Below are 576,716 nucleotides of genomic sequence, written 5' to 3' on the forward strand. Positions count from 1 at the left end.
CACCCCCAGAGAATCTCACATGCAGCGCACAGCTTGTGTCCTACCCAAGGGGCCCAGCTGAGGGGTCCCGGCAGCTCCCAAGGTCCTGGGGGGGGGCAGGGCTGGGCGCCCCCGAGGGAGGAAGGGCATCTTCTCATTTGCACAAAGGCCGGTCTGTGGCCTGACCTCCCTGCCCGACCCGCACAGCAGTCCCCCCACCTGCAGGCTGTCTGGACTGCTCGACCTCAGGGCCCTGAGGACCCCCCAGCCCTCCCCACTGGAAGTCTGTGTCCTGTGTGGGGCGCTCACCCCCAGGACCTGGCTTAAGGTGCACCTCAGCTCTTCCCTCCCCAAGCCCCTCTGTCACGTATCACCTGGACCTCACTGTCATGGGTCACCTGTTTAGCCCCCACATGCTTGTTTGGTGCCTGCTTGGACCAGGCTGTGGGCTCCGTGCTGGAGGTGCAGAGCAGACAAGGTCCAGTTCACAGTCAGTGGGCATCGGCCACCTGCAGGCCAACGGTGAAACACAGCGAGCTGGGCCGTGGTAGAAGCATCCATGGGAGCTGTGGGAACGCAGAGGGGGCACCTGTACCCCGAGTAGGGGAGCAGCCGTGGAGAACTTCTTGGAGGAGACGCACGCCCGTAACTCCAACCGCTGTGACTCACTGCTGAGCTCTGTCCCCTGTCCCCATAAAGGGAGGCCTTGGCGTGAGCTGGAGAGTGGGCTTGAATCTTCAGCCTTGGGAAATGGTGTCCAATTCAGCCTCAGTGTCCTTGTTTGTGAAACGAGGATGTCAACCTTGTCCTTGTGAGAGAACAGTTGAGGCGATGTGGTGAGGTGGTCACTGGAGCCACGCAGGCTGCCTTCAAATCCTGGCCTCATCACCATGAGCTCTTCTGTTCAACCTTGGGGAAGCCAGCTCAGCCCTGACTCCGTGTCCTCATCTGAAACCCAGGAGCCTGAGCAGGAAGACCCAGGGTTGTTGGAAGGATTTAAAGCATTTCGGCTGGGCAAGGGTTTAGAGCAGTGCTGACACGTGGTGAGCCCTATGTGTACAGGATACACGTACATGTTTAGCAGCCCCTGGTACATAGTCAGGAGCTCAACCAATGTGCCAGCAAGGACACGCCCTCAAACAAGCCTCTTCATCCTGCCAGACCTTTATCTGTATCTTTCACTGTGTCTGAAGGGAGAGATGCCAGGCTGGGTGCAGATGTGTTTGCTGTGCTTCCTTCTTGGAGACTCACCATGGGCCTTGGTTTGTGGAGGATGGGGCGGTGACAGGGAGGTTCCCTCGGTCACTAGGTGGATGGCCACAGGTGCTGGCCCTGCGCCCGTCTCCTCCCAGCTGGCACTGTCACTGGGAAGATGGCAGTGGCTCTCACAGTGATCTGATTGCTTTCCTAAACTCTCCCTTCTCCAAACACGGGCTCACCTTGGCTTTCAGCAGATTTCCATGATTACTGCCATCTCCTCATTCGTTTCCTTCTCCTCAAAATAAATGTGTAAACATCAACCATTCTGGCCATTCTTCAAGCAATTAGAGCTGCCCTACGACCCAGCAATTCCACTCCTAGGTATATGAGAAATGCAAACATATGTCCTCATCTGTAACATGGGAGTCATAACAGGAAGGACTTGTATGGAAACTCGCACAGGACTGTTTACAGCAGCATTATTCATAACAGCCAAAGGGTGGAAACAACCCGGATGTCCATCAAAGGACCAGTGGATAAGTGATATACGGTGTATCCATACAACGGAATATTATTTGGCCATAAAAAGGAGTAAAGTACTAATACAAGCTAGGGCATGGATGAGCTTTGGAAACATTATGCTACGTGAAAGAAGCCAGATGAAAAAGTCACAGATTGTATGATTCCATTTATTTGAAATGTTCAGAATAAGGAAATCTATACAAACAGAAAGTAGGTTAGTGGTTATGTTGTTGAACCCAAGTGTGTGTGCCTGAGGCACAGTGAGGCCAAACAAATGGAAACATCAGAGTTTGGAGTGGAGAAAGGTTATTGCAAGGGCCAAGCAAGGAGAGCGTGGTGGCTCATGCTCAGAGGGCCCACACGCCCTGATGGTTTTCAGGGAAGAGTTTTTATAGGCAAGACTTGGGGGAGGGCTGCAGGATGTGAGACCTTCCTCTGATTGGTTGCTGGTGAGGTAGGTAACAGGACAGTGTTCCAGGAATCTCAATCATCAGCCTTCTGGTTCCAGCCAGAAGGGACCCACAGGCTTGTGCTCAGCCTGAAGTTACCAGCCTCCACCTGGGTGGGGCCCTTAGTTCCTGCAGAATAACTCAGAGATCTGTGTCAAATTGTTATGTACATCATCGCCGGGCCCCCCACCCCCACCCCCCCACCCCAAGGGGGAACCAGGACCAGGCCTCATCCTGCACTATTGTTTCTTTCTGTATTCTCTCACTCCCTTAATTAGTAACTGTTTGAATTTGCACTTTGGAACTCAGGGAACGTCTAGGAGGCTGAAACATTTTCCCTCCAAACAAGAAATGGGGGACACAGAAAGGCTTTTGTGCATAGGAGGGCCCCCCAGGGTCCTACTTGGTTTCAATCCCCCCTTTTCTTTGATCCTTCTCAATCTTGAGGGGAACAGGTGTTGCACAAGAAAAGGAATAACATTTTGGATAGAGAGGTGAATCATAAACTCGGCAGAGGAACTTGGTTTTCAGGGGACTCAGTTTCGGTTGCCCAGGCCTGGGGTGGGGGTCTGGGGTTGGGGGATTGGAGGGTGATAGCTTAAAGATATGGAGGCTGTTCTTGATGTGATGAAAATGTTCTAAAATTGACAGTGGGGATGGTTGCACCTCTCTGTGAAAATAGCCTAAAACCCATTTGATTGTACGCTTTGAATGAATGAATGGTATGGTATGTCAATTACATCCCAATAAAGCTGTTAAATTAAGTTACTGGATAAATGCAACACTGTTCTTTCCGCCCAGGGGACTTATGGTACTGATGGAGCTCCCACACCACAGGGGGACAGGGTGGCATGCAGAGGCCCATTATGGAGTCCCCCTGGTGTCCTCTGGGCACCTCTCCAGGCCCACGGCCTCCCCTGCAGACCAAAGTGCCACCTTGCCCTCTTCTGTGGCTGCGTGCACCCCCACAGCTGCTGGGACCTTCCTGTTTCCCTTTCGCATCACCACAGCCCGGGAAACCCCTGCTGGTTCACTGCTTGGTGCCCAAACCCACATCACCCCTTTGCAGCCAGCCTCACCCAGAACTTGTCACTCCCTGTCAGGGTTCCTGGGTGTTTTGCTCCTGGGGAGTGAGATTGTTTACTTGTCTTTTTCCCCAGCGGAGCAGAATTTCCATGAGACTGTCCCACACCCATTCCTGGAAGAAACTAGGTGCTAAATAAATGCTGTTGAGTTGATCTGAACAACAAGGGACTTAAACTGAACCAATGAATCAAAGCTGCCACCTGAAATGTTCAATCCTGAGCTCAGATTTTTTTTTTAACTGACTCATTACTTAAATCCATTTTTTTAAACTCAAAAAGTACCCAATGAACCAGTTAGAGCTGGAACCACATCTATGGATTTTCTGAATATATTCTAGTTGAACCGGAATACAATAAGAACATAATGTTTTCCAAGCTGAAAATTTCCCAACGTGAAGAAAGGTCTACCTGTCCTTTGTTGAGAGGGGACTCCTCGCCCCCTCTGCAAGTCAGGTTCCCTCCTAGCTTAAGGTTCTTTAAGTTTCTGTTAGGGGAAACACTGACTGAGACCACTCACCCTGGCCAGGCAATATAGTAACCACTTGCATGAGTTATCTTAAACAGGAGGTCCTGGTAAGGAACACGGAAGTAACAAGCTACCACCAACGGGAAGAATTCCGGAAAGGTCAAAAAGAAAGAGGAGATGCCCGTCCATATGTCCTTCCCACCTCCCACAGTCCTTCTCGCTGGAATCCATCTTGGCTGAGCAATGCACGTGCTGCCAGGAAGGACCCTGAGTCAGACGATTGGCCAGAGACAACCGGAAACTAACCCCATTACCATAAAACCCGAGACTGTGAGCCACGTGGCAGAGGAGTCCTCCTGGGTTCCCTTACCTGCTTGCTCCCCCCACCCCCACCCCCCAGGGGCCCCTTCCCAGTAAAGTCTCTTGCTTTTGTCAGCACGTGTGTCTCCTCGGACAATTCATTTCCAAGTGTTAGACAAGAGCCCACTCTCAGGCCCTGGACGGGGTCCCTCTTCCGGCAACATTTCCCTGAAGCTTGGTGACAGATAGGGGACAGAAAGGGAGAGGGTAAGGCCTCTGTCAAGGTCACACAGGCAGGAGTGGAGGCCGGATCTTCCCCGTAGCTATTTATCTCTTGGCTAGGAAAAACATCTGCCCAACAAATTCCCTTAAGATGTCACTGTAAAAAGGCTTACGGTGTGAGTTCTCCCCGGGGTATTTGCAGACAGTCCTTGGGAAATAGCTGTTTGTAAAAAGAGCTTACTATTTACAGCTTACTATTTACTGTTCTTGTTTGTTTGTTTTGTTTTGTTTTTTAATTGCACCCTCTAAATTCTAAACTCTCGGCAAAAATGCACCTGCCATTGTTTTGTATTCTTTGCAAGGAGCTTCAGATGTAGGACCTGGCCCAGGAGGTTCAGATTCAGTAGATCTAATGGGTCAGGAGGGGAGTTCTGCATTTTTACAAGTCTCCCTGTGATTCTGTGCTCACAGTAGTTTGAGAACAATTGCTGTGCAGCACAGAGCACTTAGTAGGCAATCAGGATTTGCTTATGAAAGGAAGAAAAAATAAGAAGGGAGGGGCTGATAGCTCACTCAAATATTTCACCAGATAATCTTTTTCTGCTGGGCACACAATAGGTGCTTAATAACTGTGGCATGTGAAATGAATGAATGCCTGTGGTAGTCCAGGCCGATGAGGCAGTGAGCAACTTCTCTGTGCAGCCTGAGGAGTCCCTTAAGGATGCCTGTGCTTTCCAGAAACTAGCCGCTAGCCTCTTGTGGCTATTTAAATTTAAATGAAAGATGAACTTTCGCAGTTGCACCAGCTACATTTGGTGAGCTCAAGAGCTCTAGGGGCCCCAGGGCCCCAGTGCTGATGGGTCACTGATGCGGGCTTGAGGGGCAGCACCGCCATTCCTATTCTTGCTTCCAGGGGTGCTTCAGGGAGCTTTGGCACCAGAGATTTGGGCAGTAAAATATCTACTCCCAGCTCAGCTGGAGGAGAAACCTGATGCTCAGTGAGTGTTTATCCCTTCAAAAGTTAGAGTTATGTTCATTGTAAAAAGCTGTGTTCAGTTTTTAATAGAAATCTTTCTTAAATCTGTCACATCCTCCCCTGAGCAGAATGGAACGCTTTCTTTTCTTGGTGACTGTGGTGCCCTATGTGAATCTTGTTACTTCCTTGGGCCATGACTTCAGAGCAACTATGAAGGCAAGCCCCTCATCCTATTCCAAACAATCCAGACAGCTGAGTTTGGATCACTTCTTTCTTCTAACAATACTTTTCCCTCCTTTCACCTTTTACTCACCCACAGGTTTGGACACTAGCTCACACAGGCAGTTACAATTACACGTAAATGTTCAAAGGTTTCGACTAAGGTCTCACCAACCAGTAAAGAGCTTGTGTTTGGGAGCATGGGTTTTTGACATCTGTTCAGCTACTCAGAAGTCTCGATTTAAGTCTTGTTCCTGTGGACTACTTTAGATACTTGGATTTGACTATCTGATGATACCGCTCATCATAAATACAGATACTGAAGAGATGAAGCAGCTCCTCCTCCCATAGCTTATCTTAAACTTCCCACGACTACCCCCTGAAAGTGGGGACCAGGCCCAAGACTGTCCTCAGCACCTTCTACTCATCCTTTTCTTCCTTTCTCCCTTCCCCAAACCACGGGCTTTGAGAATCTCCTTCTGTACAATGAGCCACCAATCCTGACTTTGACTTCCATCGGCGAGAGCTTTGGGGAAGAGTCGGCTCTACAAGAAAGGGGAACAGTTGACCCAAACTCCCTTGGGGGTTGGGCGAGGACCCTCCCATTCTCCTGTCCCCAAGGAGCTTGGTCAGAGGCACATTCTCAGAATCGGCCTTCTCCAGACTATCTGTATTTTCAAATAAGAACTTGGAGAGAACCGTGTTTCTCAATGGAGTCACTCTCAGAGGGTGGTGGGATGTCATGTCAGGGGATATATTTGTAAGCTGAGTCCATGGCCTTCCAGCAGCCCCGCCAGACCCTCAGAGGTGGCAGCTCTAAAAGAGTGCGACCTGGCTCTCCAGGCTCAGGCCGCTCCAGATAGAACCCAGGCCCAGGGTCCTCCAGCCCTCTACTTTGTCCTTCCCTTGGAAGACAAGAACCCGTCATTGTTTCTTCCTGGATGCTGGGGGCGGGGGCAAGTGAGTTCACCCCCGCAGCCCCCTCTGGAGCCTATCAGGCACCCACTTTGAGGGAGGGTCTAGGAAATGCAGGAAGTGGAAAGAGGTCACATTCTTGCAATCTGACTTGCAGTCAGGACTTTTCACACCCCAATATGACTGTCTAAACCCTTTGACCTGTAACCCATAAAAAGTTGGGGATTTTTGTCCCCAGGCCCCAGGGTGGGGTTTAACTGTGCTCTCCTGCCATCCATCCGTTCTTTGGACCATCCACCCACCCATCAGGCAGATCTTACCCTTCCTGGAAAAGCCCCCCACAGCATCAAATTCTGTACTTCTGTTTATAAAAATCTGTTCCATTTTGACGGGTGAGGCTTGGTTCAGCTCTTAATTGTGGCCCTGAGTATTTTTTTTATCTCGGTTTCCCATCTCTTTTTGCCCTTGACTTGCCCAGTCATTACCCAGAGGGGCCTGCAGAGCTGCCGTCGTCCCTTCAGCCTGTGAAGCCCACAGCCCTGGCCTGAGCCCCAGGGCACTGAGCTCCCCCCACCGCCACAAAAGGGACGAAAATTTGTTCAAGGATACACAAGGTGGAAGTGTGAGAACTGAGGGAAGGCCCTCACCCCAATATTATTTTACACACACAAGACCGTCCAACCGCTTCGGGCTCTGATTGAAAATAAATTGGTCTTTCTGCAATTCTTTTTTTTCTTCCTTCAACCAAAATATGCTCTCTTCTGTTTTCCCCCTCCACACCGGAAACTCTACTTATGATGTTTAAATGGTCCTAACTGGGGAGAGGAAGTTGATTGGCTGGGGAGAGAATTCCACACTCGTCCACATCCCACTGGGCCGAGAGTCAACAGAAGGGCCCTCGGGGCTCCAGGCGGCGGGAGACCGGACAAGCCACGAAGTATTTATTTTCTGTGGCTTTGCTCAGGCCTCTGCAGACAGAGTTTTTATTGAATCTGGCCCCAAAACTGCTGGGATTAGGCCTTCCTTGGCTACGCAGAGAGAAGTAAGTGTTCTCAGAAAAAAAGCTGCCCTCTCCTGCCCTCTCCTTCTTTCCCTTTCCACTCTCCCCACGTGGTTTCTTTGCTTAAAAGTTTTCCAAAATTTGCTCACACTGAGGAAGAGAGTCATGTTTTTCTGAAAGCCCAGCACGGCTCCTCTGGACCGGTGGCTGGCGTCAGGCTCGGGAGCTCCCTGCTGCCCCCCCAGCCCAGCGCCAGGAGGAGGGCCTGCTTCACACTCACCGTGTCCGCAGGAAGGCCGGGCCTCACTGTGGCCTGCTCGGCTTTGAGCCCCTGCAAGGCAGGCAGCCGGGTCATTCCCAGGCTTTGCCCTACAACCCAGAGCTCAGAACAGGCCCCAGGTCTCCGGGGAGCCTTCGTCATAGCGAACGCAGCCTCCCTTGAGGTGACATCTAAGGGAGGATGCTGAGGGCCTTGTGCAGGTGGCAGGCCTTCCCAAGGTCCTGGGCCCTTGCCTGGCAAGGCCAAGATCAGAATCAGGTAGAGCTGAGCTCCCCGGCAGGGGCTCTGGGTGTTCCTGTTAGACCCTAGAATGTAGGCTACTGAGTCCCTTGGGTGCTCATGATCTGACACCCACCCCCACCCCCAAAACAGCCTCTCTGGCCTGGCCCAGATCTCAGTGTCCTGAGGAAGCCTCTCATGGCCCCTCAGGGCCACTCAGGGGCTGTGGGAGGGGTTGGAGTCCATCTAGGAACCTCTGCTGCCCGCAGGGTGATGCCAGGCCCTGATAGAGGCACAGGTGCTAGGGCAGGTGGCACCCTAGCCCCTGGCTGTGTTTCCCGCCCATTCGCTCTTCTTTCACAAACCTGTCTGCATGTGATGTGCTCACTCTTAAGGCATCATCTAGCAACCAGGTAGGTTAACTTCTGTGACTCATTTATTCATTTATTTATTCACTCAACAAACAACTGCACACAAAAGAGCTCTGAGCAGGTAGTGCTTTGGGCCCCTAGAGGGGAGTGGCCTGGCTGCTGTTCCCTTGGGGCGCTTGCACACTGGAAGCAGGAGGCACTCCAGGCAGGCCTCCGTCTCGGGGAAGCCGCAGGGAGCCTCCCGACCCAGGTTAGCTCTCTGCCAGCAGCAAGAGACAGGACAGCATCCCTGGAGAAAGCACGGAGGCTGGATGAACACTGCATCTGTAGAGCAGAGAGACTTTCCTGGCGTGCTGGGTGGACCAGCGAACGTGAGACCTCTTGAGGCACAGGCTGTGGCGTTAAGCCCAAGATTTGTTACGTGGACAAAACCCAGCCCTGCTGCATCTGGCAGTTTGTTCATCTGGTTCCCTGTTCCAAACTCGAAGGACTATCCGTGTTGTGGGAGGAGAAGCCGGGTATCGCTGGGGTGTATTGTGAGCTATTAATAATGAGTGCACCCCTGCTCCAGGGTAGGAGAGACAGCTCGGGGCCAGCCAGCCCGGTCCCTGGAGCCCCTTCCTCCTGCCCTGCCAAATTCCTCCGAGCCCAGTGGATAAGATTAGCGGTTTCTACTTCCCAAAGGCCCAGGCCTGGGATTCTTATCCAGCTCCAGCCTCTGTTAACTTGGGTGGAGGTGGAGCCAGCCTGCGAGGGCTGGGAGCTCAGAGGCCCCAGAGAGGGGCCGCCCAGGCAGGGGAGAAGCCCCCATTCAGAGGTGGCTTGAGTCCCACATCCTTGGTACTGCTCTGCGGAGACGCCATCCCCCCTCTCTGCTTCCAGACCCTTATTACTCTCTATAGTCACGATCCTAAAGACAATGCTAAAAGTGGATACCTGGGTGCCTGCCCAGTGATGGGCAGGAAGGAGAAAGGGGCAGAGGAGCTGGGCCTGCAGACAGCCCGAGAGGTCCCTCCTGTCCTGGACCCTGGGTCCTGTCCCTCTCCCTCTGCCCCCATGTCCCAACAGCTGCTCTTGCTCTGGGGTGGTGGGGCGTGGCCTCAAGACCAGCCCGTAGCTGGTGCCCCCAGGAACCCCTCATCCACCCTCTGCCCGCTTCGCTGCTCACCTGGTCTGTGCGAGCGCCTCCCCTGGCCCCACTTCTGTGAGCTCACAAAGGGCTGTGCAGCAGAGCACCCTGCCTGGAGGCTTTAGGCTGATTTATGTGTGTTCAGAGAGGGGTCTCCACCGCCCATGCACACACATACATGCCCCTCCCCTCAGTGAGCTTCTAGGAGTGAGGCAGGGCTCAGTATTCCTTGACTGTGAAATGATTCATGTAGTGGTTTTAAATTCCCTGGGAACACGCGTCAGGAGCCTGGATTCTAGAACCGACTTGGCTGCCTTGTGCTGTGTGACCTTGGGAAAGTCACCTAACCTCTCTGTAGAGTTCTCATTTCCTATTCCAGGAGATTAGATTAGTCTGTCTCTGCAGAACCTGTTAAGAATGAGGCCAGGAGGAGGTCACAGGTGACATCAGGTTCAAGTCGTTCCCAGATTCCTCTGGGGAGGGGAGGAATCCTAGGGCCTCCCTGCCTGAGGCAGGATGAGATCCTGGTTCTGCCTGCAATTCCCAGATTCCAACAGGTGTGTCTCTCCTGACCTCCCAGAAGCTCTCCTCCAGGAAGGAGGGTGGCCAGGTCGACTTAGACCCTTCCCCTCTTTCTCTCGAGCCCCGACCTGCCAAGCCTGCTGGCTTCCCAGCCTCCCCTCTGTGCTCTGATTTAATCCAAGGACAGATGTAGGCTGAAGAGGCTTCAGATGATCGTCTACCTTCCTGATATTGGAGAGGGACGCTGGGGTTGATTTGTGGGCCAGCCATGGCGGTGACCTCGCCCTCACAAAAGCCCATCCAGGGAGGTTTTCTAGAAGCACTGGGATTGCCTGGAGGCCTCCCAAGTGGCAAGGGAGGGAGGGGTCTGAGTGGATTTTGCTGGGTCAGCCCTTGGGGCCGGGGGTGGGACTAGACACCTGGGCTTCTGAGGGTTAGAGGGAGAAGGAAAGGCTGACCTTTGCAGTACAGCCAGCTCGGCCCCTCCAAGTCCTGCCTGCCTCTTCTTAGGGTTCTGTTATTTCAGTTACTAAAATGTATATGAGAGCTTCTGCTTTCCCCAGCCGGTGGTTTTCAACCCTGGAGGGGTTGAATCACCTGGAGAGCTTTGACAAACACTGGTGCCCAGACTCACGGCACAGACTCTGATTTCATCAGTTGAGAACATCTGCCTTTAGAGCCTTACCTGTCTCACACATCCCCTCCCCCAGTACCCGAAGATTCTTCCTTCCCGCAGCTCCTGCCAAGAGGCCACCTTGCTCACCTGGGATGACTGTTGACATACCTGGTCTCTCCTGTAGGTGAGGGGCAGCCACCTTACCGGGCCACCTCAGCCAAGTAAGTGAAGTGGCATTTTCTGCTCAGGTGGGAGTAAAGGCTCATCAGACATCTGCCCCTCAGCTTCAAGTTCAAGTCAGACATGTCGTGGGCGTCATGGGTCTGTGCTCCCTCTGCTCCCCTATCCAGCACTGACTGGACAGTACCACCGCCCTCTGCTATCCGGACAGCCACCTGCCTGGCAGGAAGAAGTGTGAGCGGTGATGGGTGGCGGCTGCTGGGCAGGGCCAGGTCTGCACCCAGGCTGGCCTAGGATGTCCACTTTTCTCCTGGATGGGCTCCTAGCTTCACCATGACATCATCCATTGGCCACTTCTCAGGACCTCCCATTAAGGACCTCTCAGTCACCATCCCCTCCTCTGGCTCCTGCCTTGGCTTCTAGAATGCTCCCTCCCACAATTCTCTCTCTCTCTTTTTACATTTTGGCCATACTGCGCAGCATGTGGGCTCTTAGTTCCCGGACCAGGGATCACACTCACGCCCCCTGCAGTGAAAGCGCAGAGTCTTAACCACTGGGCCACCAGGGAAGTCCCCACGATTCTTCTCTTGATGGGCTCCTTAGTCTCCCCTGCCACGTGCCCCAAAGGCAGGGTTCCCTGGGCCTGTCCTCGGCCCTGTCCTGGCTCCAACTCTCCCAGGAGTGGCATAGCTTCAAATGCTGTAGGAGCCCAGACTCCATCTCCAGCCTGGACCTCCCTTCTGAGTCCAGACCCCACACCCAGCAGCTTACTAGACCTCTCCCCTTGTGTCCCACAGACACATCCAACCCTTCCAACCCAAGCTGCCCCTCTAGTTTCCCTGTCTCAGAAAGCCTGGCTTTATCCAGCAAATTGCCTCCTCCTTCTCTGGGACTCCTACCTGCCCCAACCCCCCAACCAAGCCCCTACTTTACTTTTCCCAGTAGGGCTCCATCCATCTACTTCTCTCCACCACCCTCCACCAGCCTGGTCCAGGCCATCATCATTTCTCACCCAGACGCTGCAATAGTCTCTTAATTGCATTTCCTGCTTCCCTTCTTGTCCCCCTTCAAATCTTTCTCCATATGGCAATCGTTGGGAAATCTGAAGCACAGGAGCCTGGATCTGCACTTCTCTGCCTACACCTCCCCAGGGCTCCCCACGGCCCTTATGACAAAGTCATCTTTAAGGACGCTGACATGTCTTTCATCCCAGCCCCTGTCTACCTTCATCTCCTCCTCCCAACTCCCTTCCCTGTACCCCTCCATCCACATTCCAGTCATTCCATCTCCTTAGAATTCGCCAATATGCTGTGATTGACACTTCTGAAACATCACATTTGCTCTGGAATGCCCTGCCCCACTTTATCTGGTGAACCCCCCTATTCAGTCCTCAAAACCTCACTTGAGTGCCGCTTCCCCTGGAAAGCCTTCCAGGACCTCCCATCTGTGTGCAAGACTGACTTGGACTGTGATGGAGCATCTGCTCTGACTTTCAAGGTGGCAACTCTTCCTGTCACCATGGCCCACGGGGAATTTGGAGCCCTGAGAGGGAACCACAGAGTGTTCAGATGAGGGAGGAGAGATCATCACACAGCCCTTGTGGTGGGCAGCCTGCACTGAGTGGGGCTTAACTGTGGGGGCTTGTCAGACTTTTGTGGGACACAGCTGGCAGAGCTGGCAGTGAGCTTTGCCCACGTGTTTCAGGGGAGAAGTCGGTAAGGGGTCTTCTCAAGTAAAAAGCAGAGGCCCACCCACCAAGGAGCTTTCTGAGGTGATGCATATGTTCTGTATCTTGCTGGGGTTTGGGTTACGTGATGTATTCATTTGTGTAAACTCAGTGAGTGTACTCTTATGATTTGTGTGTTTTGCTGTATATATATATATACACATATGTATTTTTTTATATCAAAAGAAAACACACTTTAAACAAATACTGAAATCTAGTGAACGATATGCACGCTGAAGTATTTAGGGGGCGTGACCAATGCCTGCAATTTACTTTGCAATGTGTCCTGAAGATCACAAAGGGATGGAGAGAGGGGTGACGGAGCCAGAACAGTAATGCATTAGCGGTAGAGTGCAGGTGGGTAAACAGGTATTCCCTGTAAAATTCTTGCCAATTTGCAGCGTGTTTGACATTTAGAAAACAATTTCTCATAAAATGTTGGTGCAAGAAAGCAGAGGTCCAGGGCCGGAGATGGCACAGGGCAAGAGGGGCCACTCTGCCTGCTTCTAGAAGAGGCAGCCCAGGCTCCCGGGTGGGAATCATCCCAGCTCCTCCCCGAGGGCCCTGAAGAATGTGGGGGCTTATAGTTTGCATTTACACTAGTGGCCTAAAGTGGATATGCTTTATCCCAAAGTGATGAGCCCTGCCACTTTCAACAGATCCCTCGGTGGTCCCCACAAACTCCCATGTAAAGTACTGGGAGTAGGGGGGGGACTTCCTAGGTGGCACAGTGGTTAAGAATCCGCCTGCCAACGCAGGGGACACAGGTTCGATCCCTGCTCTGGGAAGATCCCACATGCCGTGGAGCAACTAAGCCCGTGTACCACAACTACTGAGCTCGTGTGCCGCAGCTACTAAAGCCCACGCCAGCCTGTGCTCCACAACAAGAAAACCACCCCAATGAGGAGCCCGTGCACCACAATGAAGAGGAGCCCCCGCTTGCTGCACCTAGAGAAAGCCCATGTGCAGCAACCAAGACCCAACACAGCAACTAAATAAATAAGTAAATAAATAAAAATAAAGTGCTGGGGGACTCAACCTGACAATGCAATCAAGTCCAGGAAAGGGATGCACACATGCCACCCGGCACCCAGCAGAGGCTCTTTTAATGCGGCTTGTTTCTCCTCCAGGGGTGACGGTTGGTTGCCCAGCAGGATTCTCCACGTCCTTGAGTCCCCCACTGTATGGGGGCAAGGGCAGCAGCTGATTTTTCTTTGCATCCACAGCACTTGGCTCAGTGCTGGCCTATGGTGGGGCCCGGGACTGTTTGCTGGGTGAGGAAATGCTCTCAGTTGTTTCACGTCACCCACCAAATGTGTCCGGCCTGGGTGCTCTGACGGTGTGTGAAGACAAAGGTGACGCCAGCCCCCAACAGCTGCCAGCAGAGATACCCTGAAATTGCTTCCCAGTGGGGGGCAGGGGTGGGTGTTAGAGCTCAGAGCACCTCTGTCCTACGTCAGGAAGGAGCGACCCAGTCTGGCACTGAGTGATCCAGGGCCTGCCCTCGCCTCTCTGGCGTGATTCCCGCAACTCCCCACAACCTGCATCCGGCCCTGCCACGTGGCTCCAGTGCTGCCTTCTACCTCCACCGGGCCCTGCCCAGCCTCCTCGCCTTCGCTCACCCCGCGTGCCCTGCCTGGGACGCCTTCTCATCTCTCCCTCCTATCTGAACTGGCACCAGCCTCCTCAGCCCTCTGCCTCCCCAGGCCAGGGCAATGATTGTTTCCCTTAACTTGGCAATCACCCACTGGCCTTTCTGTTGGCCTAGCACTAATCAAACGCTGTTATTAATTAGTTATGGAGCACGACCAGTGACTTCTTTCCAGGTGCCCAGCTGACGTCCCAAGGTCCACCTGTCATCTACACCCTGATCCCTTCCCTAGGGCTTAGCACTGTGCCCGAGACGGGCAGAAGACACGCCAGAGAGTGAATCATCAGGGCCAGGGTTTCAGTCCCAGGCCCAGAACAGAAGCCATTTTTATGAATGAAGCACCTGAAGTTGAAGCGCGCCAACGTGAAGACGGAAGCAATGGCGCCCAGACAGAGAGGTGTGGACGGTAGGAGTCGGGGCTCCCGGTTCTCCTTCCTCCAGAGCCTCACCGCCGTCTCCTCCTCGACCTCCGTGGGGTCTCACAGGAGCCTGCTCCCCCATCTCTTCCCGAGCTGCCTTCTGTAAAGTGATCTTTCTATATTTACTTAAACTTCTATTTAAAGAGGAATTCCTCATAATTACTCAGCCGCAGAGAGCTGACACTGTTTGGCTCTGTTTATTTAGTTTCTCCTAGTGATTGGCAAAACGTCCTCAGTGGCTTTAAAGAGCAGATATAGACGAATGACCCACTGGTCATAAAATAAAGTGTGATGTTCTTTTCTGTCCTCATGGGAGCTGGCATGTGGAGGGGACATGCCTCACCATCTCATCCCATGAAAATGCTAAACCCAGTCATTTCTGAGGTTGGATTAATGAAGCAGTTTTATAATTTTTGAAAGGCTCCGGTATCATCTGGACATGAATATGTATGTGTACACAGTGAGTGCTCAGCACACACGCTATAAACACTTCTCATGTACACACACAGACATTCACACCCACACACAACCTCACAAATGGCAAAGGGCAGACATGCCAACAAAGGGATGAAGCAGGGATTAATACATCTATTTTTTCTTTAAAAAAAATTTAATTGATATTTGGCTTTTATCCCAGTCGTGGAACTAAAATAGTAAGTTATTTGTGTAGAAATGTTTCCCAAGGCTCTTCCCTCTCCTCTCCCTCACCCCTTCCTCTACCCCTCTGGCCCCCCCCACGAAATGACCTTCCTGCTACAACAACCCAGAGGGAAGGGTGTGCTGAGTATCATTCGGGAAACTCTGGCCAGGAGCGGGGCTCAGAGATGGTTGGCAATTGGGGGGATCTTGGGGGGAATGATACTGTGCCGTGTCCTCTCCAGTGAATCTCAAAGAGTTCAAAAGCGTGCAGGCAGCGGGGAAAATTGTCCTACCTCCCCAAAGTGACCCAACCAACCTAACCCACCACAGCTCCCCCCGCCCTCCGCGGCTTGCCTTGAGCTCTCTTGGCACCATCCCACCGCACACCCTCCAAGACCTGCCTTCTTGGGGCACATCCTATCCCCGGCCCAACACCTTCCCTCCAGCGGCCTTGAGCTGAACCCTTGGGGCTGGGGCAGCCTTCAGAGGTCTCCTCTGCCCACCTTTCCCTCAGTGCTTTGCAGGGAGCTTTGTGGCGCTGCCTTTCTCTCTGCAGTGAGGCTGCCCCTTTGAGGAGGACGGGGCCTGTGCCTTGAGCCCCTGCAGTGTCCCCACATCACCCGACACATAGAGTAGAGACCGGCGTGGAGTCGGTGGGGACAGCACGTGCTTGTGGCCTTACACGGCACAGCTCAGGAGCCCTAGAGATGTCTGCCGTTGACCACGGGCCCTTCCTGGAAGCTTCCTTTCTGCTGGGCCCAGACCTGGGCCTCCCTGTCTGGGTCCACCACGGCTTCACCTCAAAAGCAGGTGAGCCGACCTGAAAGACAGAGCGTGGGGCAGATGCCATGCCTGCCCGGTGTGGACTGCGGATCAGCTGAGGAGGAAATGATACATCCCCCATCGGCTCCTTTATTCCAAAAATTGTGGACAGGGAGTCCTGAGCCCCAGGCTAGTCTATAGTTTGTGATGATCCAGCCTTCACTCGCTGCTCTTTCGGTGGCCTTGCTTCCCAGAAAATCAAGAGGACCATTTCTTTCTTTCTTTTTTTTTAACCTGGTCCTGCCGCGCAGCTTGGGGGATCTCAGTTCCCCAATCAGAGATTGAACCCGGGCCACGGGAGTGAAAGCCCGGAATCCTAACTACTAGGCCACCAAGGAGCTCCCAAGAGGATCATTTCTATAAAAGAGTTTAGACAAATAAAGACAGCATGAGAAGCCAGGACCTCCCCCATTCCTAAAGCTTGCTGTCCCCAGGTGCAGCTGACAGGGCTCCGCGCGTGTGCCCCGCAGCCCCTAGGACACCCTGCAAGCCCACTGACCACCCCCACCCACCTTGGGCCTTGCGCCTCCATGGTGCTCACAGCCCCTTCATCACCCCTTTCCCTAAAGGTCGGCTAAAACGCAAATGTTAATAGAGAGGTTCCTCAAACCCTTTCCAGGGGTTAAACTCTAGCTTGAATTAATATAATACCAATAAACGTTGACTGAGCGCCCACTACCTTCCAGGAGCTCTGCTTACATGTCAGCGAGCAAAGCAAGTGGAGCACTGCTTTCATGGGGTTTACAGTCTAGCAGAGGGGTTCTCAAATTTTAGGTGCATCAGAATCAACTGGAGGACTTGTTAAAACACAAAACGTTGGGTGCCAGCCTCTGAGTTCCAGGTTCAGTAGGTGTCTGGGGTGGAACCTGGGAATATGCTTATCTAGAAAGTTCCCAGGTGCTGGTGCTGCTGGTCCAAGGCCCACACCCTGAAAACCACTGCTCTAGCAGATCCCTGAAGGAACAGGACCCAGGGCTGTGATTTTTTTTTCCCTTCATTTGTTCATTTTTTTTCCCACTTGTTTATTTTTCCTTTATTTATTTATTTTTTTTAAATTTTGGTAGCACCACTTGGCTTGCAGGGTCTCATTTCCAGGACCAGGGATTGAACCCAGACCACGGCAGTGGTAGAATCCTAACTACTAGGCCACCAGGGAACCCCCCAGGGCAGTGATTTTTAAGGCGAAAAGACTGGTGGTCCAGAAAAACGAAAGGGTGGCTGAGAAGCCAGCAGCACAGGGCCCGCAGGCTCTGGGCCTGTCACGGCCTTGAGATTTCATCAGAAAAGCCACTGGGCTGGATGAGCTCTAAACGCCTTTCTAGGTCTCGTTTTCTGGAGGATGGGTGAATCGGCAAGAAACGGGGAAGTGGGCTTGTGAGCAAGGGTGGGGAGGTGGGGCAGAAGATTCTGGAAACCACTGGGGTTGGGCCAGTGTTGGAGGAGACTCTAGGCCTTCCTCGGCCTCCCCAGCTTGTCTTGGCTTCGGCAGCTTCCTTCTGGGCACCCCCGCCCCCGGCCCCCAGATACTGCCGTGGCCCGGCCGGGGCCAGTGAGACCTAGGAGCTGCTGCTGCCCACGACACCTACAGTTTTAGAATCTGGAGAGCAGATGCCTCTCCTTGCTAAGCAACTCATGAAACAAACAGTTTGTTTCAGGGCTTTCTTTTTTGAAGCTGACTTTGTTGTTGGGGTGGCGAGATGTGTGTACAGAGAAGCTTCTCAAAGTGATGACATCACAAGAATAATAAAAAATGCCACTTTGCACTCGCTTTCACCTCTGAGACATATTCTTCAAAATAATCACAGGTCCATTCCCCTTATGACCAGCTCCAGGGGCTGAGGTTAGAAGCAGGGGAAGGGTGCCTGCTGACAGACAGTGGCTCTGCTGACAGCTCTCTGAGGGGCTGGGAACCAGCCACCTTACCTCCCAGGGCCTTGGTTTCCTCATCTTAAAAATGGGCCAAGGCCTTTCTCACCTTCTGAGATAGCCCACACTGTCTGTGGAGTGTGTTTCTCTCTAAATAAATCCACTTCTTACCTCTAAAAAAAAAAAGGACCGAGCTAGGTGGCTTTTATTGTCCCTGCCTGTTCCCAATTGTACACATAGAACTGATTTAGACTGGGCATTTGACCAAAACTTTGTTCAACGGAGTTTTCACTGCAGTGGTGTTTGTTGTAAATGAATTCTACCTGGATACACATAAGTAAATTTTTTTCTTTTGTTATGGTAAGAGGTCAGAGGTTGCTCCAGGTTTTCGCGGACCCTGAAGCTTCCATAATTTGTGAAGGCATCTCCCTAAGAAAAATAATACAGGTTTACTAAACAAAATTAGGCAGTGGACCCAGCTGCGATGAGCCCTGAGCCTCAAGCTTCTTAGCTCCACGGGATCCCCTCTCCGTGTGGTTAAAGGCCCACTGTTGTCCTGGACGAAAATCAGGGTCCAGTGTAGCAGAGACCCTTGAGACTGTCGTCATGCACTTGAGTCGGCACTTTGCAAACCTGAGTGTCTCCCGTGCCCATCCAGTCCTGGCCTATGTTTTGGCCTTGACACTGCGGTTGCCAGGCAACCGTCTATCCTATAGGAATTCACACTCGCTGTTCCAGGCAGACGCACATTTAATTTCAGACCCGAAGTGCTCAGTGAGGCGGGGTGTCACCGGCCTGTGCCCTCACAGAAATAACCCGAAGCACTCAGTCAAAAGTAGCTGGGGGAACTGATACCCACATTTGATCTTATTCCCCTAAAATAGCTTGGTCCTGTTTATGGGGCCGCTGTGAGAGAGGGGACGCAGGAGCCTGGCTGTGCTCACAGCTTCCTTCCTCCCACCGGGTGCTTGCCTCTCTGCGGCCATCGCCAGAGACACTCACGGTGACTCAGGGCCCTGAACATGATGTAACACCTCTGGCTCCCGGGTGGGGTGATGGGGAACGTGTGACAGTCTTGGAATTCCAGGCGGGACCCTTGGTGCCCGCCTACCAGTTCTTGACCAGGTCAGGTGTGGCTGAGAGCTGGGCTCTCGAGCCTCCTGGTGGGGGCTGGGGAGAGCTCCCACTGAGGATGGGCTCAGGTCTTGGCCCCAAAGTACCGCACATCAATCAGTCCATTCTCTATAGCAGTGGTTCTCAACCTTGGCCCCGCACTGGAATCACCCGGGGAGATTTAAAAAATACGGATCTGATGTAACAATGAGATTCTAACGTACAGCCAAGGTTGAGAGCCAGGGCTCCTGTCACCTCCCTAACCAGCTGTGGGCTTTTTCCCTTTTGGCAAAGTGTGTCTGGAACCCTGGACACCCCCAGGGCTCTGACATTCCAGGTCCCCCTCCTGTCTGTCCATCCCAGAGCCCACATTCCTCAGGCTTCCAGACCCTCAGCCAGGCATCAGGTCTCAGCTGCCGGTCTACTGTGCCCTGCCCAGGGCCAGACTCCCCTGGGTTGGTGCACGTGGTCCTCGAGGGTGCTGGGGAAGAGTTGGGACCCCTCAAAAGGTGCTGGACTGGGACTGGGGTCAGAGAAGGTGGGGCCTTTGTGGGGCAGTGGGTAATGAGGATGGAGGTGAGAATTTGCTGCTGGGCTTTGAGAATGTAATCAAGGCAGTGTGCATATTGGTAAAGTAGCATGCCAGGCTCTCAAACAAGCAAGCATAGGCTGTCTGCTAAAATCAGATTTTAGAATTTGTTCATTGGTCAGTTTATTTTTTATCGTGGTAAAAAAGACGGGACATAAAAGTCACCCTCGTAGCCATTTTTAAGCGTACAGTACAATACTATCAACTAAATTCCCACTGCTGTGTCTCAGATCTCCAGAGCTTTATCATCTTGCATGACTGAAGCTCTACACCTCTGTGACCATGACCCCTGCTCATCAGCCCCTGCAACCACCACTCTACTTTCTGTTTCCATGATTTTGACTACTCGGAATATTTCATGTAAGTGGAATCCGACAGTATTTGTCCTTTTGTGACTAGCTTGTTCTACTCAGCATAGTATCATCAAGATTTATCCATGTTGTAGTGTGTGACAAAATTTCCTTCTTTTTAAAAGCTAAATAATACTCCCTCTTATGTGTATACCACACTTTATTCATTCACCTGTTGATGGACATTTGGGCTGCTTTCACCTCTTGGCTATTGTGAATCATGCTGCAGTGAACATGGGTGTGCAACTATCTCAAGGCCTTATTTTCAAGTCTCTTGGGTATAGACCCAGAAGTGGCATTGCCGGGTCAGATGATACTCTATTCTTGGTTTTTTAGAAACCACTATACTGTTTTCCACAGTGGCTGCACCATTTTACATTCCAATGAGCAGTACTACAATGGTTCCCATTTCCCCATATCCCCACCCACTTATTTTCTTTTTTCCTTTCTTCCTTCCTCCCTTCCTTCCCTCTTTTCTCCCTCTCTCCCTCCCTTCCTCCCTCCCCCACCTCCCTTCCTCCTTTTCTTTCTTTCTTTCTTTCTTTCTTTCTCTTTCTTTCTTTCTTTCTTTCTTTCTTTCTTTCTTTCTTTCTTTCTTTCTTTCTTTCATTCTTTCTTTCTTCTTTCTCTTTCTTTCTTCCTTTTGCTTTTACTGTGGCCATCCTAATTGGTGTGAGGTGATATCTCATTGTGGTTTTGATTTACATTTCTCTAATGATTGAGCATCTTATATGCTTGTTGGCCATTCATATATCGTCTTTGGAGAAATCTCTATTCAGGTCCTTTTCCCATTTTAGTTTTCAGTTGTTGAGTTATTAGAGTTTTTTATATATTCTGGATATTAACCCTTTATCTGGTATGCGATTTGCAATTCTTCTCTCCCATTTTGTAGGCGGCCTTCTCACGCTGTTGATTGCTTTCTTTCATGTGCAGATCCTTGGTCAGTTTTTAAATACAGGATGGAACTGGCCAAACAATTAAAGAGTACAAAAGAATCAATTAATTGCATTTCCTATAATAAAATTTAGACCTCAAAAATTCTAGCAACAAGCGTAGTAAATTTTTTAGAAAAGATGTTGGTTGTTGGAGCCCTACTCCAAGACTGCCCCCTGTACCTTACAGAGTCACACAGACTCCCTGCCATCCAGAGGAGCAAGTCCCTGGGTGAGGGTCCATCCTCCAGAGAAGAAAGATCTAGATCTTGGGGCCTGGGAGAAGGAAAGTGTTGGGGGCTTCTTGGTTGCATGTTGCCCCCTGCAACCCCACTGGCAGCAACATGGGGCCCAGAGCCCTGGGGGAGCCTGGCCTGTCACTCAAAGTTGAGGGGAGTGATGGTTAATTTTGTGTGTCAACTTGACTGGGCTGAAGGATGTCTGATAGACAGTAAACATTGTTTCTGGCTGTGTCTGTGAGGGTGTCTCCAGAAAGGATTACCATTTGAATAGGTGGACTGAGTAAAGAAAATCACCATCACCAATGAAGGTGGGCATCATCCAATCCAGTGAGGGCTGGAATAGAACAAAAAGGCAGAGGAAGGGCGAATTTGCTTTCTTTTTTTAATTAATTAATTAATTAATTTTATTTATTTATTGTCTGTGTTAGTTCTTTATTGCTGCGCACAGGCTTTCTCTAGTTGCAGAGTGGGGGCAACTCACCACATTGTGGTGAGCAAGCTCCTCATTGCTGTGGCTTCTCTTGTTGTGGAGCATGGGCTCTAGGTGTGTGGGCTTCAGTAGTTGCGGCACATGGGCTCAGTAGTGCAGGCTCAATAGTTTTGGCACACAGGCTTTGTTGCTCCACGGCATGTGGGATCTTCCTGCAGCAAGGATTGAACCTGTGTCCCCTGAATTGGCAGGCAGATTCTTAACCACTGTGCCACCTAGGAAGCCTGAATTTGCTTTTTGCTTGAGTGGGGACATCCATCTTCTGCCCTCTGACATCAGCGCTCCTGGTTCTCAGGCCTTCAGACTCAGGGCCCTGATTCTTGGGCCTTTGGACTTACACTATAAGCCCTGGACACTAGGCCAGTCCTGGGCAGGGAGGGCCTAGTGATCCTCTCCAGCCTCTGTCCTTCTCCCCCTCTTCCTCTTTCTCCCTGGGCTGCTTCCACATCTTCTCTCCGCCCGCTTCAGTCAGATGCTCAGAACCCCATCCTTGGGCTCTGCTCTCTGTTGGCTACAGGAAGGAAGTCCCAGTGGCCTCCGCCAATCTCAGCTGTCTGCTTACACCTCCCCCTTCATCCTCCAGCCCAGCCATCTCCCCTGAACTCCAGACTCATACATCCAACAGCTTCTTTGACCTCTCTACGCGGACATCCAATGATCTTATCAAACTCAACAGAACAGGATAAACCTCAGCGCCTGTGCTCCCCCGAGACGGCTCCCTGAGAGGGTTCCGCAGCGTGGTCAATGGCAACCCCATCCTTCTGTGACTCACTAGCCCCTTGCAGTCACCCCGAGTTCGCCTCTCTCAGCTCTCATGTCCAATATGACAGGAAATCCCATGGACGCTGCCTTCAAAGTATAGTCAGAATCCAACCACTCCTCATCCCCTCCGTTACAGTGGTAATCTCATCTGAAAATGTCCATTACACACTGGCGTCCCTGTGTCCGCCTTGTCCCCTGCAGTCTAATCTCAACACAGCAGACAGAGTAGCCTTTTCAAGTGCAAGCCATATCATGCCTCGGCTCAAAACCCCAAGCCCTCCAACGGCTCCCCACTTCACCAGAGTAAAACCCAAAGACCTGACGGTCATCTGTTACAGTGATTCTCAAAGCAGGGTGCCCAGACCTGCTGCATCCACGCTTGCTAGAAATGCTCAGACCTGCCCCCAACCTACTGAATCCAAGCCTCTGGGGGTGGGGGAACAGCAATCTGTTTTACACCCCCCCACGCCCACCCCAGGGCATTCAGATGCACACTCAAGTTCAGGAACTACTGGTCTAATAATGACCTACTTCATCTGGCATCCTGCCTCTCTCCCCCAACAGTTGCTCCATTCCAGCCACACAGTGGTCTCCTTGTTGACCCCCAAACTTCAACTCTATTTTTCATTATAGTGTTGATTACCTTCTAATGTTTTGTATAATTTACTTATTTATGATGTTTCTTGCTTAGAGGCTAACTTCTCCCACTAGAATGTCCACTCTGCCTGGGCAGAGATTGCCTCTTTGTTCACAGAGGCATCATGCGTACAAATACGGGTGCCTGGCTCAGGATGTGTTTGTTGAATGAATACATGAATGAGAGAGAAGTCCACATAACCCCAAAGAGCAAAAACTACCATTAATTGAGCACATATTTTGTTCTGATCTTTTCCCAAACATCAGCTCTAATTCTCTCAAAATCTGTGCAAGGTGTGAAGCACAACCTTCATTTTATGGATTGAGAGCTTGACTCAGAGAGGTTAAGCAGTTTGCCGAAAATTGCCCAGCTAGACGGGCTGGTGTTTGGTGTCTTTCTGACTTTGAAGCCTCTGCTCTTCCAGGCAACTATTCCCAAACACCCTCTACCCGTGCCCCTCAAAGGCTGCTGCAGTCCCCCAGCAGGAAGTGACACAGTCTCACGGTGCTGCAGCACGGGTAAGCCCACCGTGTCCGGGAAACATACAGTAAAAGATAACAGAGGACCTCGTCCACTGGGACCCGTCCATCTGTGGATCAGAGCACAAAGAAGGGAATGCCTGGCTCCTCCGAGTCTCCTGGTGGCGAGGAGGGGGCTGGGGAGCGGATGGGCTGGTGTGGTGGTCGGGCCGCCATCCAACTTTTCCTAGATTCTCATGCAGCCCTTTAGAGAATGTACCCCTTCACCCAGTCTCTAAGCAACCGCCTTCTGCAGCAGGCAGGAAACGATCCATTAATGATACGTTAGGAAACCCTTACTGAAAATAATTACACCCTCCTCTGAGCGACGTGTCAAAACACGCTGGAGGATCATCAGTGCAGGCAGAGCCCAGAGGCCAGCCCCTTCCGTCCAGCCCCCTTCCTCCCACTCGCTCTTCTCAACCGGGCGTGTCTTCTGTTCGCAGACCCTCTTTCTCTTCTTCTTGAGATTGGCAAAGTGGGGGGCATCCACAAAACCCACGCCCCATCTCTTTCATAAACCACACTATTTAGCTGTCACACGGCTCGGAGGATGGACGTCAGGCTTACCGCACGTTTGGAATCAGGGCCGCCCTGGGAACTCGGGATGGATGTCCTTGTAGCTGCCGGCCCCCATTGCGCCTCCTGCGGTGGGGTCTGTGGAATCATCAGGGCCTTAGGGCTCTGGCAGACCCAGGCTTTAATCCCTGTGTGACCTTGAGCCATGCATTTGACCTCTCTGTACCTCAGTTTCCTCATGGGTAAACGGACATAACAGTTTTGTAGGGTTGTGATAATTAAATGACATTTAACCGATGGGCCTTATTCTGTGTGCCAGAATGTGGCACATCATAAGGGCTTCATACAGATGCTTGACACTCTTTAGGACAAATGTGACTTAATAGTGAAAGATAAAAATATACAAAGCACCAGACTTCCCTGGTGGCACAGTGGTTACGAATCCACCTGCCAATGCAGGGGACACAGGTTCAATCCCTGGTCTGGGAAGATCCCACATGCCTCAGAGCAACTAAGCCCGTGCACCACAACTACTGAGCCCGTGTGCCACAACTACCGAAGCCTGTGCGCCCTAGAGCTCGAGAGCCACAAGTACTTGGCTCGTGTGCCATAACTACTGAAGCCCACGTGCCTAGAGCCCGTGCTCTGCAACAAGAGAAGCCACCGCACTGAGAAGCCTGTGCACCACAATGAAGAGTAGCCCCCTTTTGCCACAACTAAAGAGAAAGCCCGCGTGCAGCAACAAAGACCCAACGCAGCCAAAAAAAAAAAAAAAAAAATACAAAGCACCACTTAGTAAGCAGTGAAGACCTTTGGAAGAGGAGAGAGATTGGAGTGGGCTGGGATAATTAGGAAGAGCTAGGCTGGAAGGATGCAGAGGGTTTGCAAAGTCAGAGGCACAGGCAGGGAGACAGCATGTGTAGTTCTGACTAGAAGGAGAGATAAACACTTAGCAACATGCAAGTGTATCCCCTTCACTTACTTGGCTTCTCCCTCATCAGAATTCAGGCTCCCTGTGGACTGGAGTCTGTCTGTCTGGTTCCCAGTCCTCCCACTGCCTGCCCAGAGCAGTAGATAGTTGTTGAATGAAGAAAGGAAAGAAATGAGGTGCGCCCGGCAAGACCCGTCACGCAGGATCCCGAAGCCCAGAGCTGACTCTGGAGGCGGTGGGAAATGGGGTGCATTTTGGTTACAGCGGCGATGTATATAAAAATGCTTCTCTGTATGTTCCTTCTAGGGGAAAAGTCTGGAAGAATGCACTCTAAATGATTAAGAGGGGCAATCTCTGGAGAGTGGGAGGGAGAGTGAGGGTTTTTCAACCCTTATATGTTTCGCCATTGTTTGGATTTTAAAGTAAAAGTCTTTTTAGTAATTTTTTAAAAAAGTCAACACATCTGAAGAAATTTGGGAACCACTGGAGCAGGGGACAGAGGAGATGCCTTGGTCCTTGTGGAGTGGCTGGTGGGGAAGTCAGCTTTGATGGTCCTGGGGGAAGAGTCAGGCGCCCCCCCTCCTGCGGTAAAGCTGCGGCTGCGGGGCCTGGTGGCCGAGAAGGGCTGCATGAGGAGCTGCTGCTTCCCTGCAGGGCAGGGCGTGAGTTGGATGGTCCAGCATCCAGAGGCTCCTGAGAAAGGCTGACGGCCATGAGGAGAGCAGAGGACGATGGCTCTCCCTCTCCCTGCTCTGCCTGGTCACCCATAGCTGGGAACCACCCCCAGGGAGGGAGAAACACTCATTGTTGACTTTGGGGTCCTGCCTGGGACTGCAGAGGAACCTGTAACCTTACCTACACAAGCATCTTCTTCCCTTGTAAATAAGGCATGGTTCCAGCCTTGCAAAGCCATGAGAAAACAGCGGGCACAGGGCACAAGCAGAGGCAGGCAGGGCCAAGGGGGGAGGCACTGGGGCACCTTCCAGGTGTGTGGGGTTCACGTGGCAGAAAGGGTGAAACCATTCTGGGAAGGGTAGCACAGAGGCCGAGGCCAAGTCCTGTCCATGCGGCGGGTCTTGGCAAGAGGCTTAGGCAGGGTGGGAAAGGCAGGATGCAGGGAGCCTGGCTGGAGACCTGGGACCCCCTCAGGGGCTTCATCCAGACAGCTCTGGGGCAGAAAGGTGCCACCTGGACTTCCTATGTGGCGCAGTGGTTAAGAATCCACCTGCCAATGCAGGGGACATGGGTTCAATCCCGGCTCCAGGAAGATCCCACATGCCTTGGAGCAACTAAGCCCGTTTGCCACAACTACTAAGCCTGCACTCTAGAGCCCGTGAGCCACAACTATTGAGCCCGTGTGCCACAATGAAGATCCAATACAGCCAATAAATAAATAAATAAATAAGAAAAAAAAGATGTCACCTGGAGGAGGCCTGCAGAGGAGGGCAAGCAGCCTGTTTCCCCAGTGAGGACCACACCCCGGGGGCTTATGGGAGTGTTGAGGGAGGCAGCTATGCCACTGTCCTGCAGAAGGGGCCAGAAGGGGCTCAAAGGGTCAGAAAGACTCAGGTGCTGCCCCATTCCTGCCAGTGACCTGCCACCTGACCCTGAATTCTCACCCTTTGCCACCAACAAAATCACCTGCAGCTGACTGCTCCTGCCACCTCTCTCAAGATATCTTTTTATTTAAATTTTTTCTTTATTAGTTTTAGAATATCAAGTTATGTGTGTTTGCTGAAAAATCGTAAACAAACACAAAAGTATTGAAATAAGAGATGAATGTCTACCCCATCCCCAGTCACTTCCTTCTTTCAATCCCACTCCTGGAGCTAACACTTCTTTCCTTCTGTCTCTCTCTCATGTACTCACAGTGTTTTTATTATGTATTATTGTTCAGCTTTGATTTCTTTTGTTTCCCCAAATTTGGGCTGACCTTTTATATATTTCTCTATAATGTGCTTTTTCACTCAACAGCACAATATCATGGAAATTCCTTGGAACGAATGTAATGCTTGAGGTGCAGAGTGTGAGGGTCTATACTTTCCCAGAACAACCTGTTTTTGACGGACATTCAGGATGTGTCTAATTTTTTGCTAATTCAGACAAAGCTGCATGAACATCTTTCCAAAACCATCCTTGTGAGCTTGCATCTGTGCTTTTGTGCAATATTTTCCCACACGTGGAATTGCTGGGTTGAAAGTGAGGTGTATTTAAGCATTGGATCACTGCTGCTACATTAACTCCCCCAAAGGTGGCCCGATTCACTTTCAAACTGACAGCCCCTGCTAACGCGTCTCACATCCCTCCCAGCACTGCATAGTATTAATGGTTAAACTTTTTTCCAAGCTGATAGAAGAAAAATGGACCATTTTATTTTCACTTGGGAATTTCTTCTCCCCATCTTTTGCCTGTTGGGCTATCCTTTGCTTATATATAGATTGGGGATACAAATCCTTGATGTTTTACATAGATTTTCTCCTGGTGTGTCATTTGTCCTTGAACTTTTGTTTATGAGGTCTTTTTTTCCCCTCTTTCTGTTTTTAAATAGCCAAAGGATTCCTTTCTGCTTTCTGGGTGTCCATGCATCTCCAAAATACTACCCTTCAGGGTAAAAATGATGGGGACTGAGACCTCGTTGGCACGAGAGCCCAGCTAGGAGGCATTACCCTGGGAGAGGTATTTCGTCTGGCAGAAGCCTGGGGCCGAGGCCTTGGGCGGCTCCTGGAACAGCCCCTCCTGCCCTCAGGAGCCTCCCCCAGGGCTGCAGACTCGCTCCTGACCCGCCACTGCACTGGCCCAGGAGGGAAGGCGAGCAGGGGACAGGCTTTGCTTTGCTCCCCACTCCGACCCCAGACGCCGTGCTGCTGGGAGAGGGGAGGGGAGGGAAGCATTGGCTCCAAAGCCCAGATTGGGGAGATAGGCTAATGGACTCTTCCAGAAAGAGTGGGGCTCGGACTCCTGTGGCCAGGCCGACGGACCACAGCACCAGTCCAGCAGAGATGCCAGCCTTGTGTCTGGGGCTTCTGGAGGGCACCTCCAGAAAAGGGTCAGCGGAGGTGACCTCTGGAGCACACCCCTCTGCCCCCTCCACCCTCCCGCCACCCAGGCCACCCTGCTCATTAGTAATGACCACAGCTGCCCTTTAGTTGTTAAACACTGGGGGTTTCCCTGCTATAAAAGTACACTGCATACAAAAATCACAACCACCCCAGAAGGGAACCACGTGGAACGTGTCAGCCACTTGGGGCCCCCCCCGGCCCCGTCCCCAGGCCTGGAGTCGGTCCAGAGCTGATCAGAGTTTCTCTTCCTTCTTGAGTCTCCTTCCCCCGCAGTTCCAAAAAAGCATCTATGTGATCTTGATTTTCATCCGTTTCGGCAGCATGTTACACACAATACTTCCTAATGATCGAAAAGTCTCACGCTCATCTGAGGTTGAGCTCCTTTCCCCAGGTCTTACTGTTGTGGGCTTTTTCTCCCCCTCTTTTTAAAAACCTTTCTTATCATGAAACAGGCATAGATAAAAGTGTATTTAACACAAATGTACAGCTGCATAAAGGATTACAAAGGGAAGGTCTGCAACCACCACGCGGATGCTGGGACCGCCCCACCCCAGAGGCCACCCCCGCATCCCGGGCCTCTCCCGGCCACAACCTTCTGCTGCGGCCTCCCCCCTGCCCCCCCCCCCCCCCCCCCCGTCCTGATTTCACCTCTTCACTTCCTTGCTTTCCTTTGTATTTGTCCCACCGTGCTCTGGCTTTGCCTGTTTGTGTCTCTCTTTATTTCCTGGGTCAGCCTTGCTGGGCAAGGTCAATGACCTTGTTTTTTCAAGGAGGGTCTACTGGGCCAGCTCCAGAGCCCCTGCCTGCCTCCCCCTCCCCGCCTCCCCAGGCTCTGCCCATGCCCACCATTCGCCTGCAGAGAAGGCCGCCCTGGCCTCCAGGCTCGCCCTCCACAGGTGGGAGTTCCTTCTCCGCCCCTCACCACTGCACAGCCTCAGGCAGGTTACTAAATGCTTAAGCTTCAGTGTCTTCTCTATAAAGCGAGTTACTGGGAGCACTGGACGTGTTCGTGCCCGGAAAGCGTTTGGCCCAGTTTCTGCTATTTATTGATGGTAAACAGAACACAAGTGTTGGCTTTTATTCTCCAACATTTCCACCTCCCTGCCTTGGCTACTCCTATTCCCAAGGCTTGGTATTGCTTTTCCCTTCTCTTCGCATGGGAATCTCTTCCTTCTCCATCACCGCCCGATCCAAATGCCTCAGCTTTTAGGACACCCTCCGGCCAGTGACCTGCTCCTCCGGCATTTCTTTCTCTCCCTGCATTCCTACATTCTCAAAGACTAATAAAAATCTCTGTCACTTATTGGGCAACAACTTCGTGCAAGCTCTTTCTACACGTTATCTGTCATTCTTGCATCAACGAGGAAAAGTCGATTATAGCTCTGTTTTATGGATGAACAAATTGAGGCTCAGAGAGGTTAAGGGATTTCGCCCACGGTCACAGTTGCTAGGTGACGGCGCCTCATTCAGCGCGCCACCGCCAGCTCTTGCAGTGCCTTTGGGCATGTTAGCAAAGGCAGCTTTTCCTTGGGGGACACACAACCCCCAGAGGGGTAAAAGTCATGGAGATGGGGTGCAGGGGGGGTACGGGCCCCACCGACCCCCTGGTATACTTTGATAAGACACACACGGGAGGCATCCATTGGAATGGCAGGTGCCCTATGCCCCAGAGCTGGTCCAGCCGTGCCTGGGGAAAAGGGGAGGCCCCTGTGGAATGCCTGCTCAGAGGCCCGCCCCAGAATCTACCCTGGAGGGCCCAGCCCCTTCTATGAACCTTTTGTGTCTTCTGAGCCTTAGCACAGGCAAGACCCTGGGGGTCTTATTGCTCAGTTCATGGTAGTTGTGGCCATTTTAAAGGCAGCTGCCTTTACCCTCTTGACCTCGAGGGACTGTGTAAAGAAGCGGCCAAGGGCTCCGGAGCCAGACAGTCTGGATTCAAGTCTCAGCTCAGTCATTGTCTGCCTGTGCTACCTTGAGCAAGTTACTTCTCCATGCTTCAGTTTTCCTATCTGTAAAACTGTGAGTAAAGGTCATACTTACCACCTCTACAGAACTGTGATTAAAGATGCTACTTGCCTCACAGGGTTGTTATAAGAATTAAAGGAGTTTACACATGCTCAGCTCTGTGGGGGGTGTGTGTGTGGAGTGCTGACCCTTAAACCCTTGACCAAGGATGCTGAGGGCTCTGGGAGGCCCCAGTGGGTCCTAGCTATTCCATAGGATGTTGTATCACTGGGCAACATCCACGAGTATACATCCCCCTGGGTCCCAAGCCTTCCCTAGGCATGGACCTACCTCAAGGCAGGTGCACCTATGTGACCCAGGAGCATAGAGAGGGGAAAGAAGGAATGTGCAGGAAACTAATCCTGGTGTGTGCTAGACCATATGCGAGGTGCTTTGCAAACATTGATTTCCTTTGTTTTTCACCACCCTGTGAGATAGGTGGTATCAACCCCCATCTTGTGAAAAAGAGGCTCAGAGAGGTTCAGGAACAAGCCCAAGGTCACACCGGACTGGGATTTATTTTAGGCCATCCAGAGTATGGTCTTTCCTTCTACAACTCACTTACTGTCCTAAGGTGGGCAGCCTTCTTGTGCGGTCCTGAGGGAATGACTAAGATGATACCCCTTATTATAAAAAATGCCTGATTTACAGAAGTAGACATTTCAGAGCCTTAAGAGTTGGGGATTGCACTGACTCTAGATCGTTTTGGAGAGTATTGTCATCTTAACAATATGAAGCCTTCCAATCCATCAACGTGGGATGTCTTTCTGTTTTTTTTCAATCCTTTAAAATGTCTTTCAGTGTTTTGTATTGATAGTTTTCAGAGTATAAGACCTACATTTCTTCTGCTAAATTTATTCCTAAGTATTTTATTTCTTTGGTTGCTACCGTAAATGGATTTTTTCCCCTTAATTTCATTTTGGGTTGCTCATGAAATACAGTTGGCTTTTGCATATTGATGTTGTATCCTGCCAACTTGCTGAACTTGTTTACTAGTTATAATAACAGTCAGCTAACTGCCCTTGGATGCCCGGCCTGCTCTGGGGTGACTTTGACCAGAGGAGAGAAGAGGGGCTGGCAGGGGACGATCTGGGGGTGGGCACTGGGGGGCTATGGGTCCCCCGTCACCAGCTGAGAACGTGCTGATGGGCCCTGCCTCTCCCAGATAGGAAGAAGCGGGGAACAAGAGAAGGTGCCCCACTTGCTGACCTTGCACCCAGGGCCATGCGACACACACAGACATGCACGCCAGCTCTGCCCCCAAAGGAGACCTGGACTCCAGGCCCATTCCTGGTCCAGGGGTATCTCAGCCGACTCACTCCCCCTGCCCCCCTCTACCTTTCCTCTCCAGTTACAGGGCCCACTGCTTCCTACCTTCTTACTCTCCCTCCCTGTCTCCTAGTTCTCCCTCAGGACTCCCCTCCAGCAGGACCCCCTCCTCTCCTTTAGGGCCACCCCTGGCCCTTTAGCAACAGTGGACAGCATTGTCAGAGCTGGCCTTGGCACACAGCATGTGCTCAATAAATGCTCCTCCCCCTGGATGTGTAGACAGAGGCACGTGTGTGTTTAGGAGGTGGAGGAAGAGTGAGAGGGGCTGGGGGCCCGGAGGCCTGATAGCTGGCCGGGGGGTGGGGGTGGCTGGGGAGGGCCTCTCCAGAGCTGGGACCCCTTCTCCCACTTCCCCGGCCCCCAGGAGAGGCCCCGTTCTTCAAGGGCGACTCACGTGCCCTGCCCGTGCAGCCCTGTCCTGCCTGGGCTCCCGGGCCCTGATGCAGATGACGAGACGGAGGGGGTGTTTGTGACGCGTCGTCCTGGAGGAGCCTCCGGTGGCTTCCCAGCCATGACCTCGGTGCTCACAGCAACAGCCTCGGGGGTGCCCGGCAGGTACCAACGCCCAGGAGGAAAACTGAGGCCTGGGAGGGAGAGGGTTCACCTGAAGAGGCCTCCCTGAGGGCCAGAGGGTTTCAGGAAACAGAAGCCTCCTTCCTCCCCTTTCATCAAACCCATGGGAATAAAGGCCATTTGAACAAAAAGGCCTGCTTAGGGCCTGGGCGCTCCGGGGGGGAATCTGGGTGTGAGCCCACCCTGGCCTCCACCCTCCCCTGCCCACTTTCCCCTCCCCAGCATCAGGCACCTGCCGGCAGCCAGCCTCCCTGGAGGGCTCCCAGGGTGGAGCTGCAGCTGCGTGGCAGGCGATATTGGGGAAACTGAGGCAGAGGCTTTTCCCCCTCACCCTTGGGCAGCCTGAGGGGTGGGGTGAACCAGCAAGAGAGGGGATGGGGGCGGGTGGCTGTGCACAGGGCTTGTGGGAGCAGCTGAACAGAACCCCTAAGGGGCCTGGGCCCGGGGCTTTGAAGGCAGGGTGGCCTTTCCCACCCCTAGACTCCCGGCGCCCTCTCAGCAGGCCTCCAGCGGGGAAGAGGCCGCTGCCGGTGCTGCTGCTCCTCCTCCCTCTGCCAACGGCCCTGTTCAGGCTGAGGGTGACAGGCAGAGATGCTCGCCCTTTATTTCTAGGGTCACCACCGCCTGGGCCTTGGAAAAATGGTTTTGTCGACGGAGGCTCCACTGCCCTCTCCGTGCGACATCACATTGAACCTCCACAGTAGCCTTCTTCTTCTTCTTCTTCTTCTTTTAATTTATGTCTTGGCTGCGTTGGGTCTTTGTTGCTGCGTGCAGGCTTTTTCTAGTTGTGGGGAGCGGGGGCTACTCTTCGTTGCAGTGCGCGGGCTTCTCAGTGTGGTGGCTTCTCTTGTTGTGGAGCATGGGCTCTAAGCATGCAGGCTTCAGTAGTTGTGGCACCTGGGCTCAGTAGTTGTGGCTCACGGTCTCTACAGCACAGGCTCAGCAGTTGTGGTGCACGGGCTTCGTTAAGCTGTGGCATGTGGGGTCTTCCCGGACCAGGGATGGAACCCGTGTCCCCTGCCTTGGCAGGCAGATTCTTAACCCCTGCACCACCAGGGAAGTCCAACAGAGTAGGCTTCTGAGGTGGGCACTTTCATTAAACCCATATCGCAGATGAGAGAGTGAGACCTCCTTACCCAAGGTCACAAAGGTCACAGACGTGGTAGATGACAAAGCAGGAACTGCCCCCTCGCCACCGTGTTCGCTGTGTTCCCAGGCCCCACCCGCACCCTCCCCACGTCCCCAGGCCCAGCTGAGGGGGAGCTGACGGGGCGGTGGGCTGGGGGTGAATGTTTGGTCTGGGGTCTCCTGCAGGGGGAGCTGACATGCCTGCTGTGGCCTCACCGTCCGATCTATCTCCTCCTGGCTCCTCAGGTCACAGGGGTGGGGCACGGCTCAGGCCAGGTGTGTGTAGGGGGCGGCGAGCGGGAGGGAAACCCTGTCTGCTCAGGATCTGGTGCTCAGGCTGTGGAAGCCGGCCCTGGGTTGGGGTCCTTGGGAAGCGGCCCCTGGCCCCCGGCATCAGGCACACACTTGAGGAGGCCCAGCCAGGCCTAGACGGGGGCAGGGGTCCGGGGGGCAGCAGGGGAAGTGTGCTGGGAGTCCTTGCAGATACTGGGGGCGTCTGCCACCCAGCTGTGGCCAACAGGGACAGGCTGGGTGAGCCTGGACGGGCCGGCCCACTCAGGGCCGCAGCCCACGGCTGTGAAGTGCAGCAAGCCAGGGTCCCTCCTCACCTGCCCTCCAGAGACGCCCCCTGGCTCCAGGACGTGAACCCCTGTCTCGGCTGCAGGTGTGCACGTGTGTGTGAGCGTGTGTGAGCGGGCGTCAGCATGTGTGATGGGTCTGAGTGTGAACGTGTGAGAGGGGGGTGTGTGTGTGTGAGAGAGAGTGTGTAGGGAGTATGCCTGTGAGCTCTGAGTGAGGACAGCTGCCCCAAATAGTCCCCAAACCAACCAGCCCCTGTGGCCCCGCCAGCCTCCTCACTTCCTGTACCTGCTGAGGGTAAAAGAGCTCAACCCCAGGCTGCACCAGAGGGTGACCAGCAGGACCCCCGTGGGGGAACGGCCGACAGGAGGAGGGGCAGAGCCCAGCGATTTCACGGCCCAGGGAGCCCACTGGGCAGCTCTGGCTCTAAATCCTCACCCCAGCCCCTCCCCAGCCCCCTGAGCAGCTTGGGGGAGGGAGCAGCCCTGCACAGGCCTAGGGCTGGGGGCGGGAGGTCCTTGGGGTGGAGGACACAAAGCCCCCTTCTGCCCACCCCTCTCCCCTACCCCATGGCCATAGATCATCCCAGCTCCAAATCCAGGGTTCTGGGGTGACGTGATGTGGTTTGGTGTGACGTCTGATGACCCCCCAGGACCCCAGGATGACACCTCACCCTCCCATGCTCTGGGCCTGGGCAGCTCTGCTCTCCAAACCCCCTAAGTTTCTGAGGGCTCAGGTGGTCTGGGTCATCCTTCCTGCCTCTGGGCAGGTGGGGCCAGAAGCCCCATCCCTGGTCTCTCTCCACGACTGATGTGTGTTTCCAACAGTTCACACACGTCCTGGGTGTGTCACCCCCACCGCAGACTCACAGCTCGGAAAGCAGCCTCTTCACCTTTGCTCGCCACACAAGCAACCCGCTGCTCCTCTTCCTGGCCCAGTCGCCTGGGGCTGAATCCCAGCACTTCTGAGAGAAGGGGCACGCGGCAGGCGAGGGGAGCACCGCTCTGGGGAGGCGCCGCTGGGTCAAGCCCCTCGGGTGCCCTGTGATCCAGGGCCTAGGACTACCTCTTGGAGCCTCAGATTCCCCTCTGTGAGCTGCGGCCCGTCTGTTTCAGGCAGGTGGGAGAACGGATGACGTGATATGAGGTGACGTGAGGTGCACAGGGTCCTGGAACTGGGTGTCCTGCCCTGCCGTCCTCCCTCCATTTTCCGTTTACACCCCTGTGGCCCTCAGTGCATGGCTCTAACTGCCTGCACAAGGACCCCTTCAACCCTTCCACGCTGCCTCCAAAACAGCCCTTGGGTAGGGCAACCCTGAACTTTGCCAAGCCACGCCCAGCTCAGAAACCTGGAGGGCTGATGTCACCTACCCCGCGCCCAGCACCGCCTCCACCCCTACCCTAGCGTTTCCCTGCAACATCCCACTCCCTCGGTGGGGGTGGCGGGGACAGCCCTAGTCTTTCCACACCCCCTGTTATGGTGCGCGCAGTGCCTCTTGCCTGAAGGGCCCTTGCTATTCCCTCCCCGTCTTCTCCTGGGCGTCCCCAGGCCTCTGGCTTCTCCCTCAGGTGGAGGGCATGGAGAGGTGGAGGGGGTCTGAGGCCCAGAAGGAGGTGCAGCACCAACAGGGCGCCTCCCACCTGTTTGAGTCTCCAGGTCGAGCAAGCTGGCAGGTGAGCCAGCGAGCTCTCAGAAACATGAGCTCAGCTGCCCTGCCCCAGGGAGGGGTGGGACCCTGCTGGACACGACCCATGACCTCATCTCTCCTGGCTGCAGGCAGCAGCCCTGCCCACCTCTGAAGAATTCCATGACTCAGGTAAGAGGGGCGGAGCCCTGCCAAAGTCTCAGAGCCAAGGTCAGCCACCCGCCACCCAGCTACCTCTGCGGAGCCTATAGAGGTACATGGTCAGGACCGGAGGGCACTGCCTTCCCTGCTTAGCCAAGGGACCAGCCTCACCAAGGGGCAAAGAGGGGAAGCCAAGCAGGGCCTAGAGGGGAGTCTTGGTGATCTGGGGGGCCGGGGAGTTGGAAGCTGCAAGCTCCTATCTGGCTTAGCCAGCAGGGTGGGGAAACCCTAGGGAGCAGCTCTTACAAGCAGGGCTAGGGGGCTGAGGGCCAGGCCTGGGCCTCGTGGGCTTCCCTTAGCACATGGGAGGTTACACTCAAGGCAGCCAAGTACAGTTGCATGGGTTGTGCACTGCTTAACTCGAGGAGGTGCCCCACACACAGACTTCGATGTGATGGCTGGTGGATGTGTGATGGGATGGCTCCATTCTCTCTCTCTCTCTCTCTCTCTCTCACACACACACACACACACACACACACACACACACACACACACACTTCGTTGAATGATTTCATATCAACGTCCTGGTGTGCACACATTTCTTCAGCCCTGCTTAAAGACGGCAGTGGCAAAATAATGGTGATCGTGGCCTGGGGCTCCAGTGACTGGGGGAATGGGTTTAAAATGGAAGAGATGAATTGCCTTTCTTCTGAAAACCCTTTTCTAAGTTTGCTCCATGTTCCCCAAAGTCAGAATTGCCATCGCAACCCTAACTGGGGCCCACAAGCCCAGGCCTGGGGCCTCCACCCTCCTTCCAGCCTGGGCCCCGGCTGAATGCAGCTGCTGTCTGCCCTTAGGACCTCCCTCTTGCTTTTGTGTTGGCCAGGTCCTTCCTCATGGTGACCCCTATGCAGACTTTAAGGCCTAGCTGAAATGTGACCTTGTCCTCGAGGCTCTCCTGAGCGCTGAAAGCCCTCGTACTACCCTGTGATCTCGGCACTCTTCAGTCCAGGTGGGCATGTGACCAGTCGAAGTGAAGTCAAAGTGATGATGCTATGTGATTTCAGGTCCGAAAAGGGGCTGCACTTCTGCTTTGTTTGCTGGATGCTCGCGGTGGTGGCCTGACTGCCGTGCCCAAGCCCAGCTACCTGAGGCTGCCGTGCTGTGAGGAAGCCCAGGCCACACAGGGCGGCCGCGTGTGGATATTCTAGCTGCCAGCTCCCGCTGAGGTCCCAGCCAACAGCCAGCACTGACCACCAATGAGAGTGAAGACCCCTGCAGGTCACTTTGACCCCCAGCTGTTGGGTGGCCCCCAGCTGTGGAGTCTTTCCTGCTGAGCTTCAGATATTATGGACCAGAAACAAGCCATCTGCTCTGTGCTCTGTCCAAACTGCTGACCCATAGAATCTGTGACCTTAATAAAATGGTTCTCCCAAGCTGCTAAATTTGGGGGTTATTTGTTACGCAGCAGTAGATAAATGAAACAGCTGCCATCTGCTTCCTGCTCCCACCCTTGCACCGAAACCCCTGTCACCAAGGTCCCCCAGGATCTCTGGGTGGTGAAAGTTAAGGGGCTTATTTCTGTACAGCCTTTCTTCACCTCTTGGCCACCATTCCGGCCTTCTAGAAAATACCCTGACCCTTGGCTTTTGATGCCTCCCTCCCTCCTGGTCTCCGCCTTCTCCTTCATTGCTGGGCCTCAGTTCCCCTCACGGGGTTCCCCCTGAACCACACCCTGAATGTGGGTGCTCTCCAGGAACACACCTCAATTTTCTGCTTATCTCCTGGCACACAGGGCTCCAAATGCATGTCTCCAGGGCAGACTATGTCCCCGAACACCCACCACCTCTCCCCTGTGGTCTGGACCGGAGGCCCCCCCCCAGCTCAGTCCTGTCCATCTGGCCATTAACCAGGCACTGTTTGAGCACCGTGGTTTACAGTTACGGAGCTGGCCTCTGGGGGAGCAGCGGGAAATGGGGCACATCGGGCTGAGGGCAGAGGTGCTGGGAAGGACACGCAGACTTGCCTGGCAAGTGGGCTGTGGTGATGCTCCCCAGCTACCAACTCATGGCTTTGGGAGAATCCGAATGTAACTGCATCTTCCCTTTGAGGCCCACCAGCCCACTCAAGGGCGCTGGCCAGGTGGATATTTTTACTCCCTGTGTGCAAGTCAATTCACCCTCAAAGTGTAAAAAAAAGAGCCTGCTGTTCCCAGTGAGTCTCTCTCCCCTCGCCCTCATCAGCTCTGATTCTGCCTGAGCGTGTGGGCAGCAGGGTGAGGCAGTGGGCAGCAGAGGCTGGAAGTGCCCCGAGCATATGCCTGGGGTTTGGTGCTGTCCTTACCGAGCACCCCAGTGGACGGGCAGACAGTCCAAGGTCAACAATCAGTGAGTCAGCTACACACAGGATGTGGGAAGGGATGGAAGAAGCAAGGCTGATGAGGAACTGGAGTTGCAGGGGGAGGTTTGAGCTGGGGGCCTCCTTAGGCAGGTGGGTGTGGATTCCTTTGAGGCTGGGGCCAGGCCCTCTGAGGACGGGGGAGAAGGACAGACCCTTGGGGGAACCTGGTGTGGGGACTGACCTTGGCAGCTGGGAGAAGCAGGAGGGAGGCCTGTGTGGCTGAGGGCGGTTCCAGGGAGAGAGGGGTCCAGCGTCCCAGGCCAGAGCTGAGCATGGCGGGGCCCTGCCCTGGGGGTGGTGGTGTGGGTGTGGGTGTGTCTGGTGGGGGACAGGGAACTGTCTGCTATGCCCAACAGAAGAGGGAAGCAAGGAAACAGAGTTGAAATCGAAGGGATCGCTGGTGGGATCACACTGGGAGCAAACGCATGGATGGCATCCGGGGTTATGGGCAGATATCCCCCCCCCCCGCCCAGTTTCTATGCTTAGAATGTGGCTGTATTTGGAGATAGGATCTTTAAAGAGGTGATTAAGGTAAAATGAGGTCATTAGAGTGGGCCCTCATCCAATACGACTGGTGTTCTTATGGGAAGAGGTTAAGACACAGACACACAGAGGGAAGGCTGTGTGAGGACACAGCGAGAAGGCCGCCGTCCCCAAGCCCACCCCCAAGCCCAGGAGGGAAGCCTTAGTAGAGCTCAGGCCTGCTGACAGCATGATCTTGCTCTTCCAGCCTCCAGAGCTGGGAGAAACAAATGTCTGTGGTTTAAGCCCCCCAACCTGTGGTACTTATTAAGCAGCCCGAGCAGACTAGGACATCTGGGTTCCAAGCTGAGACAGGAGAAGGGGCGCATGAGTGCTGGCGGGCGGGGCACAGCAGTGGTTTCAGATCAGGCTGTGCTTCCCACTCCCACCCCGCATGGGAGGCCTTCAGGGCTGCCCACACCCCGCTCTGCTGGCCCTGAGGCGCCGCCCTTCTCTCCCCAGTTCCCGAAGGCTCAGCCTCTTTGAAACACACAGTGAACGTGCAAGTGAACCTGGATGTCCTTTAGAAACCACCCCGCCCCCAACCATCTCCCGAGATGGTGTGGCTGCAGTAGCCTCCAAAGGTGCCCAGGCACGTGTGTGTGAGACACACACACATGCGCCCACGTGCTTGCACGCATGCCAATATGTCATCCATTAAAATTCCAGCTTTACTAACTTGTTTTAAAATTGCCCAGAGGACATGGAAAATAGCCCTGCTTTGAAGATGTGTGCGTTTTTGGAATGGCCATCTCAGCCCACATCTGGTTTCCTGGTCTCTGGACTGAGCGGGGAGGCTGGGTCTGGGCCTGCCACTCTCCGGCGGGGGTGGGCTGATCTAGGAGTGTTCTCACCGCCCGGACACCCCCTGCTCTGTCAGTACACACCCTGGGTGGGGGCTTGCATTGGCCCGGGGCTGGCAGGGTGTAGGGGGTACTGAGGCCCAGGCCTGGGAGGGCCGGGGGCGGGGAGGTCCTTGGGGGCAGGGGGCCAGTGCAGCCAGGGGCTGGGTGAAATGTCCCTGTACAGGACTCTCCTTCCAAGGGTGTCCCTGCCCCCACACTCAGGAGCCCCGCTGGCTGGCCGGCCTTGACAGACAAATGCTTTCCCAGCAGAAAGCAGCCCTTCAGCCTTCTCCAGCCCCAGTCACCTGGCATCCCTCACCCCACAGCCCCCTGCCAGCAACCCCCTCCCCAACCTGCTGCCCCTCCTTAAAGTCAGTTCTCCCCACCATCCAGCAGGCAGAAGAGGGGCAGGGAATGGACATGGAAGCAGAATCAGGAACAAGGGTTCTGCTCATTCCCTGTACCTCAGTCTCCTCTCTGTATAATGGGGACAATCTCAGGAGGTCGGCTCTGAAGAGGGACTGGGAGCTATGGTGGCCCAGAGGGGAGGTTGGCCCACCGAGACTCGGAGGAAGCTGCCACCTGGCAGGGGCACTGCCCCTCGGAACGCCGCCTGGGGTGGCAGGGCTGTGGTTGACCTACGGGAGCCCAGGAAGGGAGGACGCAGGTTGGGCTAGTCCAGGGTGGCTTCCTGGAGGAGGCTGGATTCAAACTGGGCCAACGGGGTGAGGCCCCCTCAGAGGCGGCCAGGACATGTGCTCTGGTCCGGCCATGTTCAGGGCCCCCTCTGCTCCCTCCACCCCCACCTACGGCCCCCCTAAGGCCTGCTGTGCCAGGCTCCGGGCAGAGCTTTCTGGGGCGCCTTCCTCCCCACCCTATCTCTTCAATACAAACTCGGGGAAATTCCTTCTGTGAGGCTGTCATCCAGGTGAATTCGGCTCAGAACCAACACTGCTGGCAGCCTGCCCGTGGCAGCTGCCACTACTAAGCCCGCTGCCCCTCGCTGAGCCCCACTGTCCAGGCCTCTCATGTCTCATGTTCCTGCAGCCCCAGCCTCGGCAGGCTGCCTATCCCCATTACAGACTGGGCAACCAGGCTGCTCAGATGCCCACCAGGTAGCCAGGCCAGCTGCCCTGAAGCCAGCTTCTCTCTGGTGGAGCCAGGGGGGACCACACTGATCTCTGCCCCAGAAACAGTGGCCCTGGGGTGGGGCTGTGTGTGCAGGAGTCAGCTTCGCCTTTTGGAACCTGTGGGCCCCAGCCCCCTGCCCTGCCCGTTGGTCCCAGGTGCATTTAGTCACTTCTTCTGCCCCAGATGGTCACTGAGGGCCTTACAGATGCCAGCAGGGCGATTGGGTGCTCCTACAGTGCTTCCCTGAAGAGCTTCACGGTAATGGGCCCTGAGAGGGACTCCTTGGGTGTGGGGGATGGGTGTCGTCCAACCCCTGGGCTGGGCTGCCTGGCAAAGACAGCTCTGAGCCTGGCCGTACAGGGGGACAGGGAGACCAGGAGAGGAAGGGGGATCCGGGGAGAGAGTGGGTGGAGGCAGTGGAATTGAAGCTGGAACATCTCCCTGCCCAGCCCTGGCCCCTAGGGGGTTAATAAAGTAAAGCCAGGGCTTCTTTGGGGACATCAGCCCCTAAATCCCCCCATGGCTTGGGATGGGGGCAGCACTGAGCTCTGCATGATGAGGTTGGGAGCCTTTGAGGCTCTGGGGTTCAAGCTGGGAGCCTGGAGACCGCTTCCAGGCTGGGGGCTCCTCTATGTTAATTCCCAGAAGGTTCTTGAGTTCCCCAGCCTGGCCGGGTGGGCCCCTCAGAAGCCAGGCTGGGCTGGGCTGGAGGGGCTGTGCTACGGTAAGGACAGATGTTTCCAGTTTGAGGGCTCAGTTGTCATAAATTGTTTGTTCCCCACCAAACCCTGTTTCCTATTAAGCCAACTCTGGGGGATGGAGGAGATGCCATTCATCTGCGTCGGCTGTGCGTGGGAGCCCTGGTGAGGAAGTGGCTGCGTCCATCCACCCTGCACACCTCCTGGCCTTCCACAGGCCTTTGTCCCGGGAACTGTGCCTCGGCTCTGGGGCAGACTCATCCAACTGTAGGATCTGAGAGCTAGGACTCAGGAGACCTCCGGGTAGGGGGTCTCTGCCTTTCCCCTCTGCCCCTGATCATAGCCTTACACCTTGGGTACCAGTCCACCCCCGCCTCCCACTTCCTCCTTCATAAAAAAGCCTGATATACATTCTGATATTCTCTCTCCTTCACACAGCTGCTCCATCCAGGCTCCAGGTCCTGATTAGTTTGCCATGATGGTGGAAGCCTCTCTTGCCAATGACGCTTTAGGAATGGGTGTGGGAAGCAGGCCTGGGCATGGAAACATGAGGGGGCCTCTGGTAGAGGAGCCCCACTGCCAAGCTGTGCCCTAGATGGATCATGCCTTGATGTGACACCCGGAACTGCTGTAGCCCTCTTGTGACTATGAGCTAAGACAGTCAGAGGGTGTCAAAGCTACAGATGGGCAGAGTATGGGGCCTTAAGACGGTGTTGGGTGCTGCACGAGCCCTCTCTGGGACTTCCTATTATGTGAAATAGTACTAGCTGTTATTTAGTGAGTGCTCATCATGTTCTAGAAACTGTGCCAAATGCTGGCATATTCAACAAATATCTCTTGAGGTCAGGTAGTGTTATGGGTGTGGGATACAGACACACAGAAATCAGACATAAATCCCTGACTCAGAGAATTTTCATGCTCTGTGCTTTACGTATTATCTCACTTAAGACTCAAACAGCAGCGTGAGGCAAAGTGACAGATGCCACAGCGTGGCTCATGCCGCACGCGCCCCACCCCTGTGGACTGGGCTTTTCTGACAGAGGCTAGAGAGCAAAAGCCTTCACTTTCTAGGCTCTCCTGCAGCTGGGGTTCTGCATGCACCCAGCTTTCCCCAAGCGCTCCAGCTGAGACCTGGAAGGTAAGAGTGAGCATCGGGCGTGGCAGGTGCATGGCCATTTGGGCAAGGTGGTGGCGCTTGGTTCCTCTGAGGCAGCTGTGGGCAGAGTTTAGTGACTGGTCTCTAAGCTGTGTGGATGGGTGCTGGGTGCTGGGTGGGGCCTCAGCTAAGCTGCCTCTCAGTCCTAGGGAGCAACCGGCAATTTCTCCTGGCCGTGTAAGCATCTAAGCTTCGTTCCCTGGCCCGCCCCGGAATTTGGTAGCTACTTGATACCCAGAAATAAATCCTCTTCTGCTTACATCAGCTTGTGTGGACTACGTGATTGCTGCAAATAACATCACCTAAAATGTGCTGTTGAGCTTGAATTCGCCCATGTGGTAGATGGTAAGAATCCACCCATTGTGGGTGAAAAATCAGTGTCCTTTGTTAGGCAGTGGGAAACTATTAGGCCAAGCTGCTTCCTCCCGCGCTTAGGAAGGAAGGCCACAGCCAGACACTGGGCTGCGTGCAGGGACAGGATGACTTTGGGTTTATCTTTGGGGAGGGTGTGTGGTACTCTTCGTGGGGAAGAAAGACTGTACTTGGATGTTGGATAAGGGAAGGGAGAGACCAGCAGGTGGAATCCTCCTTTACTCCCTTTGCAGCCGCAATAACAACATTGAGCCTTTCAGCCCATGAATCTAATACTCCTCCACTTAGGGCTTTAATTTCACTCATTTTTTTAAGATTGATCTCTAGGAACTTAATAGATTTTTAAAATGCTATTGTAAATGGTACGCTTAAAATTTTTCATTTTCTAATTGTTGCTGACATATAGAAATACAAGTGATTTTCGTATATGGCCTGGCATCCAGAAACCTTGCTCATTCTGCTAGTTTATTGGTAGATTCTTTTAGATTATCTACAATAATCATGTCATCTGCACATGATGACAGTTTTTCTTTCCATCTAATCCAGTCTTTTTTCTTTTTTAAAAAACATTACCGCACTGGGCTAAGACCTCAGGTACACACAGTGAAATTGAAAGAATTTTACAGTGGACACCTGTATAGCCACCATCTAGATTCTACCATTCTAGATTTTACCAAGCTTACCATACTAGTTTTATCACGTCTTTCCATCCTTCTGTTCATCCGTCAATCCATTCTTTTTTCCTTTTTTGTGATGCATTTCAAAGTAGCTACAGGCATCAGCATACTTTCCCCTAGTACTTCCGCATGTATATCATTATCCAGTACCATTTTGAATAGAGGTGTTAATGGACATTATTTTCTTGCTCCCAATCTTAGGAGGAAAGTTTTTCTTTTTCCTTTTTTTAATTAGTTTATTTATTGGCTGTGTTGGGTCTTCTTTGCTGCGCGTGGGCCTTCTCTAGTTGTGGCGAGCAGGGGCTACTCTTTGCTGCCGTGCGTGGGCTCCTCATTGCGGTGGCTTCTCTTCTTGCGGAGCACAGGCTCTAGGTGTGTGGGCTTCAGTAGTTGCGGCACACAGGCTCAATAGTTGTGGCTCTCAGTCTCTAGAGCACAGGCTCAGTCGTTGTGGCCCATGGGCTTAGTTGCTCCAAGGCATGTGGGATCTTCCTGGAGCAGGGCTCAAACCCGTGTACCCTGCATTGGCAGGCGGACTCTTAATCATTGCGCCACCAGGGAGGCCCCTTAGGGAGGAAAGATTTTGATATTTTAAGTATGATGTGTTTGCTGTAGGTTTTTTGTAGTTATCTTTATCAAATGGACATCTATTTTTCTAGTTTGCTAACATATCACTCAATCATTTTTTGAATTTTATCAAACATTTTTGTCCACACTATTATCATTCACTTTTCTTTATTCTGTTAATGTGAACGACTCATTGATTTTTGAATAAGTCCAATTTAATCTTTTATATATTGCTAGTTTCTATTTGCTAATGTTTTGTTTAGACCTTTTGCATCTAAAATAATGAGAAAGTCTGGCCTGCAATTTTAGTTTCTTACACTATTTCCGTCAGATTTTTGATATCTAAGTTTATGCTGGTCTCATAAAATCAATTTGGAGGTCTTCTATTTTCTGGATGAGTTTGTATAAGATTGGCATTATTTATCTCTTAGATGTTTGGTTGAATTCACTAGTGAAGCCATCTGGGCCTGTAGATTTCTTTGTAAGGAGATTTTAAATTATGTATTCAATTTAGGCAATAGGTATAGGGTGATTTCAGTTTTCAAGATCTTCTGATGTCAGTTTCAGAAAGCTATTTTTTATTTTTTTATTTTTATTTTTTAAAATTTATTTATTTTTGGGTCTTCATTGCTGCTCATAGACTCTACTTGTGGCGAGCGGGGACTACTCTTCATTGTGGTACACAGGCTTCTCATTGTGGTGGCTTCTCCTGCTGCAGAGCACAGGTCCTGGAGCACATGGGCTTCAGTAGTTGTGGCAGGCTCAGTAGTTGTGGCTCTTGGGCTCTAGAGCTCAGGCTCAGTAATTGTGGCACATGGGCTTAGTTGCTCCGAGGCATGTGGGACCTTCCCGGACCAGGGCATCAAATCCATGTCCCCTCCATTGGCAGGTGGATTCTTAACTACTGCGCCACCATGGAAGTCCCCGTTTGCTTTTTTTTTTTAATATCTAGGTGGTTACTTAGATAATTGATTTTCAGCTTCTTTTATTCTAACATATGCAGTTAGATTTAAATTTATAAGCATAGTTTTAGTTGCTACTCAGTTTTCTTCTCCTTAAGTTTCAGTATGTATTTTCATTATTCAGTTTGAAATATTTCAAATTACCTTTATGATTTCTTCTTTGACAGATGAGTTATTTAGAAATCTATTTAACTTCTAAATATATGAGGATTATTACATTATGTTTTTGTAATTGATTTCCAGCTTAATTGCATTGTGGTCAGAGAACATATTTCATTGGAATTAACACTCAAAGTTTGTTGAGACTTGTTTTATAGCTCAGCATACAAATTTTGGCATATGTGCCATTTGTGTTTCAAAAGGAAGCTGTCGAATGTAGTGTTCTACATGTATCCCTTTGGCCAAGTTTCCTAATTGCATTGTTCAAATTTTCTGTAACTTGATTTTTGTATGCTTGTTTTTACTATTACTGAAATAGATGTGTTAAAATCTCACTATGATTGCATATTTGCCAAAATTTCCTAATTCTATCAACTTTTAATTTTGAGATTGTATCATTAAGTGCATAAAACTTAGAATTACTACCTCTTTCTGGTAATTGAATTGACTGTTTTTATTTCTAATAATGTTTTTGCCTTAAAGTTTGCTATATTAATATATCTATACCAGTTTCCTCTGGTTGCTGTTTGCTGGGTAAAATATTTCTCAGTCCTTTTCTTTCAAAATTTCAAAATTCATATGTTTTAAAAGTGTCTCTTGTAAACAGCATATACTTTTTTTTTTTTGGCTGTGTTGGGTCTTCATTGCTGCGGGCTTTCCCTAGTTGTGGCGAGCGGGGGCTACTCTTCGTTGTGGTGCGTGGGCTTCTTGGTGTGGTGGCTTCTCTTGTTGTGGGCTCTAGGTGCGGGGACTCAGTAGTTGTGGCTCACAGGCTCTAGAGAGCACAGGCTCAGTAGTTGTGGCACATGGGCTTGAACCCATGTCCCCTGCACTGGCAGGCAGATTTTCAACCACTGCGCCACCAGGGAAGTCCTTAAGTGGGATTTTAAAAAACTCTCTTCTAGGATGATGCAAGGGGCTTAGAACACTTAAACCCTATTTAAGCTCTCCCCACCTATATACCTTTAATACATCTTGATATATAAACTTCACAGGACACAATTATTGTTTTATGCAGTGAGTATTTATGTTGACCTGTACATTTCTCATTTTCATTGCTCTTCAATCTTTCCTGAAGCTCTGCCCTCACATTTGGGATCATTTTCCTTCTGCCTTTAGAATACTTTTAATATTCCTTTAGGGTATGTGTGCTGAATTATTCCAGCTGTTTGTCTAAAAATGTCTTATTTCTTCCTTATTCTTGCAGGATATTTACCCCAATTAGAAATTTCTAGGTTGGCAGTCGTTTTCTTTCAGCACTTTGAAGGCACTGTATTTCACTGTTTCTGCTGATAAATTAGTTCTCACTTTGTTGTTCCTTTGATGGTAATCCCCGTCCTACCCACGCCTCGCCCCCCTCAGTAGCTTTAAATCTTTTTTTCTTTGGTTTTCAACAGTTTTACTGATACGTTTAGGTGTGGACTGCATCTTGTTTATCCCATTTGAGATTTGTTTGGGCTTCTTGAATTTATGGTTTGATATCTTTCATGAGTTTTGGAAAAGTTCTCAGCCGATATTTAACTCCCACTATTTTCCACCTTTGCGATCTGAACTGCACTTGGGTCAGACGTCCTCACTGTGTCCTTCACGTCTCAACCCTATTTGCCGTCTTTTTGACTCTGCTTTTGCTCTGATTTTTCACCTGACTCGTTCTCTTCTCAGTTGTGACCAACCCATCCACTGAGTTATTCTTAACTTTTGTTGTATTTTTCAGTTCTAGAATTTCCATGTGGTCCCTTTTTATTGTTTCTAATTCTCTGAAGTTCTTGGACACACTTTTTTTTTTTTTTTTTTGTTAACACAGAAAGCACAGGTGTTTCAAATTCTGTTAGACATTGGGCGAGACTGTGGGTTTTAATTCATGTAATTTATGTTATTTGGTCTTCTCATATACCTGGATATCTCTGATAGTAAGAGAAATAACCTGAGGCCTTGCATTATGCTCCTGTCTTTAGTCAGTTGGGGCTGTTATAACAAAATACCACAGATGGGGCAGCTTAAACAAGAGACTTCGATTTTTCAGTTCTGAAACGGCTGAAAAGGCTGGCAAGTCCAAGGTCGAGGTGCTGGATGATTACATTCCTGGTGAGGGCTTTCTTCCTGGCTTACAGGCACTGGTCTCTTTGCTGTGTCTCCACATGATGGAGAGAGAGATCTCTCTCATGTCTCTTCTTATAAGGGCACCGATCTCATCATGACCTCATCTAAACCTAAGTACGTCCCAAAGGCCCTACCTCCTAATACCATCGCACTGGGGGTTAGGGCTCACTATGTGAAATCTGGAGGACACGTTCAGTCCGTGACAGTTCATGTTCTCCACAGAGAAAGTACATTTGCCTAGCACTGGGGGCACTAGTAATCTGGTTTCACCTCAATGCATATTCAGGCACTGAGGTGAGTCAGAAGCTGGGTCACAGTGTCCATGAAGGTTAGTCTACTGATAGTAATGGAGCACTAGGTAATCCAAACCAAGCCTCCAGCGAAAGGCAACTTGGAAATCTGGCCAAAATATTCTAAAATTTTGTTGATGTCATCCCAGAGCCAACAGAATGGTGAAATACTACCTGGTTAGTTGTATGGAGGTGCTCTCCTTCTGGAGGGGGGCTTCTGCTCCTTCCGGGGGCTGTGTCTGAGTATCTGGCACTTTTGATAGCCTTGTGGTCAGGAGGGTAGCGGTTGCCATACATGACCTGACCAAGGGGGTGTGGAGTTCTTGATGAATCTTCCTTGCTTTGGGTGGGAGACCCCAAATGGATATACTCTAATGAGATTAAATTTTATGCTTTCAATTCTTAAAAAATAAAAATGCATTATTTGCTGTGGCTTGTGCTATAATCCACCCCTCAGCTGTGTCACATTCATAGGAAGCGTGGCTCTTTGTCAGAGACTAGAAGCCCTGACCTGCTTGACTCCTGGAGGTGATGCAGGACACTGGAATAGCCTTGAATTTGGTGTCAGAAAGCCCAGGGATCAGTCCCTAATGTCAACTGGCAGCTACTGAAACTGCAGGCATAGTGCTTAAGAGGAAATTATGAGACCAAAGGGTTGACCTTGCAAACTCAAGCCTATAAAGTATCAGCAAGCACCACAACTCTCATTTATGGCTCTGGAAAGTAGAGACTCAGTTACGCACGTAGCTACAAAGCCTAATGCAAACCCCAGACTCAGCAGAACCTAAAGGACAGTATGCTGCCTACAGAACGACATATTAAGAAATTTAGGGCCTAAAAGCATCCCCTCACTAAATGTTTCTCTTGAGGGTACCCTGAACAAGCTGGAGGAAGCTGCTGAGTGTTCCGATTGATGCTGGTCCTATGTTCTTTCCTCTCTCTGTCTTCTTCTCCAGGTCCTGCCATTTCCTTCTGAAGGAGAGGACTGTATGTGCGATGTACTTTCTGTGCTTCAGGGACCTTCTTTTCTTTCCTTTCTCTGTCTTTGTCCTTGAGCTGCTCCAGAGCCCCGCCTCCATCTGCACTGCTGAATGGTGGCCGTCCTGTGATGCCAACCTTGCAAGGCTGTTGTTCACAGATCCCATGACACCAGCCTCAATGGGTGATGTGGGAACCAGAGTTATAATTCTGAAGCTTTTTTTCACAGTGCCTTGAACTCTTGATAGCAAAGGTGTTATTGAAAGGGACACATTCTTTTAAAAATAAATATTATGACAGAACCCTTTGCTGATGAGATGACACATTGCAATAACAGCTCTGTATCTTGGGCAAAATCAGATGTTAATTTATGTTCAAACACATGATGGTCCTGTGTTGCCTCACTCTACACATTTTTACTTAGTGGAAAACCAAACCCTTTCTGAGCAAATTAATGCAAGCATAATTCAAGTTTATCATTTAAATTTATTGTCATGTAATAAATCTTTCACAAAAATAAAGAAGAGACTCCTGGAGGATTTGCAGAGTGGAGGCAGTGATGCAGTGGTGTCTGGGAGTGTGTACTCACGTGCTGCCTCCGCGGCTGTAGCCCCAGCTGAGCTTTTGGGCCAGCGAACACTTCTACTGTGTGGTTAATTAAAAGGCGGGGAGGGAGGGAGAGGACACTGCTGGAGAATGGGGTTTTGGGGGCACCTGGTGATCCAGGTAGCCTGGGGAAGAGGCCGCGGGACTCTCTCAATCAAGGTTTCCTCAGTGGTTTGCGCTCTATGACCGAGTTCTGGGCGACAGTATCTCCTCCTGTCACAAGAACTGACAGTCCTGCAGCCCAGTGCCTGTCCCACGGCACGGCCCAGCCCTCAACCCAGGGGTCCTGCTAGGGGCTCAGCTGCTCCATGTGACCCCTTAAAGATTCTATGTTTTGGTTTAAAGGAAAGGAAGCAAATCAAAGTGCTTCGGAAACAAAGCTATATATCCTGTTCCCATATGGGAAATAAAAATAATTGCTACCTGAATGATAATCCAGTCCTCTCCCCTTTCTGACTGGAGGATGCCTCCTCCTTACCTTCAAACTGCCTCTCCCCACTAGCCACACTAAGCAGAAGCCGCGCACATGCCTCGTCCGCTGGTCTGAGGCCCTGTCCACGTGCCTCTAGAGAAACAGCAGTCTCCAGCCCCTCGTGGAGACATGTCAGAGGCCAAGGAGGCAGTGGGCAGCCCGCACGTGCCTCCTGGGTCCACCCACAGCGACGGCCCTGCCTCCATCAGGCACCTGAGGCAGCTTCCGTCTCAGCCCCTGTCCTGACGGTAACGAAACGCCTGGCCGACCTCAGTGCTGCGGGGAGGATGGAGCAGCCCGGGCCTTTCATGGGTGGAAACCACACGGACGCGCACTGACACGCTCTTAGCCTTTTCCAGAGCTCGGGGTGAGAGAAGGTGGTTCCTCCCAGACCCTCAGAAGATAGTGTCCCCAGCCCAGGGACACAGGGACAGGAGAGAAGCTGCTTCCGACACAGAGGAAGCCCCAGCAGGCTGAAGCGGGGGCTCGGCCTCATCTGGGATTATGCGCTTCCTACGCAGAAAAGCAAACACTTTTTACGTCTTTGAGAATGAAACGAGGCCGCGACGGGGTGGCCGCGGACCCCGAGTGTGACTTGAAAGGCCCGTCCCCTCTGTCCTCGGTGCCCGCCGCTCTTCTCGGGGCGACCCCAGCGGCCGTTTCCCTCAGGGAAGCTCAGGGAGCCAACTGCGGATCACGCAGGCCCCAAAGAGTTTAAACAAAGTCAGAAACGGAGAGGAAAACATGTTTTTCCTCTCATGTGGAATACTGTCTTAAGCAAACTTGTCTCCTTTTTCTCCTATGAGTCTGACTGAAGAAAAAAATTGCTTTCAAAATGAAGCTTTTCTTTTCCCAATGATTAATACCGAGTAGTTTGACTTACTTTGTGCTAGACTCCAATTTAAGTCGGCTACAGCTCAGAGGCCAAGTCCACAGAAAAGCTCATCTGGGCTTCACGAGAAGGAGCCACTTCTTTCTTTGAGGGAAAGATGCCTAAGATCTAAAGGCTGACATCCAGCGGCCCAGGCTCATATCATGGGTCCTCTGAAGGACGACCGCGCACGCACACGGCTCCATTTCCTTATCAGTTCCTGTCTTGTCATCTTTTCAGATTGATATTTCTCAATGTTGAAACATGCACACATGACCAAAACAAAAATCCTGAACGTGAAAGAAAGAAAGAAAGAAAGAAAGAAAGAAAGAAAGAAAGAAAGAAAGGAAGGAAGGAAGGAAGGAAAGGAAAAGAAAGAAAAGAAAAGAAAAAAGAAAAGAAAAAAAAGAAAAAGAAGTATGTAGTGGTGAAGTGTTACATGCCCAAGGCATCAGGTTCCTGGAAAAGCTCTAGATTTGTGGTTTAGAAATAAAATGGCCTGTGAAATAACAGGTTTTTACATTTATTATTGGTGTGTACCCCCTCCCCTTTTGTGCACTATAATCTAAACTGAGTTATCTATTGCCAACTGGCACCAATTCTCCAAACCCAAGTGTGCAAGGGAAACACGCCTGTGTGATCCTCTTTAATAGAAGACACAGCAGGGAATCTGTCTACCTCTGTTCCCCAGGAAGAAAATAACTAGAAGGGCTGCTTGGCTGGAGGGGGTCAGGGTGGGAGACAGCGTCCCGCCCTCAGTCGGAATCCATCGTGAACAGCTGGATGTCCTGTGGGTTCCAGTACAGGCCTACTGCTGAGTTGTACACGAGGGACCAGACATAGGGGATAAAAAACTCCTCGGGCTGCTCCTCTTCCACATATTTGAATTTCAGTTCTGGAAATTTCTGCAACAAAAACAAGATGACGTGATCAGTCCCACAGTCCTACGCGAAAGCAGCAGCTTAGGCGCAGCGTGTGCGGCGCGCAGGGGCCCACCTCCCCTGACTGCTTGGGGGGCCGGAGAGCCCCAGGGCCACAGGTCAGCTTCCAGATGACTCCACCTGTAGGAAAGGCACAACCCCACCGGCCCTGGTCAGGGACACGGGCAGGGGACAAGGTGGGGGAAGAACCATCAGGCAGGGAAAGGGGCCCTGCCCGGGTGCAGGCAGGGTCCAAGCAAAGACTATCTACTGCATGGCCGGGATACTGAGGGGCGGATCTTCCTGAGAGGCTTCCCTCTGAGGGTTGAGTCACTTTAGAGGGGAGGACTTTCACTCACAGCGCCTCAGCCTTGACGGTGGGGACTGGCACGCCCACGGTGGGCCTCGGTCAGGGCCGGGGGCGCCAGTGGCTCTGCACAGCGCAGCTTCCTCCTCCTCAGGGCAGGGAAGGGGGCGGCGGTGGGGATGCTCCGGCTTTGTGGAGGGAGCGGCCGAGGTGACTCCTGGCTCTGCAAACGCTTCCAGGTGACTGGGCTACCAGTGAGGACACATGCCGTTTCGAGGTCCTATAAGGAGCACTCTCACTGCGGCATTTCACCCGGAGTTGGGCTTTTGATTTTCTAATTTTACTCCTGACCTAGTTATTCCAGCCAAGGCAGAGGAAGTGATTCCCCCTTCGGCGGCCCGAGGAGCCGCTGGAGTCTACGAAAAGCCCCCAGGCCGCTTCCCAGGCCAAGATGACTCCAACAAGAGTGGCTGCAGTCTGGTGACGCGCGTCCCAGGTGGGGTGGGGAGAAGGGGGCAACCGTGTCCCAGGAGGAGGGGTACGGTGGAAGGTCGACGGAGAGGGGAAACACACACACACAGGACGCGTGGCCCACCAGAGCAGAGACTTCTATATCCACTGTGTTTGCTGCCGCGTCCCCTTAGAGAGTGGCCAGACACTTAATAAATGACTCGGTGAACGAATCCATGAAGCAATCAACCACATAAGGACCAACCAAGTCCCAGGCACAACGGTAAATACTTCACGTATATGACTGTATTCAATCCCTCTCACGTGAGTCACTCATTCGTTACTATGCTGGTTGGGCATCTGCTCCACTGCACCAGGCAGCGTGCACGCCAGGGCCGGGGATACACGGTCCCCGTCCTCACGGGAGGCGCCTGCTCGTGCAGCAGAGGGACAAACAGACACAGCAGCAGCGGCAGCAAGGAAACAATGATAGCAGAGTCGTAAGAAGCGGAGGACAGAGGCTCCAGAGGCCAGGAGCAGGCGGAGGGCGCAGCCAGGCGGAGAGGGAAGCGTGTTCCTTCTGAGGGAGCAGCACGGAGAGAAGGCAGGAGGTGCTTTCGGCTGGAGGGAAGAGGAGGGGCGGAGGGAGAGCACGCCCTGGTGAGCAGGCCCTAGAGGGGAGGATGCAGCCATGCCAACAATCCTGCCTCCGTGGAAAGGCCCTAGCAGCCTCTGAGGGGTCTCGGAAGGGGGCCTGATGAGAGTGACTCTGTGCAGGGACCCCTCTGATCACAGAGTGGAGACGAGGAGGGCACCCGGCAGGGACAGGGCCTGGTCCAGGTGAAGGGCAAATGGGCCTGCACAAAAACGACACTGCTTGGGTAGAGTTAAAAGATTTTAAACAGAAAGGGGGGTGGAGGGTTAGGGGAGCTACACACACACAGAGTTTGAGATTTTTAAGACAACAGTTGCAATGATTAAGACTAAACATCTAAGTGGGGGATCCTCAGAGTTCCAGAAGGATGACCGAGGGGTGGGCTACACAGGAAATGCTCTGTGACAAGGTGAGTTTTGAGCTAAATCTTAAAAGAAGTGTATAGGAATTCGTGCAAAGGAGAGTCCTCTGGTCATGGATGTTACTTCAACATACCACAGATGGCACAGTCCCCATCTGTTACGGCTTTAATGAAAACCAACTCTATTCCATGGCTCCCAGGGCATCAGTAAGTACAGGATATACACAAATGGGTTTCATACACAATGTCCCAACTCCAGCATTACCTACCCCATATCCTCCCTCATACTCTTTTTACCCCCTACTTTGCAAAACTACTCAGGTTTAATGCAAACCCAAGTCTTTTCAGACACCAGTGTTTCAAATCAGTGCTTTATTACATATCACCAGTGTAGGCCAACAGCCTTGGGGTGCGCTGAGGGCCTTGTTGGTGACAGTGCAGAGGACAACTTCTCCCACTGGGCCCGTGGGGTCAGGCTGGCGGACAAAGTGTGATCAGCTCAGGGATAGGACACTACTTCCAGCACTTACTGATGCAACTGGAGTTCGGTTAGGTCTCCCAGCTTTCCATTCCCTTGTCCCCCACTCACGAAGTCCCCTTCAATCCCTCCCGCTCTGGGCCCACACTCTCTGGCTGCACCACAGCTGCTCAGCAGCTGGGTGGTCACTGGGGGCCTGGAACATCCTCGAGGAGCCTCCTCACAGGTTCTGTGCTGCTTCCGGCCCGGCATGGGATTCTCAGGTGTGGAGACAAGCCTCTCGGAGGTGGCAACAGGTCTTTGTCATGGAATCAGGTGTCCTATAGATAACAACACAGTGATCTTGTCCATGAAAAATCTGCGTCTGCAGCCACAGGGTGCAGGAAGCAGCTGCCACCAAGTGAGCCCTCCCTGAGCAGCAGGTCAGCCTGGAAGCTTCCCACGTGCCTCGTGGTCAGTCACCACGGTGTCCTGCCGAGGCCCATGCGGCCAACCCCACGGACAGGTGAAGCGGGGCCCGGAGCGGCTCAGTGGCTGGTTCTGGGTCACACAGCCCGGGGGGTGGAGTCAGGATTGAAGCCTGGGTCTGATTGGGTGGGAAAGTCGGTTTGAAAAGAGATACCACAGGAGTAGCCACCCTAGTGCTTTGTCCTAAAATCCAATTCTCCGCGGCTCCACGGGGCCCTTCAGGGTTAGTTCTGTGCCCTTTCACTGTATGGACAGAACCCAGCGCACACACTACTGGTCCTGAAAGAAATGACAAACGCTGCAGTGATGTCAAGAATCAAGAAAGTGTGGGGGACTGTGTGTGAGGGAGAAAAGAATTCTACCCCCCGATAACTAGGATGCAAGTCCTGATAATTAGGATGGCCTCAACCTTAGAGAACCTCTCACACTGTCTTGGAGAGAAGTGAGGTGGCCGGGGGCGCAAGGGTGGTGATTTGAAAAGGCCGGAGCCCCCCGACACTGCCTCTTTCAGCTGGAATAATAACATCCTACATTTCTAAGCAGTAATGTAACCAACAGGATGCACTTCTTGTTAGTGATAAAAATGGCTAAAAGATGTGGAGCCTTTGCTCCACGGAGTGACATATTTAGCGGTTTTCCTGCGAAGGCAGGCCACAGGAAAGGGTGTGAGACAACTCACCCGAGACCGCTTTCTATACCTCCAGGGAGGGTGGAATTGGAAGGAAAATGAGCAAGCTGCTTTCATAAGAATTCCCTCCAACTGAATTAAAGACACATAGGCAAGAGCCGCTCAGTGGGGTGGCACCACGTTCACGTGCTGGCACTCATACCTGTCCTCATGGTTTTGGGGAAATTCTGATGACTCTCCGGTTAGGAAGAGTAATGAGTCAATGTCTGCCTTTAGATCACACACAGGTGGATCTAGGAAAACGCCACCAGGAGAAGCACCTGGCACCCCCGTGGCTACCCTTCCCATCACCTGGTAAAAAAGGAGCTGAAAATGCCTTGTTTTTATTTTGGCCGGAGTTTATGTCAAAACAATAATCCATCTCCCTCTGGAGCGAGCGTAGTAAACAAAATCTCAATGTTGGGTAAGACCCAGAGTGGCAGGAATACCCAGATATAACGTATAAGAGTACGTAAAACGTAGTGCAAACGTTACCTGACAACAGCAGACATGTATTTCATCGTGAAGTTTTTCAAGTTGATCAATGATTATTTCTACAGAAGTTCTCCATAAAAGCTTAACTAATTCTGAGATAACGGCTAACGTTTACAGCTACCATAACTGATTATCTATTAGATGGCAGGCATGTTCAAGCACTTGACATATAGTTACTCATTTAATCTCTGAAGTAACTAGGAAAAGCACCTGAAGAGCAGGCACATGATTTGCATTCTAGCCCCACCTTTCCCCATTCATTCATTCACTCATTCAGCAAATACTTTCTGAGGGCCTACTGCGTAGCAAGCACAGTGCTAAAAACAGCTGTGAATTAGATGTGCACAATCTCGGCATTTAAGAGCTAAAAGTTCAGTCCTTATTAGTCAGGTGATTTGGGGCAAATCTTGTACTCTCACTCAGACTCAGGCTCTTAAAAGATAGAATGTATTCTACTCTCCGATTCTGAATTTAACCATTCTGTCTACTTCACAGAAATGAGAAGAGCCATGTCAAAATACCTAACACAGAGGACACACTCAATAAATGTTGGCTGTTATTACTGATATTAAAGTGATATGCAAAGGTAAGGTATGCTCTTATTTTAGAACTTCCAGCAATCAAATCTAATGACTAGAAATACCGTTCCTGGCCTGGTCCTAAGAGCATTTCTCTTATTCTACCCAACTGGACACTTCTGACTTGGCAACCCTGTTTCCTGATTCTGTTATTAATAACAGAAACATAAAGAACCTGGGCCTCCCCACAGGAAAAGCCAGGAACAAGTGCTGACAAATGGCTTAAAAGCAATAGATTCTACTTCATTAACATTTCATTTTCTTTTCTTTTTTTTTGCCGCATAGTGAGGCATACAGGATCTTAGTTCTGCAACCAGTGATCAACAAGGGATTGAACTCGCCTCCCCTGCATTGGGAGCTCGGAGTCTTAACCATTGGACCACTAGAGAAATCCCTTCATGAACATTTTTAAAAATTAATTAATTAATTTATTTTATTGGCTGTGCTGGGTCTAATTTTTGCTGTGCACGGGCTTTTTTTTTTAGTTGTGGTGAGTGCGGGCTCCTCATTGCCGTGGCTTCTCTTGTTGCGGAGCACGGGCTCTAGGCACGCGGCTTCAGTAGTTGCAGCACATGGGCTCAATAGTTGTGGTTCACGGGCTCTAAAGCGCAGGCTCAACAGTTGTGGTGCATGGGCGTAGTTGCTCCGCGGCATGCAGGATCATCCTGGAGCAGGGATCGAACCTGTGTCCCCTGCACTGGCAGGCGGATTCGCAACCACTGCGCCACCAGGGAAGCTCCCTTCATGAACATTTTTAAAGAACAGAGTTCTGTCACTGAGAGAAGGTAGGTTCTGAAGAACTGCCTTCTGCCCCATAGTTCTCACTTGCTGAACAGTGAGTTAAATGAACAAACACATGCGTTCACGGCTGCACGTAATCCTGTGACAGAGCTATTTCACTGGACTGGAGGTGGGGCTGGCTCTGAGGGGAGTGCACGGCTGTGGAGATGAGACCAGGAGGTCACCTCTAAGCCGTATTTGACATCAGGTTCACCGTCTCCCAGAATGATTATGTGGCACGTTCAACAACCCCCAGCAGGGGTGTGGCATCTAACCCAGAGGGGACGTGGCTGGAGTGGCTGAGGGGACCAGGAGCGAGGACGTCGGGCCTTCTGCTAGCTCACAGAGCCCACCCAGCAGGGGCGCTCGGGGAAGTGACACACCAAGAGCGCCCACGTTCCAGTGCTTCCCACTTCACCCATGACCACCCGGTAACAAAAGCGGCAACTCATCAGCGTATCTCCTTCACAGCAGTGGGGGCTTAGCGTGTGTATGTGTTTGTTTACTTGGGCACCATCTGTTTCCCCACTAGAATACAGGCCCCAAGAGGGCAGGGACCTTGCAAGCATCTGGCAGACTACTGACACTCAGGAAATGTTTGCTGAAGGGTGAGTTAAGTGAATGAGTGCGTGACTTCAAATCTGCACATAATCCTGTGACACAGGTGTTATTAACTCTATTGAATGGATAAGAAAATCAAGGCCAAAAGGCATAAATAACACACCAAAGAGGACAGAGCTAGGAAGCGGTGGAGCCGGAGGCCAAGCAAAACTACACCTTTCCACCATGGCTTCCCCAGAGTCACCAGGTACCCAGCGGTGCGCTCTTTAAAATGTCTACAGCCTACGTGGACGCAAGGTTTCCATGTCTTTGCGGTAATGATAATGAGCCTCAAACATTTCTTCCATATCCCCAGCCACTAAGTCATCCCCCAGCCACTGAGTCACTAACTGGGAAGGGATGGAACTGATCTCCAGGTGGCCCCAGGTTGGGGGTCAGGAGGGCTTAGCTCTGACTTGGTGCAGCTACTGGCAGGCCAAACAGTCACAGCACTTCTCCAGGACTCAGTTCTCTCACCTTGTGTAAAATGAAGGACCTTCAGCTCCTTCCGATGCTACTGGGTGTGGTTTTATGAGATGACCCCAGGGAGGTCTGACCCTGGTGCCCCCTGCATGCCTCCCAGGCTCTGCTGGGCCTCCCTGCACAAAGGGCTGTGTGAATTGGGTTCAGCAGGACCCTCAAGTCAAGCGCTTGCTGGTCTGCACTTAGCCAGGCTTCACCTGGGGGCAGTCTCAGTGGAGAGGGTCAACATCTGAGGGCTCCTGACCTGTCCTGTGAGCGCACAACAGTTGGTTTTAATGGTTAAGACTCCCAATTGCTTAAAGTCAAGACAAACATGAGGCTGTGTTGAGCTGCTGTGGCCCGAGAGCTCGTGGCGAAGTGGGCTGATGCCCCAGACGTGGACTTGTCTGTGCTGGAGAGTGAAGGCCGGGTCCTGCCATGGAGTGTGCACCACTGGACACGGGGGAGCCCAAAGAGCAAGCACAGGCAGAGCAGCACGGACACACTTCTATTACCAGCAAAACCCGAACACTGCAGACAGCACACACGCACGTCCCTCAGGCTCCAGTCCCAGCTCCTCTCTCCTCAAGCGAACAAGTGAGATATTATTTCTTGGGCTACTTGCTTGGAACTCTTCACCAGCATTTAAAAGGTTCAGAAAGGGGGATAAAGCATAAATAGTAAGAAAAACCAAGCATGTTCTCCAGGACTGGCTACAACAAAGCGAACATAACAAAGCACAAGGTAAAGAGATTCCTCTTTCCTGCAATGGGTTGTTTTTAGGACAGTGTACTGGGAACATTTTGAAAGGATGAATAATAGGTATAAATCATAAAGGAGTTTGGAAAACACTATTCAGTCAACCCGAGTGAATGGGAGTGCAGCCTGTGTGTAACTAGCTGCGTCCAAGCCGCATCGAATTTGAGCCCTGCTTCGCCTGGGTCTCCCTGCCCATGTAGCCAGAGAGAGAGAGCCCCACGTGGGTTGAGATTGAAATAGACATTCTTAAAAAGGTGCTCCTCCGGAACTCCCCAGTGGTCCTGTGGTTAGGACTCAGTGCTTTCACTGCCATGGCCGAGGTTCTATCCCTGGTCGGGGAACTAAGATCCCACAAGCAGCATGGCAAAAAAGAAAAAAAAAGTGCTCCTCTAATACTCTTAGATGTCTGAGAGTAAAAGAAAGACAAAAGTTTTTTGTTTTGTTTTGTTTTTGTTTTTGTTTTTCATCTCGCTATTGGAGTATAATTATTTTACACGGTTGTGCCAGTTGACAAAAGGTTTTATTTAGCACTAATGACACTGGGGACACATTTTGTCAGGATTCAGTCCAAGAAACGTCATAGTCTGAATGTCAGCTCAACAACTTAGAAAAAGTTACTCTTCTCTTTATGTTCTTTTCAAGCCTGTGGAGAACACTAATGCCATCCTGTGATGTCTTGGGGAAGCCCAGCCCTTCCTCACTTGAGAGCATCTTCACTCCTGACCCGGCCAGCAAGGCCCAGGCCACCAGGGCCTTTCCGGCTCTGATGACATCCTCCCCTCTCTACCTCATCTCCTCTCTTGCTTTCTCAGGCCCCTGTGGGCTCCAGCGTGACTACTGGGTGGACATGCTTGAGGACCCACTAAAGCTCTGGGAAAGAGGAAGAGGGGGTTCTGAGGGTACAGGGGCTTTGATTTGACAGTTACGGCAAGAATTCATATCTGGAAGGGGCGAGCAGAGGGTGGGGTGCTGGTCACTGCAGGCCCAGGTTTTCACCCCTCTCTTTCCGAGACAGTTGTCTTGTGACTCAGCTCAACAAGAAGGGAAAACCCTTCTCTCAGGCTTGGAGCTTGGTCTCAATCCAAAGCTACTTACAACAATCTTGTTGTTTTGACTTTTGGAGCCAGAGGTAATGCTAGACTCTCGAGTTTGGCCGGAATGTTTTTATCAGCTCCAGTGAATCAACCCACTGCAGTGGGACATCCGGACGCCCAGCCCAGAGACAAAGCAAAGGTCTGATTTGGTGGTTGAGACGCGGGTATAATAAGCAGACCAAAAGCTTTAAAGACTGTCTCTGCTGTCAGCCATGTGATCTGGTGAAAACCCACAGGAAGTTCAGCAAACAGATGTAGGGCTCAACTGCAATAATTTTATTACCACAGAAGTTCAATGGAGTTTTCCCCTTCCACCATTATATAGATAGCATCAGAAACTCTAGCAAGCTCCTGGCATAGCTCCAGAAAGTTTAGTGCAATTTAAAATCAAATGGCTAGGTAGCACATTACAAAAAATTCTTTCAAGCACTGTGTCAAGCCTCTCCATAGACAAGTGATAGGTGATGGTCAGTAGCAAGGCAGCCTGCCACTGCTGGGAGATGGAGAGGCGCAGGATGGACGAGCTGAGCTACTGCAGGCGGCGTACACGGGGGCTGTGGCGGGCAGGTTCTGGTGGAAAGTACACTGGTTTCAAGATCCTTTCGTAAGATATCCAGGTAGGCATTTACATGCAATTATTTTAACCAGGGGTGAATTTGAGATGATGTTTCCCTACCATTCCTTCTCTTGTCTACTCTCACTGTGTAATGCTGGGTCCTTCAGTGATGGGTCCTTAAACTAAACATAGATTAGTGCCAACTACATATGAAGCACTGTGCTTGAGGCTGTAGAGCAAAGAAAGGGGAATAACTGCTGCTCCTTGAACAGGGTTATAATTTAGCAGGAGGAATAAAACCAGTGGGAGCCTGACACAAGATGGAAAGTGCCCTGGAAGGGTGCTCTCCCAGGCAGACTGGCTAACACTTGGGTTGGAAGCCTGTGGCGGGCTTGAACAGCAAACTCTAGGTGAAGCATCTACATGATCAGTTCAGCTAAGATTATGGTCAGAACAAGCCTGATCTGCAGGCTCTCTATGTGTGATGGGATGAGTTGCAAATGGAGCAAATATTACTACTTAGCTGACAAAAAGGAGATGAGCACTGGCCTACCAGTAACAGCAACACTGAATGTGAAACAGTCCTATTTCAGGCAAATTAGTTTCAAAATTAATGGAAAACTAAATTCAAAATATAGAAAGTTATAAAGAGCCATTAAAAGTTACCAATTTAGAAATACAAAGCTAAAGTCAAGAAGCCCACCATGAGGTGGCTCAGAAGACAGTCACTATACCTTGCATATCTAAGAGCATGATGGCTGGCTGGGCAGTGGGGACCTCAGGGGCTCCCTGGGAAGGAAGTTACCACCAAGAAGAGAGCTACAAGGTGAGTGGACACCTGTCCTGAAAACTCGGGCAAGGCGACCGCCTCTGAGTATTACAAATGTCACTAATGGCTTCTGTGATTGGCAGCAAAAAGACTGAGGAAAAACAGAGGATACAATATAAAGATGAATCCACACTTGTGATGAGCTCTCCACCATCATGCCATCAGTCAGCATCTGAAGCCTACTGGAGTTTGAAGTCTGAGCAAATGTCCCTGTTAGACCCTTCTCGTACAGGTCCAGGTTAAGGGGGGTCATGAAAAAGAGGATGTCTTCAGTTTGAAATTTCTCTATCTCTTCTGGGGGCTGGTGGGGCAACCCAAAGAAGGAAGGAAGGACAGGCTCTCCTGCTGCAGGGGAAGTTTGAGAAAGGCTTTGACAGATGGGTTCTGACCTGTAGGGGTGGGACGGGGGCAGGGGAGGGAGCTGGCACTGCACCTGGAAGAGACCCTTGTGAGCAAACAGCGAGGCCGAGGGCTCACCTGCGGGCCTGGCAGGTTGTGTGGGGCCGGCGCACAGGCTGGAAGGCCAGCGGCTGGGGACACGGCTGGAAAGACAGAGTGGAGACAGGGAGGGGGGCCATGAGGGCCAAGATAACACGTCTGTTCATTCAGTGAGCTCTGAGTTGAGAGAATAGGTAGGTTGGGGATAGATATTTCTAATTTAAAAGTCATTAGCTCTGAGACGGCAACTGAAGTTGCCAAGTGTGTAAATTCCTCAAGAAGACTGAGCTACAGGACTGAGTCAAAGCCCTTGTTTCAAAGGCAAATCATTTCCAATTCAGAAGGCTGCGAAGAGGAGAACATTTTGATGCCACGGTGGGAGATGAAGGACAAAAGTAGTGAATTTACTGGCAGAACTTCTTGTGCTGAGAGGGAGCCCAGAGGAGGAGCCACAGATAATTGGAATTGCTCGTCCTTCCTGCAGTGGGCTCATTATTTTGGACAGGACTCAGATACCGGGCCAAGAGAGTGAGATCCCAGGAAAATAAATACATTACTATGAAATAAAAATGTAAGTAGAATATAAGCTCCATGAGGGCAGGCATTTTTGCCCCCCACGGATGCATCCACCAGCGCTTAGAATACTGCCAGGGGCTTAAGAGATATTTGCTGAGTGACTGAATAAAGGAATAAATGAACAAAGAGGTAAAAATTGCTGTTTGTAGAAAAACTCAGAGTTATGGGGGGAAAAATGAGTTGGGAAAATTGAGTCCTGCACACTGGGTGAGTTAGTGGAATAACTGCCCGAATTTATTTGGGACAAAAGGAGCCAAATTAAGCCCATGTCACTTTGCAAAGCAAATGAACTCACTTATCAGGATTTGGGGGGCAATACTTCAAACTTAATAGACTAATTTATTTCTCAAATTGCCTGTTCTCCCTGCTTACCACTCTCCTACCACTGTCATATTCTTGCTAACCTAGGAAAATTGGATCTTGGATAATGGATGGCATTGATATAGATGGTGACGGTCATATTTTACATTTCATTATATCTAATTATGGAAAATAAAGTGAGCTCATCAACATGCACTAGTCATGAACTGAGGCATAATATGTAAATGGAGACAAGTTCCATTTTTAATGAGTGCTTTACTTTTCACTCTTGTCCAGACTGCAATATGGTTATTTATTTATTTATTTATTATTTTTTTGGAGGGTATACCAAGTTCAATCATCTGTTTTTATACACATATCCCCGTATTCCCTCCCTCCCTCAACTCCCCCCCACCCTGCAATATGGTTTTTTAAAAAAGGGGGAGGATATGGCCTCAAAAATGTAACAGTTAAGTCCTAACTACTATGTCTCTGATAGTATTTGTTTACACTAATTTTTTTTCAGATTAGTATGTGAATTAAGTGGGAGTCAGAGATACAGATTTGGAGGAAGATTCTGAATCATGTTTAGACAAATTCTGGGAAAGCAAGGATCTTGGCCATGTCTGAAATGTCCATGCTGGGAGTTACACGTGGGCGACATGTGGCGGGTGTGGGGACAGGGGCCCATGAGAGGCTCTGCTGGCACGCCCAGGCCCTGACTGACGTGCCTCTGAGTGAAGGAGAGTTTGTGTGATTATATCAGGCGAGAATACAGCCTTTGCCACGGTATGTCAAAGAGAGATCTGGAAAGAGAATTCCAACTAAGACAAGCGCAGAGATAGGAAGTTGTCTTTGACTTCTTAAGAGTTATCTCCTTTGAACAGTCTTAGGATTTAAGTTATAAGCAAATGTGACCGTTTTTCAAGTCTTCAAGGGGGCACCACCCATTCTTAGAAAAGTCATGCCTTAATTATTGCTTAGCAAGAAGTTAAAACTAGGCTTTGATAATCAACATCCCTATGCATCCATTATATAGGAGAATTTTTTTCCCTCTGCTGGAAAGAGCAATCTATCCCCAGGGTTATATGAAAAGCCTGTGGTTACTAAAACAGTGATGTTTTCTTCCATCTACTCAGAGAAAATCCCACTTAAATCCCATGGTTCTAAAGGCCGGCATTTTACAACCTAAAGTTCAGTCTCAGCGCTTCCTATGGCTGTATTCCCCAGTGATGCAAGCATGATTCGTGAGTGGACAAGCCAGACCTGTGACTTCCTGTGAGACGCAACTGGCTGCGCGGTTACTCCAACATGTGTGATCAATGACGTAAAAGCACAAAATGAGGTCTGTTTCCTTCTCCCCAGTCATGAGGACTAACAAAGGGAATTAGGAAATCTAGAGGAGAAGGAACAGACGCAGAATGCTCCAGATGAGTCCAGATAACCCTCCCTGCTGTGAGGAAGTGAGTCCACCTTAGATTCCACTCAGGGATGGTTATGTACGTGAGGTAGAGCCGTCTAGAAGATGGGCTCCCCCAGCTTCAACCAGACAGGTCTAGGTCAGCTAGAAAAGTCCACATTACTTTCCTAAGAGATCCTGGAACCACAGAATGTCAGCCATAGAAGAGACTCCCAATTTTAAAAAGAAGGCACAAAAGTGTACGAACAAAACCACAGAAATCCTTAACAGTCATAAGGTTCACCAAGTTAACGGGAATTCATATTAAATGACTAGTGTATATGTTGATTTCTTCAAGAAATTGTTCTAATATAGGGAATATATTCCTTACCTCGGCCTAAAAATCCCTCAGACTCAGGCTTGTTCTCTTTGGGAAAGCAGTTGACACGTTCCAAAAATTGAAAAAAAACAAAAAACAAAAAAACAACTATTGATAAATAGTTGTGTTTCTGTCCCCTTGAAGCCAGTAAATATATTATTAAATGATTCAAAAGCTTGCTGTGGTGTCGTGCACCACATTGTAAGATATTGTACTGTGTTCTATTTGTAAAATAGTTATCAATTGTGAAACACTCATTTGGCTGAAAACCCTAAGACACGAGATAAGCAATGAATGCATTAGAAAGAACTAATCAAAGCAGTCAGTCTAATTTTTCTCAAGAGAAAACATGAATAGGAAGAAGCAAAGACAGAGCAAAGTGGGTGGTGGTGTATGTCACTGAAGGGAGGGGGTGGAATGAGAGAAACACTAGCACAGCAGAGTTATGTGATTTGAGAACTAGGACCAAGAAATAAAAATGAAGGGGAACCTGCCCTACTATACATTAAAGCTAAAATGATTGAATGGTATAATATCTCTCCCTCTAATTTGGACCATCACAGATGTATATAATTTAGAATTTATACCTGCTATGTTATAATCACAGAACAACTCACTAAAAGATCTGTACAAAATATCTCATCTAAGGAATACAGGATACATTTTATTTTATTGTTTAAAAAAAAGTGGTTGAGATTTAAACTTCCAAAAGTTTTGATTTTGAAAGTTTAAGATTTAGAAATTTCAAAATATGCACGAGTATATGAAAGGACCAGAGGCTCCCCACAATCACCAGACTTCTTCCTCTCTTCACACTCCATCTTAATCAAGTAACCAATTTGTTACGTGGGAAACACTGTGGGGTCTGGCAAGTATAAAGCAAAGTTCAGACTCTCAATAAGCTGAAAATCTAGTAAGGAGACAAAATGTAAATGCACAAACTAAACGTTTGAATATCATTCTCATTTGTTAAATACCGAAAAGAGTGATACAGAGAGTGAACTACTGGAAGGTTTCCAGCAGGAAGAGATCTATACACCTGTCATGTCTGGGACAGTCTTCACGGAGGCAGGGGGACCTAGGCTGTAAGGGCAGGTAGAGAAGGGGTGAGGAGCACACTTCAGGCAGGGACAAGCAAGGCAGGAATGAAGAGTAGGTTCCGAGGCTGGGGGTGGAGCAGAGAAGATGGGGTAGACAGTAGGGGCTGAGGTTCTAAAGGTGGACTCGGCTAACAGTTTGAATCGTACTGTATTTTTCCTGGACTCTTCAGGCATCAGGGAGAGGGCTGTTAAGAAGGTAAAAGAGGTAGTGAAGTTTATTCAAATGACTGGGGGTAGAGGGACTTCCCTGGTGGTCCAGTGGTTAAGACTCTGGGCTCCCAATGCACAGATTCCATCCCTGGTTGGGGAACTAGATCCCACATGCCACAACTAAAAATCTTGCATGTTGCAACGGAGATCCTGCGTGCTACAACTAAGACCTGGTGCAGCGTAAATAAATAAATATTTAAAAAAATGACTGGGGGTAGAGGTGGTGCTGATAATGGTGATATGTATGTGTGTGTGAGACATTTCCCCCAACAAACTACATCCATCCCCTCTTCCCAACCCAGAAATGAGATCCACAGACAGCAGTATCAGTATCACCTGGGCAGGCACTTGTTAGAAATGCAAATCCTTGGGTCCCACATATTCTGTGATTCAGGAAGGCACAAGGGAAAGAATGACCTGAGAGAAAAAGAATTTCAGTTCTGGAGGAGCCATATGTGGGAGTGAGGAAGGGTGGAGACCGCAGAATGGCAACGGGGTCCCAGCACAGTGGCGTTGGCAGGACTTAGACATCACCTAGACAGCTCCCTCAACCGGCATATGGGGAACCTGTGGCCTTCAATAACAATCACTTATTTCAGGCAGCAAGGCTAAAACGTGGACGAGACCTAACAAAGAGTAAGTATTCTGGGCCACTGGCTAGGCTGGCCCTAAGACACAGAGAGAAGCCGGGAACCATCTACATAAAAATAAAGTGAAGGTAATCAGTCAAAAAAAAAAAAAAAAAAAAAGGAAAGGATGGCAAAAAATGGTGCTTCAAGACCATCTAGTAGGTGCGAATTTTCCTAGGAGCTCCCTAGTTCCACTAGTCCGCAATCATTTCACAATCACTAATTACTCTTAGGTAACTGCTGTCTGTCCTCAATTATGACAATGTTAATGGGAGACAGATTCAGAATACGAACGGTCAAGAGCCCTTTCTAATCCACAGTAGTAATATTTCCTTGGCTTGAAATTCCAAATGGATCATGTAGGATCCTACTCGTGGCCCATCTTCTTAATCACTCAGTGTCATGTGCACAGCTTCCCCAAAGCACAGAGTGGCTAAACAGGCAAACTGTTCATCTGCTTTGGGTCAATAATTTCAATTTCATCACTTGGACAAAGGTCTCCCTGCAGTGAGAATGTGAAGGCAAAGATTATGACGGGCTGGAGAATGGAGAAAGCTGGATGAAGAAATGTTCCCCGCTGGGGTCCAAGAAATACCCTGGGAGGGGTTACACAGAATGAATGAACCAGTGACCAGTGGCAAAAGCCCCCACGCCCCCCGCCCCCACCCATGCCAGCCAGCGACCACGCTGCTGCTGGCCCTGCCGTAGGGGTGGAGATGGACTCCCAGCCTAGCCAGCAAATGAGAAGGCTGAAGAAGGCTTCAGAGTTTCCCAAGTCATTCCAGTCACATTCCCGTTTCTTCAGCGATCACTCTCTGTTCCCACGTCCCTGAAACAGAGGCAGGACCTTTAAGACAATTCAGAGAGGTGTGACAGCTCAGGGTCCTTCTTAATTCTAGCACTGTGATGAAATAGAGCAACGAAACAGCCCACTAAAGACAGGGTATTTTTATTGTCAATATTATGGTAGAAAAGAAGAATACTTTAAATTCTGTTTTCCAAGACTGACACAGAGAGAAGATAATAAACAAGGGGACAGGTGATGTGATCACAACTCAACTATGATCTGAATCTCAGGTCACATGCCACTGAGGAAGATACTCATGGAAAGCTCACGAACGGGAAGACATTAATACTTGGAAGCAAAACACAGATTAAATCTTCCATTTACAAAAGCCTATTCTTTGACATTCATGAATCCTGCTTTTACCCTTTCCTATATCAAAAAACACAGGTTTTAAGTTTCATGTCTTAGTGTGTTAGAAGTTTAAAAAGTTGGCTGCCCCATATCTAAAACAGAGTATTGTGCAGGCTTCAGGGCAGGCTGGGAATGTAACTGCATTGGTATCAATTCACGTGATTTCAATTTTTTTCCCATAATTTTCTTATTAAGGCAAATTCTTAAAACTTTATGAATAAGCAATAACACTGCAGGCACATTAAAAAAAAAGTATGCTCAGAGGTGGCAAAGCAGTGGTACTAACAAACAGGACCAGGAGGCCCAGAAAAGAGTGACTCTACATGCTTTGAAGAAGGCTGCTCCCAGAGCCCCAGGCCTCCTGCTGACACGGCTCACATCCTGGGTCAAAGCATCACATCGACCCTTTGTACAGTCTTGAAATGGGGTATTTCACAAACCAGAAACATAAAATACGAGGGTGAGTCAAAAATCATCCACACTCTGGCTGTAGAATTTATTATTATTATTATTTTTAAAATTTATTTATTTATTTAATTTTACTGGCTGTGTTCGGTCTTTTTTGTTGTGTGCGGGCTTTCTTTTTAGTTGTGGTGAGTGGGGGCTACTCTTCGTTGTGGTGCGCGGGCTCCTCGTTGCCGTGGCTTCTCTTGTTGCAGAGCATGGGCTCTAGGTGCGTGGGCTTCAGTAGTTGCAGCACACAGGCTCAATAGTTGTGGCTCATGGGCTCTAAAGCGCAGGCTCAACAGTTGTAGCCCACGGGCTTAGTTGCTCCGCGGCATGTGGGATCTTCCTGGAGCAGGGATTGAACCCGGGTCCCCTGCACTGCCAGGCGGATTCTCAACCACTGAGCCACCTAGGAAGCCCTGTAGAATTTATTTTAATTAACTTTTAGAAAAGACAACTATATCGTTTTTCAACATAATCTTCTTGCTTTTCAATACACTCTGTCCATCTGCCAACAAGTTTTCGTAGTCCCTCACTGAAAAATGTTTTAGGCTGAGCTGCGAGCCACGAATGCACTGCTGTCTTCCCTTCTTCATCAGAAGTGAACCTGGCTCCTTCTTGATGGCTAACACGTGTGCGACCTTCCTTGAACTTCTCTATCGATTCATATACACTTCTTCATGACAAAACAGTTTCTCCATACTGAGCAGAGTCTTTGATAAATAACGGTACCAGGTACAGCCTCAGACCACGAAAAACGAATCACTGCACATTGCTCTCCTTTCATCCCAATCGCAAGTGGGGCATCCGTTTTTGCTCACATTGCAGTTACAAATGAACTGATATAACACTTTCACACCTGCACAGCAGTGACTTGGGAGACAGTAGCCTTGAATGGAAAGCGCTGATAAGATAGTGCAGCCAACAGAAGTTTTAATATAACTGGAGTGCGGATAATTTTTGACTCACCCTTACAAAGGACTGTCCTTTGTACGTGGAGGCAGTAGTCCCAGCCCCTCAGCCTCATTAATGCAGATCCTTCCAGATGTGCGTTTTTCTCTGATCCAGCCATGCACTTTCACCTGGTTCCTCTCAGGAACACGGGAGTCGGATTCGAAAGGGACCGGCTTCTCTACTGGCTTGTGGCCCCAGGGCAGGCCGGGGGACCAGGTGGTGATGAATGACCCTCACGAAACATTCTAACCCATGGCTTTATCGGCCACCCCCAGGCCCTTCCTCCACACTTTCAAGAGCCTAGAACTTCATCCTTTGCCTGGGCCCTCACACTTCTATCCGCCACTAAATGACACTTGTTCTTTTTTTTTTAACCTTATAAGGATGCAGCCTCTTCTGGAATTCCTCTGATTTCAAAGGCTCACTCTCAATTTCTTGAGAATGAGGGCAGTTCCTGAAAGGCAGGTATAGCAACCGAGCACAAAAGAAAAATCATAAATCATTGATTAGTCAGAAGAACTTTGCTAAAGACGCTGCAGCCATATTTTAAGCCCCATTAGGTACAAAGCAATCTGAATAAAAGGTTCAAATGTGTTTTGAGCTGGGTGGAAATTCTAAAATTGAGGAAAAAGAGGTAAATGATCGGCAAGTTTTAAATTGCAGGAACGCTACGCAGAGGGCCACAGACCTGGCGAATGGCGGTCAGAAAGGGCAAGGCAAGGAAGCTGCGGGCTGTGCTCGGTCCTGTTTTCTTGGCAGCAGTGGCTCTGCGTGTGGTGGGCACTGGCAGAGGTGGGACAAAGGCAAGTATCAACGGAGGGTGCCAAAGCCCCTGCGCCCCCTGTCATCCACAGTCTGAAAGCTGAGGCTGGGCCAGGCAGGACATTTGGACTCCTGTCCCTTCTGATTCCCCAGCTTAGACAGACTGGAGGTTGTCAAAGGCAGGCAGCTGGTACTTAATGCTTCTATGGCAACGGTCATACTTACCAATTATTTGAAACTGAAATAAACACTAAGATAAGGAAGCGTAAACTTTTAAGACCAATATCGGGCTTCCTAGGTGGCGCAGTGGTTAAGAATCCGCCTGCCAATGCAGAGGTCACGGGTTCGATCCCAGCTCCAGGAAGATCCCACATGCCGCGGAGCAACTAAGCCCGTGTGCCAAGAAAAAAAAAAAAAAAAAAAAGACCAATATGTATCTCTCCCATCTAGGCTCTGAATGGTATAATGGAGGGAAAATTCAGGACGTCTGAATTTCAGACTTGGCTCTGACACTAATAAACTTGGACAAATAACGTCACCCCTCTGACACTTAGTTACCTCATCTGTAAACCATTATTGCTGATGAGGCCTGCTCTGCTGGTGGTGGGGAGCTGATGCTGAAGGCTGGCTGTGATGTTTAAGTGACTCACTTGGGGCTGGGGGCCCAACGAGAGCCAGGCAGGGCTGCGAGGCCCATCCTTGCCTTGTCCACAGAAGCAATGCCACAGAAGGGCCCTAAAAGAGCCCATCTCCTGCCCTGTGACAAAAGTCACAGCCAAAGGAAAACTGGGAATAGAAGGACCCCTCCTGTCTCCGTTTTGGTAAGCCAGCCATCTGTTTATCTGCCTGTTTATTTTATTTTTCAAAGCAATGCCCCAGAAGGCAAGTAAACCTATAGGTGAAGCATCTGAAGATCTATGGTCATTTCCAAAACATGACAGTGGTTTAAGAGGAAGGAGTCTTATAACACAGGCTCTAATTGTTCCAAATTTACATATTTCAGTAAAAAAAACATGCATTGCTTATCTCTTAATTTACTTTTAGGGACTAACCACGGATAACGCAGTTTGTTATACACTGCAAGCATGAACGTTAACTAAAATTGGAATTTATCTTGAAAATATTCAGAAACATTTTAAAGGATGTTTCTACGGGAAATTCTAAATTTAAATAATCAACATATATTTTAGAATTTGGATATAGGGAACACTTAATAAAACACTCTTTTATACTTGGGGTTTATTTAGAGAAAAGAATGTAGAACATGTGTTTCTTTTTTTAAAAAAATCAAAATTTGGGATAAATGAGAAAACAAGGTGAAACTATAAATTTCCCCTAAAGAGAACTATTGTATATGCAACATGAAAGGGATGACATCTGAGTTCCGGGGCTTTTAAAATACTGCTTTACTTAAGGAAGACAGAATGTTGTGCTTACTGCAAGAGTAGTTTACACTGTTGATACATCTTCCACGGTTTCTCCATCCTAGTGAACATACAAAACACTTTCTGATGAAGAAGGATGTTAAGATAAAACTTCTGATTAATCCCTCTTGTAAGGTGACCTGTTCACCCAGGCATCCTTCCTTCCTTTGTATTAATATTTACATTTTAATTATGACCACCGATGATTTAACAAATACGGTATTTTAACACAATGGTGGATACAAAAATAATGGTCTCCTTTGCCATCTGGCTGATGGGTCTGCATCACTTGTTGTGACTGTACCAAGAGCCCAACCAAATGGCTGACTCTTGGCTGTTTTCCTGGCTCTTCTGGTGGGCAGGGCTGCAGCAACGCAGTGTGAGGCACAGGGGGCGGCCACACACTGTTGCTGTGAGGGCACTGAGCTGGGAGCCCAAGCTGAAGGCTTAGTACCACCCAAGGTCCAAAATCTCCCCCAACATTTTTTAAAAAATAAAATTTAATTAATTAATTAATTAATGTATTTATTTATTTACTGGCTGTGCTGGGTCTTTGTTGCTGCACGCAGGCTATCTCCAGTTGGGTTCAGTAGTTGTGGCTCGCGGGCTCTAGAGTGCAGGTTCAGTATTTGTGACGCGTGTGTGGGATCTTCCTAGACCAGGGCTTCAACCCCTGTCCCCTGCATTGGCAGGCAGATTCTTAACCACTGTGCCACCAGGGAAGTCCTCAACATTTTATTAGGAATGCCCACATACACAAAAGTGGAGAGAACAGTGTGCCCATCAACCATGGGCATCATGGTCAACTCATGGTCATTCTTACTTCAGCCACCTCCAACTTCCCTCCTTTGGATTATTTTGGTATCAATCCTATAATTTTACCCTGAAATATTAACCTTTATATCATCAAACAGGTAAGAACTTTTTGCTCTACTTTTAAGACAACTCAAAATTAAGTTACAGGGACTTGCCTGGTGGTCCAGTGCTAAAGAATCTGTCCTGCAATGCAGGGGACGTGGGTTCAATCCCTGGTTGGGGAACTAAGATGCCGTGGGGCAGCTAAGCCCACGTGCCACAACTAGAGAAGAGAAAACCAGCAAGCCACAACTAGAGAGAAGCCCACACGCCACAATGAACGATTCCGCGTGCTGCAACCAAGACCTGACGCGGGCCCTCCCCACCCCGCCCCTGGCCCCCCGCCAAAAGTTACAGAGTGATCCTTTGTACTATAAAAGTATTTGACAAAAAATATGTCATATGGTCTCTGGCCTTAAGTAATCTTAACAATTACTTGGAGAATTAAGATGAACGCAAATGAAAAAAAGAGTCACCAAAAAGCAAGCCTTCAATACAACCTATTGTTAGAAGAAGCAACGTCCTAATTGCCAGTCCTGATTTAGATGGATTCTAGGATGTGCACGAACAATCCAAGTGACCTCCTAGCTTCATCTGCTTCCTCTCCTTTACACAAACCATCAGCCTCTGCCAAACGCCAGGCAACTCCCCCCTCTGTGCTGCTCCATTTCTGAGACTGCTCTTTATAGCTAAGATGGCCTTCCCACCACACGATCATTTCCTACAGAGTTGGCTCAAGTGCCTCCCCTCCTCCTCAAAGTCCTTCAAGGGCCCCCCTCCAGCGCTCGGTGCATGCTTGCCCACGGCACAGGCATCCGTCTATACATTTCCCGCAAGGTGCCTGGACTGGATACGGGTTTGTATATGGTTTTCACTCACTACCGGATGTAAATGTTTTGAAGGCAGGCTCTGCTGAGTGAGGAACGTACCCAGCCCTATCAGGAGCTGTGGTGGCTTAGGAGACACAGGCTCTGAGGATGAGAGCAGTCCGGGGAGGCTGATGCAACAGTGGATCTGAGTCATCCTGAAGCAGAGGGGAGAGGAGGGAAAGCACTGCAGGCAGAAGGAATTCTTCTTCTTATTCACAACTACCCTTATTCAGAAGCCTGGCCAAACAAGAAATAGGTTTGAACCCTCCCATATATTGACCTCTCTGAGGAGCTCCTGGGCACACGTGAGGGCTGCATGAACAATGATGAATTCTGATCATGGGGGACTTCTCTGGCAGTTCAGTGGTTAGGACTTCTTGCTTCCAGGGCAGGGGGTGCAGGTTCGATTCCTGGTCAGGGAATTAAGATCCCATACGCCTTGGGATTAAAAAAAAAAAAAAGGAAAAAGAAAAAAAAAATCTGATCAAGGTTCTCTGTGGCTTAAAGAAAATCCTTGATGGCTTCCCAATGAAATCTACTGCCATAGGAGACACCAAAAAGAAGAGACTTTGTATCAAGGTGTTTATAACCTACACCTGGAGATGAAAAACCTATAAAAATAACTATAAGACAAGGTAGAAGTGATAAGTATCATGTGAACTACACAAATAAGCATCATTTCTGGGAGTCCAGGGAAGGGAGAAATTACTTTAAACGGGGGCATCAAGAAAGGCTTCAAGGAGGAGGTGGCAAATGAGTGGTCTGTAAACATTGGGTAAAAGCTGGGTATGTGAAGGTAGGAAGAAGGGCATTCAGGGCAGAGGGGGTGACAGAAGAAAAGAAATGGAGGCAGAAAAGCACAAGGGTGCCCAAGGACCAGCCAGTGTTCAGGTTGTTTGGGAAATGGAGAGTAAGACGGGGAGTGACGTGAAACAAAGCTTAAAGGCAGGTTTATGGATCCTACTGAGCCTGACTCTAGACTTCATACAAAAGGAGCCACTACATGTATGTGAGCAGAGCAGAGACCAGGACCTGAATGCTGCTGTGGAGGATTACTTGGAAAGCTATGTGATCCATCCGATTGAGGGGGGCGGTGAAGCAGGCCCAGGAGAGAAGGAGCTGGGCGACAAGAGCAGGGGTCCAGTCAATGGGATGAGTGCCCAAGATAACGGTGGGAACAGAGGAAGGGATGAACAGAGGAGAGGGGGTGATGCCACCCGGGTGAGGGGGGGAGGGAGGCTTGGCTGCTCCTCATGCTGCCCCTTCCCGGAAAGGGAGGTGAAGGCTCGGAAGCGACAGATCCAGAAATAAATCCAAGAGTCTCCTCTGTTGATGATCATATGTTGAGTCCAGTGACCTTTGTTACTTTTGTTTTTCACTAGAAACAAAGGAGCAGACAAATAAAATCCGGTTCTATCCTCCGTCTGGCTCCATCCTAATGAGTCTTTATCTTTGTGATATGGTTTCTTCCAGCCTGTTTGCCTCTGGGCAAGGGTCTCCACGCAGCTGACTCTACAAAGCCTTTAGATTTAGGTCAGCAGCAGCTGCCGCTACCAGCCCCCACCCCAGCATCCTCACAGATTAAAGCACGCTGTCTGGAAGGGTTTATCAACATTCAGATTCTCCAGCCTCTATCTTCGAAAGTTAGAAAAGGGAAACAGAGCCTGGAGGGAAGTCCCAGTACCTATTTCTGAAGGGAGATGTTTTCCTTAACGTTGTCCATGTCAACCGTTGATCATCAGCCTGTGAATATTGAGAGCAATAATGATGGCTTAGGAACAAGGAGAGACTGGCCATCAATGACTAACTTTCTGATTCCAGTCCAGGAAATGCACCCATATCTATATAGCTCATGTTCAGGACTGCTGACAAATGTCCTGATCAGTCCCCAGGCCTTGACTCTAACATCGCCAAGGCCTGCAGATGCACAGTGACTGATGAGACAGTCCTCCTGCCGGAAGCCTGAGTCAGGAAACTATCTCCCACATGTCTGGGGAAAAACAGCAAGCCCTGAAGGTTCCAGGGACGAGAGTTAAACTGGATTGGACGCAAGGTGCTTCACAGGACCCTGTTTCCCACGCTTGGAACACACGTGGATGGTCACGTTGCTTGCCATGTGTTCTCCTCCAACTGCCCTTGATATATTTGGAAAGAAAACAGGAGTCCTTAGGGCACACTAAGGTTACGGGTTCCAGCGTAGAAAAACTGATTCCAGTGAGGGGTTCATCCTCTATAAAAAGTTTAGGAAAACTTGCTCCCTTTCAGAAATGTGCATGCAAATTTCATTCTCAGGATTCTGCCGCATTGCATTTCCTTTTTACTTCTGGAAATCAGGGATGGGAATGGAGTGAGTGATAGGAAGGAGATTAGAATAAACTTGGAAAGCCACTAAGGTAACCTGACTTCATCTAAGGGTAAAAGGCAACAACATTCCCAAGCAGGAGCTCCCTGCACCTGGAATATCCTTCATCATGAGTTTTTACTCCTCTCTCATGTCCTCTTGCCCTAGTGTGACAAGCTAGACCCCTACTAATTGACACTTTCATGAAAGCACACTTATTTTTAGGACAAAGAAACGAGAGAACAAGCACATATTCAGTAAGTTAAGAAAAAACACAACATACTTCCAAGGAACCCTCCCACTAAGATCATTATATACTCTGCACGGTTTCTCACCTTACACAGGCCTGTACACAGAGAAGTCAAGTTAGAAGGGTGATAGAAACACAGTAAGATTCTGAATTATCCTCAAGAGATAAAAAGCAACACGTTCCTATTCTATGCCTAAAGAACTTCCCTCTGAACTATAAGAAGTTTTAGGGTGTAAGCCGTATTGAAGGTGTAGTTTGTAAGTAAATGAATATATAGACAGAACTAAAGAAATACATAAATGAAAGATACTGTATCCCAGAGCTGAGAAGCTGAGTGTAGTTTAGGACAGTCCCTGACCCAGAAGAGCTTCCTGTCTAGGGGACAGCCGTGACACAGCAATGATTCTACGTGGGAAGGGCTCTAATGGCTGGGCTAACGAAGTGGTGGGGAAAGGCTTTCCTGAGGAGGTGATAATTGCTAAATCCTGAGAGAAAAGGGTGAGTTTTGACAGGGAGGAAGCACTTTAGACACTGGGCAAAAATATGAATAGGGTCAGGTATGCAAAACCAACAACAGTAACTTTATCTTCAGAAGGGAGATAGTAAAACTGACCACTCCCCAAAGGACTAGGTTTTTAAAAAATTTTGTTTTATACTTCTTATAAACTGACAGTGTATAATTTATGAGCTTTTTATAGAATCTTATCATAAAAGTGTATACATTATAAAAATTTTTATCAGAACTGCAATGCCTAGAAAAGCAGACTTTTTAAAAAATTTTTATTTATTTATTTATTATTTTTTTGGGGGTACACCAAGTTCAATCATCTGTTTTTATACACATATCCCTGTATTCCCTAAAAATATGGAACGCTTCACAAATTTGCGTGTCATCCTTGCGCAGGGTCCATGCTAATCTTCTCTGTATCGTTCCAATTTTAGTATATGTGCTGCCGAAGCGAGCACTAGAAAAGCAGACTTTTAAGGCAGATTCCAGCTTGGAAATATAAATTTTCTGATTTCAAAATACAAATTCCCTGTTTTAACAAACCTAGTCACTGGTCAATAACAATTAACTTCTAAGATTTCAATTATTTTAAACCACTCTTTTAAACTATTCTCCCGAAAGCCATTTATCACTTATAAAAGAAAATGTCTTTGAAAATAAACATGCAAAAATTTATATCAAAAACCTAATTCTGAAAATAGATTAGTTTTTGTGAAGTCCTCCATAACAAGCTCTATGATTTCACATTCCCTAAAGAAATTAACAGTAAGAAATTTTACATTCACTCTGAATTTTCAGCTATGATCTATTTGATTAAGTCCTACTTGAAAGTTAAAAATAATTAAAAAACTATAGTAGACTGATTGATGCAAAGGGATTTTTAGGCTTTGCACTAATATATAGAGAGGCTAACATGTATTTGAGATCTCCAGCAAGAGTGTATTAATTTCTATTAATAAATCTTCTGGGACACCATGTTCTAAATATTTTCAGACTGCTAAATCTGCAATTAAAATAAATTTAGTTTTAATTTTTCCCATGCTCAAAACTGTACTTTCTCTACTTAAAAAAAAACAAAAAAACAAAAACCTTTCATTATGGAAAATTCACACATACACAAAACTAGAGAGAGCAGTATAATGAACCCAATGTACCTATTGGCTAGCTTCAAAATTATCAACAGTTTGCCCAAATTCTTTTCCACCATATTTAAAAAATATAACCACAGGGACTTCCCTGGTGGCGCAGTGGTTAAGAATCCGCCTGCCAATGCAGGGGACACAGGTTCGAGCCTTGGTCTGGGAAGAGCCCACATGCCGTGGAACAACTAAGTCTGTGCACCACAACTATTGAGCCTGCGCTCTACGCCCATGAGCCACAACTACTGAGCCCACACGCTGCAACTACTGAAGCCCGCGCGCACCTAGAGCCCGTGCGCCACAACAAGAGAAGCCACTGCGATGAGTAGCCCCCACTCACCACAAGTACAGAAAGCCCACGCACAGCAACAAAGACCCAAGGCAGCCAATAATTAAATAAGTAATTAAAACAAACAAATATAACCACAGTAATATATTAGAGTTGAAATAATTAAAAATAATTACTATTATATAATACCTATCTTTGTGTAGAGTTCCCCAAATATCAAAAAGGCCTTTTTGCAGTTGGCTTATTTGAATCAGGACCCAAACATCATCTACACACTAAGTTTTTTGCTTTTTGATTCCTTCAAGTATTTATTAACCACCTGATAAGCATTAGGCAATGTGTTACGTGCTAATCCCAATTTTATTCACCAGTTTTATTTTCTCTTTACTTTCAAATGCTGTTTTGCAATTCAACTCTTGGTTGCTTATTATCTATCTAGTATTAATCTGTAGTTATAACCAAGTATTGACTCTTAAAAACACAGAGACCCAATTCCTATGGGTTGCTAAGGTATAAAAAATTATTTTCTCAACTTTTAACTTACTTGTTGGATTTAAATTAGTTACATTCTTATTTCTGAAAGTACTGAACTGTTCAAAGTATTCTTAAAGTTACTTGTTTAATTCACTGCTAGATCAGAGAGAATAACTCAAAAATACAAACTGTCTGAAAGTGCACACAGGCCAATCACAAGCTTTGGCTTGGGGTTCTATGCACAGCACATCAGTAAAATACCCACAGAAGACTTGGGCCTTTGTTTTAGAGAAAGCAGGGATAGAATCAATTTTCCTATTCTCATTTGCTTTAAAATCATTAACTCCATTAACTCCCAAGTCCACACATTCATCATCATAACCTCCTCTAACTCATACTGCCAAGGCTATCTTCCTCTTGCTCTCCCTTCCTTTTTTTTTTTTTTTTGTGGTAAACAACATAAAATTTACCATGTTAACCAATTTTTTAAAAATATAAATTTATTTATTTATTTTATTTATTGGCTGTGTTGGGTCTTTGTTGCTGCACACGGGCTTTCTCTAGTTGCTGCGAGTGGGGGCTACTCTTCATTGTGGTGCGCGGGCTCCTCATTGCCATGGCTTCTCTTGCTGTGGAGCACGGACTCTAGCCGTGCAGACTTCAATAGTTGCGGCACACAGGCTCAACAGGTGTCACTCACGGGCTCTAGAGCACAGGCTCAACCGCTGTGGCGCACAGGCTTAGTTGCTCTGTGGTATGTGGAATCTTCCCAGAGCAGGGCTTGAACCCGTGTCCCCTCCATTGGCAGGCAGATTCTTAACCACTGCGCCACCTAGGAAGTCCCCTTCCTTGCTCTTTCTTATACTTTTACCACCTATACCTGCATTCCTTATCACTATCGTTGAGTTCTGCCTTTCCTTGAACTTCATATTAATGAAATTATACAGTAGATGCCTTTTTGTATCTGGAGTCTCTCATTCAGCATTATACTTGTGAGGTTCATACACAGTGGGCTTGCTGTGCTTCACACATTAATACTGCCATCCAGTATTCTATTGTTTAAATACACAATTTTTAAATTAATTCTACCGCTGATGGACACTGGGTTGCGTCCAGGGTTTGACTATTATGAACGATGTTATGGCCACTCTCATGTGTGTCTCCTGGCACGTGAGGGCACGCATTCACGTTAAGTGTAACTTAGGAGTGAAACAGAGTGTACATTTGTTCAGTTTTAGTACACAGGCCAAATTTCTACTGAAGGTCTTCAATAACCACATCACCCTTGTCTATTGCTTTTCTTATTCCTGCTCCTGCTCCTCTATCAAACACTCAGTGGAAACTCAACGGCCACCACACTTGCATCTTGGCCAATATGGCCTCCTGGGATGGACTCATACCTTCCCATCACACTGCAATGAAGACACACATGGTGACTGCATACGTGCAGAGCCACAGGCTGAGTGCTGGGGAAATAAAAGGCAGATGATAGGTCCCGGATGTTAGGTGTTACAATCGAGTTGGAAAAAGGGCAGAGAGATAAAAGGGCAAATCTTAACAGAGGGCATGCACTAAACAGCAAATACTGGGTGCAGGCAATGAGTGCTACAGAAGTAGAGGAAGGGGTAGGGTGACGTGTGAAAATCCTGGGGAGGAGGTCTGATCTTGGCTGGGCCTTGAGGGAAACACAGGACTGAAGTGAGCAAAGGCCATGGTTGGGAAGGATGAGTGCTTTCCTGAAACAATGACCCATACCACATTCAGGTGCACAGGGGCAGAATCTGTCTCTTAAATGGCCAGTTAAAGACTAAACTTGCAGCTAAATAACACGTATAACATAGTAAAAAAAATTAAAGTCTGCCAGTTAAAAACATTACATTTAGTCACAAACGTGAATTCAAATACAACTGAAAAATGCAGTTCTAAAAATACTTATGGTACTAGAACACAGAGCCTAGCCTGAGAATGCAGTCCCTTAAGGCTTAGATAGATCTGTGATGTTACTGTCACAGGCCATGCAGTACTCCAAAAGTGGTCCTCTAGTAAAGATATTCTGTTGGTCATAAAGAAGACAGGTCAGGGAAAGAGTACTTGAATTAACACAAACACACCATCAACAGGAAGCACAAACACATGGTGTCATCTTTCTATACAAAGAATAGCAAAGAGCCAATTACTAGTACTGTAATAGCTGGACTTTCAAAAATTTTGAGGCTGCTTTGATGGATGACTTAGCCTGATGTTAGGAATTCCAGCACCCCTTGAATGCAGAGAAGTGTCACGTAGTACAAGTGCATCAGGAAACCTGGCTGTGGGCCTGCATCTGCCCCTGCAGTCTTGTGACCTTGGGCCATGAGTCAATTCTCCTCATTTTCTCTATTCATAAAATAAGGGAGTTGAAACAGCGTTTCTAAATTATCTCTCATCTCTCCATTCTAAGGACTAATGCTGAGAGACAGCATAGTTTTTGGTCCACTTCCTTAAGAATGAAAAAAACTCACGCCAGGCTCCTCTGTATCTTTCTCACAAACCCTAAGGCTTACAACAGAGAAAGGGCACAGTCTGATGCTGTTCCTGAGAAATGAAGGAACTCCAGAGAATATTGTTTTTTAAATCATTTGAGCACAGTTTTTATTAGCGTGGGCTGCTGGAAGTGAGAAGTATAAGACAAATCAAAACAACCAGAGAAATGAACCCTGGCACTTGGCTGCTTTTGTTACAACTTAAATATCACGTGCAGCTCTCATAGGCCGAGGATAAGAGTGGAAATTTAAAACAAGGAAGTACCTTCTACTATTTCTTCTCTGGGAGTGATTGCATTCCAAACCGTCTTTTTTATTCGACTGGAAAGTGGTACACTTGTGAGACAGAGTCAGGGCCAACTCTAACAGTAAACGTGAATACAGCTGCATGGGTTGATAGGTCTTTTCATAAATACCTCCACTACAGCGTCTTTTTTTTTTTTTTTCCCCAGCCATGCCGTGCAGCATGCAGGACCTGAGTTCCCCAACCAGGTATCAAGCTGCACCCCCTGCTCAGAGTCTTAACCGCTGGACCACCAGAGAAGTCCCTAAAGTGTCTTTTAAAGGTATTGGAATCAGGGAAAAATCTGTAATACCAAGTTTTTAGTGTTTTTATATGGAGAATAAATAGCACGTATGCAGAGGAAACATGGGCAAAACAAAAGTAGTAGTACAATAAGTTGGTCATGGAAAGAACAGAGCTTCGGAGTTAGATAATCTGGCTCAGCTTCACTTTACAACATGGAACTTTCTAGACAGAGTGATGTGTGAGTTAAATGAGATAACTTAGTCCTGGCAGAGCTACTGATGTGATCATGAAAAATGGTGTCTAACCTGTAACTTATTACAAATCAAGTCACTTACGTACTTAAAAGAATTTTAAAGTTACTATTTAAGAGGATCTGGCTGTGATTCCTTCCAATCTAAAATATCAGACCAACTAGCCAGTTAAATAAAATCACTCAGGAACATATCTGTTTTGAGAGTTCAGATTAGCGATTTGAGCCTTCTTTGGGCTTAGTCAGTGATACGTTCTGAAAGATGAGGACTTACGTTTCTCAAAGACAGAGATGATCTCAACTTGATATCCTGTAACTGCTCTACCTTTTCCTCAGGGTCATGACCTCTATGGACTTGCAACTTCTCCTGATGAATAGTATGTAAAAGTTCACATAAGGTAATGAAAAGTAAGATTCACATGTGTTATTTTTCTGTTCCTTCTCTTGCTATACCAGGACAAGTAGCCCTTGATTTTCACTACTGTTAACATGCTAACTCATGGAAGTTCTTTTAAGTTGTGGCTTCTAATCCATTATAGACTCGAGAACCAGATGGCCAAGCTTGTTAAGATCGTGTGTTAGGCTGTGAGCAAAGGGCTCGTAACTCTCTCCTAGTAACAAAGTGCACGGAATTTGATTGTTTAGAACTTATAGCTTTAGTTCTTGGTTTTGTTCTAGAAAAGCGAGGTTGATAAATAAATAGGAAAATGACATTGGCTAACAATTACTGAGAGCTTTCTTTGTGCTAGGAACTTTGCATTCATTGTCTCTTTTAAATTTGCCCAGCCACCTCAGGAGGTAAGCAAGGCTATGAGACAGACTACCCTTGAGGTGAGAAACTGATGCACAGTGAGGGTTAAAGTAACTTGCCCAAGACCACGTCACTGTGGAGACATGATTCACTCTTAAGCCCTATAGTATTCTGCCTCTCCATTTATATGCTTCAGGGCACTGGGGTGGGATCCGGATTCTGTCCATAGCCATTTCTCACTTCCAGTCAAGGAAATCAAGGTATCCTTCAGGATTTGAGCTGTCTCTTTTCTTTGCCATTAGCAACCCCCAATTAAAGATTCGTCATTTGAAAAGGAAGAGTCGAACAGCTGTTTCTCAGACTGCTACTTTAGAAACTGTGCCTACCTATACAGGAAGACTCTTTCAGGGACAATCTCTAGCAGAGTGCTATGCAGGCCACAGTTGCTCAATCACTGCTAGTTGAACAAATAAATGAAAGGAGAGAAAAATCCCAATTGCAAATAGTAGCTTTGTAAGAAGAGGAATGTTAGCCACTGGATGTTGGAGATATTTATTCAAGGACTCGGAGGTCTAAGGATTTGTGGGAACAACATAAATTAATATAGTGATCAAGAGCCCACACTGTTCCTTGTAGCCTACTGTATCCTGATCCGAAAAACTCTCAATATTGGCTCACCATTGACAACGAAAAGATCTATGAGAGAATAAGGAGAATGTGTATAAAGGACCACAATACTCCCTGATCTTTCATTTTCAGATCCTGCAGCTTAGGGCGGAGATACAGATGGTGTGAGAGGAAGGCAAATCTTTTATAGCACCTGCCTGCTATTATTTCTCATCTCTGTATCAACAGGAAGAAGGCTGAATGCACAAATTTGATAAGACTGATATTTATTTAATGGCAGAGGTTGTCAGGAACAAGAAAAAGAACTACACAAACTATTTGAATATTTTCCCTGTGAAATTCCTCTAATGCACATTTTTAAAGAAACACTGTGCTTTCAATGCCCCAAATATGGTCTTTTGCTATAAACGTATTGAAACTGAATCAAGAAAAATAAGATCCCTCTTGACTACAAGTAACCACCCACTTCAGTCTGTGTAACACTCTGGGATACAATGGAAACTATAGACACAATGCTCTATGTGCAATTCAAATTTACAAAAGCTTATCTCTGAGTGATGAATAGAGAGAGTGATTCATTCATTTACTCTTTGGGGTTCAGATTATGAGCAAAGTCATCAACCTGCCCAGGCTAAGGGTTGGCTCTGTGACTTTAAGTATATTTTCAGCAAAACAGGAGCCATGCCAGTCAAGGGAACTAGTGTTCCCTGACAGTAAGTCTTTACTAACTTGGAGGCCTAAAATAATCAGGGCTAAAAGTTGAAAGAAAAGTATCTCCAAAGAGAGGGGGGAAGAGTCTAAGGAATTCACTCCTAAATATTATCAAGTGCATACATTAAATATCAGATATTTAATGTCAGAGAAAAGACAATAATGGTAAGACTACAAAGGTTCTCATGTATAGCATCTTGTCATAGGGACTACTGAAAATTAAATAAGGCTGTTTCTAGCTGCTACTGCTATCAATTAGCCAGCAGCCACTTCCACAGCCGTAATAACAGCCACATGCCCGTTGTGTACTACCTCTGGGCCTAATTCCAAACACAGGAGGTCGAGGCTGTAGGCTGCACTGAACAGACCAGCCTACAGCTGAATGCCCTGCTAGTCAGATTTTGTTTTACAAAATGAAATGATTCAGTACGTCAGAATATTTTAGATAATTTAGCCTAGTTCCGCTCCTTAAACATATGAACTAGATTATGTACTTTGTAATAATTTAACCTTCACTTACCCAAACGTTCTCTATGCCATACAACTATATGCTCCTTTTTATTTTTTGTTCCTTCTAGTTTCACAAAACTTAAACAACGATCTCTAGTCTAAGTTACAAGGTTATGATGCCAATAAGGTGGTTCGTGTCATGCTTAAAGGCTTTCATTTTTTTTTAATGGAAAAAATCAGTTCTATGAAACTGACACTTCAGTTTGAAAGATGAAGGTATCAACATTGAAAAAGAAAATCCCATCCCAAAGGGTCATCTTTTGTACCTATGGAAGCAGCCCCCAGACCCACTCCACAGCCTGCTCCCAACTCCAGCCCCTTCCTAGTGGAGTTCCTCAAACCCTAGTATTGCCGGGGGTTCCCAAAGATCAAGACACGAAATGCTGGACAACAATAAAGAGTTAAGGCTCCTCATGAACTTTGGAAGAAACCATATTTCGTCAGTGAGGTTTGGCAATGTGAGAAACCTTGTAACCAAATTCATTTCCTGATAAATGAATGGTCCAGAGGGGAAGGTTGGCCAGTAAGTTTCAGAAGGGTTGGGAGCTCAGACTTTACTGCAAGACTCCCTGAAGGAGCCAGCCTGTCTGTTGCTTATCACTGCTGAGCCAGCCAGCCCCGTGCAAACAGGGCGGCTGCCAGACTCCATTCACAGCTCACTGAAGCGCGAGTAAGAGGGCTTCACAAACATGTGGTATCCCTTTAAAAAATGTCACTGCCATTAGAGATCCTCTCCATTACACTGGGCTTTAACCTGCACCGCTGCAAATGTATGCTTACTGAAGTTATTTTAGAACAGCAGGTTCAATGGTCTTCATCGTTTAAATTGATTCCCCCTTGACCAACCAAACCCAAAATACCCTCAGCATCAGTTTAGATTTAGAGCTGGAAAAATGTAATGTCTAAACCCAACAAATACTCAGATAAATAAGAGTGAAATGCATAAAGTCAGTCTGAGGGGAGTTACATAAAAAGTGCCTCAAAGTACTGAAACAAGTTTACCAGAAATGTAAATAGCATAATTAATCACAAGATCATGTACATTTTAAGCTTGAAATGAAATATCCATATGTTTAAGTAAACGAAAAGGTAATTCTCATAAACATAACATAGATTCTGTATTTATGCTTAAAATGTAAAAAAAAAATCTTATAGAACATATTTCACATTAATTCAGAATTGGTCAAAGCATATACTTAAAAATATGCTTGCTGACTTCAAGTAAATTTTCATCAAAGGTTAACATGACAGATTTAAAATCTCTAATTTGGGCTTGTTTAGAAAACACACACAATTACCCTACATAAAATAGTCAAATGAACACTTGAAGGCGGGAGAAGGGAAAAAGTTTTAAATAATGGCTTCAGGCCCTTAATTATAAAAAATAAAGAAAACAAAATCTGAAACTAGTGAGCTTGCAAGAGGCTTGCAGGCTTGGACTGGCGGTAAGGAACCTGGACCTGATTAGCCTCACCCTCGCAAACGCACGTCACAGCAGCAATGAGGAAATGCTCGAGGTTTACAGAGACAGACGGAGAACGTTAATTTCATCCACCAAGAATAACGGCATAAAACAAGGACAGAGAGAAAGCCAACAAGCCCTTTAGCCTCCTTAAGCATTCAATCCATTTTTTTCTTTTCTTCATGGTTTTAGGACCACAAGATGCATTCTTTCTTGGACTTCAATGTTAGATTCTTGGTGACATTGAGTTGGGCTGTCTCCAGGCCCCGACTAGGGAGAGAAGTCTGTGCCTTCACTTGTAGGGAGTCAGTAAAGTTTGCTTTATTTGGGTCAAATCATTTGATAACAGAAAAGAAAGACTGAAGGGAAAGGGAGTTTCCTAGGTTATTTTAAAATCATCTGAGTTGTGACTCTAATCAGTCAAGTGACAGTTGATAAATATAGGGCAAAAAATAAATTTCTGAATATTATGTTTATGAACCACTTCAAATTTTAACTACCTACATATATAATAACTGTGCATGGTACTTCCAAATTCAGAAAATAAGCACAACTGAAAGGTTTAATTTAAAAATAGAGCTCATTACCTGTGGTAGGAGAATTTGTCTGGTTCATAACATGAAAATTGAGTTATTTAAAGGATAATTGTCAGTGCTTTGTGGACAGAGCTACAAATGACTACTGCGTTTAATGGTCAAAAGCACATCTGAAGCCTTTAATTAATCTCAAGAACTGTTTCTTATAAATATTCTGAAAAGCACAGGAGTTTCTTATACAGTAAGTTCCAAGGGAACTAAAACATTTTTCTGTTTTCTTCTGAGCATGGCTGCTTCCAGACAGTCTCAAGTTCAGAAGCTGTATGGGGTGGGAGTCAGGGAGAGGAGAGCGGAAGGAGAGTGATAACGTCGAAGCTGCTGTGAAAAGGCCTGACGTGACTAGACTCACGAGTCCTGATAAGAAGGGCCGTCGACGAGCCTGGGGGAGGCAGGCAGGGAAGGGTTCCCTCCAGATGAGCATCAGCTCAGAGTCCAGGAGGTCAGGGACCATCCTTCAATGCTGCCTCCTTGCTGGAGGCGGGTGGACAGCATGACCTTTCCAGGCGGACCATGGATGAGGACCCGGGATCTTAGGGTATGAAGGAATCTGAGGTCCTTATTCTGAGGAAGAGCCAGGGAAATTCCCTTTCTGTATGCTTTCCCTTCCTTCCAGGTTCTTTTCTGTCAACATGAATCACAACACTTTCCCGTCTGAGAGCTGCGTGTGTGGCTCCTGAGGAGGGAGGTCCTGCTGGGTCCACTCCTCAGCGCCCATGACTCCTCACACCTCTCTTCAGACTTCCCTCCGAGGATCAGAGTCACCAGAATTGTTTAATTAAAGCGAGAAAAACAGAACCGACACACAGCTGAGGAAATGCAGGTACTGAGAGATTCAGTGAAGAATGAACAGGGAGGCAGTGACAGGACCAAGAGGACGACACACAGTTCTGGACCCTTAGTCGGGAAGCTGGCGACGGGCATGAAGAGCTAACCTACACATGCGAAATTTCATCCACATTTTGATGATGGGGGTAGTGGGAAATGCTAGAAAATGTCCCAATTTTTCCAACACTGAGAAGTCAAAACATTTATTGCTGTGAGTCTTGGAAACAAGGAATAGCAGTTTAAGTTTTGAGGTAGAGAAGCAGAGGGATCAAAAGAATGTCTGCCCTGTTTTCTAGAAAACAAAAAAAGTTTTATGAAGTGCTCTTTCCAGTGGAAGACATAATGATTATTTTGTGCTGGGAAACACTTTGGCTAGTTTACAGTAAGGATCTGATATAACACGGGAAGAGTTTAAACCCTATACACTTAAAAGCTTGCTAACACATATTTTCCTGTAGAGGCTGTGGTAATGTTTATCCTCCACTGAGATAGAGCAACGTCAGAAATGTGTTAGCAGGACACCCTGTTACTGTAGCAGCAGAACAACGTTAAAGGGAATTTTGAGAAAGCAAAGCAAGCGAACAACCAAATCCACCAACCCACCCTTAATCTTACTACTCAAAGTAAGTAAATATTTTCATTTGGGGGAATAATCTTTCTGTCTGTGGAAGTGTGCCTACATTTGGACGGGGGAATACACACACACAGTAAGTGTGTATGTATAAATATAAATATGAACAGAGCTGCAACCATACGAAAAGCATTATGATGTTTTGGAGTCTGGGAGACACATTAAGAAAAACTGCCATGCCTTCCTGCTTCTAGATGACACTATAAATTATTTCCTACTTTTCGTTTACCCTCCATGCGACAGAGATTATGCCAGAAGTAAACCACTGAAATATGTTTTGCTAACACATACTATTGTAACTGTTCAAGTAATTCACAACTCCAATGTAATAGCAAGTGCTGTGCTGTCTAGATTTTGAGACTATAGGCCACGTAAAATGATTTTTCTGGAGTCAGTTTACTTTTTTTTTTTTTTTTTTGGATTCAGGATTTCATTTTGTCCTTGGGGGTCTTTTTTTTTTTGTTTTGGCTGTGTTGGGTCTTTGCTGCTGTGTGTGGGCTTTCTCTAGTTGTGGCAAGCGGGGGCTACTCTTCGTTGCTGTGGGTGGGCTTCTGAGTGCAGTGGCTTCTCTTGTTGCAGAGCATGGGCTTGAGGTGCGCAGGCTTCAGCAGTTGCAGCACATGGGCTCAGCAGTTGTGGCTCATGGGCTCTAGAGTGCAGGCTCAGTAGTTGTGGCGCATGGGCTTCCTGTGGTGCAGGAAGATCCATGGCATGTGGGATCTTCCTGGACCAGGGTTTGAACCCGTGTCCCCTGCACTGGCAGGAGGATTCTCAACCACTGTGTCACAAGGGAAGCTCCTGGTTTACTTTCTATATGAAGAGTTATAAAAAAATGTACTAACAATATAAAGTGCAGAATGTTCATATCCTGAAGACACCTGGGAAGAAGTGAGTTGTCCATTCTGCTTTCAAAAAACCTTCGGAGGTACTGCATGAATTTGGTATCAGTTACTCCTAGAATTCTCCCCGGGAGTGTCACAGACAGGTTATGGATGCCACACTCACACCACTGCTGCCAGTCCTGAGAATTCTTTCACAGATAATATGCTTAGATGGAAAAAAAATTTTTTTTTGTTCCACCTAAAGAAGCTTGGTTTTTGAAGGTGGGCATTATGTACCTTTTGTTGTTACAAGGACTGGTTCTGGGCTTTGTGAGAAGGGACATGGAGAAAGAATGCTCTTGAGTCCTCTGAACTTCAAATCTAAACTCTTTAAATGATCTAACCATAAGTTAGCTCTTTGCTCAAGTGGTGAAAACATATGGTAGCCTGCACAATGGGAGCTTCAAAAAAGTACTTTTTTCCTTTTTCCTTTTGGCAATGTTCTTCTGGTCTCCAACTATATTTTTGAATTGAACTCTGACATGTATTAGGTGAAAATGACCATACTGATCATTTCCTTCTTTTCTGCCTGAGATTAACACCATACAATTAAAAGTCACTAATTTTAGTGTTCGATTTGATGAATTTTGCTGTTTGTATATAATCATGTAATAACCATCACCACCATCAAGGTATAGATGAGAAGCCCCTCCTGCCCCTTTGCACTTGATTCCCTGCTCTATCCGCCTTGGCTCAAGGCAGCCACTGATCTGTTTTAGGTTATAATTTTGCGTTTTTTAGCACTGTATTGATTTTTTTGTTTTTTTGGCACACAGGCTTAGTTGCTCCGTGGCATGTGGGATCTTCCTGGAGCAGGGATCGAACCTGTGTCCCCTGCATTGGCAGGCAGATTCTTAACCACTGCACCACCTAGGAAGCCCATGTATTGATTTTTAATTATCTAATTTACTTTGATGATTTTAACGCTTTAAAAAAATTATTGAGAAATTACCTCAACATAATAAAAGCCATATATGAGAAACCAAAAGCCAACATCATTCTAAATGGGGAAAAACTGAAAAAATTCCCTCTAAGATCAGGAACAAGACAAGGGTGCCCACTCTCACCATTATTATTCAACATAGTTTTGGAAGTGTTAGCCACAGCAATCAGAGAAGAAAATGAAATAAAAGGAATCCAAATTGGAAAAGAAGAAGTAAAATTGTCCCTCTTTGCAGATGACATGATATCATACATAGAAAACTCTAAAGATTCTACCAGAAAACTGCTAGCACTAATTGATGAATTTAGTAAAGTAGCAGGATACAAAATTAATGTGCAGAAATCTCTTGCATTCCTATACATTAACAATGAAAGAGCAGAAAGAGAAATTAAGGAAACTCTCTCATTTACCATTGCAACAAAAAGAATAAAATACCTAGGAATAAACCTGCCGAAGGAGGCAAAAGACCTGTATGCAGAAAACTATAAGACACTGATGAAAGAGATCAAGGCGATACAAACAGATGGAGAGACATACCATGTTCTTGGGCTGGCAGAATCAACCTTGTGAAAATGACTATACTACCTAAAACAATTTACCAATTCAATGCAATCCCTATCAAATTACCAATGGCATTTTTCACAGAACTAGAACAAGCAACCTTACGATTTGTACAGAAATGCAAAAGACCCCGAATAGCCAAAGCAATCTTGAGAAGGAAAGATGGAGTTGGTGGAATTAGGCTTCCGGACTTCAAACTATACTACAAGGCCACAGTGATCAAGACAGTATGGTACTGGCACAAAAACAGAAAGGAAGATCAACGGAACAGAATAGAGAACCCAGAGGTAAGCCCAAGTACATATGGGCACCTTATCTTTGACAAAGGAGACAAGAATATACAATGGAAAAAAAGACAGACTCTTCCATAAGTGGTACTGGGGAAACTGGACAGCAACACGTAAAAGAATGAAATTAGAACACTCCCTAACACCATACACGAAAATAAACTTAAAATGGATTAAAGACCTAAATGTAGGGCCAGACACTATAAAACTCCCAGAGGAAAACATAGGCAGAACACTGTATGACATACATCAAAGCAAGATCCTTTTTGACTTGCCTCCTAGAATAATGGAAATAAAATCAAAAATAAACAAATGGGACCTCATGAAACTTAAAAGCTTTTGCACAGCGAAAGAAACCATAAACAAGACAAGAAGACAACCCTCAGAATGGGAGAAAATACTTGCCAATGAAGCAACAGACAAAGGATTAATCTCCAATATACAAGCAGCTCATGCAGCTTAGTACCAAAAGAGCAAATAACCCAATTCACAAGTGGGCAGAAGACCTAAAATAGACATTTCTCCAAAGAAGACATACAGGTGGCCAACAAACACATGAAAAGATGCTCAACATCACTAATCATTAGAGAAATGCAAGTCAAAGCCACAATGAGGTATCACCTCACACCGGTCAGAATGGCCATCATCAAAAACTCTAGAAACAATAAATGTTGGAGAGGGTGTGGAGAAAAGGGAACTCTCCTGCACTGTTGGTGGGAATGTAAGTTGGTACAGCCACTATGGAAAACAATTTGGAGGTTCCTTAAAAAACTAAAAATGGAACTACCATATGACCCAGTAATCCCACTACTGGGCATATACCCAGAGAAAACCATAATCCAAAAAGAAACATGTACTGTAATGTTTACTGCAGCACTATTTACAATAGCCAGGACATGGAAGCAACCTAAATGCCCATCAACAGATGAATGGATAAAGAAGATGTGGCATATATATACAATGGAATATTACTCAGATATAAAAAGGAATGAAATGGAGCTATATGTCATGAGGTGGATAGACCTAGAGTCTGTCATACAGAGTGAAGTAAGCCAGAAAGAGAAAAACAAATACTGTATGCTAACTCATATATATGGAATCTAAAAAAAAAAAAAAAAAGTGGTAGTGATGAACCCAGTGACAGGGCAAGAATAAGGATGCAGACGCAGAGAATGGACTGGAGGACATGGAGTTGCGGGGGGCAGGGGGTGAAGGGGAAGCTGGGACAAAGTGAGAGAGTAGCATAGACATAGATACACTACCAACTGTAAAACAGATAGCTAGTGGGAAACTGCTGTATAACAAAGGGAGATCAACGCGATGATGGGTGATGCCTTAGAAGGCCAGGACAGGGAGGGTGGGAGGGAGTCACGGGAAGGAGGGGATATGGGGATATATGTATAAATACACCTGATTCACTTTGGTGTACCTCAAAAGCTTGTACAAAAGTATAAAGCAATTATATTCCAAAAAAGAGCTAAAAAAAAAGAAAAGAGAAAAGAAAAATTATTGAGACTTGTTCTCTCGCTCAGAATATGGTCTATTTTGGTAGATGTGCCATGTGCCTTCAAAAAGATGAATTCTGCCATCATTGGGTGGGATGTTCTATGAATATCAACCAAGTCAAAGTGATCTCCTATGTCTTTGCTGATTCTTTTTTGTCTAGTTGTTCTACCAATGGCTGAGAGGAGGCTGTTAAAATCTTTAAAATAATTGTGGGATTGTCTATTTCTCGCTTTAATTCTGCCAATTTCTTGCTTAATGATTCTGAAGCTGTTACTGTGCATGTATTATACATTTACAATTATTATGTCTTCTTTGTTGAACTGGCTTTTTGATCATTTTGAAATACCCCCTTCATCTTAGGTTTTGTTTTGAAATTTGTAATGGCTGATGTTAACATAGCCATTTTAACCTACTTATGCTTACTGTTTGCATGGTACTTCCTTTTCCTTCCATCATTTGCTTCCAACCCATCTATGCTTTTATACCTGAAGCACATCCTTTGTAGACAGTATATAGTTGGGTCTTACTTTATCCATTCTGACAATCCCTGCCTTTTAATGAGCATTTAGTGTATTAACATTTAATGTAATTATTGACATGTTTAGCTTGGTCTATCATCTTATTTTTTGTTTCTGTTTGAATCCTCTGGCTTGTTCCTTTGTTCCACCTTTCTTACCTGGGGAGGGGGGAGGGGTAATTATTTGAATATTTTTTAGATTTCTATTTTAATTTTTCTGTTGGTTTTTTAGCTGTTGATTTCCATATTTTAAAAATAGTGGCTACCCTAGGATTATAATGTATACTCAACTTTTCACAGTCGAATTACAGATAATAATTTACTACTTCATGAAAAATAGAGAACATCATACAGGACCACAACACACAGGATCATATTCATCCTCTCCTATCCAGCATAACTATCGTGTGTGTGTGTGTGTGTGTGTGTGTCTATGATACATCTACATACATTATAAATTCTACAAGTCAATGTGATAACTTTGGTTTTAAGAATTTATATAGTTTATTTAAGATAACTAATAAGGACCTACTGTATAGCACAGGGAACTCTACTCAATACTCTGTAATGATCTATAGGGGAGAAGAATCTAAAAAAGAGTGGATATATGTATATGTATAACTGATTCACTTTGCTGTACAGCAGAAACTAATACAATATCATAAATCAACTATACTCCAATAAAAATAAAAAAAAAGAATTTATATAGTTTTTTCAAAAATTAAGAGAAAAAAAGCTAAGCACAAAAAGGGGGGGGTGGAAAGAAGAGAAATAGAGACAGAAAAGATATTAATATTTTGCATTTATCTAGATTTTTGGCATTTCTGGTAAATATTCTTTCTTTCTGAAAATCTGCATTTCCATCTGATATCATTTCCATTCAGCCCAAAGGACTTTTTACAATGCATTTTTTAAAATGCAAGTGTGCTGGCAACAAGTTCTCTTACTTTCTTTTACCTGATAATGTCTTATTTTGCTTTCATTCTTGAATGATCTTTTCAACGGATACAGAATTCTGGGTTGACTATTGTTTTTCTTTTGCACTTTAAAGACTTTGTTCCATTCTCTTCAACACTCTACGGTTTCTAACATGAAGTGATGTTAATTGGATTGTTGTTCCCCTGTATGTACTGTGCCATTTTTCTCTTGGGCTTTATCACTTGCTTTCAACAGTTTTGACGATAATGTGTCTTGACGTGGGATTATTTGTGTTTATTCTGCTTGGTATTAGCATCTTGTATCTGCAAACTACTGATTTTTTATTGTCATTACTTCTCAGCTGAGCCCTCTCATGTGTCTGCTGAGATTTTCATGCACTGAAAACGTTTCATGCATGAAAACATGGAGCAGGGTTATAGTAACTGCTTTTAAATCCTTGTCTGTTAGTTCCAACATCCGGTTCGTTTTGAGGTTGAACACAACTGATTTTCTTTTATGTAGAGAACGTGTTCCATTTTCTTGGTTCCTTGGATGTTGGGAAATTTTGGATTGCTGAATGATATTATTGTGGGAATTCTTGTCTGGGCTTGAACTGCAAACTCTGTATTTTCAGTAGCAGCATCAATCTCTGTTCAGATCTTTTGTCTTTAGCTAGGCTGCTTAAAGTTTGGTCTACAGATGTGCGGTTCAAGGTTTGATCAGAAGTGTGGGTAGACAGAGTTTAGGGATCCTCTTCTCTGATTCCTTCTCTTCTGGGGTTCCTCTACTATTTTCAGAGTTCATGGAATCTCAGCTTTTTTGTTTCATTTTGCGCTTCAGCCCAGGAAGGCTTACAACTTTCCCCATGCGTCCCGTCTCTGCCGTACGTGCCATGGGCTGTAATTAGCCTCAGGCTAAAAGACCTCAGAGATGGGAAATTTGCTATTTTCCATCCTCCAAGTGAAAGTACATTCTCCACCAGACTTTCCTAGTATCTGTTCATTCTTCTGCACCTTCAGGGTGGCAAGTCTGGTCTCAGTTCAGAATTCTGATCTTTGGCTGAGCTGCTCTGAGTCTGCTTCCCACATATGGTTCAGGGATCAGTCAGAGGTGTGGACAGACACAGTCTGGGGACTCCTCTTCTGGTTCTTCCCCCTTTTGGTATTCCTCTACTCTCTTCAGCACTCATGCTTTCCCAGCCTCATTTCTGGGGTTCCCCAGGTCAGAAAAACAGAGTTTTCCCATGTGAGTCCCTCGCCACCACACAGTAAACTAACTGCATGGACTGTACTTTGCCCCAGGCTAAAGCCTTGGACATAGCCTTAGTTGTGTGACTTCCTATCTCCCTCTTCTAAATGAGCATGAACTCCCTGCCAGAGTCTGTTTGCTTCTATTCACTCTCCAGTACCTGTAGGTAGTTGTGTTTTGTATTATTTGTCTGGGCCTTACAGTGGTTTTCTGAAGTGGGTGTCATCTGGTAGTGTATACTTAAATGGAAGTATCCTTAAGCTGATTTTCAACCATGCTGAATGAATTAATAAATTCATTCAATAATATTTAATAAATAGCTATTCTATGCAAAGCAGTGTAGTATGTTAAATGCTATAAATATAGAAAATACAGCAAGAAACAAAATCAAATGAGATTAAAATACATACATACATATGTATAAGATAGGATGAGAATTTTTTAGTAGCTTAAAATTGGAAATAATCTAAATGTTTAACATTAGTAAAATGCATAAATCGTGGACTATTTACATAATGTAATACTAATACATCAGTGGAAAGGAACAAACTTTGTGTGACAACATAAACATCTCTCATAAACAACGTTGAGTGAAAGAAGAAAGGTGTAAAAGAAAATAAACTGCATGATTCCATTTACAAAAAGTTTGAAAACAGGAAATCATATTGTTTGGCACTATACACACAGATGGTAAAGTTATAAAGAAAAAGACCATCATCTTCAAAGGCGAGACAGTGTGTACTTACGGGGGACAGGGTATATATATTGGGACTCTGGGCTGTTGGCAACGTTCCATTTCTTGTTCTGAAGGGTGATTACATGGGTATTCACGGATATTCACTTTCACACAATTTAAAAAATTTAAAAAAAAGGGGGGGGGATTTATCAGTAGATGGAACCTTGACTATATTCTAGGTATGATGTAAGACTATGAACAAGTTCTTATTCTTGTGACTCAACATACTTCTGAAAATGGGTATAAAATATATTCCTTTCAATCTCATTGAGCAAAAATATAATTTGATACTAAACACAGGTCTGGTTTAACTTACCTAGTGCCAGAGAAAAGCTGACTTTAAGTGCTTTTAAAAAACTGTTTCCTATTTAAATGTAACAGAGTCAGTTCTATTTGAAAGATCATGTGAGAAACCTTTTTGATGAGCCAAGATCCTTCCTGGACACAACTAACTAGTCTGTAACTTATCATTTTTTAATGCTGGGTTTTTTGTATGTTAGATTTTCTTCAGGAGGGGGGCATATGGGTAGTGATCTTTACAATCTAATAAACTCAAACTGTCTCAAACTCACTGTTAAGTATCAATCTTATTCAGTCTTCATAGAACTATGTTAGGGTTTTAGGGCCTCGAATCCTCTAAAATCAGCAAACTGTACAAAAAACTCTTAACTGTATGGCCAGATGCTTACCAGCTACCTCAGTGTGATTAGTTATATGCCCCTTCCAACTAGAAATGAAAGCCATCATAACGAAAGCAGTTTTGTTCCCTCAAGTGACCAATTTTGCTATGTGTAATGAATTATAATAGTGTTTAATAAGATAATGGACTTTGGTTTCTTTAAAAAGCCTTATATTGCCTTAAAAGTTTTCAGAAATTTTTGGGATATATGCTCAATTAAGAACATCCTTTCAAGAATCATAAGAACCAAATATCAACACAATTATTTAGCTTTCTTATTCTTTTACTTAAAAATACAAAAAACAAACCCATGTAGAAAAGCTGACTTGAGAATACTAATAAAATAAGCAGAATCCACAGAACAAATTATTATGTATAATTTGTCAGTCACTCTTTTTATCAGAAATGATTCAGTCTTTACTTATCATCCATTAAAGATAAACAGCTCTGTAACTATCTGGGAGCCATTATTTCTTGGCATAAATTAGATTACAAAATACTTTGTAAGGATTGCAATAAATGACTTGAACAGTAACTGCAGAGGCAATGAAACAATCTCATTAACTTTCATATGGTCAACCTAATAGAAGAGTCACGATTAGGACAGATGAAGAATGGTAACTGGTTCTATTTTTTAACCAACATAGTAGATTAGGTTTAGGTTTTCTAAAAAACAAAATTTTTAGGAGACTTTAATTTGTGAATCACAAATTTATGATTATACCAAAGAAAATAATTCTATCAAAAGTAATAGTAGAGGGACTTCCCTGGAGGCCCAGTGGTTAAGATTCCATGCTTCCACTGCAGGGGGTATGGGTTCAATCCCTGGTCAGGGAACTAAGATCCATGCCACATGGCATGGCCAAACAAAAAACAAAACAAAACAAAACAAGTAATAGCAGAGATGTAAAGATAAAATAACACAGATTCCTTTTCAAAGGAAGGGTATCAACATTTTTCACGGCTGCCCTTGCATTGTGAACTTGTGTCTCTCGGTCACTGGAAACCATGGTTTGGAGAACTGGGCAAAAATTTTTTTGCTATAGAAAAATCAGATATTTATCATTTTTCAACTAAGAGCTTCAGTCTTCATGACTATATTCAAAATGTAACAATAATAAAGACCAAATTTTTTATACTCTTTGAGATCACAAAGTAAAAACTAAGCTTAATCTAATTCTCATCCACTGAAAGGAAGAAAAAATATCCTATAAACTGCTTACAAATCTACCATATGTTTAATTAAACAAAAATAATGTAAGACATTATAACAAATACCAGAGTTAGTTTATCAAGAATGGCTGTGCTAAAAGTAAATATGACATGAAGCCACTTGCATGTGTAGTGCAATTTCATTATTATGTATGAGAATAGCCTAACAGTGTTCTAATACTCCATGAAGCAGCAGTGGGTACAACTGTTCAAACGCTCCAAAAATTACAACAATGTACACAGATACTGTCAAAACCAAGAACTTAGTTATATTATGAATGCTTTAGGTTAAACAAGTTGATCTAATAGGCAAATGGGTTTGTGAGTTAGGAGGAGACAAAAATTTAAGATTTCAAAGAAGGAAGGGCTTCTTTATGGCTCAAAGATAAGATGGACTGAAACAGTCTTGGACAAGCCATTGTCTGATATCTAAATTCTTTTTAGCCTGTTTCCTCACTCACAAAATGTAAATTATCTTTGCAGTTCATATGGTGGTTGGGAAGACTAAATGAGAACACCTGTAAAAAAAAATACCCAGCAGGGGGCCTGGTGCAGAGCAAGTGCTCAATAAATGTAACTAGATGATAAACAGCAAAGAAAAAGGAGTTGAGTCAAAAGAGGGAGACTTAAGTCGGACGAAAGAGCAGATGCAACATTTTAAAAGACCACAGCCTTTAATTTTTTGCTACTATTTGTTTAATTTACAAAATAATTGTGATATTCTCATATTTGGATTACATGTAAAAAGTCTATGTAAAAGAACTCTTCTATTTTAAGGTTCATGAAGTGGAAGTTCTCTGTCTTTTGTAGGAAAGGAAGACAAAACAGTTCCAGTCCTATCAAGGCTACTGTTAACCCTAGCCATCATTTCCTTGGTTTCTATAAGGGCAGGGAACTGGAGAAAACTGGGCCATACAATAGTGGTTCTCCAATCGGGAAGATCATCGGGATCACTCAGAGAACTGTTCAAAAAGCTAGGTTCCCCAGTTCATCCCCAGACTGCTGAGTCAGAATCTGGGGTGGGATCCAGAAACCTGCACTGGAGAACAATGCTCCAGGTGACTGTGTTCTTTCTTTTGGAATCCTCACCTTGATGGAAGGAGAATCAGTGCAAGCAGATTCGTTCTTACGCAAGACCAATACAGAAGGAATTCTAATATCAACATTTTAAAATTTCTACCATCCTTGTCTTAAAAAAATTGCTCTGAGGGAGTCAACTGAGGGACTGTCCTCAGTGAAGCTTTCCCATTTGCTTCCCTCTCAATGTATAAAACTGTGACTTGGAAAGCGAGACCGGCATCCTGCACGCGTGGGGGGTGGGGTGTGTGTGAGTGCACGTGCATATTTGAGATCATGTATTTCATATGATATTCTTCATATGGGATTGAATGGTCCTAAAAATAAGCTGCCAACACTATTCCAGCAGTTTCTGCAACCATTTATGATTGTGTTTACTGTTCCATGAGAGGCAGAACTAACACATGAGTAAGACTCGATCTCTGTCTTTAGTGGACAAGAAACTCAAGGAGGGTTAGAACGGGAGCACTCTGCTTGTCAAACTTCTGCAGCGATCATTTGGGGTTTGAAGGAAATGGCAGGAATGTGCTAGTCTCCCCTTTTAAGGAGAGAAGCCCAGCACAGAGCTGTCTCTTTCATGCTTAGTGCTTCCTAGTCGCCACCTCAAAGTAATTAAGATACTATTTCAGAGGGAGGAAGGGAGGGAAGGAGGGACAGAAAGAGAGAGAGGCAGAGACGGAGAAACAGAGACACTTCCCTGATGGTCCAGTGGTAAAGAATGTGCCTTGCAATGCTGGGGATGCAGGTTCGATCCCTGGTCAGAGAACTAAGATCCCACAGCCGTCGGCAACAAAGCCAGCGCGCTTCAACTACTGACTACTGAGTTCACACACTCTGCAGCCGGTGTGCCACAACTAGAGAAGAGAAAACCCACATGCCGCAACTAGAGAGAAGCCCGCGTGCTGCAACAAAAGATCCCGTGTGCCTGAAAGATCCTGTGTGCCGCAACTAAGACCTGATGCAGCTAAAAATAAAGAGAGAGAGAGAAAACGGTAAAGGAAAAACAGTCCAAAATGATTTTTAAAATACAGGGGAAAAGAAGGGCTTCCTATAAGCTTGATAATTCCCGCATGTTCTTCACCCTCCAAGAAAGACTCAGAAACAGAATAACGTCACCTGAGAAACTTTACTCTAATAACATAAGCCAGAATGTTTTACTCTGTTTGAACTATAATGAAATCATGGCTGTGAGAGTCAAGAAGAGAACCCCTGAGAAACTATTAAAAATTTAGTGGGGCCAATATACGGAGTAATTAACTTACTGATGAGGAGTACTAAAGTGGAGGTCTTCAGACCAGGGTTTTGCAGCTATAAGAATGCATGAGTGCAGAACGATTATTATAGGCTTAAAAAATGTAACTATTTCAGCAAAGTGATCAGGGCCTCCACTCTTAGCTTCTCTATAATATTTTGGCAAGAAAGTTGACCTTGCAGAGTCTATGGAGAGCTGTTCTCCAAAAAACAATGTTTACTTGAAGCAGCATCTGGGACCACACCACTCAGTGGTCAACAGCCCCCCTCCCCTCTGCCTCTCTCTCTTCCATTCAGCAAATATTAACGTACTCACTATGTTCCAGATATGATCTCAGATACATCCGTGCACAAAAGGTGCAGATCCCTGCTTTCCAGGAGCTTATGTTATCCGAAAGAATAATAATAATTATACCGTATACCAGGTGATAAATGCTGTGGAAAAGGAAAACCTAGAGTAGGAGTGGGAGATTGGAAGTGCTGAAACTTAAACAAGGAGGTCAGGGCAGGCCTCACTGAGAGAGCTGCTTCATTTGCTCACTAAGGAGGTGCAGGAGTGAGGTGTGCAGGGATCTGGGGGAAAGCAATGGAGGCCAGAAGGAGAAGCCTGAGCAGAGGCCCTAAGGGTGGAGAGAGGTGGTGTGTCCGGAGGATTATCTACTGCTGCGCTTCTTAAACTTGAGCCGACATCGGAAGTCACTTGGAGGGCTACTGCTGGGCCCCAGCCCCAGAAGAGGAGGCTGGCTAGTCGTACTCCCTTGGGTAGAAACACATGAGGAGAGTGGATGTGTAAGGACACTGTGGACACGAGTGTTGGTTACTGTACCCAAGAGGAGGTGGGCACACTATGGTGGCACTCAGTATTCTGCCCTGGAGACAGAGAACTGACAGGGAAACGAAAGACACTTGGGGTGGGAACAGGGAGAGTCTTCTAATAGGAGATGGGAGAAGATTTTAAGCAAGTCAAAATTAAGACGCTATGAAAAAAACTCTTGAAATTTCAGTCAACTTTCTATATTTCTCTTTATGCAACTAACAACAACCATGAAAGTATTCTAAAAGGTGGAAATAAAATGAGGGCTTTAAAAGCTTTAAAAATCATTTAGCGTGAAATCACCTAGCCACTCTTAATTCCTATGCTTTATCAAGTATCTTAAATGAATGAAATGAAAAGTTCAGTTAGTGCCAGTAACTTCTATTATTCTATAGTTTCCTACTTACACTAAAAGAGAAGTTATCTTCGGGTTCACGACCTGATTTTCAAACACAAGATACAGCAAAATTCTTAATCCTCAAATGACATGGATAATTCACTAAACCGAAGAAAAGAGGGGACCAGGAAACTTTACATAATTAAGCACGGGGTGGTGTGGTGGTGGCTGAGAACCTGTACAGATCTGGATGAATTCTGACCCATCCTCGTGACATTTCAAATGCGCACAGTAGGCAAAATGGGAGCCAGGGGCAGGCCCCGCGGTGGACGCAAACAGTGAGAACTTTGAGCAGCGTCTTCTGACTGAGCTGCTGGAGGACACACTAACTTTATTTATTTCCTTCCAAACTCTAAAGGAGAAATAAGTATCTTAGGGTTTCAGAGCCTGTTCTTTATGTCTCTGTTTATGCAGGAGGGGCCCCCCAAAACTAATTACCTGGTATTGCCTTTCCCAGACTTCACGCAATACCAGTAAGAAGAGGATGTTTAGAATGATATTAATACTATTTACTCTGAACAGCCAAGTTGTTTAACTATATAGACAGATTTATCCAAAGAGTATATATTCCCACACAGGATATTACACAAATATTTTACAAGGCTATGTCAAATAACATTTGATTGAAAAATATTTTATTTGGTTGAAAGTCAATTACTATGCCATGGGCTTCCAGATCTTAATGTTTACTTGCCCAAAACTGGAAGAATAAGTCTTCTACAAATTTGGCTTCAGTTCTGCAACGCAAGGGAAACTTCAAAAACTTCTGGCTCATCTTCTTCAGTTGACATTAGCTGGCGAATGTCTCATGAGTAAGAGGCACTGTGCTTCTCTTAACAACCCAAAAGGTGGTTTTAAAATTTTTAAATGTTTAATTTATATTTTAAGAAAGAGCAAATCAGTAAGTACACACACTATTCCACACTTCCATAAAGAGCTTACTAAACCAGCATTTCCAATTTGAAACAACCTCTTTTACATCAATCTCATGCACAAAGCTATTATTACATACCCGACAATTATTTTATCAGTATATATTAGTGAACCACCCAAAAGACTATAATGTGCTGTCATGTGGTATAGTACAAATATTATTCAACACACAGCTTGAATTTTCAATCAGCTTTAGATACAGCAGAATTCTGTGAACTAAACTCTAGAGGTTTTAAGTGATTCATTTTATTATAAACAATCCAAAAAGATGATTAAAATAATTGAGATAAGGCTTGATTATAAAGATAAACAGTCTTTTTTTCCTAGAAACATCTGTGGTAATAATGTGCTATCATTTAAACCAACTGAGGATGACTCACCATCTGTGAGTAAATGTAATTTTGGTTTCTTTTCTAGTACTAGGGATGGATTTTTTTTTCTTCTTCTTCTTTTTTTTTTTTAAACTGAATCATCCATCCTCCATCATCTGTCCCTCTTGCAACCACAGAGTGAGATGGTAAGCTGCAGCCAGGAATACAGTTTCTTGCTATGTTCCAGAACAAAATTAACCGGCCCACTTAAGGAATTTACCCATGACATGGCTTCCATGAGATCTTGCTCTAAATTAAGAGTTAACTGGCCTGGGACCTCCCACAGATCAATTAATTTCTGCATTTATTTAGCTATAGTCCTGAAAAACCGAGACATATTTTTCATCTATATTTTACTGTCTCAAATATAAAGGGTATTTTCTTTCCGAACATAGTATAATAAATGAAGAACACAGTGACATTCAAACATATAGCCTGTACACTGTAATTCATTTTGCTTTAAGGTAAGTATTAGAGTGAACTACAAAATTGACTTTCAGTATCTGCTATGGCCCATGGAGGGGCTCTGGGGCCAGGAGTGTTCACTAAAGGATTAGAAAATAAAATTTGGGACTGAAATAAGTAGGAAAATAATGGACTAAAGACAAAACTAGTGAGAGACAATCCAAAAGAGAGGAGCTACGGTTTATCATAGGGGAGGGACAGACACAACAGAAGAGCTACCTGGGTATAAGAGCGGAGTGAGGAAGCATTAACTGGCCGCAGGAGAGAAAGGAGGTGGGAAAGGACCGGTGAATGGAAGGGTACAGAACGTTCTAAGAAGAAGGTGGCCTAGGGCCCCGGTCTTGTTTCCTAAATACCACTAAAAAAAAAAAAAAGACCAAGGCTCATTGAAGAAATGGTTGATTCCAGGGCTGGGGAGGATACAGGAGGCAACCTGGAGAAGCTCCCACTGGCCAAAGCTGGAACCATTTGAGCAGCAAAATAAATAAATGATAGTACTGAATTCTAATCTACAGGATAAAATACAAAATTATTATCAGGTAAACACTACAGTAATAACTGTGTAGGGAAGCTCCACTGATGAACGATGCAATCAAGGCAAAAGTCTGAGGAGAAACAGGGTATCAGTAGTCTCACTCCCAAGACAGTAATCCATAACAAAGGGGGAAGCAGTGACTTTTCACTAGTGAACTCTGGTAGCCACCACAGTAACCCAGTGAGCAAGCATAACAGTAACAGCAGTGAGAGGCTGATACCCGGTCCCTCCTCATACGATGAACTGAGAGGGACGCAGCGTCACTTCCGCAGCATTTTTGCCAAATACGCATAACTTCAATACAATCATGAGGAAACACTGGAAAAACTCAAGTTGAGAGGCATTCTACAAAATAACTGACCAGCACTCATCCGCAGTGTCAAGGTCATGAGTGATAAGGAAAACCTGAGGAACAATCTCAGGTTGGAGGAGACTAAGGAGATATAAGAACTAAATACAATGTGGGTCCTGGAAAGGATTCTGAAACAGAAATAAGAATACTGGGAGAAAAAAAAAATGGGTGTAATTCAAATAAGGTCTGTAATTTAGTTCACAGTATTGTACTTATGTTAATTTTCTGGTTTGTGTAATTGTACTGTAGTTATATGTAGTTATATGTGTCGTTAACATCAGGAGATCCTGGATGAAGGGTTTACATGAACTGTCTCTACTATTTTTGCAACTTTTCTGCAAGTCTAAAATTATTTTAAAATAAAATATAAAAAAAAATCAAGGTGGCACTGATTCAAGTATCTTCTCTTCTGGACACCCTATCTAAAACTGCTCCCTCCCAATATTGTCTACCCTCCTCTATTTTTATTTTATTTTATTTTATTTTTTAATTTATTTATTTTATTGGCTGTGTTGGGTCTTTTTTGCTGTGTGCGGGCTTTCTTTTTAGTTGCAGTGAGTGGGGGCTACTCTTCGTTGTGGTGTGCGGGCTCCTCATTGCTGTGGCTTCTCTCTCTCTTTTTTTTTTTTTATTTATTATTTTTTTGGGGGTACACCAAGTTCAATCATCTGTTTTTATACACATATCCCCGTATTCCCTCCCTTCCTTGACTCCCCCCCCCCCTCGAGTCCCCCCCCACCCTCCCTGCCCCAGTCCTCTAAGGCATCTTCCATCCTCGTGTTGGACTCCCTTTGTTATACAACAACTTCCCACTGACTATTTTACAGTTGGTAGTATATATATGTTTGTGCTACTCTCTCGCTTTGTCTCAGCTGTGGCTTCTCTTGCTGCAGAGCTCGGGCTCTAGGTGCGTAGGCTTCCGTAATTGCAGCACATGGGCTCAATAGTTGTGGCTCATGGGCTCTAAAACACAGGCTCAATAGTTGTGGCACATGGGCTTAGTTGCTCCATGACATGTGGGATCTTCCTGGAGCAGGGATTGAAACTGTGTCCCCTGCATTGGCAGGTGGATTCTCAACCACTGCGCCACCAAGGAAGCCCTATTTTTCTTATTTACTGCTATCTAAAATAGTAAATATTATAAAATAAACTACAAGGATATATTGTACAACACAACAAATATAGCCAACATTTTATAATAATCATAAATGGAGTATAAACTTTAAAAATTGCAAATCACTACATGGTACACCTGTAAATTATATAATATTGCACATCAATTATACTTCAATTAAAAAAAGAAAATAACAAAAAATAAAATACCAGCGTACAAAAAAATTGCAAATATTTTACTTATTTCTCTTATTGTTTATCCCGCCCAACACACACACAAAAAAACAAGCTCTGTGAGGCAGGGATTTCTGTCTATTTTGTCCACTGCTGTATTCAGAGTTTAGAACAGTGCCTGACACATATAGGGAGAGACAGTTAAATGAATTAAAATTGCAAAGAGGATGGCAGAATAAAAATTAGAAAAGCAGGTCTGGAGACAGAAAATTTTACTCCAGAACTCCTGAATTCTAACAAGTCCCCATTTCCTCTTTAGAATATATAAAATGAGCTTTTCATTTATCTATTTATTACATTTACTGAGCAACTACTACGTACCAGACATTGAACCAGGCATCAAGGGAATGCAGATGACTAAGACAGGACCCTTATTCTCAAGGAAGTTACAGGTGAGTGGGAGAGAGAAAACATTTAAGTAACTACATACCAGAGAGAAGAGGAGAGGAATCCCCCAAAATGTAAATATAAAATGCAATGGATATTCAGAGGATGGAGGCACAGGTAGGTTGAGGAGTAAAAGGAAAGGCTTCATAAAAGTTGTTAAATTTATCAAGGGCTTCGATGAATGCCTAGAATGCGAGTAAGCAAAAAACAAAGGTGGGAGAATGGTATATTGGGAAAAGAAAATTGTGTTAGCAACTCCAAAAGTGCAGGAAAGAAGAAGGCACAGAGATATTTCCGCTTGGCTGGAACACAGGGTTGGGGTGGGTAATGGGAAGTAGGAAGACAAAGGCCTGGAACGGCAGGTTGGGGTTAGACTGTGAATGGTCTCGAATTCCAGCCTAAGGACTCCAGACCTTATCAGGGAGCAACAGGGCTTGACCTCTATATAGAAGGATGTTACTAGAGCACTGCTCTTCAAAAATTCTTCACGGAATTTTAGAAGACAGAATTCTAGACTCATAAGAATTGCAAGAAATCTTTGGGATCATCCTGTGTAACATTTTATTAACAGGAACTCTTTCAGTCTTTTTCCCTTATGTTACAGATTTGAGTTCCTTTGTCATTTGGTGCTCTTTTCACATTTACCATACAGACTTCATTGTGAATACAACACTTCACTACTTCATGAAGTCCCATGTGGATTGCTAAACAACTTTGCCCTCAGAAAACATTTCCTTAGGGGGGAACTAGTACCTGTCTTTGTTCAGTTACTACCCATTGCTCTATGGCATAAAACGAAAAGCTTAATTCCTCTTTCACAGTATAATCCTTGAAGTAGTTGAACATAGTTTTCATATTTTCCTCTTTTCCAGGTTACAGATCCTCTACTCCTCACCTTATGTGACTTACAGGCTCTTTGCTATAACTTCAACTGCTTGTGCACACAGCTTGGTTTGCCAGTGTGATTCTCTGATGGAACGTAACGATCCTAGTGCGCCCTTACCAGCACGGAAGGGGACAGGGTACCGGACGGTGGTGAACAAAACAGACTCTGGAGAAAGACTGCCTTGGCTTGAAGAACAGCTTTGCATCTGGGCAGTAATTTCACCTTTCTAAAGCTGTAGCTGGCTTGTGTAGAAAATCACGATAATAGCATCAACTCATAGTGCTATAAAGTGCTTAGAAAAGTGTCTTGTAGTATTATTGTAGTATGATTAGTATTATTGTGGGGCTTGAGTTCTCAAATGTTACAGGTTATATCTGCCAGCATCGTGAGAAACTGTGCATTTGATCCTTAAGATGAAAAAGGCTGGCAGCTCTCGTACCATTCATGTAGTTATCTTGGACTTCAATTTTATTTAGAGGATATACTCGTTTCCAGTTGGAGACTATTCTCCCTAAAGGAGATAAACTAGCATTTGAAAATGAATTGGGAGATTGGGATTGCCATATATATATTACTAATAAGAAAAACAGTATCAAATCGTACACTTCAAATATATGCAATTTATTGTATGTTGATTGTATCTCAATAAAAGTTCTTGGGAAAAAAAAGAAAAAGAAAATGGGAGAATGCATCAATCAATCAATCAGTCAATCAATCAGTCATGTAATCTTGTCCACTGTTCCTATGCTGAAGGCCCACAATTTCTTATTTTCTTTGCTTTCTCCTTTCAGAGGATCAAAGTCCCCTTCCAATTCGAGTCTTCGGACAACATCTGCATAAGTTCATGCTGCTCTGTTACATCTGGCCTCTACACATACCATTCCTCCTGTCTTTTAAACATATTCTTTAAAAAATCCACACTTGTCACGGAACTTCTCATTCTGCTTCTTTAGTTTCTTTTGATCATATGCCACGCTGTTGGCAACTCAAGCACCTTTCCTCCCCTTTCATGCTTCTGAAAGCCTGGAAACTACTTGTCCTAGCATCTCTCCAGAAGGGCTTTGGGTTAGATTGTGGTGATGAGAGGAACTTGTATTTCAGAAGGTGGAAGAGAAACAGAGGCCACTGGTGCTCTGGAAACAGTGGTGGGCAGGCTGTGGGCTTTAGCAAACATTTTGCCAGTGGTTTCTAGCAATCTTCCTGCAGACCCCCACAGGGATGCTGTAGGCAAGCCAGACCATCGGGGATGACATTCTTGCCACTTCTGATATCCTGAAAGCCAGCACTGGTTTTTGCTGAAGTTGGCTTCTCTATGACTTTCAAATTTCCTATATTAAATTGTTTTCTGTTTATAATCAGGGGTTTTATTTCTCTGACAGGTTTGGTAGGGAAAACAGAAACTACTCTCTATAACTCAAGCATAAAGGATTTTGTAAGGAAAACAGAGGCTCATGCAACTGCTGGAAAGGCAAGATCAGGGAAGCTGTAGCAGAAGACTGTCTACAGCACTGGACTAGGAGGTTCTCGAAAGCTCACTGCAAGCTGCTGCAGACCTTAGTATCTCCGGGGGGACTGACCCTTGCCGCCTACAGCACACCAAGCCAGGCAGGAGCTGCCTCTGGAGAATAATGCCTCCTTCTCTTCTGCCTTCCAAATCGCATGCAAGTGAGCCTCTCCTTGGCCAACTCCAATCCGGAACTACACAGACAGGAGGATTCTGGGAAATGTACTCTGGTTGCTTCTCTGCGATGCAGAGGAGACTGGAGAAGGAGGCAATTGTGATGCAGAGTTGAAAACAGAGACTTCAGTGCAAACGAAGTTCTGTATTGGTTTGTACAGGATAATCAGTGATTGGATAGCTCATATTTTTTATTTGTTTTCCATCATTCTTGAACTATATTTTTTCTTGTTATGAGCCACATACACCTTTTAGCAATCCATGTTCTTCTGGTATACAAATCTGACTATGTCCTCTGCTATTAAGAAGTGAAAGGTGAGCTCTTTGTTATAAAAAATCCCCAGATTAATAATATTTCCTTACTGTTTCTTGCATCTTCTGAGAGTAAAAACTGTTTATCAAAAATTTATGCAGTTTCCTTCTTTGTGGAGAATGATAATTTTAGTACATACACAGACAATATTATACTCTTAGGAATGGAAAGGTTCTTAAAAGTTACATAGTTGGATTTCCCAACCGATATTTGAGTCCTTATAATTGGAATGGCAAATAATTGAGCATGTGCTCCTGACTTTCTGCTCCTGTTGCCAATGGCAGGCATTGTTAATGGATCTCAGCACGCTTCCTGCTGCACCTGAACTCAGCCTTAGAATCCCTCTCCATCACTGTGCGGGCCAGCTAGTACCAAAAGATAAGAGCTTCATCCCAGATGGAACCTATTTGCATACCTGTTAAGTGGCCATCGTCCTATTACTCTAACATCTCCAGTGAGAGTGAACGCACCACTTCCCAGAAGTTGCCTATTGCATCTGTAAAGACTGACGACCCTTGAACAACAAAGATTTGAGCTGTGTGGATCCGCGTATGCATAGATTTTTTTCCAACAGTAAAGACTACAGTACTACACGATCCGTGGTTTGAATCTGTGGGTTCAGAGGAACTGTGGATACAGAGGGCTGACTATAAATTATATCAGAGTTTTCGACTGTGTGGAGGGTCTGCACTCTTAACCCCTGCAATGTTCAAGGGTCAACTGTAGTTTCATTTCTTAGAAAGTTCTTCCTTATACGGGACTGAAATGCAAGTTCCTGTATGTAGCTTCTACCCATTGCTCCTATTCCTGAGACCACACATATTAATAAGTCCAAATCTGGGACTTCCCTGGTGGTGCAGTGGTTAAGAATCTACCAGCCAATGCAGGGGACCCGGGTTCGATCCCTGCTACAGGAAGATCCCACATGCCGCGGAGCAACTATGCCCGTGCATCACAACTACTGAGCCTGCGCTTTAGAGCTTGTGAGCCACAACTGTTGAGCTCGTGTGCCGCAAGTACTGAAGCCCACGCTCCACAACAAGAGAAGCCACGGTAATGAGGAGCCTGTGCACCACAACAAAGAGTAGCCCCCTCTCGCCGCAACTAGAGAAAGCCCGCATGCAGCAAGGAAGACCCAACACAGCCAATAAATCAAAAAAGAAAAAAAAGTCCAAATCTGCTTTCATAAACAATTCTTCCAGTACTTGAAGACAAGTCTCTTCTGCTTGGATCCTGTAAATTCTCCTAATCACTACCTGTGTTCTTTCACAATTTTGGTGATTCTCTGAAAGTTTTCCAAACTGTCTTAAGGTGTGGCCTCCAAAGTTTGCTCTGAATTGTCTAGCACAGACAGCCTCTATACACTAGTAGTAGACTGACTCACGTATACTGCTGAGTTGCACAACATTTAGCAAAGCAGAGCCAGGCATCAAATCATGAAAGACTCAGCTAGCCAACCTCTGAAAGTTGTCCTTGAGACCACCTAGTCCAAGTCCAAATCCGCTTCCATAAACAATTCTTCCAATACTTGCACACCAGTTCTCTAACCAGTCCATCAGAATCTACGTTCAGCCACCATTTCCTGGAGCTTTTGTAATCAATGCAGACCACAGCTATCTCCTAAAAGGCCTAAATGCACTCTTCTGCCCACCAGACAACTTCCTGGACAAATTCTGTCAGCACTTCCACCTTTCCACCATGGTCCAAGTCAAGCAATAATCTAACTGATCTCTCTGCTTTCATTGTTGCCCTATAGTCTACCCGTACCACATCAGCCAGAGTGATCCTATTAAAACTGAAACCCTATCATGCCTCTCCTCTTCTCAAAATCTTGCACTGGTTCCCCACTTCACTGCACCTCCCCACCCCCCATCATCTTTGTTGACCTCCTGTTCCTCTCCCCTTGTTTGTACAACTCTAGCTGCTTCGTTCTTTTCATTATTTCTTTAACATGCTTGGCATGCTCCTGGCTTTGGACCTTTTCAGTAGCTGTTCTCATTGCTTAGGGCTCTACTCTGAACCAGCACGCCTAATTCTCTCACCTTTTTTTGCTAAAGGCTGCCCGGACCATTCTCCGTAATTCTCCCACCTTCTCCCACCACATCCTCACTGATTCTCCCCAACCTCCTTAATCTGCTCTATCTTTTCTTTATCTTCCAGAGCATTTATCACATCCCAGTACCCTAGATCAATCTGTTACCTACTATATTATGCTGATTGTTCATTGCCTGTTTCCTCCTGCTAGATTACAAATCCTGAAAGGGCAGGGATCTTTGCTCACCATGTGCCCAAGCACTTACAGCAATAGCTGTCGTGGAGCAGATGCCTGATAAAGCCTTATTCAGTGTTGACAGAAACTTGCGGCAAGCTTAAACCTAAAGTCGTATGTCCTCATCATTGGTCACTGCCATCTTCTCCTGTTCTTTCGTCCCCATTCTTCTTTGTGTTTTCTCTCCTCTGGTCCAACCTCCTGTTACTTCCCTGCCTCCCATATCCCACACTGCCTTTTCAACCCCTGACCTCTTGGTTATCATGCCCCGCTACATTCTCAGTCCCTGCGCTGAATCTTCTCTCCTCATCACCTCTTTAACTGAAAGCTGGTTCTCCCCTCAGGACTCCCAAACCCCTGGAGCCTCTGGAAGCAGAAGCTGCTTGTTCTTTCACTCTCCCCAGCCTTCAGGGTCTGGAGGTGCAGCTGCTATCTTATTTTCACTGTTGTTCCTTGGCTATTATTCCTCTACCCTTGAGTACCAAGCTCTGTTCACATGAGGCTGTACCAGCTTCTTCTCCTTATAGCTGCCACCCACTGACTCCTAGGCTGCTCTCCCATTTACTGTAGCATCTGGCTCAGTCTTTCTTTCCACCCATGGCTTATCATCCGGGGTGACTATGATGCCCATGTGTATGGCCCATCCTTGGCTTCCAATTCATTAACTGGCTCAGTAACACCGACTTTTATTCACATCTATATCATTTCAGTCCCCCACTCATGGCTGAATCCAGATCATGTTGTCATGGAGATCTGCTCCTTTTGAACTTCTTTGGTCTAAATATACTGCCCTCTAATCACAATTTTCATTACTTCTACTATGCTGGTTCTTTGATCTCATCAAAATCTCCCTTCCCTTGACTCCTCTGCATTACCCTTTCCTTATGGTTTCTTGATGGTTCCACTTCTTTCTGGACTTAGCTTAAACACCAGAATCCATCACTTCCTGTGAGTTGCCAGTCTAATCATCATGGAGTTTTGTACTGGTTAACATGGTATATAGTTCAAATAAATTTGAAACAGCAAGAAAAAACCCAAAAGACCTCAGATGTCTCACTTTAGGTAAGAAAGGAAATAATATGAATTCTCTACACTTAAGGAATTGTCAGGAAAAGAGAGTGAAGTCAAGGCTGGAGGGTCTGGGGAACTGTAATTGGGTTTTATGTTCTTGCCACATGGTGGTGCCGTTTTAATTGAGAAGCAGAAACCCCTCCGCCTCTGCTCAGCACTGCGGGAACCGCACGGATGCTGCGCACAGTGGAACTTCTGCAAGTGATTATGACTCACATGCTGGTGCTTTATAAACTCTGTTATTACAACTGAAAATATTTTCATACTCTACAATGTTCACTAAGCAGCAGTTCTCTTAATAGTGCTGAAAAACACAGCCCCCCAAACAGTAGCTTTGGAACAGAAGTTAGTTGTGATAAAACACTATGAAGAAGGCCAAACATTTACTATGACGTCCTGTGTGCTGTTCATTTAGGAATGAGCGCTCTAAAAAAACGAGAGGCAATGAAGGAAAAAATTAAAAGAAGTATTAAGGTAAAAATAGGCAACAATGCTGCACATTCACACACCTTCCCCCAAGTAGCCCATTTACAACTTTTCCTATGGGAAAATTAGTCTTGAAGTATGCGTTTACATCATGAGATCACTTCAGGGACACATCTAACACACAAATGTAAATGCCTCCTCAAAATACAAGATTTCCCCTACCTCTTCCATGAAGTGATCCTCTTTCTATAGCTACACTCAGGCACACCGTAAATAGCGTGGTGATTATGAACACGGACTTTGGAGCCAGACGGCCTGGGTATGAATCTCCTAGTTCCCTACTTTTCTAATTGTATGGCTTCAGTTAAATTACTTAACTTCTCTGCGCACCAGATTCCTCATCTGAAAATTAGGATCATAACACTACCTACCCTCAAAGGGCTGCCGTGACGATGGATTGGGTCAATATATGAAGACCCTTAGAATCTCCCCAAAGCACTGAGTAAACATTGTGTAAGCAGCAGCTACTGTTGCAGTGATCATCACTGTCACCACCACCACCACCTTCCCATCAACCCTTGATGATACTTACGAGACTGAATTTATTTCACTGGGTTAAAAACTAAGGTGCTCCTTTATTCACAGTATATGAATTATTCACAGTATATGCAGTGGTTACTCATAGGATATGCAGTGGTGTGAAGACAGTCCTTTTGCTGTTTCTTTTGGAAAACTGTCAGAATCCTTCATCACAGCTCTGTGTGTCAGTATACAGGAGAGTAGGCAATATTTAGAGAGCCTTTTCCAGCGCAAGTGCTGGGTAAGTGGCGTGATTCTGAATAGAGCCTGCTCAGACAATAATATTTATATCAAGTGATACAACAGTATGTTTCTTCCTCCGGTCTTACCTTCAGCCTGTCCTTGGGCAGTGCGACGACCCCCTGCTTGATGATTTCCAGGACCCGTTCCACTGACAGCTCAGCTCCAGCTTGTAGCAACCTTGAGCTAAAGAAGGTGATCACCTGGAATGTAAAGTGTTATTTTATTAAACAAGTAGATGTATGAGATGTATTTTCAGTAGATGCCTTTCTCACATGGTAGTCAAATGATCATTGTTCCATTTCTTAGAGTGACCTGGCTTTTAATTCACTAGCTCTCCTAAGTCAGTCCTCTCTATAAAGGGTTTGATGGCTGAATCAGAGCCAACCCCTGAATATTCAGGGTTAATTATCCATTCTGTGAATTAAGTAGCTTCCTGAATTCTGCACTTTCTTGTGCTGTCTCACCTTGCATTTATATTTCATTTAGAGAGCAGCACCCATCCGAAGGAAGGAAGAGAAAGCTAAAGCTTAAAACCTATTAATATTGAGGCTTAACAGTAACTGTCAAAAAAAAAGTCTTAATAAGAAAGGAATTTGAAGCTAATGGCTAAAATGATGTTTTGGGGATTATTTATCAATTTAATTTATCCACAACACTCTTATCTCTGATCACCAGGGATAATCAACAGCAAGCTGTAATTTTTTTCTTTCATGTCACAGCACAGCCTGAACTATGTAGCAAGATGCTAACACAGTAACGTTTGAAAATAACTCTGTCTCTTAACACTTGATATTAAAAACTAAAAGAATGTCATCATCTTTTTAGGAAATCACTTAAAAACCACAATGTTAATAAATTAAGAAGACTGTAGGTCACTTTTTATTCAAGAGACTACACTGTACACTATAGACAAGTGTTTATAGTCAGCGATGCCTGCAAAAATATGAAAATTTACGTTTTTTAAAAAGTTGAGTATTTCCAATTATGTTTTCTATATTATAGGTGAAATATTTTAAGTTAACTAAGAGCTATTTCCAAACATTTTTCTAGATTTTTTTTCAGGATTACTCTCCTAAATATTAATTGTTCAAATGCACAGTAACTTTTCTCCTAACCATTCTAGTGGGAGGTGCATGGTATGACATAAATGCCACTGAAATGGATTTATTCTGGAAAGTAGAGACCCAGCTGGAGCCAGAACCATAACAAGCCTGTGCCTTGAAAGACTGTGGCAATGAGCGAAAACAAAGGCAGCCAACGCCTGGCTACACTGCTGTTGATTCCAAATAAATCATTTCTTTATCTCAGGCAGTTTGCTGGCACCAGCTCCTCTGCAAGTTGCTTATTTTGTCCATGACAGGTTGGTTTTCAACATGTGCCTATGGGTCTTGTTTTTTCCAAGTCAGATTTTAAACTCTTTGGGGGAATTCTGGGATAAAATTTTGTTCACAGAGTTTAGACAGAGCAGGTACTGAAAATGATTTTTATAAATAGTAATTAAGTCTCTATTTATTTTTAAATTTTATTTATTTATTTATTATTTTGGGGGGGTAAGGTCTCTTTATTTTTAAATGGACATTTTATACATGTAAAATAAGTAAATTCTGCAAAAATATTTTTGAATTTTGGTTGCACCTCAAGTTTTTGTGTTTTAACCAATACACTGATGATACCCTTGACAACCTATTCAGTGGAAGAAACAACCAGAGAATTTACAAAGGAGACAGAAGATATTTTATGTCTGCAAGGAAGATGCGATGTGTACAGCAATCAAAATTCAATAAAAGGGGGGAAAAAAGGAAAGATAGAATGTAACTGGGGGACAAGACAGAGACCAAACATGTGTAATTAGATGGATTTAGACACTGTGGCAGTGTCCCTACAGACTGATCCAAGTCAGAGGCCTCGTCTGGGTCCTGCCTGTGATACTAACAACGTGACCTGACGCTCCACTTCTTCCAGATGCAGGACTGTGCAGTGGTTTGGAGAACTTATCAGGTGTCAGATTACTTGGGTTTAAATCCCAACTCTCCTTATAAACTTAGGCAAGTTATTTAACATCTCTATGCCTGAATTTCCTGATCTATAAAACGAGGGAAAATATTGTGTCTGCCTCATGGGGTTGTTCTTAGAATTAGATAAGTTAATACTCGCAGAGCAGAAAGAACAATGCCTGGCACAAGGTAAGTGCTCACAAAATGTCAGCAACGATGATTATTATTAGGTGTAGCTCAGTATCTTCGTTTATAAAATGAAAAAGTTGCCTTATCTATTGCATAGGAAACAATCATAATACATGTAAAAGTAGTCTGTTAAGGATGAAACCCATGAATGTTAGTACCCCACCAATGTATCTCATCGATAAGTTCTTTGTAATTAATTGTCTATATTCCTGATTTTATGCCTGATATAGGCAAAAAAATTTTAAGAACTGAGTTTGGTGGAAAAAGTCATCTTACCCAAACCAGTCAGGACTAGCAAGTGAAATCTACTGAAAGTAAACTTTAGGAAAGCCTACAGGTTAAAACCAACATGATCGCCATTAGTTTAATACACTACTGAGGGTCAATCAACAACTCTTCTATATTTACTTGAAGAATTTACATACGACTCTTCTCTTCCCAAGGAATTTATATTAATTTTATTATTTTCAGAAAGATTCAACTTACTACCAAATTGAGGTAGTTTTCATAGTTTGCTTAGGTTGCTTCCATATCTTGGCAATTATAAATAATGCTGCTATGACACTGGGGTGCATGTATCTTTTCGAATTATTGTTTTTGTTTTTTTTGGATATATACCCAGGAGTGGAATTGCTGGGTCATATGGTAGTTCTATTGTTAGTTTTCTGAGGACTCTCCATACTGTTTTCCACAGTGGCTGCACCAATTTACATTCCCACCAACAGTGTATACGGGCTCCACAGCCTCACCAACATTTGTTACTTGTGTTCTTTTTGATGCCAGTCACTCTGAAGGGAGTGAGGTGATATCTCATTGTGGTTTTGAGTTGTATTTCTCTGATGATTTGTGATGCTGAGCATCTTTTCATATGCCTTTTGGCCAATATGTATATCTTCTTTGGAAAAATGTCTATTCAGGTCTTCTGCCCATTTATTAACTGGGTTGGGTTTTTTTTTTTTTTGATATTGCATTTATGAGCTGTTTATATATTTTGGATATTAACCCCTTTATCAGTCATATCACTTCCAAATATTTTCTCCCATTCAGTAGGCTGTCTTTTCATTTAGTTGATGATTTCTTTTGCTGTGCAAAAGCTTTAAGTTAAATTGTTTATTTTTGCTTCTGCTTCCTTTGCCTTTTTTATAGCTCCAAAAAAATATTGCTATGCTTTATGTCAAGGAATGTTCTGTTTCTTCTGGGAGTTTTATGAATTCTTGTCTTACATTTAGGTCTTTAAGCCATTTTAAGTTTATTTTTATATATGGTGTGAGAAAATATTCTAACTTCATTCTTTTACATGGAGCTGTCCAGTTTCCCCAGCACCACTTATTGAAGAGACTGTCTTTTCTCCATTGTATACTCTTGCCTCCTTTGTCATAGATTAATTGACCATAAGTGCATGGGTTTATTTCTGAATTCTCCATTCTGTTCCATTGATCTATGTCTGTTTTTGTGCCAGTACCATATTGTTTTGATTACTGTAGCTTTGTAGTCTAGTCTGAAGGCAGGGAACATGATACCTCCAGCTCTGTTCTTCTTTTTCAAGATTGTTTTGGCTATTTGGCACCTTTTGTGTTTCCATACAAATTTTAGAATTATTCATTCTAGTTCTGTGAAAAATGGGTGTTTTGATAGGGACTGCACTAAACCTTGGGTAGTATGGTCATTTTAACAATATTAATTCTTCCAATTCATGAACATGGCATATCTGTTCATCTATTTGTGTCACCTTCAATTTCTTTCATTAGTGTTTTATAGTTTTCTGAGTACAGGTCTTTTACCTCCTCAGTTAGATTTATTCCTAGGTATATTATTCTTTTTGATGCTATGGTAAATGGGATTGTTTTCTTAATTTCTCTTCCTAACAGTTCATTATTAATGTATAGAAATATAAGCAGATTTCTGTATATTAATTTTATAACCTGCAAATTTATTGAACTCTATTAGTTCTGAAAGTTTTTTTGGTGGCATCTTTAGGATTTTTCTACGTATAGTATCATGTCATCTGCAAACAGAGACAGTTTTATTTCTTCCTTTCCAATTTGGATTCCTTTTGTTTCTTTTTCTTGTCTGATTGCTGTGGCTAGACTTCCAGTACTATGGTTTTTTGTTGTTGTTGTTTAGCTTTGATACTTTTCTTTATTTATTCATTTTTATTTTTTGGCTGTGTTGGGTCTTCGTTGCTGTGTTCAGGCTTTCTCTAGTTGAGGAAAGCAGGGGCTACTCTTTTTTTTTTTTATTTTTATTATTATTATTTTTTTATTTTTTTGGGGGTACACCAAGTTCAATCATCTGTTTTCATACACATATCCCCGTATTCCCTCCCTTCCTTGACTCCCCCACCTCGAGTCCCCCCCACCCTCCCCGCCCCAGTCCTCTAAGGCATCTTCCATCCTCGAGTTGGACTCCCTTTGTTATACAACACCTTCCCACTGACTATCTATTTTACAGTTGGTAGTATATATATGTCTGTGCTACTCTCTTGCTTCGTCTCAGTTTCCCCTTCACCCCCCGCCCCTTCCCATACCTCGAGTTCTCCAGTCCATTCTCTGTATCTGCGTCCTTGTGCAGGGGCTACTCTTTGTCGTGGTGTGTGGGCTTCTCATCGTGGTGGCTTCTCTTGTTGTGGAGCATGGGTTCTAGGCACATGGGCTTCAGTAGTTGCAGCACTTGAGCTCAGTCGTCGTGGCTCATGTGCTCTAGAGTGCAGACTTAGTAGTTGAGGCACACAGGCTTTAGTTGCTCTGCGGCATAGGGGATCTTCCTGAACCAGGGATAGAACCCACGTCCCCTGCATTGGCAGGCAGATTCTTAACCACTGTACCACCAGGGAAGTCCCTCCAGTACTATGCTGAATAAAAGTGGGGAGAGTGGGTATCCTTTTGTGGTCCTGATCTTAGAAGAAATGCTCTCAGCTTTTCACTGTTGAGTAGGATGTTAGATGTGGACTTGTCATATATGGCCTTTATTATGTGCGGTATATTCCCTTCATACCTACCTTGTGGAGAGTTTTTATCACAAGTGGATGCTGAATTTGTCAAGAGTTTTCTGCATTTATTGAGATGGTCATATGATTTTTATTCTTTGATTAGTTAATGTGATATATCATGTTGATTTGCAGATATTGAACTATCCTTGCATCCGTGGAATAATTCCCCTTGATCATGGTGTGTGATCCTTTTAATGTATTGTTGAATTCAGTTTGGTAATATTTCGTTGAGGATTTTTACATCTGTGTTCATCAGTGATATTGGCCTGTAATTTTCTTTTTTTTTGTGATGTCTTTGTCTGGCTTTGGTATCAGGGTGATGCTGCCTCACAGAATGAGTTCAGAAGTGTTCCTTTCTTTGAAATTTTTTGGAATAGTTTGAGAAGGATGGACGTTAGCTCTTCTCTAAAAATGTCTGATAGAATTCACTTGTGAAGCCATCTAGTCCTGGACTTTTGTTTGTTGGAAGATTTTTAATCACAGTTTCAATTTCATTACTTGTGATTGGTCTGTTCACATTTTCTATTTCTTCCTGGTTCAGTCTTTGAAGGTTATACCTTTCTAAGACTTTGTCCATTTCTTCCAGGTTGTCCATTTTATTGGAATATAGTTGCCTATAGTAGTCTCTTATGATCCTCTGTATTTCTGTGGTATCAGGTGTAACTTCTCCTTTTTTGTTTCTGATTTTATTGATTTGGGCCCTCTCTCTTTTTTTCTTGATGAGTCTGGCTAAAAGTTTACCAATTTTGCTTATATTTTCAATGAATCAACTCTCAGTTTCACTGATCTTTTCTATTTTTTTCAGTCTCTATCTCATTTATTTCTGCTCTGATCTTTATGATTTCTTTCCTTCTACTAACTTTAGGTTTTGTTTGTTCTTCATTTTCTAATTCCTTTAGGTGTAAGGCTAGATTGTTTGAGATTTTCCTTGTTTTCTTTTTTTTAAATTAATTAATTAATTTTTGGCTGTGTTGGGTCTCTGTTGCTGTGCGAGGGCTTTCTCTAGTTGCGGTGAGTGGGGGCTACTCTTCGTTGTGGTGTGCAGGCTTCTCACTGCAGTGGCTTCTCTTGTTGCAGAGCATGGGCTCTAGGCGCACAGGCTTCAGTAGTTGTAGCACGGGGGCTCAGTAGTTGTGGCTTGCAGGCTCTATAGCACAGACTCAGTAGCTTGGCACATGGGCTTAGCTGCTCCGTGGCATGTGGGATCTTCCCGGACCAGGGCTCGAATCCATGTCCCTTGCACTGGCAGTTGGATTATTAACCTCTGTGCCACCAGGGAAGCCCGAGATTTTTCTTGTTTTCTCTAGTAGGCTTGTATTAACATAAACTTCCCTCTTAGAACTGCTTTAGCTGTGTCCCATAGATTTTGGATCATTGTGTTTCCATTTTCATTTGTCTCCAGGATTTAAAATGTCTCTTCTTTGATTTCTTCTGTGGCCCTTTGGTTGTTTAGTAGCATATTGTTTAGTCTCCACGTGTTTGTGTTTTTTTGTGGGTTTTTTTTTCTCTTTCTTGTAGTTGATTTCAAGTCTCACAGCACTGTGGCTGGGAAAGAAGCTTGATATGGTTTTAATTTTCTTAAATTTATGAGAGTTGTTTTGTGGCCTAGCATGTGGTCTCTCCTGGAGAAAATGCTCAATGTGCACTTGAAAAGAATGTGTATTCTGCTGCTTTTGGATGAACTATTACACACACACAGCTATTAAGTCCATTTGATCTAATGTGCTATTTAGGGCCAGTGTTTCCTTAGTGATTTTCTGTCTGGATGATCTGTCCGTTGATGTAAGTGGGGCTGCACAAGGTGATTTGAAGATGAATAGATGACCCCTGCAAATGCAGTGGGTTATATTATAGGAACAGAACTCTGAGCTTAGGGAACCCAGATCTTTTATAATGGTCAGTAAGCAGGTCTACCTTTTGCTCTAGAGGGAGACACAAATACGGCCCTGTGCTTACCCCATCTGATCCCAGATATCTGCACAACTCATTCTTTACCTCCTTCAAGTCTGAGCTCAAATGTACCTTCTCAGAGAGGTCTTCTCTGACTGCACTCTTTAGATTTGCTATATTCCAACCCTATTCAAAACAGCACTCACTATTCCTCTTTCTTCTTCTTTTTGGGCATAAGCAACTAGGTAGATATTGATGTCATTTACAGAGCTAAGGAAGACCGCAGAAGAAAAAGTTGATTCATTCTGTGTTTGATTTTTTTGAAGAAAATAATGAGTTCTCATTTAACCTTGTTCAACATTTGTGGGACTGTTATATATGCAACTGAATAAGCTAGTTTGGAACTCAGTAAGAATGGCCAGGTTCTTACTGAAAAATAGAAAACCTACTATAAATTTTATACTGTCAAGAGATAAAAATAGTTCTTGCTTTTATAAAACTATTGTTATTCACTGTCTCTGTCCTCTACTTATATTCAGCCATGAAATTTCTTTCATGCTTTCTCTTGTTTGATGTGGTATTTCTATTTTGTCCTGTTGCTTAATTCAGCCAGGGCATATCATCTTATGAGTTAGAATGGAGGGCTATGTACAAGTGGTTAATGGTAATTTGGCTACCTGAAAAGCACATGTCTAACTCCTTCTGCAGAAGTTAAAAGTACTCCAAGGTTAGTCACTCCTGTCTCAGACATTCAACAATGCTTAATGTCTTAATGAAAAATATCAACTCTCAACTCCCTGTCAGCTAAAAATAACAGTAGATTCATAGTCTCCTCTACCAACAGTTTTCAAGGTTAACCCATGAAAGAAGAAATAGCAAAAGTTTGCTCAAGCCAGTTTTTTAGGAGCATTTAGGAGAGGGAAGGAGAAGGTAAAGTGCTGAAAGAGGCAAAAAGTAGAGATGTTATTTATATCTTTCTCATGGTATTCTTTTCAAAATATGTAAAAAGAGTTTAAAATGATTTTGAATGAATTTCCAGTGTGCCCAACACTATTTTGGATGACAGTATTCAACAAGAAGTTGTTGGAAAATCTGCTCATTTGGAATCTTATTTAGGTTTATCCAAGTGAATGCTGAAAATATGGAGTGTATAATGAGAAGACCTGAATTCAACGCTGAGGGATTTAGTAGCTAAGTGACCTTGAGCCAATCATTTCAGCTCTGAAGCCTTGCTCTGCCTTCCTCATGGGGATAATGTAAGCGTCAAACGGGATAAGGCATATGCAAATAACCCTCAATGATAAAGCCCTATGCAAACATGTAATCACTATGTAAGAGGATGAGTCTTTTTTTTTTTTTTTTTTTGGGCCACATTGCATGGCTTGCAGGATCTCGCTACCCTGACCAGGGATCAAACCCAGGCCCCGGCAGTGAAAGTGCCGAGTCCTAACCACTGGATAGCCAAGGAATTTCCTAACAGGATGATGCTTAGGTGGGGATGTGTGTTAAAATCACTTGGGAAGGCTTCTATCAGCCTGCTGGTTTTCTTACCTGTAATGTGGGATAACAACAACTAGTTTGCTGGTTTAAGAAAAATAAAAAAGTAATATAGGTAAAGGTACTTAGCCTCAGTCCCAGCACTTAGCAGGGACTCAAAAATGTTTAGGCATATATTTATCTAGTTTTAAGAACTGCACAATAGCACACAGCCAAATGTTTAACCTGAGGTTACATTTTTCACTGAACACAGCTGGAGTGTCAATAAGTGGTTCATTCTTCTGACAAGGATAGGAAAGTGAGCACTGGATGTAAGTCCAGTTTAATAACACTGTGCTTTTAAAACAGTGAGGTCCTTTCTATTTCCTCACCTTTACTCTGCTTTTCACTTCCTCCAAAGGAGATTAAGTTTCAAATGGATGTAGTTTAAACCCTTTGCGTGGTTCTTCTGTGTCTTTTCAAAAAATAATATGGTCCTTCAGTGTTATTTTTAAGGATGTCAACAGCTTGGTTACTGAGAACATCACTTTCACCACTGGTGGAATAAAGACTGACTCGACATTATTAGAAGTTAACTTGAAGGAGAAAGAAAATTTCCGGGCTTTGTTTTCAGATGTTTTCAGGTAGCAAACAGGCAAACCAATGAGAAACTGTAGGAACATTTAGTGAATGGGCATAGTAGTCAGGTATGTTGACTACAAACAAGGATTTTATTATCAATCTGCCTTGGTTTGAGTTCTGGCTCCATTACTTTCTGAAAATGTGATCAAGAGCAAGTTAAATCTTTCTAAACTGGTTTCTTTACCTGTAACTGAAAATTAAAACGAAATATACCTCACAAGTTTGTTTTTTAATACAGGTTAAGAGAGTTTATAGCAAGCATGCAATAAAAGCTAGCAATGCTAATGATGAGTTGAAGAGAAAGGAGCAAATGGTTTTTGATGTCGTTTAAATATTTAAAGCTAAATAAACCAAACACTGTGTTATAACATGATCATCTATCACCTATTAACAGTTATGACCACAGGAAAAAAGAAACTTTGGGTTACACTTTCATCAGAAACAAAAAGAAAAAACGTGCTATTATGGAAAGAGGTATTGATAATTAAAGAAAAAACATTTCCAATACACTGAAGATATAGATTATCTGGCATATACTGTGCACAGTTCGGGTGATTATCCAGAGAAAGAAAGGAAGAATGAGTGAGTGAGAGAGGAGGCAGGGGAGAAGGAATGCAGGGAGGGAGGGAGGAAGGAAGGAAGGAAAGGATGAAAAGAGAAAAAAGACGGGAAGGAATGAAGAAAGAAGCTGAAATCAGAGAGGTCCAGAGAAAGGCAAAAGTTATGACACAAGGGGTAGGGGTTGCCATAAGGGCAGACTAAAACATTAGGATGATGCAGGTTAGAAATATGAAAGCTAAAAAAGGACATATTAGATAGTTCTGTAATTCAAAGATCTGGATAGATCTTGGGAAAACCAGGCTGTCCTCCACCCTGGAACATGAAAGAGATACGTTTAAAAGTATTATAAGAAGACATTATTTTAGCACTGCAATGCTCTTTCCTGGGTGGTATTCTTAGACCCACTTAGACATCGTGAGACTCAAGAGTATAACAGTGATTCTGTTTACTTTGTATACACTTGAAATTTTTCATAATAAAAAGTTTTAAAATTAAAAAAAGAAAAAAAAAAAGAGTATAATAGGCCATACTTGGCATCAGATTAACTTAAAAGGACAGAAGGCCAGGAAAAAGAGCATGCCAACAGCACAGCCCCAGGCTTTTGTTTTCCCTGGGAATACTCACAGCAGTCTCAAGGCTAGTCTTTGGACCCTCAAAAGATAGCTCCAATGTGAGAGAATGAGACTACCATGGGCAGATCCAATAGCTACCCTAGCTTAGAAGCCATGTCCCAAAGAGAAACCAATACCTCTTGTGACAGTCTCAGCTTCTAGGTTCCTGAAATGGACATGTCTGGTTATGAGTTTTTTCACTCACGGAAGCCCAAAGCTATAGTCCTTCCAGTCCAGACTCGACTTACCAATCAAATGTCATTTTATCACAGCAGTGTTACCTAGTAACATGGCTGACATTCCACCTTCATCAGATTTCCAAGGAACAGAGCTAAAAGCAGCTTAACCCAAGGCCAATTTCCCACTTAAAAGAGAAAAGGGTTTTGCTGAACCTTTACTCACATGCACAATGAATCTTAATCTTAATATTTTACTCCCCAAAATGGTACTAGCAAGAAACTAGAAATGAATTTGGATAAAACCCATGAATAGGCTGGCTACAAATGGCTTTTTCTTTTCTATTTAAAATTTTTTTTGGCTGCATTGTGCAGCTTGTGGGATCTTAGTTCTCTAACCAGGGATCAAGCCCGTACCCCCTGCAATGGAAGCACAGAGTCCTAACCAGTGGATTGCCAGGGAATTTTCAGAACTGGCTTTTTAGAAATAAGTTAGCCTGTAAAGTTTGCCCTCATAGAGAAAAGCAATTTCCTTTTGACACTGTAATTGTTAAGACTGCTATGAGGAATACTCTATTAGGAGGAACAGAGAAAGGCTCTGCCTTTTCTATCCAGAAACTCTCCTTTCTGGATAGTTTCTTTGCACTTTCCCAGGAAACTCCCTCTACAGACTCTACTTTTTCCATAGAGGTAAAGATCCCTCAGTGTCCGGTGTTTTCTCATCAAAGCACACACACTAAACATGCATTCTTGGACTGTAAATTACAGACTACCTAGTTGTCAAAAAGCAGCTAGCCAACAGAGAAAGGTAGGAAGAGCTGTGATGGATGTCCCTTGGGTAATCATTTGTTTCATGATCTTGTTAACAATACTTGAAAATTTTAAAAGGAGACACTTTTCCTGTTAAAACCAGAGTTAACAAGAAGGACATGGGGCCAGAGAAGAAATATTTGAGAAGCAGCTTGAGTATGCTCTCACACATCCTAAATATCAACAAATCTACATAGGAGTACTGGTTCATAATGGTGAGAATTTAAAGACTATAAATGTAAAGTCTAACTCTAAGATATAAACATGCTCATTTGAAATGATGTTTCTGCTTTACCCTAACTGAAAAGATGACAATGGTACCCAGTTGCCCCAATTCTGTTAATGAATAGTTTAGGAAAATGACAAGAGTGTGCATGGCAAAATAATTTGCTATAACTGCAACCGTCAGGTATATAGTTGAGGCAACTTAAGGAAAGCTCGTGAAAACACTAATTAAACTGACAGCAAAGAGTTTTAATTTTTATTTATTTACCAGCAATCATTACACAGCAGTGATATGGAGCAAATCAATTAACAGATCTGCAACAGTATACATAATTGTAGTTAAAACTCACGTAACTGTGTGGATTCCAGAGTCTGCAGCAGTTCATAGAACCTATGTGTTAAGAGTCTGGAAAGGGAGCCTGGTTATAGTTCAAAGCTGATTTCAATTAAGTACCAGCAGGTACACGAGACTCTACCGGGATGAGCAAAAATTAACCTACTTAATGAGAACGGATAGAGATGTTCTTAAATCTCTTAAATGTGGTCAGAGTCCAGGCATCCATCTACATACTGCTGTTATCCTGAAAGAAGACGGGGAGTTTTCACTTTAGAGGCCACTCTCACCCTCTCTTCCCCACCCCCAATTTTACCCAGACTCTCTCTACCTCAGCTTTTTAAAACCCTCACAGATGGGCATACAGACCCCAGGCAGGAGCCTGGAGGACTCTTAATATGAGGACACTGATCAGTCCAAGAAATAAGACTAAGTGATACAGATGGGAGGAGGCTCAAAAGGAAATGGCCATCTTTCTAACAGGAGTTTCAGAGGAGCTTCTGAGAGGAAATAGCAGGAGACAGAGAGAGAGACAACTGGGGAGAAATAATTAAAATGAGTATTTGAAAGTTCTGAGCATGAGTCTCTAGACTCAAAGGGCCCTCCAAGTGCCAAATACAATTGACCAAGGCACAGCAAATCGTGAGATCTCAGGACCCAATAATAAAGAGATCCCCAAACCTTCTCAAGACAACAGGTCATATATAAAAAGAGAAGAAAAACATTTTCTGACATGAGAAACTTTAAAATAAAAAATGTATCTCACATACACCCTTTCTTCAAAAAGCTACTGCAGTATATGCTCCACCAACATGAAACAGTAAACCAAGAAAGCGGAATTCTCAGGAACCAAGATCAACCAAAGGAGACAGGTGAAGGAAATTCCTGGGAAGATGCTGCAGCTGGGCAGGAGAACCAGAGTACAACCTGGCTGGGGCTGGAGGCAGGTCTCCAAGAAAAGAATGGAACTGGGAATTTGATGTTTGACTATTTTGAGAGGAGTTTTAGAGTTATGTCAGAAAGTCTGTACTTGTGTTAGTGACTGTATTTTTGCAAAACATAACCAAGAAAGGCCTAGGATCCAGAACATATAAAGAATCTACACAAAGATAAATAGCTCAGTTGAAAAAACTGGCAAAAGACTTGAATAAGCTTCAGAAAAGAAGAAATCCAAATTAAAACTATAATGAGATGCTATTACAAAATTGACCAAACTAAGTGTTCCTGAGGATGTGAAGCAACAGGAATCTTAGACACCACTGGCTGAAGAGTAAAATGGTAGCACCCCAAGGGAAACGGTTCGGTACGATACACGTTACGCAGCGATTCCACTATGAGGTGTATACCCTGGAGGAAGGTGTGTACGTGTGCTTACTTATGATGGAAATTATATATTGATACTTGTGCAATACGTTAATTATTAAAAATCTTCCTAAGTGTAAGTAACACAAGGACAAGGATGGTGGAGCTTCAGTTGCCTCAGGCACAGCATTATGAATCTGATCAGCTATGCAAGAAATATTTGTGGAATCAAATTGAACTGGGAAACACTAATACAATAGAAAGGTTAGCAGAAAAAACTTTTTAAAAAGGACAGGAGGTGAAAGTTCATAGACCTGTGAAAATGTTCCGTCACACTAATAATGAAAGAAATAAAAAACAATAATGAAATACCATTTTTATATAAAAGGACAAATATTAAAATAATTATAATACTCAAAGCTGTAAAAGTATAGTGAGATAGATCTTCTCACAGATCACTTGTAGAAGTATAAGATGATACACAGATGCATTAATTGCACAATATTTCTGGAAAGCAATTTGACATGGTAAGTTTAGTCTTGAGAATACCGATACCTCTGCCAGTAAAAACTAGTATAATTCCAGTTTTAAGACTACACCAAAAATAGAACAAAAAAAGGTGAGATAAGATGTATTTACAAACTGATGACTATGAGTTAATATGAAATATTAGAAACAACCAAATGAGGAATAATGTGATAAGGGTTAATATATTTTAGGGCCTCCATGATATGGGTTATACAAATACTAAAACGGGAGATTTTCAAAGAATTGATGATATCACAGAAAAATGTTAATAATGGTAAGTAAAAATGGCAGAATACAGAACTATATAAAGTATGATCTCAATTCTACTAAATATATATGTGTGTGTGTATATATGTCTGTGTATAATATACACACACACATACAGAAGGTGACAACTGTTACAGCAGAACAGACAGCAAACAGAGTCAATGTTCAAGAGGCTAATTATTGTAGTTTTTATCAAGGTGTGTTAAACTTTCTCTACTTATTATTTTAAAAAGAATCATATCAGTTACCATCACTAGCTCATGTTTAATTTACTTGTTTTGGGTGTTGTTTTTATACTATCCTTTTTCCCTTTTGAGAAAGGCAGTGAACATACAGGTGTCCTAGTAGGTGCTGATCTCTCTTTTTTGCTGTCTGCATTTTTTTTTTTTCCATTTCACTGCCTTATGTTAGTTTGAAAGAACCTTTGAATACACATTTTCTAGGGGCAGTCACAACACTTTTACCAAGAAATGTTGCACACATTCAAAGTAAATGAGAAATTCTAGAGACCGTTTTTGATACCACACCTTAAAAAAACATTACCATATATCTGTTCATCAAAAAATATGAAATACAAAATACAAAATAAAAAAGAATCATAACAAATATTTCCATTTACACTCACCAGATCAATATTTTGCATGATATCCTGAAATGAAGGATGAGTTCGAAATTGTTCGAAGAGATCTCGCTTGTAAAGAAGTGCATACACCAAGTTTGGATTGTGATGAAGAGAATTTGTCAGGCAGGAGTTGATGATCTCCAACATCATTCGAATCACTTCTTCAATGACATTTAGGTCCTGTGCCTGATAAAGAAAGAAAATCCCCACATAGGGTCAGTGTTTTTCTCTTTGACACAGAATGAATTAGAATGAGGGTGACTGCTTTACAACTATAACAGCACTGGAAAGATCATGCAAAATAACTCTTCAAGATTATTTTTGTCAAGAATTTTTATAATTAAGTTTATCAGTTGCTAAAGGATTTAAGTTAAAATCTTTTGAACTTAGTATGGTGATAATGATAAATTTCACATAATAAATTATAGACTTGCCAATCTAGAAGGAAATTTGGAGCTTATTCAGCCCTTCGATTAATAGATCCTAATTTGTACCCTTATCACCGTATCACCCTAAATCATCAGACTTGCACAGTATAAAGTGGTGACAGGGTCTTATCAATTCCAAGAAAAATGTCTAATTCAGAATATGACCTCATTTTTCTGCACTGTCATTTCAATGTTCTTATTTACAGATAAAGAGGCTATTGTTTTGCTTCTGTTTCCTCAGAGTCAATAGTCTTTGGGAATCTGAACGAGAAATAGTTGTAAGAGCAAAACTCAGAGTAAGCACTCAACATCTCTCTTGGAAGAAAACAACGGAAAGCAAAAACATAGTTGAATACAACACTTTCCTTCTCCTCTTGAGTTTTCTAAATTACGTTTGACAGATGAAACAAAAATTGTAACACTGTCTGATGTGGTTCTCAATGGGTGTAAAGGAACACCTAAGACGATTATATTATAAACCGGGGAGAGCAAGTGATTTAAAGAGAGGAAGATTTCCATATCTCATTTGAACTGGTAAAATGTCAACACTACTAGACCATGGCCAGTTATGTAAGTTAGATATGTAAATGCCTAGAGCAAATCTACACAAAGAGATAGTATACACAAAAATACTACTGATATATCAAAATGGAATTCTATAAAAAAATGTTCAAGCATCCACAGGAAGGCAGTAAAACAAGACAAATGAGAAACAAGGAACAAACAGAAAGCAGAAAGTAAAATGGCAGACTTAAGCTCTAACATATCAATTATTACATTAATTGTATACAGTATAAATACAATAATTAAAACCTAAAGAATGGCAGAGTGGATAAAAAAACACATGCCCCAACTATATGCTATCTATAAGAAACTTAAAATATATTCACTTTAAATAAAGTTAGATTGAAAGTAAAAGAATGGAAAAAGATATAAAACACAAATATTAATCAAAAGAAAGCAGGAATTGCTATATTAATATCAGATAAAGTACACTTCACTTCAAAGGCTACATGGCCTACAAAATAAAAAATACTATCTGGCGCCTTACAGAAAAGTTTACCACCCTTGGTCTAGCAGACAAAAAGATATACTTATTTCCATAAAGTTTACCTCCACCTGTATTGTTTTAGGCATAATGTCTAGCACTCAATCAAAATTTATGATATAAACAAAAAAGCAAGTAAAAACAATCTATATCCAAGAGACAAAGTAATCTTCAGACTCAGAGATACACAGATATTGAAAGTATCAAATAGGGAATTGAAAAGAACTATGATCTACAAAATCTACTATGAGTCTATAATATGCTTGCACTGATGGGGAATTTTAGCAGAGATGAAACCTATAAGAAAGTAACACGTGGAAATGCTGGAATTTTTATTAATTAATTAATTAATTAATTGGCTGCATTGGGTCTTCATTGCTGCACGTGGGCTTTCTCTAGTTGCAGCGAGCGGGGTCTACTCTTCACTGCAGTGCACAGGCTTCTCATTGCGGTGGCTTCTCTTGTGGCAGAGCACGGGCTCTAGGCACGTGGGCTTTAGCAGCTGTGGTGCGCAGGCTTCAGCAGTTGTGGCTTGCAGGCTCTAGAGCACAGGCTCAGTAGTTGTGGCACATGGGCTTCGTTGCTCCGCGGCATGTGGGATATTCCCAGACCAGGGATCATCGAACCCATGTCCCCTGCACTGGCAGGCAGATTTTTAAGCATTGCGCCACCACGGAAGTCCCTCCCAAATGCTAGAGTTTTTTAAAATATGGTAATAGCTGTAAACCATGTCTCGATAGTTCAACAGTGGACTTGAAAGAATCTTTCAGAGATAATGGCTGAGCATTTTCTTTTTTTTTTAAATGCAATTCTTTTTTTATATAAATTTATCTATCTATCTATCTATCTATCTATTTATTTATTGGCCGTGTTGGGTCTTCGCTGCTGCACACGGGCTTTCTCTAGTTGCGGCGAGCGGGGGCTACTCTTTGTTGTGGTGCACGGGCTCCTCATTGCTTTGGCTTCTCTTGCTGCGGAGCACGAGCTCTAGGCACATGCACCTCAGTAGTTGCGGCACATGGGCTCAACAGTTGTGGCTCACAGGCTCTAAAGCGCAGGCTCAATAGTTGTGGCACATGGGCTTAGTTGCTCCACAGCATGTGGGATCTTCCCGGAGCTGGGATCGAACCCGTGTCCCCTGCATTGGCAGGCAGATTCTTAACCACTGCACCACCAGGGAAGTCCCAAATGCTAGTTTTTAAAAAAAAATGATAATAGCGGTAAACAATGTCTAGATAGGTTCAACAGTGGACTTGAAAGAATCTTTCAGAGATAATGGCTGAGCATTTTCTTAAAATAATAAAAGAATCAAACAACAGATCCAAGAAGCTGAGAATATCTCCAAAGTATTCCCCAAACAAACAACCTTGCCAACCATAAAACAAAAAAACCACACACCTAGATGCATCATATTCAAACTACTGAAGACCAAAGAGAAACAGAAAATCTTGAAGACAGGCCAAGGGAAAAACAGATTAAATACTGATTAAAGCCAAGAATAAAAAGCTATCTTTGGAACTTATTCCTATCATCTTGTTTTGTGACTTCATATCAGTTATCTATTGCTGTGTAACAAACTACAGGCATACCTTATTTTATTGCATGTCACAGATACTGTGTTTTTAACAAGTTGAAGGTATGTGGCAACGCTGCACTGTTAGATGATGGTTAGCAGTTTTTAGCAATAAAGTAGTTTTTAATTAAGATATGCCCATTTGTTTATTTAGACATTATGTTACTGCATACTTAATAGATTTAGTGTAAATGTAACTTTTTAAAACATTTATTTATTTATTTATTTATTTAATTGGCTGTGTTGGGTCTTTTTTTTTGCTGTGCACGGGCTTTCTTTTAGTTGTGGTAAGTGGGGGCTACTCTTCGTTGTGGTGCGCAGGCTTCTTATTGCCGTGGCTTCTCTGGTTGTGGAGCATGGGCTCTAGGCGCATGGGCTTCAGTAGTTGCAGCACATGGGCTCAATAGTTGTGGCTCACAGGCTCTAAAGCACAGCCTCAATAGTTGTGGCGCATGGGTTTAGTTGCTCCGCGGCATATGGGATCTTCCTGGAGCAGGGATCGAACCCGTGTCCTCTGCGTTGGCAGGTGGATTCTTAACCACTGTGCCACCTAGGAAGCCCCAAATGTAACTTTTATATGCACTGGGAAATCAAAAAGTTCATGACACACTTTTTTGTGATATTCGCTTTATTACGGTGGTTTAGAACTGAACCTGCAGTATCTCCGAGGTGTGCCTGCACTTTGAAGCTTAGTAGCTTAGAATAGCAATCATCATTTGTTTTGCTAACAATTTGGGCTGGCCTTTGTGAGAATAGTTTGTTTCTGCTCCATATGGCTTTACATGGGGCTGCTCGACCCGGGCTTAGAGAATCTACTTTTATGATAGCTCTCTATCATAAAATGGCTGGCAAGTTGGTGCTGGCTTGAGCTGGGGGCACAGCTGTGGGTGGGGACCAGAGTCTTTGATTCTCCTTCACATGGACTCTACTGGGCTGCATAAGCTTCCTCACAGGTTGAAGGTTCCACGAGATCTAATTTTGGAAATCACTTACTGTCACTGCCATTTAGTGTTACTACCAAATGGTGCCACAAGCTATTTACTGAGGAGTGGCAAAGTTCTAGAAGAGCACGTGACATTTGTTTGCCATCCTTTATAAGTTTACCTCTTCCAAACCTGTCTTCCCTTTCCAGCTTCTGTTGAATTAATAAAGCTTTTTATTATCCTGGCCCCTCCTTTCCTCTCTGCTGGTTTAGAGGCTAAAGACAGCATTTCTATTCTTGCAGGGGTAGCCCTTAAAATTTTAACATACACATCCAACTTTAAAAATACTATCTACCTCCTGAACAAGATGTAAGGAGGTTAATATACTTTCACTTCTCCTTGAACAGCAAGCCCCTAACCCCATTCTTCCTTGTTTCGTTATAGTTGCTTAAGTTTTTAATTTCATGTTTTAAAAAAATCTCATAAGTTGGTTTTTAAAAAGTCAATGGTTAACTAAATTTACATAAAAATTTCAGTGCACACCACTGTTTCCTGCATTCCACTTCTCTACTGATCTACTCTATTTGATGTACATCCTTTAGTAGTGCTTTCAGTGAAGTCTATGGATAATAAACTCTTAGCCCTGTGTGGTTGAAATGTCTTCATTTTTCATTCACTCTTACATTATATTTTATCTATATATAAATAAGAATTATAGTTAGAATTATAGTTACTTTCTTCTGCACTCTAAAGATATGGGTTCACTTTATTCTGGCATCTATTTCTGCCATTAAGAAGTTTATTGTAAACCTAACTATTGTTCCCCTGTAGAAAATCTTTTTGATAGTTTTTAAGATTTACTTTTCATCCTTTAACACCCTTGAGATTCACAACCATGTGTTTAGGTGTTGGTTTATCTTTATTTATCCTGTTCTGTATTCAGAGTGTATTTTTCATCTGACAACCCAGTCTCTTCCATAAAGATAATTTGGATAATTTTTTCTCATTATCTTCCAATTTACTAACCCTCTTTGATAGTACCCAGTTTAGAATTTATTTTGTCTACTGAGCTTTCAGTTTTAATGACTATATTTTTCATTCTAAGCTTTCTAATTATATAGTTCTCTGAGTCATGTTCTTATTTCATTTCTCCCTGTTTTTATTTCATAATTATGTATTCCTCTTAATGAATATTATATCCTTCATTTGTCTTTGAGGATACTAAAAATACTTAGAGTACTTTCAAAATTATCCTATTACACTTTAATTCTCTTTGGACAAATTTACGTTACTTATGGTCGTGACTGTGTTGGCTGTCTTTCTTAGTATTAAGTTAGATTTTGGCGTGTACTTTAGAATTTTGGTTATGTAGGCTCATCTAATGTGGCTTAACTCCCCAAATCTACAGGTCATGCAGGAGCTTCCTAGACGCCCCCAGTCTGAAACTAGGTCTCATTGTTGGTATCTCAGGGCTGCTGCCCTGCAGTCACACTGAAGGTAGTATGGACAGGGTCTGCCACCAGGCCACATCCCTCACCATGGGCTCCAGATCCCACTGTAAGGCTGGTTCTGTGTGCTCCCACCTTCCTAGACACAGAACGTAACCGTCACTATCCGTACTTCTATTGAGGCTCTTTTCAGTATGCGATCTATTCCAGCTCTCAGCTTGTAGCAGGGAGCCCGGCACTAGTGTGTGGCCTCTCCCTGGGCCCCTGAGTGCTGTGCCTGCCCTGCAGCAGCTGAGCTCCCAGCTGCTCCCGCCTTCTTCCAGACCCGAAGCTTCGCAGCCTCACTGCCTCAGACCTTGCTATCTGCTTCGACTGCTTTTTCTATTTCTGGTCGATCAGGAAGTTATCTATCTCATTTTGGGGTGTGGCTGTGTGTTTTAAAGGTTCTCTTGTTATGGTTCATCTATTATTTCTATGTTTCTGGAACAAAGGGAAGGGATGTTAGCGTCATATTGGGAACTGGCAACACAATCTCGACTACAGTTCTCTCTATATTTTCCTCTCACACTGGTACCTAAATTAGTAGAAGAGGAGGAAGAGACTTCGAGTTTCAGAATTCTCTCTCAAAGTTATCTAACAGCAACCCAGTGAGACAGTCTGACTACTTCAGTAATGCAAGTCAAAACATTAGCTTTCTGTGGAATTTTATGTTCATAAACATTTCATACCCATTTATGGTAAGTATAAGTCCTAATATACTAAACTTAAATATCAAAAATGAATTACCTATTGATAGCTTACAATTTCTGTTAAACATATGGATAGTTTATTCTTGATGTTTTAACAAGTAATTTGCTGCAAGAAGCAGGGTAATATACTCAGCTCCCAAATAGGTACCTGCTCGTTTAAACTCAAACCAAACTACTGACCATTTATTTCATTCCCAAATCAGGTAAAAAAACACTAGAAACTTTACATCAATAAGCACACTCCACGTTAGTTTTCACTTAGGATTAATCAATCTGACCAAGGCTCCTTAAGAGTTATACTAACCCTCTTAGACTTAAAAGGAGTTACTAGGTATTTAACTTAACTTCTTCATTGTTTCTGTGAGAAGTCCTAAGTCTAATGCTATCTTTTAAAGATTGTTTTCAGCTGCAGATTTATAAATTAAATGACAAGGACATAAAGTTTCCCTGACATTACCCAAATTGACTGAAAATATAATGTAAGAAGCTACAGCAAAGACATTTTATACGCTATCATATTTTGCCATATTGTCATTCATACTAGAAAGCATCCTGTACATTTTAACGTTATAAAACAATTAAAAAACAAAAATGAGAAATTAAACATAATTTAGAAATTAAAAATAAGTGAAAATTAGCGCGCGGTTGATTATAATTTTCTGATAATATCTATTTTAACATGTAACACTGTAAATCATTTAAATTTTAGACATTATTATGAAGAGAACATAAAGATAACTGCCTTTCCAAAGGGAATAAATTAATACAATTACTATACCTGCAAAGAATCACATCTCTTCATTTTAGATATAAGTGCTAAATTCCATTTTTATTAATTTAAAAAACTGGTCCTTTAGGGAAGTGTATAAAAAAATGGACTTACATTTATGGAGTAAAACAAAGTTTAAAAAAAAGACGTGTTCTAAAAAACTAACGAAAATGAGCTTCGGCAGAGAGAAAATCAGATGGCTCATTGGTAGAGCAGCAAAATACGTGGAGAATATTATGCCCTTTGCATTCATGGTATTTCTCTTTAGTACGTACAGCTTCCATTCCAGGAATGGATCCCATGTCAAATAGACTCTCTTCTCAAAAAAAAAAAAAAAAGGCAGACATTTTACTGCCAAAAGTCTCAAATGTAAAAACAAGGGCCCTGAGAAAATGGCCCCATTTTCAGAGGCTTCTGATGGTGTTGTGCACGTTGGTAACGAATACTGAACGTGACCTGTGCCAAGCAGTGAATTCACGTCAAACGGACAAGCTGGCAGTTGTGGGAGTATCTTACCCTGTCAACAGCAGCCACGGCTGCTTCATTACATAAACTTCCTTTTCCTTTTAAGAGGGAATTTATACAGTTAAATAGCTGCAAATCATTTATTTTTAGTTTCCTTAAGAGAAGCACATGTATCTTGTTTGTATTAGTTTTGGGGGGATTCCAAGAGAGTTGTCTAAATTTCCTGCATTTTCAGCAGAAAATAAAACCTTCGACAAATGAATGGGACTTTGCCAAAGTGGGGAAGAGGGGGGAGGAAGCGCACAGGCAAGACTCTTTTCAAAGTTAACGTGCAAATGGCCTTCAAAGCCACTCATTTGGTGTTGGAGTCTTGTTATCTCTATGTTGTTAAAATTCACTGGCACACACGATGAGAAGCTTTGTGACCACCATGTTATTTCCAGCCAGAACTGGATCTGTCCCAGAATATCAAGCTTCTGATAGCAAGAACCAGCTTTCTATTACATGCAAAATCACAGCTGAAGAATCAATTCTGTGACCAGAGGAGATGATGTGTAACCTTAATAATGTGGGGGGAGGGAGGAGGGGGAGAGCAGAGGGCTATACTCTGGCACCACCAACTTGGGTAAAATGATGTGGTCGTTTTCTTCATTCCTTGGACAGGGTCTGCATGTGGCCCACAAGCCTAAACTAGAACCCTGGGAAGTCTGTTATTGAAAACATGCTTACTGGTGGCAGAAAAGCAAGATAATGGTGGCTGCCAGGGGACATGGGCTAACTTTACATGTTTTCCCACACCTGGAAAACAGCTAGAGAACTCACAAAAAAGGAACATTCTGATTGAAATCCAGCTAGGCTGCAGCTCCCAACAAGCAGTTACCTAAGAGGCTACTCACACTGGGCAGCAAGTGGGGTGTAAAACAGCGCTTCTCACCCCTCCTCAGACTCTCTCATTGGCAGAAGAGAGGAAGCACACACCTGAGCTTGGAGTTTTTCATTTTGTTTTTAAAAATGCAATGTTTTGCATGAGGAATTAGTGTTCACTTCCATTCTTCTCCAAAATACATTGGTGTTTTATTATAAAACCAATGTCTCTCCAGATCCTATAAAAAATAATATCTAAGTAAAGTAATTCTCTTTTTAAAAATGGCTCTGACATTCTACTGAGTGCTTCCCATCACTCCACTTTGAGATACAAGAGTCCCAATTCCAGTTCCAATTCTGCCAGTAACCAGCTGTGTGACTTTGGGTAACCACTTGCAGTTTTTTATTTGCAAAAATAAGTGCTTGTGAGATTTTAAAAAATCCCTTCCTAGTCTCAAGTCTTAGCTTCCATAAAGAATGTAGAAAATGCTGAATTTAGAAAATACTGAATTTAGAAAGCAAATTTTATTAGACTAACCAAAAATGTAATTAATGTAGAAAAATCTTTAGGGTGACCTCAAACTTCAGTAAAATTCGGAATTTACTTTAGATTACTGCAGCACCTGAAATAGTGTCATTGTTTGTTTAGAATGGGAAAAAAAAATTCCAAGCTTTGAGAATAAAAACATATAAGACAAAGTTTAAAAATAATCAGTCTCTAAACCGAGGAACCTACTGGTTCTTCTGTAACATTTTTTTCAGTGTTGGTTAATCATCTTTGATATTGTTAACCAACAGAAGGGGAATAATCTCTAAGCTGTACACCAGGGTTTCACGGGAACGTCAGAGACCTATGATGCTTGGTGCCCTCTCTTCATTCTTTCTTGGGAGGAAGGGTAGGTGGTGCTAAGAAAGGCAGTAAAAAATCACATGTAAGAGAGCTATTTACAAAGCAGAAATAGAGACACAGATGTAGAGAACAAATGTATGGATACCAAGGGGGAAAGTAGGGGGTGGGATGAATTGGGAGATTGGGATTGACATATAAACAGTACTCATACTATGTATAAAGTAGATAACTAATGAGAACCTACTGTATAGCACAGGGAACTCTACTCAGTGCTCTGTGGTGACCTAAATGGGAACGAAATCCAAAAAAGAGGGGATATGTGTATACGCATAGTTGATTCACTCTGCTGTACAGCAGAAACTAACACAACATTGTAAGGCAACTATACTCCAATGAAAAAGAGGGGGGGGGGGAGAGAGAGAGAGAGAGAGGGAGAATGGTAGCCCCGATGTTTAAAGAAAGGAAAAAGGAAAAGAGAGGTAGCTACAAGTTAGTACAGAGAAGTTCTAGAATGCGTTCTAGTCTCAGTTGTGCCACAGACTGGACAAGTCACTTTCTGGGCCTCAAATATAAAACAAATGTGCTCTTCGGGCAATGCAGGGAAGCACTAAGGGACCCAGACTGACTTCTGCTTAGGATGTGAAAAGCTGCAAAGAATTCCATCTCCTAGCCTAACAAGGAGGAATAGCCAGATAATTTAATATGTCAAAAGTCTTCACAGGGCCATCAGAGAACGGTTCTGCAAGGTAATCAAGCGAAATGAATTCCCAAGAGGGACGAGTCTCTCCAAGAAAGGAAGGAACACAAACACTCCCTCGCTTGTGGCAGAAGAGGTGGTCTCCACAGAAGTGGGTAAGAAGAAACCAGCTAACATTTTAATGAATTCTTAAAAGCTAACTGTGTGGCCTAAGTTGTCAGTCTGGAAAGTGAGAGCCTCAGATCCAGCGGAGCTTGCACCGGACTCCACCAGGTGCTCATGAGTCCCTCTATTTGGCTCAAGCTCACAGGAGGTGACCAGCTGCAGCTGGGGGCAGGCACAAAGACTCCACTAATTCCGACATTCTTCTCACGTTAAGCAAAAGCCTTAAGCTATTGGGTAGCAAACCCTTTTGGCCTAGAGCACAGGCAGATTTCCACTATTTCTAGGGGAGATTTAGGAACATAAGCCATCTGCCTCTGAATGAGAAGCAGGAAAGCCTCTCACCCCCAAGACGTAGGCAAAGATCCATTCCTGCTGATGGAGGGGTAGAAGCAAAAACCTTCTAACACTGGGGGTTGGGGTCAGGACCCCATACCTATACCAATACCAAGGGGACGTTTGCTATCACTGGGTGAGGGGCAGTAAACTCCCACTCAAGGCCCACCACAGATACAAGGCAGAGTTTTGTTGCCAAGGGGAGGAGGGGCAGAGATGCTAAGAAAGCCCTACCTCTAAGACCCAGGTGCACCCAAGGACTCCCCAAGTTTGAGGCTGAACCAGGACAATAGAAATATTGCTTCCCTTCTCTAACTCTACTGCAAGAACTGCTGAAAGCAGAGAATGGTAAAGAAACACTGAAAACAAATGAACAAACAAACAAACACAGGCCCACTCTTTAAGTACAGGTAACAACTGCTGGAGAAATTTGAAGGTGGTGCTACAATGAAGATACAAGACCCAAACCCAACTCAAATCCTAACTAGAATCATCCAACTCCATATTAGCAGCCTAGCAGCAGAGGTGTGCCCATTTACAGTCATAAATGCTTTTTGCTTTAGACTCTGCTGTCCTAAACACAATGTCTAGCACTGAACAGAAAATTATGAGACACATAAAATAAGTTATATGGTCCATAAGTAAAACAGAATACACGATTTGGTAGATGCTGGGGACAGAGTAGTGATCCAGACACGTCTGTGCTTTTACACAGGTTATCATTTAGAGGAGATACACCCTGGGAAGTATCGGGTGCTATGGGAACACTTGGGGGTTGGGGGGGGTGGAGGGGTGGGACAGGAGGAAGAGGCTTCCCAGAATAAGTACAGCAGAGTGGTTAGAAACATAAGCTCTGGAGTCAGGCCTAGATTTGAATACTAGCTTTAGCATTGACTAGCTGTGTGTCCTTGGTCAATTTACTGAACTTCTTTGAGCCTCAGCTTTCTCATCTGAAAAATTAAAATATTACCTGTTTTATAGAATGTGATTAAATAGTACAATGTACTTAACAACATTTGCTGTCCTGCCTAGCAGACGGAAAGTGCTCATTACGTGGTAGTTACTATGATTATTTATTATTAATAGGCAGATACCTGTACAAGTTGGTGGGAGAGGTGGAAAGGCAGAAGGAACTGCATGTATAAAAGGCCTAATAGGGAAATCCACTTTGGTTAGAATATCAAATATAAAAAAGGAATAACAAGAGGTGAAACTAGATCAAGCAGGCCTCACAGGTCAAGGCAGATGAGTTCAGGACTTCCCTTACTGCAAAGAGGATGTTTACGGCTCCTTCCAGCTGAGAAGTACCCAAAGAGAGAAAGGAAAAACACTTCTAGCTAAAAAACAGCACTGGAGAACTTTAAGTAGCTCTAGAAGAAAAGGTGGTGGAGAAAAAAACACCCAAAAAACCAAAAAAACAAACAAACAAAAAACACCCCAAAAACAAAACAAAAACCCAGAGAGGTCCAGGGAGCACATTCTGAAAACCTACTGAGGTAGAAATTTAGGCGTATTACTTGCTAGCCACAGTGCTAAAGGCATGAGAAACAGAAAGGAGATAGCAGAGAGTGAAAGTTAAGGGTGAACTTTGGAACCACTATTTAAAATTTTGAAAAACAGCAAACGGAGGACATTTTCTAACAGAACAATACACAGTATACAAAGCTTTACTAATTAATATATTAGAAATGGTACTATAGACATATATTTGCTCCTTTTAAAAGAACATTGGAAGGAAAAGAATCCAGAAACATATCCAAGCACACATGGGAATTCAGTAAATTATACAGAATTTCATATCAGAGGGGATAAATACTTGAATCATTGTTACTGTTAACTGAGCAACAATTCAACAGAAAAAAAGTAAAGGCAAGATCTCTAATTTATTCCTCTCAGCAAAAAGAATGCTAGAACATTAAAAGGTGAAAAATAAATCTTAAGGAGGTAGAGAATATACAGGTAAATATTTTCATAATCTTGACCCAGGGATGGGATAGGGAAGACAGGGAGGCTTTTCAAAGTTTGGGGGAAAAAAAACACCCAGCGTTCTTAAAAGAAAAAAACACACAACTTTGAATACATGAAAATGTAAATCTCTTGAATTGAAAAATGCTAATCAATACTAGAGATGACCAACCGTGTACTCACAGAAAAGGCACAGCCTCCCAGTCGACCACAAGTCAACAAGTAAAATTTAAATAGTAAATGAAATAAACCCACAGAAAGCAGGCCAGGAGAAAATAACAAAAAAATGAAAACCTAAATGAATAAATTAGAAAATAGGAAAGAACCACAAGAGAATAAGTACATAAATTTATTTGCTCCTTGTAAAAGTAAGCAAAAAACAGACAAAATGCTCATCAGGAAAAAGGAAAAACACAAATATAAAACATTAGGGAAGATAAAAGGACTATAACTACAGATATGGAGGCCATTTCAGTTAAAATTCTTTGTACACTTCTCTAAGAAAACAGATGATCTGTGACAAAAATGCAAAAATTAAAGAAACTAGTGATACACTCACTCTATTAGTGAGTTTGTAGGAAAACTGGAACTCTCATGCTATGTCAGTGGGAATACAAAATGATACAACCTCATTGGAGGAACACCTGGCAATATACAGAAAAATTACATGGGCATTTGCACTTTGACTCAGAAATCCCACCTCTAGGAAGTGATCACAAAGGTATATTCGCACAACTATGCAAGAGCATATGCACCAGGCTATTTGTTATGGCATTATTTGCAATAGTGAAAGAAAACAAAATGTCCACCAACAAACTATGCTATATCATAACGGAATATTATGCGTTGGGAAAAGCATTGAAGATGGCTTTACATGAAGATGGAGTAACCTCTGGGATTTACTGTTTATAAGGCAAGGTGTAGAACAGTACACAGTGTGTATCTCTCAAGTATCAAAGGAATTAGGGAAGAGAGACAGTGCGTGTATGCAAACAAAACACAAAACAAAAGAAAACAAAACCTCTGGAAGAATAAAATAGAAATAGTTACCTTCAGAAGAAGGGAAAAAACAAGAAGAGGGAACAGGGATGAAAGTAAGACCTTTCTATGTACATCTTGTTACACAGTTTTGACTGGAAACATATACTTTACATAATCCGAAATAAAATTAAATCAAGAATTAAAAAGAATTCTCTAAAACCTGACAACAAATTTGAATGATGTATCAGAATGATGACATAAGGATACAGACAAAAGAATTACTTTATGTGTCTTTGGAACATAGTAGTTTGACTGTATATAAGTATATTCTTAGCAGAATATTAAGCAGAATATATTCTAAGCACAAATAGAATGGAAATATCAAATTTTATTCAATACTCTCATTGCTAATAGTCATATTGGTGGCATTATTTTGAAGCTGTAGATTACTTAAGGCAAGTAAATAATTATGTTAATGTTTTTAAGAAGCAAGGTTTTCAGTGTAAGTAAGGAGATACAACCAAAGAAATAAAGCTAAAAGCTCATAATGTTAAATGTGAATTTTAAAATCACAAATGATTTTTTCTTTGGAAAATTATATATATATATATACACACACATTTTACTACTAACGAAGACAACATCACAGTCATTCTAAATATTAACAGCAACTGACTTGTATGTCTCTGACCATAATCATTACATTTTATTTGTAGCAGAATAATTTGTGTGCATGTTTTATATTCCAATTTAAAGTGTAAGCTTCTGTATTTTCTGGGAAAAAAGGATTTAATATATTGTGTGGGTCTTTTTTTTATTTAGAGTGTACAATTTGGTATTTTTTTTCTTATTAGTAATGTATATATGGCAATCCCAATCTCCCAATTCATCCCCCCCCACCCCTCCCCACTTTCCCCACCTGGGGTCCATATGTTTGTTCTCTACATCTGTGTCTCTATTTCTGCCTTTCAAACCGGTTGATTTGTACCATTGGAAAAATGTATATATTTTTAATAATAGTCCACTGAAAAGGTCCAGTAGTAATGACAACCAAATAGCAATGGGCACATCAACTGGCACATTATATTCTCTAAACACCATCCACCACCAAAAAATCCCAAACAAACCCAAACAAAAACCTCCCCCACCCAACCCAAGTCTTCTTGAAAAGATGACTGATACCAGGTCTGTGGCAGAAAGTACAGAATATTAGCTGGGACATCTTGTGCTAGAAGTCAAGGAAGCTTCTAATGACTAGCTTTTAATGACTGTGTTAAAGGGACACAGAAGTCAACATGATGTGATATCAAGTGACCAAAGATGAAACTTCAAATATGAGATTTCTGGCACGTGGAACAGATGTTTTAGACCAACTCTCCCACCCGAGAACAGCTATAAAAGCTGGATATGTCCACACATGTACATATCTATACACAGTTTAATGTCCTCAGAAGGTCAACATACAAGTTTAATGGCCTCAGAAAGTTATCAAGGCAGTAAGAAATTACAAGTGCAAGATTTAGGAAAAAATGAAAGCCTAGAGGATAAGTCTGGCATTTAGAACCACTTTTCCCATAAAGGTGTATGCTGAAGTATAGCTGAGGGCCTGAGTAGCTAAGAAGCTTAGTGTGAAGTTTGATAGTGTCACAGGACTTGAATAAGGCAAGGACAAAAACTGGAATTCAGGGTCTGTCAAAGAAGAGGGGCCCAGGTAATTCCCTCACGCTTGCATCTGAAAGTCCAAGAGTTACACCTGAATTGTCAGAGTAAAAAGAAACAGACTACCCCTCACAGGGACCCAAATGCCGCTTTGAAGCATCTTAATCAGACAAGATTAAGTCAGAGCATTCCTAGCCTAGACAGTTGCCACAAGTGAAAATCTTCTCTGGAAGAAGAAAACCTTATCCAGGGCCTCTAATTATCTCCAGAGTTTTTTATATACAATGTCTCCCACTCAATAAAAATAACTAGGCACTTCTAAAGAGAAGATCACATAACTAAAAGAGAAACAACAGACAGTAGAAAAAGATCCACAGAAAAACATCAGATATGTACTTTAAAAAAATTGTGCTTCATAGATTTGAGGACAAGACTGAGAACTGTGGTAGAGAATTGGAAACTACAAAAAAGAACCACATGAAAAATCTGGAAGTGAAAAATACAGTAACTGAAATTAAGAACTTAATGGTTGGGTTAAACAGCAGATAAGACACAAATGCAGAGAAAATTAGTGAAATAGAAAATGGCTGATAATAAAATATCCAGAATAAAGAAAAAGGGACAGAAACAATATTTCAGAGGCACTAGCTGAGAATTTTCTATAACTTTCAAGCAACAAATTCAAGAAGCACTATAAACACTAGCAGGATAAATCTGACCAAAAGCAATCTAAGTAAAACTGCTAAAAACCAAAGAGAAAGAGTATCTTAAAAGCAGCCAAAGGGAACAATCTGTGATAAACTCTTCTAACTATGTACTTATGATTTATGCACTTTTCTGTATGTGTGCAATACTTCATTAAAAAGTTTTTTTTTTTTTTAAGAATAAGAATGCAGTGGGTCATCGACTTGTTTATTATAGCTTTACAGTAAGTTCTGAAGTCAGTTTAAGTTCTCCAACTTTTTCCTCTTTTTCAAAATTGTATCTGCTATTGATGGTTCTTTGCATTTTCAAATTAAAAATTTGTTTGTCAAAAAAAAAAAAAAAGAATGCAGTGGGTGCAAACATATTCAATATGTAAAACTCCATGAGTTAGACAAGCAACAAAGACTGACTGTATAACACAGGGAATTATACCCAATATCTTACAATAACCTATAATGAAATATAATCTGCAAAAAACCCCTCCGAATCACTATACTGTACACCTGAAACTAACATGATATTGTAAATTAACTATATTTCAATTAAAAAAACACTTCATAAGTTTAATAATAATCCTTTAAAATATGAGAGAAACCTCTCACCCCCAAAACTCACCAATTCACCGGACATTATAACTAGACCACCAGCTTCTTACTCTGAAAATTAGAGATTAAAAGGGAGTAATTAAGCCTTGATCTTGACTTTCCCTTATGAATGGTATTTCAACCAGCCCTATCTGATAAAAAATATTCTTCTTTATAGAAGAATTACAGTTAGTAAATATAAAAGGAAACAATTTTGAAAAATCAAAATATTCTTAATTTATCAACTAATTTTGGCAGTAATATTCAATGAATTATAAACTATCAGATAAAAACCTGACATGAAACTTCACAATGGAGAAACCAGGCTGCACCCATCTTAAATCACTGATCAATCTTAGCACCACTAAAAGTAAGACAATGTCTCCTAACGTATGGGGCAAACAGTACCACCTATGAAGTATTCTTGCCAAGAAAGCTGAATCTGAATCTGTTCAAGCCTTAAGCTAACCTCCATGTACAGTAAATATGAGGGAAAGAGAACAAGTTAAATAATAACAAAGAAAGCAAAAGGACATATTCAGAATGTGGAAGATTTTACAGGACAAATGGCTGTTTTTGCAACATGAGAATGGTATAGGAATACATGGAGAGGGAATTGCTATAGATTGAAAGAGATTTAATAGACATAACAGCTAAATGTGTGAATTTTATTTGGATTCTGACTTTAACATATTGCCAATAGCCCTTTTTGAGAGTACTGGAGAAATCTGATTATGCTGTACATTAAGATTACACCTGGGAAATATTGTTACTTTTGTTAGGTGTGATAATGATATGTGATTATGAAAGAAACTATTATTTTTAGAGATGCATACCAAAATACGAAGGAGAAAAATTCCAAGATTTACTTTGAAATACCTCAGCAAAGGAAAAATAAAAAGTTCAGATGAAGGACATATGACAAAATCTAATCGTCAAATCTAGATAACAGGCATATAAGGATTCTTTAAACAACTTCTGTAATATGTCTGAATTTTTTCATAATAGAATTTTTTTTAAGTTGACAATCTGAATGAAAAAATTTATCTTTGTAAATACAAACTGTTCAACTTGACCTATAACTAAAAAATGTGAAGAGAACAGCATGAAAAAAAAGGGAAAAACGTGACAGATATACTATTAAAAAGCAGACTGTGCTCATACAGTTTTACACGTAATTCCTTTACATCTTTAGGGAATATACAATTACTATGCCAGTTAAGCTTTTACATCAGAAGAAAAAGATAGTGTCTCATTTTTTTCTTTACAGGAGAGTAGCATAACTGATTTCAAAATATGGTAAAGTTAGTTCAAAAATGAAAATAAAAACAAATGTCACCAAAATACTCAATAAAACGTATACATATCAAAGTCGGCATCCTACCAAAAAGTTCTACAGCCCAAATAGTTTCAAGAATTCTAGGGACTTTCCTGGTGGTGCAGTGGTTATGACTCCGAGCTCCCAATTCAGGGGGCCTGGGTTAGATTCCTGCTCAGGGAACTAGATCCCACATGCATGCTGCAACTAAGAATTCACATGCCACAACTAAGGAGCTGGTGGGATGCAACTAAGGAGCCCGCTGGTCACAACTAAGACCCAGTGCAACCAAATAGATAAACAACAAAATATATATATACATATATAAAATTCTAGAATGATGCAAGAGGGAACTCTATTGATGTAGTCATGTAACTACCTAAAGGAGAAAAATGTTATGATCGTCCTAGTCGATTTTTAAAAGGAATTTGAGAAAAATTATCATTTCTCATTTGAAAAGCTGTTTGGTAAGGTAGGAGAAAAGCGCTTCAACTGAAAAATGCACAATAGACATAAACACATAATTCACAAAAGATAAAATTGGTGAAATATGTTCAGCTTTGCTCGTAGTTAAAAAATGCCCAATAAAATTATAAAGCTGTATCTTTTTTTTACATGTATCACAACGATTAAAAATAACAAATAATTGTAATTCCCAAAATTTTCAGGAAAGCAAATGGACATTCTCAGCAGAGTACTGATGGAGTGTAATCTGAAACAACTTTTCCCGGGATCAATTTATAGATATGTATTAAAAAATAAGACTTTGTTTTGGCCCTGCAATTTTTTTTTTCTGTCAGTGCCAATTAAGTTTTTTTCACAAGGTTGTTTCTCACAAGGTCAAAAATAGGATTAAATTCGATGACCCTATGGTTCCTGCAATTCTAATATTAGAAATTTATCCTAAGGAAATAAGTAAGACTGTGCTCAAGGATTCAGCCCTGTAGATGTATGAGAGCAAAAAATTCTCATCATCCCTGAATTCGTTTTCTATTGCTGCCATAGCAAACTATCACAAATTTATTATCTCATAGTTCTGCAGACATTCAGGTAGGTTTGGCTGGCTCCTCTGGCCTGGTCTCAGGAGGCCAAAATCAAGGCGTCATCTGGGCAAGGCACTCATCCGGAGGCTCTGAAGGAGAATCCCCTTCCAAGCCCTTTCAGGTTGTTGGCAGAATGCAGTTCCTCACGGCTGCAGAGCTGAGTTTTCTGTTTTCTTGCTGGCTGTCAGCTGGGAATCTCTGTTAGTAACTTTGTGCTGCTTGCATCACATTGCCCCTTTCATCTCAAACCTGCAACGGTGTGTCAAATCCCGCTCAGCTTTGAATCTCTCTGATTTCCCCTTTTGGCATCTGTCTTCTGCTCCAGATGGAGACAGTTCTCTGCTTTTAAGGGCTTACGTGTTTTGTTGGGTCCGCCTGAATAAGCCAAACTAATCTCCCTATCTTAAGGTTCATAAACTTACCTACATCTGCAAAGTCCCTTTTGCTATGTAACTTAACACATCCATGGGTTCTGGGGATTAGGACACGGCCACTTTTCTCTACCACAATTCCTTAAGGGTCATCAACGCCACCACAATCCCAAGTGTCCAACAGTAGATGACTGGTTAAATAAATCATAGTCCATCTGGACAATGGAATACCATGTAGTTATTAAAATGATGGGTATTGGGCAACTCACCATGAGATGTATGAAAGATAGCAATGGACGATAGAAGGTCAAAGATGAATAGGAGGTAATAAGGCAAATTTAGTAAAATGTTGACCATAGAATTTAGGTGGTAGGTATATGGGTCTTCACTGTAAAAATTTTCAGCTTTTTTGTATATTTGAAAAATCTCAAAAACCAATTAGTCCAGTGATCTTGCAAGCCCTCCTCCCCACTCAATCAATGGTCTTCAAACTGCATTGGGTGCAAAATCTAGCTGTCTGTGAGATTTCTAGCAAAGCAGCAGCAAATAAGCTTTTGTATAAGGTCTGTATGGAGACTAAGTCTCAAATAGCATTAAATAGCACTCCACTTTATTTTTCAGGTAACTAGCAAATTAAAATAAAAAAGCAGTAACACAGGGTGCGTTTTTTGAATTGTTAATGTAAAAACCAAAATACATCTTATACTTGAGGCATTTTTACTTTTAAAATGGAAGTTCCCTCTAACACATAAAACTAATGCTATCTGTATTAATTATTTCTAGATGGGAATAAGCAAATCTATCCCACAGTTTAACAAAATTTGACAAAACAGATTCTCAACTGATCGAGACAAAGAGAGAAATGAACATAAAATAACCACAGAAGACAATGATTTCACAAACAGTAACTGAAGGGCAACGTCATGATATGTAGCATCGTCTTAAGCAGTGAGGACAGATACTGAGGCTATAAAATAAAATGCAGTCCTTGCCCTTTACTTCACCTTGGAGTTTAAAATCCTGTCTAATTTTGTAAAACAGAAATGTCTCAAAAACACTACTTTCAAGACATGTAACGAATTTAACATTTAGAAAAGGGAACAAGAACCTAACCCGTTATTTTCATTTGGCAATATTGCAAATATAACAGGGATGCTGAACCTCAATCTAGACACCAAAAACTATTCTCATGGATTCAAATCAGGAGCAATTACTCATATTAATGACTCTCCAATTTTATGGGAAATTGGCCAGAGTAAGGAAGAGGAATACTGTGGCACAGTAGTTAACAGCCAAGGCCCTGTGGTCAACCTGACTGGCCTTTGAATCTCTGTTCCACTATTTACTGTTCATGTGATTGTGGGCAAGATTCTAAACCTTGATTTCTTTATCAGCAAACCTGTTAGAGTGGAAATAAGATAATAAGTACGTAAAACACCTACCCAATGCGTATCGCGCAATAGCAGCTCAAGAAATTGTTGCTTTTACTAGTAAAAGCAATAGTAATAATAAATCAAAAGTTTCCTATTAGATACAGATGTAATTGGGATGTATGTTAACTCTATCAGGCGCGAAGTCAAACAACTCTATTGTTTTCTGACTTGCACTTTTATGTCTATTTACAGAGATGTGCTTCCATGACATTGAAATTTGAATTCTTGAACATTTGTGTGCATTACAATGAAACGCTCTGAACTGTGAATCTGGGATCTTTAAGAACCTAAATGCTATTGCTATACTAAATGGTTAATCCTTTTAGGAAATAGTATGTTCAAAAATATTCCAAGTCTACTAATGAAATATAGGTGGACCCCTGATTAAACACAGCTTGATTTGAAACCCACTGCATTAAAATCACATTCCACATAATGACCAAAGGTTGTATTTATGGTTGCCTAATGACTGGGACCAATGCCTACATTTTGTTCAAACAACTGCCAATGCTCACGATTCAGTCAAGGTCAATGGCAATGAGGGTGACAGTCTGCTGCTACAATTAGAGTAAGGGATCACTGAAGAAGTTGCCATGGCAACTGCCTATCGCCCAGCAATTACCATTCAAAAACTTTGGGAGGCAATCCTGTATTAAATTTGCAACTTATTTCTTGTGGCAGAAACTAATTTTAAAAGCAGTTTGAAGGTCCTGAGAGTAATAAAGAATGCTTACTACAGGAAGAGTTACTAAAACAAGATGTCTTCAGCCTAAATGTCATTGGACTTATATTTTCAAAAGCCTCAAAGGCACCCAAAGGCATATGCAGAACCCAATTTTTATCTTGCTGTTGTCTGTGAAATGGAATTATAAAATATAAACTTTTCATTCACTGAAGTTGCTTTTGTGTTTCTATAATATAAAATTAATTTTGGGGAAAGGAACTTAATATGTGTAATATTTATAAGGATCTGACTTAAAACGGCCCACCTTAGGATATAGTTTAGCAATCAAGTCATGAGTTGGGGCTGCCTGTCATTTTGCTATTTGGTGCTGATTTCTTGGGAAAAGAGAGATGCTTAATTTTACTTTCTGGACATTTTTCCTGGACAAAAGTTTGTAGAAATAACTCAATATGTAAAAGATAAAATCAAAATGGGGGGGGGGGCGCGAGTAATGTAGCATGAAGGAAATCCTTCTTTTAGAGGCAAAGGAAAGGCGATATGAATATAGAAACAGAGAAAAAGGCTATTAAAGGAGTCTCCAGTCAAAATTTACTTGACAACAAGGACTGTGATTCTCCCTTTCCTTTCCTCTATTGCATGTCTTTATCAATTTGGGAATAAGGAAAAAATTTTGCCAGGCGGAAGATATTAAATGCAAGCAAAAGACATTTTAGGGTAATGAGTACATTGTAACAAGAAAACTTTCTAGTACTAATGCTAGTATCATTAGCAACAAAGCTAAAGTTCACTTTATAGCATTTCTCATTTAAAAAAAGCACAGTGACAGTACCAGGAAGTAATATAATGAAGATGCAGCTTTTTCTACAATGTGTAGACCATTAAGTGGCAATTTAATGGTAATTCTCTTTGGTCAGCTGTCCTGCAGGTTTGTAAGTAACAGACAAACAGTTTTAGTTTTTCTTTAAAGGAAAACCATGGTTTCTTTAAGGTCCAAAGTCAGAGATATTATTAGATGTGCATGAGCTCAAGTGGAAATGACTGAACATGCTGTAGCATGTGTGCAACCATCACAGACGTGGGTGCAAGAGAAAAAGTCTTTTGTGATTAATGCCATTCACTTAGTTTTGGCAAGGACCTAAACGTTGCACTGCCGCAATTACAGAGAAACCTCTGCCTCACTGCATCAATGAAGCCAACGATCACTTCCAACTTCCCCGATAATCACTTGGTTTTATCAAAAGATCATACTGAGAGCTAGCTGAACAAGAACTCTCAAATATTCAAAGAATAAGAAAATGGCAGTATAAAATCAATTTCAGCAATTTAGTTGCTTTCTTAATAAAAATGCCTCTCCAACCAAAATGTTTAGGAAGTAATTTTTCTCCTTATATGTGTGTTTGATTTATATTTAAGAAACATGTTGTGACATTATTTCAACTAATTTACTGGTTATTATTCAACAGTCACTGCTAGCTCTAACTCTTTGGTGTGCCAACAAGCTAAATAAAAGAATGATTAGAACGTTCTTAATGGCTTCAACTTTGTCATTCAAAATTTGAGTAAATTGGGTTGAGGAATCAGTCATGTTGAGCAAAAAGAATACGAAAACTGAAGGACAGACATATAAAGACACAGAGGGAGGAATTAAAATCTCATTAACTGCACACACACAAAAAGTTACAAACGGCCTTTTACAAAAGACCTCAAAAACAGTTGCTATCTGAATATTCCTTACATCTCCTAAGAGCTTTGATAACAGCAAGGATACTGAACATCTGCCCAGTGTTCTGTGCTCCCCTGTAATTTACTGGCCTTGGAAGGTCTGGTTCAATGTATCCTTGGCAGCTGGGGAAATTTTATTAACTCCTTCAGGTTACCAGGCTTATTGGTGCAATTTAATCAATCCTCCCAATAGCTATTTATTAGTTAACACAACATTCCCAGATGAAATGTTATTTACTTAACAAATACTGAATGACTGGCGCTGTGAAAACGCACTGGTGCTGGATTCAGGTAGTGACCAATGGATGTCATCCCTGCCTATATGGAGCCTAGAGTCCAGTGGGAGAGAACTGTGAATTGTGGGAAATCCTTCAAGGCAAAGAAAAGGGAGAAATGGGAGGATAAAAAATGCAGTTTAGACTGAGACTTGAATAAAGAAGCACAGGAAGTGTCCCATTTAAGACCACATTATAATGCTTTCAAGAGTTTCAATGTCATTAGAGATTTCCAATTAAATAAAAACACCACAAGTAGGAGAAAATGTCTAATTGTGGACTGCATAATTTATTAGCAGTTTTAGCCAATCTCTCTTGAATTACCCCAAATCAGACTGCTTTATAAAGTGAGGGTGCTGACAAGCTTGCTACTTTACAGGCTAAGACCTAGAGAATACTATATTAAACTCAGTTTCGAAAATGATCCCAAATATTTATTGTACATGTGTTTGGTTTCCTATTCTTTATTTCTTTTCCCTAAACTTCTGTTTTAATTTTTATCAAAGTAACAACTGAGCCATAGCGTGAAAGTTAAGATACTACTAGATTTGAAACAAAACAAGAGCAGTCCCCAGACCCATCCTCCCTTCCCTCCCCTCCCACTCCCCAGAGCTAAGTACTTTGAACCATTTTAGTTATTTCCTCCAACATCTGTCTTCTTATTCTGAAACACTATGTGTGTGCTGGTATTTCTTAATTTTAGAATTTTCAATTCTCTATTGACATTGTGAAAAATGAGGCTTTTCCTCTAAATTCATTTTAGAATCTGCTTAAGTTTTTCTGACTTACTGAACTGAAAATACCCATTTTTAAACCAACACACGAAGGAGACAACTAAAAAGAAACATGTATATCTAAGCTAAAATACTAAAAGAAAGGAAACAAGATTTAACTGGGAATCTAGGAATAAGATCATGCTTCAAATTTTATGACACTCTGGGGGACAATGGCAGTTAACCAAATCCCCTTGTATCTGAACATCTTACCTCCAAATTGAGGGAGAGAGAATAATAATTTCTCTTGCTTCATTACTAGACTAGAATCTGAGTCTGTAAGAACTAGACCATTTCCCAGAGCACCCTCTAAATTCAATTAGGCCTCTTAACTGTACCCTACGGTCACTGCTTTTGACTGACAAATTTATTTTGTAACTCTCAGAATATGATGACTCCTAGGTGGCTGTTTTATTCCTTTTCTTTTTCTCTTCTTTTCTTTCTTTCTAAGAGTCTGGCATTCTCAACAAGCACAGCAGTGATCCTGCTGGCATTCTCTCTTGCTCCTGTGCTATTACATTTAATTTATGTGCTTTTTAACTTTGTACTTACGCCCACGGGCTTTTGAACAATGGGCACCCATTCAATAAATCCAAGAAATAAATGACTTGATGATTGTAAGTGCTTTGAACTCAATGGACAGAAGGCTTTACATAAGTAATATAATAGTAAGGACACTAGGATGAAAGACTGAAACGAAAAAAACAATCTAAAGCTTTTTCAGACACACACACTTCCACTCCCTCTCCCTCTCTAATTGTCATTCTTTGTTACATAGCACTCATTTTCCTCATTTGTACTAGGTTCTCAAAACCGCTTTCTCTATGTTTTTTGAGAGGAAAATGACAAACATTTGTAAAGCAGAAATACATTTATACATGCTTTCAAAGAGTATTTCCTTTGACCCATGGATGGTATGGTGAATGCCAGGTTTATTGTATAAGGTAAGAGATACTTAAATAGATCCTGCAATCTCATGTGCTATGAGGAAACCATTTGGAGCTTCCTATAATCTGAGTGGTGGGAATACTGTACATTTTGACTTTGGTACTTTTCAGTTGGTTTATTAAGCATAACAAAGTCTGACAGATGTATAGGTTTAAAGAAAAGTAATCAGGCTATTTAGCTACTGTAAGTTTATTATCATGAGCTGTTATTAATTACAGTCCTGATGTATAACCTGTTTTTTGGGGGGGTTTTTTTTTTTTTGGTCATGCTGCGTGGCTAGTGGGATCTTAGTTCCCTGACCAGGGATGGAAACTGGTGCCAAGTCCTAACCACTGGATCTCCATTTAAGCATTTTAAACAAGGTTAACTATTATCACTAGTCCACACAAAAACTTCATAAGGTTGGGTATGCTAAGAAATAGAAACGGGGTATACACATATTCTAAGGTAAGAAAGGTTAACCAGGAGATTGAGAGTACGCAATGTTGTACTTTCTTTCTCAGACTTCAATTTTAAAATCTAATCCCTAATTGAATCTTCTCATGATCAACCTAGCTATCTGTCTGTTTATATTATTCAAAATAATTCTCGTTTTACACGCCCAGATTCCACCTCTGTTTTGCTAAATCCAGTAGGTCTGTTTTAATCCTCATCTCTTCCTCCATCTTCAATCCATAGTCAGTTCACCATTTCTTCCTCTTTTAGACATGCCTGCCTGACATTACGCACTTCTTCTATGCAACTTCTGAAGGTCTGCAGCCCCTCAGGGCTCCAGACTGATCTCTCTTTCTCCCTCATGCCACTTGCTCTCTCATCCTGCTCTCATCTATCTCGTGACTTTGAATATCTCATTCTGCATTTCCATTTCCAGTCTAGACTTCTCTGAGTTCCAAGCCGCTATCATGTCTCATCAGGTTGATTTAACTGGACTCTCCAGTCTTACCTCTCACATGTTTAAATCACTTCTCCACAATATTCTTTTCGAAGGCATATCAGGCCAGTTGCTCAAAAGAGTTCAAAACCCTTTAATGACCTTATGCCAAGCAATGGATAGCATCTGACTCCTTACAATGAGAAGCCCATCAGGCCTGGCACGGGCTGATACTGACCTATACCTCCAATCTCATTTAATGCTATTCCCCCTCCACCTGCCACATCCATACTCTAAGGCATTCTGGTCTGCTTACGGTTTCCTGAATAAAGAGAGTCCTGTCCTGCTTCAGTGCCTTTGCATATGCTGTTAAAAACTACTCCCACTCTTCCTCTGGCTGTTACTCATCTATTAGGTCTCAGTTAAATATCACTTTCTTCACAGAGCAAATACCTGATTTCCCCCACATCCCAAAATCTAAATTAAGATTCTCTTGATTCTCTTGCATCACGTTGCAGTGATTTTCCCTAACCCTATTTATAATTCTGTATTCAGCTGCTTGCTAACTGACTGGGCTCTTCCCTCTACTACCTCCCTGAGGTGGGGCAGGGTCCATGTCTGTTCATTCATCACTGTACACTCAGAGTGTACAGAGCCTGGGGCAGAATATGACATGACTAAAATCATGTTTTGAATGCATGATGTCCTCCTTGAATTTATGCTGTTTCACTTTTGTATTTACTATATTTAATCCTATTTAAAAACTAACAAGCAACTTATAGTTGTGATTATTTTCAGAAGTGGAAATTAAAACTCAAAAGTTGTCATTTCCTTACTATTACACAGCTATTAAGGTATGTCTGACTCCAGTCTTTGCTCTTGGATGGAGAAACTGAAGTCAGACATATGATTTACCAATGACTTATGTAATAACAAGTAAGTAGATGCCCATTATTACATATTGAGAATATAAATTTTCTACAATCAATTTATTAAAAGAAAATCTCTGTGGCTCCCCTTTGTGATGTTACTGACTGACAGGTTCCTTAAGGACAACGGCCAGGTACCCCAGCATCATGCAAGTTCCATGACGCTTTCTATATTGCTTTCTCTCTTGTGAGCGCTCTGTAAGCAATAATGATGATGCTGCAATGAGAGAAATGTTATGCCAAGTTACTCAATGAGAAGGAATAAAGCAGTGAGGATGGCAAAAAATAGAGACAAAAAGAATCACAGAGTCCAGGGTCAGAAAGAGATCTGAGTAGTCACCTCCGTTATACTTCTGCAATCAGTTCTAGAGCATTTCTGTTAGATGCAGACCTCATCGCTGTTGTATTTGAATCTCTAGTGGGAAAGAAAGAGTACTGTTCTGCTTACATCTGGTACCTAACAAGTCGTTTTTGGTGTAGGGTTTCCATCTGTTCCTAGAAAAAAAGCAGGTTAACACTGGGTATCCCTATCCCAGTTATCTTTAATCTGCCACAGTCACCAACAACAGAGCACTCCTCCCCCGGAACATCCATTCCCCTACACAGAAAGGTGGTGAGGTTCTACTGATAAACAAAACCCAGTGACACAAGGAGAAGACAGATGCTGAAATTTCAAAAGTTGAGAAAAATAGACACGATTTAATAGTATGTTCTATTAAATCCACATTAACTCTAAGGCCATAATTAAATCAGAAATAGACTATTCTTATGTTTAGATAAATTTTGGCCAGGAAAGATATATGGAAAAGCCCATCTTACCTTCCAACATATATGAATGAATACAATCATGGTATGATAATATCCACCATTTATTGAAAACCTACTATGATCAAGGCATTCAGTCAAGAACATTACACGTATAATCACCAACATTCAATCCAAATTACAAGGTAGGTATTAGCACCCTCATTTCATAGATGAGATAACCAAAGCTCAGAGAGCTATAATAACTCCCCTAAGGTCACTAACTTAATATTTACTAACCAAAGTAGCATATCAGGTAAGTGCTAAAACTTAGAGTTAACTCAAGTCTGTCTAACTTGCAGAGTAAGCTTATTCCATTACGCCACAGCACACTGAAGAGAGAATTTTTAACAGGCTTCCTCAGTAATAAGCTTTAGTTTTCAGTGTTGCGAGAATGAAGGACATATTTTCCTATCATAGGTGGTAGAAGCTGTAGTGGTGGTAAAAATGGCCACTAATATTTACACAGTACATGTTGAAATAGCTATAGCTATATGTCAAATATTGTGCTAAGTGCTTTCTATGCATTATCTCATTTAATTTGTACTACAATTCATGCAAGGTATTATTGTTTTCATTTAACAAATGAGGAAACCAGAGATCGGAGGGGTTAAGGTCAAGGTCATACGAAGGTTAAATCTAGTATTTTCAGATTCCAATGCTCATATTCTTTAACTTAAAAAAAAAAATTGTGGTAAAATACACATAATATAAAATTTACCATCCCTAACCATTTTTCTACCATGTCAGTAGTGTTAAGTATACTCACATTGTTGTGCAACCTCTTTAACTGTTTTAACTGGAAAATTTCAAATATATACAAAGATAGGCTAGTATAATGAACCTCCATTTACCTATTACCCAGCTCCAACAATTATCAACTCAGGACCAATCCTGTTTCTTTATACTCACCCACTTCCTCCCCTCAAGTGTCATTTTGAAGCAAACCCTAAACATATCTTTCAGCAATTAATATGTTGGTAAGTATCTCCAAAAGATAAAGATTCTTCATTTAAAACTATAACCACAATGCCATTCTCACACATAAAAAGCTAATCTCTGAAAATTATCAAATATCCAGTCAGTCCTCAACTTTCTAATGAGATCAAAAAAGTTTTTTTTTTTCTTTTCTTTTTTTTAAAAGACAGTTTAGTTTGTTAGAATGAGGATCCAAATCAAGTCTTTATGGTGCAACTGGACTTTATTAAAGGGTGTTTCTCTCTCCTTTTTCACTGCAATTTATTAGTTGAATAAACCAGGTTATTTGTCCTACATAGTTTCTTGCAATCTGGATTTTGGTGGTGGTGTTTCTCTGTTTTGGATATTCCCAATAAATTCGTAGATGAATCTATTGGCCTGATCAGACTAGGAGTTTTTTTCGTTTGTTTTTCGTTTTTTTTTTTTTTTGCAAAGCAAGACTAATTCATGAGTGTTGGTGTATTCTACACCAGGAGGCACATAATGTCTGGTTCTCTTTTTGTAAGTCAGTAGCTACTCATGTTCATTGTTTGGCTCCACTAATTTATTAAGGTTAGTTAAACGGTGACATTCTAATTGTATCATTCCCTTTTCAGTTATCAGCTATAACATTTCTCTAAAGAGGAACTTTCTCATATCTATTGCTTTGTTACCATTGTATATATGAAAGGCAGGATACATTCCTTGTTCCTTTTAGTGGAAATCTGGTTGCTAGCGATGTTCAATGCTATGCTACTGGGCTGGTCACTGTTTCTATGAGTTCAAAGGACAAAAGTAGAATGACTAGACATAGCTACAGATATTAAAAAACAAAAACCTGAGTCTATACAGAAACCTCCTATTCAAACTAAGATCAAAGAGTTTTTATTCAATCTCTTCTATTTTATATCTGCATATATTGCTCCCACGCCAAGAATCCCGGTTCCCAAGGCAAAGGGGAAAACAAAATTAGAATATTGTACAATTACTCATTTGCTTTATCTTACATTACAAGCATAAGTCTTGAAATAACAGTACCAGGGTTGCTACACAAACACAATTAGTAAAAACAGTTTAATTTTTTTTCAGTTGTGTCTTTAAGGTATAGCTTACTAGGGATGAAGAGTCACTTGGAAGTTTGGTTATACCACCAACTGGATATGTATCTAGGTTTATTTATTTAAATTTTAGAGATTGCTCTTTTAAACTGTTTTATGATCATGTTATATGAATAATCACTAATATTCAATCCAACTCTACTGAAGGAATTTTTTTTTTATTAACTTACGAACTATTTATGTAGTTCTTAAGTTAAATCTAAAAAACAAGGATTACTCAAAGTCTAGTTTTATCCTTCTCAGTCACCTTCATCCTATTCTTTCACTCTCCTTACAGGTAACTGTTAAAAAAACTTTTTTAATAGTTTGTCCTTCCATTTTTTAAAAAATATAAATAGATACAAATGGATATCACTAACCTATCCTGAGGATGATTATGTGGCAACATTCAGGACTTCATACAGAAATATTTTTCATTAATTTTGTTGATGGACAGTACTCTATTGTGTGAATGTACCAAAACTCATTCAACCAGTTCTTATCAATGGAGTTTTAGACTGAAGATCAATTTGTTTGGTTTCAATGCTCTCACATATAATTTTATGTTTTATACATATATATGTCTTTTATATAAGTAGCCTTTTTTTAAAAAGTTTGTTTGATGTGGACCATTTTTAAAGTCTTTATTGAATTTGTTATAATATTGCTTCTGTTTTATGCTTTGTTTATTTGGCTGTGAGGCATGTGGGATCTTAGCTCCCCGACCAGGGATCGAACCCACACTCCCTGCAATGGAAGGCGAAGTCTTAACTGGACCACCTTTCCATAAGTAGCCTTTAAGTCCCATAAGTAACCTTTCCATACGTGGTCTATTTTATTTGTTTCATTTATTTATGTATTTATTTATTGGGTGAGTTGGGTCTTCATGCTGCTGTGCGCGGGCCTTCTCTAGTTGTGGCAAGTGGGGACTACTCTTCGTTGTGGTGCGCGGGCTTCTCATTGCAGTAGCTTCTCTTGTTGTGGAGCACGGGCTCTAAGCTTCAGTAGTTGCAGCACGTGGGCTCAACAGTTGTGGCTCGCAGGCTCTAGAGCGCAGACCTAGTAGTTGTGGAGCTTGGGCTTAGGTGCTTCGGGGCGTGTGGGATCTTCCTGGACCAGGGGTCGAACCTGTGCCCCCTGCATTGGCAGGCGGATTCTTAACCACCACGCCACCAGGGACGTCCCTGTTTTATTTTTATATTTTATTTTTTTGGTATTCAGGAAATTTACATTTTTGTTCTAATGGTTATCTCTGTGAATAACTTTATGTAATTCCTGTCTTTTTATTTTTTGTCATTTTCTATTGGTTTGCTATAGTAAGCAATTTTAAATTTGCCAATTACTTCTTCTTCCTCATACTTCTCTCCCAGTATCTGATCTGAAATAACATCCTTTAACTCCCAGTTAACCATCAGGCAGTCAGCAGTTTATTCTATTTTTCACATGTTCTCCCCATTTCCCCCTCCAGATTTTAATAGTTGTGACGTATCTGTGTTGTCAGACACACAGCCTTTACATACTTATACTGCACTCCCTTTTTCAACACTACTGTTTCCTGTTAGTTCCACAAGTAAAAATATAGATAATGCTTATCACCAGTCTATGTGTGTAACTCTTCAGTCATCATGGTTGTCTAAAGTTCTTTCTTTACTACAGGGGTTGGCAAACGACAAACCATGGGCAGCCAAATGAGATGTGTGGCCTGTTCCAACATGGCCTTTGAGCTAAGAGTGGTTTATATATTTTTAAAGGGTTGTAAACTAAACAAAACACCCCAAAGAAATGTGACAAAGACAGCAATGTAGCCTACAAAGTCTAAAATATTTACTATCTGGCTCTTTGCAGAAAATCTTTGCTGATCACTACTCTAGAAGAGCCCTCAGGAAGGGAACAATATTCTCAGAGTTCCTAGATATCATAATCATAAGATTGTGTCTCTTATACCTGCAAGTCAGTTTGGTGGGATATAAAATCCTTGGCTCACATTTGCTTTCCTTAAGTATCTTAAAAATGTTATTCCATTTTACTGTGGCATAAAACACGGCCAAAAAGTCTGTTGACAATTTTATTAATATTTTCTTCCCTTAAAAATGACCTGGTCTTTTTGCCTGAGTACCCTTCAAAATTTTTGTTTTCTCTAGCTTTGTAACTCTGCAATTTCACTGGAATATGTGTTGGTATTTGCTGTCCTGGGTTGATTTTCCAAGGTATACAGTATATGCTCTTTCAACATGTAGTTTCAAATCTTCTTCCTTCATAATTTTGGGAAAGTTTCCTTGAAGTATAGCTTTTAGCATTTTTTTCTTTTGGGGTGATTCCTATTTTATATATGTTAGATTCCTGCCTATAGTATTTAGTCACTTTCTCTTGAATCTTTTTTATTTTTCTTTTTGCTTTCAAGCTTTTCCTCCTTTCACTTTCTATTTTTCTTTAGGCATTATATCCACTTACTAAATATTTTATTTTTGTGGATAGTCAACATTTCTGAAATAGTTTTCTTCATTTCTAATTTTCTTTAGAAATAAAATTTATCCATTTGAGTTTTTATAATTCGGATTTATGTTGTTCTATCTTCTATCATTTTCTTAGTTTTAGTTCTTTTAAAAAGTTATTTAACAGTTATCATCTATTTTGTGGGTACATCTCATGCTTTTATTGTCAATACAGATATTATTATTCTCCTTATTCTCTTTTTTCTTCTCTCTTTGCACTGGATTTGACTGTTATTCTCTTTTGCTCATTTTTTATGAAGTTAGTTTTCCTGACTTTTTTCACATGGAGGGCAGGTCAAGGTAGCACTTTCTAGTTTCAAGACTACCCTGTCTTTCTTTATGTGAAGTGTTCATAAACGTGGCCATGTTTTCTGGCTCTCTTCTCCAACTCTACATTTATCTGAACTTTCTTTTTTCTTTGCTTATTGTCCCTGACCTCCTCTGGGGGCTCCATTTCTAGTAGCGTCACCTCAGTGTGGGGCGTGGTCCTAGAAGAGAGCTTCAGCTATTTAGTTTTAAGAGTTGATAGGCCCAGAGGCTGGAACCCCTTCAGATCTTATAGCAGACCCTTGACATTCGACTCTGAGTTAGCAAATGCAAAACCCCTACCAGTTTCAGGTGCTCTTCTCAAACTGGCCTGTGGACTTTCCAATGAATCCCTTTTGGCTACTTCCAGATCCCTTGGATGTCTCCTTCCTTCTAGTTCCTCTCACACAGATACTACAAGGATCTTGTAGCTCTTAGTAGTTTGTACCCACCCTCTGGTATTGTGGGTTTCATATGGCTGCCGTGTCACCTAGTTTTGTTGTAAATGTTGTGTTTGTTGATGCATTCTATTTATTGTTTTCATGGGGAAATTAAAAAAAAATACTAAAAAACTATGAAGCTGGGTCCATCTTCCAAGAATTCCCCTCACAAAGCTTAGATGCCTAACCACTATATACACTGATCCTTAATTAAAGGCCCTTTCACTCTGTAAGACTCAGAATAAAACCACTCAAAGTTTTTATGTCTTCTCAGAGGGGTCTTTCATTTGTAGCATTCTATAAAACATAAGCTGATATTTACCTTATCTATAAATATGTGCATCACTCTGTGATATCTACAAACGTATGTCTCAAATATCCTTAAAGAAAGGGTCTGCAACATCATTCTATATTTCCTACTGGGCCTCGTCATACACCCAGGCCCACTACTGCTGTGTAACTCTGGGTATACCATGCACACTGTATTTGAGGATATGTTTCAGGGGACATGGTTCACACAGAATACAATAGTGGAGTCCCCTGTGACTGCTCTGCATTGCAGCAATTTCTCTATATGCACTGTATCTTTTTTTTTTTTTGGCACACGGGCTTAGTTGCTCCGTGGCATGTGGGATCTTCCTGGAGCAGGGATCGAACCCATGTCCTCTGCATTGGCAGGCGGATTCTTAACCACTGCACCACCTAGGAAGCCCAGCACTGTATCTTAATGGAACTAATGGAACCAGAGAATGCCAATGTTCAGGAAAGGCCAATGTTAGAAAAAAAAAAAAATCTACTTTAAGATACAATTTAAAGGCAAGGAAATCAAGGGTCAGAATGGCAAAATAAGTTCCCCAAGTCCATAGCAAATTAAAGGTAAAAAAAACCAGAACACAGGTCTTCTCATTTTCAGGCTATTACTATATCTAAAACTTTTCTGGATCACTTGTCAATACACATCTGTTCAAGATGATTATAAATACAACCCAGATAATCTCCTTCGCAGCCACTATACCCTGTCAGGGCTCACAGAGGCTCCTGTCTCAAGCCCTCTGCACTCCCTGTTGCATCTTCCTGGTACACATCAGCCTTTACGTGACTCATTGATTCTCCTTCCTTAGGTTTTGCTCAAATGTCACCTTCTCGGTGAGACATACCCTCCACTGACCACCCATTATACTGCTACCTTCCCAAGGCCTGTGCTCCCAATCCCTTTAGCCTGCTTTATTTTCCCATGGGAACATCCTACACTTCATTCACTTGTTCACTCATTTGCCTGTGCCTACAATCATACATCTCTCTTCATTAGAATGTAGGCTTCATGAGGGCAGGGATTTTTTGTCTCCACTGATGTCTTCACAGGGTAAAGTGCCTGAGAAGACAGCAGTTGCTCACTGCTTGTTGAATGAAAGAATAAGGAATTTCAAGTCCCATATGAGGTTTGTTAATGCATGTACTACTCTTCTGCAACTGGTATTGCTAATTGTTAATCTGAATGATATCAGTAATTATACGGAGCGTACGTAATGGGTATGGGGAATTTAGGACTTAGAATTGGTTAGTGAGCTAAAGTACCACTAATAATGAAACAAGTTACTCTTACTCTAATTTGAATTTACTGACCATTATGATACGACTTCATAAGAGAGTTAACACCTAATTATTAAAGGTTTAGTACTTTTTAGGCTTAGAACATGACCCTAAAAAGGGTAAGTCATTAATTTCATCACTAAGTTGATAAATTAGCACTGTACGTTAAAGAAAAAAAAGATACGTTTCAGAGCAACACAATACTCTCCTTATGACCTCAGTCAAAATGCAAATTTGAGATCATAGAAGATACTAGGTGAGAGATTAGACTCAAATGTATAAAAATAATTAATACCTGCCCAATTTACTATTAAACAAACATGCTAACTAACTTCATTTCTGTGGTACCAACTACATTTGAGGACTGAAACTTAGTTCTTATATGTCAACTATCCAAAGCAACTACTTTGTTGTGTTCACACATCAAGAAAACCAATGCATTCCAGCCATGGAACAGCCTCTAACAACTGTCAAAGAACAGATTAACCTGTCTTCTGCTTCCCAAAGCACATCACTTCTCATGACTGAGATCTCCAAATTCACATCTCAGAAACTCAAATAACTTATGAGTAAGTTAAGAAACAATTTAGGCTTAACTTTACCTGGTGTTAATTGAATCTTCTAATAATACCTGAAGCCTAGATAAACTCTGATGCTTTCATGTTTTGGGGTTTTTTTTTTTTTTTTTTTTTTGCATTTATAAGGTAATCCCCAAATATTCTTGTAAGATTTCTTAAGAATTTTTCAGAAAGCCATGAAATTTCCAGGAAAACAGGCAGAGCTGAGTTCTCAAATACAATTTGTTTTCAGAAATTAAATCCACTAAGGAAAGAGTTGAATTTCCACTCATATGATGAATAAGATTACTAGTTTTTGGGGGTCTTATTTGGAGAAACTATAATAAAGTGCCATTTATAAAATATTTGCAGCTTTGACTATAATCAACTGTAATAATAAGATACCAGCTCAAAAAATTCTTTTCATTTAAACCTCTTTTGTAATACTGCTTTTTAATAACCTCATAATAGCCGAATTAAAGGACCCCAACAGAAATCATTCATCCCACATAAAACAAACATTGCCTTTTCTTCTTAGCTTTGTTTTACAAGCTACATTATTTCCAGATGACGCTTGAGGGGACTATGGTTTCAAGAATTAGATGCTTAAATAGACAGCTGCTTTCTATTTGCCATGTAAATCAAGGATATATCAAAGAAAATTCCAAAGAGTAGACTTCTTTTCTTCCTATTAGGAACTCAGGCAGAAAGGGAGAAAGAGAGGGAAAAAAGCAAAATTCGAGCAAACAGAAAAGTAAAACAATGATTTCTTAAATGACAAAGAAAGTCTGAAGAATCTTAGGAAAAGATATTTTTACATTAGCTCTGTACAGAAGCAGGTAAGAATATTTTATATTAGCTCTGTACAGCAGCAGGTAAGAATATTTTCACTAAAATGGGAAGGGGGGAAAAAGAAACTGTGATCACTGGCTTTTATAAATTTATCACATACTGCTACTGAATTTAATACGCATAGGTTATTTTTTCTGTATTCTTTAAACTTCTCTTAGAAAGTTAATTAATCATTGCCAGATTTCAATGCAAACACATTCCATTTCCTTTTACAAGGCAATAGAAGGAACATAAGTTATTTAAGTATTTTTAACGATAATTTAAAAAAGCCCTTAAAAAGAATATTCTACCATATTCTGTGAGAAGGGGCAGGGCAAATATCCTCCCTAGGAATAAAGAAAGGGTCATATTCTTTACCTCAATTCAGGTGTGCTTTTTAAGAATGAAGGAATTTATTTTTCTTTTTTAAACAAGAGGAGATCCCTCCAACTAAAACTGCCCTGAGAAGCATTCTCAGAACATTTCTGGAACTACTAGCCCAGAAATGCATCCAAAGCCAAGTTACAACGCAACCAAGAAAATCAGTCTGATGATGTTAAAATCGCTTAGTTTTTAATTAGGAAGAAAAAGTGGCAGGAATAGGTGGCGCTTGCTCACTTGCTAGAGGCCTCCTTTATTTCATTTTTAAAATCAACTATTCTGAAGAAGAAACTTCCTGGGACCTAATCGGTGTGGGGCTTGGAATCTACTTAAGTTCCAAGCAGTTGTTTCTAGGGATGTTCACAAGATGTGCAATCTTATCCACAAGATTTGGCTCTGTTTTTTACACTAGTTTCGACATTATGCAAGTAACTAAAAAGATCTTGAGGGTGGAGTCAAGACCGTGGCGTGGGAAGACGCGAAGATCGCGTCTCCCCACAAATAGATCAGTTGCTGGAGGCTGCTGGGGGACCTGAGGCCCAAGCAGACCGCAGGAAGCCCGGAGCAACTGGGTAGGATCTGAGGGAAGTCAGAGGGGCGGGGAAGCTGGACGGGACCGGCGCCCCTGGGGGGTGGCTGGTTGAGGGGGGAGGTTCCTGCCTGGAGGGACCATTGGGGGCTGGGGAGATAGGGGAAACCACGACCGGGTTTCTCCCGCAGGAGGCCAGGAGGCCTGCTGAGCTCCTTGGCTTGAGGGCCTGCTGGGCCCCTCCACCCTCCAAGGCCCCCTTGGGCTGCCTGGGTCCTGGGGGTGTGGGAAGGAGGGAGGAGGGTCAAGGAGGTCGAGAGGCAGACAGATGGGGGTGGGGGCCTTGAGACTGGGGGACGGGGAGGCGAGAGGGCGTTTCGCCTGCCCTCTTGGCCAGGGAGGCCGATTAGGCTCCTGGGCCTGGTCCTTCACTCTCCGGGCCCCCCTCCAGCATGAGGGTCCCAGGGGCGTCGGGGGGAGGGGACAGGGTGGGGGAGGGAGAGAGGCAGACAGTGGAGGTGGGAAGGGATCTCTCTAGGTCAGAAGAATAGGGGAGGCGGCACTGGGTATTTCTTCTGGGCAGGTCCTCCACCTTCCAAGGCTCCTCCCAGCCATTGGTCCTAGGAGTACAGGAGGGAAGCGGTGCAGGGAAAAGAAGAGAGGCGGGAGTGGGGAGGGACGCTCTGGGGTCAGAGGATCGGGGGAGGAGTGGAGGAGCTTTCCCATGCCCACTTGGGCCCGGTGGGCCTGCTGGGCTCCCGATTCTGGTCCCTCGGTCTCTCCGGCTGAGTGGGTCATACAGGTGTGGGAGGGAGGGAGGAGAGGAGGACAAGAAGAGAGGCAGACAGCAGTGGGAGGGACCTTGCAGGACTGGAAGATCGGGGGGATGCTGTGGGAAATCTCCCTACCCACTTGGCACCACAAGGCCTATTGTGCCGCCAAGGCCTGGTCTTTGGTCCTCCAGGGGCCCCTCTAGGTCTCACTGGTCCTAGGGGTGTAGGAGGAAAGCAGGGGAGAAGAGGAGAGGCAGGCAGGGGAGGGGGCCTTCTGGGATTGGAGGATCAAAGGAGGCGGAGAAGGTATTTCCCCTGCCTACTAGCTCTGGGATGCCTGCTAGGCTCACGGACCTGGTCTTTCACACTCCAGGGCCCCCTCCAGCTGCTTGGGACCTAGGAGAGTGGGGGGCGGGGGAGAGGAAGAGAGGCAGACAGGGACCCCACGAGACTGGGAGATCTGGGGAAGGGCCACAGGCGTTACCCTAGCCCAGCTGGCCCTGGGAAGCCTGTTGGGCATCAGAGTCTGATCTCCTGCCTTCCAGTGCCCCCTGCAGCTGTGAGGGTCCTGGGAGAATAGGAGAGAGGGGGTGAGGAAGAAGAGAACCCAAGGGGGAGGGACCCTCCAAGACTGGAGGACTAGGGGAGGTGCCTAGCATTTCTCCCACCAACTCGGGCCCAGGGAGCCCATGGGGTACCTCAACCTGGTCCTTTGCCCCCAGGACCAGAGACATTCCTGAGCCCCTCTGCCTCATTGGGCCTAAGCCCCATTCCCCACCACCCCCAGGGCCTTTTCTAAGCATAGGCCCTGCCCATTGCCTAACCTCCCCCCCAGCCCCCACCCCCACCCCCACCTTTGTCTAAGCCCTGCCCCCATAGCCAAGGCCTTTTCTGGCTGTCTTTCTTTTTTTTTTTTTCCTTTTTCTTTTTTTTCCTTCCTACCTCCTCACTTAGGATATTTCAGTTGTTTTACTTTCCAGTTGATGCTCCAACTTTTTTTATTTTTTTAAAATTTTCTCTAACACATCTGTTAGTTTCCCATTATCGTATTTTTTATCTTGATATTGTTCTGCTGTTCTCCTTTTTTCTTTTTTTTTTTTAATTTTTTTCATTTTCCTGCTCCACACAGTTTGTGAGATCTTGATTCACAAGCCCAGGGTCAGGCCTGAGCTCCTGAGATGGGAGCTCTGAGTCCAAAACATTGGACTAACAGGGAAACCCAGTTCCCAGGGAATATTCACCAGAGTGTGGTCTCCCAGAGGTTCTCACCTCAACACTAAGACCCAGCTATACTCAACAGCCTACAGACTCCAGTGCTTGAAACCTCAGGCCAAACACCCAGTGGGACAGGAACACAATCCTGCCCATCCAAAGTGGGGGTAAAATGAGATGACAAAAAAATATGTCACAGATGAAGGAACAAGGTAAAAATACACAAGACCAAATGAATGAAGAGGAAATAGGAAAACTGCCTGAAAAAGAATTCATAGTAATAATAGTAAAGATGATCCAAAATCTTGATAACAAAATAGAGAAAATACAAGAAACAGTTAATAAGGGCTCAGAAGAACTAAAGAACAAGCAAACTAATGGACAACAAAAAACTGAAATTAAAAATACTCTAGATGGTATAAACAGCAGAATAACTGAGGCAGAAGAACGAATAAGTGAGTTGGAAGATAGAATGGGGGAAATAACTGCCACAGAGCAGGAAAAAGAAAAAAGAATAAAAAGAATGGAAGACAGTCTCAGAGACCTTGGTGACAACATTAAGTGAACCAACATTCGAATCATAGGCATCCCAGAAGAAGAAGAAAAAGAAAGCGTCTCAGAAAATATTTGAAGAGGTTATAGTGGAAAACTTCCCCAACATGGGAAAGGAAATAATTAACCAAGTCCAAGAAGCACAGAGAGTCCCATACAGAATAAACCCAAGGAGAAATACACCAAGGCACATATTAATCAAACTAATGAAAATTAAACACAAAGAAAAAATATTAAAAGCAGCAAGAGAAAAGCAACAAATAACATATAAGGGAAAACCCACAGGATAACAGCTGATATTTCTGCAGAAACTCTGCAGGCCAGAAGGTAATGGCAGGATATACTGAAAGTCCTGAAAGAGAAAAACCTACAGTCAAGAATACTCTACCCAGCAAGAATCTCTTTCAGATTTGACAGAGAAATCAAAAGCTTTACAGACAAGCAAAAATTAAAGAGAATTCAGTACCACAAAACCAGCCTTACAACAAGTGCTAAAGGAACTTTTCTAGGCAGGAAACACAAGAGAAGGAACAGACCTACAAAAATAAACCCAAAACAATTAAGAAAATGGTAATAGGAACATACATGTCAATTATCACCATAAATATAAATGGATTAAATGCTCCAACCAAAAGACACAGACTCATTGAATGGATACAGAAACAAGACCCTTACATATGCTGCCTACAAGAAACCCACTTCAGACCAAGGGACACATACAGACTGAAAGTAAAGGGATGGAAAAAGATATTCCATGCAAATGCAAGTCAAAAGAAAGCTGGAGTAGCAATACTCATATCAGACAAATTAGACTTTAAAGTAAAGATATCACAAGAGACAAGGAAGAACACTACATAATGATCAAGGGATCAATCCAAGAAGAACATATAACAATTGTAAATATCTATGCACCCAACATAGGAGCACCTCAATACATAAGGCAAATGCTAACAGCCAGAAAAGGGGAAATCAACAGTAACACAATAATAGTAGGAGACTTTAACACCCCACTTACATCAATGGACGGATCATCCAAACAGAAAATAAATAAGGACACACAAGCTTTAAATGACACATTAGACCATCTCGACTTAATTGATATTTATAGGACATTCCATCCAAAAACTACAGAATACACTTTCTTCTCAAGTGCACATGGAACATTCTCCAGGATAGATCACATCTTGGGTCACAAATCAAGCTTGGTAAATTAAAAAAAATTGAAATCATGTCAAGCATTTTCTCTGACCACAATGCCATGAGACTAGATATCAATTACAGGAAAAAAACTGCAAAAAAATACAAACACATGGAGACTAAACAATACGCTATTAAACAACCAAGAAATCACTGAAGAAATCAAAGAGGAAATCAAAAAATACCTAGAAACAAATGACAATGAAAACACAACAACCCCAAACCTATGGGATGCAGCAAAAGCAGGTCTAAGATGGAGGTTTATAGCAATACAATCCTACCTCAAGAAACAAGAAAAATATCGAATAAACAACCTAACCTTACACCTAAAACAATTAGGAAAAAATAACAAAAAAAACCCAAAGTGGGCAGAAGGAAAGACATCATAAAGATCAGAGCAGAAATAAATGAAAAAGAAATGAAGGAAACAATAGCAAAGATCAATGAAACTAAAAGCTGGTTCTTTGAGAAGATAAACAAAATTGATAAACCATTAGTTAAACTTACCAGAAAACAAAGGGAGAAGATGCAAATCAATAGAATTAGAAATGAAAAAGAAGTAACAACTGACACTGCAGAAATACAAAAGATCATGAGAGACCACTACAAGCAACTATATGCCAATCAATTGGATAACCTGGAAGAAATGGATAAATTCTTAGAAAAATACACTCTTGCAAGACTGAACCAGGAAGAAATAGAAAATATGAGCAGACCACTCACAAGCACGGAAATTGAGACTGGATTAAAAATCTCTCAACAAACAAAAGCCCAGGACCAGATGGATTCACTGGCGAATTCTATCAAATATTTAGAGAAGAGCTAACACCTATCCTTCTCAAACTCTTCCAAAATACAGCAGGAGGAGGAACACTCCCAAACTCATTGTACAGGGCCACCATCACCCTGATACCAAAACCAGGCAAAGATGGTACAAAAAAAGAAAATTACAGACTAATATCACTGATGAATATAGACACAAAAATCCTCAACAAAATACTAGCTAACAGAATCCAACAGCACATTAAAAAGAGTATACACCATGATCAAGTGGGGTTTATCCCTGTGATGCAAGGATTCTTCAATATATGCAAATCAATCAATTTGATACACAATATTAACAAATTGAAGGATAAAAACCATATAATAATCTCAGTAGATGCAGAAAAAGCTTTTGATAAAATTCAACATCCATTTATGATAAAAACTCTCCAGAAAATGGGCATAGAAGGAAATTACCTCAACATAATAAAAGCCATATATGGCAAACCAACAGCTAACATCACTCTAAATGGTGAAAAACTGAAAGCATTCCCTCTTAGAACAGGAACAAGATACGGGTGTCCACTCTCACCATTATTATTCAACATAGTTTTGGAAGTGTTAGCCACAGCAATCAGAGAAGAAAATGAAATAAAAGGAATCCAAATTGGAAAAGAAGAAGTAAAACTGTCACTCTCTGCAGATGACATGATATCATACATAGAAAACCCTAAAGACTCTACCAGAAAACTGCTAGCACTAATTGATGAGTTTAGTAAAGTAGCAGGATACAAAATTAATGCACAGAAATCTCTTGCATTCCTATACACTAACAACAAAAGAGCAGAAAGAGAAATTAAGGAAACTCTCCCATTTACCACTGCACCAAAAAGAATAAAATACCTAGGAATAAGCCTGCCGAAGGAGGCAAAAGACCTGTATGCAGAAAACTATAAGACACTGATGAAAGAAATCAAAGATGATACAAAAGGATGGAGGGATATACTGTGTTCTTGGATTGGAAGAATCAATATTGTGAAAATGACTATCTTACCCAAAGCAATTTACAGATTCAATGCAATCCCTATCAAATTACCAACGGCATTTTTCACAGAACTAGAGCAAGAAATCTTACGATTTGTATGGAAACGCAAAAGACCCCGAATAGCCAAAGCAATCTTGAGAAGGAAAGACGGAGTTGGTGGAATTAGACTTCCTGGCTTCAAACTATACTACAAGGCCACAGTGATCAAAACAGTATGGCACTGGCACAAAAATAGAAAGGTAGATCAATGGAACAGAATAGAGAACCCAGAGGTAAAGCCAAGCACATATGGGCACCTTATCTTTGACAAAGGAGGCAAGACTACACAATGGAAAAAAGAAAGCCTCTTCAATAAGTGGTGCTGGGAAAATTGGACAGCAACATATAAAAGAATGAAATTAGAATACTTCCTAACACCATACACAAAAATAAACTCAAAATGGATTAAAGACCTAAATGTAAGGCCAGATACTGTAAAACTCCTAGGGACAAACATAGGCAGAACACTCTATGACATACATCAAAGCAAGATTCTTTTTGACCCACCTCCTAGAATCATGGAAATAAAATCAAGAATAAACAAATGGGACCTCATGAAACTTAAAAGCTTTTGCACAGCAAAAGAAACCATAAACAAGACAAGAAGACCACCCTCAGAATGGGAGAAAATATTTGCTAATGAAGCAACTGACAAAGGATTAATTTCCAAAATATACAAGCAGCTCATGCAGCTTAATACCAAAAGAGCAAAGAACCCAATCCACAAATGGGCGGAAGACCTAAATAGACATTTCTCCAAAGAAGACATACAGATGGCCAACAAACACATGAAAAGATGCTCAATATCACTAATCATTAGAGAAATGCAAGTCAAAGCCACAATGAGGTATCCCCTCACACCGGTCAGAATGGCCATCATCAAAAAATCTAGAAACAATGAATGTTGGAGAGTGTGTGGAGAAAAGGGAACCCTCCTGCACTGTTGGTGGGAATGTAAGTTGGTACAGCCACTATGGGAAACAGTTTGGAGGGTCCTTAAAAAACTAAAAATGGAACTACCATATGACCCAGTAATCCCACGACGGGGCACATACCCAGAGAAAACCATAATCCAAAAAGAAACATGTACCGTAATGTTCACTGCAGCACTATTTACAATAGCCAGGACATGGAAGCAACCTAAATGCCCATCAACAGATGAATGGATAAAAAAGATGTGGCATATATATACAATGGAATATTACTCAGCCATAAAAAGGAATGAAATTGAACTATATGTAATAAGGTGGACGGACCTAGAGACTGTCATACAGAGAGAAACCAGAAAGAGAAAAACAAATACTGCATGCTAACTCATATATGTGGAATCTGAAGAAATGGTAATGATGAACCCAGTGATAGGGCAAGAGTGGACATGCAGGTGTAGAGAATGGACTTGAGGACATGGGGCTGGGGTGGGGGGCGAAGGAGAAGCTGGGATGAAGTGAGAGAGTAGCATAGACATAGATACACTACCAAATGTAAAATAGATAGCTAGTGGGAAGTTGCTGTATAACAAAGGGAGATCAATTTGATGATGGGTGATGCTTTAGATGGCCAGGACAGGGAGGGTGGGAGGGAGTCACGGGAGGGAGGGGATATGGCGATATACGTATAAATACAGCAGAGTCACTTTGGTGTACCTCAAAAGGTACAAGAGTGTAAAGCAATTATATTCCAATAAAGAGCTTAAAAAAAAAAAAAGATCTTGATTCAAATTTCATGATCCTCCTTGGTGAACTGGTGGATTTTAGGGCCGAAGCAGGGGAAATGTAAGATGAGTTAGAGCATCTTGAAGGTCGCCAAAAAAAAAAAAAAAGGTAGGAGCATATTCAAAGTGCAGAGGACACATCCTGAAAGAGCTCCCAATGGCTAAAGATGGAACAACCTGATTAACAAAATAACAACAGTCCTGGATATGAAGGAGGAAATTAGTATCCAGGAGTCCATACTGATAGAAATAAGTAACTGCATACATACATACATAGGGGAGAGGTGACAACTCTTCTCTGCAGAGGAATTCTGTTAATGTAGCAGGAATGAGACAAACAAAATCACTAACAAATCACTAAAATAATGCTGCAGGCCAGATCGATCAATGCATGCTAAGATTTGTGGGAAAATTTTAAGGAGAAAACAGGATATTGGCATCACCTCAAAGTATCTCCCGCATATGCTATTCCAATATAGTGGAAACATCTAATAATCTAATATAGTATTTCCAATATAGTGGAAATAACTACTATATAAAACATTTAGGAATTACAAAGGGAAAATTAACAAATTTACAGTGAAGAATCTTGGCAGACATCATCCCAGTGAAGTGATCAAGGTAGACGTCACCAGTAATACACACCAACACCGTGTACTCTCTGGAATGATGCACTGAGAAGGGCATGATGCTTCTATAGTATCCTTTGCCAATAATGCGTAATATCAATCTAATCAGGAGAAAATGCCAGACGAACCCAAATTGCGGGACAGCCTACAAAATATTGAATAACTGACTAGTACTCTTCTAAATTATCAAGGTTGTCAGGTCCAAGGAAATCCAAGGAAAGACTAAGGAGACATGACAGCAAAATGCAATGTGGATTGGACACTAGAAAAGAATAAGGGCTTCAGTGTCAAAACTGGTAAAATTCAAATGAGATTTGTGTTTTAGTTAACGGTGTTGTACCAAAGTTAATTTCTTAGTTTTAAAAAATGTTTTATGGTTATGTAAGGTACTTACAAAAGGGAAAGCTGGTGAAGGATATACGGAAATTCTTTAAAACTCTTTGTAAGTCTAAAATTATCTGGAAATAATAGAGAAAGGAAGGAAGGAAGGAAGGACTGACGGGGGCGGAAAGAAAGGAGGGAAGGGGAGGGAGGAAGGGGAAAATAAGTCATATACTTGACAAAAATGTAAAGATCTATACCTGTGAGTATAATGTAAAAAATTGTAAGTTCTATTTTCCCTTCTCTTCAGTCTGACTCTCCATAGGTGACCATTATTTAATAGTTTATGCATTATTACAGAAAAATTAAATGCATATTTTCAAACATACATGTACATATAACCTACATACTATAAAGTGTGGTTTTCTTTTTGTTTCTACTGATTTAAGTGTTATGGATATCTTTTCATATAAATCTATATGGATTGAATTCGTTTAAAAAATGTCTGCAGAATACTGCACTGGATAAATTTAATCAGTCCCCTATTGATAGATTTTTCTTGTTTCCATCTTGTTGCTCTTAAACCAGGCTGAAAAATACACAAAGCTTTGCGTAATTGCATATCTGACCGACTTTAGCAGTTTCTGAAGTCAAGTCACTGCTCAAGAAACATACTTCCCTCCTTGAAAATATTAACTTTTTCAAAGTATAAAATTTATTTTCCTACATTCACCCTCATGCCATAATGCCAGCCAAGCTGGTATCTATATGCTATTACATTCAACAAATAGTTCTTTTTTTCCCCTAGGGCTCCAAGTACTACTTTTTTTTTTTAATGGCTTCATTGAGGTAACATTCACACACCATGTACTTTGTCAACTTGAAATGTACAATTTAATGGTTTTTAGTACATTCAGAATTGTGCAACCATCACCACAATCTAATTTTCAACATTTTCATCATCCGCAAAAGAAACCCTGTACCATTTAGCAGTCACTCGCCATCCTGCATCACATCATGGACTTTTTCCAATAAATCTACAGCGGCCCTCCATATTCTCAGGTTTTACTTTTGTGGATTTAACCAACCTCGGATGGAAATTTCTATCTGTGGTTGGGTAAATCCAAGGATTCAAAATCTGAGGATATGGAGGGCCAACTGTACTATACATATTACTTTATAAAAGGGACATGAGCATCCTTGGATTGTGGTATATGTCGGGGCTCCTAAAACCAATCCCTCAGATACTGAGGGACAACTGTATACTATTTTTTCCTATACATGCATACTTATGATACAGTTTAATTCATGAATTAGGTACAGTAAGAGGATATTCAAATTGCTAGCATCACTACTCTGGTGCTTTGGAGTCATTAAATAAAATAAGGATTACTTGAACACAAGTACTGCAATCCTGTGACAGTCATCTGATAACCCAGATGGCTACTATGTGACTAATGGTCGGGATATTCTGTACAAAGGGATGATTCATGTCCCCGGCAGGACAGAGCTGGATGTTGAGAGATTTCATCATGCTACTCAGAATGGTGTGAAATTTAAAACTATGAATTGTTTATTTCTGGAATTCTCCATTTAATATTTTTGGACCACAGCTGACCGTGGGTAAATGAAACCTAGGAAAGCAAAACTGTGGCCAAGGGGGAATGACTGTACTTGCTTAACAAGTTGATGATAAACTCTTAGTATTTATACTTCTGCTGATTTTTCTGATCTGGCTCTTTACTCTTTTTGGGTCTTTTTGGCTTGTGCCTTTGCATTTACGTTTCGAATGAGATGGGAAAGTGGGTCCTATGGAAAGGTTCAAAAGTTCTCTGATGATCAAGGAGCAATATAATTTGGTTCCTTGTGATTCCACCTAGAATAAAAGTTAGATTCCTCTCATCTCAACTAGTTGCTAAGATAATTGCTAGAAATTAGGGAAACAAAGCTTACATGACATTGTGACAACAGTCATAATTAAAAGCCACAGTTATATTTAAAAAGCAACTATAACTCATCATTATTTTTGTTTCACTGTCTATATTCAGGTTCTGTTTTATATGACCAAAGTTGTTTTACAGGTTTATTCTTATTAAAATAGTGTTGAAAGATTCTTTTTTTAACAATTCTCTCATGTCTCTTCAGTCACTGAATTAAAAATTTTATGAAACCCTGATACAAAGACACCAAGACTAAGCCAAGTCAACTGAACTTCACTAGCTTTCCTAGACACTGGTATCACTCTCTGACCAGCTATCACTGTAGTGAGCATTCTCTCTCCCCATGGAGAACTTGAGTGCAATTTTTGTTTTATTTTCTCTTAAGCAGTCAGGGCATTTCCTCATTATCTAGAAGTTGGTTGGTTGAAGGCTTCAGGTTTCCCCTGAGATGTTTAGACAAACATGGCTGTACTAAAGTACTAATACTAATGTTTTTGTTACTTGCTATTTGCTTTCTATGTTGCTACTCAATTGACTGGTGAAATATACAGTATAATGAGAATAAACATTTTCTTAATAAACAGAAATCTCTAGGTAGACTGAAAGCACTCTATGTACTCCGAGAAGAAAAACACATCCTTATTTTTATGCACATGTTCAAAAACTCTTTGCTAATATAGTTCTCTTGGTCCTGGTGCAGAAAGTATACATCTGGGAATCCACTGCTGCTTTAAGACCCTTTCATTTTCCTTTTCCATCTTTTACAAATAAGTATTCTAAAGCATTAGTCAAGGACACAATTTTATGTGGTTGTTGGCAAAGACACACAACAAAGAAAATTTCTGAGGAAGGAAAAGGAAACATACTTTATTTGCCCAGTTAATGACCAACTTAAAAGAGAATGATGAGAACATAGTTTCACATGTTCACTCATACACAGTGTTTTGAGCAATGGGAATGACCAATAAAACATGAGTTATCACCAAAGAAGAACATAGTACAGCACTTACTTTTAAGGTTGCTACTGTTTTTTTCAATCACCTTTCAGCTCAGTGGCAGGAGGAGTGGTTCACAGTTCTCAACACTATACTGAATCAGTGTTACCCACCCTCTCCACTTAACTCTGAGGAAAGGCAGCAAAATTCAATTTCATAAACCCATTTGGGAAGTGCTGTGATTTGCAAAGTCTCATACACACAAATGTTAAAATAAGGACAGTCAATGATAGATGCCAAATAGAATTTTCCTTATATTTCTAGGAAGCGGATGCTACAAGAAATTCATTTTTCACTTAGCGATAATTTCATGCTAGAAGAAAACAGTCACTGATTCTACAAACTGTAAAGTTCAACAGTAGAATTCATATACCCACTATAAACTCAACTTGTCCTTTCATGGCATAATCACCTCCATGACTGGCAAATACTATTAAATATGACCCATTTTCTCAAAGAAATATCAATTTTCTGGCCTCTGATTAAAGAAGAATACTGCTAGGGCAACCTCAGTACTATATATTCAACACATTTTTGTGTAATTAAACAACAGGAATACTATATAAATCAAATGATAAGTTTATAAAAATGTCAAAACATTTACAGATGAACAAAATTCAAATTCTTAATAAACATAATCCCCTTTTGCCACTCTGGCCTCAACTGAGGTTTCCAAGGAGCAATTAGAAAGAATTATTTTTCTTAGAACAAGTCATGACAAGGACAGAATTAAGTCAGCTATAATGCTCATTTTTTCCAAAACTTGAAATATACAACTAGCAGGAAAATCTTAAAAGATACTGATTTTTTTTGGTAAGAGAGAAGTACTTTGGAACTTTAAACTTAATACCTTCATGGGATGAGAGATCATAACATCTCTCTCATACACACACTAAATAAATAAATAAAAGAGAAGAAAAATAGCACCGGTCAGGTTGTGGCTGCACAAGCTATCTCTGTTTATCAGCGTCTGATATCCGGACTGGGTGCTGTTCCCACAGTCTCATATCAGCACAACCATTTAGAAATGAAACAAACCACAGCAGGAAACAAGCAAACAACTCTCTGGCTGTCTGGTACACATCACCACCCCAAACTGAGAATATAAAAATTCTCTCCTAAAGTTTCTAAATATCAACTCACTAAGTCGCCCTCAGACAAACAAACAGGGAGGTCCTTATTAAAACTGGATGAACTTCAGAGAAATGCAAGTCAAAGCCACAATGAGGTATCACCTCACACCAGTCAGAATGGCCATCATCACAAAGTCTGGAAACCACAAATGTTGGAGAGGGTGTGGAGAAAAGGGAACTCTCCTGCACTGTTGGTGGGACTGTAAGTTGGTACAGCCACTATGGAAAACAATTTGGAGGTTCCTTAAAAAACTACAAATAGAACTACCATATGATCCAGTAATCCCACTCCTGGGCATATACCCAAAGAAAACCATAATCCCAAAAGAAACTTGTACCATAATGTTTATTGCAGCACTATTTACAATAGCCAGGACATGGAAGCAACCTAAATGCCCATCAACAGATAAATGGATACAGAAGATGTGGCATATATATATACAATGGAATATTACTCAGCTATAAAAAGGGATGAGATGGAGCTATATGTAATGAGGTGGATAGAACTACAATCTGTGATACATAGTGAAGTAAGTCAGAAAGAGAAGGACAAATATTGTATGCTAACTCACATATACGGAATCTAAAAATGGTACTGATGAACTCAGTGACAAGAGCAAGGATGCAGATACAGAGAATGGACTGGAGAACTCGAGGTATGGGAAGGGGCGGGGGGTGAAGGGGAAACTGAGACGAAGCGAGAGAGTAGCACAGACATATATATACTACCAACTGTAAAATAGTCAGTGGGAAGTTGTTGTATAACAAAGGGAGTCCAACTCGAGGATGGAAGATGCCTTAGAGGACTGGGGCAGGGAGGGTGGGGGGGACTCGAGGGCGGGGAGTCAAGGAAGGGAGGGAATACGGGGATATGTGTATAAAAACAGATGATTGAACCTGGTGTACCCCCCCCAAAAAAAAAATTAAAAACAAACAAACAAACAAACAAACAAACTGGATGAACTACCTCTGTGGTTAGTGACATGAGAGTTTTTAGCATCCTCATCTAAGGTATGTTCCAAAATATAAAAAGTGTCACAGACAATGGTACTGTCCTAAAGGATCTTATAATACATTCCCCTACCTATTATCATATAATGCTCATCCCTGTGCTGTGTCTATTCTATTCCATCATCATCCTCTGAGGTCAGGCAGTAATAAGCTCTTCATCTTTAAAGCGGAGGGAACAAATGCAACACGTTCCTGCTATCCTCTGCTGACCATGACTGAAGAGACCAGAGCAACACACTGACCCGAGCAGAGTCGATTAGATTCTCTCTCCCAGGACCTGAGAATTAGGACTCTGATCAGTCAGCAAAAGGCATGACACTCACAAGGACATGTTAAGGGTTGGGAGGGAAGGGGGGTGGGGGAGGGGTTGGGTTGCTATTTCAGTCAGCAAATAGAGAAAACAGGCCTACGGAAAGCAGCAGCAGAAGAAAACTGAAGCAAAAAGAAGCAGATAACAGAAACTAAATGCCCCAGAAAGACAGGGTATTTTCAATAAATCCAATGGCTTTTCAATTTCAGGTTCTCGTTCTCTGAAATCCAGGTGTACATCTTCTCCTTGAGTTCACAGAGAAACCTTTGCACACTTCTTATAAAATCCCTCCTTTTATTTCTCTGTAATTAGTTTGAGGGTTTTCTTGACTAAGGTAATAAGATTCCTAATTATTAACAACCGTTGATTTAGGGGTGGCTTTCTACAACTACTTGTTAATAATCATCAAAAAAATTTTCCCTTGATTTGAGATGTCACTCCATTTACCTATCACAAGTTTCCCAGAGGCCAAAACCACAGTCAGATCTTGAAAAGAGAGGGGTATTGTTATTTTATTTTTTTTTAGAATGTTCATTTATTTTTGACATACGATAAACTGCATATATTTAAAGTGTGCAATTTGATATTTTTTTTCTTACTAGTAATGTATATATGGCAATCCCAATCTCCCAATTCATCCTACCCCAACCCCCCACCGCTTTCCCCACTTGGTGTCAATATGTTTGTTCTCTACATCTGTGTCTCTATTTCTGCCTTGCAAGCCGGTTGATTTGTACCATTTTTCTATATTATGAATATTGTTATTTTTTAAATTTAGCAATGAAAGGAAAATTTTTTATTGACAAAGGTAACTACTTACGTAATCTGGTAGAGGAACATCATTGGAACTCAGCGAACCTCTCAAGGACTGTGTGGCTTGTTCCAGAACTTTGTTGTGCTTTTTAGACAGCAAGGAAAACAAGCTGAAAAAACAAAACCCCAATTATATGAAAGGAACTAAGTGTCTCTTCTTCTAGGTTTTGTATGGAATTATATAATTCCACAGAATGTCAATTATTCTACAATATACTTGTAAATGACTCTTTTTTCATGTCTGTGTTAACAGCAGGATTAACAATACAATTGATGTAACAAATAATAAAGTGAAAAGAACATTTAAATTATAAGAGTTCTAAAACATAAAAAATTTGCCAGTTTAAAATTATATTTCAAACACAGAAGAAATTTTCAGAAGATTACTATCATGGAAAGAACAGTGGACAGAGATTTAAATAACTTGGGATATGGACTGACTTTATGAGTAGCTCATAGTGTAATCTGTTATACGTCATTCGAGTTTGCTGTATCTCAATTTTCTAATCTTTCATATAAGTGTGTTGAATTAGATGATTTCTCTAGCATAATATAGAGTCTATGATCCTATATTATAGCTTTATAGTCTCATTTTTCAAAAAGAATGACTTTAAATATGTGTATTTTAAGATTTCTGCTTCTGGCCATGATGGATTAACTGGTACTGAATAACTCCCCTGTGTAAACAACTAAAAAACTGAACAGAATATACAAAATAACTGTTTTCAGCTGTTGAACAACATCTGAATACAGGATTTGGATCCCTAAAATAAGAGAGATCCACATGGACCCCCAAATAGTAAGTTTCTGCCTAGAGGAACATTCTAGACTATGGTTCAGAAAGCTGGGGTCCAAACAGTACACAGGAGTATTGTACTGAGCTGAGAAGACAACCATATGAACTTGGGTTGCTGTGGCAGCTGGAGTTTGAGGGTAGATTACTAGACTGGAGAGAATTACAAGACAGAGGTCCAAAACCTGCCCCAGTGTTTTCTTGCGTGTTTGGCTAAATACTAAGTTGTACTGTGCAATGAAAGACCCCACAAGGTGTGGCAGTGAACCACTGTCCAGGAACCACAAACTGAACAGAGATTTTGGAGATCACAAAAGGCTGGAGGGATGCCGAAGTTCCAACCAGCCAGAGTGGATAAAACTCATTGAACATGAACACTCAGTTGAGTCCTCAGAAAGGCCATGCTTCAGGAGTAAGGCTATTCTAACCCAGAGTAAAGATTATTCTAAGATGCATCCTAACAGACCTAAATGAGCAATTTTCAAAGTATAAAACAAATTTATATTAAATGTTAGTGGATTAAACACTCTGGTTAAATGACAGAGATTGTTAGACTGGAAAAAGAAGCAGAACCCAATGGCATGTTATTTACAAGAGCCACATTTGTTAATTTATCTGTAAAGATACAGATAAGTGAACAGTTAAATGAATCAAAAGAGATATCATAGAAACACTAATCATAAGAAAGCTGGAGTGGCTATATTAATATTAGACAAAGTAGGCTTAAGGATAAGAATATTATTACTAGAGATAAAGAGAGAAATTTTATAGTGATGACAGGGCTAATTTACAAAGAAGCTATAACAATCCTAAATGTATATGTACCTAATAACAGAGATTCAAATATACATAATTATATGATCCTAATATTAAATCTATTATATGTAATGAATAAAGAATTCTTCTTTGGGCTAGACTATAGGTTAAAAATAAAGACAATTCTAATTCCACATACTTTTCCACATAAGTATGACCTGTAGTATCTTTTTTAATGCCTGAAACATTACTCTAGTATTTATTAGTGGTATCTTTCTAAATAGTGATTTGAATATCAATTTAGGAAAATCTCTATTTCAGATGGCTTAAATGGGATAATTACTGAAAACAAGACTACTAAGTATTCCTTCTAGATTAAGTTTTAACTAACATTAAAATGTTAAAAAATGAACGAAAAAAATTTCTTAACACATTGGTAAGGCTGGATGTTTACAAAGCAAATGTAACAGCCAAGAATATTCTCTAAACCTATACTCAAATACACAAGGAAAATAAGTGAAAAAGTTACTGAGTGAATACCTGTGAAATTATATGATACTGATCAAGTATATGTTGATAAGAGAGATTTCTTTGAAATAGAATAGTCCAGCAAAGTTTCATGAAGGGATTAGACTTTATATCAAGTCTTGCAGAGGAAAAAAGATTTGTGCAAGAGAAGAGAGAAGGCATTTCCAAACAGAAGGCAAAGCACCGAGGCAAAACAGGGGATAGCGAGAAGAGTAAAGTAGGAGTGCTACGTAAAGAAGTAGGAAAAAAACAATCTGTAAGGGTATGTGCATTTTTTTCAACCATTTTACTTTTCTGGGTCTTCTCTATTTGAGGTTAGTTTTGTTTTGTTTTGTTTTTTTTAAGGTTAAAAGTAAATATCACACTTTTCCCTCACATCCATTCCCATGACCCACTGGTAACAAATATGAGCAGTTTATTGTCTATGGCTCCAGAAATATTATACGTATTAAGGCCTGTATGGGAATGAATACTGTACATATACATCCATGTTTTTTATTCCACAAAATAGGTACTGCTCTGTACCTTGCACTTTTTGCACTTAATATAATCCTTGATTCATTCAATAAACATATATTGAGTGCCAGTTAACTGATATCCAAGCATACGGATATACCCTAATTCAACTAACCCATTATAAATGAATCACTGCCATGGGTCCAGTTTTTTTGGATTATAAACAGACTGCCATGAACACCCTCGTACATAATTTTTAGCATACCTGAGGTGAGGCTGACTATAGGATAAAGTAAAACTGCTGAGTAAAAGATTAACTGAACATAGTACTAACCTGCATTAGGTGTATATATTCTTAAACATACAAATTATTTGCACACAATGAAAATTAAAAGACAAAAATATGTTGAGATAGTGTAAAAAGCATATTCACGTGGAAATGCATAAGAGAGAGTAATTAGCAAGATTCTTCTAATTGGTTGTAGTATGTTTTCTGGAATAAATGGAGTTTCAGAAGTGTTTGGAGAGTAAGCAAACTTGGATGGTTGACTCCAGTATAAGGTATGGCAAGACTCAGAGGCATCGATTGGATGCCCAAACAAAAAGTGAAAGCAATAAACATACCTGGAAGCAGTGAGCTCTCTGGTGTTAGTAAGAGGAAAAGGGGCAAGTGAAGTTCAGCAGCACACTTAAGTTTACAAAATACCAGAACTCAGCAGCTGTTTTATCGGTTCCACAGACCTGGGATTTTCTCTGTCAGTGTTCTAAGAGTGTACCCTTCAGAGAAGGACCACAGAGGTAATCTATGGTAACTTTTATCATCAACTGAAGAAATTTATGAAACTGAGTCCTAGGAATCAAAGCAAAAAGCATTTGATATTGTTTCCCCCAGAGAAGAAATGCTAGCTTGTTTATTTTAAAAGAGAATACTAACAATCTGCTTTCCTTGTTAGTAGAAGACAAAATAAGGAAAGGAGCTGTAGTTCAAACATAAGCTCATTCAGCTGGACGTAATGGAAAATCTGAGTGTTACAGGCATAAAATGTTGACACGGTCCACCTCAAGAAGCTGTGGCTACTGCTCCCAGCTGTTTTTAAGAAAGCTGGTGTAGGAACAGATGATTTGAGGTCACGTCCAGTTTTCTATCATGAATGAGAAACAGAATTCACACTTACTCAGGCTGTTATTCTTCTACAATCTAATAGGCTTTTTTTTCTCAGGTCTGCTAGCCAGAGCTCTCAAAGGTTTTTAAAAAATTTTTTAAAACCATTCTAATTTTGTCTTCCGTTTAGCATTTTTAAGGCAAAATGACCTAAATTTATATGAGACACGACTTGCAAATTTTTGCTGAGAAAAATAACTTTTGCTTAAAGCTTTTCCATTCAAAGTACCAGCCCCAGCTAAATGCTAGTTAGAGTAAGCAACACTCATGATGTTTGTATGGAAGGGGTAATTCTGATTCTGGAAATAAGTGAAACTGACTTCTAAGTGTACTGATATACACTCAGGATATAGCTGCCAGAATATTTTTTTATTTAAATCAGAAAAAGACCAGATTTTCCTTTTTGCACAAGACTGTTCATCACAAATTGGTTTAACAGTGAAAAACTCGCAAGAACAGAATGGGTAAATAAACGGTGAGGTAGTCACAATGGCATACCATCTAGCAATTTAAGGTTATCTAAACTTACATGTAACAATAGGGATAAACTTTAAAAACAGTGTTGTTCTACAAGCAAGGACCCCAGTAGAAAATGTGAACAAGGTAATATTATTTACACAGTGTTTTCAACATGCAAGACAATATTACATATCTTCTACAGATAAAACATTTGAAGTAATAAAACATACACGGAAATGATAAACACTACATTTAGGATAGTCACTATTCTCTCAGAAAGAAGGGAAAGAAATGGGATCAGGGAGGAAGAAATAAGAGTTTCAGCTTTCTCTCTCAAATGTTCTTTTGGTTATACTGGATATATACAGGGGAGACTGCTATATTACTCCCTGGTATATGCCTTAAATATTACACATTTTAAAAAATTGGAATAAAAAGAACACACTATCCTGAAGGAAACAGAGCCCCTGCCAACAGCCAGCATTTCACAAAAGAAAGCAGCATATAAACATGTGTGATGAGTCCAACCTGGAATATGCTCAGAAAACCACTGGATGCTGCAAAGGGCTGTCGTTTAGGGTGCCCAGCGGGTGGCAGGAGATGAGGACAGACAGATTGTGAAGGGCTGCTTATGGTACATCGAAAGTCCTGGACTTTTCTATATGGAGCGAGAAGCTAATGGAATAGTCTTACAAAATGAGTAAAGACACACGGTTCCTTGCCCCCAAGCAACTCAAGTCTAATGGAATAAGGGGGAAAAATGCCTACAATACTAAAATCAGAGAACGTCATGGATCCGAAGAGAGTGCCGTCAGAGTACAGCTGAAGGTTACGTACATTTCACAAAGGAAATCTATCTTGATGGTGGCCTTGAAGGTTAGGGGGTTTGCTTGTTGAGATAAGTCAAGGGGGAGGGAGAGCCATTCTGAAAGGGGGAAAAGTGTATAGAAAGGCAGAGAGACTTCAGGGAAGTACCAAGAGCTTACAGGGCCAGAATAGTGCAAGTCCATGGGGGTGGAGGGTTAGAGATAGCAAGAGATGAAGCTAGCAAGATCGGCAGGGGCCTATCCAAAAAAAAAAAACCATGCTAAGAGGTCTGCACTAAGTCACTGAGACAGAGAGTAGCTCAAACACTTATCAAGAACCTACTGTGGGTACGTGCCAGGGAGTGAACCAGCTGTCTGCCTGGGATACAGCAACAAGCAAAAGCCACACGATCTTTGTTCTGCCCTCCTGGAGGGCACAGCCAGGTCATGGAGGATATGCCTACACAGAAGTTCTACTGTCACTGCAGTGATGGAGAGAAGCATGGGCTGCAAGGGGAACCAAGGTGAGGGCTGCCTGATGGTACCTGAAGTAGGGACAGGAAATCACTTTCGGAGATGATGCCTGAGCTGAATCTTAAGGAGCAATCTGGAGTTAGCCAAGCAAATCAGGCAACGGTAAAGGTAATATGGGCAGAGACAAGAACATGATGGGAGGCAGAGAAATCCAAGCCTTGTGGGTGCAGTAAACAGCACAGCACACATGCTCATAAAGCTTTAAGTATCTGGAGCACCACGGCATGGTCGGGGCAGTAGCGGGAAGAGTCCATACAGTGCCTCTCGTGTCCTACTTAGAACTCTGACTTCATCCTGAAAGCCACAGGTGTTTTCTGACAGCAGGGCTACAATGATAAGTAAGAGAGACAGAAGGTGTGTGTGCTTGGTGTCCATGTGGGAGGTAAGGGGCGGGGATGGGCAGAAAGGGTGATGGAGCATCCTTGTTCATCTCTGTCCTCCATCTCTCCCTGACGTGCTCTTATCTCGTGGTGGCCGCAAAGCCTTTGTCATAGAACCTGAAGACCACAGACCTGTGCAGTGAGGTACAAGTATATAACAATTGCGCTTGTTTTAGAAAGATTCCTCAGCCCCTAGAGAGGACAGAAAGGATGGACAGGGGTGGGCGAGAACAGGAGTGGAAACAGAAAGATACTCTGCATAACTTCCACGCTGCTAAAAGTGAGAGGTGAAGAGGGTTTGAACTGAAGCAAATAAGAGCTATTTGGAAGGCAAAGGAGACAACGTAGAGTGAAAAAAGGGAGTCATGGACGACTTTCAGGTTTGAGAAACCTGGGAAACTTAGCGGCTGGCTTAGGGGAGAACGTGACTGAACATGCCAGGGATATAAGAAGAAGAGCCAGAGTGGAGAGAAGACCCAGGAAGACAAAGAGCTGTGCCTCTAAGAAAACAAGAGCAGCAGCTCAGTGACAGGGTGCTTCCTGCGCATCAGACACTGCTCATCAGATCACCGTCTGACGGATGTGCTATTATTCTCCATTCTTTTTTTTATTTTGAAGGGATGATGACATTGAGGTGGAATGCGGTTAAGGCTCATAGCTACTAAGTGGTGGAGTGAGGAGACAAATTCAGGCAGACTGGCTCCAAGAGCTGTGCTCTTCACAATTCTGCCGTGAAGCTCAGAGGTGCACAGCAATATCCAGATTCCGAAAATACTACTCTGGTGCTCAGGAGAAGGGTGAGAAATTTGAGGGCTATCAGCATCAGTTGAAATCATAAAAGCGCAGGTGATCACCCAAGGAAAACAGGTACTATAAGAGAGAGAAGGACAGAATTCTGGGCAACACCAAGACTAAAGGAGTAAACACAGTAAATAAAGGGTACTCAAAGAAAGAGTTAGCAACAGAAGAATGAGAAGAGAAAAACATTCTTTCGGAAGCCAAGAGAACAATCTTAAGGAGGCAGTGCTTATCACTGTCAAAAGGCAAAGGAGGATTAAATAAAAAGAAACAAAGTCACTGGATTTGACTCAAGGAAAGAAATCAATGGTGACCTTACCAAAAACTGTTTTCAGTAGAGAGAGGTGGGGGAGGAGGCAGAAGCGGGCCTTCAGTGGTCCAGAGAGAAGCAGGATGTAGGGAAACAGACGGTGCTGGGCGAGGAGACTTAGATTAACACCCTGACAGAGAAGGCAATGCAGACAGAGGTCAGTTACTCGGAGGTGGCATGGGTTTCCCTCCTTGAAAATTGCAGACATTTCCCACAAGAACCCTACCATTCCTCAAAACTTATAGTCATCTTCTCTCCATGCCCTAGTCCTTCCCTCTAACACACTCAAACAGCAGTCGCCAGAGAAATGAAGAGCATCTCAACTCCACAATACAGCGGGGAGCAGATAAAGAAATCTCCGCAGAGCAGTTCATCCAAGGTCAAAGTTACATAGAGTAGTGAATGCAAAAGTTCTTCACAAGCCCTAAAGAGCTATTTAAATGCAAAGAAGTACAAAACAGTATTAAAGTGATTAAAGGCAGAGCTACAGCCAGACACCAAATCTCTGTCCGCCAAGCTTCATGCTGTCTTCTCTGCAGACACAGCTCCTACACAGAGGAAGCCCTTCTTGCCTCTCTCTGCCCATCTAGATGCTGCTTCTCCTTCAAGGCACCACTCCATACCCTCCGTGAAAGATTTCCCTAACCTGTGCCCACCCTGCCTCTGAACCACACTGTCTTCTCCACCACTCAGTTGATATTTGAATACAGTCTTACGTTGTCAGTTACCTTATTTTTAATCTGCTTTATAGAGGAATGATCTCCATATTATAAAACTGATCGATTTTAATTAAGACAATTCAATAAGTCTTGAAAAATACAAACATACATGAGACTCGTCACCATTATCATAATGGAGACTATTCCCATTACCCCCAAGAAGCTCCCTTGTGCCCCTCTGTAGTCAAGCCTCTCTTCCAATATGCCACCCCCAGACCTCACTCCAGGTAACCACACGTCTGTTTTCCATCACTGTGGTTCTGCCTTTTCTAGATTTCATGTAAACAGAATCATACCATATGTACTCTTTTGTGTCTGGCTTCTCACTTAGCGTAATGTTTTTCAAATTCATCCACACTGTTTCGTGTGTAATTCATTCCTTTTTATTGCTGAGTAGTTTTCCACTGTACGAACAAACCTCAATTTGTTTATTTATTAGTTGGTGGACATTTGGGTTGTTTCCAGTTTTGAGCCATTATGAATAAAGCACCTATAAATACTCTTGTACAAGTTTTTACATGAACATATGTTTTCATTTCTTTTGAATAAATACTTAGAAGTGGGATTGCTGGGTTGTATGCTATTTGTTTTAACTCTATAAGAAACTGCCAAATTGTTCTACATAGCACTTGATATTTCAGTCTTTAAGTTCAGCCATTTTAGACCGTATGAAGTAGATCTCACTGTGGTTTCAATCTGAATTCCCCTAATGAATTTCCCTGGGCTCATGTTTTCTTTGTTAAGTGTCTACTAGAATCTTTTGTCTATTAAAAAAAAAATGGGTTGTTTTTGTTCTTCTTGAGTTGTGAGAGTTCTTTATATATTCTAGACACGTCCTTTATCGGGTAGGTTTTTTTTTTGGTCAGTTTTAAAATATTTCCTCCCAGCTTTATTGAAATATAATTGATACATGACATTGTGTAAGTTTAAGGTGTGCAGCATGGTGATTTGATACATACACATTGCAAAACGATGACCACCACAGCTTTAGCTCACACCTCCATCCCATTCCATAACTACCATTTCTTTCTTGTGGTGAGAACATTTAAGATGTACTTTCTGAGCTACTTTCAAGTATATGCTAGAGTGTTATTAACCGTAATTACCATGCTGTACATTAGATCTCCAGAGTTTATTTTTCTTAAAATTGTCAGTTTGTACTCTATGACCAACTTGTTATCAGCTAAACATCAAATTGGTTGTAGTATCATTTTTTAAACATTTGGGTACTGTCACTGAGATAAAATTATAGTCTATTTGGAGGCAGCTGTCTCTTATGACCTATAAATCATAAATATGCAAATACACCCTATGTACAACATAGAGTAGGGTGGGTGATATAAAACTAAAGGAAGAATTTAACATATTGATGAAGATTAAACAATGATCTTAACTACCCTGAGAAAAGGACCTATATTTCCTTACTTTGTATCTCATTACCAAGTACTATTTATTTTTGTAAACAATTTCTGCCATCGTGGGGTGGGGTGGGGGAAGTGAAAGAAAGTTTTAGAATTTGATGAAGTCCAATTCATGAAATTAAAAAAAATTATTTGTACTTTTGCATCATAAATCTTTGCCTAACCTAAGATTCGAAAGATTTTCTCCTATAATTTCTTCTAGAAGTTTTACAGTTTTAACTCTTATAATTAGGTCCGTGCTCAATTTGAACTTAATATGTATGTATGGCATGCAGTAGGAGTCAACGTTCATTTTGTTGTTATTGGGAATTCTGGCATATAAATATTTAGTTGTTCTAGAACCATTTGTTGACAGGGCTATCCCTTTCACCCTTGAATTACCTTGGCAGCCTTGTCAAAATTTCATTGACCATATGTGCACAGGTCTATTTCTGGACTTTATTCTACTCCATTAGTTTAAGAAGCTATCACATACTATCTTGGTTACTCTAGATATAATTTAAAGTAAATCTTGAAATCAGGCAGTTTGAGTCCTCCAACTTAAGTTTTCTTTGTCAAAATTCCTTTTGGATATTCTAGGTCCTTTGTATATCCATACAAATTTTAGATTCAACTTTGTCAATTTCTACCAAAAAGTCTGGTGGGATTTGGATTAGGATTATTAGCATGCATAGATCAATTTCAGGATCTTGACAATACTAAGTCTCTGATCAACGAGCATGAGATCACTCTGTTTATTTTGGTCTTTAACTTCTTTCACCAGTGTTTTAGTTTTCACTGTACAGATTTGCCCGTATTTTGTTATGTTCGTTTCTAAGCTATTTCATATTTTTTATGCTACTGTAAATAGCATTGTTTGAAAATGTCAATTTCTGGCTGTTTATCACAAGAATATCAAAACACAATTTTTGTTATATACTGACCTTTTATCCTATGACCATGCTAAACTCATTTATTAACTCTGGTAGATTTTCTGTAGATTCACTAGGATTTTTAAACATATGACCTGTTTCATGTGAATAAAAACAGCTTTAGGTCTTCTTCTCTAATCTGGATTATTAACATTTCTTTTTCTTGACTCACTGCACTGGCCAGGATCTCTAGTACAATAATGAATAAGTATGAGCGTGAACATCCTTGCCACTTTCCTCGATCCTAGGGAAGATGCATTTAGTCTTTTACCCTTAAGTATGATTTTAACTGTAAGTTTTCTCATAGAATTTCCTCAGTTGAGGAAATTCCCTTCTATTCCTTGGTAAATGAATTTTCTTATCAGCATGAATAGGTGTTGAATTTCACCAAATGCTTTTCCTATACCTATTAAGATGACCATATACTTTTCAAGTCTACTAATACAGTAGATTGTACTGACTGACGATGGTATGTTAATGCAACCTTACATTCCTAGGGTTGACCCCACTGGTTATCCTTTTAAATGCTGAAATAAATAATAAGAATGATGGTGGTTGCCACTTACTTAGAATGTAGTCTATGGCATGCACCTTTCTAATCTTTCATATTTTCTAACTAAATTAATATGCAATATGCTTAATAGAGGATATTAATGTTATTGATAAGATATTAGTGTTATTGTCACAATATACAAGAGGAAACTAGGGCATCAGAGAGGTAAATGAGCTTGCCAAGGATTATACTGCTTATAAGTAGAAGAGCTAGAATTTACACCTTGGTAATCTGACTTCGGAGCTGGTACTCATAACCACCTTATTTTATTCTCTCTTATCTGGGGTGGTCTGTTTTTTGCTTTTTTGTTTTTTTTATGCCCAGCATGATTCATTCCCATTTACTTCTTTTAGGAAAAGAACTGATTCTCCTGAAAAAAGTGAGCTCATAGCACACGCTCAATCAATTATAATATCCCATCCCCTGGGTCCACAAAGACTGGTCAATGGATACCTGCTTTAAGTTGAGTCAGCTGAAAACTCTCCCTAAGATTTTTCTAACTAGGAATGGTGAGAAAGACTGTTTCTCCGCTCTGATGAGAAGATTATAAAGATGTAATGCTGGAGGTGCCTAAGGTGATGGTTTAGCTTCGTGGAGAAAATCCATGTGCAAGAAGGGAGAATGAACCTAAGCTGAGAGAGTGAGAGAAAGACAGACCCCCCCCACCCCCCGCCCCACACACACAGACATACAGACACACAGGAAGAGAGAAAGAAAGGGACGGGGGAAGAGGGCAGAGAACATGCCCTGGAGGTGCTGTCTCCTCAATTCAAGTCTCTGAGGTTCCCAGCATCCCCGACATTTCTTTTGTGAGCTATTCTTCGTATCCTTAAGACAAACCTTTCCTTTTTCACACATGCTATAGTCTGGTATGGCTTACTCTCTCATAGTCTTCGCTCAAATGTCACCTCTTCTTTGAGGTCTATCACAACCCAACCCTGGAACGCCCTATTTTCCTTCCATGGCTCTATTTTTTCCCCATACTGCTTATCAATTTGTAAAATATTATATGCTTTACTTATATATTTTTACCATTTCCATCCACTAGAACAGAAGCTGGCCAACTACAGCTCACAGACCCAATCCGGCCCACCACCTGTTTTTGTAAAGAAAGTTTTATTGGGTCACAGCCACATCCATTCATTCCTGTACTGTCTGTAACTGTTTTCAGGCTACAAGGACAGAGCTAAGTAGTTGTGACAGAGACAATCTGATGTGCCAAGCCTAAAATATTTACTATCTAGTCCTTTATAGAAAGAAGTTTTCTGATCCTGCACTAGTATGTAAGCTCCACCATGGCAGGGCTTTTCACCTGTTTTGCTTATCGCTATAGTGCCAGTACCTAGAACAATGCCTGGTGCAGTGCAGCATTTCAACTCTGGTTCACTGAATAAAATACAAAGTGGAAATTCCCTGAAAAGTACTTTTGCTAAGCTTAAAATTTCAAAGTTTATCTGGTTTCTGATTCTTTACACAAATACCTGGTATTTTTATAGTTAGGCAAATATCTCCTTTCCACATTTTTACTGCACAAAAATAATAAGTATTCTCTCCCATTTACCTAGAAATATAGTGGTCTTACACTTTTCAGTTTCTCCTAAGAGTAATCCTCCTATCTTTCGTTGGTATACACATCTAGCTGATGCCGAAGCCAACAGTATTTGTTACCAGACTGGATTTGAGGTGAAAGAGAAGAGTCAGGGATATGATCAGCGTTTTCAGCGGACGCAAATGGAAGGGCAGGTATACCATTTCCTGAGATGGGAGGTTGTCTGCTGGGGTGGTGATCGTTCCAAGGAGACCATCAGGCTTTCCCTCGTAGATATGCTAAATCTGAGATGCCTATTCATTACCCAAGTGAAATCTTCAAGTAGAAATTTGGAAGTATGAGTCTGGCTTCAAGAAAGATATTTGGGTTAGAGACATGCATTTGAGAACTGTAAATACACAGAGATTAAAGCCATGGCAATGGATGAGAAAACTCAGTGACGAGTATAGACAGCAGAGGAGAGACTAGAAAAAGCTGAACCCTAAGCTAGAAATGAAGACCAAATGCTAATGAGTTTATACTCTAGAACTCCAGCAAGGTACAGGTAAACATACCAGGTATTAGAAAGGAGGATGCAGATGAGGCCCAAAACAGGTGACTAAAAGCCTGTATTAAAAAGTCAGACTTTCCGTTCCTTACCCCACCCTCCCAGCCCCCCACTCAGCCCAATGAGAGCCACCCTACACTGTGGCAGAAGAATAGAAATGTTCACTCTCCAAAGGATGAAGCAGGCAGACTCTGGACTTAGGGATACAAGGCCCAAGTGAGAATGCGAGTGCTGTACTGAAAGCGATTAAGTAAAAGCCTAGATGCTGAACACTGAAATCTCTGGCTTCATCCCCTAATCAGCTCAGAGAATGCTACCAGTGAGGTTTGCATACTTAAGAAAAATACTGGAGGATTGCTCTCAGGAGAAAAAAAAAAAAGTGGGGAATTCCCTCGCGGTCCAGTGGTTGAGACTTGCTGCTTTCAGTGCTGTGGGCCCAGGTTCAATCCTTGGTTGGGGAACTAAGATCCCACAAGCTACACGGTGGGAAGGAGGGAGGGAGGGAAGGAAGGAAGGAAGGGAGGAAGGAAGGGAGAAAAGAAAGAGAGAAAGAGAGAGAAAGAGCGAGAGAGAAAGAGCGAGAGAGAAAGAGCGAGAGAGAGAGAGAGAGAGAGAAAGAAAGAAAGAGAAAGAAAGAAAGAAAGAAAGAAAGAAAGAAAGAAAGAAAGAAAGAAAGAAAGAAAGAAAGAAAAAGAAAGAAAGAAAGAAAGAAAGAGAGAGAGAGAAAGAAAGAAAAAGAGAGAAAGAAAGAGGAAGGAAGGAAAGTATGAGACAACAGAACCCAAAGATATGAGATACCAACACTTGGTGATTCTCTAAAAACACGGCCCAGCTGGAGCACTCTGAAATGAAGCCACTAGCCAACAAAGACCAACCCAAGCACACAGAACTTCCAATTCATTCTTTAGTGGCTCACTTTTAAATATCAACTCTGCCAAAAATCACCAGAAAAAGTCAACAAATGACAAGTAAAAAAGAAAAAAGGAACCTGGGACTTCTCTGGTAGTCTAGTGGTTAAGAATCCACCTTCCAATGCAGGGGGTGTGGGTTCGATCCCTTGTCAGGGAATTGAGATCTCACATGCTGCAGGGCAGCTAAGCCTGTGCACCACAACTAGAGAGCCCACATGCCACAACTACTGTGCCTGTGCTCTGGAGCCCATACGCCACAACTAGAGAGAAGCCCACACGCCAAAACAAAGAGCCCATGTGCTGCAACGAAAGATCCCACATGCCACAACTAAGACCCGATGCAGCCAAATAAATAAATAGATAAATAAATGTTTTTTTAAAAAAAGAAAAAAGGAACCTGGATGAAACAGAGAAAAGGCAGTGAAGAGATGAAAATTCCCAAAATGTTACGATTACTAAGCTAAAGGACAAAGTAAATATACTGCCGCTATGAAACAAGAAGGAAATCACATAAAAAGAAATATCAGAGAAAAAAAAGAGCTCTTGGAAAATGTAAATATAATGGCAGACATGAAAAATGAAAAACAGAAGAGTTGAAAAATAAATTTGAAGAACTTTCCCAGGAAGTGGAACAGAAGAGACAAAGAGATGGAAAATAGTGGAAAAATGGCAATCAGAGAACTGGTCCACAAAGTTTAACATAGGATGTTTTAAAAGAGCAGAGAAAATGGAAGGAGAAAAGGAGGAAATTATTAAAGAATTATTCCAAGGAAAGTTCTCAAAACTGAAAAACATGAATTTCCAGACTGAAAGAGCCCACTCTGAATCCAGAAAACAGGTAAACAACAAAGCATAATAGCGTATGACTGGAATTTTAAAACACTGGAGATAAAAGATCATAAAAGCTGAGAGAAAGAAAGAGGGAGGGAGGACCATACACAAACTGTCAAGAATTAGTATGGCATTAGACATCTTAATAGCTACAATGAGCAATGCCTTTTACAAGCAGAGAGAAAATGACTCTGAACATAAGTTCTAAATCCTACCAAATTTTTATTCTAAAGATTAAAGACATTTCTTTAAGAAAGTAAATATTACCATATTATACCGTATGGATCATCTGTGACTAATATCTGGTTAAAACCACGTAAACATTGACTATTGATGCAGCATAAAATGACCACTGACCTGTATTGGGAGAGTAGGGAAAAGGTACCTTGGAGCGTGTGCATGTAGATGTGTGTAGCTGTAGGGGAGTTGAACATGATGACTATTACTTTTGAAATACTGGTCTGTTCACACAGAATATTTTTCTTTCTCATTCCACTTCTCTGCTTCTTGTGAAAAATCCCTCCATCTATTCAGACAAAGTCAAGCAGAGCAATGATTGCCGAAGACAAGATTCCAGTAACCTTTGTCAAAGACAGTCAGACCAAATCAGAGGTTGGGGGAAAGGTTGAGGGAGAAATGGAGAGAGAACGGCTCTAATAAACATGAGGGAAATCTGAGGATTAAACATCTCTGAGTGATTAAAAACTCAAAGTCAATGAAGACTAGAACAAATTCATTTCATAAAACTTCATAAAACGTGTCCCTTTGTACCTGTAGAATATAACAGAAAAAAAAAGTAACTTCCCAGACTTTTCCTCTCTATCAAACTATGTACTCCTACCCAGAGAAAACTATAATCCAAAAAGAAACATGTACCATAATGTTCATTGCAGCACTATTTACAATAGCCAGGACATGGAAGCAACCTAAATGCCCATCAACAGATGAATGGATAAAGAAGATGTGGCATATATATACAATGGAATATTACTCAGCTATAAAAAGGAATGAAATGGAACTATATGTAATGAGGTGGATAGACCTAGAGTCTGTCATACAGAGTAAAGTAAGCCAGAAAGAGAAAAACAAATACTGTATGCTAACTCATATATACGGAATCTTAAAAACAAACAAACAAACAAAAAGGTACTGATGTACCCAGTGACAGGGCAAGAATAAGGATGCAGATGCAGAGAATGGACTGGAGGACAAGGGGTTGGGGGGGGCGGGGGACGAAGGGGAAGCTGGGACGAAGTGAGAGAGTAGCATAGACATAGATACACTACCAACTGTAAATTAGATAGCTTGTGGGAAGTTGCTGTATAACAAAGGGAGATCACCTCGATGATGGGTGATGCCTTAGAGGGCCAGGACAGGGAGGGTGGAAGGGAGTCGCCGGAGGGAGGGGATATAGGGATATATGTATAAATACAGCTGGTTCACTTTGGTGTACCTCAAAAGCTGGCACAAGAGTGTAAAGCAATTATATTCCAATAAAGAGCTTAAAAAAATTATGTACTCCTAATTATTTGTTTTTAATATGCTGCTCTATGCTATTAAATTGCTATGCACATACACACATATGTGTAAAATATAAACATGTATTGTAAATATGGTTTTTCTCCCAAATGCTAAGTTCATGCACAGCCTTGACTGTAGATCTCTTTACAATGCTCTGCATGTAACAGAGTCCAAAACATGGCTTGCTACTAACAATGCCTTTCTATTTCTCTTCCATCTTTCTTACTCCAGTAAAATAAACTGCAAAGATATCCATAATCCTGCCTTACAAAACTGGAAACAAGAGGTCTCTGTTGATTTTCAGAACACAAAAATCTTATTTTTAAGGACCTAAAATGAAGATGAAGGAGACGACTAACTACATAATTATCATTACTAAAAACACTGACATTTACAAAAAGAAGCAAGAGTAGAGCAAACTGCCCACTGATTCACATGTAACTGACTTAATAACCATAAACATTATTTTAGATATATAATAACTAGCTTAAAATTCATTTCCATCCAGGACAAGTGCTAAAATGGCACTGACTTTTATGGTCTAGAAGGTAGAGTAGAAACCTCACTACCAGCTTGCTGATTGTCAAGTAAGGCTTGTTAAAATGCAAATGTTTAGCGGACTAGCAGTGCAGAGCACAACGCATGGGAAGGTGTGTCCACCCACACTGAATGCAACATGATTCGTCAGGTCTATACTGTTCCATGTTTCCACACTCTAAGGAAAAGTGTTAGCTTCAAAAACTTTGAAGTAAAAGCAAAAGATAAAAAGACACCCATTTATAAAGTCTAGTAAGCAAGGGCACATCCTGAAGTGCAACTGGAGAATCCAAACTTTTTGCCATAGAAACACACAAGGTATCTTAGAAAGAACTTAAAATTATGGTCACAATATCCAGCTTGATCTGCACTGTATGCATGTCACACAACATGACGAAGTATTCAACCAAGCAATGTTGCTGTAAAAAATGCTTAGAACTCAGGAACTGAATTTCCCGTTTACAGTAACAACATAAGGACACAAAAGGAAAACTGAAAGATAACTAATGACTTTAAAAATAATGTTACATGATTACAAGCAGAAATATTTTGAAAATAATGGATAAAATACATGATCTGGTAACTATACTAACAAAAATATACGTGCACGAAATAAAAAGAATCTATCATCAGCTTAAAAATACTTTTATTTTTATCTCAAGAAAAAAAAAAAAAACTTTTATTTTTTCCCAAAGGCATGCATGCAAAACTTCTTGCATGTTTTAAACCTTTAAAGTAATTCAGTGGAGAACATCTAATAAGTGGACATAATGCAAAAGGGTTGTTTTCTTAAGCAGATTTTTCCAATTTAGACTAAATTTGGTCAGAAATGCTACTGAATAAGAATGACCTAACTAAATTTAAAAATTGGTAATCTGATTTATCTCAGAAGAAAAACTTTATCCCTAATCTTCACTTACTTGTTTATATTTCTTTCATGGATCATACTTTAAAATGTGTATCCTTATATAAACTCAAGCACAATGCAAAACAAAGTATTTTGTAATTAGTATGTACTTCTAAAATTTATTAGAAGATTTATGGTATTGTCTTGATAGAAAATATTATATATTCCATAAAGAATAGAAATGCATCTTCTGACTTGCAAGAAACTTCCTGTCACCCTTTCTTAGTCCCTTGAAAAAAACTGCACACTAAGCAGACAGCATACCTATCCACTTAAAAACAAAAATTCTGTAGCATAATGTCACTACCTTATGGCAACAATTAGGACTGAAATGATATCTAAAGAGAAGATTCATTTGAAAAGTGGGATTATCTCAGAGTGAACACAAGAAGAGCCAGGATGAACAGTTTATAAGTTATTATCACAAATCGTAAGGCACTTCCTAAGTGTAAAGAAATTTCCTCTCAGGGGAAACCTACCAAATAAAGCATGTTTACTCCATGTCAGATTTTACAAAGATAGTCAAAGGAAACATGACACTAATAACTGTGTTTTAAAAATGATGCAGAATACCTACTCTTATAACCAATTTAACAGGAAGATGGTGGTGGACCCTTAATTCGAGGATCCCAACTATAACTTCAGGATTTATTTTTGCTTAGCCCTTAATCTTAATTTAGCAAATACAATTAGTCTTTAGGAGGGCTATAGGAACAGGAAGTCTTAATTGGAATTATAGGTCTTTACTAGTAAATGCCTTTTTTCAACATCTGTCAGCCTCATTACTATTAAAAATCTTCCACCATTTGTAAAAATTCTACCCTCTTATTTCAACTTCCTTAACCTTTGTGTACTTAATTACTAATTTATACTTGTTCTACACATTTTAACATACAGCTTCCTTTGTCTTCTCCCTGTATATTTATTCCATTTCTTCCAGGAACACAGTTTTAAGGGCACAGATATCCATTCCTCTTCTTTTCCTTCAACTCCTTTGCAGTGCCTCCCATGTAAACACAGTGACTTAGTTATTCCCTTCTCCACTTTTCTTTAAAAAAAAATATCCACTGACTGATTGGTGGTGGATAAAATACACTTTGAGCTAAAGTTTAGAAATACTTTTTCAGAATAACCAAGAAACCCAATGTATACTCACAGTAACGTCATAAGAAACCCTCCTCTACTGTGACTCACCCTCAAAAAGAGGAGCAGCCCCTTTTCCTACCTCTAGAGACAAACCCAAACCATCAACATAGAAAGATTTCCATGCAAGAACTGGTTATCAATGCCCAAAGGAAAGCTATGAACTTTAAGTCTTATTAGTCTGATTTAACACAATTGTCAACAAGCTAAATTATTAGCTTCCCCAGCTAAAACTTCTGAAAACCAGGATGGTTTCCCAAAATGGCTAATAGTGTAATCAAAAAAGAGAGGGGAGTTCTGATGTTACAGTAGGAGCAAACTCAGAATTCCATCCCATCACTCTTCAGTACAACAGTCCACGTTCACAGCAATGAAAGTATCAAGAAAAAGACTCAGACGTGCATGAGCTCCTGTACTTAAAAACTCGAGAGTCTGCAACAGCAACATCTCTTATCTGAAATACTTTTAAACCATTTTAAGGTAGTACCTTTATGAAACATGCTTTTGTTATCTCGAAAATACATGGAAATCCATAATTTCAGGGATGTTAGATAAATGAGGTATCATTTCAATAGGACTTTTAAAAGCCTATAAAACTTGAAGCCACGGTCCCTTTTAGTTCTGGGGTAAGTTCAAACAGCAGAGTTATCTCAGTATCAACCAGAATATTTCTGATATGATAAAAATTACAATGTTTTTTGTTAAAATATATGTAACAACTTAGAACATAAACCATAGTAATCCTTACGAATAACCATTATTAAATGTCATTTTAGAACATAGCTCTTTATTATAACTACCAGTAATTACAGAGGTAGAATTTTATCAGTAGTTGTAAAAATGTCACCATTTCAAGACAAAATTATAGCTCAAATCGAGTTGAACATAACCTGATAAAAAATAATCTTCTGTTTTAAGAACTGTGGTTAATGTTTAGCCATATAACCACCCCCCCATCTTCCTAAGATCCAGACGTAAATTCATGCTTTGTGCTCCCTCTGCTGGCTCTATAGCTACAGTTAATCCCATTCTTGGGAGAGATTTCGTACAATGCAATCCTACTACAACACTCTGAAAGGCAACGGTACATTATATTTGGGATCTTAAAGATACACTCCAGCTCCCTCCTTTGGGCTCTGAGGAAAAACAAAAGAAGAAAAACACAACTTGACCAAGGTCACACAGGGTGCTGAGAGACAGAATTATTCTGGTCTTTCTGACTCCCAATTCAGTGCTCCTTCTATTCCGTAACAACGTCAATGTCTTCACGTACAAGACTACAAGCACCTAAAATCTGAAGCTTGATGTCTTCGGGCCACACGTGGATTTTTCACTGAACTGTAACTACAACTGATAAGGGCACCTGACTAATATTCACTGCAGACATGCAAGGAGTGTCCATGACTCTAATTTTCTTGGACAGTGCCCAATTAAAAATGAAAGCTTTGGGGAAAAGATACTTTGTTAACAACAGGAACCTGTTCAATTTCTTTTAAAATTTAAGCTGAAGTGGGGAGATACTTTCCCTACTTTCAGTTGAGTAAAGTATATGATCTGTACCATAAATGTTCCCAAAGAATAAGTTAGTATTCAATTACAACTGACTTTTGTATAATACATGTATTTAATTATTCGTCAAGTAGTCTGTGCGTGGAAAACTGGAAATACTAGGTCTAGTCTGATAACAATACTATTTAGATAGATACAAACAGTCTGGGATTAAAGAATCTAATCTATTCAGACAAAAAGTAAATATTTATTAAGCTAGAATATACAAGTCTATCTTAGCAGGGAAGAGACATTTGTTTCTTGATGAAAGATATAAATCGTTATCTAAATTATGAACAATTTTTATTCAAAGTAAAGTTTAAATTTTGTGTTCCTTTTGAAAACAGACAACTAAAGACATCCGTGCCTATCCTTGCTCTTTGGCAGTGATCAGTTGTTATTTTCATGGAAGGGAATCATGTTAAAGTATTTACATAGGAAAAGTGTTAAAATGAATATATTTTGGACTTCCCTGGTGGCACAGTGGTTAAGAATCCGCCTGCCAATGCAGGGGACATGGGTTCGAGCCCTGCTCTGGGAAGATTCCACATGCCACAGAGCAACTAAGCCTGTGCGCCACAACTACTGAGCCTGTGCTCTAGAGTCCGTGAGCCACAACTATTGAGCCCATGTGCCGCAACTACTGAAGCCCACGCACCTAGGGCCCGTGCTCTGCAACAAGAGAAGCCACTACAATGAGGAGCCTGCGCACCACAATGAAGCGTAGCCCCCACTAGCAGCAACTAGAGAAAGCCCGTGGCAGCAGCAAAGATCCAACACAGCCAATAAATAAATTAATTAATTAAAAATAAATAAATAAAAATAAAATGAATATATTTCCCAATTACTTATTGGTAACCTATTGGGACGGTACAGACAACAAATGTCAACATTTTAGAAATGAGAAAGCAGCCTGGGATTCCTTCCAGCCTTAAGGAATTTAGGGAAAACTGACAGATGAATGTAAATTTTGGTTACGTAATTTTGGTTACTTGGTTACTTAACTTTTCGAAGACTCAATTTCCTTACATGTGGTGGTGATGATGGTGAAAGCTACTGAATAAGAATTGCCGTGATGACTGAGACAGTTGGTGTAAAAACGCTTATTAGGGAGCCTAAGGAAAAAGCCACCAATCAGTTTCAACTGATTATTGGCATGGAGAAATGTGGGCTCTGGGTTACCAGCTATTCCATTTATCTGTTATATATTACCAACAAATGCTAACTTTTTAAACATAGTGTACAAAACTAAACACAGCACCTATCTGGGCTGAGTCCAGACCACAGGCGGTCAGTACATAGTTTCTGTTCTGGAAAATCACTGGAAATGCCACATGCCATGAAACTGAGCAAAGCGTCTGGGGTCAAGGCTGTGTTGGGGTGAGATGAATGTTCTAAAAGAAAGAGATGTGCTCCAGCAGGAAAAGTCAAGGGTAGAGGTTACGAGGATTTTATGAGAAAAACTCAAAGCAAAAAGTGCACTTTTCCTGGCAAACTGTGGTTTTGAGATAGCTTAGTACTATACTTACATTTCAATTTAAAATCTTTGATTTTTGTATAAATGCATTTCTATTTAATCCCCGATTCCCCAGTAAAGAGAATATGTTCTATCAGAGACAGATCAGTTGGTTTATAATACAATCTAAAGTCTCTACAAGATAACATTCACATGTCTAGGGTACAGTACAAAATTACTCAACATACAACCCTGGCTAGAGGTGTATCAATTTTATTGATCTTCTCAAGGAATGAATTTCTGGTTCTACTGATTTTCTCTACTGTTTTTCTATTTCCTACATCATTGCTTTCTGCCCTTTATTATTATCTTTCATTTCCTTATTTTGGTTTAATTTGCTCTTCTTTTTCTTCAGGTGAAAGCTGAGGTCACTGATTTGAGACTGCTCTTCTTTTCCAACATGGGCATTTTTAAGTTATAAATTTCCCTCTAAAAACTGTTTTAGTGGCATCCCACACATTTTGATCTGCTGTATTTTCATTTAGTCTAAACTACTTTTTAAATTTCCTTTGATTTCTTCAACTCATGGATTGTTTGGAAATATGTTTTAAAATTCCCAAATATTGGGGGATTTTCAAGAGAGCTTTCTACTATTGATCTCTATTATAATTCATTCATAATGAGAGGACATGCTTTCCATGACTGGAACCCTTTTAAAGGTATTGAAACTTGTTTGATGGCACAGAATATGGTCTTTTCTTGAAAAATGTTCCTGTGTGCAAACGAGAAGAAAGTGTGTTGGGGTGTTAATTGTTTGGAAAACTCTATGAATATAGATTAGGCCGAGTTGATTGACAGTGTTATCTGAGTCTTCAATGTTCATGCTCATCTTCAGTCCACTCCTTCCACCAACTATTGAGAAAGGTATTTAAATCTCTGACTGTAACTGTAGATTTATCAATTTCTCCTTGCAATTTTATCAGTGTTTTGCTTCACATATCTTGAAGTTGCTATTTGTTTGGTACATACATTTAGGATTCTAACAGTCCTCTTGATGAATTGATGCCATTATCATTATGAGATGGCTTTCTTTATTCCTGAAGAGTCTATGCTCTGAAGTCACTCCCTCTTTCTTTTGACCAGTGCCACTTGTTGACTTATTAGCTATAATTCTGAGCAGTGGTCTATAAATTCTCTTAGTAAGCTGCAATATTCTTAGGGATCACTTTCTTTTGTTTCCCATCTCTCAGGGATTAGTTTCTTTTATTGCCTCATGCTCAATATCTTGAAAACCACTGTTCCATATATTCTGTCTGTTTTTGTTGTTGTTTCAGGTAGAAGGGTAAATCCACTCTCTGTTACCCTATCTTGGTGGGAAGTAAATAGTGATTTTTAAATATTTACATGAACAAAATGCATAGCTTTACAAATTTGATATAGAAAATGAAGGAACATTGCAGAAAACCAGATTTTTAATCTATTTCCTTACTTGAAGTTGTGACTGTACAATTTTCCCCCACCTCTAATAATCACAGTATTTTAAATTTCACCCTGATTTCTCAAATATGACACTAAGTATACACTTAGTCCAATTTGTGTGGGAATTGTATTCCCTCAAAATAACCCCACTAATTACATGCTTTGTTCTACTGTACTTTATTTGCACTATTAGTCTCCTTTGTAGATTATAAATGCCAATCATTCCTAGTCTTTTCATTATTCTTCATGGTAGAATCAACATACTAGGTACTCACTACTTTTTCAGATAATGTTGTGACACCATCAGGGAAGACAAACACTAAAAAACAGTCTTACATTTCTAGTTCAAGTCCATCACCTCCTACTTTGTTCCACACACTGTCCACATTGATCTGCTCATCGTTGCCTGGATACACTATGCTTTTGCTCACGCTAACCTCTTTGCCTTTACATCCCTTTCCTAATAAATCTGCCTGGCAAATTTCTTCTCACCCTTTGAACTTAGAAAAAATATTGATCACATTTTCTATTTAGTTGTATCCATGTTTATTTCCCTCACTAAAATATTAAGTTCTTGAGCATGGAATAATTCACTTCGGCCTCCTTGGTACGTAACATAGTGCCTATGTATTTAAAAGATTCTCAAAAAATGTTTGTTTAATTAACTAAACTCAGAAACAGAAATAATTTGGGATGCAGCATGTCATGGACTGAATATATGTGTCCCTCCAAAACTCCTATGTTGAAGTCCTGACCCTCAGAGTGGCTGTATGTGGAGCTAAATTAAGGCTAAATGAGGTCATAAGGGTGGGGACCTGAGCTGAGAGAATTACTGTCCTTATAAGAAAAACATGAGCTCCCTCCCCTCTCTCCCACCATGTGGGTACAAAGAAGAGCTCACATGAGCACACAGCCAGAAGGCAGCCATTTGCAACTCAAGAGCAGAGCCCTCAACAGACATCAACACTGCTAGTACCTTGATCTTGGACTTTCAGTCTCCAGAAGTGTGAGAAAATAAATTTGTGTTAGATAAGTCACCCAGGCTATGATACTTTGTTACGGCAGCCTGAGCTGACTAATGCACACAGGGTGGTGGTGAAGATGAGGCAGTTCCTCTCTCCCAACCATAAGGCAGATTAAGATTCTTGACTCTCAAGGACCAGCAGTAGGAACTCTCTCTTCTGTTTAAGAAGAAATTTATTTCTATCTTTCCTCCAGAGGGTTCTACTTGAAACAGTGCTGCTATTTCACCCTTAGCCACTGCTACCACAACTCACTCCAAACCAGAGAGATTAGATATTACATAACCTTGTTTATAACCAATTTCAATTCTAAAAGAAAGCTCAATTCCCTAAGAACTGGGTTACTGAGGTGTTAGAGAAGCACAAATTTTTATTCCATCATAGGGTTAGAGTTTATAATTACTCCAGCAATATATGTATCTCGGAGGTATAGGGATGATCATAGTGCTTCTGAAATAACTGCCGTCTACAAAAATAAAGCTAAAGAAAGAATATAGAGAATGGAAAGAGGCTCTAGTTTTGGACGGGGTAGTCAGAGATGTCTTCACTGAGGAAGTGATATTTAAGTAAAGACCTGAAGAAAGTGAGGGTGAGTTGAGTAGATATCTGGGAAAAGAGGATTCTAGGAAAAAAGAATAATAAATGCAACTTGACTAAAGAAGGGCATGTTCAAGTTGCATGACTGGTAACAATCTCAAGAATATCTCTAAAGAATTATTTAAAATGTAAACGATCTAAAACACATCATTATTTTTAGTTGCCATGACCATACCCCATTCCCGGCAAAACTTAAGTTTAATTTTCTTTTTTTTACCTAAAACAGAAAATTAAATGATTACTCTTCAGTCAGCAGTCTACTATACAACAGGAATTGGATCTGAAAAACACAGTGCTACTGAAAACACTTTTAAGACTTAGCTGAATGCAAAACGAGAGTTATTGTGTTCAATAATGCAGTAATATGACTGTGACAATCTGTCTACTTCTGGCATGGATAGACAGAAGGTGAGATATGAGTTATATTAAAGCTGGAATGAAAAATCGTTTTCCAAACATTTCTTTAATTACTGAATTATTACAAATAAAAGGCAGCTGCCAGCAACATCAGTATTTGTTACTTTAAATTAGCTTAAACTGAAAACACGTTAATCACCAATATATAAATAAATAGCTGTAGTGGTTGTGGTAACCACGGGAAAAACAACAATAGCAGAATTTGGTTGCTTAGTATGTGACATTTGCTTTGTACTAAGTGTTTTGCATACATCATCTCATTTAAAACTGAGCTCAACCTAGAGAGGCAGGTTTCCCGATTACCTCCATTTTACTTGCTCAAGATTACTGGCTACTCAGCAGCAGAACTAGCACTCAAATCTAGGCCCGACTCCACACCTAAGCATCATGTCACGCTGCCATGGAAATTCCAACATCTGTAAATCAACCTCAGTGATGGGTCCTGCTAGTCCTGGCCAGAATCTGATACAACTATTTACAGTTTGTTTTGTTAAGGAATATTATGGTGTAGCACTTTCAAAACTCAGGATTTTAATGCTTCCTATCTTTGTGATCTATGAATGAACTCCAACTAAGAATTCAATAATAATGTGAGAACCTTATGTTCTGGTTTGCCCAGGATAGTCCCAGTTTATACATTTTGGCTCAGAGGAACTATTAGAATTCCCTTTCACTCTATTAAGGGTCCTGGTTTGAATGATAAATTATATGGTCACCTACTTAATAATCATTTTTTTGCTCTGCCTATTCACTGTCTTCCTTATTAAACAATGAAACATAGTAAACTGCCATCATTCTTTCTTTTACGAGTTTAAGTTCATTAGACCTTTTCTTCTAATCAGTGTCGGGTTTCTCAACACTTAAAGTACAGCCTTTTTCTTGTCTCCAAATGGTCCCACAACTCTTTTCCAATTTATATGTCTGATCTAATCTCCTCCCACACCCTGTCCCATTCCCCATTCTTTTCTCCTAAATGACCCCTTTGTCTTTCTTGCCTATATTTTCCTTTCATGCCATCCCCTACGCTTGGAACAAGCTATTAATCCACCAGATGCCTGTCCTCAAATCAATCACTTTTTAAAAGCCACTTTAATCAGTGACGCCTACTTGCGATCACCCATCCACCCACCTGTCCTATTTATGGACTGAACCCATCAGATTCCAATTTGAACTGTTTTTGTTATTACACTGCCATAAGATTCACTATATTCACTGACATCAAAGAAAATGTGAATCCCGACAAACTTCACAACTTAGAAGTAGGGCTTTTGGATATATCCATATCTATTCACCAAAGAGAATGCACGATCCAGAAAGATCTTACTAAAAATCATACAAAATGAACCACTGCTTTTAGAGGATACAGGGACAAAAAGTCCTATGTGTATATTTGATTGTCAAAAAGAAGACCACATTCACTGGTGATACACAATAAAAAAAATCTCTAAGTCTCGTGGGAAAAATGGGTGAATTGGAACACTGGTTTTACTCTGCTTCTATCACCTACGACCACCCAATTCTGAACACCAGAGCTCTGTTTGTCCATGTTGACAATAAGGACAGAGATATATGCTACAGAGAAAAATTAGAAAAACAATCCCATGGAAAACCATCTGTTTTAGGCCAAAGCCTAGTGATATTTAGTGACCTAGTCTAATAAACTAATATATAATAAATCTCATTTGCATATTACATTTTTCAGTGGTATTTTACATCCAAGGAGGAAGATAATTAGTTCTAAGTAATACTGCAGTTTTTGAACACCATGGTTTGTCTAAAACCACAACGAATTTAAAATTCAAAGCTGAAATGACAATACCAAAAAGATATTGTTAGTGAGATAACATATCTAAAAATAAAATGAAAACCAAACTCTCCTCAGAAAAATATCTGAATAACAAACGTTGACAGGCAAGGAAATAACTACTGCATTTATACAAGTATAGGTCATTGGAAGAAACGTTATTTGACTGTGTAAGAGGGAAAATCAGCGTCTGTAAATACACAAAATCAGAGGAGGCACCTCCAGAATCAGATTAGGAAGTACCATGATGATAAATACAGCTTCATTTTGCTAAAGAATGCCACCTGCACTGGGAAAGGGAGCTCTGTGGTTACCGTTGAGGGACACGTGTCAGATTTCCACATGCTGTAAACAAATAAGGCCACGGTACCCTCTGAGAAGACTACTTATTGATTCTTTTTAATTCTTAAAGAGCACTGACTCATATAAGCATGTACCCAATATACAAAAAGCAGTGATTTAAGCCATGTGCCAACAAATTCATATTCATGAATACAAATAAACCAGAGTGGAGTCAGTTAACAAAGCAATAATTTTAAGAGTTCATTTTACTGTTTGGGGTAATATTCCTGCCACAGCAGGAAAAAACCACCATCATTTTACCTGTGAAAGGCATTGCAAATCAAAGCCAAATTGACTTTGGTCTCACTTAAAGAAAGATGCATACATGAGTTACATTTATAAGTTTGCAACCGATGCCTTGGAGTTTATACCACGATTGTAGCTCAAGTGGATCATCTTTCAGTGGAACCACAAGTTATTAATGTATATAGACTCACTATATAAACAGGTTACTATTATTATATTCATGAGAGGAAGGCAAGGACTAGAAAACCAGACAGTGAGAGTGAAATAAAATTTTCCTAAACCATGGTAACAGGAAATACCACAAACTCTTACCATAGCCACACCAAAAGTCACGCAAAATTTGGTAGGCTGGATACCTCTTGCATTTTCTGCTTAGTGCCAGGCACAGAAGTCAAGGCAGTGATTCTTGAGAAAGAATATTAAAAAACAAATGAAAATCAAAGCTCTTTTCTTTCCTTTCCTATCATAACACATTGCCTCAATATTTTGCCTGCTACAGTAATATACTGTTATGTAAGAAAACAGCAATTAAAAACCCCACAGAACAGATTGTTGTGTGTTACTGATCCGTACTTAATCCACAATGATGCTCCCCACCTGACCATTTAAGAACAGAGGAATCCAGAGGCTACTGTACAATCAGCAAAACTATGAACGATATTCCCCAAACGCACTTTTTTCACTGCACACTCAGAAATAAATTTACCTGTAGCTATTTATTTACTGGTTTTAGATTAATTTGTTAACCTTTATTTTATTTTCTAACATTTTACAGAAATGATACTAAAATATTAGTATATGTAGTTGCATCCCTATCTTCAAATGTGATTTTGAAAGTTTAGGCCCGAAGGACATTACATAAACACTAAAAGGTGGACCCACCCCAACAAGACACAAACTGCTCTTTGCCCAGATTCCCAGTGCTGCCACAACCCTTGCGTGCCAGGATGTAGAGCCCATACAGTAAAACTTCCACTGTTATGAATCATAGGGGACTTGAGCTTCCTATTGGCTTCTAGCATGTGCAACCTGAGAATAAATGCCCACAGGAAAAGGAATTACTGGTATTAACATGAGATACACCAAGAGTAAACTTAAAAATAACAAAATTTTTAAGTTTATGTAAATATTACCTGTAAAAAAATTGTACATATATAGTACAATATTCCTAACTATAGTAACTATACTTCTAAATAGTAACCATACGTCTAAATCCCCAAGAAACCTTCTGTTTATTTATTTATTCAAAGTTAGAAGGATGACCAATTGTTAGTCACTAAACAGAGGAGTGACAAAGAAGCTATAAGTCTTTTGGTCATTATTGGAAATTATATCCAGTTGCTAACTCCTCTTATTTTTCCTTTCCCACTGGTAAGTACAATGTAAAATATATCCTTTGGGTTACGTTGAAAATCTGCCTATAAACGTTTACTTTGTGAAATCTGGTTAAAAGTCTTCTGAGAATAGCTTGTATCCTTTTTTTACTTTGAGAAGGCAAAAATATATATATATATATATATGTATATCAAACCTATAGCAAAAATTAAAACCAAACTTGGACATTTGGGATATAACATTATAAGGATTGGTAGCTTTGAAAAACAGGAGACACTGCATGTTTGGAGAGTAGAAACCAGACTAAATGGTACCTATAGAATTTAGAGGACCAAGAAATAGTTTTGAGTTTCTTCTGTTTCTACAGTCCTCAGTTCAGTTTTGAACTTTAGCCAGTTTTATAAACTACCTTCAAGCGAAATTTTGAGTGGGCAGAGAATTTCAAGAATTTAAATACCAATAGTTTAAAATGTATAATCATCAAATAATACTGGATTTGTGTTGGCCTTTAAGATGGGCTGAAATGATTTCAAGGGCAAAGTTACTTAATAAAATCGTACTATTATTAAAAGGTTTCTTGAGAGGCAGTATAAGGTTACAAGTATAGCTTTTACAGCTAGAATAATTTCAGTTTCAATAGTGGCTTTACCATCTTCTAGCAAGGTATTAAACCACTCTGTGCATTACTTTCCTCATTTATAAAATGGAGATGATAATATTAACTACCTCACAGAGTTGCTTTGAGGATAAAAATAAAAATAGTTAATAATTACAACAGTGTCCATTACAGAGTAAGAGATAAATATTACTAGATCAATAAATATTAGCTATTATCACCACCACTGGGCAAAGAAAATATTTTGTATGTACGCTCTTAATACACAGCCTTTAGAAAATCTATACAGTACATCTAAAGTTCATTTAAAAATTAATTTTTAATGACCTGCCTCTTACAGACAGCTAGTTTGTAGAATTGTTGTGCAAAACAAGCAACCTCTTGGAACATATCTGATTCTAGTTTAAAATCAATATAAGAATGCACATGGAAAAGTGCCTAAGAAAAGTATTAACTCTTCAATTCCTATTCCAGCTCAAATCTTTAAGATGGAGATTTAAAATTAAAAGATTTAAAATATAACAGAATTGAACTAAAATTTAAAATCTCAAAACTGAAAAAAAAAACTGAAAAAAAAAAAACTGGAGGAGCTATCTATTGAGAATAATTCATTAAGCACATGTATAGCAAGATGCACTTATCTCACTTACAATGCTGTGACATTCAGTTAGATGAAACTTCGATCTCCAGAGACTTGGATGCTACTTGTCAGTGATCTTTGCCAAACCATTTAACTTCTCTATATTCTCCTCCAATTCCTCATCGTTTGTAAGATGGAAATAAATCATTTTGTTGTCAATCTAACTTGGAGAGATGGGATTAGAGTAAATATCATTTTCACTCTGTGGTCAAATTGAAAAGGATTTACCCTTTCTCATCATGAATACGTTGATTTAGTTACTTAGTGCCAGTAGGTGAAACATTAACTTTTGATTTACATCACTGCCTATTTAAATTCTGGAAGTCAAATAAATGTAAGGCTGGCATCATGACGTGCCAAGGCATGGAGAATGGGTAAAATCACTTTTCTTCCATATACGGGAAAACTTGTATATTTAAGTCTGTTAGACATTTACTAACCAAGAATATTTCTATAATAAGCAGTTATGCAAGTCTGCATGTCTGAATATGTACATGAAATTCCCTACAAATGGCAGCCCCAGGGAAAGAGAATCCAACTTGGAGAATTTTGTATTCATTCCAAATCCTCCTTACATTGTCTAAATTGCAGGAGAAATTTCAATTTTGTTGTTTAGAGTGTTCATCTTCAGGAACTTTGGTTACACCTACGCACCACAGGTACATTAAGGCTTGAGTGCATCCTTTACCAATGAAATCTATACCAAGAGTATTTGGTGGAAAAAAAGATCTATTACCATTTTTGGGGATCCAATATGAATTTCATATTGTTGTTTCCTAAGATTCTATCATTTCTTTCTTATTTTGTTGCCATATACAAAAAGCTTCATGACATCCTTTGCGGAGTAAAATTTTAGTTATCTGTACTCATGATTTTCATTTTTTTATTAACCATTTTCATATCTTCTTTTCAAAGTGTTTCTACATATATGTACACTGAATATTTTCTCCCAATCATTCTCACCAGTGCCTTTGGAAGAGCAGAGAATTTTAATTTTCATTAAATCCAATTTACCAAGTAAAAAAATTTTTTTACTTGGTTAATAAGTATCTTTTGTTATATTTTAATAATTTAATCTAAATTTCTTCCCTTTGGATGATAAATTGCACAGTGCAACTTGGTGACATTTTAGTGCAGATCACTCTGTCATGCTAATATAACAATTTATTTTGAGAATGGTTTTAATGTTACCGTTTATTTTTAATAAATCTTACTAATATTCTTATAAGTAACACACTGAAAATATTTTCCTAAACGTTTCCAATTAGGTATAGTATAATGAATATGTTTGCTTTTCTACCAGGTAATTTGGAATTAAAAAGGAAGTTAAATAGAATTTTTAATACACAGAGTGATTTTTTTTTTACTTCTTATCTATATTTCTGAAACTTCATTCGGTTACTATTACAGCTACTAGCCTCCATAATTTATTTATGCCAAAGGACAACTTTTTGGGTGGGAGGGTAGTAAAGCTTGTAAGAATTATTCTAGCTTCAAATTATTTGAAATGCTGTGCACTATTATGGTGTGTAGTATTATGTTAAAGAGACAAAATTTAATGTAAAATAATTTTACTGCTTCCTCTGAGTTTTTTCTGCTTAGCTAGAGCCACCAAAGAAAATGTTATTTTTGCATTTTTATGAGTCATCTTTCAAACCATGTTGATATTGCTTTGATGGTCATGGTTTACCATATAAATCCAAAAAGTGGAAAATTTGTAAAATATTTAACTGAGAGAAAAAAGCAATGCAATTTCACATACTCAAGCAGAATTAAGGAGCCTTCCTTTGTCAGGCAGTTTTGCTGCATATCTATAGAAGCTATGATAAGAATACTTCATTGTCTAATGATGCTACCTTGAATGCCATTTTAAAGATGTAGCAGCATTATAATAGGATTGTTATCTTACTGCTTCTGGCCAAGTAATCGCTGAAGAAGTGGCCATTACTAGACTGGGCAATTCTGCGAAAAGTTAACTGTAATAAATTAAAAGCATCCATTCTCAGCAAATATGAAGCACTTGCTGCACACCTCAGTATCATATTAGGTGCTAGGGACTGGTGGAGAAAAAAGCATATATTTTCTGCCCTCATGGAGCTTACAGTCTACTCTGAGAGAGACAGAAAGAACGTGTGTGAGAGAAAACACAGTATTAAGTATAACAATGCATCTGGAGATAAGAGAAAATCTGTCTGAGGAAGTAACAAGTGTAAGAAATACAGAGCTGGGGAAAGAACATTCTAGACAGGGAAGAGCATGTAAAAAGCCTAAAGATGGACACGGGGTCAGCAAATCCTAGAAAAGAAAAGAATTGGTAGGGCTAGAGGATATAACATCCTAAGGGCAAAGGGAATCCACTGAAGGGTTTTGAGCAAGGAAGAGCAGTAACTGAATTTAGAGTATCTGAACATGCTTGCTAGATGAGGAATTAGGGGTGGGGATGGGAGTGATAAGACTGGAGGAGGAAAAACCAGGTAGGTGTTCTCAGTCTAGGTGTGAGAGAAGATGGTTTGAGCTACAGAGGCTGGCAGCTGGGACAGAGAAAAGAAGGCAGATACTATTTACATTTTGGATACAGAAATGAAATGAATAGAGTTAGGATGGATGAAGGGGGTGAGAGACTGAAAACGTTGAAGATTTTCATGGGATGGGCATAGGTAACTTGATGGGTGGAGACATCATTTACTGAGATGGAGGAGACTAAAAGAAAAGGTTAATGGAGAAAGGTTAAGAGTTAACTGGGAGATGGGGCCTGTGAGAGGTGTGAGTGGTGATGATAACATGAAGACAGCTGACAGTATGAGACTGGAGCTCAGAATTTCAGCTGGCATTATCAATTTGAGAAGTACCGACACTTGGATGACATGTAAAGCCACAGAAACAGATTAAAATGCCTAAGGTAAGAGTTTAAATGAAAAGAGAAGAGGACCTTAGGATCAAGCGTTAAGGAATTCTGATTTTTTAAAATTAATTAATTAATTAATTTATTTAATTGGCTGTGTTGGGTCTTTTTTGCTGAGAGCAGGCTTTCTTTAGTTGCAGTGAGTGGGGGCTACTCTTCGTTGTGGTGCATGGGCTCCTCATTGCCGTGGCTTCTCTTGTTGTGGAGCACGGGCTCTAGGCGCATGGGCTTCAGTAGTTGCAGCACATGGGCTCAATAGTTGTGGCTCCCGGGCTCTAAAGCGCAGGCTCAATAGTTCTGGTGCACGGGCTTAGCTGCTCCGTGGCACATGGGATCTTCCTGGAGCAGGGATGGAACCCATGTCCCCTGCATTGGCAGGCGGATTCTTAACCACTGCACCACCTAGGAAGCCCAGAATTCTAATATTTTTTTAAAAGTGCCTAAAAAGAAATGGCAAAATGGTGGGCAGAAAGCCAGGAGTATAATGTCACTGAAGCGAAGAGAAGGGTGTGGGGCAAAGCAGTCTGCACCTCAGCTCTGAGACCAAGCAAAGATGGTGGCTGAGTTGGTCAAGCTTTGCCCTCCTCTCTTCTCCAGAATGCACGGCAGTGATTCATTCTTGCACATCTTGAGAAGAAAAAAGGAAACCCCAAACTCCTAGATCAGAAAACATACTAATTCAGAATAGTGATTTTTAAAAAATTTAACTGCCTATTGTTTATTCCTCCCAACTTTTCTGATCTGAATTTACCTGTCCTATTTTGATTTATACGGCACTGTGTACTAAAGCAGTAAATCTTAAGACTGAACACCACATTTCAGAAAATGGGATAAGCTTGATGACAAGATCAAGTAGTGAATATGTAATTCGAAAGGAAACCGTAATGGTTTAAGTGGGATAATACATTTCATTCATGCCACAGAAGTGGCACAAAAATCAATACAGCACACAGCCACAACAGAATTATTAAGACAGTATCATACGCACGAAAAATTATGACTATGGCTTCAATATTTACTCATTACAGATTTAGTGAGCAGCCTGCACTGTGACAAGACTGTTCTAGTAATTAAAAAAAACTCTTTTGAGGACACGCATTAGAATATTATCTTAGATTTGGACTGAGGATGCAATGCTTTCAAAGCAATAAAATGGCACTGGATGTGATTTTTTAAACCACAATATAAAATACCAAATGCGTGAAAGCATGCCTAAATTTGAAAGTGCTACAGGTTAGACAGAGAAATTACTTAACGTTGTACTTAGAATTATGAACCCATTCTCAAAAAGAAAAAAAAAGAATTTATAAAAATTCTAACATAAGCCATGGGAGAAGTTTTCTGTGATCACAGATCAGGAAACTCCCATCTATTCCCAGTAATTACACTGTAGGTCTCTGTCAATTAATACAATGATATTATACTATGTTGGTAGTGGGGGAAAAAGAAAAGCTAAAGACGTAGATTTTACTTAGGGGTGGAGAGAGGGCACAGAAAAGGGAGAGAAGAAACTTACAATTTAAATTTGCATAATTTTTTAAAATCCCTAAAAAATAAACTTATTTTTAAAAGAAATGTCATGTATATTTTACTAATGTTACACAACTATTTTTATACATATTTAGTTTTTGTCCATGTGCATACAGTTTTATACACTGTATTAACAGCAGTACATAATTTTATATACCTTTCTCACTTAACATTATTTCAGATGTTTTCCATATTTCTACTCGTTTTTCCTTATAATATTTTTAATAGCTGCAAAATATTCCATTGAGTTGACAGGATATAGTTTACTTGTAGTTACTAGCGATTAAAATTCTCAAATGCTCACTCAACAGTCTAAATTTGATTTCTATAGATATCAACTCTTAGGTTAGTAATCTGAGAGCTGATCTCAGTGCTTGTGAGAATAAACAGAAGCTACCAGTTCTGAAAGGCTTATGGCTTGATAAAGTTTGACTCAGAGAAAGATGCGACAAAATCGATACATTATAGAAAGAATAAATGTAAAGCCCTGCAATTAGGTTAAAAAAATTAAATGTGCAACAAGTCTAAGGAGATGTGTGTCCATGTGAAAAAGATCTGGGAATTTTACATGTGCTAAGATGTGACTGTTTTAAAAAGTCAGTGTAGTTTGTCTTAGGACAAATTAACAGAGTATAATTTATAACTGTAATTCAATTATAATTTATATAGTTTTGATTTATAAAGGCCAAACTTATAAAGTTCAACTGAAATATTACATCCATTTCTGGATACCAAATTTTGTGATAGGTGCTGATAATATAATTATCCAGAAAGACAAAAAGAAGGCTGAATAATCTAAAGATCATTTGTCTCAGTGACAGTTAATGTAACCAGGCTATTTAAGCTAAAGAAAAAACATTAAGGGGAGTCAAGACAGATGTTTTTAAAAACCTGAAGAGCTCTAATAAGCAGCAAAGTTTATACATTTATGTGCTTCTCTCAAACAGAGCCAGACCAATATATGAAAGTTACTGGCAGGCAGACTTCACATATGACAATCTTTCCAACAATGAAGCAGCAAGAATTCTACCACCTCCTGAGGTAGGAAGCACCCAGAAGCTCTCTCTCAGGGATGCTATAAAAAGAACTCTTACCCTGGAAAGAAGTTTACAGTAGAACAACTGAAATTTCTATCGCAGTGATTCATGTTAGACTAAGGTAAAGTTCCTTCTTAAGGAATAGGCTTATATTTCTCTCTAGGAACTGAATTAGATTTTAAACATTCTGCATAACCAAAAGCTATCTGACATTGTGAAGTGAGTCTGTGATTGCTCCTTTCAGACATTTGGTTTGGTTTGTCCTTCCATACAACATAGTTCTGTTGAAAGAAAAATCTTTCAACTGCAGGGACTAGATCACACTGACCACGTCTCACTGTGTATGCAGGATGTTTGTCACCTGCAGATGAACATGCCACAAAGGTGACCAGATATCTCCTTTTATGTGGTTCCTGCCCACATTCTGAGGTCTGTCCAGAATGGAAGCGTTTCCTGTCCACCATCTCAGCCTGCAAGTGGTGGGGCCAGGTATAAAGCCAGAGCAGGTGGAGGAGGAGCCCACGTCCCTATCCTCTGCATTTCTTCACTGTTCAGGAAAAGTGGACAGGGCCGGGCAGAATTTGGAGGCCAAGAGACAGCACACACCTCTGGGGCAAAAGCCCTGTTACGAGATGAGAGAAGACGGGAGATATCAGAGAGGTGATAGACAGGCTTGCAAGGGGGCAGCATTTCAAAAATGCCATAAGTATTCCTAACATCAGAATGTTTCCTTACCCAGGTACCTGGGCCTACAAGGGCCTGACATTTCCTTACCAACATGTCCTAAAGGCTTTTCAGTCCTGACGAAGGCTTTGGATGGAAAAACAGTCCCTTTGGAGGTTTAATACCTTAAACCTTTGCTGAGAATACCGAACAACTTCCTGAGGATGAGAAAGGACCCGGCGTGGGAATGGGCTAAGGGGATCCTTTGAGCAAAGGTCCTGGAAGAGGAAAAGGAAAATGGGAAAGAATTGCTACCGCAACTCATCCATTGCTGAGAGTGGATGTAACTCTGTCAGGAATTAGGTGAAGGGGGCTTGGGAATCGCCCCCTGCACTCTTTAGCCACATGGTACCTTCATCTTCCCGCCTCTTAACTTTTCACTTTTGTTCCTCCCAACTTTGTCTTCCAGGTCCTTTTCCTTTCATTTCTTTTCATCGTCCCAGTTGACTGTATATTTCTCTTTCCTGTCTGTTCCTGGGAGGTGAGGAGAGTGACTCCAGAGTACAGTGGCACACTGTCACACATGGCAGATGGTAAAACCTGCCGCAGCTAGTATTAATGAACAATATGCCAGGCATGAGATGCTGTAAGATGTATGAAAAGGAATAGGATTCAGTGTCTACCCCCAGAAGGTTCACAGTCTGGTAAGACATATACAATGCACATGAAGACAGAGAAAAACAGAAGCAGCATAGTGTGATGATAACTTTATGTGCCAACTGGGCCAGGCTACGGAGCCCAGCTGTTTGGTTAAACACTTGTCTAGACGTCTCTGTGCAGGTATTTGGATGTGAGATCATAATCAGCTGACTTTAAGGAAATCAGATTACCCTCTGTAATGCAGGTGAAGGCCTTCACAGCAAAGACTGAGGTTTCCTGAGGAAGAAGGAATTCTGTCTCAAGACTACAGCATAAAAATCCTGCCTGAGATTCCAGCCTGCTGGCCTACCCTATGGATTTACGATTTAAGACTGCAACATCCATACCTGAATTTCCACCTGTCCTACTTTCAGACTCACCCCCCCATAATCACTAAGGCCAATTCACTAAAATAAATCTCAATCTCTCTCTCTCTCCACACACACACACACCCACCCACCTCCTATTAGTTCTGTTTCTCTGGAGAACCCTGACTAATACACTAGTAAAGAAGGGCAAAGTCAATTATGGTGTCCAATTCAGAGGTTCAACAATTACTAGTTGCTCTCTCCATTCCTTGAAACCAGGCAAGTTCTGTCTCCAGGTCCAAAGAGTATTCACTTACCTGATTTTCACGCACTTTATATAAGCCAGTTGAAAGTCACTGGCTTTAGTTTGATAATTCTCCTATATTATACACATTCGAGTTGATCTGTTATTTCCACCTGCTCTTCTATCCCTGATTTTTTTTCATTTCTTACAAGTGTCATTACTGACTCAGTAAGAGTCAGTAAGAGTCAATAAGAGTTATAATGATGTTATCAGAGTCTGAAACTCTTCTGCTACCAAGAAAAGGCTTTGTCACCTTAGATGTCACACTGTCTTCAAGTTCCTAATAATCAAAGTGTTTTCACTTAGATATACTGTGTAGTCTGAAGCTTTCCTATGCGTCTTCACCTGAAAAGATCTATTTTAATTTTAAATGCTTGCTCTTTTCTAGAAAGTGGTCATGAGTGTTTTTTCCTTCTTCCTCTAAATCAACTGGCAGTGAAGACACTGCCTTCAAAGATCATACTGGGCTAACAGTATAGTGCTGGTGTGAGTCATCTCTGACTTATAGAAAATGTGTGTTAAAAATGTCAACTGTAAGTACAAAGCTGTAATGTCATACGGCTCCTCTACTAAACAACAGGCGTTGATTTTCTCTGATACTTGAGATAGATGGCTTGTCTCTTCTTACTCCCACCATCATTATGTTTAATCTAGATTCATCTATGACACATTACAACTCACTGATTTTATAACCCCTCTGTATGTAAATAAAATGGGTAAGAAATACAAAATCTCAATGAATAATTTCTACCTTCTTATAAAGTCAAACCCGCTCAGCTAAATGTGCCTCTATCAAAACATGGGTGAAGCCTCACAGCCAGCTATCAGCTAGCTGTACAAGCAGAGTAAGAAAGAGAACTCAAAATTCATATGTAATTAATAGTAACCGTAGAGTCTATTTTATATATAAATAAGACAGAGCCCTCCCAGCTATCACAAGTTAAACCTAAAGATTTCCAAATGAAGCAAAGTACAGAAAAGTTCTGCCAAGTTTACATGACAACTATGTGGCTGAAAGCTTTTCTCTCTCCCATGAAACATAACAAAGTACTTAAGACATTTGTTAAAACAAAAACAAAAACCAGCCATTCTTTTAAAGAATTATTTAGTATCACTTCAAATATAAATATCCTCTTTAATTACTTAATTGACATGTGTCCCATTAAAGCATGCAATTATCAGTCATACATAGCATGCAGCATGCAGTAAATGGAGAGCAGAGGTTAATAACCTGGAAGCATAGGATCTGAGAATGTGAGAGCAAGTTAAAGACAAGAGTTCCTCTCCATTGTCACTGAGGGTCGAGAAGCAATGTTGAAGCGTAGAACAGTGAGAGTGGGGGAAATACAGTTTGTCCAACACATAAACATATCTCCGCAAGTGGCGGCAGGTATAACTGAAAGACAAGGGTAAAAGGAGAAAAACAGAAAGAGAGGAGTTTTCCTTTGAAAAAATAAATCATTCTCAATGACCTCAAAGCTTTGTGTGTTTTCATAGATGGTGCCCAAGGGGTAAAAAAAAAAAAAACTCTAAAAGAGAATATCAAAAAGATTAAAAAAAAAAAAAAAAGAGAAAACAACCTGATTTTTAAAAAATAGACTAAAAGACCTAAGCAGACACCTCATCAAAGAAGATATACAGCATAAGAAAAGACGCTCCACATCATATGTTATGAGGGAAATACAAATTAAAACAATGAGATACCACAACACACCTATTAGAATGGCCAAAATCCAGAATACTGACAACACCGAATGCTGACAAGGATATGGAGTAACAGATTCTCACTTGTGGCTGACAGGACTGTAAAATGGTACAGCCACTTTGGAAGACCGTTTTAGTTTTCTTACAAAACTAAACATACTCTTACCATATAATCCAGTAATCATGCTTCTTGGTGTTTACCCAAATGAGCTGAAAACATGTCCACACAAAAACCTGCACATGGATGTTCCTACCGGCTTTTTTCGTAATTGCCAAAACCATTAAGATGTCCTTCAGCAGGTAAAAGGATAAATAAACTGTGGTACATCCAGACAGTGGAACGTTATTCAGTACTGAAAAGAAATGAGCTGTCAAGTCATGAAAAGACAGGTAGGAAACTTACATGCATATTACTGAGTGAAAGAAGCCAATCTGAAAAGGCTACATAATGTATGAATTCAACTCTGTGACACTCTGGAAGAAGCAAAACCATGGAGACAGTAAAAAGATCAGTGGTTGCCAGAGATTAGTGGGGAGGAAGGGATAAGTAGGCAGAGCACAGAGGACTTCTAGAGCAGTGAAACTATTGTGTGTGATACTATAATCGTGGATACATGACATTGTACATTTGTCTACACCCATAGAATGTATAACACCATGAGTGAAACCTAATGTAAACTATGGAGTTTGGGTGATAATGTGTGTGTCAAAGTAGGTTTATCAATTATAACAAATGTATCACCTCTGGTGCAGAATGTTGATCGTGGGGGAGGCTGAGTGTGGGAGGAGGCAGGGGGTATATGGGAATTCTCTGTACTATGTGCTCGATTGTGCTGGGAACTTAAAACTGTTCTTAAAGAAAAAGTCTATTTAAAAGGACAAAGATATACTAACAGAGGGAAAAGTCTCAAAATATGATGTCATTAGTTAACCACTTTGCCTTCGTTGAGCAAAGTAATGTGAGATATTTTCTTTTTGCAGTATTGCAAATACATTCCTGGAAGATAGGCAATACTACTACAGCAATGTGGAAGATGCCATGGTAGCGGGAATACTGAACTAGGAGTCAGAAAACTTAGAAATCTAGATCCAGCCCCGCCATTGGCAGCTTTATAACAGTTGGTACTTGATCTCTCTCTAAGCCTCAATTCCACAAATTGCAACATGAAAGTAAAAAGTTTAAAAAGACTCCAAAACTTTGAAGTTATATTATGAAAAGTTAAAATAAGAATTTATTAGTATTATTATTATTGTCAAAGCAATTTCACTTGTGTCACATTTCAGACCACTTAAAAATAACAAGCTTGAAAGAGGAAAATACCAAATCAATCTCACAAGGTCAATTAACCAAACAGTGAACACATCCATTGATATGCCTAGACTATTTGTCTTTGAGAACCATGTCTGAAAAACCATACGAAAAGTATACCAAGTTCCCAAGGAGGCAACTGGTGATTTTTAAAGTGTGGTGGAACTCAAAATAAAACTAAGAGACTGAAAGATTAGAAATAGGCAAATTTCCACAAGTGGACAATCCAATCATCCATTCAACCAACTAACCAATCAATCATCTAATCAGCCAAGCAGTACCTACTACCCACTGCTTATAGGAACAGTGCTTGACATTGAAGAGAGGATGAGGAAGAAAACACACACAGTTCTTACCCATATAGAGCTTAGAAGGTAGAGGGAAAGACAGATGTTAGACACTAGTAAAATTCCACCAAAACTGTATAATTTCAAACTGCAAACCACAATAAGCACTCTAAAGGAAAAGTAAAGAATGCTTCAAAGAAGTAAAATGCAGATCTCCTTGAGATTTGGAGGCTGAGAAAAGGCTCCTGCAAAGTGAACTTTAAGCCAAGTTAGCTAAATAAAGAGTGTGGGCTGGGGAGAGGGGACATGAGTAAATCAAAAATCTATTACAAACAATACATGAATGTGGCAAAAAGAGAGAGCTCAAAATTCATAGCCTTCCTGTATTAAAAAAATAATCAGTTTTTTAAAATGCCGTGATTCTATTACAATGACACCAAAAAACAATGAAGTATTCAAGAACAAATCAAAAGTTATGTACAAATATGTATGAAGAAATCTTTAAAACGCTAGTAAGGAAAAATTTTAGACTCGATAAAATGGAAAAAAAACTTTTAGATAGGAAACTCCAGGGTTGTAAATTCACCAAATGTTCATATGTTAATATAAAAATTAATATCCTCACAAATATCAGTAAGATTTTAAAGAAACTAGACAAGATAATTCTAAGGTTCATATAGAAAATTAAACATTTAAGAAGAGACAGGAAATCCTGAAAAACTAGAGTTATAAGATGGGACTAGCTCTATCACCTATTAAAAAATACTCTAAAGCAACCATTATCAGAAACAGTTTGGTATAGTGCATGAGCAGACAGAACACCAGAATAGACTCAAATAGGACAGGAACCTAGTATAAGATAAAGGTGGCACTTTAAAACAGAAAACCAGATAAATTATTCAATAAATTGTATTGGGATAACTGGGGAGATAATTAGAAAAAAATATAGCTGACTCTTTATCTCACCTCTAAAAATAAATTTCAAGTTGATCAAAGACTTGAAGGAAAAGTAATACTACAAAAAAGTTCAAAAATAAACCATACACCTGAGAGTCATTTAAAAATAAAAAGACTCATAAATTTGACCACAAAAAAAAAAAAAAAAAAGGAAAATATGAATGGAGGAGACAATTACTTTTCACTCTGTATCTTTTATACTGTTTGAACTTTCTGCCACTTTTATGTATCACAGAAATAAATTAACATTAATTGATTTTTAAAAATTTAAAGGGGCACAGAAGTGATACTTTCAATCAGAGGGAATATCCTAAAGCAGGGAGATCCAGGTGGGTTCATGGATCCGAAAGAAGTTCAGTTTGGTTGCTTTAAAAGAGAACAGATGGTCAAAGGTAAGGCAGGCGCATACAGGTGCTCATGGGCTATGTGAAAAGATTTATCTTATCATGGAAAATTAATGAGGGACTAAATGAGGAGCCACTATATGTGATTTAAACTTTTTTAAAAACAAATAAATTTATTTATTTATTTATTTATTTATTTATTGGCTGCACTGGGTTTTCATTGCTGCAAACAGGCTTTCTCTAGTTGCGGTGAGTGGAGGCTACTCTTCATTGTGGTGTGCAGCCTTCTCATTGCAGTGGCTTCTCTTGTTGCAGAGCATGGGCTCTAGGCATGTGGGCTTCAGTAGTTGTGGCACATGGGCTCAACAGTTGTGGCTTGTGGGCTCTAGAGCACAGGCACAGTAGTTGTGGCCCATGGGCTTAACTGCTCTGTGGCATGTGGGATCTTCCTGGCCTAAGGATTGAAACCTGTGTCCCCTGCATTGGCAGGCAGATTCTTAACCACTGCGCCACCAGGGAAGCCCTCTGATTTGCATTTTTAAAGACACATTTCTGCAATACAAAGATAAAACTGGAGAGGGGCAAAAGATCAGAAAAGCAAAGACTAGTAATAAGAAGCTACTGCAAGCAATACTCATACAGACAAATTAGACTTTAAAGACTATTACAAGAGACAAGGAAGGACACTACATAATGATCAAGGGATCAATCCAAGAAGAAGATATATAACAATTGTAAATAGCTATGCACACAACACAGAAGCACCACAACACATAAGGCAAATGCTAACAGCCAGAAAAGGGGAAATCGACAGTAACACAATAACAGTAGGAGACTTTAACACCTCACTTACACCAATGGACAGATCATCCAAACAGAAAATAAATAAGGACACACAAGCTTTAAATGACACATTAGACCATCTCGACTTAATTGATATTTATAGGACATTCCATCCAAAAACTACAGAACACACTTTCTTCTCAAGTGCACACGGAACATTCTTCAGGATAGATCACATCTTGGGTCACAAATCAAGCCTGGTAAATTCAAGAAAACTGAAATCCTACCAAACATCTTCTCTGACAACAATGCCATGAGACTAGATATCGATTATAGGAAAAAAAACTGTAAAAAATACAAACACATGGAGGCTACAAAGTACGTTATTAAACAACCAAGAAATCACTGAAGAAATCAAAGAGGAAATCAAAAAATACCTAGAAACAAACGACAATGAAAACACAACAACCCCAAACCTATGGGATGCAGCAAAAGCAGGTCTAAGATGGAGGTTTATAGCAATACAATCCTACCTCAAGAAACAAGAAAAATATCGAATAAACAACCTAACCTTACACCTAAAACAATTAGAGAAAGAATAACAAAAAAACCACAACGTGGGCAGAAGGAAAGACATCATAAAGATCAGAGCAGAAATAAATGAAAAAGAAATGAAGGACACAATAGCAAAGATCAATGAAACTAAAAGCTGGTTCTTTGAGAAGATAAACAAAATTGATAAACCATTAGCCAGACTTCTCAGGAAAAAAAGGGAGAAGGCGCAAATCAACAGAAATAGAAATGAAAAAGAAGTAACAACTGACACTGCAGAAATACAAAAGATCGTGAGAGACCACTACAAGCAACTATATGCCAATAAACTGGATAACCTGGAAGAAATGGATACATTCTTACAAAAGTACAATCTTCCAAGACTGAACCAGGAAGAAACAGAAAATATGAACAGACCAATCACAAGTACAGAAATTGAGACTGTGATTAAAAACCTTCCAACAAACAAAAGCTCAGGGCCAGATGGCTTCACAGGCAAATCGTATCAAACATTTAGAGAAGAGCTAACACTTATCCTTCTCAAACTCTTTCCAAATATAGCAGAAGGAGGAACACTCCCAAACTCATTCTACGACGCCACCATCACCCTGATATCAAAACCAGGCAAAGATGGCACAAAAAAAGAAAATTACAGGCCAATATCACTGATGAATACAGATGCAAAAAACCTCAACAAACTACTAGCTAACAGAATCCAACAGCACGTGAAAAAGATCATACACCATGATCAAGTGGGGTTTATCCCTGGAATGCAAGGATTCTTCAATATACGCAAATCAATCAATGCGATACATCATATTAACAAATTGCAGGATAAAAACCAAATAATCTGAATAGATGCAGAAAAAGCTTTTGACAAAATTCAACATCCATTTATGATAAAAACACTCCAGAAAATGGGCACAGGAGGAAATTACCTCAACATAATAAAAGCCATATATCACAAACCAACAGCCAACATCATTCTCAATGGTGAAAAACTCAAAGCAATCCCTCTAAGAACAGGAACAAGACAAGGGTACCCATTATTATTCAACACAGTTTTAGAAGTGTTAGCCACAGCAATCAGAGAAGAAAATGAAATAAAAGGAATCCAAATTGGAAAAGAAGTAAAATTGTCACTCTTTGCAGATGACATGATATTATACATAGAAAACCCTAAAGACTACCAGAAAACTGCTAGCACTAATCGAAGAATTTAGTAAAGTAGCAGGATACAAAATTAATGCACAGAAATCTCTTGCATTCCTATACACTAACAATAAAAGAGCAGAAAGAGAAATTCAGGAAACTCTCCCATTCACCATTGCAACAAAAAGAATAAAATACCTAGGAATAAACCTGCCGAAGGAGGCAAAAGACCTGTATGCAGAAAACTATAAGACACTGATGAAAGAAATCAAAGACGATACAAAAGGATGGAGGGACATACCATGTTCTTGGATTGGAAGAATCAACATTGTGAAAATGACTATCTTACCCAAAGCAATTTACAGATTCAGCACAATCCCTATCAAATTACCAACAGCTTTTTTCACAAAACTAGAACAAGAAATCTTACGATTTGTATGGAAATTCAAAAGTCAAAGAAGTCAATAGTCAAAGCAGTCTGTTGAAGGAAAGATGGAGTTGGTGGAATTAGGCTTCCTGGCTTCAAACTATACTACAAGGCCACAGTGATCAAGACAGTATGGTACTGGCACAAAATTAGAAAGGTAGATCAATGGAACAGAATAAACAGCCCAGAGATAAAGCCACGCACAATGGGCACCTTATCTTTGACAAAGGAGGCAAGAATATACAAGGGAAAAAAGACAGCCTCTTCAATAAGTGGTGCTGGGAAAATTGGACAGCTACGTGTAAAAGAGTGAAATTAGAATACTCCCTAACATCATACACAAAAATAAACTCAAAATGGATTAAAGACCTAAATGTAAGGCCAGATACTGTAAAACTCCTAGGGACAAACATAGGCAGAACACTCTATGACATCCATCAAAGCAAGATTCTTTTTGACCCACCTCCTAGAATCATGGAAATAAAATCAAGAATAAACAAATGGGACCTCATGAAACTTAAACACTTTTGCACAGCGAAAGAAACCATAAACAAGATAAGAAGACAACCCTCAGAATGGGAGAAAATATTTGCCAATGAAGCAAAGGACAAAGGATTAATCTCCAAAATATACCAGCAGCTCATGCAGCTTAATACCAAAAAAGCAAATAACCCAATCCACAAATGGGCAGAAGACCTAAATAGACGTTTCTCCAAAGAAGACATACAGATGGCCAACAAACACATGAAAAGATGCTCAACATCACTAATCATTAGAGAAATGCAAGTCAAAGCCACAATGAGGTATCACCTCACACCACTCAGAATGGCCATCATCAAAACATCTAGAAACAGTAAATTCTGGAGAGGGTGTGGAGAAAAGGGAACCCTCCTGCACTGTTGGTGGGAATGTAAATTGGTACAGCCACTATGGAAAACAGTATGGAGATTCCTTATAAAACTAAAAATAGAACTAGCAAATGACCCAGCAATCCCACTACTGGGCATATACCTTGAGAAAACCATAATTCAAAAAGATACATGTACCACAATGTTCACTGCAGCACTATTTACAATAGCCAGGACATGGAAGCAACCTAAATGCCCATCAACAGATGAATGGATAAAGAAGATGTGGCATATATATACAATGGAATATTACTCAGCCATAAAAAGGAATAAAATTGAGTTTTTTGCAGTGAGGTGGATAGACCTAGAGCCTATCATACAGAGCAAAGTAAGCCAGAAAGAGAAAAACAAATACTGTATGCTAACTCATATACATGGAATCTAAAAATATGGTACTGATGAACCCAATGACAGGGCAAGTATAAAGATGCAGATGTAGAGACAGGACTTGAGGACACATGGATGTGGGGTGGGGAAGGGGAAGTTGGGACAGTGACAGAGTAGCACTGACATATATACACTACCAAATGTAAAACAGATAGCTAGTGGGAAGCTGCTGCATAACACAGGGAGATCAACTTGATGATGGGTGATGACTTAGAGGGCCAGGATAGGGAAGGTGGGAAGGAGTAGCGGGAGGGAGGGGATATGGGAACATATGTATAAATACAGCTGATTCAGTTTGTTGTACACCAAAAACTGGCACAACAGTCTAAAGCAATTATATTCCAATAAAGAGCTTAAAAAAAAAAAAAGAAGCTAAGACAGTAGTTTAGGCAAATACTGCTGATGGCTTAGGGCAGGGGTATGGCAGAGTAAAAACAATAAAACCTGCACACTGATTGGCATGGGGGAAGATGTCGGTGGAGGAAGATATCAAGAACAACTCCCTGATTTCTGGTATTAGGAACGGAACAAAAGTAAACTTTCTGAGATAGGAGAAACTGAAGGATAGGTTTTATGGAGAAGATCATGAGTTTGGTTTTGAACATACATGGTTTCAGATACTACATTTGTGAATTGTCAGTAAAAGTTGGTATATGGTAAGTTTGAAGCTAGGAGAGGTGCAGACTAACTAACCTAGAAATACAGATAGATATAGACATGGACACACAGATGGAAATCAAAACTCTGAGAGCATGTAGGAGATCACCTACAGTCAAAGAGATGAGACAGAACCAGGAACTTCAGAAGTTACAGTCATTCCAAGTTAGGGAGGGAGGGAGAGAGGGAGAGAAAGAAATTGATAACGAAGAGTAAATGGTAACTAGAGCGGCAGGAAGAAAATCTAAGAGTGTTGTCAGAAATCAATAAAAAGAGTGTTTATCCAAGATGGCCTTGGTGGAACTTCCCCGGTTCCATCCAGTGGTTGAGAATCCATCTTGCAATGCAGGGGACACCGGTTCTATCCCTGGTCTGGGAATTAAGTTCCCAAATGCCACAGGGCAACTAAGCCCACATGCTGCAACTAGAGAGAAGCCCACGCACCGCAATGAAAGATCCCACATGCCACAATGAAGACCCGACGCAGCCAAAAAAAAGAAAAAGAAAAAGAAAAGAAAAAGAAAAGATGTCCTTGGTAATAGTATATCTTGAAGATAATTTCCAAATATGCTACACAAATAATTAACTTTTCAAACTGTATGACTGAAATACTTAAAAATATTTTATACATAGAGCTATTCAGTTTAGAGAAGTTCCTTCCTCTTAGTTTAATCATTTTGAAATATTCTCTATTACTTTTTAATAGAGGTTGAATGATAATAGCCTAGGTGACTAGCAGACATGTGAGAGATGTATTCTTATCATGTGAAAAATCCTTTGGTTTCATACTTTTAGCTTACAACAACAAAAACAAGAAATGAACAAAAAACAATGCAACTAGCTTTTAATAATTACCTTTTAACCACTTACAATTCTATCATGAAGTCTGTCTGAATATTTCCACAGCAATTGTAATAATGGTAAAAAATGAATTCAGAAATTCAGTAAGCCCTAGACTTTGAAACTGCTCTTTTGAATTCAGCTCAATCTGCAGTCCTTAAATATAAAACAAGGCACAGAAAACTGGCTTTTAATTACATTCAGTTGTCATTATTAACTAATCTTTATGAGCATCCACTGGATAAATAATATGTATTGGTTGCTGAACAGGACTTTAGTTATGAAATTATTTTAAAGGCACGCAGTCTACATAAAATTAATAAAATGTTTCAAAAGGTACAAATACGAAAATGGATAAAAAGATATGATATTGCGTTTACTTCAGCATTTCACACAAAAGAATACCTTCTAATCACTACTGAAAAATAGTTATATGGCATCTGATTGAAATCTTGCTAAAACAAAAAGAATCAACATCTTGGTTACCTTTTTCTAGATATACTCTCATTTTTAAATATTCTTAAAACACAGTGATAATATTACTACTCCCTGCCGTGAATGGAACAGTATAATAGTTTTTGATGAGCACAGGTTTACATTAGGTTTTTAGCAGTTGCTCATAGTAAGCTGGTGACCAAATGTAATTCATTATAGGACAATCTTTCCAATCCTTTATTTAACAACTGATCTTTGGAACTTAAATTAGGAAATGTCATTTTGCAGTGCTTGGTTTCATTCTAATATGTCAAGATAATTCTGAAATAAACTCTCCGATTTTGTCATCTATAAAACTAAGAATATCTCTCATGATTTCTTCTAAGAAAGTCATTAACAGAAGCACTGTATAGAAACAGGTCAAGGAGAGACCTCCTAGAAAAATGCACTAGAGAGCTCTGTGTTGGCTATCAGTGCATAGGGAAACACTAATCAACAGCTTTTTCATGTTTTTCAGCCATAAATATATGAAGGAGGAATGTGAAAAAAAATAGTTTCACATTTATGGCTACTTATGCTTTTTGTCCCCATATTTCACTGTGGTAATTAAAAAACAGGTATCACAATCCCCATTTAATAAATGATAAAACTGCAGAAAAAAGAAGTAACATGTTAACTATCCTGTCAGTTAGTAATGGAAGAATTCTACCCAGTGGAATTCACCAATAATGCTGTCGTACTCCAGCCCAGAGGCTTCCTAACTCTATAAATGAATATCCAAGCCTGGGACCCATCTGCTCTGGAAGCTCTCCAAGTCTTATTCCTGCCCACTTCTCCCAAATAAAAGTCTTAAAAAGCCTGATAATGTCCAAGATAAGGTAGGGTTAAAAAAAATTTTTAACAGGTTTACAATTAAATAGATATTTTTATTGAGTTCTAGAGAGGACTCTAGGACTCAATCCACCAAAGGAAAGCAAAAACTTAAGAAAACATAAAAACTCTACTCCTTAAAAACACAAATCACCACCACCTTAAATAAGTGATCACAGTGAATATTATCATCAGTAAAGTAGACCTCACGTGTCTCTTGATATGAACACAGCAGAGCTTAAGTCTAACCACACAGAATCATTAGGCAAATCAAAATTGAGGGGCATTCTTAAAAAAAAAAAATCTGTATTTTTCACATTTTGAAAGATAAGGAAAAACCAAGGGGGGACTGTTCTGGATTAAAGAAGAGCAAAGAGAACAACTAAATGTAGTAGGTGATTCTGGGACTGGATCCCAGACTAGGGGAATAAAAGGGCATTTTTTTTTTCTCCCTAGAAAGGAAATTAGTGGGGTAAATGACATAATTTCAGCACTTGTAGATTAGACAAGAGTATTTTCTCAATATTAATTCCCTAATTTTGAGAAATATCTTTTTAAGAAATACACACTGAAGTTCTTGGTGGTAAAGGTACATCTTATCAATGAACTTATTCAGAAACGTTTCAGGAAAAAATACGACACATTGATACAGCAAATGTGGTGACACTTTAACATTTTGGGAATTTGAGTTAAAGGTAAATAAGAAATCTTTATACTATTTTTTCAAGTCTGCAATTTCAAGATAAAGGGTTTTTAAAAATGAATACAATATTAAAACATCAAACTACTAATTTATTTTTAATCTAGAAATAAAGAAAATTAAATTAGCCTTTTTGATATAGTGAATAACATCCATTTTAAGATTATGGAATTCGAATCTAGAGCCCTAAAATGTCATCTTGGCCTCTATACTTAAAGCTTAGGACATTAGAAAAACTAGAGTGTGGGAAGTAAGCAAATGTGGTCTGGAGCTATCCCATTAAAAACAGTCACTGTTACTTAAGAGTTGCACTTTCATAAAAAATAAATTCTCTTTAGTGCTTTCTTATATGAAAATGTCCAAGATTATGCAATGTACAGTTCTGAAATGTTACTTGATATGGTTATGCCTCACCAAAGTAAAATATGAAAACGTTCTGTCCTGGGACAACATTTAAGTCTGTAAAAGATGCCCAAAACCACAAGCAAAAGAGTGATGCTTTAAAAAGACCCTAGGGTCAGGCTTTCTAATAATGTATTTTATAATACTTTGACAATAAAATTACAACATAAAAATGAGATTACCAGGGGCAGGTTAAACTTTATGGACTACCTAGAATTTTCCATGTATCCCTTTCGAATCTCCATTTCTGTTTCTTTCTCCTCCCTTCTTCCCTCCCTCCCTCTCTTTCTTTTGAAAAACCTTGTCTGCAGATTCACTAGGAAGTTTAAAATATCAGGAAAACTAAATTAATAATAAATGTTTAGGATCAATATAAAGAAAATTACAAAAATTTACTATTGCACATAAAAGAAGTCTTCAATAAATGAAGAGACATCAGGGGCTTCCCTGGTGGCACAGTGGTTAAGAACTGCCTGCCAACACAGAGCACACAGGTTTGATCCCTGGTCTGGGAAGATCCTACGTGCTGCAGAGCAACTAAGTCTGTTTGCCACAACTACTGAGTCTGCGCTCTAAAGCCTACAAGCCACAACTATTGAGCCCATGAGCTGCAACTACTGAAGTCCGTGTGCCTAGAGCCTGTGCTCCTCAACAAAAGAGGCCACTGCAATAAGAAGCCCGCACACTGCGATGAAGAGTAGCCACCCATCTCCGCAACTATAGAGAACCCACGCACAGCAACAAAGACCCAATGCAGCCAACTAAAAAAAAAAAAAAAAATGAAGAGACACCAGTATGCTTCCGGATGGGAAAACAAAATGCAAAGAATGCCATTATCCTCCACAGATTCAAAATCTCAACAGGAATATTTTCTTTTGACAATGTAACTCTCTTACAGTGATTCCTGAATTTCTTTTATTTAAGTATTCACCTTAAAAGCCAATAAAAGATATGGATCCCCTTACAGAAAAATGTACCAAGTCACATACACACAAAATTTTATATAAAATTTCAAGATCTTCACAGGACGCCTGAAGCCCATTCATATAACCCCTACATGTCCCAGATTCATGAAGTACAAGTACTGAGCTCCTGTACAAAAGAAGAAATAGGTAAAAGAGCCAAGAAAACTTTGAAAAAGAATAGTAATTAGAAGAAATTTAACCTTACGCTATTCAAATATATAAGTCTATAATAATAAAAGTAGGGAAAAAAGTACTAAAAGAAAAACAGACATACAAATCAATATAACAGCCAAGAAAACTAAAAAACAGAATCTATTATGTGATAAAGGCTGCATTTAAACTTTGGAAGAGAGAGGTTTTTTTTTTTCTTTTCTTTTTTTGATGTGTGTCTGGAAAAATCAGTAATATATTTGGAAGAAAATAAAGAACCTCAAACAGACACATATCTTATACAGCAAATCAAACAAAATCCAAATCAATTAGAGTTGAATGTAAAGAAAGATCCACCAAAGAACCACAAGAATAAAAGGGGGAAGTGGGAGACGTGGCCTTAAGAAAAAGGATTATTGATGATTTTATAAACATTCCAAATATCAAAACAATCAATAAAATTAAAAGGTAACACATATATTTACAACATAAGATAGTCAACTTTTCCTTGTGTCTATAAAGAGCTCTTTAAAATCAGTAAATGAAAGATGAAAAACAACTGTTAAATGAATAAAGTGCACATTCTGGTAATTCATAAAATATACAAGCAATAAACATGAAAACAATTTACTCTCACCAGTGATTAAAAAAACAAAATTTCAAGAATGAAACACCAATTTTCTGCTATCAAACTGGAAGATGTCTTTAAAAAAAAAAAAAAGCTGATGGGGATGGCAGGAATACAGGAATACGGAGAGTTCATGCACATGGGCTCCGATCTCACAGAACATACATATGAAGAGAGGAAGACGGAGAAAAATTGAGTAAAAAAAAACAAACAAGAAAATTTCAGTTAATGAAATACAGAAAATATGAAAAAGCGTGGTGGGAGAGGGACTAGAGGGGTTAATTTGGGTTGTTAGGAAAGCTTTCACCAATGGAATGACATTTGAGCTGAGAAATGAATGACTAGAAGAACTATAATCTCAACTTCTCGAGTATTTCATAGTATTATGAACTAACTTACATTCTTTACTCCAAAGCTGAACAAAAACATTGATACTTCAACTGAAAGAAGTATTAAGAAACTTTAACAGGGCTTAGACAGGAACAACATAGTGAGTTCTTTCAGTGGATGGAACTGAAAAATGAGCATGACTGATAATGGGGACCTGTGACTTCACAGGCACAGGGCTGGGAGGGCCCGGGAGGTCGTCTTCTTCAGTCTTCTACCCACAACGAAGTGTCTTTCTAAGCACTCCTGTAAGTTGTTCATACTGCTCTTACTATATACATCATTAAGCAAAAGGGAACTCTCTAATTTGACAAACAGCCCCATTCCACAGATAAGTGTAACAATTAGAAAACTGAATTTCTACCCAGTTATGACATCTGGAATTAGATGCACAAAGTCTAACTTTTTTCTCTAGATAATAGCCTTTAAATATGTAAAGAAACTATGAATGCCTTAACGTTTTCTTCTCTGATTGATACTCAACATCTCTCCTCCCATCTTTCAAGGAATATGGTTTCTAAATTCTTCACCAAACCTTATTTCTCTTCTTTGGACATTCACATTGATTAATAAGCTTCTCTGCAATGTAAGAAGGGCAAAGAGGAGTATTTTCTCACTGACAGTATTTAGAATTGATAGTAAAAAAAAACAGACCCACTTTTAGTTGGACTTATTATAGTTTTAAAACTCTTTACAGGCACAGACAATACATTCCTTTATTGCCTAAACCACTGATTTCATCCCCTGCTTGGTATATCACTGGTTATTCTGAAAATAATGAACCCATCATATTAGATCTGCTGTGTTTTGGGCAGTAATGAGGAAATAATTTCAGCTTAAAATAATTTCAAAAACTAAAATTAAACAAAAAAGAAAAAGTCCCCTCAAACGGAAACAAATGAATTTAACTGTATATAAAGTGATGATAAAATCACACAGAGAATTATTTTGTATAACTTTAAAATGTAGAATTGATCATACACACTCACTGGGATATGATCTAAGGACAAAGAGACAACAAAAAATCCTAAACTTCATTCACTGACTTAGTAGTAATATTATTTGAAATAAATATACATACATATATAGAGAGAGAAAGAGAGAGACAGACATGAGACACACAGACATATACAGTGGAATAAAGATAAAACATATATTAATGCTGTTCAAACAATCAAATCAGAGTTTATGTTAAATAATCTTAAATTTGAATCAGAACTAACAGTATGAATTTTTTCCTTTACAAGAATTTATATTCTCCTAGCTTTGTCCACCAAAGAGAGCTAAAAGAAATGACAAACTCCTTAGCAATTAGCACCCCTATCACCTACCAGCCAGATCATGGTTTCTAAGTATCATTCCCACTAAAAGAAACCAGAGTCCTTGGAAGAATGGCTGTTTCTCTGTCTGAGACAGGAAGTGTACAAGATGGCCTGAGACATCTTACTGGCCTAAAAGCCAGTAAGAAACAAGAAAACTTTCAAAGACAAATGCGGTCCTATCAAAAGGACACAGAGACAATATCACACAAGGTCTGCCACTGGCCAAAGATGACACAATCAGAAATCAGAAAGATTACTCTGCGAGTGACTGAAACACATTATATACATATATATATATATACACACACACAATATATATATACACCCATAATATATGTATATACATTGAAACACATTTATGTGTGTGTGTGTATATATATATAGACAATAACAGAGAGAGAGACAGAGAGAGATGGAGATCATAATAAAATAAAACAAACAAGAAACAAAAATGTATCAGCTATGACTGGAGGTAACAAGTACACTTAAAAGGAAAGAATTAATTAAGCATTAATCCTGTCTTTCCAACTAAAACTAACTGGAAAAGAATGCTACCTAAAAATATTCATGTAATATTATAATTGAAATTTTTCCTTTTGGCAGCCTATAATGAAACAACTAATTTAGTCAGTCATCAAGAGATGAAGCCATCACATATAAGAATAATGGTGAAATTTAGAATGAAGGGAACATGTCTCCTATGCAAGTAAAAGTGTGGCAGGAGTTGACCCTGGGGAAGAAGAGAGGTAGATGGGGCCAGATTACACAGGAGTTTTGTCTTTATCCTAAGAACAATGGCAAGCATCTGAAGCCTATTAAGCAGAAGAGTTACAGGATAAGATTTGCATTTTGAAAGGATCAGCCTGGCTGTAGACAGCTGAAGCAAGAGCTGGTAACAGATCTGTTAGGAAGTTACTATAGGGAACTAAGGCGATGCGATAAAGGAGAGAAGCGAATGGATCTGAGAGATGTTACTAACAAGACTTGGTACTCAACTGGATATGGTACATAAGAAAAAGGGAGTGTCAAAAATGACTTCCAGCTTTCAGGCTTACATAAAAGGTGACGTCATTCACGGAGGCAGGGAACAGGAAGGAGGATCGGGGAGTGCTGGGAAAGGGCAAGATTTCCATTTTGGACATGCTGTGTTTCAGATGACTTAGAAACTCGAAAGATGATACCACGTATGTGACTGAATCAAAGGTTTCAGAGGTCCGAGGACAGGTCTACCCCAGAGATCTGTGTTTGGGAGTCATCCACATACAAGTGGAAGTGGCTGAGATCACCTACCAAGGGAGCAGAGGGAAGGGGATCTAGGAGTGACCTTGAGAAATGCCAACATCTAATAGTGTCATAAGATCATGTTAAAACTAGATAAGACAAACTTTCACAGGATTTTGAGGAGTGGCAAACAAACAAACAAACAAACCAATCAACCCAAGATGAGGAAACCAAGAAGAGACTGTTTGAAGGAAAGAGTGGTTAAAAGTGCCAAATGCAACTGAGAGGAGAGATAAGAGAAAATGTCCCCTGGACTTAACAATATGAAAGTCACTGATGACCAACAGTCCCTTTTGTCAGCAATGTAAAAAAAATACCATTCATTAAAACACAACTCTGGATATAAGACTTGTGTTTAATACCACTGATTAGCTTGGTTACATGCATTAAATATCATTAAGTTGCCAGGGGCAATTTTTGCAAACCAAAAAATTTACAAAATAGCTCTCACACTCATAATTTTACACAGTATAAAACTTCCAATACAATGTGGACATCTAAGGATATCCAAGAAAATAAGCAAAGGAAAGTCTGGGACGAGTGTCAGGAAACTACACAGCAGTGGTGGAAGCACAACCCTTAAATCATTTAACTCCTTGGCAGCAGAAGCCATTTTTCCTGGAGTGAAATCTATTGCCAGCAATGAAGATCCTGGGAATCTCTAGTATGAAGGATTAACAGACTGGCCCAAACACTGGAAAATACATTGAAAGGAACAATCTGAGTACTGGCTCAGAAGGGATGAAATGACCTAATATCCCACTGCCAGGTCTAGAAAGTAATAGAGATTGCAATAATTAAAAAAAAGGACCTCTTCAACCAAAATATAACACGACAATATAAACTTCTTCTCTGCGATTTGTTTTATTTCATTTGCTGAAAAAATTCAAAATAAGAAAATCCCCTAGATTTGCAGTGTAACAAAACATTTTAATCAGAATTTATACTATCATTGATACATGAAATTTAATTAAATTGTCTGATTTAAAAATCTTCTAATAAGCACTTTCATCCTAAATTAGCTACTTATTTGGGGATATATATGCATCAACAAAGACCTACACAATGTGAACATGAGCTGTTATATATTTTAAATATGAACCCCTTATCGGTTATATCATCTGCAAATATTTTCCTCCATTCAGTAGGTTGTCTTTTCATTTTGTTGGTTTCCTTTGCTGTGCAAAAAAAAGCTGTTGAGTTTCATTAGATCCCATTTGTTTATTTTTGCTTTTACTTCCTTTGCTTTAGGAGACAGAACCAAAAAAATAGAGGATATTCAGATGGCAACAAAGGAGACACTGTGCTCAACAGTGCGCAACACGGCTAATCATCAGGGGAATGCAAACCCAAACCACGAGACCTCACCTCACACCTGTCAAAATGGCTATCATCAAAAAGAACACAATAACAAATGCTGAAGAACAGGGAACCCTCCGACGACACCGTTGGTAGGAATGTAAACTGATGCAGCCACCGTGGAAAACAGTGTAGGGGTTTCTCAAAAAACTAAAAACAGAACTACCATATGACCTGGCAATTTCACCCCTGGGTATACATCTGAAAAAAAAAAAACAAAGAAACACTAACTCAAAAAGATACATGCATCCCAATGTTCACAGCAGCATTACTTACAATTGCCAAGATATGGAAGCAACCTAAGTGTCCATCAACAGATGAACAGATAAAGATGTGGTATACATACACAATGGAATACTACTCAGCCATAAAAAAGAATGTTTTGCCATTTGCAGCAATATGGATTGACTTAGAGAGTATTATGCTAAGTAAAATAAGTCAGAGAAAGACAAATACTGCATGATATCACTTACATGCAGACTGTAAAAAATACAACAAATTAGTGAATATAACAAAAAAAGAAACTGACTCACAGATATGGAGAACAAACTAGTGGTGACCACTGGGAAGATGGAAGAGGGGAGGGGCGATATAGGGGAAAGGGATTAAGAGTAAAAATTATTGCTTATAAAATAAGCTACTAGGGTATATTGTATAATATAGGGAATAAACATTTTATAAAAACTATAATTGGAGTATAACCTTTAAATATTGTGAATCACTACATTATACACCTGTAACTTATATGATACTATACATCAACTACACTTCACCTTAAAAAGGGGAGGGGATCAGTAAAAAAAAAATAGGCAAATATTTTAGATAGCAATTTCATGATGTCTTTGTAAACGTACTTGCTTCTTGATTTTAAAATATTTGTTATAATCAGATATAAATTTGGTAGTATCCATAGAATTAGTCATACTAACTTCTAGGGGTAAACTTTATTTCCAAGACTGTTTTTAAGAATCTCAGCTTTGCCTTTGGAGACTTGATCACAGTTTCTAGAATCTCATTCTCCTTTTTACAGAAAACAAAGCGGCTAAAAGCACTGATTTTCACGTACTATAAAAGCAAAGGGGATAAAGCACTTGAAAAAAATTTTTTTTAAGTTTTGTAAACAGTATGTGTCATATGTACCAAATATCTAAAAATAATAGACTAAGCAGATGGAAACTTACATGGTATTCATTAAGTATAACATCGTCCCTTGTTTTAAAAATGCTGTTACAATCTATACTTACAGGTGTGGATAAACAAATCAATTTATTACCGGCATTTCTTTTTACATGGCATATGTAATAAAAAGTCTTTTGACTTTGGACAAGGCAACCATTTAAAAAGAATTTCGCCATGGCTCTCCAATACAGATGTTTGCTCTACAAGTGCCCAATATGGCCATGCAGCAATGTGGTGCTGGCTTGGTTCCTGGCAATGCACAGTTATGCTATATGGCCCGAAATTGTATTTCAACGTGTTAATAGTGTGTTGCTGTCTACCCTACTTGTGGTCTAATAACAAGGTCTAAAAAAACCTACAAATGCAGACGTTCATTTCAAGTTCTTTTCTAACACTTTCTTTCCATGAACTTAGACTTAGGAGGAAGGGAACACTGATGGAAATTTCATAAGGAAAGAAAATTTACTTGAGAACAATTTCTTAATTAGATTTGTTTACAATTTATATTTTAAAAGAAACATTTCTATATGTGACTATGTTCCTGCTTGTGTCAAGGGAAGTGGCAGATCAACAGAGCACACATTAAAGCAATGACACCCACAGATGCCAAATTGGTTTCAGTGGGGGTGGAGTTGATTGAAGGAAAGAAAGACCTAAAGCACATGCTCTTTACAGAAATAGCTACTAAAGACAAAGAACATAGCCTGAAATTTTTTAAATTTATCTTTACACATCATCTTGAGAAATTAAGAGACTTGGTTTTTAAAATCTAGCCTTCAGGGGACATTCATAATGACTATATGCTAGATTCAGAAGTGTCCCTCAGTTCACACACATCTGTCTACACTAAGTAATCGGGTATAAACTCTAAGAATGTAATGGAAAGATGGGGTTCACAATGAAATAGGTATAAAATAGCACATTTTATGACCATCAAAAAGCCTTCTCACTTCTATGGTCACTATATTTTACAAATTCTCTCTGGATAAAAGGCACAAAAAGATTCACAGCTGTTGTAAAATTATTCCAAAAAATCTGAGTTCTGAGCCTTAACTCTCAACCATACATGCCGTAATAATTAGATCAGTGAAGTTAGATAATCTGGAGCCATGAAAAAAGGCCAATTCTGTTAAGACTGATTAAATATTTATGTCACATCCTTTCTATAGCAGAGGCGGGAAAATACACACAAGATAAAATGCTATACAATCTTAAGAGTTGAAAATCTACTGAGGTCATTAAAAATAAGAACAAGTCTTCATATAAAGAAATTATGCTAATAACCCACCATCAGAAGACCATCGTGGAGTCTTTTCTCAGTGTGCTCATGGGTACACACTGAAAGAACCACACTCCCTTAGTCTTTCACCCACATGGGCGTGGTGACACACTATACCCACATCTGTGAGCTGGCGGGCAAGGATCACAGGAGTTGTGTGTTACAGGAATGTGGTCATCATGAAATTAAAGAAGCTCACTGGCGTAGGTGGGTGGAGATGAAAAGCCTGATCTTGGTCTCACCAGCTCATTGCTCTCATCAACCTAACAAGTATTAGCCTTACTGTCATAGTAACTGACAGACACGCCAGGACACCAATTCCTGGGGGAAAAGACAGGCATGTGTTCTTTTGCCTCTGGATCTTTGCACCTACTGCCAACTATCTGGAGATGCTTATTCCATCTCCTTGCCCTTTTGGCAAACTCCTCTTCCTGCATTCTCTAAGTGTGACTCTCCTGTGAGGCTTTCCCCGACTGCCTCAGGCACATTTTGAAGCTTTCCACTCTAGGTTCCCATTTCGCCTTGTGCTTACTGCCAATACATGACTTAACAAAATGGATTTGTAATTATCTTCATATCTATCTTCTGTCGCAACCATAACCTCTTTGAGGACAGATCCTGAATTTTTATTTTTGGTTCCCTAGCACCCAGCACCAATGCCTGGCATTAAGAAAGCACAATGTTTACTGATTCACTAGAGGAAAACTGACAAAAACTAATGTTCCATATTCAATGACCCACAAGTTATCTGTTTATGAGAGTTTCTGTGCATTTTATACCATACTGACAATCGCACTATTGGCTGGGCTGGGATTCAGAGTCCATAAACATAAAATTACTTCCTTCCTTAGGAGTGAGCAAAGGTCTATAAATCACTAGCAACAGGAACTTACACAATAATTTCTCTCTAAGGCCCTAACTGCTAATTTTTTTTTAATTAAAAAAAAATCCCATGATTTGTCCACTTTGCAGAAGTGCAAAAGATTCCATCATTTTAATCACTTCCACCCTCCCCAAACAAACAAAAACTTTTAATTTTCTTTCCGTAGAGTAAAAAACTGGAACAACATGATTAACCTCAGAGTTGGCCATCCTAAAGGAGTTCTGAAGACCTTACTAATATCACTCTATCATTCTATGAATTCCTTGACATTATTTTGGATCAAAATTTGCAACAATCTACCAACTTCTAGAACCAGATGCCTTATAAAAGGTTTCATATCCTTTTTTTTTAAGACAAAAGTTATAACTGTTGGATATAGGAAATGGTCAAAGAGGAAAAACGCTTACTATGATTTGCAGCAACATGGACGGACCTAGAAATTATCATACTAAGTGAAGTAAGCCAAAGACAAATACCATACATTGCTTATAGGTGGAATCCTAAAAAAAAAGATACAAATGAACTTATTTACAAAAATACAGAAACAGACTTACAGGCACAGAAAACAAACTTCTTGTTACCAAAGGGGAAAGGTTATAGTGGAGAGGCGTGGGCACTTAACCTAATGACTGGTGTCCTTATAAAAAGAGAGACAGAAACATATGGGGAGAAGGTGGTCATTTATGACAGAAGCAGAGACTGAAGTGATGCATCTATAAGCCAAATAATGCCAAGGAATGCCAGCAAACCCCAGAAGCTAGAAGAAGAAAGGGAACATTCCACCCTACAGGTTTCAGAGGAAACATGGCCTTGCTGACATCTTGGGTTTGGATTTTTAGCCTCTAGAACTCTGAGATGATAAATTTCTGTTGTTTTAAGCTCCCAGTTTCTGGTACCCTGTTACAGCAGCTTTAGGAAACTAATACATTGGGAAAGATGTGTCCACTCAATTGGAAATGATGAGACTATCCATCATCACATCATCACGACCCCTTCCCTGTGGCTTCAGTGGACTTTCCTCTCCTCAGGGCTGAGGCCAATAGACTAGATAGTGGGAGACGCTTGGTTCACGGCTGAGGTGAGAACAGCAGCAGCAGACAGGCCTTTCTGCTTATTTCAATTTCGTCACTACTTAAAATGGAGGACTCCAAACAGAAAGAAAAATTAAAGGCCCCTTAGCTGTCCTCAACCATTTTCCCACTACTCGTTAAGAACAGTATTAGAACAAAGCAGAAACAGAAGCAGGTTTTCCACAAATGTTCTCCAAACTACCTTCACATTCAAATCATGAACTTTAAGTGTTCCCGATGTCTTCTTACAGTACTTTAGTAGTTTCCAAAAACATATGATATAACTTAGAACACTATAAAGAAAAAATAGCCCTAATCTTTTCTAAAATGGCAAGACTTATACATGAAGTATATTCAAAGTCTGCTGTACAAATTGTTATCGTCCAGAAAGGAAAGCAATTTTTCCTTCACACTTCAACTGTGCATAGGTGCTGATTTATTTTAAATCCAAGTGATTCTGGCTGTTTTCAGCATAATTCTTCACTTAAAAAATGCTTTGATGTTTATAAACCTATCACTCCAGCATTAAATTGACTTACAGAGGTAAAAATGTGGCTTTAATAATTTGCAGTTGCAGCTTCTGTGATTCAGATGGTAATCATCTCAAGACAGACCACCATCAGAATAGAAACCTGGAGGAGAAAGGAACAGGGAAAGGACAGGGATGCTCATGTGCTCTTCCAGTTACAAGGCTGAAGCTCAGAGGTACAAGTGCAGGGGGGAATATTTCAATGACCCTGTACATACAATGACTAGGTTAGTCTCTTGAAAAAGGGGGCAGGGAGTTCAAATGTTTGCCAATTTTATCACTGTTCTTTTGATTTATTAAATTTCTCTTTCATCCATTATCCATTCTTATAGGTAGTAAATAAGAAGGACACTGATGGTGAAAGGCTCATCTCCATAAATTCTTTAAAAAACTTTCAGTGTGCTGCAATCGCCAAATTCAATGGAGAAAGGATATCTTTTTGACAAATCTTGCTTGAATAATTATATACCCATGTGCAAAAGATGAACACAGATTCCTACTTTGTACCATATGCAAAAATGAACTCAAAATGAATTACACACCTAAAGGTAAAATCTGAAACTATGAAAGTTCTATAGAAGAAAACACTGGAGAAAATTTCTGCAGCCTTGGGTTAGGAAAAGGGTTCTTAAGTAGATATCAAAAGCATGACTCATAACCAGAAAAACTGATAAATTGGACTTCATCAAAATAAAAAAATTTGCTCTTTGAAAGACGCTATTAAGGGAAGAGAAAAGCCACTGACTGGTAGATGAATCTTTGCAAAACACATACTTGTGAGTTTTATATCCAGAATACATAAAAAACTCTCAAAAGTCAAAAATAAAACCCAAACAACCCAATATAAAAAGGACAAAAGGTATGAATAGACATTTCAGCAGTTATATGAATATAACGAGTTATATGATTACATGAATATAAAGTTATATGAATTATGTGAACGTAAAAGCTGCTCAATGTTATTATCATCAGGGAAATGCAAATTAAGGCACAATGAGATACCACTATGTATTTATTAGAATGGCTTTTACAAAAAGATATTATTAGCTGTTGGTGAAAATGCACACTCACATTGCTAGTAGGAATGCAAAATGGTACTCTGGAAAAGAGTTTGGCAATTTCTTATAAAGTTAAATACACACTTACCATGTAACCCAAAGACACCATCCTTAGGTATTTACCTTAGAGAAATGAAAACTTACATTCCCACAAGATTCTCTACACAAATATCTGTAGTGGCTTCATGCATAAATGCCCCCAAATGGAAACAAGCCACATCTCCTTCAATTGACAAATGGATGAACTGTAGTATCCACACGTGAAATACTACTCAGTAATAAAAAGGAATGATGCAACAACATGGATGAATTGCCAGACTCAAAAGACTACCTATCATATGATTTCACTCACTGTGGGAACAGAATAAGGCTTAGGTGGCTGGAAGGGTGGGACTATAGAGTTGTACAGGGGAATCTTTTAGGAAGATAACACTTTTCTTTATCTTGATCAGGGTGGTAAATACATGACTATACGTGTCTGTCAACTCAAAAAGCTATATACAACTAAGGTGAAATTTTCTGTATATGACAAAGCAATTTTTAAAACTGTCCTAAAAAGAACAACAATCACGTATGGTGAAATATTAGCCTTTGCTAGTCAGACATACCAAATGTATTCAAGGGAAGAAGAAAATTAGGTTTTAGATTCCAAGCTTTGTTCTGTATATCCTGTTTTAGCACAGACCCTTTGTCTTAGTAAAAACCTTAAATATCAAGCCCTTTTTAATCTCTGCACACATTTAAAGTTTCTTATTTCATGCCATTATCAAAATCATCTTACTATTCCCAAATAAGTACTACCATCTACTGAGAAGAAAAAACCAACTGTTTCCTACTGTGACAGAAACTGAACATCTCACCCAAAATGAACTATAATGAAGTAAGATATGTTATCAAGAAAAGCTTACCACACCCTAAGTACTACAGCAATGGTTCATTCCATACCAATCTGCATAATAGCCCAAAACAAACGAAAGGCTTATTAGAGACGAATTATTTCTGGAGGTCTTAATGGAAGACAGAGGAAACAGTCAATGAAACACTAAATATTTAATTCAAAACACTCAGTATGCTTGGTCTGGTAGTCTGGGACATATGCCTTATAATTAATAAAACAGATTTTCTCCATAAGAATCTACATTCTATCTTTTAATAGATAAAATTCTATGGAAGGCAGAGAACAAGAGCCAAGTAGAAAAACTCAATAACCTATATGTAAAAATAAATAAAAGACAAAAGAGAATGTTTCTAAAAGTATGTAAAAATGCAGAGTTTAAATTACCAAATAAACCCATTATTTATTTTAAAAAACACTGACTTCACCAATGTTACTAAAAAAATGCTATCATTGTAAGGTATGATATTCATCTTTTAGATATTTTAGATGGATAGCATACCTTAGAATAATATACTGCCTTCTGAGAAGTTCAAGGAACCTTAAGATCAACCTCATTACATCATTTAAAGAAGTGTTTTCTCATTTTCATCTTAGTTATTTATTCATGAAGGTATGTATGTATGTATTTAAAGCAATGGAAACCCTTTCTTCAAAAGAAATCTGATGTGAAAGTGCAACAAGGAACACAGATGCTCTGGAAGGAGTAAGGCGGCCTGAGAGCCCTGGTGGCTCATCTGGCCACCACCAAGGAAAATGACATCTACAGGTGAATAAAACACAAATCAGAACTGCAGCATCTTGGATTTGAGAGGGACCTTACTATTCTTTACTTTCCATCAATCTCTTCTATGCTGCCTCCAAAGGTATGCAGCCACTGTTGAATAGCTTTAGTTATCTTAGTCCTTTCCCAAGTCAAGCTGAAACGCAGGTCACTGTTACACTGTCCTATGTGAAAGACATTGAAATACATGAAAGTTGCCACACCCCTTTCAGTTATTAGCATCAGCATGCCCACTTTGCAAAAACAGAGCAGGGTGGGGTGAATCTATTTGCGTCCAGTTCCTTTGAATTAGTGGCAGTCTAGATCCAAAGATAATAACATTAAACAGCCATTAAAAAGCCTCATATTGCACTAGCACATCTAGAGCTGAAAAATTACCAGAAGAACTTTAGTCAAATATAAATGCAGATTACAGTACTCACTAGTCTTGAAGAGGGCCACATCAACATGGCTCCTAAAATAGATAGTGTCTGTATCTGATTTTACTTCTGCTAACAGGAAAAGGAATAGAGGTTGCAGACTAGAAAAATTCCGAAGTAAACATTCATTGATATAAAAAATAACTAATTCTTCTATAATAACAGATAGTTCTAAATACTTTCCAAAATTCTTCCTTGTCAGCCCATTGAGGTTTTTCAGTTACACATACTATTTTCCTGTTTCCCTGCCTTTACCTGTTGAAATATTATTTGCACGTTTGCAACTGACTGCCATGTACTTCATGGAGTCTTCCATTTTATCCTACATTAGAATTACTCACCTCTTCTTTCTATGTTCCTACAGCACTTTCTGTATTATTTTACAGTTGGCCCTATAGAAATTCTACTGAATTGAAACTGAATCTCTTATTTCTAAACAGTACTTTCACATCTTTTTCAGTAGATAAGATACTTAAATGTTGTAGGAGTTAAGGACCCACATAATGCAAAAATGGATGGATTGGTGATATACTGTGGGGATTTCTAGTTGTGATTCAATACAATATCCAAGAATTTATTTTCACAGAACAGTTGGATTAGAAAAAAATTCACTGTAGCTTTATAAAACAATGTTACTAAACATTTTTTATTCATTCCAAAAATATTTACTACAACCCACTCTGTAAAAGCACTGTGCCAGGTACACAAGAACAGACAAATATATCAAGATTAGATGCTCTTCTAGGTATAGAAATTTCGTGCTCTAGTATCAAATTGTACTGCTTATTTAAGAATTTTGATTCAGTCTGCCCCTAAGGGCCTTTAACTCACCCAGGAAGCCACTGCTGCCCCACTCTCACAGTATGCTAGTTCTGCTATTATAATCCCCTCTAGCTGCTTGTTTTCCAGTAACTTGAAAAATATAACTGTTGGCTGTTACCCCAGCAGTCCATTTCTCCCCTTTTATAGCAACAGATTCTTTAAGCAGAACACATGGCTGCAGTGAATAAAAGCTACATTTCTCAGCTTTCACTGCTGCTCTATGTGGTCAGGTGACTGAATTCTGGCCTACCAGATATCAAGGCAGCTTCTGGGAACCTCCTTTAAGAGTCATCTGGTGCCATGCCTCACCTTTTATTCTTTGTCTCCTTCTCTATTCTGAGGCTTCAACTCAGATGCTGACTCGGACCATAAGAAGGAAGATCAGACCCTAAGGATGGTGGAGGTACAATGAAAGGGATTTACCCAAAGACGCCCATGCCCTAATCCCTGGGACCTGTGCATATGTTACAAGTCAAAGGGGAATGGGCAGATGTAATTAAGACTACAGATCTTAAAATAGGGAGATTATCCCAGACCATCCAGATATACACTATCTAATCAATGAACCCTTAAAAGCAATGAACTTTCCCTGGCTAGAGTCAGGGGGGTGTGACAAAAGAATAAAAGAGATTTCAAGCACGTGAACCATCTGACGTGCCATTAGGCTCTGAGATGTAGGGGCCCACGTACAAGGACCGGAGACAGGCTTCTAGGAGCTAAGGGCAGCTCCTCGCTGAGTACTGACAAGACCCTCAGTTCCACCATCACAAGGAACCAGTTTTGCCAACAACCTGGAATCTAGAAGCAGATTCTCCCAGGGCCTCCTTCTCAGCAGAAGGCTATTGATCAGCCCAGCAGACCAACAACCTGATTTAGGCCTTGTAAAATCTGGAGCAGAGACACCAGCTGAGCCAAGCCAGACCTCTGACCTACAGAACTGTGAGATAATACAGTTGTGTTATTTTGGGGAGTTAAGACTGTGGTGGTTTGTTATAGTGGATAAAGGAAACTCATACAGACTTCCTGGAGCAGAGCCTCCTTATCGGCCCTTGAAGGTCTGCTATGGACTTTTACCAGAGAAAAATAAAATTCTTTCTTCTTTAAACTACTAGGATTGTCAGTTTTTCAGTTACACACAGTTGAATCTAAATTTGACTGATATACTTGATGAAGTCCTTTCAACACAGCACAGCATCATTATCAACTGCTACAAAGAGTAAAAGGCTAAAGTGAAGTACTACTTCAAGCTGTGAACACTTTATATAGGGAATGATAATGGCCTTCAATAAGGTTTATTTCCACTTTTTTATTTGCAACAGATATACTGTTACTTCAAACTTCCTAACACTTAGTACATGATCCGATTTTAAGAAAGTCTAAACAAAATGGCATAAGATTACATCGCTATCGGTGTCTGGACCAGTCAGGATTAGTAACTACTTATGGGATACAATAAACGTAAGCAAAATAGATGCAAATGGCTTGGAAGGAAAGGAAAATACAATTTCAAGTAAGTACTATATATTACTGTGAAAGAAAAAAATTTGTATGCCTTGAAAAAATGCCTAGATCTTTTAATTATCACAAAATACTCCATTTCATAATTGTAATATAAAAACACATACTACAACAGAACCTTCATACTATCCTTTTTCCTTCATAAGGAATCACAGACTTCTTTCTGCAAACAAAATCTGTTTAAGTTAATTCAATCAAGATGAAACGTTTGATTCTAGACATGAGGAAAACAGAATCTGTGTAAAAGACTTGAAAATTTAGTTTAAAAATTTTTTGGTTGTGGAATGCTTTCTTCACATTTCAGGTGTCACTTTTAGATAATCTAAAAATTAAAAGCTTCTTTTAAAACCTATCAGAAAGGACTTCCAGTTTCTCCTTTCTATGAGGGTGGTCTGTGAAATATCCAATAATACATAAATGAAAAAAATATATAAAAAGTCATTCTCAGTTGTATTATTTGTATTTCAAAACTGCTTCAATGTGATCAAGTATACCCCACTTCAAAAGAACCAATATGCAGAAAGAAGAAACTGCTCTATAAATGGTGCGACTCAGGAAGGAAAACAGGCAGGGATGAATTCTAGAAGCTAATTAACAATAAACAAGAAATCAACATAAAGCCTTTTAAAAATAGTAATCAAAGGAGGTGGGAAAATGTGAACTGACTGCCCCAAAAGGCAACTACGTAGCCTCTGAGGTGGCAGGAGAACAGCACTTAACCAAGCAGAGTCAGGTTAGGCCAACCAGGTCTTCTCTTTGCTCACATCATCTAGCAAGGTGATGGAGGAATCCAGGATCACCCACTCTCAACGTGCTCTCACCAGAAAGATGCTGAATAACTTTCCCTGCCACACAATGATGCATAAGACACACTTGAGATTTGGGAGCATAAGTAGATTCACCTCCTTGAAGTGAAGAACTCCCCTGAAGCTGCTCATTCTGGGTATCTTCATGCAAATTACCCATAAGGGCCTCCTGCTTGTGACCCCAGGGATCACTTTAGAGGAGAGTACGCAAAGGACGAGCGACAAACAAATGTTTGTGAAGAGTTTTGAGGGTCATTAATAACGAACAGTAATAATCACTTAGAATCAAGTCTGCCATTTTATCCCCATATTTGGAGAGAAGAGGCTGGCTAACACTTAAATGTGCTAAACATTGTTCTAAAAGCTTTTCATATTTTTACTGATTTAATCCTCACAACAATGCTAGAAAATAGGAATTATTATTATCCACATTTTACAGATGTACCCATGGCAACATTAGGTAACTTGTCCAATATCACACAGCTAACAAGAGAGAGAGGTGGGTCTCACTCCAGGGTGCTCTGCTAACCACTATCATACACTGTCCCTCAGGCACAAACAAGGATTTTCATTCCAGAGCTGTAGTGTATGTACAAGAGTGAGGCAAAAATTACCCACACTCTGGCTGTAAAACTTATTTTAATTAACTTTTAGAAAAGGCAAATACAACATTTTTCGACATAACCGCCTTGCTTTTCAATACACTTTGTTCATTTATCAATAAGCTTTCATATTCCATCATTATAAAATGTTTTAGTCTGAGCTGCGAGCAACAAATGCACCACTATCTTCACTTCTTCATCAGAAGTGAATCTTCGTCCTTGTAGGGCTGCTTTCAGGGGACCAAACCGGTGAAAGTCAAATAGAGCAAGATAAGGACTATAGGGAGGACGCTTTAACACCTCAAAACGAAGTTTTTGCAATGTCGACAGTGTGGGCAGAAGTGTGCGGACGTGAACTGTCATGCAAAGTCACAACACCCTTGGATGGCAGTCTTCTGCATTTAATCAGAAGTTTAGGCTTCAGCATTTCAATAAGCATCTCTATCCATTCATACACACTTCTTCACAACAAAACACTTTCTCCACACTGCACACAAAGTCTTCGATAAATAATGACACCGGGTACACCCTCAGACCACAAAAAATAAATCACTGCACACTGCTCTTCTTTCATGCAAGTCACAAGTGGGGCATCCTTTTTTGCTCACACCGCAGTTACAAATGAACTGAGGTAACACGTTCACACCTGCCACAGCAGTGACTGGCGAGACAGTAGCCTTGAACGGAAAGCACCGATAAGACAGTGCAGTCAACAGAACTTTTAATACAACTGGAGTATGGATAATTTTTGACTCACCCTTGTATATGCATTATGTGCAAACACCTTAAATATCCAATACATGACATTATTAATTTTACTGGATAAACTCCATAATATTTTGAAGCCATCATGTTACAGAAATGAAACCTCTTAACATAGGGGATACACACACACACACAATATGGCTACTAAGTGATACACTGGACAAAGGGATGTCCCAGGAGGGACAACACAAGAATGGCATACAATTTAAAACGTATAAACTGTTTATTCTGGAATTTTTCATTTAATATTTTCAGCCCATAGCTGACCACAGGTAACTGAAACTGAGGAAAGTGAGGAAACCATGCCTTGCTTTTTCACATAATATATCTTGGAAAGCCTTCTATCAGTATCCTCACTGTTTTGGTTTTTTCTTTTAATAGCTACACACTGTCCACTGTATCAGTGTACCATATTTACTGAAATAAGTCTTTACTGATGGATACTTGAGTTGCGTCTAATCTTTATTATTAAAAAATACTGCCCAAATAAACTTGTACATTGTCATTTTGCACAAATGCAGGAATGACTGTTGGGTCACAGGGTAATGTATTTAGAATTTGTTCACATATTGCCACATCGTTCTTCATAGGAGTTGTACCAGTTTACACTCCCATGTAAACTGGGAAAGTCTGAGAGTGTCTGTTTCTATATAACCATGCAAACAGATTTTTCTAATCTGATAGGTGGAAAATGGCATCTCAGTGAAGTTTTAAATTGCCTCTTTTTATTAGAGTGAAATTGAGCATTTTAAAGTATATTTAAGGACTATCTGATACCCTTTTATGTAACTTAAAAACTTTTAAACTCTGTGAATACATCATCTTTAGGCAAATTGGTTACTACCTTCAGAGTGTCTACAGGCAGCTATGGGCCTGGCTTGAGTTCAATTAGGTATTTTTTCACTTTTCAGAAAATGTCAAGAAAGTGAATAGTAAGGATTAGACTATGAGGGCAATAACCATGTCTTAGTTCCCCTAAGCCTATCACAGGGCCTGGTGAACCTTAGGTGTCCAATAAAATGTTTGCTAAAAAAAAATCGGCACCAAAAGATGTTTTCTTTGGAAGTTTATAGCGCAACAGCACCACCAAGGGGAGCTTTAGCTAAAGCATCCCCCCATCAGGTGTCCTTCAGTCAGATCTCAAAGCCACAGCAAACATATAATCAGCAGGAGACAGTGCGACTGCTGTACAAATTTCACTTCCAAATAATCTCCAAGCTCCATCCTCCAAATTCAATGCTGCCACTCGACCTCCCTCATATAGGACTTCTGCAGCTGCCATCATCACAGTGAACATCAGGCCAGTCACGCTGCCACAGGGTAACGCAGCCCTACATTTTCTCACCCCAAAGATTAAGAGCTGACCATCATCAACCACTCAGTGACCAGCAAGGGCAGCCCCACGAGCATTTACTGAACAGGAATTCTGCCCACTTGGTATAAGTAAAGACACCATTACTGTCTTTAATGTTTTTAAAAAGGAAAGTGTGCATTTCCTTCTGAACAAAAGAAACTGAATGCAGGCAAAAGTCACCGGAGAGAACTTTTACATGAAATGTTAATTACACAAAGGAAAAATGCAAAGATAGCACCTGAACGGATTCAGCTTAATTTTCTCTTTTGAACAGAAACCTAGACATTTACCTGAAGCCTAGAATTTGAGAATGAAAGTAGCTGTTCATTCCTCCAGCTACACTGGGTAGCAGTCTATGACAGTCTTGTGGCAGCTAGTATTCAAAGATGGCCACAAATGAACCAAGCCTCCCAGAGTTTATGTCGTTGTGTGGGCCCCTCCTCTCCAATCTGTGCTGGTCCTGTGACCCACTTTGGACTGATAAAATGTGGTGAAAGCAAGGTTCAGGGAAGCTGAGCTGGGTTACAAGAAACCTTAATTTCTGTCACTCTTGGGATGTTCATTCTTGGGAGCATCCCTCTTGGGAACTTGTGAGAAAACCAAGCTGTGTGGACGCGTCACGTGGGAAAAATGAAGTGCTCCACTCACCATCTAAACAGAACCCCCAACTGACAACTGGCACGACCTGCCACCCAGGAGAATGGGTCACACTGGACATCCAGCCCAGCTGCTGTCTGACCGCAAGCATGTGAGAAACCTGGAGTGAGTATCACTCAGCTAAGCAATCAATCCACGGTACTGGGGGAGAGAATTACACGTTGTTGTTTTAAACCATTAAGTTTTGGGGTGGTTTGTTACACAGCAATAAACCACCAGAACAAATTTATTTTATAGTCACACCCAGGCAAGATGAGCAATAAACTTATAAGACAATTTAGTATCTCAACATCCCCATCTTACGACTTTTTTTTTTTGGCCACGCTGCACGGCTTAGTTCCCCAACCAGAGACTGAACCAGGGCCCTCAGCAGTGAAAGTGCCGAGTCCTAACCACTGGGCTGCCAGCGAATTCCCTCCATCTTACGACTTTTATTAAAGATAGAAAACATGTCCTCTTACACGGAACAAACATGATTTATATATTCTGTATATCCCCTTTCTCTTCCAACCTCTGATAACTGAGTCCTCAATAAATATTTATTAAATGGAAGCATGAATAATACAAACATAGCTAACTATTGATTATATTGATGGAAGGAAGTAGGGGTATAATTAATTCAGAAATAGTAGATATTTAAAAGTATATACAGTGACCTCTGTGATACAGGCATGCTCACATTCACTATCTCTATCCCTCTCTCTGAAAGGGCATTAGAACAGTGGTTCTTAAATTTATGTCAGGGCTCCTTTAGACTCTTAAAAAATTACTGAGGACTCCAAAGAACTTTTTTGTATCTGGGATATACCTACAAACATTAATTATAGTATAAACAGAACTGAGAAAAACCTAAAATACTTATTAATTCAAATATAATAATGAACACATTACATGTTAACATTAAAATATTTAATGAGGAACAACTCTTTTCCAAACCAAAAGAAAATGCAGTGAAGAGGACCATTATTTTCTATTTCTGCAAATCTTTTTACTGTCTGGCTTAACAGAAAACAGATGCTCATTCCTGCTTCTAAAGTCAATCTCATGCTATATGTTGTTTTAGTTGAAGCATATGAAGAAAATGCAGCCTCAAAAAGATACAGACTTGGGAAAGGGAGCAGTATTTTAATGCCCTTTACAGAAAACTGCAGATACTCTTCTTTGATACTACAATAAAACAAATGGTAGTTTCTTAAAGACAGTTAAAAAAGTAGAATCAGACACCATAACAAAAAACTTTCTGAGTCTGTTGCATTAAGTATTGGTTAGTCTATTTTGTATACTTTTAATGAATCTTTTCACTCATGCATAATTTTGTAACTTCATGCATTGGTCATCTGAAAAATACCACTTCATTTTTTTTTAGTGGTATGATACAATGTTTTTATTTGGTAAATTTATGTACACAAGCATTCAAGGAAAAGTTGTTAATTTCATGGCTCTTGTGACAGTCACAAAAAACAGACTGCATAAATCATGCTGCATAAAAAGACAGCAATAAGCAAAGGTTGAAACATTAAACTTTTAGAGGTGAGTCATAATTGTAATGGTGCTATTTGTCTTTCAACTTCTTCACGAAATGAAATAACTTTCTTTCCATAGTCTCAATTATATTACTGTCTTTCAAAGATATTGGAATTAGGGCAAAGAGGTTAAAAGGAGTCAATTCAGACCAAGAGTGGAAGTCAACTTTTTGGGAATCGAAATTCTCTTATGAAAATACCACTTCACTGAGTTATAGAGATCTTCCAAATGCTGACACGTTGCATCATATAGTATCCAAAAAATCCCACATTTACTAATATAATCATCAATGTCATCAAAAAAGTCTTTAATTACTGGGAAGCTGTCAAACTCATGGAGCCAAAACAGGTTTTTTAAAATTGTAATTTTTGCTTGTAAGTTCCAATTTTAATATTGGCAACCAATACTTGTGGCTGTCGTCTCCCTCTTTTATTTATTTATTTATATATTATTATTTTTGGCTGCATTGGGTCTTTTTTGTTTTCCTCCTCAGATCTGTATTGGAGTATAACTGTTTTACAATGTTGTGCAGTCTCCACTGTACAACACAGTGAATCAGCTGTATTTACACATACATCCCCATATCCCCTCCCTCCTGAGCCTCCCTTCCCTCCGCCCTATCCCACCCCTCCAGGTCATCACCAAGCATGGAACTGATCTCCCTGTGTTATGCAGCTGCTTCCCACTACCTATCTATTTTACATTTGGTAGTGTATATATGTCTGTGCTACTCTCTCACGTTGTCCCTGCTTCCCCTTCCCCCCTGTGTCCTCAAGACCATTCTCTACATCTGCATCTTTATTCTTCTCCTGTACCTAGGTTCACCAGTACCTTTTTTTGTTTGTTTTGTTTTTTAGATTCCATATACATGCGTTAGTATATGGTATTTATTTTTCTCTTTCTGGCTTACTTTACTCTGTATGACAGGATGATAGGCTATAGGTCCATCCACCTCACTACAACTCAATTTCATTCCTTTTTATGGCTGAGTAATATTCGATTGTATATATGTGCCACATCTTTATCCATTCATCTGTTGATGGGCATTTAGGTTGCTTCCATGTCCTGGCTATTGCAAACAGTGCTGCAATGAACACCGTGGTACATGTATCTTTTTGAATTATGGTTTTCTCAGGGTATATGCCCAGGAGCGGGACTGCTGGGTCATATGGTAGTTGTATTTTTAGTCTTTTAAGGAACCTCCATACTGTTCTCCATAGTGGCTGTATCACTTTACAGTCCCACCAACAGTGCAGGAGGGTTCCCGTATCTCTGCACCCTCTCCAGAATTTACTGTTTCTAGATTTTTTGATGATGGCCATTCTGACCAGTATGAGGTGATACCTCATTGTGGCTTTGACATGCATTTCTCTAATGACTAGTGATGTTGAGCGTCTTTTCATATGTTTGTTAGCCATCTGCATGTCTTCTTTGGAGAAATGTCTATTTAGGTCTTCCACCCATTTCTGGATTGGGTTGTTTGTTTCTTTGATATTGAGCTGCATGAGCTGCTTGTATATTCTGGAGATTAATCCTTTGTCCGTTGCTTCATTGGCAAGTATTTTCTCCCATTCTGAGGGTTGTCTTCTTGTCTTGTTTATGGTTTCTTTAGCTGTACAAAAGCTTTTAAGTCTCATGAGGTCCCATTTGTTTATTCTTGATTTTATTTCCATGATTCTAGGAGGTGGGTCAAAAAGGATCTTACTTTGATTTATGTCATAGAGTGTTCTGCCTATGTTTTCCTCTAAAAGTTTTACAGTGTCTGGCCTTATATTTAGATCTTTAATCCATTTTGAGTTTATTTTTGTGTATGGTGTTAGGAAGTGTTCCAATTTCATTTTTTTACATGTAGCTGTCCAATTTTCCCAGCACCACTTATTTGAAAAGGCTGTCTTTTCTCCACTGCTGCATATGGGCTTTCTCTACTTGTGGCGAGGGGGGCCCACTCTTCACTGTGGTGTGTGGGCTTCTCATTATGGAGGCTTCTCTTATTGTGCAGCATGGGCTCTAGGCAAGCAGGCTTCCGTAGTTGCAGCACACAGGCTCAGTAGTTGTGGCACACCGGCTCTAGAGTGCAGGCTCGGCAGCTGTGGAACATGGGCTTATCTGCTCCGCAGCATGTGGGATCTCCCCAGCTCAGGGAAAGAACCCGTGTCCCCTGTGTTGGCAGGCGGATTCTTAACCACTGCACCACCAGGGAAGTCCTGCGGCTGTCTTCTTGAAATGACAGGCTCACTTCATTAATTTTCAAGAAAATGTCTACATAGTCTAAATAACCACAGATTGTTACTTGTTCTTTCATGGAAAAATAGTATCCTATCAAAAAAAGGGGCTAGTTCAGCTCACAACTCATTCACACTCTGTAGATGGGTATGCAGTGGAAGTGTTTTCATATGAATTTCGTTTTGTCACGTAGCACATTACAAAGACATGGATTCAAGGGTCAAGATTTATTAAAACTCATCATTTTTACTGTTTCATCAAGGACATTAAGTGAAAATGGCTTTTTTTTCACTACTAGTGTGTGACTGTGGAAAATACAGCCATTCCCAGTGTAGTTTGATGCCACTGCCTCGATTTATGCTAAAACACCAGCAGTTTTACCCCAACATTGCTTTTACAACACTGGTGCAAATGTCAGCACAGTGGAAATGGCTTACGACGTCTTATTATAAAAAATGATTTAGACCCCATGGAACCTCTGTGGTCTGTGAAGCACAATTTGAGAATTCATAATTGAGAACTTGAGTTTAAAGTGGCTGACACCTGTCTTTCCTTTTCAGTATTTATCAACGTCAGGTCTGCCGTAAAGAGGAGAAAGAACACTTCTAGGCTAGAGCCACTCTAGCATTCAGATTTCAGCTCTGTCACACTATGAGCTGCCTGATCCTGAATAAGTTTCCTAGCCTCTCTGAATCGCACTTTCCTCATCTATAAAGTAGAAATTATACACCACATACAGGGTTATAGCCACACCTGGACGGTCTCCAAATAACAATGACAAGCATTGTGTGTAAACGGAACAGGATTCTAAATGACTAAGAACCAAAAAATGGCTAATGTCCATATTTGAATGACAGTGGTAACACTGATTTTGTTTTTCTCTCTACCACTTGTGGAGGAATCAAATCATAACAGATGCTCATAAACACTCATCCTTTAACATAACGCAATTTGGATAGATAATGTCAGTCATGAATTGATATGTTTGTTGAAGCTCAGTGATTGGGAACCTAAACGTTCGTTATAGTATTCTCTTCAAATACATCTTGAAATTTCCAAATTAAAAAGGAGAACACTGGTCACTTATTTGAAAAGTTTTTAAATGATACTTAAAAGTTTACCCACTGACTCTAGCTACTTCAATAATGTACAAATTTACAGGTTCAACCAGTCACCTTCTATGCTAGTAGTTTTTCCACAACAACACACACCAGTCCTCCTTGCCCCTTCCCATCCCACTCCACCCGAGAAGTGCTCATCTAATCTACATCTTTAGTCAAACCAAATTTTAAAGTCATATGAGTATTCCAATAATCCGACAGTTATAACACAAACTGAAGTTTTCCGAATAGGAAAATAAATTCAAGTTGCTCTAAGGTCAGCTTGCCAGATAGCTTCTGCAGTAGTGATTTTTTATTTTAATATATATTTTATAAAAATTTTATCACCTTCCTATAGGAATCTAGTTAGATGAAGTTAAGTTTTATGAGTTTCTCTGTAGGTAGCTAAAAGGGAGCTACATTTATATAAATGAAATCTTACCTAGGGTTTCTAGAGGAAGCTTAGGAAGAGCGGGACGAATGGAGAAAAGAACTGCCTCCCTTATCACCAATTTAAAAGAGGGGAAACTGCTCATCTCTCCACTGGTGAAGGCTGCAGCAATGTTCAGGTAAGCCATCTGCTTTCTCCCTTGTCACCGTGTCATCAGCGCTCCACTCACTCTGCCCTACAATTATTAACCCACTGCCTCAGCCAGATGAGAAGCTCTTTGAAAGCAGAGCACAAATGTGACATGAATCTCCAATGACCAGCAATGTCTAACACAAAGCAGACGTAGAAAACATTTGATAAATGATTAAATGACCCCTAAATACCTACTCTTAAAACAAAAAAAATCACTATCATGTTATAAAAGACTCCATGAAGAAAACATTATTAGAACCAGTTACTCTAGTTTCTCTGAGGGTATATTTAGTATCCCAATGATTTATTTAAGACTAGGTGATTCTAAACAGGAAATCTGTAATGATATGAAGGTCTTTGATTACCTTATGCACTAAGGCACCATGATGATGTTTACAGTAGTAAGTAATGACAGCGTTGTGTATACTTCTGAATTTCCAGGACTAATGGTTTCATGAAAATTCATGAAGTAAATAATATACAAATGTTCCTGGGCTTCAGTATGATCTTCACGTTTGACTAATGAAGGTAAGAAAACAGGCACACTTTAGATGGAAAAACGTCACTAACAGGAGTATCATATTGGTTTCCTATAATAGTTTTTCTTAACTTGTGGGTCTCAAATCCAAAAGGCCCTTCACATCTTTTTCAACCAGAGCTCCTAAGAAGGTGTAAATTTGGTCATCAATCAACTTCTCTCCTATGTGTTTAGGAAGGTGCTGTCTACGTGCCATCCTTGGGAGGACTGAGAAAACTGTCACTCATCTCCTTCTCCACGGGGCTGGACTCCCTCATGGAATCCCAACTGAGAAAATCTGCTACCATATCATGAGGTGTCTCAGATCACACAATGCACCCTGGAATCTTTTCAGTTACCAAAAGATAGTCAACAGTTTTTAAAAATATGTCAGCAACGGAATCACGTGCTTATTAGGTCAAAAACAACTCCCTCAGGGCAGGATGTAATATTAAAATTCTTGTACACAAATTATTTACATGCTTTTAGTTGAAAACTTCATTTATAAGACGCATTTGACAATAGACGGTAGTACAGTATTGTGGATGGAGGACAGATAAAGGCTTAAACCCAGTTTTGTCACTGTCCAGCAAGGTGACCTTAAATAAATTACTTCTCTGAAATTTAGTTTCTTCACTATAAAATGGAAATAATAATACCCGTATCATCAGATAACACAAGTAATATATTGCATAGGGCCCAGTATATAGCATATGGCAGATACCAGCTGTACAAAAAAACCAAAATAACAATGGTGGTCTATATGGCATGTTGTTTCCTCCTCACTTAGGGCTGTAGATTTTAACAATTTTTCTCTTAATCCAATTAAAGTATCAGAATTTCATCATCCATTCCAATACCTACTGAGCCACCACAAGTAAGACAGGGTGCTGGGGACTTCCCTGGTAGTGCAGTGGTTAAGAATCTGCCTGCCAACGCAGGGGACAAGAGTTCGATACCTGGGCCAGGAAGATCCCACATGCCACGAAGCAACTAAGCCCATGCGCCACAACTACTGAGCCTGTGCTCTAGAGCCTGCAAGCCACAACTACTGAGCCCACGCACCACAACTACTGGCACTCTAGGGCCCGTGCTCCACAACAAGAGAAGCCACCACACTGAAAATCCCACACACTGCACCAAAGAGCAGCTCCTACTCGCCACAACTAAAGAAAGCCTGTGCACAGCAACAAAGACCCAATGCAGCCAAAAAAAGAAAGGGAAAAAAAAAAAGACATGGTGCTGTCCGTCCTCTATCAAGGAAGATTTTTTTCCTCTGATAATTCCTAGGTGATTGCTATCGAAAAGACTCTAAGTGCTTTATGAACAGTAATCCATTTATTTCTCATAGCAGTCCTAAGAGGATATTCCCATTTTGTAAATGAGGAAATTGAGGCCCACTGAGTGAATAAACAAATGTTAAATGCTCAGAATACTCATCAGTATTGGTGATAGGGAGTATTTACCTACCTTTGCGGCAGCTACCTTTTCCCAGCTAGTCTCCTATCTCTCCTAAAGAAGCACTCTCCCTTCCCTTGTGGGTCCCCATCTCAGGGACATCCAATTCTGCATATGTGTATATTGGACACATGAGTCATTTTAAATCTCTTTACCCTTCTATTTACTCTCATTTCCCGTTAGCACAACCCCTGTTTCTTTGTCTTGGAAAAGGTGCTTTTTACAAAGTCCATAACGCATGTGCAGTTCATCAAGAAGGAAAAGGCTTCATTAAGTCGTTTTATTTCTCTAACCTGGCCTTAGCATTTGAAACATGTCGGGTATCACAACTATGTAAAAGAGGGAGAGAGGGAAAGAGAAAGAGAACACGTGTGCATGAACACACACCTTTTTTCTCTTCTGGGAAGAACACTAGGCAAGGAGCTGGAAGGCTTGATTTCTACATCTGCTTCTGCAATAGTGTTCACTTAGACAAGTCACATAATAAATCTAGGTGTCAATATTTCCATATGTAAAATGTGCAATCTTCTCTTAGATGTCCTTTAAAGGTCCTTCCAAACCTAAAATTTTATGATTTGTGTTTAACACAAAAATATGTGGGTCATGTCAAAGCCACTCAAAAACAAGGCTTTAAGGGTTGCATTAATGGCACTGACACCTGAGCAGGTGATTCTATTATGACACGTGGACAAAGCAGAGGCTAGTGAGGCCAGCAGTCCCTTACTACTTCTTCTAAGATACATAAATCCAATGCATTAGCAAGTGAGATACAAAAGCTAGAAGAGTGTCAACTAGCTACCTTAATGACTTGGTGACAGGTTTTTCCAACCGGCAACAGAAAGGCATAACTAGGCCCTAAGACTATGGGAGCGAGTTCCCCATGGGTTTCTGGTGTTTCTGTACATCCTGAAAGCAGAGGCATTAGCAGCCTGTGCTCTGGGTTCTCTTTTCATGAGTTTTGCAGAGTGAACAGACATGGAAAGTAGAGATACTGACTTCCTCTCAAGAAGAGGGCAGTTTGCTGCTATCAAATATATTAAAGGTGTCTCCATCCAAAGCAAAGTTTGGGCAGGTTTGCTTGAAGTCTATTATAAAAATGGGGCTTCCTAAGCTCAGGGTTCTCTCCTGTAATGCAACCCACTGCATGTGCAGAGCCTGGTCCCGTCGCCCGGTGAGCATGGGGAACCTCACAAGAAAATTATGATACCCTGGCTCAAACTACTGTGAGCAACAAACTGTCCTCTGTTTCTGACCCAGTAATCTTCCATCTCTACCAGGATCCACAGAACTGGGGCAGGCTAATTTGTTGGCTTGAACGTAGGGTAAAAATCTCAGATTTTTCACAGCAGTAGACAGGAATGGGGGCTTAATGATTCATGGCTAAGAGGACAAAGTATGACCCTCTCCTATTACCTCTATAACTGTAACATTTTATAAAGCTCTATGCAAATTATTTAAATGTGTAATTTCCCATGTGATAATTCTGTCTGCAAAGGTCTTTACTTTTAAGAAATCAAAATTCAGATAAATGTATGAGATGCTTCTTTAAAAACTGACATTTTGAATGTGCCAGCAGTCTGAACTGAAACAAAACTTTAAATTACGAACTTTTCACATATCCCATCAAGTCTACCAAGACACTTTGTTGTACAATAATAGCAATCTCTGAACGGTTAGAAATTTTCTATTGGAAACTCAGAAATTTTCAACTGGGAGCTGTCTAAATGCTCTCAATACAACTTCTAAAGAAAGGGATAAACTGAAAGGCAAACCTTGTCACAGGTTTTCCTGAATAACGTAGCTACCTTCAAAGTATCACGGGCTGGGGGAAGTGCAGGAAGCCAGATTTTTAAGGCAAAACATTCCTCCTTCCTTTCTTGGCTACTGCTTTGCCAAGAGCAAACAAGCATCAGCAAAGAACAAAGCAATGGAGAAACTGCAACTACTTTGTGGCCCAGGTACTGGGCAAGAACAAGTCAATTCTGTCTTTTAAAAAATAAATCACGTACGTTTAAAAGAAATGCACTGGAAAATCACTGCTCAGATTTCCTACCAATCCAAAATAAAACACTATCATTAAAAACTCCCCACCTAAAAAACAAAACAAAACGAAAACTCCCCCATCTATATTCAATGAGGTCTTCCTTGAGGGAAATATTTGGGAAATAGAGGCAATTTGAGGATCCTTTGGGCAAGGAATCAGAATCTAGGAATATTAACAGAGCAAGAAATTTTTTTGTAGGGATGTTATCTAGACTTATTTTTAGAGTAAAATTACTTCAATATGTTATAATAAAACAGAGCCACAAAAGACTTTATAAGCCATTATTAACTCTCACAACACTACAACAAAGTAGGTATCATATATCATCTCAGAGATGGAAAACAGAAGTTAAACAACTTACCAAGATTTTAGAAACAAAACTGAACTGCTTGTTATAACTCTTAATATCAGATAATTCCTTTCCTAAAGAAACAATTTCCTAACGACAATGAAATCAGTTAATGATATAAGGTTGAAATTGAATAAAGTTTTAAAAAATAAAACCAACATGACTATAACATTTAATTTCTAGATACAATGAATGGCATTAGTCTGAAATTAAAATGTAAACAAATATGAAACTAAAGAGGACTTTGGCAGTGGTATGCACACAACAAAAGCTCAATATGTACTTATTGAATTAAGAATAAAATCTAACATCAAGGATTAGATATAAGAAAAATATTAAAAATTTTAGGATGAAAGATACACAATTCTTGTCCTTTTTTCCATGTTTATTTTCCGGAAAAATATCCATACACTTCGTTTTGCAATACCTAACACATCCATACCTTTCTCAACTAGCGAAAGAAAGAGGAAGGAAGGAAGGAAGGAAGGAAGGAAGGAAGGAAGGAAGGAAGGAAGGAAGGAAGGAAGGAAAAAAGAATGAAAGAAGGGAAAAGAAAAGAAAGAGATGAGAAAAGAAAAGAAAGAAAAGAGAGGAAGGGAGAAAGAGAAAGAAGGAGAGAAAGAAAAGAAAGGAAGGGAGGGAGGGAGGAAGGGCAGCAACAAGAGAGGAGCAAAGACGCAGTCTTTGTTACTGTAACTTTAGGGACTTAGCTATACTGGAAGGAAGCTGGAATGAGGGGTGGGGAGCAGCAAATGGAATAATCAACAAGGGCTTGGCTACCCTAGACTGCAGAGAACCACCTGTTTCAGAAACCCCAGAGAGTTTAGATCGATGGTACCACGGCAGGTGAATTACTCTCATTAATCTTGTCCTGCCAGTCTTTCCATGACAGTGCAGTGGAGTGAGCATGGCCTTTTAATCTGGACAAACTAGTGATAGCCACTTGTCAGCTATGCAACACCAACAGCCTAAATTACATAAGCCTCTAGACTCTTACTAGTCTTAAATTTTACAAAAGAGAGAGAAGTGATGAGACACTAAAAGTGATAGGTATGAATTTATCATTAAATGGCCCTTATTTTTAAAATAAGACAGTATTCCTGAAATATCAAAACCAAGAGAAATAACCAGATATGTTACTGCATATGTGAATATTTTATGTTGTATAATATAAAGGTATCCCAACAACAAACACGTCATTTTGCTTCTTAACATTCTCTTGTATGTTTTCAGTTCAATGAATTATTTGGCTCAGAAAAAAACCAACTCCTGAAGACTTAGTTCAGTGGGGACAAAAGTGAGGAAGGCTGATGTGGTAAGCTAATACCAGAAGGTATTATTTAAAAGCAAATTGTCCAACTTTCTTCGATTCCAAGAGCCATTTCAAAAGATCTATATTTGTCTGAAACAGAGGAACTAGCCACCCAGAGTTAAATAAGCCAAACTATGTTTCTGTAGTCTTCAGAAAAAAGCTGGGTGACTGCAATATGTATGATTACATGTGCAGAGCAGAACAAGGCACCTTACATAAACTGCCAGCTTGGGCCTAGCCAAAGACAAGATGGACAGCAGTGAACTTGGTTAAAATCTGAAGAGTATACATTCACTACTAGTGGTATTTAACAGTAAGAAAAGGTGTAAGCATAAATTATGGATTGAAGAATTTTTTTACAAAAAGAAATACAACCAACAGCACTGTAATTAAATAGCTTTACTTCAAATCTAATCTATGTTTTTTGTTATTTTATCCTCAGGAGGTTTGAAAGACCATAAAGCTTTCAGTAATATGCACTATCAAATTCACTAGTTTCAAGAAGTAGCAGATATCTGCAAAATGCAATGAATCAATTTAAGTGAAGTCTCAGAATGATGGGTGCCAGAACTAAGCTTAAATCCCAGACGCCAGTTCATCTTCTAAGAAGTGGTCATCAGGTATTTATTAAAATTCTCTTGTGTGCCTACTGACAGCTACTCTCGTAAAGTGATACAAAGAAACCTAAGACAAATCTTTCATTTCCAGTAATCACTACTCTGCTTAAGCTACAACATTCACAACTTCCGACCAGGCTAGTGTGTCACAAGCACCTACACTGGCCAGGTCAAGAGTCTGAAGTTCTCTCTCCCCAACACCCTTCTCTGAGAGAAGCCATATTTTCTAACATGACTTTTTCCTTTCCCTGCCCTCCGCTCTCCTCTCCTACCCCAGAAACTAGCCCCTGGGCCAGAGACTGTGTGACTCCTGGACTGCTACAAAGAGATGAACAGAGCCAGGTGGGCAGGGCCCAGATCATGTCACTCTAAGACTAGGCTCCTCAGCCCCGGCACGACTGACATTCGGGGCTGGATAATTCTTTGTGGTCCTGTGTATTACAGGATATTTAGCAATATCTCTGGCCTCTACCCACTAGATGTCAGTAGCAACCTCTTCCCCAGTTGTGCCACCAGAAAAAACAAAAACAAAAACAAAACAGCAAAAAAACCAAAAGACAACAAAAAAACAAACCACCCTGACTCCTTTCCCCTGGGGGCAAAACCACCTGAGAGCCACGGCTTTAAGAAGGTTGCATTTTAACCTGCTAGCAACAGAGAGGCATTTAAATGTTTTAACTGACTTAGCCCTATAATCCCAAATAATGATCATATCAAATACCCATGCTTATAGCATATTCAAAAAATTTCACAGGCGAGCCAAACCCATACCATACATGTTTGTGATTGTTCTAGAATACCAAGAATGTGTGGAAGACACAGTGTCATTTAATATGAAACAGCTTAGACACCATATGAAATCATTCCATATATTTATGTCCAACTAGGAAGACTTTTTAAAGCTTTACTCACATCCGACTTTCACAGCAATGAAACATGTTACTCTGTTTTGCATTTTGTTGAACATCACATGAAATACTGGCTCCTCTAAGTTTTGCAAATGACAGATACAAAATTGTGTAGTGTCTTCCTAAAAAAGGATTTAGAAAACTTGTATATGAAAACTAATTACTTCCCACTTGAAGGAGTTACTAGGGCATCTGGTGAATCCTGAGTGGTGCTGCTATAATAAATCTTCTGCGTATCTAAACAGTTTTTGGTTATGCATTCCTTATTATACTTTACAATTTTATACCATAAACACAAACATTTAGTAGAAAATAAGTTTCCTCAAGATACAAAAACGCTGGCCCCCACTTCCAATTCAGCACAAGTGTTTTCTAAGGGAATAAATCTTGATTTTCAGGTCCAAACTCAAAGTACTTTCCAAACTTTAATGCATGTACGAATCATTTGGGGATCTTGTTAAAATGGAAGATTCTGATTCAGCAGATTTGAAACCAGGCTGACACTCTGCATTTCTAACAAGCTCCCTCCTGCATTATGCGGATGCTCTGGTCCATACCGGCTATCCCACTGTGGCGCTTGGACCAGAAGCACCGGCCATACTGGGGAGCTTTGAGAACCGCATGGCCCTCAATGTGACAGACAACAGACCAATATCATCTGCTGAAACTGATAACTCCAAACATTTACATTAAAGTATTTCTTTTCAAATCCATTTACAACTCATTCATTGACATTTTCTTCTTTGTTGGTAGAAAAGATGACACCTTCTTTTCTTTCCATTATCCTAAACTGTGGATCTAATACCTAAGCCCCTCCACAAGAGGCTTCTCTCTTATAATCCCTGTACCGGTCCACAACATGCCAAGTGAATGGACTGGTTATTTTCTAAATATAAACCATGCTCTCTCACCACACCCCCTCTTGTTTTGTTTTGGTTTGTTTGGTTGATGCTTTCCCCTATCATGCCAGTCTCTCGAGCCTTCTCTCTCTACTCACCTAGACTAATTTCTCAACGAAATGTGACATCACCATTCTCTGAACCAGTCACCACCCTCATTGCAGGAATTTCTCTTTCATTCTAATATTTACTACATTCTGCTGGATATGATATATGTTGGTCTCTGCCTTATCTTGGCTAACGAATTATAAGCTATGTACGTCTAGCGATTTTTATAACTAACTTTGATATTTCTTGTACTGCATAACACAGTTCCTTTAGCACTAAATGCTAAAGCTCCAATAAAACTGAAGTATTATTCCTTAATGATAAACAATCTAAATATTTTCAAATCACAATCTAAATTACATTTCTTATTTCTCCAAACACTACTGATTTTCTACTTTAATCATCACAGAAAATTGGGCATAATGCTTTATTTGCATTTTTTTCCAACTCTGACACCTAGAAAATTTTTATTTAATCTTGCTTGAAGTATTTTATCAGAACTTAAATTCTGAACCAGTTCATTTGGCATTTTCATGTTGAAAAGTCCAAATGTTCATATAACAGTTGAGGAAAATCTTGTAATCTTTTCCTAAAACCATTATAAAACTCCACATACACACAAAGGAAAACAGACCACAAAGCAGCACAGTTATCATTACATCTAACATGCAGAAATGAAGCATGGTGACAAAGGTCAGTTTTTAGAAACTAAAGGCTCTTCAGAACACCTGGAAGAATCTGAGGTACAAGAAGACGTTGTGTTTACTTTAAATAATGAAGTCAGCATTAGCCCAAAGTCAGTCAACTAGACAATCTCTCAAGTACAAACCAAAAAAAAAAAAAAAAAAAAAAAATCCAAATAATTATTAAACAGTAAGTCAAAGGAAAATATCCTGCACTAAATTCTGAGCATAAATAAACAGACTAAGACATAAGTTAATTCTGACTGATTGTTACAGTGAGCCCAGGTCAATAAATGTCTCTAACCAAAGCATGGAAAGTGAGATCAGAGTTTAAAAGTGACATGGAGTTGTGATCACCACCAACAACTGGAACACAACAACTGACTGTCAGAGCTGCACTGCCCCAAAAGCAAGAATTAAAGGAAACGATCTAACATGAATACATAAAAAATGTTCTACTTGAGTGCTGCTAGGACTTTTTGCTGAAGAGCAAAGAGTACCCATATTTGTTAAATCCTGCAAATGATATTCATTCATTCGTTCATTAGCTTTCCTAACCTTAAAGATTGTGCCTTTGGCAAAGAATAGGGAAGGCACGGGAGTTTCTGGTGATGTTTTGACAGGCAGAATAATGGCTCCCCCAAAATATCCACATGTTAACTTCCATGAACCTATGAAGGTGTTACCTCACATGGCAAAAGGGACTCTGCGGTTGTGATTCAGCTAAGAACCTTGAAATGGGTACATTATCCTGGATTATTCAGGTAGGGCCAAGGCACTCACAGGGATGCTCAAAGTAGAAAAGGGAGTCAGAGTGATGAGATATGAGGAGAAATCAACAACCTACTTCTGCTGGCTTTGAAAGCAGAGGAAGGGACCATGAGCCAAGGAATGCGGGCAGCTTCTGGAAAAGCAAGGAAAGAGACTCTCCTCTAGAGCCTCTAGAAAGGAATGCAGCCCTACTGACATCTTGATTCTAGACTGGTGAGACCCTTGCTGAGCTTCTGACCTACAGAATTATATAATAAATTTGTGTTGTTTTAAGCCATTAATTTGTGTTAATTTGTTACGGCAGCATTGGGAAACTAATACAACGGTTAACAGCTATGAAAGGAATTCTCTAGAATAAACAGGTAACTGCTTTTTAAAAGGATAGAGTAACGCTCTATAAAATGCTCAGCAAATATGTGAATCAAGATTTAGTTTGCATTACTGAGAAACAGACCTGCTCCACTCTAAAAGGCTAACGCACAAAGCTTAAAACTAGATTTTGTAAAAAAGGTTGAAAGCAAATACAATTAACTCTGACAAAAAAGTCTGGGTTAGAAAACAAAGCAGAATGAGCTACTTTCAACCAAACAAGAAGGGGATAAAAATTAAGTAGGAAAACATGACACTCCTCACAGATAGCATTTAAAAAGGGACCACCATAGGATCCTTTCCAATAGGCCAGCCAAAAGGCAACACTCGGCATTCCTTTTAAAGCTCACATTTACCTGATGATCCTCTGGGCAGCATACTGATGGAGAGAACGAAACTGTGCCGACATATTTGCTAAAGCTGCCAAGCAATTTGTGTGAAGGTACTTGTCCTGTCAGAAAACAGCAAGTTTAAAACATACATCAAGTCTTCTTGACATTTTAAGCAACGTTAACTAGAAGCAAATGTAAACTCAATTGTCACTCATTTTAGAAGGTTCAGATCCACAATCCATTTTCTGTAATTCCAAAATCCATAAAGCACTGAACATTCAGTTTTTTCACCACTAATTTGGAAGCAACATCTGTCCCAAAAGATGATGATGCTATCCGTGGTCTTCATTAAGCCCACCCTGGAGAATACTGAAATATTTCGCTGCAGAAATATTAATGTTTAGGTACAGTGTGCAGCCTAATGTCCAGGACTTAGTGGTTACATACAGTGTAGCATACAAACTATAATTATCTTTCTAAAATCAAAAAATCCTCTGTTCTAAAACACATGTGGCTCCAAGAGTTTCAGATAAAAGACTGTGTATGTGTACCTACGTTAGCCTCCCAGAGGGGCATAACCGAAAACAGTGCAGTAACTTGGACCATTTCTCTGAGCTATGAATTCTGTATACTGCTTCTCTAGTGAATGGAACTGAAATTTGCTCCCAGGCAAGGCAAATACTATCTAGTTGAAATTTTCCTCTTACTCTTTAAAGTATTCTCTTTCTTCTATATTTCTTTCCCATCTGAAATCATATTTTCTTGTGCATGTATCTTCTTAGAGTTTACTGTTGCTACTTTTTAAAGGTAAGTCAGTTTTATCAGTCCAACAAAGATATACATCTTTGATCTAAATGTGTTCCATTGCTTATTTTCTATTACATGTAAAATATCTCTGATCATACAACCTATGAAATATTAAGAAGCAGACACTACAAACATTACCTTAGGATCATAATACAGCAACTATATGTGGAACTATATTTTTCCACCATATTCCATGAGAATGTTAGCACTCTAAATATTGAGACTGCTTTAAACTATAATCTTCATTGTACTGTATGTATAAAGGTAGAAAAATAGCTACGGATACTTACTCGTGTCCTTGTCATGTTGTACTGAATGGTTCTTATTACAACCAGTATCAGGAGACTCCCCAGTGAAATTTCAGTTAAAACCCGTTCTGAATACCAAGTAATATTTTTTAACATCTGTAACAGGCAAGAAAAGTTTAAGTGAGTATGATTGCTTTAGGGTAAAAGGGATTATCCATGTCTACGATTTCTGATAAGATGTGGCTTTGCTCTGAAGGTGAGTTAAACAGTATATAAAAAGTAAACTGTGAGAATTTCAGTTCAAGATACTGAAACTGTGATGTATTTTCTTCTTCTTCCTCTTAAATATAAAAGAAAAAAAAAACAGACGATGATATCATTAGTAGACAAAAAAGAGCTATATTTAAAAAGGTTCAGCACATAGAACAAGACTGACAGAACCACCATCAGAGGTCAGTAGTTTGAAAGCAAAAATAAGAAAACTGAGAAGTCTCTTGAAAAAGTGGAGCTATCGTAACAACCACAGGAAATTTCTACACTTGTGTCAGGAAAGGCCAAGAATGCAAATTAGCCAAGATCTTCAAGAAGAGACGCGCCCATGCTCTGCTCCAGCTCTGGTGCTCACCTCCAGGCCTCGATAAGCAAGAACTGTCTAGCTTCAGTTGGTGCTGTTCCACAGACTTGTAACACGGGCATCAGAGAGAAAAAGTGGGCAGCACAGCAGCTAATCCTGGGCTGCCACAATGAAGAAGGCAAAATGCACAAAAACCAACAGGTTCAACTGGCATCAGAACTCCCCTAACGTTCTCTTTTAGTGAGGTCACCCCTACTTCCTTCCTCCTTGATGCATGGAGCCAGTGTACCATATTCTTTCCATCTATGCCTGAAAAAGGGCAAGACTTCTGGCTGATTCCCGCCCTCTCCATTAAGAAGATATGCCCTTCTGTAGAAAACAGCAAACCTCCATCATTCACACCTTCCAAAGGAGGTCTTAGCACTTTTCAAAACAAGTGACTGTAGACTTTCATTTGTAACTATGAATGGACAATAAGAAGCCACCAAAAAAGTAGAGAAATCCAACAGTCTAAAAGATATGCTGAATCTAATCAAGCCTCTGTTCTAATTGCCAGCATATATGAAATACAGAGGACAGAACATAATAAATAACACAATGATCTAATCGGCCAAAGCCAAATGTATGAAATTCTACTAAACAAGTCAGTTACCACAAAGAGTAAATGATGTAATAAGGTGAGAGAGGGAGAGAATGTCACAGATTAAAAACAGAAGAACTAAATGCATTAAGTAGGCTTTGGAAACTGATTCAAACCAACCAACTCAGAAGACATTTTAAAGATAATTGGAGAAAACTGAATATTAGTGGGTATTTTAAAAATATCACTGATTTTGTTGGATGTGACAATGGTATTTATTTTTTAAGCTCATATTTATCAAAGTGACATACTTAAATATTTACATATGAAGTTTTATATATATATATGATTCATAGGATTAAAAAATATATTTTAGCCAAAATATAAAAGGCAGAGAGGGTGGGGTAGGTAGATGAAATAAGAACAGGGAACTATTTTTTTCAATTATGTTTACATTTAATGTGCTCATAATTTAAAGTATATTAAATAAACAAATAATATAAAAGTCAATAAATATGAAATTAAACAAGCAGAACAAATAGACCTCCAATTAAACAAAGACAATTTAAGATGCTGGGGAAAAGTTCTTAAAATTCTAATTAGTATCTTCGGTGAGATTTGACAGAATACCGTATCCATAAAATAGGAACAGGCTGCAATGAAAAATGAGAATCACAGAATGAAGAAAAGCTACTAAAGATTAAAAATACGATGACTGAAACTTAAAAGACAGAGAGGAATTAGCAGAATGGGCACTATGGAAAAGAGAACTTGTGATCTGAAAGACAAAACTGAGAAGTTCCTGCAGACAACAGAAGCAAAAGGCAAAAAGACAAAATATAAGAGACAACTGGAGATCCAACATATACTTAATAAGAGTTCCAGAAGGAATAGACTAAAATCGACCCCTCAACAACACGGGTTTGGACTGCATGGGTCTGTTTATATGCGGATATTTTTTTCAATAAGTATATAGTCTGCCCTCTGTGTCCGCAGGTTGCATCCTCAGATACTGAGGGCCAACTACGAGACTTGAGTATCTGTGGATTTGGGTATCCATGGCGGGCCCTGGAACCAATCCCCCGCCGATACCGAGGGAGGACTGTAGAAGAAAAACAGAAAAATTAGCAATAGAAAATTTCTTTGAGGGAAAGAGAAACTTGCAACACTTTAAGCAAATATATTGAAAAAAAATCAAAATTTATTCTGATAAGATTTCTGAATCCACAGTATATGAGAAAATCCTATTGGTTTCTAGACAGTAGAAACATGTTATCACCAAAAGAAAAAAGACTAACATTAGATTTCTCATCTTGAACAATGTTTACAGATTTTTGAGGAATAGATGATCATTCTAGAATTCTGTATCTAGAGAAACTACTACACAAGTATACAGAAAAATGAAGACTTTTAGTATGCAAAGACTCAGCAGGATCTACCCATGCACTATTTCTGGGGAAAAAAACAAACCCCTATACATGCAACTGCTTAGCTGCCCCTCCTCACCACCGTAATGACAACAACAAAACAACAGCCAGATAAAGGCAAAGAAGGAAAACATGGACTACTAAACATCCACCAAAAAAAAAAAAAAAAAAAAAAAAGCCACAATTACAATTCACAAAATGAGGAAAATACAATTAAATCTAAATAATGTGGTTGACCTTAATTCTCTGCTAAGATAAAATAGATATTTCTCTGCTAAGTCTGCCTCTCTGCAAACTCTAAACAATATTAGACATGAGAAAGGGGGCATGGAAGTAGATAAGAAATAATAAGTAAAGAAATACTGTCTTCAACTTCATGTAACTGCCCATAAATGCCTCCACAACAGATTTTTACTCAGTTCAACTCTTTAGTAAGAGACCCAGGTCACCTAGCATCCGTCATTACAAATAATCCAACCCTGACCCGTGCTGCAGGCTCCAGGTACAAATGGTGGTTGAGTACTGTTTGCAAAGTAAAAAATACAACACTTTAAGCATTTCCATTTATTCATGACTAATAACTAGAAGAGAGAACCTATGTGTAAAACAAACGATAGTAGCTGAAAATACTCAGAACAATGAGATTTGCTAGTTGAATCTTTATAAAGGAATGATGCAATGCTCCATTCCTCTGACTTACTCTCTAAGGCTGCAGTTCTTGAAATGTGGTCCTGGGAACTCTAGGGGTCCCTGAGACGTTTCTAGAGCATTCTCAAGGTCAGAACTATTTTCACAATAATACCAAGACATTACTTTCCACTCTCATTCTCTCATGAGTGTATAGTTCAGCTTTCCGGAGGCTACATAACATGTCTAATAGCACAACAAATTTAATACAGAGGAGACATGACCATCTGTTAAGGCAAAAATGTAAAACAATGCCACCCTTCTTGCTAAATTTTTGTTTGTGGAAAATAGTTACTTTCATAAAAAATGTTACTGATATTAACATGTAATGGGTTTATTATAATAATTATTTCTAAATGAACTAATCAAATATTTTTAAAATATGTCAGTTTTAATTTCTAATACAGTTAATGTAGAGACATAAAGACATTATTTGGTGTCCTCAACTATTTTTAAGTTTAAGAACCACTCCGAGGGAATCCTAACCCAGGACACTCATTAGGCAACTTTACTAGTGAGAGGAGTGTCTGTCTTTTAAAAGGTCACACTTGAGTATAGTTTGGTTTCTCCTCTCTCTTGCCTCCTGTGTTTAGAAATAAATTATCATAAGCCACCTTATTTGAAACCAAGGTCACTGGTTCTTAATGTTTGCTTGTGTGTGTCAATTATGTAACTGGATGGAAGAAGTATTTTGAATAAAAGTAGCCTTACTCATTTAACATTCAACAACTATTTAATGAGTATCCACATAGTAAACTTATGATGTTACTACGAAAATTAGGAATCCAATTTAGCATTTACATAAAGGTTTGTCTTTCCTTCCTGTGAAAAATAAGTCATTGTCTGGTAAGTTTGGTAGTGTTTAAGAAAAATTAAAAATAACTAGCTATAGAGCTCGCACAGCTTCCCCCGGGACCTTAATACATAACAGACAGCAGACAGAAAACTTTCTTGGTAACCTGGCTGTAGTTCTTGACCTATTTATTTGGTTCTTATAAAAACAATGCCTCACCTCTTGCATTCAATGTCCATACAGTTTAATAGCCGTAGACTATCATCTTGCTTACACATTATATACATTTATCATTTTATGCTGAAATAACTCAAATAATATGTAGAAGGAAACCCCTCAAGGATCTGAAAATATCTTCCTTCTCAAAAAGTATATGAGAATTGTTTGTGGTTCTAGGTCTTCTTTTCAGCTTTTCCCCCCATAGGATTTGTTTTTATTGAATATATCTCTTCCATGTTACAAAGGCTAGAATATTATATAGTAACATATTACATAATATCAACTCCTTAAAACATTAAATATATATAGAAAAGCACAAAGAGTAATAACTTCCATATTCCGGTACTTGACATGAACTTTTAACATTAACATTTAGCATTAATGTTAATGTTTTATTTTTTAAGATGAAAATCTCATTTTATTCCCCCAAAGAGGGACAACCACTATTTTGAGTTCAATATATATCTTTCCAGTCCATTTCAAATACTTTATATGTATACACTCACATACACACACAACCAAAAACCAGCATTCCTTTGTATATTTTCTACTTTACATAAACAGTATCATAATGAATCAGGTTAAACAGTGTCCTCCAAATTCAAGAGTCACCCAAAACCTGTGAATGTGTTCTTATTTGGAAATAGGGTCTTTGCAGGCACAATCAAGTTAAAATGAGATTACACTGGATTAGGGTGGGCCCTAAATCCTATATGACTGGTGTACTTATAAGGAGAGGAGAAGAGACAGACAGACACATGAGAAAAGGCCATGTGAGGCCAACACAGAGGTTGCATGTAGCTGCAAGCTGAAGAACACCAAGGACTGACAACCAGCGGCTAGAAAGAGGCAAGGAATCACTCCCCTAGATCCTTCAGAGAGATCAAGGCCCTGCTGACACCTTGCTTTTTTTTAAAAAATAAATTTGTTTGTTTGTTTGTTATTGGATGCTTTGGGTCTTTGTTGCTGAGCGAAGGCCTTCTCTAGTTGCGGTGAGCAGGGATACTCTTCATTGCGGTACGTGGGCTTCTCATTGCAGTGGCTTCTCTTGTTGTGCAGCATGGGCTCTAGGAGCCTGGGCTTCAGTAGTTGTGGCACGTGGGCTCAGTAGTTGTGGCTCATGGGCTCTAGAGTGCAGGCTCAGCAGTTGTGGTGCATAGGCTTAGTTGCTCTGCAGCATGTGGGATCTTCCTGGCCCAGGACTCGAACCTGTGTCCCCTACATTGGCAGGTGGATTCTTAACCACTGCGCCACCAAGAAGTCCCCGACACCTTGCTTTTGGACTTCTAGTTTCCAGAACAGAAACAATCAATTTTTGTTATTTTAAGGCACCCAATTTGTTATGTTAGCACCAGTAAACTGATACACTTAAGTATTTGCTTGCATCCTAATTTTTTCACTCAATAAGTCTTTGCAACTCCTCTATATGGATATATATAAGAATTAACATTCACCACATATGCCAAAGTCTAACAGTACTAATTTTTCTTTTTTTAAAGAACTACTTCTATACTAGTTAGTAAACAGCTGCTGTTCCAAGCCACTCCCCCAGGACCTCCTCATGGTTGGCAATTAATGTACAGCAGAGAACAAAGGAATATATGGACAATAGCCACTCTTACTGGATGATTTTGGTACCATGCCAGTTAAATAGTTGAAAATCACCTCTGCTTCACTCCATCCAAGCACTATGTAGTCCTGTGCCAATAGGCCACATTTTTTATCCACTCTTCTACTATGAAAATTTATTTATTTCCAGTTTTTCCCCTGTTAAAATCAATGTTACAATATAGATCCTTGTCCTCACTATCCAAAATATCACTATATTAAACTCAGAAACCAGGAAGTCCTTATTCTCCATACTCCTAATATCTGGACATTAATTACCTGAAGTTAGGAATTACACAGATTTTAAAAACAAAAATATCTGTAAAATCCCTGTTTTACGTTACCCAATGCGTGGTACTTAGTGACTTCAGAAGCACATCAGCAAGAGTTTGTCAGGAAGCAGAATTATTAAGCCACTGAACAGTTTCTTTCAAAAATACATGTATGTTTTGATCACTGTTAACTAAAAAGCACAGAGCAATACAGCCGCACCAGCCACAAACGGGGATTTAAATTTAAATTTAATAAAATTAAAATTTCAATTCCTCAGTCACACTGGCCAGATTTCAAGTACTGCCATATCAGACAGTGCAGTTACAAAAGATTTTTATCAACACAGAAAGTTCAACTGAATACTATGGTATAGAGAACAACACTGTATCCAACATCCAGTTTTAGCAAATGTTAATATTTTTGCTTCTGAAACACTAAAACCCCCCAGCTACTCCTCCCTGATCCTCTAACCTCTGGCAACCACTCTCATAAATTTGGTACTTCATTACCATGAATATTTTTGAATTTATTGTTGTCAATACATATAGTTCTATTTCATTCATTGTAGCTCCTCTGCAGTATTTCATTTGTTATCAGCTGTTTGCAATTTTTGAACACTACAAACGATACTATAATGAACATTGCTTCAAATGTGCTCTTGTGAATCTATGGAAAAGTTTTTCCTAGGACTCAAGCCAGGAAATGGAATTGCTGAGAAGTAGAGTATTTACTTCTGCAGGTAATTTAAGGAACATGAGAGGCCAAATTCCTCTCAAAAGTGGTTGTACCAGTTCATACTGTCACTACCAGTATATGAGAGTCCTCTTTCTCTGTATCTTCACCTGATAATATGATGAGATCTCGTAATTTGTGCCAATCTGATGAGTATGGGATATTTCAGTTATCTTAATTATCATGATCCTGATGAATCATCAGGTTGAGCATCCTTTAAAAATGCTTACTGGGGGAATTCCCCAGTGGTCCAGAGGTTAGGGATCCACACTTTCACTGCCAAGGGCCCAGGTTTAACCCCTGGTCAGGGAACAGGCCCCGTGGCATGGCCAAAACAAAACATTTTTTTAAAAAATAAATAAATAAAATAATAATGCTTACCAGTCATTCAGGTTTTTTATTGTTTTTCTATTATTTCGCCCATTATTCTAGCAATACTTTGTTTTTGTCATTGATTATAAAGGATTCTTTATAAACTAAAAATGCTAACCTATCTTCGTGTCTATATCCTGTTTTCACTTATCCTAACAGTGAAATTTTTCATTTTAATGTAGTCAAACTTATTAACCTTTTCTTTCATGGTTTATACCTTTTATGCTTAAGAAATCCCTTTCTCAAGTTCATAGGAATATTATCCTTTAATTTCTCTTTGAAGATTTTAAAATGCAGCTTTTCACATCTAGGTCTTATTAATCCAAGTGGAATTCTTCTTTGTATGTGGGGCAAGATAACCTAACTTTACTTTTTCCATTTGGATGAGCCATGTTTTCAATCTCAGCACAATTTATTTACTACTTCTGTCACACTTCATGTTTTCATATTTGAAGGTGTAGTTTCTGGACTAAGTTCTTTCCTATTTATCTGTTTTCTATTTCCCTGTTAATAAAAAACAATCTTAAGTACTAAAGTTTTATAACTAGTCTATCTGGTAGAGTGAGTAACTCCACAATGAATTGCTTCAAAAACTTTCTAGGCTTTTCATTTTCCCCTACAATTTCTGGGATTAGCTTCTCAAGTCTCACACACACACACACACAAAACTACTGAGATTCTGATCAGATGAACATAGAGATTAATTGGGAGGCAAAATTAACAACTTTAGGACATTGAGTCTTCCCCTCCGTGAACATGGTATCTTTCTTCATTTATTACGTCATATTTAATATCTTCCGTTTAGGTAATTTATGCCATTAAAAAACTATACTTCTTTTAGATTAATTCCTGGGTTCACTGTAGTTTTATTGCCATTGTAGGTAGTATTTCTATATCACACTTTGAATTTCTTTGTTACTAGTATGCAGATACAGTATTTATTTTTTGTATACTGATTTCTGATAACAAAATTTGTTCAACTTTCCTAACAGTTCCAATATTAGAGTCATGAATTTTCTATGTAGTCAATCATAGCATCTACAAATACTGACATTTCAATTTCCTTTCTTTTTAATTTTTAAATCATTTATAACTTGTTCTAGTCTTAATGACCTGCTTAGAATTCTGGTACAATATGGACAAGAAGTAATAATATAGGGCATACATACTTTGTTCTGACTTCCAAGGAAAGACTTTTAAAATTCCCCAAATATAATAGTTAACTATAGGTTTTTTGGCTTCCTAGGTGGCGCAGTGGTTAAGAATCCGCCTGCCAATGCAGGGGACACAGGTTCGATCCCTGCTCCAGGAAGATCCCACATGCCACGGAGCAACTAAGCCCGTGTGCCCAAAAAAAAAAAAAAAAAAAAAAAAAAAAATTATAGGTTTTTGTAGATATATGCTGTTGATACAAGGAATTTCGTTTCTACCCTTATTTTGTCCAGGTTTTTTAAAATCAAGAATAAGTGTTAACTTTTATCAAATGCTTTTTTGGCATCTGTTGAGATGATCATATGGTTTTTTACTCTTAAATTAATAAATTACATTAAGATATTTTCTAATATGAAACCATCCTTGCATTCCTGCAATATTTGGTATTGACAGACATATTCTTTCTCCTATCTTGCTTTATTCCATTTTACAATATTAGGTTTATAAGCTTTATGACTACATTTGTGTCAGTATTGCCTCTCAATCTGAAATCCACTCTGCTTCGCCCTGCTTTATGATACCAAGGCTGAACACTGTAGACAATTCTCCTTTGTTGGCTATCTTGATGTTAAGGACATTTGGAAGGACACCTCAACACCGGAGCAAGAGGAAGGCTCCTTCTTCCCTTCTTCAGCATAGTGTTTTCCATGCAGTAGCCAACAACAGATCAGCATGAGGGACCTTACAATGTTTACCTAAGTGACCTTCACAGTTCCACTTTGGCCCACATCCCCTGACAAGTTTCTTAACTACTGGCAAACTGCATGTTCCTGGGACAACCGGGTCCTCTTCCTCAGAGATCTGGGTCTCAGCTTTGGGTAGATGTGGGGACGCTTTCTTTATTTTTCTAAAATCCTTCCTCCTCCTCTCTGTCAGATTAAGGATAACAGATATTTTTGCACTTGCCTTTTCTATATTCTTCAGAGTTGACAATTTCTTTCTTAAAAGGCTAAATACATTAAACATTTTAGGCCTGCGGGCCATATAGTCTCTGTCACCCATGACTCAATTCTACTGTTGTAACTTGAGAGCAGCTGTGGAGAGTACATTAACAAATAGCTGTGGCTGTTGTACAATAACACTTTACAAAAAACAAACAGCTGGCCTGTAGGCCGTACTCTGTGAACACCTACAAAAGACTACTGTTGCTGATGGTAATGGTGAAAAGTATGAGTGAATTAGAATAAGTCACTGTGAACTGAAAATCTGATATGAATACCCAGCAATGTGGTAGGTAGATCGGAAGAATAATGATATGCAAGAAGTGATTTTCTCTTTCTTATTGGAAATAGAAATTGAAGCAGGTAGTAATTTTGCACATTACAGTATTTGGGTTTAATATGAAAATTTACCAATTTAGAACAAGCTGAACACATATATTCAACATGAAAGATACTTTCAATTGTGTTAGTGCATAAGGAATTTCAAATTTCTCAGTTTATTATTTTACTTTATTTTTCATGTTCAACCTGGTGTGAAGGATAGTTATTCTACTTTAATTACATATGATCAGCCATGACACTTGCATGGTACCCAAGTGCTCAAAAGCTTTAAGCACTATGGAATTTTTATGTTTCTTAATGAAACCAGTATTCTAAGACTCATTAGCATAATCATGACACTTTGCTGTAACGTATAATCTTCTGTGTGTCTCTCGGCGCATATATACATGCATTTCTTGGCATACATACCTCGTAGAATTGCTGGGTGTTTGGATATACATATATATGCTCAAATTAGGTAGAAAATGACAATGAATTCACCAAATGAGTTGTAAGTATTTAAAACCCCACCAGCAGCTCCTCATCCTACCCAATTCTAGGCATCATCATCCTTTTTAACTTCAGTCATTCTGCTAGGTGTATACTGGCACCTCACTGTGGCTTTAATTTGCAAGTCCCTAATTACTAATGAAGTTTTCAAAACACTTTTTAACATGTTTATTGACCATTTAGATACTGTTCTTTTTAAAGTGCTTCTTCAACCCTGCTGTTCATTTTATTATTTTGTCTTCTTATTGGTTTGTAGGAGTTAATTACATAGGTTAAATACAAGCCATTTGTGAGTAATATATACATAGCAATAGCTTCTTCCGCTATCTGACTTGATTTTTCATTCTTTTACTAGTGTTTTTCGATAAATAAAGTTTTAAATTTTTATCTAGTCTATCAATCTTTTCTTTTATTGCTAATGTTTGCTGAGGCCTGTTTGAGAAATCTTTTCTTGTCCCCAGGCCATGAAGATATTCTCCTCTATTATCTTCCAGAAGCTTTATTGTTTTGTTGCTTACATTAACATCTAGAATTCATGTGAAGTTGGTTTTTGTGTATGGAGTGAGTAGGGGATCAAGTTCATTTTTCCCTCATATGGATATCTTACCATTTACTGAAAGGACCTTTCCCTGTGGCTACTTTTGAAACAAGTCGTGTGTCCCTTCATCAGATTAAGAAATTTTCCTCCTGTTTCATTATTTTTGTTTTTTGTTTGTTTTTAAAGGGTAAAGGGGCTGAATTTTATGCAATACTTTCTTGGTATCTATCTAGATTTATCATTTGACAGCTCTCCTTTATTCTGTTAAAATGATGAGTTATATTCGTTGTTTTCCAAATGTTAAGCCAACATTTCATTCCTGAATAAACCCACCTCTATTATGACATGTTATCATTTCACATACTGCTGGCTCAGTGTGTTTATATTTTGTTTCGACGTTCCTATCTATTTGCATAAATGACACTTGCCTGAAATTTTTCTTAATCAAATTTTGGTAAATTTGGTATCGAGATTATGCTGGCCTCAAAAAATGAGTTGGAAAGACTTCCCTTTTCCGACCATCTAGATGAGCTTCTGTAAGACTGATGTTATTTCTTCCTTCAATTTTCAGAAGAATTCATAGGTAAAAAAAATCATCTGTGCCCATAACTTTCTATTTAGGATGAATTTACATGACAAAATCAACTTCTTTAATAGAAACAACTATTTTAATTTTCTGTTCCTTTTGTGAGCCTTGGTTAAGTTTTTTCTAGAGGGGGAGAGGATTTGTCCATTTCATGTAACATTTAAATTTTATGGTATAAAATTACTTGCATGGATAGTATCCTCTGAGCATTTTTTAGTACCTGTGGGACCTGTCCTAATCTCCTCTTATGCACTTGCACTCTCAATAATTAATATCTGTAGTTTTACTTTCTTGATCATCTTTCTAGGAATTTATCAATCTTTTTAGCTTTCATATATTTTGCTTGTAATAGAAAAGCGGAAAGATTTAAAATCAAAGATCTAAGCTTCTACCTAAAGAATTGAAAATAATAAAGAGCAAGTAAAGCTTAAGTAAGGAGAAGAAAGGAAACAGAGCAGACAGTAATGAAATTTTTAAAAACAGAGAAAATTCAATGGAACCAAAAGTTGGTCCTTTGAAAACATTTTAAAGGAGGGAAGGAGGAAAGGGAGGAAGGGAGAAGAAGAGGGAGAAAAAAAAGAAAAAAGGAAAGGAAAGAAAAGAATAGCCTCTAGCCAGACACATGAAGAATAAGAGAGAAAAAGACACATATTGCTATATCAAGAATGAGAGAGGTAACATCTCTATGGCTATTACAGATATCAAAAAGTAGTAAGTTTAAAAAAAAAAGAATATATCAGGAACAACTTTATAGCAATGAATTCAATACCTTAGAAGACATGTACAAATACCCTGAAATACACCAAGTACCAAAGCTCAAAACTTAACCCTTCTATCAAAATATATATAAAAGGATACTACATAATGGCCAAGTGCAATTTATCCCAAGAATGCAAGGTTGATTTAATATTCAAAAATCAATCAGTACAATGCACTGTATTTACAGACTGGAAAAAACCCATATGATTCAGAATATATAAAGAAAGCTTACAACTCAATAGTAAGACAAAAATCCAGTTTTTAAAAAAGGAGGTATGGCTACACAAGGGCAATATGAGGGACATCCTCGTGATGATGGAAATGCTCTGAATCATGACTGTATCAAAGTCAATGTCTTGGTTGTGATACTGTACTACTGTTTTGCAATTATAGTTGTCACTGAGTGAAAACAGGTAAAAGGCACATGGGATCTCTCTGGATTTTTCTTACAGTTGCAATTACTTCAAAATAAAAAGTATAATTTAAAACAATGGGGAAAGGACTTCCCTGGTGGTCTCGTGGTAAAGAATCTACCTCCCAATGCAAGGAATGTGGGTTCAATCCCTGGTTGGGGAACTAAGATCCCACATGCCACAGAGCAACTAAGCCTGCGTGCCACAACTCTGGAGCCCTCGTGCCACAACTACAGAGCCCACATACCCTGGAGCCTGTACACCACAACTAGAGAAGAGAAAACCCACACACCACAACTAGAGAGAAGCCTGTGTGCTGAAACGAAAGATCCTGCGTGCCTCAATGAAGATCCTGAGTGCAGCCATAAAAATAAATAAATACATACATACATACATACATACATACAAACAATGGGGAAAGACTTGGAAAACACACAAAAAATATAATAAGCACATGAAAAGTACATGAAAAATGCTCAGTATCACTGGGCATTAAGAAATGATAATTCTAACCAGAATAAGATACCAGAGTAAATTTCACAAATTTCACAAAGGTCCACAGTGGATGATTCTATGTAGAGAACTTTGTAGAAACATTTGACTTACTCATTTTTACTATTACACATAAAAAGGAAAAGGATAAAAGTAAACCGATCAACAAGAAAGTCAGACTCTAGTGAAAAAGAACAACTTGTTTAAATACCTGAATGTCATCTAGAATATCTTGAAATCCTTATGGAATGGACTTGAATGTTAACTGAACCTAACGCCTTCCCTATCTTACCATCCCTGTTTTGGCAGTCAGTAAAGTTTAATTTTAATGCATAATCCTGTGCTTAGAATTGTTTTAACTACCGAACATAACAAAGATACAAAAAAGTAGAGAAAATAATATAATAAAAAATATATGCACCCTTGAATTGTGTCAGATCTTAATATTTTGGCCAGATATGCTTCAAAACTTTGTGTGGTTACTTGTTTTACTTTTGTTTTTGCTGCTGTTGAAGTGAAATGAATATTACAGACCTGAGGGAAGCCCCACGGTGCACCCTTCCCCATTTTCATTCCCATTTCTAACTCTGATATAGCCAGTACCCTGATTGTTTTACTTTGCATGTTCTACACATTTTCAATATTTAAACAGTGCTGTAGATGACCATTAATAAGCATGTCCTCTCTACAAAAGTACAAGAGTCTTCCTAAGTAACCCTGGAGTGAAACGCTGATTTGTGGGGTATACACAGCTTCAATTTTACCTGTATCTCTTAAAAATAAACACACACTTGTCTTATGACCCAGCAATTCTACTGCTGGGTATATGCCCAAAAGGATGTGTGCATATGTCCACCAAAACACATGTGCAAAAATGTGCACAGCTGCTTTAGCAAAAATAGCCCCAAAGTGGGGGGGGGGGGAAGCCAAATATCCACCTAGAAGGTAATGAACACATATACTGTGGCATCTTCATACAATGGAATAATACGTAGCAATAATAGAGAGGCAAAAACTAATCTGTCAGGAGGGAATCCAGAATGTAGTTAACTCTGGTTGGTGTGTGGTATTGACCAGAATAGGGCAAAAGAGAGTCCTCTACTATGCCAGGAACATTCAATAACTTGATCTGGATGGTAATAACACAGGTATATTCACACACAGACACTCATAAGTTGTACCTTTAAAATTTGGGCACTTTCTATTTCATACTTCAATTTTAAAATGTTTTTAAAAATCATACTGATTTTTAAATTTCTTATCAAAAGAAAGATAAATGCTACTTTAAAAAAAAAACTAAGTCAGTGCAAATATGTTCTCTCATGATACTTTCCTAAATAAAAGAATCAAAAAATTTGTATGTTTTATCCTCTTTCTACGGAGTTAAGATTCCTTAAACCTTAGTTGAGATGATGGTCACGCTACATAAGAGGCAAAAATCGTTTCAACAGGAACAGCAGAGAAGAGTACAGATGATGTGAAAGCTCTACTGAAGAAGAAAGTGTTTGTACCCAAAGAAGAATGAAACCCCTAGCCCCATTCTCCCACTCAACCCCCACACTAGACTGGAAGAATCCCTTGTGAGAGACTGATCACCCCAAAGAAAAGGCCTACAGAGAGTAGAACGCCCAGAGAAAGAGAATACGTAGAGCACATTACACTGAACAAGTCCTGGCCACACATACAACTTCCAATCAGCGTTTTAGTGCATGCTCCTCAACAGAAGCAGCTAAGCAAGAACCACCACACGTGAGGAAAGCCTCCAATGAGGACTGAGACAGGAGCCAAAGATGAGAAAATATGCAATATGTTTTAATAGCTTTAGAGGGGATTCTCGGTTCTGTTGAAGTATTGGGAGTTCCACCAGTGACTGGTACATGGCTATAAAACAGGGCAGTGACGTGCTATAGAAAAATTAAAAGATGTACAAGAAAGGAAATGCAATTATCATACACTCCAACTGAGAGTAGAATAACAGTTAACAAAATCATAATAATGTAAAAGCTGAGTTAACCAAAAAACAATAATAAGATGGAAGAAGGAACAAATCTCTCTTTTGGAAAGGAGTCTAGGAACCCAGAGGGAACACTCAAGATGTGCAGGAAGGAGAGCTAAAATTGATGACTTCTATTCCAGCTTAGGAAGATAAGAGTTAATCTCTCTAAATCTGGAAAATCAAGAAATAACATTATAAGCATGTTATTTACAAACATGGACAGAGTTGGCATTATTTGTCTCTGGTGAGTGGGAATTAAGTATGGGGTAGACATGGGGTCTGCTATTTTGCATTAAAACCTAGTACTTCTATGTAACTTTTAAAAGTATGTACATGTATTACTTTCACACAAAGAAAATACCAAAGAGGAAGATAAAATCAGCTTGGGAATGGAACTCACCAGCAGGACTAAAATTTAAAGAGTTAAATTATATTATACTATTTTACATTGTTTTATAAAATAAATTTTCAGTCCTCTTCTTCTTCCCTATTTTTTCACTCATTCTATATAAAAGGAGGAAACCTGTTTGATAATTTCTGCCACAACTAAAAAGTGGAAATGGAGAGGAAAAATGATCTCATTGCAGCAAAAACACTTCTATCAATTACTAAAAAAACTATTTTGAGAGAGTTTTTAATAGCAGTTAATAGTCGTTCAGAAAAAAAAAAAGCACCACTCCATAAATCTGAAGAAAGACACACCATTTCTAAGTCAGGCACTTGCAGAAACATCTCCCAAAAGGGAAAGAAGGAAGTAGGGTACTAAGGATAGTAAATTTTATGGAGTGACGTGTCTATTCTGTAACTCTGATCAAAGTGAATGTAACTTACCACTTCGTGAATGGATCTATTGAAGCCATCATCTTCTGTAAGGATCAGCAATATTATAAGGGCCATATAGACATGGTGTGAATTTCTTTCTTCCACATGATACAGAATCTCAAGAATTGGTAAAACCTAGTGAAGAAAAATTTTAATTTACTATTTCAATTACTTTATTTATTATAAAAGCAATGTTTTGAACCTCTATACTTTTATCATGTACCCTTTGCTTTAATTTCACAAACCAGCCTGTGACTGAAAGGACTTTCCGTATGTATAGCTAAGGTACCAGCAAAGAAAATCATCCTCTTCTGCGAAGGTGTGCCACCACATAAAGGTTGGGTTTACAGAAATCATTTAGGCTCATGGTCAACACCTGACACTCAACAGAGGCGAGTCGTCCTCCAGCCTAGCAGGAACTTACACAATAAGGTATTCTTAGAAACAATGCACTATGTCAAGCATTACCTTCTTAACAGCAAAGACTGTAGCATAAAAGAATTGTTAACAACAACAGTATCAGATCAGCATAGTGAATTTCCTACCAGAAACATATTTTCTAATCAGAGACTCAACAAATTACACAAGAAAAAGGAAAGGGAAGGACATCAATTAAAACATTATAAAAGTAATCTATGCAAGACATTAAAAATGAAAACAAATGTACAAGCCCCACCCCCCAAAAAAAATCCCCAAACAAAACCTTTTAACTTTTCACTGATGTTAAGTCATCACATACAGACAACTGTTCCCGTGCATGATCTTATGTACCAACATCCTTACCGTGGAACTTTCTAGAGCTGATGATGTCATGGGCTTATTGCCATCATTTTCCTTAGGCTACATCACACTCAGAATTGTCTCTGCTTATATTCACTCACCCATTAGCAAACAAACCTTTTCTTTACAAGCTTTTACTCTTGAGCACTACACTTTTTTGCTATTTAAGCCAATGTTTTCCACATATAGCTGGTGCGCAGATGGGTTCTTTCATCACATTTTTTTGTCCTTAGTGTCACTTTGATATAGAATATGCTCTTCAAATAAATTCTAATAGTCCATGTTTACTCGTTATTTTCATCTTTAATGGTGAAAAACATGGCCACCAAATCCTGCTATCACTGCATAAAAACTGGTGCAGAGGGGACATTTCTATTGCCACTGGCTATTTTAGAGATGTTCACAATTTTAACAATGCATGAATAGTCCAACGTTATCTATGATTGTGTATTTCAAATATGACATTAACACCTTAGTGAGGCAGCTTACATTTCATAGAAACATTTTTGTTTACACATTAGTTATAATGGAAATCAGTGACTGCCTACAGGAGTTTCTGTCTACCAGCAAAAATTTGGAACCAACTTCACTCACATAGTAAAGGATAATGTACATTTATATGACATCTGGCAATGGTACCTTAAAATAACTATAACACTCCAGGAACTGAGTTCAGACAGCCTTAGTGTCAAAGCCTGTTGAAGGGATAGGACACTTGGGAAACTGAACTGAAAAATCACCCTTCCTTTTAGCCATACTCATCAGGAATGTGCAACAACTGTGACCAGCTACTTGAACTTGGTGAGCAGGCACTTAGTGGAAATGAACCAAGAGAGTATAAAAATCTTCTTGAGAATGGCAGCCAGTGCTTCTTGGAGGACTTGATCTAGACTGAATCATGGGCAGTGGGTGACTGTTAAGGACCTAAAGGACAGGGAAGCTTCCTGTGCTGTGTGCTCTCCTGCTCTGCGACACCATCTCTATGTGCACTGTTTCCTACACTGTAAACCTCATACCTCTGCCTTTGCCTGGTGGCATCACCTCATCAACCTCTTGACTATCACCTTTGCAACCAGGCAAACATACGTACCCTTTTGGGAGACGAGATCACTCTTCAAAATATTATGAAATATAAAAAACATGTTTAATATCATACTTACAAGATTTTCCATATCTGTGCGAGCCAACATGTATGTTCTAATATTACTATTCTGATGGAGCAATGTATACAAAAGGAGAGTTGCTTGATCAGATGTCTGCTGTTCACACAGGGCCATGTACAAACTGTTAAAGTTAATCTGGAAAGCATGCGGAATTGATGAGGGGAAAGGACTGCTATCTGGAATACGGAAAACACAAAAATTTTAAAATATTACATCTATTTTCTAGACTGTGCCTAATATAAATAATAAATAATAAAAGCACTGTTAATGTATACAATTGAATTTCCATTAATTCTGTATGAGTTGCTACATTTCAGGCTCAAATTTTCAATTTGTATTCTAAATTTTACCTAAAAAAGAACTAAACTAAAACATGACTACAGTTGATAACACAGTACTGTATATTTGAAATTTGCTAAAACAGTAGAACTGAAATGTTCTCACCAGAAAACACACACACACACAAAAACAAAACAAAACAAAAACCAAACAACACACACACACAAAAACACAAAAACACAACCCAACCCAAACTGGGACAATTTATTTCTCTGTACTATCTAAACCACAGCTTTCCAATGATTATAAATATATGAACAAATACCATGTAACAGAGTGACTTTTTTTTTTAAAGCCAAGTATTAAAAAATACTAAACTCAGTCACTGAGTTTGACTCCATTGCTATTTTTGCATTAATATAGCTGAATGAAATTGTCAATAAAAATATGAGCTTAAATAAATACAGCTATGGGGCTAGGCAAAAAAAAACCAAACCCTCTAATACATACAAATTAACCATGACATTGAAATGCTTTTTTACCAAAACTAAACGGCCATCAGTCCTAAATAAAAATATCCAGAGACAAACAGAAAATTCTCTTGTAAGATAAGAGTTAAAAAGAAAAAGAAGTGGCTTGAAGCTAAGTTAATTTTTTTCAAATGGATTATCACGGCTGAAGTACTCATCAATGTCAGTAATCCATTTATGAAGAAAACAGCTGGGATAACGTATAATTTAATTTAAAAATATCAAAATCAATATGCTCAACATTAGCTTCTATCATAGAACATACCAAACTAAGACAACTATTGGAAAACTTATAAAACAATTTTGTTTAAAGGAAAACTTAAAACTAATTGACTATAACTACAAACTTTTTTTTTTTAAGTAGAGTTACTGGAATGATGAAAAGCATAAATTACAGCCCGCACAGGGAAAATTCATGATATTCCCAAACTGACATAGCCCCTTTCCTACTGAAAGCAAGCCAGCAAGGTTAGGAAGTTTAAAAGGAGGTAAAGATAGGTCAACTGACTTAACAGAAAATTATAGTCTTGTCAGATAAAACACTGGAACATAACACAAAGAGCTGATACTTTCATGCCTTCTGACAAATGGGCACAAAGAATTTTTTCTTAAAGACACAGAACCACGAGCAAAACAAAACAAAAATTCAAAAAACCACTGCTTTATGACATTTCCAGAAGCTGTGCTCGTATGGAAAAGAAACGTGTGCCAACAAAATCTTTGATACCACAGTCCTGTGCCTCTCAAGTTTTCCTCCCCTTTACGTTTGTGAGAAGAATGCATCTAAGAAATGTATTCAACTTTACTACAAAGAGCCCTCACTTTTCCTTCCACATTCAGAACATAGGTAATTTTTTCAAACCTAACACTGTATTTTTGACACTTACAAAAACAACTGTTTTGTAAGACTGACCTATATTTTTGCAAGGGATGGCAAAAGGAAGTCTTGGCTGTATTGTTGAGTATGCAAACATTAGAGAATCTACAGAAGAGTCGGTGGAGGAAGATCCTGGTCACATTACACCTCTTTACAATGGAAGCAGAATAACACGTTCACCAATCTGTATTATACCTGACTACAAATGAAATACATATGTTGTGTGTCTACAGGTTACTAGCTAGTAAGTGCTATGAACCAGCCATTATACTGACAGCTTTATGTGTAGTAACTCTTATTTAACCCATATGGCAACCACGTCATTACTCTGACCAGTTTTACAGAGGATGAAACAGAGGCTTAGAGAGATTAAGCAACTTTTCCAAGATCATCCCTGAATAAACACAGATCAGCTCCTGTTGTTTTCACCACATTTTACTGTTTCTTACAATAGCAGCAGTAATTTGGTGAGTCCATCCTATGACAAATGCTCATTTAATTCTTATAAGACCCTTATGAGGTAGATGATATAATCCCTGCTTCACAAATAAGGAAACTAGTATTTAAAAAATAAAATCTGGGATATGAACCCAGGTCATTCTAACCCTAAAGCCAATGTTCTGAATCACTGTACCACCGTCTCGCAAAAGATGACTCTCCCAAGAAGGTTCAACTCTAAACAGTATTGTTTGGCCAGAAGAACAAAAGTAACAATAGCAGATACCATGTACTCAACACCTGCTATGTTGCAAAATCTGAGCTAATCATTTCAAAACCTTACCTTGTTTGGTACTTATGCAAATCCTATTAGGTATACTAGATAGTATACCTAATACTAGATCTTCATTTTACAGAAAAAGGCACTGAGGCTTTTTGAGAATACGCAAACTGGGAAAGGCCTCACAGCTTTGAAGTGACAGAAGTGTGATATGAACGCAGGTCAGCTTGACTCTGAAACTTCCTTTTTTAACCCTGAAGTCACACTGTCACCAAGAAGAGTATAGTAATGAGAACAGAAAATACTATTTGATACATGAGTTTTCATTTCTCATCTATCAGATTATTAGAGACTCATATTCCCCTGCAAATAATGATGCCAGAATTGGCAAAGGCACAACAAACTGGCACAGTCATCCAGTGTCTATAAGAAACATACACTAGCACAGCTCTGGAAAGGAACAAAGCAAAGACCACCAGAAGAGTTAAAAATGTACTTACCCAATAACGGCACTTCTTATCCATTTTAATTATATTAGTGTTGGATGTATTTTGAAAATCTAGCTACCATATTCATCTTGCTTTTAGTATAACCTTTTGATAAGTGATTACTGTTTCAACATGGAACTACCTGCCCATGCTCTACTTCGGGGTTTGGCAAATTACAGCCCACAGGCAGCCCACCACCTGTTTTGGAAATAAAGTTTTACTGGAACCCAGCCATCCTCATTTGCTTATGTATTACCTACGCTGCTTTTATGCTGCAATGGCAGTTAAGAGGTGGTGACAGAGACCACATGGCCCTGCAAAGCCATCTGCCCCTTTGCAGAAAAAAGTCTGCTGAGTTCTGTTCTCATTTTTAGTTCTATAAAACTCTAACTGGAATATAGACTTTAAATAAAAAATTTTAAATAACGTATCATTTGGAATTTTCCAGGTTAATTCCTCTCCCTAACAGGTAGGACAGGTAGATTCAAATTAAGCACACGCTGGCGTGGTTATTTCTCAAAGAAATGTAAATATAAATGGATATAAAGAACCACAGCCCTCATCTAAGATTTACTTGAACTTCCCGAGAATATAGACAGAAAATATACGTTTTTCTCTTCTGTAACCAACATGAAAATATACAACTTGATGGTCACCTTCACAACTGAAAGACAGTAAACAATATGCGGTAAAGAATACCCTCTTTCCTCATTAGAAAGGATATTCAGAGAAAAAAAATACCACAAACCTTGTGTATTCTTAAAGGACATGATGGCCTGTCTGTAGGGGTTTGGTGCATCTGCGGCATCTGTTAGGTTGGCCAGCACCAGCAGAAGCAGGAGACTCTGGTTGGCCAGAGGGGAAGAAACTTCTGGAGCAGCGGCTGCTTTGCTACCCACGCCGCCCAGTGTGAAAACAGTCCAGAGTCCAGCTGGAGAAGAAAACACAGTTAGAATGTGCTGGGACTAGTAAGACGAATCTATTTCTGTACAATATTCTATACTTTTTCATATTTTAAAGTTTGAAATACTCCCTTTTTTGATTATGAAAGTAAAAACAAGTCCATCATTTGGAAATTCTCATAATGCCCAAGGACATAAAATGTTTAAAGACTATCATTCCCTATCCCCATAATTCCACTTCCACTTCCCATAGATAACCAAAATATTAAGTTTCTTATATATCTTTCTCGATTTTTCTTTAGATATCAAAACATACAATTATAAGAAAATTTCACATACAGCTTTATACCAATATATTTGAAAGCCTAAGCAAAATATTAAAATATCTAGGAAAATACAACATACCAAAATTGGCCAAAGAAGACAAAAGCCTGAATGAATAAATAATCTTAGAAGAGTGTAAACCAGAGTCAAAGAGCCAATCCTCAAAAACAAACCAAGTCCAGATTTTTTTTTTTACAAATAAATCTACCAAGCCCTCAGCATACAGATAATTCTCATATTATATATGCAGTGCTAAAGTACAGACCAAGAATCATAGCTACCATACTCACTTTACAAGGCCAGAAAAATCTCCTTGATACAGAAAATGGATTTAAAAATGCACTTAATCACATTTTTTAAAAAACTTTGGAATAAACCTAACCAAGGAGGAAAAAGACTTATATGTAAGAAGGTTCCTCAGAAAACTAAAAACAGAATTACCATATGATCCAGCAATCCCACTCCTGAGCATATATTCAGGCAAAACTATAATTCAAAAAGATACATACACCCCTATGTTCACAGTGGCACTATTTACAATAGCCAAGACATGGAAACAACCTAAATGTCCATACGCAGATGAATGGATAAAGAAGATGTGGTAGATATATATAATGGCATACTATTCGGTCATAAAAATAAGAATGAAATAATGCCATTTGCAGCAAAATGGATGCAACTAGAGATTATCATACTAAGTGAAGTAAGTCAGAAAGAGAAAGACTATCACCACTTGTATGTGGAATCTAAAATATGACACAAATGAACTTATCTATGAAACAGAAACAGAATCACAGACATAGAGAAAAGACTGATGGTTGCCAAGGGGGAGGCGGTGGGAGAGGGATGGAGTGGGAGGTTGGGGTTAACAGATGTAAGCTTTTAGATACAGGATGGATAAACAATAAGGTCCTATTATACAGCACAGAGAAGTATACTCAATATCCCATGATAAACCATAATGGAAAAGAATATTAAAAAGAAAGAATGTATACATATATGTATAACTGAATCACTTTGCTGTACACATTATATATAAATCAACTATACTTCAATTAAAGCCAAACTCACCAAAAAAATAAGTGATCACTACACATCACAAATTTAAATTTATTTGAAACAATGTTCATGACAGAGTTGGGAAACTTGAGGCATTTAAGAAGAAAATCAAAATTATATAAGAAAGTACAACCAGTAGCCAAGTATTATTTGCTTTGGGACTGATTTGTTGTTTATCTTAACATTTTTAAAAATTTCCAGTCACTTCCTTCCACTCAGAGTATGCTCTGTAACTGCCTCCCCCTATATCCACCACTGCGTGTTCCAGGAGTGCAAGCAAAGAAAAACACAATTAGAAAGTTCAATCTGCAACAAAAATAATCACAAAATGCTCTCCAAGGTAAAACATAAGTGGTTTTTTTGGATTCTCTTCACGGCTGCACATCTTCATTACTAGGAGAAATAAGAGTTGACTAGCACTGGACAAATTTCACAAACAAAATTCTGATTTTTTTTTAACAGAACTTTTGCCCCCCTTCAAGTTTTTCCAAGAGGGCTGCAAAACTGCTTACTATGTCAGTCAAATGAACATTTTATTGAGAAGCTATCCCACCCCGCCCCCACCCAACACACAACCTTCCTTCCTTTCTCTGGTAAATATTACTGCTATGTGGCCTTTCCTTATAGGGAGAAATGAGGCAGCCTGCCATTGCCTACATTGTAGTTTAAACTGGCCCATAATACTGGACCAGAATTCTTCCAAAAGTTCGTTTCTTTTTGCTGATCCAAGCCTCTGATCTATGACCCAAGAATCTTAGTGGAATTGCATTTTCCTGTTGGCAAAAAAAAGTTTCTCGCCACCAGAAAAATAAGGGAAAGTTACAGTATGTTTCCTTCTCTTCTAAAAACCAAACTAAGGATGGTCTCCAAAGTTTTTTAATTGTATCCCTCAGGTCCTCCAAATAAACGCTTAAAATAAAGTTCATCTAACTAAAACTAAAAAAATACTGAAATTAACTAAAAGAACAAATCTAGTGTTGATGATTCAACCTTTTAAAAGTACTGACTCAAGATTATTTATCCTTAACAATAAAAATGTGAGAAAAGTATAAAGTATGACAAACTGCAACATCAATAAAATAATAATCAAAGAAGAAAGAAATCTCATTTTAAGAAATTTTGAACTCAAAAGTGAGCCATTAAGACAACGAAATTAAGGTAAATTACTGTTTTTTAATTATTAAACATGTCAATTGCCACACTAAAACTGATTTCTTATAACTAAAAAATATATTACAAAACATTATCCAAGCAAAAGTATACAAAAAAATACATGATAACATACTATACTGTCATCCATAGTTATAAAAATCTGCTAAAAGGGTCATAATCATATATTTTGAGCCTGTAATATTATAACAAAACAGATATTATGAAGTAATTAAGGAGAAAGCAGGTCAGCTATTACAAATACTTACTCTGCTAGAGACATTTCAATCAACACAGATAAAAGGGCAATCAGTCAATAAATAGGTAGAGTGCCTAATTAAGGTTAGGCCCTATGCCAGGTATAAAAAATACAAAGAAGAAAAAATTATACTTTGTCTTTGAAGAGGTTAGAGAAAGGGGAAGCAAACATTCATACCAATTTTAATTGCTATAATGATCCAACAAATATAACTCTTCAAACATCTATAGTTTTCCTATATAAGTGTAGTGAAATGAGGGAAGACAGTTTCACCAATAAAGTTACTGAACACGCATTCCAGAGCAAACACCAGGGCAGAGTAACTACCTGATCCCAATACCATACTCTCTCTCCTTTCATTAATAATTAAAATGCCCTGAGATTTAGCTGGACAGAACTACATTTCCCAGTCTTTCTTACAGGAAACTATGGCCATATGGCTAAATTCCAGCCAAAGGGATGTGACTGGGAGCAACACATGCGAGTTTTAGATTATATCCTTAAAAGGAAATTTTTTCTCTTCCAATCCTCACCATTCCCATGGGCTAGAACCCAGAGAGAGTGGTGGGCAGACAGATTCAACTTTGCGCATGAGGATACCACCAAGGGAAAGGCAAAACGAGACAGAAGGAACTCTGGTCCCTGGATGACCTCAGGAAGCAAACCTGCCTACACCCTTAGACTAGCTTAGATTTTTAGTTCTTTTTTTTTTTTTTTGGCACACGGGCTTAGTTGCTCCGCGGCATGTGGGATCTTCCTGGAGCTGGGATCGAACCCGTGACCTCTGCATTGGCAGGCGGATTCTTAACCACTGCACCACCTAGGAAGCCCACTAGCTTAGATTTTTATGTGAGAGAAATATACATCTTTTTTAAGCCACTGGTATCTGATCTCTATTAAAAGCCAAACCAATATCCTAACACAATTACGTGTTATAGGGACTTCCCTGGTGGCACAGCGGTTAAGAATCTGTCTGCCAATGCAGGGGACACAGGTTCGATCCCTGGTCCGGGAAGATCCCTCGGAGCAACTAAGCCCATGAGCCACAGCTACTGAGCCCGTGCACCACAACTACTGAAGCCCGAGCACCCTAGAGCCCACGTGCAACAACTACTGGGCCCATGCGCTGCAACTTCTGAAGCCCACAAGCTCTAGGGCCCACATGCTGCAACTACCTAAGCCCATGCACTTAAAGCCCGTGCTCTGCAACAAGAGAAGCCACCGCACTGAGAAGCCCACATACCACATTAAAGAGTAGCCCTCGCTCTTCACAACTAGAGAGAGCTCACGTGCAGCCACAAAGACCTAATGACCCATAAAAAAATTTTTTAAGTGTTATAAAGTTCTGAAATATTATTGCTTGCTTAGAGACCTTTTTTTTTTTAACTAACAATAGTTTTTAAAAAATTTTTTTAAGTTTTAAAGATAATTATAGATTCATATGCTCTTAAAAAGTACCTTTTTGTCCAATTTCCTCTAATGGTAACATCTTACAAACCTATAGTACAGTATCACAATCAGGATTTGACACTGATACCATCAAAATACAGAATAATTCCACCACCAGTTAGGAACATCTGTATGGGAAAAAATATCTGATGGTCATTTAACTTCTTTGAAGTTAATTTCTTTTAAGGGTCACATATCAGCCACAGAGGAAACGTATTATTGCCAAATATGTACTTACTGCCTGGGCACTTACATACTCTCAATTCATCACTTAGTAAGGTACTGGTATGGATTAGGCAAAGTGCAAGAAACTAGACTAGACACTAATAACCCAAAGACAATGAGGCCCTATCCATGAAGTGTACAGTCTGAAGGAGAAACGGACAGGGAAAAGACAAGCAAATAAATAAACTGTAGTGACTCTGCAGGGAGAAAATGAATGTTACCTATGTGTCAGGATGATCCTGGGAGAAAAAACAGTTCGGAAATAGCTCAGAAATCAATGAATAGAACTGATCATTTTACAATTAACCAAGGAAGCCATTCTACTTCCTCCCATTTTTAAAAAAATTTCTTTCATTTCTTTTTCCTACTTCCTTTCTTGCTTGAAAATCCTTCAAGGTCCAAATCAGACTCATCTGTTCTAATACAGCAAAAAATAACTGCTTTTACAGCACTTTGATTATAGCTCTCTCCAGCATATTACTTACCACAGTCTGAATTTGATTATACTAATGTATGTAACTTAGGCACAAATCTTCCTGTGGACTCCTTGATGGAAAAGAGCTACATCTTTTTTGTGTTTTATATTCCTTAGAGGGCTCCAACTTACAAACTTAATTTGTTCCTTTACCTCAACTTTACTTTCTTTCTTACTTCAGTTACTTACCAAAGGTTACTTTTACAGCGTATAAGACAGATTTCATATTGGATATTTTAAAAGTATACAAATATAGATTTTATATTTGCTACTTAAAGGAAAAACATGTTATTTTTAAAGTTCTAAATATAGGTGTCAAAAACTGGGTTTAGTCCTATATTTTAAATTATAATACTTTAATGCTGATGAGGATACTAGGAGACAGGTATTTTCAGACATCAGAGGTAGGACTGTAAATGGGCACCATCTTTAGAAAGGGAAAGCAAGTAATGTGCAGCACAAGCATTAACAATATGAAGACTACTTGGCCTAACAAGTCCAATTCCACAATGTATTCTAAAGAATGAATACAAAGATAAAAGAGCTATCCATTTTAAAACTTAGCGAAATATATACACTTAAATATTGAAAAAGAAGGAACTGACTGAATTAACTGTGACATATTCTTCAACACAAGAGAAAACCAAGCCCATGGTTAGAAATCCATGCACATCACCCAGAATGTCAACAAGGTTAACATTTTCCCAGTAGAATGTCACCTAGTTTTTAATATCTAAACTTCCTAGAATATATCCTTCAGTTTAATCCTTTTCAACAAGTGTTTATAAAATAATCTTTTATATTTATATCTCCAAAACTCAAAACATTTTAAAAAATAATGCATTGAAAGAGAGGGGGAATCAAATTTCGTTACAAAGATAATTGGTATGACAGAATTGTTGACATTTTGAAACTGAACTGAGTGTAATAAAAAAAAAAAAAGGAGACGAATGTCTCAGATGTTGTTGATAACTAAGAGGGCATCTTAGTGTCACGCCCCGTGTGAGCCATTCTCCACCACTGGGCACACATACTAAATGTGTTTCCTAAGACCTTTCACATTGAGCCCTCGATTTTGCTAGGTGTTACAAAATAAGAGGCAAAAGTTGAAAAGGTTGTAAAGAAGAGTGGGGAAAAGATGACTAAATGGAAGAGATTACTATTTAAATCATCACTTTGATCAGGAAGCCATATTTTAAGCATTTTATATAAAAACACACTAGTTTTGTTAAACACTGGCATTTAGTGTGCTTTAAAAAACTGGTTGTGAGACTTCCCTGGTGGCGCAGTGGTTAAGAATCTGCCCACCAATGCAGAGGACATGAGTTCAATCCCTGGTCAGGGAAGATCCCACATGCCTCAGAGCAACTAAGCCTGTGCACCACAACTACTCAGCCTGCATTCTGCAGCCTGCGAGCCACAACTACTGAAGCCCATGTGTTCTAGTGCCTGTGTGCCGCAACTACTGAGCCCACAGGATGCAACTAGTAAAGCCCACGCACCTAGAGCCCATGCTCCACAACAAGAGAGGCACTGCAATGAGAAGCCTGAGCACCACAACGAAAAGTAGTCCCCACTCTTCACAATTAGAGAGAAAGCCCACACGCAGCAACAGAGACCCAACGCAGCCAAAATAAATTTTAAAAATACAATGAAAAACTAGTTGAATATTTTAAGTTATTATATATGGCATAATTTTTAAAATTTAAAATAATGGTAAGTAGGTTCCAGATCAGTATTTTTAGCAGAATGTCTGATTTTCATGAATGGATTAATGATAATGAGTGGTAGATACCTGCACTGTATAACTATTTTGGAGGGCTAGTTGTTAGGGTCTGACTACAAAGGAACAAAAAGGAGACTTTTTAAGATGATGGAAATGTTCACAATCTTATGGTTATGCTGGTTAGCACATGACTGTGCATACCTGTCAAAGCTAACAGAAGGTGAGTTTTACTGTATATAAATTATATCTCAATAAACATGACTCCACCCTCTCCCTCTCCAACAACATGTTGCACATGGATGTGGAACACACTGAACACTCATATACTCTAGTGAGAGCTAAATTGGTGAAAATAATTTGGAAAACTGTTTCATTGTAACCACTATACTTGAATGATGTAAAGCTAGGACCCAACAACTTGCTTGATTATTATACCTAATAAAATGCTTACTTATGTGCAAAGACATGCAAAAATGTACATAGCAGCATTATTTTAACAGGCAAAAGCTGGAAATAAACACACATTACAGTATGAAGGATAAATAAAATATGGGACAGTATTAAGATGGAATAATATATAATAAAAGGAACAAACTATGCTTCATGCAAAAATATGAATGAATTTTACAAACTAAAGACACAAAAGAATACACAGCATATGATTCCATCTATATAAAGTCTGAAACTAACCTACGCTGCTAGAAGTCATGACAGTGGTTTCTCCTGCAGCTGGGAGAGGAGAGCAATTAAGAGAGCGCACGAGAGGGATTTCTGGGGTCCAGGGGTTACTTGACCTGACTGGTAATTACATGTATGTTCATTCACTTTATGATAACAAATTGAGCTATACACTAACTGTACACTTTTCTATATGTTAAACTTAAATTAAAAATGTTTACCACTAAGAAAACACAGTATGCATCCCTTTTTGTAAGATGATGATAAGTATATACCATAATGCTCAGAGTGGTTACCTTTGATTACTAGAACTAAAGGTGATGTGTTTTTCTCATTAGAATGCTTCGATTTCTAAAATAACATAGTGAAAGAAATCATAAAATTTGAAAAAAGTTTACATGATACCTTTAGAACAATATTTTAAGAAATACTGTTCTAAAGGTATATAGATATACCTTTTTTTTAATATAAAGAAATATATTAAAAATATAAGTTGGATGAAGGGGAAGCTGGGACAAAGTGAGAGAGTAGCATAGACATATATACACTACCAACTGTAAAGTAGATAGCTAGTGGGAAGTTGCTGTATAACAAAGGGAGATCAGCTCGATGATGGGTGATGCCCTAGAGGGCCAGGACAGGGCGGGTGGGAGGGAGTCGCGGGAGGGAGGGGATACATGTATAAAAAGAGCTGATTCACTTTGGTATACCTCAAAAGCTGGTACAAGAGTGTAAAGCAATTACATTCCAATAAAGAGCTTAAAAATAAAAAAGCCACCTCACCCCAAATTTGCCAAAGGATAGGCCCGCCTCTAATCAATAATGATTTAGTCATTACTGGTGACTCTTGAAAAGTACATTTGTTCTTTTAAATTTTTGTATTATTTCAATACTTTACAAAGCAAGTGTTCAATAAACATCATAAAACATCAAAAAAATATATAACTTTATTGAGGAAAACATACCCTATTGGATATTATATCTTTATTAAAGGGCACAGTCCTCAAGTACCTCTCTTTCTATGTAAGCAGCTATATGTCAAAAAAACATTCTTTAACAATTTATTTTTTTCAGTTTAAAATGAATATAAAACAGCAACAAACACAATCTTGAACTATGGCCAATCATAATATAGTGCTAGGAAAGGGGGAAGGGTGGTGGGAAGGTCACTGATATTTTCACTTTTTTACATGTGTTTACATTTAAAGCACTCTTAAAATATCTGGTGACTGCTAGTTCCTAAAACAGTTCTGAGTCAAATTCAATTTTCCTAACACAAAACAACATGCTATTACTACCCCTAGCCTGTCTCCCAAAAGGAATGCTTTGACCATCTCAAAAAAGAGAAAAACACACACCATAAAAGAACAGAGGAAAATGTTTTAAAAACTCATAGCACAGTAAAACATTTTATCCACCTTTGTAGTCTGAAATCTGTCAGAATCTCTGATTTATAATCCAGCATAATATAAGCCATATGAAACTTTAAAAGTCTTATTCCTTTAAGAATAGAAAACAGAACAATTAAAGAAAATCTGCAAAAAAAAATCCACTGAAATAATTCAGTATTTATGAAGATAACACCTGTTTTCAAAAAGGAGAAACAATGAAAGGTAAAGAATTCATTTGTCTAAGTAAAACTCGAGAATCACACATCCCTAAAATAAATCTTCATGAGCACCTAAGATGAGCTAGGTACTATATTAAAGTGTAGGGTATGAATGCAAACAAAATGAATAAAAAACCTAGTGTCCTCTGAGATAAATCCTACCTTGTACCCCCATGCAAGAATATTAGAGAAACTAATTCTGATCCATGAAATAAGAAAGGGGCACTGTGTCTGTGCACTCAGAGGACAGAGAGCCCTTCCCCTGAACAGGTCCATATCTGGTTCCCCAGGAACTTCATTCCATCTGTCTGAGGCTGGCCCCTAAAGCAGTGTTTCCCAAAATGGTTCACGGACCACTGATGTACTGAGAGACGGTTAAGTGTGGCACTTTTCAAAAATCTTCAAGAGTTATGTACATTAGAAATATATAAACTAGGATATTAATTTCACAATTTTCAAGGACTTTACCACGTAATATAAGGCTAGAGTAAATAATATGCCTAAATCTTTGAAAAAGTGAAGCAAGTAAATTGGAATTCAAGCTGTACCCATATAAGACAAAATCACAGTGGTTGCATGGATGTGGGTGAAGTTGGGGAAATACTCCTACAGGAAAACTGACAACTCCTCACATCACAGCTCTAAGCATCTGGCAGTGCATACTTCCACTGGGGTCCCCCTCTTCAAACCAGAAAAGCCCTGTTCCCACAACATCTTCCCCTGATACGTGGTCTCTAACCCCTCAACACCCTGGTCACCCTTCCATCTGCTGGCAATGACGCATCCCCAACAAAACATAAAATACAGGTCATGTGTGTTAATGATGCAAGAGAAACATAAGTACCTTTCAACAAGTTTTAACCAAATACTGTACAACCATTCACTCCTCCTTCAGCTGAGGAAATCCAACAGTGTAGTCTGTCACTCTGTGAAAATTACAGGGCCTTATAAGGGCTAGAACTTTCACTGTTACTACAAACTTCTGTCTCTCACACACAGCTGTACTACCGCATAACCTTGGCCTGCATGACTGTCTTCCCTGCTAGGCTGTGGGTTGCTTGAGATGAGTGTCTCCCTTTTTCACTGTGGTTTGATTCCTCTGCACCCTGACATTGTAATTTTTTATATTACATTAAATAGGAAAATGAGTAATTTTTAATTTTGCATTTTTGCAAACTTTACCTTTTATGTAAAAATATTCGTATGAAATTCTTTACTTTCTCCAAATAAAAATCAGGATTGCGGTCTGAATTATGCAAGAGATTTTGTCAAAAATTACCTATATTAAGCTTATTAACTTTAACAGTATCAATAACCAAAAAGACTCAATTTGGAATCTACAAATAAATTTCTAGCAGTAAAATCTTAGAATGAGTGCCTACACTAGCACGCAACTTCCACTTGTGAAGGAGTAAATATAAATCAAACGACTATAATAAAGTATGCAGAATAGATTTATTCCCACCTCAGTAACAGTCATTTTTTCCATACAGGTTTCCAGCTGTTACTTTTCTGGGCATTAAAAACTGAGAATCTGAGTAACTATTACTCTTTGGTTGAAAATGACATTCAAGGAAAGATGGGAAGTATTTCTTCCAAAACTCTCACCATTAAAATGAATTTTTAAATGCCTTAAAGGCAGCAATAGCAACATCATCTACCATCAAAGGATAAGAAGAGTAAGATAAGAGCTTAGGAGGGACTAGGAAACCAGAACCTATGAAATAAGAGGACATTCATAAATATTTGAAAAAGAGGATTCCAAATAAATGAATCTAGAAAGTTCCCAAGACATAAAAGATCCCCAAATGAAAGTTACAGGTAGTAAATGCAAACAAGCATGAACACTGTAGATCAAATGGTCTGAAAGTACTAGTGAGACGGAAGAAATATCCGCAGAGCATTCTATTCAATCCAACTAGTAGTTAATAAACACACTAACACTAGTAGTCTCCAAAGTGGGTGAGGAAAAAAAATATCAGAACTTTGTTTCACTTAAGAAATATGAAGACACTAAGCCTTAGCAGTACACACTACCCAGACTGGCACTGGTGCTCACACTCAGCCCACCTGTCAGAAGTCACACGCTATGCCAGTAATCCAGGTACCTGAGTGGGGTCCTGCCCACAACAGGGGGGACAGAGGCACTCACTCCTTCCTTCTCTAGCAGCATAAGGAGACATACTGTGGTCTGATGTGCTTGATTATATTACCTAGTTAACTAAACTGACTCACATAAAAATCTATTTTAAAAATAATGGAACCAGGGAATTTCCTGGTGGTCCAGCCGTTAGGACTAGGTGCTTTCACTGCCCAGGGCATGGGTTCAATCCCTGGTCAGGGAACTAAGATACCACAAGCCACGAAGCACGGCCAAAAAATTTTTTTTGAAAAAAATGGAAGCATAAAAGTGTTTAAACTTTCTGGTAAAGAAATCACACACAGAAAAAATATATATTCAAGATTCAAATACAAGCAAACAACAGTAGAGCCTACCGTTCTACTCCCTGTGTTGGCTCTTTGTTAAGTCATTTTTGTAAGCTAAAAACAAAGACTATGTTATCAAATCTCTGTAGAAAACTGCCTCCCCATCCATTACCAACACTCTCTGAAACAGAAATTTATAGCCACCATTATTAACAACGAACATGGCTATAAAATATACGGTGCCTTGAGACATTAAATAATGACACCATGAAGCCACTGTCATTAGCAATTGAGTTTAAAAACTCATCCAAATAATTACTACTAATAATATTTATAATATCAAATCTTTTTCTGTATTGGTAATAAACTCAATTTTAAGTATTTTAAAAAATTTTAATTAATCATCTTTTGGAAAAATGTCAATTTGCAGATATCTTATAATTTACCTAATATATTAGTATAACAATGCATTATGTAATTTATAAATCAATCCACTTAAATAGGGGGCTTTCTTTACAAGGTTATATTGATGGGATGTACAATCAATAAAGTTTAAAGACTACTATACTCAAGGGGCTGTTGTGGAGAGAGGCAGTAAAAGAAAGAGGGGAAGAAAAAGAGCAGCTTCTGCCATTAAATGGTGATTTATACAAATTACCAAATTTATAACTCACCAAGCATTATTATCATTCACCTAATTTTACACATAAAGAAATTACACTCAAAGAAGCTAAGTTCCTTACTCACATAATAGAGCTAAGCAGGTCTGCTCCCACGGTGCTCTGAGTCTAGCAGATGCTCTCACCCACAACCCTCACTGCCCCTCCAGCTCCAAAACAGTAAAGGAGGGCCCCTGGCCTTCGCTGGGGATTATAATTTTAAAATTTACCACTAGTCAGATTTTCAATCACCTTATAACAGGCCTAAATTCAATCTATTTGCTATAAGGAATAGCATTCTGTAGTTTACATTGAGTCTGGCCCCAAATTATCCTGCCAGACAGAATTCTTTCCCACTCTTCAACCTCATCCACAGAATTCTGTATGTATGCACACACACACGCACACACACACGTGTGTGTGTGTGTGCGTGTGTGTTTTTTGCCTGGATTGTTTTTGTGGCTCTAGCTACCTTCTGTTCATCTTGGTAGTGCATCTGCATTTCTTTACTTCCCCCTAAGGAACTATCTCTCCCAGGCGTCTTGCCCCTTTTTTTATGGTGAATAAACATTTACTAAATTGTCTCTTTGTCAGACACACTCAGGTTCCTCAATGAATAAATTGTTTTCAATACATTCAAGGTGCCCATAATCTTCTTGGGGACACAGGTAGGAATGTCTTTACAATATAATATCCTTAAAGTTTCACAGAGTCCTGTGCGGAAAAAAAAAAGGACTAGCTTTGCTTAGGCATTCCAGGAGAGCTTCCCAAAGAAGGCTGCCTGTGACCTGGGGTGTGAAGGTGAGTGACAGATCTGCAGGTAGAGAGGAGAAAGGAATTTCAGTGCATGGGATGGTATCAGACAAGGCTGGGCAGGGGTCAAACCTTCCGTGCATGCAGACACATTCATCACAGGTGTCTGGAATTCCCACAGCTTGGGAGAAGGAAGTTATGTAATCCATTTTGTTCTGTAAATGGCTCTAATGGTTTTCTCAATAATGTGTAAATTACTATGATCTGCAGAATTCAAAAACAAAAAAGATTATTTGTGTTATTCACTGTTTTGTTGTTGTTTCTTTTACTTTGAACTTAAATGTTGTAATTTTTGAAGAGTATAACAAAAATTTGGGGGACTGAGGACAAAAACTGGTATGCAGAGACAGAAGTACCAGGTTCTCTCATCCCACTGTTTTCTGATCTCTGTGAGTTATGCTGATAACTCCAACAAATAACCTGTCCTAAAAGGCTGGTTTATTATATTACTGCCTCGTCTTCATCCACTATACATTATCAACCAAGTATAAGTCAGGAATAGGATAAGTCACAAGTAACAGACCTGTATTAATTATGGCTTCAACAGAAGTACAAAAGTGGATGTAGCAGAGCTTCCACATTACTCCATGATATTCAAGAGCCAGGCTCCTTTTCTCTTGTTGTTCCACGGTGTACCATCTCCATTTCTAAATTTACTCATGGTACAGTGTGGCTAATCCAGCTCCAGCCATCACATTTTCATTCAAGTTGGCAGACAGAGATGAAAACATGCACTTCCTTTAAGAACTCTACCTACAAGTTTGCCCTTACCACTTCTGTTTATACTCCCTTGGCAAAAATATAGACCATACAAGGTTGCAGAGAGGACTGAGAAATATGATCCATTCTTGGTATCCATGTAGTCAGCTAAAATGGGGGAGGAGACAAATCAGCAGTCATCACCATGCTACATGGAATAAATCCTTTGCAATGTCCCCAAAATATGTCCCTTCTACTTGAGATAATGGAACAGCTACTTGGCCTTAGGTACCCTGTCTTTTAAGCCCTGTCTTTACCTTCGCTCAGGGAAACAACTGTGCCCAGATAAACCAGTGAGCTTTATGAACAACATGAGAACTGGCAGAACTATTGATAGTCTTACCATGATGTCTTCCCTTTGAATACTAGCAAAGGATACCTCCAAACATGTGCTATTAACCATACAGTTAAAAGAAGGAGGTAAGTAATTTTAGCTGCTTTACAGCAAAAATTTGCCTACTCTCCTGATTTGACCAAGTCAGGAACTGAAATTAATAAAAGTAACAGCTTGGATTGAAATTGCACCTTTCTTTATCAGGACTCAAACTCTTCAAATATATAGTAATATACTATGTTATTTTCATAACCCTAATAACAAGATAAAATGATATTATTTGAATGTTTTTTAATTTATTTATTTATTTATTTATTGGCTGCACTGGGTCTTCATTGCTGCATACAGGCTTTCTCTAGTTGCAGTGAGCAGGGGCCACTCTTCATTGTGGTGCATGGGCTCCTCACTGCGGTGGCTTCTCTTGTTGCAGACCACAGGCTCTAGGTGCATGGGCTTCAGTATCTGCGGCACATGGGCTCAACAGCTGTGGCTCACGGGCTCTAGAGCGCAGGCTCAAGAGCTGTGGCGCACAGGCTTAGCTGCTCCACAGCATGTGGGATCTTCCTGGAGCAGAGATCAAACTTGTGTCCCCTACACTGGCAGGCAGATTCTTAACCACTGCACCACCTAGGAAGTCCCCTATTTGCATGTTTTAAATGCCTCCTACTAAACGTTTAACTTGCTTTTAAGTTTAAACATATACCTATACAAAGGGACAAGTACTGGAAAAAGAATGAAAAAATGGAAACAGTTGATTTGTTACAGTGGTAGGATTATAGCTAATCTTATTTTTTTTAATTTTCATAACTTCTAGTAGCCCCTGTGCAATAACGTTTGAGACTTCATAAACACACACTCACACACATGTATCGTACATACATACAGCATACAGTATGGAGAAAAACAGCCATAAATGATTTCTACTACCTACGTGACTTTACAAAAACTACATAACCTCTGTAAAATAAGGTCATAGTACTAGCCATTTAATGTCTGTTTGCTCTCATTTCCACACCCCTCCCATCTATGATCTGTAGTGCAGGGGGCTAGAAACCTGCAAACTATATTTTCCAAACTTCTCTGCCTGCTGGCTTCAGGTTAGGGCAGAGAATAGGAAGGAGGGGGAAGCACATGAGAATAGAGACACCGTTTTCCTTTCTGCTTCTGGGGGTTCTCTAGCAGATTCAATCAGGGCTCTGATGGCTTCCCGTTCAGGTAGTAAGGCTCCTACTGTAGAGGAGTCAGCAGGTTCTCTTGCAACACATTGTATAAACATGTTCACTAGGGTGTTATCTGGAATAACAAAATACCGGAAACCACCAAAATGACTAAGCAGTTTGATTAAGATGAATCTATTTGATACATGATTAAAATTGTATTTATGAAGAAATACTAATGGCATGGAAAATACAACATAATGTTACAAGAACAAGACAGGATTTTTAAACCTATACTTGCCATTAGCATCAGCCAGTGTTGTGACTGCACAGCAAGACCAGAGCAAGAGGGAAACACAGATCAAACTGTGTATCATTTACATATCTATGAGAGTTATGGCCCAGGCAGATTGAAAGAACATGAAAGAACAGAAAATGTATTCCAGCAGGAAAAAGAATAGGGAGGAATTTGGTTCAACAGGAGTGGAGGGCTGCAGACTTCTGCTTATACTACACTTTGCAAAGTTGGCAATATAACCTCAAGGGGGCAAACTTTTAAAACTTGATCCAGAAGAGACCAAAAAATAAAACCCCTCTTTTTATGTGTGAAGCACAGATATATATAGTACATAAACAGATATAAAGTATATTTGTGGTTTTAATTTTCCTTTGGGAGTAGCACTGGCAATTAGGAAAAAACAGTCTAAAAAGGCTCCTTAGGATGATGAAATGGGAAAAAACGTTAAGAAACACTTGCAAACAGAAATCTCCCTGAAGGATAAAATACATATTGGTGTAACTTGAATCCATGCATTCAAGGGAGAGTTGAAACTAATGCCATTTGAAGGGCATGGACCTGGAGTTTCCAGGTATCAGGGGGACAACAGAAATGGTTCAGTGTACAGCGGGAGAACCGCCATGGGTGCATGCAACCCCAAGACATAAGAGAATCTAAGTTTACAAATTATATCAAAACATTTCAAAGAACCAGAGATCCACTATAGTGAATATACAAGAGGAGGACGTATTCTGTGTAGGCATTTCAAGTGATTAATATGCTGAAATGATAATATGATTATAAGGCAGGAAGGACAAAAATAAAGAACAAGAGCAAATAAGAAATATATTAATATAAAACTGCAAACCAAAGGCATCTGAAGAATAAAACTCTTACACACTGCTGTCACCCATGGTAAATTGAGGAGGATGGGTAGTTTACTCTCTACCAAATATTATTATACGAGTTTATGATAATCATTTCCTTGCTTTTCTTTATAGTTTCAACCACCTACAGACCAATCCCTAAACAATGTAGGTTAGTTTTGCCTGGCTTTTTTGGTATAGTTTTGCCTACTTTTGAAATTTCACACTATATATGTTTTCTTTTAATTTGCTTCTTTCACGCAACGTGGTGTCCCAAGAGTCATCAGTTTATGTGGGGAGCTGTAGTTCCTTCAGCTGCACATAATGAACACAATACTCTTCATCCATTCCGCTCTTGATGGTCATATGACCTGTTTCCAGTTGGAGACCATTATAAACAATGCTGCTATGAACCTTTTTTCATGTGTTTTCTTGCACTTAGGTGTGCAAGTTCCTTTAGGGCACACACCTAAGAATGGAGCTGCTGGGCTATAGGGTATGTGCATATTCAGTGTTACTAAATAATGGTCAAATCTCTTCCAAAGTAGCTGTATCTAATTACACTCTTAACAGAACTGTCAGAGTTCCCCTGGTGTACCAACATCTTCTTTTATAATTTTAATATAACATTCATCTCCAGTGTTATACTTCTGAAAGTTACCGGCTGCAGTTGTACCTATTTTCATATATGCCTGATTTTGAAACAAATTTAATTCATTTCACTTCACACAAAATAAGAGTAAAATTACACCTCCAGTCTAATAAGCAGCACCTAGCTCCACACAGGACCAGCAGGGTGAATTAAGATATTCGTATCCTATGCCTGACCTTTGTACATCTCTGGAAAGTATCCCAAGTATCCCAAAGCAACTTACTATTCTCTTCTCCTGCTTGGCTAACTCCTTTTATGTGCTGTAGTAATGCTTATTGACACTGCTTATTTCTTTGGCCATTTAAAATATAGTTTTAGGCTCCCCAAATTTACACTTTATGTAAAAAAAAAAATTGAAGGGTATTTTTATCTAACAGAATTATATTTGACTGCCCACCAGGTGTGGGGGGAAAAGTGTATATCAACATCTGTAGTAAGAAAATGTAACAGATTTCTTAAATACTAAGTTTACTATGAGAAAATGCAATGTTCTTTCCAGAGAATTCCCCCACTTTCCACCAATCACTGCCCATTATGGAAAAACTATCAACATTTATGGTCTGATTACTTAAGCTGTTGCCATCCTGACTATATGAAAAATTGAAAGACGAATTTTTAAAATTTCTCAAAATAAACATATTTCAAATAGCTCAATTATTATCAAACTCTGCCAGAATTTTAAACATGCAAATAAAATTTAAAAACAAATGGATGCTGTAGCGCAGAGATTGGCGTAACACTGTAAATCAGTTATACTTCAATAAAAAAATAAAAAATAAAAAAAATAAAAAAAGAAAAACAAATGGATGTATCATATCATTTTGTTGTACCAAAATGTCCATACAATCATTGATAATCTGAAAACATCACTCAATAGTAATCATGTAATTGGAACCCTACATGTCAATGCTTTGATTGTTACTGAAGAAAACCAGTCTATGGGAGAAAAAACTTGATTCAAATATTTTCTTTTGAAAATACAATGCAAGTGTTAAGACAACAAAATTCCCTAATTTGCTAAAAATAGATATATTTGTATTTTTTTTAAATAAAAATTTTATGACACTGGGGAGGGAGGAAAGGGAGGTACGTGGGAACTCTGTTTTTTGCTCACTTCTCTGTAAACTAAAACTGTTCCAAAAAAATAAAGTCTATTAATTTTTTTAAAAATGAAGTGTAAAGAATTAAAAGTATAAAACTACAACCATAAAGAGAATAGGGCCATAAGTGGATGAAAGATTTTAACACGTTTCTGGTAGAGAGTTAACAGTGAACACAGTGGAAGAAGACACAGATGGAAATTCTCACAGCAGGACCTATAATGAAAGAAAGGAGTGTCTATTTGCATAGTAGATCTTTAGCAAGGGTCTAGAATCAGAGAACGTATATGGAGTGGGGGCAGGAGTTAGAGGCAGAGCTAAAAATGGAAAAATTTCAAAAATCTTTAGCAGAACAACTACCTCTTTACAATAGTACTTTTCTAGGCCTCAGTCATCCAGAGTACTATTACAGAGTAGTCATATAATTTGCAAAGGCTACATGACATTCACTCATTCAACAAGCAATTAGTATCTCCCACAACCCAGGGCCTCTGCTAATGTGCTGAGGATATAGGTTTGAACAACAAGCAATTCCTGCTCATAAGACTTCCCTCACATTCTAGCGAGGGGTAATAGTTAGGCAACTGAGAGGTCTAGAACTGTTCAAGAACCAGGGCCACCCAGCACAGATCCCACCCTCTCGAGACTCTACAGTATCTCTAATTCTCCAGTTGACTCTGCTCCAAGCCTACGCTGACCACCTCAGACCCTTGCTCCAAGGGTCCCAAACTCATGATGATGAAGTTTCTTTTGCAGCCATCACTGCTCCTAGCACTGGCAACCCCCAGATGGAAGCAGTTGTTCCTGTCAGGGCCACAAACAGCAGCAAACTAAGGCCAGGAAATGCAGTGGCTAGAAAGCCAAGAGCTAAGAAGACAGGGAAGAACAATATTGGGGGTGGGGATGGGGGGGAACGACACACAAGAACAGGAAACTAAAAGCAAATGGGACAGTCTAGAATGATCTAGAATGATAAAAAATAGATAAACCCACAAATTGCTATTTTACTCACATCATCTATTGAGCAACAGAGATATACAAGTAAGCAAAACTATTTTTACTTTTAGGAGTATTCCTGGAATGCTTTATACTTTGGAATAATTACTATTGAAAAGACCTCCTCTCTTAAAGCTAATATCTATTAATCTGTCTACACTTTCTAAAATAAACTGGGGGTTGGGAACTAACTAACTTCAAAGAGGCAAAGGAAGTATTATTAGAATGAGTTTTGAAAAGACAAGTTCAAAACTTTTCAACATTTACCCTCAAACCACAGCATCAGGAGCCACAGAAAATATAATGCATGTCAGACTTTTATGATTCAGCAACTTGTAACATTTTTAATTGCAAAGTTAGCTCAACTTGGTTTGCTTTTGCACCACTCAAATGGCCTGAAAAATGGTGCTAATCTCCAGGAGGGCTTTCAATTTGATAAAGTTATGGTTAAGGATGCTAAGAAGGTTCCTGGTGGATCTCTGTTTATCTTCCCTTTTTTTATAATCTAGAAAAGATTGTCTTAATTTTGTAAGCAGAAAGGCTAAGGGAACATGAAACATATAAGATAAAAATATGAGAGGTATTTGGAAAACTAGAGAAATTGACACAGGTTGGGGGGCGGAGATGAGGCAGGCATATAGTAACTAGTATTTGTTTTCAGTATTTACCATATTCTAGACACTTATTCACGACTTGTCATATGTTATTTAAATGTTACAAAAGCACACAGGTAAATATATTCTAAGTTCCACTTTTAAAACAAGAACATTAGGATTCAGAGAAGTTAAGTAATGTAAAGTAACAAAACTGGTAGAAGGCAGAGCCCAGTTTCCAGCTCAGACCTATCTGATGCCAAAAGCTATATTCTCTTCCAACCTGATCCTGCTGGTGAGGATAGCTAGCTGCTGCTCTCCCCCTCCCTTTCTTCGGCCTAGACTCTGTCAAGTATGGGACCCCGTGGACTTGCAGAATTGATCCTGGAGGCTGCGGGGCAACACAATGAGTAGTACTCCCCCCCACACCATTCCATCCAGTTGGATTCAATGGGCCTTCAAGGACCACGGTCTGGCAAAGTAAGTACCAGAGAAAAATGAAGAGACATTTATCATAATCCCACAAGGAAGCATCATCCCATTTTTACAGATGGGAAAAGGCTCAGAGAGGATACAAAACTTTCACAAGGTTATAGAGCTAATTAGCTTGTAGTAAGCGATTGAGTCCAGGTCTGGCCAGAACCCCACATTCTTCAGAATCTTACCTAGCAACTCTGGAAGGAGTAGAAGTTAAGAGATAGCTTGTTAATGGACAAACTGAAATTTACAACACAAATTCATCTTCACATTGAGTCTACTTTTCCCCCAACATTTTATTATGAAAACTGTCAAACATCCAGAAAAGCTGAAAGAATTACAATATAGTGAATACCCATACGTTCACCATCTAGATTTTACATTAACATTTTGTTGTATTTGAGAAAACATCCCTGTCCGTCTATGCATCCCTATATTCCCCACCAATGTAGCTTATTTTATTAATGCATTTCAAAGTAAGTTACAGAAACAGTTTAAGAGGACAGTCTTTGAATGATTCCTAACACTAGACTTTAAGTTATTTAATTATGTAAAAGGTGGTCTCGGGCTTCCCTGGTGGCGCAGTGGTTAAGAATCTGCCTGCCAATGCAGAAGACACAGGTTCGAGCTCTGGTCCAGAGAGATCCCACATGCCGTGGAGAAACTAAGCCCATGCGCCACAACAACTGAGCCTGTGTTCTAGAGCCCACGAGCCACAACTACTGAGCCCACATGCTACAACTACTGAAGCCCGAGCACCTAGAACCCATGCTCTGCAACCAGAGAAGCCACTGCAATGAGAAGCACACTCACCACAACAAAGAGTAGCCCCTGCTTGCCACAACTAGAGAAAGCCCGCATGCAGCAACGAAGACCCAATGCAGTCAATAAATAAATAAATGAATAAATAAATAAATTTATTTAAAAAAAATTTTTTTTAAAAAGGTGGTCTCAAAACTACACCAACTAGGACTTCCCTGGTAACGCAGTGGTTAAGAATTCACCTGCCAATGCAGGGGACACAGGTTCAATCCCTGGTCCAGGAAGATCCCACATGCCAGAGAGCAACTAAGCCTGTGCACCACAACTACTGAGCCTGCATTCTAGAGCCCGTGAGCCACAACTAATGAGCCTATGTGCTGCAACTACTGAAGGCCACGCACCTAGAGTCGGTGCTCCACAACAAGAGAAGCCACAGCAATGAGAAGCCCACACACCGCAACTAGAGAAAACCTACGCACTGCAAAGAAGACTCAACACAGCCAAAAAATAAATAAATTTATTTATTTAAAAAAAACCCTAAACCAACTATAATTTATGAGTTCCTACTACCACTCACAAATTGTGTCAGCGAGTAACCCTGAATAAACCTAATCTTCATATTTACTTCAAACATCCATGCTGAAATTAATGTAAATTTTAAAGCAGCTGCTTAATAAAAGTTACACTCATTGACTGTGATAGAATTTAACAGTTTTAAAGCAAGTCCTCTTTAATTGCTTCATTTTTCAAATAAGATTTATATTCCCCAAAATTATAATTCCATGATTTTAATATTCCTATGTTTAAAATATATTTAATATTTTAAATTCCACCATAAAATAAATTATGTTGGCGGAGTCTTCAAAACAGATTAAATCATTGATGCCAAATAACACTTACAGCAAGTCTTAGAAACTTATGTCTAGGATTTCATCTGAAATTGACTGCTTTATTTCATTTTCTTCCTGGTAAATATGAATGAATTCATTTCCCAACTATTTGAGGCATAAATGAAGCCTCAGTCTTCCCCTCAAATCTGTTAAGAAGAAAATGAGAATAGAGGCCTGGCATACTGACTTTTAGAGCCATTTCCGGAAACTGGTTTAGGAATGGCTGTCAGCAAGTGGATAAAAGATAAGTCAGTATTATATTTTGACGCTATATTACTTCCAATGAAAATCATTTAATAAACATTTTTAAAAGTCTAAAATCTGAAATAATACTTTTTTCAGAGAGCAATTAAAGGTAAAATAACATATTACGACTCTACAACTAATATGGTCAGTTTGTGTTGTAGATACTAAGCTAAATGCTCACTGTATCCCTGCAAGGAAGCATTACAAGGAAACAGTAAACTGAAATTAACTATATTTTGTAAGTCACAAAATGAGTTCAGTCCTGAAAATAAAGAAGGAGAGAAAAAGTCATTATTTCACCTGGTTTATAAAATCTACCAAATCATTCCAAATAAAAATGAATTGAGAAAGTAATTATTGTTTATAAGCCACTTTCTTTTTTTGAAAGTTCAAAGTGCTTTAATTAGAAATGTTTTCACAACTATGCCTGTTTCTGAGTGCCACATACTTTTTCTCTTACTGTAGTTTTTCTTACTCTCAATGAGTCAGCGCAGAAAAAGCCAAAAATGAAGAGAAAAGCAATAGTCACATAAAATAAATTACAACTACTGCACACTGTACCTATCACAATGAATTCAATAACTTTCTCAATAACAAGTTAGGAGAAATGAGTTAATCTTCAAATTCTACTTTATTAATTTCTCTATTAATCACTACTTTGGCTTTATAATTTGGCTGAGACACCCACCACTGCAAGCAAAGGAAAAAAAAACATTTCTGATGGCTCATTCAGATGGAAAAGCCATATATCAGAAGTTATTGTGTAAAACCTCAGTACTTGTGATGGAAAGCACAGTTTGGCAGAACACATTTAATTAGTCTTGGCTCTTTAAAATATTAAATATTCAGTTATAATCACATTACAGCTTTGTCTTATAATGAAAAAACACAAGAAATTTTGAGGTCAACCCTTCCTTTGCTTCATCTTTTTTTTTTTTTTTTTTTTGGTATAGAGGCAACTTAGAAGCTTGAAAGTATATTAAAAGACAAGGTCAATGAAGTAAGGACAGAATCAAAAGAAAAGCAATAAATGTTATAACTTATTTTTCCTTCTCACAATATAAATTTTCAACATAACTCTTTTAGTAACTATCTGAAGTCTCTTATAAATGTATATACCAAATATCAGATATTTTCATAATTTATTTACACTAAAAATCTGGGTAAACATAAATCATTATAAGGTCACTGGCTTTTCTCTATTTTTTTAAACAAAAGTTCTCTCTCAAATATTACTATGTAATATTTGTTACTAATAGTGACCATTTATTGGGTACCTATTGGGTACCATGCTCTCTCCTACACTTTTGCTCATCTGAGGACCTCAGTAGCCCTACAAAGGAAGGTATTACCCTCAGTTTACCTGGAAGAATCTGAGTCACTGAGAGGTTAAATAGCCCAAGAACACCTAGTTAGTAAATGGCAGGACTGGCATTCAATTCTAAGTCTAATACTGACAGCCAGAGTCTGATATCTGTGCCTCTTCCATAATACCAAATTATCAAACTCTAGAGCCAGTCCCTCCAAAGAACAATATAAGGGGTAGCCTCCAAAATCAGAAAAGAAAAATAATTTGTTTCAATCACAGGGTTATTTTTGGAGTGTCTCCTTATGCTTCCCTCCCTCCCTCCCTCTTTTCTTTCTTTCTGTCTGTCTGTCCGTGAGGTGGCCACAACCCTCACCACCGCCACTAAACAGGTTGTGGTTTAAAATAATGACTGGAGCTAGAAAGGTGCCTTAGCTATCAACATACAGAAGAGACCAGTGGCCTCCCAAACTGAGAATATTTCAGTGAGGGGAATTCCAGCACGACCTACTTAATACCTATTACTGACTGAATGTTTGTGCCCCCACCACCAAATTCATATATTAAGCCCAAACCCCAATGTAGTGGTAACAGCACGCAGGGCCTTTGGAAAGTCATTAGGTTCAGATGAGGTCATGAGGGTGGAGCCCCCATGATGGTATTCATGCCCTTATATGAGGAAGAAGAGACACCAGTGAAGAAACACCATGTGACGGTATCGTGCAACCATCTGCAAGCCAGGAAGAAAGCCCTCACCAAGAACCTAATCTGCCAACACTTTGATCTTAGACTTCCAAGCCTCCAAAACTGTGAGAAATACACGTCTGCTGTTCAAGCCACCCAGTCTATGGTATTTTGTTATAGCAATCGGAGCTGACCATGTGTTACCACCACACGCCCTGCCCCATTACATAACAAATCATACAGGCAAGGGTCTTCATTCACATGCTTTGTAAAACATCTCTAACAGTGTAAGGTGATGTGCTAATAGCTGAAAGTAAGTATCAAGTATCAACTGCTTTACTGACTATAACTAAGACCACTAATATTACTGATATCTTGGATTAGTTGAACATTTGAAATATTTATTACAATTCAGGGTGGTTCAGCATCTTTTCTTTATTAAAAAATTTTGGCTAAGTTTATAAACAAATGATCAAAAAGAAAATATAATCTTACAGTAAATTAGTGAGTAAGAAATGGTACCATAGTGACTGTTGTCAAGGCAAGTTCATTTAGGAAGCAAGGAGAAATCTCTTGTGGGCAATATCTATTTAACAATCAAATTTTCCTTTCTGACTGTCATTGGCCAAATTTTGCACCACATAAAATAAAAAGCCAGTTGGAGAATGAGCAAAAACATGGCTGGTGTATTCAATGTAGTCAGTGTTTCAAAATATTTTTTGCATAAATTTTAAAGTTTGAGCAGATGAAAAAGGTAAAATATTCTCTTAAATGTTTTGCTGTATATAAATTTGTTAAAAGATTTTCTGATTGCTAATTTCATTTAATTAATTTATTTTCTTTTAAATTATTTTGATTTTAATTAACAAGAAGCAGCAGTGCTTCAGTGCAGGTAACAAGTTATTTACCTGAGGATAGAGACTGTATAATTTTAGAAGTGATTTCATACACAATATATCATTTATTCTTCACAATAACCTAGTACAAAAACTCTTCTATTTTTCAGCTTTATAAAGTATAATAATGAGATACAAAGAGTTAAAGAACTTCTCTAAGATCATCCTAAGCTGGGGCTTCATCACAAATAACCCGATTCTCCACATTGAACTCTGGAAATCCACCCTTACCCACAAGGACTTCCAGGAATGAGAGAAGAGAAAGGGCAGCTGAGAGGTCCCCGTGGTGTAATCCAAAGAGTGGAGATATGCGAGGAAACGGGGCCTGGTTTGAACTCACAAGAGGCTCGCTCAGCACCTCCTGCCATTGGGGGACTATAGTTCCAGTTTCATGAAGATCCTTGGGGGTAGGTCCTAAAAGTCAGGGGAAACTATAAGAATCCTCTTTAACTCTAAAAGTCTGCTGCCTGGGAAAACCAGGCTACTGCCCTCACAACAAATCCTCACTGGGAATCCAGGAAATGAGATCTTTTCTACATAGAATAGTCAAAAAATTCCTGGTTACATTAATCTCCATTGTTATTTTACATGTGCCACCTACAGAAACACCCTGCCTTCCACAATGGAATTAGAATATATCAATCCTTTCAATGTGATGTCTAGGACATAACCCTGAATAAAGCAGCAAGCCCCAAAATATCTGTTTAATGACAATCTAGGGCTCAAGTTTAGAGCAAATGTTATGCTTTGGCTGGAACTATGGGCCACATCACACTAACAAAATTATACCTGAGATACACTGAAAGGTCTGTACCTGTAGGGGAAAGTTAGGACATAAAAGCTACGGGTATGGAAAAGACTTAGGTGATAAAATTAACAATAAATTCATTAACAACTGAATATTGTCTGCCAAAACAGTTAATGGGCATTTAGTCTAGATGAAGAAGAAAATATAGTATCCAGAATCACGGAGTTCAGAGTGCCAACCTATTTCACGCCGTAGTATTGTACTGATGGTCAAACTTAAAAAACAATCCTGATAAACTAGACCTCATCAGCAACAGAGAGCAATAAGAAGAGAAAGCAAGATAATACAAAAGCAGAGGGTCAGTTAAACCCATGAGAGCTGCCTCTAAACAATGTATTCGCCAATAGTTAACAGAACTGGCTCAACTATCTGCCGTGATGGGCCCAGAGCAGAATAGATTCAAGCACTGGAAAGGGACCCGTACCACAGAGTGGTGCAGAAACAGACCAGCTCTTTTCAGAATCATCCTGAATGCTTACTGAAACTAGGTATGACCAGGCCCCACTTCATGTCTAATACTTAGAAATTCCAAGGTGTAAACACAAGCACATATTGGTGGGAATGTAAATTGGCACAGCCACTATGGAAAACAGTATGGAGGTTCCTTAGAAAACTAAAAATACAGCTACCATATGATTCTACCATCCCACTCCTGAGCAGAAAAGACAAAGGCTCTAATTCATAATATTATAGGATACATGCACCCCAGTGTTCAAAGCGGTGCTATTTACAAAAGCCAAGACACGGAAGCAACCTAAATGTCCTTCAACAGATGGATGGATAAAGAAGATATGATATGCACACACACACACACACACACACACACATACATACACACACAATGGAATATTACTCAGCCATAAAAAGAATGAAATAATGTCATTTCCAGCAACATGGATGGATCTAGAGATAATCATACTAAGTGAAGCCACAGAGAGAAAGACAAATAGCATATGATATTACTTATACGTGGACTCTAAAAAAATGATACAAATGAACTTATTTACAAAATCGGAAAAGACTTACGGACTCAGAAACAAACTTATGGTTACGAAAGGGGATGGGGGAGATAAATTAGGAGTTTAGGATTAACACATACACACTACATATAAACAGGTAAACAACAAGGACCTACTGTGTAGCACAGGGAACTATACTCAATTATCTTGTAATATATTCTGAAAAGAATATATATATATGAATAACTGAACCATTTTGCTCTACATTTGAAATTAACACAACATTATAAATTTAACTACACTTCAACTGTTTTAAAAAGTTAAAAAAAAAAGAGACACACCCTTCTGAGAAATACACTTTCAAGTATTTATGGGGTAGAGGGCCATGATATATATAACATCCTCAAATGGTTAAAAACAAAATGTGTGTGTGTATGTGTGTGTGTGTGTGTGTGTGTGTGTGTGTGTGTGCAGAATGGGGGGGGAATACAAATACAAAACAAATGGGAAAAAATGTTAACAATAAATCAACCTGGTTAAAGGTATATAATTTGTTTTTTCTTTTTTAATTTTTGGTATTTTTATATATGTGTGAACTTATTTCCAAATAAAAAGCCTTTTTAAAAGAGGAGGAGAAAAGTGGAAAAAATAGCAAAATGACATTTCTTGAAGATGGGTTATACATAGATAGTAGGTTCATTCTACCATTCTTTCTCTGTACATCTTTGAAATTTTCCACAATAAAATGTTAAAAAGAAAAATACTAAGTAAGAGTAGGTGAAATCATGTGTGTAAATTAACTACTAAAGTGACTGGCAAACATAAGGCATTCAATCAATGATAGACATGTTATTCTAACTGAGTTCACAACTATCTAGCTTTTGGTACTTAATTATATACAACAAGTATTTACTGACAGTCCATAGATGTAAGGAGCTTTGCTGTTGTGAACACCCTCACATAAGCCAAGAAGCAGCTTACACACTCAGGACTCAAGTGGTGACAATGAAAGACCAGACAGTAATGACCTATATGGGAAAGGAATCTAAAAAAGAATAATATATATATATGTATAACTGAATCACTTTACTTCACATCTGAAACTAATAAAACATTGTAAATCAACTATATGTCAATAAAAATTTTTTTTAAATAGAAAAAAATATTGAAATAAAATGGGAAAAAAAAAAAAAGACCAGAGAGCAAAGGTCAGGAGTCAGAGGAACTCAGCTAAAGTGCAAACCAACTCACCTCATTCCTACGTGATCTTAGACAAATAATAACTAGGAACATACTATGTTAGGAAAGTAAAACCATCTTTGACAAGGTTGCTATGAGAATAAAGTTAGATACCTAAAAGTTGCTCTGTAAACTCTGAAGTGTTATGTTAGCTCTCATTTTATTGTATTAGAGCCAAGGACGGGAGAATGATGCTTGTACCTAGTGATCATAAGACAAAGCAGAGGGCTACCCTGGTGGCTCAATGGTGGAGAGCCTGCCTGCCAGTGCAGGGGACATGGGTTCAAGCCCTGGTCCGGGAGGATCCCGCATGCCACAGAGCAACTAAGCCCATGTGCCACAACTACTGAGCCTGCACTCTAGAACCCGCAAGCCACAACTGTTGAGCCCATGTGGCACAACTACTGAGGTCCGTGCACCTGGAGCCTGAGCTCTGCAACAGAGAAGCCACTGCAAAGAGAAGCCTGAGCAAAGCAACAAAGAGTAGACCCCGTTGACTGCAACTAGAGAAAGCCTGTGCGCAGCAATGAAGACCCAACACAGCAATAAATAAATAAATAAATTTATTTTTCAAAAAAAAAGACAAAGCACAGTATTAAGTGTCTCAGGAAAAGATCACATCCAGCTAGGAGGTAGAAAAGGAAGTCTTGTGGAGAACGTGGTATTTGAGATGGATCTTAAAGGATAGAGGAGCAGAAAAATCAGTCAGAGAGAGAAGGAAGTGGGACTCTAGGTTAAAAAGATAACCACGCAAAAGTATGAAAAAGGAAGAATGGCAGGCATGCAAGAAACAACAGAGTTTTTGCTGAAGTCTGAGAAACAGTGTAATAACCAGATATAAATATGAAAAAAAGTGAGAATAAACTGTCAGATGTATGGCTCACACTCCTCTGGACCCCAGTTCTAGCAAAAAGATTCTTCTCTTTTCCCTTTCACCTCACTATCCAAAACTGTTAATTTTTTTTTAAATAAGACACCCTGATTTAAAGAAAATAATTTAAGCAAAACATACTATACACATCCTGCTATGAAACGAAATGCTTTCTATATCCAGGAAAAATTTAACCCCAACAAAAATGAATATAACCCTAAAGTGTTTATAATTTACATCTGGCTTTGGAATCTAACTTTTTTTTTTCAGTGAGGAACTTCCAAATCATATTTTTCTCAAGCCACTATTAAAGTAAGAAAATTCTTTACCAACCAAAAGATCATCAAACCAAAAGTTGACACAACTGAAGTCAAATTTCCTTTGTCAACTTGACTGACTTTCATGGAATCTGGCTTAGTTCAAAATTATACGACTATGACTGTTCTTATCCGTCCCCCCCCACCCACACACACACACACACAATACATAGCTGGGCTTTTTAGAAGGAAAATATCCTTTGGTTGTTTTTTTATAATCCTTTGGGTCACATACTATAAAATAATAAATCACTCCGTCACTTATACTTTCACATGAACAGTTTTACGAAGATTTAAGAAGCTGTGTAAAACGTCTTATGATTGCAGGCACACTAAAAATCCTAAGTCGATTTTAATGCCCTTAGCTGAATATTAAATTTCTTAGTGGTAGGGGAAAAGACAAGAGAACCATTAAGAATTGTGTGGAAATGGTTCATCTAGTCCAACCGTGATCGACATTTGATAGACAAAGAAACTGGGAGCTCAGAAAATTAAGCAACTTCCTTTTGATTCACAGAGTAGATCTAAAATTAACAAGTCAAGTTTTTAGCACCCAGTACTGATGATACCACATACCATACTGAACTTCTTTTTTTTTTTAACCTTTCCATTCTTTTTTTTTAAGCTCTTATTGGAATATAATTGGTTTACACTGTTGTGCCAGTTTTTGCTGTACAACAAAGTGAATCAGCTATATTTATACATATATCTCCATATCCCCTCCATCCCGAGACTCCCTCCCACCTTCCCTATCCCAGCCCCCTAAGTCATCACCCATCATGGAGTTGATCTCCCTGTGCTATGCAGCAGCTTCCCACTAGCTATCTATTTTACATTTGGTGGTGTACATATGTCAATGCTACTCTCTCACTTCGTCCCAGCTTCCCCTTCGCCCCTCCCCACCCTGTGTCCTCAAGTCCGTTCTCTGCATCCGCATCTTTATTCTTGCCCTGTCACTGGGTTCATCAGGACCATTTTTTTAGATTACATATATATGAGTTAGCATATGGTATTTGTTTTTCTCTTTCTGGCTTACTTGCTCTGTATGACAGACTCTAGGTCCATCCACCTCACTACAAATAACTCAATTTCATTCCTTCTTACAGCTGAGTAATAGTCCATTGTATATATGTGCCACATCTTTATCCATTCATCTGTTGATGAGAATTTAGTTTGCTTCCATGTCCTGGCTATTGTAAATAGTGCTGCAATGAACACTGTGGTACATGTTTCTTTTTGGATTATGGTTTTCTCAGGGTATATGCCCAGTAGTGGGATTGCTGGGTCATATGGTAGTTCTATTTTTGGTTTTTTAAGGAACTTTCATACTGTTTTCCATAGTGGCTGTACCAATTTACACTGGACTTCTTCATGATAACACATAACTGCAAAAAAAATCAAGAACTACACGAGTTTACATTTTTAAAAACTGCAAAGTATTGCCATTGTTTTGAAGAAAGCAGTTAATGAACTTACACTATGTCCTCCAAAAAAATCTCCAACCATACTGGAGTACGGAAAAATACTCAGCTCTGGAATACTTACACCAGTTTAATGACTGAAAAAAGAAAACACTAATGAATTACTCAAGCCTTCCTGCAGGATACACGAAGCCCTTCCTGTGCTGCCTTCATAGGCCTCACATGAGCAAGCCCTGTACAGCCTCCTCTTTTGAAACAGTGAGGACAGTGGGAGGGGGTGACTCCGAAAATGAACCTCTGCAGGTCTGGCGGTCTAGGCAGCATGTGCAGCACCAAAGACAAAGCCATGAGTGACTACACATGTAATTCAACTCATGATATTAAAAGAACTCAAAGGAAGGTAAACCTAGAACAGAGATCTTTTAATTCAAAGAGGTTCCTGAGACTCATCATCTTATCAATGATCACACGGTACTCCATTTTCCCACCAAACTAATGCTCCTGTCTGAGTGTGGAAAGCATGTCACAGCCTAACACAGCTGTGGAACTCAGCTTCATTTAACATTCCTTCAGACAGTTGAACTCTGCACTATGTAATTAAGTAGACCGGATACTGTTTCTTTAGGAAGAGAACCCTTTGGCAGACTTTACAACTGCCAAAGTGCCAGTTTAGTTTTTGTTTCTCCTTCAGAACAAAGCGTAAGTTCAGTGGACGTAACCCTACATGACCCAGGTCCTCTTTTACTTCTAGTCTCTTTAGTTCTAAACAATGGGAAACAGAAATAAGGCTTTACTGGATGGTGGGAAAAGATGTTTTTCAGTTAATGAAATTTGCTTCCAATCTGATAAAACTCACGTTTGTGCCACTTTAGAATTTATTACAAGACTCTTCAAAATGTACTATTTTGTCACCAAATAAGTGCAACATTGAATATAATAAGAAAACTACACCTAATTAGTCATGTAAAAGCCTAACCAAGAAAGCCCCTAAAATAATTTCTTCATAAAACATAAGCAATAAAAAGTTTTCAAGAGCATAACTGTATTTATATTGTACAGCCAGAATGCATGCAATATACATATTTATAAACATTCTTTCTTGAAAAATGTTCTCTTATAGGCAACAAATCTATTCGTGATTTGCTATATTTCCTTGTATAAATCAGTACACCAAATGGAAAAAATATTTTAAATTACTTCCAGTATTTCACATTTAACTGGCTGCACAGTCGCACTAACAGTTAGTAGTGGCAGCCAAGTGGACAGAGTTTCTTATGACTAACTGGACAAAACCTGCATACATCAAAGGACTGACAAAATTTGATAAGACTTACTTGCTACTCCTGACGCCAGTCCATACAGCAGTCCTCCCCCCTCCGACTGCTGAGGGAAAACATGCGCTCCTGGAGGAGGCGGCTTTTCTTGTCTGATGAAGTTATACAATAAGGTTTTCACAAGCTTGCTGGTATATGGAAGACTACACAAAAAGAAAAAGGAAGAAAATAAACTCATATTTTGGGGGGTCAACCTACTTTGTATTGTGTAAATATAACCTACATAATTTATTGACATAAAAGAGATTAGCACAATTCAAAGAAATTGTGATTCATCAAATCACTGCAATTCCTAAGCTTCAGTTACCTTATTTGCAACCTGTGTAACAGGTGAGATATAAATTCAGCGTATAATACAATACGTGGCACTTGAAGGGAGACAGTAACACAGAATCAGTAGGAAAAAGTGAGAGTTAAGAAGTATGGAAATTGACATAGTGTCTTTGACTTAACCCAATATATCCAATATATTCAACATATAACCAATATAATTGTTAAATAGCTCACATTGTTTAAATAAAAAGTATGAAATTATTCAATCTATGCAAGCATACAAAAAACATACCCATATATATACAGATTTATTTTTAATGTTACTCATTGCTTTTAAGTAACAAAATGAGAGGAGAAGGGAGAGAAAACAAGTTAAAAGGGATATGTGTCCACAAAGTGGTGATAAATCAATACCTGCAATTTGGAGAAAATTTTTTTTTTTTTTTTTTGGAGAAAACTTTTAAATAGGCTCCTGAGCCAATGTAAGGCCTCTTCATCCCTATTATTGGTGATTTTCAAATATGTTCCGAAAGAGCCCTAAAGGATTCTGTGAATGTGCCACAAGTATAATCAAGGGAGCAAGAGGGAAAAAGACAAAGGTACCTCTGTGTGGGTGCGTGCGTGCGTGTGCGTGTGTGTGTGTGTGCGCATGCGCGCGTGTGTGTTTAATATTTATCTACTCCCATCCCCACCCGTGTGTGTGCGTGTGCGCGCGCGCGCATGTGTGTTTAATATTTATCTACTCCCATCCCCACCCACCAGGAGACTGTAAGCTTCTGCTCAGGAGCATAGCCTAACACACACCTGGCACATGGTTAGCACACAATAAATATTTGCTTAAATAAACAAATGTTTATTTAAAGTAGGAACAGTTAGTTAAGCGGCTACTGGGGAAGTCCAAACACATGGTGACGGGGCATATACTACCTGAGTAGTTTCAATGGGACTGGTGAGAAGGGGAAGGTACAAATAATTTCAATGAACAAATATGACCAGATGACTACTTAGACACAGAGAATGATTCAGAAGAAAAAAAAAGATGACTTCAAAGTTTCAACTCTACAAAGAAACCAACAGAGGGCTTCCCTGGTGGCGCAGCAGTTATGAGTCCACCTGCCAATGCAGAGGATACGGGTTTGATCCCCGGTCCGAGAAGATCCCACATGCCATGGAGCAACTAAGCCTGTGCGCCACAACTACTGACCCTGTGCTCCAGAGCCCATGAGCTAATAAGCCCATGTGCTGCAAGTACTGAAGCCTGCATGCCTAGAGCCCGTGCTCTGCAACAAGAGAGGCCACCACACTGAGAAGCCTGTGCACCTCAATTAAAAGTAACCCCCGCTCGCCACAACTAGAGAAAGCCTACATGCAGGAACGAAGACCCAATACAGCCCATAAATAAAAAATAAATAAAAATAAATCTAAAAATTTTTTAAAAACTAAAAGTAAATAAAAATAAATTTAAAAAAAATAAAAATTAAAATTTTAATAATAAATTTAAAAAATAAAAATTAAAGATTTAAAAAAAAGAAAAAAGAAAAAAGAAACCAATAGAGAAGGTAATGAAGCTAGGGGATGAAAGGGGCAGGGGAGATGGATAGTTTAGATAGGAAAGCAGATCCTTATGTGTTGAGTTTGAAGTTCTGATAGAAGAACCAGAAGAAATGGCTTGTTGGAGATATGGACGAACACTAAGTAAAGAGGACAAGACGAGAACTATAGATTAATACAATAAAAAATTCAACAAATTTAAAATAGAAACATACCATCGACCTCGCATTAAATACTTGTGACTGATGCTCTGTCGCAAAACTTCCTTGTGGAAGAGCTGGCAGGAAAGGAAAACCACCATTGTTGACACAGCTTCTACTGATATTTCATATGTAATATCTCTGGAAAAACAGGAAACAAATCAGAATAATGACCACTTTGGAAGATTAAGATATTGCTCTTTTCTAAATAAACTATACATTTAAAAACTCATATCAAAATATTCAATATGTTTCTGGATTATTAAAAAATACTAATACATTTAACATAAAAATTAAGTCAAGCAAAAATATGAAACCCTTCCTCGTCATTAGTTCTTGTACTTGGGTCATATATCCCGTTACTTTCCTATTTCCCAGTTCCCATCTACTAAGGAATGACAAGTATCAATATATTAGTGTATAATGGGAACAGTTACCAGCAGTGCTCTGCTCTGAAGGTCCACTCTAAAGCCCCTATGTTCACCCCTGTTTAATTATAACACAGAAACAAATACTCAGATTATAAAACTGAAGAGAAGTCAGTGTAGGGAAGACAATTTTTTTTGAGTTGATAATCACTTTACAATGAGAACAATGGTACACCCTAGATCTTCTATCTCTAAGTGTCTACTTTCTCAAGGCCAACTCTGCCCGTTCAGCAAAATATGAAGAGTAAACAAATTATTCCTGTTTTATTAAGTGTATTTCTTTTATGAAGGATTACTGTTGTCCTTCGAAGAAGATCACGAACCCCTTTTAGAAACAAATCTTAGATCAAATGAAAAGGAAACAAAATTTCGGCTGAGCACAAACAGGAACTACTGCATCAAATCTTCAATTATTGCAAAAGTTTAAACACAGTTATCATGAGGAAGAGTAACATGTTAGCCCAGGAAAGTGAAAATCTCAACCACACAACAAAAAGAGTAACAGCCCCAAAAGAATATCAAATATTTTTACAGAACTGAAATATTCATGGAAAGCCCAAAGAAAAATACTTAACACTTACTTAAATGAAGCTCATTAAACAAATTAAAGATGATTTGATTCTAGAAATGGACAAGCTTACCAGATTTCTAAGTTCTAATTCTACCAGATATTTATGGAGTTACTGCTGATAGAAATATCTTTTAAAAGCAAAGAATGCAAAACAAAACACAAGAGACCTGTGCAAATGATCTTATTATGTAGTGAATAAATCTCATTTCTACTCAGAAATCTAATACTGTAGAACAATTCTCCTTCCTGAAATTTCCATAATTATTGTTGTAAATATTAACCACATAAAAGGCAACAATAGATAAGGCTGCCACCTTCATGGAGCTTACACTTTAGTGGAAAAAAGAACTCAAGTAATAATTATTCCAAAAAGGGTGATAAAGAAAAAAAAGCAAGTAACAACAAGAAAAGATTACAGGGGACTCTGATTTTAACTATGGGATCAAAAGAAAGCTCCTCCAAAAAAGCAACATTAAGTTAAGACCTAAAGTATGACTGGCAATTATTTGCAGGCAAGTCTATCTTTCTTACTAGAACACATCAGATTCTAGCTAGGGATCCTTCCATTTTTAGTTGTTGTTTGTATTCCCAACTCTAGTTCATAACAGGCACTCAACAGATAAAGGATAGAGACAAGAGGGATCTTCATTGCTCTGATTTTGGTTGGAACTAACTAGGACTTCCTGAATAAGGTCATCAGCATAGCATACCAGGCATTCATAACTTAGAATAGCAAAAAAGGAAGAAATGTTGAAGCCATGTAATACATGATCATAATACAAAAGGAATACTTGTTGCAACAAAAATGTAAAGGGAATTTCATGAAAAAAAGGATTCAGGATGCTGGTGAGTGACTTAGAGGATATCTTCAATTCATTTTGCTGGCCAGCACCCACTCATTAGTACTAAAACACTAACAAAGGGCAAACAGGATTGTGGGAAAACATTCAGAAGTCTTTCTGAAACATTGAAAATGTTACTAAAAGTAATTAAAGTATGTGGGCTGAGCAACTGGATGCAGGATGTCCTGCTTGAGCAGTGGAGGAACTAAGGGTGCTGGGCGTGGAGACCATGGGGGCATAGGCTACCATGGAAACAGAAAATTGACCCTCTCTGGGGGCTCAGCCCCTTTCTCACTTGCACATCTCTTATCACCCTGTTTGGCTGTGGAGGATGGCTGGTTAGCCAGAGACAGGTAAGATTCCTCAGGGGAGGAACAACCTAAGACAGGCACAGTCTGCAGAGGGGCCAGCAGGGGTGGGGCACAGACCCTTAATCCTTTTGAGAGAGGTCTCCTGCCCCCAGGGCCGCTTTGCTCTCCACGCCCAGCTCAAATCCACACCCTGCTCAAATCCACACCCTGCTCAAATCCACACCCTGCTCAAATCCGACCCAGGAGGCAAACAAAGATCATTGCCCCCAGTCATGTGAGGCCTTTGTTTGTTTACTTCAAAGATAACCTTGTTTGTGGGACTAAACTGGGAGTGTTAGACCCTTAGGCTATGCCAAGAACTCAATAAAATCTGCGAGGCTCTTGATCCTAGAGGTCTTGAGTCCCCCGTCCCATCTTTCTCTTAAGTCTGTGTCTGTGTTTTCTTTAAGCTTGCGGCACCCGTCACTCACCTCAAGTCGCTGAGCTGGTCTCGGCACAGGATGATCTGAATGGAATGACTAAATACCATGAAGATAATTCTACACAAATTAATCTTAATCACAACCAAAATTCTCGGGTTTTTTTTTTTTTCAGAAACTTCATAAATTGACTCTAACATTTTTATGAAAGAATAAACATACAGCTACGTCAATCTTGAAATTGAAAAGTGAAGAGAGGGACTTCCCCTACCAGATATCAAGCCATGTTATACAGCTGTAGCAATAAAAACAGGATGGTATTTGTGAGCACACCAAAAAAGAAGACAAACCAATCTCTACTGAGAACTGAATGTAAAGGTCAAACCTGTGTTTCTATGGGAACATACAATAAAATGATTCATAAATCAATGGAGAACAGATTGTACAAAAGATGGTGCTGGGGAAAAAAATGATTTATTTCATAAAGAAAAATAGTGATGGATCCCACTCTTACAACATTTTCAAAGATCTATGACAGAGGAATTAAAGACCTGCATTCACTTGGATGTGAATGGTAACACCAAAATTAATAGAAGAAAATGTACAATGATAAGTTTGTAACATAAACACAAGAAGGGAATTCTTAAATAAAAGCCTAAGAGCTCAAACCACAAAGTAAGTAAATAAATAAAAGCATTTAATTACATCAAAATTAAGGATTATTGCTCAACAAATTAAACCCTGAACAAAGTTTAACTGGCAGATGATAAAATGGAAAAAGAATAAAGAACTAATATCTAGACTATTACAAGCAATTCCTGCAAAAGGCCAAGAAAACTTCACTAGGAAAGAAGGCAAGAACTTCACTAGGAAAAAAAAAAGAGCAAGAGATAAAAAAAAGTCTGTTTAAAACAATGTAATATCCCTTTATGTCCTAGAAAATGTAAAGTATTGGTAAACATATAATGATATATAAACCCTCATGTACTGTTGAAAGGAATATTAGCCAACACAGTTATTTTAGAGAACAATTTATAACCCAGTACATGTATATGCCAAGGAAAAACTCACAGAAATATGTCTGAGGACTGTGGTAAGCAACCTCTAAAATGACCCTCAATAATCCCTGCTTCCTGCTATTCATGTCCTTTTGTAATTGCCTCCCCTTGAGTGTAGGATGGATCTAGAGACTTGCTTTTTAGAAGCAAGAGAACACAGTAAAGGTAAAAGGATGCCACTTCTGAGAGGAGACTGGCTTACAAAACAACCATGGCTTGTGCTGGGCACCTGCTCTTGTTCTTTTGTTTGCTTTCTCCAAGGGAAGCCAGCTGCCTTGTTGTGAGCTGACATACAGAGAAGTATACCTGGCAAAGGACTATGGGAGGCCTCCAATAAGCAACTGAGGCCCTCAGTCCAACAACCCTAGAGAAATTAAATCCTGCCAACAGCCAAGTGAGAAGTCTATGAAGTAGGTCCTTCCTAGCTGAGGCTTCAGATAAGACCACAGCCATAGCCATAACATTAACTACAACCTCATGAGACACTTGAGTCAGAGGCACCAAGCTACACTGTACCTGATTTCTGATACTGAAAAACTGAAACAATGTTTCATTTTTATTGAAGTATAGTTGATTTACAATGGTGTGTTAATTTCTGCTGTATAGCAGTGATTCAGTTATACATATATATACATATTCTTTTTTATATTCTTTTCCGTTATGGTTTATCACAGGATACTGAATAGAGTTCCCTGTGCTATACGGTAGGACCTTGTTGTTTATCCATTCTATATATGTTAGTTTGCATCTGCTAACCCCAAACTCCGACTCCATCCCTCCCCCAAATCCCACTCCCTTAGGAACCACGTCTGTTCTCTATGTCTGTGAGTCTGTTTGTTTCACAGATTAAGTTCATTTGTGCCCTATTTTAGATTCTGCATATAAGTAATATCATATGGTACTGAAACAATGTTATTTTAAACCACTAATTTTCAGAGTAGCTTATTGTGCAGTAATAGACATTCATTATTCGTAGTGTTGTAGTGTTGTGAAGTTGGACGCATCCCCCCAGGTGTCTACCACTGAGGAACTGGATAAGTAAAATGCTGTGGATGTACACAACAGAGCAGTTTTAACAGCAATCAACTACGTGTTCATTTAGCATCACAGGTAACTCTTAAAAACAGTTCTGAGAGCAAAAAGCAATGCATTCTATTACACAATTCTATTTATATATATTAAAAATGCATGTACATATAAGAATAACATCTTGTACTTGGACATATACATTAAAAAATATATGCATTAAACATATTAAAATGGCTGTGTATGGGAAAGAAAAGGAGTAAGGAATGGGGATAAATGGGAATAAGTAAATGGATTAATATTAAATGGAGGGAGGGATGGGCCTTACACAAACCAATGATGATAGTGACCCTTGAATTGAAGAATGTGATTGACTCAACCCTATGCCTGATGTGTCCAAAATCAGGGATTGTGGAATGAAGGGAGGCATAAGAGGTTGGGGGACATGCTGAAGTGGGAGAATACTCCAATTAATCCCAGAATCAAAAAATACAAGCAATAGATTATCCAGTCAGGACATTATTAGGACCACAATTAAAATAATGACAACAGCAATAAAAAAGCAGTAAGACTTGAATGATATTTAACAAAATAAAACTAATAGCACTCAGTGACAGAGTGGATGCTTAAAGTAGGTGAGAAAGACTAAGACTAATCAAGAAAGACTAAGGTTTCTAGATTTAGAACTCAGAGACAGTGATGTCATCAACCTAAATCAAGAACACAGGAAATGGAAAATCACTTTCCATGTATAATCTATCGACGCTCTTTATTCACACAGTCTATATCTGTGAATTAACCTACTCAAGAAAATTTACTTATAACCCCAAAGTAAGTTTCTGCAGCACTTTTACAAGTTGAAATGATCTATGTCATTTTCTAATTTGCACCAAAGGAATCCCAGGTAAAATTTCATGACAAAAAAATAGCTAACGATTGCAAATGAACTCACAGATTCATGATGAAGTTACTTTGTTAAAGATGATAAAATAAAGTCTTCATTTTTCTAATGTCAGAATGGGAAATAATAACTACATAGCAAAGCTTCACATAAAATTAACTATTCAGATATGATACGATGTCTAGAATTTTCTAAATATAATCTTAGAAGTAGGGGAGGGTAGTTGGATGGGATATAGTTGAAACAAAAGTGGCTATGAGTTGTTAATTACTAAAGCTGAGTGACAAGCATGGGGGGGGGGTTCATTATTCTCGCCAAAATTATATGCTTAAAATTCTACATAAGATTAAAAATATAAAATTAAAAATTGACCACACAACTGCAGACCAGAGTTTGGTGAAGACAGGGACCTCTCTTATTCCTAGCTCCTCCCACATTTCCTGGCAAATAGTAGGCTCTTAACAGATACTATTTGGAGTGAATGAATCATCCAAAATTCTATATTTAACAAATGTAATTTGCTAAAGTTATCTGAAGTTAGGTATGTTTTAACAGTTTTTATATTGTTGGCACTAGCAAATCACCACAAACTCGGTGGCCTAAAACAGCAAATATTTATTATCACACAGTTCTGTAGTTGCAGTACAGGTTTCACGGGGTTAAAATCAAGGTGTCAGCAAGCTGCTTTCCACTCTGCAGGCTCTGGGGAAGAATCCATTTCCTGCTCCTTTGGGTCGCTGGCAGGATTTCTCCTGGCTATAGGATCCAAGTTCCCATTTTCTTGCTGGCAGTACAATGAGGGCACTTCCTAGGCCCTAGAGGTCGCCTCATTCTTTGCCTCAAGGATCCTTTTCCTCCATCTTCAAAGCTATTAGTGGCTTTGAATGACTCATGCTGCATCTCTCGGACCCACCCTTCTGGTCTCCTCTTCTACCTTTAAGGACTCACGTGATTAGACTGTCCTCTATTATCCTAGTGGGCCTAATCTCATCAAAAAGTGCTTAATCTTAATCACATCTAAAGAATCCTTTTGACACATGAGGGTACCTATCCACAGGATTTCCAGGGTTTAGGATGTAGACATTCTTGGGCTGGAGAGGACATTATTCTGCCTACCACTAGCAGCCAGTAAGAATTAGATGCTAATTTCAATAAGAACCCCTCCAGCCAACATGAAAACATTACTCAAAGCTATACTAATCAACCAGATTTGGAGGGGGGACGGGGGAGGGTGTATACTGTTGAAATAAATGGATTAAAGCAGGCTCCAGCAAACTGGCAGGGTAGAAGATAATTTAAGCATACAATGAAGCACAGCTTCAAATGACATAGCAAAGGCACAGACACTAGAAATGGTTAAAACAAAATCTTTTTAGTGTGTGTGGCAAAGATGTCAAGAACCTAATTTCCAATTTTTATTGTCTGAAGATCGTGTTTATAGCCACAAAGCAGAACAAAATTTAAATGTACAGAGTAACAAATATTCAAACAAAGAAAATAACCATCCACTCGCTGCCCATCCTGCTCAGAATAAAATGCAAAGTCCTTAACCTAGCCTCTAAGACCTTACATGACTTGACTAACCATCCAACTTTGTCTACCACTCACCCATCCTTGCTCGTTCGGCTCTAGCTCTACTGGTCTACTTAGTGGCCCCTGGATACGCAAAGCAGGCACCCACCTCAGGGCCTTCCGTCTGCTGTTCCCTCTGCTTAGAATGCTCTCCCATCAGAGAGTGACAGAACTCCCCCTCTGACTTCCTTTGGGTTTTTATTAAAAGGTCCACGTCACAAGAAGCCTTCCCTTACAATCTCAACTAAAATACCACGACGTGACTTTTTTCCATGGTACTTCTCACAACCTAACATTAATTAATATATTAATTTGTTTATTGTCTGTCCTACCCTACGTACAACTAGAATCTAGGTCTTATTCACTATTGTATCCCTATCACCTAAAACAGTGGCTGGTCACAAGTACACACATATTTGTTGAATAGTGTCTTTGTGCTCTCAGGCACAGTGAGAAATTAGTATTTTGGGTTTACCAAAACCAAGAAAAATACATTCATTCATGTACAAATTTTACATGACAAAACATATCTGAAATTCCCAGCTTCCAAACACTATTTCATGATTTAGTGCTCTGAATAAAAATTCACACACACACACACACACACACACACACACACACGCACACGCAATTCCCTGGCAGTCCAGGAGTAGGGCTTCACACTTCCATTGCAGGGGGTGCAGGTTTGCAGGTTTCATCCCTGGCGCAGCAAGGGAAAAAAAAATTCACTGGACTCCTGGGGCTACAGTTACAGAACTAGTAGCAACAGCAAAAATAATTACTCAACATACCCTCATTTAACCCATTTTCTATCATAAGTGGTATTCAAAATGACCGATATTTTTAAAGTCAGTTTCAAAACAAGGAACACAAATTTGGCTTCTGCCTATGGGGAAAAAATGATCTAAACAGGAAAACCTCTGAAACAGCCATTTAAGAAATACATTTTAAAGACACACGTGGATAAAATGCAACTATCCATCAATTATCTTCCTAGATACCATTTTCCCTCACATTTCCCAAGTCCGTGTGAGGGCTCCAGCTCCCTCTACCCTTGCCCCCAAATTGCCTGGCTGACTCATATTCATCATTCAAGACTTTGGACTACCTTCACCTCCTCCAGAAAACCCATGATCATAATGCCTTTCATACTCTATAGTCTACATTATACAGGAAAATATTTGCTGAACTGAAAAAAAATCAACTAATATTAGAAAAGCAATGAAATATGTAATAAAACACAGCTTATATATTAACTTATACAACCACATAATATTTAAAGAGATCACAAGAGTTGAGGCTAATTCCATTTCCAGCAATGATAGACAGAAAATTCAGAAGAGTATTCCTGATGAAGTCAACAAAAATCACTGACAAAGGGTCTGCAAGGGCACTTTCTAAAAGGACCAAAGAGCTAGTAAAATACTGACGAATTACAAGTCCAAGTTTCAAGGCAGAAAACCTAGAGAGGTCAGCTTGACATCTGGAACTGCTTTGGCCTTGGGATGTTTCCTGATCCATAAGCAGTGGTTGGGAATCTGAGCAGTGTTTTTGACAGGGTTGACAGTTGACACCCCAGCTTTAAGTTCCCTGGGTGGCCAGAAAAATTCTGAAACAGAATTAAGAAGAATCCAAGGCACCTAATAAAAACAAACAATCCCCTCTGAAGAAAGATAAAATCATCCTATCAAATTGTTTCCACAACTTTGCAAATACAAAAACTAGCAAACAATAAAAAAAAAAAAAAAGGCACATAAAGAGATGACACTACCTGAACAAGAACCACCATACACCCATAAAACAAACAAAACTCTCCCAATAATAATATTAGTTATCAAATACAACTATGCCTCCTCTCTTTATGGCATAAAAGCCAAATTTTTCAAATCAAAAATTTCTCAAGGACCTGTAAACTATGTAAATACAGCAGGTATTTTTTTAAGTTCTGGAAAAAAGTTCTAGAACTGAAAAATAGCCAAACTTTAAAATTTGATTTAAAAAAAGTAAATAAGTAAATAAGAAGAAAAAGAAAAAAAGAAAAGAAAAGGAGAGAAAGAAAACCTCAATGAATGGGTTTAACAGTAGATTAGACTCAGCCAAAGAGAGATTTAGTGACTTGGACATAAAGTCGTAAAAAATAACCCAGAATAAAGTACAGAGAGACAACAGGATGATGTTGAGAGGCATCTGTTTCCAGATTGGGACTATTATGAAGAAGGTTTATGAAGAAAGATTTATAAACATTTGCATACAAGTCATTTTCATTTCTCTTAGGTAAATACCTGAAAGTAAAATCGCTAGATGAGAGGAGAGGTGGATATCTGACTTCATAAGAACCTGTCAAACCTTTTCCTAAACTGGTTGTACCATTTAATATACCACAGCAATTTTTATACAGACTTTATTTTTCCAAACAGTTTCAGGTTCTCAGCAAAACTGAAGGTACACAGAATTCCCATATATCCCTTGCCCCCACATATGCGTAGCCTCCTCCATCAGCGACATCCTGCCCCACAGTAGCATATATGTTAAAAATGATGGACCAATATTGACACATAGTTATCACCTAAACTCCCCATAATTTACATTACAGTTCACTACTGACGTGTAATTTCTATAATCACTATAAATTCTGACAAATGTAATAACAAGTATCCACGATTACGGTATCATACAGAACAGTTTCACTGCCCTAAAAATCCCCCGTGCTCTGCCTATATATCCCTTCCTCCCCCCAAAACTGTGGCAACCACTGATCTTTTTACTGTCTCCATAGTTTTACCTTTTGCAAAATGTACAGTTGGAATAATACAGTATGTAGCCTTTTCAGATTGGCCTCTTTACCCACAGCAATTTCTGAAAGTTCCAGTTGCTACACATCCTCACCAACATTCAGTACTACCAGTCTTCGTAACTTCAGCTATTCCAGTGGTGTGCAGTGATAGCTCATTATAGCTTTAATTTGCACTTTCTGATGATTAATCACGTTAAAACTCAATGAGCTTAATGGCCATTCGTATATCTTTTTTGTGAAATATCAATTTAAATATTTTGTCCATTTTTAATTGGGTTATTTGTCTAATTTTTATTTTCTATAAATTTATTTATTTATTTTATTGGCTGTGTTGGGTCTTTTTTGCTGTGTGCAGGCTTTCTTCAGTTGCAGTGAGTGGGGGCTACACTTTATTGTGGTGCACAGGCTCTAGGTGCATGGGCTTCAGTAGTTGCAGCATATGGGCTCAACAGTTGTGACTCACAGGCTCTAAAGCACAGGCTCAATAGCTGTGGAACATGGGCTTAGTTGCTCCACGGCATGTGGGATCTTCCTGGAGCAGGGATTGAACCTGTGTCCCCTGCATTGGCAGGCAGATTCTTAACCACTGCGCCACCTAGGAAGCCCTTGTCTAATTATTTTTAAGTTGTAAGAGATCTTTATATATTCAAGAATAAAGTCTTGTGTCAGCTATACGTTTTGGAGACATTTTCTCCCATCTGTGGCTTGACTATTCTTTTTCTGAACAGTCTCTCTTGAAGAGGCAAGATTTTTATTTTTGAAGTAGTTTAACTTATCCAGTTTTTCTTTTTCTGGCTATTGTTTTCTGTATCCTTCCTAAGTTATCTCTGCCTAAGCCAAGATTGTGTATATTTTTCTAATTTTCATGTTATATGTGAAAGTAGGAGTGAAAGCTTTTTGTTTTCCCATATAATCAACTTTCCCAACACCATTAGTTTAAAAAGTTGTCCCTCCCCATCCAACTGAATTGTTTTGCTCCTTTTCTCAAAAAAAAAAAAAAAAAAAAAAAAGGAACAGAGAAGTGCAGATCTATTTCTTGCTCCCCTATACTGATCCACTGATTTATTTGTCTACACTTAGGTCAATACCATATTATCTTCAAAACTGTAGCTTTACAGCACATCATGAAGTCATATAGAGTAAGTATCCCATTTGTTTCTTTTTTTTTTTTTTTTTTGGCTGCATTGGGTCTTCGTTGCTGTGCGCAGGCTTCCTCTAGTTGTGGCAAGTGTGGACTACTCTTCATTGCGGTAGGTGAGCTTCTCAGTGCAGTAGCTTCTCTTGTGGAGCATGGACTCTAGGCACGCAGGCTTCAGTAGTTGTGGCTCACAGGCTTAGCTGCTCTGCAGCATGTTGCATTTTCCCAGACCAGGGATCAAACCTGTGTCCCTTACATTGGTGGGTGGATTCTTAACCACTGCACCACCAGGGAAGTCCCTGTTCTTCCTTTTCAATTATTTCTTGGGATAGTCTAGGTTCTTTGCATTTCCATATATATTTTAAAATCAGCTTGTCAATGTCTACAAAAAAACAAAACAAAACACCCTGGTACAAACATGATGAATTGACTCTGTAGATCAATCTGGGTAATACTGACATCTTAACAATACTGAGTCTACCAATTCATGAATATGATGTATGTCTACATTTAGGTCTTCTTTGACTTCATTGAGCAATGTTTTTTAGTTATCAATACATAAGTTGTACACACATTTGCTGAATTTACTAAGTATTTCGTGTTTTTCATATTGTTTTAAAATGGAATTTTTAACGTTTTAGTTTCCAGTTGTTTACTACTAGTATATGATTTTTGTATAACCATCTTGTAACTCGCAACCTTGCTAAACTCACTTTTCAGTTCAAGTAGCTTTTGTATACTCCTTAGGGTCTTCTACATAAGTAATCATGTTGCCAGCAAATAAAGACAGTTTTACTATTTCTTTTCCAATCTCTATGCCTCTTATTCTTTGTTCTGCTTTACTGAACTGGCTAGGGCCTAATACAATAGCAAACAGAAATGCTAAGTGCAAACATCCTTGGCTTGTTCCTAATTCAGATGAGGTAAACCTTAGTCTCTCATCATTAAGTGTAATGTTAGCTGCAGGTTTTTCATGGATGCCCTTAACCTAGTTGAAGATGTTTCCTTCTATTCCTAGTTTGCTGAGAGGTGGTTTTTTTGTTTGTTTGTTTGTTTGTTTTCATAAATAGATGCTGGATTTGGTCAAATGCTTTTTCCCCATTTACTGAGACAATCATATGGTTTTTCTAGTTCACTTTGTCAATGTGGCATATTACATTGATTTCCACGTGTTAACAATATTGTACTCCTGAGATAAGCCCCACTTGGTTATAATGTATTATCCTGTTCTTTTATTGCTGGGTGAAATTTGCTAATTTTTTCAAGCTTTTTCTCCTATATTCATGAGAACTATCAGTCTGTAATTTTCTTTTTATGGAATGCCATTATTAGGTTTTAGTATCAGGGTTATGATGGCCTCATAAAACAAGTTATCCCACCTGCTTTTGAAACACACTTTATTGAAAAAATATTTGCTTCATGATATGATGCTGAGCAAAGATAGAAGAACAGTGTGCACCATACGAATGAATACACACACATATGCTAATATGTAAAAAATAAAAACAGCAATCCTGGAAGATGGGATTATAGGTGACTATTTTTGTTATTTTTAATTTAAATTTGCAAAATGGGAAAGGCATAAAGAAAAGAGTGGGACAAACATCTGCTTCAAACTGGTTGTCTCCACCAGGAAATTTCCTGGAAAAAAGTAAGAGAACAAATTCTCCCCTCTTCCACCCTTTTCTGTTCTATTCATGCCCTCAATGGACTGGATGATGCTCACCAACACTGATGAGTATGAGCTTTTTTACAAAGTCTACTGATTCAAATGCTAATCCCTTCCAGAAAACACACTCACAGACATACCCAGAAATAATGAAATCATGTTAGACCTCTGGGCATCCCTCAGCTCAAACTGTCACACAAAATTAACCACCACACTTGCCAAAGACGTAGGTTAAACTTTTAAATACTGGCAAAGGGCACAGAGTCACAGATTCAATCTCATTAAAAGCATTTAGTCATTAAAAGCATTTAAGCACTATTTGAAAGGTTTTACACCTAGAAATTTTTGTTCCTTCATAAGAAACAAACAGCATTCTAACACTCACCTAATTTGTTATAATCATAAAATGTGAATACATATTTAAGCACCCCCCCAAAAAAAGCACCCCCAAATTTGACATCTATCACACACGTGTTACAATTTTAGATAGGAAGACAACAAGAAGTTGACATTTGTACAAAGACCTGAAAGAAATAAAGAAGCAAGGGAGGGCTTCCTAGGTGGCGCAGTGGTTAAGAATCCGCCTGCCAATGCAGAGGTCACGGGTTCGGTCCCTGCTCTAGGAAGATCCCACATGCCGCGGAGCAACTAAGCCCGTGTGCAAAAAAAAAAAAAAAAAGAAGCAAGGGAAAAGTCTTCCAGGGAGAGGGACCAGCACATGCAAAGGCCCTGAGGTAGGAACACATGTAGCATATTTAAAGAATAGCAAAGAGGTCAGTGGGGCTAAAATGAAATCTACAAGAAGGAGAGCAGTAAGAGATGAGGCCAAAAAGGTAACAAAAAGCCTGAAAGGCCTAAAAACTGTAACAGATTGATAAATTCAAATTCTTAAAAATAGTTTTTAAAAATTTATCATGGCAAAAACAAACACACACTAAAAGCAAATAAGTCAAAAGGCAAATTTAGAAAAAATATACTTTAATGTCACAAAGGACTAATCTTTCTAATGTAAAATGGGTCCTAGAAATAGATACAATAAAGGTGCCAATATGAGAATGAGCAAAGGATATTAGCAAAAAAATGTTAAGAATCCTAATGTCTGTCAACAGGGGAATGATTAAATATAAACTGATATTGACCTACAACAGAATATAATGTAACTTTTAAAAACAAATGAGGGGGAAGCTGGGACGAAGTGAGAGAGTAGCACAGACATATATATACTACCAACTGTAAAATAGATAGTCAGTGGGAAGGTGTTGTATAACAAAGGGAGTCCAACTCGAGGATGGAAGATGCCTTAGAGGACTGGGGCAGGGAGGGTGGGAGGGACTCGAGGCGGGGGAGTCAAGGAAGGGAGGGAATATGGGGATATGTGTATAAAAACAGATGATTGAACTTGGTGTACCCCCCCCAAAAAAAAAAAAAAAAAAAAAAAAAACAAATGAGGGGGAAGCTGGGACGAAGTGAGAGAGTAGCATAGACATACACTACCAATTGTAAAGTAGATAGCTAGCGGGAAGCTGCTGTGTAACAAAGGGAGATCCACTCGATGATGGGTGATGCCTTAGAGGGCCAGGACAGGGAGGGTGGGAGGGAGTCGTAGGAGGGAGGGGATATATGTATAAATATAGCTGATTCACTTTGGTGTACCTCAAAAAAAAAAAAAGATAGTGACTTAAAAAAAAATAAAAAATAAAATATATAGAATGTAATATTAAGTAAAGCTTAGCTATCTTGTGGTACTGTATGAGATGAAGGGGTTGGATATATATATTCAAAATATTAAGATACAGAAAAATAAAGATCTTTATACTGATCTGTAAAAAAAAATGAGAAAGGATGTAGAGAAATCAAAATTCATATACAAGGCTGGTGGGAATATAAAATGATGGAGCCACTGAGGAAAAGTTTGGCAGTTACTCAAAAAGTTAAATACAGAGTTACCATATGACCTAGCAATTTTAATCCTAGACACATACCCAAGAGAACTGAAAACTATGTTCATACAAAATCTTGTACATGAATGCTCACAGCAGCATTATTCATAATGGCCAAAAAGTAGAAACAACCTGAATATTTATCAACTGCTGAGTGGATAAACAAAATGTGGTGTATATATACACACACACAATGGAACAGTTTTCAGCAATAAAAAGGAATGAGGTACTGGTGTGTCCTACAGCATGGATGAACCTTGAACACATTACACTAAATAAAAGAAGCCAGATACAAAAGGCCACACATCGTATGATTCCATTTATATGAAATGTCCATAAAGGCCAAACCTACAGAGACAGGAAGCAGATTAGTGGTCACTAGGGGCAGGAGGGAGGGAAAATGGGTAATGACTGCTAGAGGGTACAGGGATTCTTCTCTTTGGGGTAATGAAGTTCTGGAATTAGAGAGTAGAGACAGTGTCACAACTTTTGTGAATATGCTAAAAACCACTTAAATATATACTTTGAAAGGGTAAACTTTGGGGTATCTGAATTTCCGCTCAATAAAGTTGTTACTTAAAAGACAAAAATGAAAAAGCTCTCTAAATGCTTGTATACAGAAACTGCCAGGATAGACTACTAACTGGAAAAAGAGGAAAGTTCAAAACACTATGTGTAATTTTCCACCTTTTATATGAATACAGGGGGAAATAATCTAAATTCATAACTGAATATATATGCATGAAAAATTTCAGGAAGGATACACACAAAACTAACAATGAATAGTGGTTACTACAGAGACAAACGGGAGGGCTGCAGAGATGGGGAACGGGGACCAGTGGAGATTGTTAGTATACACTTTTATGTGTTTGGTATCTGAACAACATAAATGTATCATCTGTTTGAAAATGAAATTAATCAAGGACCAAAAATAAAGGATAATCATAAATGATGAAATCAAATTTTTACTGATTAAAATCTGATGACACTGAAATAAGAATAAACAAAAAACTAAATCATATTGTGGTGCACTGAAGGAGTCACTGACTCCAAGTTAGAAAACCCAGGATCTGCTTCTAAGTTCTCTATTAAACTCACTCTGTTAACTTCAGAAAATAACTCCGAGTCTCAGTTTTCTTATTTGTAAATAAGCACACTGGGCAAAATGATATCTAACGTCAATTCTTGTGGTAACTTTCTACAAAGTTCACAAAAAGGAATTCAAAGCAATGTTATATTCTTGTGGAAACAAAATTTAAAATCTATTAATTGGGCTATCTTAAATGCCAAATAATCAGGGAAAAGAGCCAAGATAGGCCAACACTTGAAAGAAACCAAAAGTCTAGCATGCTGAGTGTGGTGGTTTTTAAAAGATGAAAAATGTTTTAAGCCAACAGATCTTTCTTATTTAATGTCCTTGTATAATCTTCAGAAGATTTTCATTACACAATCGCCAAAACAAAGTCAACTTTAAAAAGCCAGAATGTTGCTTCGGCTGCCATATTATCCCAAGAACTTTCCACCATCTGGGCTGGAAATGTCCTAGGACAAACTACTGTTGGAGCAAGTTATTAATTTCATGTGAAGAAAAAAAAAGACATGCGCCATGACCTTACACTGCTCTGCAAGGGCAGAGTGGAACACTTGGATAAAGACAAAAGCCTTCATGAAATGGGTGTTAGTGTTGGCTAAGGGCAAAGTTAACGAATACGCAGGAGAAAAAAACATCCTCCTCTGACTTACTATTGGGTAAGAAACTGACAGTACTGTAAATGGAATGTAAGTTTAACAAAAGCAACTGACAAGTTCAAAGGACTACGACCAAAAGTTAGAAATATCAGTATCATGCCAACATGGAGATTCCCATAGTAAAATATGAGGAAAGACTAAAAAGCGGTATAGTATATTAAAGATACTGTCCACAGCAGTGATGGCTAGTTTTTTTTATTTTTTATTTTTGGGGGGTACACCAGGTTCAATCATTTGTTTTTATACACATATCCCCGTATTCCCTCCCTTCCTTGACTCCCCCAGCCTCGAGTCCCCCCCACCCTCCCCGCCCCAGTCCTCTAAGGCATCTTCCATCCTCGAGTTGGACTCCCTTTGTTATACAATAACTTCCCACTATTTTACAGTTGGTAGTATATATATGTCTGTGCTACTCTCTCGCTTCGTCTCAGTTTCCCCTTCACCCCCCGCCCCCTCCCATACCCCGAGTTCTCCAGTCCATTCTCTGCATCTGCATCCTTGTTCTTGTCTTGCCACTGAGTTCATCAGTACCATTTTTAGATTCCGTATATGTGAGTTAGCATACAATATTTGTCCTTTCTGACTTACTTCACTATGTATGACAGATTGTAGTTCTATCTACCTCATTACATATAGCTCCATCTCATCCCTTTTTATAGCTGAGTAATATTCCATTGTATATATATGCCACATCTTCTTTATCCATTCGTTTGTTGATGGGCATTTAGGTTGCTTCCATGTCCTGGCTATTGTAAATAGTGCTGCAATAAACATTATGCGACATGTTTCTTTGGGGATTATGGTTTTCTTTGGGTATATGCCCAGGAGTGGGATGACTGGATCATATGGTAGTTCTATTTGTAGTTTTTGAAGGAACCTCCAAATTGTTTTCCATAGTGGCTGTACCAACTTACAGTCCCACCAACAGTGCAGGAGGGTTCCCTTTTCTTCACACCCTCTCCAACATTTGTGGTTTCCAGATTTTGTGATGATGGCCATTCTGACTGGTGTGAGGTGATACCTCATTGTGGCTTTGACTTGCATTTCTCTGATGATGAGTGATGTTGAGCATCTTTTCATGTGTTTGTTGGCCATCTGTATGTCTTCTTTGGAGAAATGTCTATGTAGGTCTTCTGCCCATTTGTGGATTGGGTTATTTGCTTTTTTGGTATTAAGCTGCATGAGCTGCTTGTATATTTTGGAGGTTAATCCTTTCTCCGTTGTTTCATAGGCAATTATTTTCTCCCATTCTGAGGGTTGCCTTCTAGTCTTGTTTATGGTTTCTTTCGCTGTGCAAAAGCTTTTAAGTTTCATGAGGTCCCATTTGTTTATTCTTGATTTTATTTCCATGATTCTAGGAGGTGGGTCCAAAAGGATCTTGCTTTGATGGATGTCATAGAGTGTTCTGCCTATGTTTTCCTCTAGGAGTTTGATAGTGTCTGGCCTTACATGTAGGTCTTTAATCCATTTGGAGTTTATTTTTGTGTATGGTGTTAGGAAGTGTTCTAATTTCATTCTTTTACATGTTGCTGTCCAATTTTCCCAGCACCACTTATTGAAGAGGCTGTCTTTTTTCCATTGTATACTCGTGCCTCCTTTGTCAAAGATAAGGTGCCCATATGTGTTTGGGCTTACTTCTGAGTTCTCTATTTTATTCCACTGATCTTCCTTTTTGTTTTTGTGCCAGTACCATACTGTCTTGATCACTATGGCCTTGTAGTATAGTTTGAAGTCAGGAAGCCTGATTCCACCAACTCCATTTTTCCTTCTCAAGATTGCTTTGGCTATTCGGGGTCTTTTGCGTTTCCATACAAATCGTAAGATTTCTTGCTCTAGTTCTGTGAAAAATGCCATTGGTAATTTGATCGGGATTGCATTGAATCTGTAAATTGCTTTGGGTAGTACAGTCATTTTCATGATGTTGATTCTTCCAACCCAGGAACATGGCATGTCCCTCCATCTGTTTGTGTCGTCTTTGATTTCTTTCATCAATGTCTTAAAGTTTTCTGCATACAGATCTTTTTCCTCCTTAGGCAGGTTTATTCCTAGGTATTTGATTCTTTTTGTTGCAATGGTGAATGGGAGAGTTTCCTTAATTTCTCTTTCTGCTCTTCCGTTGTTAGTGTATAGGAATGCAAGAGATTTCTGTGCATTAATTTTGTATCCTGCTACTTTACTAAACTCTTCAATTAGTGCTAGCAGTTTTCTGGTAGAGTCTTTAGGGTTTTCTATATATAATATCATGTCATCTGCAAAGAGGGACAATTTTACTTCTTCTTTTCCAATTTGTATTCCTTTTATTTCTTTTTCTTCTCTGATGGCTGTGGCTAAAACTTCCAAAACTGTGTTGAATAATAGTGGTGAGAGTGGACAGCAGTGATGGCTAGTTTTAAAAAATAATAAAATCAAAGACATGGTAATACTTCTCATTTATAAAAGTATTAACAATGGAACAGAAAGTGCCTGGAGGTCAGGAGTCAAGAAATCCGCCCTCTAGTATCAGAATTGTCCCTCCTCACCTTTATCAGTCGCCTGATCTGTCAACTTTATCATGTGTAAAAATTAATGGAGTGAATCAAATAAACTCAAATATCCATTCCACGTTTTTACGGCTTCTCAAAGAAGGAATGCTTATATATGTTACAGTGCATCAAATGTATAAAATATAGCCACGTGTCTTCTTGAAATAAAGCTCAACCAAAACAGCTTTTAAAAACATCCTGAAAAATCAAAAATTTAGATGAACTGATAAGGTAGATACATAATAATAAAACAAATATACCAAAATTGTTATGTGGGTGTCCAAAGTCCAATTATGCCAGCTTAAAAGTTGCATTCATAAACAAGGAAATAAATCAGAGAAAAAGAGTTCTCAACAACTAGAAATGATTGCTAAACTTTCATCGAAAGTTAGAGATGGCTTTCAAATATATGAAGAGATGTTCAACCTCACTTGTAATGAGAGAGTGCACATAAGGATCACAATATGACTTCCATTTTTAACTTACAAAAAAATTTATGATATACAATATTGGCAAGGCTCCGTTAAATGTTTTTGGTGGGACTACAGATGGTATACTCCCTTGAGGGAACAAGATTTTAGCAAATTTATTATATTCTTATCAAATTTTAAAATGGTCACACCTAATTCCAATTCTAAGACTTACACAAGGACTATATATGTATACATGCATCAAGTGAATTTATGTATACGTACTACATCCAGACAACTCAGTGCTAAGAAGAAATGAGCCACTAAGCCACGAACACAGAGGAACCTTAAATGCGTATTACTAAGTGAATGAAGCCAATAGAAAAAAGCTACAAACTGTCGGATTCCAACTATATGACATTCTAGAGAAGGTGAAAATATGGAAACAGTAAAACGATCAGTGGGGTGACCGAGAGTTAAGGGGGTGGGAGGAGTGAGCAAGCAGAACACAGAGGATTTTTAGGGCAATGAAACTACACTTACGATACTGTAATGGTGGATATGTGTCATTACACGTTTGTCAAAACTCAGTGACTGTACAACACACCCACAGTGAACCCTAATGTACACTATGACTTGGGTGATAATGATGTATCAATGTAGGTTCAGCCACTGTGACAAAGGTACCTCTTTGGTGAGAAATGTTGATAATGGGGGACGCTATGTGTGGGAGGAGGGACATGGGAATATTCTGTACATCCTGCTCAACTTTGCTGTGAATCTAAAATCGCTCTCAGGGACTTCCCTGGTGGCACAGTGGTTAAGAATCCACCTGCCAATGGACACTGGTCCAATCCCTGGTCCGGGAAGATTCCACACGCTGGGGAGCAACTAAGCTCTTGCACCGCAACTACTGAAGCCCATAGGCCTAGAGCCCGTGCTCTGCAAAACAAAGGGCAGCCCCCACTCACCACAACTCAAGAAAGCCCGCATGCAGCAGCAAAGACCCAACGCAGCCAAAAAATAAAATAAAATAGCTCTGAAAATTAAAGGCTTTAATTTAAAAAAAAAGATATAGTGTTGTATTATTTAGAAATATACATAAAAGTAAGATAACGGTAAAGGTTTATATAAACCACCAGAATAGCTAAAAATGAAAATGGACTGTCTCTGGAGAGGAAAGGGATATAGGACAAAGAGATTTGTTATGAGAAGCCCTCTGTGCTATTTGTCTTCCCAAACCATGTACACAAATACGTTACAATTTAAAATAATTGCATCAGCATCAATGACTAGTATTAAATATCCTAAGGTAATGTAATCTAGATTATGCCCAAAAAAAGAAATTACTCTGTAAAGAATTAACTTATATAAGTAACACAAAAAATTAAAAAGGAAAAAAAAATCAATTAACTTGGTAGAACTAAAATCTGTAATTATTACTGTCAAACCACCTCATTCATATTTTGCTATACGTGTATTAATAACAGCAAATGAAACTAACAAAAGCATCCTGACATGGATGCACCTAGAGACTGTCATACAGAGTGAAGTGAATCAGAAAGAGAAAAACAAATATCGTACATTAACACATATATGCAGAATATAGAAAAATGGTACAAATCAACCTTTGCAAGGCAGAAGTAGAGACACAGATGTAGAGAACAAACAAATGGACACCAAGTGGGGAAAGCGGGGAGGGTTGGGGGCGGAATGAATTGGGAGATTGGGATACCAAATTGTACACTCTACATATATGCAGTTTATTGTCTGTTAACTGTATCTCAATAAAAGTTCTTAAAAAAACAAAAAACCAAAAAAACAAAAGCATTCTGTACCAGTCTTGCTTTTATAAGGGTAAAAATTCTTTGAAGGCAGAGATTCAATATTTTCAGGGCTGAGCTACCTAAGAATCCTGCAAATTGACCTTAGGAAAGTCACTTCCTTTCTCCCTACTTCAGTGCCATCATACACAAAATGAAAATGTATAAAATAAGCTTAATTCTAGTTCTAAAAAATTCAATGATTATATGCCTCTAAATAGTCCATACCTTACAAGGAAATATTCAAACACAGGCAAAATGATAGCCAGGATTCAGGACTCTGCTTTAGCTGCTGCTAATCTCTCACACCTAATGCCAGGCTAGAACCAGTCCTCCAAAGCAGCCAGAGAAGCTCCTCCAGGCAGCCTGACGCAACAGCAATTTACTTCAGTTCCCACACACATTATTCAGCTTTGTTCTTTTGAAATCTCAGACCCACTACATCTGTTAATGACCTAGTGCTATTATTTTTTACTGAGAAGTTTAAAATAGGAAAACTGACTCAGAGGCAAATATATACAATGTTTTTCTTCACTACTGAGTACATGTAAAGCAATACAGTTTTATGATCACAAAGCATTTTAAAATTTACCAAAGCATTTCCAAGTGCATTACTTTGGTCTTCAAAACAATCCTAAGCAACAGAGGAGGCAGTGAGAGCACCAGACAGACCTCATCCCAGGATGAGATGCTCTCTCTCAGCTGCTGGCCCCTCTACTGCAGCTAAGGGCATGATGTATTAAACTATCCACTTGCCTGGCCGTTCTTTCAGTGGCTACATGAGCTGGTCTCCAAACTGATGCACTTCAATCTCCACATCTAAAATGTTAAACAACTGAACTAGATGTCTTCAAATTTCTTTTCCACGTGACAGTCTATGATCTATGAACCCCGATTTTAAAGTGAGAAAACTGAGGCCTGAAGTGACACTGCTGATGAGTGGTAATGCTAGGACTCAAACACTATCTTCTGCAGAATTAGTGGTGTTTTTCCCTACTATATCACGTCTCCTACACTTCTTGGCAATACTCAATTACACAATTATGAACAATCTAATAAGCACATATCTTGTAATATCAACATTTGTGGTACTGGATATATCTTGGTCATATTTCTTCAATAAACCTAGTAAATGGTAAAGGCTTACATATTAAAAATCTTTTAACTGCGGTTTTTTTTCCCAGAGGCAAAAGAAATCAATTTTCAAACTAACAAGCTATTGTAAACTTAATTCTGTCTCGGTATTTGAAAATGCTATCATCTTTAATTCAGTGCTTGTAATGTCTTAAATATCTAATTCAACCAGAAAGCTATACCAGATATTTACTTTGCAGCACCTAAAGCTTAAATGCTGACTTGTTTTAGCCACCCACTTTGCTGAGGCTGGATTTGAGAAGAGTTTGGGTATCAACATGCAGGGCTGCAGGAAGACATTTTCCCAACAGTTAGGCCCTTCACTGCCAACAAGGGTCTCTCCAGTTCCTTTACTCTCAAAAACTTGCAGACTTCATAAAGAAACTGTTTATGGCTCTTCAGGTTCTTGAACCATCTACTCACCATTAGCACCAAAAGTTTTCAATATTCAAATTTTCCAAAGTGTAACATCTAAGCCAATACCAACATCTATGGGTTGAATAAACATGTATTTTATATCATTTTATTACAGTTCACAAATCCAGCTGCCAAAATTGATTTTAATCAGTTTCATCCCTCCCCAAATATATCCAAAATGGATTTCAGAGAAATAGCTCTAAAATATATATTTTCTTTTATATCTTAATAAACAGTGAACCCTACATATAATCAAACGTTTAGTCCTTCTAACATCGAAGTCTTTACTCCATCAAACAACATAACTTCTCCAGCCCGTCTCCCACAAACCCTCTGCTCCAATCAAATGAATGCACTTGTGATTCTCCGAACAGATTAGACACATCTAAGAAGTCCCTGACGCTCTCTTCTGCCTCCTCTAAGACCGAGCTGCTGCTCATCACTACAGCTCCAAATGACTGCAGCATGTATCAGCTGTTTCTCTTACTGGGCTTTCTATGCACCTATCCATCTCTAAGCTCTTCCAAAGTCGTGCCTTTCTTTTGCCCAGGGCCCAGTACAGTAAATACACATAGTTTAGTATGTCTAGAATATTTGTTTTTGTGCATGAACTTAATGAAAAAGAAATTATTATAATGTGAAGGAATCATGTGGGAACTACTGAGATATAATGCTGACTGTCCCTAAACTAAATGGCCCCAGACTACTCAGTATTTCTACCTAATTAATCTACCATTTCCTTAAATACTGTCAGATGTGATTTTTCAGTGTTTCGGTTTCTAGTAGCCCCTTTCCAATGCTAACATCTATAAGACACCTACTGGTTTTTCTTTTAATTAATTTATTTTTTTATTGGAGTATAGTTGCTTTGCAATACTTAGTGCTTACTGTACAGCAAAGTGAATCAGCTATATGTAAACATATATCCCCTCTCTTTCTAGGATTTACTTCCCATTTAAGTCACCACAGTGCATTGAGTAGAGTTCCCTGTGTTATACAATAGGTTCTCATTTGTTATCTTTTTTATACATAGTATCAATAGTGTATATATGGACACCTAGTGTTTATAACATAATGTACCAACTGCAAGGGGCTTTAAGCCACTATATCTACAATGGAATGCATCTTAGCACACTACTTTGTTTCCATATAGACCAGATGATGAGAAACAAACAAAAATTTAAGCACACTGAATAGGTTGTGCCCTCATGGATTTAGTCATTCAACAAATATTTTTTGAGTCCTCCGTGTGTCAGGGTAACCTGAGTACTAAGGGGACAGCAGTGAGCAAAACAAACGCTGGCACAGGAAGAGCTTTGTTTTCATGTAGCTTTCATTCTAATTTTATTTGAGAAATAACAGGTAATATGAAAAGTAGTGATAAGCGTTATGACAAAAAAATAAAGCATGATAAAAAGGACAGACTATGTGAGGGTGCTGTTTTAGGGTAGTCAGAGCGGCTGTTTCTGAGATGCAGAACTTTGAGCAGAAGGAAGCTTGAAGGAGGTCAGGACATGACCGGTGCAGATGTCTGAGGGGAGATAGTCAAGGCCTTCAAGATAGGCGTGGGCTGGCATGTTCCAAATTAGCAAGGACAGCAGCATGGCTGAAGCAGAATGAGCGACATGGACAAGGTCAGCAGATGACAGCAGATACCCCTGCACTCGAGCAGTAGACAAAGTCACATTACACAAACACACACACTCCCAGAAAAGGCGGTGAAGGCAATCTATTATGAATATTGCATCTTTATCACTATATAACTTATGAAAACACTAGACAGTTTCTTAAATTATAGAATTAAAAAATCTGGGGACTTCCCTGGTGACTCAGTGGTTAAGACTCCACATTCCCAATGCAGAGTTGGATCCCTGGTTAGGGAACTAGATCCCACATGCACGCCACAACTAAGAGTTTGCATGCACAACTAAGGAGCCCATGTGCTGCAACTAAGGAGTCTGCCTGCCAAAACTAAGACCAAATAAATAAATAAAAATTTTTTAAAGGGTTGATTTAAAACAAAAAAACAAAAAAACCCTGCTCATCAGGGCCAGGCTGAGAATTAAGCAGGCCCGGTTCTCCTCACTGAGTTCACAGGTTGATAAAGGAAAAGACACATAAATGGATCTCAGGGGAAGGTGCTGAAGCCAACAGAAAGACCCATTCTGAGCAGACATCCCAGGACCTGTGGGGGCACAGAGGAAAGGAGCAGGGCCTTTTCTTGACAACAGCATCACTGTATACAGCTAACAGTGATGGCTTTGACAAAAACAACAGCAACAAACACAGACAAAAAGACAAGGGAAAAAATCCAGTTCAAGTTCTCCAAATAAACTCTATTTCATAATAAAAAAGTATCATAAGCAGTCTTCAAAACATAAGCATTGGGCCCGTACAACATAACTGCTTGTGCTGCTAGGGCCCCACCTAAACTCCATCACTGGGTAGAGTCACAGGGTCTCATTCAACCGTCACAGTAACACTGTAAGAACCAAACCAGTGTCATAAATTACAAGTGTTGTGCTTTCGACTCTAACCTGCCGACCACGTTCCGTAACATTCTCCATTAGTGTCTTGAGGGACATGCCTTTATCTCACCTTATTCCTCTCCCATTCAACTCCTTGAGATCAAGAAAGTATAACAATTAAAGACAAGGTTTTACTTTGGGAAGACACTTCAATTCTAGTGGATCAACCCAATATACACTGAAAAATATCAAGCCATGAGACCATGCCTGACTTAACCTTTCTTTTAAATACATATATAAATGCTGAGAGGTACGGACTTAAGGAAGGATTCCTGAAAGGTGTGCAATTTGAATATGACTTTGAAGATTAACATCGCAGAGAATTAATATTTTATCAAGAAATCCAAACTGAGAAGCAGTATCCAACTTACTGCTTAAAAGTCTGTTTTCATTAAAAACGAATTCCTCCAAATTCTGGGAGTTTAAACTACTGCAGTTGATCCTGTTCTCTTAACAATGAAGCATCAGTTAAAATTTATAGATGTCTAAATGTCAATCTGTCTCTGTTCTTGGTAATCATTTGCTTTCAATATTAATAGAATGATTTCACAGTCTCAAAAGAAAATGTTTAAGCTAGTTTTGAATTACCCACAATGGCCATTAAAATTAGATTCCTCTTGCTGTTCACCCACTAATGCAGACTGCACGGCAACATTAAACTTCAATGTTTATAGTGTCACCAATGATAGTCAGGTGTGTCTAGAGCATCTCCAGTTTTCATAGGTTAATAATCCTCCTAAAATTATAAGCTGATTGGTAATACTGCACTATGATTATAGTAGATGAAACATTTAAAGAGTAGTTTGGTTTCACATAGAAACTGTTACCAAGACAAACCTTCTTGTAGGATGGAGTTCCAAGGACATTAAATCATAAGAAATTGTTTCAGCAGCTGGTTAAAGCTGAGTGTACATAATACAAGACATCTGGTTGTCTGTGCATTTTCAGTCCATTTAAAAAGTATAAACACATTAAAACACTGAAACGTTTGATATATTACAACACTGCCTGCTTTCCAAGAGTGATTAAGTGGCTGGTCTACTCATTGTAGTCACAGCTTATTTACTATCTAAAGGGATTTATCATATTCATCCACCTTAACTTTATCAAGACATTTTATCAACCACAACAACAAAAAGAATGCAGTCCTTCAGGATATACATGAAATTGCTGGTACTTGGCAATAACAAATGTAACAGAGGTGGTGCTATTTTTAAAATTAAATCATGAACACATGAAGCATCATACACACTATGATAAGCAAATAGTAGGCAATATATGTGTTCCCCTTCCCACATCTTACCTTATGTAACAGAAAGCTAATAACCGCAGTGCCTTAACCAAAATAACTGCTCTTTTCACCTAAGAAGAAATCCAAAGATAAGCCATCCGGGGCTGGTGTAATGGTTCCATAACATTATCAATATCCCACGCTCCTGGGACACTGTTCCTTGTGTGTGGCACCCATCACCACAGTTCAAGACGGCCCAAGCACTGCCTCCACATTCAGGGAGGAAGACAAGGGCCAAGGGCGACGATAACTTCTGCTTATGTGTAATTGGACCAAACTGGGTCATGGAGCCACATTTAGTTACCAAAGTGCCTGAGAAGTAAGGTGGCCACACCCTGTCCCTAACAATACTGGAGAGGAAAGCAAGAAAGGATACCAGGCATGCAAAGAGCTGTGTCTGTCATAAGAGTTCAACTTGCCCAGGACATTTTCCCTGTGCCCTTCCCTGTCGGTGATTCCTCAGTTGTCTCTGCCCGACCTTCCAGGCTGTACGTTGCCAGACCCGTCACAACAGGTCTTGGTAGTTCTTGTTCCTAAATCTGTATGACAATTCTGGATGCTGCACTTGTGCACAACAGAGGCCAGGAGTCTGTTTTCTCACAAATACCTGTCTTTCCTTTTGGGGCCACAAGTAGCACATTTCCAACGATATCCCCACACAGATTGATGATAAATCTTAAAATCTATTTTTTATTTCAAAAAACAATTCCGTTAAAATATGCATTCTCAGGCTTCCCTGCTAGCACAGTGGTTAAGAATTCACCTGCCAATGCAGGGGACATGGGTTCGATCCCTGGTCTGGGAAGATCCCACATGGCGAGGAGCAACTAAGCCAGTGCGCCACAACTACTGAGCCCATGCACCACAACTACTGACGCCCACACGCCTAGAGCCCCACACTCCACAAGAGAAGCCACCACAATGAGAAGCCCATGCACTGCAACGAAGAGTAACCCCCGCTCTCTGCAACTACAGAAAGTCTGCACGCAGCCACAAAGACCCAACACAGCCAATAAATAAAAATAATTTTTTAAAACATATTCTCAATGGGGGGGCGAGATCACCCTTAAGAAGGTGAAAATTGGTTCTTCAGGGGTAAGAAACTTGAAAGATATTATAATGATGTATGGCGCTCCAAAAGGCCACAGCATATAAACAGATATTCAATATGTCTGGGGTATTCAAATTTTATTAGGACTCTGGAGAGGCAATTAAGAAAAAGATTTCTAAAAAGGCTCCTCAAAGAGACAATTTAAAAAAAAATAAGGTTGAGAGTAACTGCTCTAAAATTAACAAACATTCTGAATTATACAGGGACTTCATTCAGCTGTAGTGACAGAAATCTATTTATAATAGTGTAAGCAAATAAGGGTCTATTTTTCTCACATGAGAATTCTGGTTGGGGGGTTAGTAGTTGATTCCTTTGGTTCAGCAGCTCAATGACATCACAGCAGGATTTCCTTTTATGTTGTTGTTAATATTTTTTAATATATTTTACTTATTTGGTTGCACTTGTTCTTAGCTGTGGCAGGCAGGCTCCTTAGTTGTGGCACATGGGCTCCTTAGTTGTGGCATGCACAATCTTAGTTACAGCATGCATGTGGGATCTAGTTCCCTGACCAGGGATCAAACCTGGGCCCCCTCCATTGGGAGCGTGTAGTCTTAACCACTGTGCCACCAGGGAAGTCCCCAAAGCAGAATTTTCTGTGAGTCTCTTAGCTCATGGTGCCAAGATATCCAACACAACTCAAAGAGACCCTGTCCACATTCCAGAAAGCAGGAAAGCGGACTCTCATGAAAAAAAAAGATACACCTCCTAGATGAGTCAGGTCCCCTTAAAGAGCTGTACCCAGAAGTTTCATTGGAGGACTTCCCCCTACATCTCACTGACCACACTTAACCTCAAGAAAGGCTAGAAATGGAAATCTGACCTTTCCAAAAAAAGCCAGATAAAAAATCAGGAAGCAAGGAAGAAGGGGAGAACAAATAATGGGTGGACAACTAGCTGCACCTACCACATATGTAGTAGATTTAAACTGCAAAGAGCTTCCCTCTCAAACCCTGGTTTAGAGATTAATTCTGTGTCTATCATACGATTAATATTGCTAAAGAGTTTACTGTCCCCTCAACAAGATAAAATTCTTGTGTCGATGATGGGCCGTCAGAGCCTAAATATTACAGGCCAGAGAGATAGAAGAAGCCCATGGATGTCCATGGAGGCTTACATAAAAGGCACAGATGAGAGTACTACACCACAAGCCACAAACTCTTCAACATGATCAATTACCATCTTCATATACAAAGAAGATAAAACTAATTCTGGCTTAGCCAGAACTTACAAGAGTGGAATATCAGTGATTAACTGCATCAAACAGCAGAGCAATTCTTCCAAAAGATCTTCTGAGTCAGAACCTGGTAAGACACATAAAAAGTTTTTTTAACGAAGTATAAAACAGAATGCGGTTGTTTAGAAGTTCAGTTTTCATTCCTAATGCAATAATTATTACTACAGAAACTCTGACATTAATGTTGACCTCTGAATAAAATCTATATCATGAGCAAGCTGGCATCTATTATAATCTTCATCTAGTAGAGGAATTTTGAATATCAGCTATTAATTATATCACTTTTAATGCCTGAAGCTAACTATGGCTTCTGTAGGCCAGTAGTTTTCAAATTTCTTATACTGCACTATGTTTTTTTCCAAATAAAATCTTATACTAATAAGTCAAATATATAAAATAGATAAAAACTCAAGCTGCTCCAGCTGCTTTGTTTGAATCAGGAATAGACTACCTGCACCTCTTCCACCAACAAATATCTGACCTTAGCCTTGATCTCCTTCATGAGCTTCAAAGCACCTTCTCTGAACCCACTGAGCCGCACCAATCATAGACTGGAACCCACTAAGAGGCCAAACACCTCTTTACAAAGAGCCAAACACAAAATGGCTTTCCCAAGTCACTGAATAAGCAGCAAAGGTAGGCTGCGAAAAGGTAGGTTCCAATAGAAATGCTCCTCTGTCCCAAACTGCTCTAAACTACGTGACCTTCTAACTTCCAAAGCCAATCAGGATCTCATGCGGCTCCTGGCTTTGGACACTACTGACACGTACTCCTTCATGAAATTCTTTCTTCTCTCAGTCCCTACAGGGCCTTCTTTCTAACCTACTGCTTTTTCTATTCATTCCCAGTATCCACTTCCTCAGAATACCTTTCAACATTGGTACATTCCCCAGAGTTGCACTACTAGGTTTCTTCTCTTCATTTCTCATACTCTGTGTTCTATCTTCATCAACCACCACTTACATGCTGGTGATGCCCAAGTCTACAGTTTTCCTTTCGGCCTCTCCTCTACACTTTGTATCTTTACATCTACTTACCTACTGGCCACTTCCACCCAGATACCTCAACCTTGACACACTCAAAACTGAACTCCTGGGGCTTCCTAGGTGGCGCAGCGGTTAAGAATCTGCCTGCCAATGCAGGGGACACGGGTTCGATCCCTGCTCCAGGAAGATCCCACATGCCGCAGAGCAACTAAGCCCATGCACCACAACTATTGAGCTCATGTGCTTCAACTACTGAAGCCCACGCGCCTAGAGCCTGTGCTCCGCAACAAGAGAAGCCACGGCAATGAGGAGCCCGCGCACCACAATGAAAAGTAGCCCCCACTCACCGCAACTAAAGAAAGCCTGCGCACAGCAAAAAAGACCCAACACAGTCAATGAGATAATTTTTTTTATTAAAAAAAAAACAAAAAAAACTGAACTCTTCTCTCCCAACACTTCAAATCCACTTCTTTATTCTCCTTTTTGCTGACTACATCAGTAACTGAGGCCCCAGACCCAGACAATTCTCTCTTACTCATCTTTTCATAATCAATGAATTTCTAAGTTCTCTAATTACACGGTCCGCCTCTCTGATATTTCCTCTTTCCTTAACTCCTTGTCATGCTTTTATTCACTACATCATCATTTCAGTTCAGTTAAACAAATTTACTAAATTAAAATTCATTCTGGAGCTCCTTTAAACCTTCTTAACTAGTATTCCTACCTCTAATTTTACTCCTCTCCAATCCAAACCCCAGAGGGAGCTAACTAAATTCCAACCTTTCATTCTCCTAGCTTAGAGCCTTTCAATTGCTTTAAGCTGATACTGCACAGCAGAAAAAACTCAAAGCCCCAAAGTGTAGTGTGTCAGACCCTTCAAGACACAGGCCCTGCATCCCTTTCTATCTTTATCTCCCACCACTATTCCCTTCATGATTTATATTCCTGCAGTGTCAAGCTACCTGCTACATACCATATTACGCATACCTCAATAACATTCTCTTTGCCTGGAATGCCCTCCAACAACAAAAACCTGAATTTTTTTTTTAAAAAGCTCATCTTTATCTACCAGAACCATCCTCTGTCTTCAACTCCTCCATAAAACCCAACTCTGAATAAAAGCTGGTTGTCTCACCCTGAATAAAAATAATTACATAGCATCTATGCCTTATGCATCTGTCTGTCATTGTAAATGTTGGCTGCATTATATTATAGTTTCTGACTACATGTAAAGCAGGCCCCTACTGGAATTTGTCCTTACTGAGGACAAAGAGCTTGGCACATAATATACACTCAATACATGTTCGCCAAACACAGGTGTCTAAGTCCAAATCTAGTGGTTACTTCCAAAACATCTAAGCATTTGGAATCTCAAAAAGAAGTTTAACAATTCCTTTTTCCAGACCACAGAATCACCTGGTATTCAGAAAGTAGGAAGAAATTCCTTCCTGACTTGCCATAAATAGAACTGGCACAGTAGCCCTCTGAGAGGTCAGTGCAAAGCTCGAAGAGAACATTATTTCACACTGAAGACACCAATCATTGCTAAAAAGAATACACAGCAAGAATCAAGTTCAATAACTACATTAAATCTCACTGTAGAAGCAGTACGCTTAGCTCAACTAGTGAAGAAAGTCAGGAGAAGAGCTAACTAAATCTCTCTGCCAAAGCTGTCCAACACAACCCAAACAAGTAACCTATTCTAACAAGTTGGTTTATTGGCATGTAATATATACTCAATACGTATTTGCTGAACTGTCATTCCCTGGCTTACCTCAGAGAATGTGGTGACCTAGACCCAGCAAGAACATTTAAAATCACTTGCTGATTCCCTAAAGAACATTTTAGACCAGATAAATTGGCCCATTTAATAACATATCTCTGGTTCAGCCAAGCAGCCAGCAGTTTTTTAACCATAAAAAGTGAGGGTACAAGCGTTCAAAACGCACAGATGGGGCCTGACTGGATTTTTTTCCTTCCAGGGGTGTAAACACATCTAATTTTCAAATCTTAAAATGGTGACAAGAATGGTGAGCCTCTTCGCTTCCATTTGCCATTCAAGTCATGACCTTGGCCAAGTTTACAGCTCATTAAAGAGTACACTCACAGCTTCGTTATCAATGTACTATTCTAACGAAAATGATGATAAATTCATTTCGTACAAGACATAACATTTCAAGGTCAAAGTTCTAACAAAACTAAAGACAAGAAGAAGTAAATTCCAGGTGAAGCCTCTGACAACTTCCATTTACTAAAACAAAAACACTCTTGCATAATACTGTGTTCTTGTTTCTGGAGCTAATCTAGAAGCAACTAATTGCACAGCAAGTGAAGACTGACAAGACTTGACTGCTTACCAGGTTTTACATTAAGCAACTCACATTACATTAGTTTCCAAGCAACATTTATACCACTCAGCTTTTGTATGAGGTCAAACATCTTCCTTAGTTTCAATAAAAACAAGTAAATCTAAAACTCACCTGCCAAAAATTATAGTAACACATTCCTGTATTTCCTGTTGCAAAGAGAATCGTAAAAGTCCTTGAAATTTGCAGGTCCATAACAAAGTAAACTGATGTTCTTTGAGTAAAGGACTTTGCAGAGATTCAGTGTGTTTACTGTGTTATGAAGTTTTACAACCTAAAGTTTTTTTTTAACCTTTTAAAGAGTTTTAAATTTTAAACCTATAGCTCCAGTCAAATATTTTAATATTTTAAATCATGAGTGTTCCATTCTCTCTAGCTCTTGTTAATCCTAACCATAACTCTTAAGGAGTAGGTATGATGGTCACCATTTTACAGATGAGGAAATCAAGGCTCAGAGAGGTTAGTTTATGTATAGTAAGTGGCAGAATTCAGTTTTAACTTAAATTCAGACTTCCAAAGGGGGGAAGAAAAAAACCTTAACGAATTACTTTTAAAGACCTCTTTCTATACAAAGCTGGGGGAAAAAATCCAATCAACCAATCCATGTTTCACTGAAGACTCTAAACACAAATCCCTGGTAAGTGAGTACTCTGAGCCGAGTTAGGGGAGGGATTGGAAATACCAATCTCTTTTGGTTATTTGTAACTGGAAATGTGTAAATACCAATTACTTTACACATCAAGGTGATATTCTACACATTCATCAACACATACTCAAGTCCCTGACTTAAATATCCAATTTTCAATAATCTTCAAACAATAAATAAATACAAACTCTTATTACGGATGTTTTGCACAACAAGGTCACTGAAATCCCACCCCTGTCCCTGGGGTTCTCCCACTTTAAAGCCCAAACACTACTTCCTGGGTCTCTATGCGCATCAGCAGAGGAAAGCGCAAAGACCAGAAAGCAAAGAAAGAGAAAAAAAGGCAAGATTTATGGTCCCTCACAGTTCTAATAATCTACACCTGAAACTAAGCTGTGGCCGGTCCCGGTCCCTGTCAGTGCGCTCTATTCGGAGCCCATTCAGTATCACAGACTAAGATTCAGCTCTCTCATTTTGGCCTCAGGGAGAGAACCAGAGATAATAAAATACTGTCATAACCAAATGCCTCCCATCAGAGTTAAGGGGAGGAGAGGTGGGGAAGAGAGAGAGAAAGGAAAAATTTTTAAAGCGCTCATTGAAGGAAGGGGAAAAAAACCACTGATAGAAAACAAAGAAACAACCAGAAAAAAGAAACATATGGGTCACTTAAATCAGGTTACATGTAGTTACTGAAAGGAATATTAAAAGACAGAGAGCTAATTGTTATTTTCTTTGCATTCAGAAAGTCAAACTGACAGTTCCTCAATGCTATGCAATACTGTGTCCATTCAGGTACTTAAAACAAGAATTAACAGAGCTACACACTCCAAAGAGTGCCTGAAAGTTTCAGAGCGGAAGACTTCCTTAAAATGAAGACACATAGCCAGATTATACTTACTATAAACTTCTACTCAGAAAACCATGATAGAGTCTAGGTTACTATTTTCATTGTGAAGCTAATACTGGAATTATTCTAAAGTATTAAAAATCACGTTTAAACTTCAAATTAGCAAAATCAAATATGCCTCCATAAAGTAATTAAGGAAAAGCAAAGAAATTCACTTGCCTAAAAATAAAACTGGTCTACATTTCTATGCATTACCATATTTATAAACCTGGGCCTCACACCACTCCAGTAAAAACTGCAGTTATTCTGGTTGACTGCTACTATTATGGCTGAACGGAAATGTTTCTAATTACCCTCAAGGATAATACAGTCTACGAGGTTTCATTACAAAATGTGCCTATTAGTAAAATTTAATTCATTGTGTCCCACTGAGTACACAAAAGAAAGAAGGGGAGAGAATCGTGAATCACACTATCACCTATTATATGACCAAAGAACAAGTCAGGAGTTCCTAGAAGCACTTTATTTTTCTGCAAAGTCAGATTACAAATCTCATATGCTAACTATTTTAAAAGAATAAATCCACGCTTTCTTTTTTCTCTGAGTAACATTTTTTCAGCTATTGTTGGAGGTTTTTGGGTTTTGTTGGGTTTTTTTTTTTTTGCATTACTTATCTATAACTAATGATATTAAACTATTAAGTTTTATATTAAGACAAAAATAAAACAGAAGTCACCCCTCATGCAACAGTTTCTGGTTTACCTGTTGAGTGACAGCAGCCCCAGGCCATAGGGACCAGCTCAAGCCAAGGAAGAGCAGTGAGCCCTGTGATCATGGGAGCTGTAGCACCTCGGCCATCAGGAAAAAATCAAAGCTACTTTCAAAGGAGAGAGATTTACCTCCACTGCATTTAGTAAAACAAATACACCACAGATCTGGAAGGTAATTTCAAAGCGTTTCAAAAAGATTTTAAGCCAGAGGGGAATGAAAAGGAATTTGGTTGTGTTACAGAGGTATGATTATGGATTTTTTTCCATAAATTTCTATCTCATATAATTTTTTTCTTCTGTTTGTTTTGGTCTCTCACAAATTATAAGTCTTCTCACCTCTATGGGATCCCTGGCTCCCTATGTACCTGCCAGAGGGAGACAGACACTGATGGAAGAAGCTCTGCTTGTGTAAGCACAGCCTGCCACACAGTGGTTCCCACAGGCGGGTTGTGAGCTGCTTCACTGAGGGGCACCCAAATCTCAGTTTCTATAAGTCTTTCCCTGTTTTGGGTTCATTTTCTCCAGAAGAGTATCCACTAGTCTTCTGGCAGGAAAGAAAGTGAGGTGACAAAACCCCAGTGCCAGCATTCTAGAAGCCAAGTCAAGATGCCTCACTCTTCCATTTGCAGCCTTTTCTCTTAACCCTGTTCTCAGTACACCACCGCCTCCACTGTGCCCAAGAGTTCACACAGGGAGGCCCCGTTGGTCCAGCCTCTACAAAGAGCAGATTTCAGTGTTACACCAGGGAAGGGGTGGTCCCATGACTGCACGTGACAGGGAAGAGATCTTTCCATCAATCCCTGGTTGTCTGCCTTCAGAGACACATGGCACTTTAAATTCCTAATCCTCTCCAGCATTCTGTGGCAAAAACTGGAGTTCTCTAACCCTGAAGGTGTTTAGCTGCCACATTTTACTGGTCAGTTTAGCTCAGCATCACTCAGTTTTCCAACTTGCAAAATGGTATTAACATTGTGGGGATTTCCCTGGTGGTCCAGTGGTTAAGACTTCGCCTTCCAATGCAGGGGGTGTGGGAACTAAGATTCCACATGCCTCTTGGCCCCGCCAAAAAAACAAGGCATAAAACAGAAGCAATATTGTAACAAATTCAATTAAGACTTTAAAAAAAAGATTGTGTCCCCCTCTTTCTCTTTAACCTAATAAATTCATAACTTGTTAAAAACCCCTTTACTTATATTTTATTGGGGTTTCAGAGGAAGCAAAGATGATCATGTATGTTTAATCCACTCACTCTGCTTGAGAGCAAGTCCTACGAAAGAAATGATTTTTTAAAATAAATACATATTGAATCTATTCTGCACCAAGGAAACATAGTCAAGCAAGCCTTTCACCAGGAATTGACAAGCGCCTGGTCTCTTTTCTGCTCTGCGTGATGCTGTGCTAACTGGTTCTCAGGCTCCTCAGGCCCACACGTCTCGCTCTGCCCAGCTCTCGGCAGGTGCCCTGCCTCCCCCTCTTCCTTGGCGCCGCACAGCTGCTGGCTGAGGGACACTGGCGGTATGTTCTTCCAGAGCAAACCTATGTTCCCTCTCTGTGCTCTGGATCCTAGTGCCTCCTACTTCCCTGGACCTTTTTACAGCTTCTCGCTCCAGCCCTGGTTTTTTTGCTTCCATCTTCAGTCTCTCAAGCTCCTATCTTCCATCATTTAAAAAATCTAAAAAATTTGTAAATAAACGATAATTGGCAGCAGTATTGTGGAGCAGTTACTCCAAAGAGCCCTCCTGTACAAAACAAAAATCTCTTGGCTAAAATACACTCTTTAGTGCACTGATGGGCTTCCAGAAAGTAAAGGAAATCTCCAAGGACCCCAGCACCATAACCAAAAAAAACCCAACCACAAGCAAACAAACCGTGGCTTGAATCCAGAGTAAAACACTGAGCAATAAGCAAACCCTAAGGGTAAGGTGTCCCTGGGTATGAAGCCAGCTACTGGGAGACTAGCCTTCAGCCCTGCCACTGGGAAGCTGAACCTGAGAGCCACATTACCCAAGAACTGTTGAGGGAGACTAAAGTGGCCTGTGGTGTGGCCCCTGGATCCCTTTAGAAGCAAAATGCAAATCCTTTCCTTATTTGGGGCCGCAGATGTTTTTTTTCCACATCTTTATTGGAGTATAATTGCTTCACAATGTTGTGTTAGTTTCTGCTGTATAACAAAGTGACTCAGCTACATGTATACATATATTCCCATGTCCCCTTCCTGGGGCCTCAGATTAAGATCAAACAAATAAAATCTCACAGTCAGCATCAGGACTTCAAATACTGACTTTATGCATAAAGGCAAAAGGACTTAAAATATTGGCTCTATGCATAAAAAATGTAAAATAAATATCGGTTATTATGTCGGCAAAAATAGGACATAATACCAAGACAGAGGAAAGGAAAACTCACATTGAAGGCAAAGGGAGAATGCAAACAAGTTTTCAGTACTTCACAGTTTTGCCTAGGGCTGGCTTTGTCCCCTTGACTATTCTCAAGGCATGTTATAGTGGGAAGAGCTATCTTTGCATAATGATACAAATTCTCTCTAGCAAACAATCTACTACCACATCATACATAGCCTACAGGAAAACACTCAAATATGAAATCCTCACAAATTTCAATTACAAACTGAGAGTCACATTACCCTCATAAAGACAGCTTCACTGAACATGGCCGCAACATCGTCTGATCATGGCAGTGTTACAGAGAGTTGGGAGAAACAAAAAACTCAGCACGCTGTAATAACCCAACAATCCTAAAATGCCTCAGTTGATTTGCTCAACTGTTTGCAGATGGTCCTCTACTTTTGTCAATCTGACCTTCAAACAACCCTTACCACTGTATATTATCTATCCCTGAACAGTCTTTCACAGACCTCAGCCAGATATTCATATACTGGATGATAAATGGATGTTTTCAGCTACAGCAGAGTGACATTCCATTTTTTCCCATTCAACAGTATCTGTGTAATCACTTAATCATTTAATTTTATCACACTTTTATAAAATGTAAAAAGACATTGGCAGAAAATATAAAAAAGGACTTACACTAGTGATAAGAAGTAGAAATCTCAAACTAACAACCAAAGGCTAAGATGAAAATAATTACATATGCCAAAAAGAGCAAGTCTTTAACCTTAAGGAGATGTTCACTGGACTTAAGCTGGTGGACAAACAGCAGCTTAACTGCAAATGGAAAGAACAAAAGAGCATGTATAAAATCCTGAACTACTAACCATATGAAGGAAGAGGGACAGCCTGTCAGCACACAGAATCACCAATTACCAAAGCTCACAGACAGCTCTTTCAGTGAGACAACCATCTAGATAAAGTGGCCATGGGTGAAGAGCGTCGTTTTTGCCCTGCCTCTACATGAGGCTACCTGGAATGTAGAAGAAAACCGTGCTTCTCAAGCTTGGATGTGAGTGGGGAGCGCAGGTACAGGGAGGGTATTGTAGGAAGACGTTTGGCCCCCAAATAAGCACAGTGTTATCTCTCAAGTGCATCAATTTGCTCAATGGTAAGTAATGAAAAAAATGATTTTATATTAAAATAAAAATGATATTGTGTTAAATAAAGCACAATATTTGCCTAATTTTTGTGACATAATGCAAAACAAAGTATTGGGTTTGCAGGTGCTGGTTGGACAAGGCTCTCAGGCCCAATGCGGATAAACATTCACTCCATTCTTGCTGACAGAACTTCCTGGAAAGGAATGCAACTCACTAAACAGAACTACATTTTGGCACTGTTGGTACCACAAAAACAAAGCCTAGCATTAACACATGCAAGATACAATCCTAATTAAAAGCTCTAACCATTTAAACATCGGTATATATTAACAAATACAGAAGGCTGATCCTCAAAGTAGTAAATTAAATATATTCAATCTATAAAGCTCTAAGCGGGCAAGAAAGCCTAATGAAGGCAGAGGTGTATTTTGAAAAATGAATCCAAGAAACTAAGAAGCAACAGTGCCTTTGCCTTGAGAAAGAGAGCAGCGAGCACCAAGGGTAGATGCAAAGCCGCATTCCCCCCATTTCATTTGTTAATAACCCCATTATGTCCTTTTATTTTCCAGGTTGTAAGTCTGAACGCTAAGAAATGAAACACCAGCAGCTGATCTTGAAAACTATAGGCCCTCCTAACTACTGGGGGAAAAAAAAATCTCAGCAATATCAGGAGAAAACGATAACCTTTTCCTGTACCTTCAGAAAAATACAGTATTCTTTGGCATCACAAAACTATCCTTAAAAATGCTATTTCTGATCAAGTAATCCCAAAGACACCCAGACTCAGAAACTGTTATGTCCTATGAAAGTAACCTTTAACATTTATAAAATCTGTAATTCTGATTGGTTGTCTCCCTTAATAACGCGGTCCACTAATGGTATTTAAATTGACATTTGTTTCCTAAAAAGAGTATTTGTGATTTTTATTTCCCATACGCATAGAAGTCAAAATAAATAGAAGTCTCAATCCTACTAGCTCCCTTATCTTAAAAAAGAGAGAGAAAAGAAAAAAAACTATGAGTCTCGGCTCATTTAAATTAATATAGGGGAAGAAAGAGTGATGGTGCCAGGTCATTTAAAAATGAAAATTATGAGGAAAAATGGAATTTTCAAAATTATACTTTTATTCTTCAAATTCTATCTTTATCTGTTACACATGTTATCCCCAGAACATCTTCAAAGGCAATACTTACTGTAACTGCCAGGAGATTTTTCTTCATAAGTAAAATGAAGTTGTAACTCTTCCTCTGACATCTCACAAATGAACACTTTCAGCAAACAGCAAATAATAAACAAAGCATTGTGTGTCTGCCAAATGAAGATATGGCTAGAAAGGAAAGACCAAAATCACACAAGAATCAGTATTTAATCAGGAGCACAATCAGTTTATTTCCAGTCTATGATTTCTTCATGATTTCTCATTTTGCCCATTTTGTAATATTAGAACAATGTCCATATCTTTTTTCACGGCTCATGATTTATGACCTTGGACCAACGATAACTACTATAGTTTACCTCATATTTCATTCTGTGTATTTTACATAGTGAGTCAAGTTTAAAACTTTTTTCTTTTAGGCATGACTGCTCTTTGTTCTTAACTTTATAGCTGCCCCATACACAGGCAATTCAAAGAAAAAAAAACTAAAAATAGAAAAAATAAAAAGTACAGTAACATAAAGAGAATATGTAAATACACAATCAAAGTTTTAAATGAGGCATCCAGCTGCACAGTATAATACCTGCTATTTGTTTTAATAATCATGGACTCACAACAATTTTACTTAGATTCAATATAAATTATTTGGAAACAGAGCAATGAGCAATCTTTTAAGAAGCTACCATCCAAAAGTGGTTTCAAAAAATGCTTGAGTGTATAAAAAGTGAACCTTCCACTATATAAATACAAAACCATAATATCTAATCTGAACCTTCTTTCATCTAATATGAAAGAAATAAAGGAAACAAATGTGCAATGAAATAATACACTAAATCATTATTTAAATTAGATATAAATTTCATTTTCAGCAGTGAAAATGGGAGAAAATTACCTTTTTTTAATAATAATTACACAATTAATGTTCTTAAAGAATATATTTCTAAAGATTGTCTAAAATGCTGAAATCAGATTCCAGAATATATAATCTCACCCCAATGACTTGGACAATAAATTAAAACCTCTTTTACTTTTTCCTTTTATTAATTTCCCTTAATAATAAGAATAATTCCTTTATAGCTTTCAAAAGATCATAACCTAATTCTACCAATAAATGAAAAATACTCATGGTTAAATATAAATTAAATATAGAGAGAGCATGATTTAATCAGCCAGCTTACTTCTGACATTCTGCTGAAAGTTTTAGTTCTTTGGTTCTAGAAAGGAAGACCTTAATTAGTGCACCAAGGTTTCCTGTTCGAGGATTGTTTTCAACTGCAAGAGAAAAAAAGGTTTTAAAAACTCAAAGAACTGACATCAAAGTGAGCATATCATAACATTTATAAAACCAAATATCAAAAGTAAGTTGCTCAGGGACCACCCTTATTGTCAATTTCAAGTCTAATTGGGGAAATTAGCAACAAGAGAAATTGCTGCTTGGTCTTAATTCTAAACAACAAAAATGATTTACAAATGAAAATAACAGAAACTGTAGGAGGAAACAGCCATCTCATCTCAGAATCCAAAACTGTAAAGAAAAGATGGACATGGGAATAAGTACACCATTACAGCACACCTGCTCAGTGCTCAGGAACTGTCCCATTAACTCAGGTCTATCTGCTGGGTATATGTTCTTGTCACAGCTTAAGAGCAGATGCAAGTAACCGCATAATCTTCTCACTGTGATAAAATGTGTAGCATCTTGCTAATCCAAGTGTGGTTCATGGACTAGCATTACCTGGGAGCTTGTTGGAAGTACAGAATCCCACAGCCACCCTACACTACTGAAGTTGACAGTGCTTCTCAAAGTTTAATGTGCATTTAAATCACTCAGCCTTCTCATTAAAATTTAAATTCTGATTCTGCATGTGTGAAGACAGTCCTGAGATTCTGCAGCTGTGACAGTCTCCCAGGTGATGCCCACTGCTGTTGGGTGGAGAGCCCCACTGTGAGTAGTAAGGGGCAACCTGTGCTCTACGTTAGGACTGGTTTTGTTCAGATTCCACAGCCAGAGTAGACATGTGATTAGATATTGTTAGAGTTTCACTTTGAATCAAAAATTTCCTACTTTTAAGCTCTGGGTTTAGCTTAATAAAAGAATATCCTGAGATTTCAAGACAAACTTCTGAAAGAACCAGTTAATGTGTGCAAGTGCATCTCTGTGTGAGTTAATATTTCATAGCTATTGTAAATCAAAACAAAACACTGAAACATAGAGCTGAGGCTGACAGTAGGACTTCAACCATCATTCAGAATCCCAACTTCACAATCTTGAGTTCACTCAACAGCCCCTTCATTACTGAACGGCTTTATAAGTAATTGAATGCATAAATGGTTAGCCATTAAAATAACAAACAACCCTGTGTTAGTAGAAAGAACTACCAAGGCTACTAGATTGATGTAATTAAAGTTTTGTGTACCCTTTTCATCCATGCATTCAGCATGTATTCACGGAGCTACTTATATGTCCACAGCACTGTTTCAGGTACTAAGAAGATACTGACATATACGGAACTCCCTGTCTTAATGCAGATGACATTCTAAGTTAAGCTTCCGTAGTACTCTTTTGCATAAGACACAGATGAGGCAATAAATTCATAAAATTAAGTACACTTAACGATGTTTCAAAAACAATACTCAATGGCAGACTCAGTATTACAAAATACCTCAATGGAATTTAACAGGATCAAACAATTGGCAAAAATCAAATGCTATATTGAAGAATGAGCTTCAGGAGCCAAAGCAGGAACAGGGGATATTTGACAGGAAAGCAGAAAAGCATGTGGAACTGGACTACAGAATGTGACTAGGTTCAAAGCCCAGCTCCAGCACTGACTAGCTGTCTGACACCTGACAACTTACTTAACCTGCCCATGCCTCAGTTTCTCCATCTGTAAAATTCAGGCGATAAGACTTAAGTGATGGAAGACTAACTCATTTGATTCTAGAACTTGAACTTGCAGCAATCTGTTAACTAAAGTGACTCCATGAAAAAAGAATTCTCCATCTCCACAGGAGTTCAAGCAAAGCCTAAGTAACACTCAGAATACGGGTATTATAAAGAGGATTTCCATCTGGGGTGAGAGGTCGGCCTTGCTTCCAACCCCTGAAACAACCTTTCCCAGTATTTCACTAAAATACCCATGACCCCCAAGATCCAATAACCAACATACACAAAATACAGATGACAGAGACATGTCAACAATCCATGAGGGTGCAATCAGCAACATCTACATGGTGGGAAACTTAACTACCCACTTTCTTCAGTAAGAAAATTGAGAGGGGGGAGAAGGAGAGACAAATTCAGGAGGAAGCTGGCCATGAAAGGAACTATAAAGACATATTAACCAATAATGATATGTGGACCTCATTCAGCTTCTGATTGAAACAAACTGAGACAATGAGAAATTTCAACAGTCAATGGATGTTTGATATTAAAAATTGTTTTTAGTAAATAATGGTGGTTTTTTTTCTTTTAAAAAGTAGTTATTGTGAGATACATACCACAATATCTATGGATGAAATAATATAATGCCTGAGGTTTCTGTCAAATTAATTATGTGAGGATATGCTTTTTGTTTGTTTCGTATACACTTTTTACTTGTGCGCTTTTCTATACATAGTCATACATCAGTAAATAGGTGAGAGATACAGATGAAACAAGACTGGCCACGAGTTGAAAATGATTGAAACTGGGAGCTGAGCACACGGGAGGTCATTATATTACTTTGGCTTCCTTTGTATGAGTGGGACATTTTTTTAAATAAAGAATTAAAGGGGCGTTGGTTCTTGGATATGAGTCCACCTTCTCCCTAGGTTGCTGGCCTCCTGAATAAAAAACAATCTTTCATACAAACAAACAAACAAAAACTTTCCGGAAAAAAAAAAAAAAGGATTAAAAATAAAATACCCATGAAAAAATACAAAAAGATACAAGCTCACGAAAAAGCTGAGTCAGGACAGTCCTTTTCCCCCCAAAATACGAACCACTTTATATACAAATTTTATAGAACTGAACTAAAATTTTATTTCATAATCAATGGATCATTGGCAAGCCTAACTGTCTGAAAGTACTTTTGTCTACTCCAACCAGAAAACTTACATTAATCATCCCACCCAAAACCTTGCTAGATAGATTCAGAGGTGACATGTCGCAGAAAACAACAGGTAAGAAGTAAATAAGCCAAACACAGTGCAATCCTCACCTCCTCACATAAAACAACTGACCTGGCTGTCACAGCACCATCCTAGCAGTTAAGAACTAGGGGGCAGTGGGGTGGGGTGGAAATGCGCTTAAAATTCACTGTGAGGGGGACTTCCCTGGTGGTTCAGTGGTAAAGAACCCGTCCTGTAATGCAGGGGACGCGGGTTTGATCCCTGGTCAGGGAACTAAGATCCCACATGCCATGGGGCAACTAAGCCTATGTGCCACAACTACAGAGCCCACACGCCCTGGAGCCTGCAACACCACAACTAAAGGAGAGAAAACCCGCACACCACAACTAGAGAGAAGCCCGTGCACCGCAATGAAAGATCCTGTGTGCCTCAACTAAGACCCGATGCAGCCAAAAATAAGTAAATAAACAAAACTTAAAAAAAAAAAAATTCACTGTGAGGTATTTAACAAGAAATATGTCTTGGACCTGGAGAATCTCAAGTGTAGATTCAGGGGAAAAAGTAATAAAGACAAATATAAAAAGCCCAGCAAAAATAATGGCCACAAACATCCCCAAATGGATGAAATACATTAATCCACGTATCCAAGAATATGAACCCCAAGCGTAAAAAAGAATGAATTTTAAAATTTTCTTAAAGGCAAAGACAAAATCCTGACAGCAGTAACAAAAAAATGACCCATCATTTACAGGGGACTTACAGGGGAACAAGACAATTAAACAGCAGACTTCCCATGGCGGGGGGGGGGGGGGGGGGGGGGGGAAGGAGACTGAAAAGCAACGGAATGACATAGTCAAAGCGATGAGAGAAAATAAATGTCAACCAAGAATTTTGTATCCAGAAAAACGCTCCTTCAAAATGAAGGCAACAGCAGGGCAAGGGGCACAACCTTACAGTGGAGAAAATGGACAAACAGAACCCTGGCCACATGATCAAGGTCAACATCATTAGTGAAATTCATGTTAATAACAAGTACCCCTGAAAGGATGTGTTGAGAACAGCACATCACTTCTGTGATCTTCTGCCTACAAACTCACAACCCCGACTTAGCCATAAGAATACATCAAACAAATTGAGGGACATACACTACCAGTATTCTTCAAAACTCTGAAAGTTATTAAAAATGAGGAAAATATGAGACCAGAGGAGGTTAAGCAGACTTGATGACTAAATGTAATGTAGTATCCTGGAACAGAAAAAGGACATTTAGGAAAACTAGTGAAATCTGAATAAAGGGTCAAGTTTAATACTAATGTACCAATGTTGACTTCTTAGTTGTGAAAAATGTACCACATTAATGTAAGATGTTGACAACAGAGGAAACTGATGAGGGTTATATGGGAATTCTCTACATAACTTTGCAACTTTTCTATAAATCTAAAGCTATTCTAAAATTAAAATTTCACTTTAAAAATCCTCATAGATGAGTTTAACAGAAAAAAGATTAATAAACTAAAGACAGACTAACAGAAAATATTCTACGGAAGGTCAGAGAGAAAAAAAGTAAAAAAGAAAAAAAAAAAGAGAGAGCGCCTAACAAGCACATGGGACACAATGAAAATGTTAATAAAAGTATAACAGAGACCCTAGAAGGAGAGGAGAGACAGAATAGGACAGAAACAATGTATAAATCGATAATGGCTGAGAATTTTCCAAAATTGATAAAAGACATCAACCTACAGACGTAATAAGCTCTAAAAACCTCAAGCAAGGAGGAAGGGAGGAAAGGGAAGGAAGGAGAAGGAAGGAAAGAAGAAAGAAGGAAAGAGGGAGGGAAGGAAGGAAGCAAGGAAGAAAAAAGAGAGAAGAAAGGAAGGAAGGAAAAAAAAATCAGCATAGTCTAAGATGCTGGAAACCAAAGGACAAAAAAGAAAAACTTAAAATTGCCCTTAAAATTGATATGCATTTATATCTATTGATGTGAAAAGAAGTTCCTGAATATTGCTAAGTGAAAGCAACATATAAATAATACCACTTACATAAAATTGTGCACATAAATCAATACACACAGAATACTCTGATAAGATTTTGATCTTATCACAAAAGATTAGCAGTGATTTCCTGCATTGTTTAATGTGGGAAGATTTTAATTTTAACTACATCACTACATTATTAGAATCTGGGGCATTAAATGTATTTTTTTTTCTTGCTATTCTCCAAAGTGGTTTTAAATATAGAATGATACACTGAGATACATAACGTCAAGTGAAAAACACAGATTAAAATAATTATGTATATGCATTTAATATGTATGTAAATATATATCATGTATATCCAAAGAATAAATAACAGAAGGCAAACTATTAACAATGGCTATGTCAGGGTTGTGGAATATGAGCAATTAGTGCCTTTTTTACATTTTGGTATGCTTTCCACATTGTATTAATAAGTAACTATTACTCCCAATTTTAAAATGTTATTTTTCTAAAAACTCCAAGGTCATGTTAAAAACCATCATCTTAATAACTGCATTAATATCACTGTTACATTAATTTTCAGCAAACTGTCACATAGGTTTTTGAAAGTCAGCTCTATTTAGCGCAAAATCCTCAAATCTATGGTTATAACTGCAGGCAAGATTCAAGGCAACTATTATAATAACACCTCCATCATTATCAACATAATTTGTTTTTAAAAGCAAAAATATTTCATCAAAGACTCTTTTTGGCAGAGTAACTTATGGGAGTTAGCCACATAGCTTAAACTTACATGGAGTATATCCGTAAGCTTGATTTTAAAAAAGGCTCATCATCACTTATTAAGCTCCTGTACACCAGTCATTTCACAGATACGTTATCTCTAATTTTCAAAGCAACAATGAAATGTAAATATAATTATCCACGTTTTTTAAAGCATAAATTTCTTTCCAGTTGCTACCAATTTGACAGTAATAAAGTACTTGAGAAATGAGATCCAAAAAAGGTAACAATTTGTTGACATAAATAATGAATAATGACAGATGCTAGGCACTAAACTGTATATTTCATATGTTGTCTGACTTTCTCCTTAGGAGAATCCTGCAATTTAGATGAGGAAACTGAAGCTCAGCTAATAAGTAGCAGAGTTACAATTAAGGCCATAAAATAATTCCAGAGCCCATGCACTTTACATTAACACCAGGTTGTTATTACTAATTTGAGAAGCTTCCTAAAATACTTCCCTATTAATAAGTGATAATTATTCTAGTTAACACAGCCACCAACAGCATACATAGTATATGCAGTTGGCAAAGCAAAGGATGAATGATCCTATATTCTCTAGGAACTATAGATGCAACTACAAAACAAACAATATTTTGGGTTCTTCTCAGTACTTCATAATTTGCAAAAAGAACAAGCTCTATGGCTTAGCAGAGTCCATTACCACTCCTGCAAATAAACCGAGCACGTCTCACTGCTGTTAACTGAATGGTGCCCTCTAGTGGCAGCAATGACCACCAAGATGGGCACTATTAGTGCAGCTGTAATTATCATCATCAAAAATACACCGCCTCATTAATTCAGTCCATACGGCACCAACAAAATCTGTAACAGAAATTCTGAAATAACTGCCTCCACACACATGCATATATATGTACAGATCACACACGCACACATTCATTTTTCCTCCTTACCTAAAGACCTGCAGACTGAAATGGTTGCCTCCTCCAAGAGCTTCAACTCGGTACTGGAGAAACAGAAAGGTAATTAATAACTATAACACTAACCACGTACATGCTAACCAGTTAAGGAACACATTATAAAATAAAGACAAGGAAGATAATTTAGAGGGAAAATACAGTATACAGGGGGTAAATGACAATATCAGCAAAATAAAGCTTCTAATGTCAATGTAATTAGAAAATGCATTGTAATTCTCAACATGAGACTCCTAAAGGAAAGCACTTGGGTGGGATGAATTGGGAGACTGGAACTGCCATATATACAATACTAATAAGAAAAAAAATATCAAATTGTACATTTTAAATATATGTAGTTTATTGCATGTCAATTATATCTCAACAAAAGTTCCTAAAAACAAATAAATAAAAATTAAGGTTATGAGTTTAAAAAAAAAAAGAAAAGCACTTGGGGCACCTTGCCTTTTAGGTACTGGAGCAGGGAGGAGAAAAAATTTGAGAACGGTATTCCCTAACACAGAGTACAAGGCAGGGGCCTCATGTGCCCAGTTCCAAGGAAGTATTGCTCATAGGATTACAGTTATTTAGAAAAATGCCATTATTTTTCTATAATACTTTCAAATAGTTCAACATATACATAAGCTTCAATAACCCATGAATATACAGAAAAACACAAGTAGATGCAAACTGACACAGAGACAGGTGAGAGAGACGTAAAATTCTTAGATTCAAAAACTGGGGACAAAAAAAAACAACTGGGGATGGGGACTTCCCTGGTGGCACAGCGGTTAAGAATCCGCCTGACAATGCAGGGGTCACAGGTTTGATCCCTAGTCTGGGAAGACCCCACGTGCTGCAGAGCAATTAAGCCAGTGAGCCACAACTACTGAGCCCACGAGTCACAACTATTAAGCCCATGTGCTGCAACTAGTGAAAAGCCTGCACATCTAGAGCTGGTGCTCTGCAACAAGAGAAGCCACCACAATGAGAAGCCCACGCACTGCAATTAAGAGTAGCCTGCAACTAGAGAAAGCCCATGGCAGCAACGAAGATCCAACACAGTCAAAAATAATAAATACATAAATACATAAATAAATAATTTAAAAAAAAAAGACTCATCAAAAACAAAAAACAAACAACCTGATTTAAAAATCTGCAAAGGATTCAGACAGACATTTCTGCAAAAGACATAAAAATGGCCAACAGGTATATGAAAAGATGGTCAACATCACTAGTCATTAGGGAAATTCGAACCAAAACTACAATGAATGCTACTTCACACCCATTAGGATGGTATTATCAAAAAAAAAAAAAAAAAAAAAAGGAAGGGGAAGAGAGGAGAGGAGGGGAGAGGGGAAGAGAGGGACAAAATGCGGTACATACTTACAATGGAATATTATTGAGCCTTAAAAAAGAAAGTTCTGACATGCTACAACGTAGATGAACCTTGAAGACATTATGCTAAGTGAAATAAGCCTGACGCAAAAAAACGAATATTGTATGATTCCACGTATATAAGGTTCTTAGAGTAATCACATCCATAGAGACAAAGTAGAATGGTGGTTGCTGTTGGTGCGGCTGGAAACAGGGAGGTGGGGTGAGCGGAAGTTAGTATGTGATGAGTATGAAGTTTCAGCGGGGGAAGATGAACAGTTCTGGAGATGGATGATGGAGATAACAATGTGCATGTATTTACTCAATACCACGGAAGTAAACACGCAGAAATGGTTAAAATGATAAATTCTGCTGTGTGTATTTTACCATAACTTAAAAAAGTGCATTCCAATTCCAATTCAACTAGTTACTAGCTATATAAGCTTGGGATCGTTTAACTTTTAGTTTTCTCATAAGTAAAACAGAGATGATAAAAACAGTACCTGTTTCAAACGGTGTTATTACTAAATTACGTAATATGTATAAAGCACTTAGAACAGTGCCTGGCACAAAGTAAAACCTCAATAAATGATAGCTACTATTGATTCCAAAATGCAGTGCTTTTTTTCCCACTTAATAAATTAAAGTAATACTTCACATTTGTGTAACCCTTTAAAAGTTTTTCAAAGCACCTTCAAATGTATCAGCATATGAAAACTTCTTCTAATGAGCAGGACAGTTATAGACCCTATTTTAATAGATAAGCAAACTGAGACTTCCAAGGAGTTTAAGTAACATTCCAGGAACCAGCAGTCTAAGAAGAACAAGAACCAGCTTTACAGCTCGGTGACTGGTTTGAAAATTTTGTTCTTTTCTGCCAATACACATGGCACACAGCAAATCCTCCAAATGGGCAACTCTTTCAGGGCGAGTGTAAAAATCCCTACCTCCCAGGGCTCTCTGCTGTTGCTGCTGAAGCGTACTTTTAAAAAGAACAGTCCAAAAGCACTGATGTTTTTGACAAGAAAATTTTAGCGAAACTATGAAAGAAAATGGATTACTTTAGCTATTTCTAGAACTACGCTGTCTAATATGGTAACCACTAGCTCCATGTAGTGGCTGACCACTTGAAATGTGGCCAGTCCAAACTGAGATGTACTTGAATACGATATACATACCAGATTTCAAAGATTTCTTTTAAAATAGCAAATACTTCATTATTAATCATGTTCATGAAACTATAACATTTGGGATATACCAAGCTAAATAAAACACAGTGTTAAAATTAATTTCACCTGTTTCACTTTACATTTTTAATATGGCTACTAGAACACTCCAAATACATTCCAGTCTAACCTTTTATTTCTATTAGAGCTACTCTAGAACTTGTCTCCCAGCAATTGAAGACAGTATCATGTATAAGAAGTACTGTGCCTGGTGGCGCAGTGGTTAAGAATCCACCTGCCAAATGCAGGGGACATCGGTTCAATCACTGGTCCAGGAAGATTCTACATGCCATGGAGCAACTGAGCCCACGTGTCACAACTACTGAGCCTACATGCTGCAACTACTGAAGCCCGCACACCTAGAGCCCGTACTTTGCAATAGGAGAAGCCACCACAGAGAAGCCGGCGCACCACAACAAAGAGCAGCCCCTACTCACCACAACTAGAGAAAGCCCACAGACACAATGCAGCCCCAAGGCAACCAAAAAACAAGTTTTGTACATATACATAAAGCTAAAACTATTTCAGTGAATATGCCATTACCGTAAGAATCTCAAATTATATTCATATTCAAAAAGATAAATATCTTTTCAAAGTAAATCTTTTTCTCCTAAAATTGAAAAAATTTTAGCCAGAGTTACCTAGAAATAATTCTATAGCCAAGTGTTTACATGTTTCTGGTCATTACCCCTGTATGAGATATTTCTGGAGTGTCTGTCCACCTCACATCATTATCCATCTGCTGTCCTCCCCATCCCTTTCTTCTACCTTTCCACCTACTCCTCCGGGGTTAGCAGAGGCAGACAGGCTTGTCCAGCCTGACCCCCATTTTCCTGGCCATAGCCAGCTGGATCAGACATAGGCATCTGACAAAAGCTATGCCAAAGTCTTGAGGGAACTCGGAATTGAGGTGGAAAGACAGGTTATCCATATGGCTGGAACTGGGCCGCCAAGCTGAGGGTTACAGGAAGCCATCCGCTATCCACTGAGCAGCAGAGATAAACAAAAAGGACACTCAGGATCCCTGCTGGCCTTCTAATTCTTGGGACCAGTTCTTGCTGAAGCCTAGCTGTGTTTCTCATCTGGGATTCTATGAGACAGCCCTGTCTCTTCATCACATAAACCCCTCTTACTGATATATGCTAAATCAAATTGATTTTTGTTAATAACCAAAAGACTTCTAATTAATAAATCACTGTGGTCAGATTTAATAATATACATTAGTAACTGGCAAGAAGTGGGAACTATGAATTACTCAGTTTACGGGTTACTTGGGCAAAAAATAAAAGTAAAGAGGTATAAAATGCAAAAGATTGTAAAGAGTTTTATGAGGTTAATAACTAGACCACATGCATAAAATCTGTTTCACTGGTGCTTCTACTTTCTTCAGTCAATAACACTCTCTTAAAACCAGCTGGAACCAAGAGCTTCAATTATATACATGTGGCTATAGTCTTCAAAAGCTTCAGAATTTGCTCATTCAACAAACACTGCCTAGGTGCCCAGGACAGGCTGGGCTCTGTGAAAGATACTGCCTCTGTCTTCAGGATACATAAAGGAATGAAGAAGCAGACAGACTACTTGGTGCAGACAGGGGAAGCACACAGATCAAGTCCGGCCCTGTGCATAAGATTATAGACGGTGCACCCAACCTACCCTATTAGTAGTCAAGGAAGGCATCCTGGAGGAAGTAATTGTCTGTCCTGAAGGAGAAAGAGAAGGCAGTTGGACACACAAAAGGGATGGCTTTCCAGACACAAGGAATGCGTATGCAAAGGCATGGCAGTCACAGAGAGCCTGGCAGGTTCTGGGAAGTAGAGGTTAATCAACACTGGAGAACGATAAACTACAAGCCTGGAAAAATATACCAGATGGCTGGAGTATGGAGTTCAGTTTCTCAATTCGTTCTGAACAGAAAGGTAGTGAGTGTTCCCAAAACAAAAACCAAAACAAGGTTCTGATTTCTTTTGAATACAATATTAGCCTCAAAAAAGAATTGATTCCAACACGTATTAGTGAGGCTGATTTGGTCACCATTTCCTCCAGGAAACCACCTCTGATCACCAAACACCAAGTAAGAAGTCTGGTTTCTGTCCCAAAGGCACCCAATCATGAAACTGAGCACCTGGTAGCAAGACTGCCAAGTTATCTGCCTGTGGCCCCCCTAGATTGTGATGGGCTCCTTGCTCATCACAGCGTTCCCAGCCTGGTACAAATCAGGCACTTAGTAAAAATGCACTGAATCAATGAAAGCCTTTGTCGGACACATTACCAAAGGACAAAATTAATTCCTTCCCCGTCCCTCAAGAAACACTTCACACTCCCCAGATTTCAAGGCAACGTCTGCCCCCAAGTTTAAATTTTTATTAAAATATCTTTAAAGACACTTATTTGTTTCTAAATGTAAAATAATATAACGTTTTGAAGAAGGCTGGTTTCTTTGTCACTCAAGGGTGAAGAGACAGGAAAAGCTGGGAACTATCCCACTTCTGTTAGAAAGCTCCATCTTGTGGTGAGCAAGCCAGCACCTGCCATTCTGTGATTAGGTCCCTCAGGCCTGGGTCCCCTACACATGGCCATGATCTGAAACAGCACCACAGCCACCACCCCTCCTCAACAATCACCACTGCAGGTCAGAAGCATCTTGCATGTCCAGATTATAAGCTCCATGAAAGAACAGGGAAAATGTCTCATTTACCCATGTCTTCCACCACCACGCCTGGTACAGTGGCTCAGTCAGAAGAAACACATGGCAATTACCTATTAAGTGAAGGATTCATAGAGCTCTGTTTGTTGCAGTATCCCTGCAATTTCTGCTCTCTGAAGTGTTATTTCTACAAAGGAAATCAGCCAGGCACATCCCTGCCAAAAGCAACATACTGATTGTTATAATAGAATTCCTTTCCTCCCATCCCTCCATCCTCCAATTTTCTAAACTTCTTGGAACATTTTAAGAATAATCTTCTTTCCCATTTGCTTGATTTAGAACTGAAATGAGGTGGTAAGCAACTGTGGTGGTTGGTAACTGTTGCCTTGTGTTATAGGCATCTATGCACAGTACTGTTTAGTTAAACAAATGAGCTCAGATGTTCTGGCAGCAGGCAACTAACAAATCATCATTTGCAGTAAATAAAAGTAAAATTGAGCTGCAATATATGCCAATGTTTCCAAGACAATTACAATTAGAAACCGAATGGCTGTTTCTGAAAGCAGATTTGGGGCACTGGACGCATACAAGGGGGCGGGGGGGGGGGAGGGGACACAAAAAGGCAGCAAATATTCTACCAATGCAGATTCAATAAATTAATATCACATGGAGGTCTTCAAACTTCCTGTATACATACACTCCACAACCAGGTCAATTTGGAAAATGTCATTAATGAGAGCTTAGGGATAAATACTTAAAACTAGTCATCTCAATCAAACATTTGCTAAAGGAACTAAACTCTAGATAAACAATCACGTTGATCCAATGGCCAGGTGTGGCTCTGTCTGAAGCAATCCTTATATGTGACAGCAGACCAGGCTCCTTCTCAGAGCTGCTATCACTTCAGCAGCAACACAAACAGATGGACTCACAGAACAGGAATCTCAGTTTTGTGGGTGACACCCGCTGGACAAGGAGCCCTGTGGGACTAGAGAGCCGTGCCCAAGGATCTCTTACGCACACACTAGAAAATCTGAAACCCGTCTAGGGATTTTTCCAGTTTTAAGAACCTTCACTGGGCTTCCCTGAAGATAATTCAGCAAGGAAGTGATTATCAAGATTTTCACAACTACAGGGAAGTTTTTAAACATTACGACCATTTCTGAGCTATATCCTAAGTCTATTCCCTTCCCTACTTTGATTCATGAAGAGACTCTCCTTCGGGAGAGAACTGTCATCAACATTAACCTCTCACTTTCCACGTGCTGCAGTGAGTTTCCACGACAAAATTACCCACTGAATACCAATAATACAGCTGGATTATTCTAAGTTATGTCTCAAATAATCAATGTCATCTCTGCCACCTCTGCTGAGTGCGCCAACATACATCATGACAAAGCTACAAAACTGGGGAGTGTAGGTAGCAGAGAAGACCTGCAAGGTAAAATAGAGCAAAAGAGAGAAGAACCATAATGCCATCTTAAGGAATTTGGATTTTATTCTACATAAAATAGGAAGCCAATAAGCACAGAATCAAAAATATACACTAACAGAACTCTTTAGCAGCAGCAAGGTGCCCCAGGTATACAGTGGTTAAATACCTTCGATCATCCTCAGATTTTTAGCAAAAAACAAAAAGATAATGTAAACAGCAACCACAATAATAAGAATGCCTCTAGCAGTACATGCAGTAAAGCCTAACCAGGTGCTCACAGCATCCACTATAATTAACCACTGCTACAAACTGTTGGGCCAGCAAACTTGGATAAACCACTAACTGTTATTAAAGCAGAACACAGTCAAGTACATAATCTTTAACAATTCTAGCTTAGGGACTTCCCTGGCAGTCCAACGGTTAAGACTCTGCACTCCCATTGCAGGGGACACAGGTTCGATCCCTGGTGGGGGAACGAAGATCACACACGCCATGTGGCGTGACCAAAAAAAAAAGTTCTAGTTTAATTCCATTAAAATAATACACCAAATTGGAACACTACGAAGAAATGGCAACAGAAGTAATATAGATGACTCTGTACCCTAGATTCACAGCCTGGTCACTTTCAATTCTTATACTCCAATTCTTATACTCCTGCACTGGGTCTTTGTTGCTGCGTGTGGGCTTTCTCTAGTTGTGACGTGCAGGGGCTACTTTTCATTGTGGTGTGCAGGCTTCTCAGGGTGGTGGCTTCTCTAGTTGTAGAGCGTGGGATCTGCCCGGACCAGGGATGGAACCCATGTCCCCTGCACCAGCAGGTGGATTCTGAACCACTGCACCACAGGGAAGTCCCACTCACTACCTCTCAATTTAACCATGACCATCAATTTACAAACTCATTCCTGCAAACTGCCAACATGGATTTCCAGCCATTCCCGTTACTGAAGACAACATATGCTCCCATATACTGGAAAGATTTCAAAGCTACATATTTAAATTCCAGCTTCCTCATTCCTATTGGTATGACTAGCCAAGATACTTAATTTGAGCATCTCAGTTTCCTTATATGTACAACGGAGGTAAGGATGCCACCATCTGATAGGACAGCTGTGAGGACTTGGTAGCAATGTGTGGAAAGTGCTTGGCACTCTGCTCAATAAACATGAGCTCCCTAACCCTCAATAAGAAAATGAAACATATCCACAAGTGTTAAACTATCAACCGTGCATATGTGTATTCTTTAATAAGTAATTTTCCAGTCTTTGCCTTTCTTCCCCCCTGTGGGGCAGAGGAGAAGTACAAAGCATAATTTTAGTAATTTCTGAAGTAATTTTACATATTGAAATAGTATCAAAACAGCTGTGTCAAACAACTGTGGGTGATGTGCTCTGATTTTACTTCCATTAATGTTACTACAGTAGCCGTATAACCCTAGCGGATTACAAAGGAAATATTCCTTATTCACCTAACAAACCTTCTCAGTATTAAGTAACGTTTAATAAGTGACAGAAAAGGAACTTAAATCCAAGTAATTTTTCTTTTTTAAAAAAGAAAGTAATTTTTATTTATTAGTGTAAAAATGAACCATGCTAAAACCTCCATGAGGTAACACTATACACCTATCAGAACTGTTAAAATAAAAAAGAGTGGCAACATCAAATGCTGGCAAGGATGCAGAGAAACTGGATATCGCATACATTACTGGTGAGAATGTAAAGTGATACAGCCACTCTGGAAAACAGTTTTGGCAGTTTTGTATAAAACAAAACATTTACCATATAACCCAGTAATTGAACTCATGAGCATTTATCTCAAAGAAATAAAAACTTATGTTCACACAAAAACCTGTACACAAATGTTCACAGCAGTTTATTCACAACAGCCCAAATCTGGAAACAACCCAAATGTCCTTCAATAAGTCAGTGTTTAAACACACAACACAGAATACTACTCAGCAAAAAAAAGGAATGAACTACAATATACACCTTGAATAGATCTCAAGGGCACTATGCTGTGTGAAACAGCCAATCTCCAAAAGTTACATATAGCATGATTTCACCTCAACAACCTTCTTGAAATAACAAAATAATAGAGATGGAAAACTGATTAGAGGCTACCAGGGTTTAGAGATGGGGAAGGTGGAAAGAATGGGTGTGGCTATACAGGGAAAGCACAAGGGAGCCTTGCTGGGATGAAACAGTTCTGCATCTTGATTGTGGTGGTGGGTACGCATGTGACAAGTCTGGACAGAGCTATACATGCACACACAAATGACTGCATGTATAACTAATTACTGAAATCTCAATAACTTCTGTGGCTTACACCACTGTCAATTTCCTGGTTTTGGTACTGAACTAGGGTTATGCAAGATGTTACCACTGGGTGAAAGAGGGAAGGATGCAAGGAACCTCCCAGCACTTTTTTTTTTTTTTTTGCAACTTCCTGTGAATCTATAATTATTTCAAAATAACAAGTTAAAAAAATCATAAAAATAAAGCTATAAAAACTTATACAGAAGTTATACAAATATACACATTTTTTAAGTACATATATATAAAACACAATTTTGTTTGAATGAGATTATGCTATATGAATAATTTTGTAACTGGCTTTAACCACTTAATATGCTGTGGAATTTTCCATATCTATAAACACATGATCATTATTAATGACTATATATTGTTCCAGTGTACAAATGCACCATTTTTGTTCGCTCACTCATCCAATTTCCTTACTGGGGGACATCTAGATTGTTAGCAATTTTCTGTTATAAACATTGTTACCAAAGTCTTTACACATATACCTCTCTACATACATTTCTGAACTTGTCCAATCACCTCCTTAACATAAACTCTAGAAGTGGAATTGCCAGGTCAATGACACTTCTATTCTGATGAATATTGCAAATTACATTCCAGAAAGATTTAACCAATTACTATTCCTACAAAAATGCATAACTGTGGCTTAACCCATACATATTCCCAAATTTGCAAAATTACAAACCCAGATCTTTTGACACCAAATCTGATGATTTGTATATTCAGACAAGCATGTGTTGACAGTTAGCAAGCGTAAGAACCTTCATGACAAATACAGATTTTTTTTTCCCCTTTAAAATGGCCTATAAAGAGGAATTCACAGAGGATGTGACATCTAACTGGCAAATTAGCACGCCACTGTAAAACAATGAGAAGCCAGCGCACCGCAATGAAGAGTGACCCCCGCTCTCCGCAGCTAGAGAAAGCCCACGTGCAGCAACGAAGACCCAACACAGCCAATAAATAAAAACATAAATAAATAAATACATAAATTTATAAACTCTGTGTTATATTCCTCTAACATGACAAACAAGTCTGGCCTTAACTTGAAGAATGGTATAGTGAAGAGGATACAGAAATGTTCAATTGTGGTAGAAAAAGAAAAAAATCAGCAAATACAAAGTAAAAAATTGTGGATATTTTCATTATAAAAAGAGATGATCAAACTATATCAACCACTTATGCAGAAAATGTGTCCAGATGTCATCAGCCACAATTCAAGAGGTGACAGAAGAGAAGGAAAACAACTCTGGCCTTGATGGTTAGATGCACTCTCCACCACAACCTCAGGGAGACCCTGCCATTAGTTCGTGTATGAAAATAAAAAGACTAGAGCTCAGTGTTACAGCACACATCCCTTCATTCATCAACAGAGTACTGCTGTCAGATGGCAAGCAGTTTTCCAAAACTGACAAACAAGAAAGAACATTTGTTGGTAGGGGGAAAAAGTTAATTTCATATGAAGCCTGTAGTTCAAGAATTCAAGTGTCCACAACCAAAATAAGTACATAAAATGGGTCATCTAATGAACTTAACATCTATTCCTGATAATTGTCACACATAAAAATATATGTAAGAGTTATTTACTATATTTTAGTCAGTTGGTGTAACAGGTCAGACAGGCTACAGTTGGCAAGTAAAATACTCTCCATTGAAAAGGGAACCCTCCTGCACTGTTGGTGGGAATGTAAAGTGGTACAGCCACTATGGAAAACAGTATGGAGGTTCCTTAGAAAACTAAAAATGGAATTGCCATATGACCCAGCAATTCCACTACTGGGTATATACCCAGAGAAAACCATAATCCAAAAAGAAACATGTACCACAATGTTCACTGAAGCACTATTTACAATAGCCAGGACATGGAAGCAACCTAAATGCCCATCAACAGATGAATGGATAAAGAAGATGTGGTACATATATACAATGGAATACTACGCAGCCATAAAAAGGAATGAAACTGAGTTATTTGTAGTGAGGTGGATGGACCTAGAGACTGTCATACAGAGCAAAGTAAGCCAGAAAGAGAAAAACAAACACCGTATGCTAACTCATATATATGGAATATAAAAAAAACAGTTCTGATGAACCCAGTGACAGGGCAAGACTAAAGATGAAGATGTAGAGAATGGACTTGAGGTCACGGGGTGGGTGGGGGGGCAAAGGAGAAGCTGGGAAGAAGTAAGAGAGTAGCACTGACATATATATACTACCAAATGTAAAACAGATAGCTAGTGGGAAGTTGCCACATAACATAGGGAGATCAACTCGATGATGGGTGATGACTTAGAGGGCTGGGATAGGGAGGGTGGGAGGAAGTCGCGGGAGGGAAGGAGGACATATGGGAATATATGTATAAATACAGCTGATTCACTTTGGTGTACAGAAAAAAAACTGGCACAACAGTGTAAAGCAACTATATTCCAATAAAGAGCTTAAAAAAAAACAACAACTCTCCATTGGAGTTAACAGAAGCAGCATACTTAGGCTGATAACTTAATTGATGACCTATGATCTATATCACAGAGCCAACATACAGCCCCAGAAGGAATTGTTTGTGGTCCTTTAGGCAGTTTCTACCATCCAACATTTTTTTTTCTTTTTCAACTATCTTTTCTTTTCTATCAACCCATCTGTCTCATTCTTCTTCATCTGTCCGCACTTCAAATTTTTAAGTAATGTAAGAGGTACCAAAGGAAACTGGCAGGCCATGGTGTTGGCCCTCAGGGATTAAAGAAAGAAAAAAAGAAGTTGAATAATACATAATCTTAGAAAAGAAGCTTACCAACTGGTTGCAGAACAACAATGCAACCTAAAAAAAAAAAAAAAAATTGGGTTCCCACATAAAATCCGATTTAAAAAAAAATGTTACATTACAGAGGAAAATAATTTATTTTAAAAAACCCAAAACTGCAATTAAGTATTGTATACATTTAGCAGATTTTCAGTAATTTGAACTCTACTAATTTAGAATTTGGGGTTGTTTGGCTAAATTGGGTTGAAATTGACTTCTATGTTATATTTTAAGTATTTCATGGCAGCCTGGATGGAAGGGGAGTTTGGGGGAGAAAGGATACATGTATATGTATGGCTGAGTTGCTTTGCTGCGCACCTGAAACTATCACAATATTGTTAATTGGATATACACCAATATAAAATAAGAAGTTAAAAAAAAAAGGTATCTCAACGTGGGAGGAGGAGACTAAGGAAAAGAATTGTTTAAGCTTCTACAAAAGAAATATGTTCAAAAACTTTAGCATATTGTTGATATGCAAATAAATTTGCTGATTAGCTACAATTTGCAATTTGTATTGGCCTATATACTATTCAAAGTTCTCTCACCTTGATTATTTCATTGATTTCTTTTAAAAACCCTGAGAAATTGACTAAGAGGAGTATGCTCATTCCACAAGTAACAGAAACAGAGAAGCTAAATAACTTGTCCCAGGTCACAATATAACAATAAACATATCTAACTTCTGGTTTAACACTCTTTCAACATGAATAATATTTTGCTTTTTTATTTAAGGCAAACCCACATAATATCAACCTAGAACAATACTACTAACTAATCAGAATTTATAAACATACCTAAAAGTTGTCATAGATGTATTATTATAAAAATTATGTTATAACTTAAATTATTTAAAAATTATGTGAATGATAAATAACTAGAAGAAAACAAAATTTTAAGTCTAATAAGGAAAGTGGCAAAATGATAGATGACTGTTTCGTAATTGCTATGAAATGATAAACTATAGTTTGGTAAGGAAGCTAAATTTTTAAATTACATATTCCCTAATTCACAGCTTTCAGTAATTTAGACTGGTTTTATTTTACTTTTAAGCACACCAATCTCGTATGTGAATCTCAATAATGAAAGATGATAAGCTCACAGTTTAAATCTTTTAATGAAAAGCAGATGGGCAGAAAGTTGTTGAGGGGAGAATTATACATAGATTTCTGAACATTGATTTGGTGAACAATCAAAGTAGACATAATTATGAGGTTCATAAAATAAACACTGAAAATTCTTAAGTCTTTTTCACTGAAAATTCCACCATAAAATGATTTCAAAATTGACATTTTATATTAACAGTGTCATTTTCAGCCCACAACATACATTCTCTAACAAATTATATGTTTGTCAGTTTAAGACACAACCTCAGTAAAATCAACAAGTAACCATTCAGAAAAGCACAGAAGCACTTCTAAAGACATTTTCCCCCTTACCTTAGCAAAAAGAGAATTACGGAAATCATTCACAAAACTAACAAGAATCAGCCCATTCAGTGGTTAAACTGTGGGAATGCTAATGTTTTAAAAGAGCCTATTCATAGGAAAAAGTCAAAGGATAAAAACTGCATATAAATTTATTACAGCAATTTTTAATGCATCAAGCAGAACCAAAAAGTATATTTATGTGATTCACAGACAACCCTATATGCTGTCATTCAACTGCCAAAATGAAAGAAACTATATAAAATGTCACAATTTCAGCAACTACCATGCAAGATCATACTGCATTTATTTTCTCAAGAAAGCAACAGAAAAAAATGACTTAAAAATTCAGATTCCAACCAACAGAGAAACAGAAAGAAGGGTACACTTTGAGCAATTTATTTTCTCCCTCATTTTAATGCTTTAAACAATGTTAGTTATGTTTTCTCCCACTCAAGCCTTGAGTTTAAGGGAGCAATCAATCCTGGGCTAACTCAAGCATATTCTAAAATGCTTTTGCATAGAAAGGTATAAATAAAACAAAGGGAAATAAAGGTTTTGACTCAAGGTGTAAAAACGGAACTTCTTTTGGTCCCTCAATTTGACAAAATAAGATGCAAAAAAAAAAGTCTCAAATTATTTATTCCCTTAGTAAAATGGCCTAGTACACCACTTTGGTCACCATTCAAGTATATGTATGATGAAAGAATTAGAGTTTAGAAAACAGTTTAGGAGTTATCCCAGGCCCACCACAATGACAGAGCAGATTGTTTCAACTTGTAAAGTTCTAATAAAATTGTACATAAAGTGTGCCAAAGAGAATAAAAATATAAAAGCAGAGACAGGCATCAAAAATTCAAAAAATTTTTACGATCACTTAATTGTTTCTGTCAGTTAAAAACTTGTGACCTAATTCAATAAAAGTCTCTTTTCCTGTTTCTCAACTGAGGAAACAGATCAAGAAACTCTGAGAATGGATTATTCTGGCAGCTCCCCTTAAACAGAGAAGATACAAGACAAAGTTAAAACATGGGACGGATTATCCACCAACTTGCCTATATTAATTGTAAACAACATTTATTTACATTTACGTTGTTAATAACAGCACTCAAACATAAAGTAGGTGTTATTATGATCACTTTGAAAGTGCTTGAAAATGTGAATCTAGTGATTCTTTTCTCAAAGATTAGCGTATGTAATTTAATGCCGCATCTCCTTAGCCATTATTTGAAGCTCAGTCAGTGATCAGTCTATGCTTCCAAATGGAGACTGTAGCATGATGACCAACAGAATTCATCTCTGGAGCTACATAAACCTGGTTTGAATCTGGTGCATGCCAGCTACTAGCCATGTGACCTTGGACAACCTCCCCAAGCCTGTTTTCTCATTACAGGAATGATAATAGTACTGACCTCACAGACTTGATGTGAGAACTAAATGAGGAAATGCACCTAAGGCAATGAGCCCAGCACCTGGCACACAGTAAGTACTCAATAAATAACTACTAAATAAACACTGATGTTTACATTAGCCAAGCCTCTTAGCAGAATGAATATATTCTTTACAATGCAAGGAGGATCCCTGAATAAAAAATCAGAATGGTAACTGAAACCTAACAATGCTGAAGAGAAATGATGTGTATTTATTTAAAAGAATTTATAATGGGGACTTCCCTGGCAGTCCAGTGGTTAAGACTCCACGCTTCCAATGCAGGGGGGCATAGGTTCGATCCCTGGTCAAGGAACTAAGATCCCACGTGTATGTGGCGTGGCCAAAAAACATTTGTTTTTAATTTAAGAAACAATAATAAAATAAAAATAAAAGAATTTATAAAAAGTGCAACAAACTGGGACTTCCCTGGTGGTCCAGTGGCTAAGACTCCACATTCCCAACGCAGAGGGCCTGGGTTTGATCCCTAGTCAGGGAACCAGACCCCACATGCCGCAACTAAAGATTCTGCGTGCCACAAATAAGACCTGATGCAGCCAAAATAAATATGTAAATGTTTAAAAAAAAACACGTGAGTTATTTTAAAAAAAAAGTACAACACACTGAAGTTTAAAAACATTATGTGAGAATTAAAAAAACAAAACAAAACAAACAAAACATGTGATGTGGAAAAAATTACAATGGATATTATTCAGCCTAAAAAGGGAGGAAATTCTTATGTGCTACAACATGGATGAACTTTGAAAATACTATGCTAAGTGAAATAGGCCAGACACTAAAGGATAAATATGAAACAATTCCATTTCTATGAGGTACCTGGAACAGGCAAATTCATAGAGACTGAAAGTAGAGATTACCATGGGCTAGGAAGTGGGGAGAATAGGGAGTTACTGTTTCATGGGTACAGAGTTTTGGTTTGAGATAATGAAAAAGTTCTCTAAATGAGAGTGGTGATGACTGTAAAACAATGGGAATGTACTTAATGCCACTGAACTATACACTTAAAAATGGCTAAAATGCTAAATTTTGTTATGTAAATTACACCACAATAAAACCAACCATGTGACTACAATCTTTCCGCATTATAGGAGAGTAAGTAAACTACAGCAGACTAGACTAAATTCTGAAATACTAACATTAAAGTATGTTCATCTCTGGAATACCACACATCACAAAAAAATCTTTACCATGGTCAAAAGTCCCTATGTAATTTGTTCCCTTGCTCACTGTTCTGCCACACTGGCCATTTTGCTATTTCTCTAACATGCAAAACTTATTCCTGGGACTTCCCTGGTGGCACAGTGGTTAAGAATCCACCTGCCAATGCAGAGGACATGGGTTTGATCCCTGGTCCAGGAGATCCCACATGCCACAGAGCAACTAAGCCCGTGTGCCACTACTACTGAGCCTGTGCTCTAGAGCCCATGAGACACAACTACTGAGCCCACGTGCCACAACTTCTGAAGCCCACGCACCTAGCCTGTGCTCCACAACAAGAGAAGCCACTGCAATAAGAAGCCTTCACATCGCAACGAAGAGCAGCCCCCGCTCACCGCAACTAGAGAAATCCTGCACACAGCAACAAAGACCCAATACAGCCAAAAATAAATAAATGAAATAAAATTTATAAAAAAAAAAAAGAACTTATTCCTGATTCAAACCCTTTACACTTGCTGTTCCCTCTAACCTGGTGGAATACTCTTTCCCCAGAACACACAGGGCTCCCTGATTTCACTAACGTCTGCTTTAAATGCTGCTTCCCCAGAGACACTCTAGCTACAGAAATCTCCCACTGGCATTTGTTCCCATTCTATCACTCTCCATGACCTTGCTCTGCTTTATTTTTCAAAAATGACTTTATATATTTATTTCTTTACTTGTTTATCGCCCATCTCCTCCACTAAAATATAAGCTCCATGAGGGCAGGGACCTTGTCCCTCATGTTCGCTACAAGGCTTCCAGTGCTTAAAAAACAGTAACTAACAAATGGGAGGCATTCAGTAACTATTTTTTGGTAAATACATCTTAAAATATTCACATTTACAAAAAAAGAAATATACCAAATACATTAATTTTTGTAAGTTACATAACAGTAATACAGTACAATCATATATTTATGGGACGGGGGAGGCAGACGTAAACACACGCGTCTATCTTTAGGTATGGGCATTAAAAAAAAAGTATAGAAAAACATATGCCAAAATATCGACAGTGGTAATCTCTATGTGATGAGAATACATGACTATACTCCCTTTTGTTTCTGTATTTTCTAACTTTTATACAATAAAAGACTGTGTGATTTAAAAAAAAAAAAAAAAAAAAAAGGACTATTTTACCAGCAAATCAACTACTAAGAACTCACTCCAGTTATACAGTTAGGGATACGCACAAAGACATGGCTACAAGGAAGCTCATCATAGTTTTATATATACAATCGAAAAATAAACAACCAAAATGTTCAACAATATAAATTATGGACATCTATAAGACAGAACAGTCTACAACCATTTAAAATTATGTTGTATGAAAACAATGACATGAGGAATATGTGAGTTAAACAAACAATGTGTGGCATATGATGTAATAAACACTTAAATGAAAGAGAGAACTGACAAGATATACACCAAAAAGTTAACAAAAGTTACTTCTGATTAGTATTACTTTTATCTTTTTTGCCTTCCTTGAGCTTTTCTGTATTTAAAGGTGCCAAAAATGAACGCACAGGACTTTGGAACTGAGAAAAATGAGTTTAGTGATTGTGTGACTGTGCCAAAAGCTGCCTTCTTGCCTTATTTGAGCACCATCTAGTGCTCAGTATACATAATACAATTTTCATTATGCCATAGTTTCTAAAAAGTAGCCTTCATAAAAAGGGCATTGAGCCTGCACAGACAAATATTACTATAGTCGGTTTTTGGCCTAATTTTTAAAATAGCAGAACAATTAATTCAAAAGTCATAGGATTTTCAATCAGAGGATAAAGCAGTCATCAGAAAATTGATTACATTTCTGCTACTTATTTTCAACCCTCAAATATTTTAGACTAACTCTCAAGACAGAGACCTTGCTCTTTTTTAAATGAATGAATACTTATTCCTTGAAAGAAACACTTTACATGCATTATGGTGTTTTATCCTCCCCACAAATCTATATACACAGTAGGTTTTATTATTTCCATTTTACAGAAGAGTCAACAGGCTCGGTGAGATTAAGTAGTTTGCCTAAATTCACAAAACCAGTAAGCAGTAGAGCTGAGATGCAAGACAAAGTCAGTTTGGCTCCAAAATCTGTGCTGCCCCTACCATATATTTCACTGTCTCCACTGTCTACAATTTGCCTCAAATCACCACACTTTTTGGCAAAATGATTCTCATTCTTGCTAAGCATACAAGCTGACACTACATGGCTCAGTACTGCTCTTAAATCTAGAACTCTAAGGTTATTAAGTATTAATGCTCAAGTCAAGTATCAATTTAAAATAAAAGAGTTTTTAATGAAGAGTGGATTGAGGACTTCCCATTTCCTTTATAGGCACAGAAATTCAGACCTTCATCACATGGTGGTTATATCATTGCAGCTGCCTTCCAACCGGTTTCCCTGTCTGAGCTTCTCCTCTTTCCTGCTCTTTCCAATCTACCACTCACTCTTCCCCAAAAGTACACTCCTTAAAACAATGCTTTCACCAAATCCACTGAATAAGAACCCACAAGGAATCACAATTCTAATCCTCAGCTTTCTAACAAGTATGCCAAAAATGGGCAACAAGTGGACAGATTTTGATCTTCCCGTTCAGTCCTCCGTGGTCAGAACGCCTACATCCTCAGAGATTCCCGGCCACCACAAGTGAACAGCCTTATCACTTATCAGTTTACAAAAAAAAAGACAAGAAATATGTTGGGAAGCACTTTCAGTGCTCCATAAAATCTGTTCCTGACCTGTTACACTTGTTTCTCATGCCCTGCCAACACAAACTGGAAAAATTAATGGAAGTCATTTGGCCATACTTCACTCACAGGACAGAAATCACTTCTATCATATACATAAGCCTATTGCTGTATTATATGTAATAGGCTATATATAAGGCTATGCTGTATTATTCAATATACGTAACAGGAAAACACTGGAAGCAACCCAAATGGTAAAGTAAATGGCTATATGAATTTTGGTATGTTCAGCAATTGATAGACACTTCAGTTTCTTACATATCTTGGCTACTGTAAATGTGCTGCAATGAACACAGGGGTGCATATATCTCTTCTAGTTAGTGTTTTCATTTTCTTTGGAAAAATATCCAGAAGGGAAACAGCTGGATTGTATGGTAGTTCTATTTTTAATCTTTTGAGGAACCTCCATACTGTTTTCCATAGTGACTGTACCAATTCACATTCCTTCCAACAGTGCACGGGGATTTCCTTTTCTCCACATCCTTACCAACACATATTTGTTTTCTTTCTGATGATAGCCATTCTGACAGATGTGAGGTGGTAGCTCATTGTGGTTTTAATTTGCATTTCCCTAATGGTTAGTGGTATTGAGTATCTTTGCATGTGTCTGATGGCTATCTGTATGTCTTCTTTGGAAAAATGTGTATTCAAGTTTTCCATCCATTTTTTAATCTGGTTGTTTGGGTTTTTTTTGATGTTGAGTTGTATGAGTTCTTTACTCATTTTGGATATTAACCCCTTATCTGATATATCATTTGCAAATATCTTCTCCCATTCAGTAGACTGCCTTTTCATTCTCTCAATAGTTTCCATTGCTATGCAAAAGCTTTTAAGTTTGATGTAGTCCCATTTGTTTATTTGTGCTTTTGTTTCCCTTGCCTGAGGAGACATATCCAAAAAATATTGCTAATAGCAATGTCAAAGAGCATATACTACCCATGTTTTCTTCTAGGAGTTTTATGGTTTCAGGTCTTAACAGTAAGTCTTTAATTCATTTTGAGTTTATTTTTGTATATGGTGTTAAAGAATATTCTAATTTCATTCTTGTACATGCAGCTGTTCAGTTTTCCCAGCACCACTAATTGAAGAGATTGTCTTTTCTCCACTGCATATTCTTGCCTCCTTTGCTATAGACTAATTGATCATAAGTGTATGGGTTTATTGCTAGGCTCTCAATTCTGTTACACTGATCTGTGTCTGTTTTTGTCCCAGTACCATGCTATTTTGATTACTGTAGCTTTGTAGTATAGTTTGAAATCAAAGAGTGTGTTATCACCAGCTTTGTTCTTCTTTCTCAAGATTTTTTGGCTATTCAGGGTCTTGTGTATTCCCATACGAATTTTAGAATTATTTGTTCTAGTAATGTGAAAAATACCATTGGTGTTTTGATACGGACTGCACTAAATCTGTGGATTGCCTTTGGAAGTGTGGTCGTTTTAAAATATTAATTCTTCCAATCCATGAGCAGGATATACCTTTCCATTTGTTTGTGTTGTCGTCAATTTCTTTCAGAAATGTTTTATAGTTTTCTGAGTACAGGTCTTTTATCTCCTTGTTTAGATTATTTTTAAAGATTTATTTTATTTTATTACTTATTTATTTTTGGCTACATTGGGTCTTCATTGCTGCACATGGGCTTTCTCTAGTTGTGACAAGCAGGGGCTACTCTTCGCTGCAGTGTGTGGGTTTCTCATTGCAGTGGCTTCTCATTGCAGAGCATGGGCTCTAGGCACGCAGGCTTTAGTAGCTGCAGCACATGGGCTTAGCTGCTCTGCAGCAAGTGGGATCTTCCCGGCCCAGGGATCGAACCCCTGTCCCCTGCATTGGCAGGCCAATTCTTAACCACTGCCCCACCAGGGAAGCCCTCCTTGTTTAGATTTATTCCCAAGTATTTTTTTGATGCAACTGTAAATAGGATTATTTTCTTAATTTCTATTTGATAGTTCATTGTTGGTGTAGAGAAACAAAACATACTTCTGTATATTAATTTTGTAACCTGCAACTTTACTGAACTCATTTATTAGTTCTAACAGTTTTTTGGTGGTACCTTCAGAATTTTCTATACATAGTATTATGTTGTCTACAAACAGTGACTGTTTTACTTCTTCCTTTCCAATCTGGATTCCTTTTATTTCTTTTTCTTGTATGACTGCTCTGGCTAGGACTTTCAACACTCTGTTGAATAAAAGTGGCAAGGGTGGGCATCCTTTTCTTATTCCTGATTCTATAGCAAATGCTTTCAACCTTTCACCATTGAGTGTGTTAGATGTGACCTTGTCATATATTAAGGTGAGGTATATTCCCTCTATGCCTACACTTTGTTGAGAGTTTTTATCATAAATGGATGTTGAATTTTGTCAATTTTTCTGCATCTACTGAGATGATCATATGATTTAGTCTTCAATATGTTAATGTGGTATATCATATTGATTTGGAGATACTGAACCATCTTTGCATCCCTGGGATGAACCTCAACTGATCATGGTGTATGATCCTTTTAACTTATTGTTGAAATCAGTTTGCTAACATTTTGTTGAGAATTTTTGCATCAGTGATATTGGCCTGTAATTTTTTTTTTTTTTTTTTTGTGGTATTTGGTTTTGGTATCCAGATGACACTGGTCTCAAAGAATGAGTTCAAAAGTGTTCCTTCCTCTGCAAATTTTTGGAATAGCTTGAGAAGGATAGGTACTATTTCTTCCTTAAATGTTTGGCAGAATTCACCTGTGAAGCCATCTGCTCCCGGACTTTTGTCTGTTGGGAGTTTTTTGATTACTGATACAACTTCATTACTGGTAACTGGTCTATTCGTATTTTCTATTTATTCCTGATTCAGTCCTGGAAGACTGTTCATCCTAAGAATTAATCCATTTTTTCTGGGTTGCCCATTTTATTGGCATATAATTGTTCACAGTAATCTCTTATGATCCTTTATGTTTCTGTGCTGTCAGTTGTAACCACCCTTTCATTTCTAATTTATACGGGCCTTCTCTTTTCTCTTGATGAGTCTAGCTAAAGGTTTATCAATTTTATCTTTTCAAAGATTAGCTCTTAGTTTCATTGATCTTTTCTGTTGTTTTTCTAGTCTCTATTTCATTTATTTCTGTTCTGATCTTTATTATTTCTTTCTTTCTACTAATTTTGGATTTTGCTTCTTTTTAGTTCCTTTAGGCATAAGGTTAGATTGTTTGAGATTTTCCTTGTTTCCTGGGGTAGGCTTGTATCTCTATAAACGTCCCTCTTAGAACTGCTTTTGCTACACCCCACAGATTTGGGGTTTTTTTAATATTTATTTATTTATTTAGGCTGTATCAGGTCTTAGTTGAGGCACATGGGATCATTGCTGTGGTGTGCGGAATCTTTCCTTGTGGCACATGGGCTCTTCATTGCAGTACGTGGGATCCAGGAGCATGGGCTCAAGTAGTTCTGGTGCAAGGGCTATCCAGTTGTGGTGCACAGGCTCCAGAGAACATGGGCTCAGTAGTTGTGGTACACAGGCTCTCAAGTTGTGGCACACGGGCTCTAGAGCGCACAGGCTTAGTTGCCCCATGGCATGTGGGATCTTACTTCCCCAACCAGGGATGGAACCCACATCCCCTACATTATAAGGCAGATTCTTAACCACTGGACCACCAGGGAAGTCTCCACCTCAGTGATTTTGGATCACTGTGTTTCTGCTTTCATTTGTCTCCACATATTTGGTATTTTCTGCAGTTTTTTTTCCTGTAACTGATCTCTAGTCTCATATTGCCATGGTTGGAAAAGACGCTTGATATGATTTCAATTTTCTTAAATTTACTGAGACTTGTTTTGTAGTCTAGCATGTGATCTATCCTGGAGAATGTTCCATGTGCACTTCAATGGGTATTCTCATGCTTTTGAGGAGAATATAAATCAATCAATCATCTGGTCTAATGTGTCATTTGGACCAGTTTTTCCTTACTGGTTTTCTGTCTGGATGATCTGTCCACTGATGTAAATGCGGTGTTAAAGTCCCCTACTATTACTGTTTTACTGTCAATTTTTCCCTTTACATTTGTTAATTGCTTTATATATGTAGGTGTTCCTATATTAGGTATATATCATATTTACAATTCCTATATCTTCTTGTATTGATCCTTTGATCATTATATAATGTCCTTGTCTCTTGTTACAGTCTGTTTTAATATAAGACAAAGACAAGATAATATATATTGCTGCACCTGCTTTCTTTTTGTTTCCATTTGCACAGGATAACTTTTCCATCCTCTCACTTTCATTCTGTGTCTTTAGATCTGAAGTGAGTCTCTTGTAGGCAGCATATAGATGGGTCATGCTTATGTATCCATTCAGTCACTCTATGTCTTTTGATTGGACCAGTTAGTCTATTTACACTTAAAGTAATTATTGATAGGTATGTACTTATTGCCATAAGTTTGTTTGTTAATCATTTTCTGGTTGTTTTTGTAGTTTTTGTTCCTTTCTTCTATCTTTAGTGTTACATTTGGATTCCTTTCTCTTTTTTTTGTGGATATTTATTATATATTTTTGATTTGTGGCTTATGAGGTTTATATATAACTAGAGAGAGAGAGAGAGCTTAGTGTTTTGACATCACATTTTACACATTTTTGTTTCATGTATCCCTTAACAACTTATTGTGGATAGAGATGATTTTACCACCATTGTCTTTAGCACTGTTTTGTTTTTTGGTTTTGCTGCTATGTTTAGTACTTATATAAGTAATTTTTAAATATTTTAAACAGTATGTTACTTAAACTTTACTCTTGAATTAATCTTGATTTTATTTCAGACCTTTGCTTCACAAGGAATTTTAATAAGGTGAAAAGTTAAAAACTATTGAAGAATCTAAAGATTTTTCAACTATGCCTGGAAACTACACAAAATCTGGCTACTTTGGTGCCAAAAACAGTTTATAGTAAGGAAGGATTAGATTAGTCCTAAAGGACTTAGTACTTCTAAAAAAACCTGGCAGATATCAATTTTTGGCTATACTTGAAGATAGCACATATGGGATCCAAGGAATTCCAGGAGTGAGCAATCTCAGAAATGTCTGGATTCAGAGTCTTCCCTACAGATATTCATCTCAGTCTTGAATAATTCATAAACTAGGTAATCCCATCCCTGACTGTCAGTGAGGTGGCTGGCATCTTCTACCTCAAGGCCTGCTCAATGTTAAGGTTCTACAGGTCACACATCAAATACCAGCACAGAGGGGAAGGGGCCTCAAACAAAGTGACAAAAGTGCCAAAAGCATATGCACCACCACAAACAAAGCTTTTCTGAACATCTGGAACAGCCACCCCACCCCCCCACACACACAATGTGCAGTTTACTCACTTTACAGCTTTTTACACTTTCTAAGATTCCTTTATACTTTATAAACTAGGATGAATTAAGAAAAAGAAATGACATCAAAAAGAATAAACACATGAGAGCAGCAAAGGATCTTTGAGAAAAAGCAGTAATTAGCAAAACAAATTATAAAATCCTAATTCAAACTGCAAGGCACCAGCCCAAGTATGGAAAACTTAGAAAGTAAAAAATAGGCAAAAATGGCTAACAAATTATTCCCATCACTATTTCTTAAGAAGTTCATCCTTTTCCCAATGCTTTGAAGTGCCAGCTTTGCATAAATCAAGTACATACACACACACACAATCTTCTTCCTTCCCTTCTTCAGAGTACTTCATCTACTATCAGTTTTTTTCTTTCCCACTCACATTTTAGAATGAGCTCATCAACATCTCCTCACTCACCCCTCAAAAAAGCTGTTGGAATTTTCATTGGAATTGCCTTCAACCTACAGGTCAATTTGAGAAGAACTGACACTTTTACAATAGTCTTCTTAATCCTTGAACATGGTATACATCACCATTTAGTTAAGTCTTCTTTAATGTCTTTTGGAAGAGCATATATAGATTGTACTACAATTTACATAAATGAAAAGAAAATTTACTTTGGATAATAAACAATGTTCTCCTTATATGCCCTTTTTTCTCTAAGTCTTATTACTACGTGAGCAGCAATACTCAATGACAATTCCTTAAGAATTAAGGAAATGCTTTCAAAACTTGCTGATGCTATGCTCATCTCCAGTTTGACATCTCCCACCAAGCCACAACCAACTTTAATTTTCCAAGGATCTCAGAAGTAGTAATAGGTAGCCACTTCCAATCATACACAACTAATCCACATTAACACAAAAACTGCAAACTAAGCCAATCTTGTAAGGTCCAATCCAACTATATCCAAAAGTCAGAAATTAAAATGTATGGTCAAAATATATAAACAATTCATAAACAGGTAATAGCAATAATCCTTAATCCTTAAACATATAAAAATAAACATAACCTTGATTGTTAAAGGACCACAACACACATACACATATATTTCATTTAGATATATATCAATATTTAAATATTTTTTTAATTCATACTCAAAAGACAGAGAAATACCCCTTCCAACCCTGGGGTCAGGGGAGAGGAGAAATACAGACTTATTTTTTGCTATTATACCATTTTTGTTACTGAAAATCAGCAGAGGAAAAGAATTGTTTACTGTTATTAATAATGTAGTAAAAACTATGTTTTATATAACCTAATTCATTAAAGCACTCCTTTACAGGAGAATTCCAGTTAATAAATGTATAAGAAATGACCAAATTAGAAATATTACCATTTTGTAATCTCTTATGAAATAAGTGATTCAAACCAAAAGCATTAATAGATGCTAAGGCAAACACAAACCTCTGATCAACCTTAGCAATGATAACTAATATAAAACTACACATTGTCTGTATCCTAATGAAATACAATATAGGGTACCTAGCATCACTTATGAAATACTCTTGCCAAAAATGTTTAACCCAAATTTTATCAACCCTTTAAATCAGACGTCCAATTTATAGAAAATACAGTAAATAAAAATACAAAATATGAGGGAAGCAATCATGTAGATCAAGAAGATGGAACATTCTACAGAAAAACTGACCTAGTTTGTTAAAAGAAAAAAAAAGTAACAGCACAGGGCAAAAAACAGTAGCAGGCGTTGGGGAGTACATACCTCTATTCGAGATTAAAGACATTTAAGAAATATAACTAGGGGCTTCCCTGGTGGTGCAGTGGTTAAGAATCCTCCTGCCAATGCAGGGTACATGGGTTTGAGCCCTGGTCCAAGAAGATTCCACATGCAGTGGAGCAACTAAGTCCATGCACCACAACTACTGAACCCACGTGCCACAAATACTGAAGCCCGTGCACCTAGAGCCCATGCTCCACAAGAGAAAGCCACCACGAGCAGCCCACATACCACAACCAAGAGTAGCCCCCACTCGCCACAACCAGAGAAAACCTGTGCACAGCAACAAAGACCCAACGCAGCCAAAGATAAATTAATTTTTTTAAGTATATATAATTGAACCAAAATTATTAACCAAAAAAAGAAAAATAAAAAAGAAATGTAACTACCAAAGGCAATGTATATGCCTTATTTATTCCCTAATTGTAACAAACGAAGTACAAAACAACTAGGGAAATTTAAAAATGGACTGAGCAAGAGGAATTACTGTTAATATTGTAAGGTTCGATAATGGTATTACAGTTATAAAAGAAAATGTCTGTATTTTAATTTACTTTAAAATACTCCAAAAAATGGATGAAGTAAATATGGAAATAATCCAAATGGCTATTAACTGATGAATAAACAAAAGATGGTATATTCATACAAAGGTATCTCACTCAGAAATAAAAAGGAATGAAATAGTGTTACATGCTACAACATATCATACTCAAAGATTCCAGGGATTAGGACACAGATATCTTCAGGGGGCCGTTACTCAGTCTATCATAACAAAGCTGTTAAAAATAAATAAATAGGACCTTCCTAGGTGGCGCAGTGGTTAAGAATCTGCCTGCCAGTGCAGGAGACATGGGTTCGATCCCTGCCTCAGGAAGATACCACATGCCGCAGAGCAACTAAGCCCATGTGCCACAACTGAGCACATGTGTGGCAACTACTGAAGCCCATGCACCTAGAGCTCATGCTTCACAACAAGAGAAGCCACCACGATGAGGAGCCCGCACACCACAATGAAGAGTAGCCCCTGCTCACCGCAACTAGAGAAAGCCCGTGTGCAGCAACGAAGACCCAACACAGCCAATAAAGTAAATAAGTAAATTTATAAAAATAAATAAATAAAAATGTTTAAAATCTAGATACTGAGTAATGGAAATTCAATAGTCACTCTACATAATTAAATGTCTGTCAGTTTTTATAATAAGGAGTTAAAAATGAGATATTGATTTCCACCTACCCAATTGGCAAAAGCCCAAGACCCTAAAACTGCATTGAACTGACAAAGAGGTGGGGAAGCAGACCTTCTCATACACTGCTGGTAGGGGTATAAATTGGTACAACTCCATGATGCAGTCTGGCAATATCTACCAAAATTACAAATGCACATACATTTTGACCCAGCAATTCTACTTTGAGGAATTTATACTAGAGATTTATTTACATGTAAGAGAAATCATGTATGCAGCATTATCTGTTATAACAAGAGACCGGAAACAATCTAAATGTCCACCAATAAAAAACTGACTTCATATAATCTATGGATACTCTGCAGTCATTTAAAAGAATAAGGCAGTTGCATACATGCACATACAGATGTTTTACTTAACTGTGGGGAAAAAAACAAGGGACAGCAAACAAAAACGAAAAAGCAAGGTATGTGTAGTATGCTACCATTTGTGTTTTGTAAAGCTACGTGAAATACGTGGTTTTACTATTTCTGGAAGGATTCGAAAGAAACTACTGCCAGGAATCATCTCCAGGGAAGAGGGGTGGCTGAGTGGGGGAAAGGAAAGAGAAAAATTTATTTCCTCCTTTTCATACCTTTTGGATTTTCTACTGGTACATGTACAACAAATGGATACACAGATAGAACATTAAATTTTTTTAAAAAATCAGCATATCATACAAGCTTATGTGGCCCTCGACACAAATTTCAATCTCCAAGTAACCTCTTACCTGCTAGTTGGTGCAGGGAAAGAAAACGACAGAAGCTGATTCCAGAACGGATCATTCTCAGAGACAGATTCTGTGCCTGCTAACTTTTTTAAGTACTCATTTTTAGGAAGATCACCAATTCTGCTGCTGTTCGATCCCATCTTTTAATCTGGTAGGTAACTTGTCCTTAAACCTTCATTTCCACAAGACAACCTATAAAGATGAAAAGAAATTTCAAACGTGTGCAAAATAATCATCACACTTTTCCTACCCTTGATCTAAATGTAAGACACTCTAAACTTATAAAAAGAAATCACACCTCTCTTTATTTTTAAATATATTGAACAACAGATACAAAGTTACAAGGCGAAAAATGGGGCTAAAATCTGTCTTAGCCAACACAACACAAAAGCCCAATCTATACTTGCAGATCTTAAAATAGACATACCTCTGCCCAAGAAAACTTCTCAAAGCAAATGCATAACAATGATAACTTATTAACAAATAACCTAAAACAATGGGGCTAAAGAAATAGAGACTGGATGGCTTGAATGTGTTGAGAAGGGCAGACAATTGTTCAAGTAGTCACCTCGTGCTGCCTACACTTAAAGGAGAGGAAGGACTGAAGTGAGTTAACAGCTTAAAGTGAAAGGGCCCCAATTCCAAAGGAGTCACACCTAGTGCCTCTCTCATTCTGCTGTAACACACACTCACTTTTTGCTGGCATTCCTAGTCTCCTAAACCACGAGCTGTTGTGTTTTGCTGGTTTTTTTTTTTTTAAATAAAAACTAGCTTATTCATCTTCCTAGATGTCTAGGCTAGCATACAACAGGCATCCCCTAAACAGTATTATGTTATAGGAAGGAATCAGTGTACATAATTACTGCCTTCAGCATTTGTTGTGCTTGGTCACTAAGGGGAAAACTAACAGATCAGTTACAAAATGAATCACAGTTTTCATCAAATTCCGCTTAACACAGTTCGAGATCATGTTTTATCTCAACTTGTTCAGAAAAGGTCTCTCATTGACAACAAAATAATGAATAAGAAATTAAATTAAAATTACCATCACAATGAAAGGAAACCTTTCAGTGGCTAAAGGAGGCTCAGGTTAGATAAGAATTTACATTAGTAGTGACTTACTTTCTCACCTACGTCCCTCCTCATTCCACAAAGACATCAAAGCCAAGATCAGAATTTGGAAGCATGTCTTTCACATTCTCTTTGGAACTCTGGGACTGGCTTGAGCTGCTTATCTAAGGACATGAAGCTTCCCCAATGCACAGGGACAGCTGGGCCTTCTAAATATGAGTGAAAAATACTGATCTGGCTTCTTATCATCTGCCTCTGAACTCAAGGCCACACACTACTTTCCTCTCTTTAATCATGGGGACAGGGACCTCAATACTAGCTAACTCCAACTCAGCCTCTATATCAAGCCAACTAGCTAATCAGCCAACTAACTAGATTTCAGTTTAATGTCTTAAGTAATTATTGAGCCCAATAAGAAAATGCTATAAAGAAATATTCTGAAATATATAAAGTCCTTACTTGTCATACCCTATTTCAAAGCTACTTTATACATTTTAAGCTATTTGAAATTAAATTTTTAATATCTTAGCAGTGAGATATATATAATACACTAGTGAAAATGAATTAACTAGAGCTACAATTATCAACACGGACACATCTCAAAAAAAAATTTTTTTTTTAAAGAAAGCTATGAAAGGATTTCTCTGGTGGTCCAGTGGTTAAGAATCCACCTTCCAATGCAGGGGACATGGGTTCGATCTCTGGTCTGGGAACTAAGATCCCACATGCCATGGGGCAACTAAGCCTGCAAGCCTCAACTACTGAGTCTATGTGCTCTGGAGCCCGTGCACTGCAACTAGATACAGCCTGTGTGCCACAACTACTGAGCCCACATACCATAACTACTGAGGCCACATGCCACAACTAGAGAAGCCCATACACCACAACAAAGAGCCCACATGCCACAACAAAGACCCAGTGCAGCCAAAATTTTAAAAATGTTAAATTTTTTTTTTCACTGTATGATATCATTTATATGTGGAATCTAAAAAATACAACAAGCTAGTGAATAAAACAAAAAAGAAGCAGACTCAAAGATATAGAGAACAAACTAGTGGTTACCAGTGGGGAGAAGGAAGGTGGGAGAGGCGATATAGAGGTAGGGGATTGTTTAAAAAAGGGTTATTACGGAATTATATGAAATCATGTGTGTGAAACTTTTGAAAACTGTAAAGCTCTTTTGAAAGCTCTTCTTTTTCTTTTTTTTAAAGCCTAATTTCCCTTTTTCCTTCAGAATATCTGAGTTTAACAAAGAGAAGAATAATATCAAATCAGTGCAATGGATAATCTAAAAATTCAGAATTTCTTATCTCTTTTTTTCCATTTATAACCTTTTATGGTAATTATAAATGCCAGCAAATGACTAGTGTAAAGTTCACAGAGATTATAGAATGTTAGGACTTGTCAATGTGTTTGAAAACAGAATCTGGTCTAGCTAACCTAAATGAAAGGGATTTGTTAAGAAGTATAAATAGCTCACAGAGTCATCTGGATTGCGGAACAAGGAGAGTGACGGCTGAGCGTTCATGAACAATTCCCCAAATACACTTCAGCACCGGGCTGGAAAGGAGCTGCTCACTCTGCTGAGATCAGGGAGGTGAACCCCGAAGCCACCGAATGAGCCCCAGATGCTCCCTTTTGCACACAGCCTCCGTCATGACCTGCACCAGCAAAAGGAGACTGCATGCCCTGCCTGTCTCCTCACGGGACTTGGTTCTGATCCAAAGTCTGGAATGAGCATATATGGGTGGATTCTAAACCGTGAGGAAAATCTGTAAGGGAGTTTAGGAAATGTCCACTTTTAGCTCTTTCTAGCATGCAGAAAAACATACTAGAGGGGAGTTGGATCAGTGTTGAGTGAGTTCATTCCACGTTCACCATTTCAGGCAACTTTTTTTTTCTTTTTTTTTTGGTTATAAGTTTATTTGTTTATTTGGCTGCATTGGGTAGGTCTTCGTTGCGGCGCACAGGTTTTCTCTAGTTGTGGTGAGCAGGGGGGCAACTCTTCATTGTGGTGTGCGGCCTTTTCACTGCAGTGGCTTCTCTTGTGGAGCACGGACTGTAGGGGTGCAGGCTTCAGTAGTTGTGGCACGTGGGCTCAGTAGCTGTGGCTTGCGGGCTCTAGAGCTCAGGCTCAGTAAAAAAAATAACAGAAAGCTATAGAATAATAAGACATGGCATGATTTCATTTACATGATTTTAAAATGTACAAATAATATTATGGATATATTCATAGCTATTACAAGTATTAAAACACACTTGGGAAAAATACACAGCAAATTCAGAAGAATGCTTTCATATAATGTTAGCAGGTGAGGAACAGAGGGCCTTCAGCAGTATCAATAAATACTTTTTTTTTTTTTTTGGGGGGGTACACCAAGTTCAATTATCTGTTTTTATACACATATCCCCGTATTCCCTCCCTCCCAATAAATACTTTCTTAAAGAGAAAAGGGAAAGGAATAGAAATAGATGAAGCACATGTGGCAAACGTTTAGATTTGCTGAAAATGGACAGCAGATACATGGGTTGTGTTTCATTACCCTCTATTTCCATCTGTTTTATATATTAATTTTTAAAAAGAAAAAATTGGTTTCTTAATCTCCCAGCAATAATACTGGAAGCCAGATGACAGGGAAGCAATGCCTTTAAAATATTAAGAAAAAATACTTTAACTAGAATTCTACAGCTAGGCAAGCTGCCAGTTAAGTATGAGGGTAGAATAAAGACATTTTTAGATTTGCCAAGACAAAAAAAACCTCCCATGCACTCATTTGAACCTACTGGAAAATGTAACCTTTCAATATGAGGGAATAAATCAAAAAAAATGAAGACATGGAATCGAGGAAACAAGATTCAGCACAAGACAGTGGTGAACAGAAGTCGCAGGCCAAGAGCTGTGCAGCAACTGGGACAAGGGTCAACATGGCGCAATGACCTTATTGGGGAAGAAAACACAGAGCTGACATAGGCCACCTGATGTGACTTTATTCAGTGCAGTGTTAAAATACTGTAGACTATGGAAGGAATGAATGATAGTTACATAGAACACAAAGTAAATGATTTTTTTAAATTACATACTTTGGGAAAAACAAAAATTCAAGAAAGTTCATGTAGTCATAGTATATGACTCATTTCAACAGTTATCAATATTTATGTAATCACTACTATAAATACTAAGCAAAGACTTAACCAAAAATTGTGAGGTAACTATATTAGGAAGATGCTAGAAAAAGAAGTGGGAGTAGTGGTTTAAGAATGTGAAATCTTTGACTTCCATAGTAGGTAGGTAGGTCAATCTTAGAAAATATGTAAAATTACTAAATCAGAAAACAACAGTAAAAGCATAATAGTTATAAATAAGGAGGTAAATAATGAGAAGCAACAGCTCAGAGATTTGAGAGTGGCCACCTCTGGGGAAAAGGATTCTGGAGTGGGGAAGGTGGTGGTACAGTTTTCTCCTCCTAAGTCCACCATATTATTTGATTTTTTTAATCTACATCTATATATTACTTTGATTTTTAAAATGAAATATTGTTTAATCTCCTCAACCATTCCATTTCCTACTCAAATTTAAATTTTTAATATATATGGAAAAAAATATATATATGGAGAACACAAAGAGACCATCATAACTAAACTAATAGTGACAAAAATGTACATTATTCTTTTCTGACACATACAACTAGCAACATTAAGGAAATCTATTTGTCTAATACAGTTTAATGTTACAATATAAATTATTAAAGCTGGTATCTCCCAAAATCTAAATTTCAAATTTCCATCACTATATATGTTTACTGACAGGCAATAATCACAGCTTGGTCAAAAAAGAGAATTAGGGACTTCCTTGATGGTGCAGTGGTTAGGAATCTGCCTGCCAATGCAGGGGACACAGGTTCGATCCCTGGTTGGGGAAGACCCCACATGCCGTGAAGCAACTAAGCCCATGTGCCACAACTACTGAAGCCCACGTGCTTAGAGCCCGTGCTCCACAAGAAGAGAAGCCACAGCAACGAAAAGCCCGCACACCTCAACAAAGAGCAGCCCCCAACTGCCACAACTAGAGAAAGCACGTGCGCAACAAAGACCTAATGCAGCCAATAAATAAATAAATAAATAATTTTTAAAAAGAGAAAAAACAAGAATTAAATCCAAACACAAAACAGTGATAGACACATACATCAGTAAAGCAAATAGAAAATTCAGAAATGGACCCACAAAAGTACAGCCAACTGGTTTTTGTCTTAAATGCAAAAACAATTCAATAGAGGAAGGACAGTTTTTTCAACAAATGGTGCTAGAACAACTGGACATCAACAGGCCAAAAAAAAATAAAAAAGCACTTTGACAAACTTTTTACATTACACAAAAGTTAAATCAAAATGAATCACAGATCTAAATGTAAAACTTAAAAGTATACAACTTTTAGATAAGAACATAGGAGAAAACCTTTGTGACCTGGGGTCAGGAAGTACTTACACATTACACAAAAGCACAACCCACAAAAGAAAGTCAATACATGGAGCTCCATCAAAATTTAAAACTTGATTTATGAAAGACTCTGTTAAGAGGATGGAAGGATAAGCCACAGACTCCGAGATAATATGTGAAAGTCATATATCCAACAAAAGACTTATCAATACATCCAGAATATATAAAGAACTCTCTAAACGCAACAGTAAGAAAACAATCCAGTTAAAAATTACACAAAAGATTTTTAACACATCACCAAAGATAGCACATAAACACATGAGAAGATATTACAACATCATTATTAGCCATTAGGGAACTGCAAATTAAGACCACCATGATGGTACTACTACACATCTATTAGAACACCTAAAATAAAAAATACTGACAGTATCAAATGCTGCCAAAGATGTAGAGAAATTGGATCTCTCACATGTTCCTGATGGAAAAATAAAATACAACAGTCACTCTGTTAAGTGGTTTAGCAGTTCCTTATAAATATATACATACTATTCAAACCAGCAATTGCTCTCCTGGGCTAAGATCCTAGAGAAGTGAAAACTTAAGTTCACACAAAAACCTATACACAAATGTTCATGAAAGCCTTATTGGCAAGAGCCAAAAACTGGAAAAAAACAAATATTCTTTAAACACGTCAATAAATAAGCAAACAGTGGTACATCCATACAATGGACTAAAAAAAGGAACTATATGATATACCCAATAACTTGAAAAGATCTCAAGGGCACTGCAGTGAGTGGAAAAAAAAGTTTCATACTCAATAATACAAATAATATATTTGATAATTATAGATTATGTATAAGAGAAATGAACTAAAGCAACTATACACAAGGCACAGAAGCAAGGAATTATGAATACTTTGTTATTTAGGTACTTGCACTACCTGTGAAGTACACTACCAGTGAAGCAGTATAGTGTTATTTGAAAGCAGACTTGGATTAGCTGCAAATGTATACTGCAAACACTAGGGTTACCACTAAAAAAAGTTAAAAAAAAAAAAAGAAAAAGTCCAGTGGTCAGGGGTTAGGACTCCACACTTTCACGGCTGAGGGCCCAGGTTCAATCCCTGGTCAGGAAACTAAGATCCCACATGCCATGGGCAACTAAGCCTGACCACTGCAACTAGAGAGCCGGCACACTGCAACTACTTGAGCCCATACGCTCTGGAGCCCACACGCTGCAATAAAGAGCCTATGCACTGCAATGAATGATCCCACATGCCACAACGAAGATCCCACATGCTGCAGCGAAGATTCGATGCAACCAAATAATGAAAAATAAAATTAAAAAAAAGAAATGGTCAGATCCAATAGACAGAAAATTAGTAATGATATAGCTGACGTCAACATCACCATCAATCAACTGGATATAACTGACATCTATAGCTGCTTCATCCAACAACAGCAGAATACACATTCTTCACAAGCTCACATTAAATACTCACCGAGATAGACCACATTGTGGGCCATAAAACACATCTTAAAGAGAAATTATAAAGTGCTTCGAGTGCCCAAAACCAATAAGCTGGGGATAGAGGGAGCAAATCAGAGGACGCCATGAGGAACGATTCAGACAAATGCAGAATACAGGTGATGAGCAAGTTCACTTGTGAGACTGGAAAAGTTCTGAATCCTCATCGTGGTGGTGGTTATGTGAATCTATAGTTGTGATAAAATTTCACAGAACTATATGCACAAAAGAAAAAAAATGAGTGAATGTAAAAAGTGGAGAAATCCAAGTACAGTCTGCAGTCTATTCTGTGGTGTCAATATCAGTTTCCTGGTCTTGATAACGTACTATAGTTACATTAACCTTAGGGAAAGCTGAGTGAAAGGTATATGGAGCTTCTCCAAGCTATTTTTGCAAATTTTTGAGTCTATAATTATTTCTAAACAAAGTTTTTAAAAATAAAAACAAAAATCAAACCCCAAAATCAAATCTACACGTCCAAGAAAGGTGCCAACAAATCATTTTTCTATCACAACCACTAAGTTCATTTTTACATATTAAATTACTTCATCACCTATATCATCACATGGTGAGATATTAGGATCTCACATTTATTTTACTTGGTGTCCTGGAATGCCCTTTTACTTAAGTTTCCCCAAACAAATTCTTTCAAATCTTATTCAAAACTGAACTTTTTCAATAAACAAAATAAGCCATGGTCCTTTGGGGATTCCACACTAACTTCATAACTCCAGGGAAATATACACCAGATTTTGCCTTCTACCACCTACTTACAGGAACTATTTCCTTTTTTTTTTTTTTTTTTTTTATTTATTTCATAGGCTGTGTTGGGTCTTTTTTGCTGTGGGCGGGCTTTCTTTTTAGTTGCGGTGAGTGGGGGCTTCTCTTCGTTGTGGTGCGCAGGCTCCTCACTGCCGTGGCTTCTCTTGATGCAGAGCATGGGCTCTAGGCACGTGGGCTTCGGTAGTTGCAGCACATGGGCTCAATTAGTTGTGGCTCACAGGCTCTAAAGCGCAGGCTCAATAGTTGTGGACAGGCACAGCTGCTCCAAGACATGCGGGATCTTCCTGGGGCAGGGATCGAACCTGTGTCCCCTGCATTGGCAGGTGGCTTCTCAACCACTGCACCACCTAGGAAACTCAGGACTATTTCCTTTTTATCAAACCTTCCAAATTATTTTATTTGTCTAATAATCCCTGCAATTCTTGAATATGCTTCAATGAAATTTTTTAAGAATAAACAAAAAAGACCTCCAAAACTTGTTTATAAGTCCTCTGTTTATCTGGGGAACTCATGCTAATTAGCAGTTAGCATTGTGGACCTAACAACAGTTTACCGGATAAACACCTAAGTGTGTGGATCGAAATAGTTGAGAGAGTGGCGGTTTACTGGCAATGAGCACTTTAGCTATGGTTTCCCCTGACTCTGCCATGGACTCAATTTCCCTTCTCTCTGCTTCATTAAAATCAACAGGATAAAAATGACACCAGATAAAAAGAAATGAGAATCAGAGCAAACTGTTCTCAATTAAATAGACCAGTATTTTACTTTTCTTGTGGTACTTTAAAAGCAACCAATTAAAAAAATTTACTTTGGAAGTTTTAAAAGGTCCATAAATGCTGAATTTTCAAAAGAACAAAATTCCATCCAACCTCTCCTATATAAGGCAACAATGAGAATATCATCATACAGTATATGAATGAAAATTTAAGTCAGACTTGATTTATTTGTATTTTATTTTTTGAATCAGTAACATATATGGTACAAAATACAAAGGGTTCAAAGAGTACACAGTAAAAAGTCTCTCTCCCATTTCTTCTCTTAATCACCTAGTTTCTCAACTCAAGAGAAAATATTACTAGTTTCTTGGGTATCATTCCACAGATTTTCTATGTATAAACAAACACAAATTTTCTCCTTTTTACACAAACCATAACACACTATATATTCCTCTTTGCTTTTCTCAGTGAATATATATTAGAAATCATTACATATCTGTTTATATAAAGCACTTCACAACTCTAACATTCCAGTTTTCAATTCCATAAATTCCATATTGATGGACATTTAAATAGTTTATACTATTACAAAAGGTTCTCCAATAAGTATCTGGTATATATTTCACACCTGTATCAGTATATAGGTACAATAAATCCAGAGAAACAAAACTGCTAAGTCAAAGATTATGTGCATTTCTAATTCTAGCAGCTATTGCAGAAGAGTAGCAGAATATGCCACCTCAAAATATGTCACTTTGGCACTTTATTTTGAGTTGTAGGCACTTAAAAAAATAGCAAATGCAGGGTGAGGCCTTCTCCAAACTCTCCTTATCTGCCTAAAGACAGATTCTCCAAAAGGAACTCCATTATCATAAATCATAGATTGATCAGTTTCATCAACCATGGAAGACTGACTCTTACCACAGGAGAGCTTAAAAGTTGGCACAACACTGAGACAACCTTTGTCACAAACTATCATATCTCTCATCTATTCTTCTAAGGCCCATTCATCCTTCCTAAAAATCATTTACTCTCCCTTAAGAGCCCTACGTTGCCCTTCCCCTATTGGGATGGTATTAAACCTGAATTCTAAGCCACCTTAAGAGCTACTCATTTTTCCCAAGGTATCTCCTATGAGGTACGCATGATAAACTTCTGTTTTTCTCCTGTTGATCTTTTATCACAGGGGCCTCAGTTAACTCAGAAGGGTAGAGGGAAAATTATTTTTCCTCCCCTACACTGCCTAAGCCTCCTTCTTTAGAGGCTGCGAACTTCCCCTCCTTTCAGCAATGCCTATTTCTCCACACCACAGCCATCACTGTTTAAATAAACTTTTTGATCTTTGCCAACTGACAGGTGAAAATAGTTTTCAATATGGAATCAATGTGTGTTTTGTTTCTCTTGCTGTGAATGAGGCCACTACCTGTTCATATCCTCTGCCTATTTCCTATTGATTTATTACATGAAATAAATTTTATTTTCAAACCTGCTAGGATAGACCACAAAGTATTAAAATAACTGCTTGATCCAGGACCAAGATGAAACCTTTCTAAAACAGTATGAATAAAGCCGGTAACCTGTAAGAAGAGACTGAATAGAATATTAGCAAGGAAAACCAAGACAGCCAACTGAGCCTCCTTCCCCTCTTTTCCTCACCCAACCCTAGAAATAGTGCAAAAAATTTTTTGTCAATTATTACACAGCCATGATCAAAAATTCACAGGAAACCAGAAGCTGTGAGGAATCCCCATAAAATGTAAAACAGCTGGAGACGGACTAAAACGGAAAATGACACCCAGGGGAGGTGCAACAGTCTTCAATCAAGGGCACCAAGAGTAGAACAGTAACCCCAGCCCAAAGGCAGATGGCCAGAAAAGGGCCAGAGCCCAGCACACCCTGCCTAGTCACCCCTGCCCTCACACCCCTGGGCAGCAACAAGGTACTATCTGCTGAGAGCAGAGAGTGAAGGCAGCACCCAAGGCAGCCACAATGCCAAGGGGGAACAAGTTCAGCCAAGCAAAGACAACTAGCTACTAAGGTACTTTTGCCAGAAAGTTCCAGCTGCTCCCCTACCCTCGCAGAAAGCAAAGCAGAAAACTGAAGCCCAATGGCATCTCTCATGCATCTGATTCATGCCAAGGATTCCAAACACACACACACATACATCACTTGCACGCAATGTATTTGGAACTCCAAAGACCCTTACCCACTCTCCAATCACCCCCCCTCCTAAGAGTCCTATTGCTCTTTCCTCTCACTGTGCATCAGAAGATGTCCTGGCTTTCAGCTCTTCTTTCTCTCAACGTGTCAGGAACTGAAGCTCTCTCCTGGTTTCACCAGTGGCTTCCATATTACTATACTACTTTCAGATCTCTCCTAGTCCCAACCTCTGACCGGACTGCCAGTTCTATAGATATGCCTAAAACACTTAGAAGTTGTTTTTTTAACTTAAGGATAATGTTTATAATTACATGTATTATAAATATGTAAAATACAAAATATATATAAATTTATATATATATCCAATAATTTTGTAGATAACAACGTTCCTTACATAAATCTATACTAGAAATAAGCAGCGTGCAACTGCTGATGCTTTCAGCAGTAAACCTGTCAAATGACCTATCTTTAATGCAATGTAGTGAATAACTCTAAATTAACATGTGTAAAACCGGTTCCATCCTCCCTCCCAAAACCGATCTCCCCTCTCACCTTCCCACTACTCACCTAAAGTTCCCATTATGAAAAAAACTACCTTTAAATGTTATTTTTCTGTAGTATATATGACACATCTCTCGATGGTAGATATTCCTGAGGCATGAATCACGCTTTACATTTCCTCCTTATCCTTAAGTAACCTACATTGCTAAAGAGATATTACTCAAAAAAATACTTACTGAAATGGCCAAGGTTCCACAGCTAATAAATATATGAAAAGCTCTTCAGCATAAATGAGAAATAAAATATGCTAATTAAAACAGTGAGGTATCATTTTTACCGATCAGATTAATAAAGGTTAAAAAAAAAACCTTATTAGCAGTGTGAGAGTAAAAAGGAAACAGGCACCCCCGCCATTAGTGTATAGGTATTTGGCAATATCTGTCAAAATTTTAAGTGTGCCAACAATTTTGGTTTTAGATATTTACCTCACAGGTAAACTCATACAAGTCGACAAGTTCTATACATACAGACGTTAATCATTATTTGGAATAGCAAATACACAAAATAACCTAAATGATCATCATCTGGAGATTAACTACAGCATGGAATAAGCATAGAAGGGAATACAGTGTAGCCACTGAAGAGAATGAGGTAGAGTATGTGTTAATATGTAAAGATATCCCAAATACCGCAAGTAAAAACAAACACAAAGACATAGAACAGCTCATACAGTAAAATCCCATTAGTTTAAATAAACATGTAAACTCTTTTTTGTTGTTGTCACTTCTGAGTGGAAGAATTATGATTTAAATTACTCTTTAAAACATGTAAATTCTTATATACGCCCAGACCATTTCTGGAAGGAAGCATAAGCAATGATCCAAGACCGGTTACCTCTGAAGAATGGGCTGGAAACCTGGGAGAGAAGGGACTTTTCACATTATGTCTTTCTGTACTGCTTGACTTTTTTTTAAAACCAGAAACACATTGTAATTTAAAGTGTGGGAAAAAAAAATTCTTCAATAAATGGGTTGTTTTCTTTACCTGCTCTCCTTCAGGAAGGATCTGAATGTGCTTCTGGCTTGTGCTTTAAATTCTTCGTGAGTGACCCCAGAACCAATATTTTGTCTTGACTTCTCAGTCAAAACCCAAGCATTAACCTCTACTTATTGAATATTTCACTTTGATGTCTTGCTATCATCATAAATTTTAAAATAAAATTTAACATTTGTCCCTCAAAACAAGCAACCCCTCCAAAAGTCACTATTCCTATCAATGTTATCAAGCAGTCTTGGCTTAAGTGCCTCACTCACACGCCCAAGTACACATTCCACACAAGCCTATCACACACTTACTATAAATGTAGGTGTTATGATGGCTACTAAAAATGCAAAAATGAATAAAACCATCTCTCTGCCATTAATGGCCTCAGATCCTAGTGGGAGGGACAAACGTGTCAATAATTATAACACATTTGATAAGTATAACAATGGGGTTATTACAAGAAGCTATGGAAATACACTGGAGCATCTGAGGCAGAGGAACTGCACATGCAACGGCACTATTACCTGATATACTCACACGGTCTATGAGCGTTACACGGATTCACTTAGTCCCCATTAAGAACTCTAAGAGGCACAGTTTTCTCATTTTACAGGTGAGGAAACTAAGGCACAGACAGATTAAGTAACTTACCAAATATGTGAGGTTCCAGAGATAATCGGTAGCAAAGCCAGGATTTGAATCTAGGCAATCTAATTTCAGAGTCCCTGGTCTTTACCACGTTACTATGGTGACTCTCCAACGACATCAAGTCCTGTGGGTTCTTCTACAACAGTCACAATTCTACATATCATCTTTTAAACAAATCTCTTTACATTCCCATTGCCTCCATGCTGGACCAGGCTTCTACAATCTCACATGATTTAGCACAACAATATTCTGATTTCTTTACTGCCAATCTCTCCACTTTGATTCACTCTGCACACTCCACTACTACATTAATCCTTAAAAAACAGGAAATTCAGTCCAGCATCGAAATTAAGACCAAAGGTTCTAGTGTGAGATAGACCCACTGTCTGTATAGAGTCAGTCTGAATTTCCATTTCACAGCTTATCAAACTCCACTGCATAACAAGAAAAATAACAGTACTTAGAACTCATAAGATTTTCTGAGGAACAAGCAAGATGATGCATGCAACACACTCAGTAAAGGACCTTGCACAGGGTATGCTTAGCCAAATAAAAGGTCAAATACAATCTATTTTTAATAACTGTGAAGTTACCACTTCCATCATTTTACTCACCAGCTCAAAAATATTCAATGATTCTTCATTACCTGAAAAGCCAAATACTGACATTCAAGACTCCCCACAGTCTGAAAGCTCACTTTCCAACTTTATTTCCAACTGTCCTCCAAACCAGTAATTCTCAAACTTAAAGGTACATAAAAAAAAACCTGTGGGGCACGTGATTAAAAATGCAAATACTTAGGCCTAAAAGATTCAGAATGTCAGGGTAGAGCCCAGGCATCTGCATTTTCTGAAAAGCATTCACAGTGATTTTGATACAAGGGGTGTGTGAACCTCAATTTGCAAATAAGAACCATAACAAAGTAAGGCGGGCCCTGTTCTCAACACCTAGCACACTCATCCACTCCTCTGCTCCTGCCTTTCAGGCCTGCCTTCTCCCAACACGACTATCCTGCAGCACCTGAAACCCTAGTCACTAAGCATAGCATGAGCGTTCTTTTTTCTCTACAATCCTTGAGCACTCATTATCTTTACTGCTCATTTGGAATTTAACTACCCTTCTAATAATGCCTTGTTTTGCTGACTCTTATACTGCTATTTCACTTTTCAGATCAGTTATTTCCTCAAGTCAATTTTACTATCATGAGTGAAAACAATACTTTGAACAAAAAATGATACACTCAATATTTTGTATTTAACTTGTGAAATACTTGATATATACAAAAAGTAAACCTCCTCTTCTATATGTACTGATTCACTGTCTCCTGATTTAATGAATCTTAGCTGGAAAGTAAACATGAGTGGATTTGAAAATCCATGATAACCAAATTCTGTCCTAACACCCCCAAAATATGCAAATAACACCCCAGTTTCACTTTGTCCCAACTTAGGTCTGACTTCATAAATCATAAACTATATTCCAGAATCACCTGAATGTATATAGCTGTGTACACACACATACACACACACTGGTACTCAACAGACTTTAAGGCAAAACTTTATTGTTGAAACAGGAGTCCAGAGAAACAGTGGGCAGTGATCACTGGCCAAAGGACATGTTAAACACCACAGGTGCCATGTGTCCAAGTAATGGAACATTCTCTAAAAGGTTACTATGTTCCAAGAGCTATATTAAGTAAGTACAGTTGGGTATTCCACTCCAGTGAAATGAGAATAAAGAAAATAAAAAGATATAAGCCCGCAAGTACAAGATCAGAGGAGGTATGAAAGATGGGAAGGTGACAGAGTGGCAGTAACTGAACTGGCAGAGCTGAGGATGCCCCCAACACGTCTGCCTGCCAAGGGAGATGCTACTGAGGAGCAAGCCCATCCACCCCATGGAACCCTGGGAAGGCAAAAGAACTGGAGAAAAACACCAGGAAAGATTGGGCAAGGCACAGCGCTCAAGTCTGTGAGTCTTCCCCCCCACTAGGAAAGCATGTGTGTGTGGTCTGGAGAAATCTGACTGGAAAGACTCTGCTGGAAAGGGTAATGAGGCAGAGGATGAAAACAGGAGAGTGAAGTTCAGGTCTTTCTGCTGCACAGTTACACAGCCCCCAAGCTTTCCTTGCCTCCAAGGCAGGAGACTGGAGGGTTCCCCCCAAGAGAAACTAAAGGGGGAATCAGGGAAAAGATACAGACATTTGGGATTCCCTCCATTTAAAAAGCTGGCTTGCCACCTACAGCAATGCCCACCGCTCACCAAAATCCATTCACACACAGAGCTTCCAATCAATGAGGGGAGTCTTGATCTTAGTTAAGAATGGTCCACCAAAAATGACTAGACTTGTGAGAGGAAAGCCTCCAATGTGAAATAAAGAAACCAAAATAAACCAAAGAAATTAATCAGAAAACAGGTGATTCTAAGGAAAAAAATTTACACTACTATCCTCAGGGAGATAACAATAAGTGCAAACACCTACTATGTCCCTGGGTCCTATTCAAAGTGCTTACACAAACTGAGTCGTTTACAGCCTATGAGGTAGTACTGTTGTTATTCCTATTGCCTAGATCACGGGTTAGGAAATTATGACCCAAGGGCTAAATCCAGCCTGCTGCATGAAGAATGATTTTTACATTTTTAAGTGGTCGAGAAAAAAATCAGTATTTCGTGACACATAGAAACCATATGAACTGAAAAGTTCAGTGTCTACAAACACAGTTTGATTAGAACACAGACACAGTCATTTGTTTACTTATTGTCTAAAGCTGCTTTTGTGATACAACAGCAGAGCTGAGTAGTTATTTCAGAGACTATAAGTGGTGCATTCATCCCTTTATACTCTTACTCAGTGCACTACAAATCTCAATGACACGTGTGACAATGCCAGCATATCAAGTGGCAAGTATACTGCCATTTTAAATGACCAGTGGATATCTCTCATATCAAAACAAGAATGAAGAAGGCTCTGATGTCACACTTTTAAGTCACAGTGAAGTAGATCCTTTTTTATCTAATTAGATGTCAAAGTATTATGTTTATCATGTAACAGCATCATAGCTGTGTCAGAAGAATACAAGATGGGAAGACATTACCAACTAAAGTAATAACATGACATGCCCTACCACAAAACACTCACTCCCAACTCATCAGAGCAACAATCAGAAAAATTAGAAAATTTAAAACAAGGCATTTCATCACAAGCAAAATGTCTTCCCAAAAATAAAAAATTAAAACAAGGCTACAACCAGAGTAAGATTCCGAATGGTTCATCTGTTAACCAAGCAAGGAAAGTCATTTACCAATCATGAGTTAAACTCTGTTCGATTACAGCAGACAAAGAAACGTGTCCAGAGAAAATAAAACATCTTTAAGACTTGTCTTTCAGGGAAAATAATAGCTCAAAGAGCAGTCCGTATGGAATTATAGCCATGAATGTTTTCCAAAATGGTTGAGAAAATATTAATTCAGTACAACCTGAAGTGGAATCTGCTAAGATGAATAACGACAGATGGTGGTAAACATATGTGTGCAGCAGAAAAAAGCTTAGCTGGACAAGTTTACAAACCTTGTGAAAATGCAAGGTGTTTACAAACTTTTATTTTACTTTGGAAAATATATATCTTCCTACAAAAATATGTTATTTATGTTAACATGTGGATTTATTATTTCTATTTTTAAGTAAATTAAATATTTTTTTAAATGCAAGATGTTTAAAGCCTAGTCATTATACTATCTATGAGCAGGTACTCTGCATAAAATATTTGAATCTATCATGTTTTATTGAACCAGTAATGTCAACTGTTAACTTCATCCACTCTAATGAATTTAACTATCAGTTCCATAAAACTTTTCTCAGAAATAAAAGCTGAGTATCCTGCTATGCTCTACCACATAACAATACAATGGCTTAGCAATGGTACAGTTTCATTTAAATTTTTCAAGCTCAGGGTTGAGACAAATTGTTCTGAACAAGAAGAACCCCCCTTAACCACTGTTATTAAACACTGAAAGCACAAACAAAACAGAGGAGCATTAAGTCAAGACATTGTCAGTAGGAAACTGTGAAGGTCTGAGACTGTATTTTACCTGCACACTAACAAAGACAATGAAGCCTCTGGGACAGAGATGAAAAACAATTCACTGCTCAGGGCAACAGTAGTAGCCAGAGTAAAACATCTTGCATCAGTTTCCTGGGCAACAGTAGTAGCCAGAGTAAAACATCTTGCATCAGTTTCCTGGGTCCCAATCCCCAAAGGTCTTTCAAAGTATTTGGTAAAAATCACTAATACCTTCACAGAAAAATAAAGCAGGTGGGGTGGGGAAACAAGGTAAACTACTCAGCTCAGCAGTGATATTTATGCACTCATGATAATGTAAACACTGAATTAAACAAGAATTCTTAAGTATCTGTGCTAAAAGGGCTGGAAGAGGGGGAGGAGGAAGAGGAGCTCATCTACCATAATAGGAGTCAATAGGTATTACTTAAAATTGACAAATCACAAAATAGCCACTTAGACATATTATTTATAAACACAGTTAGAACTAGCTATCTCTGAGAACCAGACTAAAAAGGATAAGTAAGGCAGGGTACTGTTGATCTTTTGTAATATTATTATAAATTATTATCTTTTCTAACAAGTATTACTTTAAGTAGAAATATTCAGTTTTAAATAAATTGGAGAGAAATGTACTTTACTATTTCACAATAATTGATTCATATAACAACTCAATGTGCAAATATCAAAGAATAGCTCAGGGTTTAAAAAACAAACTAGCAATACCCAAGCTCCATCACGCTGGTTATATAAGCCCAAAGACTCTGTCAATATTTCCTGAGTGCCTACTATGTGGCCAGCACAATACTAAGAGCCAAAGTTAAAATTATGAAGGATGGAATTATTTACAGTTGAGTAAGATATACAGATAAAGCAACATGAAATTATAATATGGCAACTATTCAAGACTCAGTGAAAGCTCCCCAGAGGTCATGCCATAAAAGCTAAGACCTGAAGGATTGGCCTGGTTAGGTGTGGGTTGAGAAACTTTTCGAAGTAAAGAGAAAAGCATGGGGCCTTCCCTGGTGGCAAAGTGGTTAAGAATCTGCCTGCCAATGCAGGGGACATGGGTTCAATCCCTGGGCTGGGAAGATCCCACATGCCGCAGAGCAGCTAAGCCTCTGCACCACAACTACTGAACCTGCGCTCTGGAGCCCGCGAGCCACACCTACTAAGCCCATGCACCGCGACTACTGGCTGCAACTACTGAAGCCTGAGCACCTAGAGCTCGTGCTCTGCAACAAAAGAAGCCACTGCAGTGAGAAATCTGCACACCGCAACAAAGAGTAGCCCCGCTCGTCACCAACTAGAGAAAGCCTGTGAGCAACAACGAAGACCCAACACAGACAAAAAATAAAAAACAAATAATTTTTTAAAAAAGGAGAGAGAGAGGGCTTCCTAGGTGGCGCAGTGGTTAAGAATCTGCCTGACAATGCAGAGGTCACAGGTTCGATCCCAGCTCCAGGAAGATCCCACATGCCACGGAGCAACTAAGCCCGTGTGCCAAAAAAAAAAAAAAAAAAAAAAAAAAAAGGAGAGAGAGAGAAAAGCATGTACATAGGACCAGGATTAGGAAAAACAGGCAGGGCCCATTCAAGGAACAGAAAGAAGCTTAAAATGGCCGGAGCAGGGAGGGAGGCAAAAAAAGGCCAGAAAGCAAGCTGATGCCTGATGGGGAGACTTACTAAAGGGCATGTCTTCTACTTTGCCCACTGTAACTATAAAATTGCATACATCCCTCAGTCTCCTAGACCAGTGAACTCTTCCCTAATATACCGATGATTTCAAAATACCTAAGTCTAGTCCAGAACTGTCTTGTGGGTGCCAGACCATTTATCTGACTACATGCCAAATATCATTACCATCTGGACCCAGGAATCCAGGGCCATATCCTAGAGATGACAGAGTAAGAAGCTGGAAAAGAGGCTGGGTCCCTAATGACAGCAGAGCCACCAAATCAGCCTTGAATTGCCTACCTCTGGACTTCTTTTACATGAGAAACAAACTAATAACATGTTCAAGCTAGTATTTGTATGTTACCCATAGCCAAATCTAACCTTAACTGACACAGGAGGCTTCGAAAGTATTCTAAAATGGAGGGTTGCAAGAGATATTTTGAAGGAATAATTGTCAAGATTCAGTGATTGACTCAACCTAAAAAAGAAATTTATTATCAGTCATATGACATACAAAAGAATTGTTTCTAATTCTTCCAATGTCCATATTGGAGAGTTACAGCCACTTTTGGTGTCTGCATTTTTTAATTGAGATATAATTCACATATAACATTATATTAATTTCAGGTGTACAATACAATGATTCAATATATGTATATACTGTATTGCAAAATGATTGCCACAGTCTACTTAATACCCATCACCCACCACACACAGTTAATTTGTCTTCTTGTGATAAGAACCTTAAGATCTACTCTTAGTAACTTTCAAACATATAATACAGTATTATTAACTATAGTCACCACAGTGCACATTACATTCCAGGACTTATTTATTTTATAACTGGAAGTTTGCACCTTTTGACCACCTTCACCCATTTTACCCACCCACACCTCTCACCTGGTGCCTGCATTTTTAAAGAATGTGATAACAACTAGATAAGACATCAAAAAGTACTGACCAAATTTTCTTAAGAGTGAAAGCAAAAAAAAAAAAAAAAGCTTTCAGCAAATAAGAGCTATCTGTAAAGTTGTTCTCAGTCCTACTGGATTACTTTGTCTAGAAATAGACTAACACGAGGATAACTTAAAACTGCAAGCAGGGACTTCCCTGGTGGTGCAGTGGGTAAGAATCCACCTGCCAATGCAGGGGACATGGGTTCGAGCCCTGGTCCTGGAAGATCCTACATGCCTCAGAGCAACTAAACCCATGCGCCACAACTACTGAGCCTGAGCTCTAGAGTCTGCGAGCCACAACTATTGAGCCCTCGTGCACCACAACTACTTAAGCCTGCACGCCTAGAGTCCATGCCCTGCAACAAGAGAAGCCACTGCAATGAGAAGCCTGCGCACCACAACGAAGAGTAGCCTCTGCTCACAACTAGAGAAAGCCCACACGCAGCAACGAAAACCCAAAGCAGCCAATAAATGAATAAATATAAAAATTTATTTTAAAAAAAACTGCAAGCAGTTTTTAAGAAGTTCAAAGCATTAGGCTCAACTAAGAATCTTACTAGGGAAAATAAGCTTAAAGAAAGGCACAGATTCCCATTATGCTTACTGGAAGCGGTAAGCTAAAACACACCATCAGAGAGACTGGACCTTCACGCTCCGAGGCAGTCAAGACCTTGACAGCCAAGCTGGAAAGTGGAACCCCTTCAGGAAGCAGGACACCAAACTACAGCACTTCCTGAAATCCTTTCCACCTCTAAGATTCAGTCTTCTCCCCATCCGGGGAGAGGAAAAGCAGCAGCAGCCATCTTGCCCCTCTGCTTTTCAGGCCCACAGCACTCAACCTCACCCAGCTGGGTCACAAAAGGAAAATTCTAGAAGGGAATTCAAGCCCAACTCTCACAGTAGCTCATGCTTCCTGCAATTTTTTTCTCCCTTTGGAGGTGCCTCCATCACCCACTGGGACAGAGAGCCCCTGCCCTCTCACTCTGGGCATGGGAACCACCATTGCCAGAGTGTCCTGTGACTTCAAGTAGCGACTGAGCATTATATACACTCTGGTTACAAGTAGACAGTACTTAAAAAACATGAATATGAAAAAGACCGAAACAAAATACAGAAAAAGTTTACATATTATTACATTGCTTTTATACTTAATCACTTTCAAAGGTCTCATTTTATCAAAGCCTATCTACAAATGTCACAGATATCTCCCACCTATTTGTTTACAGTCACTAAAAGGAAAATGGGGAACAGTCCTCTCCAGCACTACTTCCATTATCTACAAAGTGAAAGATGACACACTGCATTTGCAGCAGCAAACAAAATATCCCCAAACATACTGTGATAGGCAGAATAACAATTCCCAAAGATGTCCACATCCTAATCTATGAAACCTGTGATTCTGTTATTTTACATAGCAAAAAAAAGGACTCTGTAGGTGTAATTAAGTTAAGGACCTTAAGTTGAGGGAAATTACCCAGAATTACCCAGGTGTGCCTGATCTAATCACAAGGGTCCTTAAAAGTGGAGAATTTTTCCCAGCTGAGGTCAGATCGACTACAGACTAGTCAGAGAGATGTGACACTGCAGGTTATAAAGATGGCGGAAGGGGGTCACAGGCCAAGAAGTGTGGCAGCCCCCAGGAGCTGGAAGAGGCAAAGAAGCAGATTCTCCCCTAGAAACTTCCCAAAAGGAACACGGGCTTGACACACTGATTTTAGCCCAGTGAGACCCATTTCACACTTGAAAAATACAGAACTTTAAAAGCATAAGTTTGCATTGTTTTAAGCCACTAAATTTGTGGTGATTTCTTACAGTGGTCATAGAAAACTAATACACATACAGTAAACAACTTCTAACAATATATGAAATCATCTAGAGGAGAGAAGCATAAACAAATTGCCCAAATACTCAGAGCATTATGAGATATAACAGTTATTTGTGCATTTTGCGGTATATTTCACTTCTATTTTTCACCTGCCCTCACAAAACTCCACCCATTCAAGAGCCAGCCAAAGTGACAATTCTTCAAACTTTCTGTAGACGGATGAACCATATTAACCAAGAAAATGGAACAGTCAGGAGAGCAGGACTGACTGGAAAAATCAGGAAACAATTATACTGTATTTTTCAGAAAGTCAAACATCAAAATGTTTGTTTGCACTGCTTATTCAGTATCAAATGGATACCACGTTTAAAAAAATAAGTCCCTCTAGATATTAAGAGCTTACTATTAATTTTTAGGTGTGATAATCATATTGTGGGTAAATAAAAAGAGTGAGTCAATCTTCTAGAGACATTTACTCAAATATTTACAAATGAAATGGAGAAGGAAGAGGAATGGACAGGGCCATAGATGAAACTAAATTACCCTGAGTTACTAATTTTTAGGGCTGGGTAATGGGTACAAGGGGCTACATTACATTATCCCAGGTTGAACTTTTGCAAATTTAAAAGCTAGAAAACAAAAGTCCTTGACCTATTTATTATAATAATATAGATTTCTTAATACATTTAATAGTTGAAACTCCGTCCTGTAACATTGCCCCACCTCAATTTTCTGCCACTTAATCCACGTGAATCAATTATTCTTTCATTCCCACTCATTTCGCCCTATTTAATACTAACCTAATGAGTTTCAGGAAGTCACCTAACCGCTAAAAGATTCCTCTGAAGAATGGGAATAGTTATACTTGAGCAGTCTACCTCTGAGTTGCAGAGAGAATTATCTAAGATAAACAATACAAAGCAGGATAGCCATTCAAGAAATCTACATTATTCATAAATTTCATGCTTGGCAGCAACCATTCACCTATTCCTATAGATCCTCTTCCCTTCCACCTCCAGTTCCTCTCTTGAGCCCTCAATTCTTCTGCCCAAAGCCAGGCTCCCTCCGAAAAGGTACACTCCGCTCCACCGCCTACACACACGCACACACATACACACATTTTCATATCTTTCAGCACCTTCTCTCCACACTCCTCTCTCTCCAACTTTCAAAGAACCTATTCAATCTGCCCCCCTCACCAGTCTATCCTGTGTACCCCTATGCTGGCCCTATTACAACCATCCCGTCACTTCTCTATAATTCAGTATTTTCATCCTATGAGCTTTATTAACCCACTACTGTTCACAAACACCCGAGCGAACTTCTCACCCTCTCATCTCTCAGTTAAAACACAACCGCTAGTTGCCACGGAGTGGGGGAGTGGAGAATAAGCAGTGGCTTCTAACAGGTAAAGGTTTCCTTTTTTGGGTGATAAAAATGTTCTGAAATTAGATACCTGCACAACCCTGTGAACACGCTTTTTAAAAAACTACTGTAAAAAAAAAAACTGCTGTTATACTTTAATCGTACTTTTAAAGGGTGAATTTTATGGTATTTAAATTACATCTCAATAAAAATTCGTATGTCAAAAAAAAAATCAATATTATTGCCCACCCTGCCCATCACACGCCCACTTGTCACATCAACCCCACCTCCCGAAGCATCGACGTGCTCTTCGGTATCCCCCCTCCCCAACTCCCAACGCCTGACTCGAACAGAGCCCCCCCCCTTGATTAACACACCCCCTCACTTCCCGGCTCTAAGTGCCACCGAACCCTGGAAGTGGGGGGAAGCTCTCGTGGCCCAGGCACTGCCCCTCCAGGGCAGCCCCGTCCCCCTCTGGAGAAGGGACCCTTCGGCTCGGCCCTGACCGGGGGAGGGGAGGGTGTCCCCAAACCCGCTCTGACAAGGGGCGGGGGCTCCGCCCAGCTTCCAGGGCAGCGCTGCCGGGGGCGGCGCCACAGCCCACCTGTCTCAGCCGGCGGGGAGATCCGCTTCCACCTCACGGACGGACGAGCGGGTCGCAGAGGAGACAGAAAAAGCCGCGGTCGCCGCCGCAATCGGGGTGGCGCACGCCAACTCAGGCCTCCATGATTCCACGTCTCTGCGGCTCCGACTCCGACTCCGGCTCCGGCTCGGCTCCCGCCCGGACAGCGTCAGTGCGGAGGCCCGGAGGCGGGGAGAGAAGAGGGAAACTGCCGAGAACGCCGCTGGGGACTGAACGGCTCGGCGCGCTCCAGCCGGCGGTCACGTGGCGCGTGGCGCACGGACTGCTGGGAAATGTAGTCCCTAGGGCGTTCCGCTTTTCTCCACCCTCCCGCGCCTCCAGGGCAACGGCAAAGCCACGTGGCAAAATCGAGAAGCTGCTAAACCTTCTTACCCTCGTGCTGGAGTCCTGGCTTACTCTACAGCACTTGTTCTGTTGGCTTAATTTTATTAAGGCCACTGTTCATTCCAACCCAATAATCACCCCAAAGTCAAGCAATTCCTTGTAGGACTCTGAAGAATTTGGAAATAGGAAAATAGTGTTTGATGGTGACAGAAGAGAAAATCTAGACGTGCCTGCAATACTGTCAGAAAGGACAGGTACAGCAGGAGACAGTGCCAATATGGTGTAGTGCCAAAAGTATGGAATTTGAAGTCAAATGAGCTGAGGTTACCAGATTGACGTCCTTGAGTCCTTACTTAACCTCTCCAGCCATTTTCCTCACCGAAAATACATATACAAGATCATGATGATACTTCTCATTACAGGACTATCGACGATGTCAGTAATAATAACTAACAACTCACATTACAGGTTGTTTTCTGTGTGCTATACACTGTTACTTTATTTCTTCAAATAATGCTATGGGATAGACATCACTGTTATTTCCTTAATATAAACAGTATGTGCCAGTACACTCTCAAAAGTACTATAGAGGTCTTACATATACTTTTCCAGCTTTTATTGCCTATAATTTTTCTGAACTTGCAGAACAATTACAGGAAAATATACTAAAACACAAGATACCTGGGAGCTTAGCTAAATGGAGGTGATTAAAAATGTTCTGAAATTAGATGATTTATGGCTATGCAGTCATTGTAAACAATGCTATGAATATGTGTTCATGATATGTTGAAATCGTATGTACAGTATTATCCAATTTTCAAAAATAAATTACATTTATAATACTTCTATATACATGCCCAAGGGGGAAAAGGCTCAAAGAATATTAGCAATTATCATCTTTGGGAAATGAGATCATGCATGATTAAAAATAGCTTTTTCCTATGTGTTTTCTAATTTTTCTGCAGTAAATATGAATTACATGTATAATTTTATTTTTAAATTACTATAGCAAAAAGAGAGTCAGGCACCAAAATCAACCTCAAAGTATTTTATAATTTTGCCTGTACAAAAATCACACAGTCTACCTACCTCAAAATAACCTAGCAACAACTGTGAGCATCTCTTCAGAACTGGCTTGACAGACCAAGAAGCAACTTATTCTACTTTGAGGCAATCCTGTTTGTGAAATTTAATATCTCCTCCCTTTTGTATTTTTTGCATGGCTTTAAATAAAATGTTTCTGCTCATATGAAATTAAGAAACTGGCGGGGGGGGGGGGCGGATCAAGGAAAAAAAAAAAGAAAATGTTTCACTGGAAACCAGGCAAATGTCATAATGTTGCTAAGCAAACATCATAAACCAGAGACTAATAATGGGAATGGTTTTCACAATAAATAATGCATGAGTTGAAGTAGCAGTCCTTTGAAAACTACTTATTGTACTGTGATGTGCAAAGTATTATCCTTGGTCACCAACTTTCAATACTGCCTGCACAAGTATCATGATAACTTTGACTGACTTGACTACTTCACTGTCTAGTTATTGCAGAAACACTAACAAGAAAGCCATAAAAACCCTCCCACTAAATGCAAGGGGGTATCTTGGATTGGATCCTGAAACCAAAAAGGTCAATAGGGGGAAAACTGATGAAATCCAGATAAAGTCTGGACTTTAGTTAAGGATATCAGCAATTTAATTGTACCAATGCTAATTTCCTAGTTTTGACAAATATGTATGGTTATATAAGATATTAACATTTAAGGAAACTGGGCAAAGGATATTTAAGACCTCTCTGTAGTTGCAGCCTTCCTGTAAATTTAAAATTATTACCTCAGGCAGGCCAAGTAATGGCTGCCTTGAAGATGTCCACATCCTAATTCCCAAAACCTATGAATATATTAGGTTACGTGGCAAAGGGGAATTAAGATTGCAGATGGCATTAAGGTTGCTAATCAGATGATCTTAAAATAGGGAGATTATCCCCAATTATCCGGGTGGGCCCAATGTAATGACAAAAGTAAAAAGTGAGAGGGAGGCAAAATGTGTGAGTCATAAATATGGTTCTCACAGAAGATCAAATGATTCAATATTATAGCTGGCTTTGAAAATGGCGAGAAATTGGGAATGTGGGAGTGGCTTTTAGAATCTGGGAAGGCAAGGAACAGCTTATCCCCTAGAGTAGTGGTCCCTAACCTTTTTGGCACCAGGGACTGGTTTCCTGGAAAACAATTTTCAATTTTTCCATGGTTGTCAGGGGGCGGGGGCAGATGGTTCAGGTGGTAATTCGAGCAATGGGGAGTGATGGGGAGCAGCAGATGAAGCTTTGCTCGCTCACCTGCCTGCCTCTCACCTCCTGCTGTGCAGCCCAGTTCCTAACAGGCCACAGACGGGTATTAGGTCCATGCCCCAGGGGTTAGGGACCGCTGCTCTAGAGCTTTCAGAAGGGAACACAGTCTTGCTAGTAACCTTGATTTCAGCTCAGTGAGACTGAGTCAGACTTCTCACCCACAGAGCTATAAGATAATAAATTTGTGTTGTTTTAAGCCACTAGATTTGTGGTAATTTTTTGTAGCAGTAATAGAAAACAAATACATTCAAAAATAAAAAGGTATAATTAAAAAGAAAACTTCCAAAAGGCTACCTGTCTTGTCAACACATTCCCAATCTGGGACGGTACAAATATCCATACTACTTAGAAAGTAACTGTAAAACAGAAAATGCACAAAAAATTATACTTCACTTCCCAGCTCATTTTGGTTAGACAGTTATGAACACCAACTGTATCCACAAACATGTTAAGTTACATAGGAAAGTCAATCAAGCAATGAAATATCAAGTGAGTCATTGGAAATAATACAGTATCTGAAGTTACAATCTTGCATAACCTCCTCATCCTCCTCTCTACTCAGCAACTTTGCAGAAAGATATTTAAAACAAGGACTGGTACTTCTGATTTAGGACGTCCATTTGGTTTTCATTCACTTATTCAACAAATATTTACTTAGCAATTCTGTGTGCACCGTGCTTCAGACCTGGGCCTGACCTCAGGAAACTTAAGGTCTAGAGGAGGAAACAGGCATTATACAATTAAAAATTGGGTTACATTGCCACAAAGGACAAGAACAGCCAGCACAGCCTGGTATCCAGTGCCAAAAAAATAGCTTTTCAAGAAATAAATGGTGGGGGACTTCCTAGGTGGCACAGTGGTTAAGAATCCGCCTGCCAATGCAGGGGCACGGGTTCAATCCCTACACCAGGAAGATTCCCACATGCCAAGCAGAGCAACTAAGCCCGTGTGTCACAACTATTGAGGCCGTGTGCCGCAACTACTGAAACCCACGCGCCTAGAGCCCGTGCTCTGCAACAAGAGAAGCCACCACAATGAGGAGCCCATGCAATACAATGAAGAGTGGCCTCCGCTAGCTGCAATTAGAAAAAGCCTGTGCACAGCAACGAAAACCCAATGCAGCCAATAAATCTAATAAAGAAAGGAAAGGAAGGAAGGAAGGAAGGAAGGAAGGAAGGAGAGAGAGAGAGAGAGAGAGAGAGAGAGAGAGAAAGAAAGAAAGAAAGAAAGAAAGAAAAAGAAAGAAAGAAAGAAAGAAAGAAAGAAAGAAAGAAAGAAAGAAAGAAAGAAAGAAAGAAAGAAAGAAAGAAAGAAAGAAAGAAAAAGAAAGAAAGAAAGAAAGAAATTAACCATTTTCTGGACTAGCAGGGCCGGTGTTTTCATCAACATCTTAATAATAAAATTTATACCTGCAAAGCTGAAATTTCCTTTAGTGTTAAAACAAAGAAACAAATAGAACTGAACTAAATCAACAAAAAATTATTCCAGAGGTGCTAAATGTCACCATGGCCCTTCAGTAACAAATGGTTCCCAATGTGATCAAATGGCCTTGGCTATGCAATTATGGAACTTTCACTAGGTTTACCCAGAGAATGAAATACACTGCAAGTCTCAGAATGAGATTATTATTTAATCTTGATTTTCTCTGAGGCTCTAAACATAATTTCCTCCCTCCATCTCCATAAATCAAACCATGTCCCTTATCTGCTAAAGGACTTCCAGTGGCTTGTCACTTCGTTCAGAATTAAAGCCAATGGTATTAAAGTGGCCTACAAGGCCCTACAATATGCTTCAATCCCAGCCCCATCCCACCCCTCTAATCTCATCTCCGCTCATGTCTCTTTCACTGTCAGACCTAATTGGAATTGCCTCCTTGCAGCTGCTCCAAGCTCGGGGCCTTAGGCACCTACTGTTCCCTCTGCTTGGGTCACTCTTTTCCCTTTTTTGAGTAGTGAATATTTTATTGCATGCCCTATAAATGCCAGACATGGCTCTAGGCACTGACATGTCACAGATCAGCTGTATTATTTGTTGCCTTCAAGGAGCTTACATTCTGGTGGGCGAAGACAAATAAGTAAAACAAATTATAATTAACTTAGACCACGTCTCCCTTATCTTCTCCAAGACTCTGGTCAAATGCCATATTATCAGAGAGCCTATTCTTGTTCGTTCTGCATAAAATAGCAACACCTACCAACCTTCACCTCCTGTCCCAGTACTCTCCATCCTTTCCCCTCCTTCATCTTCCTACATGGCTTTTAATCACCCCTCCACACATTTGTCTCCTTGCTAGTGGAATGTAAATTCCCTAAAGAAGGTACTTTTTGTTTATTGGCATAGCCCAAGGCTCCCATAGGCACGTAGTAAACATTTTTTGAATTAAATAAAAAACCATTTCACCAGGTATTAAGGATTGAATTATTCTCCCCCAACAACAACAACAAAAAATTCGTATAGTGAAGTTCTAACTCCCCATACCTTAGAATGTGACCTTATTTGGAGATACAGCCTTTATAGAGGTGATTAAATTAAAATGAAGTCACTAGAATGGATCCTGATCCAATATGACAGGTACCCTTACAAAAGGGGGAACTTTACAAACAGACTCACACACAGGGAGAATGCCATGTGACGATGAAGGCAGACACCAAGGTTATGCATCTATGAGCCAAGGAACATGAAAGATTGCCAATAAACCCCCAGAAGCTAGGGGAGAGGTGTGTAACAGATCCTCTCTCACAACCCTCACAAGAAACCAATATTGCAGACACCTTGATCTCTGACTTCTAGCCTCCTGAACCGTGAGACATTAAATTTTTATTGTTTAAGACACCCAGTTTGTGCTTCTATATTTCTGCAGTCCTAGCAAACTATGCACCAAGTAATCCACCACTTGCTTCCCCCACTGCCCGTGTATGCAAAACTGTGAATTTGACTAAAAAATGTCACCAAAGTACTAAACGTTCAGTGACAGGGGACTGGGCTGAATGAACATCCATCCAACAGAACACTGCGTCTTTAAAAAGAAGCGTGTAGAAAGTGATTCAGTGACCTGGAAAGTCCTTCACAACAGGTTGTTAAATGAAATTAAGTTTAAGAAACAGTATGTAAAACATAATTCCAATTTACTTAAAAGTCTGAAGAGTAGAATTGGGCTGGAAATGTAATTTTTATTTTTCAATTTTATATGTTTGTACAGTTTACATACATGTATGTATTTAATATTTATACAGGACTTCTCTGGCGACGCAATGGTTAAGAATCCACCTGCTGATGCAGGAGACACGACTTTGATCCCTGGGCCAGGAAGATCCCACAGGCCATGGAGCAACTAAGCCAGTGTGCCACAACTACTGAGCCTGCACTCTAGATCCGGCAAGCCACAACTACTGAAGCCTGCTTGCCTAGAGCCCATGGTCTGCAACAAAAAAGTCACCACAATGAGAAGCCCAAGCACCACAATGAAAAGTAGCCCCCGCTCACTTCTACTAGAGAAAGCCCACGTGCAGCAACGAAGGCTCAGTGAAGCCAATATATATATATACACATATACAAAAATAATATATATACATGTATTCAAACATACACAAATGTGTATGTGTAACATATCAAAATATATACATAATTAGACCTAATTTTCACAATGTTGTGAGTAAAGTATTATTGTCTCCATTTTACCCCTGAGAAAATATAATATAAAACAGTTTGGGTTTTTTTTTTTTAAGTTACTGAATGTTATGCAACTAGGTTGCTCAGACCTCCAAGAGTTCACCTTCTAATATAAACATTGTACAACAGGAAACTTCAAGGAGAATGGATTTTTATCATTGTCTTATGGTGATTTAATTGTGAGCTTGAATTTTTATGGTAAAAGAGAGGTGATGGTGGAAGGAGAAACTATAGGTTAGAATTGAACTTTAAGGCTCTGGGGCCAAAAAGAGTCTCTGGGTGTCCCTGGAATTCAGGAAATCCCAGTTGGAAGACCAGGCATTGGAGCCCGAGATCAGATCCACAGACTGGCAAAAATACAAAGAGAGCCAGTTTCCTGGGTGGGAAAATTAGAATTCAAAATTCTTTCAATTAACTACAATAGTGAACAACAACAAAAAAGAGCTGAATGACATTTAAAAGAAACTAAATTTCTCCAATCGGGTTCAAAATACCACTGCCCAGCATAGGAACAGTTAATTGTAAAGGAAGTACTTGGGACTTCCCTGGAGGTCCAGTGGTTAAAACTCCGCACTTCCACTGCAGGGGGTGCAGGTTTGATCCCTGGTTCAGAGCATGCCCCACAGTGCGGCCAAAAATTAAATGAAAAAAAAAATAAAGAGGAAATAATAATGGCTCTTATACATCACCAAAACTCACTTATAACAGTAGAAAGTCAAATGAAAGCTACCACGCTATAACATACAGCTGCTGGAGGACATGTACGTCAGTGCAACCAACAGTGTGACAGTATTTTCAAAATTATAAAACACATACCCTTTGACACTGCAACATACACTTCTAGAAACCTATTTTACAAACATGAGTGCACACACAGGGGACTTCCCTGGCAGTCCAGTGGTTAGGACTCTGAGCTTCCACTGCAGGGGGCACAGGTTTGATGCTCTGGTCAGGGAACTAAGATCCTGCATGCCGCATGGTGCATCCAAAAAAAAAAAAAAAGAGAGAGTGCACACAAGTGAAATAATGTACATACACAATATTTACTACAGTATTTTTTTTTGGTAATTTAAAAAACATTTCTTTCTTGTGGTAAAATACACAAACAAAATTTACTGTCGTAACCATTTTTTACTGTACATTTCTGTACTATTAAGTGCATTTACATTGTTATTTAAATATCCCCACCATCTATCTCCAGAACTTTTTCGTCTTCCCCAACTGAAACTCTGTACCCGTTAAACACTAACTCCCCTTACCCCACGGCCCCAACCCCACAAATGGGAACCACCATTCTACTTTCTGTCTCTATGACTTTGACTGCTTTAGATACCTCATATATAATCATACAGTATTTGGCTTTTTTGTGGCTGGCTTATTTCGCTTAGTTTAATGTCCTCAAGGGTCATCCATGTTGCAGTACATATCAGAACTTTTCTCTTTAAGGCCAAATAGGACTATTATGCTGAAGTAGTTTCCTTCTATTTCTAGGTTTGTTTGTCCCCTTCATTCTGTTAATGTGGTGTATTACATTGAGCAATTTTTGTACGCTGAACCATTCTTGCATTCCAAGAATAAAGCCCACTTGGTCTTTTTAATATGCTGTTGAATTTGGTTTGCTAGTATTTTGTTGAGGAATTTCTGAATCTATATATATTAGAGATACTTATCTGTAGGTTTCAGGTTTCTCTTTCTCTCTCTCTCTCTCTTTGGCAGCGAGGCATGTGCGATCTTAGTTCCTTGACCAGGGATTGAACCCACGTTCCCTGCATTGGAAGTGCGGAGTCTTAACCACTGGACTGCCAGGGAAGTCCCTAGAATTCACTTGTGAAGCAGCCATTAGGTCCAGGGCTTTTCTTTGGTGAGAGATTTTTTTTTTTCCTTTTTTATTTTTATTTATTTATTTTTTTCAAAGTGAATCAGCTGTATTTATACATATATCCCCACATCCCCTACCTCTTGAGCCTCCCTCCCAAGCAATTTGTTGGGAGGTTTTTGATTATTGACTCAATCTCTTTACTAGTTATAGGTCTATTCAGGATATCTATTTCTTCATGATCCAGTATTTGTAGGTTTTGTGTTTCTAGGAATTTATCTAATTATCCATTTTGTTGGTGTACAATTGTTCATAGTACTCACTTTTTTTTTAATTTCTGTAGCATAGGTTGTAATGTTCCCACTTTCATTTATGATTTTAGTAATTTGACTCTTCTCTCTCTTTTTTTAGTCAGTCTAGCTAAAGATTTGTCAATTTTGTTGATCTTTTCAAACAATCATCTTCTAGATAGAGAAATGATTTTCTCTATCATTTTCCTATTCTCTATCTCATTTATCGCTGCTTTAATCTTTACTATTTCCTTCCCTCTGCTAGCTTTGGGTTTAGTTTTTTTGTTGTTGTTTGGTTTTTGTTTGTTTTTTCTTAGTTTCTTAAGTTGTAAAGCTAAGTTGTTGATTTGAGATCTTTCTTCTTTTTTAGTGTAAACACATAGCTATAAATTTCTCCTTTAGTGCTGCTTTCACTGTGTCGCATGTTTTTTTAATTTATTTTTTATTAATGTATAGTTGAATCCATAAGTTTTGTTATTTTGTGTTTTTATTTTCATTTGTCTCAAGATATCTTCTAATTTCCTTTGTGATTTCTTCTTTGATCCACTCGTTGTTTAAGAGTCTGTTATTTAACTTTCACAAATTTGTGAATTTTCCATTTTTCCTTCTTTTATTGATTTCTACCTTCCATTGTGGTCAGAGAGGACACTATATATGATATCTATCTTTTAAATCTTTTGAGGCTTAATTTGTGGCTTAACATATGATCTACTTTTGAGAATCACCATGTGCACTTGAGAAGAATCCGTACTGTACTGTTGAGTAAAGTTTTCTGCATGTATCTGTTAGAGCCAGTTGGCTTACTGTGTTGTTCAAGTCCTCTATTTACTTAACTTCTGTCTGGTGGTTCTATCCATTATTGAGAGAGGTGTATTAAAGTCTCCAACTATTATTGTAAACTGTCTATTTTTCCTTTCAATTTTGCCCATTTTTGCTTCCTATATTTTGATAGTCTGTTATTAAGTGTGACTACAGTATTTTTTGTAATGTTGAAAGACAGAAAACAACCTAATTTCCACAGATCTTCAAGATACACTTATTCCTTTTTTTTTTTTTTTTTTCCATTTTTTTTGGCTACACTGGGAGGCATGTGGGATCTTAACTCCCCAACCAGGGATTGAACCTGTGTCCCCTGCATTGGAAGTGCAGAGTCTTAACCACTGGACCATCAGGGAAGTCCCAAGATACACTTAATCTTTTTTAGATATACTTTTAATTGAAAAAAGAAAACCAAACAGTGCATATTGTACATTACTTTCGTCTAAAAAAAAAGAGACAGTAAATGCATACATATGTGTGTATTTGCTTATGCCTTCAGAGAATAGCTCTGGAAGGATAAAGAAGAAACTGATAAACTTGACTGCCTCATAGGAGGGGAACTGGGTTCCTGGGAACCGGGGTGGGAGGACGAAATCTTTCTCTGTGTGCATTCTCGTACCTCGTGAATTTTGTACCTCGTGAACATATCATCTATTCAAAAAAAGTATGATTATAAAGATTTTTAAATGCTGTAGACTAAAAGCTTTTTAAAAATGCGTGAGTTATGTTTCAAATTAAAAGGATCCTAGAAGATATTAGATAACTGCAAGTTCAGTAAGCTCATTTCACATATGACGTAGTAAAAGGGAAAGAGCTGGGCTAATTATTCATTTGTTTGTTTATACTTTTCTTCCCCCAGAGTATTTTAAATCACTTGCAAACACATGAAATATGAAAACTGGAACATTAAAAACAGGAGGCAGGAATTCCCTGGCGGTCCAGTGCCCCGCCACCCCCCACTCCTTCCAACCCCCCCCCCAAAAAAACCCAAAAACCAACAAAACAGGAGGAAAAGAAGGGTTGGGGCATAAAGAGGAACCAAATTAGGACCGCAGGCCTGAAGTCTCTGGTTGCAGATTTCAGCTCCATATAAGAATTTTTGACAATAAGATCAATACTAACAATTAGCAATTCATATTGTGGGTTATTTGCTATGACCTATGCTCTGTATTTTGTTTAACTCTCCAAACAATCCTGTGAGGAAGGTTTGATGTAGAAAGTTATTTAATGGCCTGGAAAAGCTTAAATGTTAAGCTTACTATTAGTGAAATGGTCTGCCTGGAAGAGAAATAAGATTCTGATCAGTACATGTGTTCAAGCAGAGGCTAGATGAACAGATAGTCAAATAAAATTGCAACTGGGAAGAGACATTGGCAATTATTCGAGCCTCTGTATATTAGAGATGAGGAACTGAGCCTTAGGGACATGAGAGGACTCAAACAAGGACTCCATACAGCCAGTAAGCTGTGCAGATGACTGGACTGAGCAGTCCCCTAGACCTCACCGCATGCAATGATGCTGAGTTCCCTGCAATCCCAGCCCGTAGCAGTCAGATAAGACACTGCTGCAGACAGTGTTGAGTGTTCAGAGGCAGTGACTCTTCAGGTCCAAGGTGTTGCCTGCCTGGACGAGACAGAGGCTACTTAGTTCTCAAATCCCTCCTGCCTGCAGGAAAGCCCAACTACACATCTAAGTCTAGAGTCCCTGTTCACCTTTCCTTACCCAGAGCCCTGAGGCTAAGCCTTACAAGAAAGCTGCTTAGACAGCCAGACCGCTAGAACTCCTAAGAGGAGCTGTCCACTGCCTCACTGCTGGAGGAACTTAGAAGAGGGGTCACTGTGCAGTTGTCAATGTCTCTCTCCTGCTGGGGCCAAATTAGGATGAGTCACAAACTAATATTAGTTAATGATGTTTTGAAGATACCTACCCATGCCAGGCACTGTTCTAAAAATTCCGGGTATATTAACTCACTTAATGGTCATCATGACCCTGCCGAAGTGGTACTTATTTATCATCCCCATTTTACAGTCCCAAGAAGTTAAACAAACTTTCCAACATCACAAAGCTAGCAAGTGATGATTTGAATCCAGGCAGTCTGGCTGCAGAGCCCACTGTTAGTGAAAAGGTCACCTCAGAACTTCCTCAGTGGTGCAGTGGTTGAGAATCTGCCTGCCAATGCAAGGGACACGGGTTCGATCCCTGGTCTGGGAAGATCCCATATGCCTCAGAGCAACTAAAGCCCGTGCACCAATAATACTGAGCCACAGCTACTGAGCCCGTGTGCCACAACTACTGAAGCCCACACACCCTAGATCCCGAGGCGCTTCAGCAAGAGAAGCCACTGCAGTGAGAAGCCCAAGCACCACATTAAAGATTAGCCCCCGCTCGCTGCAGCTAGAGACGGCCTGCACACAGCAACAAAGACCCAATGCAGCCAAAATATAAGTAAATAAATTAAAAGTCACTAATAACCAATGAAACAAAAGAATTAAAAAAAGAAAAGAAAGAAAAGGTCATCTCAGAGCTCCTGATGCCAGCATCACCAGTTTGTGAAGATCTGTGGTGACTTCCACAGAGTTATCTCATCTTGCTAAGTAAAATGGGCTGTTATACCTAGGTGTGTTAGTTTGCTAAGGCTGCTGTAACAGAGTACCACAAACTGGGTGGTTGAAACAATAGGAATGTATGGTCTCTTAGTTCTGGAGGCCAGAAGTCCAAAATCAAGGCGTTGGCAGGACTGGTTCCTCCTGAAAGCTGTGATGAAGACTCTGCCCTGTCGCTGTCTCCTAGCATCTGGGGGTTTCCTGGCAATTTTTGGTGTTCCTTGGCTTATAAAGAATCACCTCCATCTCTGCTTTCATCTTCATGTGGTGTTCTCTCTGCATTTGTCTCTTTGTTCAAACTTCCTCTTTTCATAGGGACACCAGTCTTACTGGATTAGGACCCACCCTAATGACCTCATCTTAATTTCACGACAGCCATACTTGTTTCATTGTGTTTCCAAGATACTGTTTGTTGTTGTTGTTGTTGTTTTTACAAGTTGAAGCTTTATGGTCCCAACCAAAATACGCAGAAGGCTGCAACTAAGAAAAGAGTTTATGGGGTCTTAAGAATTGTAATTTGGGAGACACAGATTCAGGTAAAACCAAAAGATTATTCTGGGGAAGAGAAAGAATCAGAGGCTTACACGGGCAAAAGCCATGAGGTTGTTAAAGTGGCCCAGTGAGAATTGTGATTGACTCTGATGCAAGTCAGGAAATATTTGTCGTGTTAGCATTTTTTAGCAGTAAATCATTTTTCAATTGTGTGTATATTTTTTTAGACATAATGTTGTTGCACACTTAATAGACTACAGTGTAGTATAAATACAACTTTTATATGCACTGGAAAGCCAAAAATTTGTGACTCGCTTTATTGCAATATTGCTTTATCGTGGTGGTCTGGAACCATACCCACAATATCTCTGAGGTCTGCCTGAATTCCATCTGCGATGAATCCTATTTTTAAATAAGGTCACATTCTGAGGTACCGGGGGTTAAGTCCACAACATATGAATTTTGTCGGAATATAATTCAGTCCATAACGCTGGGCATGAACAACTAACCCAGGGAAGATTTGAAGAAATATAACTGAACACAGAGGACATGGTCAGACTTATTTATTGGTGCCAATGAACCGAATGAGGTAAAAATTGTTTTCACACACACTAGATCGCGTTCTATATAAGGATGAGGAGACTGCTGTTCTCATAAGGCAAAATGAATCTCCCAGAAGCCAGCAGCGTGAACCTGAAGGGCTTTATGACTTCATCTGTGCTCTGCCATTTTGTGGAGAATGGGGTTGGGGGCAGCTAGAGGAAAGAGCACAGGAGAGCAGTGAGCCAAACCTCCAAGCCCTCCACTGGGTCTCCAAGTGTCAGAATGGCGGTTTGGCTGTTTGACAAGGTCATTGAAACGTCCCTTTCAAGTGCTACTAAAATGTCAGGGAGGGACTTCCCTGGTGGCGCAGTAGTTAAGAATCTGCCTGCCAATGCAGGAGACACAGGTTCAATCCCTGGGCCGGGAAGATCCCACATGCTGCAGAGTAACTAAGTCCGTGCACCACAACTACTGAGCCCATGTGCTGCAACTACTGAATCCCACATGCCTAGATCCCATGCTCCACAACAGGGGAAGCCACCACAATGAGCAGCCGGTGCATCACAACGAAGAGTAGCCACTGCTCTCTGCAATTAGAGAAAGCCCACGCGCAGCAAGAAAGACTCAACGCAGCCAATAAATAAAAGTAATAAATAAATAAATTTATTAAAAACCCAAACACCTAACTCTCAACTTTTAGGTTGTGCATTTTTTTTTCAGTCAACAGATACAATCATCAGAATTAAAAGAGCATGGGGGGCTTCCCTGGTGGTGTGGTTGAGAATCCACCTGCCAATGCAGGGGACACAGGTTTGATCCCTGCTCTAGGAAGATCCCACATGCCATGGAGCAACTAAGCCTGTGTGCCACAACTATTGAGCCTGTGCTTTAGAGCCCGTGAGCCACAACTGTTGAGCCCATGTGCTGCAACTACTGAAGCCCATGCGCCTAGAGCCCATGCTCCGCAACAAGAGAAGCCACGGCAATGAGGAGCCTGCGCACCACAACGAAGAGCAGCCTCCACTCACCGCAACTAAAAAGAAAGCCTGTGCACAGCAAAAAAGACCCAACACAACCAATTAAATAAATAAATAAATAAATAAATAAATTTATTAAAAAAAGAAATATACTTGATTTACAATGTTGTATTAGTGTCTGCTGAACAGCAAAGTGAGTCAGTTATACACACACATTGTATATGCACTCTTTTTTAGATTCTATTCCCATACAGGTCATTACGGAGTATTGAATAGAGTTCCCTGTGTTATTCAGTAGGTTCTTATTAGTTATGTATGCTATATATGGTAGTGTGTATGAGCTTTGTTCTTTTTACTGTACATATACACTATCGAGTTATAATTTTTTGAAAGAACATTCATGATTCATTCCATAAATATTTATTATCTATTCTGGGCCATATACTGCTACAGGTGCCAGGGATGAAGCCTGTACTATTCTTATAATAAAAATTAAAATAAAATATAAACATTGAAAATAGATAACAGATGACTAGGCTTTCAAACTTTGTTCATGTGTTAATTTCTTTTCCTTCAGATTGTTTAAAATCTATCTTCAAAGCCAACAAGAAGAAAAAAAAAGGCACAATAAAAAAAAATCTAGGATGGGGGTCAGGAGGACTTTTTATACAATCTGCATTTTTAAAATATTTTACAATAAGAATACATTAATGTGTTAGTTGTAGAATAATATTACACTAAAATTTAGGAAAGATGCATTGATAAGTGAAATGTTTGGAGAGGTGACCCATGGTGCTGTTCTTTTTTAAATTGTGAAAATGTCATGAGAAGAAATATTAAGGGGCACAATTTAAAGAACAATATTGTTAAAGACACTACCCAACTAAGAAATGGTAGCATCGACTGAAAAAAATCCACAACTTAAAAGTTGAGAATTATGTTTTATTTCGTGGACTTTGTGAGGACTGAAGCCCAGGAGACAACCTCTCAGCTCCAGGAGACTGCTCTGGAGAGGTAAGGGAGGAGCCAGGATATACAGGAGTTTCGTAACAAAAACCAGGTAGTCAGAAAATCAAAAGATTACTGTTAACTTAAGAAAACCAAACATATCAAGTTAATGACTTTTGCGCTTTTCTCTGTGCGGGAAGATGCCACAGTGTGGACTCATTGAAATCATTCCTTTGATATGTACCTCAGCTATTTGGGGCCAGTATCCTGTGTTTTCCATCCCGTCTCCTCAGGGTGCACCTTTCGGGGCGGTTGCAGTGGCTGATGACTTGGTGGCAGGGATCCTGTTTCCATCCTGAGCTCCCTTAGGGCTCACTGTTGGTGTGGGGGGGGGGTTGGGGGGTTGCCGCTGTAATGTGATGGCTTGTTGGCTGCAACATCCGTTGTTTACTGGTATGGCAGGCAATATTCTTCATCCACAGTAGCAATGTCCCAGAAAGCCCTGTCTGTGCTTCTTCTTGATTGCATCTCTCCCCCAAGGTAACCACCATCCTAACTTCTACGCTAATTATTCTCTAGATTGCTAGCAATTGTTGTACCACTTTGGTAATATTGTTTAGTTTTGCCTATTTTTGAATTATATAAAAATCTTTCAGTATGTATTATTTTGTGACTTTTTTTCTCTCAAAATTCTTTTTCGAGATACACCCATGTGGATGCATACATCTAAAAATTCACTTTTTAATTTACTTTTTTATTGACTTGCCTATAGTAAACTGACAAATGATACGGTTGTATCTAAATCTTCTCAAACGTATACCTTCTCAGTATCTGTTTAGCCACCAATCACATGGAGAGAGAGAACATTTCCAGCACCCTAGAAAGCTCACTTGTTCCTCCTTCCAATCCCCCAGAAGTAACCACTGTTCACATGTCACCCAGCATAATTACTTTTGAGTTCCTTCATTTTTCACTGCTACATAGTATTCCAGTATATACATATTTTGTGAATTTGGACATAAAATAATTGCTGACTTGCTTTTGGATCCCTTGATCAGGTGAGCTAAGAAAGCTTGCCGCATGATTTCATTAACCCCCTAATGATATTACCCCAAAGTTTACACAATGCAATTTTTTGAGCTCTTCTTAAAGCATTATAGCAAGATTTTAATATAACAATTTATTTATCCTTCCTACTTTAGATGAAATTTTGTGGGTTTTTTGTTTTGTTTTGGCTATTACATAAACAATGCTTCTAAGGATATTCTTGTACATCTCCTGGTACACAGATACACAGTTTTCTCTGGTATCTAAATTCCAGGACTGGAATGGCTGGATCATAGTGTAAGTGCATGTTCTACTTTACTGGAGAATGCCATGTTGTTTTCCAAAGTAGTTGTGTCAGTTTACACTCCCACCAGCAACATATACAAACTTTCTGTTCTTCCTCCTCCCAACTCTTGATGTTTAATTGTAACCATTTGGGTGTTTTCTCATGGTGGTTTTAATTTGCATTTCCTCCCACTGAAACGTGTTTCCATATGTTTACAAGTCCTTCTTCTTCTGTAAAATACTATTTAACTGCTTTCCTCCTCCCCGCTTCTGAAATGATTTTTGATCATCCAAGGATTAGATAAGACTATGCTGCATAGCTGTTTAAATTTCACAATTATAAACATAGAAGAGTTTAAAATCAGTGAAGCCTGAGGACACTGATAGGTGGAGACCGTGAGATTTAAACCCAAAGTGGATTCCCAAGTAATAGAAGGACTAGAATCATTAGTCAGGGAAGAGGCCAAGTGCAGTGGGCAGAGATTTCTCAGATGGTCCCCCTAGATTCCTGGCCCTTGACGTACGCACACCTTCTCTCAAACACCAATCAAATACTAAACTAGGTGCTGCTGTAAAGGGATTTTGCAAATGTAATTAAGATACCAAATTAGTTGACCTTAAATTAGGGAGATTACTTGGACCTGATTTAATCGCATGAGTCCTTTTAAAGCAGAAAATTTTTGCTGCTGGTCCCAGAAGTTCAGAAGTCAAAGATGTGCTCTGCCTGCCCTGGAAGAAAGCCAACATTCATGTTGTGAGCTTCCTATAGGGGCCACATGCCCAGGAACCACAAGCAGCCTCTAGGAGCTACTAGCAGTCCCTGGTTGACTAGAGGGAAGTGGGAACCTCAGTCGTACAGCCATAAGAAAATGAATTCTGCCGGCAACCAGTGAATTTGGAAGCCCAGATGAGAAGAACATCTTGGCTTCAGCCTGGTGAAACCCTGAGTGGAGAATTCAGTGATGTCATACCTGGATGCCTGACCTACAGAAAATGTGAAAGAATACATTTGTGTTGTCTTAAGCCACTAACTTTGTGGTAATTTGTTATGCAACAACAGAAAATGAATACCAAGGAAGTATGAAACTTCGCCTGCTGAATTACAAGTCAAGAGCAGGACCTCTGAGTAGGACTGTGGATGTGCAATAGATGTGTATAGATCTAGGGGCATCATTTACATTGTTGTCCATGTGAATGGTGCCCTCTGAAAATGGGCAGTGCACACAGCACAACTGTACATGGTGGTCCTGCAGGAGACTTGCCCTGTTCCAGCATCTGGGCTCTTTTACTTTTTTTTTTTGCCATTTAACCATTTTAGTAGAAACGAGAGGATGGGGTTAGGTGTATCTGAAGGTCCATACCAGCTCAACATTTAGTGTGTTTAAGTATGCTCCGCAACTACTCCACCGCACACAGCCCTTCAGTCATACCTTCTCAGTTTAACCTCTCACTTCCTAAATACATCTACCCATAGTCTTTTTGTTTCTTTCTTCAGGAACTGTTACCATATTAATGACCATGGCTTTGAGGATAAAACTAGGCAGTAGCTATGTGGAGAGAAAAACCACAAGTGAACTTCCCTTCCCTTTTTCCTTTTGATTATGAGTGAACCTAAGACATTTAGCTTTAGAGAGGTCAAGAGGCTTAGGATCAGTGGGTAAAAGTTCTTTTCAATCCCATCAGTCTGTTGACTAGATCAACACGGGCGGACATGGTCACTCTGAGGAAGTGCTGACTCACTTGTTTCCTAGGAAGGCAGCTGAGTAATGAAAAAGATGTGACAAAACCCAAGTCTTTCAGGCCAGCCTCAAAGAACTGAGAAAATAAACCTGTCTCACAGAGACAGGAAATGCAGTTAAAATTAACTAGGGCAAAATAAGTTACTGAAAATTAGGTAAGTTAAAAAGTCATGCTAAAGGTGAGCAAAAACAAACCTTGAAAACAAGTGCACACTGATTAGTCCACACTCTTCCTCTCCATTTCTGCCCAATTATTCCTACTAAGGTCTTACAAGATATCAGCAGCTGTGATCACTATTTTGGGGGTCAATATTTTAAGACAATTTAAGAGTATGGCTTTGGAATCCTACACTCTACACTTAACATATATATATATAAAATATAGATTGACATGTTAGGATTTGGGGGGGTTGGTGGGCAAGAGAATAGTCGTGTGGTATAGAACAGTGCCTACCAAATCCAGTCCAAGGATAGGTGATTAAGTTTTCACCAACCATAAAATGAAAAATACGGACAAAATTGGGAATTTCTCATGAAAACAAAGATACCTTATAGAAACGTATTCACACAAATGCGCTGTTGTTATCCTTTATTCCCATGCTCATCTTCACTTCCTGTCGAAGTATCTTCTTTTATGAACCAATGGTGATAATAAATCACAGCCTCTTAATATATTCCCACTTGGCAAAATAAAAAATTGGCAAATGTGTATCAGTCCCCTCAACTTTTTTAAAAATATTTTTTTGGGGGACTTCCCTGATGGTTCACTGGAAGAATCTGCTTTCCAATGCAGGGTTTGATCCCTGGTCAGGCAACTAAGCCCACGTGCTGCAACTATGGAGCCGGCATGCGCTAGAGCCCGTGTGCCACAGCTGGAGAGAAGCCCACACGCAACTAGGAGTCCACATGCCACAACTAAGAAGTCTGCATGCCACAACTATGAGCCCGGATGCTGCAACTAAGACCTGGCACAGACAAAAAAAAAATAGTAGTACTGAATTAGAAAAACTGGTATGCTACAGGAAGAATGAAGGAGTAAACCAACAGAGGAAGATGTGGGATCCAGGGAACAGGAGATCCAACACAGGAGTGGTGAAGAAAAGTCCCAAGGATTGCCACTGTGTCCCCGGCCTCGGCAACAACTAGTCAATACAGGGTGTATGGGGAGAAAAAGGTAATGAGTAACTGCAGGAAAGCAATGCTCTATGTGCAGGGAAACTCAGCCGCACTACACTTACAATCTATGCAGTGGGCAGTAGTCACCTGCTCATTCTATCAGTGTCCCAGCAAGAAGAAGATGGTACCCTCGAGATAAAGCAGTGACCCAGAGCCAGCAGTAACAGATATCATCACCCCTAGGCCCAAAAAGGCAAGGAGAGGGAGACTCAGTGGAAACTGAAAGGAGTCAGTGAAATTGGTCACCACGAGGTACAGTGACTTTTGGCGGAGGGACACAGCTGACCTGAAGAGACCCTGAGGGGAAGGAGCCCAGGGAATGAATAGCCTGATCTCACTCCTTCCTTCACTCCCTCCCACCTCCTGCTGCAGATACGACTGGCTAAACCAACAAATCCCACAGGTTATAGGAAGCCTGTTGATGTAGTCCATACAGTTTTTATGAGCAGGAGAGTAGGGTGAGGGAGCAGAGACTTGGAGGGGCAAATGGAAGACATCTGGAGCACGCATAGCGACACACACACTGATCAATGACTTAACCAAAATTTGCAAAAACACATCTGGAGCACGTGTGGGAGCAGCAGAGGAAACAGTGTAAAATAGCTATATCTCAACCATGACAGGAAGTCAATAATGTTTAAAGTTGATAAGCTCCCAAAACTGCAGTATAAATGTATCACTTAAAAATACAAAGATGTATCATAAGACAAAAGCAATAGCTAAGTGAGTAAAGCCTTTGGGGACTATGGGAGTAAGAACATTATAAACCTCACAGTATTATTTGATTTCTAAAAAATGATATATTTAATGAAAACTAATTTTAATAAAGTTGCTAGAGGGCTATACAAGAAGCTAATAGTGGTTACATCTGTGGAGCTAAAGGAATGAGAGTAGAGGAAGAACATTCACTTTTCATTTAACCTGCCCTTGCATTATTCTACTATGAACATCTATTTTCATAGTATAGTTTTTAATACCTTAAAAAATAAACTAATCAACTGGATTTAGTGCTAAAGGGAATTTATCTTATCCCTCAGCTGGGTTGGGGCAGAAAAGGTGAAACACACTCATTTATGTCAAAGCAAAGTCCAAGGTGATCAGTGACTTGGCCAGACACAGTTTAACAGAGCCTTGGTTAGGGCCCAGGACTTCACTGGGGACCCAAGGTGGGGAGTCCCTTTTAACTTCTCCTTGCTTCAGAGAGAATAAATATTATATAAAGATAAGTCTCATCATCTTTGAATATTTATAGATCCTTACACTAACATGAAGAAGCCCAGGGGTAAAAGATTGTGTGGAGAGGCGAAGATCAGCAAATAACTGCCCAGTCTCGTCACTGTTGCTGAAAACCATGAATTTTAAAGTGTCTTATTATGGAACAAAATAACTGATACAACCTAAACTCTAAAAAATAGAATATCATTGCCCCATAACTATCTGGATGCCATCACACTATTACAATCCTGCTTTCTGATGTGGTTAAAAATTTTTCCTTTTAAATATTGAAATGTTCAAAGAAAAAAGAACAACAAGCTAAACCGAGTATTTAATACATTCGTAGGAATAGAAGGAATGTGACAAGGATTAGAATTTTATAATATACATTAGACATTTATGCAAAAGATATTCCATTTTTCAGAGAGGTCTCCCCATTTCCCTGTCTTATTCTATCTCCCTCAGAGCAATAAACAGTAATTACTCCTCTCGTAGATAAGCTGCTCCACTGAGTTGGACAGTGATTACATCCTTACGTTTCAAGTCACTATCACCTCCAAAAACTACCTGTCATTTCATTGCAGGGTCACTGCACTGTTCACAGTAAAATTATACTCCTCAATTTTGAAGAGCGTGAATAGAAGCTAGAGGCCCAAGGATTTTTAGGTACTGATTTAGTAACAGTGCCTACTGGCACAGACCTTCTATTTATTCATATTTTTAAAACTGCAATAAAAGCAATGAAAGCTACTTTAATGAAAAAGGAACCCAAGAATGAGGTCATTAAATATCTACATATATTTTAAGTACAAATACCAGGTTATTTCCTGATTAGTGTCAGGTAAATATCTAAACTATCTAACCCAAATTCTGGTCTCAGGGAAAAAGATCAGAGACAACTACAAAGAAGGTGCTTCATGTTATCAGGTCCATTTTTAAAACAATGAGATCCTTCGGGACAATCACTTTAGTCTTTCTTTTTATCAGAGATTTCTGTTGATCCTCTTGTTGGTAATCCATTTATGTTTGCACCCTAAAATGAAAAACCATTTTAGATATTATTACAACAACAAAAAAGAGATATTCTCTTTAAAAACAGACAACAAACTTCAGAATGAAAAAAATACTTCTAGAAATGTGCAGGATGGCTAACTTTGTGCAGGTGAACACAAAGTTGAATTTAACAATCACCAACACTAAGGACAAGAGTTGTCTACATATTCATTTAAAAAAATAACTTCATTTCGTTAAAAAAACAAAACTCTATAATCCTACCAATTAAATCTCTTATCAAAGTTATCAATCAGTGAAACTGGCTTATTTTAGAATCATCTCTTGTCATCTATTATCTATTTACCATTACTCTTACCAGCCAGGAAATACTGGTTATTATCTTGGCCATAATGCAAGGAGCAAACGCATAAATTAGAGGACTCCTTTAAAACCTTAGTTTAAAGCCAACATTAATTACAAATAAAAATCCCAAACCCCTGTTTTAAAAAAGAAGGAACTTTAGACACATTAATGAAGCTTCTGGTTCAAAAAACTTGCCCTTCCAAAAGCCAGGTATTTCATCCTGCACCCCCCACCCCCACCTTATTCAAGGCTCTGTAATGTGCTTACCTTATAGTCTACTTTGCCTTTGTTTTTATCATTGGATTCTTGTATAGCTTTCTTAGGCCACATGCGACTAACAAAGGGGGAGATCAGAGGGTATATATACGGCTCCAGGAACTTTTTGTAGACCCAGAGCAGAACCGGAATGACGATGCAGGGAATGCACACCATTGTCCCAGGCCTGGGCTCCTGAATTGCTGATAAACAAGAAGAAAAAACAAATTACATCGTTATAGATTAATGACTGAAGGAATTTGCCTGTATTAAGATATATGAAAAGACTACTTCTACACAGAAGGAAAAACTTAAATTGCACGACAGGTATTAGCTTAAAGCAAGAATCTATTAAATAAAAATGCTGCTATCTACAAGGTAAAGGAATAATAGGTGGTAGACCTGAAAACAATAGTGAGATGCCTGCCTCCAAACCTCTCCAATCACTGCTCCACAACCATAAATCTGATGATAAAGGAATGACACCAACATTTGTGGGGTGCTAGGCAGTTAAGCCCTTTACATGTGTCAACTCACTCAATCCTCTAAACACCCCGTGAGGTTGGGTACCCTGGCATTTCCATTTTCAGATAAAGAAAAGGAGGCACAAAAACATTAAGGAATTTGGTAATTTCGACATACGCCAGTTTAGTGTGAATTTACTCCCAGGGCTTAGTCATTTCCAGGGACTGAACAATGTAAGGGCAAATCCTGTAACATGGAACTCACTAAGATATCACTTTGGAAGACCTCTAGGCTGCATACGGGCTGGCCTTTCCAAGGCAACAACTCTCCCTCTATAGATCTGCTTTTTCTCTTTCTTTTTAAGTATTTTATTTATTTATTTGGCTGCACTGGGTCTTAACTGTGGTACGTGGGATCTTTATTGTACATGTAGGATCCTCAGTTGTGGCACGTGGGGATCCTTTAGCTACGGCATGTGAACTCTTAGTTGCTACATGTGGGATCTAGTTCCCTGACCAGGGATGGAACCCAGGCCCCCTGCATTGGGAGCGTGGAGTCCTAGCAACTGGACCACCAGGGAAATCCCTACTTTTTCTTTTTAATGCCAAAAAAGGGGTATTGAGTAATAAAAAATTTTTATTTAGTATTATTATTGGTATAAGTAAATTGTCCATTTCCAAAAATTAACACCTAAATTTCCTTAATGATTAGAAGTCAACTTGAAATTTCTCAAAGTCAGCAATTTCTTGAAAAAGAACCAATACGACTTCCATAACACACAATTAAACCAAAGACCTCTTAAATTTAAAAGAATTTTTAATCCTTTAGCAGAGGCTTTAAAAACTAAGAAACTTTAGAACAGTGCATAAGGTTACTAATTCAGCATGTTAAACTTTCTTACTTTCAAAATATTGTAAGTGAAGTAGTATTTACTGGTACATGAATAAGCACTGCTACACTCAGGCAATTTAAAATGATTCACAATACAAGTGAGGAGTGGTACAGATAATCCAATCTGAATGTGGTTTTGAAATGAATTACAAAAGCGGTAAACAAATAAAAATGTAAATGTGTATCAGGGAATGACCAAATATTTTATAAAGGATTCATAACTGGAGTCTTTAAAACAGTCCCCTAGATAAATTAATTTTAGAATTTCCCAAAATATTTTGTTCCAAAATTTTAAAGAATATATCCTCTGATCAAAATAAGCCAAACAAGGATGAGTCTTTTCCAGTCATTTTTCAAGGAATCATTATTTTTGGCTACTAGCCATTTAGAATCTGATCTGAAAAGACTTCAGACTGGCTAAGGTCTTACAAACACCACAGCATAATAATCAAGCAGGATGGCTGGCAGCTGCTTGGATTTGAGCCCTGCTTTCACCATTTTCTAGATCATGCTCCTGGGCAAATTATTTACCCAGACTGTGCCTTAATTTCCCCATGCGTAAAAAGAAGACAATACTAGTACTGATCTCACAGGGATGCAGTGTGGATGAGATAAATTAATGGGAATACAAAGCTCAGAACCGTGTCTGCATATAATAAGTACTATGTTAAGTACTGTTACTATAAGAAAAAAAAAACCAACAACAACCCCAAACAGATCCAAAAGTTGTAACCTGCCCAAAGTGCACACTTCAGGTAACTAGTACTTAGAACTGGCTAAGACCAGAATTCCTAATTCTGGTTTCCTACCTCAATGCTCTTGCATTTTCCCTTCCAAAAACAGATCATGATACTGAGTAGGGCCCTGTGGGACTCCTGGGCACAAAGCCTTTCTGTGTCCCCTATTTCTTTGTTTATAAAAAACCGCCTTCATTTACCCTCCATGACCCTCCCTGAGTTCCAATGGGCAGATTCAAGCAGTTGTTAGTGAACAGAGGGGATGCGGGAGACCTGGGAGAAACAGTCAAGAGCAGCCTTAGGGCAAGGTCCAATTTCCCCATCAGTAATACACAGGACAATATCTTTGAGCTATTCTGCAGATGCTGAAACCCCCTTCAGGTGGGACATGTGATTGATTAACGATGGTATGCTGCCCACAAACATGTAGACCCCAGATCAGTTGGACCTGCAGGATGATGATGCTGACTCCTACTTACCTCACCAGCAACCCATCAGAAGAATGCAAGACTGTTAACCGCCTTGATCCTTATTGCCTACCCCTGACCACGAGCCCCCACTATAAGACCGCTCCCTATTCCCCGGGAGGGGGCAGTTCCTGAGGCAGGTGCTAGCCTATGTGTTCCCCCTTTGCCTGGCAAAGCAATAAAGCTATTCCTTTCTCCTCCTCCAAAGCTCTGAGTCCATATTTCTATTTGACATTGGTAAACAGAGGCTGGGGTTTTTTTTTTTTCCAGCAACAATCATGTTATTCCCCTTTCTACCAAACTTTCAAAAGTGAATAAACCCTTCAAAACAACTGGCAATGCTACCAAGCACTAGGCTAATACGATGACTGGCAACCCCTCCAACATAAAGATTCAAGTTTTCACCTACTTGAAATTGTGCTTCAAATGAGTTCTCAAGAACAATTAGTACTAATCACTTTTGTCATAATTATGGCTTAGAAAGGTCTAGAAAATGTGTCTTAGAAAGGTCTAGAAAGTGGCTATAAATTGATAAAACGATCATTTTATTTACTCTCTTCAAGCCAATTCTCAAATATTACAACACGGCGAGAAAAATGAAACTCAGAGAAGAGGACTTTCTTTCATTCAACTTAGTCCAATACAACAGGAAAAGGCGGAGGCTGGAGGAGAACAAGAGCAGCTGTGGCCGGGGACCCCGCCTCCTCTAGGTAACCAGCCCGCCTATCATTTCACTGGAGACGAGAGAGAGCGGGACAGGCTGCGTCAATGGCAAGGGCTGAAAGACAGGAGAGAACTAACAGCGAACGGGGGTGACGATGATAAAGTGATACCGACAATTCAGACCGGAGAGCGGACCGTGAGGCGGGGCGGGGGGAGGGGGGCGGACGGAGGGGGGAGGGAGCGGGAGCCCCGCAGGGGGAGGCAAAGGGCAGGAGGCAGGGGCGCGGGACGAGGGGCGGGGGCGGCGGTACCGCGAGGGCAGCAGCACCGCGCCGAGCACCGAGGCCGCAGCCCAGGCCCGCCCGGCCCCACTCACCTGCGGCCTCCAAGCCCCAGTGGCGATGTGCGCGCTTCCGGAGGGAGGGTCGCGAGGACGTGCCGCAGCCGAGCCAATGGGCGCCGCAAGAGGGACCGACAAAGGCGCGCCTGCGTCAGCCCGAGGACGCGCCGGACGTAACGGTGACGCCCGGCGGGGACTGACGGCGGCTTCCGGCGCAGCAGCCTCCGTCAGCTTCCGACTGCGGCCGAGACGGGAGCAGCGGGGTTTCCAGTCGCGCCATCAGCGGACCGGGACCCACGACGCGGACCCACATAGCGCCTCACTAGCCATAGGGAAGCTTGCTCCGCGTGCTGTGATGGCTAGGCTGTTTCGAATTCAGTTGTGCTAAGCTACTCATCTTGCTACAAAGATCTTACATTCAAGAACAGGGAAAAGGAACATTAAACTCTGAGCGGGTGTTCTTAGAACTGGCTGTACCGTTTCACTCCCACTAGGACACACATGGGGAAATAGAACCTTCATACACTGCTGGGCGCACTGTAAACAGCACTGCTTTAGGAGTCCTGCAGTTCCTCAAAATTATATGATCCCTCAGTTCCACTCTCTGTATACACCCAAGCAAAAGGATATGCTCACACAAGAACTTTTACGCAGTTCACACTACTAGTGGCTAGAAGAAACAGAGCCACAAATGCTTGATTAAATATTTACAGTGAACCACAAGTACATGCTACAATACAAACCCCGAAAAAATGATGCTAAGTCAAGGCCAGTGACTAAGGGCCACATTATGATTTCATTTATGTGAATTGCCCAGAATAGGCAAATCTACAGTAATAGGTAAGTAGTTGCACAGAACTAAATTGGGGTCACAAGCAACCACTGCCAAGATTCCTCTTCGGGATATTTTAGAGGAAAATGGATGCACAACTGAATATACTAAACACCACTCAAGACTATACAGTGTGTTACATCTCAAAAAAACTGGGTGGAAAAGAGATTCAGAGATTTCCCCATGTTTTAATTCCATCTTATGCAAAGCCCATAAGATGCAAACCAACACGCTTATGAAAACTCATTTGATCCATTTTGTGTTGACACTTCAAATATTATTTACTAATTAAGACAACCAACACTCTGCTTTTACATTTGCATTTATTTTTTTGTGGCACTTATTCCCGGGCCATAAGTTTCTGTTTCTTCAGTTTCTTCTGGGATATCTGGGGAAAAGAAAAAATAAAAGCACTGTTAAGATTCTAGGAGAAACTCACACATCTTAAAGGAGGAGGAAGTTGTGCCCCAACAAAAGAGTAATTGCAAATTTCAACATAAAGGGAATGAGCCCTTTGTGATAGAGAAGTACAGCCAGGAGGAAATTAGTAAGCAAGAGAGGAGAACCAAAAGATTGCAGGCAGAGAGCCCAGCTGGTAAGAACTAATATCCATTAGGTGTGAAGAATCACTCCCAGGTTCCATGCTTAAAGAACGAAATAAATGTAATCATTTACTGAAAACAAGCTTACAGGGGGGAAGGGGGGGGGGCAGGGAGGAGAGGAACCCAGTTTTGGACATGTTGCATTTGAACTGGCTATGGATATCTAGGTGGGGACATAAGCAGATAATCATATGGTTTTTGTTTTTTTTTTTTTTTATTTTATTTTTTTGGGGGGTACACCAGGTTCAATCAACTGTTTTTATACACATATCCCCATATTCCCTCCCTTCCTTGACGCCCCCCCCTCGATTCCCCCCCACCCTCCCTGCCCCAGTCCTCTAAGGCATCTTCCATCCTCGAGTTGGACTCCCTTTGTTATACAACAACTTCCCACTGACTATTTTACAGTTGGTAGTATATATATGTCTGTATATAGGGGGGAACTGAGAAGAAGCGGGAGAGTAGTACAATCATATGGTTTTAACATACTGAATAATACAAAGTTACTATTCACTATTAGTCAAAAAACTAATGAGACCCATGAAAGCCAAAATAAAATGATCAGAAGAGGTTGCTGGTTGCTCAGAATAGTTTCACGGTTATTCCAAAGGTGTCCAAGTTAGTCATCACAGAAATCACAAATCTAATACACCAAAAGAAACTGAGCAGAGACTACATAATTTACCTTTTTCTTCTGTGCAACCTCCTCTTCTGGTTTAGGAACAATCTGTTCTTTCTCAGTAAGAATCATCTCAATGTGGCAGGGAGAGCTCATGTATGGGTTAATCCGACCATGAGCTCTGTAAGTCCTTCGCCGCATCTTGGGGGCTTTGTTCACCTGGATGTGCTCAATGACCAAAGAATCTACATCTAAGCCCTGGGAGGAGGGAACAAAATCAGGTAACATCTTTATCTTAATACTACAAACTGCATCATTCAAGCCTCTACCTTAACAAAGTAATTTGAAAGGCAATCCTTAGGACTTTAAATGGCATATGTGTTTAAGCAGTATTTTTTAACCTTTATTTCTAAGTGTCCTTCCTTAAATCTAAGTAACTACCAAAACTCAATGCTAAATGCACCTAATTTGTAAGTGGCATTCAAAAAGGAGTGCAATTACAGGATCCAGGAGTGTCTATGTGTATTTCTAAGCCTTCATGATAAAGAGGATTTTGACAGCAGGGTCAGCAGCTGGAAGGTCTACAGCTAACAGACCCACATTAATTCCAGTTCTGACCCAGTTTTTCAAATGCAAAAGGGTAACAGATAAGTCCTCAAATGGATAAACTTGTGTTTTGTTGACACAGGTTTTGTTCAGTTAAACATTGCTGTTTTAACTTCTAACTGAAATTTAACATCTCTCCACTATAAATGTAGGCAGCGAACCACACTGTTACTAAGGCAATCACATTGGTTCCTTTGTAATAATATATATTTTATTTAAAAATATCCTGTGAAGGCTTCACAAACCATACTATAAAATACTCAAGAAAAAAAAGTGTTTCCTTTGCATGTAGCTGGGATTACTGAGGTAGGGGTTGGAGGGGGTGGGGTGGGGGGAGGATTCTACAGTCTTAGGCTTGAGATAACTGCAGACCATGCTCCTAAAATGCTTTACAGACAAAAATTTGGGGTCTGTTGGAAATTGGAGGTAGATATTTAAAAGAATTGTTTTAATGGGGAACTTCACTACTTGAGAAAGCAAAACAATCAAGGAAATTAAATCTGGATAACAGCAACTTAGTAACTGAGTAACAATCCAAGTTACATGTATAGAGGTCTACAGTTTGCATACCTTAAGTTCAGCATTACTCTCTGCATTTTTGAGCATGTGCAGTAAAAATTCAGCACTCTTCTTGGGCCACCGACCCTGTGTCCAGCCCCACTGTTTGGCCTAAAAAACAAACAAAACCAGAGAGCCCATTAGTCATTTCCCCCAATTTAAATCAATGTTACAAGATGAATTTATTTTAACCAACACCCAAGGTTGCTCAGAACATGTTTTTTTTCATGGTTAATCCAAAGGTGTCCTAAGATTGTCATCACAGCAACCAGAAAGAGCCTGATAAAGGCAGGTCTTGGCCATTCTCATTCCATCCAATCACCCTCCCTAACTATGAATTCTCACCTGGGCACACCTACCAACTCCACCATTGTAACGACGGAATGGCACACATTGTTTCTTTAAAGTGACATCCTTCAGATACTTGGTGGCTTTTCGGATATGCATACCCTTAATGGCCTGGGCAGTTTCACGAGTGTTCTAAGTATAAATAATATAAACTGTAAGTTAAACCACATTAAAAAAAAATCACAAATTTTAAAGTAAATATTACATTCTAAGATTTTCAACACGTCAACATTTATCAACAGCCAAAACCTTTCTAGTCTTGGGACGTGAGGTAATACAATGAAGAAAAACATCTGTTGATTATGAGCCAGGAAGGCTTGGTTTGAAAGTGGGAAAAAGTGAACCTAAACCTCTTTATTCACTGTAATATGTTCTCCATCATCTAGTAAACTACAATTAGATGTTCCATATCTTGATCTATACACTAGGTTCTCAAGCAGTTCTCAGGTAGTTTTACCCAATTCCACAAATCCTAAATCAAAGTGCTCCTTTATATACTCATGATCACGGACCAAAAGGTGGCTGCTCAGAATCGATTTATTTTCATGGTAAATCCAAAGGTGTCCTAAGAAACGCATCACCGCAGCTACCTTTTTTAGCATGTTTAAAAAATACTCACTAGAACGCGGGAAACAACTCTTTTAGAGAATAACTATGATTCACATACCTTAAAGTGAACGCGAAGATTTGAACCTCTTGACTTGCATGCTAAAAAATACCAAAAAGAAGTCTTGGTTAATCTGGGTATCTTATCACCTCTTACTTGAATATAAGAAAGGTTTCTTGTTTACTTACACTTTGTGGGGTTTTCTGGGTCAAGTGAATAACGAACCATTTTTAGAGGTCACCTGGAAGTGAGCAAAAATAATTCTGTCAATACACACTGACCATAACATATAATTTACGTGTACTAAACGCTGCCGATAGCTGCTCAGAGTGTAGCTGTTTTCATGATTAATCCAAAGGTGTCCTAAGAAATGCCATCATCGCAGCCATCCCTCTATCCACTGCTCCTTCCCGTGTGCAACTACCAGTGACTACAGCAGTGCTGACACCAGACTAGCGACACTGACATCGTTTCTTTTACCCTCTGAAAGAAAACATAGCTTGTTTCAACCCAGATCTGGATCCTTCAGGCGAAAGTAACTCGACCCAAAGACAAGCCTCTAGTTGCTCCCCCTACAGAAATCTCCTTTACTCACACAGCTTCACAAGTAATCCAGTCTTTTCACACACTTTTAGGCAATTACCCTCGTTAAGCGCCGCTGAACTCGAAACACGCTCAGCCACTGAGCAGAGCCTCGACCCGACTTGACTTCATTTCCCCCCCAAATTTCTCTCGCAGCGGCCACAATGCGCTGCGTTCGCGGCCACCACTCACCACTGGACACCGGAATCGACACCGACCACAGCCTGCCTGTATCCCCAGCAGCCCGATTCCCGACCATCGTGCCCCATTGTGGGCCGCAGAAGCCCGAAACCCTTGGGGCGCCAAGCCGGGGACTCCAACGTCGCTCCGCACAGAAGGACTCTGCCACCAAGCAGGAATCTGTAGTCGCGAGAGTCCTTCTCCCCAGGGTCTCGACATTGGCACCACCAAGGCCAGGATGGCAGCGATAACCGCTAGATTCACCACCTGAGAAAACAGCCGAAGAAACACTCACCTCAGGCCGCTTGCCGAAAAGGAAGAGCGGTCGCTTATGGGAGAATTCATGAGAACTCGAAGTCTCGCGAGATTCCTAGCCAAAGGAACGAGATTTGAATTGGCGGGGGAGGGCAGAGGAGTAAGGGAGTGTGGAATATGTTTGATAAGATCTGAAAACGAATTGCCCCCTTAGGAACAGTCTCAAAATTCTCATTTTTTTTCTATCCAGAAATAAAGTTATGGATTTTAAATATCAATCAATTAAAAACAGGTTTGTACAGAAACAGACTCACAGACTTATTATGGTTATGGGGGAGAGGGTGAAGGGTTGGGGGAGGGATAATTAGGGAGTTTGGGATTGAGTTGTACACACTGCTCTATTTAAAATGGCTAACCAGGGACTTCCCTGGTGGTGCAGTGGTTAAGAACCCGCCTGCCAATGCAGGGGACACGGGGTCGATCCCTGATCCCTGGTTCGGGGAGATCCCATATGCCATGGAGCAACTAAATCCCGTGGGCCACAACTACTGATCCTGTGCTCTAGAGCCTGTGAGCCACAACTACTGAGCCTGTGTGTCACAACTACTGAAGCCTGCGCACCTAGAGCCTGTGCTCTGCAACAAGAGAAGCCACCGCAATGAGCAGCCCCCAGCTCGCTGCAACTAGAGAAAGCCCGAATGGCAGCAATGAAGACCCAATGCAACCAAAAAAATAATAATAATAAAATAAATAAATTCAAAAAATAAAATGGATAACCAACAAGGACATACTGTATAGCACAGGGAACTCTGTGGGATTTGAAAAAGAATAGATATATGTATATATATAACTGAATCACTTTGCTGTATACCTGAAGTTAACACAACATTGTTAATCAACAATACTCTGATATAAAATTAAAAGTTAAAAAAAATCAAACAAACAGGTCTGTAGTTCTAGGACAAGAGCACGTATTATTAGGTATGGACAAGACATTTATTCATCATCATTCATTAGGTTTGGTTATATGACTATATGAAAATGATTTGTAAAGGGACAATTAGGAAGATGCAAAGGATGGCATATAATTATGCTAATCAGAAAATTCTCAGTTTGAGACTATCACCCTATCAATTATAAAGAAAGAGGTGTGAAGGATGTACTAACTGAAGGGTCTGGTTTAAGAATGGGATTTGGTTTCCCCACTGCAAGTTGTAAGTCTTCACATGGGAAAACATATCTGCTCCTTGAAAACAAAAATGCCAAGAGGCATTTTCTTCCTCACTCAGGTCATCTGTCTGGTTATTCCTTTACAGTCACTGGTGGTGTTAGCACTTAGCTTTAGGTCTTCCTTTTACAGCCTCAGTGATTTTCCTAGAAAATTTAAATGAACTCTTTAAATGTCTTTGATATACATATATTTCCTTCAATCTGTTGTTAATTATTTTAATTTTGTTATATTTATTGTGCAGAAGTTTTAATTGTTAAAACAATAGTGTACTGCAAATAGGGGTAATCCTTAGCAATCAACTGATGTGTTCATTCATCCATTCAATGAATATACATCAAACATTTATATGACTGCCATTGTGCTAGATGCTCTGCTCTAACAGCTACTAGGAGAGTCTCAGCCATCAAGGAACTCACAGTTTTAGGATTAGGGTGGGGATAGAGAGATAGGGAACTAAGAGGTGAACAGCCAGTTAGAATACAGTGTGAAATTGCTAACACAGGGTGAACACTTAGACTAGGAAAGCCTCCCCTGAGTAGACGACATGGCAGCTGCACCATGAATGACCAGAAGGAGCTAGCTGGCCATGGCAATAGAGTAAGAAAAATAATGATTATTGCCAGCAAGAAAAGTCTGTTATGGGAACTGCAGGTGTTCTGATTCCTTTTGGGTGTGGGTGGGGATAGATAAGGGGGAGTGGTGAACCTGATCTGGAAGGAACTGGTTTGTCTGCCAGGGAGTTTTAAATTTACCTTAAGGTCAGTGAGGGACTTTTTAAAGTGTTTAGACCCTTGGGGGATGGGTAGGTGACTTGATCAGATTCACTTTTGAAAAAAATCACTTTACAGGGAGACAATTTGGGATGCCTCAGAGGCAAGACCAGAGGCTGGCAAAAGATGGTGGTGGCTTGAGCTGATCAGGTTCAGTTTAATTTTTTTGGCAAAGAGAATGGAGAGTGGTGGATGAATTCAAGAGATTTTAGTACAATTCGTACGCTTTCATGATTGTAAGCTGTAAAACTTGGTACCTTTGTAAACTTGCCTACCTTTTCTGCACATCTCGTCCCTAACTGTGCTGCCAGCATCTTCTCATTGAGCCTGTAGCACAGTCTTCTGCTTGTCTTAGTACTGGCTTACCTCCGAGATATTGTGGGTTTGGTTCCAGAGCAGTGCGAAAAAGAGAGTCACACGAATTTTTTTGTTTTCCCAGTGCCTGTAAAAGTTACGTCTAGGGAAGTCCCTGGCAATCCAGTGGTTAGGACTCCAGGCTTCCAGTGATTAGGACTCCAGGCTTCCACTGCTGGGGGCCTGGGTTTGATCCCTGGTCAGGGAACTATAATCCTGCAAGCCACGTGGTGTGGCCAAAAAAGTTACATCTCCACGATACTGCAGTCTATTAACTGTGCAATAGCACTGCATTATGTCTAAAATAAATACGATACCCTAATCACAAAATACTTTATTGCTAAAAAATGCCGACCATCATCTGAGCCTTCAGCGAGGTGTGATCTTTTTGCTGGTGGAGGGTCTTGTTTTCATGTTGATGGCTGCTGACTGATCAGGGTGGTGATTGCTTGGAGGTTGGGCAGCTATGGCAACTTCTTAAAATAGACGACAGTGAAGTTTGCCCCATCGATCTGGTCTTCCTTTCTCAAATGATTTCTCTGTAGCGTGCAGTGGTGTTTGACAGCATTTTATACACAGTAGAAAACTTCTTTCAAAATTGGAGTCGATCCTCTCAGACTCTGTTGCTGCTTTATCAACTAAGTTAATGCAATATTCTAAATCCTTTGCTGTCATTTCAGCAATCTTCACAGCATTTTCACCTGGAGTAGCTTCCATCTCAAGGACCCATTTTCTCTGCGCATCCATAAGAAGCAACTCCTCATCCGTTCACATTTTATCATGAGATTGCAGCAATTCAGTTACATTTTCAGGCTCCACTTCCAATTCTAGTTCCCTTGCTATTTCCACCACATCTGCAGTTACTTCCTCCACTGAAGTCTTGACACCCTCAAAGTTATCCATGAGGGTTGGAGTCAACTGCTTCCAAACTCCTGTTAATGCTCTTAGTGGCAGTGAGAATGGTGAATTCTTTCCAGAAGGTTTTCAACTGACTTTGCCCAGATCATCAGAGGAATCACTATCTACGGCAGCTATAGCCTTAACAAAATGATGAGACTTGAAAGTTAAAATTACTCCTTGATCCACAGGCTGCAGAATGGATGTTGTGTTAGCAGGCATGAAAACATATTTTCTTGTACATTTTCATCAGAGCTCTGGGGTGACCAGGTACATTGCCAATGAGCAGTAATATTTCAAAAGAAATCTTTTTTTCTGAGCACTATGTCTCAACAGTGGGCTTACAACATTCAGTAAACCATGTTGTAAACACATGTGCTGTCATCCAGGCTTTGTTGTTCCATGTATAGAGCACAGGCTGAGTAGATTTAGCATAATTCCTAAGAGTCCTAGGATTTTCAGAATGGCAAATGAGCTTTGGCTTCAACTTCAAGTCACTGGCTGCATTAGCCCCTAACAGGAGTCAGTCTGTCCTTTGAAGCTTTGAAGCCAGGCCTTGACTTCTCCTCTCTCACTATGAAAGTCCTAGACGGCATCTTCTTCCAAGAGAAGGCTGTTTCATCTACACTGAAAGTCTGTTATTTAGTGTAGCCACATTCATTAGCTATCTTAGCTAGATCCTCTGGATGACTTTTCTTCTGCTTCCTCACCTCTCTCAGCCTTCACAGAATTGAAGAGAGTTAGGGCTTTGTTCTGGATTAAGTTCTGATTTAAGTGAATATTGTGGCTGGTTTGGTCTTCTATCAACTATCCAGAGAACTGAAACTTTCTCCATACCAGCAATAAGGCTGTTTCACTTTCTTATCACTGTGTGTTCACTGAGTAGCACTTTTAATTTCCTTCAAGAACCTTTTTCCCTCCATAACTTGGTTAACTGCTTGAGGCAAGAGCCTTCGCTTTTGACCTGCCTTGGTTTTCGACATACCTTTCCTCACTAAGCTTCATCATTTCTAGCTTTTGATTTAAAGTGAGAGATGTGTGGTGTGACTCTTCTTTTCACTCGAACACTTAGAGGCCTTTGTTTTTTTTAAATTTTTTTTAATTAAAATTTTTATTTTTTATTTTTTAATTTTTGGCTGCACTGTGCGGCTTGCCGGATCTTAATTCCCTGACCAGAGATTGAACCCGCATCTTCGGCAGTGAAAGCATGGAGTCCTAACCACCAGACTGCCAGGGAATTCTCTGGAGGCCTTTGTTGAGATATTAATTGGCCTCATTTCAATATTGTTCTGTCTCAGGGAATAGAGAAGTCCCAGAAGAGGGAGAGAGGTGGGGGAATGGCTGGGCAGTGGAGCAGTCAGAACCCACACATTTATTGATGGATTTTGCTGTCATATATGGGGGCAGTTCATGGCACCTCAAAATAATTACAATAGTAACATCAAAGATCACTGATCACACATCACCATAACAAATATAATAATCATGAAAAAGTTGGGATTATTGCCAGAATTACCAACATGTGACCCAGAGACATGAAGTGAGCAAATGTTGTTGGAAAAATGGCGCTGATAGGCCTGCTCCAGGCACAGTTGCCACAAACCTTCAATTTGCAAAATCTTAATATCTGGGAAGGGAAATAAAGTGAAGTACAATAAAACAGGTTATGTCTGTATAATGAAGGAAAATAGCTTTATGAATGACACCTCCCAGAGGTATTGTGTATTGGATGAATTGCTAAAGGAAGCATTTCTTTCATAAGCACGTGAGGTGGTATTTTTGAGGAGCAGTAGAGTTTGCAGTAGAGTTTGGAGATGGGCCAGAAGAGGGTCTTCCCTGCCAACCTCAGAGGACACCACTGTTTGGAGCAGGATAAGACCACTTGAGTAGTAGCAGATACCCCTAATCCTCTCAGAGAATGAGGAGGTAGGCAGGGGCCACATCAGTAGGGTATGTAGGGTACCTAGGTCCTGACTTGGTACTTGGAATTTGTTCTAACTGTCATGGAAAACCACTGAAGTGTTTTCAGCAGGGAGGGGACATGATAAGATCTATGCTTTATTTATTTATTTTTATTTATTTATTATTTATTGGGTGCGCTGGGTCTTCGTTGCTGCACAAGGGCTTTCTCTAGTTGCAGCGAGGGAGGGCTACTCTTCATTGTGGTGTGTGGGCTGCTCATTGTGGTGGCTTCTTTTGTTGTGGAGCATGGGCTCTAGGCACGTGGGCTTCAATAGTTGCGGCACACAGGCTCAATAGTTGTGGCTCACGGGCTATAGAGCACAGGCTCAGTAGTTGTGGTGCATGGGCTTAGTTGCTCCGTGGCATGTGGTATCTTCATGGGGCAGGGACTGAACCTGTGTCCCCTGCATTGGCAGGTGGATTCTTAACCACTGTGCCACCAGGAAAGTCCCAAGATTTATGCTTTAAATAAATGACCCTGAGTGCTCTGTGGAGAGTAGACTGTGAAGGGGCAATGGTGGGATCAGGGAGAAGGAGGCAGAGGTTCTTGCAAGAGCTAACGACAGGGGACTTCCCTGGTGGCACAGTGGATGGGACTCCGTTATCCCAATGCAGGGGGTCCAGGTTCTATCCCTGGTCAGGAAACTAGATCCCACATACATGCTGCAACTAGGAGTTCACAAGCCTCAACTGGGGAGCCTACCTGCTGCAACTAAGGAGCCCACGTGCTGCAGCTAAGGAGCTGGTGAGCCACAACTAAGGAGCCTGTTTGCTGCAACTAAGACCCTGTGCAACCAAATAGATAAATAAATATTAAAAAAAAAAAAAGCTAATGACAGCTTAGATTAGGCTGGCCACAGTGGAGACAGTGAAAAGGAATCAGATTTAGGGGATCTTTTGGAATCTGAGTCAATGGAACTTACTAGTGGATTGGTTGTGGCAATCGAGGGAAAGATAGTCATCAAGGATGTCTCCCAGATTTTGGCCTGAGCTGCAGGAGGTACAAAATGCTGTGCCTGGAGGAGGAACAAGGAATAATGAAGTAAGCATTCTATTTGGTCAGATCAAAAGCTTCAAAGAGTTTTAATTTATAAAATTTCAAAACACACAAAATTAGAGGGAAAATAATAGAGTAAATCTGCAGGTACTCATATTAAACTTCATTGGTAATCAATATTTTGTCTTTCTTGTTTCATGTATTTCTTCCTCCCTACCCAACTTTTGCTACTTCCTCTCCCTTTTCTTACAGTATTCAAATCCCAAATATATTCTTTCATTTGTATGTACTTCTGGTACGTATCTCTAACGGTTAAGAGTCTCATTTCCCTTCCCCTCCCCTCCCTCTCCTCCCCCTTCCTTTTCCACTTCTTCCTTTTCCTCTTCCACTTCTCCTCCCCCTCCTGGCTCCCTCCCCTCCTCCTCCTCCTCCTTGTCCTCCTCTTACTCCTCCTTCTTCCTCTTTTTCTCCTCCTCCTCCTCTTCCGCCTTCTCCTCCTCCCCCTCCTCCTCATAACTATTATACCATCATCATACCTAAAACAGCAACAGTAACTCATCAATATAAAGCATATCCCAGTTTGTGATTAATTTCCTCTGTTTCAAAAATGTTTTCACAGTTTGTTCAAATCAGGATCCAAACAAGAGCCAAGTGTTATATTTGTGAGATATATCTTCTATGTCATTTTTTAAAATAATTTTTTTATTTTTAATTTTTAAAAAATTTTATTTTACTTTTTGGCTGCGTTGGGTCTTTGTTGCTGCATGTGGGCTTTCTCTAGTGGTGGCAAGCGGGAGCTATTCTTCATTGTAGTGCACAGGCTTCTCATTGGGGGGCTTCTCTTGCTGCAGAGCACGGGCTCTAGCCACTCGGGCTTCCGTAGCTGCAGCACATGGGTTCAGTAGTTGTGGTGCACGGGCTTAGTTGCTCCAAGGCATGTTGGATCTTCCAGGACCAAGGCTGGAACCTGTGTTCTCTGAATTGGCAGGCAGATTCTGAACCACTGCGCCACCAGGGAAGTCCTCGAGAAAGAGAAATAGTTATAAATTTAAAATGACCTGGAAGAAGGACTTCCAATGCAGGGGACACAGACAACCCCCATATCCTGGTGTCTTTCTCAGCTTCTGAGATGGCCCACACTCTGTCTGTGGAGTGTGCTTCTCTCTAAATTAATCTACTTCTTACCTACCACTTTGTCTGTCACTGAATTCTTTCTGTGATGAGACATCAAGAACCTGAACTTCATTAAGTCATGAAACCAGCTGTGTGATCTCAGTTGGAAGACCGTGGGTTTTGGCCTGGTTCGAGTCCCAATCTGAGTTTTGGCCAGGTTGGAATCCCAGGCACATGGGTTCAAGTCCCAATCTGAGATGCACGGTTTCAGTTTGTTTCTTAGCCTATAAGCTGGTCCAGTTTATGAAAATTCAAAGAGCTTTGCACGTATGATATGTCTCTCTCTATATTATACATATAATACATTCAATATTATTCTTCATTTGTATGAAGTTTCAATAGTTTTCAGTACAGCGCGTGCATTAGTTTGCTAGAGCTGCCATAACAAAGCACCACAGACTGGGTGGCTTAAACAACAGAATTCATACAATTTCTTTCTCTTTTGGTCACTCGGTCACTAATCCATCCAACTAAGAAGCCATTACATGTATAGGTTGGGCTATGCACTGTCCACGCATAGTAAATTCTAAGGGGTGGTCTACTTAGGTAGAGAGCAAGACACAGATACATTTTCTAAAGAAATAAAGGCAATGCAAGCAGTGTCATTAAACAACACAGGATTCATGCCCAGAAGAGTTGTGTGGGTCTTATGTAATGTTGGCGACTGCCTTCTATGGCATCATGAATGTTTGGGGGCATAGAAGGGACAACATGACAATACTGGTTGAATAAATGCTCACAACAGCCTTTATGGGTTTGGCTGACTATGTACTGGGTCAGCTGGGCTAGGCTGAGAGAAGGGGAAGGGATAGGGATTGGCATTCATTACACTGGCATTGTGGCTGGATGCCCTACGTTTGCTAGTGCATGGAATCTCATGACAGGAGGAGGGTATTCAACTTGGGCTCCCCAGGAAGCAGATTCTGAGACAGAGATGAACAAGTGCTCATGGGTTCAATACTGTGGAAAGGAGGGTCAGGAAATAGGATTGAGCCTGAGGGCTAAATCAGGTTGTGATGCAGTCCCCAATGAAGGCTTTAGCTAGTACCCCACTCCCACCCGGAGGGTCTCAGAAGCTGGATGCTCCTTCAGAGTTGTCCCAAGTTGGCTGAGGGGACTGGGCCTTTGTAACCCCACTGATCAATCAGTGGATGTGGGCTGCCCAGGAAGGGCTTGGGTGAGGCAGTTTTCTTCAGCCAGATTCTTTTTCCAGTTGAACTCCTGCAGCCAATGACGAACCGCACAAGCTTTTGTGAGACTGGAACAGCAGAAGCTTTAGTCAATGGCCAAAGAATGGAGAAGTGGGACCTAGTTCGCAAATTAACTTCTCAACCCAATTCTGGAGACACCAAGTATATAGGAAGATCAAGGTAAAAGGGAGGAAATTGGAAAGAGTGGGAGGAATATTCATGAGTTATCTGAGAACAGGTGTGTGGTTTGGACCTGGAACTGATGTAACTCTCTTTTTCAGTCCTTGTATGGGCTTTTTGGGTTGTTGTCATGGCAATTGTCAACTGTTGGGGCGTTGGTGGATGTGTCATTTAGTATATTAATTGATTACAAGGAGCGTATAGTGAGGATCAAGGTCCACTGAAAGGCAAACCTTCTGCCATCTTGGGTCTAGCTGATTCTAGCTAGTTCTTGTTTTTTTCTCTTTGTAGCTTCCTCCCGAAACTTAGATAAGAGTAATTGGCTTCCATTCAAGGGAGGGGCAGGGGCATGATTCTGGGACAACAGCCTTGGTAACAATGCTTGTGTTTTTTTCTAGCATCCTGACTGCCAGTTCTGTTGCAGGTAGGGAGACCCCTTCCAGGGCCCGAGAGTGGGCTCTTGTCTCACATTTGGAAATGAGTTGTCAGAGGAGACACATGTGCCAAGGGACTTTATTGGGAAGGGGCACCCGGGCGGAGAGCAGGAGGGAAAGGGAACCCAGGAGAACTGCCCTGACACATGGCTAACAGTCTCAAGTTTTATGGGGATAGTGTTAGTTTCCAGGTTGTCTCTGACCAATTATTCTGACTCAGGGTCCTTCTTGGTGGTGTGAACATCTCTCAGCCAAGATGGATTCCAGCAAGAAAGATTCTGGGAGGTTGGTAGGACATATGGATTGACACTTCCTCTCTCCTTTTGACCTTTCCCAAATTGGTCCGGTTGGTGGTAGCTTGTTAGCTCTGTGTTTCTTTCCAGGACCTCCCGTCATAAGATAATTCATGCAAGTGGTTATGTTACCAAGTCCAAGCTCGCTCTGCTCACCACACGACAGGCCAATGAATCGGAGATGAAGTGTTGAGGCAAGAAGTATGACTTTATTCGGAAATCCAGCCGACTGAGAAGATGGCAGACTAGTGTCTCCAAAACACCATCTTATCGGGGTTTGGATGCCAGTTTCTTTTCTAGAACCAGAGAGGGAGAGGCGGGAAGTAAAGTAAAAGGGGTTATCAGTCTTGCAAAACATCTGGAGAGAGGATGTGTTAATTTCACAGGTGGGTAGGGTTCCCTGAGGCAGGCCATTGTGTATGAGTCAAGCAACAAAAAGCAAAGGTTAAAGGAACAGATCCAACTTGGAGTCCAATTTAGCTCTTCTTACTATCATGCCTGGCCAGGGCGGGCAGTCTTGGTCAGTGCTTCTCCTAACAGTTCTGCACATCCCTGCCTCCCTGACTGCTTATCAGGGACCTCTACCTTGTCTGGTGACCCTCAACTCACTATGGCTAGCCCGGCTTCCCCATCCAGCCTCCAAACCCTCCGTCTCTTGACTGGCTATGAAGCGTCCCTCCAGCTTTTGCAATGCTCTCTGGCACCCGGTTCACAGTCCCACTTTCTCAGCCCACTGCTGCCTGCATTCATCCAGAGGAACCTAACGAAAGCAATGCTGAGGAGGATTATTCTGGCTCTGAGGCACTAGGTGGATTGGTGAGGTCAGCAACTGCAGATTAAATTCTGGAAAATACTGGAAAAGTTATAGCCGTTGAGGTCAACCAGTTTGGCAGGGGCGAAGAAAGTGGGAATGGAACAGCAAACGCCTTTGGACTTCTCAGACACGATTGAAACATGGCTCCTCTGGAACCTTCTCCTATTGGAATCTCTTTGATAGCTACGACTGAGGCTTCCTCTGCCGTGTAGATCTCCAGGGAGCAGCAGGAAACAACAGACCCTTAGCCTCTCAAAGTCATAGCCATTCTCCTCGCTGACCTGACAAACACAGATGTCAAGTGGGCCCTGCGAGAGTCTGGCAGTTTGTCCAAACAACTGTTTTCAGTTGAGGCTATAAATCTTTTAGGAAAAGGTTTATCTGCCTGGCCATTCAATCAGTTGGCCAGTATGAATTAGTCTGACCGTCTTCTCTGAAAAGAATGCCTTTGAGGATGTTCAGATGAGTGAATATTCAGTATTCTGTCTTTTAGCGTTACCATCCAACTCCCCTACCCCTTCATGGAATATTCTTCAGACAGTTGGCTCCCGGGCCTCCTGGAGAGCCAGGGGAGGAAAGTCTTAAGTCCTTAGCAGGATTTTCTTGGCTCTCCTCTGTCTGAGCCTCCCATACAATGCTGTTTGAGCTTCCCTTAGAAATTAGCTTTCTTTGCCAGGAAAGGGGAATTCTTTACATGACAATAAGGAAAATGTAATCCCCTACACCAACGGTGGAGTGCTTTTCTTTGCCTCTTAGGATGGTGTACTGCTGCCAGCTCCTCCCTTCCTCTTGGTCGGTCTCTTTCCAACCTCCCAGAGCTGCCACCAGCGGAAGGGGGATCATGTAGAGGGATATTGACATCCAGTAGCTGGGATGGAATTCCACTAGCTCTCAGTTGGGTGTCTCAATGCAAGTTACTTGGTTTTGCTGAGCTTTGCTCCTTCATTTAAAATAAATAAATAGGTAAGTAAATAAATAAATAACAAACCAATTGTACACAGCTGCTGGGAACGTTATAAGAGAAAGTTAGAAGACACAGTGAGGGAATTCTTGGGTGGTCCAGTGGTTAGGACTCCACACTTCCACTGCAGGCAGCCTGGGTTTGATACCTGGTCAGGGAACTAGGATCTCAAAAGCTGTGCAGCCTAGCTGAAAAAATAAAAAAAGACATAGTGAATAGCACAAAGTTACATATTCAGTAGTATTGGCTCATTCCTACTTTCTTTTTCCTGTTGCAGGAAGGGGACCCCTTTCAGGGCCTGAGAGTGGGCTCTTGTCTAACACTTGGAAATGAATTGTCTGAGGTTGTCTCTGGCCAATCATTCTGACTCAGAGTCCTTCCTGGTCGGGAAGCAGGGCTCACATCACTCAGCCAAGATGGATTCCAGTGAAAAGGATTCTGGGAGGTTGGTAGGACTTATGCACTGGCGTCTCCTTTTTCCTTTTGGCCTTTCCCGAATTCTTCTGGTTGGTGGTAGCTTGTTAGTTCCACATTCTGTTAGTTCTTGTTATTTCCTCCTGTTGTAAGATAACTCATGCAAGTGGTTACTATCTTGCCTGGCCAGGGTGGGCGGTTTTGGTCAGTGGTTCCCCTAACACTTCTCCTTAGAATTTATTCTTGGACATCAGCTAATCTGACTCCTTTCCCCAAGCAGGGATTTCCACTATGACACCCTGCACTGATTACCCTGGAGGTGTCTCCTCCAGGTCCATTCTCTGATATCTGTGCCCCATGAAGCTGAGCCCACTGACTATAACCCAGGCCTCCCAGCCAGCTGAGTTCTGGTTGAGTGTGGCCCACGGTAAGCATAGGTAGGAGTTGGAAGGTCAGGGAGAAAGGCTGGGCGATTTCTTCCTAGCTCCCCTGCTGCCTTGGCACCAGGTTCTTGGGTGGCTGCATCCCTTTAAGACTATATAGTCCCTTCAGGATCACTCCTCCTCCCAAGCTCAGATCTCTCTGGGCTCCATTTTGATACTTCCTTGTCCAGTTAGTCCCAGGTATGGAAACATCTTTCTGTGGTTGCTAGTCTCTGGGTGCCTCAGTGTTTCTTGTAAGTTTCCTTAACTTTGTCCCCATCTCTTGAGTTCCTTAAAGCCTTTTCTGGCGAATGCTCTGCATAGAATTGTTTTCTGATAGCATCCAAACAGAACATTATCTATTTGAATACTTCCAGAGACCAGAGCTTAATATTTATCTTTTCTCATAACACACACACACATTTTTTTTTTGGCCACGCCATGTGACTTGTGGGATCTTTCCCTGACTAGGGATCGAACTGGGGCCCTGGAAGTGAAAGCTCGGCGTCCTAATTACTGGACCACCAGGGAATTCCCTTTTCACTCCTCTTTTTAAAATAACGAAGTACTCGAGAATGGAACTAATATTTAGGGTGCATCTATTGTATGTTGAGTATGCACACTTTATCACACTCATCCCCACAACGACTTCGTAAGGAAGATGAACTACCCACATTTCCCAGAGGATGGGCTGGAGGCTCAGAGGAGTTGGGTAACTTGCCCTGAATCTTACAACTAATCGGTAGCACAGGACGTATTTGGCACAGAGCTAAGTCATCCTGACCCCCACATTTGCTCTCTTTCCATTATACCTGCCTGTCATGGGGGAGAATTCCAGAAAGGGGAAGCTGGATCTGTGGGAAATTTTGTCTTGGGTTTCACAACTTTGCCAAGGGCTAGCCTGGAAAGAAACCCTAATACCGCTCACAAAAACGCCTCTTGAAGCACGTGGTCCTGTTGTGGAGTAGCTGAGTGACACCACAGGCCACTAGGTGGCACCAGCTCAGCGTGGAGTTAAAGCTTTTTCCCCATTACATTTTTCCGTGGGCAAAGGGTGTGCCTCGAAAGTTGTGTTTACCTGACGTGTAAATATGACTTCAGTGTAATGAGTTATGTATTTCCTCCAAACTGGACTCCCTTTCAAGCTTTTCAATGGTGAGATTGTGAATGGGGCAAGAGGGGGAAGCCAGGAGAATAAGAAAAATGCTGCCTCAGTCCCACAGAGAGTGGCTTGTATGGGGAGAAGCACTGCCCAACCTTTAACGTCAAACCAAGTAAGACTGTCAATCAGAGGCCAGCAGGGGGAATCCCCTGGTGGTCCAGTTGTTAAGACTCCGTGCTTTCACTGCTGAGGACCTGGGTTTGATTCCTTAGTTCCTTGGGGGAACTAAGATCCCACAAGCTGTGTGGTATGGCAAAAAAATAAATAAAATAAAATAAAATAATAAAATAAAATGAAGACCATGAGAGCTGGAAGGGTCTGATGAGGTCTTCTAGCCCAACCTTCTCATTACACAGATGAAGAGACATTCTTCTGTTGCTTTCCACGCAAGTGATCCCCAACTTACCCAATTGCTCTAATAAAAAAATATTGGCCTCAAGTCTTTTATCTTGTGACCCTCCTGGCTTTGTAAGGCAACTAGATAAAGGGTGAAACTTTTGCTCCCCTCTCTTTTTTTTCTGAAAGCACTTCTTTTCTTTTGCCCATTTGAAACTCTAGAGAAAAATTTTCAAGTTTTGTCTCCTTTAAATTTTTCATTTAAATTAGAAAAACAGAGAATACGTTCATCTGGTTCAAAAACAAAGCAATTTTAAAAGGCCATCAATAAAAAGTCTCACTTCTATCCCTTTTCTCATCTATCTCATCCTCCTCCCCCTCAGCCCACGAGTAATCATCATTTTTATTACTTCTTGGGTATTTTTCTTGAGTTTCTTCCTTTAAAAAATTTTTTTTAAACAATTTTATTTATTTATTTATTTATTTATTTATTTATTTATTTAGTCTGCGTTGGGTCTTCATTGCTGCGCATGGGCTTTCTCTAGCTGCGAAGAGCAGGGGCTACTCTTCGCTGCAGTGTGTAGATTTCTCACTGTGCTGGCTTCTCTTGTTGCAGAGCACAGTCCCTAGACATGCAGGCTTCAGTAGTTGTGGCACGTGTGCTCAGCTGCTATGATTCGAGGGCTCTAGAGTACAGGCTCTAGCAGCTGCGGTGCACGGGCTTATTTGCTCCTCCGCATGTGGGATCTTCCCAGAACCCGTGTCTCCTGCATTGGCAGGCGGATTCTTAACCACTGCACCACCAGGGAAGTCCCTTCTTGAGTTTCTTAATGCAAACAATCAAGTGTAAATATAGAAAGGTTTTTATTTCTTTCTTTGGGGGGAAGGATTCTCTGCTGCTGGTCCCTGGCTGCCAAATGCCCTTTCATCTCCACTTACCATCAGCGGTGATTTCTATAGTGGCCACACTTTTTTGGGGGATAAAAAAATTGAGACATAGTTCTGACAAGTACCAGTGACTGTGCCTAAATGGTGCTCCTGTTCTGGGAACCATGGGCCCCAGATACCCCCTCACTCCTGGAAGAAGCTTTCTTCTTTTTTTTCCTTTTCATCATTCATTTCTTTTATTTTTTTCTTTTTCATTATGGTTTATTACAGGATATGGATGGAATGTAGTTCCCTGTGCTATTCAATAGGACTTTGTTGTTTATCCATTCTATATATAATAGTTTGCATCTGCTAATTCCAAATTCCCAATCCCTCCGCCCCACTTCCCACCCCACTTGGCAACCACAAGTCTGTTCTCTACGTCTGTGAATCTGTTTCTGTTTTGTGGAGGAATGCTTTCTCTCCTACTCCATGAGCCCAGCGGGAGACCCTACACCTGCCTCCGCGCTTCAGAGCGCCTCCACCTCCCCCACTCCTTCCCAGGGCTCCCACTTTCAGCATCCCTGGGGCTCCCGCTCTGCCTTTAGACCGCTCCAACTTCTCTTTCTCTTCCCTCAACTCCTTTTTTACTCTCTCTTTCTTCCCCCTTTTCCCAGCAAAGTTCTCCAAAGACTAGTTATTGAGCTTTCTTCCCTACTCAGTTCAGTTCATTAAAATCGAATTAGAAGCTACAATGTGTGAGTAACGTATTAGATGAGGAAGACTCAAAGATAAAAGAGGTGTGGCCCCTGCCTCTAAGGCTCTTCAGCTCAGACCTAATTAAGTGAAACACACTGGGATACATGCAGTAATGCAGCTGCGGTCGAAGTAGGCTGAGCACAGAGCAGCCATGATTTCTGGAGATGATGGTGATGTCACCATTAGTGAGCCCTCCAGGTCCTGGAGCTTGGGATGTCAAGCTCCTGATGATGCTTCCTTAAACAAGGCCCATGGGGTGAGTTGGCCCCCCTTTCTTTAGTCCTCTGCTTTCTGCCGCCTATTTAGATTGCCATTCCTCTCTGAAGCCCTTCAAGTCTGAGCTGTTTCCGGATCTACCCTTCTTAGGTCCTGCTCCCTGCTTCAAACCACCTTTTTGCCCATCAAAACCAAACCTGAGCACTTTCCCTTGGAAGCTCTGTTCTTCCCAGAGTGGCAGCTCATGTATGTGAAGATAATGCTGTTTTCCTGAAGAGTCTGTCGCAGCTCAGTAACACAGGTGCATTTTAATAGTGATCTAGAAAGGCAATTCTTTACCAGAGAGGTTCTTGGTCACAAATAGGTTTTTTTTTTTCTTTTGTTTTGTTTTTTAAGACTTTTTTTGATGTGAACTATTTTTGAAGTCTTTACTGAATTTTTTACAGTATAGCTACTGTTTCATGTTTTGGTTTTTTGGCTGGGAGGCATGTAGGATCTTAGCTCCCTGAGCAGGGATCAGACCCCCACCCCCTGCATTATAAGTATTAACCACTGGACTGCCAGGGAAGTCCCCACAAATAGGTTTTGAAGATTAGTGACAAACCAGAAAAGCTCTGAAGACCAGTGAATGGAGGTGCTGGTGAAATGTCATATGGAGGGCAGTAAAATACAAAAAACAAAAACGAAAAACCTACCAACGACTGAACAGTTACTTACCACTTGCCAAGCAGTGGCTGAGAATTCTGCTTGTATTATCTCAGCATATTCATTTTCTACTGCGGAATAACCACAAACTTAGTGACTTAACACAACACACACGTGTTAACTTACAGTTTCTGTGTGTCAGGAGTCCTGGCAAGTTTGGATTCTCTGCAAGATTGCAGTCAAGGGTTTGTTCTCATCTGAAGGCTTCACTGGGAAAGAATCTGCTTCCAAGATCCTACGGTCCAAGATCAGTCCAAGATTCAGGTCTTTACTGGCTGTCAGGCTGAGGGCCCCGGCTTCCCCTTGGCTGTTAGCCAGAGGCCATCATCACTTCCCCATTAGCTGTTGGCAAGAGGCTGCCAGGTCCTTGCCATGTGGGCCTAACCAGAGCGGTTGCCTACTTCATCAGAGTCAACAAGGATAGTGTCTGCTAGAGAGATGGATATTAGAATCTAATGTAACATAATCGTGACAGTGATATTCTGTCACCTTTGCTGTGTTCTATGGGTTAGAAGCTTGTCACAATTCTTGCCCACACTTGGAGAAGGAAATTGCACAAGGGCCTGAGACCAGGGGTGGGTATCATAGGAGCCATATTAGAGTTTGTCTGCTCCACTGTCTCTGAAGTGGACACTTCTATGCTCATTACACAGGTGAAGAAAAGGAAGAAGAGCATATTAAGTAACTTTCCCAAGTACACTTAGGTAAAAAGTAGTAGTGAAGGGATTCCAAACATGGCCTGTCAGGTTTGAAGCTCAAAGTCATTGTGTGACACTAAAATAAATTGGGGGTGTTTGGCCTGGATCAGAAAAGCCTCGGAGGTGGGATTCATATTGACAGTCCTCTGGAACTTGGATCATCACCAGGTTGACGGCATAAACAGAACTAAAATCAATACTGGGCGTTATCAGGAATAGATTTAACCTCAGATGAAGGACTTCTAGCATTTACAGTGACCTAAACAGAATGAGCTGGCTGCCTCCTGAAGTGGCCTGCTCCCTTCATCACCTGGATCAACCAGCATCCCACGGCAGGATGAACCCTGTCTAGGACACCGGAGGGGATTCCACTACTGGGTGAGGATCTGCTGGGGAGGGTTTACGATCTCGGAAGTAGAGAGTCTGTATTTCTTAGAGGCTATCAAAGGTGGGCACAGCAGAGCCCAGCAGCCAGGTGGAGGAAATATCCTGGAGGAAGTTTCACTCTGCTTCTGAATCCATCCAGGTCTGAAGTCCCCCTGAAGAGACCCCCAGACATCTCCTCCTTCTCACACTGACAGTCAGCCTGGGAGTGAAGGTCAAGATGATGACAGGGGTTCTTCCCACGTGGAAGTGCCCTCTGAGAGCTTCAAATAAAATTTTCTTTGAGTTCTATTATTCTGACTGTGCAGGTGAGGAGACTGACCGACCAGGGGAGAGAGAGTGGAGGCCACTGTCCGTACCTCTTGGCAGGTCCCACTCGATTCTTTCCTGCCCACATCGGCTGGGGTTCAACAGCTCCCAGTTACAGTGTGTCCGAGCTGGTCACCTGACGGCAGAGCCTTGTCCATTTGGAATTCCCAGACCAATAAGCTGAAGTAAACACCTCACCCCACTATTTACTGCCCCTTGTACAAATTCCTTGTCTCGCTGATAATTCTTTCGTGTGTAACTGTAATTGTGCCAAAGTTTATCAGTTCTGGGACGATGTGCATAAGTTTCCATAGATAATAAAGCTCTTTTCGTTTATTTACTTTGTTGAGTAGCAGTGCTACTACTTCCTCTGTGAGTTTCTGACGGAAAGTCAGAAAGACCCAGGTGGAAGCTTTGATATCAGCATGTTAATTCTGCTGAAAGGATTTGTAGCCAGATGGTTACGGTGGGCAAGGGCCAATCGATCAAAGCTATCCTTTTGCATATTGATTCAGCTGATACATGACTAATTCTTTGCTTGTTCATACTTTCTCAGGCAGAAATGCAATTTCAGGAAAACAGGGAGTGGGGTGTGTGTGTGTGTGTGTGTGTGTGTGTGTGTGTGTGTGTGTGTGTCCCAGGGGGATTGGGAGTGGTCCCCCCACTTTCTCGGCTTTCCTCCCTCTGTGCCAGCCAGCCTGGCTTGCTCACGCTCCCCTTGTGTTTCTGGGCCTTTGTGTCTGTCGATGCTCTCACTTGCTTGGACAGCCTTGTCTATTTCTCTTATTTAGTCAACGGAGCACCAAGGAGGGTGTTGGGGAATCTGGGTCCAGCCCTGATTCTAGTGTTGATGTGCCAGGTAACACTGCTCAAAGCTCTTGGCCTCTTGGAACATTCATTCCTGATGTGTGGCAGGAAATATTTATTAACTCACACTGAACCCACTGGGACAGTGGGAAGGCCTGCCGGAACCACCTTCCCTGCTGGGTAGCTGTAGGGATTAAATGACATAACGGAAGTTAGAGCAGGATTATTTCTTGACTTCTGTCCATCATTGATGCCCGGGCCAGAGGCTTCAGAGCCCTCTAGCCCACAGTGACTGATCTCATTTGTCTTTTATTTAGCTCTCTACTGCTTAGCTAATTTATGATCTATTTATGTGTGTGCTTTATCTACTCCTCTTGTACATAAGCTCTTTTTCTGCTCCTTTGAATCCTTTCAATGCCTAATGTGATGCCTTAATCATAACTGGTTTAGTGTTGTGGATTGATTGCAGCTGGGATCCATGGAAGGAGAGATTTTTTTAAAGGGACCACCCAATGCAAGGACCATACGTTTGAGATAATTTTATGCCCCCTTTCATGGTGGAATGAAGACTGAATAACACAGTCGGAATGAATAATGCGGTGTGTCATGAGTTGGGAAGGGAGGAAAAAAGAGAATATCTATACATGTCATTTTCAATCATCTTGACTTGAATTGCCTGGTCTGATTTGGTCAAGTAACAAAAGCTGGGGGAAAATGGTTAAACTTATTTATTGGTTCTTTGAGACAAAGTAACTGGCTGATTGACTGTCTTTTCTGCTCAGCAGAATTTGCTGGCCTTGGAAGCCAGGATCAGAAACTGAACTGAGGCAAATAGGATCACAGCAGGGAGGAAATAGCAACCTGGAAACATCTTTATTTTTGCCTTGTTGGTGTAACCTTGCTCGCAAAGAAGACATGGAAGAGATAAGACTTGGAGAATGGGACAGGAAAAAGAAAAGAAAGTCACATCGTGAGGAAGGGCCAGGAGGACCCAAAGGAACCCATTAGTTGATGCTCAGGGAGTATCAAAAGCGTCTGTGGGAAGACCATGGCAGAACTTGCCCCACATGCTGATGGAGGATGGGCTAGGCTGCCTTCCTCCCAGTTCTGCCCCCCAGATTGAGGTCAGTGGCCATTCCCTCCCCCACTCCCCCCAAGTGATTTACACACCCAGCCCTTTCCCCAGCAGGCAACAAAAGTCCTCTCACCTCCGCCTTTCCAGTGGTCTGGGCTCAGAGATCCCCTCAAGCCCTCAAGTCAGGGTCCTCCAGAGAAACAGAACCTACCATATAGTGGCCCCTCAGTATCCACGTGGGATTGATTCCAGGACCCCTGTGGATACCAAAATCGGAGGATGCTCAAGTCCCTTATACAAAATGACATGGTGTTTGCATGTAACCTACACACATCCTCCCATATACTTTGTCATTTCTAGACTACTTATAATACCTAATACAAAGTAAATGCTGTACACCTGGAACTAACACAAGAGTGTGAATCAACTGTACTCCAATAAAAATTAAAAAAAAACCCCAAAGTAAATGCTATGTAAATAGTGGTAAATTCAATATAAATATTATGTAAGTAGTTGTTGGCACATGGCAAATTTCAGTTTTTGTTTTTTGGAACTCTTCTGGATTTTTCTTTTTCAAATTTTTTTTTTTAATCCTTTGGCTGCGCCGCCCGGCATGTAGGAGCTTATTCCCCAACCAGGGATTGAACCCACACCCCCTGCAGTGGAACCACAGTCTTAACCACTGGTTAGCCAGGGAAGCCACTGGTTAGCCAGGGAAGTTCCTCAAATATTTTCGAGCTGTGGTCAGTTGAATGCACAGATATGGAACCTGTGTGCACACGTGCGTGTGTCTGTGTGTTGTATCTCCATATATATATGGGGAGAGAGAGAGGGAGAGAGTTATTTTGAGGAATTGGCTCATGTGATCATGAAGACTGACAAGTCCAAAATCTGCTGGGTGGGCTGATAGGCTGGTGATCCAGGGAAGAGTTGCAATTTGAGTCCAAAGCCAATCTGCTGGCAGAACTGACTCTTCTTCCAGGGACCTCAGTCTTTTTTCCTCTTGGGTCTTCACCTGATTGGGTGAGGCCCACCTGAATTATGGAGGGTCATCTGCTTTACTCAGAGTCTACTGATTTATTTTTTTTATTTTTAAAAATTTGTTTATTTATTTATTAGCTGTGTTAGGTCTTCATTGCTGCACACGGGCTTTCTCTAACTGCGGCAAGTGGGGGCTACTCTTCATTGTGGTGCGCAGGCTTCTCATTGTCGTGGCTTCTCTTGTTGTGAAGCATGGGCTCTAGGCACTCGGGCTTCAGTAGTTGCGGCACACGGGCTCCATAGTTGTGGCTCAAGGGCTCTAGAGCGCAGGCTCAATAGTTGTGACACACAGGCTTAGTTGCTCTGCAACATGCGGGATCTTCCTGGGGCAGGGATCAAACCCGTGTCCCCTGCATTGACAGGTGGATTCTTAACCACTATGCCACCTAGGAAGTCTCAAGTCTACTGACTTAGATGTTAATCTCCTCTAAAAAATACCTTCACAGAAACATCTAGAACAACCAAGTCTCTGGGTACCTAGGCCCAGTCAGTTGACACCTAAAGTTAACCACTGCATCTGGGAAGGGAAGATGGTTCCGTGGCGGAGCTGATTTTGAAGGGAAGTGTCTGCTGCTTCTTTTTGTTTTTTTCCTTTGAAAACGTAATTAATTAATTAATTAATATTTTCCAGCAGGAATACAGGCACATGGTAAACAATTTGAAAGGTCTAGAAAGGTATCTAGTGAAAAGTGAGTCTGCTTTCCACTCCTAACCTGTTTCTTGGGAATTCTTTCAGAGATACTATATGAATATAGAAGCATAGTCCCGTAAAGTTACAGACTATACACACTTCACATGCTGTACCTTGCTTTTTTCTTCCCTTAACAAGAAAAGTTGGAGTTTTTCTATACCAGGCTGCATTGACCTACTGCATTCTTTTTAATGGCCAGGTAGTATTCCATAGTGCATTTACCTGGTCTCCTAGAGATGCACATGTAGGTGATCTCCAGCTGCTTCTATTGCAAACCATGTTAAAACAACATCCTTACACAACCTTACACTTGAAGCAGCCCTTTCCCTACTAACCCCTGTGATTTCCCCAATGGATCCTTCAGGTGAGCTCAATAAAATTTTTCTGACATATCCCCATCCCTCCAGGTCACACTCTGCCTTCATCAAACTTTCTAGGTGAAGCCACTGCCTCTCCTGCAGGCTCAAGCTCTCCCTCCAGCAGGAAGTTAATCTCCCTCTGGTTTTCTGAGACTCAGCTCAGCTGGACAGTGTCTGCCTGTGTGTCTTTATCCCACCCCAAACAGGGTTCTTCAGATTCAGCCAGGCTTGCTCTTTGTTGAAGAGAGCCTGTGTATTTTTCTAAGCTTATTTCAGAGGCAGCAGCATTCAGATTCAAATTTCTCCTGGCACTTGGCTGCAGTCAAAGTGACAGAGCAGAATAAATTGCAGTGACAGGCTGCACAATCCTCTTGCCTGGTGGAGGGTTTTGTTGGCTACAGATCCTGTCACCAGGCAGGCAGACATCCTTATTGCTCCAAAGCGGTCCTGTGGGAGGCCCTGATAGACAGTGAAGGTCGGGCTACCTCCAGGCTCTGAGAATAAGTTCTGGCTCCCAAGGGACTGGACAGTGTGAAGTCGGAGCTGGAAAAGTTTGCAGAAATCATGAGCCCAACTCTTCTTAGAACAGATAAGGAATCAGAGCTGGCCCTCTGAAAAGCCAGCTCTGGGCTTCATCTATCCTCCCAGTGGTCCTAAACCTTCTGGGATCAATAAACTCCTTGGAGAATCTGATGAAATCTTAGGCCCTTCTTCCCAAGAAAGTGGACATATGCATAGATGCACAAAGTTTTGGATACACTGTGTGTTGGTTGGGGTAGGGGAAGAAGGTATTCTGGGTTAAGAGTCAACTGAAATGATGCCTGAGAAACTTTTTCTCTCAACGTACTGTACGAAGGGCAGGCAAGATTATCTTCTTCTCCAGGAGTGCTCAGACCAAAATGTTCCTCCGCTAACTTGTCTTCAGTTTGTGGGATCTTAGTTCCCCCACCAGGAGTCGACCCCAGGCCACAGCAGTGAAAACATGCAGTTCTAACGACTGGACTGCCAGGGAATTCCCCCAGGGTGTTAACATTTTATATTAATATTTTGGAGTGTGATCTCTCAAACACACACACGTACACACACACACACGCAGATAACGCACATATATTTTACACACTGTGATTGTACTATTATGCCTCCTGCTTTAGTTCTGATTATTTCTCTCAAAAAATATGACTCTTCCAACAACCAGAATGGTTCAATAATGGAATTGGCTGCCTCAAAAAGAGTGGGGCCCCAACTTTGGAAGCGTTTAAGCAGAGGTTTGATAGGGTGCTGTAAAAGCGATTCCTGCAGTAGGTGAGCAGTTGGTCTGGAAGCTTTTTAAAGATTGCGTGCACTGGAGGCTGTGGCGAAGTTACCTCTGTGAGTCGCTGGCATCTTGGGCAGGTGGCCACCGGCTCCCTCCCTTCCTGGCTCACCCTCTTTGAGAGAGCCTGGCTCTCCCAGGAGGCCCTCTTAGGCCAGACGGTGAGAAATCAGCACTCCTCACTGCTTCTCTGCCTACACTGTTACCGCCCTCTGGGTAAGAGACTTACTTGCACTGGCTGTGATTAGTGGAAACTTTTACTTTCAAGCAGTGACCTAATTGGTTCTTTCCTTAATACAAAAGAGAGGACATTCCATTTCTACTCTGCTGCTGTCCCGCTGCGGGCACTCTGGATTTTTCCCTTAGCACTCCGCAGCTGGTTGTTCTGTCTCTCTCTGTGTCTGTACCCATCCGGGCATGTGCACTTCTCATCGGTGTGGTGTGAGCTTTTTGTTGCCCACATCATCCTATTGCAATTATTTCGTCGTACTCAAATCTTCTGGCACTGCCTTATGCTTCAGTGAGCAGGCAAATGCCTGGGTTTGCAAATTGTTGTGTACTGAGGATTTGGTTAGTCAAAGTATGTGTCACAAAGGAATCTGACCTTGATTTTATCAACATAATTTAATTTTACATTCCTAAATTATGAAATATTTCAAGAATACAGCAAAGTACAGAAAAATAGAATTGACCTCCATATAGCCCATTCACTTGACTGAACAAATGGGTGATATTTTGCCTTATTTACTTCAGAACTCTCTCCTTGTGTAGGAAATAAAATATTAAAGGCTGAGAATCTCAGCCGTTCTTGCTCCCTCCCTTCAGGTTAATAACTCACCTGAAATGGCATATTTTTATACTTTTACTATGTATGCGAATGTGGCCATAAACAATATGTTATATTGCTGTGTTTCTTTTTAAGATTTACTAAGTCATACTGTAGATAAAATTTTCAGCCTTTGTTTTCCACTTAAGATTGATCTGTGTTGATCAGTGAAGTTCTCATTGATTCATTTTCAGTGTTATGGAGTAGTTCATAGTACGACATAGTATAAGTTATTTATCCATTTTCCTAACTCGACATTTGAGTTGTCCCTTCTCCCCCTTTGCTGTCACGGCTGTAATAAGGCCGCAGTGAAATTCCATGGATTTGCTTCCTTCCTTGTGGGAATATTCCTAAGGTACTGATCCTGGCGGCTGAGCACAGAAATAGGGTACATAACTTCATTTTATAGGTGAGAATAAAGGGCATTTTAGTTGCTAGTTTAGTTAATTTTTTTTCCAAATTATTTATTATTTTTTGGGGGTACACCAAGTTCAATCATCTGTTTTTATACACATATCCCCGTATTCCCTCCCACCCTCAACTCCCCCCCCACCCTCCCTCGAGTCCCCCCCACCCTCCCCGTCCCAGTCCTCTAAGGCATCTTCCATCCTTGAGTTGAACTCCCTTTGTTATACAACAACTTCCCACTGGCTATCTATTTTGCAGTTGGTAGTATATATATGTCTATGTTACTCTCTCACTTCGTCTCAGCTTCCCCTTCACCCCCCCATCCCCCCAAACCTCGAGTTCTCCAGTCCATTCTCTGCATCTGCATCCTTGTTCTTGTCTTGCCACTGAGTTCATCAGTACCATTTTTAGATTCCGTATATGTGAGTTAGCATACAATATTTGTCTTTCTCTTTCTGGCTTACTTCACTCTGTATGACAGACTCTAGGTCTATCCACCTCATGACATATAGCTCCATCTCATCCCTTTTTATAGCTGAGTAATATTCCATTGTATATATATGCCACATCTTCTTTATCCATTCATTTGTTGATGGGCATTTAGGTTGCTTCCATGTCCTGGCTATTGTAAATAATGCTGCAATAAACATTATGCGACATGTTTCTTTTGGGATTATGGTTTCCTTTGGGTATATGCCCAGGAGTGGGATGACTGGATCATATGGTAGTTCTATTTGTAGTTTTTGAAGGAACCTCCAAATTGTTTTCCATAGTGGCTGTACCAACTTACATTCCCACCACCAGTGCAAGAGAGTTCCCTTTTCTCCACACCCTCTCCAACATTTGTTGTTTCCAGATTTTGTGATGATGGCCATTCTGATCGGTGTGAGGTGATACTTCATTGTGGCTTTGACTTGCATTTCTCTGATGAGTAGTGATGTTGAGCATCTTTTCATGTATTTGTTGGCCATCTGTATGTCTTCTTTGGAGAAATGTCTATTTAGGTCTTCTGCCCATTTGTGGATTGGGTTATTTGCTTTTTTGGTATTAAGCTTCATGAGCTGCTTGTATATTTTGGAGGTTAATCCTTTGTCCGTTGTTTTGTAGGCAACTCTTTTTTCTCATTCTGAGGGTGGCCTTCTAGTCTTGTTTATGGTTTCTTTCACTGTGCAAAAGCTTTTAAGTTTCATGAGGTCCCATTTGTTTATTCTTGATTTTATTTCCATGATTCTAGGAGGTGGGTCCAAAAGGATCTTGCTTTGATGGATGTCATAGAGTGTTCTGCCTATGTTTTCCTCTAGGAGTTTGATAGTGTCTGGCCTTACATGTAGGTCTTTAATCCATTTGGAGCTGATTTTTGTGTATGGTGTTAGGAAGTGTTCTAATTTCATTCTTTGACATGTTGCTGTCCAATTTTCCCAGCACCACTTATTGAAGAGGCTGTCTTTTTTCCATTGTATATTCGTGCCTCCTTTGTCAAAGATAAGGTGCCCATATGTGTTTGGGCTTACTTCTGAGTTTTCTATTCTATTCCATTGGTCTTCCTTTCTGTTTTTGTGCCAGTACCATACTGTCTTGATCACTATGGCCTTGTAGTATAGTTTGAAGTCAGGAAGCCTGATTCCACCAACTCCATTTTTCCTTCTCAAGATTGCTTTGGCTATTCGGGGTCTTTTGCGTTTCCATACAAATCGTAAGATTTCTTGCTCTAGTTCTGTGAAAAATGCCATTGGTAATTTTTTTTTCTTTTTTTCTCTTGCCATTGGTAATTTGATTGGGATTGCATTGAATCTGTAAATTGCTTTGGGTAGTACAGTCATTTTCACGATGTTGATTCTTCCAACCCAGGAACATGGCATGTCCCTCCATCTGTTTGTGTCGTCTTTGATTTCTTTCATCAATGTCTTAAAGTTTTCTGCACACAGATCTTTTGCCTCCTTAGGCAGGTTTATTCCTAGGTATTTTATTCTTTTGGTTGCAATGGTGAATGGGAGAGTTTCCTTAATTTCTCTTTCTGCTCTTCCATTGTTAGTGTATAGGAATGCAAGAGATTTCTGTGCATTAATTTTGTATCCTGCTACTTTACTAAACTCATCAATTAGTGCTAGCAGTTTTCTGGTAGAGTCTTGAGGGTTTTCTATATATAATATCATGTCATCTGCAAAGAGTGACAATTTTACTTCTTTTCCAATTTGTATTCCTTTTATTTCTTTTTCTTCTCTGATTGCTGTGGCTAAAACTTCCAAAACTATGTTGAATAACAGTGGTGAGAGTGGACACCCTTGTCTTGTTCCTGTTCTTAGAGGGAATTCTTTCAGTTTTTCACCTAGTTTAGTTTTAAAAATTATGATAAAATAGACATGGCATAAAATTTACGATTTTAGCCATTTTTCAGTGTTCAGTTCAGTGGCATCAAGTACCTTCACATTGTTGTGTAACCGTCACCACCATCCATCTCTAGAACTTTTTCACCTTCCCAAAAGGAAACTCTGACCCCATCAAACAATAACTCCTCTCTCATCCCTCCCCCCAGTTCCTTGTTCTTGTTTTAAGTAGAGGAAGTCACTATTACTCCCTACTTCACTCTGTAAACTTTTATTACATACCTATCATGTTTCAAACATGTAAATAGGTGCATAAAATTTAGTTTCTGCCGTCAAGAAACCCCCAGCCTAGTCAAAGACAGACATGGGAGCAATAATACGGAACAAGTGATAGAATCCAATTGCGAAGAAAGTCCAGAGGCAGAGCAGTGAATTCAGGGGCAAGTGTGAGATGAGGTTGGGGGAAGTGGGAGACAAGAAAGTCTTTAGAAAGGAAGGAATTTTCAAGCTGAACCTTGAAGTATGAAATAAGATTTTTCCAGGCAAACAATGGTGGGGGTGTAATGTATTTATGAAAGTGCCTTCAAAATCCAAACCAATCAAATATATCTGCATTAGTCAGGGGCTAACCAGCTTAGGAGAAACCACTGAAGTCTGTGAAACAGGAAGCCCAGGGAGGCTTCTGAGAAAGGCACACTTCCCAGCTCCTTCTGGGACCTCATAATTGAAGAGCAGCCTCTGCCAGGTTGGTGCTCTGACTCCTGAGAAGGTCTTCCCTTCACCAAAAATACTGTGGATACTGCTTTTGCTGAGAGCCTAACCTGCCAACGGCAGGGAACATTGCTAACCCCCCAATGGCAGGTCAGCCAGCCATATGGTGGCAGATTGATTACATTGAGTCCCTTTCATAGGAAGGGGATAATGTCTTGTTGCCACTGGAACAGATGGTATTCTGAATATGGATTTGCCTTCTCCAGTCTTCCACCGTCACCAGCACCGTCATCAGCTATGAATTTGTAGAATGCTTCATACGCATAATGTATCTCATACAACGTTACTTCAGACCAAGAAACTGATTTCAACAACTAACAATGGGCTCAAGCCCATGGAAATCACTGTTCTTACCATGTGGCCCCTTTCTGCCTGGGTGATGGAATAGAAGACTTAGATAGAGCGCTAATTGGGATTAACAATCTGAAATGCTGAAGTTTTGGCTTAGAGCATGTAGAATATGCTTTGAATGAGTGACCAAAACACGGTGCTGCTTTACCCACAGATGGAACACAGGGTCTAGGAATCAAGGGATAGATGGGGAGTGGCTCCACTAATTATTACACTTAACCTGTTCACAGAATTTTTGTCTGTGGTTCTCGCACCTTTGCGATCTGTTGGTGTGGAGGTCTTAGCTCCCAAAAGAGCAATAGCTCCCCAGGGAGACTCCACAATGGTACCACTGAATTGGAAGACAAGAGTGCCGCTTGCTTATGGAGTACTGCGGGGGTGACGGACCCCAGTTACCTGGGGAAATTTGATTACTGTCACTCAGCTGGGGCAAAGAGGTCTGGAACCCTGGGGATTCTCTGGGGGTGTCTCTTAGGAATTCCATGTCCAATAATAGAAGTTAATGTAGGGGCTTCCCTGGTGGCGCAGTGGTTAAGAGTCCACTTGCCAATGCAGGAGACATGGTTTCGATCCCTGATCCAGGAAGATCCCATATGCTGCAGAGCAACAAAGACCGTGCGCCACAAATACTGAGCTCATGTGCCGCAACTACTGAAGCCCATGTGCCATAACTACTGAAGCCCACGTGCCTAGAGCCCGTGCTTCGCAAGAAGAGAAGCCACCTCACTGAGAAGCCCACACACTGCAATGAAGAGTAGCCCCCTCTCACCACAACTAAAGAGAATGCCCGCGTGCAGCAACAAAGACCCGATGCAGCCAATAAATAAAAAATAAAATAGATACATTTAAAAAAATATTAAAAAAAAGAAGTTAATGTAAAAATACAGCCAGTAAGAAAGACAAGCCCACTGAAGATTCGGACTTTTCAGGAATGAAGGTTTGGGTCATCTCACCCAGTAAAGAACGCAAGCAGTTAAGATACTGGCTGAGGACAGATGGAACATAGAATGGGGTAGTGGGAGAAGAAAGTCATAATTATCCACTATAGCCTTGTGACCTGTTACAGAAATGAAGACAGTAGCAGCTATGCATATTCTCCCTCATTTATCCACTCATAGTGTTAGCTCACTCATGTATGGTATGCCTGGGTACTGAGTACTTATTTTCTTTCCTTTCCCTTTCCATGAACTATGTGATTGTTGTATCAACTTTGTAGAGCCGATGGTTTGTGTTAAAATGATCTGTTTTGTGTCTGCCTTCCTGTTAGGCAGCATCCTTCAAAGAAGGGACATTTTATCTGCACCTCAAACACAGACCCAGTCCGCTGGGCACACCTCCTGGCCATCTTCTGTTGCTTCTGCCCAGTGATTATCTGCCAAACTACTTGGAATTCCCTGCATAGAAACAAAGGGGTTAATTCAGCTTGGGTTGTCACAGTCCATTAGTAACAATTATCACTTGGCTCAGCAGGCTTGCCCTCCTGGGAAACCTCATAAGAGAGATGATAGGCATTGTTTAAGGAAGCTGCTGTGATCCAGGAAAAATAATAATCACTGCATATGTACATTTGTTTATTTATTGAGTGCTTAACAATAGCTATTAAGAACTAATATTGAGTATCCAGTGCTAGAGATACAGTGAAGACATAGTCCCACCCTAGTGGGAAATGAACAAATAGGTCCTTGATTACAGGACTTGGTGCTGTGTTATGCCAGAGGTTAGGGGGGTGGCTACAGGAGCATAGCAGAGCGACACCTAACTTAGGCTGGGAGACATCTGTGAGGAAGGCTTCTTGGAGGAGGTGGCCCTAGAGCTGAGTCTCCAAATAAAAGTAGGAGTTAGCTTGCCCAGGGGGATAAGGTATTAGGCACTTTTGGTACAGGAAACAAGATCTTCTGCTAGAGAGCTTATGCTAGCTTTAGCAGTGGGGTTTGTTGTAAAGACATACACGGGTAGGAATTGTCCACACGGAGGAGCCCTAGTACAGCTGAGCCTTAGGGTCTAAGGTCTACAGTAGTGGTTCTAAGGTGCATCAGAATCATCTGGAAGGCTTGTGAAAACACAGATTGCTGGGCCTCACCTCCAGAGTTTTTGATTCAGTCGGACTGGGGCAGGGCATAGAATGTGCATTTCTAACAAGTTCTCAGGTGATGCTGATGTTGCTGGTCTGAGGACCACACTTTGTCACCCTCCTGTCCAAGACAGGTCTGGCATACTTTTTTTTTTGATTGTGCCACACGGCTTGTGGGATCTTAGTTCCCTGATCGGGGATTGAACCCAGGCCTTTGGCAGTGAAAGTATGGAGTCCTAAGCACTGGACCACCAGAGAATTCCCAGGTCTGGCAACTTTAAGAGCAGTGTTCATGGGCTTCGGTCCTTAGACTCATGTAATCACCATTATTGGACACAGCTACTTTCTCTGTTTTTGATGCTTTCATCCTTCAAGAATAGTTCCTCAAAATCCCCTGCTGCTGTGTGGATCTTTTTTTTACCCCCTGCCACGCTGTGTGGCTTGTGGAATCTTAGTTCCCCGACCAGGGATAGAACCTGTACCCCTGCAGTGGAAGCTTGGAACCCTAACCACTGGACCACCAGGGAATTCCCTGTACATCTTTTCTTTAACTTCAATAGCTGGTTTTGGCTCACTCAGGTCCTAACCCCTCTGCCATTCTGTGCATCTCTTTGGCTTCCCTTTTAGGCTCCTACTTGATCCTTTAGTATTTCTCAGATCAGATGCTGAAAGGAGAGAAATTTGATTGGGGTTCTAGGTTGCCACTGCCAGCCCACAAAGGGGCTTTGTTTGGCTCAGATCTACTTGTGAAGGTGGGTCAGAGCACTGACGAAGGCTCTCCTGTCTGCTCCCAGACATCTCGAAAGAGGCGCCTCTGTTTCCTGTCTCTCACTTTCTCTTCTGTTCTTCGCTTACTGTTCTCCCTGAAACTTTCCATTTCCATGACTCTCTTGAAACCTCTTTCCCGAGGACACTCCATAGCTACTGTTCTCCAAGACCAAGGCCTCTTTTCATTCCTCAACATTTATTTTCTTTTGCTTTGCTTTCATCTATTTTGTTTTTTAAAAATTAATTACTTTATTTTTTATTGGCTGTGTTCGGTCTTCATTGCTGTGCATGGGCTTCCTCTAGTTGTGGAGAGTGGGAGCTACTGTTCGTCGCGGTGCACGAGCTTCTCATTGCAGTGGCTTTTCTTGTTGTGAAGCACAGGCTCTAGGTGTGTGGGCTTCAGTAATTGTGGCACTCAGGCTCAATAGTTGTGCCTCATGGGCTCTAGAGCGCAGGCTTAGAAGTTGCAACACATGAGCTTAGTTGCTCTGTGGCATGTGGGATCTTCCTGGACCAGGGCTCAAACCCATGTCCCCTGCATTGGCAGGCAGATTCTTAACCACTGCATCACCAAGGAAGTCCCATCATCTATTTAGTTTTTTTTTTTTTTTTAAAATAAATTTATTTTATTGGCTGTGTTGGGTCTTTTTTTGCTGTGCACGAGCTTTCTTTAGTTGTGGTAAGTGGGGGGTACTCTTCGTTGTGGTGCGTGGTCTCCTCATTGCCATGGCTTCTCTTGTTGCGGAGCATGGGCTCTAGGCGCGTGGGCTTCAGTAGTTGCAGCACATGGGCTCAGTAGTTGTGGCTCACGAACTCTAAAGCGCAGGCTCAATAGTTGTGGCACACGGACTTAGTTGCTCCACGGCATGTGGGATCTTCCTGGAGCAGGGATCGAACCCGTGTACCCTGCACTGGTAGGCAGATTCTTAACCACTGCGCCACCTAGGAAGCCCCTATTTAGTTTTGAATACAGTATTCATGTGGTTCAAAATGCAAAAGGTTCAGAAAAGCTATGGGGTTAAAAAAAAACCCAGAACTCAAAAAATTATTTCCACCCCTTCCCCCCAGCCACTCAAATGTCCTTCCCAGAGGCAACTAATGTTTCTAGTTTCTTCTCAATTCTTCCAGAAATATTCTACTAATATATAAACATATATGTCTGAAAACATATATATTCTTTGTTTTTTAAACAAAATGACAGAATACACACTTTTCTATACCTTTTTTACTTAAATTTATAAATTGAAGGTTGTGTAATATCATGACATAAAGTGCTTTCTTACTCTTTTATACAGCTGCATATTACTCCACCATAGCCATGATTTATGGTTCTCTGTTGATGGATTTTGTTTACAATATGTTGCTATTGCAAACATGCTACAATAAATTATCCTGTGGGTATATGACTGTACAGCAAAATGAAGGATAAATTTCTTGCTGCAGATTGGATAATTCCAAGGTATTAGCAGTTGTGATTGTCTTAGGATGGATTCCTCAGAAAATGAATTTAGAAGCAGATTTTTAGAAAAAATTTATCTATTTATTTCATTTTTAGCTGCCTTGGGTCTTAGTTGTGGCATGTGGGATCCTCTGCTGAGTCAAGCAGGCTCTTCATTGTGGTGCATGACTTCTCTCTAGTTGTGGCCTGGGGGCTCCAGAGCACTTGGGCTCAGTAATTTTGGCCCAAGTGCTCAGTAGTTGCGGTGCATGGGCTTAGTTGCTCTGAGGCATGTAGGATCTTAGTTCCCCGACCAGGGATTGAACCTGAGTCCCCTGCGTTGGAGGGTGGATTCTCAACTATTGGACCAGGAAAGTCCCTAAAGCAGAATTTTGTTTGCTGGTGGCTTATTGTATTAAGGAATTGCTCTTACCTGTGAGGGGTCCAGGGCAGCAGAAATGGGCAGAAGGAGGAGTTGAACTGTGATGCTGTAACAGGGAAGAGGTAAATTGGACTCCATGTTGGATCTGTTTCTTTGACTTTAACCTTTGTTTCTTGTTGCTTTTGTTATTATAATCATTCATAATGGCCTGCCTCAGGGAACCCTACCCACCTGTGAATGGCCACAGAAATAAAGAAATCAACACATCCCTTCCCTGAGGCTAGTCATTCCAGGATATGTTTTGCACGACTGATAACCCTTTTTACTTTACTTCCCCATCCCTCCCTCTCTGATACTATAAAAGAAACTGGCATCCAGATCCCGAGAAGGTGGTTTTTCGGAGACATTAGTCTGCCATCTTCTTGGTCTGCTGGCTTTCTGAATATAGTCGTATTCCTTGCCTCTACACCTTGTCTCTGATTCATTGGCCTATCACGCAGCAAGCAGAGCGAGCTTGGACTCGGTAACAATGTTACAGAGGTATCATAGTCAGTCCTGCAGAGCTGTGTTGAACTGGGGCAAAGGGAACCTGGTCTTTGTACTCCACAGCTGACTAGACATTATATACAGGCTGCCCTTGGGGAAGGGAGAGTGACTTTGGGCAGGCAGTTCCCTTAGGCCAAGAGCAATTCCAAGGGAGAGACTCAGCTATGAATCCTCAGCAGCTGACTCTCCCGTCAGCTGGGGGGGATGCCGGCCTTGGACCTCAAGGGGGAATTTGGGTTATGAACCATGACATCTACTATGTTATACCCTTGAGGCAGTTGGCTCCTTCTGGTTTACAATGTAAATTTACTTCATCTGGGGACAGCATCTCCAGAATTCTAGTTGGTGTCTTCCTGCAAGGAGAGCTTCATGAAGGAGGTGATTTCTGACTTAGATTTTTAAGGATGAATAGGACTTTGCCAAGTCGACAAGAGAAAGGGATTGGAAAGAGACCTTAGACATACTTTCCCAGGGGTTCTTGCTGAGGGTGTAGATTAAAATCACTTAAGGGTTTTTTTGCAAGCTGGCATCTCAGGTTGCTTCCCCCAACCCTAACCTGTGTTTTCCAAACTGTGCTTCCTCTGGTGAGTTTCAAGAAGGGATAAAATGTTCTTGACTAAATGGAATAGCTGCCTTCTCACAATTTGTAGGAAAAAATTGATATAAATAATATTCTCAAATTCAAGTTTTCTCCCAGAATTTTAAAAACTTTATTTTGGACTAATATTTACCTCACAGAAAAGCTGTAACAATAGTCCAGAGATCTCCATATTCCTCACCCAGATTCTCCTAATGTTGACATCCTATATAAGCACAGTACGATGATCAAAACTAAGGGCTCAACACTGGTACAATACTCTTAACTAAACCACAGTCTTTGTTTCAATTTTACCATTTCAAAAAGCTTTATTTTGAACTCATTTTAGGCCTACTGAAAAGACATACTTTTGCTTAGAGTTTTAGTGCTTTCTACTGCTTGCGTGCTTCCAACAGATAAAAGAACACAAATAAGTAATAAAGAAGTAGTAACGGAAAAACTCAGAACTGGTTAATAATGCTTTGAAAGCTGGTTTTTCATCTGTGTTTGTAATTGTGTTTTCACTTTGTTCTATAGTGTGTAAACATAAACTGACATTTTAAAGCAACACACTTTAGCTAAATAAACAGTTTTATGTGAGATCATAGTTTATGTGATGGAATGAAATACTTTAACATTGAATACTCTTCAGCAAAAAACATCATGACCATGAGGTGCTTTCTCATCTGAACAAGTCTGAACACTACTGCATTCTATGCTATCCATCTATCTAGAGATGCAAGACACAGTGGGGATGGTTGTTGATTTTATGGGGGAGATACAAGTTCTTGGCTTTCTGGATCAAACTCTTTCGACTAGTTATTGCTGAGACCCTGGTGGACCTCAGACCTCTGTTACTATTATGTACTGGGATAAATATCATGTGTCTTTTATTGGAATCAGTCTTCCATTCCTAGTACTTAACTCCTCTTTAGAGTAGTAATTTAGTTTATTTATATTTTTATATTTTAATTTTCCATTTTTTATGCATGCATAAGGTGAAAAATTCAAGCTGTATTGAAAAGCATAAAATGAAGAGTTAAAGTCTTTCCTCTGTGCCTTCCAATCAATCTAGACCATGGTTCTCCAAGTGGAATGCCATCTCCTGGGGGCATTTTGGAAAACTGGCAGTGTTTATAATTATTCCGATGGTTAGAGGGTATTACTGGAATTTGGGGAGGGACCAAGAATGCTTATAATTCTGCAAGAAAAAAAAAATTTAGTTGTATCCAACACAAACTTTTAATCCTGGTGGATGTTCATGTAAGTGAATAATACTATTTACAGTGATCTAAGTCTAGACTATAGATGTTGTTGATGGTGGTGTAGGTTATATTCCGTTCAGACCAGCAGATGTGATTCACATCATAGGAATCATAGATTTCAATATTTATTATGCCACTTTTTTCTGGCAGATGGCAATGAAAAGTGCCTTGTCCTGACAAAATTAGCACAGCATGATAGTTTTTCCCAAAAGTAAAGTATCTTGAGGGAGGAAATCCTTTTTATAATTTGCATGAAAGTGACATATTGAGTTGTCTTTTTGGGGGGTAAAATATTATTGAAAATTAATAAAGCAAGTTCTTGTATGTAACAAATATTTTGTAACAGTTTAAATTGTCTTTTGAATTTGTTTAACGTCTTTTTTACTGAAGACAAGTTTTTAAAAACTTTTGTGCCATCAAGATTATTATGTTTTTCTTTTATCTTCTGTGTTTATAGCCTGCTTAAAAACCCTTCCCTATGTTACTGGAAAAATAGAGATTTTTGTTATAGTGATTATGTAATCACCCTTGTTATTGAATTATCTTATCTCTAATTTTTTCAAGCATCTGTTGAAATAATTTTTTTCTCCACCTTTGATGTATATATGTGGTGAATTATAGATTTCCTTGAATTGAGCCATATTTATATTTCTAGGTTGAATGTTCCTCAGTTGATCAGACATGTCCTTTTAACGCACTGTTGAGTTTTATTTGCTACTGTTTTACTGAAAATGTTTCAACTGAAATCAGTTTATAGTTTTTTTTCCTTTCTTTTTTGTTTTTGTGTATCAGTCTTTGTCAGATTTGGTATCAGTGTTATATTGAATTTGTAGAAAACATTTTGAACCTTTTATTTTTTGTCTGGTTCTGAAAAAGTTTAATTAGTTTCAGAATTTGTTCATGCATTTAGTCAACAAGTATTTATTAAGTCCTGGTACTGGGAATACAGAAATAGTCAAAATACACAAATATACACAAAAATCCCTTTCATCTTAGTGGGGGAAGGCAGATTGTAAACAAGTATGTAGCTAAGATATATAATGTGTCAGATGGTGGGAACTGTTATGGAAAAAAATAAAGCAGGGGAGGGAGATAGGAAGTGCTGGGAGGGGCTTTGCAATTTTCTATCTTTTTAATTTTTTAATATATTAAAAAAATCTTTTATTTATTTATTTAGGCTGTGCCGGGTCTTAGTTGTGGCATGCAGACTCTTAGTTGTGGCATGCATGCTGGATCTAGTTCCCTGGCCAGGGATCAAACCCAGGTCCCCTGCATTGGGAGCTTGGAGTTTTACCCACTGAACCACCAGGGAAGTCCTGGGGCTTTGCAATTTTCAAGTGGGTGTCAGGGAAGCCCCAGTGATATTTGAGCAAAAATCTGAAGGAGGTGAGGGATTGTGTTCTGAAAATATCTGAGGATCAGAAGAGAGAACAGTAAATGTAAAAGTTCTTAGGTGGGAACATGCCAAGTGTGTGGAAGGAACAGTCAGAAGCCCAGAATGAGGAGGGGGTGAGTTGGGGAGAACAGTGTGAATTAATGTCAGAGAGGTCAAGGGGAGACCTTGCAGAGCCTGGTATGTTACTGTATGTTAATAGTCTTTTTTTTTCTTTTTTAAAGATTTGTTTGATGTGGACCATTTTTAAAGTTTTTGTTGAATTTGTTACCATATCACTCTGTTTTATGTTTTGATTTTTTGGCCACGAGGCATGTGGGATCTTATCTCCCCGATCAGGAGTTGAACCTGCACTCCCAGCATTGAAGGCAAAGTCTTAACCACTGGACCGGCAGGGAAGTCCCATGTTACCAGTCTCTATGGTGAATGAACTTGGGGGTCATAGGAGGGTATTCCAGGTGGTTTATTTCAAGTGAAAGATGATGGTGGTTTGCACTGTGGTGGGAACAATGGAGGTGGTAAGCGGCGGTCAGATTCTAGATGGATCTTGAAGGTGAAGGCACAGGGATTTGCTGGATATTGGTTGTGGGATAAGGAAAAAGGGAGTCAAAGATGACTCCAGTTTTTGGCCTGTGTGACTGGAAAGATTAGTTTTCTATTTATTGAGATTGGGAAGACAGAGGCAGGAGTAGATTTGGGGGGAAGATCAGGGACTCAGTTTTGAATGGTAGGTCTGAGATGCCTTTTAGGCACCTAAGGTGTTAAAGAAGTTTGGAGTTCAGGGAGGAGGTTCAGGCTGGAGGTATATACTGGAGAATCACGTATAGATGGCTTTGAAGGTATGAGAGTAGATGAGATTATTAACGGAGTGATTTTAGATAAACAAAAAAGAAGAGGTCCATACATGAACCTTGGGGTGCTCCAACAATGAGAAGTCAGTCAGCAAAGGAAATTGAGGAGGAGAGACCAGTGAGCAAGGAGGAGAGACCAGTGAGCAAGGAGGAGAACCAGATGAGTTCAACGAGGACAGAGTGACTGTGACGGAGTAAGAGGAGGACTAAGGATTCACCTGGCTGTGCAGGGTGACCTTGGCAAGAGGGGTTGTGGGGAGGAGGTGGAGCTCGAGAGGAAATGGGAGGAGTGGGCTTGGAATCAGGGATCATGGAGACCTCTGTAAAGAAATTTTACTGTAAAGGGCAGCAGAGAAATAGCGTGAGTCTGGAGAGGGAAGTGGAGTCATTGCAATGTGTTTTAAGATGGAGAATTGTAACTTGTATTTGTATGCTGATGGAAATGATCCAAAAGAGGGAGAAATTGTTGGAGTGATGTCCTTGTGTGAGTGGGGATGGAATCTGGTGTGTTAATGTGTGTGTGCTCGCATGGGGGTACTTAGAAGCACAGACAGCTCATCTTCAGTAACTGGAAGGGAGGCTGAGGACATGGGTACAGATGCAAATAGTTGGGTGTGCGACAATGGGTCTTGTGGATGTTCTCTTCTGATTGATTTTATTTTTCTAGTTAAATGGGAAGGCAGGTCGTCAGCTGAGAGAAAGAATGAGAGATATTGGGGGTCTGAGGGGAGAGGAGAAGGTGTGAGAGTGTCATCTAGGAGAAGGAGTAGGAGGAGTCTAGCGAAATATGGTTGATTGCTAGGCAGAATTAAAAGACCACTTGAGATTAGTAGTTACTAACTTAATTCAGCAAGCTTGTGAGTACGTAGGTGTAGGTACAGAAATAGACGAAAAATGGGATTTAACCAAGGGTTTGGTAGTTTAAGGGAAATTGCCTGAGGAACTGTATCCATCTGGCATTTTGGGGGTCTGCGTGGATAGGATGGTTGGTAAGTCTCAATCTTTTCTTGTGGTTATTGGTCTATTTAGGTACCCTGAGGTCAGTTCTTTGTAACATATTTTGCTAGAAAATGGACCTTTGGAATCAGGTTTAAATGTTATTGTTCTTGTTGTTTTTCCCCACAGAGCTTTGGAAAGGCCCAGAGCCTTTAAAAGTGGACTTAGTTTGGTGATCCAGTCTCCCAGTCTGTCACTGGAAATGCTTCTCAATTTGGCAATGAGCCCCTTTGCCTCAGCTTTTCCTCTTTCTGTTCTGTTGTGTGGAAGTGATGGGTGAGGGAGAGGGTCCGGCAGGTGGAGCTGCGGGTTTGCTCCTCTGCGCTTCCTCCGTACAGGGCTGGCTGCTAACCTCTGGTCCTCCCCCTGGGAGGCGCTCGTCTCCACGCTGCTCAGAATCCTCAAGTCCTTGGCTGATCCCATAGTGGTCATTTAGCTTTTGTGTGCAGGGCTAGTTGCACAAGACGTGTTTTAACACTGCATTAAAATGACATGTGAGTTGAACCACTCTGGTTGTTTTTTGAGGAGGTGTGCTTGGGACCTGACAGCCTTATCCTGGGCCTCATCCTCTGGGTGGATTGATCATGCTACCTTTCCTGAAAGAAATGCGTCAGGCCTGACTTCTTTCTTAGGTAAATTCCTTTAAACGACCCAAAGTCCTGGTTAAACTCAATATTTCACCTGCTCCATGCTTGTATAGATGCAGGAGAAAACCTTACAATCATGCATGAACTGCATGTATGAATTTGCACGAAAATCTCTTTATTAAGGAAAATAACTTCAACTTCCTTTGGATGTCTTCTAAGTGGAAGAATTCAAGGAATTGGAGCTCGTGATTCGCAAAGGAAGGGAAACACAAAATAAAACAAACCTACCCAGAGCTACCTTCAGCACGTAGGCGAGCTGAGGTCATATTGCAGATGGAGATGTAAACTGGAGCTCAATAAACTCTCTCTCTGTAGTTGCAGCCTCTAATCCAGTGCTTCCCAAACTGTGTTCCTGGGGAATTCTGATCCTTCACTAAACCTTTGTGGGGTGAGCATTCTGTGGTTAATTTAGCAAAAGCTGAATACTTGGTCCCTTTCTTGGAGATTCACCACACACTTCATTTATGTAATCATTCAACAAATATTTAATGAGCTTTCTCACTTATATTTTCCTCTCCTCTGACCTTGGAAAGTGGAGTTTGAGTGAGCTGTAAATTTAATAATATTTTCCATTTCTTTTTGAGTTGCTTATAGCATTTAGCATAATGCTGGGCGTATCACAGAGGTTTAATAAATATTTGGAGTTCACTTTGCTCTAGTTTTTTCCTTCTTTTCTTGAACCAGTGGTATGATGTTATTCCAGACTTTCCACTAAGTGTGGTCCTCTCAGCTCTCCATCATCTTCTCTGTCTTTGAACAGGCAGAGGACATCTTGGAATCAAAAACCTGGACTTGTGTTCCATCTTTGCCTTTATACCAGCTGTGTGACCTTGAGCAAGTGAGTTAATCTGGTTGGGTCTTAGTTTCATGATCTGTAAAGTGAGATGTTTATACTGAGTGATCTCTAAGATTTGTTTTAGTTTTAACACTCTAGATCTATGCTGTCAAATACAGTAGCCACTAGCTACATGTGGCTATTGAGCACTTAATACATGGCTAGTCCAATTTGACATGTGCTATAAGTGTAAAACATACCAGATTTCAAAACAAAAATATAAAGGTGTCTCATTAATAATTTTGTATATTGACTACATGTAGAAATAATATTTGGGGTTTATTGCATTAAATAAAATATATTATTAAAAAATTAAGTTCACATTTTTCTTTTTACTTCTTTATGTGGCTACTAGAAAAGGTAAAATCACATATTTGGTGCTTGGATCAAATTGAGTTTCACCCCCCGCCCCCGTCTGGGCCATCCATATGTTGAAGCCTTAACCCCTCAGTGTGATGGTATTTGGAGATGGGGTCTTTGGAAGATAATTAGGTTTGGATGAGGTCCTGCAGGTGGGGCCCTAAGGATGGGATTAGTGCCTTTGTAAGAAGAGATACCAGAGAGCTTCCTCTCTCCCTCCCTATCATGTGAGGACACAGCGAATCTAGTTACAAACTGGAAAGACCATTCTCATCAGAACTTGACCATGCTGACATCCTGATGTCAGACACCTAGCCCTCAGAACTATGAGAAAATAAATTTCTGTTGTGTGAGCCACCCAGTCTATATTTTGTTATGGCAGTCATAGCTGACTAAGACATGTGGCTTGTATTATATTTCTTTTGGACAGCACTGGCCCAGGTGCCTGGTAACTCCTAAATACCATACTTTCAATATTGTGTCTGTGAGAGCAGGGATGGCCTCCTGAACATTCCTTGGGGGTGCTTGGTGTTTTACCCCAGTAACTATTTAATAAGCATCAGGTGATTAAGTCATCTTCTTAGTTATAAGCAACACAGTCTTTGGTTCATTTATGCAGAAGATGAACTCATTAAAAACATATTAGGTAGCAATCAGAATACCTGCAGGGCCAAAGAACCAGGCTTTGAAAGGATACTCAGGCAGACTGCACTACCTAAGTCCCACTGCAGGCTGGTCTGGGGGTGATGCTACTGCTGACCCGAAAACCAGAGCTGGCTACTGCTGCCCTGCTGGCAGAGTGGAGTGGCTGTGTGCTTCCAGACTCACTTGCTTTCACCTCGGGGTTTGATTGGCTGAGTTTAAACCAGGAACTCTAGCTGCAAGGGAGGCTGGAAAGGTGTGTGTTTGCTTTTCAGCTTCTGAAGTGCAAAGTGGGCTCCTCTCATGAGAGGGGGATTTATTTCCCTAACATAGGAGGGCTGCCTAAAAGAACGACCATAACCTTTGCTAGAGTAACCTAGACCCTGACATTTTGGCTGTGATACAAACAGAAGTTTCTGCTGAAACTCCTCAAGCAGAGACTTCCTCCACACAAGAGGCTCCCCAGCTCTCTTCGTGGTTCTCCTGGAAAATATGTTTTGCATATTTTATACAAATATTATGCTTTGCATAACAGACAGTTGAGGTTATACATTACTCTAATGCTGTGATTATAATTTCATTATGTCCTTTGGAAGTTCTCACATGATGTTTTAATATAGAGACACAGGAGGGCACTCTAACCAACCAGCAATAAAACGTAAATGGTTTCATAGCCGTGGCAGTTAAAAAGATGGATGTTGATCTTATTGAATCTACTGTTTTTTTGGTTTTTTTTTCCAGGTAGGATAACCAACTTTGCATGAGTACCTAGCTCTGCTAGGGGATCTTACTTGTGAAAGAGGTCCCCAAGACATACCCTCCACACTGTCCAGTTAAGATTCTAGGGACAATGATTTGAGTAACTCAGAACAGAGAAGGGGATTTTTGACTCACAGGTTACCTACTGCCTCAACCACTGAAGAGATGGAGACGTGGTTCCCAAAAGCTCATATTTAGAGGTCAACTAGCTAAATCAAACTAAGAGCAGGAGAGAGAGAGAGATTTGGTTGTCCAGACTTGCTTCAGACCTGCAGCCTGTTCCCATGACTCAGTTTTCCCATCTGTAAAATGGAGATGATACCTTACTTATTTCTGCATAGTTTGCCAGTGGAGAAAGAGAGCAGTAAGAGGAGGGAAGAAACATATCTGGGAGTGCCATTTACCATGCCATAAAGTGCATTGAGTTTTACACTGAAAAAAAAAAAGCAAAAAAACAAAAAAACAAAAAACAAAAAACCGGCCAGCCTCTTGTTAATGAATTATAGCACACAGCAGGGACAAAGTGTGCTTTGCTGGCAGCTGGAGTAACAAAAGTAAAGAAGATAGGTGGGGACAGGACCTGATCTGTGAAAACCACACAGATCTTCCAGGAGGGGCCCCAAGACACCAGGGAGAAAGGGGCGCGGGGCTGCTCGGGCAGTTTTCCTCCCCAGGCAGGAGCGGGACCTGTTCCTGGCCACGGCAGGGTTATTCGCGCACAGAGGTGTAGTCTGGGAGAGCCAGCTCCGGCGGGAAGGAGGCTGGATGGCGGTGCGCAGCCGGGCCGCAGCGCTTTCTCTCTCTCGCACGTCCGCGGCATTCCCGAGGGCTGTTGAGGCGCAGCCGCTCCCTAGTGGTCCAGGCCGCCGCCGGCAGAGCGCCGGGCGCTCGGTCCCGGCTTCCCTGCGCCAGACGCAGACTCCCCGCCAAGGTTGGGACGCTTGCTGCCCTCTGTCCTGGGGTCCCGCGAGAGGAGCTTGAGCCGGCACCCGTGGAAGGAGCAGGGACACGCACAATAAAGGGAAGGAGAGGAGGAGAAAATGACCAGGGAGAGGAAAAAGCTGCCTAACTCCACTCAGTAGGTAGTGGACCGCGTTAGCTCACCCTTGGCGCTGGTTAGGCGTCTGAGATCCCCAAGCTTGGCTCACTGTTTCCTTTGGGGAGTGTTGCCTGGCATCCCTCCTGTCCTCCACCCGCAGGTATGAGAGCGCCTACCACGTGGCAGGCGCCGCACTGAGCGCAGTACTAGAGCAGGTCTTTTAATTTCCCCAACATCCCTAAGCGACGGGAACTGTTACCACCCCGCGTACTGGGGGAAGTTGGGTGGCTTGCCCCGAGTTTTGCGGCTAGTGGAGGAGCGAGGACTAGCCGAGAGGGGTCTGAGCGACCCTGACGCCCAGGCCACAGCCCGCAGCCCCTCAGCACTGCCGAGTTATTATCTGATCACGCCGTCTGCACCTGTCGCGGGCCTCGCTAGACAGGAGGGCAGGAGGAAAGGGAGAAAAGAAGGACCACGGGGTGACCAGGTGGCTTTCCTCCATCTGTATCCTTGGCGCGGGGCAAGGAGAGATCATTTCGGGCTCGGGGATGGCTTTGCGCCCTGGAGAGGGTAACTTTCCTTCTTCAGGGATCGCAAGCTCAGCGGGAGCAGGGCTTTGGGGCATTGACCGCTGCCCCCACCCCGGGGCGGGGGCTGCAGGGGCGAGCGGAGAATCCAGGGTCCGGGAGCGGACACTAGGGAAAAGTAGGGTGGCCAGAGCGCTGCTGCCCGCGGAGCTGACTGGGGAGGAAACAAGGCTGCGCGTGCGGAGCATCCACGCGGTGGGTGTGCGGCGCTTTCATTCAAACTTTGGGGAGTCTTCGGTTCGGGCGTCAGCGAAGGTGTGACCAATCAGAGTCCAGGGACGGGAATAAATTATGCAAATCACCATCTGGCGATGGGTCAGATGACTCCAATACTTTAAAAACTACCTCGCCAGGACCTCGCGGTGTGACAGTGGCGAGCCCCTGCTTCCCGGGAGGGCGGCACGGGTGAAGGCAGATCTGATTCTGGTTCAAGCCCCTTCACACTCCCCCCACTACCCCACGGCTCAGTTGAGCCAAATTTTCATTTTCCACCTTCTCCATCTTTAGCTCTCCAAGGCCACCCCTCTCTCTGGTTGAGAGAGGGCTGCCCACTTCGAGTCTTACGGGCTCGGACTGCTGGAAACTTCAAGAGATTTTTTTTTTCCTTGTCTTCTTTAAAGCCCCGTTTTGGGGAACGGGGTGTGGCGGGGAAGGATGAGAAACTCAGTTCTGCTCTGCCTCTGGAGCGCCTATTGTTGCTTTGCCGCGGGAGGCCCCACACCCCTTGGTCCCGAGGGACAGCTGCAAGGTAACGTGCACTTATTTTTATTACCAGCCCCACTTCTTTTCTGTGCCAGGTCCCCTCTGTCTTGCCCACCCTTCTTCCTCGATCCTGCGACATCCTCCTTCCTTACCCCCTGCGCCGTCCATTTGGTCCTCCTAATCAGCCTTGCAGTTTACTTGTTCCTCGGCTTCTGACGAGGGCATCCCCAGCCAGGCATCCAAGAGGCCGCAGGCTGCCGGTGCGCTCGCGCGCGCTCGCTCTCGCCCCACCCCCTTGCCGTTATACAGTTCCCTTATCGGTGCTGTCCAGTCAGCAGAGTTGGCTGCCCGCAGCTCTTTAACCTTGTCCTCCTCTTTGAACCTGGGGTTTCCGAGGCAAGAAGGTTGTTAGAGAGAACTCTCTCACCTGGTGCCCTTCCTTGTAATCTCAGCGTAAGGTGTTTTGGAAGTTAAGGCATCAGGGTAGCTGGCTCTGGTTTGAGTACTGCTTGCCCCGGAGCATTTGGCGGGTAATTTGTGCAGAGAAGCTGCTGGGCTTATCCCCCAGCTTGCCGGCCCCCTCCTCCCTAACAGTCTTTCCAGCCCTCGCTCTTCCTTTTGCTACCTCTGCTCCTCTTCCCAGTTGCCAGCTTTTCTTCTGAGTTCTGCATGGTGGTCTCTTCTATTGGAGGAACCTGCCCTGGAGGAGCGAGGGTAGGGCCACCCCGCTGGAGTACCAAGTCAATGAGTTAAGCAGAGGAGAGTGGGGAATCCCTGAACCACACCCTATTATTTCACCTTCTACTATTCTGCTGAGGCTGGGTCAAATGATGTTGGTCCATGTTGCTTTTATGCCTTCAGAGGGTTAATTTCAATGAATGGAAAAAACCTTGTTTTATGTAGCATGTTCTCAATTCTAGCGCAGTTGAACCAGGGTAGGTTGCATCTCTACTTCCTCTCCTGTAAAATGCTAATATTCCTTCCAACTTTTATGTTTTGTGATTTCGAGTATTTGGGGGCTATTTCATTCACTCAAAAAAGTATTTATTTGCCAGGCACCCTTCTAGGAGCAGGGGATACAACAGTGAACAAAACAGGTGTAAACCCCTACCCCCGTGGATCTTACATTTCAGTGGTGGGAAAACAGCCAGTCAACTAATTAAAACATATAAATAGTGCTCAGTGTTATGGAGAAAAGTAAAGCAGAGGAGGAAGGTACAGAGGGCTGGTGGGAGAAGGTGGTTCAGTGTTAGTCTGTGACCAGGCTTCCATCACTGAGCAGCTGACCCCTGAACAAGGAATTGAAGGAGGTAAAAGAAGGAGTCTGAGGACCTCTGGGTGAAGGACGATCATGAAGTCCCAGAGGCTGAAGCGACTCAGGCTGGCAGTAGTAGAAATGAGCGAGAGAATTGTGGGGTCTGAGAGAGCCAGGTGCTAGGATGAAACTTTTATGTTAGTATGTGGGTTTATCTACAGGTTGCTGCCAGCAAGGCAGCAGCCTCCCTTTCCTTTTTTCCTGGACTTCCCATCTGGTCTTTGTGAGTGGCTGTCTGGGTAGAAATTGGGAGATGCTGAATGAGTTTTGTCCATGGTTCAAATTTCTGCCAGTTGGGGCTTTTGTTCATTACTTTAATGACAAAGTTTTGCTCATGTGTATTTAGTTGCATTTTCTGGAACTTTATCCTTTTTACATCTGGTGCACTGTTGTCCTCCCCCTTGTCCCCTTGACCACTAACCTGTCCACCACTCTGGTCTCTCTTTTCATGACTCCATTTGTTTTTTAACTTCGGGATACATTAAGCTCCTGGGATGGTCATTTGGTACCTTTTCCCTTGATTTCCGGGTGAATGGACAGTTTGGTTTTCTTATTTCTTAGCTTGTTATTAAGGGATGGTATCCTGGATGGTTGAAAGAGTGCTAGATGGGGTTCATTTATGATCTTATGAAATAGTGTGGTGATGACTGTACCTAGAGTTAAAAAGGCCTTAGGGACCATCAGTGACATGGGCTGTATTTTGAAGTAGGGCCGTCTGCTAGATGGCACTGTGTGTGTGCAGTGGAGCTGAAAAGAGAGGTTTTACTGCTCTTATGAGCTTCTAGATGGCTTCAATAACTTATTTAATTTATTTAGCAAACTAGAAGAGTGTCTGGCACATGTCTGGTACTGCAAGGAGCACTGAGGATGCATGAGGTCTTTGGAGTAAGTGCTGGAATCGAGATGGGAGCACTAGAGAAGCCCACTGTGTAAGAGGCCAATAGCTCCTTATCTCCAATTCCAAAATCCAAAATCTTTCAAAATTGAAAAATTTGTCTGGTAACTTGTTTGGCAGCAAGTCCTGGCCTTACTTGACCTGAACTCTTATTCATTTGGCAGGAAAAACTGACTTCAACCAACAAGAGGGTATTTAGAATCTTTTTTTTTTTTCCCGCCCTTGAGTATGAGTAGTCATGTATTTCCCTGCAGAAATACTATTGGTGTGTTTGATGAATGGGAATGCCCCAGACCCTGCCAGGGGTGTTATATAATAATATAAAATAATAATATTATACCTTTTTCTCAAATCTGAAAATTTCTGAATTCTGAAACTCAACTTGTCCCAAACATTTCAGGAAAAGAATTGAGGACCCAGACTGTGAAATCAGTAACTTGAGGGAAGGAAAGAGAACTCATTTGGATGGGCAAGAAGGAAGAAAAGCAAGAGAGACTTATTTCAGATTCACAGTAATGGATACTGATGACTAGTTAATACTCTTAAATATTGATATGTCCTTTTATAACATCTTTGCAACTCTCCTGAGAGGTGAGGAGGAAACATTTAGCAGATGTAAAAACTGAAACCCAGAGGGGTTAAGTAATTTATTTGCTCAAGAGTGAACTAGAACTAGACACCAGATCTCTCACCACCCAGGCCTGCTACTTATACCCATGCTCTGTTCTTTCTCTCCAGATGAGCTCAACATATCCAGGGTTGTACCGGCTGCTGCCAAACCCCCTGTGAGATTTAACCTCCGCACCTCTGAGGACCCAGCGCATGAAGGATGCTACCTCTCCTTCGGCCACAACCAGCCCTTAGAAGACTGTGGCCTCAACATGACAGCCAAAACCTTCTTCATCATTCATGGGTGGACGGTGAGCCCCGGGGGAGGAGCTCTATGGCTTTACAGGAGATTTGGTTTCTTTTGTTTTGGTCAATTAAAAAGAATACTGGTGCTTCCAGATTCCACTCTCTCCCCCTCTCTTTTCTTGTGGGCTGCTTGTATGTCAGACAGCTGTGAAGAATGTAATGTGCACTTCGCTGAGGGGGCAATCTGGACTCCAGCAGGGTGGCACACAGCGGGCTTTCAGAAAGTGGCTCTCCTGAGGGCAGCAGCCCAGCTCCACTGGCTCTTAAGGGGCCCTCTAATTACACTTAATTACATTGGTCAACCACTGCCTTGCGGGGGCCATCCCTCTGTAAGAGCTGAGCTGAACTGAAGCAACTTGACTGGCTCAGAGAGTCTGTGAGGAGCCAGCTGGCCTGGCTGGCTGGTCCTGGTTGGCATGGTGCCCTCCTGTTTGTATAGGGATGGCTCCGTTTAAAGGCACTGGAGTCTTTATATGCCCTAGCTGAGCAATTCGCATTGAAAAGCCCATAGCAAACTTCAACAAAAAAGGACTTTAATGCTCAGCCTCAGAAGCTTTTGACCAGCCTGGGATTTATCCATTCATCTAATGGCAGTCTGTAGGAAAATGGCACTATTAAGTGAGCAGGTTTCTGCCTGGGCTAATTGGGAGGGGACATTCCTCCTCTTAACGATGAGACATTCATATCCGTTACATGCTTTCTGGGTCTTTAGGTCTATCACCAACTGTTGGGGTCAGGCCTGGTGGGGGGTGGTATGTAGGTACCTAGCCACCTAATGTAATTGAAGGGATGATTAAGGGCCTGTCCATCCAGCCTCACCCCACAGCCTACAATTCGAACCATGCATTTGAACCTTCTGAAGGCCCCCTGTCAAAATGCAAATACAAACTGCCTGCAACTTACAAATGGGTTGCATTCCAGAAAGTTCTTTTGTAATCTGTTTGGAACTTGGAACGACAGTTTCCCATAGAAGCAAGCTTGTAAACGGCGTTTAGCTTCCCAGGCCAGGCACAGAAAATCTATTTATCTAATAATGTACTTGTGGATGGGTTTACAACTGGACCTACTCACCATTTATACTTTGTTTCTGTGGGAAAGTGTGTTCTGAGTTCTAATTTGGGATTCCAGGAGCAGATCTTCCCTACTTGGGGGTCAAGAGTGATGGCAGAGATGGGTTGTGGGAAGGGGTCATTTGTTAACTCTGCCTTTGCCTAAGAGACAGAATCTCCCTGCTTCTCTGAGAAAGAAACTAATTCTCCAGGGCAACCCTTCTCAGCTGCCTTTGAGTGATGGACCAGGCCACTTACTTGCCTGACTGTGACAGGGACTGGGGCTAAACTCAGGCCAACATTGCCACAAACATATATCTCATAGGGGCCCTATCGGTCAGTGGGGCAGCAGCAGAGGACACCAGCTCTGACATTATTGATGGGAAAAACTGGAGATGTCAAGTGCAATGGAAGACAATCACCCACGTAGCAATCCTCCCTGTGGCTGGCCCTGCGCACGTGCAAATGTTTGGTGCCTGCGTAGCCACTGTGAAGCTTTCAGAAGTGGTTGGGGAGGGGGTCATGAAACTGAATTCCATATTCATTAGGATTTCTGAAACCCAGAAGTAGAATTTTTTTTAAAAAGTCCTGTTTTCCCTGCAGATGAGCGGCATGCTTGAAAGCTGGCTGCACAAACTCGTGTCAGCCCTGCAGACAAGAGAGAAAGAAGCCAATGTCGTGGTGGTAGACTGGCTCCCGCTGGCTCACCAGCTTTACACAGATGCGGTCAATAACACAAGGGAGGTGGGGCACAGCATCGCAAGACTGCTCAACTGGCTGCAGGTAACGGGACCAAAGGGAGTCATCTCCTTTTGAGCGGGACCTTAAATCTGAACCCTTTTAAGAAATACAGGTCGGACTGTTACAGTGAACTTCAGGAGTCTGAGACTATCTTTGAGATTCCAATTTTTATTGAAGTATTGCTTGAAATATTTGCAAGCTGGGACTTTTAGAAAGCTTCCTAATTATTGCCACATTTCTGGATTTTTCCTGTTACTTTACTTGCGGAAGAAACTTTGCCTTCTGGGTTGTTACTTATTGATGTCCTCAGAAGCCAGGACCAGATTGTAATCTGAAATACTTACTGAAGTCTGCTCTGGCCTCTGAAGGGTGGCTGGGCTGAGGGTGGGGAGGGTTGGCTCAAACCAATGCAGCCTAGTGCCTTGCAGAAAATGTATGTGGAAAACAGATCTTGAGGTCTTAAAGTCACTTTTTATAGGTTAAGGATTTGCCTGAGGTCAGTGGACTTAATGGGAGGCAGGAATACACTGGAGAAGTGACCCAGTTATCTGGGCAATTCCAGCCTGACCTTCCTTTTAAGATGCCCGTGGAATCTGATGAATTCTGGCAGAATTCTGGTCAGGATTCTCCAACAGTCCTCAGTCCTCTGCCTGGGTTGCTTGGTCGAGCTTACTTCCTGAGCTGTGGGGTCAGATCCCCACCTCCTCACCCCCACCGCTGAGTACCCTGTCAGGATCCGATGCTTCAACTCTGGGGTCCCAAGCGGTTTTGGGATGAGGAGGTTGGAAGCCCGTGGGCCTAGGCTGAGGCTGGCACTTAGTCTCCAGTGAGTCCGGTGGCTTTGACCTCCACACTGCCACCCCTCCTCTCTCCTATTTAGATGCTGCCAGAAATATGTAGGGGAAGGGTCAGGTGTGCAGCTTCTAGTCACAACCTGCACCCTGTCCCTAGCGCTTGGCATCTGAAGTGCCACCGAGTCCTTTCCACCTCCCCTTACCTGGCTATGTCTAGCACTGCCAGCCATGCCCTGCCTCCCCGACACGATTGACTTGTTGAATTGTTGGTGATCTGTGAGCTCGGGACCATGCTCTCCACTCACACACTTCTGTGACTTCCTGCAGGGGAAGGAGGATTTTTCTCTCAAGAATGTTCACTTGATTGGCTACAGCCTTGGCGCTCACGTGGCTGGGTACGCTGGCAACTTCGTGAAAGGCACCGTGGGCAGAATCACGGGTAAGTGCTGCTGCCTCCACTCACCCCAGAGCTCCCTCAGCTGCTCCGCCCACGGGGCTCTTCTGAACCAGAGTGCTCCCAAAGAGGCAGCAAGGAGGGAGCCATGGGGGTTTCTTCCAAGCTGCAGTTAGCCTTGGAAGAAACCTGGAGAACATCTAATCTAGGGCTTTTCAAAGGTCCCAAAGTCACAGAGCCCTTTTGCAAATTGAACTTGGGCAGGACCCCAATGTATGAAACAGAAGGTGTGTTCTGGTCAAAGCTGAGTATTCACTGGTAGTGTTAATCTTGTTATTTAAGCTTCCCGCTTCCCTGGAGGACTCTGAGGGTCCCAGAGCACCAGGGAGCACAGTTTGAAAACCATGAGTCTAGTCCAACAGGTGAGGAAACACCCGGTGGCAAATAGCTAAGACTCAAGGGCAGGACTGGGGTGGAGCCCTGGGCAGCAGGCTTCTGGCTGCTTCCATTTTCTGCCCCTGATAATGCCAGGACCTCGAGGCAAAGGAATGAGTGATGGGTTGCCCCTGGTTTCTAATTCATCTACCAATAGCCTCTTTCTAATGTTTAGTCAGCGCATTCATTAGTAGTAATTACCTGTTTAGAATGATTGGTTAAATGTTATTGTTAAGAGACCTTTCTGTCTGATACTGGTACCCAGGTAGTCAATAGAAAACTGTATTTTCCATCTTGGTGAGGCTTTTTATTTTTTTTTATTTTTTTGGGGGTACACCAAGTTTAATCATCTGTTTTTATACAAATATCCCCGTATTCCCTCCCTTCCTTGACTCCCCACCCCTAGTTTTTTTTTTTTTAAGTGAAAGTGAGTTTATTTGGAGAGATACACATTCCATAGGCAGAATTTGTGACCTTTTATTTTTTTAAATTTTATTGACGTATAGTTGATTTACAAAGTGTTAATTTCTGCTGTACAGCAAAGTGATTTATATATATATATATATTCTTTTCATATTCTTTTCCATTGTCGTTTATCACAGAATACTGAATATAGTTCCCTGTGCTATACAGTAGGACCTTGTTATTTATCCATCCTATATATAATAGTTTGCATCTTCTAATCCCAAATTCTAAATCCTTCCCTCCCCCACCCCCTTTCCCCTTGGCAAAGAATTGGTGACCTTTTGATGTGAGAGTTTGATTTAAATCATTAAATCATTGAAAGATTGTGAAAAGTGGGAAGGATTCTCTTTCCCATTTGGGGCCCCCTTCAAATACATACATAGGGCTTCCTCTAGGAGAAAATGAACGGCAAATTGATTTTTATCCTCCCACCGGCATTCTTTTATTTGTTTTTCCTCCCAGTTTCTCCCTCACCTCCAACATATTAAGGGCCCACCTGGTCACCCAGAAGGAAAGAGTTAATCATTTCTTTCCTGGCAATGTTTTCATTTTGAAACAGGGCTCAGAAGGGAGTCCTTAGCTAGAGAATGATTTAGTAAAGGTAGAATTTCTGGTTTCAGCAACAAGCCAGTGGGGTAGATTTAGAAATATATACATTTATGAAGTTTAATAGCCCTCCTGAAATCCTTGTCCCTGGGCTTAAGTCTAATGAGATCGCGCGCACGCACGCACGCGCGCGCACACACACACTCCTTTAGCTCCAACTCTTTGATTCAGCATAGCTGGAGAGCTTTATTTTTGGTTATCAAGACGGCGGGACTGAACTGTCTAATGGGCAATGTGGCCACATGTGACTGCACATTAACCCATGGCTGGAGCAAAGCCCTTGGGCCTCAAGCCCCTCAGGGTTCTATTGTCTGAGCACCTCTTCCTAGTCCCCAGTGAGAGGCAAGATGTAGCAGAGCCAGGCCAGCTGTGCTCAAGCTGCAGCACACAGAAGGCCCCTGCCAGAGCACCAGGGACAGTGTCCTTGGCAACAAAGGCAAGATGCAGATCCTCCCTCTCCCTGTTTCTAAATCTGAAACGGGATGGGGCTAGTAGGAGTGTTCCAGTTCTTTCCCCTGCCTGTCTGGGTGGGAGCTGCTGAGATGCGGCTTTGCGGGCAGAATGCTAATCAGTGCTCCATGCTGTCTGCGTGGAGCATCGGGCCAGCATGTCCTGAGCGCAGCCCCTTCTATGTGGCCTCTCTCTGTGGAGCAGGGGCCCAGGGGGAACATAACAGGAAGGAATGGCCTCTGTCTAGTTGGCACGCAGCACCTCGGAGGGTATCTGGCTGACCTGATGCATGCTCTTGTGCATGTCTGATGGGGGAGGCCTGTGCCCTCTCCTCTCCCCTCAGACTTCCCATGGGTCTGGGAACCAGGTGGTCCCAACTGGTAAGAGGACCAGAGACTGCAGCTTGTGTGGGGTCCAGAGGCCAGGGATGCCGCTGTGCAGAGGCCAGCAGGGGTCCTTAGCCTTCGCCTGCAGGGGGTACCTGAACCCCAGTCTTGCTTGGATCAGAGAGCTGTGGACTAGGGTTTGCTAGAGTTTTACCCTCTTAGGCGTCTGAGGGAATTCCGTGATATGCTAGGGAAGAGGTCATGTATTTCTCATTGAGCTTGTGTCTCATTAGTTATAAATAAATAAGCAAGCAGATTTGTTCATTCATTCAAGAAATATGAACTAAGTGTCCACCCTGCAGGCTGTGGGCTAGATACTACCTAAGGTCAAGTACCCAATGTGTGACGGGTACTTTATGTCATCTGTAAGCCACATAGCATCCGGCCAAAGGGGTCCTTTGGGCTTCATTTTACAGATGCAGAGACTAGGACTCAGTGCTTAAATCATGGGCACAGTATCTCATCCCCTAAGTAGCAGAGCTGGGATTTAAATCCAGGAGGATTCCAGAGCCTGCTCCTCATCACTGCACCGTGCTGCCACCCTCCTGCGGGGAGAGATAAAGTAGCTGTTGCAGTGCAGCAGGCTCTGCCCTGCCAGGCCAGAGGCGGAGGTTTTCCCGTGTGTATGCGTGTGCACAAGAGCGCGTGTGTGCACACGCATGCACGAGAGTCTTCCATTTGCTGGACAGAACACTTTTGGGGGAGTCTGACAATGGAAGAAGGGGTGGTTCTCCATCTTCTTCTTTTTTGGAGGGGATGCATTGACCCTCCCATTCTTAGTTAAAAAACAAATTGTGCAACTTTTCCCCAGAGTCTGTGGGCCCTGGCTACGTGTCAGGCGGGGTCAGTCTGGGGAGGAGAAGGCTCAGCCTGCCTGTCAGCTGGCCTTTCGAGAAGCCCCATCAGCCGCCTGCATTCCTCCAGCCCAGCTTGGTTTCCATGGCACTGACCGTCTGGTGGAGACTTTTGTTCACCGATACAAGAGCCCCTCTCTTATTGGCTGCAAAGCAGAATGTTCCTTTTCTTTCTTTCTTTTTTTTTTTCCAGGGGACGTGGTGAGAGGTAGGGAGAGGCCACCTCTGTGGGTACTGGGTCCATTTGGTCTCTAAAAAGAGTCATCGTGGGCTTATTTGGGGAGGCCACTGCTTTTGTGCCATCTTTCTTTTGGGTCCTGGGCTAGAGATGAGCCCCCAGGCAGCCTGGGCTCCCTTTCTGCCCCTGTCATTCATACATTTTTCTAAACTTCTCTCGGAAACTATTTAAAGTTTCAATCACTACTAGTTCTCATGAATAGTGAGTTCCACAAGTTTACTGTCCACTCTGAACAACAGTCCTGCCTTTTGTTTATCCTAAAATGACTCCCCTCAAGCCTCACAACGTGCTTCCTGGTTCCATTGTGATGGGGTCTGGGAAACACGGTTCTATTACTCATCTCCTGCTTTTTCAACTCTGTTTTTGGTCATACCTCCTCCCTACCTTGGTACAACTATTCACATTTGGGCCCAGATAATGCTTGTGTAGGAACTGACCTGTGCATTATCGGATCTTTCTCACCATTCCTGGCCTCTACTCACTAGATGCTAGAAGCTTCTTCTTTCTCTTTCCCCCAATTGTGACAACCAAAAATGCCTCCAGACATTTCCAAGTGTCCCCTTGGGAGAAAAATCCCTCTCAGCTGAGAACCACCATTCTAGACTAAACAAAGCCCCTTCCTCTGCTGCACATAATCTTTTTTTAACTTTCTCCAGGTCCTCTCTCTGTGTCTGTAGGGCAAACAAAGAGCCTTCTAGGTTAGGATGAATCCAGCTCCCATAATTACTTAAGCTTGGTAATAGTAGCTAATATTTACATTGAAAAGCACTTATTCTCTTAATATCGAACATGAACTGTATGAATTAAGACATTCAGATTTCATTTTCTAGGTGGTACTGAAACATGGAGAAGTTTTTCCAAAATCTGGTCCAGAGACCACTTATTTTTAGGGTCACCTGGGGAATAAACCTCTATTTCTGGGCTCTACACCAGACCTACCAAACAGAATCTCTTGGGGGTCAGTGAATCTGCATTTTACGCTTTGCAAATTCTGTTTTGGAATGGTTTTACATTCATGTGGTCCCCAAACTAAAAGAAGGTGAAATGTCTCTTATTGTTACCACTGTCTTCTCAGTTCCCTGCTCCGCCCTCTCCCCCAACACATACACACAGGAAGCCTGGGGTTTGTGCGTCCTTCCAGAGTTTTTCACAGCAGCACAGTGGCATCTGAATTTGTAAGAAGCTCCCCAGAGATATTCATGCTGTTTCAAATGTGAGAACCAGTGCTCTCTGCAGTGCTGCTTGTTTGTTCGATACAGAAAGTTTGCAGGCAAAAGGTTTTCTCCCTGTGGCTGCAAAAGAGAGAAATTCTGGAGCCTTGAGATGCAGATGCTCAGTGTGTCTGGTGTACCCCGCCCTTGCCATTCCACTCCTCTGGGCCTGATTCATAACTAAGGCAAGGGGAACAGTTAAGTCCAAATACAAACAGCTCAGTTTGGGGAGACCGAGTCTTCCATCTCGAAGATGTAGGTAGCTTAGTTACTCTGTCAAAATTTTGCTGAAATTAAGGCTGTGGAAGGCTCTCAGTGGCAGAATAAATGGAATGAATGGCTTAGTTTCAGCCAGCCCACGTTGTTTCCAGAACTGCTCCAGTTCTGACAGTGCGCGGTTCCTCGGATTCACGTCAGTTGAACCTCATGGCCAGTTTACTGAGTTGTCAGGACACGTGAAGGCTTCAGAAGAAAACATACATTCCTCTGCAGCAGGCACCACACCATTCAGGATTCCCAGGGCAGGGATGTCTTCATTCTACACTTGCCGACTTAGCTATCCATCAGGACTCACTGTCTTAGAGCACCCGACACAGCTGGTCTTGTCTCCCCCTTCTGCTGTAGGTTTGGATCCTGCTGGGCCCATGTTTGAAGGGGTGGACATCCACAAGAGGCTGTCCCCTGACGATGCAGACTTCGTGGATGTCCTGCACACCTACACGCGCTCCTTTGGCTTTAGCATCGGGATTCAGATGCCCGTGGGTCACATCGACATCTACCCCAATGGAGGTGACTTCCAGCCGGGCTGTGGGCTCAACGATGTCTTGGGGTCAATTGCATCTGGAAGTGAGTTCCTTATTTTTTGTTTTGACTCAATTATTGCATCTCTTCCTAAATCAGCCCTTCAGCACTCTATCCTACAGTTCATCATCCTGTAAGCCTATTAACAACCTTCCCCAGGTCTCTGCTCTGCTTTCTTATGCTTTGAGGTCACAATAATCAATTATTATTGATTAATTTCTTTTTATAACAAAAGGATACATATTCGTTGGGAAAATAATCAAACATTATAGAATTGCCTAAAGCAAGAAGTAAAAATACCCCCTCATCTCCCATACCCACTCCTACTTTCACTCTCCAGAGGTAGCTGATATGAACTCCATATCAGTTGTGTGTATCCTTCCACTCTTATTGCTTTGCAGATTTATTTGTGTGTCTGTGTGTGTGTGTGTGATATTTTTCAAAATCACATTGTTCTGCAACTTTGCTTTTTCAGTCCTAATATATATATTATGGCCATTCTTAGACATCAGAGTACACAGATCTACTTACCTTATTCTTTTAAAAGACTGCATAGTATTCTTTAGCATGGATGTACTATAATTTAATTTTTTGTAACATTTGAAAGAAGTAAAATCAAGATGCTTCCTCCACTCACTCACAATATATCTTCCTGAATGCCTCAGCCTCTTCCTAGAACTCTTGGGCTGAACTGAATTTGCTGCTGAAACTGATGTGCTGGATCTCTCATTTGCTCACTGCCTTGCATCCTGGCCTCATTTCTCAGCGTTGGTCCCAGTTGGAGCTCTGCACTGTGATGCTCTGCTCTTTGGATGTCCCACTCTGTCACTCAGTCTGAAGTTGCCCTCTCCCAAGGTGATAACATCCTTGGGGGTTCATGCAAGGAGAGTTCAGCCCTGCCTCAGGGGGATCAGATGATGACATTTCTTAAGACTGGTGATGTTAATGAGGAAGGGGAAGGGGAGGTTTTGCCAGATTTTTCTTAAGGTCCCAGGATTTACTGGAACTATTGACTTTAGCCTTTGGTTACAAGAAATAATGATTAATATGGGTCACAAAAATCCAAATTATACTCCTAACTTTGCAACCAACTGACTCTGCGACCCTGGGCAAATGACTTCACCTCCAAGGGCATTTGGGTCCATAATCTACAATTGAAAGGACCGGACTAGAATGAGGTTGGCAAATATTTTCTTAATAGTTTCAGCTTTGCAAGACATACAGTCGCCATTTCAACTCCACTCTGCTGCTGTAGCATGCAGGCAGCCAGAGACAATAGGTAATGAATGAATGTGGCTATGTTCCAGTAAAACTTTACAAAAATGGGGCCAGCCTACAAGGTACAGTTTGCTGAGCCCCGGACTAGATGATGTTTAGCATCTGATCCATTTCCAGCATTTTCTGACCTCACAACTGTATTGGGACTTAGTGACTCTTACTGCACAACTGATCTCCATCACCCTGTTGTGTGCCTGTCCTCTGCACTCTCTTGATTTCTATTGCTTCACATGTACCAGTGCTGTCACCCCACTCGGAGGGCAAGCGGTTTGGTGGCAGCACTGACTTTCAGTTCTAAAGAGAGCATATTGCTGGGCATGTATAAAGAATGATACAAACAAGCATACTAACAGTGACATGAAAAGTAGTTATTACTGATGTGGTGTACAGTACTTACTGATGGAGTGGGCGGATCGCCGAGAAGCAGCTCATCCTGACGGTCTCCATCTCTCCCTCTCCCAGTGATCGCAGAGGGGGTGAGATGTGAGCACGAGCGGGCAGTATACCTCTTTGTTGACTCCCTGGTGAATCAGGACAAGGCGAGCTTTGCGTTCCAGTGCACGGACGCCAACCGCTTCAAAAAGGGGATCTGTCTCAGTTGCCGGAAGGACCGTTGTAATAGCATTGGCTACAATGCCAAGAAAACAAGGAACAAGAGGAACAGCAAAATGTACCTGAAAACCAGGGCGGGCATGCCTTTCAGAGGTAATCTTTGTCCCCAACCACATTGCCCTAGGGAAGGACCTTTTTCCTCCTTCCAAATACCATGTTGTAGAACTGGCACATTCCTACAGTTAAATCAAATAATTGCAAATCACATTATGTTGTGCATGCCCTAGGATAGTTAATCTTTAAAAATAAATGATGGGGACTCCTTTCGTGATATGAATCATCACTCTATGATCACAATATCAATATCTTAAATTTCTATCTTGCATTTATCTTTTCAACACTGTTTCGTATTTGTTTTCTCATTTTGATCATCAAAATAATCTGAGACAGGACCAACAGGGGATCAAAATGATACCTTGCATTTTTATAACACATTATAAAACCATAAGGTTTAGTGGGTATTGTGGGTGGAAGTTGAGGCTCAAGAGGTTAATACCTTGGTCCTTAATTCAAGGTCACACAGCTAGAAAGTATCTAGGTCAGAAACCCCCAAAGGTCCCCCAAACCCCAAGTTCAGGGCTTCTTCCTCTATACTTCAGTGACCTCCTGGCCTTCGGAGAGAAGGAGATCAGAGGGAGGCTGGAGGCTGGGCTGGACCAAAAGGATGAGAGTCCCTAAAACACTGTTCTGGGTGACTCAGTTTGGGTCAGGGTGCCCTAAGATGACAAGCAAGGCTCACAAATGGCTTTGTTCTGCTGTCTCTGCAGTTTACCATTATCAGGTGAAGATCCATGTCCTCAGCTACAAGAACCTGGGAGAAACCGAGCCCAACTTTTATGTCACTCTTTACGGCACCAATGCAGACTCCCAGAGTCTGCCTTTGGAAATGTAAGTCACGGGCTTCCTTTGCTGAGTTCAGGGCAGAGAATGAGTTGGTTTGAAAAGGAGAGAGAGCACAGGAGCATGTGAACAAGTGCAGGGGAGCTAGTCTGTGTGCCAGGGAGGAGCTGGGTGGTTCCTCTCTCCTGCTTCACACTCTTCACTGAGCCCTTGACTCAGAACGTTTCTGGGAGGGAAGCTTCTGGGATGAATCAACAACGTGAGAATCTGCTGGATCAGCTGGGCAGAAACTGCTGTTTCATTTCACAGAACACCTGATTCCTGAGGCTTTAGGAAATTTGCAACTTGATAAACATCATCCCTGGCCCATTTCTAATTATCCATGGGAGGGGCACATAGTGATCTGTGTACGTCTGTTGAGCACTTGTAAGGTACAAAGCGCCATGCTGAGTGATGCTGGGCTTGCAGAGTAACATCATCAGAATACTCGCTCTCAGAGTGGGGGGACCAGGCTTGTGTGCACACACTAATGCACACAGATGGGGTGAGGCAGGCTCCCCCAAGTGCCACGTGAGAGGCGTAGGCAGGAGGGACTGGGAGTTCTGGGGGAGGTGGATGGCTGTGGGCTGAGAGGAAGAGGCACTGTTGAGCGGGGATATCACTTCTTTGCACTTTCTCATTTCTGTTCTTTCCTGGTCCTGTCCCCCCAGGAAGGAGCCTAAATGGTGAGATGCTCAGGCATGGTTTGGGGTGCTGTGGGCAACAGCATCTCTCTGCCCGTGTGGAGCACAGCTGAGCTTTCATCCTGGTCCTGCTGGTGGGACGTGGAGGGCATGCGGTGGTGGGGGTCCTCTTGTGCATTTCTTTCCAGTCCGTGTGGGGCAGGTGCTGCCACCGCATCACCCCTCATGGTGCCGCAGTTTTCCAGGTGGCAGGGGACTGAGACCAGCTCCCCTCTCTCCTTGCAGAGTGGAGGAGATTGGGCTGAATGCCACCAACTCCTTCCTGGTCTATACCGAGGAGGACTTGGGAGACCTCCTGAAGATCAAACTCACCTGGGAGAAAGCTTCTCTGTCCTGGTACAACCTGTGGAAGGAGCTTCGCAGCTACCTGTCTCAGTCCCGCAGGCCCGAGCAAGAGCTGAATGTCAGACGCATCCGGGTCAAGTCCGGGGAAACCCAGCGGAAGTAAGTGCTTCACAGCCCTTTCCCTGTTCTGTGCCCATGGTCAGCGGGTATGTGCCTCTGCAGTGTCTTTTCCTTTGATAAGCGCGTACCTTCCATCTTTCCATATCCAGAGCACACAAGCAAAACTGCAAACCCTTTGCAAGGAAAACTGAATTCCAGATCAAGGCTTCTGTCAACTGTTGGGCGGCCTGTGCCCTGATGGCAGGCCCTGGGCTGAGAGGGGTGGGCAAGTGGGGGCTGGAATCCAGCCCTTGTTCCGTTTGCCAGGCCCTGTGCTGGCCCAGAGGAAGGGGGGCTTCTCCTGGACAGGGCTTTGTAGGAGTGCTGCCTTGTTAATCTGTTTGCTCTGGGGCCCATGCAACCCAAAGTCTGTGCTTGCTCCTGTCCAGAGCAAACCAGACTATCCAGTCTAGGAAGTCCACATGGATGAGATCTGTGGGGGTCCTGGCTTCCCTTGCATCCAATTTTCAGAGCATTATACCTCACCTTGGGAAGCTCTGGCTCAAGGACATGGGTGGGGCCCTAACGTTAAGTAACAAAGATTCCTCTGTGCCATGCCAGCTGGCAGTTTCCCACATCTGTTAACCAAGCCTGACATGAAAAATCCACCCCTAAATCAGCTCCTAAATTGTACCTTGACTCTGAGAAGCGTCTGTCTAAGTGGGAGCCAGCAAGCCTGGAAGACCTTTGTCACGAGAGGAGGGTTACCTTGGCCAGATCCTTCAGCAGATCTCTGGGAGGTCACTGCCAGCCTTGGGATGGTGGAGAGCAGCCTCCGCCCTCTTTGTATCTCTTCTGGCATTTTCTCCATTACAGTTCTTCATGTGTCTGAGTTCCATCCATCACCTGTGGCACAGCTTGGCCCTGGGGGGGGTGGAGAGTTGGGTCGCTTGTCTGAGTCAGTCTGGTCTAGAGAGCTGTGCGTTGGGGTATGTGTGTGGGGTGAGTGTCTGCTGAGGAGAGCGGTTAGCAGGAAGACTGTGGTCTAGATCAGTGGTTCCCAACCTTTTTGGCAGCAGGGACCAGTTTCTTGGAAGACAGTTTTTCAGTGGACGGGGGGAGGAGGGTTATTGCTCAGGCGGTAATGTGAGTGATGGGGAGCCGCAGATGACGCTTCCCTTGCTCACCGCTGCTCACCTCTTGCTGCGCGGCCCAGTTCCCAAAAGGCCTGGGACTGGTATGGGGGTAGCGGACCCCTGGTCTAGATAATCACGTGTCTTTTTCCTTCTCTTGGTGCTTGTAAGTGCAGCCTGTACCAGAACGATATGTGGTAGCAGAAAGATCATCATTTTTATAAAATATTTCAAATTTAATAAACCATTGAGACTTAATAAGTGTAAAGCATTTTCATATTGGTTTCAGATATAAGATTTTAAAAAGTAAAATATTACAGAGAGAGCTGGAGCCCCTCTGTGTCCTTCCCCTGTCCGACTCCTCCCCTTTCAAGCCAAATGTACTTATCTTCCAACGTTAACTAATGTTAGTGTATTTTCCTTTTCATGATTTCCATAATTTTACTGCTTCTGTTTGTATCTGTAAACAACCTATAGAATTGTTTTGGTTGCTTCTGAAGTTTACATGAGTGGACGTATCCCTTTAGAAGTTGCTTTTCTCCATTCAACATTGTTTATGAGTTTTATCCAATGCATATAGATCTGGTCAATTCACATTCAACTCTTGTATGTAAACTGCCATTGCACAAACAATGGTTTCACCATTGTTCTGCTGAATGTTTAAGATATTGCTACTTTTTTGCAGTCACAAATAGTGCTGAGATGAACATCCTGGGACATTTTCCTCGTGCACGTGTGTGAGGGCTTCTATGGGGCATGCTGAATCACTGAGTTATAGTACATGTATTCTCCAACTGGACTGGATATTATTAAATCCCTCTCCAAAGTGGTTGGACCAATTTTTAAGCTTAGCCACAGAGTAAGAGCTCCTTTTCCCCCTCCTCCTCACCTACCAGTGGTGGACATTCTTGCCATTCTGTTGAGTGTGACTTGGTCCCTGATTGTCAGTTTCATTTGTATTTCCTGATTGTGAGTGTCGTGGGTGTTTGTGGGCTGTTTGGGCTCCTGGTAAAGGTTCGGGAAGCTGTTCGGAATGTGGCTTTCGTCCTGCTGGTAAGCATCACGGTCAGGTGTCCCACATGTCTATGGGTCACATAGGGGTCACGCTGTCCACACCGAGGCTGGGGCAGCACGCATGCTTGCGCTGTGATTTATAGTTGACGTGGTGATTAGACCGCTGATGCCTCCTGTGATGTTGGTTGTCCACTTCCTGAATCTTTGATGTTGACTCCGAGCCGAGTTCCAGTTACACATGTTAACGGATATTTCCGGACCCCATGCTGGAGGGATCTGGAGTTCCTCCATTCAAGGAGTTTATAGTCCACCATGGATACAAGAATTCACAAGCTATTCAAGGCAGGATATAATGTGTTAAAATGAGCTAAAATGTTCATTATTAACTTCATGCCATAAGAAGTAACACAGTAACAAAAGCAACATTTATATAAGGATGTGCCTATTTATTACATTGGGAGGTCAACAGAGGGTTAGATTAATAAGGTCTTGGGCGGTCAGAGAGGCTATGCCTTGGAAAGCAGGCAGCCTTTTGGATAGATGGAGGGGAGAAGGTGGAAGGGGTGTGATTAAAGCCTGCATGAGCTGAATCAGGGGAGACCTCAAAGTGAGACCCTTTTAGTGTGCTTCTAGCAGCAGTGGGAGTTCTGAAGGGTCTTGAGTCAGGGTCGGCCTGATGAAAACTTCTCTTTTCTCCTTATTCCATCCGCCTCGGGTCCAGAAAGCACCATATGGTGGGTGCACAGCCATGTACATACCCCTGGAGTTTTGGCTACATCGGTGGTTTCTTTTTCCTCCTAGATTGACTTTTTGTGCAGAAGATCTTGAGAACACCCTCATTTCCCCTGGCCAAGAGCTCTGGTTTAACAAGTGTCAGGATGGCTGGAGAATGAAAAATGAAACCAGGTAAGCAGGACGTTCCCAAAGGTTCCACACTGCATGCTGATGGGTCCCCTATGTAGGCTGGACATGCGTCTGGCCCTTAGGACATAGAAGTCAACAAAAACAGATAAAAGTCCCTTCCTTTATGAAGCTGACCTTCTGCTGGAAGAAGACAGGCAAATCAGTGCGATAGGAAGTTGGATGGTGTGAATATCCCCTTGTCTCTTGCTCTGCCTCATCCTGTGGGTGTCACAGTCGTGATCCCGCTGGAATGAGGCCTTTCAGTGATTAAGTCCCCAAGTGTGGTACCCATGTCGCCATCTTAGATTGAACTTCTTGGTGGTGGCTGGGGCTGTGGGAAGTTCCAGGGCTCCCGGCTTCCTTCTGGGCACCAGGTTGGAATGGGAAGTTGGGTGGGAGGTAAGGGAAAAGCACAAGGCATAGTCCCCTTTTAAGGTTTTCTGGAACCCAGGTTGGTGTTGAGTTGATATTCCTGGGCAACTCTCCCCTTTTCTGAGAAGCAGGAATGCTCATGTGCGTGTCACTGAATCAGACAAAGGGGTCATCTGGCTTCAGTGTCCCCTTTGCCTTGTGCTGGAGTTGCATTATTTCAGAACTGAGGAAGGCTGATCTCGTGGTATGAGGCAGTGGGTACATCCAAAGGGGGACCCCATCACACACCCTCTGGGCCTAAATGCCTGCTGAAGGGGAGGGAGGCGGCCCCCACCAGCCCCCCTCCCTGGCCCCAACAGAGAGGTTCTAGATAATAATGCTGCTTCCTTATGCTGAGCACGTAATGTGCGCCCACCCTACGTTCGTGCCTTCCACACATCATCTCATTTACTTTGACCATCAAGCCCATGATGCTGGTGTCGTTAACCTTGTGAACAGTTTGGGGACCCAAGACTCGGAGGTTAGGTAACTCTTTCCAGGTCCCCCAGCTGGGGATGGCAGAGTGAGGATCTGAAGCAGGTTGGTTTACTCTAAAGCCTGTGCTCTTTCTTGAGCGTGGAGGTTCCACTTGCTCAGATAAATCATCTTTCCTCGATCTGGGTATCAATTATCAAGCAGCTGCGCCCTTGCTGGGATCCCCTGTGATTAACTGTCTGCCAACCTCAAGGGCTGGGCTGCATCCCAGCTGCTCTGTCTCCAGTTCAGTAGCATCAACGTGACCACAAGCTCAGTGATCACAGGACTTGTGGGATTCTGAAAACTGCCCATCTAATTAAGTGACTCAGTCTAGTGTAGGTGTACATGATTTTCTGCTATAATAATACTTCTAATTCTTTATGTTTGTATTCAAATTTACACCTTTCCAAGTGCTTCCACACATATTAACTTCATTGATCCTCAGAACAGCCATTTAAATTGAACACGCCCAGGAAGGATTGCTATTCTTATTTACTTCTTTTCTGCTCCAGAACTTCCTAACAGTTGAGAACATTATAACTCGCCTCATAATACCTCTTTGAGAAAACAAGTCCATTCCTTTGCCCTCAAAGGAACCGAAAACAATGGGAGCCCGAGTAATAAATTAATACCAGGAAGTGGTGAATCCCTGGACCTATGTTACACCTTCAGTACTCTTCTGCCATGGGTACCATTCACCTGTTCACAGAGAAGGAGACTGTGGTTCCGAGAGGCTCAATAGTGCGTTAGTGTAGCTGAGACTAGAATCAGGATCTCTTGACCTGCCTTGCCCCCTTCTGACATACTGCAGGCGCTCTTGTGTTTCTAGATCAAAGCAAAGGAGCATGCTATAATTTTCCCCACAGCCGTGAGTGTGTGCTTGTGTGCACACGTGCGTGCTGCGGGTGAGTATTCTGCTGGATATGCAAATGTCAGCACTGAGGTGTGTGGAACTAGAAACCCAGAGCAGGCTCCGGTGTGGTGTTTCTCAGAGTGAATCTGTGGCTTGTTGGGGGAGGGGGAGGAAGGAGCGCTCAGGACCTTCTCCATTTGTTCTGAAAGGGAAGCAAATACAAAAGGCTGATAGGTATGGAAGAAAGCTTGGTCTTGTGGTAAACAGAGTTGCATGTTTGCAAAACCAGCTAATGAACACCACTCCCACGTGGTTCCTTTCAGTCCAATCCTGGAGCATCTTTGAAGGTGCCTGCAAGGCCCCCCGCTCCCTGATTTCTAAGCACATGGAGGAATGTTACTGCTGAGGACCCAGCTGATGGAAAGACCCTTCTTGGCCTTGACCTTGGAGCCCAGCGCTGTGCCTCCCATCATGGCTGGGACTTCTTGCCGGAAGAGACACACACTGCTTTTCCCGCTGTTCCGGCTGCTGTGCTAGGATAGCTCTAATTCCAGAGCTGTGTGCAAACGGCCGACGCCCTGGCCTCTGTGCACACTGGGCTGTTTTCCCAGTGACCAGATGAGCCTGTGCTTCACCCGACAAGGAACACAGGCTCTGAGTCACTCTGCGTGGAAGGGGTCAGCTGCCTGACCTGAGTCGTAGTGAGAGGTCTTTCTGCTGGGAGCTGACGCTAGTCAGGATTGCAGACCTGGGAACTTGTTCATCTGGGGAGGGGAGAGTTTACCTGGGGAGGTGCTGAGGCCCTTGTGCTTGGGGTTCAGTGGGTAACTGGTAATATGTACTGGTTACATTTTATTCCGTCCTGCTCCCCAACTCCCTCTCTAGAGCACACATCATTGGCTTTGTTATTTTTCCATTGCTCATTTTTTTATTGAACAAATGTTTATGATGCACTGAAACTTAATTAGCACATGGCAGTAGACACCTTAGTACATCTCTGCAGGCCGTCTCCTCTTTTGAAACCTAATGGGGTTGGGATGTCTAGACTGCCTTCCTGTTTAGATGATCCATGAATATGCACGTGATGAAAGGCATGAGGGGCACTGGGGGGGCTACAGGTTGTAAGAGTTGGGGACCCTGAGGCTTTAGGTGGCTTCTACCTATTTCTTCTTAAAGTGCATCTCCCTTAAGAGTGACATCTTTGACCACCAGTGGAGTGGCAAGCAGAGTGTCATACATGTTGGGACAGAATGGGTAAAATAGCTGAATATGATTGGCAAAATCACTTCTGTGTAGGAAGATGGAAGGTATTACATATGTCACGCACGTCTGTTCATACAGAAACCAGCACCTGTCGCACACCTGGTGCCAGGATTTAACTAATGCCGTGCTTCTCCTTGAAATATCTTGCTCCAATACCAGTGCCCTTTCTGTGCTGAACTTCTTCGAAAAGCCCCTAATTCTAGATCTTGGTTTGAATTAATGTACATAATATCTGAGGAGCCCTTTTATAATTTTCAAAAGATTTGAATGTGCATCACTTAGAGACTCGCAGCAGGAGGTGAGCAGGGCAGCTACTATTATCTCTATTTTGCAAAACCGAGGCTTAGTGAGGTTCAGCCGTGGGCCTGGAATTGCACACCAGGTTGGTGGTGGAGCCGGGGGAGGACCCAGACTACCTGGAGGCACCGCCCGAGGTGTGCTCATCTCTGCAACTTCGTCAGGACTCTTACAGTCGGTTCCCACCAATGCGCCCCAGCTATGACAAACAAGGAATTTTTTTCAGAGCCTTCCACAAAACCCCAAAGTCTTTTATTAATATATAACTAGGAGAACAATTGTGCCAAGGGGTTGGGATTTTTATGGATGAGATTTATTTGCAAGGAGATGTGATGTCAGATGGGGAAGGGGGAGAGTGATTTTCTCTGTACTTAGGTTTTTAAAGGACATTGTTTTAATCTGTATTGTGCCAAAGTTGTGTCATTGTTCAATGCCAAACCTCTGAAGACATAACCAGTCAAATACCTTAATTCAAGGTATTTTCTCAGTCCCATGGTGTGCTTTTTCTGTGTGGTTGCTTTCTAGCCAAAGCAGAGCTTGCATTATTGACTGTGCATACCGGTTACTTCTGCTTTTGTAATGGAAGCCTTGGGAATCAAATCCTCAGTGGGTCCTGTATTTATACATTTGGCTTGAAGACTTTTTTGTATATAATGATGCTTTTTTAAATGCTTAGAATGCTATTTATTTCTCAAGTGTATATAATGTTTAAAAACAAATATATGGTTACTTTTTACTTTACGATTAACCGATTTCAAGATAAAAAAAATTTTAATAGTAAAATAATAAAAATCTACAAAATTATTCGTGGTCTAGCAACTCAGTTCTTAAAATTTGAAAGAATTATGGCTTCCTGAGGCTAGAGTTTGACAAAAAGTTAATATAAAATATATTCTCTATTTGATACTGATTGTTGGTGGGAAGTGGACAACAAATTCTTTCACTAAAAAACAAGAAGAGATACTCTGGTTTTTCTTCCGACTGAATCAATCTTTCACCTTTTACTAAAGATTTCCATGGAGAGAGGGAAAAAAAAGAAATTATTTGAATCGCAGTAGAAAGTCCTGAAAGTGGAAGTTTGGAAGAATTGTGGGGGGAGTGGGGTGGGGGGGGGGAGCTAGATACTGGGGAACATTGGTGAGGATATAGGTTTGGCCTGATGGGATCTAGATAACAGAGATTTAAACCAGATAGACGATGAAGTCTCTATTGTGTTAAAGTCTCAGCTGGTATTGAGGTTCTATTCCATAAAGCCAGGCTCTTAGTTTTTGCTCTGTCATTTACAGAATTTTCCCCTCACCCCCACAGTCCAAAGTGTCCCCCATTAGGTCCTCTTCCAGCCTGTGGGAAGGTGGGAAGGGAAAAGGGGGGGGATATGTCCCCTTTTAAGAGCATCACTGAGGAGTGACCCACATTCTATTAACCAGAAAATAGTCAGATGATCACATTGGAAGCTAGAAAATAGTGTCTTTATTCAGGGTGCCCAAGGGCCTAGCTGAAAATGCAATTCCTATTTATAAAAACTGAAATGGATGTTGCCAACTGTTCATCAGGAATTCATTTTTATTCCCTTTAAGTCATCCTTTAAATCATTCCATCTTGTAGTCAACTTTCAGTAAATTTAAACTAATCTATCACTATGACGTCTGACGAAGTACATACATTTGACTTTACTTCTAATCTTAAATGTTGAAACATTTTAAAATGAGAAGAAACCTCTCTGCAGGGGGTCTTCATGATGGGGGGAAGTGGCTGGCCTTCACTTTCATCCAAGACATTCTGAAATGCCAGGCTTAATCATGGACGTAGGGGAGGGAGGGGTCAGAGAATAACAACTACGTTCTTGACCTAATTCAGGTGACAGAGGAAAGGGCTGAGACCTTCTTTCTGGCAGACTAAAGGAACTTTTTGAAATTGCCTGAAGGTAAAAGCATAGTCTGGGTTACCTCTATTGCGTCTTGTCAGACTTGGGGTTTCAGTGCCACCCTTCTACAAATTAGAGTCAGGGAACTTCCATGGGGCCTCCTTTGACTCTACAAACTGAAGCACTGAACTCCTTGGAAGGATGGTACCAAGTAGGTACTAGAACAGCCATTGTTACCAAATGTGGTTTTCTTAGTTTTCACCTCCGTGGCCAGAGCTATCCTGGACCCTTGGCCACGTTAGTTGCAGGAGGGCTGAGGTTTTTATCTGGCTTGTTTGCTGTGGCAGTCCTAGAACCTAGAGCAGTGTCTGGAACATATTAGATGTTCAACAGATATTTAAATGAATGAATCAAATTAAGTGTGAGAAACTGGCTGCTTAAACAAGCAGTAGAGGAATTGGGAAAAAAGCAATTAATTTGGAGTCAGAAGTCCTGGTATGTCACTCAGTATTATTTGAACTTTAGGCGAAATACAATCTCTCTGAACCTCTATTTACTCATCTGAGAAACACAGACAATACCTTGTAGGGTTGTTGTGATTATTAAATATATAGAGTAAAAAAAGAAAACAACCTTTCTATGTTTTGTAAACATTTGAATTGGGAAAGGACAAAGATAAAAGAAAAAGAAAATCCTTTTAATGTAAATATGGAAATTTATATATGATAAAGGGGGCTCTATTAACCATTGGGCAGGGAGTAGATAGATAGATGATGGCTGGGAGAGTAGGCTTATTAAAGGGGAAACATAAGATTAGATCCCCATCTCACATCATTTACAAAGATTAATTCCATTTGAATGATAGGTATAAATGTAAAAGAAAACTGTACAAGCTAGTAGATGTTAAGAAAAATAAATCTGAAATCTGGGTAAAGCCTGAGAAAATATAAAATGTCACAATCGGGACAATAAGAAAGAGACAATTTGAGCAGATCAACACATATTAAAGAAATTGACAAGCTAATAAAAGATTCTCCTTTACCTCCTATACTCAAAAAACTCCCTAGTCATAGAGGTTTTCCTGGGAAGTTCTGAGGTCATATAGGTGGACCCTAATTGAATATGACTAGTGTCCTTATTAGAAGAGCAAAGTTGGACAAAAAGACATCAGGGATGCTTGTACCCAGATAAAAGACTATGTGAGGACACAGAAAGAAGGTGGTAATCTACAAGCCAAGAAGAGAGGCATTAGGAGAAACGTAACCTGCCACCTTGATTTTGAACTTTCAGACTCCAGAATTGTGAGAAAATAAATTGTTGTTTAAGCCCTTCAGTCTCTGATACTGTGTTACGGCAGCTGAGAAGACTAACACAGCTACTGAGTTTAACAGGCACTGAAAAGCCATGTATTATAGTCTTGCCTAGGGTTACACAGCTAGTAAGTGGCAGAATCAGTACTTGACCAGGTGGTCTGGTTCCAAATTCTGTGTCCTTAATCTTATACTCTATGAATCAGACAAAATTAATAGATAGATGGCAGACCAAGGGAAGATATTTGCAACATAACACACAAATAAGAAATTAATATCTAGCATATACAATTAACCTCTGTAAATCAATAAGAGATATACAAGATTCCAGTAGACATTTAGGCAAAGATATGAAAAGAATGGCTAGGAAGTATTTGAAGAAATGCTCAAAATCATAGAAAACAAATAAATGTACACTACAATAGTGAGATACTACTGTATACCATCAGAATGGCAAAAATAAAAAATGGTTAATATCATGTGTTGAAAAAGATGGAACACTTCTACATTGCTGGCACCACTATTTTGGAGAATAATTTAGCTATACTTAGCGAATTTAAATATATATACCTTGTGACATGGCTGTCTCATTCTTGTATCTATACCTCAGAGATATTGTCACATTGGTCCCTAACTGAATTCAAATAAAGGTATTCATACCATCATTGTTTGTTATAATGGAGAGTTGGGGGCTTACCAGGTATCTATAGGCATCTAAGAAATTATCACAGATTTATCAGCTTAAAGCAACACTGCTTTATTGTCTCACAGTTTCTGTGGGTCAGGAGTCCAGGAACAGATTAGCTGGATTGTCTACTTAGGTGTTACATACGTACAGTCAAGTCTGGAGCTGTGGTCTCATCTGATGCTCGGGGTTCTTTCTCAAGCTCTTTTTGGTTGTTGGCAAAATTCAGTTCTGTGCAATCGTAGAACTCATGACAGCTTGCATCTTCTTTGAGGCCAGGAAGATAAGCTCGTCTCTGGGGCCGTCCTGGGACAGACCCCTCCCCCTATATCCTCGGGTATAGCTCCTCTCTGAAGTATCTAGATAATAGTGTCTGATGCACATTTCCTGAGTTTTACAGATGTCGAAAGGACCACCAAATGGAAGATATTAACTACTTGATGATCACGAGACCTCAGACATACTGGCACCTAAGGATTGATCATGTTAACCCCTCTGATACCACCCTGTTACCTCACCATCAACCAACCAGAGAACTGTGCACCAGCTGATTACATACCCTGGGACGCCCCTCACTCACCTTGCCTTTAAAAGTGCTTTGTTGAAACCCTTCAGGGAGTTTGGGGCTTTAGAGCACAAGCCACCTGTTCTCCTTGTATTGGCACCTTTACAGTAAACAGTGCACTTTCCTGGTGTCAGTAGACTGGCTTTACTGTGCACAGACCAGTGGACCCAAGTTTGGTTCAGTGACAGTGCTTCTTCTTTTAAAGGGTTTCTTTGATTAGATAAGTCTCGCTCTTCTGATAAACTCAAAGTCTACTGATTAGTAACTTAATCACAGGATTAATATTCCATCACCTCAAAGGTTCTCCCCACACTTAAGGGGAAGGATTACACAGGTGTATACACCAGAGAGTGGGAATCTTGGGGATCATTTTAGAAGCTGCCTTCCCTAGTGGGCTCCCACAGGGGTGTGGGCAAGTCAATGCGGGGGATGCATCTTGGGAATACAGTACAACATGGAATAGTAGCCTTGGGCCTGATGCAACTTGGATAGATCTCGAAAACTGTTAAATGAAAAAGTAAGCCATGTGGGGAATTCCCTGGTGGTCCAGTGGTTAGGACTCCACACTCTCACTGCCTAGGGCCCGGGTCAATCCCTGGTCAGGGAACTAAAATCCCACAAGCTGTACGGCGTGGCCAAAAAAAAAAGAAAAAGAAAAGAGTAAGCAGTAAAATGATGTGTATAGTACAAAAATGTTATATACATGAACATGCAGACATTCAAAATAACACTATATATTTTATAAGAATATGTACTGAATGTGTTAGAGTAGGTGCCCAGGGCGGAAGGAAGGAAATGGAAATTGGGATTAAGTGGAGAGTGGGGGAAAACAATAAAACAAGGGAGACTTTCATGATGATAGAATGCCATGAACTGAGGAGAGTGGATAATTCAACTCTTTGAAGCTGGGGTCCAAAATAAAATAAATTGAAATCATTAAAATAGAAACTAAATTCTTTGACATAGCCTTTTCCTGGCTTGTTTTCCTCTGTCAATGACCTTGAATGATTTTAGGCATAAGCAGAGCAATTCCTAATTTACTGTACAAACTGTTTCAGTGGTTGCTTTTCTCTGGGCAGGTTTCTTACAAAGGCTGTTGGATTTGCAGGGCAGGCCGTGCAGACGCTGAACACAGGTGCCACGGTTGCTAGAGGGGAATGCGAGGGCCCTAGAGGGGGCTGGGGGCAATGGGGTGGTGAGACAGAGCAGACAATCTGATTAACTCTGCCTTGTCTTAAAGAAGAGAGTCCTTATTAAAAGAACAATATAAATCGGCAAAATGCTGTGAGTTATATTTATAGGCAGTCTCCAATTTATGAATAAACCTTCATTTTTAAATTCAATGTTGAGAATGTTCAAGCTTTCCTCTATAGGAACAGCACTATAAACCGTAGTTATATTTCCAGTATTTGCTAGACCACAGGTACCACGTAGCTGAAATAGGATAGTAATGGAACTCGCTTGGATTCTGAGTCTCGGGAATCAGCATGTAAAAAGGAGAAGAAAAAGAAGACCAACTCTTTCAAAGGCCAAACCTAGTTAAAATATTGAAATAGATGAAATTGGTGTTTGTTAGTCTCTGACATTTCTTTCTTATGTCTCTTGCTTTCTTCACTGTACATTATAACAGGAGTATTTTTCTTATTGCAATAGAGCTTAATGATCATTTTTGAAATGACTGCAGACATTTTCATACAATGGGTGGATGGTCATCCTTTACTTAGTGGTTTCTCTGTTGCTGGCTGTCAGGTGTACTTTCCTTTTCTGCCCACTTTTCCCCTCCAGTGCCTCCTTTCCTGGCTCCTATTACACATTCTGTTGTTGCTCTGAGCACTTCCCCTCCCATAACTCTCAAGCACCCCATTTTCCGAACTTACTTGACTTCCTACTCCTTCAACCCAGGCTTTTGTTTATTCAGAATAGCTGACCCCTGTGAGGGATTCGTTGGAAACTTTGAACTGAACTCAGTCCTGCGTGTGTATCAATGTCTAGTAGACTTCTAACCAGTCCAGAGTTATTGCCATTGTTAAAAAAAGATGCTTGTTAATTCAAATTAATCTTTGCATTGAGGAGGCTGAGCAAATCAAAAGGAAAGTTTACTGTTAGGGTAGGAAAACATTGGGTCAGGTTGGTGACCTTACAAATAGACTAGTCCTGCTTGGTAATCTTTCTGTAACCAAGTCCCCTAAAATATTGCTGCATTTCCACTGTTGATTTCATTCCTTCCCTCCTGATTCGGTACATCCTCAAAGCACTAGCATTTGGTTTTCTGTCCCCTTCCTCCCCAGTGGTTTCCATGGCAGCAGTAGTTGCCTTGAGAGGGGGAGAGAGGTATCAAAGCTGTCTTTTCCAACTATGGGAATTTTCTATAAATTGGAAATGGTCTCTCTTTAAAAAAAAGCTTAATAAGCAAATGAAAGGAGTAAGAGTAAAACAAATATAAACTTGGATTCAAGTCATTTGTCTGTGGTTAACAAGAGTGTGTACCTTGACTTTCCTTATATCATAGCAGTGCATGTGTGTGTTGTGGTGGGAAAGGGCTGCTGGAAGAGTCTGGAAGCTAGGACAGGTCTCAGCAGGCAAGGGCTTAGGTCCAGAGGTCAGCTGTGGCAGCAAGGAGCAGAGTTATCTGGACCAGCACGAATGATCTCAGCCCAAAGGGATTTACACTCAGCTTTGTTTGTAGTTTCACAGGAGGTAGATGATCAGAGTTAGATGACACATACAAACTTGAAAGCATTGAGGCCAGGAGCAGAGGGTGGGATTATCTCCCTGGAATGGAGAAGCTAAGAGTACACTTTAAAAGTAAACATCTCTTTGCTCCTGCCCTGGTCATTATCCCGAGACAACTTCAGTGGGATTTGTTGTGAAGCCAGAGCTTCAACCAGTCCCTGGGAAGGAACATATTCCATCATGACCTCAACTCATTTTCTTTCTTCTGTCAGAGATATCATTCCTGCTGTGGGTGCTGTGTCCTTTTTTAGACAAACACATCCATTCCAAACTCTGTACGCAGGCTTCTTTTTGGCCGATCAGAAAGAAACCCCATATACACACTATCTATAAAATAGATAACTAATGATAACCTACTGTGTAGCACAGGGAACTCTACTCAGTACTCTGTAATGGCCTATATGGGAAAAGAATCTAAAAAACGGTGGATATATGTATATGTATAACTGATTCATTTTTCTGTACAGCTGAAGCTAACACAACATTGTAAATCAACTATACTCCAATAAAAATTATTTAAAAAAAAGAAACCCTCAGCAATGTGGTTTCACAAACCCTGAAGTTCATTTTCTTGGTGACCCCAACAGCACTGCTGCCATCTTTCCCTCCCTCAAGGCAAGCTTCTTCATTATGTGAATGAAAAACATTGCCTGAACTATTACATACAGGATGGATAAACAAGGTCCTACTGTATAGCACAAAGAACTATATTCAATACCTTGAGATATACCATAATGGAAAATAATATGAAAAAGAATATATGTGTATAACTGAGTCACATTGCTGTATGGCAGCAATTAAACACATTATAAATCAACTCTACTTCAATAAAATAAAAAAAATTCACATTGATCTTAAACCAAAGAATTAAAGATTAATTAGAAGAATAAAAGGGGAAAAAAAGTTGCCTGCCAGATCAGCAAACAGAGGATGCTTTGGCCATCAAGCCAGCAGCCACTACTGCTGCTCCTACGGTGCCTCCTAAGGGAACTCAGGATGGAGACAAAAGCCCTCAGCCACTGCAGTCACCCCAACAGTGCACCCTGAGGGGACTCAGGATGGGAAAGAACAGGATACTGGCCCTAGATAGTTCAGGTACATATTGAAGGAATGATTTCAATGAGTCCAGACTCTTGCATCTTCCCATACCTAGAAAAGAGCTAAATTCATTAATTTGAGATGTCTGGTTTTCTTTAATTAACAGTAATCTTTTGATGTTCTGACTACCTGGTTTTTGTTGCAAACTCCTATATATCCTGGGTCCTTCCTTACCCCTTCAGAGAAGTCCCCTGGAGCTATCTGAGAGGTTGTCTACTGGGTTTAACCCCTCAGAGATTCCGCCAAATAAAACACAATTCTCAAGCTTTTTTTATTTTAAAATTTTTTTAAAAATTATTTATTTATTTATTTATTTTTGGCTGCATTGTGTCTTCATTGCTCTGCGTGGGTTTTCTCTAGTTGCAGTGAGCAGGGGATACTCTTTGTTGTGGTGCTCGGGCTTCTCAGTGCGGTGGCTTCTCTTGTTGCAGAGCATGGGCTCTAGGTGCATGGACTTCAGTCGTTGCAGCACGTGGGCTCAGTAGTTGTGGCTCACGAGCTTAGCTGCTCCACAGCATGTGGGATCTTCCTGGACCAGGGTTCCAACCCGTGTCTGTTGCATTGGCAGGTGGATTCTTAACCACTGCGCCACCAGGGATTCTCAATTCTCAACTTTTAGATTGTGCGTTTTTAAAAACCAATTGATTAATTTTTTTAAATTGGCTGCGTTAGGTCTTTGTTGCCATTTGGGCTTAGTTCTCTAGTTGCGGCGAATAGGGACTACACTTTGCTGAGGCTCAGTAGTTGTGGCTCACAAGCTTAGTTGCTGCACAACATGTGGGAACTTCCCAGACCAGGGCTCTAACCCATGTCCCCTGCATTGGCAGGCAGATTCTTAACCACTGTGCCACCAAGGACGTCCCTCAGTTTTTTTTATGGATGCTGGTTTTAGTATCATCTGTAAGAAATATTTACCTGACCCAAGGTTACAAAGATTTTCTCTTTTGTCTTCTTTGGAAGTTTTATAATTTTAGGTTTTATATTTAGGTTTATAGACATTTTAAATTAAATTTTTGTACACTGTGTGAGTTATTGATCAAAGTTTTTTTTTTCACACAGATGTTTGTTCCCTCAGCATTTGTTGAAAATACTATCCTTTCTGCACAGAATTGCCTTAGCACCTTTGTGAAAAATCCATTTTTTAGAACATATGTGCGGCTTTGTTTCTAGACTTTGTTTCATTGATCTATTTGTCTATTTTGATGTCAATAACACTCTTCCTTGATTACTGCAGCTTTATGACAAGTCTTGAACTTGGGCACTGACAGTTTTCTAATTTTGATTCTTTCTGAAATTGTTTTAGCCATTCTAGGTCATTTTCATTTTCATATGAATGTCAATTTCTACAAAAATCTGCTGAGATTTTGGTAGGAAATGCATTGTATTTACAGATCTGAGGATAATTGATTTCTTGATGTGGAGTTTTTCAATCCATCTTCATCAGTTCTTCATTTGAATTGTAATGCTTTTTACACGAAATGGGGTATTTTACAGCTTAGTTTTCTGCTGACAAAATTATTTATTCAGGGACCTATGACTTGCTCTTTCCAAACATATACAACTTATTTTAGGATAGAACAATTTTAAGCAAACACACAATTACTTATTTACAATGGCAGTTTTATTTTTAAACTTAAAAATGTGAACATTAAAAAATGCCAAGATACCATGCCGATGGTGTAGTGGATGTGTGGAGGGCCACCAAAAAGCTCCCTTCAGAACTGAGGCCCTCACCTCCCTGGTTGCTGGGAGCGTTGGCAGTAGAGGGCTCTCACCTGAGCCTCTCTCCAGGAATTACCCTCAGTCAATGGAGGGGCTAATTGTCACAGCCCCTCCCCAGAGGCAGCTCACAACCAATGACCTCCTTGCCTAAAGACAGGACAGCTCTGGAGGACTGTAGGAGCTGCACAGCTCCTGGTGGGATCAGCCAGGGCCTTTGTGACATCACAGTTCACCTCCTCCCAGTAGAAGTCCCGCCCTCAAAACTCCATCTCAGACAGTCTGTCTCCCAGGGAATCCAAGTGAAGACAGAAGAGAATTTCCTAATCAGCTTCCAATTCATGCAAGGGCTTAAAGGAGGGGAGAAAGAGACCCAGGGTCAGCCCAGGGGGCCCAGAGGTGAGATGTGGTGAAAACAGGAAGCCAGTGACCACTGGCCTCTTATGACTGTTGCCTTATGGTCAAAATCACATCCCTCACTCAGAGGGGCTTCCCCTTCACACATCACCCTGACTTCGGGAGGCGGAAGAAGCACCTGGCAGGCTTCTGCTTCCTCAGTGTGGCAGGGACACGGATGAAACATGGGAGAGAGAGAGGGAAAGAAGACTTTTCATCCTTTGAAAGCAGGAGGCCAAGTGAAGCTGAGTGGAGAAGCTTGCTCACTGGGAACAGGGCTTCACAGCCGGAGGGGTGCTGATGGAAGTTGAAGACTTTTCTCAGCTCTTGTTTGACGGGTATGTGAGTGTGAGATGGGAAGTAGGAGGAAATAGTACCAAAAACCACTATAAAGTTAAACATCGTGATACTCAAACGTATTTTTGGTCACTTATTGATGCTAATGAAATCCAGAGCGATCAGAACTGATAGGTGGGCAACCAGGAGCCTCACGAATGGATTTCCTCATTGCCGTTTGCTACAGATATTAGCCAGCCTTCAGCCTTCCATTTTATATAAACCCTGTCCTACTCTGATTCCTCCCAGAATCACCCCACATTTAAAAACAGTTAGAATAGGGCCTTTAAAAACAATCTTGGGGGGGCTTCCCTGGTGACACAGTGGTTAAGAATCCACCTGCCAATGCTGGGGACACGGGTTCAATCCCTGGGCTGGGAAGATCCCACATACAGCAGAGCAATTAAGCTTGTGTGCCCCAACTACTGAGCCTGTGCTCTAGAGCCTGTAAGTCACAACTATTGAGCCCATGTGTCACAGCTACTGAAGCCCATGCTCCTAGAGCCTGTGTTCTGCAACAAGAGAAGCCACTGCAATGAGAACCGGCACACCTCAATGAAGAGTAGCCCCCACTCTCCGCAACTGGAGAAAGCCCATGTGCAATAAAGACCCAATGCAGCCAAAAAAAACCACCCCCCACACACAAACAAAAACCCCCCAAACAAACAAACAAACAAACAAACAAACAAATAAGACAACCTTGGGTTAGCCCATATAAATGTTTCACATTACACAACAGATCTATTTATGTAAATTTAGTTATGTAATAATAACTAATAAATGATATTATAAAGTCCTTATATCTGTGTTCCCTCATTTACCCTTTACGACAATATATGGCAGGGGAGAAAACTGAAGTTCAAAGAGGTCAGTGGCTGGTACCGGACCTCTCAGTAAGTGGATGAACTTGAAATTAAACTTGGGTCTACAGACGCTAAAGCCTATATTATTTCCTTCCCTTAAAATAGCACTAGAAGAACTGACCTTCCAGGAGACTCCTCTTACGGGTCTGTTTTTCCTCTGTATAAATTTGGATGTTCATCTATTATGAGGTGGGGGCTACCTGTTTTCTCTGAAGGAACACCCATTTCAAAATCTTTCTCATAGGAAAATGAAAAATGAAGAAACAATCTCTGTGGTGCTCCAGTGAGTGGGAGGTTGGCAGTTGCCAAGATTTCCAAACTTGGTGGGATATCAGAATTATGCACTTTCCTGAAGAATGTCCCAGAGATGTTTTACCAGCAGAACCACCTCGCCCAGTGGGAGGGGACCCTCCCCGAAGAGAGAAGCAGCTGGGGGACAGGGGCTACAGTGGAGGACGGGCTGCAAGGGAGGCCTGGACACTCCAGCTCTCACTCAGAGAGGCAGGCCCAGAGGGTTCTGGAAGAATAGAGACCCACTGTGACACCAGCCCCTTCCCAGCCCTACTTCATTTAATCCTCATTCTGCTGCTATGAGATGAGTTTTCCTTTTTTTAAATTTCAAATGTGGAACCCGAGGCTTGGAGAGGCTGAATTTTTCACAAGTCAGAACAGCAAGAGGCGGTTAGGATTTGAGCCCAGGTCTCTGACTCTAAATCTGCTGTTTTTAATCACTCGGTTCTATTGAGTATGGAGGTAGGCAGAATAATGAACTGCAGAGCATAGGTTCAGACTCACATTTAAAATATTTCTCCAACATTTACTGAGCAGAAAGGTTCGGGCTGAGAAGGACAGGTTGACAAGGGCGCAGCACCCAGCCTGGGTACTGCCCTCAGCAGACAAAGTCCTGCAGCAGCACCCCCTTCCTCCTTCTGGGGCAGTAGGGGGCAGCTCTGTGCTCACCTGAGCTCACCTGAGTTGGGAGGTATGTCTTCCCCATCAGCCCATCAGTGTATCCCTTACAAATACAAGCAGTTCGGTCCCTGAGAGGCGGCCTCAAACAACATCGCCAGGGAGCTGGCGGTGCTGAAGGCTGGATCCCAGGCCCTGCCGCTCTTTCCTGTGTCACAGACCACACCCGTGGACATGCTGGAGAAGTCTCACATTCTGTCTCCTGGCTTCATTCATTACGGCCTGCTCCTTGGCTCTGCTCAGGGTTGGCAGCCTGCCTGGGAGTGCTGGCTCCACCTGGTCCTCCTCCATCTGGCTGGGCCGCACCTGTTCTGCAACAGGGGTGCAGGGACCCTGCTCTCTGCCAGGAGAACAGGAGCTGAGGGGACCTGGTGTTTCCTACTTTCTTGGGTGGCTTCCTCCCAAGAGACACCCCCTCCTCCCCCTCAGAATGCCAACAGCCGCAGGAAATCAGAGGACATCCTGCATCTATCTACCTTAATCTGAAGGACGTTTGGATTATAGGAAGATCATCTTCAAGGAAGTGTGCCCCAGGATTTGTACAATATGGTAAATAACCAACAACTATTCTCTTCATTTTATTTACTGTCTGTAATCATCTACATATTTTATTGAGGCTGAAGTCCATGGAATTTGGTTGAATAGGCATTGAACTGAAAATTTTTTTATTTTTTATTATTTGTTTTTTTGTTTTTGGCCTCGCCATGCAACTTGCAGGATCTTAGTTCCCTGACCAGGGATTGAACCCGGGCCCTTGACAGGGAAAGCGCTGAGTTTTAGAACCACTGGACCACCAGGTAATTCCCTGAACTGAATATTTTTTAAAACTATAATTTTATATAGTCATTTAGGGAGTTTTCTATCAAGGAATTAGTATTCTGCCAAGAATTCAGTCCACAATGGTACAAATCTTACGGGCCCAAGCCAAGGTCAACATGTAGGAAAAGATAAGCTGAAAGGTTGTGTACAGGTGAGTCTGGGTGTGTGGGAATAACGAGGAGAAATGGGAAAAGATGACCAGAGGGTGACTGGCAAGGAAGGATGACTTGGGGAAAGCCTACACCTGCTGTGATGTGCTCATCAGAAGGCTGGTAATTATTGGAAGAAAGGAAACACAAAAGATGAATATTCTGTCTAGGATTTAAGCCAGCCTAGAGGTGTCTAGGAGCCTGTCCTAATCTGTGAAAAGCAGGAAGGGCGATTGCCTGGTATTCACAAGATTCACCTGAGCTCTAAAGATGTGCAGATTATTCCACGAATGAGAGACTCTGGAAGAATGCTCAGCTGGTGCTGGCTGAGTTTGAACTTCCTGGTGGAAGTTGGACCAGCCCACCCTGCAGATGTGTACATACCTTCCCAACACCTACTGGTGGGTTTGAACAAATTCCATGAAGATATAAATCAGCTAACACTGTGAAGGCATGTCATGAAGGCCAGGAGAAGATGCTGGTGCAGTGGCTCTGGCCACCGCAGATGTAGGCGGGAAGGTTTGGAACCTCTGGCTGTGAAAGTAACATCTGAATTCTACTGTGTTATCCATCATGATGTCAATTTTCCCTTACCTTGTTCTGGAATAAGTCTCTCATGCATAACAAGTTGTTACTCTAATATTGATTTAATGGTCTTCCAATTTCCTTAGGAAAGAGAAATTAAATCACCCAAGATCTCACAGCTCAGTGGCACCTAACTTGAGGTTTTTGACTCTAGTAAACAATCCAAAGGAATGTACCCTGATGTTTTCTTTCCTTGTATCAGCTTCTTTCCACTCAAAATGTTGGGGTGACCAGCAGGATTCTTATTTTTTTCCAGCCCTTTCAGAAAGCAAAGTGCAATTTTTTTTTGTACACAAGTGGTCATAGCAGCATCATCCATAATAGCCCAAAGTGGAAGCAATCTAAATGTCTGTCAACTGAAGGATGGTTGAATAAAAAGTGGATATCCATGCAATGGAATATCGTTTGGTCATAAAGAGGAATTAAGGCCTGATACACACCACAGTAGGGATGAATTTTGAAAACATTACGCCAAAATAAAGAAGTCAGCCCCAAAGACCACATTTATACGAATCCATCTGTATGGAACAGAATAGAATCTATATGGAAATGTCCAGAATAGACAAATCTATAGAAACAGAAAGTTGATTATTGGTTGCCTTGGGCTGAGGAACTTGGCGATGAGGGGGTGGTACAGGGTTTCTTTCTGAGGTAACGAAAATGTTCTAAAATTGATGTGCTAATGGTTTTGCAACTTTGGGAATACATTAAAATCACTGAATTGTATGCTTTCAGTGGGTGAGTTGTGTGATATGTTAACTGTATCTCAATAAAATGGTTAAAAACAAGTAAGGAGAGACCATTAGTGATAAACTCCAAATGGATTAAAGACCTACATGTAAGGCCAGACACTATAAAACTCCTAGAGGAAAACATAGGCAAAACACTCTATGACATACATCAAAGCAAGATTCTTTTTGACCCACCTCCTAGAATCAGGGAAATAAAATCAAGAATAAACAAATGGGACCTCATGAAACTTAAAAGCTTTTGCACAGCAAAAGAAACCATAAACAAGACTAGAAGGCAACCCTCAGAATGGGAAAAAAGAGTTGCCTATGAAACAACGGAGAAAGGATTAACCTCCAAAATATACAAGCAGCTCATGAAGCTTAATACCAAACAAATAACCCAATCCACAAATGGGTGGAAGACCTAAATAGACATTCCTCCAAAGAAGACATACAGATGGCCAACAAATACATGAAAAGATGCTCAACATCACTACTCATCAGAGAAATGCAAGTCAAAGCCACAATGAGGTATCACCTCACACCGATCAGAATGGCCATCATCACAAAATCTGGAAACCACAAATGTTGGAGAGGGTGTGGAGAAAAGGGAACCCTCCTGCACTGTTGGTGGGAATGTGAGTTGGTACAGCCACTATGGAAAACAATTTGGAGGTTCCTTAAAAAACTACACATAGAACTACCATATGATCCAGTCATCCCACTCCTGGGCATATACCCAAAGAAAACCATAATCCCAAAAGAAACATGTAGCATAATGTTTATTGCAGCACTATTTACAATAACCAGGACATGGAAGCAACCTAAATGCCCATCAACAAATGAATGGATACAGAAGATGTGGCATATATATACAATGGAATATTACTCAGCTATAAAAAGGGATGAGATGGAGCTATATGTCATGAGGTGGATAGACCTAGAGTCTGTCATACAGAGTGAAGTAAGCCGGAAAGACAAAGACAAATATTGTATGCTAACTCACATATACGGAATCTAAAAATGGTACTGATGAACTCAGTGACAAGAACAAGGACTCAGGTGCAGAGAATGGACTGGAGAACTCGAGGTACGGGAGGGGGCGGGGGGTGAAGGGGAAGCTGAGATGAAGTGAGAGAGTAGCACAGACATATATATACTGCCAACTGTAAAATAGATAGCCAGTGGGAAGTTGTTGTATAACAAAGGGAGTTCAACTCAAGGATGGAAGATGCCTTAGGACTGGGACGGGGAGGGTGGGGGGGACTCGAGGGAGGGTGGGGGTGGGAGTCGAGGGTGGGCAGAAATACGGGGATATGTATGTAAAAACAGATGATTGAACTTGGTGTACCCCCCCCCAAAAAAAAATGAGTAAGGAGAGACCATTAGTGAGATTTAGGGTGTTGTCAATGAGAAGCCTTTTTTTTTTTTATAAATTGATTGATTGATTGATTGGCTGCATTGGATCTTCATTGCTGCACATGGGTTTTCCCTAGTTGCGGCGAACAGGGGCTGCTCTTCATTGTGGTATGAGGGCTCCTCATTGCGGTGACTTCTCTTGTTGCGGAGCACAGGCTCTAGGCATGCAGGCTTCAGTAGCTGCGGCACACAGGCTTCAATAGCTGTGGCTCATGGGCTTAGTTGCTCCGTGGCATATGGGATCTTCCTGGAGCAGGGATCAAACCCATGTCCCACACTGGCAGGCAGATTCTTAACCACTGCACCATCTCAGAAGTCCGAGAAGCCTGTTTTGTTTGCACCTCTTGGCATAGTCCTGGGACCAGAGCTGAGTGCTAGTGCAAGGGGTTAAGGAAGTGGCCTGGACTGGACACATCAGAGGCTGAAGCCAGTGGGAATTCAATAACTGAATAAACAAACACCAAAATTCCTGCCTCTTTGTTAATGCCTAGTCAGTGAGGAGAAGGAGAAAGGAGTTTGGCTTAAGTCTTAGGATTTGGAGCTAGGAAACGTTTCAGTTAGATCAGTGTATCTCCAACTTTAATGGACACATGAAGCCCCTGAGACTATTGTTAAATTTGACTTTAATTCAGTAGGTCTAGGATGAGGCCCAAGCTTCTGCATTTCTATCAAGCTACCGTGGGGAGCTAACATGGCTAGTAAGGACCACCTTTCAAAAGGTTCAAAAGAACCCTTTGGAGGGTTCTTAGTGACCACTCCCCTACATTCAGCAATACTAATGCACACACAATGTATGCACGCTGTAATGTTACTCTTTCTTGGAGTCCCCTTGACATAGTGTACATCCTTTCATTAGAGCACCTAAGACATTGTGTTGTAATTGTTTAGGGGCCAGCATCTCTATTACACTGAGAGCTTTCACACAGCAATAGCTGTGTCTTATTCACCTCCATTTCCATCTTGATGAGCAGACGCAGCCCTGAAGGTGGTCAGATAAGGTCACGAACTCTGAGAACTCTTACATGGTATCTCTGTTCCTGCTTGGCCAGGTGGCGTAAACCAGTGCTTTTCCACCCTAACTGCAGATTAGGGGAATTTAAGAAATAACCAATGCCCAGGTCTTACAACTCAACAATAAAAAGACAAATCAACCAACTGAAAAATGGGCAAAAGATCTGGACAGACGTTTCTCCAAAGATGACATACAAATGGCCAATATGGACACGAAGAGGTGTGCGAAATCACTAGTCATTAGGGAAAGGCAAATCAAAGCCACAATGAGAAACCACTTCACACCTAGTAAGGTGGCTGTAATAAAAAAAAGAAAAAAAAGAAGTGTTGATGAGGATGCAGAGAAATCAGAACAGACATACACTGCTGATGGGAATGTAAAATGGTGCAGCTGCTTTGGAACACAGTTTGGCAGTTCCTCAAAAAGTTAAACATGGAGTTACTATATGATCAAGCAACTTCATTCCTAGGTATGAACCCAAGAGAACTGAAGACATATGTTCTCACAAAAACTTGTACATGAATGGACCTGGCAGCATTATCCCTGTTAGCCCCAAGGTGGAAACAACCCAAATGTCCAGCAACGGATGAATAGATAAATAAAATGTGGTATATCTATATGATGAAATATTATTTGCCATAAAAAGGAATGATACACGCATAGATAAACCTCAAAAATATTGTAAGTGAAAAAAACTAAAGGCCACATATTGTATGATTCCATTTACATAAAATGTCCAGAACAGGTAAATCCATAGAGACAGAAAGTAGACGAGTGGTTGCCAGGGGCTGGGGGAGGGAGGAATTGGGAGGCATGGGCTTTCTTTTCAGGGTGATGGTAATGTTTTGGAACTATATGGTGGTGATAGTTGCACATTGTGAAAAATGTTCTAAAATGTTCTAAAAGCCATTGACTCGTCCACTTTAAAATGGTCAAATGATGTATTTTGTGTTATGTGAATTTCATCTCAAAACTAAGAAGTTAAAAGCTTCCTGGGGATTCTGATTTGCAGCCAAATTTGAGAATCTCTGTGTAAGTTAACCTGGGGTACTTGCTCCAATATTAGCTGTTGAGAAGGGATAGTGTTGAACAGAAGTTCCCAGCTTCAAATGCACATTGCCATGACCTGGGGGACTTTAAAAATGCCCGTGTCTGGGTCTCCAGCCCCCAGATCTGATTTGATTGTTCTGGGGGTGTAGCCTGGATAAGCTTCTCAGGGAATTCTAACAAATAGCCACAGCGGAGACTAAAGCACAAGTTCCTAAATGTTAAGGTCACAGAGATCACCAGGAGGCCGAGAGGAGGCAGGGGGCACTGAGAACTTTTTTTTTTCTTATTGAAGTATAGGTGATTTATAATGTGTTAGTTTCTGGTATACAGTAAAGCAATTCAGTTATACATATGTATACATTTTTGTATTCTTTTCCACTATGGTTTATCACAGGATATTGAATATATTTCCCATGCTATACAGTAGGACCTTGCTGTTTATCCATTCTCTGTGTAATAGTTTGCATCTGCTAATCCCAGATTCCCAATCCATCCCTCCTCTACCTCCTCTTCCTCTTGGCAACCACAAGTCGGTGTTCTTTATGTCTGTGAGTCTGTTTCTTTTTCTTTTTAATTATTTTTATTTATTTTTATTTTTTTATTGGCTGTGTTGGATCTGTTGCTGTGCATGGGCTTCCTCTAGTTGCGGTGAGCCGGGGCTACTCTTTGTTGCGGTGAGCGGGCTTCTCATTGCAGTGGCTTCTCTTGTTGCAGAGCTCAGGCTCTAGGTGTGTAGGCTTCAGTAGTGGTGGCACTCAGGCTCAGTAGTTGTGGCTCACGGGCTCTCGAGTTGAGCTTAGTTGCTCTGCGGCATGTGGGATCTTCCTGGAGCAGGGATCAAAGCTGTTTCCCCTGCATTGGCAGGCGGATTCTTAACCGCTGCGCAACCAAGGAAGTCCCTGAGTCCATTTTTATTTCATAGAAAAGTTCATTTGTGTCATATTTTAGATTCCACATATAAGTGATATCACATGGTATTTGTCTTTCTCCTTCTGACTTCACTTAGTATAATCGTCTCCAGGTCCATCTGTGTTGCTGCAAATGGCATTATTTCATTCTTTTTTATGGCTGAGTAGTATTCCATTGTGTGTGTATATATATATATATACACACACATATACACACCACATCTTCTTTATCCATTCATCTGTTGATGGACATTTAGGTTGTTTCCATGTCTTGGCTATTGTAAATAGTGCTGCAGTGAACATAGGGGAGCCCTTGTTATTAACAAACTCCTCGGTGACGCTGATGCAGGTGGTCTGTACCACACTTTGAGAAACACTTCTTTGGAGAAGGGATCTCAAAATTTATTGTGCATACAAGTCACCCAGGACCTTGTTAAAATGCAGCTTCTGGCTCAGCTCTTCTAACCAGCTCTCAGATGATGCCAGGGATAGTGGTCTGCAGACTGCAGTTTGAGTCGCAAGGTATACAGCTGTGGTTCTCAGAGTGTGTTCTCTGGGCTTGCATCAGCATCACCTGGGAACTCGTGAAAGATACAAATTCTCAGGCTTTACCTCAGACATACAGAGACTCTGTCGGTGATCTGTTTCAACAAGCCTTCGCAGTAATTCTGCTGCAGGCTGGATTCAGAGAACCACTGCAGATCCACAGCAAGTGCTCTCACCCCCCACAAACGCTTCCTACAAAAGTCTGGACCCGCACTTCAATAGGGGAGCTGAGGGCTGCAAACACAGAGGTGCTGGTGGCTCAAGGGGCCCCTGATTCTGAGCAGAGGAAGCCGTGGAGACAGAGGTGTTGGAGTCGGGGCTGGTGTGTGCCCCTGAGGACTAAGGAGGTCTTCAGGCCAAGACGGTGGCAGAAGGAAAGGCCAGCTCGGAAATGGGCCGCTGGACGACAATGGTCAGTGGTGGCGGTACTTTTGCAGCAGGTGTGGCTTTGTGATCCAGAGTGTCCTGTCTTCACGGCATCCCCTCTACAGCTTGGGCATCTACCTTCCCAGGTCCCCATACCCTTTGGGGAAGGCTGCACACCCACCCATTTATACAAAGGTGTTAGGAACTTAATGCACTACTTCCTTAGGTCATTTGCATTTAAGAGTCAGAAAAACATATATGGTATATTAACACATACATGCGGAATATAGAAAAATGGTACAAATCAACTGGTTTGCAAGACAGAAATAGAGACACAGGTGTAGAGAACAGACATATGGACCCCAAGGGGGGAAAGTGGGGTGGGGGGGTTGAGGTAGGATGAATTGGGAGATTGGGATTGCCATATATACGTTACTAATAAGAAAAAAAATATCAAATTGTACACTTTACATATATGCAATTTATTGTATGTCAATTGTGTCTCAATAAAAGTTCTTAAAAAAAAAGTGGCTTTCAGGAGAAAGCAATGTTTCTAAAGTGCAGTTTTAAGCTTTAGGGTGCATGAATAGGAAGCTGCCTGGTCTTCAAATCACACCTCTCAGAGACAGCCTGTGGGGCAGACGAATGCGGCTCTGCCCCCGGCTTTCCCTGGCGAGGGCTGGCAGAACCCCTCCCTGGGTGCGGGCCAGGCTGCCAGAGCCCAGGAATTCCCCTGCAGGAGCCCAGGAATTCCCCCTCTGCAAGGCTGCCTCCTGGAATCTCTCACAGCCCCATCCTTTGTGAGAGAGAGGCAGCAATTAGCATAACTGGAACAGGTCCTCTTTGTCTTCATTCCAGACTGTGGGATTCAGGCCTCCCCCAGAGACATGCTAATTACATGGAAGGGACCCTGGGTGCCCATTGGCTCCAAATTCTTGCTCAAATGTTGCTGCTGCTGGAAATAAACCAGGTGTAGGTGGAGCCCCAGCCCTGGCTTGTGTATCGGTTAACCTGCTTCCCATCCTGGAAAACTCCTGCTGCTCCAGCCCTTCAAGCTCTCTCAGTATCTTCCTCCACCAAGTTTCTACAGTCCTCTGTGGTCAGGAAAATATGCTTACTCTTGGCATGAGTATCTTCCATCACCTCACCCATGATTGGCTTTCCTTCCCATCTGGCCTGTGGTTTCTTCACAGGGGACCTCGTTTTATACTTAATTAACTAATCAGCCAAGCAGTCAATGTTTATTAAAGAAACCTTTTTTTGCCAAGCACCATGCAAAGATCAATAAGGCACCATCTGAGGCATGTGCAGCCTATTTGGGGTGCAGGGGTATACAGCTGAGTGATCATGCCAGTGGTGAGTAGAGGAATTCATCGGATGCTCTGGGAAGATTGAGGAGGATGTACGGAAATATGCCTGGGAAGGAGTGAAAGGAAGAGCGATGGAGGGCTTCCTGGAGGAGGTGACATTTGAACAAGATTAAGGATGAGTAGGGTTTACCACATAGGTGTTACAGACAAAGGAAAAAGTGTGTACAAAATCGCCTGGTGGGAAAGAGTTTTGGGCTTTCCTGGGACCATGGGTGGCTGAGGTGACTGAGCCGTGGACCATCTGTGAGAGGTGCGGAGGCAAAATGGACAGGCTGGACAGGTGGCTGGGTCCTAAAAGGTTTTACTTTCCAAGCCAAAGAGTTTAGACATTGACTTGAGGGCACTGTGCAACCAGTGAAGGATTTTCATAAGAGGATAGTGTGGTCAGAGTTGTGTTTTAGAAAGAGGGCCACAGTGCAGAGGGCAGACGGGGGGGGATGACCTGGAAATGGAGACCAGGGAGGAATCAGGACTGCTGAGGAATGAGAACAAGGCAGGGAGGGTGGGGAGAGGAAGGAGCCACCACAATGAGAAGCCCGTGCACCTCAACGAAGAGTAGCCCCCGCTTGCCACAACTAGAGAAAGCCCATGTGCAGCAACAAAGACAGAACATAGCCAAAAATAAAAATAAATAAATAAATAAATAAATAAAAAATGTGCTTTGAACTATCTTGTGTGAATGAGATGGAGGATGAAGGCTCCTGCTTCCAGACACTACCTACTTGGGGAGACCCAAGTAGAGTGAACTGTGATCGTCCTGGTGATGGAGCCACAAATAGTCTGGTGACTCTCGTGTGACCCAGGAAAATGGTGAAAGGCCTGAGGGCTCTAAGGTTTCTCTGCTTGTCAACTTGGAGCCAATGCCTAGAGAATAAATGTTGAAGTGCAAGTTCAAGCATGACCATATCAGGTATGTGGAGCCAGAGGGGCTCACTCGTGTTCCCGGAACTGATGTCTGTGGGTGCCAAGGGTGTGCTAAGTCTTATCCCTACTAGGTCACACAGTCTTCAAACGAAGCTGAGTCATCCGTGATGATTTCGTAAACAGGGGGCTGTAAGTGAAAGGCTCTGACCGCTCACAGGTGATGTTCGCTCCTCACTGATCCTGGAAGGATGTTACGTACCCGAGAGGGAAGGAGGACTTCTGCAGAGGGTGAAGGGCTAAGAAATGGGAGGTTATTGCTCTGGGAAACCGATTGCCCACCTCCCTGCCTTCATGTCACTTCCCACTTCCTACAGTTAAAGAGTCAGAATGACCACAGCCATGAGATAGCCTAGCAATCAAAGCACGTTCTTGGTGATGGTAAGTTCATGTGAAGTCATATACGTGGGCTCCAATGGGAAGCGGCAGTTTGGACCAGATCTATTCAGACCTACCCTGAAAGTAACCCAAAGGCCCATGAGGTGGTCTCAAAACTCCCAGCACTGTTCTTTCCGGGACCTGCTCACTGGATCTGCTCTGGCCTGGACAGTCTCTAGTTCTGTCCTGTGCTGTAACCAACCCCTCAAGGTAATCCAGGAGAGAGCAGGCCCAGCCCATCAGGAGGAAAGGCAATCTCCCTGTTCTGCAGAGAAAGCACTGAAGGAACCTCTGTCTGCCCTTGATGCCATGTAGACGCTACCCTATGAAGGGCTGGTTTGGAGTTGCAGTTGGTCGATAGAGCAGAGATTCTGCGAGAGCTTTCTTCACCCTCTGATTTTGATTGGGTAGCAAGAATGTGTTGTGACTTGGTCAAAGCTCACTCTAAGGAGTGGTTCTTACATCTTAAAATTGAGGAGATGCTTTCTGATGCTTTGTTGCCAAGTGGGCTTGAGAGGATGCAGAAATTATGGTGTCTTCAGAGTCTGTTTTAAACTTTCAATGCAATAACCACTCTCTAAAAAGGGGATACAGTGCACTTTCACAGAAAGAAAAAGTGACCTAGGAGTCAGAAGACCTGAGTGATTCTGCCACTTACGAGTCAAGCATGCTCCACAACCTGGGTCTCAGTTTTCTCATCTCTAAAATGGGAATAAGAATACCTGTTTTAGGCCCTCACAGGCTAGTTTTGAGGATTAAATGAGATAAAAAAGTGAAAGAGCCCTTGAGGTGAGGGATGGTTCTTTTTTTTTTTTAACTTTTTATTTTATGTTGGAGTGTAGCCGATGAACACTGTGGTGATCGTTTCAGGTGCACAGCAAAGGGAGTCAGCCATACATATACATGAACCTTTCTCCCCCAGACTCGCCTCCCATAAGGGATCGTGCTTTTGATGACAAACCAGCTGGACTCTCCCTCCTCCAGATGTTTGCTGAGTGAGACCACATGGGCCCTCAGGGTGTGGTCCACACGGGTATATGCAGGTATGGGGCTCTTTCAGCCCAATTCGGGGCCCTCCAACTGGCAGCACAGTCTGCTGCCTTGTGTCTCTTGCCCATTTTGCTCTACAGAAGAGCGAACGGGGGCTTTGAGACAGGAAATGCTGTCACAGTTTCTGCCACAAGCAAACCAAGCTTTCTCAGAATTATTGGAGAGGCTCAGAGACTGGCCTTTATCTCTGTGACAGTTATAGCCTTTACAGTCGGTCAGGCATTTTATTCTTTCTCCAGTGATGACATGGTTGGAATTCGGCCCATGTCTTTGTAGTACTCGCCAGTGTTGAATAAATAAGGGGGACGGCGAGGGGATTGCCTGCTGAACAATGAAAGCTGTGGGTTTGGGACTTTACAAACCCCCAGCAATTCTCTTTCGGTCCGCAGGCAGCTGTGCCAGAAAGGGTTGGAGATCTGGAATTCTCCTTTCTGCTCTGGCTGCTGGGAGTGGGGCAGGGGTGGCTTGTAAGTCTCCGGACATCATCTTGTTAAAACTCTCTTATGTGAAGCAGTGCCAGAGGAGGGGCTTTCTGGGGGTCATTGCTGAGTGGTGGCTGAGCCAAAATGTCGGTCTCAGGACTGTGGAATGTAGCCAGAAACTGATCAGTTTCATGCAGAGAGCAATTTTGAATAAGGAAGCAAGGATCAATAACTTAGGATTCTGAGTATTCAGGAACCTACAGGAAAGGATACTGAATGTAAGTTATGACCTGTGGGGGACTGTGATGGCCACTGTTAGGGAGGTACCTACGCTGTGTGAAAAAGGATTTAGAGCTTTGTTATAGTCTTAATGTGTCCCCCCGAAATCCTATGTGGAAGCCTAATCCTCAGTGTGACTGTGTTTAGTAGATGGGACCTTTGGGAAGTGGCCCCTAATGTCGTGGGGGTGGAGCCCTTATAAAGGAGACCTCAGAGAGCTCCCCAGCCCCTTCCACGATGTGAGGATACAATAAGAAAACCAGAAAATGGCCCTAACCCGACCAGGCTGGCGCCCTGATGTGGACTTCCAGCCTTCAGAACTGTGGGAAATAAATGTCTGTTGTTTATAAGCTACCCAGTCTCTGGCATTGCATCATAGCTGTCCAAATGGACCACGACAGGTATTTTCAGGAGGGTCCCAGGAGTCTGACGGATGGTGGGTGGCTGCACGGGCCCAGGGCTGCACAAACACCCCCATGGTCATGTGTCTCCTCAGAGCCTTGCGTTTTGGCCACTGTGAGCTGGTAGCCTGAGAGCATCTTTTCATCACTCTGGGTGTGAAGCGAGTCTCTTTTGAGGCAAACAAGCAGCTGTTTCATAGGCCATATCAGATGCGTGCGCAGGGATGACTACCTACCCTGGAAGACGGTTGTCCAGGGACTCAGCCTGTCAACTTACGATGCTTCCTCTGCCTTAAACTAGCCTGTGTCCCAAAGATGAGGACCCTCCTATTCAGAAAAAGAAAAGAAAAATAGAAACCATCAGAAGCAGCCTCTTCCCCTTCCTGGTCGCCAAACCTTCCTTTATTTGTTTGCACCCTTTGATCCTTCTCTGGGTCACAGTGGAAGTTGTGTCTGTGATCTCCTCTTGTCTACCCCCTACACCGGCACCCCTGACTTCACCTTGTACTCATCCCCTTCAATGTCTCCTCTCTCCCAGGCCTCTAGCCCTTCTCCCCAGGCTAGTTTATTTTCCATCTGCATTTAACACAATCAAGTCTCATTCATTCAAAAAATAAAAGCCTCCCTCCTGCCTCCACATGCCCTGCCACTCTGTTTCTCACACCTTCTGGAAGGCGTTTTCTGACTTGCCCTCTCCACCACTTTCCTCCCTGGTGTTCACGCCTGAACTCACCCCTCTTTGGCTTGTCCATCAAACACTGGACCGACACTGCTCTCAGTGATGTATCAAAGGCCCATCTGTAGAGCCAGTGTGCATTTTCTCAGCAGATTTGATTCTTTTGGCCTCTTTTTCCCTAGTGAGAGAAAAATCCCCCTCTTCCCTTAAATTCTCTGACACCACACATGTCCCTGGTTTTCCTGGATCTCCAATTTCTCTTTCTCTGTCTCCTCTCACCAGCTTCTGTTGTGTCCTTAGCTCTCTTCTCTTTCTTTTTTACACTCACCCTCAGCTATTTCATCCAGTTACACAGCAAAACCACATGCACCCCAATGTTCATTGCAGCACTATTTACAGTAGCCAGGGCATAGAAGCAACCTAAATGCCCATCAACAGATGAATGGATAAAGAAGATGTGGTACGTATATACAATGGAATAGTAGCTGTAAAAGGGAATGAAATTGGAACATTTGTAGAGACATGGATGGACCTAGAAACTGTCATACAGAGTGAAGTAAGTCATAAAGAGAAAAACAAATATCGTATATTAATGCATATATGCAGAATATAGAAAGATGGTAGATCAACTGGTTTGCAAGGCAGAAATAGAGACACAGATGTAGAGAACAGACATATGGACACTAAGGGGGGAAAGTTGGGGGGGTTTGGGTTGGGATGAATTGGGAGATTGGGATTGCCATATATACATTACTAATAAGAAAAAAATATCAAATTGTGCACTTTACATATATGCAGTTTATTGTATGTCAATTATATCTCAATAAAAGTTCTCAAAAAATAAAAAAAATTGAAAAAAACAAACAAACAAGGCAAAACCCACCGCCTGTCTCAGATTCGAGCCTAGACAGCTTTCCTGAGCTCTGCTTAGATGTCCCTGGACACCCACAGTGAGCACGCGAGCCGGCCCCTCCTGGTGCTGTGCTTCAGTGAACAGCATGCTTAGTGGCTCTGTGAGTCAGAATCCTGACTTTGTGAGTAAAGGATGGGATGACTGGTGAGTACACAAACATTTCCCTTGAGCCCATATTTTCTCCCACCACCCTGGGAAAGTAGGTTCTGGAAGAAGTGAGAGAGAGAGCAGGAGGGGAGGGAGAAGAAGGAGGGGAGGGAGAAGAAGGAGGAGAGGGAGAGAGGCAGATAGAGGCGTGGGACAGAGCATGATCTCTTCTAAGGCTGAGCATCTGTGACATGTTCTATTCATGTCTGCAGCATGTTGGTAGAGAACAGTTGCCCAGGCAGGATTCTGGCAGATTCCTCATCAGAGGACACCTCAGAGAGTGCCCTTGAGGATGAACCCAAATGGGACCCAATCTTTTCTTGAGCTCAGGTCTGGGTCAGGCACCTCAGTAGAGCATTGATCCAAAAGTGGAAGTCCCCAGACAAGAAGTGGTGACTAGCAGAGGGCCGGACGGGGAAGGTGGAAAGGCTGGATGGGCAGATGGTGCCACCATCCTGGAGCTGTCACCAGGGAGGGGCTGCTGAGTGTTGGTGAAGGAGCCCAGAGTTCCTGGAGGGAGGACAGGATGCCCACCATCTCTCCAGGACCCAGCTTCAGGCAAACAGACCCCGGAGGCCTCGGAGGGTGGGAGGCCCATGATGGAGGAGGAGGCTGCAGGGAGGCTCCGCAGATGGTACAAGCCAGCCCTCCTCACCTCCGGTGGGGAGACCAGAGGCTGAGGGTGTGCGTGACCCTTTGTACGGACCACTCAGCTTTTGATGGAGAGGTTCTTGTAGCTCCTCACAGGCTCTGAGCAAAAAGCCCAGCATTTCCCTGCTCTTCCTGGTTTTGAACAACCAGGATAGTTCCTTGGAAGACTGGCTCATGATCTCTACTCTTCTAGTTCATTCTGTCTCCTTTGCTTTTCCCTTGACTTTCTTCTAACCGGGTAATTCTTCTACTCCAGCTCTAACCTGGGTCGGGCCTCCTGATCTCTTGAGAGACAGATATCTGTCATAAGGTTTGGCTTTAAGGAGGTTTTCTTTGGGAATTCCCTGGTGGTGCAGTGACTAGGACTCTGTGCTTCCACTGCAGGGGACACAGGTTCCACTCCTGGTCAGGGAACTAAGATCCCATAAGCCGTATAGCGCGGCCAAAACAGAAACAAAAACAAACACAAACAAAAAAACCACAAGGTTTTCTTCAACCTTTTTCTCTTTTACAATATTCCTGTAACAGGAGCACTCTTGTAAGAACCATTTCATCACTTCACTCCCCGTGCCCAAAGTGTTTGGAAGCTCCCCAGTCCAGGGGACCCATTCTAAACTTCACACTCGGGTGTCTGACACTCCCCACAGTCACCTTCCCCCATCTCCACCTTTTCTGCAGCCCGTAATTACCCTACGCCAGCTGCTCACCTTCCCACCTTCCCACCATCTTCAGTGTGTGTGTCACACACACGCACACAAACGCATGCACTCACTCTCACGCTCTTCTTGTCTGGAATGCTTTCCTTGGGATCTTGTTCCAACATCTCCATTGTCAGGCTGTGCTGCCTGAGCCAGGTTCCGCCCCCTCTCAGAACCTCAGTTTCCCTGTCTGTAAAACAGAGGGGCTGGACTAGGTGAGGTTCACAGGGGCCCCTTTCAGCATTGAGGTTCTTTAACTTGGTGATGAGTTGGAAGGTCAATGGAGGACAGGGACTCTGCCCCATGTACACATCTGTGTTCTCAACAGAAGCCATGTAGAAACTGTGATCTCGGTCAGTGTTGATTTTGTGATTGTGACAGCCTGGCTCATTGTAGGGACTAAAGTTCTCCCTTCTGGGCTGGTTGTGGTTGTATGCATGTGTTCTTGCCTCCTGGGCTGTGCATTTGTCAATAAGATGTGTGTATACAGAGGGGGATTTATTTTAAGGAGTTGAATCTTGTGATTGCGGGGACTAGAGAGTCCAAAGTCTGCGGGGCAGGCCAGCAGGCTGGAGACCCAGGGAAGAGCTGCAGTTCAAGTTCAAAGGCAGTCTGCCAGCAGAATTCCTCCTACCCGCCTTAGACTTTGTTTCCGTAATCCCCAATTTCACAACTTTTTCCACCAATTTCCGTCAGCTATCAGGCCCGATTGCGTGGGTAAGAGTGAGTGCTTCTGTGGTATTGCCTCCCGGGCAAGAATGTATCTCATTCATCTCAGGATTTTCTTTTCTCCACTTAAAAGCCTCACTGTGTGACTCAGACCCAGGAAGATTCATGAGTGAGATATCCTTGGTAAATTTCAAGGGTTCAGCACCAGCCATGTGCAAGCAATGCTCTTTCTTCTGTGACTTTATACATACCTTAGGTAGAAAAAAACAAGTAGAAAAGACAAGAAACTATCTCTTCTGCCCAGGCATTTTGCACCGGGGTGTGGGTCTAAGCCTGACTTTCCAAATCACTTTGCTGCCTATTATTGAGGCAAATAGAAGCTCCAAAGAAGATAAGGTTTAGACCCCCATGGGCTCATCTTGAACAAGCCAGTGGGTGATGGGTTTCCACCTTACCTTTGGCAGGTGAGGTTGGTTGGCAAACATATTAAACAGGAAGAAGAAGAGCATTCAAGTCCATCATCAAATATCTGTAATAGCTGATTTTGTGAAAAACAACAAAATGCTAGACAAGAGGTCCTATGGGATAATGGAAATCAAGGAGTCCCAGGTGATCCCCTGCAGTGGCTGAGTGTGCCAGCAGGATGCTCAGACTGCAAGGTGCTTCTTTGGGAGATCTGGCTTCCCCATTCCTTGTGCTGGGCCTGGGGTCCATCTCTGGAGGTCTGCATGTGGCCTTGGACAAGAGCAGCATCAATTTGCAAGGAGCCCCACATGAATCCAGCAATTCTAAGCTCAGGAAGGCGGATATGGCATGAGAATCCCAGGGGAGCTTGTTGAACACACACACACACATACCCCAATTTCCCCATCCCACGTGGTTCTGACTTGGCGGGACGGCAGTGGGGCCCCAAGAACCTGCATGTTCACTGAGCTTTCCAGGTGATTCCGTCACCCATCCAGGTATGGGAACCACAGTTCTAACCAGTGTGGAGGGATTGGGGATAGAGCACTGGTTTCCAGATCAGCCCCCTTTCTCTTCCCTCTATTTCTGGGCTTCAGCAGTACACCACGTGTGTGGGCACGTTCTCAAGAGCAGGTGGTTATCAGACGCTTTAGGTGTTTGACCCACCCTCCCCACAGCGAAACACATTCTCACGCACCCCTGCCTCCCCAGTTCTGAGAATTTGTTAAATTCCATGTCTCTGGCTAGAGTGGGAGAGGAAGAGCCCCTGCACACACACCTGGGCGTTTGGACTCTTCTCCTTTATTGCCTACCCTTCCTCCCGTGGTCCTGGGGGATTGTTGCACAGCAGAAGGAAGAAGTATGCCCTGGGGATGGGGCGTTCTCTGATCTGGACGCCTGCCCTGTGACTAACAGTTCTGATGTTAGTAGGTACCCATAAAATGGGCCGTGTAAAATTCCTTTTGAAAGAAAGGGGCTGAGTTAGCGGCAAGTTGTGTCAGCACGTGCCAGCCCACGGCAATTGCCATTCTCCTTCGAGTGTGTTCCTTTCCCTGGGAAAGGCATGAGTAATAAAAGGAATGGAATTGGCAAACTCTGCTCCCTGTCATTGGTGATGGGGCTGCGTGCACTAGCGGGCAAGAGGCCCCGAGCCAGAGGGGAAGGGCCCAGGGGAGGGCAGTGCTGCGAAATCTCCCGTGGGCATTTCTGCTCCCTGGGGGGCCCCAGAATGACTCCTCGACACCCAGGCTTACCCCACCGCGCTCGGTCCGCTTGCCTGCAGTTGGATGCTGCTACCTCCCCTTCCCTCCTGTTCTCATCTCTGAGCTTCTTCTCTACCCAGAAGACAAGCACGCTGCATCTTTTGGTCAGAGGATCTCTCTGTCCTCGTTACAGCAAAGGGCAGAGGAGCACAATGGCACAGAGGGGCCCCACGTAGGTGGCTCTATGCTTGGCCCTCAGCTCCTGGCTTCCTTCTGAGACAGTGGGCAGAAGCCCCATGGACAGAGCTCATCAGCGACCCCCTACCCCAACCCCTGGGCCCTCTGTGTAAAAAGATGTGACAGCTCACACTTGGCCTGTCTTTCTGGATCTTCTTTCTTGCCTGTCTGGTCTTCCGTTCTGCTGGCTTTTTGAGCCTCCCTCTCTGCTTCCCCTTCCGATGGACAGCGCATGCGTGGGAGCTGCCTTGTATTTGGATGTGGCCGCTCCCAAGGTGTTGCCTCTCAGATGAACCCTCTGAGTTAACCATACATCCTCCACCCCATTCCCAATCTTGTCCCTTGCCCTGGCCCCACTGTTAGCTCTTGCTCAGCTGGGTCGGGGAGCAGACATGGACAGATGGAGTCTGGCTGGGGGAGAAGGGGTAGGGGCGCTCGCGTTCCTTGGACATCCAGCCTCCTCCCTGCCTCCATTCCACAGCCCAATTGTCTGCATCCTTTATGCTCTCTTTTTAGGACAGCCTAGCCTGGGTGCTTCCTGCACCTGGTCATTCTTAGCCCTTATGTACTGTCTGCATGAACAGGAAACAGAGCTTCCTAAGGGCACATTCTATCATCCCAATTAGATCAAAGAGGGCAGGACATCTGCTCCCAGCAGTCACTAGTGCCCTGCACGTTGGTGGAAATCCAACTGTCCTGGCAGCTGACTCCTCCTGGTGAGAAATTCCTGGTTTCCCTATGCTCTGAGAGGCACTGGAAGCAAAGTGTCCACCAGCAGCTTCATTGTGACGAAAGTCAATGGAAAGAAGAGCTCTCTCAGCAAGAATTCTGGGTGCGTAAAGAAAACTTTGCTCTGAACAAAGCAATCCATATATTTGTTCACTTGTCCTTTCATTCACTGATTCCCAGTAGAGCTACTAAGTGCCAACTCTAGGCATGACACGGTCTCTGGGAGCCTATCATCTTGTTGGGGAGATAAGACTTCAAACAATGAGACAACATGGCAAATCAGCATGTGAGTAAATGCCCCAGGTGTTTGGTCTGAGTCATGAATTGAGGAGATCAGAGAAAAAGGATACTAGGGTTGCAGGGGAGTGATGTCGGTACTCTATGGTGAAGAGTGGTTCCCTGGGCCCTGGAAGGAAGGGCAGAATTTAGATATGCAGAAGAGAATATGGAAGACTTTCCAGGCAGAAGAAATGAGCAAAAACGTGCTGTTTTGCAGCAAGAGGAGGGTGTTCTGGGCCAGTGGAAGGAGCTGGAGAGAATGAACGTTGGCTCCATGCTGCTTCTGTGGACATAACAGGCGTGTGGGCCCACACGGGCCATTCCAGGCCTTGTCTGGGAATCGCTTTGGTAACCAAGAATGCATAAAAGAAGCTTGCCAGGGCTGCCCTCACCCCTTCCCATGCCCTACCAGCAGGCCCAGCTAGGGCCAGGGGCCTCATCCAGACCACTCTTGTCTCGCTCCAGGAGCAGAGGTAGCAAATAGGCTGGAAAGGCAAAGCCATTTGATTTCCAAGGCCTTCCGATCCAGCCAGGTGGAAGGCAGCCAGGGAGGCGGCAGCTGGTGACAGCCTGCCTTACTGCCTTAGAGAGTAGGCAGCTACTCGAGGGAACAATTGGGCAGAAAGGGGGGTGGCAGGTCAGGGAACATGGGCCAGTGGAATTCTGAACAAGGTCAAAGTCCAATTTGGTACAGCGCTTGATTACCAATTTAAATCTCATCTTTCCTCCCAGGGCGGCTGCCACCCCTGCAGAAGAGGCCCGGCTGCCACAAGGGAAATTTGCATTTAAAGACTCCAAGTCCCTGGTACCCTGGCGGTGGCGCTGCAGCCTGGCCTGCATGTTCATCCCAACACCCAAAGGTCGCATGCTGAGTACACTGCAATTTTGCCCATATCTGGATGCCCACTTGCTTGGGGAAAAAAGACCACAAACTCTTCTTATTTCCTCCAGTCTGGGGGAGTATGCAGAGTGGAGGCAGTGGGGTCTGGAAGCTGGTGATCATATGTTTTTCTTAACTGGGGCTGGAAGGAAGTCCTAAGGGAATGGCACTCAGTGGGTAGCAGGGATATTAAAGGGGATAAACTGGAGTAAGGCTGGGGTTGGCGGTGGGGGGGTGGGGTGGAGATGTGGAAGGTGGCTGATAGAATGAGGCAAGAATCTGGATGAAAATGAGGGTGCTGCAGGTGGGTTCTGCAGCAGTGGTGGATTGATTTATTCTGGGCACACGATTCAATTTGAAAGAAGGCTCCTCTTCATGTCTTTCTCCTTGGGGCCGTTGGTTGTCAATCTTTTTCTTCATCTGGGGAGTTTTAGGATTTCTTTTTTTTTTTGAGTTGCAGATTGAGTTTATTTGGGACAAAATGAGGACTGCAGCCCAGGAGACAGCATCCCAGATAGCTTTGAGATACTGTTCCAAAGAGGCGGGGGGAAGATTAGTATATCTGTAATCCTGGTGAAGGCAGAGTACATCAATCAAACACATATTTTTGTAGGGGGTTTCTGCTAGTCACAAGGAGCAGACGTCACCATGCAGGGATTTAGTGCTTTTCTAGATGTGAGGAGATGCAAGGGTTGGGCTCATAAAATCAGCTCCTAAAAACATCTAACTATCTGAAGACCTGTTCCATCCGCCCATTTAAGAAATATTAATGCATAGTTACTGATGCCCCAGAGATTCTGCTGTAGCGAATCCATAACTTCTCTCCTTCCCCATCCATCCCATCACCTCTGCCTCCATCCCCACCACCCTAAAGGAAAGGGATAGAAAAGCCCTCCTCACTTCCATGTGCTACAACTCCCTTGGGTTGGTCTTTCTGTGACCCCTTTACCATCAAAGCAACACACACTTATTGCACCCCTAAGGTGTTGCTAAAAACTTAGGCACACAGCTTAAAGTTGTGGGTGCTTTGGTGTTTGCTTTCAGCTGAACAGTACTGTCCGTGAGAAGAGGGAGGACATGGCGCAATGGGTTTGTGATGTTAGAATTCACAGGGACAATGACCTCCTCACAAGGAGATGTGCTTATATGCACCATCAAAGGCAATCCTTTGGCTGTGACATCAGGTGTGGGTTACCAAACACCTGGTGCCTGGGAGCTCTGTATGTGTGTGTGTGTGTGTACATGCAAGCGCGCGCGCACACACACACACACACACACACCCCTGCCAGAGGTAGATGAAGGTACATTCTGTGCATCCTACAGTCAAGTTGATGGCCAAGCAGGCCTGGCTGGCCCAGACTCCATCTGAGCACTCTTGGGACTTGGGGCTGCACTGAGGTTTTGCTGTGAGCCTAAGGCTTCCTCCCCCTCGCCTTGCAGCTGGCCACGGTGGTGGGGGGAAGGGTACAGGTTGATGTGACAGGGACCTCCTGCTATCTGAGTAGAAGGAGCAAGGAAGGCTGGAGCTCAGCTCTTCAAGAGCACGTGGGCCATCTAGGCCTCCGGATCAGGCTGGTGAGGCTGAGGGTTTCCATTGGCTCTGGCAAGTGTCTGGGGCTGCCAGGCAGCCTGGTAGAGAAGTTACTCAGGGACGTGAACTAGCTTAGTGAGCCCCAGATGATTTTTGCTGGACACATTCCCCATGTTAAAAAAATCCAGCCGTACCCAGCCCCATTTACTGCTCACTTTGGAAGAGGCAGGAGCTTGGTGGGCACAGTAGGGCCCCACCGTAGATCAGAAATCCTCACTAACTCCGGTTCCCACAGTCCAAAGTCCAGAGTGCAGGACACTCTGTCATCCTTGCCCAGCTGTCCTGTCCATCCTCATCTGCCTCTTTGCTCTCACTCAGATCTTCTTTTCAGACTGAGCCCCTCCCTGCCCACCTCCCCCCCAGCTCACCTAGATGTTCCACAGGCCATCAGTCCCGGGTGCCCATCGCCCCATAGGTGTGGCTACCTGCTTCCTCCTTAGACACCTATCACATCCTACCAGCCCACCCGGGTCCAGCTCTGGGAGACTGCCCCCAGCCGGAGGTGATATTTATGCACCGCCAAGGATGGTGCTTTGTGTCATTCGTCTCTGTGTCTCCAGTGCTCAGCGAGGGGCCTGAGGAAGAAGCGCAGTAAGATTTAGCCGAGGAAACAAGTGCCGGGATGCTACATGTCGGGAGTTTGGCACTCTGCCTTCTGAGTGTTTCTCTTCACGGATGCACATACTCAGGCTGTTATGAGCTCACAGAGGTGCTGACCCCGCATTTCTCTCCTTTCCGCACCTCACAGCACACAGCCCAGAGCCTTGTACGTGCAGGTGTTCATTGACAGATGCGCTCTGATAAAGAGGAGGGCAGACACTAGAAGCAGATTCTTTTTCTCCCTGATTGGGACCATATGCTTCAGCCAAGCCTGTTTCTTCACCATCCCCGCTGCCCACTCCCTACTCATCTGGAGTGTCACACCTTTGCTCACCCCAATCCCTACCTGTTGTTCTCAAGGTGAGATTGAAGCCCACCTCATTCATAATATCCACCTCTAGATCTCATATAACTGGGAAGACTCTCGGTTCACCAACTCAGGTATGCAGGTAATAGTGTAGTTCTTTATTTTCTATAAAACAGTTTGTGATGGTGAATTTTATGTGTCAACTTAACTGGGCAAAGAGATGCTCAGAGAGCTGGTAACATATTATTTCTGGGTGTGTCTGTGAGGGTGGCACTGGGAGAGATTAGTATTTGAATCAATAGCTCAAGTAAAGAAGATCACCCTCATCAATGTGGGTGGGCACCATCCAGTCCACTGAAGGCTTGAGGAGAAAGGAAAGGTGGAGGAAGCATGAATTCACTCTCTCTGTTTGAATAGACACTCCTGGTTTTCTGGCCTTCAGATCTGACTGAATCGCACAACCAGCTTTCCTGGTTCTCCAGCTTACAGATGGCAGATCCCAGGACTTCCTGGACTCCATAATTGTGTGAGCCACTTCCTATAATAAATCTTTATCTATCCGTATATTATCTATCTATCTATCTATCTATCTATCTATCTATCTATCTATCTATACCTATCTATCTATCTATCTATCTATCTATCTATCTATCTATCATCTATCTATCTATCCATCTATATCTATCCATCATTTATCTATCTATCATCTATCCATCTATCATCTAGCTATCATCTATCTATCTATCTAATCTACATATCTATCTGTATCTATCATCTATTTATCTATCTATCTAATCTATCATCTATCTATCATCTATCTATCATCTATCATCTATCTATCATCTATCAATCTATCTATATGTATGTATCTATCTATCTATCTATCTATCTATCTATCTATCTGTCTATTATCTATCACCTATCTATCTATCATCTATCTGTCCATCTATCATCTAGCTATCATCTACCTATCTATCTAATCTATATATCTATCTGTATCTATTATCTATCTATCTATCATCTATCTACCTATTATCTATCTATCTATCTATCTATCTATCATCTATCAACCTACTATCTATCATCTATCTATCTAATCTATATATCTATCTGTACCTGTCATCTATCTATCTAGCTAGCTAGCTAGCTAGCTACCTACTGGTTTTGTTTTTCTGAGGAACCCTGACCAACACAAAGCTTAATGTTGACTTCACATCCCCATCCTACTGGGATGTCAGGAAATTGAATCCAAATCTTTCTCTGACCCTTACCTGATCCCCCAATGGATTGGGTAGAGGGTCCAGGCCCCTCTTGCCATGGATCCATATTGACCATAGGGGAGATGCTTCTACCCCAGGTGTGGTCTCTGAAGCTCTACTGTTTTGCATCTTGTGGATTGCCTTTGGGTCATGGGCTTCTATGGTGATCTCAGAGCCCAGGATACCCCAAACTACTATTCCTTCTGAGAGTCTCTTAGTTTGGGGTGCTTTTTGCAAGTTCCTGTTAATCTTGTGACCCCCATAGATCCCCCCCACCCTTAGTTTTAGTCTAGAAAATATCCCTCTCCTCAAACTCTATTCTCTTCAATTGATCTGTATATTTTCCCTTTCTCCAAAAATATGCGTATTTTTAGTTTTACACATAAAAATACACAAAAATATGTGTCTTTTTAGTTTTAATAAATGTATTTTTATAATATATTGCTAGATTGCTTTCCAAACAGTCTGCCCAGTTTATCTTTTCAACAACAACATGCGAGAGTGTCCTTTTTCTGCACCTTTACTAGCGGAGAGTATTATCATACTTTATTTTTTACCATCCCTGGGTTAGAAGAGATTTCTCAGCATTGCTTCAATTTTAATTACTTTCTCTGGATTAGTTCTCTATATTATATAGGGGAAGGGGGAGGTGGAAGGGAAGGGCAGAAGGGGAAGTGAGCTGACTAACATAAGCTGACTACAATTCAGAATTTCAGCTATGTAATTCTTTTTCTATATTAAAAAATTAATATACAATTTACCCTTTTAACCGTTTTTAAGTGTACATTCAGTATATACTAAGTACCTTCATAGTGTCACGCAACTATCACCACTGTCCATTTCCAGGACATTTTTATCATCCAGAATAGAGATTCCGCACAAATTAAATAATATCTGCCCCCCCCCATCCCCCAGCCCCTGGTACCCTCTACTCCACTTTCTGTAGACAGTGTGGGTGTGACAGTGGGATTTGGGCAGCCTGAGAGAGACGACCCTCAGCACGTCATTGTGGAGCCATGGGAATGCCTGTTTTTGCTTAGAATCTCTCTGAGTCTTGCTTTCCTCACCTGAAAGGTAGAAATAATGACACCAGCCCTGCCTAAATCAAATTTTTATACTGAGAATTGAACAATAATGCAAATACACTTATATCCAAACATACACACCTTTTTAGGTTTATAACAAAAATTGGTACAAAATTGGTGAGGACATGGATGCTATATAAGTAAAATTGTATCTTATGTGCCCTAGGAAAGTGGTCTCTTCAAAGAAGTTCCATAATTACGTCTTTAAGTGGAGGCAATGTGTCTGCTTTGAATATCCAGCTTTGAATGCTTGTTTCTTTCTTAGGACCAACTGCGTAGAACACTGACCGGCTGACTTTAGGAAGAGTAGATGGTTGACTGAGCACGGAGAGTAACTGCTCAGACAGGGCAGGCTGGTGAGAAGCCTTGTTAGAGGCTGGGACTTGTCTTCTTGTTCTCCCCACCCATTTTCTATAAACAGGATGAGTGGACTGGCCTTCCACCTCTCTGGGTAGAGGCAGTGTGAATCTTTGCCAAGATGAGGAGCCAGGGTAAGGAAAGGCATATTCTCTGGAGGCTCTGTGCCACGTGGGCCCTTCTAACAGACTCCAGAAAGTCCTGGGGTAGCTCAGTCTTTGTGATCACACAGCAAGCACATCTTTCCTGCATGACTGGGGTCCATGGAGCCATCGTGGAGAAGCTGGGAGGACATGTGGGTAACATCCTGCTTGGTGGGCCAGTGGCCTGCATTTAGCCTGGCTAAGTCTGAGTTTGCTTTTTCTTCCCTGGACATTTGTCTCCTCCCCCTCCCAGCTTTTTTTCCCCAAGACCCTGTGTCCCAGGGGAGACTCAGGAACAAGCAAGGAGAAGCAAGCCCTTGACACCAAGGCGGTGGGCAGGGCTGCGAAGTGAAACGAGGCAGCTTCCCTTTAACCAGTCGCTCCCTCACATGGGCGGTGCAAGCCAGACCCTTCGGCCCGCCTAATTCGGCCGTCCTTCCTGTCACTCACACTGCTCCTGTGTCTGGTGGGCGGAGTCAGCTCCCTGTGCTGGGCCTGGGCCTGGAAAATGTCAGCCCATGCCCGACTGTACGTAAACAACCAGCCACGCCTGGGCTGAGAACAGTTTTCCACTCATCTTGCTCCAGATTTCCAGGGCCTGGGTCTGTCTGTGTTTATGTCTCAGCCCTGTGAGTGACGTCTCCTTCTTGAGGAAGCCTGTTCTTGGGAGCCAGAACCTGCGACCACCTACTCCCCAGAAAATGAGGGGCCGAGCAGTCCCTCCTGAGCCCTTCAGAACATTGCAACCCTTTGTAAAGAGGCAGCCAGGATCGGTCCCCTTGGGCTAGAGCAGTGCTGAGTGGGGCTAATACCGTGGGCCCAGTGATGATGTGATTCAAAGGGAGGAAGAGGTCCCCTGCCCAGATGCATCTGCCTTCCCCTACCTTGCTCAAATTTCTACCAAGGTGTGACTCAGATTAAAAAGTTACCATAACAGTAACGACGATGCTTCTTGTTTGAACTGTGCTTTCCTTAGCTCCTTCAGTCTCCATGTCAGCTTCACAGGAGGTGGGCCAGGAATTGTTTCTGCTCTTTCATAGATGGGGACGCAGGGAGGGTCAAGGAGAGCAGGCAGACTCGGACTGGAATTAGTTGGCCTGGGTCCCATCCTCGCTCTGTCACTGTCGCCGTCAAGGAGAACAAATGACTCCTTCCTTGAACTTAGTTTCCTGATTTGAATATGTTTTGCAATTTATAAAATTCTTTTCATTTAAATATGACATATCAGTTAAAGGCAGGCCTTTATGTACTGATATGAAGGGTCTCCAAGATAAGGTGCTAAGTACAAACAGTAACACGGAACGTGGGTACATTCCGCTGCTATTTGAGTTTTAAAAAAATGGCCATATATCCACACACTTTGTTTTTAAAGATTTATTATTCATTTACTTACTTACTTATTTATTTATTTTTGGCTGCGTTGGGTCTTCGTTACTGCGCGTGGGCTTTCTCTAGTTGCGGTGAGCAGGGGCTACTCCCTTGTTGCGTTGCACAGGCTTCTCATTGCAGTGGCTTCTCTTGTTGCAGAGCTTGGGCTCTAGGTGAGAGGGCTTCAGTAGTTGTGGTGCGTGGGCTCAGTAGCTGTGGTACACAGGCTTAGTTTCTCCGTGGCATGTGAGATCTTCCCCTCAGACCAGGGATTGAACCCGTGTCCCCTGCATTGGCAGGCGGATTCTTAACCACTGCACCACCAGGGAAGCCCCCCCACGCATGTTTCATTGTGTTTGTGCAGCACCATCACTAGGAGGGTATACAGAGCTTGTTGTTGGCAGGGGTGGAAGGAGGAGGTAGGGGTGGAGGGTGGCAGGAGGAAGCGAGTCTGGGGTGGGTGAGAAGTTGACTTTTCTATTTCTCTGTAGCTTTTAATTTTCCACCGTGTATAAACAAAATTTTAAAATGAAAATATTTTATGCTGAAAGTCTTAAGGTTTTCTTTTGGAGCAGAAGGGAGGATGTAAATGACATGAGACACAATAATAATAAAGGGATTATAATTATTACTATCTAAGGGGCTTCCTTAAAAACTGTTATCACCATTAGACTTGACAACATTGTGTTTTGGCAAAACTATGGGTTTAGGAATTGAGTAGATGTTTGTTAAATTTGGCCTCTGGTTTTCTCATCTAAAAAGTTGGGGGAGAGAGAGGGAATCACATGAGTTATGAGAAATAAAACGAGAACATGAGAAACCAGGTGCACATGCAGCATGCTGTTCTCCCTCCCTGGGACCTGTGCCAGCAAGGGCTCTGGGGAAATGGAAAACTGGTCTGTTTCAAGTAAGTTTTGACATCAAAGAAGGTCTCCAGTGCAGTAATACCCAAAAGAAATATAATGCAAGTCACAATGTAATTTTAGGTTTAAAAAAAGTACAAAGAAACAGGTGATGTTAATCTTAATAATATGTTTTCATTAACCCAATATATTAAAAATATAATTTTAGCATGTAATCAATATAAAATTATCCCTGGGATATTTCATGTTCATTTTCAGACTGAATCTTTGAAATCCGCATGTAATTTACACTCACTGCTCCTCTCCAGTCTGACCAGCCCCATCTCAGGTGAGCAACATTAGCCCACATGGGTCTGACAGCTGCCTTTTGGAGAGAGCAGTTGGAGGGTGTGGGCTCTTCGCCAGAGATGACTTGATGGAAGTCTCGGGATAACCCAGGGGTCTGGGGCTGGAGGAAGACAATGGAAGTAAAATCAGGATTGCCCAGTCCAGGCTGTCTTTAGGTAACAGAAGCACAGGACAGGCTTGAGGAAATAAGTAGGGAGCTGCACAGTCTCCCTGGTGAGGCTATCCTCCCATCACCCCAAGAAAGGTCGAGTGCTTCAACTGTAGTGAACTGGAAAGGGAACTGGGTGGGAGGCGAGGACAGGGGACAGGGGACAGGGAGCGGGCCGGGCGCTGTCTCTCTGTGTGGCTGCCCGCTGCTCGCTCCCTGGCCTCTCTTCCCCCCTCCTAGTCTTTGTTGTGAGCTCTTCATCTGCCCAAACCCTAAACGTGGGTGCTCTTCTGGTCTATTCTGAGCCTCCTTCTCTCCCCATGCTACACATCGCTCTCTTCCCATGGCAGTAGGTCCTTCCACGGGCTCACTCTCTATCCCTGAGAGCGCCCCTGAGCCTGAGTCTCCCTCACCTCCACTTGGGTCTCCCATCTCCTTCCTCCCCACCCTTGCTCCTCCCACCACATGCCCCCACTCAGTTCCCTGAGTCAGAAACTTGAGAACAAAATGTGACTTCTTTCCTTCTCCCCACTTCCAAATCACCGCCAAACCTTCTCAGTTCTGTCTCCCACATACCTATTGACTGTCGAGAGATACATCTCACTGCATTGCTGCAAAACATTGGACTTTGTCCTTCTCTATTTGCCCTCCATCCCGCAGGCAGCATATCTTTCAAAAGCTTAAATTCTAAAAAAGCCTCCATCTGTCAACAGTGTCCCTGGATGAACTCCAGGGTCTGTGCGTGTCCCCAGCCTACCTCTGGGAATCTCATCTCTCTCCACTTCTACCCTTGCCCTCTGTGGTGGGTTGAATCATGACCACCCAAATTCACATCCCCCGGAACCTCAGCATGTGACTTTATTTGGAGATAGGGTCCTTGCAGATGGAATTAAAGATGGAGATGAGCTCATGCTGGATTAGGTGAGCCCTAAATCCAATGACAATTGTCCCTATGGGAGGAAGAGACACAGAGAGACACTGAGAGAAGAGGCAGAGATCGGACTCATGTAGCTACAAACATCAAGCATTGCCGGGAACCCCCAGAAGCTAGGAAGAAGCGAGAAGGATTCTCTCCTAGGGCTTTCAGAGGGGAGTTTGGCTCTGATGACACCTTGATGTGGACTTCTAGCTGGCAGAACTGTGAGAGGATAGATTTCTGTCATTTTAATCCATTATGTTTGTGGTAGTTTGTAATGGCAGCCCTAGGAAACCAAAGCACTATTTCTCTTTTAGCCATAATGTGCAGTTACTTGGATTTCCTTATACTCGGCCTGCATTCAGGGCTGCCCTGATCCCCTTCCCCTTCAACCTGACTCGTGGAAACCTCTTGATGTGTGTGTCCCCTCTGTGTCCCCAGAGCACACCGCTCTCTGCATCCTAATTGCCTCTCCGTCTGCCTGAATCTCCCCTCGACTGGGAGCCCTGTGACAAGGGCGCCTTAGGGACATGTCTTCTCTTCCCACCAGCTTCGCCTGTAGCAGATCCTAAGTGTTTGTGGGAGGACTGAGTGCTAATTCCTCTGTCAGGCATTATTCTTTGTGGGTCTCATTTCTAGTTATCCTTACAAAAGCCTTGTGAGTTAGACATTATTCGTATTTATTTTCAATTCAAGACATGGACACCAAGGCTAAGGGCCTCCAGGGACTGACCCAAGGAGCATCAAGGTCTATTTACAGGTCTTGTAGTCAACAGGAGTTTGGAAACTTATTTTGGGTTCTACACGGCCTGGCTGTCAAATCTGTATTTTTCATTGTCCAAAGTCCAGAAGTCAGACGTTGCTGAGGAATGTGCTTCTGACATCAAGTGGGAAACGGTGGTGGTCATTGCTGCGGGGCAGAGTGAGGCCAAGGGAGGCGCTGCAGCCTGGAAGTCCCAACACTAGCAGACACTGGCTGGCAAGTGCGAGGGCAGCCGTCCCACATACGCTCACGATTGCCCGGGCAGGAACTGAGCTCCAAGTTAGGAAGCCTCATGGGCGTCCAGGCCTCCCTGCTGGCAGCTTTGTGACCCAGGCACGTCCTTTCATCTCGCAGGCAATTGTCAGCCTTCTTCACCCCCTCCAGACCAACTGAAATGGAATTTCTAGGGGAGGGTCCACGTCTGTTCTTAAAGATTCCCTAGGGGATTCTAGTGCTCAGGAGCGGTTGAGAATCGATGGAAGGAAGGGGGAACCTGGGAGCCTCAGGTGCTTAGATAGGAGGGAACCCCCAAGGGGACAGAGAGTGGAGATGGGGAAGCTGCAGAAGATGAAGGCGACGCTACTCAATACTCTGTAATGGCCTCTATGGGAAAAGAATCTAAAAAAGAGTGGATATATGTACACGTATAACGGCTTCACTTTGCTGTGCACCTGAAGCTAACACAACACGGTAATTCAACTATACTCCAATAAAAATTAAAAAGAAAAAGAAAAGAAAAAAAAAAGAAGATGAACACAAACCTGGCTGAGCTATAATTGTGCCCTGGGTTGGAGGGGTGGGCAGTGAGGCTGTCACAGCTTCTAGAAGGAGAACATTCACAGAGACTTGCCCCCTGGGCCTCTGCAAACCGTTGCACTTACCCAGCCCCCTTCACCCCCCTCCTCAGCAGGAGCCCTTTCCCACCTGCTCTCACCCAGCCCTCCCCTTGGCTCCAGGGGGCTCCAGGCTCAATGGACACTGGGCCCTGGTTTCTGTTGTCTGCTCACCCTGGAGGCTGAACTCCTCCATTCTGAGTCCACACCCTTACCCTCATGTTATCCTCATCCTAGTGTGCATCCTGTCTCTGTGCGTGTTTTCTGCCCTGGAGAGCTGGGCAGAGTCCTACAGTGCAAAGAGCATGGGCTTTGGAGGCCCCACACCTGCAAGAATTGTCACTTATTAGCAATATAACTTTGAGCAATTGGTTAACCTGACTGCCCGGACTCCATTTCCTTGTCCATAAAATGGGAATAATAACACCTTCCTCTTAGGGTGGTTGTGAAGATAAGATGAGGCAATGTGTAGACTGTCCTTGGCATGTAATAGGTGATGATAAAGTCATGTTGGCTAACCAAGCAACTAGATAATCATTGCTATCATCATAACTAAGATCAGGGAGCACTAGCTTATTTTTTCTTTTAATTCAGTCACCCTGTGGGGTTTTATTAGCCTCATTTTGCAGATATGGAGAATGAGATTCAGACAAGTTATCAAGTCCTCAAGGCCCACTCCTCCTAAGAGGCCCATCTGGGGCTGCCCTGAGGACAGCGCCCCTTAGACCCTCCACTTTCTCTACTCCATTGCTCCTTGGGAGGATACGACGGGCTGCTTTGGCTCTGTTCTTGGGCTGAGAGCACAGTCCATGGTTCAGCAGGCTCCCTCCAGGGTCTATTTCGACAGAACTCAAGCTTGGCAAGCTTGCCCGATGCTTCCATCTGCTGGGGAGCTGGGATGGGTCTGTCATGTTTGGCTATAGGCTCTGGTCATTTGCAAAGCTGCGGGGCGGTGTCACGTTTTGGTGTGTTCTCCTGTGTTATTGCATGTGCAGCCCTCTGGCTGATGTTCTGCGGTGGGGTTGGGGCCGGGCACACAATCTGTCTCTTTTTCCCTCTCGGTCATTTCTGTGACGGGCATCAGGGCTGCCAGCGCAGTCTGGAACATTTTTGTTTTTGCATCAGTGCACGTTGTCACATTGTCTTAGGGCAGGAGTGGAGAAGAGCGAGGAGGCTGAGGAGGGGGAATGATGGGGTTGGGACTTTTCTGACACAAGGAGACTGGAGCCACATCTGCTTCTGCTGGGACTGGTCTGAGGCCACATTGATGGGAGGCCAATTGGAGGATCCGATTCAGAGTCCAGGAAAGGTTGCTGTGGGGCCTCCTGGGCAGGAGGCAGGGCTGGCTCTGGGGTCTCGGCCTTCCTTCCCTGCAGACCTTGTGGAGTTGCCAAGCTGCTGTGTCCAGGCTGGGGCCTGGCTTCCTGGTTCAGGCATTTAGTGACATCCTTTCACCCATCCCTGACCTGGTGCCCCAGGTTTTGGTCACAGCTGCAGAAATGATCTCATGTGGTTTTTTTTTTTTTTCCTTCAGATTTTATTTAGAACCTAAAAGATGGCTCTACCTTGGCAACCCCACCAGTGTCACCCACCTCTTCTTGCCCCCCATGCCCTGGCTGTGTCACATGGTGCAGTGGTATCTGGAGGAAGGGGGTGCCCCAGCTCTGCCTCCTGACAGCTCCCCTCACACAGCCCTCAGCCCTCAGCCCCAGTGGGGGACGCAGAGGGACACCCCCAGGGCTCTAGGCCCTTTCCATGCTGCCGGCCTCTCTCTCCACTGTTGGGGGAGACATGCTTGCTGGAAGCTGTGAAGAAAGGGGGAAATACACCCATCCTGGGCTTGCGGGGGAGCTGAAAGGGGCGGGAGGGTGCATGGAGCTGAGAGGGAGTAAGACGGGACCCAGAAATATCTCGAGGGCCCCTCAGTGCCAGGCCCCGTTCCCCCTTCCTCCTGGGGTGTTGAGCTCAGGTGTCTCTTGAAAGTTGGACATTTTGCCTCCTCTATTCTGCTCTCTCCTCTCCCAGCTGGACCAGCATTCCTGGGGAGGCCATGGGTGCCTGGGGCTCCTTCTGCGGCCAGCTTAGCCGCTCAGATGGGCCTCTGGGGCCAAAGCGAAGCTGGTGCAGCCCGGAGGCCTAGGGACCCTCTGAATGGAGAGGGGGCCACAAAGCAGCAGAAGAGGAGGAAAGAAGGCAGTTTGATCTGGTGATTTAATTCATTCCTGGGGTCCGGCTGCATAGAATTACACGCTGAAAGAGACCCAGCCTCTAACCTCTCACCGCTCGAGTTCAAAATGGCTGGTCGTAGCCTAGATCCAAGGGCAGGTGACCATAGAGAGTCCACACCAGCAACTTCCATGGAAGAGAGAAAGCTAGTGTGTGAGTATGGACACGTTTGTTGATTTTTCAGTTGGAAGGAAGGCGGAAGGAGTTTGGGGGGCCTCAGGGAGGATCCTCAGTGGACTCAGCTGGGGTCACAGGGAGAGGACAAGTGTCACTGAAGATGCTGGGAGTGGGGGCAGGGGCGTTAAGCTCAGAATGTGGCAGTGGAGGGCCCCGTCCCCATGTCCAAGCCCAGTTCTACAGATGAGGTAACTAAAGAGCAGCCGGGCTGGGGTTCACCTGCCACGAGCCCCATGTCTCCAGACCTCAGACAGAGAGGGAGGAAACAGAAGTCTCTGCCCAGGAGCCTATCTACATTCTACAGCGATTTCTATGATGTTTTATGGTTCTTAAAACACGTTCACCTTCATCGTATTATCTCATCTTGTGTAGACGAGCTTCTTGAGGGTGAGCTTCTTGAGGGCAGGGGTTGTTCTTAGGAGCCTTGGAGTTTCTGACACACTTAACAGTGTGTCAGCCCAGAGCTGCGTGCATGATCAGCTTCCCAGGCAATAACCCCAGGGGTGTGAAGCCAGGGAACCCAGGGGTTTGAAATGACTCTAAAGTCTACGAACAAGGCCATGTTCTTCACTATAAATTTTATCTGCACAGATAAGAATGTTTTAAAAGCACTCTCTCAGCCACCTGTTCTCAGCTCTTCTGTTCTCATCTCATTCCTTTTCCCAGTGTGGCCTTATTTACTCTTTTTATTTTTTTTTTTTTTTTGCATTTTTAGCTGATTTTTACTATGATAAGATATACACAATACAAAATTTATAATTTTAACTATTTTAAGTGTACAGTTTTATGGCATTAAGAGCATTCACATTGTTGCATTACTGTCGCTATCATTCATCTCCGGAACATTAAAAAAAAATTAATGTATAGTTGACACAATGTTGTGTTAGTTTCAGGTGTACAGCAAATTGGTACAGTTTATATGTATACATGTATATATTATATATATATACTTTTTCAGATTCTTTTTTAAAAAATTAATTAATTACTTTATTTTTGGCTGTGTTGGGTCTTCGTTGCTGTTCTCAGATTTTCTCTAATTGCGGCGAGCAGGGGCTACTCTTCGTTGTGGTGGGCAGGCTCCTCATTGTGGGGGGGGAGGGGGGAGGAGCTTCTCTTGTTGCGGAGCACAGGCTCTAGGCATTCGGGCTGCAGTAGTTGTCGCATGCGGGCTCAGCAGCTGTGGCTTGCAGGCTCTAGAGCACAGGCTCAGTAGTTGTGGTACACGGGCTTAGTTGCTCCTCAGCCTGTGGGATCTTCCCGGACCAGGTCTCGAACCTATGTCCCCTGCACTGGTAGGTAGATTCTTAACCACTGTGCCACCAGGGAAGCCCCCAGATTCTTTTTGATTTTAGGTTATTACAAGATATTGACCCAGAACATTTTTAAAAATTTAGGTATAGTTGTATATTATATAAGTTACAGGTGTGCAGTGCAGTGATTCACAATTTTTAGAGGTTGTACTCCATTTATAGTTATTATACAATACTGGTTATAGTCCCTGTGTTGTACAATGTGTCTTGTAGCTTATTTTATACGTAATAGTTTGTATCTCTGAATCCTACCCCTGTGTTGCCCCTCCCTGCTACCCTCTCCCTACTGGTAACCACTAGTTTGTTTTCTCTGTCAGTTTGCTTCTTTTTTGCTATATTCACTAGCAGTAGTTTTTAGATTCCACACATAAGTGATGTCACACAGTATTTGTCTTTCTCTGATTTATTTCACTTAGCATGATGCCCTCCAAGTCCATTCACGTTGCTGCAAATGGAAACATTTTTATTCTTTTTTATGGCTGAGTAGTATTCCACTGTGTATGTATAATGGAATATATATATGTGTGTGTGTATATATATATATATATATATATATACACACACATACATACATCTTCTTTACCTGTTCATCTGTTGATGGACACTTAGGTTGCTTCCATATCTTGGCAATTATAGATAATGCTGCTATGTGCACCAGGGTACGTGTATCTTTTCAAATTAATGTTTTTGTTTTTTTCACATACATACCCAGAGTGGAATTGCTGGGTCATATGGTAGTTCTATTTTTAGTTTTCTGAGAAAACTCCATACTATTTTCCACAGTGGCTTCCCCAATGTACGTCCCCACCAACAGTGTACGAGGGCTCCCTTTTCTCTCCGTCTTCACCAACATTTGTTATTTGTGTTCTTTTTGATGATAGCCTTTCTAACAGGTGTGAGGTGATTTCTCACTGTGGTTTTGATTTGCATTTCCCTGATAGTGGTGTGGAGGATCTTTTCATGTGCCTATTGCCCATCTGCATTTACTCTTTGGGAAAATGTCTGTTCAGTTCTTCTGCCCATTTTAAAACTGGGTTGTTTGGTTTTTTGGTGTTGAGTTATATGAGTTATTTATATATTTATATATTTTGGATATTAACTCATCAGTCATATCATTTGCAAATATCTTCTCCCATTCAGCAGATTGTTTTTCCATTTTGCTATGCAAAAGCTTTTAAGTTTACTTAGGTCCCATTTTTAAAAAATATTTACATATTTATTTCTTTATTTGGCTGCCCTGGGTCTTGGTTGCAGCACATGGGATTTTCAGTTGCAGCATGCCAACGCTTAGTTGCAGCACATGGGATCTAGTTCCCTGACCAGGGGTCGAACCTGGGGTGCTTGCATTGGGAACACAGTCTCAGCCACTGGACCATGAGGTAAGTCCCCCATTTGTTTATTTTTACTTTCATTTCCTTTGCTTTAGGAGACAGATCCCAAAAAATATTGCTATGGTTTATGTCAAAGAGTGTTGCATCTCCAGAACATTTTTATCTTCCCAAAGGGAAACTCTACACCCATTAAACAATAACTTCACGTTCCCCCCCTTCCCCCAGCCCCTGGCAGTTACCATTCAACTTTCTATCTCTGTGAATTTGACAACTCCGGGTACCTCATATAAGTGAAATTATATAGTATTTTTCTTTTGTGTCTCATTAGCTCTTCCTGTTGGTTTTAGTTACCATTTATGCAATCCGGGTCTCATTCAATATCTTTTAATCACTTGTGGAAGTAACCCCAGCTGCTGTTCACTGGCCACCTGCTTGCACCAGGCTGGGCACTGAAAGCTCCGCCCCTGTGTTATCCTTTAATCCTCAGCACCTCGCTGGGCGCCAGGTTGGTCTTAGTGTTAAGCCCACTTCAGAGATGGTGAGCTTGAGGCTCAGAGCTGTGGCACAGCTGGGGATGGTGGGCTGTGGCTGGAACCCTGGTGGTCTGACTCCCACTTCCTCCTCCTCTCTGGCCAGGTCCTGGATTCTGGGCAGGAAGCTGAGCTGCACCAACCCGGTGTCTGCTTCTTGGCAGAAAGTTCAGAAACACCCTTCTGACTGTTTCATAGCACCGTGATTGATCCGACCCCCTTCTTTCCCAAAACCTCTGTTGTTGCGTGTTTCAGTGGGGACAGCACCCCAGTCCCTCCCACCATTGCCCCGAGCCAGGAAAGGGGAGCTCCTCGAGCCCCTCCTCCAACCAGCCATCTTGCTCCTGGGATGTTTTCTCCTCAGTGAGTTGTAAATTGACCTCTCCCCGTTTCCCCCAAGACTTGCGTCTTTCCTTTGGCCTGAATTCATGTGGTGGTCTCTGAACTGGCCTGGCTGCTCCCAGCTGACACCCTTCCAGTCTGTCCTGATGAGGAAGCTGGGAGCAGCCAGGCCTACAGTCTCCCAAGGGATCCCCACTCACACAGGCTTCAGGCAGAGTGTGGTCTAACCCCCCGGTGGAGGCAGAGCCTTGACTGCGTGGAAACCTCTTCACCTAGGAGTCCAAAAAGCAAGTCTGATCATTTTATTCCCTTGTCTAATATTGTGCAGTGACTCCTCAGAGCAAAAGGCCACATTCTCAGCTCTGCCTGCCTTTGCAAAATCACCTACTGGTGTTCCCACCTCGTCCCTGACATCCTAGCCAACCCAACTCTCTGCAGTTCCCAATGCCTATCGCCTTACTCATCCTGTGCTTTCTTTCTGGAATGTTCTTGTTCTCAGCTTGTTGAGCTTCCTTGAAACCTCCAAGACCAACAGACTCACAAGTGAGGATTCCTCCATTCTGAATTAACCACTTCTTCTTCTGGACCTTTGCTGCCTGTCCTTTGTTTAACAGGGAATTCCATGTTGCATCATTTTTATTTTTATTATTATTATTTTTAAAAATATTTATTTCTTTATTTTTTGGCTTCATTGGGTCTTCACTGCTGTGTGCGGGCTTTCTCTAGTTGTGGTGAGCAGGGGCTACTCTTCTTTGTGGTACATGGGCTTCTCATTGTGATGGCTTCTTTTGTTGCAGAGCTCAGGCTCTACAGCACAGCCTCAGTAGTTGTGGCGCATGGGCTTTGTTGCTCCGAGGCATGTGGGATCTTCCTGGATCAGGGATGGAACCCGTGTCCCCTGCATTGGCAGGTGGATTCTTAACCACTGCGCCACCAGGGAAGTCCTGCATCATCTTTATATCCTGGTGCCCAGCAAGAAAATTGGCACACAGTGGTGCTCTATGTACTCCAACCCATGGGTTCCATCCTTGTGGACTCCAAGCAAATGTGCAGCCCTCCCCTGTGTCCCTACTCAGCTCCCCTCTGACCACCTAGAACAAGTGTCCCATTTCCTTCACTCTAAGACTCACTCTTAACAAATAGTTTAAAGAACCTTAATTAAGGTGTGTCATAACCTATGTGTAAATTTTTAATATGACAGTGCTCCCCCACAATAACTTGCTATTAGATTATAATTCGTGTCATCTTAGAATCAAGGAAACACTTTAGCTCAAACTTATTTTCCTCAAGCTCTCAACCCACTATTGCCGAGTCATTTTAGCAGAATTTGCATCATCTTATTTCTCAGACAAAAAGAGAGCTCTCAAAAACTCCTTCAATTTCTTGCCATACCTGCACCCCCTATTCTCTGCACCCCACAGCTTCTGCACTCCTTCGCTGCTCTAAGTGGATCAGATTCGAATCCTGGCTCTGGCCACTTACCCGCCATGAGACTGTGGGCAAGATGGAATGTCCTCACCTGAAATACGTAGATGAATAGTATCTACCTTAGAGGGGCCAAGAAATTAAATGAAACAATCCATGTAGTTTCCAGGATCAGGTCGTTAGGTGTATTCATTTTCTGTTGCTGCTGTAGCCAGTTTCCATAAACTCGATGGCTTAAAATAACACACATTTATTGTCCTATGGTTCTGTAGGGGCTCACTGATCCAAGATCAGGGTGTCAGCAGGGCTATGTTCCTTCCTAGAGGCTGTAGCGGAGAATCTGTGCACTTGGCTTTTCCAGCTGCTAGAAGCTGCCCGTTTTCCTTGGTTCACGGCCCCTTCCTCCAGTAACCTAGTCATGGGAGTGACATTCCTTCATTTTTGCTGTATTCTATTCATAAGAAGTGGGTCCCTAGGTCCATCCCACACCCAAGAGGAAGGTATCACAAAAGGGCATTGGTACCAGGAGGAAGGGATCCTGTAGGCCAACTCACGGGTCTGCCTACCACAGGGACAGATGCAAAGTTACCCTGCAGGGGAAATGAGGATGACAGATGTGCACAGTGCCTTGTGGAGCTTTTGGCACAGGTTCCTGACCAGCAAGGGGACATGGGAGCCTTCTTGGAAAAGAGCCATCCACATAGAATTCTAAACAGTGAGAAGACAGTCAGGCAAAAAGATGGAGAAAGTTATTTAATCAAGGAGAAACCTATGCAATGATCTGGAGCCAAGAGAGCTTGGGCTATTCAAGGAGAAAAAGTTGTTTGTGTCTGGGCATGAAAGGAAGCAGGTGTCAAAACAGGGCAGATGATGGAGTGTAGAGTTTTCCCAGGGAAAACGGGAGGCCACTGGAATTTTGAGTAGGAGATTGACACCATCACTCTTGTGCAGCTGAAAGACCATCCTGGCTACAGAGTGGAGTGTGGCTGACGGGATATGCAGGCAATGATGGGTAAGAGTGGAGTTGGGCACAGAGTCCTGTTAGCTTACAATCCTTGACTTACAGTTGTTCAGCCGAGAGGTGACTGGGGCCTAAACAGTGGTGATGGTAGTGGTGGCGTGGAGGAGGTCGGAGATTTATTAAGGAGGTAGAACTTACTGATGTGGAGGATGAGTGAATTTGAGGAAGGAGTGGAGAATGACCCTGGTTCCTGACTCGGATGATCCAGTGAGGGTATCACTCATTGGGAAGGGGGACAGGAGAGGGCAAAGTCCATCTGGTATCAAGACGAAGACTTAGTCCAGATTGGTCCATCTTGGACAAGTGTGACATGGACATACAGAGGAGTGTCCAGACTGGACCCCAGGAAGTCTCTTAGCCACACTGGATAAAGGGTTCTCATGAGTTCCTCCTTGAGGAGAACAAAGGAACCCGCTGCAAAAATAACCTTCATTATCCATGGTAATGACTTCTCATTATGGAGCTTGGGTCAAATCATTCTCAACAAACCTGAGTTAAAATTCCCCTTTAGAGACTATGATTGGTTTTTATTGCTATTGGTCAGAATACTGAGCCAAACATTGCAGGTTAGATGATAATGCCACAGAGAGGGCAAAATCAGGTGAGAATGCCCCTTAGAGGATTCCGTGCTAATAGGGCAGGCTGACGGGGTGTACTGAGACCGTGTTGTAATGAATTTCCATTACCTCTTCTTTTTGGTTGTTGTTGTTGCTTCACACGGGCTTTTTGCAGCTGCGGCAAGCGGGGGCTACTCTTCATTGCGGTGTGCGGGCTCCTCATTGTGATGGCTTCTCTTGTTATGGAGCACAGGCTCTAGGCGTGTGGGCTTCAGTAGTTGTGGCACACGGGCTCAATAGTTGTGGCACATGGGCTTAGTTGCTCTGCAGCTTGTGGGCTCTTCCTGGAGCAGGGATCGAACCCATGTCCCTTGCATTGGCAAGCGGTTTCTTAACCACTGAGCCACCTAGGAAGTCCCCATCACCACTTCTTACAGATCTGTTGAGTGCTAGCCTGTGAGCCCTCAACTGTGTGCCACAGTACCCATGGCTTACTCACTTTTGGCCCCTTGGCCTCCACCTCACCTGAGCTCCGCCAATGTTTGCTGAGTGGATTGACTGCGGAAAAAGGCCCTCAAGACGTCCCTGGAGGTCCAGTGGTTAAGACTCCATGCTTCCACTGCAGGGGCCTGAGGTTTGATCCCCGGTCAGGGAACTAAGATCCCACATGCTGCGTGGCATTGGAAAAAAGAAGAAAAAGGCCCTATTTTTTTTCCCTTAGCCTGGAGGAACAGTGCCTCCAAGATTCTGGTGTGAAGTATGATATCTGATCTGGGCTCTTGCCCTGAAATACAAATGATGTCAAAATTAAATGTATCTAGGGCAACAGAAATACTTTGCCACATATTGATGGGAACCAAGGCCTGAAAAATACCATAAAACCTGTATTCACATGAGGTAAAGAATAGAGCTGACTCTAAGATCATACTCTGGTCCTAATATATGAATTTGCTAGTGATTTTCCTTGCTATAGTCTTGCCCCCAAAATTAGGCATGCTGCAAACTTTTATCCTACCACGTGACACCTTGCTTCTGTCTTCATGCCTCTTTCAGCTTCAGGAAATGGGTTAAAAGCAAGAGAATCAGGTCAGAAACAAAGAGTGTGCAGTGTTAGCTACAAAGTGAAGGCTGGGAGGTGGGCGTGTTTTCATCAGGAGAGCTTCACTACCAGGAATTTCTACTTGAGGCCACTCCTCTTCCTCCACAGGTGTGGGCCACACTCCAGGGCAGCTGGAGGGATGGCACCTTCGTCCTGGGGAGACCTGCACCCTGGGAAGAGGAAGGGAGGGTCCCTGGGTGTGGGGTCTCCTGGGAGCCCAGGTGCACAGGCCCTTTCACTTGGATGACTCATTAGCCCAGGTGGGGCTGTGGCAGCCCGCAGCCAAGGTCCACTTTCTTCCGGAGGAATGTACTTGCTCTGGGCTGACGGGCCTCCTTAAGACTGACAGGCAAAGAGTCGATTACATAGGACTTTTTGAGAAGATAAACAATCTCCTCGTTACACAAACGCTCAAGCAGACCAAACCTGGGGCTTCTAATTGTCCTCTGGGCCTGGACCTAAGGCAGCAGTTTGGACTTACCTTTCTCTTGGATTAATCTGGAATAACTCCTCCTATATCTCACTTCTCCAACATACTGTTGAACCTAGAGCCCTGACACTACTCACGTTACGGGTTGGGTGATCCTTTGTTGTGGGGCTGTCTGTGCCTTGTAAGATGTTGAGCGGTGCCCCTGGCCACTACCCACTAGATGCCAGTAGCACTTCCTGATGTGTGATCACTCAAAACGCCTGTCGACATTGCCAGCTGTCCCCTGGGAAACAAAACCGCCCCAACTAAGAACCACCGATCTCCTTAAAGCTTGTAATGCCATGTGTGAAGGTCTCAGAGTTCAAACTAGTGGCCTTTTTTTTTTTTTAAAAAACTCTTTATTGGAGCTTACACTGTCGTGCCAGTTTCTGCTGTACTACAAAGTGAATCAGCTGTATTTATACATATATCCCCATATCCCCTCCCTCCCACAACTCCTTCCCACCCTCCCTATCCCACCCCTCTAAGGCATCACCCATCATCAACTTGATCTCCCTGTGTCCAGAATGAGGAAATAGCAACAGGGTCCAGCAGTCAGTGTGTTAAGCGGGGCACGATGAGACCAGTTCTACGGTAAACTAGTCCTACAGCCTAGGGCAGGCTAGTTGTTCTTCTGGAGCCTTAGACTTGCCAACCCCAAATGCAGCAAAATAGCAGCCTTCTCCTAACTGTGCAGATGAAGACAAGGGCCACAAAATGCCAGCCAGAGCTGAGAGTTCTTTGGAGAAATTTGCGTGGTGTTAAGGCCAGTGTTATGCATTTTTACTGTCCTTTTATTAGAACCGCCATTGAACCAGGTTTTTGGCCTAGAGACTTACGGAGACTGTGCAGGCAAGATCTCCATGAGGAACCTGATTTCAAATATTCTGTCCCACAGTCCGCACATACCTTTGACATATCCCAGGAGTCCCACAGTTGTGTTTCTCAGCCGGTCTCTCACCCACCGGGGTGTGTGGGGGAAGGGGAGCAAGGGGAGCACTTTGGTTGGACCTCGTGAGTTGCTTTTGGTGCCTTTCCCCATGAGGTACAGCCCAGCAGTGAGGCTGGCTGGGGCCCTGCTGGGCTCCTGAGTTGAGGGACTCTGCGACATGGATTGAAAATGGGCAAGAGGCACATCCTGTGTCCTCCAAAGACACAGAGCAGGCCCTGCTCACATAGGCATTCCTTACACTGTAGACATTCTTGCCTTAAATGGATCAATGATAAGGGGAAAAGTCCTTTACTGTGAGTCAAGAACCTGGAATTCTGGTCCCAACTCTGCTACTTCCCTTCTCTGGGTCTCGCTTTATTTAAAATAATTAATTAATTAATTAATTAATTTAACTTATTGGCTGCACTGGGTCTCCACTGCTGCACACGGGCTTTCTCTAGTTGTGGAGAGTGGCGGCCACTCTTTGCTGTGGTGCGTGGGCCTCTCAGTGCGGTGGCCTCTCCTGCTGTGGAGCATGGGCTCCAGAGTGCAGGCTTCAGTAGTTGTGGCACACAGGCTTAGCTGCTCCGCGGCATGTGGGATCCTCCTAGCCCAGGGATCGAACCCACGTCCCGTGCATTGGCAGGCGGATTCCCAGCCACTGTGCCACCAGGGAAGTCCTGGGTCTCACTTTTATTATGTGTAATGTGAGAGACCTGGACTAGATAACTAAGTTTACTTCGAGCTATAACATTCTCTAGTTCATGATAATGTCTGCAATTCTTTTTTTTTTATTGGAACATAATTGCTTTACACTCTTGTACCAGCTTTTGAGGTACACCAAAGTCAAACAGCTGTATTTATACACATATCCCCACATTCCCTCCCTCCCTCTACTCCCCGCGCTGCAATTCTTAAACAGCCTTCAACACATTTACTGTGGGCCTGCAGAAAGCAGTGTAGGCAGATGGTGTCCTCTAAGAGTTCAGATTCTGAATCTGGGTGCTTAAATCATTAAGGATTTGGGGCCAGGCTCCAGGGATCTGAATCCTTACAAGTTCTGTGATCTTTCTAAAGTTATTTAAACACTTTGTTTCTTCATCTATAAAATGGGCCTAATCACAGTACCTAGTCATAGGATAAGTAATGTTTTTAGAACAATGCTTGCCACATAAGAAATTCTCAGTATGTGTTAGCTATTTCTCTTACTACAATTCAGTGTGATCAAGCCACAGTAAAGATGTCAACTAAATGCTGGGAATGCCTAGGTGATGCAATCCAGGGAAGCTTGTCTGTGTGCATCTTTGTGGCTTTAACAAAGAAAAAGTCTCTGAAACCAGGAGAATCCAAGTAAACCCAGTTACCCAGCATCCTATGTGGCTTTGCTATCCTGTGGGCTGTCTTCCAGAAGTGGGGAACTTGGCTCCCCAAATGTGGCCTGGGCCCAAGTTCTCTTGAGGTCACTCCAGACTCATAGAGCTGGGAACATCTGCTTTCAGGGAAAAGTCAGGTGTATGTTGAACTGATGGAATTTCCTAGCATGTTAATTGTTTATGGGGAACAAATGGCCAGTGACTCAGAGAAATAATATCTACTACTGGTGCTGAAAAAACCCTGAAATTTCTGGACCACCTTGGCGAATACAAAGCCATAACTGTCTTTTACACCCAGGTACAACTCAAAAACATCAAGTCTGGAGAACCGACAGGAGAACCAACAGAAATGACACTAATGATAGGGCACCACTGGATATGCAAGTCCTCAAGAAGAGGTATTGGTACCCTGGGCATGGTTATTAATGAATCCTACATTTCTCTGGGCTTTTGGCTTTTTAAGGGGTCTTTCTGGCAGTTACATTGAATGTAACTATCAAGTGCCAAGATAATTCAATGGGGAAAGGGATAGTCTTTTCAACAAATGGTGCTGGGATGACTAAATATCACATGTGACAGAATGAAGTTAGACCTTACCTCACACCATATACAAAAACTAACTCAAAATGGATCAAAGATCTAAATGTATGAGCTAAAACTGTAAAACTTTTAGAAGAAAACATAGGAGTAAATCTTTGTGGCCTTGGAATACACAATGGTTTCTTTGATATGACACCAAAAGCACAACTAAAAAAAGAAAAACAGATAAATTTGACATCATCAAAATTAAAAACTTTTGTGCTTCAAAGTACACTATCAGGAAAATGAAATGACAAACCACTGAAAAGGAGAAAATATTTTCACATGAAAACTTGTTAATAAATATTCATAGTGGGATTATTCATAACAGCCAAAAAACTAGAAATAAACCAAATGCCCATCAGCTATAGAATGGATGGATAAACAAAATATGGAATATCCAAACAATAGGATGCTTTTCGGCCACAAAAAAAATGGAATGAAGTATTGTCATATTGAAAACATTATGCAAAGTATAAGAAGCCAGACACAAAAGGCCAGATATTGTGTGATTTCGTTTATATGTAATGTCCAGAATAGGCCAATCCTTAGAGACAGAAGGTAGATGAGTGGTTGCAGAGTCTGGGAGGAAGAAGGAATAGGGAGTGACTGCCAATGTGTATAGGGTTTCTCTTTTTGGGCTGATGAAAATATTCTGGTACTAGAGAGTGTGATGGTTGCATGATATGGTGGATATGCTAAAAATTGCTGAGTTGTACACTTTTTATTTACTTATTTTTTATTTATATATTTTCTTTTTTGTGTGTGAGTTGTATACTTTAGAAGGGTGAATTTTGTTGTTTGTGAATTATACCTAAAAAAAAAAATGTAGCTGTTAAGTGACACCTCTCTCCCTCTGCCTCTCACATCCCTCCACGCATTTCTTAGTCTCTTTTCACCAGTATTACTTCAATCCAAGTATTTCTCTTCTGTATTTTGCAGTTGATAACTTTCAATATGGCAGAAATTTATTTTATTTTTTCCCTGTTACATTTCATCTTGTTGTTTCAGCCCATCTTTTTTTTTTTTTTTAAAGATTTATTTTATTATTTATCTTTATTTTTGGCTGCATGGGTCTTTGTTGCTGTGCTTAGGCTTTCTCTAGCTGTGGTGAGCAGGGGCTACTTTTCATTGCAGTGCCAGGGCTTCTCAGTGCAGTGGCTTCTCTTGTTGCAGAGCACAGGCTTGTGGGCTCAATAGTTGTGGCTCGAGGGCTCCAGAGCACAGGCTCAGTCAGTAGTTGTGGCGCACGGGCTTAGCTGTTCCGCGGCATGTGGGATCCTCCCGGACCAGGGATCGAACCCATGTCCTCTGCAGATTCCCAACCACTGCGCCACCAGGGAAGCCCTAGCACATCTTTTTATCTTTGCAAAATCTTACTGATCATGTAACTCTGGCATATGAAAGATCTGTGATATCTTCAAGTTATGCATTATCTATACATTTGACAAATGTGTATCTTTCATTAAGACTTTGATTCAAAAACATTGAATAGAAATTAGTCGTGGACAGAATGAGGCATTTTACCTTAACAAAATGTTTCTTGGAAATTAAAACAGCCCTATGGTATCTGTGTGACAATTCTATTATCTGAAGTGATTGGGAGCTCGTCTGCTGACTTTTGCTCATGGTGGCTTATTTCCTTGGATATTTTGAATTTTGGGTTGTGAACCCATGTTTTGCAGGGTTTCATCTATGAAATTCCTCTGTGGGTTCTGGAGAGCAGTATTGCATTTGAATCTCACAGTGCTTTCAGCCTGGTTTGTTAACCTCTTACCTGGGGTGAGGTGGGGTCTTACTGGATCATGCAGTTAGTATAAATTTAAATTCCTACCCTAGATAAAGGTGGGGCCCTCATTATAAATTATTAGGGGAGATATGTTTTCTATCACAGCTCTGGACAGGATAGATAAGCACTTTATTATTTCTCTTTGCAAGTGAGCATATTTTTTTCCCTGTCTTTGTTTTATTGAGGGTAAAAGCTTTAGAAGGTCTTGTCTCTATGTTGAAGTTACAGTCCCAATGCATGCTGGCCTCAGGCCCAGCTCCTGTCTCTGTTAATGGCCTTTAAATCTGAAGCTCTTTGGGTCTCAAGACTGGCAGCCACCACCTCCCCTCAACTGTCCCACTTCCACCGCACCCAGAACAGCCACAGTATCCCTCCTACCTCCTTCTTTGGTTTCACTTTTCTTCTCTTTCTTCTTGGCTGCAGGATTTTCTTTTTTTAAAATAAAAGTTCAGTTAATATGTTTGAAAGGATGTTCATTATCTTTTACTTAGCATTTCTAGGTGTTTTTATAGCAGGAAGATGTCTAAGTTTCTGAATCTGCTGCACTACCAGAAATGTACATCTCGATGATAAAATTCCTTCCTGTTAAACTGGCAAAGATTTAACAAGGGCATATGTGAAAGTGAGGGAAGGACTTATATGTAATTGATGGGAGTATAAACTGGTACAGCAATTCCTGAGGGAATTTGGCAATAGTTATCAAAAGTGTGGACACTTTGCATGACTTTTATCCAGGTAGTTCCATTTCTAGAAATTTGTCCTATTGAAATCATCATGGATGTGTGCAAAGTTTCAGATACAAGGATGTTTACCACAGCCCAGCATTTCCTAAAATTATAAACTGTCTAAATATCTCAGGAAAGGAAAAAAAAAAAAGAAAGAAAAAAACATGGAGGAAAAGAAAGCACTTAAGTCAGGAAAGGAACTTTCTGAGAAATTTACAAAGAACAGATGCTTAGAGTTCCTAGGTCAGACCACATCTCCTGGCTGTCTTTAGTTATAAGCAAAACTGGGAAATGTAGAATTTTATTTGGGTACAAAACCAAGGTTTTCTTAATAAGAAAGAAGGGAGGGATGGACACCATAGCATCTGTTTACATCTATCTCTATCTATCACCTGTCTGTCTATCATCTACCTATCTATCTATCATCTATCTATCTATGTATCTATCTATCATCTATCTATCTATCTATCTATCATCTATCTATCTATCTATATCTATCTATCTATCTATCTATCTATCTATCTATCTATCTATCATCTATCTATCTATATCTATCTATCTATCATCATCTATCTACTTCTGGAAGGATAGACATCAAGTTCATTTGATGGTCATTCCTAGTTGGTAGAACTTCAAAGATGATTTTTACTTTTTTATTTTTGCATATTTGATATTCCAAATTTACTTTCAGTAAAGCTATATTATATTTATGAAAAGAAAAAATCATTTAAAAGAGGTTATAGTTGTTAAGGATGGGCTGGCATATGGTGGGGTGGGACCAAAACCAGATGTGGTGCCAGAGAAGCTGTGAGGAGCAGAGAACCAAAATATCTCAGGAGTGGGGGGGTGAAGAAGCTTTCTGGCGACATAGCTACTGTAGTTTATAGGGAATTCTGGCTGCTTGTGCTGGATTGTTGCTTCCTTGGCTTTTAATTTAAGGAGAGTCAAAAATGTTGCTGATGTCTTAAAGTTGCTGATGTCTTAAAGCCTAGTTGGAATTTTTAGGGCAGAGGGTAGGGCTCTGCAGTCTTTATAAGCAGCCCTGCCTATGGAGAGAGAATATCTCTAATATGTGTGGGTTTTGCTAAAACCCAGGTAGTTGTTTCACATTGTGTCTGATTTCTTGTATCAGCTCTTTATTTCACTGATAATGTTCTAAGACCTTTGTGTTGGATTCCAGCCTCAGAAGGCAGACAAGGGGGTCTTCGCTAAGAGGAACAAGCCATATGGCTATTAGCAACATAGCAGCTGCTTGGACTTGAGTCTGGCTATAGAAGGACAAACACGATGTGCTGGGAATTTAAGAGAAGCACAATTTATTCCCTTTACCTGGGATTATGCAGCTGCTGGCTACCATTTACTGAGTATCTACTGTGTTTTCTTCTTCAGTCCTTAAAACCATTTTACAAGGTGGGTATTCATTTTATAAATAGGAAGACCAAGGCTCAGATGGGTTACATGACTTGTCTAAGAGCACACAGCTAGGACAGTAGGAGAGATGCAACTGCAGGTTGTCTGGTTCCAGAGTCTGTACTCACAATCATTAGTTATTCTACTTTTAATGTGACCCACCATGTGGCTTGCTCCGGACTGTCCTGGTTTCAGCATTTTAAGTCTCACATCCCGAGAAACCCCTCAGTCCCAGGCAAACCCAGATGGTTCGTCACCCCAGCTGCTCTCCTTTCTCTCCTCCAATCCAAACCCTATCATAGTTGAAAGCTTACTTTTGGTCTTGCCTTTTTTCTGAAAGCCTTCCCTAGCTCCCCAGGCCCCTTGGGGAGCTCCTTTGGCAATCAGTTCTCTTCTGCTGCGCACTCAGTGCTGGCTGTGTTCTTCACACGTGGGTGCATTCAAAGCTCACCTGGCTGCCGTTACAGCTGAGTATTTTCCATAATGCCCAGGCAACAATGGGCACATAATTAGTACCAAAGGAAAAAAATCCTAGTGGAATTAATGAGGGAATAAATGATTAACATCACCTAGACCAAATGCTTATAGAGTATGTACTGTGAGCAGGTGCTTTGCGAAGTAAGTGAATTTTAACTAAACAAATAAAACAAATAACCGAATAGTGAGAATTAGTGAATTGCAGTCTGGGGTAGAGGCCCGTGCTGTCTGTGATGTCAACAAAGATTAATCAAGGGATGCTGCATCCAAGGCCTGGTGGCTGTGATAACAGCAGTGGTACCCACAGCAGCAACGCCGCTCTGCTTCAGTAGGTCCTATAGTTTACAGACCTTCTCACTCACATAATCTCATGCCTCTGCCTCCCAGCAGACATCAGAGATAAGCAGAGGAGACGTGTACAGCCCCATCTTGTAGGCAAAAAAGTGAGTCAGATAGATTCCTCAAGCGAATGATCTAAAGCCACAATGGCATAGCGGGCATCCGGAGCCACATCCAGTCACTGCTGTATTTTGTGATCTGCATAACTTTCTAAACAATGGAACTGCATGACAACATTTAAATACTGGGAGATTTCGCATAAAAATCTGCATTTCTGGTTCCTCTCAGCAAAATGGAAGACGTGAGCTCTTTGGTCGTCACTTTTAGATGAGGCATGGGCTTTCCAGTTCTTACATTTCCAGGACCTTCCCAGCCTATGTTACCTGAGGCAGCACAATGAAGAGACCAGACAGTAAAGAAAATACCTGCAGTGTCAGAAAGCATGTGGTTATAAGCATCCTTAGGACGCCAAACATTGTCCTATGTTTTGAAGGATCAAAAAACATATAGGAGGAGTGGCCACATTTACCAAGGCTTTTCTGTCCACCCCTTTCCCCTTCAGGAATCCAGATCCTATCTTTGATTTCTCCCTCTCTGTCATCATCGTCTCCCTCCTCCATCTAATCAGTCAAGTCACAAACCAAACTTTAGATTTTTCCCTCGTTAACCTTATCCTTCCGTAAATGGCAACTCCATCCTTACAGCTGTTCAGGCCAGAAACCTTGGCGTCATTCCTGACACTGTCATATCCACCTGAGCAAAGCTCGACTCTGCCTCAGAAATACATCCTGAAGCTGCCTACTTCTGCTGTCCACTGAGTAGCGTCCTAATTGTTCTCCCTGTTTCCACCACTGCCCTGCTGCTGTCTGCTCCCAAATGCTGCACAGAGGGATTCTGGTAAAATGTAAGTGAGATCATGGTCCTCCGTTAAAACCCTCTACAGTTTGCCAATGGAGTAAGTCTGTTGTCCCTAATGTGGCCCCTGGCTACTCCACCCTCACCTCCACCTTTCTCCTCCGCATCCATGCTGTTCCAGCCCCGCTTCCTCCTAACCCACCTGCTGATCTTTGAATACGACAAGCATATGACGGCCTGGAATCTTTAAACTTGCTGGGAATTTCCGTCATCTAAGGCTACACAACAGCTCACCCACAACATACTGGCTTAAAACAATAATAATCATCTATTATCTCTTGTGGTTTCTGTGGGATAGGAAACCAGCTGCAGCTTAGCTGGGTGGTTCCAGCTCATGGTACCTCACAAAATTACAGTCAGATGTTGGCAGGGGCTGAGTCATCTGAGGCTTGACAAGGATGGGGACTCTACTTCCAAGCGGGCTCACTCACATGGCTGGCCAGTTAGTGCTGGCTCTTGGCAGGAGGCCTCAGTTCTCCACACGGACCTCTGCATGGGTTTGCGGCAGAATGTGTTAAGAAAATGAAGGTTGGATTCCCTCAGAGCAAAAACCAAGAGAACAGGTGGAAGCTGCAATGTCTTTTATGCCTTAGCCTCAGAAGTCACATTCCATCACTTCTGATGGATTCAATTGGTCCCCCAGAGCTGCACAAGAGTATGAAACTAGGAGGCAGGGATCATGGGCGTCTTGGAGGAGTCTTTGCCT

The 576,716-nt window shown here is 41.1% G+C and overlaps 4 protein-coding genes and 7 non-coding genes across 15 annotated transcripts; 2 read left to right on the forward strand and 9 right to left on the reverse strand.

The window, feature by feature from the left end:
- Positions 1-50,630: 50,630 nt before the first annotated feature.
- On the reverse strand, positions 50,631-418,397 carry DYM (dymeclin). Its single transcript, XM_057698938.1, has 17 exons — positions 418,115-418,397; positions 394,744-394,935; positions 367,094-367,146; positions 360,486-360,579; positions 359,345-359,478; positions 349,023-349,095; positions 320,156-320,281; positions 318,117-318,259; positions 286,167-286,349; positions 282,524-282,702; positions 280,593-280,718; positions 264,771-264,884; positions 263,698-263,792; positions 177,041-177,143; positions 126,036-126,218; positions 111,503-111,616; positions 50,631-51,025 (listed from the first exon to the last, which is right to left on the reverse strand). Exons 2-17 carry the CDS (start codon positions 394,881-394,883, stop codon positions 50,876-50,878), a joined length of 2,010 nt encoding a protein of 669 aa, XP_057554921.1. The 5' UTR covers positions 394,884-394,935; positions 418,115-418,397; the 3' UTR covers positions 50,631-50,875.
- On the reverse strand, positions 75,570-75,676 carry LOC130832182 (U6 spliceosomal RNA). The gene has a single exon (XR_009048254.1). It is a non-coding gene; the product is annotated as a U6 spliceosomal RNA (small nuclear RNA).
- A 9,304-nt stretch (positions 418,398-427,701) lies between the features above and the next one.
- TRNAG-UCC (transfer RNA glycine (anticodon UCC)) lies at positions 427,702-427,774 on the reverse strand. The gene has a single exon. It is a non-coding gene; the product is annotated as a tRNA-Gly (tRNA).
- A 10,982-nt stretch (positions 427,775-438,756) lies between these two features.
- Positions 438,757-443,756, reverse strand: C11H18orf32 (chromosome 11 C18orf32 homolog). Its single transcript, XM_057700218.1, has 3 exons — positions 443,654-443,756; positions 440,067-440,257; positions 438,757-439,476 (listed from the first exon to the last, which is right to left on the reverse strand). Exons 2-3 carry the CDS (start codon positions 440,229-440,231, stop codon positions 439,411-439,413), a joined length of 231 nt encoding a protein of 76 aa, XP_057556201.1. The 5' UTR covers positions 440,232-440,257; positions 443,654-443,756; the 3' UTR covers positions 438,757-439,410.
- A 926-nt stretch (positions 443,757-444,682) lies between these two features.
- Positions 444,683-448,764, reverse strand: RPL17 (ribosomal protein L17). Its single transcript, XM_057700217.1, has 7 exons — positions 448,564-448,764; positions 447,978-448,030; positions 447,850-447,890; positions 447,180-447,314; positions 446,847-446,945; positions 445,737-445,928; positions 444,683-444,837 (listed from the first exon to the last, which is right to left on the reverse strand). The coding sequence occupies exons 2-7, from the start codon at positions 448,015-448,017 to the stop codon at positions 444,790-444,792; spliced, it is 555 nt and encodes a 184-aa protein (XP_057556200.1). The 5' UTR covers positions 448,018-448,030; positions 448,564-448,764; the 3' UTR covers positions 444,683-444,789.
- LOC130832145 (small nucleolar RNA SNORD58) lies at positions 445,629-445,686 on the reverse strand. Its single transcript, XR_009048225.1, has one exon. It is a non-coding gene; the product is annotated as a small nucleolar RNA SNORD58 (small nucleolar RNA).
- Positions 447,038-447,102, reverse strand: LOC130832142 (small nucleolar RNA SNORD58). Its single transcript, XR_009048222.1, has one exon. It is a non-coding gene; the product is annotated as a small nucleolar RNA SNORD58 (small nucleolar RNA).
- Positions 447,704-447,768, reverse strand: LOC130832143 (small nucleolar RNA SNORD58). The gene has a single exon (XR_009048223.1). It is a non-coding gene; the product is annotated as a small nucleolar RNA SNORD58 (small nucleolar RNA).
- Positions 448,109-448,174, reverse strand: LOC130832144 (small nucleolar RNA SNORD58). The gene has a single exon (XR_009048224.1). It is a non-coding gene; the product is annotated as a small nucleolar RNA SNORD58 (small nucleolar RNA).
- Positions 448,765-491,579: 42,815 nt separating the features above from the next.
- LIPG (lipase G, endothelial type) lies at positions 491,580-525,828 on the forward strand. 5 transcript variants are annotated; one of them, XM_057700670.1, is made up of 11 exons: positions 491,580-491,650; positions 491,963-492,203; positions 495,106-495,287; positions 496,935-497,114; positions 498,194-498,305; positions 503,530-503,751; positions 505,447-505,689; positions 506,364-506,484; positions 507,405-507,623; positions 510,512-510,616; positions 525,728-525,821. In XM_057700670.1, exons 2-11 carry the CDS (start codon positions 492,110-492,112, stop codon positions 525,768-525,770), a joined length of 1,521 nt encoding a protein of 506 aa, XP_057556653.1. In that variant the 5' UTR covers positions 491,580-491,650; positions 491,963-492,109; the 3' UTR covers positions 525,771-525,821. The 5 variants fall into 5 exon arrangements, with proteins under 5 accessions (XP_057556653.1, XP_057556652.1, XP_057556654.1 ...); XM_057700669.1 differs by lacking the exon at positions 491,580-491,650 and having other exon boundaries at positions 491,841-492,203; XM_057700671.1 differs by lacking the exons at positions 491,580-491,650; positions 525,728-525,821 and adding an exon at positions 512,678-514,793 and having other exon boundaries at positions 491,841-492,203.
- On the forward strand, positions 514,876-514,993 carry LOC130832175 (U5 spliceosomal RNA). The gene has a single exon (XR_009048247.1). It is a non-coding gene; the product is annotated as a U5 spliceosomal RNA (small nuclear RNA).
- Positions 525,829-576,716: the final 50,888 nt, after the last annotated feature.

The sequence above is a fragment of the Hippopotamus amphibius genome, chromosome 11, assembly GCF_030028045.1.
Source record: "Hippopotamus amphibius kiboko isolate mHipAmp2 chromosome 11, mHipAmp2.hap2, whole genome shotgun sequence".
Lineage (NCBI taxonomy): Eukaryota > Metazoa > Chordata > Mammalia > Artiodactyla > Hippopotamidae > Hippopotamus > Hippopotamus amphibius.

Excerpts from the sequence above, each read along its gene's own strand:
- DYM (XM_057698938.1), bottom strand. The coding sequence starts at position 394,883 with ATGGGATCGAACAGCAGCAGAATTGGTGATCTTCCTAAAAATGAGTAC. Across the intron at positions 367,147-394,743 it reads TTCCCTGCACCAACTAGCAG|TACCGAGTTGAAGCTCTTGG; the intron begins GTAAGAGGTTAC and ends CTGTTTCTCCAG. Across the intron at positions 360,580-367,093 it reads TTCAGTCTGCAGGTCTTTAG|TTGAAAACAATCCTCGAACA; the intron begins GTAAGGAGGAAA and ends TTTCTCTTGCAG.
- C11H18orf32 (XM_057700218.1), bottom strand. The coding sequence starts at position 440,231 with ATGGTGTGCATTCCCTGCATCGTCATTCCGGTTCTGCTCTGGGTCTAC. Across the intron at positions 439,477-440,066 it reads AAGGCAAAGTAGACTATAAG|GGTGCAAACATAAATGGATT; the intron begins GTAAGCACATTA and ends TTTTCATTTTAG.
- RPL17 (XM_057700217.1), bottom strand. The coding sequence starts at position 448,017 with ATGGTTCGTTATTCACTTGACCCAGAAAACCCCACAAAGT. Across the intron at positions 447,315-447,849 it reads ATCTTCGCGTTCACTTTAAG|AACACTCGTGAAACTGCCCA; the intron begins GTATGTGAATCA and ends ATTTATACTTAG. Across the intron at positions 446,946-447,179 it reads GAGTTGGTAGGTGTGCCCAG|GCCAAACAGTGGGGCTGGAC; the intron begins GTGAGAATTCAT and ends TTTGTTTTTTAG.
- LIPG (XM_057700670.1), top strand. The coding sequence starts at position 492,110 with ATGAGAAACTCAGTTCTGCTCTGCCTCTGGAGCGCCTATTGTTGCTTT. Across the intron at positions 495,288-496,934 it reads TCATCATTCATGGGTGGACG|ATGAGCGGCATGCTTGAAAG; the intron begins GTGAGCCCCGGG and ends TTTTCCCTGCAG. Across the intron at positions 497,115-498,193 it reads GACTGCTCAACTGGCTGCAG|GGGAAGGAGGATTTTTCTCT; the intron begins GTAACGGGACCA and ends GACTTCCTGCAG.